Genomic DNA, 533,677 nt, shown 5'->3' on the forward strand with positions numbered 1-533,677 from the left:
AACTAATTCTGAAGCAGGAAGCTGATAATTCCCTGCTTCAGAATTGGCTTTAACTGTATCTGAGAACGCAGATACAGTTGACAGCAGGACATACCGCCGGCCGTCTGGGACAGCGGTACACCGCCCGGACTCCGGGACTGTCCTGCTGAATCCGGGATGGTTGGGAGGTATGTTAAAGGGGTTTTCCCATCTTGGACATTTATGGCATATCCACAAGATATGCCATGAAAGTCTGATAGATGCGGGTCCCACCTCTGGGACGCGCACCTATCTCTAGAACAGGGCCTCCTAAAGCCCGTTGTAGCTTACCTGCCTCCCGGCCACTTCCTGGACAGGTGGTCGGGCGTTACGGAAACAGCCGAATGCTCTCTGAGCTACGCTGTTTCCATAACTCAGAAGTGAATTGGAGTCACTGAAACAGCGAGCTACACTGTTTCCAGAACGCGGTAGCTATGGAAACAGAGTAGCTGTTTCCGGAACTTCCATTCTCTTCTATGGGAGTCACGGAAAAAGCCCAGCTAAGTGAAGTCGGCTGTTTCCATAAATCCTGACCACCTAACCAGGATGTGGCCGGGAGGCAGCGGGAGCCGAGTAAGCTAGAACTGGGTTTAGGGGGCCCCATTCTAGAGATAGGTGCTGGTCCCCGAGGTGCGATCCGCATCTATTGGACTTGCCATAATTGTCCAAGATGGAAAAACCCCTTTAAGGGTATGTCCACACGCAATGAAACAGATTTTATTGCGGGAAATCTGCTCTGTATTACAGTAGCAGCAGAGTGGATGAGATTTGAACAAATCTCATCCACAAAATCCACCATAAAACTTTCATAAATTGACCTGCAGTGCGGTGTTTCAATCCGCAGCATGTCAACTTATGCTTTGGAATCGCTGCCTTTCTGTTTCGGGTTTTCCCCAATTCAATGCGGAGCTAAAACCCGCAACAAATAGCAACTGTTGCGATTTTTGCTGCGAAAAGCTGGGTTTCTGCCGCAAAGATCGCAACCCAAAAAAAAAGCTTATACTTACCCCTTTCTCTATACTTCTCTGTCCAGGTCAGCCTCCTGGGATGATGATTCAACCCATATGACTGCTGCAGTCAATCACAGGCTGCAGCGGGCACAGTGGGAAACGTCATCCCAGGAGGCTGTACTGCAAGGAGGGATGCATCACAATGACTACGTCCCAGGATATGTATAAGATTTTTTTTTTTTAGCGCTGTTTTCCGCAGCAGACATTCCGCCCGAAAAACTGCACCACAATTTGATGCGGTTTTTCAGCCAAAATTCCATGCAGGTTCGAGGACTGATACGCTGCATAAAAGTACACAATGCATCTGCTCTGTGTGACGTTTTTTATTTTCTGTGTGCACATACCCATATACAGCGTGGTAAATATTGCATTAAAAAAAACTATGCAGGAATGGCTTTTTTATTTTATTCACTTTTCCACCCAAAAAATTGAATAAAAAGTAATTTGTGTATGGCATGCGTTTTTCGTGTTCATGCAAGCACTTAAATTAATTTCTCTGTTTTTCTATGTTAGAGTATGTTCACACGCAGTGTTGTCAGACGTAATTCGGGCGTTTTACGCCTCGAATTACGCCTGAAAAAACACCCCTAATACGCCTACAAACATCTGCCCATTGCCTGCAATGGGTTTTACGGTGTTCTGTTCCCACGAGGTGTAATTTTACGCGTCGCTGTCAAAATACGGCGTGTAAACAACGCCCGCGAAAAAGAAGTGCATGTCACTTCTTGGGACGTTTTTGGAGCCGTTTTTTATCGACTTCATTGAAAAACAGCTCGAATAACGGCCGTAAAATACGCTGCGAAAAACGCGAGTTGCTACAAAAACGTCTGAAAATCAGGAACTGTTTTTGGTCACTGCGTGTGAACATACCCTAACTGATGCGTGAAACATGGACAGCACACGGATGTCGTCCGTGTGCTGTCCGTGGTTTTTACGCAACCATAGACTTCAATGGGCGACTAGGTGCGCAAAAACGCACCAATATAGGACATGCAGTGAGTTTCACGCAACAGACAACTGCTGCGTAACAACTCATGCATTATCTGAATAGACCCGTTGTAATGAATGGGTCCGTGTGTTGTGAGTTATTTCAACACACAGCACACAGACCAGTATTACGCTCATCTGAATGAGCCCTTAACAGCCATAAAAGACGGATGACAAACGGCCATTAACCCCTTTTACGACATTTATCCTATGGATACGTCATGGAAAACTAGTGCTTCCCGCATTTTGGCATATCCATACGACAAATGCATGGCACTGGCTCAGAAGCTGAGTCGGTGCCATCATCGCCGGATGTCAGCGGTGTATTACAGCTGACATCCGGCTGTAATGGCGGGAACCGAAATTAGCTTTGATCCACGCCATTAACCCCTTAAATGCAGCGGTCAAAAGCGATCGCTGCATTTAAGGTGTTTGCAGCTCATCAGCACCCCAGCAATAACATTCCGGTGGTAGCAATGGCAACCGGAGGCCTAATACTGGCCTCGTGGTCTGCCTAGCACGGAAGCCGTTTAGGCCCCGCCCGGAGACAGGGCCTGAAAGGCTTCCGTAGCTGACAGCAAGATGGCATCAGCTGAGCTGAGCCGGCGTCATCAGCGGTGGATGTCAGCTGTATGTTACAGCTGGCATCCACCTGTAACGGCAGGAACCGGAGCTAGCTCCGATCCCTACCATTAACCCCTTAGATGCAGCGATCTCTGCATCTTAGAGGTTGCTAGTAGATCGGCAGCCCTGCCATGCAGGGCTGCCGACTGCTGCTATGGCAACAGGAGGCATAACAATGGCCTCCTGCTCTGCCATTACGGAAGCCGATTACGTCCCGCCAGGAGGCGAAGCCTAATATGCTTGCTGTCAGTGAATGACTGACAGATCTAATACATTACACTACATAGGTAGGGCAATGTATTAGAAAAAAATAATCAGATAGTTGGACCTACAAGTCCCCTAGTAGGACTTAAAAAAAGCATAAACAAAAAGTGGAAAAAAAGTTTTAAAACATATAATAAAAGTTTCAAGTAATAAAATAAAATACAAATCACACTTTTTCCCTTATCAAGTCCTTTATTATTGAAAAAAAGAAATAAACCATACATATTTGATATCGCCGCGACCGTAACAGCCTGAACTATAAAAATATGTTAAAAAAAAACTTTGGTCACTTAGCCCTACAAATATTGGAATAAAAAAAGTAATCAAAAAGTCTCATGTATACAAAAATGGTACCTATAAAAACTATAGCTCGTCTCGCAAAAAAACAAGCCCTCATACAGCCCTGTCAACAAAAAAATAAAACTTTTATGGTTCTCACAACTTTGCGACAGAAAAAATAAATTTTTTTTACAAAGTAATTTTATTGTGCAAAAAGTTGTAAAATATAAAAAAAGTGCTATAAATTTGGTACCGCCGGAATCTTACTGACCCGCAGAGTAAGGGGAGATTCACACGAGCGTTGCGTTTTTGCGCGCGCAAACAACGCGGCGTTTTGCGAGCGCAAAAACCATTTGACAGCTGCGTGTGTCATGCGTGTCTGATGCGCGGCTGCGTGATTTTCGCGCAGCCGGCATCATAGAGATGAGGCTTGTCGACGCCCGTCACTGTCCAAGGTGCTGAAAGAGCTAACTCTTTCAGCACCCTCGACAGTGAATGCCGAACACAACAGCGAAAAACCTGTAAAAAAAAAAGATAAAGTTCCTACTTACCGAGAACTTCCCGGCCGTTGCCTTGGTGACGCGTCCTTGGTGACGCGCCTCTCTTGACATCGGGCCCCACCTCCCTGGATGACGCGGCAGTCCAAGTGACCGCTGCAGCCTGTGATTGGCTGCAGCCTGTGCTTGGCCTGTGATTGGCTGGAGCTGTCACTTGAACTGAAGTGTCATCCCGGGAGGTCGGACTGCAGGAAGGAGACAGGAGTAATCGGTGGGTTAGAACTTCGGTTTTTTTTACAGGTTCATGTATTTTGGGATCGCAAGTCACTGTCCATGGTGCTGAAACAGTTTAACTCTTTCAGCACCATGCACAGTGAATCTCTCCCGACGTCGCGTACCGATAATTTTTTTGCCGGGATCGGCCAAAACGAGTTTGGCCGAACCCGGTGAAGTTCGGTACGCTTGTCCGGCTTCGCTCATCGCAAAGACACTCCGTTTGGATGTTCGGAAACAGAAAAGCACGTGGTGCTTTTCGGTTTTCATTCATCCTTTTCACTGCTGTTGCGCGAATCACGCTCGTCCCACGGAAGTGCTTCCGTGTGGTGCGCGTGATTTTCACGCACCCATTGACTTCAATGGGTGCGTGATGCGCGAAATACGCAGAGTTATTGAACCTGTCGCGCTTTTTGCGCAGCAGACAAACGCTGCGCAAAAAGCACGGACTGTCTGTACTGCCCCATAGACTTGTATTGGTCCATGCGTGCCGCGTGAAAACCACGCGGCCCGCACGGACCGAATACACGCTCGTGTGAATCCCCCCTAAAGCTAACATGTAATTTATAACGCATGGTGACCGCTGTATAATAAAAAAAAACTATGCCATAATTGCAGTTTTTTGATCACCTGGCCTCCCAAAAATAGGATAAGAAGTGATCAAAAAGTCCCATGTACCCCAAAATAGTATGAATAAAAACCAACTCTTCCTGCAAAAATACAGCCTTCATACCACTACGCCTATCAAAAAATAAAATTAGTTAAGGCTCCAATAAGCCAGGAAAGAAAAAATATGCAGTTGTGCAGGCCTGAGGGGAACATTTCATCTGTTTCAAGAGGCGAATTATCAAGGCCCTAAAATTAGGGAACCAAGAAGGGGAGGGTCCAAACATATCCGCTGGAAGCGACGGTGCCCGTATTATACCAGGACAACACTTCTCAGCAAAATACCCCAAATTGCAAAGGTGCGGAGTGTGGACCAAAAGGGGGATAAGGAAGGACATTTATCAGTGCGACACCCACCTGTGCAGAAAGGATTGCTTCACAGCGTAACACACATCTATGGATTATTTTATTGTGTTTTTTTTTTACCCCATTATTATACCACCTGACTATGCCTCTGATGTGCTTTGCCCAGCTTACATGTACCTCCATATTATAAATTGAAATACCAGTACTACCAAATTGAATGACATACCAAACTACTACCAAGCAAAATCCACGCTCCAAAAGCCAAATGGCGATCCCTCCCCTCTGAACACTACAGTGTGCCCAAACAGCAGTTTACTTCCACATATATACCATCGCCATACGTGGTAGAACCCTTTTAACAATTTTTGGTGTGTGTGTGTCCAGTGGCATAAGCTGGGCATGACATATTTGCCACTGAAATGGCATATCTAGGGAAACATTTACATTTTTACTTTGCACCATCCGCAGCGCAATCATTTATGGAAAAGACCTGTGGGGTGAAAATGCTCACTACACCCCTTAATAAATGCCATGAGGGTTGTACTTTCCAAAATGGGGTCACTTCTCTGGGATTTCTTTTATTATTTCACATCAGAGGCTCTGGAATTTTGAACCAATACTTTGTAAATCGCCAAATTAGGCCTCAACTTCACATGGTGCTCTTTCACTCCTGAGCCTGGTCGAATGTCCAGGAAAAAGATTAAGGCCACATGTAGGGTGTTTCTAAAACCGGGAAACACAGCATAATAATTAGAGAGCTGTCTTGTTATGGTGGCACAAGCTGGGCACCACATATTGGCATATCTATGGAAAACATACCATTTTCACTCTGCAACATCGAGTGCACACACATTTCTGAAAAACACCTGCGGGGTTAACATGCTCACTACACCCTAGGTGAATACTTTGAGGGGTGTGGTTTCCAAAATGGGGTCACTTCTGGGGGATTTCCACTGTTTTGTTCCCACAGGGGTTTTTCAAATGCGACATAGCGCCCAGAAACCAATCCAGCAAAATCTACACTCCAAATGCCACTCCTTCCCTTCTGATCCTTAGCGTATGTTCACATGGCAGCGTCCAATACGGCTGAAATTACAGCGCTGTTTTCAGGAGAAAACAGCTCCGGAATTTCAGACGTAATGGCATGTGCAGGCGTTTTTCGCAGCGTCCATTACGGACGTAATTGGAGCGGTTTTTCCATGGAGTCAATGGAAAACGGCTCCAATTACGTCTCAAGAAGTGACATGCACTTCTTTGACGCGGGCGTCTATTTTACGCGCCGTCTTTTGACAGCGGCGCGTAGAAAAAAATGACCGTCGGCACAGTACATCGTAAAACCCATTCAAATGAATGGGCAGATGTGTGCCGACGCGTTGGAGCCGTATTTTCGGACGGAATTCGAGGCTAAAACGCCCGAATTACGTCCGTGAATAGGGTGTGTGAACCCAGCCTTACGGTGTGCCCAATCAGCAGTTTATGAGCAAATATGGGGTCTTGCCGTACTCGGGAGAAATAGCTTTACAAATGTTGGGGTTCTTTTTTTCCTTTATTTGTTGAGAAAATGAAAAATATTGAGCTAAAGCTACGTCTTATTGAAGAAAAGGGATTGTTTTCATTTTCACGGCCTACTTTCAATAATTTCTGCAAAAAACCTGTGCAGTCAAAATGCTCACTATACCCCTAAATAATTTCCTTGAGGGGTGTAGTTTCCAAAATGAGGGTCACTTGTTGGGGGTTTCCACTGTTTTGTCCCCTCAAGGGCTTTGCAAATGCGACATGGCCTCCGCAAACCATTCCTGCTAAATTTTGATCACCAAAAGCCAAATGGTGCTCTTTCCCTTCTAAGCCCTGCCGTGTGTCCAAACAGCTGTTTATGACCACATGTGGGGTATTGTTTTAATCGGGAGAAATTGCTTTACAAATGCTACAGTTCTTTTTCCCCTTTAGTCCTCGTGGAAATGAGAAAAAAATTAGCTAAACCAACATTTTCTTTGAAAAAAAAAAATTTCGATTTTAATTTTCACTGCCTAATTTCAATAATTTCTGCAATAAACCTGTGGGGTCGGGGGGGCGTGGCTAGCTTCCGTCACGAGTAGTCGCATGCAGTAGGAGCTCCGTCCCTGTGTCAGCGTCTTCACCTATAATCCTGCGATAATTCTGCCTTAAAGATTTCTTGGACCAGGTATACTAGACGGAGGAACAGAGGAGCCCCCACCATGAGTAAAACCCGCCACTCGACAGCCGCAGATAAGCTCCGGGAGTTTGCTAGGCCGGGAGGCCAACATGGCGCCGACGTCCATGAGCTGCGGCAGGAGCAGAGTGGAGGTGAGGGGGATGGGGAGAAGGAGCCTACTTTGAAAGAGGTCACAGCACAACTCCTGACAGCTATATGGGAGTCGACTACCTCATTGACCACAAAAATTGAGGAAGTAAAGGTTGACATTGGCTTGATGCGCCAGGATATACACAAACTTCGGGACAGAGTGAGAGAAACGGAAACTCGAATCTCACAGATTGAGGATGCTACTGCCCCTGTTGCTAGACAGCTCGGGGCCTTGTAAAGGGTGGCGGAGATGTGGTCCCGAAGATCTGATGATCTAGAAAACCGTCTACGACTAAATAATGTACGTGTGCTGGGGTTGCCGGAGCGAGCTGAAGGAACGGACCCCAGCACATTTATGGAGCAGTGGATTAAGGATACTCTACCCGATGCTAAACTGTCTGTGGCTTATGCTGTCAAGAGAGCTCACCGAGTCCCTTCTCGTCCCCCCCCCCAGCCGGGAGCTGCACCGAGACCCATGCTGGTTAAACTGTTAAGCAGTAAGGATAGAGACGCCATCTTGAGGGCTGCGCGCCAAAAAGGTCACATCACCTACAATACGGCATCCATTATGTTATGCCCGGATTTTTCCGCTGTGCTCCAGAAAGCCCGTGCCACGTTTGTGGGGATTAAAAAGCGCCTGAGAGATCTACAGATTTCATATTCCATGGTTTTCCCTGCAAGACTTCGGGTCGTTTATCAGGACAGGTGTCTCTTCTTTAATACGCCGATGGAGGCCGAAGACTGGCTGAATAGCCGAAATGTAACGGTGCCATGAAGACTACAACAACTATATGCTGCGACACAGTTCATGGACTCTGGCAAGAGGAATACATCCAGACTGCTAGAGCTGAGTATTGTTTTTTTGAGCGGCCTGGTCTATGTCTATACTTAAAGACGCTCTGTCACCAGATTTTGCAAGCCCTATATGCTATTGCAGCAGATAGGCGCTGCAATGTAGATTACAGTAACGTTTTTATTTTTTAAAAATGAACATTTTTGGCCAAGTTATGACCATTTTTGTATTTATGCAAATGAGGCTTGCAAAATCCAAGTGGGCGTGTTTAAAGTACAAGTCCAACTGGGCGTGTATTATGTGCGTACATCGGGGCGTTTTTACTACTTTTACTAGCTGGGCGTTCTGACGAGAAGTATCATCCACTTCTCTTCAGAACGCCCAGCTTCTGGCAGTGCAGACACAGCCGTGTTCTCGAGAGATCACGCTGTGACGTCACTCACTTCCTGCCCCAGGTCCTGCATCGTGTCGGCCACATCGGCACCAGAGGCTACAGTTGATTCTGCAGCAGCATCAGCGTTTGCAGGTAAGTAGCTACATCGACTTACCTGCAAACGCTGATGCTGCTGCAGAATCAACTGTAGCCTCTGGTGCCGATGTGTCCTCGCTTGTCCGACACGATGCAGGACCTGTGAGTGACGTCACAGCGTGATCTCTCGAGAACATGCTGTGTGTCTGCACTGCCAGAAGCTGGGCGTTCTGAAGAGAAGTGGATGATACTTCTCGTCAGAACGCCCAGCTAGTAAAAGTAGTAAAAACGCCCCGATGTACGCACATAATACACGCCCACTTGGACTTTTGCAAGCCTCATTTGCATAAATACAAAAATGGTCATAACTTGGCCAAAAATGCTCGTTTTAAAAAAATAAAAACGTTACTGTAATCTACATTGCAGCGCCTATCTGCTGCAATAGCAGATAGGGCTTGGAAAATCTGGTGACAGAGCCTCTTTAAATATACAAATTGATACCATTGAGTATGATGTTGGAAGTACTTATATATGTTTAAGATAGGTTTATTGCCATCCCCACCACATCTCCTAGACAAATGCGCATTATTACACTGTACTGTACGATGTATAACCTTATAGTAATGATCCTTATAGCAGTCATGTAAAGTCTATTGCTGGTAACTTACGACATAAAAGAGAGGGATGGAGAGGTACTACATATTGTCCAACTGCAATTAAAGGTATATCTCTGTACTGTTGAACACACCTGTTTGGTACAGTCTGGGAGACGCTGATTGGACGGGGCAATAGTCTGTGATCAGTAGATCGTTCATCACAGACTACCCCCGTGACAATTTATATAGTAGGATCTGCTTTAGATTAACATCGAATCAGATTCTGAGGAGTTTCTTTGTGTGTGTTTGTTGGTTTTGATTTCTTTTTTTGTTTTCTCTTTGTCTTATATCTACCAGTGAATGGTAGTCCTGAATGTATTATCATGGAACGTCAGGGGGATGGGTGATTCACATAAACGAACTCAAGTATTTTCCCAAATCCGTGCGAGCGGACCACAGATGATATGTCTACAGGAAACGCATTTACTGCCAGATACGGTGCGTTTTCTCAGAAGGTCATGGATACAATGGGCAGCACATGCCACTTATTCCTCTTATTCCAGAGGAGTTTCCCTTCTTATTCATAGGTCCCTCAGGTGGGAGCCCGGGGTAATTAAGAAAGACCCGGAAGGCCGCTATATCTTTATACACGCGTGGATTGAGTGTCAGCCTTATATAATATTGTGCGTATACATACCACCCACACAGTCCTTAGCAGTTTTATATGAGGCAGCTGGATTTGCATCAGCCTATCCTTCCGCTACAATTGTCTGTATGGGAGATTTTAACTCTTTAGCTGTTCCTGTACTTGATAAATTCCGGTTGGAAACTGTTCCTGATTCTCCGTTAGGGAGTAGGCCTTCTCCCCTAGGGTTATTCTTAGAAGAGGTTGGATGGCATGATCTCTGGAGACATTTATGGCCTGGAATCCGGGAGTATACCTGCTTTACTCCTGGGAGGAATTCATTGTCTCGCATAGATTACATTTGTGGGAATGGGCAGACCTGCTTAGCCCTTCAATCTGCCGAACATTTACCCCGTACGTTCTCAGATCATTCGCCTATATTGAGAAGTCTAAAGGTGGCTCAGGGGGGGAACCACGCACTGCGTAGAAAGATACACTCTTTTTGGTTAACACAGTTCATCCATCAGGATCGTATTCTGGATCAGTTACAGCTTTATGCAGGGGAAAACTCGATAGCGCTTAACCATTCGGCCTATTGGGATGCACAAAAAGCAAACCTCAGGGGTTGTCTTCAATCTTCAATTTCCTACATTAAGCGAGAATCGGTTAAAAAAGAGAACGAATTGGCTGGGTCTTGCAAACTGTTGGAAGCTACCTATATTTCTGACCCATCGGAGGATAATAGACTTGCCTGGTTACAAGCGGGCAGACAGTATTTGCTATACCTTACTGAGAAAAATAAGCGTAGAATGTTTTTTAACAATCAGAAGTATTTTGAACAGGGTAACCAATCTAGTGGCATGCTTGCCCATATTATCCACCAGAATAACGCGTCTCCGGCCATACTGAAAATCAAAACTAGAGAGGGCTCGATTCTGACTTCCACACCTGATATACTATCGGAGTTTTATACCTTTTATAAAGAATAATATGTTTCTAGATTTGACAGATCAAAGGAAGATCTGCTTAGTTATTGTGACCAAGTGTGTTGTCCTAAAATAACGAATGATCAACGCCTTCATCTTGATAGCCCTATTACTGTGGAGGAGATAGTTGAGGCAATGTCGACCATGCCCAAGGGGAAGGCCTCGGGTCCGGATGGCATTCCACTAGAGGTGTATTTGAAATATCAGGAACAGCTAGCCCCTGAATTATTGAAGACGTACCATGCATCTCTCCTTGCAAAGTCCTTACCAGACTCGTTCTCTGAAGCAACTATAGTGGTCATTTTAAAGCCAGATAAAGATCCCTTGGACTGCTCGTCCTACAGGCCAATAGCACTACTTAATGTTGACTATAAAATACTGACGAAGGTGTTGGCCAATAGGTTGAATGCTATTATGCGATCTATCATAGATCCGGACCAGACAGGGTTTATTAAAGGGAGAAGTACATCAGACAATTTACGTAGGACCCAAATTGTGTCTCAGATTGCATCACGGCAGCATGAGGACTGGGCCTTGGCCTCTTTGGATGCGGCGAAGGCCTTTGATTCTATTGAATGGCCATATTTACTGCATACTCTCCATAAATTTGGTTTTGGGCCAGTATTTATACAATGGATAGGCCTTCTATATTTACGCCCCAGAGCGGCCATATCATTGAATGGGCAACTTTCATCATATTTCACTTTGGAGAGGGGTACCAGGCAGGGTTGCCCGATATCGCCATTATTGTTTGCTCTTGCTGTAGAACCCCTTGCTATTCTGATGCGACAGGATGAGATATTCCGGGGCACATGCCTAATCACTGGAGAGGAGAGGATTGCCTTATATGCGGACGATATGCTATTATATATGTCGTATCCGGAGAGGTCGCTGGAGAGAGCAATGTCGATCATTGAGTTATTTGGAGACTATTCTGGTTTACGTATTAACTGGGATAAGTCATGTCTGATGTACTTCTCCCCGCTCCGGAGTTCCATGGTGGGTTCGAAGGTGTGCGGTTTGCAAGTTGTATCTCACTTTAAATATTTGGGTATTCAGGTATCTAGATTAGATATGATGAGGCTGAACATTGACCCCTTGTTTACGATCTTGAAAGACAAATTCAAAGTCTGGTCGGCTCTGCCCCTATCGGTGGCGGGTCGTATAAACCTTATTAAAATGGTGGTTCAACCTAACTGCTTATATGTCCTGCAACATATATTTTGTCCCCATTCCAATGTCATTCTTCAAAGAAATGGACTCTATGATTATTAAATTTATATGGGGGTCCTCCAGATCCAAATTACAACTAGCCAAACTACAAAGGCCTAAAGATCTGGCGGGTATGGCTCTTACGGACCTATATGTATACTAACTGGCTGGTCAACTTAAATATCTGGGAGCCTGGGTGTCTCATGAGGAACCAGTGGGAATGGAGAGATGTCTGGCAAAATTCATGGGATTGACGAAATTGTGGCCTATACTGGAACCTTCGGTGCCAATTGGCAGAAACTCCTTACCGATTCATAAGGTGGCGAGAAAGACCTGGGCAGCTGCGCTGCAGATCTCGTGGCAAGGTCAGATAATGGCGGAGACCCCCCTGTGGCATAATGAAATGATGGGTCAGCTAAGTTCTTCACAGGACGCTGTTTTTTGGTCTCAGCTAGGTATTAATATTATCGGGGATGCTTTTGATAACAATTTGCTACTTTCTTTTACACAGATGGAAGAGGTCTACCAAGTCCCGAGACAGGCTTTTTATAAATTTTTGCAATTACGACACTCGCTACAGGATCAATTTAGTGGCAGAGCTATTGACATCTCCTCATATCCTCTAATAGGCATTGTTCGATCTCAGGGACCAGGGGGGTTGATTTCCTCGATCTACTCCTTCCTTATCCATGCCACTCTGGTCCGGAGTTATCAGTGGCTATTGGAGGGGTCAATACATGAGCAATGTCATACTACCTCGACCCAGGTAGGATACGAGGGAAGGTAGCTGAACATCATCATTGCAGGGGGTATCTATATACTGCAATGTGTCATTGACTGTTTGAGTTGCTGACCCCCCCCACCCCCCGGCTATCCTTTTTTTGGAATGTTCACACTACCATTGATGCACGTATGTCACTGGATGGAGATTTGATGAGATGTATTTTCTTTATTTTTATTTCATATAGTTGTTCTGAATCTTGTTATGTACTCAGTGTAAAAAAGTTTTTTTTATATGCATACATTCTGGACATGTCCGCTGAGCGGGGGTCCAGCAGTTTACAATGCTAATGTGTTTATATGTCTCAGACTCTCCTTCAATAAACTGAGTTTAAAAAAAAAACTAAAAAACCTGTGGGGTCAAAATGCTCACTATACCTCTACATAATTTCCTTGAGGAAAAAATAGTGATTCTAGCATTGTTCACCGTACGGGAAAAATAATATTAGTTTTATAGTTGGGGTCGTTACGAACGCGGTGATACCAAATATGTGTACTTTTTTTTTACGTATTCATTTTTTTCCTATAATAAAAGACTAACTATAGGAAAAAAAAAGCAGTTCTTGTTTATGTCATTTATAACCTTTATTTTGCCACTTTTTTTTTTTTTTAAAACCTTCTTATTCTTTTTTTTTACTTGTCCCACTAGGGGACACTTAGACTTGCAGCTCTGATCGCTGCAGGAATACATTACACTACCTACATAGTGTAATGCATTCCAACTCTCATTGTGACGTAACAGTTACACTGACAGGAAGCCTCCGGCTGGTCCTCATAAGCTTCTGTACATGGCAGCCATTGTCTGGCGTCCGGTTGCCATGGGTACCATCGCCAGCCCCCGTGATTTCACGTGGGGGCTGCCGATCAGCGCTAAACAACTTAATTGTGGCGATCAAAATCGAATGCCGCAATTAAGGGGGTTAACTGCCAAAATCAGTGGCGATGGGCCGCTGATCGGCAACGGGGAATGCAGGGCAGACACCCTGCAGTTAACCGCCGCTGCGGTGTAGCGCCACGCGGCGGTTAACTGTCAAAGCACTGACGTAACTGCACGTCGAGGTGCGCAAACTTACTGCACACATCGACGTGCAGTTACGTCAAGGTATGGGAAGGGGTTAAAGAGGCTCTGTCACCACATTATAAGTGCCCTATCTCCTACATAAGGAGATGGGCGCTATAATGTAGGTGACAGCAGTGTTTTATATTTAGAAAAACTATCTATTTTTACCACGTTATGAGCGATTTTAGCAGTGAATAGACATTCCTTCCAGCCAGGACGGGATGTCTATTCACAATCCCGACACTTCGCTAACGTTTCTGTGGTACTTACAGCAGAGCAAGCATAATCTCGCGAGATCACGCTGTAAATGACCGGTTACAGCGAGATTACGCTTTGATGTACTGTAAATCCCACACAAAAGTTAGCGAAGTGTCGGGATTGTGAATCGACATCCCGTCCTGGCTGGAAGGAATGTCTATTCACGGTCTAAACACTTCAGTAACGTTAATATGTCAGTATAAGACAGCACATAGTGAACAACGCAGTGTCACTATGCGCGGAGTAAATGACTGGAGAGCAGTGTATGACGCGGATTGGTCAGCGTCATACACTTCTCTCCACAACGCCCACTTGGTCTAAAGTAAAAACACGCCCAGTTGGGCATTAAGAAAGTAATTAGCATAAAGCTAAAATCGCTAATAACGTGGTAAAAATAGATAGTTTTTTAAATAAAAAGCACTACTGTCACCTACATTACAGCACCCATCTCCTTATGTAGGAGATAGGGCACTTATAATGTGGTGACAGAGTCTCTTTAAGGCTTAGAACTTTAGCTGCAATTTCACATATTTTTAAGAGCATATCAAAAGGCAATTTTTTCAGGGACCAGTTCAGTTGTGAAGTGGCTTTGAGGGCCTTATATATTAGGAAGTCCCCATAAGTCATCCCATTTCAAAAACTGCACCTCTGAGTATTCAAAACCGCTTTCAGAAAGTTTTTTAACCCCTTAAATGTTTCACAGGAATTAAAACAAAATAGAGGTGAAATTTACAAATTTCATTTTTTTTGCCGAAATTCATTTAGAGAAACGCAACTCAATATGTATTGCCCAGATTCGGCAGTTTTTTTAAATATCCCACATTTGGCCCTGATAGACTGAAACACAGGCCTCAGAATCAAGGGAACACCTAGTAGATTTTGGGGCCTCCTTTTTTTAAGAATATATTTTAGGCACCATGTCACTTTCGAAGAGGTCTTGTGGTGCCAAAACAGTAAGAACCATCCAAAATTGACCCCATTTTGGAAGCGAAACCCCTCAAGGAATTTATCTAGGGGTATAGTGACCACTTTGACAAAATTTATTGGAATTAGTCTGGGGAAAACGAAAATCTACTTTTTTTTCTGGAAAAAAAACATAGAAGTTTTTAATGTTTACAAGGAATAAGAGTGAAAACCACCCCAACATTTGTAAAGCAATTTCTCCCTATTACAGAAATACCCCATATGTGGTAATAAACTGCTGTTTGGACCCACGGCAGGGCTCAGAGTGAAAGGAGCGCCATTTGGATTTTGGAGCGCAGATTTTACAATACCCTGGAAGGACCAAAACCATGGAAACCCCCCCAAAGTGACCCCATTTGGGAAATAACACCCCTTAACCCTTTCAGGTCCAGACTAAAACTAGTATTTAGGCTTTTGTTTTTACCTCTCTGCCTTCAAAAACTCATAACATTTTTATTCATACAAGGGCTTAATTTTTACGGGACAAGTTGTATTTTCTAATGGTACTATTTAATATTATGTGTGATGTACCGTGAAGCTGGGAAAAACTTCAGAATGGGGTGGCATTGGAAAAACAGCAGTTCCATTTTCTTATGGGTTTCGTCTTTACAGTGTTCAATGTACGGTGAAAATGACACTCTTTATTCTGCGGGTCCGTACAATCATGGTGATACCAAATTTATATTGTTTTTGTTATGTTTTAGTACCTTAATTTTTTTTTAAAAGTTTGAAAGAAACCAAATTTTTTTTGCATCGCCATATTATCACCCCCTTAACTTTTTTTTTTTTTTATAGATTTCTGTGTACAGAACTGTGTAAGGTGTATTTTTGTACATGGAAAGATGTTTTTATTAATACGATTTTGGGGAATGGCGGGCATTTAAATCACTCTTTATTCTTTTTTTTTTTTGGAGTGGGTGATTGAAGTGGCAAAAAGAAAAAAAAACATGATTCGGACATTTTTACCCGCTACGACGTTGACGGTTTTGGATAAATATTTTTATAATTCTGCCATTTTCGGATGTGGTGACACCAAATGTCTTTATGTTTATTATTGTTTATTTAATCTAGGGAAGGGGGTGTGATTTAAACTTTATTTTTTTTAAAAACTTTTTTTGCTTTTATTTAGCCCCGCTAGGGGGCTTGAACCTGCGATCATTAGAGCTTTTGCCATAGACTGCAAGATCAGTATTGCTGTCTATGGCAAAATAAGTGCATTGCTATTGAGACCTGCCACAGGCAGGTCTCAATAGCAATCCTATATAAGGAGGATCAGAAGCCTCCCAGCTGCTAGAGGAATACACTGGCTCCAACGATCTTGCCACTCAGGAGCCGGTGACTGGCCCCAAATTGAAAGGGGCAGTAAAAAAAAACTAAAAAAAACTCAGATGTCGGTGGTTACATCTGACAAGTATTCTGATCACAAGCATTGCCGCTGGGTCCCCGCTGTGTAACACAACTGTTCTGCCCAGCATGCAGCAGCATCTCTCCATGCCAGATCAGGCGGAAGAGAGGGTGCTAGACATCCCTCTTAAAAGCAGAATGTTGTCAATGTTTGCTCAAAAAATGTAATTTTCAGTTAGGCCACTTCAAAATTTGTTGCAAAAAAAGTTCAAGTGCAAACAAATGTTTGTTTTTTTATGGACATCATTTTCAAATCTGCACCAAATATCATTCCAGTGAATTTTGGGAGTCGATGTGGCTGCAGTGCTACACCATAGATTGTGTATGAAGCTTCTGCTGGATGCATATAAATATACCACACACACACAGAGATTCCAAAGTTCTGTAATTTTCAAAATAAAGATCACACATTGTTTATAGACATTCTACACAAAGTACAAAAAATAATTGCTAAATCAGAAGCATCCACAGGGCCAATAATGCCCCTTCCCCATTGCCCTCCTCCTGCTCCCCCTGGCAATTGAAAAGGGGATTCTTAATTATACACATACAGTTAAACAAGTGTGCTTGGAAAATTCAATTGTAATATACACAAAAGAAGGGGATTTAATGCCTGTTGTAAATATACACCGTTTAACTATTACATTTGTATATTTAAACAAGAAAGAATTAAGTGGACAATATGTTACAGCAACTTACAAGTGAGACAAAATGCAAAACAAAACAGAGTCTGTACAGTAAAGAATAACTAACAAGTTTTCATTGGGGTCTTCAGTTCAGATTCTACATGCAGTTGGCGGATTTTCAACGAGTTCTGCATTAAATTTAGAGCAAATTTGACATTTATCCAAATTCTTTGTGAAAGTAAAATGTTTTTTTTTTTATCAAACTCCAACTTAAAAAAAAAAAAAAAAGGGGGGAGGAAGATGTGGTTTTGTTTTGCCTGGCTGAAATTACAATTTACAATTTACAACATCACGACCAATATATCTGTAGAAGAATTTCTGAAAATGCACAGTTTGGCCTAATTTTTTTTTTTTTTCATCTTTTCTTTTCTCTTACCAAAAAGGAAGGGGGTTATGTCGATTTTCAAACTCACATTTACATTACTGAGGTTTTACAAATGTACAATTTTACAGTCAAAAGGGTTTGTGTCCACTAACTGCAGGATACATCTGTATTTAAACATCAAAAAAATTAAAAGAAAAATACTACAAAGTTTTATATATATGCAAATATCTATATCAAGTATACACTACATATTTATACAAAGCAAAAAAAAAAAAAAAAGGGGGGGTATAGGGGGTTAGAATCAAGGTGGACATGCTAAAGTCTCTTGAAATCAAAATACAGTCGTAAAAATGGCAGTTCATCTGCCTCAATCCCAATATCTGCACGATAAAACAGAATTTACATGGAAAAAATTATTTATACATGGGTAAAGATGGAAAACTCCAGGTTAACCAAAGCATGGATTTTAAAATAAAGGCAAAGGGGGAAAATGTGTTTTGGCTTAAAAAGTTTCAGTATCCTTTTGGACTTCATAGAGCGCAAATTTATTCACACGGGCTCTGACGCACATAATGGAGGAGCGTGCGTTCAGAAAGGGAGGGGGGACATGTACAAGATATGTACAAGTGATTCTATACAGAAATACAGCAGGGAGGGTTAAGTTGATCTTTAAAATAATAATAATTAATGTGTCAAGTATAATAAAATTAAAGACATTTACAATGGTTTGTTGAAAAGCTAGCGCTACACCCCAAGTCTCCCACGTGGTGGGCAGAAATAGGGAGATACAGTTGCTTCAGGAAGATCTCTAGATGATGCCATTGGAGGGACCACACATCGGGCCCAGATCCATACCATTCTTCATGTAGTACTTCTCCAGCTTAGCAAGAATGTGCTTGCCATATGTATATTTACGAAGGGTGGCAATGTGTGGTCGAATCTAAAAGAAAAAAAATGCGTTAGGCTTTGCTTACATTAGCATGGGTCATGCATCTATACTCTAAATTCCTCCTGAAAGCTCTTAGTCAAGATGTAAGGATGTCAGCAAATATGAATACATCCCAGCCACGGAGAGGCAGTGTTTTGGATTGGCTAACCATTAAAATGCCAAGTGTAAAAACAAGGGCTCTTCGTACACATATTTGAGATCGGTCAAAAGTTACTCGTTTCAGCTGAAAGTATCCCTATAGGATTTCTACTCACCTTGTGCATGACAATTTTACGCTGCGCTGGCTCTGCCACATCAATCATTTTCTGCACCACGTAGTTGGCATACTGATCCTTCATCATTGTGTATAAGGCACTGTGAGGCCCATCATTCATTGAACAAACTTCATCAATAAGCATTGCCCGCTCTGTGCGAGAAGCATGTGTCACACACTTCTCCACCACATTACTGTGACCAAAAGAAAAAAATAAATAAATGATTTAGTGAACCAGTATTTTAGGAACAAAAACAAAACTAAACTGGTGTACCCACGCACGCACGCACGCACAAATTGTTAAAGAACATCTAGCTGTCTGTTATGTACAAACAGTACCTTTGCCCCACCTGGGCCCTGACCCCAGTTTTCTCTACATTAGGAAGAGAATCACTTCCCTTCCCATCCAGCGTACTGGGAATGTTATGTTAAAATGTGTTTTATGTCCTTAAAAGGTTATTCCCATCTAAAACATTGATGGCATAGCCACGGCGTTGCTGTTTCAGTAATTGCCATAGGAATTGATTGAGAGTGTGCAGCCCCCTATCCATTGGATTCTCCGCCTGGATGCGGTGGCCGCCTCACCAGGCGGGACAGGAGTTGGGTGGAACCCCGTGCTGGAGATAGGTGTGGGTCCCAGCCCCCATCCAGCGTATATGCCATAAATGTGGATGGGAATACCCCTTTAACATACTCCGTAATACAACTAAATATGAGCAAGTTTCATACATTTGGCAAGGCTCTTTACCCTAATCCAAGGACCTATAAAAACAGGTGGTACTATTACAAGATGTTCTTTCATACATCTTTTTAGGTAGAAATAAGGATTATTTCAAGGCACAGGGAAGAAAGGTAACCTAACTTAGTTACCCAGTTATTACTCTGTAGTAAGTGGTGTTATTGACTAAATGGGCCACACTAAGGCCTGTGCCAGTAGTGATTAAACAAAGGATGATTCACTTTTAATAGTCTGCTCTTAAAATCAATGCGTGACAAATGGGCTTACTATGAATTACTAGGATCCAAAGAAGTTTAAAGAGGCTCTGTCACCACATTATAAGTGGCCTATATTGTACATGATGTGATCGGCGCTGTAATGTAGATAAGTGTTTTTTATTTAGAAAAACTATCTATTTTCACCAAGTTATGACCTATTTTAGATTTATGCTAATGGCTTTCTTAATGCCCAACTGGACGTGTTTTTACTTTTGACCAAGTGGGCGTTGTGGAGAGAAGTGTATGACGCTGACCTATCAGTGTCATATACTTCTCTCCATTCATGTACTCAGCACATGTGCTGTCACTTACTTACACATTAACGTTACTGAAGTGTCTTGAGAGTAAATAGACATTGCCTCCAGCCAGGACGCGATGTCTATTAAACACTACCGACACTTCGCTAACGTTTGTGTGGGACTTGCTCGAGATCACGCTTGCTGTCATTTACAGCGTGATCTTGCGAGATTACGCTTGCTGTCATTAAGTCCCACACAAACGTTACCGAAGTGTCGGGAGTGTTTAATAGACATCGTGTCCTGGTTGGAGGCAATGTCTATTTACTCTCAAGACACTTCAGTAACGTTAATGTGTAAGTAAGTGACAGCACATGTGCCGAGTACATGAATGGAGAGAAGTGTATGACGCTGATTGGTCACTGATTGGTCAGCGTCATACACTTCTCTCCACAACGCCCACTTGGTCAAAAGTAAAACACGCCCAGTTGGGCTTTAAGAAAGTCATTAGCATAAATCTAAAATGGGTCATAACTTGGTGAAAATAGATTGTTTTTCTAAATAAAAAAACACTGCGCTTACCTACATTACAGCGCCAATCTCATTATGTAGGAGATAGGGCACTTAGAATGTGGTGACAGAGCCTCTTTAAGAAAGACAACAGTTAACTGTGTGAACAAGGACTTAGGCCTCTTTCAGACAAGCGTATTTGTAAACATCCGTAATACGGATCCGTAATGCAGACGTATTTCAGAGGATATTGAAATCAGTATTTCGTCTGTATTTCATCAGTACTACAGATCTGTATTACTGACGGACTGTCTTCTCGGGAGAAAATTAAATTATATAAGACTTCGTTCACATCTGTGTCAGGGCTCCGTTCGAGCTTTCCGACAGGGGAACCCATGAACGGAACCCTGACAAACAGAAACCATCGGTTTCCGTTTGCATCACCATTGATTTTAATGATGACGGATCCGATGCAAATGGTTTCAGTTTGTCTCCGTTGTGCAAGGGTTCCGTCGTTTTGACTGAAGCAATACCATAATAGACTGCGCTATTCATTCCGTCAGAACGACAGAACCCTTGCACAACAGAAACAAACTGAAACCACTTGCACCAGATCAGTCACCACTGAAATCAATGGTGATGCGGTTTCCGTTTGTTTCAGTCAGGGTTCCGTTCATGGGTTCCCATGACGGAAAGCTCAGACTGAACCCCTTAACGGAGCCCTGATGCAGATGTGAACAAAACCTTAAAAAGCCCCTTTGAAAAACGGATGCAATACGGATTACATGCGGACCAAATACAGATGTATCCATATTTTAATCATTCTCCATAGACTTCAATGGGTGTTTTCCATCTTCAATACGGATAAAAGTAGTGCATTCTGCGTTTATAATATGCACATATTTTATACGCCCATGTGAATAGCCTCAATGAAAAACATTAGCTCCGTATTCCAGTCCGCAAAACACAATGAAATACGGATACAAAATACGTTCGTCTGAAAGAGGCCTTAGAGGGGTTTCCGGAGATGTAAATCAAGCATGCAATGCAACAGTAACAAAAACCTCACTCATCTCAAAGTGCCTGAAGTACGCAAGTTTAGCGCTCTTAAATTCCTACTGGGACTCCCTTAACCTTACAACATACCTAGCTGATATTGGCTGGAAGAATGGGGCACAATAAAATTATCGTGAACCGGAATCAAAGGAAATGCCCCTCTTTGTAAACATGAGATAAAAAATGGAAGCAAAGCTGCTTACCGTGGCGGTTACATCCCATGTTTCCTATTAGTGGCTCCTATTGATACTAAGTGCACAGGGGTATTGCCTCCTCCTCTCCACCCACACCTGATGATGCACTATCACATTTCTGGAGATTTATTTGCACCAAGGCACAATCTGCTCTCACTATAGCTTACAGCAGTTGCACTAAAGGTAAAACAGGTACTTTTACAACAGGATGCAGCAGGACGACTCTCCTCTTGCATTCTGCTGCCTTTGACTTGTATTGTACTAGAAACAGGATCAGTCTGGATCCTGATCTTAAAGGGAAGGTGTCACGAAAAAAAAAGTTTATGTTTTTGCTTTTAGTATGTTATTAAAATAAATTTTATTTATGTGTGTTTGTATTTTTCTTTTTTCTGTCTTTTACTTCTCTATTACTTCTCGATTAACGACACATACAGAGATGGAATACGGCACCTACATCCCCATAGTGAATGCGAACGGGAGCCGTTCCATTCACTATAGCGTCCATGCGCCGCTCCCACACAGTCCAAAAGGAAGGTCTTCGGCCAAGCGACATCCGGCGCCATTTTCATGTGGACCGGAAGCCGTGGCCGGACAGTTAGAGGACTACTTCCGGTCGCGGCTTCCGTCCATATGTTCAGAAGCAAGGACTAGGAGCGGAGGGAGCGGTGGCGGCAGGAGCAGGTAAGTTATGTTTGTGTATGTTCGTGTTTTACTGTGTGATTACCACTGTATCTAAGCCTACTACACTGTGCAGTCGCTCAGAAAATGGCGGCACACAGTGTAGGAGGTTTGAACATTCAACCCCCTCCTTTCTCCTGGCACTAGCCAGAATAAGGGAGGGGGGATTGTTTGAGCACACTAGAGCGAGTGTGTCTTCTCCAATTTTGCAGCATAAAGCAATGAGGTTGCTTTACCACATGCCAATGCTGCAATTTTGGCAATTGCTCTCTCTAGTGACCAGCACATGGAAATGTTATAAATTTGAATATAATTTATAATATTTCCTGACTTGTGAAAAAATAAAAAATAAATTATAACAATGTGTAATCATGTATATACTAACAAAAACAAAAAATATTTTCTAGCGACACATTCCCTTGAAAACAGGACAGAAAAAGGAAGCCTGCACTTGTGTCCTGTTTTAACAATAACAAAAAACAAAACCGTACCTTTCAACAGGATGCAAAAATGTGGTTTAAACAGAGCCTAAACAATACACTTGGTACAGGACATAAAATGAAGGCAAAAAAGTTTTGGTTTTTTTTCCATTTGAGATCTTAAAGTGGATTTAAAATTACTTCGAAACATCACATTACTCTGTTCTAAGGGAAGACACACCTAGCAAACTTGTGCTGACTCAGAACCAGGACATTGCCCCGAATCTCTGCAACAATCTTACTCTTGTCTTCAGGTCGGCCATGTTCTAAAACATGCTGAATGACATAGTTCCCATATTGATCCTGTAACCAAAATTAAAAACGGGCAAAATTAGAAACAAAAGAAAAAGAAGCATTCAGTACCTAGATGAAAAGCACTTCTATGAGTTACAAAGAAGTCTACAGATATTAACAAATTCTCTGTTCACATGTGCATTGGAGGTTCCGTTTGGAGCCACCATTACAGATTTTCCATCAAATTTGACAAAACAGCGGTGCATTAAAAGGACACCACCATGAAACCCATTTTAAATCAAGGGGATCCATTGGGCGTCGTTGTGTCCGTTATGCGACGGATCCAGCACTCCGTCAATTTCTTTGTTCTGTTCCTATGATAGAGCAAAACAACGGAATTGACAAATGTAGATGTGAACAGAGCCTAAAAGGACTAACATAAATCGAAGAAATGTATCGTAGCAACTAATCCAAATTCATTTTTAAATTTATTGAATTAGAATTAAAAGATTTTATAAAACAGATAAATGGGCAAAAAGAAAGTTTAATGCACATGTCCAAAGCAACATACAGGTAATCGACCCTATTAAGGTGCAGTCTCAGGAGGGATAGCAGCTGTTAATGTCTATTTTCGGCAGCCATTAAACTTGCCACAATTTTTTAGTCACCCCATGTTTTTTTTATTATATATTTTATTACTCGAAAGTTGTATGTACGCTTGTAAGAGCTTGGAATCATAAAAAATGTATTTATTTTTCCCCACAGAAATGCACTTTATCAAGGTACCAATAAATGTATTTAAAAATAAAAAGTAAAAAGGGATTGTCTCATCAAGAAAACATGTTAGTCTATATGCCCTATTAGAGAATATAGACATCATAAAAGGGGGGTCTGCCCTGTCAGCCAGGGCAGAGAGTACTTGCTGGATGGCCATCCATTTGAATGGCCGGCATGTGACACTACATTTTTCCTGCAGCGGCCACTGCAGGGGAAATGTATGGCTGACGGACCGCCATGGTTTTATGAAGCAGGACCCAGGGTGATCACCTGACTGCTGGGCTGGGTTTAACCCCTTAATGACCAGGCCTGAAAAGGTCTTAATGACCAGCTACATTTTTCAGTTTTTACCTCTGCATTTCAGCAGCCATAACTTTTTTATTTTTTCATTGACGTGGCCGTATGAGGCCTTGTTTTATGCAGGAGAAATTGTATTTTTTTCAGTTTGGAGGTAGAAAAAAAATATCTTTACGGCGTGAATATAGGAAAAAGCGATTCTCTGCATCTTTTTTTTTTATCCCGTTCACGATTCATGCTAAATAACCCGTTATATTAATTCTTCAGGTTAATACGGTTGTTTAGATACCTAATATGTGTAGTTTTTTTGTTTTTATTTAGTGTAGGGGCAATATAATATATTTTATGGAAAATAATGACTTTTTTTCAATTTATTTTTTTATTCCATTAAGGGATAACTTTATTTATAACTTATTTTTTACTTGTAATGTATTAGCATACTCCTGTATCCTAGTACATCATACTGTGTCACTATGACACAGGCTGCTGCAAACTTTGTAGGTCCCCTGGGCTGACTGCAGAGGGCTGACACGATCAAAGTGGGGAGTTCCAATGACGCAATCAAAGAGGGGAGTTCCCTTTGATCTTGCCGCGGTCACGGACCGTGGTGATCAAAGTGTTAAACAGCTGTGGTCCAAATGTTTTCCGACCCCCAGCTGTGTTCAGGAGGCTTCTCTAAGATCAGGAGCGGTTAGTTACAGGAGCGCTCATCAGCCTCTTCTACAGCGCCGCCAAAAGACGTCACTGTAGACTAAGCACATGCACTGCCTGTCAAAAAAAACGGTGTAAGGGGTTAATATAAAAAAGGGGTTGACATAACGAGCCAAACAATGTCTTTAAGACATTCCTGATGTATCAAACATACTATTAAAATTACCAATTTCCCATGACTGCAAGGCCCCCATTTTAAAGAGGCTCTGTCACCACATTATAAGTGCCCTGTCTCCTACATAAGGAGATCGGCGCTGTAATGTAGGTGACAGTAATGCTTTTTATTTAAAAAAAACGATCTTTTTTCACAACGTTAGGAGCGATTTTAGTTTATGCTAATGAGCTTTCTAAATGCCCAAGTGGCCGTATTTTTACTTTCGACCAAGTGGGCGTTGTACAGAGGAGTGCATGACGCTGACCAATCGGCATCATGCACTCCTCTCCATTCATTTACACTGCACTAGCGATATAGATATATCGCTATGTGCAGCCTCATACACAAACCCTAACATTCCTACAGTGTCCTGATAATGAATACACATGAAATCCAGCCTGGACGTCATGTGTACTCAGAATCCTGACACTTCTGACTCTTTTTTTTGTGAGATTCTGGCAAGTGAAACCAAATCTCACGAGATTACGGAGCTAAACGAGATTTGGTTTCACTTGCCGGAATCTCACAGAAAAGATTCAGAAGTGTCAGGATTCTGAGTACACATGACGTCCAGGCTGGATGGTCATGTGTATTCATTATCAGGACACTGTAGTAATGTTAGGGTTTGTGTATGTAGCTGCACATAGTGATATAACTATATCGCTAGTGCAGTGTAAATGAATGGAGAGGAGTGCATGATGCCGATTGGTCAGCGTCATGCACTCCTCTGTACAACGCCCACTTGGTTGAAAGTAAAAATACGCCCACTTGGGCATTAAGAAAGCTCATTAGCATAAACCAAAATCGCTCCTAACTTTGTGAAAATAGATTGTTTTTTTTAAATAAAAAGCATTACTGTCACCTACATTACAGCGCCGATCTCCTTATATAGGAGACAGGGCACTTATAATGTGGTGACAGAGCCTCTTTAAGCTATGAAATTTCGTCATAGTTCAAAAATAGCCAAAATAAAACAGCTTTCTAAAGAAATATCAGTCTATGGTGCTTTCATAAATTAAAGACTAATCCAGAATCAAAATCACTGAATTTTCATAAAAAAGGTGTCCAGGTGGACAAACTGGATCTAAACAGGATACAACGCTTATAGGAAAAGTACATTAGAGTCTGCAGTTTGAAAAACAGATGCCTTACAGGTCCTCAGAAGGTGGCTCCCTAACTAGAACAAGGCAAAATCTGGTGTCATCTTCAAAACTAAAAAGAGAACTTTAGGATGCAACGAAAAAGGCATATTTGAAGTTGGTAAATAAAAAAAATAAAATTAAAATGGGCGAGAGAATATAACAAAACAAACAACCCAACAGCGCCTAGCATTGAAGGATAAAGTTTGGGTGCACGTCTTGATGGACCTTTGACTCCTTCTTGCCACTGATAACCAATAGAAGTTGGGACAGCACTCCAATTTAGAAAAATACAAAAATGGTGGTGTTTATTCACCCATGCAGCGACGTTTCAGCCCTCACACTGGGGCTTTTTGAGCTTTAAAGGCTATGTACACCTAAAGCGATTTTTTTATTTATAAAAATGTGTGTCAGTGTTTGGTGCAACTTTGTAATTACATTTTATTAAAAATGAGATTTACTTTTTAAACTACAGCTGCTTTGTATACTCAGCAGTTGTATCATGCGCTGAATCCTGTATCCATCAGGTCAGCGGGTCTCTGACACACATGATCGAGCGGTTACCGATCACATCTAAGTTCATAACTTAGATGTGATCGATAACAGGTGGATCCTGCATGTCAGCCACATGCAGGACCCGTTGACCCTGAATTAGTCAGTCCCGCTGACCTGACTTATTTAGGTCTTAGCGCACGATACAGCTGCTCTGTATACAAGATACAAAGCAGCTGTATCTCAAAAGTAAAAATTGTTTTTAATAAAAACTAATTAGAAAGTTGCACCAAACACAGGAAAAAAATAAAAATGACAGCTAGAATTCCAAATATTTACAAAGCTGTGCAGAAAATGGGATCTCATTGATGAATGTGAAATTGATAAATAGAACAGTTGTATGAAATAAAAACAATATCGTTGTCAATATAATGACTACAATTTCTGGCCAATATAAGGATTCCTCGATAAAGTATCAGGTGTTTCAAAAACAAAGACATTTCTTATTGATTCCAAACTTTTGCATGTGAACAGTCCATGTGATTGTTGTTCAAGGGACTGCAGCTTTCGTGCTACAGATTGTGTGTGTAGCCTTATTATATATTCTATGGCACCACCTACATTTACTAAACACCACATTATCATAAAACAACCAATATACTTGCTAATATTTATCTCATACCTGTACTAACTGCTCAGTGTGCTGGTGCAACTCCTCCAGAATGGGCAGTGTCTGCTCAGGAAGGCAATGTTCCAAAATCCTCTGAATAACTCTGCAGCCATACGGATGTGTGGAGAGTGCAAACACCTGCAAAATGAATGCTCTATAAGCTAAAAAGTATTCTCTTAATAAAAATAAAACCCAATTCAGATTGATAGAAATGGTGCAACAGATTTGGCAAACGATCCCCGATTAAAAAGAAACCATCCATTATATGTGTGCAACAGTTTGCTGTAGCAATAATCTTTATCGTTTTAACATCTACCTGACTCTTGAAGGCATCAATGATGAACTGCAGAGACTGTGGCTGAACACACTCTATACACTTCTGTACAACATGATTTCCATTTTGGTCCTTAACACACTTCAAAACGTGACCATCCAGCTCCCGAACCATTTCGTTCTAGAGAACCAAAAGTAAAGCGATACAAATTACATAAAAAGCCAAAGCAGGCCACAATAAAAACGGAAGGAAAGGCAAATTCACACAGTCAGCAGATTGTTTTACGACAGCCAACTACTTCGTAGGCACAATACAGGCTGCCATGAGACTCATAGGGATCTACTAGGCATCATTTCCAATATAGTGGCCAAGAACCACCCACATGTTCACCAATTTACTTACAATGACTTGCTGGTCGGGTGGGATAAACTCTAAAGCCTTCTGTATGACCCGACACCCATACATCTGTAAAGCCAGTGATAGTACATGTCCACGGATACGTTCTGCTAGCGCCAACTTCTGTTCTAGGCTCCCAAACTGCAAAGATCATGGTAGTTATTAAAGGTCTACTTCTCTTTGAAAACTGAATTGCATGTACTTAATGAACACCCTTGATCTATTTAGTTAGAAATAGAAATTAAGTACAGCAGTGGAACACGGACTACTTATTTTACACTTCCATTCTATGCAATATTGACTTGTACAGGCCTAAGTAAACAGATACCAAGTACCAACCTCAAAAAACTTCTGTATGACATAGTTCCCAAACACATCCACCATCAATTGATAGGCCGCTTGCAGGATCTCATTGAACACCAACTGCCTCTCTGCTGGAGTTGCACGTTCAAGCTTTAGCTGTATGAACCTGTTCGAAAAAAAAACAAAAGTTTAGCAGGAACTACTTCATATAATTGTTCGAAGCCTTAACTTCTGCAAATAATATTGTTAAAGTCACAAAAGCAAACATTTAATTTACCGCTCGGCATTAGAATACACCAAGTGTCAACAGGTCACTACATCTATAGGTAATATTTATGTATAGTATCATATGAAGTACAGTCTTAATAGACTGTGAAAGTAGGCAACACTATTTCAAGGAACACATTTATCATAAATCAAAGAAAACATTGGATGCCAAACTAAAGACGCAAAAATGCTAAGTTACCTAGATCCATGCTGGTCCTGGGAAAACTCCATAATATGACCAGCTATTTCTCTTAGCTGTAGGTTAGGATAGCGGTTATTCCGGAAGTCCTCTAGCAACCTGCTTCTTCCTGATGGCATTACATCAGACATACCATAGCGGAGTCGCGAAGATGGAAAGAGTGTGCTGCTTGGGCTAAACAAGCTCGATGCACTACTTGCACTGCGGTACTTTGCCTCTGCTCCCGGTGCAGCAGATATGTAACGGCCACTACCATTTGTCAGGCCTCCTATAAAAACAAATATTGCATTGTAAACATCTTCAGGAATACTGTGGAATTATAGTGACCAGTCTTCAGCTAAATGGTTCAAAACAGGTCAAAATTTGCTATGTTGATCAAAAACCAAGACAGAATGGTGGAGTTTGTTAACATGTTCTATCACCAAATAATATAACTACTGTAGAAAATAACTGAAAAATTCCTTAGTAAAAAAGGATGGCAAGTGCCATAAAGCCTGTGGAGCTGAGCAGTAACTTTCATACATCCAGCTACAGAAGGTAATAACTATTTGTTTAAGGTGAACTCCACGCAAATACTGGAACCATTGCCTTTTTGCCTGTCGAACACAGCTATCGAAGAAGAAACAACTAATAGATACTCATAGACAGGACTTCATGGCTATGGTCCAGTACTTTCTATCCATGGCAGCTGCTTCCCTGTGCACTTCTGAGGGGAGAGATGAAGGATATAACCTCAGGGGGAAAAAAATAAGGTCATACCCACTTTGGTGGCAAGGATCACATCCAGTGGAGAAAGGATTTAGTATAGTACCAATATTTTATTCAAAATGTACAGAGAAAGCGTGTGTCCAGGTGTACGTTCAGATCAGGAAGGTATCTGAGCCAATAGAGGTTACTTCTCTGGGACAGAACAGCAGAACATAAGATAAAGCTTTCTCCTGGGAGAAAAGGGTTCTGCAAGAGCAAATGAAACACGGGACCTTCTGACTGGTCACCTTTAATATTTTTTTGTTGTTCAATATTTTCATGGAGAGCATCCCTGATTTTAGATTTAAAAGATAACAGCCCCAACTGATAGAGTCCGAAGAAAAAGAGATGGCCCCCAAAAATGGTATATAAAAAGGAACGGACAGCTTTCAGACAACCCCCTTTAAAAAAGGATGCAACATGTTAAGTACAACATGAATACAATAAAAGTAGTCATGAGGCATTATAGTAGCAGCAGTAGTAGTAGCAGTAATTACAGAAAGTTGAAATAGCTTTTTGCAGAATTACCTGTCCTTAGAAGGCCTTGTTCACATCTGCATTGGAGACTCCGTTAGGGGCCTCTGTCGCTGATCTGGCCGAGATTTACCGGAGAAAATAGCACAGCATGCTGCGCTATTGTCTCCAGTAAAACCACAGACACCCCGACGGAACCTATTCAAATCAATGGGTTCCATCGGCTGCCGGTGGTGTCTGTCGTGCTTTTGTTATTCCCTTGCTCTGCTCTAACGGAGTAGAACAACGGAACACATCAACGCAAGTATGAACATAGCCTTATAGACAAAGAGCATTTATGAAACATTACATTTAACAAGGACCTCTTACCAAGATTGAGGCTGGAAGACGACCCATGGGATGATAAAGATGGTGGCGGTGTCTGGGAATGGCTGGGCCCCTGGCTGGCAAGGGGCATGCCTACAGGACCAGGAGAGGAGGAAAACCCAAGACCATTGTAGAAACTATGGCCAATTGGGTTCAAGCTGCTGGAAGTCCTTTTGTATAGATCCGTGCTGCCAGTAAGAGAATCACGGCGCGATCCACTGCCAGTGTTTGAATTGGGAACTGTTGCAAGGTGAGAAAAGATATTAAAAATCACATGTATTTAAGTTCTTCTGAAGTAATGATGACAGTATTAAGCACAAAACAAGCTACTATCCTTAACCTCTTCCCGACCGCCCATTGTCTTTTGACAGCTGGTTGTACAGCTCCGGAATCTACAGTGATGCCTTTCAGTGTCGCTGTAGAAAAGGATTAGGAGTGCTACAGTGAGTTGTTATTAACCGTTCCAGTACCCTAGCTGTTAAACCCTGATTGCCACGTTCCGTGACCATGGCATGATCAAAGGGGACTCCCCTCTTCGAATGGGTCGCCACCAACTCGGTGACGTGATTAGAGTATGGGGGAACCTTGTGCAGTAAGCCCTGTGGACCTAGAAAGGACCAGGGCTGTCTGTTCTGTAAGCCTGCTGTTAGGGCAACACATAAGGTACCCTACCAGCAGCCTGTGTCAAAATGACACAGTTTAATGTATTAGCATAGTATGCTAATACATTATTATTTTTTTTAGCAAAAAGTAATTATTTAGTATATAATATAGTTTATTGCCCATACATTACATAAAAACAAAGAACATACATATATTAGGTATTTACACAACCGTAATAACCTGAAGAATTAACGTAACAGGTTATTTAGAGTAAAACGTGAACGGTATAAAAACAAACGCAGAATATTGCATTTTCTATATTCACTTTACAAAAATAAATTAAACTTTAATTGGTTTGTACCCCCAAACTGCGCTGGGGGAAAAAAAACATACTATTTCTTCTGCACAAGACAAGGCCTCATAAAGCCACGTTAATGTTAGAAGAAAAAAAGCAAAGGCAAGTAGAAAAAAAATGTAGCTGGTCGTTAAGCCATTTCAGGCCTGTCTAAGGTAAGATGCTCATGTAAGCTTACCTGCTGTTCCAAAACCACCAAGGGCCGAACTAAGCGTTGCACCTAATGATCCACTACTACCAAACCCCAACGAACTGTTTGCAGGTTGACCAGAACTTTGCGAAAACAAGGAGCTGCTTTGGGAGTTACTGGTCAGAGAGTTATTGCCATAAAAAGAGCTTGATGCCAGATTCTGGTTGCCCTGCGGCTGTGGCTGTCCCTGAGGTTGCTGGGAATTTAACTGGCGAAAGGGTCCATTAGTAGTGCCACCTTGTCCATTGGCAGTGGCAGCTGCTGCTGCTGCAACAGCTAGAGAGGCCAAAGAAAAAAAAAAAGACAAACATTAACTGAATATAGTGGTATTCTACATAAAATAAATAAAAGATCACTTCTTTACATGCATTACATCCAAACGGAATTTTTTATCTGAATGCCATGTTCACAGTTTTTGCAATGTCTGACAACATAACTTAATAAAAAAGGACACACATTCTGACCTGTAAAACACTTTAGCTTTGCATACATGCAAGATCTGAGGACGAATTACCTGCTTGAGCTGCTGACGGACTGATGATAACCGGAGCAGGAGCTACCAACCTAACAGGACCCCCAAGCCCATTTCTGGCCCCAGTATTTACAACAAGTGCCCCTGTTTGGTCATAGTATGCAGCAGGAGCCAGTACTGGGTATCCTACAATAAAAAAAACAAAAAAAAAAACTGTTAAATCCATATTAAAATAAAATAATGTATTCTCATATCAAAATAAATAAATAAATAAATACTGACACATTAACCTTCTAGAACCAATACCAAACTGAAGTTTTAATCAGTCACAAGTATGATGTCATTTCATATGGCTATGCACAAATTTTTATCTATATACAAATATATAGCTTCACCACATAGAAAATACAGGCTAACTTTCCTATTTTACTTTAAACTTTCTAAATAATCGTTCTAAAATGTTAACTTCCAACACGTATCGAAGTGTTTTTTTTTCTTATTATGTTTTCCAGGTAAGAGCAGAGAAGTCTGGTATATAAACCAATTTTTAAATAATTTCTAACCCACCTGGCATGCCAGCAGCGAGCCCTTGCCCAAACGCAAGTGCAGAGTTCACTGCAGCTGCTGCCACTAGCTGATCGTTTTGCTGTCCCTGTTGATTCTGATTAGGGGTAAGAGGCCGCTGGTTCCCACCTGCACGAAGAACCTTGAAGTGGGGAGAACATGCAGGTCAATAGACTGTCATTGTTACTAATGGACAGAAAATTGTGGAACAGAAAGTGAGGGCAGCATAAAATAGTGACAGCATTCTGTCACTTACTCCGTAATTCGCTGCAGTTTAGGAGAATTTACATGATATACTTGCGGTGCGCGTCCGGCGCTGCAGGCTTGAGTCCAATGATATGCAAACTGCCCCCGACCTCCAGCCGCTGATTGACACATTTCTCCCTATGTACAGTAATTGGGAGAAACGTGTCAATAAGCGGCTGGAGGGCAGGGGCAATAGGCATATCATGCATATAATTGGACTCAGCGTTAGACGCACACCGCAAGTATATCAAGCAAATTCTCCCAAACTACTTAACATTAATAAGTGACAGCACACTGAAATCAGCATGTCTGTCACTACTTTATGCTGCCCTCACACAGGGCAGCATAAATATCTGACAGAGTCTCTTTAAATAATATTTACAGCTGACAAACTAAGTGAAGGTTAATTTTATATTATAAGAGCCTGACTAATCTCTCAATTGACAGAATACAGGTACTAAAAATGGTAATTGTATTCAGACAATGCAGGGAGAAGTCCACATGGGTCAGTATTGTGCACACTGTACACCCCCCCCCCCCCCCCAAAATCACTAAAACCATGCATCTAGATGGGAATACAATCTGATATAGGTCATCTGACTGAGCATGCATCACATCTGCATTAAATAGGTCCTAAATATGTTCCAAGTGACAGAGTAAATTATATAGATACATTAGGCAATGGGACAAACGCATACAGAATACATACTTGCTGCTGGCCCTGTTGGTTCTGCGGATTGTTTTGTTGGGATGCAGAATTACTTGCTGCTGCAGCAGCTGCCGCCTGCTGCTGGAAGATGTTGGCAGGATATACCCCCCATGGAGTAACACCATAATACTGGTGAGGAACCACAGCAGGACCTGGAGAATAAAAACAAACTATTTTTGCCCAATTTTCAATACAATTTTGAACTCCATATTAAGGAAAAAAAAAAAAAGTATGACATAACTGGACTAATCATGAATTTAAACATTCAATACATGCATTTTAGCCTCTATAAATAATGAATGCACAACAGAGGGCAGTCTTACCAAGTGTTGCAGCTGCTGCCAATCCTGCCGCATAAGGATCAGTTCCAGGCGGAGCAGCACTGATGATGTAAGGATTTGGTACAAATGCAGTGGGAGCTAAACCTGCTGAAAACATACCTGTCAGTGAAAGCAAACTTCAGTACATTAGCAGTACAAAAGCAACGCGACTTGTAACCACGTAGTAGAATAACCAACAAAAACAAAGAAATCCATTCTAGAAGTGAAGGCTACTTTATAAAGACCAACACTCTTCTACAATAACAATTTTTATGAAAGTGGTTGAAAATGGAGTCTCGTCAGTAGTTAACTAAAATGACAGGTTACAGCTTGCTCTGTTGTAAGTACCACAGAAACGTTAACGAAGTGTCGGGATTGTGAATAGACATCCCGTCCTGGCTGGAAGGAACGTCTATTCACTGTCTAAACACTTCAGTAACGTTAATATGTCAGTATAAGACAGGACATACTGATCTAGCAGGATCTCTATGTGCTGACTAAATGAATGGGGAGAAGTGTATGACGCTGATTGGTCACCGATTGGTCAGCGTCATACACTCCTCTGTACAACGCCCACTTGGTCTAAAGTAAAAACACGCCCAGTTGGGCATTAAGAAAGTAATTAGCATAAAGCTAAAATCGCTCCTAACGTGGTAAAAATAGATAGTTTTTCTAAATAAAAAACCACTGCTGTCACCTACATTATAGCGCCCATCTCCTTATGTAGGAGATAGGGCACTTATAATGTGGTGACAGAGTCTCTTTAAATCAATACGTAAGTATATTACAAATTACATAATTTTTATATGCGCAGTGAAATAGAATAAATTAGTTAATTGGTTCCGGAAAACCCCTTTAACACAAAATCTGGAAAGTCGCATTAAAAAAGGAACTAATGAGCACTCCCAATTTTCAGCTTTTCAATCTACTGGCTAAATAGGTACAAAGATTTATTTATTTTAATGAAAGGGGCAGTCTCCTGACGGCTCTTTATTTTATAAGTGGCCAAATCAATATATACAAATTTACAGCACTTGTATATGTATTTATTGACAAATTACTCACGGAGCATTTAGTACCTCCACCCGTCTCGGTTGTGGCTCCTTTATACTTACTGATTATGGAGCGGGCATTAAGCCTGCCCCCACGTGACTGCCAGACAAAGGAGAGAAGTGGGCTGTCTAACCAAGTCTCCCTACACCACAATTCTCTTTCTTGGAGCACAGCACACACTTCTTAAACCATGCACTTTCTATACCTATAATAGAAAGAAGTGCATGCTATAATAAAATATGGGCTGTGCTCCAGTAAGAAAAATGTTCATGCAGCAGATATACACACCCATCAGCCATAACTTTAAAATAACCTGTCCAACATTGTTTAGGCCCCCTTGTGCCGCCAAAACAGCTCTACTATTTTGAGGCATGGATTCCTCAAAATCTCTGAAAGTGTCCTGTGGTTTCTGACACCAAGACATAGAAAATCCTTTAAATTGAATCCCACAGATACTTGATCAAATTGAGAACAGGGAAATTTGAAGGCCAAGTCAACACTGTCACTGCAGTGTGACAGGGCGTATTATCCTGCTGAAAGAGGGCACTGCCATTAGGGAATACTGTTGCCATGGAAGGGTGTACTTTAAAAGTAATCTTCACATGAATGCCAGGACCCAAGGATTCCCAGCAGAACATTGTTCAGAACATCACACTGCCTCAACCGGCTTGCCTTCTTCCCATAGTGCATCCTGGTGCCATCTCTTCCCCAGGTAAGTGAAACACACGCACCTGGCTATTCACATGTAAAATAAAAACGTCATTCATCAGACCAGGCCAACTTCTTCAATTACTCCATGGTCCAGTTTTGATGCCGATATGCCCATTATAGCCGCTGACAGGTCTGCAGCTACACAGCCCCAAATGCAGCAAGCTGTGATGCACTGTGTGTTCCTACACATTTCTACCATAGCCAGCATGAACTTTTTCAGCAATTTGAGCTAGAAGTTCCCTGCTCTACTATGCTCTGTACAACGCTGGCCGCTCACGGCTCAGCGCGAATGTATTCAAAGTCCGCCGCACTTCATCCATATACAGGCATTTCAGGCAGCTGACTGGTCCGTGGAGTCCTCAATGCTGGACCTTTTTATTTCTTGTTTAGCCTCAATGCCCACCCCAATAGTATATACGCGGATGATGGGGACTAAGCACAGGGATGATCGGGGTCCCTGTATAAAACCCCCATCATCCCTGTATAAAATTATATACAGGGATGATGAGTGTAATACACAGGGATGATTAAGGTAATGTACAGGGACCTCCATCATCCCTGTATATACCGGTCCACCATTACCTCTGTATATAACCCCCATCATCCCAGTATATACCAGTAAGCCATCATCCCTGTGTATAACCCCATCATCTGTGTATATACCATTGGCACGGGTACTGTTCGCTCGCCGTGGCACATGGGCATTGAGGCTAAACAAGAAGTAAATAAGGTGGGCATTGAGGACACTGTTGTCCAATAACATGCCTGAAATGCCAGAGGTGCAGCGGAATGTGAAAATATGTGCAGAGCTACAGACCGGAGGAGCAGATGGATCTTCTCCACTCGTCGTTGGAACGGGGTTAGGGGAGTATGTATTTTATTAGGCACTATTGGGGCATTATACTATGTTGAGGGCTTCTATAGGGACTGCGTGAGGGGCAGTGTCAGGGGGTATATTATATACAGTAGGCTCAGGGGATCTAAATAAGAAAAAATTAAAAAAATAAAAATAAAATTAAAAATAAATAAATAAATCGCATGGCATGCAAACAAGGGGGCATGGTATGCAGAAAGGTGTGGCCTAAAATTTATTAATTGTAATCGAGGTTACATGTTCAATTAATCGTTATTTTGATTTAGGTCACAATCGCCCAGCCCTAAGTTAGATCTTGTTAAAGTCGCTCAGATCTATACAATTAAATTGTTTTTTCTGCTTCTAACACGTCAACTTTAAGAACTGACTTTGCTCACTGCTGAATATATCTCACCCCTTGAAAGGCCCTGAAGTGCAGAACCACAGGCTCACATCTTATCATTATATTAGAGAAGACCAGGGCTTGTAAAGGCCATTTTACACACGCCAGTAGTCGGGTGAACGAGCGTTCGTATTAACACTTATTTCCGATCATTGGCCTGTGGAAACGTGGCAGTGATCACCTGATGAATAAACGTTTGTTTTCGGCTGATTGGATCATTTATGAAGCCATAAAAATGGTCGCTAGTCGGCAGCATATCTCACTGTGGGGATGTTCTACTCACAAGATGCTAATGTATGTGGACAAATGATCTTCGTAAAGATCATTTGTCCCCATACTGCCAATCATTGCTCATTTGAAAGGAGCAAACGAGTGCCGATCGTTAAGCTGTATTGTCGATTGCCGTTCCTTAAAGTTGTTTTTACATGGGTAAATATTTGCCTGTGTTTTGACCAACCAGGGAAGGTGTCATGAAATTATTATTTTTTTTATAATATTGCTTTTAGTATGATATTAAAATAAATTTTATTTGTGTTCTACTTATTTTTTTTCTTCTTACTTTTACTTCTCTATGGGGGCTGCCATTTTTTTTTTTCATCTCTGTATGTGTTGATTAACGACACATACAGAGATGGAATACGGCACATAAATCCCCATAGAGAATGCGAACGGGAGCCGTTCCATTCACTATGCTGTACGCCGTCTGTGTGGGAATGGCGCATGCGCCGCTCCCACACAGACCACAACGAGACTCGTTAGCAGAGCGAAATCCGGCACCATTTACATGTTGACCGGAAGCTGCTGCCGGGACAGTCAGATGACGGCTTCCGGCCATATGTTCAAGGAAGCGAAGACGCAAGTTAGAGGAGCGGAGGCGGCAGGAGCAGGTAAGTTATGTTTGTGTATGTGATGTGTGTATTATGTTCGTGTTATACTGTCTGATTAGCACTGTATCTAATCCTCCTACACTGTGCATTCGCTCAGAAAATGGTGACACAGTGTAGGAGGTTTGAAGATTCAACCCCCTCCTTCACCTGGCACTAGCCAGAATAAGGGAGGTGGGATTGTGTGAGGACACTAGAGCGAGTAGGTCTACCCCAAATTTGCAGCATAAAGCAATGAGGTTGCTTTACCACATTGACCATGCTGCAATTTTGGGAACTGCTCCCTCTAGTGACCAGAACATGGAAATGTTATAAATTAGAATCTAATTTATAATATTTCCTGACTAGTGAAACAAATTAAAACAATGTGTAATCCCTTAAATAATAATTGTTTAACTAAAAAAATAAAATAATTTCTAGCGACACATTCCCTTTAAGGAAGTAAAAGGAGTAGTTCTGCTCCTCCTGCTTGCAGCTCCTCCTGTCAGTGTATAATAAGCGGGAAGGAAGGGGGAAGAGCATACGCACTAAGGATGGGGCAGTTCAACAACTACTAACTAGAGTGCCTCACGGACATAATATTGGCAGACAATTTGTCACCCATGTATTTGTTTATGTATGGAGACTAATCTCTGGGGATGTCTGTGGTGAGACAAGACCTTTTAACAGTACATATTATGTTCAATGAAAAAGCCATTTTAGCCAAATATCTTGAATTTCGCCCCAACAAGCATCAGTATGGAACACATAGCATTTATCTTTACTTTATCTCTGCCTACTGAGAAAGAACAATGGTTTCTCACAGGATTAGGCCTCATGCACAGGAACGTATTTTTTCCTTCCCGTAAATACGTGTCCTTGGTCACACGTATTCGACCCGTTTTGCACCAGTATTTACGGACCCGTGCCCGTAAATACGGTTCCGGTGTCACCAGTATTCCACCCGTATTTACGGGCACGTTTTCGATGCAAAATTGCAGTGCACTAATTGGCAGCCCCTTCTCTCTATCAGTGCAGGATAGAGAGAAGGGGCAGCCCTTTCCGAGGTAAAAGTATAAGAAATTCATACTTACCCGGCCGTTGCCTTGGTGACGCGTCCCTCTCTTGACATCCAGCCTGACAATCCTGGATGACGCGGCAGTCCATGTGACCGCTGCAGCATGTAATTGTCCTGTGATTGGCTGCAGCGGTCACATTGGCTGAAACGTCATCCAGGGATGTCGGGCCGGATGTCGAGAGGGACGCGTCACTAAGGCAACGACCGGGAGACCGGACTGGAGGAAGAAGCAGGAAGTTCTCGATAAGTATGAACGTTTTTTTTTTTACAGGTTGCTGTATATTGTGATCGGAATTCACTGTCCAGGGTGCTGAAAGAGTTACTGCCGATCAGTTAACTCTTTCAGCACCCTGGACAGTGACTATTTACTGACGTCGCCTAGCAACGCTGCCGTAATGACGGGTGCACACATGTAGCCATCTGTCATTATGGGAGCTCCATAGACTTCTATGGGCTGCCCGTGCCGTTATTACGGCCTGAAATAGGACATGTTCTATCTTTTTCAACGGCACGGGCACCTTCCCGTAAGAAAACGGGAAGGTACCCGTGGCCAATAGAAGTCTATGAGCCCGTAATTACGACCCGTAATAACGGGAGTTTTTACGGTCGTGTGCATGAGGCCTTAGTTGGGGGAGAAGGGGGTCACAATGGAATACTGCTCAGAGTTAAATTGTGGCTAAGAAAAATTGTGGGATTAAAACATCTGCACCAGATGGTCAAGAGTATAGACCCAAAAAACATAAAGCATCACTACCACATCAGCAAAATTGTGTTAAATACATGTGGTTTAAGCAATATTTGGCTATTTATTTATTTGCATTTTTAAAGGGGTATTCCCCAAACCATAAATGATCACCTAACCTGGTAATTTTATGATTGCAGGGGGTCTGACTGCTGGGACCCCAACGGATTGTGAGAATTGGGCTCTTGAATCCTCAGATCCTCCTCACTGCACTCCCCACAGTGAGGGGGAGCTTGAATGGAGAAGCGGTCGAGGAGGATTTAGGATTTTAGGAATACTCCTTTAAAGACGACCTCTCGCAGAAACACAACTTTCCATCATGACTACCAGTACCTGATGGTCTCACACTCTGGACTTCTTTTATGTATATTGTACTTACATCCCTGCAGTTCAGCCTCTTGTCTGCTTCTGATCAGACTCCATCTTGATTTTTAGATTTCACCCTGTTTTCTCATCCTCTGTGCTATGCTATCAATCCCATGATGCCGCAGTACAGCATCACATGTGCAGCTAGAGCAAGTAGCATCTCTGACTGCTGGGAGGACAATGTGATTATCCTTCTTTCAGTATTTTCCTAAATAAGCTAAGAGACCATAGGTAGAGAGTCAGGGAGGCTAAACTGATTTTCTCCATTATAACTGTATGACAGGAGCTTGTCTAATCATCAGCATTAACAGTCACAGGCGTTTGTGTGTCCCCACCCGTGGAGAACGTGAAGGACAGTCCATGTAATTTTATCATACAGGAAATTCTGGTGACTGTGCAAACGACACATAAGTCCCCATGGGCTCAAGCTTAAAAAAAAACAGAAAAAGAAAAAAAAAAAAAAACAGCCACCGAAGCCCGATCCAGACTACTAAACCCCAGTGTGATATTCAGTGTCAGAAGTAGAAAAAGAAAAAAAATTCTATCACCAGAAATGTACCTATCAAACTAGCAACAGAGTAATATAGTGTAGGCTCACCTGAATCTAACGTTATTTTCCTTTTCAAAGATGTACTGCGCATGTGCCGATTATGAAGCAGAGCTGCGCCACAGGGTCAGGCGTGAACTCTGCTATTACACGGCCTGGCCCGTCAATCAATGAAAGAAAGAAGGGATGGAACGTGGAAAGAAGACAGAGCATTTTGGAGCAGCGGTGGCGCAGTCATTGCTCTAAAATGCTCATTTGCAAATATTGAATAAAGTGATTTTCTCTGCAAAGCGGCCACCCATGTGAAAAAGGAATATAATGTTGCATTCATGTGAGCCTACACTAGATTACTCTTTTGCTAGTTTGATAGGTACATTTCTGGTGACAGACTCCCTTTTAATGTAACAAATGAGAAGCTTTAGTTGGGAGTATTCCTTTAAAAGGATTAAACATTCTACACAGGATTAAACATTCTACGCCGCTCCCACACAGTCCAAAAGGAAGGTCTTCGGCCGAGCGACATCCGGCGTCATTTTCATGTGGACCGGAAGCCGCGGTCGGACAGTAAGATCACTACTTCCGGTCGCGGCTTCCGTCCATATGTTCAGAAGCAAGGACTAGGAGCGGACGGAGCAGGTAAGTTATGTTTGTGTTTGTTCGTGTTATAGTGTGTGATTACCACTGTATGTAAGCCTACTACACTGTGCATTTGCTAAAAAATGGCAGCACACAGTGTAGGAGGTTTGAACATTCAACCCCCTCCTTTCTCCTGGCACTAGCCAGGATAAAGGAGGGGACATTGTTTGAGCACACTAGAGCGTGTGTGTCTACACCAAATTTGCAGCATAAAGCAACGAGGTTGCTTTACCACATTGCAATGCTGCAATTTTGGGAATTGCTCCCTCTAGTGACCAGCACATGGAAATGTTATAAATTAGAATCTAATTTATAATATTTCCTGACTTGTGAAAAAATTTAAAAAATTAGAACAATGTCTAATCATTTATTGACTAACAGTTTAACTAAAAAAAATATATATATTTTTCTAGCAACACATTCCCTTTAATCTACATTAAAGCTATACTTTCCTGACACAAAAACGAAAAGATATAGAATTAAATCTGCTTTCCCAGCCTTACCTATGTGTGATTGATGTGCTGCTGCAAGGGCATACTGCTGCTGCTGAGCCGCTGTCAGTTGCTGGACTGCAAGGGCATTCGGTCTTTGGAACAACTGAAGAAAAATAAAAAGTTACAAAATTTTATTATAAAGGATTATCATAGTTGTGAAATATAATGTGTTTTTTACAGCGGACATTGTAATTACCTGCTGTTGTGAATTGTAGTCAAAAAGGCCTACTGTCGTAGCCCCTGAATCCACAGAAACTTGGTTGCCCTGATAGTCAAATTGAAGTGGTTCCATGCCAACATGCTCCATGGGGTCCAGCTGCACACTCTGGGACTCCATACCTCCAAAATCTTCCACCGGTTTGGCTCCATTGCTGTTGGTCAGTTGGGCAAGTCCTTCAGGACCATTCTGGCTTGATCCAAGGAGGTCCACATCATTTGCAGAATTTTGGCAGTTGCCTGGGGTGCGACTGAAAGATACAAATGTTACTAAATATTACATTCATGACTCATACCAAACTGATTAGGCCAGACTCTGCAGGGTGGGATATAGTGTTGCAGGTAGGCCAAGATAAAGATAGTCACAACCAGACAATGCTCGTTCATATGTTTACAGCATGATGACATAAGGGGGGGGGGGGGGGGGGTGTCCCTCGCCCCCTCTATTCAATTTTGAATGGGTGGCATGTAATACTACATCTCTTCTGCAGGGATAGCTGAAGGGGAAACGTGTGGCCGCAGCTTCCACTCGCCAACAACATCCAATTGCCAGTGGTTTCAGCAGCTGGCTACACAGCGATTGGCTGACCGCTGGGTGTCTTGCTTCACAGCAAAGGATTTCCAGTCATGAAAACCCCTTCAATTTGGTGTCAGCCTTCATGTAACAGTGTCTATAGCCATGGTTTCAATTTCCCTCAAAAAGATAAGTGAGAAGTTCTTATTCCATTTTTTTTTCACTTTGGCGTTTCAAATTCTGACAGATAATACTCTGTAAGGGCCTGTTCACATCAGCATTGGCTTTCCGTTGAGGGGTTCCTTCTGAGGTTTCCATCGTGGAATCTCTCAACAGAAAGTCGTTGCGCTATTGAATCCGTCAAAAGAACGGAAACCTGCTGGAATGGTGACAAAACGGAAACCATTAGCAATGTTTCCGTCACCATTGATATCAATGGTGATGCAAACGGAAGCTAAGGTTTCCGCTTGACTTTCCGTTGAGGGGTTCCACGACGGAAACCTCAGACGGAACCCCTCAACGGAAAGCCAACGCTGATGTGAACCGGCCCTAACTGATATTTTTGTTAGATATTAAAAGAAGTTGTCCCAGAATTAACGAAAAAAAGAGAAAACCAGACAAGGCTAGAACCAGCCTTGTATCTTACATGGATCCAGAGATCTCCACATTCTTTGCTCTGTTAGATTTTCCTCATGTTGGCAGGTGTCCTTTCTGAAACAGCTCCTTCCCCTCCATGTCATAGGTCCTATAGGCAGATCATTCTGTTTCACTGCCTCCTCTCTAGGAGCTCAACACTGTATGTAAGCAGTGATGTTTGCAGGATCTCTTCATATTAGCAAACGGCTGGCTTTCCTGTGTTTCTTATTTTGCGAGTCTCCATTCACTTAACAAGCAAGCGGTGTTACTGAATAAAAGCTTCTTCTCTACTGACAAGCAGAGAAGACATTTTCTATTGGTTGGTGGCAGTTGGAGTGTGGAATGGAGCATGTGCATCCTTCCCTCATTCAGCTCAGTAGCAGGATGTGCACATTACTATACAGAGATTGAACACCAGGGGGCACCGTTATAATGAAGTAAAGGGAATATCTCTCACCTGGAGCATTTTTGTAACAAAGTAAATTACAGAACAATTGCTGAATTATATTGCTATAACATTTAAATACTGGGACAATCATTTTAACTTTTAAGTAGTTAGTAGCCAGGTGTTGAGGAGTAAGTGTTACTATTAGAATTTAAAATAGCAGATCTCAGTAAAGTGTACTTGAACTTTAAAGCACATCTCTCCCCATGATATGCCTCCCTATTTAAAGTTACATCATTAAAACAAACGTCACCAAATTATTTTTTTTGCCCATTTGGTCAATAGCTAAGGCAGAATACAGTGAGTAGACTGATAGAAGTCTGCAATACTCATGAAAAACAGCACTTAAATACCCTCAAATACTGAAGACTCTTATAACGGCATCTGCTGTATTCTGCTTTTAACCAGCGAATACTTTTTTTGTGCCATTCGGTCTAACAGCCCAGCAGACCTGTCACTATACTGTGTTGCCCTTAAAATAGGACAGCATGTTCTCATGACCGTTCTACTTTAATGAGAGGTAAAATAAATTACATGTGTGTCCTTAGGATACCAACATAATTTAAAACAAACACAAGAAAGCAAATGTAAGGTGGATAACAGGATTAAATTGTGGATGGTCGAGGTCTTTATCCCCATACGATAAAGTATAATTCGCTCATCTCCAAGCTTATTTTCAGTAGCAGCTTTTAAATAAGTTCAAGCTGCACAACTAGCGATTATTTTTATCAACTAAAAACGTGTACACCTTGGTTTATATGTCCTTGCACACAGCTACTGCCAGTAAACTGCTTTCCGTTTATTCAGCCTGTGTCTGACCAGTAAGCAAAGCCCAGAATGGCCAAGATCACCTAGTAATTCACCCCATTTAAAAAGAGGCTGTCACCTCATTATAAGAGCCCTATCTTGTACATGATGTGATCGGCGCTGTAATGTAGATTACAGCAGTTTTTTAATTAAGAAAAACGATCTATTTTCACCAAGTTATGACCTATTTTAGCTTTATGCTAATGACTTTCTTAATGCCCAACTGGACGTGTTTTTACTTTTGACCAAGTGGGCGTTGTGGAGAGAAGTGTATGACGCTGACCAATCAGTTACCAATCAGCGTCATACACTTCTCCCCATTCATTTACTCTGCACATAGTGATCCTGCGTTGTTCACTATGTGCAGCCACATACACACACATTAACGTTACTGAAGTGTCTTGACAGTAAATGGATATCGCGTACAACCAGGACGTGATATCTATTCACAATTCCGACACTTCGATAGGGCACTTATAATGTGGTGACAGAGCCTCTTTAAAGAGGACCAGTCAGCTCTCCTGACATGTCTGTTTTAGCAAATACTCCTATTTCCTACGAATTCACAATTCTGAAGCATCCTTTCTTAGTACTCTGTATTGTGTCGTTGCTTCGTTATTCCTACTGAATATGTGGGAATAAATGGATAACTGGGTGTTACACTCCCACTTGTCGATAGGGTGTCAGCACAATCCCAAGAGCATGTAGGGACGTGCCCCATTGACAAAGGAAAATGTAACAGCCAGTTGTCAATTTATTCACACATTTCCAAGAGAAATAACAGAACAGCACAAAGCTATGAAAAGACGCTCCAGAATTGTTATTTTATAGGGAATACAAGTATTTACTAAAACAGACATGTCAAGAGAGGTAACGGGTCCTCTTTAGAGAAAGCTTTGTTACATTTATCTTTTTTTTAGTTTGAATATTGCCACCGCTTTATTCAATTGCTCCCAACCGCAGGCGTCCAGGGGCAGAGGGTCCACCATTCTAGCAACTGGGACAGGTTCCAGCGGTTGGACACGCACCGTCCTAACATTTATCATCTATTTTGTTGATGTGTGATAAATGATAATGCCTGGAATACCCTTTTAAAAAGAATCTGTCAGAGGTGCGTGCAGCAGAAATCCTGACTCAGGAAGCTCCTGCTGTTTAAGAAAACGAGTTCTGGACATTTTCAAACTGTTAATTCAAATTACATCACTAAGGCAACGGAATCATTTTCTTTACCAGGAGCAACTCACATTTTAAACTGTAGTGGTGGCTGCATGTCTTTTAAAATTCTGGCATATAGTCCGCATTCAGATCTATATAAAAAAAAAAGTGATCGTGTGCAGTCTGTTGTCAGGGATTTGATGAGAACAAACTGACAAACCTCAGCAAGTGTGTGTTTGAGATAGAGAAATTATTGTGAGCCCCATTTGTGGACAGGGAACCATGTGAGTGACTACAGCACAAAAAAATATGTTGGCGCTATATAGCAACAGGAAATAAAATACTAAATTAGTCATGGATCATGTAAAAGTGGCAAGTGATAATGCAAGTGTGAACACAGCCTAAACCTAAAGTAGAAGAGAATAACTGCAGCACTCCAATTGTGGAAAAAGTGTACTGGATTATTCACCAAGCATGAATTGCAGTTTTTCAACCCCTCAGCAGGGTCTTTCTCAACCTGCGAATTAAAGTGAAGCTAAACGTTGGACAAACTTCTGACATGTCATAGTGACATGTCAGAAGTTTGGATTGGTGGGGGTCCGAGCACGGAGACCCCCACCAATCTCTAGAACGAAGCAGCTGAAGTGCTCGTGTGAGCGCTCAGCTGCTTCGTGTCTGTTCAGCTGTACCCGGAAATAAATGTATCGGTGTACGGACTCAATACAATGTCTATGAGCCCGTACACCGATACATCGGCTTTCCGGAAAAAGCCGAACAGAAACGAAGCAGCTGAGCGCTAACATGAGCACTTCAGCTGCTTCGTTCTAGCGATTGGTGGGGGTCTCAGTGATTGGACCCCCACCAATCCAAACTTCTGACATGTTTCATTGACAAGTCAGGAGTTTGTCGAACGTTTAACTGCACTTTAAGTCCGTTCACATAAGACAAGAACTTCTACAGTTGTTTGAACAAATAATTAATATTGTTCGCATAAACACGTAAGGGCCCCACCTGAAATCCTTTACATCACTGTCGATCCCATTCTGGACAGGCAGTCCATTAGCCTTATCCATACTATCTGCTTCCTCCTTCAGGTCTCCTAGCTTGTCCCCCTCATAAACACCTTTACCCTTTTTATCACCCTTCTCATGCTCATCTCCTTCTGGATCTCGAGGACCCTAAAAAAAAAAAATGCATTTAATAGGGGACAAGAGAATTTAATAGTATCCATTTTTAGTTTGCAGTGAAACAGATTTCCTTCATGAAAAGAAAATATTTTTGTTTGATAAGTAACTGTACCTTTTAAACCCCTTTAGTGCGCCTATTGTCCAACCATGAAACAAAATCACGCATCTACTTGCAGATGTGTGATATGCTCTTTTTACAGACAAAGGCCAAATTCGGTGCCTGGAACTACTCATACAAAGCTGCAGTCTCAAACTATTCCCAGAGCATTACCATCAAATATGTCAACTCAATGCGATCCACGAACAATGTGCATTTTGTCAGTTAATGATACCTGTAAAAGCCAGCCATATTAAAGAGAACCTTTCACCTGCCCATACATGTGCAGCTTGTAATAGTCAGTGCTGCACAAACCCTGGGACACTTTAAAAAAAAATTTGTACCCTCCTCTGTTATTTAGATATCGGCGCCGTTATATTTGGCGCCCGATATTTAAATAACCCACTGAACGGTCAATGGGGCGTGTAATGGCAAGGGGGCGTGTTACTATGGCTGTGACCCTGTCCAAACCGCTACGGACAGTGTTACAGCAAGAGCTGGAGAGAAATCGTGTGCGCACACACGCTCGCACTCTTCAGCTGACGGCAGACAAGACTGATCTCTTGCGAGAGATCAGTCTTGTACTTATCTGCCGAACTGGCAAGGGGGTGTGTCACTGCTATGGACAGTGTAAGAGCTAGAGAGCGAGCATGCTCTGTACTATCCGGAGCAGACACGCCCCCCTTGCCAGTTCGACAGACAAGTACAAGACTGATCTCTCGCAAGAGATCAGTCTTGTCTGCCGAGAGCGTGCGCGCTCTCCTCTCTCCAGCTCTTGCACTGTCTGCAGCAGTGACACGTCCCCTTGCCAGTTCGGCAGACAAGGACAAGACTGATCTTTCGTGAGAGATCAGTCTTGTCCTTGTCTGCCAACAGCTGGAAAGTGAGAGCGTGTGCGTGCGCACACGCTCTCCTCTCTCCAGCTCTTGCTGTAACACTGTCCGTAGCTGATTGACACATCCATAGTAACATGCCCCCATGCCATTACACACCCCAGTGACAGTTCAGGGGGTTATTTAAATATCGGGCGCCGAATATAACGACATCGATATCTAAATAATGGAGGAGGGTAGAAAAAAAAAAAGTAAAGTGCCCCAGGGTTTGTGCAGCCCTGCGCATTACATGCTGCACATGTATGGGGAGGCAAAAGTTTCTCTTTAAGTTTCAGATACTAACTTAACGAGACTGCAGCCCCCTTTTGTTTTTACCTGCATCTTTCTATATCTTGACAATCGAAGGGCCCCCCTTGTTTGTATTAAGGGAGAGGCACTTACGAATCCTCCTTTCCTCAGGCAGTTCTCTCCAGGAGATGAGCTTAGGACATACTCCACCATGCTGACTCCCAGACCACCACTTTCAGAACGAGGGGAGAGAACGGAGTTCACTTCGCTGCCAACATGAAATCCTTGACCTGGTCGTCTCTGGACCATGATGGGCTGGGAAACCGAGTGATCTAAAAATTGAATAAAACTTATTACAACATTATTTAATATCCAGGCAACTTTCAAATAATCCCCTACCACTTTCAAATCAATTTTATAAATCTCAGACCTTAAAATTTAAGTGCACTCACCTGAAGCCCCCCATGCACTCTCGCGCCACTGATCCCCCAGAAAAATGCCCTTTGGTCCATCCTTGTTGGGGTCATCGGTCTCCCAGAATTTCTTGCCAGGCAACAATTGCTTACGGGACAAATATTTTTATTAGTGTTATCAAACAGGTAGAAACACTTATTAACCCATTAACTGACCCCCCTGCTTTTTTTTTTTTTTTTTAAAACAAAAGTTCAACAATACAGGAATTACTTGTGGACAAAAGTCCTAAATGTAAAGGTTAAGCCATGGCTTATGGATTCCCATACAGAGAATGCATTTTACTGTGTGTTAAAGACTAATATTCTACATTAAAAAAAAAAAAAATCATAACTCACTCCAAAGGGTTATTCTCAAAGCAAAGTTTTTGGCCACACAGAGAATGGGAAAAAAAAATAAAGTAAGACTTCTCCCCTCTTTTGGTGCTATAGAAGCCGCAGTAAATAAAAAAAGGAGGACGAGCGCACATCTCTGAATGTTTTGGAATATTAAGTAACATATTTGAATGCAGATTGTACAGATGACCAAAAAAAAAAAAAATCACACTTCACAAAATAGCTTCAATTCTTACCTCTCCCATTGCTCTTCCTTCAAGTGCAAGGGCCTGAAAATCATGATTTAACTCGTCCATAGAACGAACCTAAAACAGAATGATAAGATGAAGCAATGTGATGAAAGGCTCCATTTGAAAGACTATTACATTTCTGTAGCATGAAAAGCATAACATATAATACACCCGAACTACAATCATGAGTGTATGCATTTCTGAACCAGAAAACACTCGAGGAGAACTGTTAAATCGGTGTGTTGTATCATTTTTTAGCCAAGAAGGCAGACATTTCATAGCTGTCCAAAGGGAACCCCCCTCATGAGCAAGATGCTTTGTAGGAGCAGATCCAGTTCTGGCTGGCTCATCTGAATGGCCACCATTTAATACTACATTTCAACGTCTTTCCCTGGCATGATCAGCAGTTTGCCGGGGTGTCGTGAGCCAAACAAGTTCCTAAAGTGCATGTCTTTAATGAGACAACCCCTTTCAGTGTTCATTTTTAGCATGTTACTAGCAACACTACGGAGCATTATCGAGAACATTTTTCCCAACCAGGGTTCTGTGGATCCCTGATGCTCCCTGGCAGAAATGTAGGAATGTAGACCAAAAAAAAAATCTGATCAATATAAAGGGGTTGTTCAGTTTGGGGCGGTTTTTTATACTGATGACCAATCTACAGGATAGGTCATCACTATATAAAAACGGTGGGGGTCTGACACTCAGACCCCGCACCAATCAGCTGTTCAGGTGCCCGGAAGCATTGCCAATATACAGCGGTCAGAGCCTTCCACCTCCGGCACCAACCCCTGCATAGCGCCCGAAGGCAGCCGAAACAGCTGATCGGTGGGGTCCAACACCCGAGCCCCGCACCGATCTTATACCGATGACATATCCTGTGGTGAGGTCATCAGTATATATATATATATATATATATATATATATATATATATATATATATATATATATATATATATAAAAAGGGTCCGCAAACTGGACAGATCGTTTAAAGCCATTTCTGCCCACACTTTGACTGTTTCTGATCACGCTGCGGTAAGTACAAAGCGAATAGTGGTAAAGGTTGCCAGGTTTTTGTTAGGGGAGGGACTGAAGTATATGCATTTTGCCTGTGTAATGAGGTTGTGTGCATCCCGGTGAGATCGGAGTGGCCAATCCATGATAGTAAAGGTCTCTCAGAATGAGAAAATGTTTTCCAGGGGTTCCTCTATAGTAAAAATGTTACGAACTACTGCAATGGGAACTAATATTTGTAGTTCTTTTTTTCAAACAGAAGGGTGAAATGCAGATATAGAGTTCAGTGCACAGCCCATCCAGAACTGGAGTTTTAATATAGACAGACAAAAAATATCCCATGTTTTCGTAACTGGTGTGTCTTTGTACTAATGAGCATCTATATTAGTATATCAGTTACAGGACACATTAAGACAATGTATACAATTCATATTACTTATATCTCAAAATCCATAACATCACTGTACATTAACAAAGAGCAAAAAGTTTGCTTACTTGATGTTCTGCATGAATATGGTCTCCAGTTGGCCAACGATGCTTGCTATTGTTATAACCGCCTCCACCACTTCCACCACCCCCAAGTTGCTCGCCATGTTGCCTCTGGAAAAAATAATCTACCATAGCATCATCCTGAGAGCGTCCAGCCACACCCATTGAACTGCCAACCGGACTAGCATGGGGGCCAGCAGTCAGTGTAGAATGGGATGGGTGCTGTGGTGGCTGCTGCTGGCCCACCGGTCCAGAAGTCAGGACCACGGGCATGTTGTGGCTAAGGGTGCCTTCTGTGTACTGTTTCAGGTGGGGGCTGAAGGAGTCCTGCCAGAGAACGGTTTTCCTCTTCAAGACACATGCAACGCTCATTCCACCAACACCTACACAGGGAGAGAAATAAAAGGAGTAAAATTATTGATAAGTCAAGTACAATAAACAGACCTCAGAGGCATGTTTAATTGAATTAAAGAAATATAGACATAAACTTGTAGATATGTCATACATAAACGTAGTATGCCACCTGGCTAAAATATAAGCATTAGAATTGCATTGTGGGAAATTAATTGGCTCATTTCCAGCATCTCTTCAACAGTCTATAGATAGTCTGTAACTCGTGGCCCATAGGCTACAGTTTAGCTGCAACCTACTGTATAGATTGCTAATATATGCATGTAGCTGGAGAAATGTGTTTGAAGGTAGAAAAAGTTGAGAGCAGAATTCTTGATTTCACAAAACAAGGGTGATGGAACCATTTTTTATCAAGCCATTGCTTCTTCAACTACAAACCAGTGATAATGTGTCGCTGTCAGAAGACGTCAGGTTAGCACCATTAGCTCGAAGAGCACAAGAACATCGACATTGGAAGCTTCACACTTTGGATTCAGTATTGAGTTCTCAGCTCAATTCACAATCAGAACTTTGGCAGCCCAAATATCCTGCACATCATAACCAACCCACACTAACTGATGCTATAACAGTACACTTTACCAGTGGCAAAATGAAAAGAATAGGAATAGCGATTACTACATTAACAGCCAAATAAGTGTAACTATCGACCGGATACAGAGCAAGAAATGTGACCTTGCGCTGAGTTTTAGATAGCTTTTGCTATATCCCCCTATGTTGGCCACTTGAAGAACAGGCCATCTTGAAGTGGGCAAGGCTAAAGAGGACTTTTATATTTCTTGTAAAATAAACAATAGTAGCAGTTCTATTTCCTATTTTAGTAACTGCTAGCAAGTAGCATCTCCTGACAATTAACTTCACGTAGGGTTAACACCGTTAGAACCAATTCGTGCACGTCGGTTTTCAGTAATCCAAAGCTTCGATAAATCTCCAGCTGACGCACATTGGCTAAAGTGGCTTTGGAAGGGGGAGCAATTTAATAGAGGTCTGTTCACAGGATGTTCGTACTCCACATTATGTTAGCCTTGTTACTTTAGAATACCTCTTCTGTCACCATCACTTTAAAGAGGATCGGTCACTACTTTATTAATGCCATAACTCCTAACTAATCTAATAGGCGCTATGATGCGGATAACTACAGTGTCATTTTCTTTTCTCCAAAAAACGATTATTCGCAGTTATGAGCATTTTCAAAATATGCTAATTTGGCTAGACTTGCCAAATGGGAGGTTACTCTTTCTTGGATACCTATTGAATGCTTACGAATATTGTGACGTATAACTTTATTAGGAATAACTATAAGCATAAAAATGAAGATTAAAAACGCAATGTGAACTGAAAGTCTCCATCTAATGATACTAATAATACTCTGTAGTCAGTACCATCTAAGTGCAGAGTCAAACCACCATCTCTGATGGCCGCACTACCTATATGAAACAACTATGATTCACGGCTGCAGTCCGCTTGAATAGGGACTAAAGATTGTCAGAACACATTGAATTTTAAAAAGGAAAAAGAGCCCCCCTTTCTTCTTTTTTAAAATTCAATGTGTTTTAACAATTCTAAGTCCCTTTTCAAGCGGACTGCAGCCGTGAATCATAGTTGTTTCATATAGATAGTGCGGCCATCAGAGATGGTGGTTTGACTCTGCACTTAGATGGTAGAGACTACAGAGTATTATTAGTATTGTTATATGGAGACTTTCGCCTCATTCACACGACAGGGTGTAAGTGTCGGCCGATAAAATCTGCCGTTTTAGGCCGTTTTTCCCGGCCGGGTTGCATCCGTTTTGGGCCGTGTTGCTGTTTTTAACGGCCGATTTTGACCCGTTTTGCATCCGTTTTTTTCCCCTGTCCGTTTTAAAATCGGATGAATTTCATTTAAATTTGTTGCCACACACAGCCATCTGTAGGTGATGCCACCCGGCCCCCTGCAGGTGATGCCACCCGGCCCCCTGCAGGTGATGCCACCCGGCCCCCTGCAGGTGATGCCACCCGGCCCCCTGCAGGTGATGCCACCCGGCCCCCTGCAGGTGATGCCACCCGGCCCCCTGCAGGTGATGCCACCCGGCCCCCTGCAGGTGATGCCACCCGGCCCCCTGCAGGTGATGCCACCCGGCCCCCTGCAGGTGATGCCACCCGGCCCCCTGCAGGTGATGCCACCCAGCCCCCTGCAGGTGATGCCACCATGTCCCCTGCAGGTGATGCCACACAGCCCCCTGTAGGTTGCACCCATCCCCCCCCCCCACATTCCAGGAGAAGTCACTAACTTCAATGTCCATATATGGACAGTGTAGTTACTCACTTCTCCTGTAGCGGAATCCCCGGCCATAGAGTCGGAGATTCCGCTGCAGAAGTGAGTGACTTTGCGGTGTCCATATATGGACAGTGTAGTCACGCACTTCTCCTGTAGCGGAATCCTCGGCCATAGAGTTGGAGATTCCGCTGCAGAAGTGAGTGACTTCGCTGTGTCCATATATGGATAGTGTAGTCACGCACTTCTCCTGTAGCGGAAACCCCAATCCCCGGCCGGGGATTGGGGATTGCGACTCCTACAGGGAGAAAAAAAAGACCCTCCTCCTCCTCACATGCACTCTGCACTGTGAGGAGGAGGAGGAGAGAGAGCGTGCGAGCGACGGAATACATGGCCGTCACTCGGGACACATTCCGGTGATGGCCGTGTATTACCCGGCCCCATAGACTTCTATGGGAGCCGGGCAAACGGCCTAAAATAGGGCATGTCCCATTTTTCGACGGCCAGGTTTCCCGGGCCGTCAAAAAAATCGGTCGGGTGAATAGCCCCATTAGGGGTCTATTGTTCCTAATGCAGCCGGGTGACGGCCGATTTATGAACGGCCGTCACCCGGCCGGGAAACCCTGTCGTGTGAATAAGGGCTTTCAGTTCACATTGCACTTTTAATCTTGATTAGTATGCTTATAGTTATTCATAATATAGTTATAAGTCACAATACTATTAAGCATTCAATAGGTGTCTGGGAAATAAGGGCTAATTTTTTTGCCTTTGGCGATATTGATGCGTTTTTTGTGTGTACCTCAGCCCACCAGATACCTGGGTACTCTTTTTTTGTTTCTCTTTCATTTCACTCTGGGCGGTGTAATGTTTTTTGTATGACGCTGTCCAATTAGCATACAGCTTCTCCGCATTCCCTGCCCAGCAACACAGCCTGATGATATAGTATACAGCTTCTATTCTCGGCTGTTTTCAACTGGTGATATGTCCAGTTATTTCACAGCTAGAACTGCGATCTATCTTTCATATGCCACCAGAACCACTGTTCTAGGTGGTCCACAGCCCAAGGTATGGCTATTTGAAGTGATCCACCTTCCCTCCAGCCTCAGTCTCTCACACTGTGTGAAGCAGCTTCAGACGCAGTGAGGTAGCTCCACCTCAGGAGAATCGCTTGTGTTGACACCCACTTGTCAAATATAGGCTCATTTGCATATTTAGAAAAAAGCTCAACTTAAAATAATAAACGTTTTGGGACACAATTTTCACTAGCATTATCAGTGTGACCGCGCCTATTACATTAGCTAGGAGATTGGGCATTACTAAACTAGGGAGATCCTTTTTAACCCACTATCGACATGTCACGAACTAGTACGTGACGGCTGTTAAGGGGGAGTTTGGAGTGGGCTCACGGGCTCCATACTCAGTGGGTGATGGCTGTGTTATACAGCCGACACCTCACTGTAACGGGTGGAATCAAAGATCACTTCGATTCAGCCCATTAAACAACTTAAATCGCGACCGCAGCATTTAAATTGTTGCAATCAGTGGGGTGCCCCCCTCCAATGCGCTATCGCTCCCCCCCCCCGACACACACACACACACACGACACGATCGGGGGTGCCGATGGTTGTCATGGCACTATGTGGACTATGATTTTTACTTTGAGGAATTGATGAACACTGAGAATAGAATACAACTGCACAGGACACAAATTAAGCTATTCACAAGCTGCATAAAAGAATTGTGTGTTTTGTTTTGGCATGATAGATGGTCGTGGTTTGATTTTAAGACAGTACTAAGAAATGTTCCTGAAACTGCTACAATGGCAAACTGCCTCATGGTACAGAATGCAGCGCATGGTCAAGGAATTTTTTCTTCTCTATTGACCCCAATGAGCAAAAAATAAATAAATACATTTTTTTTAAAAAGAGCATGCGCAAGAACTATCAGTTTTCTACATTTCTATTCACTCTGATGGTAATCTATGGTAACTTGAGCTAGCTGCAGCATATGGAAGCAAGATTGAAACTCTTCAATTACATGACTCGGAGAAGATGAATTGGCATTCACCGTTATGTTGTTGGAATCTCCCATTGACTGCAGTGGCACTGTGATCCACATAAGCCTTGAATGCATTTTCACGTACATGCACGTCATGGGAAGGGTGCCTTTTGTGAATTGCGATGTGCATGTTTGGGAGCATGATCAAGCAGGCACAGGAGCGGTGTGTGCGCGATTACCACGGGAGCCTGTTACTGACAGGTGGGTTCCTGATGCGAGTCTGATCGGTGAAGCCTCTTAATCCTAATTGACTGTCAGTTTTACACTGACAGGCACTAGATTAGCAATCAGAAGATCGCCTTGTGAATTTCCCTAGGGGTACTAAAAAAATTTAAAAAAACAAATACAGTTAGGCTGGGTCCACACAGAATTTTTTGCAGGAGGAAAATTTGCCCCAAAATTCAGTTTGGAATTTTGAGGCAGATTTTCCTCTGCCTGCATGCCGATTTTCGCTACGGCCATTGAGCGCCGCAGGCATAAAACGCCACGAAATACGCTTTCTCTGCCTCCCATTGATGTCAATGGGAGGTCAGAGGCGTAAGCGCCCGAAGATAGGGCATGTCCCTTTTTTTCGAGCGAGACGGTTTTTCCGCTCGTGGGAAAAAAAAACGCCTCCGCCTCCCATTGAAATCAATAGGAGGCATTATCTGCCGTTTTCTGGCGCGTTTTACTCAGTGTGAACTGGCCCTTAAAGTTCATGTAAAAAACAAAACAAAAAATAAAAACAGTAAAAATAAGATAAAATCTTTTCGATAAGATTAGCGTGGCTGGTTGTTAAGAACGGCTTGAAACAGTCTATTTTAGAAGCATCCGATGCACAGACTGGAGCAGGCAGCATGAAGTGTCACCCATACAGAGCAGCTATATTCAGTGTGTACGGCACGGAATACAGATTTTCTCTAGCAACGGTCAGCAGAGTGGATAGGAGGCTGAATTGGTCAATCAAATATATTGAAATATTTCCAGAAATCGCCTGCCCTATACATTATAAAAAAATATAAATATAGTTACCCCTTAACCCCTTCAGGACTAAGCCATTTTTTGAGGTTTCATTTTTCACTCCCCGCCTTCCAAGAGCCATAACTTTTTTATTTTTTCATCAAGAGTGGTATGAGGGCATATTTTTTGCGGAAGGAGTTGTAGTTTCTATTGGTAGCATTTGAAGAAGCACAATTTTTTTTTTATTGCACCCTCCATTTGTACATTGGTGTTTCAGCGGGGTGCTTCGTGCAGAAATACTTACCGATCCCCGCATCTTGTCGTTTTTCGGGTCCAGTGCCGCTCACGTGATCTTCATTCTCACCTGGTCTAGAATCGCTGCTTTTCAGAAAACCAGAAGTCAGGTTCTCAATGCATTCCTATGGAGCCTCGTTCTGGCCCCCATAGGAATGCATTAAGAGCCTGCGTTCCAGTTTATTCAAAAGCACAGTGACTCCAGTCAAGTCATAATGAAGATCACGTGAGCAGCCAGGACCCAAAAAATACAAGATGCGGGGATTGGTAAGTATTTCTGCACACAGCACCCCACTGAAACACCAATGTACAAATGGAGGGTGTAATAAAAAAAATAAAGTGGGGTGCTTCTTTAAGGCATCATATAATGTACTGGGAAATTTAAAAAAAATATTATTTGCGGGCTGAAGTTGTATTATTGGCTTCATTTTTACGACTTTCACCGCGTCGTAGAAAATACTAAAAAAAGGCTTCACTTTATTCTGTGGCGCAATACGATTATGGTGATACCAAACTTACATAGGATTTTTATATTTTTAAAGTGCAGCTAAACGTGACAAACTTCTGACACGTCATAGTGACATGTCAGAAGTTTGGATTGGTGGGATCCGAGCACTGAGACCCCCACCAATCGCTAGAACGAAGCAGCTGAAGTGCTCGCGTGAGCGCTCATCCGCTTAGTGTCTGTTCAGCTTTTTCTGGAAAGCCGATGTATCGGAGTACGGGCTCATAGACTTTCTACTGAGTCCGTACACCGATACATTTATTTCCAGAAAAAGCCGAACAGACACGAAGCGGATGAGCGCTCACACGAACGCTTCAGCTGCTTCGTTCTAGAGATTGGTGGAGGTCTCAGTGCTCGGACCCACACCAATCTAAACCTCTGACATGTCACTATGACATGTTTTTTTAAAAAAAAAAATATATTGTTTTGTCGCCACATTCGGACAGCCATAACTTTGTTTCCGTGGATTGAGCGGCATGACTGCTTATTTTATGCAGGACGATCTGTCGTTTTTATCGGTACCTTTTTTTGGTACATACAACTTTGTGATCACTTTTTATTTAATTTTTTTAACCCCTTCCCTCTTTGGACACTTTTGACCTTCCTGACAGAGCCTCATTTTTCAAATCTGACATGTTTCACTTTATGTGGTAACTTCGGAATGCTTTCACCTATCCAAGCGATTCTGAGATTGTTTTCTCGTGACACATTGGACTTTGTTACTGGCAAAATTTGCTCAATATGTTCAGTATTTAATTGTGAAAAACACCAAAATTTAGCGAAAAATTTCAAAAATTTGCATTTTTCTCAACTTAAATGTATCTGCTTGTAAGACAGGCAGTTATACCACACAAAATTGTTGCTAATTAACATCCCCCATATGTCTACTTTAGATTGGCATCATTTTTTGAACATCCTTTTATTTTTCTAGGATGTTTAAACTTTTGCAACAATTTCTCACATTTTCAAGAAAATTTGAAAAGGCTATTTTTACAGGGGCCAGTTCAGTTGTGAAGAGGCTTTGAGGGCCTTGTATATTAGAAACCCCCAAAAAGTCACCCCATTTTAAAAACTTCACCCCTCAAGGTATTCAAAACAGCATTTAGAAAATTTCTTAACCCTTTAAACTTTTCACAGGAATTAAAGCAAAGTAGGGGTGAAATGTACAGATTTCATATTTTTTTGCAGAAATTAATTTTTAATACAATTTTCTTTATAACACAGGATGTTTTACCAGAGAAATGCAACTCAATATTTATTGCCCAGATTCTGCAGTTTTAGGAAATATCCCACATGTGGCCCTAGCGTGCTGCTGGAATGAAGCATCGGCCTCAGAAGCAAAGGAGCACCTAGAGGATTTTGGGGCCTTATTTTTATTAGAATATATTTTAGGCACCATGTCAGGTTTGAAGGGCCCTTGCGGTGCCAAAACAGTGGAAACCCCCCAAAAGTGATCCCATTTGGGAAACTACACACCTCAAGGAAATTATCTAGGGGTATAGTGAGCATTTTGACCGCACAGGTTTTTTACAGAAATTATTGGAAGTAGGCCATGAAAATTAAAATCTACATTTTTTTCAATGAAAATGTAGGTTTAGCTAATTTTTTCTCATTTCCACAAGGACTAAAGGAGAAAAAGAACCGGAAAATTTGTAAAGCAATTTCTCCCGAGTAAAACAGTACCCCACATGTAGTAATAAACGGCTGTTTGGACACACGGCAGGGCTTAGAACCCAACATTTGTAAAGCAATTTCTCCCGAGTACAGCAATACCCCATATGTGGTCATAAACTGCTGTTTGGGCACACGGCAGGGCTCAGAAGGGAAGGGGCGCCATTTGGAGTGCAGATTTTGCTGGATTGGTTTCTGGGCGCCTGTGGGACCAAAACAGTGGAAACCCCCTAGAAGTGACCCCATTTTGGAAACTACACCCCTCAATGCATTTACCTAGTGGTGTAGTGAGCATGTTAACCCTGCAGGTGTTTTGTAGAAATTAGTGTGCACTCGATGTTGCAGAGTGAAAATGGGATTTTTCTAGATATGCCAATATGTGGTGCCCAGCTTGTGCCGCCATAACAAGACAGCTCTCTAATTATTATGCGGTGTTTCCCGGTTTTAGAAACACCCTACATGTGGCCCTAATCTGTTGCCAGGACATTCGACCAGGCTCAGGAGTGAAAGCGTACCATGTGAAATTGAGGCCTAATTTGGCCATTTACAAAGTATTGGTTCACAATTGCAGAGGCTCAGATGTGAAATAATAAAAAGAAACCCCTGAGAAGTGACCCCATTTTGGAAACGGCACCCCTCAAGGCATTTATTAAGGGGTGTAGTGAGCATTTTCACCCCACAGGTCTTTTCCATAAATGAATGCGCTGCGGATGGTGCAAATTAAAAATTTATATTAGATAGATATGCCATTTCAGTGGCAACTATGTCATGCCCAGCTTATGCCACTGGAGACACACACCCCAAAAATTGTTAAAAGGCTTCTCCCGGGTATGACGATGCCATATATGTGGAAGGAAACTTCTGTTTGGGCACACTGTAGGGCTCAGATGGGAGAGAGGATTTTGCTTTGTAGTAGATTTGTTTGCGTATTACTGGTGTTTCCATTTATAATGTGGGGGTACATGTAAGCTGGGCAGAGTACATCAGGGGCATAGTCAGGTGGTATAATAAAAAAACAATAAAATGATCCATAGATGTGTGTTACGCTGTGACACAATCCTTTCTGCACAGGCCGGTGTCGCACTGATAATATGGCGTCCTTTCTTATGCCCCTTTTGGTCCACACTCCGCATCTTTGCAGTTTAGGGAATTTTGCTGAGAAGTGTTGTCCTGGTATAATACGGGCGCCCTCGCTTCCACCAGATATGTTTGGGCCCTCCCCTTCCTGGTTCCCTAATTTTAGGTCCTTGATAAATCGCCTCTTGAAACAGAAGAAATGTTCCCCTCGGGCCTGCACAACTGCATATTTTTTATTTCCTGACTTATTGGAGCCTTAACTAATTTTTTTTTTCATAGACGTAGTGGTATGAGGGCTGTTTTTTTGCGGGACGAGCTGTAGCGATTATTGGTACCATTTTGGGGTACATGTGACTTTTTTGATCACCTTTTATCCTATTTTTTGGGTGGCCAGGTAAATTAAAAAAAACGCAATTCTGGCACAGCTTTTTTAGATTTTTTTTATACAGCGTTCACCATGCGTTATAAATTACATGTTAACTTTATTCTGCGATCAGTACGATTCCGGCGATACCTAATTTACAGAACTTTTTTATGTTTTACAACTTTTTGCACAATAAAATTACTTTCGTAAAAAGAATGTATTTTTTCTGTCGCCAAGTTGTGAGAACCATAACTTTTTAATTTTTTTGTCGACGGAGCTGTATGAGGGCTTGTTTTTTGCGAGACGAGCTATAGTTTTTATAGGTACCATTTTTGGATACGTGCGACTTTTTGATCACTTTTTATTCCAATATTTGTGGGGCAAAGTGACCAAAAAACAGAAACTCTGGTATAGTTTTTTATGTTGTTCACCGCGTGCAATAAATAATATTTTGATACCTCAGGTCGTTACAGTCGCGGCGATACCAAATACGTATGGTTTATTATTTTTTTCAATAATAAAGGACTTGATAAGGGGAAAAGGGCGATTGTGTTTTACTTTATTACTTGAAACTTTTATTTTTTTCACTTTTTTTTCAAGTCCCACTAGGGGACTTGAAGTTCCAACTGTCTGATGTTTTTTTTTCTAATACATTGCACTACCGACGTAGTGCAATGTATTAGATCTGTCAGTTATTCACTGACAGCAAGCCGATTCGACTTTGCCTCCCGGCGGGGCCTAATCGGCCTCCATAATGGCAGAGCAGGAGGCCATTGTGTTTCCTGTTGCCATAGCAGCAGTCGCCAGTCCTGATTGCCTGTCAGGGCTGGCGATCTGCTAGTAACCGCTACGATGCAGCAATCGCTTTCGATTGCTGCATCGAAGGGATTAATGGCAGGGATCGGAGCTAGCTCCGGTTCCTGCCGTTACAGGTGGAGGTCAGCTGTAAAATACAGATGACTTCCACCGCTGATGACGTCGGATCAGCTCCTGAGCCGGCGCCATCTTGACGGCGGCTACGGAAGTCGATCAGGCTCCGCCGCCGGGCGGATCTTGACCGGCCTCCGTGCTAGGCAGACCGGGAGGCCAGTATTAGGCCTCCAGTTGCCATTGCAGGCATCGGAACCCCGGCAATTTCATTGCTGGGGTTCCGATGAGCTGCAAACACCTTAAGTGCAGCACTGGCGTTTGAGCGCTGCACTTAAGGGGTTAATGGCAGGGATCGAAGCTAATTTCGGTCCTCGCCGATACAGCGGAGATCCGGCGATGATTGGCGTATGGATACGGCAATTTGCAGGAAGTCATAGCTTTCCATGGCGTACCCATACGGCAAATGGCGGGAATGGGTTAAAGAGCTAAGTTCACAAAAAAAACAGCGATTTTGGCGGTTTCATTTTTTACGGCGTTCACCGCGCGCGTTAAATAACGCTGTATTGTAATAGTTCAGACTTTTATGGATGCAGCGTTACCAATTTTGTTTACTTTTTTTACATCACTTTAGATGAAATGGGAAAAGGTTTTTATTTTCTAACTTTTAATATATACTAGTCCTTCTCAATGAATTAGAATATCATCAAAAAGTTAATTTGTTTCAATAATTCAATTAAAAAAGTGAAACATATATTATATAGACTCATTACACATAGTGATCTATTTCCAGCATTTTTTTCTTTTAATGTTGATGATTATGGCTAACAGTTAATGAAAACCCCAAATTTAGTGTCTCAGAAAATTAGAATATTATACAAGCCCAATTTCAAAAATGATGTTGAATTCCGGAAAGTATGTACAGTATATGCCCTAAGTACAAGGTCGGGGCTCCTTTTGTATGCATTATTGCATCAATGCATCGTGGCATGGAGGCGATCAGCCTGTGGCACTGCTGAGAAGCTTATCAATGCGGCGTGGCATGGAGGCGATCATCCTGGGGCACTGCTGAGGTGTTATGGAAGCCCAGGTTGCTTTGATATCAGCCTTCGGCTCGTCTGCATTTTTGGGTCTGGGGTCTCATCTTCCTCTTGACAATACCCCATAGATTTGTTGAGCTGTCGGAGGGGGGCCGTCCCCCCTCCTTTCATCGCCTCAGATACTGCAGTCGCGATTGACCGCAGAATCTGAGGGGTTAAACAGCCAGGAGCAGCGCGATCGCTGTTCCTGGCTGTTAGTCCCGGTTGTTAGCTTTAAAACACAGCGCGCTCCAAATATCACCCCCGTACCAGGACGTAATGGCACGTCCGGGTGCGCGAAGGGGTGAAAACATGAAATTTGACCTAAAAAAACCTCACATACATGCAGAGTTTTGTACACAAAAACAAGGTACAAATAATAAATCAAGTAGTGCCAAGTCCATATTTACCTCAAAAATCAACATTTACAAGAGCTTGTGCTATCAAAAATGCTGAAACAGAGGCCATGCAACATTTGGGCATCATCCGCAAATGTATTAAAAATATATACTGCAAAGGGGCAAACCGCTATGCTACCAAAGGCTACAGTTTCAGAGTGCATAGCATACAGTCTAAAAAAAAAATACTACTTAATTTATACACACAACCACTTTCACATCAAATAGTGATTATAAACAAAAATTAAGACCAAAACGCGTACTCAAGCAGAGCCCTTATGCAAACAATGTACTAACATTTGTGGGGTTCAAACATACCATAACTGTCTACGCATGCCTGATCTGACAGACAGAAATCATATCCATCCATCAGAAATGTATGACATTCCTCTCTAGTAATAATCATTATTGCTTTGACTGTACCATGTCACAAGAGAAGCGGTCAGAGGATTTTACACTAAAGATCAGGTAGGATAGGGACAGTATAAAACGCATGGACTTTATTGAGGTTAGTGTGTGCTGCAATGCATGCCGGTCTGTGTGATAACATGAACAAGAGTTCAGGATACCCCTCTCCCTGGGGTCATCTACAGTCATACAAGGTTCTCTACCTCTATGAAGCAAGCATGCCCCCCACTGGCTCCCCCAGATTGGCTAAAGCAGCCCCCACATCTGAGAACTAGAGCTTTTAGTAGCAAGGATTTAAGAGATATGTCCTTGGCTACTAAAGTGCCTTCCTTAAAGGATGTATGAGATACGTCTTTGGCAGGGAAATAGTTAAACTGGTTAGAGCATTGCACAGGTTTTACAAAGGGTCATTTACACAAATGAATTAAAAATGTTGGTATTCCCTTGTCTGCCCAAAACAGGATTGGATCTTAGGAGAAAAAAAAAAAAATGGAAAACATTCTTCCTACTGCCATTAACCATTTACATTTTTTTGGTAAAGAAAAAATATTTCAATGGGAATCGGTCACCACGGAAAACTGTCCCTTAACTACTGTAATGAGTGAATAGCTTATTACGAAAGTGTTAGGCCTCATGCACACAACCGCAGCCATGTGCACGGCCGCGATTTTCCGGTCGGCCAGTAGCGGACAGTCAGTCACAAGTTGTCCGCAAATCGCGGGCCGTGCACATTATCTTCAATGAGCCCGGACTGCAGAACACGACCGTAATAAGGCTTGCCTGTTCTTTCTGCGGTGCGGGCTCCTGGGCTATGCACGGATGTTGGAAACCAGGGCCGTGTGCATGGCCACATAGGAATGAATGGCGCTGCAATTCTCCCGTGGATTTTTGGGGGAATTGCGGTCGCAAAAGCACGTTCGTGTGCATGGGGCCTTACTTTTATGTTTGCCGTCACTTGCATTATGCCCAAAAACAGCCCGTGTGCTGTACGCAATGAAGCGCCTAAGAGTCCGCTGTCTTATTTTGCTGAGCTTAGGAGTCCGGGGTATGCATTAGAATACAGAGAATAGACCATTTGGGGGCTTACTGCATGCGAGTACACACACAGAAATGGCATATTTGGAATCTTTTAAGCTATTCGCTCATTACAGTAGCTCAGGGGGGGGGGGTTCATGGTGACAGATTCCTTTTAAAGGGAAGGTGTTATGAAATGATTTTTTGTTATCATATTGCTTTTAATATATTAACATAACATTTATTTGTGTTCTCGTGTTCTACTTTTTACTTTGGTCTTACTTCACTATGGGGGCTGCCATTTTTTTTTCATCTCTGTATGTGTCGATTAACGACACATACAGAGATGGAATACGGCACATACAACCCCATAGAGAATGCGAACGGGAGACGTTCCATTCTCTGAAGCATACTCCGTCTGTGTGGGAACGGCGAAAGCGCCGCTCCCACACAGATCAAAACGAAGCTCGTTCACAGAGTGAAATCCGGCGCCATGTTCATGTGGATGGGAAGCCCCTGCCGGACAGTAAGATGACGACTTCCGGCTGCGGTTTCCAGCCATATGTTAGAGGAAGCGAAGGCGCAAGGAATAGGAGCGGAAGCGGTAGGAGAAGGTAATTTATGTTCGTGTATGTGATGTGTGTATTATGTTCGTGTTATACTGTCTGCTGAGCCCTGTATCTAATCCTCCCACACTGTGCAGTCGCTCAGAAAATGGCAGCACACAGTGTAGGAGGTTTGAAGATTCAAACCCCTCCTTCTCCTGGCACTAGCCAGAATAAGGGAGGGGGGATTGTGTGAGGACACTAGAGAGAATGTGTCTACCCCAAATTTGCAGCATAAAGCAATGAGGTTGCTTTACCACATTGACCATGCTGCAATTTTGGGAACTGCTCCCTCTAGTGGCCTGCACATGGAAATGTTATAAATTAGAATCTAATTTATAATATTTCCTGACTTGTGAAAAAATTAAAATAACGTGTAATCACTTAAATAATAACTAAAATTCTTTTTTAGAATTTTCTAGTGACACATTCCCTTTCAGTCCTCCCCTCCGCATGCTCCCATCTCCTCAGGTGTCAATGGCTTCCTGTATCAGTGAACATCCTGCGCAAACATGTAAGACATGGTAGCTGTGGTCACTGACAGTTCTCCTGTGCTTTAAAACTGACCCAATTATGCTAATAGAAAATGGCAAGAGATGTCCTAGTCATTGCGTAGGCTGGGAAGACATGCACTGTAAAGAAGGAGAAAAGATTAATAATGCAGATATGTGACTTAGGCTTGGGGGTCCTTCTATTAGGTCTCTATGGACATGAGAAATATGCAATAAAAAGTGAATAAAGCATATATTCACTAATAGTACAGAAAAACCCCAAAAACAGACAAAGATCATCACAGGTCTTTTTTCTACTATCCATAGCGTCAAAGGAAAAAACGAATTACATTGTTTTACAATGTATAACAAGAGCCTTAAAAATGTAAACCATATGCTCCTTAGCAACAGACTGACACTATGAATAAATAAGAAGTAGCTTGTTGCTAAGGAGCTTCTGACGGAACTTCACTAAATAAATAGCCATCCTTTGTCGTGGAATGGAGAACAGAATTTTATGAGACCCCTGAACTCTTTTAGAGAAAACCAGGTATTTTGCACAAGGATGAAGTGGCTTAGAAGTAATTCCACGGAAAAAAACAAACAAAAAAAAAAACCTTTTTAAACCTGGTCTAACATTGAATTCAACAGAGAACACAATCTCTAGTCGTTCTGTGCAACATTTTTGGTCATTTCATGTACTTAAGTTATTTTTTTGTGGTTGAGGCTATTTTCTGACGTTAGGAAAAGACATGGTTGGATAGATATGTTAAAAAAAAAAAAAAAAACGCCATTACTTTATACTGAAAGAAATAGGCATATGATCAACAGGAAGAATCTGTGAGCATGGCGCACAGAACAAATTGATGCAAGAACCTTCAGTGTCTAGTATTTCTGTATGGATAGAACATGAAATACAAAAAAAAAATAATAATAATTGTAAAGTCCCCCAGTGCTTATTCCTAGGGGAGACAAGTATGGATGAGAACTATAGCTCATTAAAATGGTGGTCCAGAATTTAAAAAAAAAGGTTTTGTTTTCCAGAAACAGCGTCTGATATTTCCATGGGCTGTCTGGTATTGCAGTTCAGCCCTATTCACTTGAATGGGGAAGAGATGCAATACCAGACACAGCACATTGACAGACAGCGCTCTTTCTGGAAAAAAGAAAACACTTTTTTTGAATCCTGGACATTCTCTTTATGTTCCCATGAAAATCATCTGCTGAACCTTATGTAATGATAATATTGACAATGTAGTATTTCCGTAAAACATTCTGCATTCTTCACAAAAAAAAAACAACACACTTCCAACCTTTCGGCTTCGTTCACATCTGTGTTGTGGCATCCATTTTAGCGGATCCATTGAAATAAAAAACAGACAGACTGATGCCAGACTGAATGCAACGGAAGGTAAAATGTTTGTTTGAAGGATCAGTTTACCGGATCCGTAAAAAAACAAAACTGTCTTTTCTTTCTGTTTGTGTCTATTTGTCATCAGTAAGGGTCTGTTCACATCACCGTTCATTCCCGTTCCGGGGTTCCGTCGGAGGGTTCCATCGGGTGAACCCGGCAACGGAAAGTGAAACTGACAGCAGAGCTTCCGTTTCAGTCACCATTGATCTCAATGGTGACTGAAACGGAAGCTCTGCTGTCAGTTTCACTTTCCGTTGATCTCAATGGTGACGGAAACATCGCTAATGCTTTCCGTTCGTCACCATTCCGTCTGGTTTCCGGTTTTACGACGGAATCAATAACTCAGTCGACTGAGTTATTGATTCCGTCGTAAAACCGGAAACCAGACGGAATGGTGACGAACGGAAAGCATTAGCGATGTTTCCGTCACCATTGAGATCAATGGTGACTGAAACGGAAGCTGTGCTGTCAGTTTCACTTTCCGTTGCGGGGTTCACCCGACGGAACCCTGGAACGGGAATGAACGGTGATGTGAACAGGCCCTAATACTCAATTTTTAACTGACCCGTTTTTATCTTTGCATCTTTCTTGCTTTCATTTTTAGTCTGCGCATGTGCAGAAAGAAAACGGATCCGTTAAACTGATCGCACACGGACCTATTTATTTCTATGGGGCCATGCACACTTCCGGTATTCTCGCTGATCCGTGCGTCTGTTCCGCAAATTATACCCTATTCCTGTCAGTTTTTGCAGATCAGGCTCCAGCATTCTATTCATTGATCCATTAAAATTACAGACCGCACACGGAAGCCACCCGTGTGTGGTCCATGTTTTTCAGATCAGTGCTTTGCGGCCGGATAAAGCGCCCCGGATGTGTGCTTGAGTTCTTCCAAGTCAATGGTATACCCTATGCAAACGCAAAACATACACTTTATCAACGTTGAAGTGGGGTCTCCGGTATAATATACCAGGGATGGACCAAATCATAAATTTAGGAGTAAGAGAACTCCAATAACCAATCTGACATTTTTAGTATCCTGTCAATAAGTATTATAAGAACTGCATAAAAAAACAAAGTTAGAATCTGAAATCTGTACTACACTACATGTAGTAAGTTTGGTGTTCAGGCTTAGTATATATGTGAAAGGCTTAGTATATATGTGAAAATTTCACATCACCAGACCACGAGAGCATGTGAAACCATCTAGAGCGTTCAAAAACACTTCCTTTTCAGAGCGCACCAACATCTTCATGGGTTCCACAGCAATAAACTAAATACATCCAGATCTCAGTCACTGGGTTCACTCTGCACTTTTGTCCACCATTTAAAACATACACCGGGAAAAACTTTGATGTATACATTTAACACAGGCTGTGATGGATGCCCAACAGCGGCATTCGGCACTTATAGACTAATATGGGATACATTGTGAGCTTTTTCATGACGTGTTTGTCACCCATAGTCTATAATGGTATCCGTTGAGAGACGTCATGAAAAGCTATTGAAAAGTCTGTGACGTAACGGAGGTCCGTGATGGATCCCTGTGTTTTTTCTGGTAAAACAGACACCATGAAGAAAACCCAATGCCACCCATTAAAGTCAATGGGTTCCATCGGGGTGCCATTCGTGTCCGTCATGCGCCAGATCCATCATTGCCATTATTTCCGATGTTATGCTCCTTTAAGCAGAACAACGGAGATAGCAACGCAGATGTGAACAAAGAGAGGTTTAGCTGGTACGTCAAAAGCTTTCCTGACGTACACCCTAAACAGGGGAAAAAGTTGTGTAAATCCAGCCTAATTTGCTAGGAATAGTAAAAACCCTTAAAAATCCTTTGTGATCTTAAAAGCTTAGCCGTTATAACATTGTAAAAAAAATAAAACAAAAATCTATAGACCGTGATAAACAAAAACCTAGTTGCCAGTAACATATTTCAAGCCACATTGGCTAGCTGGCTCCTAAAAGTTGTATTCCTTCCTTCATAGAATTCATATAACTCTCTAAGCCAAGCGGTTTTCACTACAACTGTAGGGCCCCAAGTGGCATATCTGGTGCAGATATAAAAAAAACTAAGAAAAAAAAGAGCCTTAAATGAACAGGCTCAATATGAATTTTCCAAAGACGCTAGGATGAGAATGCCAATGAATTGTGTGAAAGAATGAAATATTGCTGTGGAATCATGGCTTTTATGGGCTCAAGCATGTGATGGGGATAAGGTACTCAGCCAATCTATAACTTCAAGCCTGGATGACAGGAAGAACTGAGGAAGAGATGTCCAAAAAAGTAAAACTACATGTGCCAATAAGTACAGGGTGAGACCATGCGCAGAAATAGGTCACATGTTGGAAGGGGGCATGTGATAAACAGGATCTGGATCTCTCCAATTACAATCGATATTAGATCAGGGATGAAAGACCAAAATATTTTAGGGACAACAGCGGCTTGGTAGGGCTTATTCACACTGCTGTATTACTATTAAAACGTGACAGCTGTAGATTTCGCACCCAAAAAAAATAGAACTCATCCGATCAGGAGAAAGTAGAGAGACTTTTTTCCCCTGCTGGGATCCAATTTTTGGCGCCTGGTTGAGAACGAGGCCGCTGTTAGCTGGGCATCAAGACACGGGCAAACAGAGGAACTGAGAGGAAGTGCAAAGACAGCAAGTTCAGGGGTATGAAGAGTTAATGGAGAAGCGGGGCACACAATGTCAGCAGCACAAGAGAGGGTCACAGCAGCAACGCAAGGGACTATTCAGTGTCAATGGAGGCATAGGTGAGTTTTTCATGGGCAGGGTCTTCTGGCCTTTTGCTAGTAGATGTTTTTATTTGTCTGACAGTATTTGTTGTTTTTATTTGTCTGACAGTATTTGATGTTTTTATTTGTCTGACAGTATTTGATGTTTTTATTTGTCCTACAGTATTTGTTGTTTTTGGTATGTTTCTAATTTCCTGTCTTTGTAAAGTGCTACGGAATGTTGGTGCTACATAAAAGTTATTATTCTACACAATTAAACAATTCAGGGTAACAAAGGATTCTACAGATCTTCTCTGCTTTACTCATCTGATTGCAGAGTGAAGGCCACATATAAACAATGTCTGCTCCGCACTAGCTGACACCATTCAGCCTTACATCTGCTTCACCACCTCAATGGACCCCAATATAGATTTATGTTACAGAACAAAACCCCAACGCACACCCAAAGGATCATGGGAAGACCACAGACATGTACAATAGAAGTAGAACACTGCCACACGTATGCAAAGAAGGTTCACACAATATGAGGCACATTCCACATCCTCCTCAGTACGCACCAGGTTAGAGCTGGGGCCTCCTCATCAGATCCCATACTCATAGCCTAGCACCCCAGCAAAGCCTTCCACAGGAAGCCCTGCTTACCGGGAAACCCCCCATTCAGGCTCGTACACTAACATCGATTCACGAAAACATTTACGTCAAATTTTAACAGCTTAGTTCCACGTACTCGCGGTAATTCGCGGCCCCCCCCGGCTGCTCCCGTAACAATAGAGGCCTCAAAACATGGGCAGGGGGTGGAACCACCATCGGAGACCGGCCCCTTTTCTAACACCCGTCTCCCCCTTCCGGAGCTGTAAATACATAAAATATCGTCGTATGGAGAAAGTTTGGCGATTACGGCACCGTACAGTGCGGATGTAGAGACAATACTCACGGGCGGAGCGGGAGGATGGAGTCGGATTAGATCAGTGTCTCTCTCAGCCCCCGCAGCCGTCTCCCTACCGCTGCCTATCACTCCGACAACATGGCGGCGCACTGGGGGGACTTGGAGCCGTCTCGGTGCATCATGGGAGGAGGAGGGAGGACGGAGCTGTGTTACCTTGGTAACCCCGGGGCCTGCTGGGAAACCAGGCCAGGCTAGGAGAAATCTATGTATTCATTGCCTACATGTACGTTGAGTGATACATTCTAACAGACGTACGTCTGGTACCACAAGGTTGATTTTCAGACAGCTTATGTTATCAGACATGATGTAGCCGCCTTAGTATCATTATTACTCATATATTTTTTTATATATATATATATATATATATATATATATATATATATTTGGCGCCATTGTCTGCTGTATCGATATACGTTATCAAAAAAGAAGTTACTGGTGATTTGTAAGATATATATTATAGCGCGGGGTGCACAAACTTTTCTGGCCTGAGGGCCACGTTGTCAGATTATACCTCACCCAGATAAGACTAGGTGACTGCACGAATATTCACTCAGCTGTCTCCATTGTAGTATATAGGCATTACGGTAATAAGCGGCGCATGTCATAACTCACATAAACTACAAAGGAGAGAGCTGCACACCGTCACCTCTCCACCTTGTCTCCTCTGAAGGGCCAAGCTTTTTTTGGTATATCTTGGGAATACACAATAAATGTCTCAGACGGGAGTACCGCTTCCCGACATTTGATTTAACTGTACTTCATAGTCGGGAATAGGGAGTATGGAGCGGGCTGACGGGCTGAGCCCACGCCATACTCAACAGGTGTAGGCAACATTTTACTGCAACTGCCAGAATCAGAGATAACTCCGATCCTGGCCGTTTAACCACTTAGATACTGCGGTCAATAGCGACCGCGGAATCTAAACCGTTAGAAAGAGGGGGTCCCGCAACGCGATCACAGGGTGCCGATGTTTGTCATGGCAGCCTGGGGGTCTAATGGAAGCCCCAAGGCAGTGATATGTGATAATTGTTTGATTGCTGGGGCCCCTACTTATCGCGACAAAAAGGGCTTCGAACCCCTGTTCCTCCTCACATCTCAACCGCAGTAATAAGGAGATTGAATGGAGTGGCAGTTGAGCAAATGCGCTGCCGCTCTATTCAAAGTCTAATGACGTAGACATTCGAGTATAGGCTCAGTTGTTTCCGTCAGTCTCATAGACATTAAAGAGGCTCTGTCACCAGATTTTCAAACCCCTATCTCGTATTGCAGCAGATCGGCGCTGCAATGTAGATAACAGTAACGTGTTTTTTTTTTCAAAAACTAGCATTTTTGGCCAAGTTATGTCCAACTGGGCGTGTATTGTGTGTGTACATCTGGGCGTTTTTACTTCTTTTACTAGCTGGGCGTTGTGAATGGAAGTGTATGATGCTGACGAATCAGCATCATCCACTTCTATTCACAACGCCCAGCTTCTGGCAGTGCACAGACACACAGCGTGTCCTCGCGACGTCACTCACTTCCTCCCACAGGAACTTCATTGCGTCGGATGAGCGAGGACACGCTGTGTGTCTGTGAACTGCCAGAAGCTGGGTGGTAACGAAGCGAAGTGGATGATGCTGATTCGTCAGCATCATACACTTCTATTCACAACGCCCAGCTAGTAAAAGAAGTAAAAACGCCCAGATGTAACGAACACAATACACGCCCACTTGGACATAACTTTAAACACGCCCAGTTGTACTTAAGAAAGGCTCATTTGCATAAATATAAAAATGGTCATAACTTGGCCAAAAATGCTCATTTTTGAAAAAAACAAAACGTTACTGTTATCTCCATTGCAGCGCCGATCTGCTGCAATAGGAGATAGGGGTTGCAAAATCTGGTGACAGAGCCTCTTTAAATATAGCCGCAGGCGCATGCTCGACCGTTTCTCCATTCAAGCTCCTCACTGCGGGGGAATCAGTGAGCAGGACCTGGGGGTTTGAGATCCCTATTCTCACGATCACTGGGGGTCCCATCGGTGCGGCCCCTAGCAATCAGACAATTATCACCTATAAAAGTATAAAAAAAAAACCCTGTGTCTTTTTTTCCCCCTAAAGTAATGTAAAAAACAAACATAATTGGTATTACCGCATCTGTAAAAGTCCATTATCTTGGTGTACGCCATAAAAAAAACAAAAATGTAAGGCTGGGCAAATAATCAAAAAAATACTAAACCGAAATTCAGTAACTGATCTCATTTTTTTTTATCGGTTTTAACTGTATCTTTTTTCCTCACGACGCAGATACAGTTGAATCCAATAGTAGAGCAAGGGAGTCCCTGCTCTACCATTCACTATGTATCGCCGCATGCTCACATCTCAGTGCAGAGGCACAATGCAGGGATGTCACCACGCCTATCTGCGCCGAGCCACACAGACCGGAGAAGCTGCCCCCACTGCGTGGGGGCAGCTTTGAGGGCCATTATACTGTGTGGAGTGCAGTTATAGGGGCATTATACTGTGTAGAAGGCAGTTAGAGGGGCATTATATTGTGTGGAGTGCAGTTATAGGGGCATTATACTGTGTAGAAGGCAGTTAGAGGGGCATTATACTGTGTAGAGGGCAGTTATTGGGACATACTGTGAAGGGCAGTTATAGGGGCTATTATACTGTGTGGAGGGCATTTATTGGGGCATTATACTGTGTGGGGGCAGCTATAGGGGCATTATACTGTGTGGAGGGCAGTTATGGGGACATACTGTGAAGGGGCAGTTATACGGGCATTATGCGGTGTAGAGGCAGCTATGGGGCATTATACTGTGTGGGGGAAGCTATGGGGGCAATGTACTGTGTGAAGGGCAATTATGGTGCATTGTATTGTGTAGAGGCAGATATGGGGGCATTATACTGTGTGGGGCAGCTATAGGGGCGTTATACTGTGTGGAGGGCAGTTATGGGGAAGTACTGTGAAGGGTAGTTATAGGGGCTATTATACTGTGTGGAGGGCATTTATGGGGGCATTATACTGTGTGGGCAGCTATGGGAGCATAATGGGGCAATATACTGTGTGGGGGCAGTGTCAGAGGGTATATTATATACAGTAGTATACATCAGGCTCAGGGGATAATATATAAATTCAATGGCGTTTCATGCAAATAGGGGGCATGCTATTCAAAAAGGGGTGTGACCTTAATAATCGTTCATTAATCATAATTGGGGTTACATGTTCAATTAATCATGATTTTGATTTAGGTCATAAACTCCTAGCCTTACAAAAAGGGAGTCCCTGCTCTACCATTCACTATGTATCGCCGGATGCTCACATCTCAGTGCAGAGAGGCGCAAGGCAGGGAAGTCATCGCGCTTATCTGCGCCGAGCCACACAGACCGGAGAAGCTGCCCCCACTGTATGGGGGCAGCTATGAGGGGCATTATACTGTGTAGAAGGCAGTTAGAGGGGCATTATACTGTGTGGAGGGCAGTTATGGGGGCTATTATACTGTGTGGAGGGCATTTATGGGGGCATTATACTGTGTGGGGGCAGCTATAGGGGCATTATACTGTGTGGGGGGCAATTATGGGGACATACTGTGAAGGGCAGTTATAGTGCATTATACGGTGTAGAGGCAGCTATGTGGGCATTATACTGTGTGAGGGAAAGCTATGGGGGCAATGTACTGTGTGAGAGGAAATAAATGAAAAATGGCTGCAAGTGGTAAAGAAACAATCTGGGTAAAGCTGATAGTCATGGTATGCACCATGCCGTAGAAACCTTCCGTAAATATGACATGTCCTATTTTTTTATTTTAAGGACCGTGTTCCAATACTTTATAATGGGAGCAGAGTCCGCAAATGCAGATGGCTGTTCGCAGGCGACCGTGCCCGTAATCACGGACCATAATTACGTGCACGGTCCTGTGCATAGGGCCTACCAGTTTAACCTGGATTTTTCCTTTATGCTGCTTAACCCTTTCAAGACCGAGCTCATTTTGGCCTTCAGGACCAGCCCCATTTTTTCAAATCTGACATGTGTCACTTTATGTGGTAATAACTCTGGAATGCTTTTGCCTCTCCAAGCGATTCTGAAATTGTTTTCTCGTGACATATTGTACTTTATATTAGTGGAAAAATTTGGTCAATAAATTCATTGCTTATTTGTGAAAAATACCAAAATTTAGAGAAAATTTGCAAAAATTATGATTTTTCTAATTTTAAATGTATCTGCTTGTAAAACAGATAGTAATACCACACAAAATAATTACTATTTCACATATTCCATATGTCTACTTTATATTTGCATCGTTTTTTGAACATTATTTTATTTTTCTAGGACGTTACAAGGCTTAGAACTTTACCAGCAATTTCTCACATTTTCAAGAAAATGTCAAAAGGCTATTTTTCAAGGACCAGTTCAGTTCTGAAGTGGCTTTGAGGGCCTTATGTACTAGATAGACACCATAAATCACCCCATATTAAAAACTGCACCCCTCAAAGTATTCAAAACAGCATTCAGATAGTTTCTTAACCCTTTAGGCGTTTCACAGGAATTAAAGCAATGTAGAGGGGAAATTGACAAATTGTATTTTTTTTGCTGCAATTCATTTGTAATACATTTTTTTCTGTCAGGCTCGGTTCACACAACCTATTTTCAGGCGTAAAGAAGGCGTATTATGCCTCGATTTACGCCTGAAAATACGGCTCCAATACGTCGGCAAACATCTGCCCATTCATTTGAATGGGTTTGCCCACGTACTGTGCCGACGACCTGTAATTTACGCGTCGTCGTTTGACAGCTGTCAAAAGACGACGCGTAAAATTACAGCCTCGTCAAAAGAAGTGCAGGACACTTCTTGGGACGTTTTTGGAGCCGTTTTCTCATAGACTCTATTGAAAACAGCTCCAAAAACGGCCGAAAAAACGGCGCGAAAACGGCCGGAAAAACGCTGCGAAAAACGTGAGTTGGTCAAAAAACGTCTGAAAATCAGGTGCTGTTTTCCCTTGAAAACAGCTCCGTATTTTCAGACGTTTTTGGCTCAGCGTGTGAACATACCCTAACACAGAAGGTTTTACGAGAGAAACGCAACACAATATTTATTGCCCAGATTCTGCAGTTTTTAGAAATATCCGACATGTGGCCCTAGTGTGATAATGGACTGAAATACCGGCTTCAGAAGCAAAGGAGCACCTAGTGGATTTTGTGGCCTCCTTTTTTAGAATATATTTTAGGCACCATGTCAGGTTTGAAGAGGTCTTGTAGTGCCAAAACAGTGGAAATCCCCCAAAAGTGACACGGTTTTGGAAACTGCACCCCTCAAGGAATTTATCTAGGGGTATAGTTAGCATCTTGACCCCACAGGTCTTCTGCTATATTTATTGGAGTTTGCCTGTGAAAGTGAAAATCTACTTTTTTTCTGAAAAAATATAAAAAAAATAATATTTCCAAGGAATAAAGAACAAAAAGCACCCCAAAACTTGTAAAGCTACTTCTCCCGATTACAGCAATACCCCATATGTGGTACTAAACTGCTGTTTGGACCCACGGCAGAGCTCAGAAGGGAAGGAGCGCCATTTGGATTTTAAAGCGCAGATTGTGCTGGTTTGGTTTTCAGTGCCATTTCGCGTTTGCAACGCCCTGGAGGGAGCAAAGTGGTGGAAACCCCCCATAAGTGACCCCATTTTGTAGACTACACCCCTCAAGGAATTTTTCTATAGGTATAGTTAGCATTTTGACCCCACAGTTTTTTGGCTGAATTTAGTGGAATTAGGCCGTGAAATTGAAAATCTACTTTTTTCTGAAAAAAACATAGAAATGTTTAATTTTTACAATGAATAAAGGAGAAAAATCACCCCAAAATTTGTAAAGCAATTTGTCCTGATTACAGCAATTCGCCATATGTGGTAATAAACTGCTGTTTGGACCCACGGCAAGACTCAGAAGGAAGGAACAATATTTGGCTTTTTGAGCTCAAATTTAGCTGGAATGGTTTTCGGGTGTCATGTCGCATTTGCAAAGCCCCTGAGGTACCAAAACAGTGGAAACCTCCCAAAAGTCCCTTTAGGGGACTGGAACGAGCGATCATTAGGTCGCTGGTACAATACACTGCAGTACTAATGTATTGCAGTATAATATCATTTTTACAGGCTCCTGTAACAGCGCGATCGCTGTTCCTGTCCATTAGTCCCGAGTGTCAGCTATAATACACAGCTGACACCTGCAGAATATGGAGCGGGCGCAGCGCATGAGCCCGCTCCATATATAACCCCCCGCACCACGACATGCTATTAAGTCGTGGTGCGCGAAGGCGTTAATGCGCAGCGGATGGTGCAAAGTGAAAATTAACATTTTCCACTGATATGCCATTTTAATGCACAATATGTTGTGCCCAGTGTGTGCCACTGAAGACAAATACCTCATACAATGTTGAGCGGGTTCTCCCGGATATAAAATATCATATATGTGGACGTAAACTGGTGTTTGGGCACGCTGTGGGGCTCAGAAGGGAGGGAGCGCCATTTGGCTTTTGGAGCGCAGATTTTGCTTGGTAACTGTTCTGTTTGGGGTTTTGCTGGTATTTCAGTTTATGATGTGGGGGTATGTGTAAATTGGGCAGAGTACATCAGGAAATAATAACAGGGTATAATAATTCGGTAAATAAATAATAATCCGCAGATATGTGGCCAATGTCGCACTGATAAATGGCGCCCGATCTTATCCGCTTTTGGACACTGCACAATTTCTGTCGCTATATTCTGATTTTTCTTCACCGGAGCCGTGTGTGGGCTTATTTGTTGCGGGACAATCTGTAGTTTTCATTGGTACCATTTTAGGGTACATGTGATTTTTTATAACTTTTTATTAGATTTTTTTTGGCAAGCAAAGTTTTTGTGTTTTTTTTTTACACTTTTCACTGTGCGCTATAAATGACATTTTACTTTATTCTGCGGGTTGATACGATTACGGCGATACCAGATGTATATAGTTTTTTGATGTTTTGTGGCATTTGCGCAATAAAATCACTTTTTGATAAAATTATTTATTCCATATTCTGAGAGCCATAACTTTTTTATTTTTCAGTCAAAAAAGCTGTGTAAGGGCTTGTTTTTTGCGGGACGGGTTGTAGTTTTTATTGGTACTATTTTAGGGTACATGCGACTTTTTGATAATTTTTTATTCTATATTTTTGGAGGGTTGATGACCAAAAAAATAGTGATTCTGACATTGTTTATTAATAATTTTTTTTGCGCTGTTCACCGTGCGGGAAAAATAATATTAGAGTTTTATAGTTTGGGGCGTTGTGAACCCGGTCATACCAAATATGTGTACTTTTTTTTAACATTTTCATTTTTTTCCTATAATAAAAGACTTATTATAGGAAAAAAAGCATTTTTTGTTTTGTAACTTTTATAACTTGTTTTTACACTTTTATAAAACATTTTATTACTTTATTTTTTACTTTTTACTTGTTTTATTTGAAGACCTGCAGCACTGATCGCTGCTATCATACATTACACTACCTAGGTAGTGTAACGTATTATAAACTGTCAGTGTGACGCTGAGAGTCACACTGACAGGACGCTTATGAGGACCAGCCTCCGGCTGGTTCTCATAGGCTGCTGTGCATGGCAGACCCGGGGGCTGTTGTATGGCCCCCGGTTTTGCCTTTTAACCGATTGCAGCACCTGCAATCGGTCCCCGGGAAAGTTTGTTGTAGCAAACTTTCCAGTTCATTGCTACAACAAACTTTCCCTGCGATCACATGACCGGGACCTGAACCAATTAGGTCCCGGTCATGTCTCCGGGACCAGAGGCAGGGGTTAATAGCGCAATCCGGGTGTCAGCGCTACTCTGAGACACCCAGATCATGCTTTTAACAGAGCCCAGCAAGCGCCGACGTGAATATACAGTGGGCGGTCGGGAAGCGGTTAAAATAGAACTCATACAGCCCCACAGATCCCCCATGGCAGTGCTAATAATGGTGACATCAGTAGGATGCAGCTTTTAAAAGACATTTGTATCTTTCTGAGCTAGAAGGACACGGACAAGCATGTCTGTGTTTTGAAGGCTGGGGGCTGCACAAAATGGCATCACGTTCCGCATGTGGCCACAGTTGTGCACCCCTGTTATAGGCTATGCTGCATTCTTTTTGTAGGTTTTTTTAAGCACACCATGCCCTATTTGGAGTATGTTACAGCTGACACTGTAACGGCAGGGACCGGAGCTAGCTACGATCCCCGCCATTAACCCCTTGAATGCCGCCGTCAGAAGCGACTGTAGCATCTAGGTGGTTTGTAGCTGTTCGCTACCTACGTGACATAATAGCAGGGGTGCCGATGGTTGCTATGGCAACTGGAGGCCTAACAATGGCCTCCTGGTATGCTGTGTACGGAAGCCTATTAAGCCCTGCCAGAGAGAGAGCCTAATAGGCTTTCTGTCAGTGTGACACTGACAGCTCTGATACACTGCACTATGTAGGTAGTGCAAAGTATTAGAATAGAGATCAGCGGTGCAGGCCTTCAAGTCCCCTAGTGGGACAAAAATGTTGTACAAATGTATAAACATAAAAGTTTCAAGTTAAAAAAACAGAAATCGCCTTTCAATGTCAATCAACATTTAAAAAAGTATACATATTTGGTATTGCCGCGTTTATAACGTAAACATTTTTTATTAAAAAAACAATAGCAGAATTGCTGTTTTTTTGTCCTCTAAACTCCTATCCTAAAAAGTGATCAAAAAGTCGCTTGCACCCCAAAATGGTTCAAAAGAAAACACAGCTCGTCCCGCAAAAAAAATCACCTTAATCGTATTGACCGGCAGAATAAAGATAATATGTCATTTATAGCGCACGGTGAATGCCGTTAAAAAAAATGGAATAAAAAAGTTGCATGTACCCCAAAATAGTACCAATGAAAACGGCAGATTGTCCCGCAAAAAATAAGTCCTCACACCGCTCAGATGACAATCATTGATCATTGAGCTCATATATTTATTGATCTAGATACATTTTAATTTAGAAAAATGCTAATATTTGAAAATTTTCTCCAAATCTTGGCGTCTTTCACCAATAAACACTGAATGTATCGACCAAATTTTACCACTAACAGAAAGTACAATGTGTCACAAGAAAACAATCTCGGAATTGCTTGCATAAATAAAAGCATTCCAAAATTATTACCACATAAAATAACACGTCGGATTTGAAAAAATCGGATATGTCCACAAGCCGAAAACAGGCTGTGTCCTTAACCCCTTCCTGCAAAATGACAGGTCTGGTACGTCGGCATTGCAAGGTATTTACCGCAATCCGACGTAGCAGACCCATCATGAAGATGAAGTGGGCACAGGAGCTGTGCGCGCTTCATCTTCAGTGGGTCTCAGCTGTAATATACAGCTGACATCCCGCTCCCCCGGCGTCGATGGCAATTACTGCCGATTGCCGCAGCTTAACCCCTTTAATGTGGCACTCAATTACGTCCGCCGCATTGAAGTGGTGTCGCGGCGAGGGGTGTGGACCCACTGGGCTGTACCGCATAGCGGGATAACAGCAGGCCAACTAGGTACAAAACAATGTCTATATTTCAGAAGGGGTACCTGAGGCAATGTAGACAGTGGCGGAGACACAACTTGACTTTCACCATAGATGGCACAGTAGATGCAGCGGAAGACACGACTTGACTTTCACTGTAGGTGGCACAGAGGCACGATAGCATGGGATACAGGGTACAGGCAGCAGGAACGGGTAACACTGGGAACGGGAAAACACTGGGAGACCATTTGCAAGACAAACTTTAGGCATACAACAATGCTCAGGCAAGGAAAAAGTGGGCAGAGCACTTTTTATAGCCCAGCAGCATTCTGGGCTAATTACTTGTTATATACAACTGGACACATACTGGCCCTTTAAGGCTACACACGCGCGGGCGCGCGTGCCCTGCGGGAAACAGTCACAGAACCCGGAAGTGAGTGCCAGCGTCTCCCTGGAGGGAGATGCCGCCAAGAACACAGACGTCCATGGCCGGAGCCGTCAGATGGTAAGTCTGAATGACGGTCCGCAGCCATGGACGTTACAGTATTCCCCCTCTTACGCCCCCTCTTCTTGGGGCCAGAGCGGGAGCAAAGTCTCTTCACGAGGACAGGGGCATCGATGTTCTCCTCTGGCTCCCAAGACCTCTCTTCTGGACCAAATCTCCTCCAATCCACCAAATTAAACATCCTTCCTTCCACTTTCTTGGTGGCCAGGATCTCCCTCACTTCGAAAGTCCCTGACGAGCCGCCAGCAGCCACTGCGGAACTAGGAGTCCTGGAGTAGCGGTTCAGGACCACGGTCTTCAGCAAGGAGACATGATTGATTTGTAGCAGAATCTTGAAGGGTCCAAGGAACCTGGGAGCAAACTTGCAAGATGGCACCCTCAGCTAGATATTCCTGGAAGACAGCCAGACCTTCGTAACTGGAAGAAACTGGGGAGGTTCTCGTCTTCTAGTGTCTGCTTTTCTCTTCATTCGGTCCACCACCAACAGAATAAAAGATCGTGTCTGTTGCCATATCTGCAGAAAGTCCCTGAAGGTAGAGTCAGCTGCAGGCACCTGGGACATAGTAGAGAAAGGAAGAAGTATACGAGGATGTTGGCTGTAGACAATGAAGAACGGACTGGAGGTGGTGGACTCACTAGTATGGTTATTATAGCTGAACTCAGCCCACAGAAACAGCTGCACCCAGTCATCATGCCGTCTGGAGACAAAGTGCCGCAGATAGTTCTCCATAATCTGGTTAACCCTTTTGACTTGTCCATTGGACTGAGGATGATAAGCCGAGGAGAAGGCCAACTTTACACCGAGGAGGCCGCAGAGTTCTCTCCGTAACTTCGAGGTGAACTGGACCTCTTGATCTGAGACAATATGCAGAGGCAAGCCGTGTAGACGGAAGATGTGTTGAACGAAGAGGTCGGCCAATCGAGCAGCAGAAGGCAGGCCAGTCAGAGGAACAAAATGAGCCATTTTAGAAAATCGGTCCACCACCACCCAGATCACACTGCATCCCGCAGAAAGAGGCAGATCTGTGACAGTCCATAGCAACATGCTGCCAGGGGGCATCGGGCACAGGCAGTGGTTGGAGCAGACTGGCTGGTCTGGAGTGGGCAACTTTGCTTGCTGCGCACACCGTACAGGAGGAGACAAAGTCCATGACATCTTTGGGCAGCGTAGGCCAACAGAACTGATGGGCAATTAGGTCTCGGGTCTTACGGGCACCCGCGTGACCTGCCAGCTTGGAACTGTGACCCAAGCGAAGGATTCTTCCTCTGTCTGCCAGACGTACAAAAGTTCTTCCCGGAGGAATGTCTCTAACTTGCAGAGGGTTAAGAGAGAAGATGCAGGAAGGATCAATAATATTCTGTGGGGACTCCACAGTGTCCTCTGTTTCAAATGACCTAGACAAGGCATCGGCCCTCACATTCCTGTCGGTAGTGGAGTTCGAACTGGAACCGAGCAAAGAACAACGACCACCTGGCTTGACGAGGATTCAGCCGTTGAGCCGTCTGTAGATAAGTCAGGTTCTTGTGGTCCATGAAGACGTGGATAGGATGAGCTGCGCCTTCTAGTAGGTGTCTCCACTCCTGCAGGGCCAGCTTGATGGCCAGTAACTCCCGATCCCCAATCGAGTAGTTGTGCTCTGCGGGTGAAAACAGCTTAGAATAGTAGCCACATAACACAGTCTTGCCTTTCGAACCTCTCTGGAACAAAAGTGCACCGGCACCAACAGAGGAAGTGTCCACCTCTAATGACAACTCTAGGGATACATCAGGGTGATGAAGAATACAGGCTGACGTGAAGGCCTTTTTTAAGGTTTTAAATGCGACTTCTGCTTCTGGCGTCCACACCTTGGCATTCATGTCCTTTTTAGTGAGGGTGGAGATGGGAGCTGTCAATGAAGAGAAGTTGGGAATGGACAGCCGGTAGAAGTTGGCGAATCCCAGGAGGCATTATATGGCCCTTAAGCCTTGGGGACGCGGCCATTCCAGGACAGCCTTTACCTTCTCAGGGTCCATTTTGAGACCCTGATCGGAGATGATATAGCCCAGGAAGGGTAGAGACTTCTTTTCAAACATGCACTTCTCCAGCTTGGCATAAAGATGATTCTCCCTTAATCGAAGCAACACCTGTCGGATATGACCCTGATGAGTCACAAGATCTGGGGAAAAAAATTAAAATGTCATCGAGATACACTACAACACAGACATAGAGGAGTTCACGAAAAATGTCATTGATGAATTCTTGAAACAGCGCGGGGGCGTTACACAGGCCGAAGGGCATGACCAGATATTCGTAGTGTCCATCACGTGTATTAAATGCAGTCTTCCACTTGTCACCCCGATGAATCCGGATTAGATTGTAAGCCCCCTGCAGGTCTAGTTTAGAAAAAAAATTTGCCCCCCGTATGCGATCAAACAGTTCTGAAATCAAAGGCAATGGGTACCTGTTCTTCACCGTGATCTGGTTGAGGCCTCGGTAGTCAATGCAGGGTTGGAGGGATCCATCTTTCTTCTTGACAAAGAAAATCCCGGCTCCGGCCGGGGATGAGGATTTACGTATAAAGCCCCTCTCTAGATTCTCCTTAATGTAGGCTGACATAGACTGGGTCTCAGGCAAGGACAGAGGGTATACTCTACCGCGGGTACGAATCAGGAACCAAGTCAAATGGGCAATCATATGCTCGATGTGGAGGCAATCTCTCTGCTTCCTACTTGTTGAAGACATCTGAGAGCAGAGAGTAAGAAGGAGGCAACCCTGCCAGTGACTGATGCGGAGGAGACTGAGGCGGATGGACAATCACCAGACAGTGGTCGAGACACTTGGGACCCCACTGGAGAACCTCTCCAGAGTTCCAATCCAGGACTGGGGCGTGTAGACGGAGCCACGGCAAACCCAGCAGCACGGGGTTGACGGCCTTGGGCAGGACAAATAGGGAGATTATCTCAGAGTGAAGAACTCCCACTTGGAGTCTTTATGGCTTGGTCACAGACAAAAGTGGGTCAGGCAAAGGCAGTTCATCTACCGAGGCAACGATCAATGGCCTTTCCAGCAGAACAGTGGGCAACTGAAGAAAATCCACAGGGTTTGGCAGATGAAATTGGCTGCAGAGCCAGAGTCCAGGTAGTCAGAGACAGGATGGGGTCTCTTGTCGGCGATGATGGTCACAGGAATGAACAGTTTGAAATAGAGTTCTCTATTAAATGCAGTATCGCCCAGGGTTGTCTCTCCAACTAATCCTAGGCGTTGTTTTTTTTTTGGCTTCTGAGGACACAGACGCACGACATGGCCAGCGAGGCCGCAATATAAACAGAGGTGCACCTGCGCTGTTTCTCTTGAACGGACAGTTTAAGCCAATCCACCTGCATCGGAACCTCGGGCAGAGCAGAAGAAGAAGGCAAGAGAGGCTGCTGGAAGTTGGGTGCCAGGCTAGGAAGCTGTGTCTCCTGTCGGATCTCTTGAGATCTCTCTCTGAGCCTTATGTCCACTCGAGTAGCAAGTAGAATCAGGTCTTCCAAGGAAGCTGGTAGATCTCGAGCAGCAAGTTCGTTCTTGATTTCGGGCGATAGGCCATGCCAGAAGGATGCTACCAAGGCCTCATTGTTCCAGTACAATTCTCCTGCCAGGGTCCGGAACTGGATGGTGTATTCGCCCACGGAGGCGTCCTCCTGGCGAAGGTTAAAGATTGCAGTGGCTGCCGACGAGACTCGTCCAGGCTCTTCGAATACGGTACGGAACAACCACATGAACCCCTGGAAGTCTCGGGTCTCGGGTCCCTGTCGTTCCCAGATTGGATTCGCCCATGCCAGGGCCTTGCTGGCAAGTAGAGACATAATGAAGGCGATCCTGGCACCGTCCGAAGGAAATGCTCGGGCGTGCAGAGTGAAGTGAATATGGCATTGGTTCAGAAACCCACTGCACGAACTTGCGTCTCCATGGAACCGAGGTGGCAATGGCAGCGAGAACCGAGGATCCAAACCGGAGCTGCCAGGAGGTGTAGCAGGAGGGTCGATCGGAGGAGCATGAATAGGAGCAGAGAAGGAAGTAACCAGCGCCCTTAGCTGCTGTACCATGGAGTCTACTGCCACAAGAAGTTGATCCTGTCGTGCTCGCAGGTCCTGCAGGTCCGCCTGCATGGCTTGGGAGGGTGACATGCCCTTGAATTGACCAGCGAGGTCCATGGCCTGAGCGTACTGTCACGACGCGCGGTGTGGACCCACTGGGCCGTACCGCGTAGCGGGATAGCAGCTGGCCAACTAGGTACAAAACAATGTCTATAGTCCAGAAAGGGTACCTGAGGCAATGTAGACAGTGGCGGAGACACAACTTGACTTACACCGTAGATAGCACAGTAGATGCAACGGAAGACATGACTTGACTTTCACTGTAGGTGGCACGGAGGCACGATAGCACAGGATACAGGATACAGGCAGCAGGAACGGGTAACACTGGCAACTGGAAAACACTGGGAGACCATTTGCAAGACAAACTTTAGGTATACAACAACGCTCAGGCAAGGAACAAGTGGGCAGAGCCCTTTTTATAGCCCAGCAGAATTCTGGGCTAATTACTGATTATAGACAACTGTACAGGTACAGCCCAAGGCAGGACCTAATAGGCTCAACTGCCAGATTAAAAATGAAAGTTGCAATACACTGCACTATATAAGTAGTGCAATGTATTGTACCGGGGATCAGAAGATCAGGTCTTCAAGTCCCCAGGTAAGTGTAAAAAAAAAAGTGAAAAAAGTAAAAATAAATGTTTAAGAAAAATAAATAAAAGTTTTACGTAATAATAACAATAATTGCCCTGTTTCCCTGATGAAGTCCTTTTATAATTAGAAAAAAAAACAAAAAACTATACATAATAGGTATCGTCGCGTTCGGAACGGCCTGAACTATAAAAATATAATGTTATTCTTACCGCACGTGAACACCGTAAATAAAAACCAATGACAGAATTTATTTTTTTGGTCTCCTCGTCTCAGAATTTTTTTTATAAAAAGTGATCAAAAAGTTGTAAGTACCCCAACATGGTACCCACGAAAACTACAGTTCGTCGCGCAAAAAACAAGTCCTCCCACATCGACATCAACTGAAAAAGAAAAAAGTTATGGCTGTCAAATTATGGCGACACTAAAACATGTTTTTTTTTTAGAAAAGAGTATTTTTATAGTGGGAAAGTAGTAAAACGTAAAAAAACTTAACATGTTGTTTATACTGCATGGTGAACATTGTAAAAAAGAAGAAACAAAAGAGTGTATTGTATGGACCCACAGAATAAAGTTAACATGTTGTTTATACTGCACGGTGAACATTGTAAAAAAGAAGAAACAAAAGAGTGCTAGAACTGCTGTTTTTTCCTCGTCTCCCAAAAAATGAACTAAATAGTGATAAAAAAAAAAATCGCATGTACCCCAAGATGGAACCAATAAAAATTACAGCTCGTTAAACAAAAAACAAGCCCTCACACAGCTCCGTCACCGGAAAAATAACATGTTATGACTCTCAAAACGCAATGATGCAAAATTATTCGAAATGACGGCCAAGACTAATATTTGAGGTCCAGTAGTTTTTCACTAAAAACCCCACATCATCATTTGCTAGACCCCACAGGTGGGGTAGATGCAGCAGGGATGAGGAAACTTTAGGGCCTTATAGGGCTAGTGAAGAAGTCAAAGATTAGGCAATACTGGAGCGCAGATACTTTGTACAGTACCCAAAAAACCCGGCCTGTGCATAAAATATTGGTTCAAAGCGTACCACACCAATCCATGGATTATTAATTGTATTATTCATTCACCCCATTATTACATCATCCTATTATGCCCTGATGCACTCCACCCAGTTTACATATACCCTGATATACTCCGCCCAGTTTACATATACCCTGATGTACCCCGCCCAGCTTAAATATACCCTGATGTACTCCGCCTAGTTTACATATACCCTGATGTACTCCTCACATCTTACATATACCCTGATGTACTCCGCACAGCATACATAAACCCTGAAGTACTCTGCATAGCATAAATATACCCTGATGTACTCCGCACAGCTTACATATACCCAGATGTAGTCTGCACAGTTTACATATACTCTGATGTACTTCGCCCAGCTTACATATACCATGATGTACTCCTCACAGATTACATATACCGTGATGTACTCGGCGCAGTTTACATATACCCTGATGTACTACACACAGCTTACATATACCCTCATGTAATCTGCACAGCTTACATATACCCTCATGTACTCCGCACAGCTTACACATACCCTGATGTACTCCGCCCACAAACATATACCCTGATGTACTCCACCCAGCATACATATACCCTGATGTACTCCGCCCAGCATACATATACCCTGATGTACTCCGCCCACAAACATATAACCTGATGTACTCCGCACAGCATACATATACCCTGATGTACTCCGCACAGCATACATTATACAATTTATGGGGTGTGTATCTCCAGTGGTACAAGCTGGGCACAACATATTGGTCCCTGAAATGACATATCAGTGGAAAAATGGCAATGTTTAATCTGCAACATCCACTGTGCACTAATTTCTGCAAAACACTTGTGGGGTCAAAATGCTCACAATACCTCTAGACTTATTTCTTCAGGGATTGCACCAAAAAGAAGAACTAAGGAGTCTCTAAGTCAAAAAATACATAATCTTTTTATTTAACAATATTACACTGTTTACACAAAACAAGTTTCTAAAAATGAATCACAAATAAAAGCATGGCCGCCACATGGGTCAATATACATCAAATATGGTCATATATGTAAAGACACATTACAGTATACCTCAAAACAACAGTATAGGTAGTGTGATGTAGATAGGGTGAGGTATACAGGCTACAAGTAGTGTGTTAAACTGCTTCAGGAAAACGGTAAGAGGGATGTAACTCCCATGTATAAAAAATACAATAGAGAACAGGACTAAAAAAACAAAGTGTTATAATGTCCAAAGAGGAAAGCTCCGGTATGTGTGAATACCGGGGAGTTGTTCATGCATATATAAGAGAGCCCAAATACCAAGAACCAGCAAACAATGAACCAAGGAGTACTACCAAAGTACTAACCCATGTAGCTGAGACTCCAAGAATGGCGGCCGGCCCCAACGCGTTTCGGCTTCCGCCTTCGTCTGGGGGTGCATATACCCTCATGTACTCCGCACAGCTTACACATACCCTGATGTACTCCGCCCACAAACATATACCCTGATGTACTCCACCCAGCATACATATACCCTGATGTACTCCGCCCAGCATACATATACCCTGATGTACTCCGCCCACAAACATATAACCTGATGTACTCCGCACAGCATACATATACCCTGATGTACTCCGCACAGCATACATTATACAATTTATGGGGTGTGTATCTCCAGTGGTACAAGCTGGGCACAGGGGGTTTCCAATGTACTGGTACCTTAGCTCAAGGCAACATCGGTGTCAGAAAACTAATTATGTAAAATCTCCACTCCAAAAAACCAAATTGCGCTCCTTCCCTTTAGAGCCTTGCTGTGTGTCCAAATAGCAGTTTATGACCACATATGGGGAATTGCCAAACTCGGGAGAAATTGCTTTACAAATGTTGGGCGTCTTTTTCTCCTTTATCCCTTGTGAAAATTTAAAAAGTCAACTTTTTTGTGGAAAAAATGTTGATATTAATTTTTACGCCCTAATTCTAATACATTCTGCAAAAGATCTGTGGGTTCTAAATGCTCACTATACCACTAGATAGATTCCTTAAGGTGTGTAGTTCCCCAAATGGGGTCACTTTTTCGGGGGCTGCTACTGTTTTGGAATGTGACATGACACCCAATGTGACATGGCACCCAAAAACTGATTGGTCAGCGTCATACACTTCTCTTTAGGGTATGTTCACACGTAGTCAACAAAAATGTCTGAAAATCCAGAGCTGTTTTCAAGGGAAAACAGACCCTGCTTTTCAGACGTTTTTTTACCAACTCGCATTTTTCGCTGCGTTTTCGCTGCGTTTTTTACGTCCTTTTTTGGAGCTGTTTTCATTGGAGTCTATGAGAAAACAGCTCCAAAAACGTCCAAAGAAGTGTCCTGCATTTCTTTTGACGAGGCTGTATTTTTACGCGTCGTCGTTTGACAGCTGTCAAACGACGACGCGTAAATAACAGGTCGTCTGCACAGTACGTCGGCAAACCCATTCAAATGAATGGGCAGATGTTAGCCGACGTATTGGAGCCGTATTTTCAGACGTAAAACGAGGCATAATACGCCTCGTATACGTCTGAAATTTGGCCGTGTGAACATACCCTTACAACGCCCAGTTGGTAAAAAGGTAAAAAACGCCCAGTTGTCTATTAAGAAACTAATTAGCATAAATCTAAAATTGCTCATAACTTGCTTAAAAATGATTGTTTTATAAAATAAAAACCACTGTTGTTATCTACATTACAGCGCCGATCACATTGTGTAGGAGGTAGGGCACTTACAATCTGGTGACAGAACCTCTTTAATGCCAAAACAGGCTCAGTCCTGAAGGGGTTAAGAGGTTGAATGACGTGTTATTTATTTAGAAATGTTGAACTTGATGAACCTGTGTCTTTTTTCACCTATGTAACTAAGTAAGCAATGGATTTTAATTTTTTTTCACACCACTTATTATTACATTAGCCCACATATAAATTGAAATACAAGAAAAAAACCAAAATTAATTCTCACTATACCTCTAGATCAGGGGTCTCAAGCAGTCATCTGCGGCCCGCGGGACACAGAGCCGCTAGTACAGGCTCTGCTCTGGGACTCTGTGGAATTCCCTGACATCGCTGTCCACATATGGATAGCGATGTCTGGGGCTTCCCCAGTGCCGGAGTCCCGTGCAGAGCGCTAGTATAGGCTCTGCTCCGGGACTCTGGGGAATCCCCTGACATCGCTGTAGTCATATTGACAGCGATGTCTGGGGCTTCCCCAGAGCTGGAGTCCCATGCAGAGCGCTAGTATCGGCTCTGCGACGGGACTCTGTGGAATTCCCTGACATCGCTGTCCATATATGGACAGTGTTGTCAGGGTCTTCCCAAGAGCAGAGTCCCGACCAGAGCGCTAGTACAGGCTCTGCTCCGAGACTCTGGGGAATCCCCTGACATCGCTGTCCCCATATTGACAGCGATGTCTGGGGCTTCCCCAGAGCCTGAGTCCCGTGCAGAGTGCTAGTACAGGCTCTGCTCCGGGACTGTGGGGAATCCCCTGACATCGCTGTACTCAAATTGACAGCGATGTCTGGGGCTTCCCCAGAGCTGGAGTCCCATGCAAAGCGCTAGTATCGGCTCTGCTCCGGGACTCTGTGGAATTCCCTGACATCGCTGTTCATACATCGACAGTGATGTCAGGGGCTTCCCCAGAGCAGGAGTCCCAGTGATGTCAGGAGCACAGCTGGAGTCCCAGGAAGAGCCTACTAGTGCTCTGCCTGGGACTCCAGCTCTGGGGTTGCCTCTGATATCACATTCCCGTCCACAGTGTATGGACAGTGACGTCAGGGGCTCCAACAGCAGAGGAATCCCCAGCCAAAGCGTCAGCAACGCTCTGGCTGGGGATTCCACTCCTAGAGGGAGCACCAATGGAGCTATCTACTTGGAGTGTGTGTGGCATTATCTGCGGATGGCACTGTGGCAGCATCTGCAGAGGGCACTATGGCAGCATCTGTGGATGGCACTGTGGCAACATCTGCGGAGGACACTGTGGCAGCATCTGCAGAGGGCACTGTGGCAGCATCTGCGGAGGGCACTGTGGCAGCATCTAAAGAGGGCACTGTGGCAGCATTTACAGAGGGCACTGTGGCAGCATCTACAGGGCACTGTGGCAGCATCTACAGAGGGCACTGTGGCAGCATCTACAGAGGGCACTGTGGCAGCATCTACAAGTGGGTGTGTGGCAGTATCTGCAGAGGACACTGTGGCATTATCTAGGGGTGTGTTGCATTATCTACAGAGGGCACTGTGGCATTATCTACAGAGGGCACTGTTTCATTATCTACAGAGGGCAATGTGGCATCATCTACAGAGGGCACTGTGGCAGTATCTACAGAGGGCACTGTGGCATTATCTACAGAGGGCACTGTGGCACTATCTAAAAAGGGTCTGCCCAATCTTGACATATGTGTCTGTCAAACGCTGCCAACTGAGCCGCCGGACTGCATTTAGCGACACTTAAACTTTAAAACTGGATTGTTGAAATAAGCACGTGGAGAAATCTCACACATTTTAAACCTAGCGGTATTATTATAGTAATGTAGTATTAGTATTATAGTAATATAGTGTTATAGTAGTTCAAATAACTAATTGATTAACAATAATTTTGTATTGTATCAAATTTGAAAGTAATGCGGCCCGTCAACTTCCCATTTTTTCTATATGTGGCCCACTTACCCGGTCGAGTTTGAGACCCCTGCTCTAGATGAATACCACGATGGAAAGACCCCCAAAAAGGGAAAAAATTAAATCTCACTACATCCCTAGATGAATACCTAAAATTACGTCAATTGAAAGCACTGAAATAGCATGCATGTAATAAAAAGTATTTTTATTTTTTTTGCATCACTAATTGTAATTTTTTTTTTTATCATTTATATTGACATATGAGATATATATTATTCCCTTGATATACAGTTTTTTATCATTTTTATTTTTTGGCCTATTATTATGACTATGTATGTATCGTCCAAAGCTGCGGACCGTCGTTCTAACTTACCCCCGACAGCCGCGGCCATGGACGAGTGAGTGCTGGGCGGCATTTCCCTCCTGAGAGACGCCGGCACTCACTTCCGCATCACTGTGCTGGCTCCCGTAGGGTGCGCACGCACGCTCGCGCTTGGCCTTAAAGGGACAGTACAAGCACGTATCAGAAATCTGTAATTAACCCATAATTCCCCTGGACAATAAAAAGGGCTCTGCCCTTTCACTCATTGCCTGAGCATTGTTGTGTTTACCGGTGTTAGTCTTGCAAATGGTCCCTTAGTATTTTCCTGTTCCCAGTGTTCCTGTGCCCTGCTACCTGTATCCTGTTTCCCGTGCTATACCTGGTTTCGTGTCCTTGAAGACGACTTGGAGTCGTGTGCTGCTTGCGTCCACGCCTGCTGTGTTATACCGTGCCTGGTGTCTGCTGCCGAGGTCCCATCTGAGCCTAGCCCGTTACTACTGTCTGAACTACCACAGGTACTGTTATGGCAGGAAGGAGGTGAAGGGAACAAGTGAGCCCTAATCTACCCACCGCCCTGTCCCTGCCTACTTGCAACGACCTGCCCTAGGCGACGGGGTACAACTTGGCGGCGGTCCCTACGCTGACTAAGTGCAAGGGGATACAAACAGGGAACAAGCAAGGGAAGGGGCAGCAGCCCACGGAACACCATGAGGAAACGGAGTGGTGAACGAGCCAGTCAGGATCAGGATGTAGTGGAGTATACAAACGCAGAGCACGGAGCAGGAAGCAAGCCAGGGGCAGAGCGAAGCAGGATAAGCGGGAACTGAAGCAAGGCAGAAGCACGGCAGAAGCAGGCTGGAGCAAGGCAGCAGTGGGGCCAGGAATCCAAGAAGAATAACAAGCAATGGGGAAGAGAAAACGGCAGGTATAAATGGACAGGGGGCGGAGCTAACTCCGACTGACCAGGCCGCGATAGGCTCTCCCACTCCTGAGCCTGCCACCCTGATTGGTGGGAGCCGGTGTCAGTCTAAGAGGTCTGGCCTCAGGTGTCGACTGATTAATCCTGGGAGTATCCACAGACGTAGTGCCTGGCAGATCCTTTACAGTACTCCCCCTTTTATGAGGGGCCACCGGACCCTTACTAAGAGGACCCGGTTTAGTGGGGAAGAGAAGGTGGAACCTCCTGACCAATACCCCAGCGTGAACATCTCGAGCAGGTACCCAAGTCCTCTCCTCCGGTCCGTATCCTCTCCAATGGACTAGGTACTGGAGGGAGCCCTGGATCATCCTACTGTCCACAATCTTGGCCACCTCGAATTCCACCCCCTCAGGGGTGAGAACGGGAACAGGAGGTTTCCTCGAGGGGGACCAGGACGGGGAGCAGCGTTTAAGGAGGGAGGCATGAAAGACGTCGTGTATGCGAAAGGATGGGGGCAGCTCCAGACGGAAGGATACAGGGTTGAGGACTTCAACCCTTATATTACCTTATAAGGCCCAATAAATCGGGGAGCAAACTTCCTGGATGGGACCTTAAGGCGCAAGTTCCTAGACGACAACCACACCAGATCCCCGACGACAAACCGGGGGTTAGCAGAACGTCTTCTATCAGCCTGAATCTTTTGTACGCTCTGGGACGCCTCTAGGTTCTTCTGAACCTGGGCCCAGACTGTGCACAGTTCCCGATGAACGTCCTCTACCTCGGGATTATTGGAACAACCAGGAGAAACGGAGGAGAACCTTGGATTAAACCCGAAATTACAGAAAAACGGGGAGACCCCTGACGAGTTACTGACCCGGTTATTCAGGGAAAATTCGGCGAGGGGAAGGAATGAGACCCAATCAAATTGACAGTCAGAGATGAAACACCTTAAATATTGTTCCAGGGATTGATTAGTCCTTTCCGTTTGGCCATTAGTTTCGGGATGGAAGGCGGAGGAGAAGGACAGATCAATCTCCAACTTTTTACAAAAAGCTCTCCAAAATAAGGAAACAAATTGTACCCCTCTGTCAGAAACGATATTGACTGGGGCCCCATGGAGACGCAAAATATGTTTAACAAACAAAGAAGCTAACGTCTTGGCGTTAGGTAGTTTCTTAAGGGGCACAAAGTGGCACATCTTGCTGAAGCGGTCTACTACCACCCACACCACCGACTTGCCCTGAGATGGAGGCAAATCGGTGATAAAATCCATGGAGATATGGGTCCAAGGTCTCTGGGGAATGGGCAAAGAACGTAGTAAGCCCGCAGGTCGGGACCTAGGGGTCTTGGACCTAGCACAAACCTCACAAGCGGCGACGTAAGCCCTAACGTCTTTAGGCAACCCAGGCCACCAATAGTTTCTGGTAATGAGGTGTTTGGTACCCAAGATGCCAGGATGACCAGATAGTGCGGAGTCATGGTTCTCCCTGAGTACCCTTAGCCGGTATTGCAGGGGGACAAACAGCTTGTCCCCAGGGAGGTTCCCGGGAGCTGAACCTTGATCAGCCGCAATGTCAGAGGCTAGATCAGAATCAGTGGCAGAAACGATTATACCAGGGGGTAAAATACAAGCAGGATCCTCCTCAGAAGGAGGATTGGCCATGAAACTACGTGACAGTGCATCAGCCTTAATATTTTTGGACCCAGCCCTATAGGTAACCAAGAAGTTAAATCTGGTAAAGAATAGCGCCCATCGAGCTTGTCTAGGATTAAGCCTCCGGGCAGATTCTAGGAAAACCAGATTCTTGTGGTCAGTAAGGACCGTTACCTGGTGTCTGGCCCCCTCCAGGAAGTGACGCCACTCTTCAAAAGCCCATTTAATGGCTAAAAGTTCGCGGTTGCCAATATCATAGTTACTCTCCGTGGGCGAAAACTTCCTAGAGAAGTAAGCACAGGGGCGGAGATGGGTGAGGGAGCTGGTACCCTGGGACAAGACGGCCCCCACTCCCACCTCGGACGCGTCAACCTCCACAATAAATGGCTCCCTTTGGTTGGGCTGAACCAGCACGGGGGCCGAGATAAAGCACTTCTTGAGGGTCTCAAAAGCCTGGACGGCCTCAGGAGGCCAGTGGAGGACATCAGCACCCTTGCGAGTGAGGTCCGTAAGAGGCTTAGCGACGACCGAGAAGTTGGCAATAAATCTCCTGTAATAGTTAGCGAACCCCAAAAAACACTGTAGCGCCTTCAGGGAGGCAGGTTGGACCCATTCCGCCACAGCCTGAACCTTGGTAGGGTCCATGCGGAATTCATGAGGAGTGAGGATTTGACCCAAAAATGGTATCTCCTGTACCCCAAACACACATTTTTCGGTTTTCGCAAACAGATTATTTTCCCGGAGGACCTGGAGGACCTTCCTGACATGCTCCACGTGGGAGGACCAGTCCTTGGAAAACACCAGTATGTCATCAAGGTACACTACAAGAAAATTTCCCAGGTAATCTCTCAGAATTTCATTAATAAAATTCTGGAAGACGGCAGGGGCATTACACAACCCAAAGGGCATGACCAGGTATTCGAAATGACCTTCGGGCGTGTTGAACGCAGTCTTCCACTCATCCCCCTCTTTGATGCAGATAAGGTTATATGCCCCCCGTAGATCGAACTTAGAGAACCATTGGGCCCCCTGAACCTGATTAAAGAGATCAGGAATCAAAGGAAGGGGATACTGGTTCCTTACTGTGACCTTATTCAAGTTCCGATAGTCAATGCACGGCCTAAGACCACCATCCTTCTTCCCCACGAAGAAGAAGCCAGCACCTACAGGAGAAGTCAAGGGGCGAATTAAACCCTTGGCCAGGCATTCTTGGATATACTCCCTCATAGCTTCACGTTCAGGACATGAAAGATTAAATATCCTACCCTTAGGAAGCTTAGCACCAGGTACCAAATCGATGGCGCAATCGTAATCTCTATGAGGGGGCAACACCTCGGAGGCCTCCTTAGAAAACACATCAGCGAAGTCCTGAACAAACTCAGGTAGCGTGTTTACCTCCTCACGGGGACAAATAGAGTTAACCGAAAGACATGACGTCAGGCATTCACTACCCCATTTGGTGAGATCCCCAGTATTCCAATCAAACGTGGGATTATACAGCTGCAACCAGGGAAGACCTAATACCAGATCGGACGATAATCCCTGCATCACCAGTACAGAGCACTGCTCCAAATGCATGGAGCCAACAAGGAGTTCAAAAACAGGAGTATGCTGTGTAAAATAACCATTAGCAAGAGGAGTGGAGTCGATACCCACTACCGGGACAGGATAAGGCAAATCAATAAAAGGCATTTTTAGAGACATAGCAAATTCCACAGACATGATATTAGCAGATGAGCCAGAATCCACGAAGGCACTGCCAGTGGCAGACCGGCCAGCAAACGAGACCTGAAAGGGAAGCAAAATTTTATTGCGTTTCATATTAACGGGAAATACCTGTGCGCCCAAGTGACCTCCCCGATGATCACTTAGGCGCGGAAGTTTTCCGGCTGCTTATTCTTGCGCCTGGGACAGGTGTTCAGTAGATGCTTGTCACCCCCACAATAGAAGCAGAGACCATTCTTCCTGCGGAACTCTCTACGTTGTCGAGGGGACATGGAGGCCCCGAGTTGCATAGGTACCTCCGAGTCTTCCGTGGAAGAGCGAGGAGACGGGACCTCGGGGGGGATCGCAGGGAAGTCAGAGGGGAAAACATTGAAACGTTCAAGCTGACGTTCTCTGAGACGTCGGTCAAGTCGTACTGCTAGGGCCATAACCTGGTCTAGGGAGTCAGAAGAGGGGTAGCTAACAAGCAGATCCTTCAGGGCGTCAGATAATCCTAACCTAAACTGGCACCTTAGGGCCGGGTCATTCCACCGAGAAGCTACGCACCACTTTCTAAAATCAGAACAGTATTCCTCAACAGGTCTCCTACCCTGACGTAAGGTCACCAGCTGACTCTCGGCTAAGGCAGTCCTGTCAGTCTCGTCGTAAATGAGTCCGAGGGCAGAGAAAAAACGATCGACGGAGGAAAGTTCAGGGGCGTCAGGAGCCAAGGAGAAGGCCCACTCTTGGGGCCCTTCCTGGAGTCGGGATATAATGATACCCACCCGCTGGTTCTCGGAACCGGAGGAGTGAGGTTTAAGACGGAAGTAAAGTCTGCAACTCTCCCGGAAGGAGAGAAAAGTCTTACGGTCCCCTGAGAACCGGTCAGGTAACTTGAGGTCGGGTTCTAGAGGTGAGGTGAGGGGTACTACTATGGCAGCGTCAGACTGGTTGACCCTCTGAGCCAGGGCCTGGACCTGTAGGGAGAGGCCCTGCATCTGCTGGGTCAGGGTCTCAAGGGGGTCCATGATAGCATCAGCGTAGGAGAAATGGTAGACTAGGTATGGCTTGTTATTATGTTATGGCAGGAAGGAGGTGAAGGGAACAAGTGAGCCCTAATCTACCCACCCCCCTGTCCCTGCCTACTTGCAACGACCCGCCCTAGGCGACGGGGTACAACTTGGCGGCGGTCCCTACGCTGACTAAGTGCAAGGGGATACAAACAGGGAACAAGCAAGGGAAGGGGCAGTAGCCCACGGAACACCGTGAGGAAACAGAGTGGTGAACGAGCCAGTCAGGATCAGGATGTAGTGGAGTATACAAACGCAGAGCACGGAGCAGGAAGCAAGCCAGGGGCAGAGCGAAGCAGGATAAGCGGGAACTGAAGCAAGGCAGAAGCACGGCAGAAGCAGGCTGGAGCAAGGCAGCAGTGGGGCCAGGAATCCAAGAAGAATAACAAGCAATGGGGAAGAGAAAACGGCAGGTATAAATGGACAGGGGGCGGAGCTAACTCCGACTGACCAGGCCGCGATAGGCTCTCCCACTCCTGAGCCTGCCACCCTGATTGGTGGGAGCCGGTGTCAGTCTAAGAGGTCTGGCCTCAGGTGTCGACTGATTAATCCTGGGAGTATCCACAGACGTAGTGCCTGGCAGATCCTTTACAGGTACCCTTGTGCTCGGACTATAGACTTTGTCTTGGAACCCTGTTTGGCCAGCTGCTATCCCGCTACGGTGGTATGGCCCAGTGGGTCCACAAACCCACAGATCGTGACAGTACGCTCAGGCTATGGACCCCGCTGGTCAACCCAACACCCTGACGACGTTGCAAGCCATGCAAGCGGATCTGCGAGACCTTCGGTCACGACAGGATCAACTCCTCCTGGCAGTGAACGCCATTGCACATCGGCTAGATGTGCAAGCTGCAGTCTCCATAGCTCCTGTTCCTGTTACCCCGGCTGTTCCTCCTGCTACACCTCCTGCCATTACCAGCGCTGATCCCCGATTCTTGCTGCCACTCCCGCCTCGTTATGACGGAAACGCGAGTACCTGCAGGGGATTTCTGAACCAGTGCCAGATCCACTTCACGCTACATGCCAGAGCGTTCCCGTCTGATGGCACAAGGATCGCTTTCATTATCTGTCTGCTTACTGGCAAGGCCCTAGCATGGGCAAATCCTTTCTGGGAACATCAGGGACCAGAGACCCGTGACTTCCAGTGTTTCCTACGGACATTTCGCTTGGTATTTGAGGAGCCTGGATGAGTCTCGTCAGCAGTTGCCTCCTTGTTGGCCCTTCGCCAGAGAGACACCTCTGTGGGCGAATACGCCATTCAGTTCAGCACACTGGCGGGAGAGCTGTCTTGGAACAACGAGGCCTTGGTGGCTACATTCTGTCAGGGACTGTCTTCCGAGTTCAAAGACGAACTTGCTGCTCGTGATCTGCCATCTACCCTGGACGACCTCATTCTTTTAGCCACCCGGATTGACATGAGGACCTGGGAGCGATCCCAAGAGGTTCGTCTGGAGAGAAGATTCCCTAGACTGGCTCCGACTTTCCATCAATCCCTGTTGCCCTCACCAGTGGTTCCACCAGAGGAGCCTATGCAAGTGGACCGGCTCAAATTGTCAAACCAGGAGAAACAACGCAGACGCACTTCGGGACTTTGAATGTATTGTGGCTTCGGAGGCCATGTTGTGCGTTTGTGCCCTCAAAAGCCCAAAAAACTCCAATGCCTAGGATTGGTTGGGGAGATAACCCTAGGCGATACATCTCTAGGTGATACAGCGCTGGATAAAAAACTCTCCTCAAAACGATCCATCCCCGTGACCATAGTGTCCGGCGAGAAGACACATCGTGTCTCTGCCTATCTGGACTCTGGATTCGCAGCTAATTTTATCCAAAAATACCTAGTGGATCTTTTCCAGTTGCCCACAAAACCCTCTGGAGACATCTTTGGCTGTTGCATCAGTAAATGGACTGCCTCTGCGCGATCCAGTCATGTCGGTGACCAAACCGCTGAATCTCTAGCTTGGAGCCCTTCATTCGGAGCTAATTTCTTTCATCGTCCTGCCCAAAGCCGTCAACGCTGTGCTGCTAGGCCTGCCTTAGCTTTGACTACAAGCCCTAGTTTTGGACTGGAATTCCAGTGAGATTCTCCAGTAGGGCCCCAAGTGTCTCAACCGCTGTCTGGGGCAAATCCAACCTCCTCTACCTCAGTCGTTGGCAGGATTGCCTCTTCACTACTCACAGTTTGCTGATGTCTTCAGCAAGAAGGAGGCTGAGACGCTGCCCCCACACCGGGCGTATGTCTGCCCTATTGTCACGTTGGGTCAATGGACACACTGGGCCATACCGACTTGGCGGTATGGCAGCTGGCCAACAGGGTGCAGGTCACAGTTCACAGTTTGTAAAAGGTACCTGTTGCAGCTCGAACAGTAGCAAGGCAGGCTCGGCTGGGACTAGGCAGCAGATAGACGTCAGACATGGAGCAGCAGGACAGGCGTAGGTACAGCACGGCTACAGCACAACACGGCACTGGAACAGGATAGCACGGGACATTGGAACTGGAAAACGCTAGGAGACCATTTACAAGACAAGCTAGGATACGACAAACAACACTCCGGCATGGGAGTATGGGGCTGGGACCTTCTTATAGCCCAGGGTGCTCTGGGAGCAATGAGCTCAATTTCCTACATGCGTGCGCTTTGGCTTCTCAAGTCTGGACTGAGCTCGCGAGCGCACCCTGTTGGTCACTACGGAAGAGGACGGCCGCGTGTGCAGACATCTCTGGAGAGAAGGGCGTGGACTAGATGGAAAAAGTTCATGGTCAGCGACCACGGACGTTACAGTATCCCCCTCTTACGCCCCTCCTCTTGGGACCAGAACGAGAGAGAAACCTCTTAATGAGGGTAGGAGTGTTGAGATTCTCTTCTTGCTCCCAGGACCTCTCTTCTGGACCAAACCCCTTCCAATCTACTAAATAAAAGGTTCTTCCTCTTAATTTTTTAATGTCCAGGATCTCCTTAACCTCGAAGGTCTCTGAAGGACCGCTGCAGGCAACCGCAGGGCTAGGAGTCTTGGTAACGTGGTTCAGAACCACTGGCTTCAGGAGGGAGACATGGAAGGAGTTGGGGATTCTGAGGGTAGGAGGCAGCCGAAGCTTGTAGGCGACAGGGTTGATCTGCTGCAGGATCTCGAAGGGTCCGAGGAACCTAGGAGCAAATTTGTATGACAGGACCCTCAGTCGAATATTCCTGGAGGACAGCCAGACCTTCGTGCCTGGAAGAAACTGAGGAGGTTCTCTTCTCCTAGTGTCCGCCTTCCGTTTCATGCGGTCGACCGCCAGCAGGATGGAGGATGGAGTCTACTGCCAGATCTGCAGAAAGTCCCTAAAAGCCATGTCAGCAGCTGGTACCTAGGACGTATCAGGCATCGGGAGAGGAATTCGTAGGTAATGGCCGTAGACAATGAAGAACGGTGTCTTCTGTGTGGACTCGCTGGTGTGATTGTTGTATGAGAATTCAGCCCACGGAAGCAACTGCACCCAGTCATCATGCTGCTTGGAGATGAAGTGGCGTAAGTAGTTCTCCAATATCTGATTGATCCTCTCGACCTGACCATTGGACTGAGGATGGTAGGCCGAGGAAAAGTCCAACTTTACACCTAGGAGTCCGCAGAGGTCTCTCCAGAACTTCGAGGTGAACTGAACCCCGCGATCAGACACAATATGCTGCGGTAAGCCGTGCAGGCGGAAGATGTGTTGGATGAACAGCTTGGCCAGTAGAGGGGCAGAAGGAAGGCCGGTCAGAGGAACGAAGTGGGCCATCTTTGAAAACCGGTCCACCACCACCCAGACAGCACTGCATCCAGCAGAGAGAGGCAGGTCAGTAATAAAGTCCATTGCTATATGCTGCCAGGGAGCATCGGGCACAGGCAATGGCTGGAGCAGGCCAGCAGGTCCGGAGTGAGTAACCTTGTTAGCTGCACACACTGAGCAAGACGAAATAAAGTCCAAAATGTCCTTGGGCAGTGTGGGCCACCAGAAATGACGAGCAATCAGATCTTGGGTCTTACGGGTCCCCGCATGGCCTGCCAGTCTAGAGGAGTGTCCCCAGCGGAGGATTCTCCCTCAGTCAGCAAGGCGCACAAAAGTCCTCCCTGGAAGAATGTCCTCTACTTGCAGGGGATTGACAGAGACAATGCAGGACGGATCAATAATGTTCTGTGGCATCTCCCTGGTGTTCTTTGTTTCGAAAGACCTGGACAAGGCATCGGCCCTCAGATTCTTGTCGGCCGAGCGATAATGGAGCTCAAACTGGAACCTGGTAAAGAACAGCGACCACCTGGCCTGACGAGGATTCAGCCATTGGGCCGTCTGGAGATATGTGAGGTTCTTGTGGTCCGTAAAAATTAGGATGGGATGAGCTGCGCCCCCTAGTAGATGTCTCCACTCCTCCAGGGCCAATCTGATGGCCAGTAACTCCCGATCCCCAATCGAGTAGTTGCGTTCTGCGGAAGAGAAGAGCTTAGAGAAATGTCCACATACCATAGACTTGCCCTTGGAACCTCTCTGGAACAGGAGTGCACCAGCACCGACAGAGGATGCGTCCACCTCCAGCGAGAACTGTAGAGAAACATCTGGATGATGGAGGATAGAAGCTGACGTGAAGTCACTCTTTAGGCTATTGAATGCAGACTCTGCCTCAGGAGTCCACACCTTGGCTTTCATGCCCTTCTTAGTGAGGTCAGAGATAGGAGATGTCAGTGAGGAGAAGTTTGGAATAAACTGTCTGTAGAAATTGGTGAATCCCAGAAAGCGCTGTATGGCCCTCAAGCATTGAGGGCGTGGCTATTCCTGAACGGACTTTACCTTTTCAGGATCCATCTTTGAGACCTGTATTCGAGACAATGTAGCTGAGGAAGGGCAGAGCATCCTTTTCAAATACGCACTTCTCCAACTCAGCGTACACACGATTCTCTCTTAACCGCAGCAAAACTTGACGGACATTTCTCTGATGAGTCACAGGATCTGGAGAAAAAATCAAGATGTCATCAAGGTAGACCACAACACAAACATAGAGGAGCTCACAGAAAATGTCATTAACAAACTCCTGGAAGACCACGGGAGCATTACACAGGCAGAAGGGCATTACTAAATATTGTAGCAGAAAAAAGGTTGAGATCCAGCGCAAAAAAATGAAGAGTTGTTCACGAATATGTTAAAATGGAATCTAGTTCCAATTTTATTGAATAAACGACATAAAACAGGGAGTCTTATTCCCCAGTGGGTAAGGTGGATGTAGGTAGAAGAAAAATGAATGCGTAGCCTACGCGTTTCAGACGATAGCCTCGTCCTTAGTCATGGCTGAGAATGGCATTACTAGATACTCATAGTGTCCATCACGGGTGTTAAATGCAGTCTTCCATTTGTCACCCTGGCGAATACGGATTAGGTTGTAAGGCCCACGCAGGTCTAGTTTGGAAAAAATGTTGGCACCACGGATACGATCAAATAATTCAGAGATCACCGGCAACGGATATCTATTCTTCACCGTGATTTGGTTGAGACCCCGGTAGTCAATACAAGGACGCAGGGAGCCATCCTTTTTTTTGACGAAGAAGAACCCGGCTCCAGCCGGGCAGGAAGACTTCCGTATGAAGACCCTCTCCAAGTTCTCCTTAACATAGGAGGACATGGACAGTGTCTCTGGTAAGGAAAGAGGATATATCCTACCACGGGAAAGGGATGCACCAGGGATTAGTTTGATAGGACAGTCATATGCCCGGTGTGGGGGCAGTGTCTCCACCTCCCTTTTGCTGAAGATGTCCGAAAATGCAGCATAATGACCAGGCAATCCTGCCAATGACCAAGGCAGAGGAGGCTGGACCGAACGAATCTGCAGCAGGCATTGGCTGTGACACTCGGGGCCCCACTGGAGAACCTCTCCAGAGTTCCAGTCTAGGACTGAGGCATGTAGTCGGAGCCAAGGCAGGCCCAGCAGCACGGGGTTAACGGCCTTGGATAGGACATAGAACGGTAGAAGTTCGGAGTGGAGAGTCCCTACTTTGAGCCTCAGTGGCTTGGTCACAGCTTTAACTGGTTCTGGCAGAGGTAGTCTATTTACTGATGCAACCATCGACAGTCTCTCCAGAGGAGTAGTGGGCAATTGGAGCAGGTCCATCAGGTCTCTACAAATGAAATTAGCAGGAGATCCAGAGTCCAGATACGCAGAGACCTGATGCGTTTTCTCACCGGACGGACACTATGGTCACGGGTATGGACAATTTAGACGGGAGTCCCTTTTTACCCAAGGTTGTCTCTCCTACCAACCCTAGGTTTGGGGCTTTTGGTGACACAGATGCACAAGATGGCCTCCGAGGCCGCAATAAAGACAGAGTCCCGAAGTGCGTCTGCGTTGTCTCTCCTGGCTAGATAGCTTACATTGGTCCATCCTCAGAGACTCCTGAGGAAGATCGGCATCTGAGGGCGGCAGGGGTTGCTGCAAGGTAGGGGCCAGACTAGGAAGGCCTTACTCCCGACAAACCTCTTGGAGCCGTCCTCGAAGCCTTCTATCAAGCCGGGCAGCCAGGAGGATGAGCTCATCCAGGGTAGACGGCAGGCCCCGAGTGGCAAGTTACTTTAATTTTAGGAGACAGTCCATGCCAGAATGCAGCCACCAGAGTCTCATTGTTCCACTACAGTTCTCCCGCCAGGGTGCGGAAGTGGATGGCGTACTCGGCCAGAGAGATGTCACCTTGGCATAGGTTCAGCAAGGAAGCCGCAGCAGAGGAGACTCGTCCAGGCTCCTCAAACACTGTGCGAAATGTCCGGAGGAACCCCTGGAAGTCACGGGTCTCTGGTCCTTGTCTCTCCCAGATAGAGTTCGCCCATTCAAGGGCCTTGCCAGTAAGAAGGGAGATGATGAAAGCATCCCTTGCGCCATCAGATGAAAATGCCCTAGAATACAGGCTGAAGTGGATCTGGCACTGGTTCAAAAAACCACAACAGGTACTTGCGTCTCCATCATAGCGGTCAGGAAGTGGCAAAGAAAAACGAGGATCAACACTGCCAGGGGGTATGGTCTGAGGAGCAGTACTGCCAGGAGGTGTAGTAGGAGGAATGCCAGCTCGTGCCTCCTGCCGACGTGCGAGAATGTTCAAGGCCTGGAGGAGTTCGTCCTGTCGAGACCAGAGGTCTAGCATATTCGCCCGCATATCTTGAGACGTCGTCATGGTCTTGGATCGACCAGCGGAGTCCATGGCCTGAGCGTACTGTAACATTGGGTTCGTGGATCCACTGGGCGTACCACCTTGGCGGTATGGCAGCTGACCAACAGGGTGCAGGTTACAGTTCACAGTTTGTATAAGGTACCTGTGGCAGCTCGAACAGTAGCAAGGCAGGCTTGGCTGGGACTAGGCAGCAGGTAGACGTCAGGCGTGGAGCAGCAGGACAGGCGTAGGTACAGCATAGCACGGCTACAGCACAATACGGCACTGGAACAGGATAGCACGGGATACGGGATACAGGAACAGGGAACACTGGAACTGGAAAACACTAGGAGACCATTTGCAAGACAAACTAGGAAACAACACTCAGGCATGGGAGTATGCGGCTGGGACCTTCTTATAGCCCAGGCTGCTCTGAGAGCAATCAGCTCAATCTCCCACATGCGTGCGCTTTGGCTTCTCAAGTCTGAATTGAGCTCGCGAGCGCACTCTGGTGGTCACTGCGGAACAGGACGGTCGCATGTGCAGACATCTCTGGAGAGAAGGGCGACGACTTGATGGAAGGAGTTCGTGGTCAGCGACCATGGACGTTACACCTATTGAACTGGTTCCTGATGCGTCCCTCCCTCATGGACGGGTATACCCTTTCTCCTTGCCAGAGACTCAGTCTGTGTCTCCTTACATCAGGGAGAATTTGGAGAGGGGTTTCATACAAAAATTCTCCCCGGCCGGGACCGGGTTTTTCTTTGTCAAAAAGAAAGACGGATCTCTTCGACCTTGCATCGACTACCCGGGTCTCAATCAAATCACGGTCAAGAACAGATATCCGTTTTCGCTAATTTCCGAACTGTTTGACTGCATATGAGGAGCCAAGATTTTTTCCAAGCTAGACCTGCGTCGGGCTTACAACTTAATCTGGATCCGCCGGGGTGACGAATGGAAGACGGCATTTAACACCTGAAACGGGCACTATGTATACCTGGTAATGCTTTTCGGCCTGTGTAATGCTCCCGTGGTCTTCCAAGAGTTCGTCAATGACATCTTCCGACATCTACTTTATAGCTGCGTCGTGGTCTATCTCGATGCCTTCTTGATTTTTTCTCCAGATCCGACAACTCATCAGAGACATGTCCGTCAAGTTCTGCTGCGATCAAGGGAGAATCGCCTGTATGCCAAGCTGAAGAAGTGCATGTTTGAGAAAAATTTTCTACCCTTCCTGGGCTACATCATCTTTTGATCAAGGCCTCAAGATGGATCCTGAGTGTTACGTCCATGGCCGGGGATCACCGTTCTAACTCACCCCCTGAAGATCCCGGCCATGGACACCTCTCTGCTCGGCGTCCTCCTCCCTCTGGCAGGCGCCGGCACTGTCTTCCGGGTCCTCGCGCCGTTCCCCGCAGGGCGCGTGCGCCCGCGCGTGCACGGCCTTAAAGGGCCAGTACGCGTCCAGCTGCCAGTAATCAGTTATTAGCCCAAATAGCTGCTGGACTATAAAAATGAGCTCTGCCCACTGGTTCCTTGCCTGAGCGTTGTTGTATACCCTAGTCTGTCTTGCTAAAGGTCTCCCAGTGTTTTCCAGTTCCCAGTGTTGCCCGTTCCTGCTGCCTGTACCCTGTATCCCGTACTATCGTTACCTGCTGTGAAAGCCAAGTCGTGTCTTCCGCCGCATCCGCGGCGTCACCTGCTGTGAAAGCCAAGTCGTGTCTTCCGCCGCATCCGCGGCGTCACCTGCTGTGAAAGCCAAGTCGTGCCTTCCCGCTGCATCCGCGGCGTCACCTGCTGTGTAAGCCAAGTCGTGATCCTGCCACTGTCTACTATTGCGTCAGGTACCCGTTTCGAACTATAGACATTGTTTTGTACCTAGTTGGCCAGCTGCTACCCCGCTACGCGGTACGGCCCAGTGGGTCCACACCCCGCGCCGTGACAGTACGCTCAGGCCATGGACCCCGCTGGCCAAGTCAAGAGTCTGTCATCCTCCCAAGCCATGCAGGCAGACCTGCAGGATCTGCAAGCGCGACAGGATCAACTCATTGTGGCAGTAGACTCCATGGCGCAGCATCTTGGTGCACTAGTTTCTTCCGTCATCGCTCCTAGTGAAACTCCTCCTATCAACCCTCCAGCTACACCTCCTGGCAGCTCCAGTTCGGACTCTCGGTTCTCGCTGCCATTGCCACCACGGTTTCATGGAGATGCAAGTTCGTGCAGGGGGTTCCTGAACCAATGCCAAATCCATTTCACTCTGCACGCCCAAGCATTTCCTTCGGACGGAGCCAGGATTGCCTTTATTGTATCCCTACTCGCCAGCAAGGCCCTGGCGTGGGCGAACCCAATCTGGGAACGACAGGGACCCGTGACCAGAGACTTCCTGGGGTTTGTGCGGTTGTTCCGTTCCGTATTTGAGGATCCTGGACGAGCCTCATCGGCTGCTACTGCTGTTTTTAACCTGCGTCAGGAGGACGTCTCCGTGGGCGAATACACCATCCAGTTCCGGACTCTGGCAGGAGAATTGTCTTGGAATAATGAGGCCTTGGTAGCATCCTTCTGGCATGGCCTATCGCCTGAGATCAAAGACGAACTGGCTGCTCGAGATCTCCCAGCTGCCCTGGATGATCTGATTCAGCTGGTTAGCCGCGTGGACATAAGGCTCAGAGAGAGATCCCAAGAGATTCTTCAGGAGAGACGGCTTCCTAGACTGGCGCTCAACTTCCAGCAACCCCTCTTGCCCTGTTCTTCTGCTGCGTCCGAGGTCCCGATACAGGTGGATCGGCTTAAACTGTCTGATCAGGAGAAACAGCGCAGGCGCACCTCTGGACTCTGTCTGTATTGCGGCCTCGCTGGCCATGTCATGCGTCTGTGTCCCCAGAGGCCTAAGAAACCCCAATGTCTGGGATTGGTTGGAGAGACAACCCTGGGCGCTACTGCACTTAATAGAGAATTCTCGTCCAAGCTGTTCATTCCTGTAACCATTGTCGCTGGTGGGAGACCTCATCCAGTCTCTGCCTACCTGGACTCTGGCTCCGCAGCCAATTTCATCTGTCAAGACCTTGTGGATCTCCTTCAGTTGCCCACTGTTTTGCTGGAGAGACCATTGATCGTTGCCTCGGTAGATGGACTGCCTTTGCCTGACCCAGTATTGTCTGTGACCAAGCTGTTGAGACTCCAGGTGGGAGCTCTTCATTCCGAGCTGATCTCTCTGTATGTCCTGTCCAAGGCCGTCAACCCCGTGCTGCTGGGCTTGCCTTGGTTCCGTCTTCACGCCCCAGTCCTGAATTGGAACTCTGGAGAGGTTCTTCAGTGGGGTCCCAAGTGTCTAGACCGCTGTCTGGGTCATGTCCTTCCATCCCAGCCTTCTTCGCCTCAGTCATTGTCTGGGCTACCTCCTTGTTCCTCTCAGTTCGCAGATGTCTTCGACAAAAAGGAGGCAGAGATATTGCCACCACATCGAGAATACGACTGTCCTATCGACTTGATTCCTGACTCTTCTCCTCGCGGTAGAGTATACCCTCTTTCCTTGCCAGAGACCCAGTCTATGTCGGCCTATATTAAAGAGAATCTAGAGAGGGGCTTCATACGAAAGTCTTCATCCCCGGCCGGAGCCGGGTTTTTCTTTGTCAAAAAGAAGGATGGATCCCTTCGACCCTGTATTGACTACCGGGGTCTCAATAAGATCACGGTGAAGAACCGGTACCCCTTGCCGTTGATTTCTGAGCTCTTTGATCGTATACGGGGGGCGAAATTTTTTTCCAAGCTTGACCTGCGGGGGGCCTACAATCTAATCCGGATCCGTCAGGGAGACGAGTGGAAGACTGCCTTTAACACACGTGATGGACACTATGAATATTTGGTCATGCCCTTCGGCCTGTGTAACGCTCCCGCAGTATTTCAAGAATTTGTGAATTACATATTTCGTGACCTTCTCTATGTCTGTGTTGTGGTGTACCTCGATGATATCTTGAATTTTTCCCCAGATCTTGTGACTCATCAGGGCCATGTCCGCCAGGTGTTGCTTAGATTAAGAGAGAATCATCTCTACGCCAAGTTGGAGAAGTGTGTGTTCCAAGAAAAGTCTCTTCCCTTCCTGGGCTACATTATCTCTGATCAGGGTCTCAAGATGGATCCTGAGAAGGTCAAGGCTGTCCTGGAGTAGCCACGTCCCCAAGGCTTAAGGGCCATACAACGCTTCCTGGGATTCGCCAACTTCTACAGACTATTCATCCCCAACTTCTCTTCTCTGACAGCTCCCATCTCCACCCTTACTAAAAAGGGTATGAATGCCAAAGTATGGACTCCAGAGGCGGAGATCGCATTTGAAACCTTAAAGAAAGCCTTCACGTCTGCCTCCATTCTGCACCATCCTGATGTGTCTCTGCAGTTTTCGTTAGAGGTGGACGCCTCCTCTATTGGTGCCGGGGCTCTATTTTACCAGAGGGGTTCGAAAGGCAAGACGGTGGTATGTGGTTACTACTCCAAGCTGTTTTCTTCTGCAGAGCGCAACTACTCGATTGGGGACCGGGAGTTACGGCCATCAAGATGGCTCTGCAGGAATGGAGACACCTACTGGAAGGCGCAGCTCATCCTATCCTGGTCTTCACGGACCACAAGAACTTGACCTATCTACAGACGGCTCAACGACTGAATCCTCGTCAAGCCAGATGGTCATTGTTTTTTGCACGGTTCCAGTTCGAACTCCACTACCGACCTGCCGACAAGAATGTGAGGGCTGATGCCTTGTCTAGGTCTTTTGAAACAGAGGACACTGTGGAGTCCCCACAGAATATTATCGATCCCTCCTGCATCTACCCTGTCAACCCTCTGCAGGTTAGAGGCATTCCCCCAGGAAAAACTTTCGTACGGCTGGCAGACAGAGGAAGAATCCTTCGCTGGGGTCACTGTTCCAAGCTGGCAGGACATGCGGGTGCCCGTAAGACCCGAAACCTGATTGCCCATCAGTTCTGGTGGCCCACGCTGCCCAAAGACGTCATAGACTTTGTCTCCTCCTGTACGGTGTGTGCAGCCAACAAGGGTTCCCACTCCAGACCAGCCGGTCTGCTCCAACCACTGCCGGTGCCCGAGGCCCCCTGGCGGCATATTGCTATGGATTTTGTTACGGATCTGCCTCCCTCTGCAGGATGCAGTGTGATCTGGGTGGTGGTGGATCGTTTTTCAAAGATGGCTCATTTTGTTCCCCTGACTGGCCTACCTTCTGCCGCTCGACTGGCTGACCTCTTCATGCAACACATCTTCCGTCTGCATGGATTACCTCTGCATATTGTCTCGGATCGAGGGGTCCAGTTTACCTCTAAGTTCTGGAGAGCACTCTGTGGCCTACTCGGGGTAAAGTTGGACTTCTCCTCAGCTTATCACCCTCAGTCCAATGGGCAAGTTGAGAGGATTAATCAAATTATGGAGAACTACCTACGGCACTTTGTTTCCAGAAGACATGATGACTGGGTGCAGCTGCTTCCGTGGGCGGAGTTCTCTTATAATAACCATACCAGTGAGTCCACCACTTCCAGTCCGTTCTTTATAGTCTATGGCCAACATCCTCGAATACCCCTGCCCGGCTCTACTATGTCTCAGGTGCCTGCAGCCGATTCTACCTTCAGGAACTTTCTGCAAATATGGCAGCAGACACGGTCTTCTATTCTGCTGGCGGTGGACCGCATGAAGAGAAAGGCAGACACTAGAAGACGAGAACCTCCCCAGTTTCTTCCAGGTACAAAGGTCTGGCTGTCTTCCAGGAATATCCAGCTGAGGGTGCCATCTTGCAAGTTTGCCCCCAGGTTCCTTGGACCCTTCGAGATTCTGCTGCAGATCAATCCTGTGTCGTACAAGCTTCGACTGCCTCCTACCCTCAAGATCCCTAATCTGGCTCCTGGCAGTTCATCCGGAACTTTTGAAGTGAGGGAGATCCTGGCCACCAAGAAAGTAGGAGGCAGGACATTTTACTTGGTGGATTGGAGGGGATTTGGTCCAGAGGAGAGGTCTTGGGAGCCAGAGGAGAATATCGATGCCCCGGTCCTCGTGAAGAAATTTATTTCCCGCTCTGGTCCCAAGAGGAGGGGGCGTAAGAGGGGGGATACTGTTACGTCCATGGCCGGGGATCGCCGTTCTAACTCACCCCCTGACGATCCCGGCCATGGACACCTCTCTGCTCGGCGTCCTCCTCCCTCTGGCAGGCGCCGGCACTGTCTTCCGGGTCCTCGCGCCGTTCCCCGCAGGGCGCGCGCGCCCGCGCGTGCACGGCCTTAAAGGGCCAGTACGCGTCCAGCTGCCAGTAATCAGTTATTAGCCCAAATGGCTGCTGGACTATAAAAATGAGCTCTGCCCACTGGTTCCTTGCCTGAGCGTTGTTGTATACCCTAGTCTGTCTTGCTAAAGGTCTCCCAGTGTTTTCCAGTTCCCAGTGTTGCCCGTTCCTGCTGCCTGTACCCTGTATCCCGTACTATCGTTACCTGCTGTGAAAGCCAAGTCGTGTCTTCCGCCGCATCCGCGGCGTCACCTGCTGTGAAAGCCAAGTCGTGTCTTCCGCCGCATCCGCGGCGTCACCTGCTGTGAAAGCCAAGTCGTGCCTTCCCGCTGCATCCGCGGCGTCACCTGCTGTGTAAGCCAAGTCGTGATCCTGCCACTGTCTACTATTGCGTCAGGTACCCGTTTCGAACTATAGACATTGTTTTGTACCTAGTTGGCCAGCTGCTACCCCGCTACGCGGTACGGCCCAGTGGGTCCACACCCCGCGCCGTGACACTGAGCAGGTAAAGTCCATCCTGAAGTGGCCACACCTTCTAGACTTAAGGTCCATACAGGGTTTTTTTTTGATTCGCCAACTTCTACCAGCAGTTCATCCCAAACTTCTCTTCACTGACAACTCCCATCTCTACCCTCACCAAAAAAGGCATGAACGACAAGGTGTGGACTCCAGAGGCAGAATCTGCATTTAATAGCCTTAAAAGTACCTTCCCGTCAGCCTTAACCCTCCACCATCTTGATGTATCTCATCAGTTTTTGTTGGAGGTGGACGCCTCCTCTGTTGGTGCTGATGCACTTCTGTTCCAGAGAGGTCCCAAAGGGAGGGCTGTGGTATGTGGCTGTTATTCGAAACTTTTTTCTTCCGCAGAACGCAATTACTCCATTGGGGATCGAGAGTTACTGGCCATCAAATTGACCCTGGAGGGGTAGAAACATCTACTAGAGGGCGCAGCTCACCCCATCCTGATATTTACTGACCACAAGAACCTCACCTATCTCCAGTCGGCCCAATGACTGAACCCCTGTCAAGCCAGGTGGTCGCTGTTCTTTGCCCGGTTCCAGTTTGAGCTCCACTACCGCCCTGCCGACAAAAATGTGAGTGCCGATGTGATGTCTTGTCCAGGTCGAGACAGAGGACACGATGGAGTCTCCGCAAAATATCATTGATCCATCCTGCATTATTTCTGTCAATCATCTGAAGTTAGAGACATCCCTCCATGGAGGACTTTTGTACGCCTGGCAGACAGAAGGAGAATTCTTCGCAGGGACACAGCTCCAAACAGGCGGGGCCGTAAGACCCGAGATCTGATTGCCCGTCATTTCTGGGGGCCCACGCTGCCCAACGACATTGTGGACTTTGTCTCATCCTGCACGGTGTGCGTGGCTAACAAGCCTGCTCACTCCAAGCCTGCTGGTCTGCTCCAACCGCTGCCTGTGCCCAATGCTCCCTGGCAGCATATAGCAATGGACTTTGTCACGGACCTGCCTCCCTCTGCTGGGTGCAGTACAGTCTGGGTGGTGGTGGACCGATTCTCGAAGATGGCTCATTTTGTTCCGCTGACCAGCCTACCTTCTGCTTCTCAACTGGCCAACCTTTTCATCCAACACATCTTTCGCCTGCATGGCTTACCTCTGCATATTGTGTCTGATCAGGGGGTTCAGTTTACTTCAAAGTTCTGGAGAGCCCTCTGTAAACTCCTTGATGTAAAGTTGGACTTTTCTTAAGCCTACCATCGCCCGTCCAATGGTCAACTCGAGAGTATCAACCAAATCATGGAGAACAATCTACGACACTTCATCTCCAAGCAGCATGATGACTGGGTGCAGCTTCTTCCTTGGGCCGAGTTCTCTTATAACAACCACACAAGTGAGTCCACTGCTGCCACACCGTTCTTCATTGTTTACTGCCACCATCCTTAAATTTTTCTCATTTTGTCAGCTACATCCCAGGTGCCCGCAGCTGACTCTGCATTCAGGGACTTCCTGCAGATCTGGCAGCAAACCCGATCCTCTTCACTTCATGCGGTCGACCGCATGAAGTGAAAGGCAGACACAAGGAGAAGAGAGCCGCCTCAGTTTCTTCCGGGTATCAAGGTCTGGCTGTCCTCTAGGAATATCCGGCTGAAGGTGCTGTCATACAAGTTTTCTCCCAGGTTCCTTGGACCCTTTGAGATCCTACAACAGATCAACCCTGTCTCCTACAAGCTTCGGCTGCCCCCACCCTCAGGCTCCCCAAATCCATTCATGTTTCCCTCCTGAAGCCTGTGGTCCTGAACCACTACACCGAGACTCCTAGTCCTGCAGTTGCCCCCAGCTGTTCATCAGAGGTATTCGAGGTCAAGGAGATCTTGGACTTGAAGAGGATAAGAGGAAAAGTCTTTTATTTGGTGGATTGGAAGGGATTTGGTCCAGAAGAGAGATCCTGGGAACCAGAAGAGAATCGCAATGCTCCTACTCTCATTAAGAAGTTATGGGATACTCTAACGTCCTCAGCTGCGGACCGTCGTTCTAACTTACACCCCGACGGCCACGGCCATGGACGAGTGAGTGCTGGGCGGCATCTCCCTCCGGAGAGACGCCGGCACTCACTTCCGCATCACTGTACTGGCTCCCGTAGGGTGCGCGCGCACGCTCGCGCCCGGCCTTAAAGGGCCAGTACACGCACGTGTCAGAAATCTGTAATTAACCCACAATTCCCCTGGACTATAAAAAGGGCTCTGCCTTTTCACTCAATGCCTGAGCGTTGTTGTGTTTACCCGTATTAGTCTTGCAAATGGTCCCTTAGTGGTTTCCTGTTCCCAGTATTCCTGTGCCCTGACACACAGGATTTGGCTGTTAACGATCTCATCTAAGCTCATGACTTAGATGTGAACGATTACAGGTGGATCCTGCAGAAACACACAGGACCCGCTGTTACCGAACCCATCAGGTCCGCAGGACTGATGGATTCAGGTTAAAACGAAGGATACAGCTGCTGTGTATAGAGAATACTGAGCAGCTGTATCTCAAAAAGTAAAACAAACTTTTAATAAAGACTAATTATAAAGTTACAACAAAACAAACTGACTGAACGGTTTATTAAAAAAAAAAAATGCCCCTCAAAATATTTTTTTTTTTATATCAATGTTTTTTGTGTTTTTATGGACTTTTTTTTATATGACATTAAAAAAAACTTTTTACAATACAGCTTCTATGTATCCGGTATACGTAAAAGATATAACGTTCTCTCCGCCGATTCCTTTAGTTCATCTGAACTGACGGCTCGGCTGAGAGCAGGTACTGTGTGATCGATGTTAGGTGGATCCTGTGTGTGGGATACACAAAGGATCCACTCGCTGTCAGTTCAGCTGAACTGACAGAACCGGCTGAGAAGGAACGATATCGGTGCCGTTATATTTGGCGCCCGATATTTAAATAACACCCTGAACTGTCAACGGGGCGTGTACTGGCAAGGGGGCATGTTACTATGGCTGTGACACTGTCCAATCAGATATGGACAGTGCCACAGCAAGAGCGAGGAGAGAGAGTGTGCGATTGCAGTCTTTTCACCTGACCTGGCAAGGGGGTGTATAACTGCTACGGACAGTGTAAGAGCTGTGGAGAGGAGCTCTCATCTCTTCAGCTCTTGTGAGAGATCAGTCTTGTACTTTGTCTGCCAAACTGGCAAGGGGGCGTGTCTCTGCTACAGACAGTGTAAGAGCTGGGGAGCACTTACACTGTTCATAGCAGAGACACACCCCCTTGCCAGTTCGGCAGACAATACAAGACTGATCTCTCGCAAGAGCTGAAGAGATGAGAGCGAGTTCTCCTCTCCACAGCTCTTAGGCCGAATTCACACGAGCGTGTGCGTTTTGCGCGCACAAGAAACGCGGTGTTTTGCGTGCGCAAAAGGTCTGCAAAAGGTTTGTGTGTGTTATCATCATATGATGCGTTGCTGCGTGATTTTTGTGCAGCCAGCATCATTATGACACTCTGTTTTTATGTTTGTAAACAGAAAATCACGTGGTGCTTTTCTGTTTTCATTCATAGTTTTGACTACTGTAGCACGCATCACGCGCGGCACACGGAAGTGCGTCCGTGTGCCGTGCATGGTTTTCACGCTCCCATTGAATTCAATGGGTGCGTGATGGGCGAAAAAAGGGGAAATATAAGACATGTCGTGAGTTTTATGCAGCGGACATACGCTGCGTGAAAATCACGGACTGTCTGAAGGGCCCCATTGACTAACATAGGTGCGTGCAACGCGCATGAAAATCACGCGCGTAGAACGGACGTATTATACGTTCGTCTGAATAAGCCCTTACACTGTCCGTAGCAGAGACACGCCCCCTTGCCAGTTCGGCAGAAGACGACTAATCTTGAAAGCTGAAGAGTGAGGGTATGTTCACACGGCCTATTTACGGACGTAATTCTGGCGTTTTTGCCCCGAATTATGTCTGAAAATAGCGCCTCAATAGCGCTGACAAACATCTGCCCATTGAAAGCAATGGGCAGACGTTTGTCTGTTCACACGAGGCGTATATTTACGCGCCGCTGTCAAATGACGGCGTGTAAATAGACGCCCGCGTCAAAGAAGTGACCTGTCACTTCTTTGGCCGTAATTGGAGCCGTTATTCATTGACTCCAATGAATAGCAGCGCTAATTACGGCCGTAATGGACGCGGCGTTCAAGCGCCTGCACATGCCGGTACGGCTGAAATTACGGGGATGTTTTCAGGCTGAAACATCCCCGTAATTTCAGCCGTAACGGACGCCCTCGTGTGAACATACCCTGAGAGTGAAATCTCCTCGCTCTTGCTGTAACACTGTCCATATCTGATTGGACAGTGTCACAGCCATAGTAACACGCCCCCTTGCCAGTACACGCCCCGTTGACTGTTCAGGGGGTTATTTAAATATCGGGCGCCAAATATAACGGCACCGATATCTAAATAACGGAGGGAGGTAGAAAAAAATGTAAAGTGCCTCAGGGTTTGTGCAGCCCTTCCCATAACATGCTGCACTCAGCTGCACATGTATGGGGAGGTGAAAGGTTCTCTAAGTTTGCAACACTGTTGTATACTTTTTTCCTCCATTTATTGAAATATATTGAGCTCATGCAGTTGTTTTTTTTTGCTTTAACTTACTATATAGAAGAGCGGGTTGCTGTTAACATCTGTAGAATGACATTTGTTGGTCAGCTGCTTTGTCAGTACGGCATAGTAATAAGTACAGGCAAATGTGATATTAGAGACTTGTTGAGTACAATCCCACAAACCGCACTATTTCATTATATGAAAAGTTTGTAGTCCACATGCCCACTGAACTCCTAAATGAATACCTCATGGGGTATAGATTTCAGAATTGGGTCACTTCTAAGGGTGCGCTATTGTACAGTCAGATCAAATACTCTACAGGTGTGGAATGGGGCCTGGATTTAATTTAATAAAAAATGTATGTCCTGAAAGGCACAGAGCTTTAATTTTTGTCCTCACCGTGTGACCAGGCATCAGATGACGGCCAAAGCAGGGGTATTTCAAAAACACAGGAGAAACAGGACAAAAAAAACTTTAAGGCTTCATGCCCACTTCAGTCTTTTCCTTCAGGGTGCTATACGTTTTTGTCACTGATAGCACCCTGAACCCATTCATTTCAATGGGCCCATGCACACTTCAGTTGTTTAAACGGATCCGTTGTTCCGTTCCGTCTAAAGTAGAGCATGTCCTACTTTGGTCAGTGATTCAGTGACCAAGTGGCCCATAGAAGTCAATGGGTCAGTCAAAAAAACGGATGGCACACGGAAGGCTTCCGTGTGCCGTCCGTTTTTGATGGATCTGTTGCCATAGCAATGGCTGGGTGAGCCAAAGTTCACAGACTCACAGACTACAGTACACATTCATTCCTGAAGATGGATGTGGAGAGACTCATAGCATTGGTGCATGATCACCCAGAACTGTGGGATACGCGGGCAGAATGCTACCACGACTGCTATAAAAAGGACGCCGTGTGGGAGGAACTTCCCATGGAGCTTTTTTTTTTTTTTTTTTTCGACTAACTGCATTGTATGTAATGTAGATGATAAAGCTGACAAATGTGACCTAGGTACCGAGCTTTTACCAGACGAAGAGTCAAGATATCTGTCCAACACTAGGTTAAAATCGCCTCCAATTACCAGCAGCCCTTCTGAGAAATCCTCCAGCCTACGCAACAATGACCTGCACACCCTAGCCTGATCCTGATTAGGCAAATAAAAGTTAGCCAACGTAATCACCTTGCCATGTAGAGAAATTTTGACAAATAAGTAGCGACCCTCCGTGTCTGACGCCGTCGCCAATACCTCGTGCAATAGGGACTTATGAATTGCAATACTAACCCCTTTGCTTTCGGACTCCGTATTCGTGCTATGATACCACTTGGAGTAATATTGAGTGCTAAGACGAGGGATGTGTGCTGTTTTTAAATGGGTCTCCTGTAAAAACAAGAGTTGGACCCTCTCTTTATGCATGTCATAAAGGATCTGTGCGCGTTTTTCAGGAGTATTAAATCCCCTGACATTCAGAGTGCACATCTTTAGGCAGGCCATCCCCTCACACTAAAAAGGCAGGAAGGGGGGAGGAAGGGGGATAAGTTTAGGTATAGGAGAAATTAAAACAAAAATACAAAGAAAACGAACTTTGAAAATGAAGTATAGAATAAGGGTGAAAACCCACTCTCTGATGACTAAATCAGAGAGATATTACAAACCAAGTAACACTGGCGAACCAGTGAATCCCTAATTGGAAGAGTGTCTAGTCAGGAACCTAGCGAACGCTTAGACTATCACCCCAGCAATATTACTGAAAAAATATAGCAGGAAGAACAACATGAAATAATACAATATGAATAAGTATCAAGATAACAGTATAGTATAGCACCAAAAGGAGCTATGGAGAACACCCGTTAAGCGGTATTATCTAAGGCAGTATGGTATGCCCCATGAGATGGTGCGGAACCTTAAATATACATTCAGAGGCAAATATTGGAACAGTGTACCATTAAAGTGACACATTTATGAAAAGTGCTAATGAACCTCGTCTATCTCTAACCGGAGCACAGTTGTATAAAAGCATATCACATCAAGGTATTCGTTCTAGATTCTCTCAAAAAACATCATGAACCCTCGACCTGTGTCCCTGTAGAATGAATAGAATACAAATAGGTAATCATGAGAGTTCCGCATCAAAGCCGGCAAGGGCTTATAATTATGCTACCTGTGGGTGAGTATTTATACTCACGACCACCACTTAATTTTCTGGAACCGGTTCCATCTGTCGTCGCTCCTGACGCCGTCCACGAAGGGCTGGAGATCTGCCGCGCCGACCTTGGTGCGCTCTTTGGGGAAGAAACGGAGTTGAGGGCCAGTCCAATATGGAGACTCTTGGGATGTCTAACGCCTCACAGAACTCTGGAATGTCGGCTAGTTCCCGGACGAAGAAGAGAACGCCATCTTTCCTGACTTGAAGCTGGAACGGATATCCCCAAGAATATGGAATCCCATTCTCACGCAGAACATCCAGTAAAGGGCGCAAGTTCCTACGTTTATCCAAAGTCATTTTGGAGAGATCAGATAAGAGTTGAAGTTTCGTCCCCTCCCATACAATATCGCCTTTATCTCTGGCTTTTCGTAATATTTCTTCCTTCAGCGTGAAGTAGTGAATGCGGCACAGGATATCTCTCGGCCTATCAGGGTCTGCGTTTCTAGGACCCAGAGTGCGGTGTGCTCTATCAATTTCCAGAGCAGATTCAGGCTCACGTCCCAGGAGAGAGTTGAATATGCCCTTCAGGGTAGGTACTATAGAGGCAGTGCTATATGACTCCGGCAGGCCACGGACACGCAAATTATTCCGCCGGTTGCGGTTTTCATGATCTTCAGCGATATTAAACAGCATATGGATTTGCTGAGTATGTTGCTCCAGTGTCGACTGATGTGCTGCTTGTGCCTGAGAAGTCGCTGTAATAATTCCATCCATGCGCTGTACCTGGTCTGTAAGCTGAGAAAGATTGCATGTCAGCGCCTGAATCTCAGATTTGTACGTTGTCTCCAATCTGCTCACATAAGCTTCCATGTCTCCCTTTGTTGGAACTGCAGCAAGTTGTTGTTTTAGCTCCATAAGCATATTCCCTGGAACAGAGATCATATCTGTCGCAACCATTTGCGTGGTTAGGCCTGTGTCATTCTTCTGAGGCGACAAGGATCTAGGAGAGGAGTTTTGGGCTGGAGATGGGGGAGCTATAGGAGAAGCGTCCTGTACTGTGCTTCCATTTCCCCTGGTCCGGCGTTCAGGGCCCGGCGGCGCCATCTTGGATTTCTCTCCCCTCACTGTGTCGCCAAAATACCTGTGAATCCCTCCGGTTAGTGCCCTTGATTGTGGTCTGGACGGTGTGCCTGTATGCCTGGGTGTTCTCCTCATTGGGGTGCCGTTTGCCTCTGCCTTCTCATGCTAAAGAGCTTGCTGGGATGAAGTCTGTAGCGGAGCTCTCAGTCCACACGTCCGCTCGGCGCCATTACCAGGCCACGCCCCCCCATGGAGCTTTTGACGCACAGATGGCAGCAGGGAACTAGTGCCCAGCGTCACAAAATAAGTAAGTAAATGCACACATTTCACTCCAAAAATCCCAAAAAAACTAAGCAAGCCAAGCAGAGTAATCTCAAACTGTTCTCTATGCTCTGAAAGCTACAGAAAACAGCACCAAAAACTTCTTGTAACCTTTCTATGGGTGTTTCGTGGGACATGTGACAAATTCAAATGAAGTTTACCTTCCGTTTTTTAAACGGAAAAACGGAAGCCAAACGGAAGCCAAACGGAAGCACAACGTCCGTGTAAAACGGAAACACAGAACGGAAACGGAGTGCACACGGAAACCACACGGAAACAAAAACGGACACACGGATCCGTCAAAAACGGTCGATAACGGTGATGGAAGTGTGCATGAGGCCTTAGGCGGAATTCACACGACAGGGTTTCTCGGCCAGGTGACGGCCGTTCATAAATCGGCTGTCACCCGGCTGCATTAGGAACAATAGACCCCTAATGGGGCTATTCACACGACCGATTTTTTGACGGGCCGTGAAAATCGGCCGTCAAAAAATGGGACATGCCCTATTTTCGGCCAGGTACCCGGCCGCCCGGCTCCCATAGAAGTCTATGGGGCCGGGTAATACACGGCCATCACTGGAATGTGTCCCGAGTGATGGCCGGGTCTACAGTCGCTCGCTCACTCTCTCTCCTCCTCCTCACAGTGCAGAGTGCAGGTGAGGAGGAGGGTCTTTTTTTGCTCCCTGTAGGAGTCGGAATCCCCAATCCCCGGCCGGGGATTGGGGATTCCGCTACAGGAGAAGTGCGCGACTACACTGTCCATATATGAACACAGCGAAGTCACTCACTTCTGCAGCGGAATCCCCGACTCTATGGCCGGGGATTCCGCTACAGGAGAAGTGAGTGACTACACTGTCCATATATGGACACAGCGAAGTCACTCACTTCTGCAGCGGAATCCCCGACTCTATGGCCGGGGATTCCTCTACAGGAGAAGTGCGTGACTACACTGTCCATATATGGACACAGCGATGTCACTCACTTCAGCAGCGGAATCTACGACTCTATGGCCGGGGATTCCGCTACAGGAGAAGTGAGTGACTACACTGTCCATATATGGACACAGCGAAGTCACTCACTTCTGCGGCGGAATCCCAGACTCTATGGCCGGGGATTCCGCTACAGGAGAAGTGCGTGACTACACTGTCCATATATGGACACAGTGACGTCACTCACTTCTGAAGCGGAATTCCTGACCTGTGGCAGGGAATTCCTCTCCAGGAGAAGTCAGTGACTACACTGTCCATATATGGACATTGAAGTCAGTGACTTCTCCTGGAAGGGAGGGGGGATGGGTGCAACCTACAGGGGGCTGTGTGGCATCACCTAGAGGGGACTTGGTGGCATCACCTACAGGGGGCTGGGTGGCATCACCTACAGGGGGCTGGGTGGCATCACCTACAGGGGGCAGGGTTGCATCACCTACAGGGGGCAGGGTGGCATCACCTACAGGGGACAGGGTGGCATCGCCTGCAGGGGGCTGGGTGGCATCACCTACAGGGGTCTGTGTGGCATCACCTACAGGGGGCTGTGTGGTGTCACCTACAGGGGGCTGGGTGGCATTACCAACAGGGGGCTGGGTGGCATTACCAACAGGGGGTTGGGTGGCATTACCAACAGGGGACTGGGTGGCATTACCTACAGGGGGCTGGGTGGCATCACCTACCAGAGGGGCTGTGGCATTATCTACAAAGGGCTGTGTGTGGCAACAAATTTAAATGAAATTCATCCGATTAAAAAACGGTCAGGGAAAAGAACGGATGCAAATCGGGTCCAAATCGGCCGGTAAAAACGGCAACACGGCCCGGAACGGAATCGGAACGGATGCAAACCGGATGCAAACCGGCCGGGAAAATCGGCCGACACTCGGACCCTGTCGTGTGACTGAGGCCTAAGTGCCTTTCTTTCATTACATGTACAAAGAATGTCTTACTTTTTTTTTTAAATGACCATTTTAACCCCTTAACCCCTTAAGAACGCAGCCTACTTTAGGCCTTAAGGCTCAGAGCCCATTTTTCAAATCTGACATATTTCACTTTATGTGGTAATAACTTCGGAATGCTTAAATCTATCCAAGCAATTCGGAGATTGTTTTCTCATGATACATTGGGTTTTATGTTAGTGGTGACATTTGGTCGATATATTCAGTGTTTATTTGTGAAAAATTTGCAAAATTTAGAAAAAAATTGCATTTGTGCGTCTGCTTGTAAAACAGATGGTTATACGACCCAAAATAGTTACTAGTTCACATTTCACATAAGTCTACTTTAGATTGGCATCGTTTGAACATTCTTTTATTTTTCTTGGACGTTACAAGGCTTAGAACATAAACAACAATTTCTCATATTTTTAAGAAAATTACAAAAGCCTTTTTTTTTAAGGTACTTGTTCAATTCTGAAGTGGCTTTGAGGGGCCTATGTATTAGAAACTCCCATAAACAACCCAATTTTAAAAACTAGACCCCTCAAAATATTCAGAACAGCATTTAGATTTTTTTTAACCCTTTAGGCATTTCACAGGAATTAAAGCAAAGTGGAGGTGAAATTTGCAAATTTCATTTTTCTTGTTGAATTTAAATTTTATTCTATTTTTTTTCTGTTAGGGTATGTTCACACGCAGTGGTTTCAGACGTAATTCGGGCCGTTTACGCCTCGAATTACGCGCCTGAAAAAATGGCACCATTACGCCTCCAAACATCTGCCCATTGCTTGCAATGGGATTTACGGTGTTCTATTCCCACGAGGCTTAATTTTACGCGTCGCTGTCAAAATACGGCACGTAAAAAGACGCCCGTGAAAAAGAAGTGCATGTCACTTCTTGGGATGTTTTTGGAGGCGTTTTTCATTGACTACATTGAAAAACAGCTCCAATACTGGCCGTAAAATACACAGCAAAAAACGCGAATTGTTACAAAAACGTCTGAAAATCAGGAGCTATTTTCGCTTGAAAACAGCTCTGGATTTTCAGACGTATTTTGCTAAGTGTGTGAACATAGCCTAACACAGAAGGTTTTATCAGAGAAACACTACTAAATATGTATTGTCCAGATGCAGTTTTTAAAAGGCTATGTTCACACGGGGTATTTTGCCGAGTTTTTTGACGCGGAAACCGCGTCGCAAAACTCGGCAAAAACGGCCCGAGAACGCCTCCCATTGATTTCAATGGGAGGCGTCGGCGTCTTTTTCCCGCGAGCAGTAAAACTGCCTCGTGGGAAAAAGAAGCGACATGCTCTATCTCCGGGCGCTTCCGCCTCTGACCTCCCATTGACTTCAATGGGAGGCAGGAGAAAGCGTATTTCTCGCTGTTTTATGCCCGCGGCGCTCAATGGCCGCGGGCGAAAAACGGCGCGATAATTGCCGCGAAAATCGGCGTGCAGGGAGAGGAATATCTGCCTCAAAGTTCCAAACGGAATTTTGAGGCAGATATTCCTCCCCCAAAATACTCCGTGTGAACATAGCCTAAATGTCCCACATGTGGCTATAGTGTGCTTGTGGACTAAAACACAAGCCCCAGAAGCAAAGAAGCATCTAGTGCATTTTGGGGCCTCTTTTTTTATTAGAATATATTTTAGGCAGCATGCCAGGTTTGAAGAGGTGTTGAGGTGCCAAAACAGTAGGAATCCCCCAATAGTGACCCCATTTTGGAAACTGCACTCCTCAAGAAATTCATTTATGGTTGTTGTTACCATTTTGACCCCACAGTATTTTCACAGCACGTATTTGAATTGGGCTGTGAAATTAAAAAAGTTATTTTTCCAATAAGATATAATTTTTGATCAAAATTTCTTATTTTCACAGGGATCAAAATGCCCCATTTTGTTGCCCAATTTGTCCTGAGTACGGCAATACCCCATTTGTGGTGATAAACTGCCGTTTGGGCCCATGGGAGGGCTCAGAAGGAAAGGAGCGCTATGTGTTCTTTGGAGTCCAGATTTTGCTAGATTGGTTTTCGGGTGCCATGTCGCATTTGCAGAGCCCCAGAGGTATAAAAGCAATGGAAACCCACCAGAAGTAACCAGGTACTGGCGGAATTGAAGCCTCCTTTTAAAATGTACCAAGGACTCATCAATAGAAATACAATTCTCGGGGGTGTATGCTTGGGAAAACCGGGCACTTAAATGGACCCTAATAGGGTCTACGTTTATAGAAACGGTCAAAACTGGGGTCATCTCGGGGTGGGCACTGCTCAGTATCAGTATAATGTAAGACGCGAAGTATTGCCTCATAACGCATCCTGGACACGGCAATGAGGTACATCGGGGTGTGGTATAAGAAAAAGCCTCTTTTTTTTTTAAAGTTCTGAAGTGGCTTTGAGGGACCTATATATTAGAAACCCCATCAAACACCCCATTTTATAAACTAGGCCCCTCAAAGTACTCAAAACAGCATTTAGAAAGTTTATTAACCCTTTAGGTGTTTCACAGGAATTTAAAGCTAAGTAGAGATGAAATGAATATATTTCATTTTTTTTGTCAAAAATTCCTTTTTATTCCATTTTTCTATATAACAGAAGGTTTTACCCGAGAAACGCAACTCAATACTTATTGCCCAGATTCTCCAGTTTTGAGAAATATCCCACATTTGGCCCTAGTGTGCTAATGGACTGAAGCACCGGCCTCCGAAGCAAAGGACCACCTAGAGGATTATGAGGCCTCCTTTTTATTAGGTACCATTTCCGGTTTGAAGAGGTCTTGTGGTGCCAAAACAGTGGAAAACTCCCCCTCAAAAGTGACCCTATTTTGGAAAGTAGACCTCTTGAGGGATTCATTGTAGTTTTCATGGGGTGCATGCGACTTTTTGATCAGTTTTTGTTCTATTTTTAAGAGGCGTGGTGACTAAAAAACAGCAATTCTACTGTTGTTTTTTATTCTATTTTTTGACAGCCTTCACCGTGTGCTATAAATGACATATTCACTTTATTCTGTGTGGCGATACGATTATGGCAATACCATATGTTTATAGTTTTTTTTATGTGTTATGGCGTTTGCACAATAAAATACTTTTTATTAAAAATCATTTACTTTTTGTGTTGCCTTATTCTAGGAGCCATAAAGTTGTTTTTTCTTCCATCAAGAAAGCCGTATGAGGACTTGTTTTTTGCGTAACGAACTGCAGTTTTGATCAGTACCATTTTTAGGTACATGCGACTTTTTGATCTGTTTTTATTCAATTTTTTGGGAAGTGAAGTGACCAAAAAATTGTGATTCTGGTATGGTTTATTATTAGTTTCTTTTACGGCGTTCACCGTGCGGGATAAATAACAAAATACTTTTGTAGTTCAGGCCGTTACGGACATGGCGATACCAATTATGTATAGTTTATTTATTTATTTTTATTAATAATAAATGGACTGATAAGGGAAAAAGGGGGATTTTACTTTTGTTACTTTTAAAACTTTTATTTTCTTATTTTTACACAACTTTTTTTTAACTTTATTACTTTGTCCCACTAGTGTACTTGAGGGCAGGAGGCCCTGATCGCTATTCTAATACACTTCACTACATGCGTAGTGCGGTGTATTAGAGCTGTCAGCTACTCACTGACAGCAAGCATAGTGGGTCCTGACTTAGTCACGACCCACTAGGCTTCCGTAGATGGCATAGCCAGACGCCATTGTTAGGCGTCCAGTTGCCATAGCCACTATCGCCGGCCACTATTGTGTAGCGTGCTGACGATGGTAGCTTAACCCCCTAAGAAGTCGTGATCGCTATTTAACGCGGCTTCCAAGGGGTTAATCAGCGGGGACACAGGGATCGGTCCCCGCTGAAGGAGCTGCGGCAACTGCTGTACAAGACAGTAGCTGTCATAGCTCCTGTATGTGTCGGGAAGACGACTGAAATAGCCGTTTCTCCCACGACTTACTATTCTGGCGCTAAGCGCGAACGATGCACTTAGCAAGATGGAATAGTACGTCGCTGAGCGCGAAGGGGTTAAGAACCTGTTTTGGCCTAATGGACCAGGAAATTTTTTCAAATCTGACGTGTCAGTTTATGTGGTAATAACTTTTGGAATGCTTTTATATTTTCAAGCGATTCTGACATTGTTTTTTGGTTACACGTTGTGCTTTAAGATAGTAGTAAAATTTGGTCGATACATTCAGTGTTTATTTGTGAAAAACACCAAAGTCTAGAGAAAATGTTTAAAAATTTGTGTTTTTCTAAACTTAAAGAGGCTCTGTCACCACATTATAAGTGCCCTATCTCCTACATAAGGAGATGGACGCTATAATGTAGGTGACAGCAGTGCTTTTTATTTTTTTTAAAACAATCTATTTTCACCACTTTATTAGCGTTTTTAGATTTATGCTAATGAGTTGCTTAATGCCCAAGTGGGCGTATATTTACTTTAGACCAAGTGGGCGTTGTACAGGGGAGTGTATGACGCTGACCAATCAGCATCATGCACTCCTCTCCATTCATTTAGGCAGTGCATAAGGATCATTTTAGATCCTTATGTGCTGTCTTATACTAACACATTAACAATACTGAAGTGTTTAGACAGTGAATAGACATTCCACGGGATGTCTATTCACAATTCCTGCACTTCGTTACTCTGTCTGTGGTAGTTACAGCAGAGGAAGCGTGATCTCGCGAGATCTTGCTGTAAATTACAGGTTACAACGAGATCGCGCTTCCTCTGCTGTAAGCCGAAGAAAAGGGTATGTAAAACAATACTGTCTGCTGGGGCCCTGTATCTAATCCTACCCCATGGTAGGCTTAGGTACAGGGTCCAACAGACCATATTACACATGGGCCCTTTATCTAAGCCCACCACATGTGTTACTAATGTTTTTTTTTTGTGTTTGTGATTTTTTTACAGATTCGGTTGTTGGAATCGAGGACTACTTTGATAATGACATTTTTATTCCAAATAAAATTGCTAACGAGGGTTGTATGTTTTTTTTAATTTCAATAAAATATTTTTTCTATGTCTGTATTTTTAAAAAAACTTTATTTCTACCTCTTTAGTAATGGCTGCTGGCTGATTGACAGCGTTCATTACTAAGGAGGGGCTTAGTGTTAGCCAATGCAGAGTCTAAAACTAATCCCCATTATTATTTCAGCACCCACCGCCACCAGGGGTGCCGGGTTTGATCTACCACCTGACCATCTGTAGTGGTGGTCGGACTCTGGGGCAGCTGCTGGCTGGTATTATTAGGCGGGGGAAGGCCAACAACAGTGGCCCTTCCCACCCTGGTAATGCTAGCCTGCTGCTGCTGTGTTGCATCTGGCTGGATATGAAAAATGGGGGGCCCCACGTCAATTTTTTTTTTAAATGGAAAAAAACCCAATGTGATGTCCCCATTTTTCACCTAGTGGCAGACGGTACCGGGGTAATAATAGGGGTAGTGTTAGCCTCTGCACGGCTAACATTAAGCCCCACCTTAGTAATGGACACTGTCAATCAGCCAGCGGCCATTAGTAAGGTGGTAGTAATAATGTTTAAAAAAATACAAGGACATGGAAAAAATATTTTATTGATATAATAAAAAAAAAAAACACCACACAACCCTTGTTTACCATTTTATTGAGAATAAAAAAAACTCCGTTATTGACGTAGTACTTGAATCCAAAGTAGTCCAACAACCGAACCTGTAAAAAAAAATAAAAAAAAATTTGTAACACATAAAAAAGCAAAGCAATTATTATCTTACATTTCCTGGTCCAGTGCTGGAGAAGTAATGTCAGTGAGCGGAATCCTATATCTAATCTTATCATGTGTGATACTGTCTGCTGAGCCATTGTATCTAATCCTAACCATAGCTCTAGGGCTGTTGCCCCTGACGTTTTAAGACCTTAGTGACACCCCTGGCTAGTGCTGCATCGTTGGGTTACTTAGGAGACTAAGCAACGCAGCTGAAAGCTGCGGGCCGTCGGTCATGAGAGGTTGGGGGGCCCCCAAGAAGGACTTTTGTATCAGAGCCTATGAGCCTTTAGCTACGCCCTTGACAGGGAGGGGGCTGTATGGCGCTATCTACAGGGGGAGCTGTGTGGCGCTATCTACAGGGAGGGGGCTGTATGGTGCTATCTACAGGGAGGGGGCTGTATGGCACTATCTACAGGGGGCGCTGTGTGGCGGAATCTACAAGGGGGCACTTTGTGGCGGAATCTACAGGGGGAGCTGTGTGGCGGAATCTACAGGGGAGCGCTGTGTGGCGGAGTCTACAGGGGGGCGCTGTGTGGCGGAATCTACAGGGGGGTGCGGTGTGGCGGAATCTACAGGGGGGCACGATCTACAAAGGGGGTTTGTGTGGCACTCAGGGGAGCGGGGACCCAGTCCAAAGTTTGCGATGGGGCCCAGTCTTTCCTAGTTACGCCCTGGATGGGATATATTAGGCAGCAAGTGAACAGTCAGTTCTTGAAGCTGATGTGTTTGAGGCAGGAAAAATAGGCAAGTGTAAGGGTATGTTCACACGGCCTATTTACGGACGTAATTCGGGCGTTTTTGCCCCGAATTACGTCCGAAAATAGCGCCTCAATAGCGCTGACAAACATCTGCCCATTGAAAGCAATGGGCAGACGTTTGTCTGTTCACACGTGGCGTAATATACGCGCCACTGTCAAATGACGGCGCGTAAATAGACGCCCGCGTCAAAGAAGTGACCTGTCACTTCTTTGGCCGTAATTGGAGCCGTTATTCATTGACTCCACTGAATAGCAGCGCCAATTACGTCCGTAATTGATGCGGCGTTCAAGCGCCTGCACATGCCGTTACGGCTGAAATTACGGGGATGTTTTCAGGCTGAAACATCCCCGTAATTTCAGCCGTTACGGACGCCCTCGTGTGAACATACCCTAAGAATCTGAGCGACTTTGACAAGGTCCAACTATGTAAAATTTAGTAAACGAACTTCAGTAAAAAGAAAACTGAAAGTCCGTCACTAACTGAAGCTACACCGTGTTCCAAATTATTATGCACATTGGATTTAAGTGTCATAAACATTTAATTATTAGTTTTTCAATTAAACTCATGGATGGTATTGTGTCTAAGGGTATGTGCACACACACTAATTACGTCCGTAAGGGACGGACGTATTTCGGCCGCAAGTACCGGACCGAACACAGTGCAGGGAGCCGGGCTCCTAGTATCATACTTATGTACGATGCTAGGAGTCCCTGCCTCTCCGTGGAACTACTGTCCTGTAATGAAAACATGATTACAGTACGGGACAGTTGTCCTGCAGAGAGGCAGGGACTCCTAGCACCGTATATAAGTATGATGCTAGGAGCCCGGCTCCCTGCACTGTGTTCGGTCCGGGACTTGCGGCCGAAATACGTCCGTCAATTACGGACGTAATTAGTGTGTGTGCACATACCCTAAGGGTATGTTCACACGTAGTCAACAAAAACGTCTGAAAATCCAGAGCTGTTTTCAAGGGAAAACAGACCCTGCTTTTCAGACGTTTTTTTACCAACTCGCATTTTTCGCGCCGTTTTCGCGGCGTTTTTTACGTCCGTTTTTGGAGCTGTTTTCATTGGAGTCTATGAGAAAACAGCTCCAAAATCGTCCAAAGAAGTGTCCTGCACTTCTTTTGACGAGGCTGTATTTTTACGCGTCGTCGTTTGACAGCTGTCAAACGACGACGCGTAAATAACAGGTCGTCTGCACAGTACATCGGCAAACCCATTCAAATGAATGGGCAGATGTTTGCCGACGTATTGGAGCCGTATTTTCAGACGTAAAACGAGGCATAATACGCCTCGTATACGTCTGAAATTTGGCCGTGTGAACATACCCTTAGGGCTCTTTGGATCATTGTAATCAATCTCAGACACCTGTGATAGTTAGTTTGCCAGGTGTGCCCAATCAAAGGAAAACTACTTAAGAAGGACGTTCCACATTATTAAGCAGGCCATAGGTTTCAAGCAATATGGGAAAGAAAAAGGATCTCTCTGCTGCCGAAAAGCGTGAAATAGTGCAATACCTTGGACAAGGTATGAAAACATTGGATATTTCAAGAAAACTTAAGCGTTTTCATCGTACTGTGAAAAGATTTGTGGCTGATTCAGAGCACAGACGGGTTCATTCAGATAAAGGCATAATGAGGAAGGTTTCTGCCAGACAAATTAATAGGATTAGGAGAGCAGCTGCTAAAATACCATTGCAAAGCAGCAAACAGGTATTTGAAGCCGCTGGTGCCTCTGGAGTCCCGTGAACCTCAAGGTGTAGCATCCTACAGAGGTTTGCAAGTGTGCATACAGCTATTATTCGGCCACCCCTAAACAATGCTCACAAACAGAAACGGTTGCAGTGGGCTCAGAAATACATGAAGACTAATTTTCAAACCGTGTTGTTTACTGATGAGTGCCGTGCAACCCTGGATGGGCCAGATGGATGGAGTAGTGGATGGTTGGTGAATGGCCACCATGTCCCAACAAGGCTGCGACCTCAGCAAGGAGGTGGTGTAGTCATGTTTTGGGCTGGAATCATGGGGAGAGAGCTGGTAGGGTCCCTGACGGTGTGAAAATGAGCAAGTGGAATGCCGAAATCACCAGAGACTTGCTGGAGGCTATGCAACATATTAGCGCAAACTGGGGAGCTAGCCGGACCTACACACAGAAAGTCATCCAGATAGTGGATAATCGACTCCATGTCTGACACTTCCCTAACCCCCCATTCAAGGAAGGAACTAAATGGTTCAAAGTAGGCACAGGAGAGAGAGCACCCCATAGGAAGGCAACGATCAACATAAAAACACCCCTCTCAATAACATCCCAACAATCGCTGACTTGGGGGATGACCTGGCAAAAGACGAAAAGCTGCCTTGATATCGGTCTTCGCCATCAAAGCCCCTTTTCGGTAATGCTGAACCCTTTAACCGCCTCATCATGCGAGGTATAAACAACCGAGCACAACTCAGATTAAATCACGTCGTTAACCGATGCCCCTTTTGGAAAGGAGAAGTGATGTATCAAGCGAAACTTATTTATTACCCACTTCGGTACCACCCCCAGCAGCGACACGATCAGACACTCCAAACTGAAAAGGGGTCGGCCAATGTACCCAACAAAACCTCCTTTCTGAGTTTTTCCGAAGCCACGTCCGAATGTTGGTAAGCAGACTTCAAATTGCGCTGCATAAACGAGACCTCATGCGACAGGGAAGGAATAACAAAACCCACTCGAAAACCGTCCAAAATCAAAGTGCCTGTCGCCGTATCAGGATATCTACTTAGAAAGGGGACCATCCTTTCCAGCCTCACCAGTATCATCCCCATGACCAGCTGTACCCGAAGCGCCCACCATTCGCTTTCTCTTTCTATGGCACTTCGAGGCCCCGTGTGATGCGCCATTGGAGTGCGAACAGATAGGTTTAAACTTGCAGGTAGCTCCGAATCTGCACTGCCCTTCATTATACTGCCAGCAGAGGCTGAGATTTGACCCTGAACCATACCCGGACTGGCTAGATAGCCCTGCCGCCACCCCGCTCCCAGGAAAAGACTGACCTACTTTAACAGGAGCCGTAACTTTTAGCCACAGGGCGATATCCTTGTGATCCCATTTGATACCGGGCCTAACTGCCTTCCATTGACAAAACTGTTCATCATAGCGGGGCCACCCTGGCCGCCGTAAGCCCGATGAGCCTGACCGATCACATCCAAATAACAAATGTCCCCTATGACACTAGCCATGATTGCAAACACCTTCAAACAATAAACGAAAGTCCTTGGAATCAATCTATAATGACGCTTCTCCTTCTTAAAGAGGCTCTGTCACCAGATTATCAAATCCCTATCTCCTATTATCAAATCCCTATCTGATGGGCGCTGCAATGTAGATAACAGCAAAGTTTTTTTTTTTTTTAAACGATCATTTTTGCCCAAGTTATGAGCAATTTTATATTTATGCAAATGAGCTTTTCAATGGACAACTGGGCGTGTTTTCTCGTTTTACCAACTGGGCGTGTATTGTGTTTTTACCAACTGGGCGTGTATTGTGTTTTACCAACTGGGCGTTGTGAATAGAGGTGTATGACGCTGACAAATCAGCATCATACACTTTTCATCGTTCCCACCCAGCTTTTTTCACTGCAGACACAGCGTGACGTCACCCACAGGTCCTTCAACCTTGTCGTTGGACAAAGAAGATACATTGGCTCCAGGCGTCCAAAAGGTTTATATGCTCAAAAACACAATACACGCCCAGTTGGTAAAACGAGAAAACACGCCCAGTTGTCCATTGAAAAGCTCATTTGCATAAATATAAAATTGCTCATAACTTGGGCAAAAATTATCGTTTTTAAAAAAAATACAACTTTGCTGTTATCTACATTGCAGCGCCCATCACATTCAATAGGAGATAGGGATTTGATAATCTGGTGACAGAGCCTCTTTAAACTCGTCGCGCTTTGACTTATCAAGATTTAATTTCTCGAGCGGGAGGAGCGAGAAAATCCAAATGCATTCTCTGACCTCCTGCTTAAGGTGAGCCCCTAACGGGCCCTCGAAACACGTACACCTCCCTCTGACACGATCATTCAGTCTCACCGAATCCACTTAATGCGGTGCAACAGTCTGCACCGCTACAGCGACTGCTTCTGTGTGGGCAACTGCCAGGACGCTGAGGGGTACCTGAGTAGATGAGTTCTCTATCTCCCCTGACGGACCCGCCCAGACCGTTAGAGAGGAGGGATCGATAGCCTGCGACGGTGCAGACCAACTTAAACGCCCAACCAGATCCCTCAGACAACCCACTGGTTCCGACAGACTATCCCGACCTGACTCGGCCTGCGTTATGGGCAGACCCCTCCCCCTAGATTAAACCCATGTCGCCAATACACTGTATCTGGCTCCCGACATAAAGACAGCAGGAAAAGATAAAGAAAGGGATAAACACTCACCAGGCTGCACAGGCGCTGTGATCCCGCCAGCCGGAAAATCTTGTCCGCGTTGCGATGCCATTAATTCACCCTCCATAGAGGCACCTGGATCTCCTCGCGAGTGCCCACACTGACAGTGTTTTCACGGCATACTTCTGTCCGGAAACGACGTGGAAGGGAAACTGGCACCAGGACTGCCGACATCAGAACCGGTCCCTTCCGTAACGGAGCCAGCACCTCGCTGCCCGCTATCTAAAACCAATACCACTGACCGCAATCTTCGTCCGCTCACTGCAGGGGGGAATCCTCTGTAGGCTACATCACAGAAAGTCCACCAGCCAGCCCTCCGGACGGAGCCTCGCCAGGAAGGGCCGCCACACACACATCCCGGTCGTCATGAGATCCCCTATGGGGGAGGCGTGGCCGGAAGTGCAGGCCTTGTCAAAGTTGATGCCGCTGGGCACCGTCACGGCCTAGGATTCCTCTCAGGCCCGGGCCTCCGTGAAGAGGCAGTCCCCCCAGACGCCCGACCTAAAGCGTCCCGTGAGGGGCTCCCAATGCAGTGCCGTGCCCACGGGTCGACTTCCAGGCTTAACCGTACAGGAGGGCGCGACCACCGAGCGCGGCTTGAAGCGCCATCCTGCATTGTTTCACTGCGGCCGGGATCAACACGGCCCACTGTCTCGCGTGAACGCTGTGAGTGTCCAGCTGGCACAAGGTGGGCCACAGGCGATACCACCGGAGCGACCATCAAGCCATTCAGTGCCCGGATGTCGCTCCCGGCAGGTGAGAGGGATGGTTCCGTCACCTGGGACCCCAGCCAAGCAGGGTCATGCAGAGCAGCAGCATTAACGCGGATCTGCTTCAATAAAACCTCCACAGATGCCATACCGATCTCCTGCTGTGGGGTTGGTCAGGGCACCCAGAAGGAGAAAACCGCGAGAACGGGTTTTGAACCATAGCCCCCACCCATGCATCCACCCCTTCTACTCCCTCCTCGCTTCCCTATGTCTAACCACTGATAGGCTATAAACCTAGTCCCTCCAACTAACCATCCCTCCTAGCTCCGTCATGTAGGCCTCCCCTTATTTCCTTTCAGGCAGCAGTACGGCCTATTCTTTAAAACCACTGACAGGTGAACAGAATAAAATTGATTATCTCGTCTCGCCTGTCAAGATATGGGATATATTAGGCAGCAAGTGAACAGTCAGTTCTTAAACCTGATGTGTTAAAAGCAGGAAAAATGGGCAGTTGTAAGGTTCTGAGCGACTTTGACAAGGACCAAATTCTGATGGCCAGATGACTGAGAGCAAATCAAAAATGGCAGGTCTTGTGGGGTATTTCCGGTATGCAGTGGTTAATTTGTACCAAAAGTGGTCCAAGGAAGGATAACCGGTGAACCCAGGGATAGGATCATAGACTACCAAGGCTCATTGATTTGTGTGGGGAGTGAAGCCTAGTCCGTCTGGTCCAATTCCACAAAAGATCTACGGTAGTACAAATTTCTGAAAAAGTTGATGCTGGCTATGATAGAAAGGTGTCAGAACACAGTGCATCACAGCTTACAGTGTTTGGTGCTGCTTCGCTGCTGACCCCTGTCCACCACCGAAAGTACCTACAATGGGCACGTGAGCATCAGAACTGGACAATGGAGCAATGGAAGAAGGTTGCCTGGTCTGATTAATCATGACTACTTTTACATCATGTGGAAAGGCTGCTCGCACTAGGGCCACCATCAAGTCAGGAGATACTGGAAAATCAGCTGAGCAGCAGTGAATAAAATAATATTCTGGCTATCATTGTATAACGATTTATATATCACCCATGGAGTTATATACATCAATATAAGCTATGAAACTGCTAGTAGTATCTTCAGACAACAAGAGTTTTATAATTTAAAGAGGTTTTCTCGCTGTACGAAGTGATGGCAAATAGCTATATTATGTCATAACTTCCTTATCTGTGGGGGTCTGTAGCCCCACTGTTCCTTAGAATGAAGGGGTACAGATCTACCTAAGCGCTTTTTTTTATTTCTCCTACACAGCGACCCTTCTACCAATATTCCATACGTTTCTTAGATAGGAGTACTCCTTTAAATATATGGCATGAAAGGAAGCAGGGGATTATTACAAAGCCAAAATATAAAATTAAACAGTACAGAATTTTAGGGGGGTGTTAGAGGAGATGATCCTGAGGGCCCCTCCATCTATACAGAACATCTGCCTGTCTATTTTAAATTGCATTGGAATGTTTGTTCTACTGAGCACTCCAAGATCATATCAAAAAGGTCTAATTTAGGTTATTTATGAATCATCCAATAATAACTAGACCCTAGTGACAAGTGATCGGCTCCAAAGTTGGCTCCAAATGGGGTTGTCTTCTACTGGATCATTGGGAGCCATTATTTTGTCAGAGCCAGGGCCCACCGTGACAGTGGGTACCCAGGTGGGCCTGTCCGACCTTGTGGGGGGATATGACCTTTATGCATCCTTTTAAGCCCTGGAAGTGGGATGAAATAATATGACTACTTTGTAGCAAATTCTCCCCAGTGGACCAGTCTGAAAGAGTGCATTAAAAAGTCACTGGTTTTTCAAACAAGCTCAGACATGTCTTATATTTTTGTTGATGGAGGTTTAAGCACTGAGACTCCCACCGAACACTATAATATAAGTATAGAAGCGATTGACTAAGCAGTGTGTCCCTTCGGTTACTGTCGGAAATGTAATAGGAAATCCACAGAAGATTGCCTGAATGACTGTTGTCTATTTTTCACTAACTCTTTGTCATGGCTGTGGGGTATGTGGACCCACTGGGCTGCTCTGCCATAGCGAAGTAGCAGCTGGTCAAACGAGAATCAATAATAGTCTCTAGGATAAGAGTACCTGGGTAGATGACATGTGCCGGATAATCAGAAGCTGGCTCATGCCAGACTATCGGAAGCTGGCTCGTGTCGGATGTCGCAGACACAGGACTTGGCACAGACACCGAACACGGATACTGAAGTCCTCACGAACACTGGACTTGGCAAGGACACCGGACAATGATACTGAAGTTGTCACAGACACAGGACTTGGCACAGACACTAGACACTGGATACTGGACTTTACACCGAACACGGAAACTGGATATAGGATACAAGATACAGGATACGGGGGAATAGGATATGGGATAAAGCTTGGGAACCTTTGCAGACCATCAAAGGGTTAGATACAACAAGTGTGCAGCACGCTGGTCCTTTAAGACCGGGGACAAGCACGCGCACACACTACAGGCATCGGCCGGAGGAGAGAGCAGTGTGTGCCAGCGTCGGAGGGGAAGGAGACGTCGGCAAGGTTTCAGAGTTCTGCGGTCGCGGCTGCTGGTATCTGGGGAATGCCGGTGGTCAGCGACCGCGGGCCTTACACTCTGCCACTTGGTGGGGAGAAGGAAAAAGCCAACAGCAATTCCCAAGTCTTTGGGTATCGAGGTGGTGGGGAAAGTAACGTGCCATAATATTTGCTTTACTATTGTCCGAGGAAATAACATTTGGGGCAATGCAAAGAAGCAATATTTCCATGGAAAAAATGTAAAATATCTTTTCATCCTCAAGGGTCCAGACAGCAAAAAAGTATTACAACAGTTTTCAGATTGTAGAAGAATTTTTGTCTATGACCAGCTTTGTTATTAACTCTTTCTTTTGTACATCATAAGAGACATTTGTTAGATAGATGTGAGAGAGAACTGGAGAGGGCATCGATCATTTAACTGTATAGGGTCCTGAATTCGGGGTTGTCTCTAGAGATGGGCGGAGGATGCTACCACCTGAGCAGGAGATTTCTATAGTAGGTGGGCAGAGTGCTTGATGAGTGCTCTGCAGAGGCGTAGCTAGCAGATGGGGGTTGGGGGGCAGTGGCCACAGTGGCCCCAGACCCACTGAGATGGTGCTTCTTGGGTCCGTCACCAGCGGTGGCATGTCCCAGCTTCAACTATATCTGCGTCCTCAGGACGCAGATACCGTTGAATCCAATAGTGGAGCAGGGAGCCGTCAGCACCCTACCCCACCAATCACTATGTAACACTGGCCAAGAGCGTCTCGGTTCAGACAGGCGCGATCAAGTGATGTCATCGCACCTGTTTGTGCCGAGCCACACATAGCACAAACCAGAGGAGCATAGGGATATCCTCCACTCATCGTGGGAATGTTGATAGGTATTTCTTCATTTTTTTTTAATTAGGCACTATGGGGGCAATATACTGTGTGGGGGCATTCTACTGTATGGGGGCAGCTATAGGGGCATTATACTGTGTGGGGGAAGCTATAGGGCATTATACCATGTGGGTGCAGCAATAGCATCATTATACTGTGTGGGGGCAGCTATGGGGCATTATTCTATGGGGGGCAGCTATGGGGGCATTATTTTGTGTGGGGGCAGCTATAGGGGCATTATACTGTGTGGGGAAGCACTATAGGGGCATTATTCTGTGTTGGCAACTATAGGGGCATTATACTGTGTAGGGAGGCACTATAGGGACATTACACTAAAGTGCCTCCACAGCAAATTATAATGCCCCTATAGCTGTGGGGGAAGCTATAGGGGCATTATACTGTGTGAGGGCAGCTATGGTGGCATTATTCTATGTGCCGAGGAACTGGGGCCATTATACTGTGAATGGAAGTTACGTAAACAGCATAGCAGTTACGTAAACAGTGTAGCTTGCTTTGCTACGCTGTTTCCGTAACACCTATCCACTTCATTGGAAGTTTACAGAAACAGAGTAGCACAGCAAGCCGTATGCGCTGTATATCATGTGAGAGGTTGTCATAGCCCCACCCCCTGTTACTGACATCACTGATATATGATATAATTACATTGTGGTCAGACATGAGATCCATACACCTTATATACAGTAACAGCTATTCATCTATTACTACTGACAACCAGCCTGTATATCATGTATGAGAGGTTGTCACAGCCGCGCCCCCTGTTACTGACATTACTGACACCCCGCCGAATGCGCCTCTCCAGTTGTAAACATGCGTTGGAGGGCTCACTGCGTTGGGGCCCACTCAGATGTGTTCCGCCCCCTTGTGCTAAACCCCTAGCTACGCCTCTGGTGCTCTGCTTGTACTACAGGAATCTCCTGCTTGGGTGAAGGCATACTTCGGCCACCTCTAGAGATGTTTAATCACAGCAGCACAGTCCTCTGGATAACTGCCTGCACTGATTTATGTGGACAGTGCAGGGATTGAAGGGAAAACTGAATGTGATGGGACAGGACACAGCAGACATTGCTGGAGCCAGGGAAGGTGAGTAAACCGATGCTGGACGCCAGCACAACTCCACTACAATAGACCACTACGAAAACGTGCATTAACCTCTTCACTACCCTAGACCACCAGGGGTGCAGCTATTAACCTCTTAACTACCCTAGACAACCAGGGAAGCAATCATAAACCTTTCCTCTACCCTAGATCACCAGGAATGCAGGCATTAACCCCTCCATTTTCATAGACCACCAGGGGAACAGTCATTAAGCTATTTGCTACCCTAGACCACCAATGAAGCAGACATGAACCCCTCCACTTCCTCAGACCACCAGGGAAGCATGCATTAACCTATACCTCTCAACATTTTAATCCCAAGCTAAGGAATATTTTAAGCCCACCACTATTCTGCCCAGGAATGCTCCCAAATTGCCTGGAATTGTCTCTTATGTTAATTTGAACAAATTCTACCTATTCTGATGTCCAGCAGTATGATTAACCCCATTAACACCCGTTACTACCCTACACTACTATTATCCATTTTCGTCCTTGTTGACACAATTCATGCTTGATGCAGATTTTGCATGTATTTTTTTTTTTTTAACTAAAACCAGGAATGGAACCTAAACAGAAGAAATATATAAAGAAAAACCTTAAAGTTTCTCCTGTTCTGGATCCAATTCTGGTTTTGGCTTAAAAAATGCAAGCAAAATCTGCACCAAATCTGCACCGAGTGAACAAGGCCTAACTGTGTGGCAATTTTTTTTATACAATGTATGGTGATATAAGGCCACACAATGTTTAAGAGTACCGCTCTCCCATTTGTCTTTTTTCAAAGGGAGGAATGGATTCCTGCAAAAGGGAAATGAGAAACATTCCCTAACATTTCTTTAGGATATGTTTCCCTTCGGCCTACTTTACATTTAAAAAAAAAAAAAAAAAAGCTTTTGACACTGTATGGCTGTATAATTTATTGTATTGTTGGCTCAATGAAGTTTAAAATGTAAATTTAAAAAATGGGATGCACGTTTTGGATGTCTGCCCTTTTAACTAAATTCTATAAAATAGTCCAGCTTGAAGTTTCTGATAATGGCTCTGTTGGAAACATGTTGGAAATTTCTGTTCAACAGTTTTCAATGATCAATATAGGATTTTTGAAAGCTGTATTACCGATACTAGCTGTCAGCAAGAAATCTTGCAGAATGACAAAGGTGAGAAATTGTGTTGTTTCACGGTAGTTTTGCATCTTACAATTTGCTCATCAGTGACATCTTGTGTTTGATTTGAAATATACACAAACTCTTTATAGTATATTATTCAACCTATTTCAATCTATTCCATTCTTGGACAAGAACTCCTCCATACATAAGAAACAATGCTCTATCCCAAAAAGCCACTGATTCACTAACCTCCTACTCCAACATGATATCATTGATGTACGGTGAGAACTGTACTTTTGAGTCTAGGGGTAACTAGAGTTGCCACCTTTTTAACCCCAAAATACCAGCCAAAGTAAAAAGAATGTTTGGTTCTGGGGGTGTAGCTTAATGCGGAGTCTGATTTTACGCTTCGATCTGGGAATTATTCATTGTTGCTTAAAGGGAATGTGTCGGCAAATTTTTTTTTCAAGTAAGTTACTTATTTTTATTATATTTTTTAAGTTATTTTTTTGCTGTATTTTTTTTTCTTCCACAAGGTGAAAATTAGGAAATATTAAATAATAATTTGACATGTTTTCCTATGTTTGCCACCAGAGGGAGCACTTCCCAGAATTACATCAAGGTAGAGCAGCCTCACCTACAGCTGCTGTAAATGTGGGAAGGAGAGTCACCCCCCCCCCTCCCTATTTTTGGCTACAAGCCAGAAAAAGGTGTCTTTAAATTGCTAAGTAATGTCCAGTTCCATTGTGGGAGTGTTTTTGGCAGAAGCTACAGGACACACCAAAATGCTAAGAATGGTGAAAGTCAAGAGGGAAGACCCTGTGGTGTATTTGACTGAGTTTTTGATGCATTTTATGTGCCAAAAAACACGTCAAACGCTTGAAGCTTCCCATTTGCATCAATGGTAAAGTGCGCCATTAGTACATACGTACATTAAAAAATGCGTTACGGAAAAAAAGAAGTGTCTTGTCAATTCTTTGGCACGTAAAGCGCGCCAAATGTTCCCATAGAAGATTTTTTTAATTTTTATATTACTAACTTTATTTTTTTATTTTGCAGGTTCTGCTTGACCATTTGGACTATGTCGTAAATACGCTGGACTACTTCGATGATCTAAGTTTTTTAAAACAAAATGAAATGGTTAACGAGAGTTGTGCGGGGGAGTTTTTATTTGAATAAAAAATTTTTCTTAGGGTGTATTCAAACAGTGCGGTTTTGGTGCGTTTTCGCCACGCAGCCGAAAACTACATCGAAAAAATTGTGGTAAAAATGAATGCACTATTCTATGTGGTTTTTGGCCGCATGGGAAAGACGCAGCAAAACTGCACTGTAGGAATACACTTTTAGGCCTTGTTCACACAGAGTTTTTTTGCAGGCAAAAAAAAGAACGTTCCTCAGAATTCCTTCAGGAACTTTGAAGACGATCTTAAACTGCCTGCACGTTTTTTCCGCTGTTTTCGTGGCAGTTTTAATCCGCGGCCATTGAAGCTAATGCAAGAACCATGGGCAAAAACGCCACGAAAAACGCCTTTCAATGGTAGATCAGAGGCGGAAGCCACAAGAAAGGAAACGCGGCTTTTTTTTCCCCCGTGAGCGGTCAAAAGCCACCCAGGAAAAAACGCCACTGCCTCCCATTGAAATCAATGCGGGGAGATTTCGGGGTTTTTATGGCTCTGATTCCGATGTGATTTCCGCATCAAAATCAGTGCCAGCAAGCTCTGTGTGAACAAGGAGTTATATTTCTGTTTTTTAATACTTTATTTTCACTTTAGTAATGGCAGTTGATATTACTAGGGCGGAGCTTAGTGTTAGCCAGTAAAAAGGTTGCAACTAACCCTCCATTATTACCCTGGTACCCACCGCTACCAGGGGTATTGGGAAGAGCCGGGTACGATCCAGTACCTGACCAACTGTACTGTTGTAATGGAAGGGCACCAGAGTGCCCGCAGGCTGGTATTAGGCTGGAAAGGGCCAAAAACAGTGGCCCTTCCCACCCTGGTAATGCTAGGCTGCTGCTGTTTTATTGTATCTGGCTGGTTATGAAAATGGGGGGACCCCAAAAATTTTTTTTTTTATAACCAGCCAGATACAATAAAACAGCTGCAGCCTAGCATTACCAGGGTGGTAAGGGCCACTGTTTTTGGCCCTTCCCAGCCTAATGATACCAGCCTGCGGCCGCCCCAGTACCCGACCATCACTACAAATGGTCAGGTACTGGATCGTACCTGGCTCTTTCTGATACACCTGGTGGCGGTGGGTACCGGAGTAATAATGGGGGCAGTGGCATAACTACCGTGGTAGCAGCCTTAGCGACTACTATGGAGCCCGCGGCTTGAAGGGGCCCGAGCCGCTAGCCGAGGCTGGGGGCTGATGCCAGACAGTGTGGATCGTGACATGGGTAAGGAGTTCTAATGCAGAGCTAATATATGATGTAGAGAGAAAAAATGCAGTGTAATTACGGGTATCGGCACCAGGCTGAAGAGGATCAGGAACGGGATAACTGTATAAACCATGATGTTTTAAACTTTGAAGCCACGAAGGATCTGTTATCCCGTAACGGCTCTTGATAATTTGTATGTAAATTCAAGTGTTGTGCACTGGTGTGTTCCCGGTCTTTTTACTGCATATATATGTGCACACTACACGTGCAACTATTGTATACTGACGAAGGGACCAGTCCAGTCCAGAAATGTGTCGTCTTCTCAATAAAAGATCTCCTAGACCCTATGCACTTGACTCCATTCCTGATCCTCTTCAGCCTGGCGCCGATACCCGTAATTACACAGAATTTTTTCTCTTCACCTTCTGACTCTAACCTTGTCCCAGGTACTAAGGATTTAGCACCAAGGGACTGCAGTGGGGGGCAGTCGGCGATCTACACTTCATCACCTTATAATAGTCTCAGAGGAGCGCCGCCATCCCCTCACCTTTTTGCTGTACTAACTATTATATGATGTAGACATTATCGCATCTACTGTTCAAACCTTACCATGTTCATTTGTTCATCTATTTTTGTATACATCCGGTTACTGTGACTATACTTGTGTCTAGTTTCAAACAATACCTTAGAAGCAGGCTGTTGTTGGTCTTCTGTGATTCTAATCAAACATATGTAGATGCAATGTGTTATTTATCACACTCCTATCCCTCTATTATTCATACAGCACCATCTCTATATATATTTTGTGCATTATATTTGTGCACATCACTGTCTGGTGTTTTTAATGTGTTTTATGTAATTTTTTGTATATTTTATCTAATAAATTTATACCTTTTTAATTGATCTCCGGTGTGTCAGACTCCGATCTTTAGGTTTTTGGTGCTGTATTTATGTACTGAGGTTTGTTCTGGTATTGTATTTATGTACTGAGCTTGGTTGTGGTACTGTATATATGTACTGAGCTCAGTTCTGGTGCTGTATATATGTATTGAGCTTGGTTCTGGAGTCGTATATGTCAGAGCTTGGTTCTGGAGCTATAATTATATAGAATATATTTATAATAACAAAATTGCAGGGCAGATGGAATTGTTCTCAATTCATTGTATATTTCATGGGAACCTGTCTGGTAGTTTTAACCCCTTGAACCGCCACCATAAGGTAATACGTATATTTCCAAATGTATGTTTTTTTCAGATGCAGTTTTAAAATGGTGCACACTATATGCTAATTATTCCATAAAGTGTCATGGGGCGGTGCCGCTATCCTGAGGAGTCACATAGTCCTACCTCCAAACCCAACATTCTATGTTTGATTGACATCCCCCTGACTGATACAACTTTCTCGGATGCGCCATTGCCTTGTGGCACTATACACAATGGGGAGCTGTGTGGCACTATACACAAGGGGGAGCTGTGTGGCACTATACACAAGGCGGAGCTGTGTGGCACTATACACAAGGGGAGCTGTCTGACACTATACACAAGGGGGAGCTGTGTGGCACTATGCATATGGGGGAGCTGTGGGGCATTATATACAAGGGGCTGTGTGGCACTACTAAGGGGGGGGGGCTGTATGGCACTATTTACAAGGGGGAGGGTTGTGGCTCTATCTACAGGGGTCTGTGTGTGACACTATCTACTAAAGGGGGGGCTACGTGGCACTATATACAAGGGAGGAGGGCTGTGTGGCAATATATATACAATGGGAGCTGTATAGCGCTATATACAGGGGGGGGCTTTATGGTGATATCTACAGTGGGGCTGTATGCCCCTATCTACAAGTGGGGTGTGACACTGTCTATAGGCGGAGCTGTATAGCACTGTCTACAGGGGGGCTGTATGGCACATTCTACAGGGGGCACTATCTATAAGGGGGGCTGCTTGTGGCAACTGGGGGAGCCCCAGTCAAGAGTTTGCTATGTGGCCCAGTCTTTCCTAGTTACGCCCCTGAATGGGGGGTTAGTGCTAGCTTTTTTTACTGGCTAACACTAAGCCCCGCCTTAGTAATAGACATCATCAAACATACCACTGCCATTACTAAGGCGCTAATAAAGTGTTAAAAAAAACAGAGACATAAGAAAATGATTTTTTAGGGCTTATTTAGAGGAACGTGATATACGTCCGTGCAACGCGCGTGATTTTCACGCGCCTCGCACGGACCTATGTTAGTCTATGGGGCCGTGCAGACTGTCCGTGAGTTTCACGCAGCGTGTATCTGCTGCGTAAAACTCACGACTTGTCCGTTATTTGTGCGTTGTTCGCGCATCACGCACCCATTGAAGTGAATGGGTGCGTGAAAATCACACGCAGCACACGGAAGCACTTCCATGTGACGCGCGTGATTCGCGCAACAGCAGTAAAAAGTATGACTGAAAACAGAAAAGCACCACGTGCTTTTCTGTTTACAATCATACAAACAGTGTCATAATGATGGCGGCTGCACGAAAATCACGCAGCCGCGCACCATATGCTGCTGACACACGGAACTGTTATGTACCTTTTGCGCGCGCAAAACACCGCGTTTTTTGTGCGCGCAAAACGCACACGCTCATGTGAATCCGGCCTTATTGAAATAAAAACTCCCCCACACAACTCTCTTTCACCATTTTATTTCAAATGAAAAAAAAAAGGTAGATCATGGAAGTAGTCCAACGAATCTTCAACGTATTCCAACCGGTCCAGTGGAACCTGCAAAACATAAAAAATAAAGTTAGTAATATGCCGCTACTTCTTTATTCATTGCTTCTACTGTGAATCGCCATGTAGTTACACGGCAGTTCACAGTAGGAGCAAGGAACGACGGAGCAGAGGTGCTCGCCGCTGATCCTTCAAAACATCCGCCAATCAGCTGTTTCGAAGGAACAACGGTGAGCACCGCTACTCTGTCGAGCACAGAAACCACGCGTGCACACATCTTACCTGCATGTTTTGGGGGGATTGTGTGTGTGTGGGGGAGCACTCGACGGAGCAGTGGTGCTCGCCGCTGAACCTTCAAAACAGCTGATAAGCAGCTATGAAGGATCAGCGGCGCTCGGGTGCTGCTGATCCTTCATAGCCGTCAATTAGCTGTTTTGAAGGAACAGCGGCGAGCACCGCTGCTCCGGCGAGCAGCGCTGCTCCGGCGAGCGCCTCCCCCCCCCACACATGCAACCCCAACTTCCTCGCCCGCATGCGCACACACACACCTTACCTGCAGCCGGTCTTCTCCAAAATGGCGCCGGCTTTCCCCCTACAAACCAGCTTCTATGCTGGGTCGCTCTGAACTGAGTGCGGTCTTGTCTTACCTTACCTCCCGCTACTGTAGCATATCACACCCTGCATCCCTACTTACCATACTGCTAACTAGCCCAATAAGACACAGAGACTTTTGCTTGGAATGAATTTGGCCACAGCAGACATTTTATGAATAAAACAAAACGATTCCACACATCAATACAGAGGAAATAAATAACCACAATTTACATAACATTGGGGAGGGAGGTCCTTGAAGCTCAGGAGGAGGATCTGGCGCCAATCTGCCCATACAATTGTAATTTTACCCCCAGCCATCCAAAACACAGGCTCAGGGGCACAAACCGCAGATGGCTAAAAACGTCACATGTACCTACTCCTCGGGACACCACCCAGCAGGAGCCCAAATCCACCAGATCCCCAGAACATAATTTGGGTCGGGACTATCCATACTATTAGTCCCTCCCCCACCAAATTTGACCAACTCCAAGGACCCCCAACCCCACCACAGCAAGCATACCTTGACCCCATCAAGTATGCGAGTTCCCCCACCAACACCTTCCTGAATCCTCAATGCCCACAGATTTACACCCACTGCATTCAAATGCACACCATCCGCCAACCAAAATTTACCCACACCATCCTCAAAATCAACATGATGCAAAAACACTCCTTTCCATTCCTTGCCACAAATGCAGACACCAGCCGATTCACCTTCACCCATGCCCTATTGTACACCGACACGGATCTGATGTCCCTCCATGATTTTCGCGGTACGATTTCCGACCAAACCACCACCACCCTGGGAAAAATGGCCCATAGTCGCAGGAGATTGAATCGGATGTCCCGAATCATTTCCCTAAAAGGACGGACGTCTAGGTCATTTCCCCCAACATTCAGCACCATGACATCCGATGCCCTGTCCAGCCCTGCCGAGTGATTGTACTCCATCAAAACCCTCGCCCACGACATGCCCCGGTATCCAAGCCACCGCAACGTGGGTACCGATCTATTGAATCCCAGCTGGCGCCCGTCCGGCTGAACGTCCGCCCGAACCGCCCCCCAATGGACATACGAATGCCCAAAGATCCATACCAGGCATGGGGACTGGTCTGAAAGAGAGTGAAGACAACCGTTAGGCATGAGCAACAACAAGAGCCTCAGGCATGACCCCCCCCCCCGGAAACGGCTTCCCCAACTTTCCCCGCCCTCATGCAAGCAAGTGCAGACGCACATATGTTTTTTATCGACGAGATTCCCACCTTCCTATATGATGCACCACTTCCGGTGCCAAACCCAAGCTGGCCGCCTCCGTGGCTACCCCAATCCGAAATGAATGTGGTGCGTAAGATCTATCCTCTAGGCCCATGTAACGCAGACACCTTCGAAAAACCAGCCGTGAACTGGAAACGAGACATAAACCCCTCGCCTGCATGCCGCAGCAAGGGACCCGCCTCCAACTCGTTAGCCCCCATATAAGACACTAAGGTACGCACTGGACACATGATTGCCCCTGACACTGTATCCAACACCACCCGATTTCCCCTTCCTGACTGATCCTTTTTAGACCGGCGAATCCAGAACTCCACCCTCCCATGCAGCTGTGTTACATCCTCCCGTAACTAACCCCCAGTCGCGGTCTACTTGGCGACACCAGCTCCCTCACCCGAAGTGCCCGAAAAATGCCCAGGAGAAAGCCAATCTAAACAAAACCACCTCATACCCGGAGGTGCACACCCCATCCACTGCCGAACTCAGTTGTTCGAGCCACGCAAATGACACTGGGCGCCGCCTAGCAGACACCACCCGTCCCCTTCTAAAGCCCCTCAGGGCCTGGCCGACTACAAAATCCTTTGTGACGTCCCGCTGTCCCCGCCATTTGCATCCAAAAGCCAAGGCCGCCACAAAGCGATTCACTTTCGCGACCGACCAACCCGCAGCTGACAGCCTAAAAATGCAAGCAACGCAACCATCCAGTCATCATCCGTCACCACCCCATCCATTTCAGTCAACCACTCCTCCCAATCTCTCCACGCTGCCTCATATGCTAACCACGTCCCCGGAGCCAACGACGAATGGATCAGCCGACCCGCTCCCTGCAGACCAGATCCCACAAGTGCGCAGGATAGACAAGCCCCTCTACCTCCAACATCGGGCCAACATCCGGAACCGATCCAACTGTAACCGAGAAAGAGAATCCGCAATTGAGTTGTCGACCACTGGTACGTGCACCGCAGTAACCCATGCATTCAAAGACAAACGCAACAAGGGGGCATGGCTTAGCTATGGAGCCGTGAGCATGCATCTCGGGAAGCTCCGTTCTAGCGAGTGCATATTTACACTTATCACCGGATGGAACCGGCGGGAGATGCCTGGAAAACGTAAGTGAGCTTGTGCTACACCTTCCCGTGCCTTACCCAGATCCTCGGCTCGCAGCGTGAGGATGGACAGGTTCCTCTCTTCGTCGCAAGCAGCCTCAGTGGTTTCAGCTGCAATGGCGGACATGCTGCCGACGATCCCGTCTCCTGCTGTGCCTGATGTCTCCCCTCCTCAGCCCTCGATCTCCACTGCAGTGACCAACGACGGAACTTTCGGCTGTGTCTCTCAAAATGAGGTAACTCCTGTGTCTCCCTCCATTATACTCTCCTCCACGGGGCTAGTGCCCGCCATTGTGTCTATATTTTGTGGCTCAGAGGGGCAGACAAAGCAGCCGGGCCTTCACGCTGACCTGCACCTATTAAGGGAACTGATTCAAGCCCTCCCTACCAGACAGGACCTTGATTCTCTGGTTACCAGAATTGAACAATCCCACCAGCGAGATATATCAGACTTACGTCTGGAAGTGGATGGAGTGGATTCTAGGGACCTTGCCACTGAGCAGAATGTCTCTGCTATTGACTCTAGAGTGGCCTCCCTGGAGCGTGCAGCCCTCTTGAATTGGACCCATCTACAGTCCCTGGCACTTCAATTAGATGACCAGGAGAATAGGGGACGCAGGAACAACGTCCGACTGAAAGGTCTCCCTGATCTTGGCTCGCGAGACGATCTTCCTACAAGGGTCTCCATCATTTTCAATAAGCTTACTAACAGACCCCTAGAAGCTACTTTCTTAATAGACCAAATTCACAGGGTCTCACATCCAATCCACGGAACGTTCTATAGCGCCTCCACTACTACTCTGATAAGGACATAATTGTTCAGTAAGCTTGGTCACATGGTCCATTGTCTGTGGAAGGTAGTACGGTTACACTTTATCCTGATGTTTCACCTCGAATATTATATATAAGACGGCTCCTCCATCCTTTATTGGAAAAAATTCAAGCTGCGGGTGCTACCTATAGATGGGGTCACCCATTCCATGTGGTTGTCAAGAAAGACTCAGATTCCTTTCCATTACGTCATTTCTCAGATCTGGAGGGAGTGTTTCGCTTTTTGCAAAATTACCCTTTTCCAGTCCCTGATTGGCTGGCACTGGAAAGGCCTGATCAACCACAGCGACGACGCCCAAGAAGATCCAGTCATCCTTTTATCAGCAGGTCTCTCCATGTGGCGGTACATTTACCCCTCGTGGATCTTTCCCTAAGGATTCCACCTGAGGCATAATCTGGGGACCTCTCGCGAGTTCCTACTTCTGCAAAGTTGGTTTTTAACTTGGTCATCACATTGGATCCTTGTACCATATAATGCCTACATGCAGTGGCGTAGCTATAGGGGTCGCAGCGGTCGCAACTGCGACCGGGCCCCGTAGCTAGGGGGGCCCGCAGGCCCCCCTCACCACACTAGCGCTGCAATGATTGCTCTACATTGCTGGGTCCCTGCTGTGGTACAAAAGAGACCCAGTAATGTAGCTTAAAGCATTGGTGGCAGCTCAGCTGTCAGAGAGTCATTGCGTGGAGGGGGAACAAGAGGGTGGAAAATGAATGATAGATGAATCCACTCATCTTACGAGACCCAGCCCCGCCCACTGTACTGTCCACCCAATCAGCTCACTTCTTGCTGTTTCCCTCTTCCTCGTGACCTGTTCAGAGGGAAAGGAATGGCTACAGCAAGAAGATCGTGTGCGTGTCTGCTGCTCCCCTGCAGTACGAGCTGCTGACCCCACAGCAGATGTAAGTAGCAACTAGTAATCCAGCTTCTTAACCCCTTCACTGTGTGTATGTATGTCTGTCATGCTGAGCAGTCACACCTCAGGGCTGACAGTTTAGCATAACAGACAAAGTATCTATCTATCTATCTATCTATCTATCTATCTATCTATCTATCTATCTATCTATCTATCTATCTATCTATCTATCTATCTATCTATCTATCTATCTATCTATCTATCTATCTATCTATCTCATATCTACACTGGCGTAGCTATAGGGGTCGCAATTGCGACCGGGCCCCGAAGCCAGGGGGGCCCACAGCCCCCCGCACCACATCAATAAAAAGTTACTATAGTAACTCCGGCCGCGGGCCCCTGTTACTATAGTAACAGACTGACCTTACCTTCCTGGTTCCGGATCGCAACGGAGGTCCTGACGTCACAGCGCTATGTACCGCGCACAACATCGAGAGGACAGAACTTCTGCCGCGGCTGAAGAGGAAGGTAAGATTAGTTGCCCTGACTGGCGGGGTCCGACTCCCGGGACCCGCCAATCAGCTGTTTTGAAGGGGCCGTCAGGACCTCCGCTGCGATCCGGAACCAGGAAAGTCCCGGAAGTCGGACCCAGACACATCAGCTATTCATGGCCTATCCTGAGGAAAGGCCATCAATGTTTAGGGACTGGACAACCCCTTTAAGCCTACGATGTAGCAGGCTTAGAGGGCCCATGAGACAGGATCACAGATTGTGTGATCCTGTTTGCTGGGCCCTGTATCTAAGACAATCACATGGTAGGCTTAGATACATGGCCCATGTGTGATCCTGTCTGTGGGACCCTGTATCTAAGCCTACCACATTGTCGGTTTAGATACAGGGCCCCAGCACACAGTAATCTTATACTGTATAAGATTACTGTCTGCTGGACCCTGTATCTAAGCCTACGTTGTGGTAGGCTCAGATACAGGGTCCCACAGACAGTATCACACATGGGCCCTGTATCTAAGCCTAACACACGTGTTACTAATCATTTTTTGTGTGTTTTCTTACAGGTTTGGTCGTTGGACTACGGCAGATTCCAGGACTACTTCGATGACGGCTTTTGTTTTTGTTATCAATAAAATGGTTAATGAGGGCTGTGTGAGTTTTTTTTTTTTATTTCAATAAAATATTTTTTCTATGTCTTTGTGTTTTTTTTTAAACTATATTACTACCGCCTTAGTAATGGCCGCCGGCTGATTGACAGCATCCATTGCTAAGGCGGGGCTTAGTGTTAGCCGGTGCAGAGGCTAACACTAACCCCCTTTATTACCCCGGTACCCACCGCCACCAGGGGTGCTGGGAAGAGCCGGGTACGATCCAGTACTTGACCATCTGTAGTGATGGCCGGCTACTGGGGTGGCCGCAGGCTGGTATTATCAGGAGGGGAAAGGCCAAAAACAGTGGCCCTTCCTACCCTGGTGATGCTAGGCTGCTGCTGCTTTATTGTATCTGGCTGGTTATGAAAAATGGGGGGGACCCCACGTCATTTAAAAAAAAAAAAAATATATAATAATTGGAAAGAACGATGTGGGGTCCCCCCCAATTTTCATAACCAGCCAGATGCAACACAGCAGCAGCAGGTAGCATTACAAGGGTGGGAAGGGCCACTGTTTTTGGCCTTCCCCAGCCTAATACTACCAGCCTGCGGCCACCCCGTTGCCTGCCCGTCACTACAGGTAGTCGGGTACTGGTTCGTACCCGGCTCTTCCCAGTGCTCCTGGTGGCGGTGGGTACCGGGGTAATATTGGGGGTTAGTGTAGCCTCTGCACCGGCTAACATTAAGCCTCGCCTTAGTAATGGAGGTTGTCAATCAGCCAGCGGCCATTACTAAGGCGGTGATAATAAAGTTTAACCCCTACCCGCACCAGGACGTAACTGTACGTCGTTGCGGGAAGTTACTTCCCGCACGAGGACGTACAGTTACTGAGTTAATCCCGGTGCACACTGTCGGCGACAGTGTGCACCGGGAACCAGGAGGTCAGCTGTCGCCGACAGCTGACACTCCCCTCTTGCCGGCCAGCGGTCCTTTGCCGCTGATTTCGGCGCATTAACCCCTTAAATTCGGCGATCGGGTGCAATCGCCGAATTTTAGGGGTTTCTAACATATCGGCAGACCCCCGTCCGAAATCGCGGGGTCTGCCGATAGTTAGTATGGCAAACGGAAGCCAAACAATGGCTTCCGGGTCTGCCATGGACAGAAGCCCATCAGGACCAACCTTCGGCTGGTCCTGATAGGCTTCCTGTCAGAGTGACAGAAAGTCACTGTGCCGTTCCCGATGCACACTGTCGGCGACAGTGTGCATCGGGAACTTGGAGATCAGCTGTCCCCGACAGCTGACACTCTCCAGTGTTGCCGATCAGCGGCTCATCGCCGCTGATTTCGGCAATTAACCCGTTACATGCGGGGCTCGATTGCGATCTCCGCATGTAGCGGGTTTGTAGCGCATCAGCAGCCCCCATGCAATCGTGGGGGCTTCTGATGCTTGTGATGGCACCCGGGGGCCAGACAACGGCCCCCAGGTCTGCCATGTATGTCAGCCTATGAGGATCAGCCTCTGTTGATCCTCGTAGACCAACTGTCAGAGTGACTGTGACGTCACACTGACAGTTGGAATACATTACACTACCTAGGTAGTGTAATGTATTCTAGCAGCGATCAGAGCTGCAGGTCAAAAAAAGAAAGTGTAAAAAGTAAAAGAAAAGTTAATAAACAAAAATATAAAGTGTAAAAAGTAAAAAAAAGTTAATAAATTTTTTTTATAAAAGTGTAAAAATAAAAGGTTTTGTTTTCCTATAATAAGTCATTTATTATAGGGAAAAAATGAAAACGTTAAAAAAAAAGTACACATATTTGGTATCGCCGCGTTCGTAACGACCCAATCTATGAAACTATAATGTTAATTTTTCCGCACGGTGAACGCCGCAAACAAAATAAACGGAAAACTGTCAGCATCGCTATTTTTTAGTCACCACCCCTCCCAAGATATAGAATAAAAAGTGATCAAAAAGTCGCATTTACCCCAAAATGGTACCAATAAAAACTACAACCCGTCCCGCAAAAAACAAGACCTCCCACAGCTTTTTTGACGAAAAAATAAAAACGTTACGGCTCAAAATAGCGTGTCCCAGAAAATAAATTATTTTATAGAAACTTAATTTTATTGTGCAAACGCTGCAAAACGTAAAAAAATCTATACACATATGGTATCGCCATAATCGTACCGACCGGCAGAATAAATTAAAACGTAATTTATTGCGCACGGTGAACGCTGTAATAAATAAAGAATTTAAAGCGCCAAAATCGCTGTTTTTTGGTCACCTTAGCTCTAAAAAAGATCCTGAGGGGCCAAAATCTCACTATACCCCTAGAAAAATTCCTTGAGGGGTGTAGATTCCAAAATGGGGTCACTTTTGGGGGGTTTACACTGTTTTGGTCCCTCCGGGGCGTTGCAAACCCGACATGGCACTGAAAACCAATCCAGCAAAATCTGCGCTCCAAAATCCAAAAGGCGCTCCTTCCCTCCTGAGCCCTGCTGTGGGTCCAAACATCAGTTTACGACCACATATGGGGTATTGCCGTAATCGGGAGAAATTGCTTTACAAATTTTGGGGTGCTTTTTCTCCTTTATTCCTTGTAAAAATGAAAAAATTCTATGTTTCCACAGAAAAATAGGTGATTTTCATCTTCACAGACTAATTCCACTAAATTCTGCAAAAAAACTGTGGGGTCAATATGCTATCTATACCCCTAGAAAAATGCCTTGAGGGGTGTAGTTTCCAAAATGGGGTCACTTTGGAGGGGTTTCGGCTGTTTAGGTACCACAAGACCGCCTCAAACCTGACATGGTGCCTAAAATATATTCCTAAAAAAAGGAGGCCCCGAAATCCACTAGCTGCTCCTTTGCTTCTGAGGCCTGTGTTTCAGTCCATTAGGACACTAGGGCCACATGTTGGATATTTCTAAAATCTGCAGAATCTGGGCAATAAATATTGAGTTGCGTTTCCCTGGTAAAACCTTCTGTGTTACAGATTTTTTTTTATTACAAATGAATTTCGGCAAAAAAAATGAAATTTGTAAATTTCACCTCTACTTTGCCTTAATTCCTGTGAAACGCCTAAAGGGTTAAAATATTTTCTGAATGTGGTTTTGAATACCTTGAGGGGTGCAGTTTTCAAAATGGGGTGATTTATGGGGACTTTCTAATATATAAGGCCCTCAAAGCCACTTCAGAACTGAACTGGTCCCTGAAAAAATAGCCTTTTGAAATTTTATTGAAAATATGAGAAATTGCTGCTAAAGTTCTAAGCCTTGTAACGTCCTAGAAAAATAAAAGTACGTGAAAAAAAATGATGCAAACATAAAGTAGACATATAGGGGATGTTAACTAGTAACTATTTTGTGTGGTATTACTATCTGTTTCACAAGCAAATACATTTAAATTTAGAAAAATGCAAATTTTTGCAAATTTTTGCTAAAATTTGAAGTTTTTCACAAATAAATATTGAATTTATCGACCAAATTTTTTCACTAACATAAAGTACAATATGTCACGAGAAAACAATCTCAGAATCGCTTGGATAGGTAAAAGCATTCCGGAGTTATTACCACATAAAGTGACACATGTCAGATTTTTAAAAAATAGGCTGTGTCCACAAGGCCAAAACAGGCTGTGTCCTAAAGGGGTTAAAAAGATACAAGCACATAGAAAAAATATTTCATTGAAATAAAAAAACACAACCCTCATTAACCATTTTATTGAGAATAAAAAAAACGCCGTCATTGAAGTCCTCGAATCCGAAGTCCAACAACCGAACCTGTAAAAAAACCACAAACACACAAAAATAATCTGTAACACATAAAGAAGCAAAATTATTATTTTTACCTATCCTGGGTCCAGCGCTGGATCCGCAATGACAGCGAGCTGGGCCCTGTATCTAATCCGATCATGTGTGATACTGTCTGCTGGGCCCTATATCTAATCCAATCATGTGTGATACTGTCTGCTGAGCTATGTATCTAATCCAATCATGTGTGATACTGTCTGCTGGACCCTGTATCTAATCCTATCATGTGTGATACTGTCTGCTGGGCCCTATATCTAATCCGATCATGTGTGATACTGTCTGCTGAGCCACTGTATCTAATCCTATCATGTGTGATACTGCCTTCTGAGCCACTGTATCTAATCCTATCATGTGTGGTACTGTCTGCTGAGCCACTGTATCTAATCCTATCATGTGTGATACTGTCTGCTGGGCCACTGTATCTAATCCTATCATGTGTGATACTGTCTGCTCAGCCACTGTATCTAATCCTATCATGTGTGATACTGTCTGCCCAGCCACTGTATCTAATCCTATCATGTGTGATACTGTCTGCTCAGCCACTGTATCTAATCCTATCATGTGTGATACTGTCTGCTGAGCCACTGTATCTAATCCTATCCATAGTTTATAGGGTCGTAGTGCTATAGATATGCTATGCTGTCTCATATACACACTTTTTTTTGGGGCGGACACACATGTATTGGGGCTATTTCCCTGACATTTTAAGCCCTGAGGGTATGTTCACACGGCAGCGTCTGTTACGGCTGAAATTACGGTGCTGTTTTCAGGAGAAAACAGCACCATAATTTCAGCCGTAATGGCATGTGCAGGCGTCTTTCGCTGCGTCCATTGCGGACGTAATTGGAGCTGTTTTTCTATGGAGTCCATGGAAAACGGCTCCATTTACGTCTGAAGAAGTGACAGGCACTTCTTTGACGCGGGCGTCTTTTTTACGCGCCGCCTTTTGACAGCGGCGCGTAAGAAAAAATTACCGTCGGCACAGAACATCGTAAGACCCATTCAAATGAATGGGCAGATGTTTGCCAACGCTTTTGAGCCGCATTTTCGGACGTAATTCAATGCTAAAACGCCCGAATTACGTCCGTAAATAGGGTGTGTGAACCCAGCCTTAGTGACGCCCCCGGCTGCTAGTGCTGCATTGTTGGGTCACTTAGGAGACCCAGCGATGCAGCTGAAAGCTGCGGACCGTCGGCCATGAGAAGTTTGCGGGGGTGGGGGTGGCCCAGTAAGAATTTTTGCATCGGGGCCCATGAGCCTCTAGCTACGCCCCTGCCTACATGTCTTTAAACTCCTACAGGTTCCGGCGTTGAGATATTTCTCAGCGATCTTACATACTGTTGTGTTTTTGCTGTGCAATTTATAAAAGTATTTGTTTACTGTGATTTGCTACACCAAATGTTGCGCTGATTCTGTATTATTCCATTTTTTATAGGGTTACATGTATATCTCTTAGTCTTACATTATCTCGAGGTGGGCTACTGTTATTTCCTTGAAAATTGCCTTAGTTTTCTATGCTGAGCCCTTCCCTTTGATCCCTTATCCCTTAACCATCCCCTCCTTCCCAATTCTTCCTCCTCCCACCCTTTCTCCCTCCTTTCCCTTCCCTTTCACACCCCTTCTTCCCTTCCACCCATCCCCTCCTCTCTCACCCTCCCTTTCATAGTACTCAGTGATCTCTCGTCCTATATTTCAGGATACGATTTTGGACTCCTACAGGTTCATGGGTTGTGATATCCTTCAGCTTTCATACAAAAAGTTGTATTTTAGTGGTGAAACTTTTGCACATATTTGGTTATTGTGAATTGCTGGACCAAATGATGCTCTGATTTTATATTACTTCATTTTTCACAGGTCTGAATGTCTATTTCTTAGTCGTATATTACCTAGAGATTGCCTTAATTTTCGTTGCTAAGTCCTTCCCCTTGGTCCCTATTCCCCTTCTCCTCCAAACCTCTCTACTCCTGCCCCCTACCAATCCTTCTCCCTGCTTTCCCCTCCCTCTACCATTTCTTTTTTCCTCCCATCCCTTCCCCCTTCCCTGACCTTCCATATTGTGACACTGTAGGGCCTCTTATCTTATATTTCAGGAAGCTATGCTTGCTAGGTATTATCCTGTTGAGACGCTTGGGGATTGTTTTTTCTTTTATTCACAGATCCATTCTATTATTACCACTGTGCATATTGCTGTATGCGGTGTTGGTGTTAGCGGGATACAGATATTGTACATTCATTCCCTAGGTTCTAGGTTGCAGAACTATGATCTACAAGTGTTTGTGCCTCCGTCGCTTTCCATGTGGCAAGTGGCGGAAGAATTTGTTTGTTAGTTGTTTGTTGTGCTCGCTGTACGGGGCTCCCCCCCCAATGGTTTTCCTAGTCCCCGTAAATTTAACACCCCTACTCCACAGGTTTCCCACCACTGAGGAGTCAGCCCTTGGGCCTCTTTCCTGTTTGTTTTTCTAACTACTTCATTTCCGTTTCTAGTCCGTTTCCCTTTTTCATCCTTCCCTCCCCCACCCCCACCCACTCTTCCCACTGCAGACATGGCGCAGCACGCTCAGACGGATCTGCAGATAGGTTCGCTGAATGTCAAGGGTTTACATAGCCCTGGGAAACGATAAATTCTTCTAAACATGTTGAAGAATAGACATTTGCATGTCGCGTTTCTTCAGGAAACTCACTTGTGTGAGCAGAAACCTTTTAAGTTGTCCAACTTTTGGTTTCCTCATGCTTACCATAGTTTCTCGCCTGACCCGAAATCTAGGGGGACCCGTATTTTGATCTCACAATCTCTCCCATGGGAATTTCTAGAGTCTCGCAGTGATGATATGGGGCGAATGCTTCTACTCAAGGGCTCTGTTGGCTCTCAGGTATACACCGTTGCCTCTTGGCGTCTTTTACATCCGGCGGATAACGACTTCTCTTTTTATTCCCCTGTACATGATAATTATTCCAGAATTTATCTATTTTTGATCAAACATCATTCAATCCACTCTCTACAGTCTGCCGATATTGACACGATCTCCTTCTCAGACCATGCCCTCATTACACTGACCCTCTCTTTGCATTCTCCTCTCCTCCGTCAATCTCAATGGAAATTCAACCCCTCTCTTCTCACCGGTTCGGTAGTCACCTCTGATATTCAACGTTCGATCGATTATTTTACAAATAATGCCACTACAGATACTAATTCACGCGTCATTTGGGAGGCTCACAAATGTGTTATCAGGGGAACGTTTATCAAACATGGCGCACGGTTGAAGAAGGAACGCTCTACAGCTATTGCCCATCTACTATCGGAGATTAAGATCCTAGAGACCTCACATAAACGTTCCCTTGATCCGGATTGTAGGATAGCTCTCGTCTAGAAACGGGAAGATCTTCGAACCCTTCTGATGTCCAAGGCCAAAGCTACACTTTCCAACTTTCCAAATGTAAACGTCATTTCTATGAGTACAGCAACAAATGTAGTAAATCACTTGCCAGAGCGTTGCGCATTCAACAGGCCCATACTTATATACCCTTTATAACGTCCTCCTCCCGCCCTTGTGCCCACTTACCTCGGGACATAGCTTCGACATTTTGTGACTTTTACGCCTCTTTGTATAACATTGATTCCGCCAACCCGGCCACGTTATCCAGAGGATTCCGGTCAAACATCAAAGCCTAGATTGCAGAATCTGGCCTTCTCTCTTTATCATACGATGATCTCACTGCTTTGGAAGCGCCGATTACCTTACAGGAACTGTCTTATGCTCTTAAGCATTCTCAATCAGGTAAAGCTCCCGGTCCTGATGGATTTACGCTCCTGTATTACAAAAGATTCTTTGAAGCTTTGAGTCCGCATTTTCTATCCTCCTTCAACTCCTTTTACATCTCATCTCCCACCCCAACTGACGCTCTTAGGGCACACAATGCAGTGATTCCCAAGCCTGGGAAGGACCCCTCCCAATGTGCAAGTTATAGGCCAATCTCTCTCCTCAATACAGATGTAAAGCTGTTTGCAAAGATTCTTGCAGTGGGTCTGGCCCCGTTGTTGGGGGATGTCGTTCACGCAGACCAGGCGAGTTTCATGTTGGGCAGAGAGGCACGTTACAACACGACAAAGGCAATTAACCTTATCCATAAGGCTAGGATATCTAATACACCACTCATGCTCTTGTCTACAGATGCTGAGAAAGCATTTGACAGAGTCAATTGGACGTACATGGAAGAAACCCTTCTCCGACTTGGCCTTAGATCCCATATGATGGGCTGGATAATGTCCCTTTATTCCTGCCCTTCTACTAGAGTTCGTGTGAACGGTATCCTTTCAAATGGGTTTTCAATTCATAACGGGACCAGACAGGGTTGACCTCTGTCCCCCTTGATTTTTATTCTAACTTTGGAGCCCTTCCTTTGTCACGTTCAAGCAAATTCTGACATTAAGGGGCTGGAGATGGATGCCACAGTTAATATGTTTGCAGCATATGCAGATGATCTATTATTTTTCTTGACTAACCCGACCGTTTCCCTTCCCAACCTCTTGCAGGAATTCCAATGTTTTTCCAAATTGTCTAATTTCAAAATAAACTTTTCCAAATCGGAAGCAATGAATATCTCCCCCCCCCCCACTCTTACTTACCTTGGAATATTCCTTTAGTTTTAAATGGAACTTGGTAGCCCTAAAATATCTTGGAGTTCGCATCCCAGCTGACCTGAAAGAACTTTTCCACTTGAACTTCCCATCTCTCCTTGCCGACATCAAGTTGGTCTGTGCCAGATTGTCAAAGGGCACTTTTACATGGATGGGGCGATGCACTATATAATGAATGTTCTTCCAAGAATCCTATATCTATTCCAGGCTCTTCCTATAGCCATCCCAATGTCGTTTTTCAAAATGGTCAATTCATTACAAATATCCTTCGTCTGGAATGGCAAGCCTCCTAGACTCTCACGTAATCAGGGGGTCTGGCACTTCCTGATGTTAGATCCTACTACATTGCGTCCCATCTTTCGCATATAGTTGATTGGTGCAGACATGCTGTCTTTAAGCCTTGGGTGGGCTTGGAGCTAAGTTTCTCCACAGTTCCTATTGCGGTCATCCCATGGCTGGACCGTGGACAACTTAAACCTCTTCGTCAACATCCTACTATTGGCCCTACTCTGTTATGCTGCTCCCTTTCCTTAGTGAGGTCATCCTTACTCCCAATGCACTCCTCAATGTATCCCATTCTGGGGAATCCCTCCTTTTCTACAAGTTTAACCCCTTCCCTCTTTAGCCACTTTTGACCTTCCTGACCGAGCCTCATTTTTCAAATCTGACATGTGTCACTTTATGTGGTAATAACTCCGGAATGCTTTTACCTATCCAAGCGATTCTGAGATTGTTTTCTCGTGACACATTGGACTTTAAGTTACTGGCAAAATTTGCTCGATATGTTCAGTATTTAATTGTGAAAAACACCAAAATTTAGCGAACAATTGCAAAAATTAGCATTTTTCTCAATTTAAATGTATCTGCTTGTAAGACAGGCAGTTATACCACACAAAATTGTTGCTAATTAACATCCCCCATATGTCTACTTTAGATTGGCATCGTTTTTTGAACATCCTTTTATTTTTCTATGACGTCACAAGGCTTAGAACTTTAGCAGCAATTTCTCACATTTTCAAGAAAATTTCAAAAGGCCATTTTTACAGGGGCCAGTTCAGTTGTGAAGTGGCTTTGAGGGCCTTATATATTAGAAACCGCCAAAAAGTCACCCCATTTTAAAAACTTCACCCCTCAAAGTATTCAAAACAGCATTTAGAAAATGTCTTAACCCTTTACACATGTCACAGGAATTAAAGCAAAGTAGAGGTGAAATTTACAAATTTCATATTTTTTTGCAGAAATCAATTTTTAGTACAATTTTTTTTATAACACAGAAGGTTTTACCAGAGAAATGCAACTCAATATTTGTTGCCCAGATTCTGCAGTTTTAGGAAATATCCCACATGTGGCCCAAGACTGCTACTGGACTGAAGCACCGGCCTCAGAAGCAAAGGAGCACCTAGTGGATTTTGGGGCCTTATTTTTGTTAGAATAAATTTTAGGCACCATGTCAGGTTTGAAGGGCTCTTGCGGTGCCAAAATAGTCAAAATCCCCCAAAAGTGACCCCATCTGGGAAACTACACACCTCAAGGAAATTATCTAGGGGTACAGTGAGCATTTTGACCGCACAGGTTTTTTACAGAAATTATTGGAAGTAGGCCGTGAAAATTAAAATCAACATTTCTTCAAAGAAAATGTAGGTTTAGCGATTTTTTTTCTCATTTCCACAAGGACTAAAGGAGAAAAAGCACCGTAAAATTTGTAAAGCAATTTCTCCCGAGTAAAACAATACCCCACATGTGGTAATAAATGGTTGTTTGGAGACACGGCAGGGCTGAGAAGGGAAAGAGCGCTATTTGGCTTTTGGAGCTCAAGTTTAGCAGGAATGGTTTGCGGAGGCCATGTCGCATTTACAAAGCCCCTGAGGGGACAAAACAGTGGAAACCCCCCACAAGTGACCCCATTTTGGAAACTACACCCATTGAGGAAATTATCTAGGGGTATAGTGAGCGTTTTGACCCAACAGGTTTTTTGCATAAATTATTGGAAATAGGCCCTGAAAATGACAATCTAAATTTTTTCAAAGAAAATGTAGGTTTAGCTAATTTTTTCTCATTTCCACAAGGACTGAAGGAGAAAAATCACCGTAAAATTTGTAAAGCAATTTCTCCCGAGTAAAACGATACCCCACATGTGGTAATAAACGGCTGTTTGGAGAAACGACAGGGCTTCGAAGGGATGGAGTGCCATTTGGCTTTTGGAGATCACATTTAGCAGGAATGGTTTGCGGAGGCCATGTCACATTTACGAAGTCCCTGAGGAGACAAAACAGTGGAAACCCCCCACAAGTGACCCCATTTTGGAGACTACACCCATTGAGGAAATTATCTAGGGGTATAGTGAGCGATTTGACCCCACAGTTTTTTTGCAGAAATTATTGGAAGTAGGCCCTGAAAATAAAAATCTACATTTTTTCAAAGAAAATGTAGGTTTAGCTTATTTTTTCTCATTTCCACAAGGACTGAAGGAGAAAAAGCACCACAAAATTTGTAAAGCAATTTCTTCCGAGTAAAACAATACCCCACATGTGGTAATAAACGGCTGTTTGGAGACACGGCTTGGCTGAGAAGGGAAAGAGCGCTATTTGGCTTTTGGAAATCACATTGAGCAGGAATGGTTTGCGGCGGCCATGTCACATTTGCAAAGCCCCTGAGGGGAAAAAACAATGAAAACGCCCAAAAAGTGACACCATTTAGGAAACTACACCTCTTGAGGAATTCATCTAGGGGCGTAGTGAGCATTTTGACCCCACAGATGTTTCATAGAATTTATTAGAATTGGGCAGTGAAAATAAAAACAATCCTTTTTCTTCAATAAGATGTAGCTTTAGCGCAAATTTTTTTCATTTTCGCAACAAATAAAGGAAAAAAAAGAACCCAACATTTGTAAAGCAATTTCTACCGAGTACGGCAATACCCCTTATGTGGTCATAAACTGCTGTTTGGGCACACGGCAGGGCTCAGAAGGGAAGGACCGCCATTTGGAGTGCAGATGTTGCTGGATTGGTTTCTGGGCGCCTGTGGGCCCAAAACAGTGGAAACCCCCCAGAAGTGACCCAATTTTGGAAACTACACCCCTCAATGCATTTACCTAGGGGTGTAGTGAGCATGTTAACCCTGCAGGTGTTTTGTAGAAATTAGTGTTCACTCGATGTTGCAGAGTGAAAATGGGATTTTTTCCACAGATATGTGGACAATATGTGGTGCCCGGCTTGTGCCACCATAACAAGACAGCTCTCTAATTATTATGCTGGGTTTCCTGGTTTTAGAAACCCCCTACATATGGCCCTAATCTCTTGCCTGGACAGTCGACCAGGCTCAGGAGTGAAAGCGTACCATGTAAAATTGAGGCCTAATTTGGCGATTTACAAAGTATTAGTTCACAACTGCAGAGGCTCAGATGTGAAATAATAAAAATAAACCCCTGGGAAGTGACCCCATTTGGAAACTGCACCCCTCAAGGCATTTATTAAGGGGTGTAGTGAGCATTTTCACCCCACAGGTCTTTTCCATAAATGAATGCGCTGTGGATGGTGCAAATTAAAAATTTATATTTTTCCCTAGCTATGCCATTCAGGGGCAAATATGTCGTGCCCAGCTTGTTCCACTGGAGACACACCCCCCAAAAATTGCTAAAAGGGTTCTCCCGGGTATGACGGTGCCATATATGTGGAAGGAAACTGCTGTTTGGGGACGCTGTAGGGTTCAGATGGGAGGAAACGCCATTTGGCTTTTGGAGCGTGGATTTTGCTTGGTAGTAGTTTTGTTTGGAGTCTTACTGGTGTTTCCGTTTATAATGTAGGGCATATGTAAGCCGGGCGGAGTATATAAGGGGCATAGTCAGGTGGTATAATAATGGGGTAAAAAAAAACAATAAAATGATCCATAGATGTGTGTTACGCTGTGAAGCAATCCTTTTCGCACAGGCCGGTGTCGCACTGATAAATGGCGTCCTTTATTATCCCCCTTTTGGTCCACACTCCGCGCCTTTGTAGTTTGGGGAATTTTGCTAGGAAGTGTTGTCCTGGTATAATACGGGCACCGTCGCTTCCAGCGGATATGTTTGGGCCCTCCCTTTCCTGGTTCCCTAATTTTAGGTCCTTGATAAATCGCCTCTTCAAACAGAAGAAATGTTCCCCTCGGGCACAACTGCATATTTTTTTATTTCCTGACTTATTGGAGCCATAACTAATTTTATTTTTCATAGACGTAGCGGTATGAGGGCTGGTTTGTTGCGGGACGAGCTGTAGTTATTATTGGTACCATTTTGGGGTACATGCAACTTTTTGATCACCTTTTATCCTATTTTTTGGGATGCCAGGTAAACAAAAAAACGCAATTCTGGCACAGCTTTTTTCGGGTTTTTTTTATACAGCGTTCACCATGCGTTATAAACTACATGTTCACATTATTCTGCGGGTCAGTACGATTCCGGCGATACCTAATTTATAGAACTTTTTCATATTTTACAACTTTTTGCACAATAAAATTACTTTTGTAAAAATAATGTATTTTTTCTGTCGCCAAGTTGTGAGAACCATAACTTTTTAATTTTTTTGTCGACAGAGGTGTATGAGGGCTTGTTTTTTGCGGGACGAGCTATAGTTTTTATAGGTACCATTTTTGGATACGTGCGACTTTTTGATCACTTTTTATTCTAATATTTGTAGGGCAAAGTGACCAAAAAACAGAAACTCTGGTAAAGTTTTTTACGGTTTTTTTTTTACGCTGTTCACCGCGTGCAATAAATAATATAATATTTTGATACCTCCGGTCGTTACGGTCGTGGCGATACCAAATACATATGGTTTATTATTATTTTTCAATAATAAAGGACTTGATAAGAGTAAAAGGGGGATTGTGTTTTATTTGATTACTTGAAACTTTTACTGTTTTCAAACTTTTATTTTTTGCACTTTTTTTTACACTTTTTTATACTTTTTTTACACTTTTTCTCAAGTCCCACTAGGGGACTTGAAGGTCCAACGGTCAGATTTTTTTTTTCTAATACATTGCACTACCTATGTAGTGCAATGTATTAGATCTGTCAGTCATTCACTGACAGCAAGCCAATTAGGCTTCGGCTCCCGGCGGGGCCTAAATCGGCTTCCGTAATGGCAGAGCAGGAGACCATTGTGTCTCCTGTTGCCATAACAGTAGTCGCCAGTCCTGATTGCCTGTCAGGGCTGGCGATCTGCTAGTAACCGCTACGATGCAGCAATCGCTTTCGATTGCTGCATCGAAGGGGTTAATGGCAGGGATCGGAGCTAGCTCCGGTTCCTGCCGTTACAGGTGGATGTCAGCTGTACAGTACAGCTGACTTCCACCGCTGATGACGCCGGATCAGTTCCTGACCCGGCGCCATCTTGCCGGCAGCTACGGAAGCCGATCAGGCTCTGCCGCCGGGCGGATCTTGACCGGCTTCGGTGCTAGGCAGACCGGGAGGCCAGTATTAGGCCTCCGGTTGCCATTGCAGCCACCGGAACCCCGGCAATTTCATTACTGGGGTTCCGATGAGCTGCAAACACCTTAAGTGCAGCGATCGCGTTTGAGCGCTGCACTTAAGGGGTTAATGGCGGGGATCGAAGCTAATTTCGGTCCCCGCCGTTACAGCCGGATGTCAGCTGTAAGATACAGCTGAGATCCGGTGATCATGGCACCGGCTCAGCTTCTGAGCCGGTCCCAAACATTCGGCGTACATGTACGGCAAGATGCGGGAAGTCAATGCTTTCCATGACGTACATGTACGGCAAATGTCGGGAAGGGGTTAACAGACCCAGTCTTTCGTTCCTGGTTTGCTTCAGGAAAGTTCAGAGCAGCTCAGTTCCTGATTGGTACGGAGTGGCTATCTATCTCAGATATGTCTCATCTACCTGACCTTCAGCCTTTGGGTCACTGGAAATCTCTTCAACTTTGCCATTTTTGCTCCTCTATTTGGCCCCCCTCTTCATAACAAAAAGACAGGACCCCTCTGGAGGATTTGTGTGTCGGTACTGACCTAGCTCGACACATTTAGTTCACAATTTACAAACTCCTTATGAACCCTCCTGACCTGCCTCCCCCTGACTACCTTTCTAAATGGGAGTCTGATTTGGGTATTTCCTTTTCTACCACACAGAGTATGAGTATCCTTACTCTGGCTCACAAGACCTCGATCAGTTTGCGTTATCAAGAAGCCAGTTTCAAACTTGTTTCTCGCTGGTATAGGACTCCAGTTCGTTTACACCGCATCTTTCCTACAGTATTATCCCCCTTGTGTTGGAGATGTGGGTTGGAGAATGGTACCCTCCTTCACACCTTTTGGTCATGTTCTCTTCTTGCTTCACTTTGAGACGGCGTTAAACGGGTGATATGTGAAGTCACAGACACCGGCATGGCCATGGATGCGGCTTTCTTCCTTCTCCATCACTGCAACATTCCGGTGAATATCTACAAACGCTCCATGCTTCACTTTTTAGTGATGGCAGCACGTCATTGCATTCTATTAAAAAGGAAGGATTCCTCTCCTCCTGTTTTGTGCCTTTGGATTTCCAGGGTCAATGACCTTATGCACATGGAGGATTTGACCTCCCCATTAATGACTCGCATGCTAAGTTCTGCCAAACATGGACTCCTTTGATTATTTTTCAGAGTTCTGACTCATACAAAGACATTCTTCGGGAGCTTAGTCCTGTTCAGCAGCCTGAGTAGAGCTCTCTCTGGTCGCTGCGGTATGTCACGGTGGGAAGTTCTACACATTCTTTCTCTGGTTCTTACCCTTCCCTGCACCCCCCTTTTTTTTTTTCTCTCTTTCCTCCCTATACTCTTTTGCTGTCTTCTGGATTGTCCGTCTGTGTTGTGGACTTGAAGTCCAGCATCTTACTCACCTTTGTGAGACTACTTGATTACTCAGCTGTATCTCACATGTATTCTGCATTTATATTCTGTGTGCTTCTGTACAATTTGTATCCCAATTGTTTGTAGATGTCGCAACAAACAGACAACAGGGGGAGATGACGCCGAAACATTAATTGCCATCACCACCCCCATATTGTCATAGTGAAAACGCACCTTCCTGTTCCTAAACCGCTCCCCCATATTGTAACCGCTATGACAATGGGAAACAACTCCATGAAAGCCAAATTACAAACCCAGCCCTCCTCCACCCATGTGCCGGGCCACTGCCCCACACACCACTGCCCCCCGCAGTAGGCGCAGAAACCCACCCTATCAGATGCATCGGTGAATAAGTTCCAATCAAAATTATTAACCACCTGTGCCATGATAACTGATCGGCCATTGTACTGGTCCAGAAACTCTGACCACACCTTTAAGTCGTCTCGATGCTCCCTGACTAAGCGAACAAAATGATGAGGTGCCTTTACCCCCGCTATAGCTTGCACCAACCACCTACAAAATATCCTGCCCATAGGCATAATCTGACACGAAAAATTAAGCTACCCCAGGAGAGATTGCAAGTCCCGCAGCGTGATTTTCCGCACGTGCTGCGTTTTTCCCACAAGCAACTTTAAATCCTGCAAATTCTCTGGGGGAAGGAGGCATTCCATAAGTTCAGTGTCAATGGTGATTCCCAGAAACACCATTACTGAACTGGGGCCCTCTGTTTTTTTCTGCCGCAAATTGGACCCCGAACCGTCTACACACCCACTGTACAGTTGATAACAGGTTGCTACACACCAGGGAACCTGCCGGCCCAACACAGAGAAAATCATCCAAGTAATGAATGATTGAGAAGGAACTAAACGCTTTGAAATAGGCGCCGGAAATCGAGCCGTTCATCTGCAAACTTCTGTCCACTAAATAATCCCCCTCCCAATAGCACCCCAGCAACCGAACGCTCTCTGGATGAATTGGAAGTAAACGGAATGCTGATTCTATATCCGTCTTTGCCATAAGTGCCCCCTTCCCATACCGCCTAACCCAATTAACTTCCGCATCAAATGAGGTGTAAACCACTGAGCATATAGACGGGTGGATGCCATCATTCACAGAAGCCCCCTTTGGATGCGACAGGTGATGAATAAGCCTAAACTTGTTGGGTTCCTTCTTGGGGACCACCCCCAGTGGGGAAACCACCAAAGTTTCGAAACAAAAGGCCTCGCCATTCTACCCAGCCCCACCTCCTTGCTCAACTTTTCTGTCACTATCGATGGGAACTCCCGAGCCGACTTTACCTCTTTGCCCTCTCCCTATCCGGATATCTATCTAGATACGACAATATCTCTGCCAGCTTCACCGGTGTCTCCCCCCAAGGGCACCTGCACTGGCTTCCTTTCCTTTTCCTTTCTTAAAGCAGCGGGATGACCCATGGTAGCCCCCCCCGCAAACGGAGCAGGAGTGCTTGAATTTGCATCCCGCTCCGAACTTATATTGGCTGTCATTAAACTGCCAGCACAGACCCGTTTTGCTGTTTGCAATCCCGCCCGACTGAGCCCCCACCCTATTGTCCATACTGGCCGGACCCACCGACCTACCCTGGAAAGGACTCCCTGCCAAACCTCACCGGTGCCATTAACCTCAGCCATAACCCAATGTCCTTCTGATCCCACCGTATACTGAGGCGGACCGCTTTACGCTGTCTGAACTGCTCGTCATATCTGAGCCAGGTCATCTCCCTGTAAACCCTGTACGCCTCACCTATTGCATCTAAATAGCAGAAGAGTCTGGAGCAGTTATCCGGCACCTTCTTCCCTATGACACTTGCTAATTTAGCAAACGCCTGTAACCAGTTGGGGGAAAGTTTGGGGTATTAATCTATACCTACGATTCTCCTCCTTCTCTTTCTTACACTCCACCCGCTTTGGCTTATGCAAATTAATTTTCTCCAGTGGTAGCGGTGAAAAAAATCTCCACATACTCCTTCTTCCATATCTTCTCCTTAACCTCTGGTTTTAAATGCGCTCCCAGAGGTCCCTCAAAGCAAACATAAACCTCCCCCTTTGCCTTATCATCTAACCGCACCCGATCAACCTCTCCATCCTTATGAGTCTGAACCGACACTGCCACGCCCGACTCCCAAACTGTGACCCCCTGCCCCGGTGCCTGTCCCCAGTGACCTCTGAGCCACTTCCGTGGTACCTGCCCATGCATCAACCAGCGACGGACTCCCCCATAAACCGACATTCTGGCACCAAGACAATAATTCCCGTACAACCCCCAACAAATCATGCAAACTATTGTCCTGCCCCTGCCCTACCCCACCCGCACATGATTCCTTTACTAACCCCCCTTGTGACGCCCCGGCCCGCCCTGGGAAGCTAAGGCTAGCATGAGTAAAATACGGACTTGTGTACTCACCGGGCTGCGTAGGAGCTGTGGGCCCACCAGTCGGGGAAACCGGATCATCTCGTCGTCCTCCTTGAAATGCCTCCTGTTCTCCTGCATGGTCCTCCTCGTGGGTCTCGTAACCTGTCTCAGCAGTCCCTGGAGGGCCACTCCTGCCGCCCTCCGCCCACGCTGGCAACAACACCGTCCACGATGTCCGTGCCCTTTGTTCCTGCATCGCTGAGCCCGTGGGGCACTGCCCACCGCCGTTGCCCCGCACGACCACCGACTGTGGTCGTCGAGCGATGTCGTCGTCAGCGATATCATCATGGAGACAAGCAGGCCGCTCCCAATCCTGTGCCAGGCCCTGTGAGTTCCATCTGGGCTCACCCTTGCTGGTGGCCTGGGCCTCCTGGACCGCCGTGGATTTTCCTTCTGGGGATCGCGGTCCTGCGATCCGACGCACCGCCTCCCCCTCTCCTGCCTGTAACACTCCCCCTGCTCCCCCAGGGATTTGAGGGGGTGTCCGTCCGTTTGATTGGCAGTGTGGTTGGAAGAGCTGAGGGACACAACCTGCTTACTGCTACTTCCGGGTTAGACTGGTGCTCAATACGGAGCGCCGTCTAACCCAACCTCGTGTCCCTCGGCTCATCCCCTTCCTCTTCCCCTCATCATGGGGCCTCCCCCTAGCCTGCGGCTTGGTCCGGCCATTCTGTACAGAGCGAGACGGCACAAGCACAGGATGTAACGAACGGCTCCCGTTCATTATGGCCTATGCCCTGCAGCTGCTATATTCCATCTGTGAATGTATCGTTAAGGCTCTGTTTACATCTGCGTTGGGGTCCCGTTCTGACGTTGCGTAGCAATATTCCAGAAAATCGATGGGTCCGGTGCACAACAGAGACAAACGGAAACCATGGGCACTGGATCCGTCACAATTGAAATCAATGATGATGGAAACGGAAACCTCTGGTTTCCGTCTGCGTCAGTTTGTGTCTGTTCAGGGTTCTGTTCTGACGGAAAGCTCTGATGGAACGTCAGGACGGAACCCCAATGCAGATGTGAACGAGGCCTAAGAGACATGTACACTGATGAAATAAAACATGGCAGCCCCCAGTAAATGAAAAAAGTGTCAATAAAAAAAACTATTTGATGTGAAAAAATAAATAAAGTACATATAAAATTGTATTAAATAAAAACACATAAATAATTAAAAAAAAATAATTCATGACACCTTTCCTTTAAGACCGTTTAGGCTGGATTCACACGAGCACATTACGTCCGTAATGGACGGAACGTATTTCGGCCGCAAGTCCCGGACCGAACACAGTGCAGGGAGCCGGGCTCCTAGCATCATAGTTATATAATTATGTGCCTTTAGTGAACACCGCCTTTCTGTGCAAGCGGGTGTAATTCTGGTTACACAGTATGTCTTTGTTCTGCTGGTATGAATAAATTGACAACTGGCTGTTAACATTCCCCTTGTCGAACGGCTGTCATCACTAACAGTATCACACTTTGTAGGGACACATCCTCCTGACAAGGGGTATGTATGGTAAGGGTATGTTCACACGGCCTATTTTCGTTTACGGCCCAAAAAATGGCCGAAAAATGGGAACCAGAACGCCTCCAAACATCTGCACATTGATTTCAATGGGAAAACGGCATTCTGTTCCGACTGAGTGTTTTTCGCTGCGTTTTTTTACGCGTAAAAAAAACGGCCGCGAAAAAGAAGTGCAGGACACTTCTTGGGACGTTTTTGGAGCCGTTTTCCATAGTCTCTAGTGACAAAAGCTCCAAAAACGGCCGTAAAAAAATGCAGCAAAAAACGTAGCGAAAATCGCGAGTGGCACAAAAAACGTCTGAAAATCAGGAGCTGTTTTCTCTCTGCGTGTGAACATACCCTAACACTCAGGTCAATTTGTGAACGATTATTTGGTGGGTTTTTTATGCAGCATGTGGATGAGATTTGTTCAAATTTTATTCACTCTGCTGCTACTGTATTATGCTGCGGATTTTTCGCGATGAAATACGTTGCGTAAAATCAGTGTTTATGCTATGTGTGAACATACCCTAAAATAAATGCTCAGTGCTTCCCCATTAACATTCCCTCCCCTGCCTCCCACATGAACACTGGGGCCCATTTCCCCTATTATTGATAAGGTCACTGTAATGACAAGGTAGGGACAGACAGGTGATCCCTAATCTACCCGCCACTCAGTCCCTGCCTACTTGCAATGACCCGTCCTAAGCGACGGGGTACAACTGGGCGACGGTCCCTACGCTCAGTAAGTGCAAGACAGACAAAACAGACAGGGGTACACAGAAGCTAGGGAAACGGGGCAGCTGCCCACGGAGACACCGTGAGCAACAAGAGTGGTGAACGAGCCGAGTCAAACCAGGAGTGAGCGAGGTACAAAACGCTGAGCAGGAGAGTGGTCAGAAAGCCAAGGTCAATAACAAGCAGAGGATCAGTAGTACAAGCAGCAGCAGCAAGCCAGGAAACAAGCATAGAAGAATCACAGGCAAAGGAGGAACAGGAAAGGCAGGTATAAATAGACAGTGGGCGGGAACTAGCTCCGTCTGGCCAGGTTGTGATAGGCTCTCCCACTCCTAAGCCTGCCATCCTGAGTGGTGGAAGATGGAGTCAGTCTCACAGACATAGGAGCAGGTGCAGACTGATTGCCCACGGGCGTCGACACAGAACCTGTGTCTGGCAAATCCTTTACAGTACCCCCTTTTATGAGGGGCCACCGGACCCTTTCTAGGTGGACCTGGTTTATTGGGGAAACGAAGGTGGAACCTCCTGAGCAATACCCCAGAGTGAACATCCCGGGCGGGTACCCAAGTCCTCTCCTCAGGCCCGTATCCTCTCCAATGGACCAGGTACTGGAGGGAGCCTTGGACCATCCTGCTGTCCACAATCTTGGCCATCTCGAATTCTACCCCCTCAGGGGTGAGAACAGGAACCGGAGGTTTCCTCGAGGGAGCCAAGGACGGGGAGCAGCGTTTAAGGAGGGAAGCATGAAAGACGTCGTGCACTCGAAAAGACAGGGGCAACTCCAGTCGGAAGGAGACAGGGTTAAGGACTTCAATGACCTTGTAGGGCGCTATAAACCGGGGAGCAAATTTCTTAGACAGGACTTTAAGGCGCAAATTTTTAGAAGATAGCCACACCAGATCCCCGACCACAAACAAGGGGTTAGCAGAACGTCTTCTATCTGCCTGAGTCTTTTGTATGCTGTGGGACGCCTCTAGGTTCTTCTGAACCCGGGCCCAGACTGTGCACAGTTCCTGATGAATGACATCTACCTTGGGATTGTTGGAACTACCAGGTGAAACGGAGGAGAACCGTGGATTAAACCCAAAATTACAGAAAAAGGGGGAGACCCCTGACGAGTTACTGACCCGGTTATTAAGGGAAAATTCGGCGAGGGGAATGAATGAGACCCAATCATGTTGACAGTCAGAGATAAAACACCTTAAATATTGTTCTAGAGACTGATTAGTCTTCTCCGTTTGGCCATTAGTTTCAGGATGGAAAGCCGAGGAGAAGGACAGATCAATCTCCAACTTTTTACAGAAGGCTCTCCAAAACAATGAAACAAATTGTACCCCTCTGTCAGAAACAATATTGACAGGAACCCCATGGAGTGAGCAAGGTACAAAACGCTGAGCAGGAGAGTGGTCAGAAAGCCAAGGTCAATAACAAGCAGAGGATCAGTAGTACAAGCAGCAGCAGCAAACCAGGAAACAAGCATAGAAGAATCACAGGCAAAGGAGGAACAGGAAAGGCAGGTATAAATAGACAGTGGGTGGGAACTAGCTCCATCTGGCCAGGCTGTGATAGGCTCTCCCACTCCTAAGCCTGCCATTCTGAGTGGTGGAAGATGGAGTCAGTCTCACAGACATAGGAGCAGGTGCAGGTTGATTGCCCACGGGCGTCGGCACAGAACCTGTGTCTGGCAAATTCTTTACAGTCACAGTTTATTATTTATTAGAAAAAAAAAACACTCCCTTCCCGACTGGAGCAAAAAACGCCCTGACGGTTACCTCAGTACATCGTCCTACTTGTAAAAGTAGGCCAATGAACGGAGGTAACCTGGGACCATGTGATGTAAACTAACCAATGGCTTAGAGCTGTCACTGGTTAGTTTACTGTTACAGACCCAGGAAGGTAAGTATGATAATGGTTTTGCTTTTTTAGTTATTAGTGGTACTAATGTGTTGTTTTTTTTACAGATTCGGTCGTTGGAATACGTCGGATTCGAGGACTACTTAGATGGCAGTATTTTTATTTTCAATAAAATAGTAAATGAGGGTTGTGTGTGGGCTTTTATTTCAATAAAATATTTTTTCTGTGTAGGTGTTTTTTTTTACTTCATTACTACTGCCTTAGTAATGGTCGGCTGTCTGATAGACATCGTCCATTAATAAGGCGGGGCTTAGTATTACCAAGATACCCACCGCCACCTGGGAAGAGCCGGGTACAATCCAGTACCCGGCCACCTGAAGTCATGGTTGGGTACTGAGGGGGCTGCCTAGTAATACTAGCCTGCGGCAGCCCCAGTGCTCGACCATCACTTCAGATGGTCAGGTACTGGATCGTAGTAATAAAGTCAGACAGTAGTAATAAAGTTAAAGAAAAGCCCCACACACAACACTAGTTAGCCAATTCATTGAAAAAATACCCCGCCGTCATCTAAGTAGTGCTCAAATCCGACGTAGTCCAACTACCGAACCTGTAAAAAGAACACGTTAGTAACATTAATAAGTAAAAAAGCAAAACCATTTTCGTACTTGCCTTCCAGGGTCTGTGAAAGTAAACTAAGCAGTGGCAGCTCTAAGCTGTCATTGGTTCACTTACATCACATGGTCCCAGGTTACTTCAGTTCAAAGAACTTAGGTAACCAGCCAGCACATGATGTAAACTAACCAATAACAGCTTAGAGCTGTCACTGCTTAGTTTACTAAGCCTTGCAAGTGGCGCAGGATCACCCGAGATGCGCCAGAATTTTGGCGCATTTCGGATTCGCGTGCCACTATAAACCTAGTGCAAAGGAATCCCCGCACTATGAGTTACTATTGTAGGCGGGGCTCAGCAATAAAGTTTCCCTTGATGCAGGCCAGGTCTTTTCTGATCAGGCCTGCTCCAGCAGAACGACAGCAGGTGGCGCGATGACATAATCGCACCCCCTGCGCCACAAGAAAGCGCTGAATGATAAGGAAGGGAACTAATGGGTCCCTTGCTTCACCTGCGCTTTCAATTGTATCCACTTCTTAAGGACGCAGATACAATTGAAGACAGTACATTACACTAGGGTTGTCACAACAGCAGAATTTGTCCCAGAATTCCGATACTTTGTGTAGTATTGTGATTTTCGATACCAAAACGATACTTTGCTAACAATAATAATAACAAAAAGTTCTTCAATTTTATGGTATGAGGCGCAATATGTGATGTATTTTCAACCTCCATGTGCTTCACATTGATAGTAATTAACCGCATTGTGTTTCTCACAGTCATAATGGACAACATTGGGTTAATGTGCGAGGTACATGATGGGGTTAATTACTATTAATGAGAGGCACATGGAGGTATAAAATTCATAACACCACGTGCCTCACATTAATAAGTGAAAGGAAGCAGATTTTATTTTTTTTACAGTGTACACATCATAAATGACACTATAAATTTGTTGTGCACGTTATTACGGTCGCGACAATACCGAATATGTGTATATTTTATGTATTGAGACCTTTATTTTAGGGTTTATTGTAAAAAATGAGTGTGTATTTTTTAAAAAAAAATGTTTATTTAACTTTACTTTATTTTTACTTTTTTATTTTTTAACTTTTAGGCCTCATGCACACAGCCATGCCCGTAATCACGGCCCCCCTCTGGGACCCGCACCTATCTCTAGAACGGTGCCCCCTAAACCCCGTTCTGCCGCTCTGTGTTGCGGCTGATGCAGCTGAATTCCGACCATGAAAAAGAAAACAGCGTAGCTCGCTGAGCTACGCTGTTTCCGTAAGTCCCATAGAACTGAATGGCAGTTACGGAAACAGCTTTGCTGTTTTCTTCTTGATGGTCGGAAATCAACCAGAACACAGAGAGATAGAACGGGGTTTAGGGGTCCCCATTCTAGAGATCGGTTCGGGTCCCAGAGGTGGGACCCGCATCTATCTGACATTTATGACATATCCAGTGGATATGTCATAAATGTCCCTGATGGGAAAACCACTTTAAGTAAGTAAGTAGGAACAACTTACTGCTGCGAGCAGTTCTTTTCAAAACTTACCATTGTAAAGAGTCGACTGCGCTCCAGACTAACCGACGCAGTAGCAACATCAATACTGGCTAACATCACACGCCTCACCAAAAAAAAGCAGTTCCAGCCATCACATTAGGGGTGTGTTAATTAAATGTTTGACCAAATATAGCAGGCTAATTTTTAAGTTGATAATTTTGTATGACCTGCAAATGATGTTATAAATATCCAAATGGCCCTTGGCAGAAAAAAGGTTCCCCACCCCTGCTCCAAATAAATACAGATACCCCAGAGCCCTTAAAATAGAAACCACAGGTCCCCTAAATAGACCCCCTACAGCCCTTAATGCAGACCCCAGACCAGATCTCCTTAACAGACCCCAGACGAGACTATTCTTTTATATAGAATCCAGACTACCCCTTTAACCCCTTCCCGCTCCTGGACGTACTATTAGGTCATGGTAACCATAGCGTTCGCGCTCCATGACCTTTTAGTACGTCTCGGGAGTAACGCCCATTTCGGCCGTCCTCCCGACACATACAGGAGCTGTGACAGCTGCTGTCTTGTTCAGCAGATGCCGCAGCTCCTACAGCGGGGACCGATCGCGGTGTCCCCGCTGATTAAGCCCTTAAAAGCCGCGTTCTTTTTAGGGGTTAAGCTGCCATCGCCGGCCTGCTACACGATAGCGGCCGGTGATGGTGACTATGGCAACCGGACACCAAACAATGGCGTCCAGCTATGCCATCGACGGAAGCCTAGTGGGTCCTGACAAAGTCAGGACCCACTATGCTTGCTGTCAGTGAGCAGCTGACAGCTCTAATACACTGCACTACGCATGTAGTGCAGTGTATTAGAATAGCGATCAGGGCCTCCTGCCCTAAAGTATCCTAGTGGGACAAAGCAATAAAGTAAAAAAAAATTACAAAAATGATGTGTAAAAATAAGAAAATAAAAGTTTTAAAAGTAATAAAAGTAAAAATCCCCCTTTTTCCCTTATCAGTCCTTTATTATTAATAAAAATAGATAAATACACAAATAAACTATACATAATTGGTATCACCGCGTCCGTAACGGCCTGAACTACAAAATTATTTTATTATTTATCCCGCGCAGTGAACGCCGTAAAAGAAAATAATAATAAACCGTCCCAGAATCACAATTGTTTGGTCACTTCACCTCCCAAAAAATGGAATAAAAAGAGATCAAAAAGTCGCATGTACCTAGAAATGGTAATGATTCAGACTACAGGTCGTTATGCAAAAAATAAGTTCTTGCACGGCTTTATTGATGGAAAAATAAAAAAGTTCTGGCTCTAAGAATAAGGTAACACAAAAAGTGAATGATTTTTTACAAAACTTATTTTATTGTGCAAACGCCATAAGACATAAAAAAAACTATAAACATATGGTATCGCCGTAATCGTATCGCCACGCAGAATAAAGTGAATATGTCATTTATAGCGCACGGTGAACGCTGTAAAAAAAATTGAATAAAGAAACAATAGTAGAATTGCTGTTTTTTAGTCACCACGCCACCTAAAAATAGAATAAAAACTCATCAAAAAGCTGCATGCACCCCAAGAAAACTACAATGAATTCCTCAGAGGGTCTAGTTTCCAAAGTCACTTTTGGGGGGTTTCCACTGTTTTGGCACCACAAGACCTCTTCAAACCGGACATGGTGCCTAATAAAAAGGAGGCCTCAAAATCCACTAGGTGCTCCTTTGCTTCGGAGGCCGGTGCTTCAGTCCATTACCGCACTAGGGCCACATCTGGGATATTTCTCAAAACTGCAGAATCTGGGCAATAAGTTTTAAGTTGCGTTTCTCTGGTAAAACCTTTTGTGTTATAGAAAAAAATGGTATAAAAATGATTTTCTGACAAAAATAAATATGTAAATTTCACCTCTACTTTGCTCTAAATTCCTGGGAAACATCTAAAGGGTTTATAAACTTTCTAAATGCTGTTGTGAATACTTTGAGGGGTCTAGTTTCTAAAATGGGGTGTTTCATAGGGGTGTCTAATATATAGGCCCCTCAACGCAACTACAGAACTGAACTGGAACCTAAAAATAAATAAAAATGAGGCAATACTTCGCTTCTCCTAATGAGCATTGCCTACTCCAAGATGATCCCAGTTCTGACTGTTTGTATAAACGGAGACCCCTATTAGACCGTTCCAGTGCCCTGTTTTCCCAAGCATACACCCCCGAGAAGTGTATTTCTATTGATGAGTCCCTGGTACATTTTAAAGGGAGGCTTCAATTCCCCAGTACCTGCCAAGTAAAAGGGCAAGGTATGGCGTGAAGAGGTATAAGCTGTGTGACAGTGCATCAGGGTATACCTACAAATTTATTATATATGAAGGGAAGGACAGCAGTATTCAGCCCCCAGAATGCGCCCCCACCCCTTACTGGGAGTTAATGCAAAAATTGTGTGGGATTTGGTGCACCCACTGCTGGAACAGGGTTACCAACTCTACCTGGATAATTTTTATACCAGCGTCCCAATCTTCAAGTGCCCCGCTTCCAGAAGTACTGTGGCATGCGGCACCGCTAGAAGAAATCTGAGAGGCCTCCCTAAGACTCTGCTTGGGCAAACACTCAAAAGGGGTAAGAACAGGGCACAATCTAGCAGCAACATATTGTGTGTCAAGTACAAGACAAGAGAGATGCCACACCAGTACCCATGTACCTGTACAAGGTACCAGTACAGAGACCCCCAAACCAGACTGCATCCTGGACTACAATAGGTACATGGGAGGGGTGGACTTGTCAAATCAAGTCCTGAAGCCCTACAGCACCATGCGGTGTAGTATAAGAAGCTGGCCGTGCACATCATACAGATGACATTGTACAAAGCGTACGTGCTACGGCGATGTGCAGGCCAGACGGGAACTTTCCTGGAATTTCAAGAGGTGGTTATCAAGAAACTAATTTTTAGGGACCAAGAAGGGGGGGGCACCCAGTACTTCTGGAAGCGGGGCCACACGCATCGTACCAAGCATCAAACAGTAAAGTTCCAATAGCCTAGGACCTCATCATCCAGGAAACCAGTCAGTCCAGAAGACTTAAAAAAAGTAGTTTCAAATCCCTCGCTATCAGATATCACATACTACTCTGGTACATAGAAGTAGAGACTGGTGACAAGTTTACCAAAACCAAGTCCCTGTGGAGTCACTGGTTTCAAAGACTAAAAAAACACAGTGAACAACATCACTAAAATGAGGTCAGATGACTTCCTAACCAGCAAATGGTGCCATACTACGACACCTACACAGAATTTTAAAAAAAGCAGATATCTTTATTCCCAATACCATTCAAGGTTATTGGTTTCTGGCATTTCTCAAAAACAAACATGATACCATCTCAGACCACACAATTTTACAGAAAGAGAGAGTGGAGCAATAATATAAGCATTACATCTCTCTTTATTGCCCTGACCAAATCCAGCAAAAGGAACCTACCTTAAGTTATTCTACTACACATGAAGAACCAATATCCAAGGAGGGCCCAGCAACTGTACCAAACAAACCGCATCTGACCAGACATCTCCATTGGAAATTAGATGAACGTAATGGAAATGACACAGTGATATGATAGCAATCTCACCATACCACCAATGTAACGATAATGATTTGAGGTACATCTAACTTCAATGTAACAGAATAACATATAAAATATAGTAAAATAATGTAGATAAAATCTCCATGATTATACACAACCAATCAAAACCAAATGAGAGGACAACAATAACATGAAATGTGTGCAAGTATAAAACAAAATTGAAAACTATACCAAAAAATCCAATTTTTTTCACAGAAAACTGGAAAACACAGAATTAATTCACCCAGAAGTGTATACCCCTTTACAATCTAACTTTTTTTTGTAGCTCTACAGATACAAAATGTATTGATTCTATAGTACAACACATGATAGCTACATATTGGAATACATACAAGGTCTGGATATCCTAAATCTACACAATTTATCATCACACAAAAGCTCTCCCAATCTGATTCAGTTCTGGTTCTTTATCTAAACCTATGGCACCACTACAGGCATTGGCTTTAAGCACAATATACATATGAGTCTCCAGCCATTTGTAAAACAGATCTTGGAATATTAGGTGAGTAAATAATGCTACTTCTATTATATTTGTCAGATAGTTGGTACGGGAAGAATTTGGACAAAAGGATAGCGAGCTATGGGAAACTTACTAGATAAGACTTTTGAACATAACAACACAAGAGTTGTTATGTTCAAATAAAGGCCTCCTCCTCCCCTTCAGCCTTGCCTCTCCATCTCCAAAATTGGTGTATTTTCCAATCCTTCGTGTTACTTATTATTAAAAGCAGCAAACAGTAAAGTTCCCATAGCCTAGAACCTCATCATCCAGGAAACCAGTCAGTCCTGAATTCTTTAAAAAATAGTTTCAAATCCCTGCCTATCAGATATCACATACTACTCTGGACAAATTAGTAGAGACTGGTGGCAAATTTACCAAAAACCAAGTCCCTATGGAGTCACTGGTTTCAAAGACTAAAATAACATAGTGAACACCATCATGTAAAATAAACTCATATGACTTCCTAACAAGCAAATGGTGCCATACAACGACACCTACATGGAGTTTTGAAAAAAACACTTCTCTATTCCCAATACCTTCCAAGTTTATTGGTCTCGGGCATTTTTCCAAAACAAACATGATACCATCCCAGACCACACAATTTTACAGAGAGAGAGAGAGAGAGAGAGAGAGAGAGAGAGAGAGAGAGAGAGAGAGAGAGAGAGAGAGAGAGAGAGTAGAGCAATTACATAAGCATTACATCTCTCTTTATTGCACTGACCAAATCAAGCAAAAGGGACCTACCCTAAATTATTCTACTACACATGAAGCACCAATATCCAAGGAGGGCCCAGCAACTGAACCAAACAAACCACTTCTGACCAGACATCTCCATTGGAAATTAGATAAACGTAATGGAAATGACACAGTGATATGATAGCAATCTCACCATACCACCAATGTAATGATAATGATTTGAGGAACATCTAACTTCAACGTAACAGAATAACATATAAAATATAGTAAAATAATCTAGATAAAATCTCCATGATTATACACAACCAATCAAAACCAAATGAGGGGACAACATTAACTTGAAATGTGTGCAAGTATAAAACAAAATTGAAAACTATACCAAAAAATCTCAACTTTTTCACAGAAAACAGGAAAACACAGAATTAATTCACCCAGAAGTGTATACCCCTTTACAATATAACTTTTTTTTGTAGCTCTACAGATACAAAATGTATTGATTCTATAGTACAACACATGATGGCTACATATTGGAATACATACAAGGTTTGGATATCCTAAATCTACACAATTTATAATCACACAAAAGCTCTCCCAATCTGCTTCAGTTTTGGTTCTTTATCTAAACCCATGGCACCACTACAGGCATTGGCTTTAAGCACAATATACATATGAGTCTCCAACCATTTATAAAACAGCTCTTGGAATATTAGGTGAGTAAATAATGCTACTTCTATAATATTTGTCAGATAGTTGGTACGTGAAGAATTTGGACAAAAGGATAGCGAGCTATGGGAAACTTACTAGATAAGACTTTCGAACATAACAACACAAGAGTTGTTATGTTCAAATAAAGGCCTCCTCCTCCCCTTCAGCCTTGCCTCTCCATCTCCAAAATTGGTGTATTTTCCAATCCTTTGCGTTACTTATTATTAAAACCAGCAAACAGTAAAGTTCCCATAGCCTAGGACCTCATCATCCAGGAAACCAGTCAGTCCAGAATTCTTTAAAAAATAGTTTCAAATCCCTGCCTATCAGATATCACATACTACTCTGGACAAATTAGTAGAGACTGGTGGCAAATTTACCAAAAACCCAATCCCTATGGAGTCACTGGTTTCAAAGACTAAAATAACATAGTGAACACCATCATGTAAAATAAACTCATATGACTTCCTAACAAGCAAATGGTGCCATACAATGACACCTACATGGAGTTTTGAAAAAAACACGTCTCTGTTCCCAATACCTTCCAAGTTTATTGGTATCGGGCATTTCTCCAAAACAAACATGATACCATCTCAGACCACACAATTGTACCTTGAGAGAGGAGCAATAACGTAAACATAACAACTCTCTTTATTGCCCTGTCCAAATCCAGCTAAAGGGACCTACCCTAAATTATTCCACTACACATGCAGCACCAATATCCAAGAAGGGCCTAATAACTGAACCAAACAAACCACTTCTGAACAGACACCTCCATTGGAAATTAGGTGAAAAAAATGGAAATAACACAGTGACATGATAGCAATTTCATCATTTTACCAATGTGACCATCATTATTTGAGGTACATCTAACTTCAATGTAACAGAATAACCTATACAAATATAATTAAAAAAAATCTAGATAAAATCTCCTTGATTATACACAACCAATCAAAAGCAAATGAGAGGTCAACATTAACATGATATGTGTGCAAGTTTAAAACAAAATTGAAAACTATATAAAAAATCTCAACTTTTTTACAGTAAACAGGAAAATGCAGATGAATTAATTCAGCCAGAAGAGTACACCCCTTTATAATCTTACTTTTTTATAGCTCGACAGATACAAAATGTATAGAGTCTTTAGTAATACACATGATAGCTACATATTGGAAAACAAACAAGGCCTGGATATCCTAAATCTACACAATTTATCATTACACAAAAGCTCTACTAATCTGCTTCAGACCGGGTTCTTTATCTATAAACCTATGGCACCACTACAGGCATTGGCTTTAAGCACAATTTACATATGTGTCTCTAACCATTTGTAAAACAGCTCATGGAAAATTAGCTGAGAAAATAATGCTACTTCTATTATATTGGTCAGATAGTGGGTACATAAAAAATATGGGCAAAGAGATAGCGAGCTATGGGAAATTTACTAGGTAAGACTTTTGAACATAACAACACAATTATTGTTATGTTCAAATAAAGGCCTCCTCCTCCCCTTCAGCCTTGCCTCTCCATCTCCAAATTGGTGTCTTTACCAATCTTTTGTGTCACTTATTGTAAATAGCAGCAAATATTATAGTTCCTATAGCCTAGGACCCCATCATCCGGAAATCTAGTCAGTACAGAATTCTTAAAAAAATAGCTTCAAACCCCTGGCTATCAGATATCACATACTACTCTGGTACATAGAAGTAGAGACTGGTGACAAATTAACCAAAACCAAGTCCCTGTGGAGTCACTTGTTTCAAAGACTAAAAAAAAACAGTGAACAACATCACTAAAATGAGGTCAGATGACTTCCTAACCAGCAAATGGTGCCATACTACGACACCTAAACAGAATTTTGAAAAAAGCAGATATCTTTATTCCCAATACCTTTCAAGGCTATTGGTCTCTGTAATTTCTCCAAAACAAACATGATACCATCTCAGACCACACAATTTTACAGAGAGAGAGAGAGAGAGAGAGAGAGAGAGAGAGAGAGAGAGAGAGAGAGAGAGAGAGAGTAGAGCAATTACATAAGCATTACATCTCTCTTTATTGCACTGACCAAATCCAGCAAAAGGGACCAACCCTAAATTATTCTACTACACATGAAGCACCAATATCCAAGGAGGGCCCAGCAACTGAACCAAACAAACCACTTCTGACCAGACATCTCCATTGGAAATTAGATAAACGTAATGGAAATGACACAGTGATATGATAGCAATCTCACCATACCACCAATGTAACGATAATGATTTGAGGTACATCTAACTTCAACGTAACAGAATAACATATAAAATATAGTAAAATAATCTAGATAAAATCTCCATGATTATACACAACCAATCAAAACCAAATGAGAGGACAACATTAACTTGAAATGTGTGCAAGTATAAAACAAAATTGAAAACTATACCAAAAAATCCCAACTTTTTCACAGAAAACAGGAAAACACAGAATGAATTCACCCAGAAGTGTATACCCCTTTACAATCTAACTTTTTTTTGTAGCTTTACAGATACAAAATGTATTGATTCTATAGTACAACACATGATAGCTACATATTGGAATACATACAAGATTTGGATATCCTAAATCTACACAATTTATAATCACACAAAAGCTCTCCCAATCTGCTTCAGTTTTGGTTCTTTATCTAAACCTATGGCACCACTACAGGCATTGGCTTTAAGCACAATTTACATATGAGTTTCCAACCATTTGTAAAACAGCTCTTGGAATATTAGGTGAGTAAATAATGCTACTTCTATAATATTTGTCAGATAGTTGGTACGTGAAGAATTTGGACAAAAGGATAGCGAGCTATGGGAAACTTACTAGATAAGACTTTTGAACATAACAACACAAGAGTTGTTATGTTCAAATAAAGGCCTCCTCCTCCCCTTCAGCCTTGCCTCTCCATCTCCAAAATTGGTGTATTTTCCAAACCTTTTTCGTTACTTATTATTAAAACCAGCAAACAGTAAAGTTCCCATAGCCTAGGACCTCATCATCCAGGAAACCAGTCAGTCCAGAATTCTTAAAAAAATAGTTTCAAATCCCTGCCTATCAGATATCACATACTACTCTGGACAAATTAGTAGAGACTGGTGGCAAATTTACCAAAAACCCAGTCCCTATGGAGTCACTGGTTTCAAAGACTAAAATAACATAGTGAACACCATCATGTAAAATAAACTCATATGACTTCCTAACAAGCAAATGGTGCCATACAACGACACCTACATGGAGTTTTGAAAAAAACACGTCTCTATTCCCAATACCTTCCAAGTTTATTGGTCTCGGGCATTTCTCCAAAACAAACATGATACCATCTCAGACCACACAATTGTACCTTGAGAGAGGAGCAATAACGTAAACATAACAACTCTCTTTATTGCCCTGTCCAAATCCAGTTAAAGGGACCTACCCTAAATTATTCCACTACACATGCAGCACCAATATCCAAGAGGGGCCCAATAACTGAACCAAACAAACCACTTCTGAACAGACACCTCCATTGGAAATTAGGTGAAAAAAATGCAAATAACACAGTGACATGATAGCAATTTCATCATTTTATCAATGTGACCATCATTATTTAAGGTACATCTAACTTCAATGTAACAGAATAACCTATACAAATATAATTTAAAAAAATCTAGATAAAATCTCCTTGATTATACACAACCAATCAAAAGCAAATGAGAGGTCAACATTAACATGAAATGTGTGCAAGTTTAAAACAAAATTGAAAACTATATAAAAAATCTCAACTTTTTTACAGTAAACAGGAAAATGCAGATGAATTAATTCAGCCAGAAGAGTACACCCCTTTATAATCTTACTTTTTTATAGCTCGACAGATACAAAATGTATAGAGTCTTTAGTAATACACATGATAGCTACATATTGGAAAACAAACAAGGCCTGGATATCCTAAATCTACACAATTTATCATTACACAAAAGCTCTACTAATCTGCTTCAGACTGGGTCCTTTATCTATAAACCTATGGCACCACTACAGGCATTGGCTTTAAGCACAATTTACATATGTGTCTCTAACCATTTCATAATTTTACCAATGTGACCATCATTATTTGAGGTACATCTGACTTCAATGTAACAGAATAACCTATACAAATATAATTAAAAAAAATCTAGATAAAATCTCCTTGATTATACACAACCAATCAAAAGCAAATGAGAGGTCAACATTAAAATGATATGTGTGCAAGTTTAAAACAAAATTGAAAACTATATAAAAAATTAGAGATGAGCGAACCGGGAAAACCGAACCCGGTTTCGGTCCGAACTTCCGGATTAGTTCGGTTCGCAGCGAATCCGAACTTAACCGGGTTCGGCCGAACCCGTTTTGACGGAACCCGGCTACATTTTGGCGCCTGCCACATGTTACATCTAAAATGGAGGATTTCACAAGATCACCTGACATCAGGCTACCCCATAATGCCTTGCAAACGGCTCTCCCAGCCAATCGGGAGGCAGCATAGGGGCGGGCTCAAGCGTGCAATAAAAGTCTATGCACGGAGCTCAGCGGCCATTTTACAGACAGGAGCTGTAGGGATAGCATCTCTGTGCAGTAAGGGAAAGCTTTTGGAATCTAAAAGGCAGGAATCCAGCAATCGAAGGTGCTCGTCCAATACTCACTACTCAGCCAGTGTGTGAATACGCTTTTATAAAGGGCTCATCCCCATTGCATCCAACTTGCAATACAGGCAGGCTTTGTAGTACTAAAACGCCCAGCATTCCCTGAGTGCACTGCAGCGTGGCTGATAGAAATTCTCATTCATTGCCATTTGCCAAGCCAGTGTCAGTGTGTGAATACGCTTTTAGAAGGGGCTCATCCCCGGCCGTTAACATAACAAACAAATAACAATACAACTTGCAATACAGGCAGCCTTTGTAGTAGTGGTAGTAGTACTACAAGGCCCAGCATTCCCTGAGTGCACTGCGGCGTGGCTGATAGAAATTCTCATTCATTGCCATTTGCCAAGCCAGTGTCAGTGTGTGAATACGCTTTTAAAAGGGGCTCATCCCCGGCCGTTAACATAACAAACAAATAACAATACAACTTGCAATACAGGCAGCCTTTGTAGTAGTGGTAGTGGTACTACAAGGCCCAGCATTCCCTGAGTGCACTGCGGCGTGGCTGATAGAAATTCTCATTCATTGCCATTTGCCAAGCCAGTGTCAGTGTGTGAATACGCTTTTAGAAGGGGCTCATCCCCGGCCGTTAACATAACAAACAAATAACAATACAACTTGCAATTCAGGCAGCCTTTGTAGTAGACGTAGTAGTACTACAAGGCCCAGCATTCCCTGAGTGCACTGCGTCGTGGCTGATAGAAATTCTCATTCATTGCCATTTGCCAAGCCAGTGTCAGTTTGTGAATACGATTTTAGAAGGGGCTCATCCCCGGCCGTTAACATAACAAACAAATAACAATACAACTTGCAATACAGGCAGCCTTTGTAGTAGTGGTAGTAGTACTACAAGGCCCAGCATTCCCTGAGTGCACTGCAGCGTGGCTGATAGAAATTCTCATTCATTGCCATTTGCCAAGCCAGTGTCAGTGTGAATACACTTTTAGAAGGGGCTCATCCCCCAGGTTTTGATTCAACTTCCTGCACTCCAGCAGTGAAGTGTCTGGGAAAAAAAAGGTTGTGAAAGGACGGGGTAGAGGAAAAAACACCCATGCCGTCTCCTCTTCCAGTCCAAATGTTGGATCTGTTGGTGCCAGACCCAGTACCAGCATTTGTGGCACAAGACATGTGCCCAGTTCCACTAGTAGCAGCTGCCATGTGCCTGCTGGTAGTAGTATCAGCAAGCCAGACTTGTCCATCTCCTTCGGTGGGCGGGTTGCTTTAGACAATACGGCCATTGTGGACTGGTTGACTGGCTCGCGGTCATCTCAGCAGGAAGACTCTGACGATCTGGCTTCAAGCCAGGTTTCGTTGGATTCCAGATCCTCTACAGTTCCTTGGCACAGTGACAGTAGTAAATAGGTATTTCTAGCGTTTCCATTCCATCAGCTATGTCTTCGCTCCCCCTTCCTAGCGGGAAGCCATCTTTCCTGAGAGTCCTAAGAGACATCTCCTCGGGTGCGAAGGAAGATACTGAACAACATAGTGATGATGATGATGATGATTTGTTTTCCGCGAGTCAGCCAACGGAGTGTGTTGCGGCGGTGGTGGAGGTGGAAGCGGCGTCCGAGACGCATAGCTGCGGTAGTGGGGGTGTTGGTGGTGGTAGCCATGGTGGCAGATGCAGTAATGAGGGGGGGCATGGAGCCCGCCATGATATCACATCACATTCACAACACAGTGACAGAAGTGGCGGGGATGATGAGGAAGGCTATGATGATGATGTTGTTTTAGACAGGACGTGGGAACCAGGTGACGAGGTGATGACGGCGTCAGAGGAGGAGGGTAGTAGTGGCGGCACTGGCTGTGATAAACAGCCAAGCCGAGGTAGGGGCAGAAGTCAATCTGCAAAACGTTGCAGCGGTAGGGTCAGCTCAGGAGCCGGTGACGGTGACACTGGTGCTGGTGTAGGCTCCCGAAAAAAGCCTGCCAGACAAGGGGCAAGCTCGGGTGGTGGTGGTGGTGGACGTGGTACTACCTCTTTACGGTACTCTGCTGTGTGGCAATTTTTCTGTACCTTCCCGGAGGATGAAAACATGGCACAGTGCCGTATCTGCAAGCAGAAAGTAAGGCGTGGGCAGGGCAGCAATCTAGGAACTACCGCTCTACGTAAACACATGGAGCGGCATCACAAGGCCATGTGGGACAATCGACATGCCCCACCATCATCATGTACATCTAATGAAGACCCCTCTGCAGCTGCTGCTGCTGCTCCGAGTCCCTGTCATCTAAGTAGTAGCCAGGCCTTATCCACCATGTCGTTGTCAACATCATCATCACTGTCATCTAGTGCTCCTCCTACGTCCCGTCAGTTATCCATTATGGAATCGTTGACCAATAAGCAACAATATATACCCAGTCATCCACTTGTCGTGCAGCTTAATTCACACCTGGCTAAGTTGTTGGTGGTGCAGTCGCTGCCGTACCCGCTGGTCGACTCCGCCAGCTTCAAGCAATTGATGGCGTGCGCTCAGCCTAGGTGGTGAATACCTAGCCGACATTACTTCTCCAAAACAGCTGTCCCTGTCTTGCACAAGCATGTGGAGGAAAAGGTGTGCCAGTCCTTGCAATTATCCGTGTGCAGCAGGGTACATGCCACCGTCGACACGTGGAGCAGCAACTATGGGCAGGGACAGTACATGTCTTTCACGGCCCACTGGGTCAATATTTTGCAGTCCGAAGCACCACCGCAGCAATGCCAGGCATTACCACCTCCACGCTTGTATCTTTCTGGTTCAACTCCGGACACCAGGCGCCTACCATCCTCCTCCTCCTCCTTGCCTTCCTCCTTGGAGGTATTCCCGTCCCTGACAGGACACAGTGTATCTTCCTCTCCTCCTCGCTCCTCTTTTCATAGGTGCAAGGTGAAGCACCACAACGCTGTCTTACACCTGCTGAGCCTGGGCGAGAAAAGCCACACAGGGCAGGAGCTGCTGCTGTGCATCAAGGAGGAAATCGCACGCTGGCTGTCTCCTCTGAAACTCACACTGGGCAATGTTGTCTCTGATAACGGCAAGAACGTTGTGGCTGCACTGCGTCTAGGTCACCTGACACACACGCTCCTTGCATGGCACATGTGATCAATCTGGTCATAACACGCTTCTTAAAGTCATATGTTGGTTTGAAGGGTGTGCTGGCCATGTCCAGGAGGGTTTGCGTTCGCTTTAGACGTTCGTATGCATTTAAGAACGCCCTCCTGGACTTGCAGCGTCAAAACTATCTCCCAGAACACAGCCTGATTTGCAACGTTCCAACACGCTGGAATTCCACCCTGCACATGTTGGACCGTCTGTACGAACAGCGGAAAGCCGTGAATGATTTCCTGATGCAGCAGACGGGCAGCGTTTGGAGCCAGTGTAATTTCGAGCTCAGGCACTGGCAGCTGGTTAGAAACGCATGTCGCGTTTTGAGGCCCTTTGAAGAGGCCACACGATTTGTGAGCCGTGACGCTAGCGGAATGAACAATGTTATGCCGCTGATATTCATTATGGAGCAAACGCTCACAGCAATGATTCAGCAAAGGATGGAGGAAGGATCACATCTGGCTATTGTATGTTGAGGAGGAGGATGAGGATGGGGAAACAGGACCTGAAGAGGAGCTGGATTTGGAGATGGAATCACAGGAAGGGATAGGGGACGAGGCAGTCACACAACATGACAGTGATGGTGGTGATGACGAGTCTGACGACGACCTTGATGATGGACAACCATGGCAGTATGGGGCGGAGATGGAACCAACCGGCACTCTGAAACGGTGGCCAGGATGGCGAGCTGTATGCTTCGTTACTTGCGCGCTGACTGTTGTATTGTTAGCATGAAGCAAAGAGATGAGTACTGGATAGACACACTTTTAGACCCTCGGTATAAAGCCAGAATGGGGGAGTTTTTTGCGCCTTCTGAGAGGGAGGCAAAATTGGCTTATTATCGAGAGAAGCTATGCAGCCAGCTTGTCACGGCTTTCAAACGGCAAACACCTGCTGCAAGCATGTCTGACCGGGGGGCCACTCTCCGCTCCCCACTGTCTCATCGTTCCACCGCCTCTGGCAGAGCTACCTCTGCAATAGGCGGCAGCCGCGGCAGTAGCGGCGGCGGCAGCAGCAGCAGCAGCAGCAGCAGCCAATTCAGTTTGGAAAATATGATGACAACATTTTTACATCCAATACCCCGACCTGACACACATCGTAGTCACCAAAGGGATGTTCACCATCACCAGGTGCAGCACCTAAACAACCAGGTTCACTCGTACCTGGACTGTGCCCTTTCTCCGTCAGAAATGCTGATCCCAGACCCCATGGACTTCTGGGTCAGCAGATTGGATCATTGGCAAGAACTGGCCCAGTTTGCCATGGGTGTACTGTCTTGTCCACCCTCCAGTGTAGCGTCAGAGTGGGTATTCAGCGTGGCAGGGGGCTTCGTCACCCCTAAGCGAACAAGATTGTCCGCCAACAGCTTGGAAAATCTCACGTTTCTGAAAATGAATCAAGCGTGGATCGGTGAGGATTTTAAAATCCCTGTGCCTGATGCCACTGATTAGATCTGACATTGCTGCTGCTGCTGCCGCTGCCGCCTATTACTGCCGCCTGCTACTACGGGATTCTGTCCTGTCCACTCTTTTTTTAATGTGCTGCTGCTACTACGACTACCACCCTTGCTGTCTGTGTTGGCTACCTCTACTACCACCAATACACCTCCACTGCCGCCCGTCTGCTACAAGCAGGCCTGAGGCTTGCCCCACCACAGGGCTTTGTCCTGTGATTGTTGTCCAGTCTCTTTTTTTAATGTGCTGCTACTACCAGTCTACCACCCTTGCTGTCTGTGTTGGCTACCTCTACTACCACCAATACACCTCCACTGCCGTCTGATACAAGCAGGCCTACCCTACCACAGGGCTTTGTCCTGTGACTGTTGTCCAGTCTCTTTTTTTAATGTGCTTCTACTACCAGTCTACCACCCTTGCTGTCTGTGTTGGCTACCTCTACTACCACCAATACACCTCCACTGCCGTCTGCTACAAGCAGGCCTGCCCCACCACAGGGCTTTGTCCTGTGACTGTCGTCCAGTCTCTTTTTTTAATGTGCTGCTGCTACTACTACTACCACCCTTGCTGTCTGTGTTGGCTACCTCTACTACCACCAATACACCTCCACTGCCGTCTGCTACAAGCAGGCCTGCACCACCACAGGGCTTTGTCCTGTGACTGTCGTCCAGTCTCTTTTTTTAATGTGCTGCTACTACCAGTCTACCACCCTTGCTATCTGTGTTGGCTACCTCTACTACCACCAATACACCTCCACTGCCGTCTGCTACAAGCAGGCCTGCCCCACCACAGGGCTTTGTCCTGTGACTGTCGTACAGTCTCTTTTTTTAATGTGCTGCTGCTACTACTACAACCCTTGCTGTCTGTGTTGGCTACCTCTACTACCACCAATACTCCTCCACTGCCACCCGTCTGCTACAAGCAGGCCTGCCCCACCACAGGGCTTTGTCCTGTGACTGTCGTCCAGTCTCTTTTTTTAATGTGCTGCTACTACCAGTCTACCACCCTTGCTGTCTGTGTTGGCTACCTCTACTACCACCAATACACCTCCACTGCCGTCTGCTACAAGCAGGCCTGCCCCACCACAGGGCTTTGTCCTGTGACTGTCGTCCAGTCTCTTTTTTCAATGTGCTGCTGCTACTACTACTACTACCACCCTTGCTGTTTGTGTTGGCTACCTCTACTACCACCAATACACCTCCACTGCCGTCTGCTACAAGCAGGCCTGCCCCACCACAGGGCTTTGTCCTGTGACTGTCGTCCAGTCTCTTTTTTTAATGTGCTGCTGCTACTACTACTACCACCCTTGCTGTCTGTGTTGGCTACCTCTACTACTACCAATACACCTCCACTGCCGTCTGCTACAAGCAGGCCTGCACCACCACAGGGCTTTGTCCTGTGACTGTCGTCCAGTCTCTTTTTTTAATGTGCTGCTACTACCAGTCTACCACCCTTGCTATCTGTGTTGGCTACCTCTACTACCACCAATACACCTCCACTGCCGTCTGCTACAAGCAGGCCTGCCCCACCACAGGGCTTTGTCCTGTGACTGTCGTACAGTCTCTTTTTTTAATGTGCTGCTGCTACTACTACAACCCTTGCTGTCTGTGTTGGCTACCTCTACTACCACCAATACTCCTCCACTGCCACCCGTCTGCTACAAGCAGGCCTGCCCCACCACAGGGCTTTGTCCTGTGACTGTCGTCCAGTCTCTTTTTTTAATGTGCTGCTACTACCAGTCTACCACCTTTGCTGTCTGTGTTGGCTACCTCTACTACCACCAATACACCTCCACTGCCGTCTGCTACAAGCAGGCCTGCCCCACCACAGGGCTTTGTCCTGTGACTGTCGTCCAGTCTCTTTTTTCAATGTGCTGCTGCTACTACTACTACTACCACCCTTGCTGTTTGTGTTGGCTACCTCTACTACCACCAATACACCTCCACTGCCGTCTGCTACAAGCAGGCCTGCCCCACCACAGGGCTTTGTCCTGTGACTGTCGTCCAGTCTCTTTTTTTAATGTGCTGCTACTACCAGTCTACCACCCTTGCTGTCTGTGTTGGCTACCTCTACTACCACCAATACACCTCCACTGCCGTCTGCTACAAGCAGGCCTGCCCCACCACAGGGCTTTGTCCTGTGACTGTCGTCCAGTCTCTTTTTTCAATGTGCTGCTGCTACTACTACTACTACCACCCTTGCTGTCTGTGTTGGCTACCTCTACTACCACCAATACACCTCCACTGCCGTCTGCTACAAGCAGGCCTGCACCACCACAGGGCTTTGTCCTGTGACTGTCGTCCAGTCTCTTTTTTTAATGTGCTGCTACTACCAGTCTACCACCCTTGCTATCTGTGTTGGCTACCTCTACTACCACCAATACACCTCCACTGCCGTCTGCTACAAGCAGGCCTGCCCCACCACAGGGCTTTGTCCTGTGACTGTCGTCCAGTCTATATTTTTAATGTGCTGCTGCTACTACTACAACCCTTGCTGTCTCTGTTGGCTACCTCTACTACCACCAATACTCCTCCACTGCCGCCCGTCTGCTACAAGCAGGCCTGCCCCACCACAGGGCTTTGTCCTGTGACTGTCGTCCAGTCTCTTTTTTTAATGTGCTGCTACTACTACTACCACCCTTGCTGTCTGTGTTGGCTACCTCTACTACCACCAATACACCTCCACTGCTGTCTGCTACAAGCAGGCCTGCCCCACCACAGGGCTTTGTCCTGTGACTGTCGTCCAGTCTCTTTTTTTAATGTGCTGCTGCTACTACTACTACTACCACCCTTGCTGTCTGTGTTGGCTACCTCTACTACCACCAATACACCTCCACTGCCGTCTGCTACAAGCAGGCCTGCCCCACCACAGGGCTTTGTCCTGTGACTGTCGTCCAGTCTCTTTTTTTAATGTGCTGCTACTACTACTACCACCCTTGCTGTCTGTGTTGGCTACCTCTACTACCACCAATACACCTCCACTGCTGTCTGCTACAAGCAGGCCTGCCCCACCACAGGGCTTTGTCCTGTGACTGTCGTCCAGTCTCTTTTTTTAATGTGCTGCTGCTACTACTACTACTACCACCCTTGCTGTCTGTGTTGGCTACCTCTACTACCACCAATACACCTCCACTGCCGTCTGCTACAAGCAGGCCTGCCCCACCACAGGGCTTTGTCCTGTGACTGTCGTCCAGTCTCTTTTTTTAATGTGCTGCTACTACTACTACCACCCTTGCTGTCTGTGTTGGCTACCTCTACTACCACCAATACACCTCCACTGCCGTCTGCTACAAGCAGGCCTGCCCCACCACAGGGCTTTGTCCTGTGACTGTCAGTGTCTTTTAATGTGCTGCTACTACTCACCCTTGCCAATAAAAAGGGTCAATTTTTGGAGGGCTTGTCAAAAGCCATTGCTTGTTGCTTTTACATCCATGTATGGAAGAACCCCGGCAGGCATCTGCCAATAAAAAGGGTAAATTTTTGGAGGGCTTCTGAAAAGCCATAGCTTGTTGCTTTTACATCCATGTATGGAAGAACCCCGGCAGGCATCTGCCAAAAAAAAGGGTCAATTTTTGGAGGGCTTGTGAAAAGCCATTGCTTGTTGCTTTTACATCCATGTATGGAAGAACCCCGGCAGGCATCTACTAATAAAAAGGGTCAATTTTTGGAGGGCTTGTCAAAAGCCATTGCATGTTGCTTTTACATCCATGTATGGAAGAACCCCGGCAGGCATCTGCCACCATAAAGGGTACATTTTTGGAGGGCTTGTCAAAAGCCATTGCTCTTCTTTTACCACCTTATATGTATGAACCCTGGCAGGCATCTGCCGCCAAAAATGGTTAATTTTTGTACCTTTTTTAACAATGCATTAAGCATACAACATGCACAAGTGCAGTGGTTTCTGTTAGTTATCACCGTGTCCCATCCGTTTTCCTATAGCCATACATGTTGGCGTAACTTTGACACTAACTTTGCCTTAAAGACAGCTCAAAAGTACTTGGATACACTCATGGGTGACCTAAGAGTGTTATACAGGGCTTCTAGGGCTTTTAAACAGTGTTATACACGATTTTTAGGGGCTTTCTTGTATTAAAGGTTCGGTCAGAACTAGTTAGGTCCGAATCGAACTTTTTCACGAAATTCGGCGATCCTGCCGAACCGAACTTTTCATAAGTTCGCTCATCTCTATAAAAAATCTCAACTTTTTTACAGTAAACAGGAAAAGGCAGATGAATTAATTCAGCCAGAAGAGTACACCCCTTTATAATCTTACTTTTTTATAGCTCGACAGATACTAAATGTATACTTACAACACCCCTTAATAAATACCTTAAGGGGTGTAGTTTGCAAAATGGGGTCACTTGTGGGGGTTTCCACTATTCTGACACCTATGAGCCTCTGAAAACCTGGCTTGGTGCAGGAAAACCAAATGTACTTCAAAATGTATAAAATTATTACTAAACTTGTAAGTCTTCTAAATTGCTCAAAAAAAATAATTTTTTTCCAAAAGTGCAGCCAAAATAGAGTAAAGAGATGGAAATATATATTTAATAAAAAAAATTGTACTGTATGTATGTACATATGTGACATATTGCCGTTAAAAATAGGGAAAAATGATAATTTTTACAAAATTTCTTCATTTTTTCTATTTTTTTATTAATTTCCGTAAATCGTATCAGTCTACTTTTACCACTAAAATAAGGTACAACATGTGACGAAAAAAACAATGTCAGAATTACTTGGATATTCAAAACTTTCGCTGAGTTATTCTCTGATAAAGTCAGACATACCAGATTTAACAAATCTGGCTTAGTCATTAAGGCCCAAACAGGCCCGGTCATTAAGGGGCTAAAACAAAATTGAAAACTATATAAAAAATCTCAACTTTTTTACAGTAAACAGGAAAATGCAGATGAATTAATTCAGCCAGAAGAGTACACCCCTTTATAATCTTATTTTTTTATAGCTCGACAGATACAAAATGTATAGAGTCTTTAGTAATACACATGATAGCTACATATTGGAAAACAAACAAGGCCTGGATATTCTAAATCTACACAATTTATCATTACATAAAAGCTCTACTAATCTGCTTCAGACCGGGTTCTTCATCTATAAACCTATGGCACCACTACAGGCATTGGCTTTAAGCACAATTTACATATGTGTCTCTAACTATTTGCAAAACAGCTCATGGAATATTAGCTGAGAAAATAATGCTACTTCTATTATATTGGTCAGATAGTGGGTACGTAAAAAATTTGGGCAAACAGATAGCGAGCTATGGGAAATTTACTAGGTAAGACTTTTGAACATAACAACACAATTATTATTATGTTCAAATAAAGGCCTCCTCCTCCCCTTCAGCCTTGCCTCTCCATCTCCAAATTGGTGTCTTTACCAATCTTTTTTGTTACTTATTGTAAATAGCAGCAAATATTATAGTTCCTATAGCCTAGGACCCCATCATCCGGAAATCTAGTCACTACAGAATTCTTAAAAAAATAGCTTCAAACCCCTGGCTATCAGATATCACATACTACTCTGGTACATAGAAGTGGAGACTGGTGACAAATTTACCAAAACCAAGTCCCTGTGGAGTCACTGGTTTCAAAGACTAAAAAAAAACAGTGAACCACATCACTAAAATGAGGTCAGATGACTTCCTAACCATCAAATGGTGCCATACTACGACACCTAAACAGAATTTTGAAAAAAGCAGATATCTTTATTCCCAATACCTTTCAAGGCTATTGGTCTCTGTAATTTCTCCAAAACAAACATGATACCATCTCAGACCACACAATTTTAGTGGAGAGAGTGGAGAAATAACATAAGCATTACATCTCTCTTTATTGCACTGACCAAATCCAGCGAAAGGGACCTAACCTAAGTTATTCTACTACACATGAAGCACCAATATCCAAGGAGGGCCCAGCAACTGAACCAAACAAACCACTTCTGACCAGACATCTCCATTGGAAATTAGATAAACGTAATGGAAATGACACAGTGATATGAAAGCAATCTCACCATACCACCAATGTAACGATAATGATTTGAGGTACATCTAACTTCAACGTAACAGAATAACATATAAAATATAGTAAAATAATCTAGATAAAATCTCCATGATTATACACAACCAATCAAAACCAAATGAGAGGACAACATTAACTTGAAATGTGTGCAAGTATAAAACAAAATTGAAAACTATACCAAAAAATCCCAACTTTTTCACAGAAAACAGGAAAACACAGAATTAATTCCCCCAGAAGTGTATACCCCTTTACAATCTAACTTTTTTTTGTAGCTCTACAGATACAAAATGTATTGATTCTATAGTACAACACATGATAGCTACACATTGGAATACATACAAGGTTTGGATATCCTAAATCTACACAATTTATAATCACACAAAAGCTCTCCCAATCTGCTTCAGTTTTGGTTCTTTATCTAAACCTATGGCACCACTACAGGTATTGGCTTTAAGCACAATATACATATGAGTCTCCAACCATTTGTAAAACAGCTCTTGGAATATTAGGTGAGTAAATAATGCTACTTCTATTTTATTTGTCAGATAGTTGGTACGTGAAGAATTTGGACAAAAGGATAGCGAGCTATGGGAAACGTACTAGATAAGACTTTTGAACATAACAACACAAGAGTTGTTATGTTCAAATAAAGGCCTCCTCCTCCCCTTCAGCCTTGCCTCTCCATCTCCAAAATTGGTGTATTTTCCAATCCTTTGCGTTACTTATTATTAAAACCAGCAAACAGTAAAGTTCCCATAGCCTAGGACCTCATCATCCAGGAAACCAGTCAGTCCAGAATTCTTAAAAAAATTGTTTCAAATCCCTGCCTATCAGATAAGACATACTACTCTGGACAAATTAGTAGAGACTGGTGGCAAATTTACCAAAAACCCAGTCCCTATGGAGTCACTGGTTTCAAAGACTAAAATAACATAGTGAACACCATCATGTAAAATAAACTCATATGACTTCCTAACAAGAAAATGGTGCCATACAACGACACCTACATGATGTTTTGAAAAAAATACGTCTCTATTCCCAATACCTTCCAAGTTTATTGGTCTCGGGCATTTCTCCAAAACAAACATGATACCATCTCAGACCACACAATTGTACTTTGAGAGAGGAGCAATAACGTAAACATAACAACTCTCTTTATTGCCCTGTCCAAATCCAGCTAAAGGGACCTACCCTAAATTATTCCACTACACATGCAGCACCAATATCCAAGAAGGGCCTAATAACTGAACCAAACAAACCACTTCTGAACAGACACCTCCATTGGAAATTAGGTGAAAAAAATGGAAATAACACAGTGACATGATAGCAATTTCATCATTTTACCAATGTGACCATCATTATTTGAGGTACATCTAACTTCAATGTAACAGAATAACCTATACAAATATAATTAAAAAAAATCTAGATAAAATCTCCTTGATTATACACAACCAATCAAAAGCAAATGAGAGGTCAATATTAACATGATATGTGTGCAAGTTTAAAACAAAATTGAAAACTATATAAAAAATCTCAACTTTTTTACAGTAAACAGGAAAATGCAGATGAATTAATTCAGCCAGAAGAGTACACCCCTTTATAATCTTACTTTTTTATAGCTCGATAGATACAAAATGTATAGAGTCTTTAGTAATACACATGATAGCTACATATTGGAAAACAAACAAGGCCTGGATATCCTAAATCTACACAATTTATCATTACACAAAAGCTCTACTAATCTGCTTCAGACTGGGTTCTTTATCTATAAACCTATGGCACCACTACAAGCATTGGCTTTAAGCACAATTTACATATGTGTCTCTAACCACTTGTAAAACAGCTCATGGAATATTAGCTGAGAAAATAATGCTACTTCTATTATATTGGTCAGATAGTGGGTATGTAAAAAATATGGGCAAAGAGATAGCGAGCTATGGGAAATTTACTAGGTAAGACTTTTGAACATAACAACACAATTATTGTTATGTTCAAATAAAGGCCTCCTCCTCCCCTTCAGCCTTGCCTCTCCATCTCCAAATTGGTGTCTTTACCAATCTTTTTTGTCACTTATTGTAAATAGCAGCAAATATTATAGTTCCTATAGCCTAGGACCCCATCAGCCGGAAATCTAGTCAGTACAGAATTCTTAAAAAAATAGCTTCAAACCACTGGCTATCAGATATCACATACTACTCTGGTACATAGAAGTAGAGACTGGTGACAAATTTACCAAAACCAAGTCCCTGTGGAGTCACTGGTTTCAAAGACTAAAAAAAAACAGTGAACAACATCACTAAAATGAGGTCAGATGACTTCCTAACCATCAAATGGTGCCATACTACGACACCTAAACAGAATTTTGAAAAAAGCAGATATCTTTATTCCCAATACCTTTCAAGGCTATTGGTCTCTGTAATTTCTCCAAAACAAACATGATACCATCTCAGACCACACAATTTTACCGAGAGAGAGAGAGAGAGAGAGAGAGAGAGTAGAGCAATTACATAAGCATTACATCTCTCTTTATTGCACTGACCAAATCCAGCAAAAGGGACCTACCCTAAATTATTCTACTACACATGAAGCACCAATATCCAAGGAGGGCCCAGCAACTGAACCAAACAAACCACTTCTGACCAGACATCTCCATTGGAAATTAGATAAACGTAATGGAAATGACACAGTGATATGATAGCAATCTCACCATACCACCAATGTAACGATAATGATTTGAGGTACATCTAACTTCAACGTAACAGAATAACATATAAAATATAGTAAAATAATCTAGATAAAATCTCCATGATTATACACAACCAATCAAAACCAATTTGCGAGAACAACATTAACTTGAAATGTGTGCAAGTATAAAACAAAATTGAAAACTATACCAAAAAATCCCAACTTTTTCACAGAAAACAGGAAAACACAGAATTAATTCACCCAGAAGTGTATACCCCTTTACAATCTAACTTTTTTTTGTAGCTCTACAGATACAAAATGTATTAATTCTATAGTACAACATATGATAGCTACACATTGGAATACATACAAGGTTTGGATATCCTAAATCTACACAATTTATAATCACACAAAAGCTCTCCCAATCTGCTTCAGTTTTGGTTCTTTATCTAAACCTATGGCACCACTACAGGTATTGGCTTTAAGCACAATATACATATGAGTCTCCAACCATTTGTAAAACAGCTCTTGGAATATTAGGTGAGTAAATAATGCTACTTCTATTTTATTTGTCAGATAGTTGCTACGTGAAGAATTTGGACTAAAGGATAGCGAGCTATGGGAAACGTACTAGATAAGACTTTTGAACATAACAACACAAGAGTTGTTATGTTCAAATAAAGGCCTCCTCCTCCCCTTCAGCCTTGCCTCTCCATCTCCAAAATTGGTGTATTTTCCAATCCTTTGCGTTACTTATTATTAAAACCAGCAAACAGTAAAGTTCCCATAGCCTAGGACCTCATCATCCAGGAAACCAGTCAGTCCAGGATTCTTAAAAAAATTGTTTCAAATCCCTGCCTATCAGATAAGACATACTACTCTGGACAAATTAGTAGAGACTGGTGGCAAATTTACCAAAAACCCAGTCCCTATGGAGTCACTGGTTTCAAAGACTAAAATAACATAGTGAACACCATCATGTAAAATAAACTCATATGACTTCCTAACAAGAAAATGGTGCCATACAACGACACCTACATGATGTTTTTTAAAAAATACGTCTCTATTCCCAATACCTTCCAAGTTTATTGGTCTCGGGCATTTCTCCAAAACAAACATGATACCATCTCAGACCACACAATTGTACTTTGAGAGAGGAGCAATAACGTAAACATAACAACTCTCTTTATTGCCCTGTCCAAATCCAGCTAAAGGGACCTACCCTAAATTATTCCACTACACATGCAGCACCAATATCCAAGAAGGGCCTAATAACTGAACCAAACAAACCACTTCTGAACAGACTCCTCCATTGGAAATTAGGTGAAAAAAATGGAAATAACACAGTGACATGATAGCAATTTCATCATTTTACCAATGTGACCATCATTATTTTAGGTACATCTAACTTCAATGTAACAGAATAACCTATACAAATATAATTAAAAAAAATCTAGATAAAATCTCCTTGATTATACACAACCAATCAAAAGCAAATGAGAGGTCAACATTAACATGATATGTGTGCAAGTTTAAAACAAAATTGAAAACTATATAAAAAATCTCAACTTTTTTACAGTAAACAGGAAAATGCAGATGAATTAATTCAGCCAGAAGAGTACACCCCTTTATAATCTTACTTTTTTATAGCTCGACAGATACAAAATGTATAGAGTCTTTAGTAATACACATGATAGCTACATATTGGAAAACAAACAAGGCCTGGATATCCTAAATCTACACAATTTATCATTACACAAAAGCTCTACTAATCTGCTTCAGACTGGGTTCTTTATCTATAAACCTATGGCACCACTACAGGCATTGGCTTTAAGCACAATTTACATATGTGTCTCTAACCACTTGTAAAACAGCTCATGGAATATTAGCTGAGAAAATAATGCTACTTCTATTATATTGGTCAGATAGTGGGTATGTAAAAAATATGGGCAAAGAGATAGCGAGCTATGGGAAATTTACTAGGTAAGACTTTTGAACATAACAACACAATTATTGTTATGTTCAAATAAAGGCCTCCTCCTCCCCTTCAGCCTTGCCTCTCCATCTCCAAATTGGTGTCTTTACCAATCTTTTGTGTCACTTATTGTAAATAGCAGCAAATATTATAGTTCCTATAGCCTAGGACCCCATCATCCGGAAATCTAGTCAGTACAGAATTCTTAAAAAAATAGCTTCAAACCACTGGCTATCAGATATCACATACTACTCTGGTACATAGAAGTAGAGACTGGTGACAAATTTACCAAAACAAAGTCCCTGTGGAGTCACTGGTTTCAAAGACTAAAAAAAAACAGTGAACAACATCACTAAAATGAGGTCAGATGACTTCCTAACCATCAAATGGTGCCATACTACGACACCTAAACAGAATTTTGAAAAAAGCAGATATCTTTATTCCCAATACCTTTCAAGGCTTTAGGTCTCTGTAATTTCTCCAAAAATAACATAATACCATCCCAGTCCACACAATTTTACCGAGAGAGAGAGAGAGAGAGAGAGAGATAGAGAGAGAGAGAGAGAGAGAGAGAGAGTAGAGCAATTACATAAGCATTACATCTCTCTTTATTGCACTGACCAAATCCAGCTAAAGGGACCTACCCTAAATTATTCTACTACACATGAAGCATCAATATCCAAGGAGGGCTCAGCAACTGAACCAAACAAACCACTTCTGACCAGACATCTCCATTGGAAATTAGATAAACGTAATGGAAATGACACAGTGATATGAAAGCAATCTCACCATACCACCAATGTAACGATAATGATTTGAGGTACATCTAACTTCAACGTAACAGAATAACATATAAAATATAGTAAAATAATCTAGATAAAATCTCCATGATTATACACAACCAATCAAAACCAAATGAGAGGACAACATTAACTTGAAATGTGTGCAAGTATAAAACAAAATTGAAAACTATACCAAAAAAAAACAACTTTTTCACAGAAAACAGGAAAACACAGAATTAATTCACCCAGAAGTGTATACCCCTTTACAATCTAACTTTTTTTTGTAGCTCTACAGATACAAAATGTATTGATTCTATAGTACAACACATGATAGCTACACATTGGAATACATACAAGGTTTGGATATCCTAAATCTACACAATTTATAATCACACAAAAGCTCTCCCAATCTGCTTCAGTTTTGGTTCTTTATCTAAACCTATGGCACCACTACAGGCATTGGCTTTAAGCACAATATACATATGAGTCTCCAACCATTTGTAAAACAGCTCTTGGAATATTAGGTGAGTAAATAATGCTACTTCTATAATATTTGTCAGATAGTTGGTACGTGAAGAATTTGGACAAAAGGATAGCGAGCTATGGGAAACTTACTAGATAAGACTTTTGAACATAACAACACAAGAGTTGTTATGTTCAAATAAAGGCCTCCTCCTCCCCTTCAGCCTTGCCTCTCCATCTCCAAAATTGGTGTATTTTCCAATACTTTGCGTTACTTATTATTAAAACCAGCAAACAGTAAAGTTCCCATAGCCTAGGACCTCATCATCCAGGAAACCAGTCAGTCCAGAATTCTTAAAAAAATTGTTTAAAATCCCTGCCTATCAGATATCACATACTACTCTGGACAAATTAGGAGAGACTGGTGGCAAATTTACCAAAAACCCAGTCCCTATGGAGTCACTGGTTTCAAAGACTAAAATAACATAGTGAACACCATCATGTAAAATAAACTCATATGACTTCCTAACAAGCAAATGGTGCCATACAACGACACCTACATGGAGTTTTGAAAAAAACACATCTCTATTCCCAATACCTTCCAAGTTTATTGGTCTCGGGCATTTCTCCAAAACAAACATGATACCATCTCAGACCACACAATTGTACCTTGAGAGAGGAGCAATAACGTAAACATAACAACTCTCTTTATTGCCCTGTCCAAATCCAGCTAAAGCGACCTACCCTAAATTATTCCACTACACATGCAGCACCAATATCCAAGAAGGGCCTAATAACTGAACCAAACAAACCACTTCTGAACAGACACCTCCATTGGAAATTAGGTGAAAAAAATGGAAATAACACAGTGACATGATAGCAATTTCATCATTTTACCAATGTGACCATCATTATTTGAGGTACATCTAACTTCAATGTAACAGAATAACCTATACAAATATAATTTAAAAAAATCTAGATAAAATCTCCTTGATTATACACAACCAATCAAAAGCAAATGAGAGGTCAACATTAACATGATATGTGTGCAAGTTTAAAACAAAATTGAAAACTATATAAAAAATCTCAACTTTTTTACAGTAAACAGGAAAATGCAGATGAATTAATTCAGCCAGAAGAGTACATCCCTTTATAATCTTACTTTTTTATAGCTCGACAGATACAAAATGTATAGAGTCTTTAGTAATACACATGATAGCTACATATTGGAAAACAAACAAGGCCTGGATATCCTAAATCTACACAATTTATCATTACACAAAAGCTCTACTAATCTGCTTCAGACTGGGTTCTTTATCTATAAACCTATGGCACCACTACAGGCATTGGCTTTAAGCACAATTTACATATGTGTCTCTAACCACTTGTAAAACAGCTCATGGAATATTAGCTGAGAAAATAATGCTACTTCTATTATATTGGTCAGATAGTGGGTACGTAAAAAATATGGGCAAAGAGATAGCGAGCTATGGGAAATTTACTAGGTAAGACTTTTGAACATAACAACACAATTATTGTTATGTTCAAATAAAGGCCTCCTCCTCCCCTTCAGCCTTGCCTCTCCATCTCCAAATTGGTGTCTTTACCAATCTTTTGTGTCACTTATTGTAAATAGCAGCAAATATTATAGTTCCTATAGCCTAGGACCCCATCATCCGGAAATCTAGTCAGTACAGAATTCTTAAAAAAAATAGCTTCAAACCCCTGGCTATCAGATATCACATACTACTCTGGTACATAGAAGTAGAGACTGGTGACAAATTTACCAAAACCAAGTCCCTGTGGAGTCACTGGTTTCAAAGACTAAAAAAAACCAGTGAACAACATCACTAAAATGGGGTCAGATGACTTCCTAACCATCAAATGGTGCCATACTACGACACCTAAACAGAATTTTGAAAAAAGCAGATATCTTTATTCCCAATACCTTTCAAGGCTATTGGTCTCTGTAATTTCTCCAAAACAAACATGATACCATCTCAGACCACACAATTGTACCGAGAGAGAGAGAGAGAGTAGAGCAATTACATAAGCATTACATCTCTCTTTATTGCACTGACCAAATCCAGCAAAAGGGACCTACCCTAAATTATTCTACTACACATGAAGCACCAATATCCAAGGAGGGCCCAGCAACTGAACCAAACAAACCACTTCTGACCAGACATCTCCATTGGAAATTAGATAAACGTAATGGAAATGACACAGTGATATGAAAGCAATCTCACCATACCACCAATGTAACGATAATGATTTGAGGTACATCTAACTTCAACGTAACAGAATAACATATAAAATATAGTAAAATAATCTAGATAAAATCTCCATGATTATACACAACCAATCAAAACCAAATGAGAGGACAACATTAACTTGAAATGTGTGCAAGTATAAAACAAAATTGAAAACTATACCAAAAAAAAACAACTTTTTCACAGAAAACAGGAAAACACAGAATTAATTCACCCAGAAGTGTATACCCCTTTACAATCTAACTTTTTTTTGTAGCTCTACAGATACAAAATGTATTGATTCTATAGTACAACACATGATAGCTACATATTGGAATACATACAATGCTTGGATATCCTAAATCTACACAATTTATAATCACACAAAAGCTCTCCCAATCTGCTTCAGTTTTGGTTCTTTATCTAAACCTATGGCACCACTACAGGCATTGGCTTTAAGCACAATATACATATGAGTCTCCAACCATTTGTAAAACAGCTCTTGGAATATTAGGTGAGTAAATAATGCTACTTCTATAATATTTGTCAGATAATTGGTATGTGAAGAATTTGGACAAAAGGATAGCGAGCTATGGGAAACTTACTAGATAAGACTTTTGAACATAACAACACAAGAGTTGTTATGTTCAAATAAAGGCCTCCTCCTCCCCTTCAGCCTTGCCTCTCCATCTCCAAAATTGGTGTATTTTCCAATCCTTTGCGTTACTTATTATTAAAACCAGCAAACAGTAAAGTTCCCATAGCCTAGGACCTCATCATCCAGGAAACCAGTCAGTCCAGAATTCTTAAAAAAATTGTTTCAAATCCCTGCCTATCAGATATCACATACTACTCTGGACAAATTAGTAGAGACTGGTGGCAAATTTACCAAAAACCCAGTCCCTATGGAGTCACTGGTTTCAAAGACTAAAATAACATAGTGAACACCATCATGTAAAATAAACTCATATGACTTCCTAACAAGCAAATGGTGCCATACAACGACACCTACATGGAGTTTTGAAAAAAACACGTCTCTATTCCCAATACCTTCCAAGTTTATTGGTCTCGGGCATTTCTCCAAAACAAACATGATACCATCTCAGACCACACAATTGTACCTTGAGAGAGCAATAACGTAAACATAACAACTCTCTTTATTGCCCTGTCCAAATCCAGCTAAAGGGACCTACCCTAAATTATTCCACTACACATGCAGCACCAATATCCAAGAAGGGCCTAATAACTGAACCAAACAAACCACTTCTGAACAGACACCTCCATTAGAAATTAGTTGAAAAAAATGGAAATAACACAGTGACATGATAGCAATTTCATCATTTTACCAATGTGACCATCATTATTTGAGGTACAACTAACTTCAATGTAACAGAATAACCTATACAAATATAATTAAAAAAAATCTAGATAAAATCTCCTTGATTATACACAACCAATCAAAAGCAAATGAGAGGTCAACATTAACATGATATGTGTGCAAGTTTAAAACAAAATTGAAAACTATATAAAAAATCTCAACTTTTTTACAGTAAACAGGAAAATGCAGATGAATTAATTCAGCCAGAAGAGTACACCCCTTTATAATCTTACTTTTTTATAGCTCGACAGATACAAAATGTATAGAGTCTTTAGTAATACACATGATAGCTACATATTGGAAAACAAACAAGGCCTGGATATCCTAAATCTACACAATTTATCATTACACAAAAGCTCTACTAATCTTCTTCAGACCGGGTTCTTTATCTATAAACCTATGGCACCACTACAGGCATTGGCTTTAAGCACAATTTACATATGTGTCTCTAGCCATTTGTAAAACAGCTCATGGAATATTAGCTGAGAAAATAATGCTACTTCTATTATATTGGTCAGATAGTGGGTACGTAAAAAATATGGGCAAAGAGATAACGAGCTATGGGAAATTTACTAGGTAAGACTTTTGAACATAACAACACAATTATTGTTATGTTCAAATAAAGGCCTCCTCCTCCCCTTCAGCCTTGCCTCTCCATCTCTAAATTGGTGTCTTTACCAATCTTTTGTGTCACTTATTGTAAATAGCAGCAAATATTATAGTTCCTATAGCCTAGGACCCCATCATCCGGAAATCTAGTCAGTACAGAATTCTTAAAAAAATAGCTTCAAACCCCTGGCTATCAGATATCACATACTACTCTGGAACATAGAAGTAGAGACTGGTGACAAATTTACCAAAACCAAGTCCCTGTGGAGTCACTGGTTTCAAAGACTAAAAAAAACTGTGAACAACATCACTAAAATGAGGTCAGATGACTTCCTAACCATCAAATGGTGCCATACTACGACACCTAAACAGAATTTTGAAAAAAGCAGATATCTTTATTCCCAATACCTTTCAAGGCTATTGGTCTCTGTAATTTCTCCAAAACAAACATGATACCATCTCAGACCACACAATTTTACCAAGAGAGAGAGAGAGAGAGAGAGAGTAGAGCAATTACATAAGCATTACATCTCTCTTTATTGCACTGACCAAATCCAGCAAAAGGGACCTACCCTAAATTATTCTACTACACATGAAGCACCAATATCCAAGGAGGGCCCAGCAACTGAACCAAACAAACCACTTCTGACCAGACATCTCCATTGGAAATTAGATAAACGTAATGGAAATGACACAGTGATATGAAAGAAATCTCACCATACCACCAATGTAACGATAATGATTTGAGGTACATCTAACTTCAACGTAACAGAATAACATATAAAATATAGTAAAATAATCTAGATAAAATCTCCATGATTATACACAACCAATCAAAACCAAATGAGAGGACAACATTAACTTGAAATGTGTGCAAGTATAAAACAAAATTGAAAACTATACCAAAAAACAACAACTTTTTCACAGAAAACAGGAAAACACAGAATTAATTCACCCAGAAGTGTATACCCCTTTACAATCTAACTTTTTTTTGTAGCTCTACAGATACAAAATGTATTGATTCTATAGTACAACACATGATAGCTACAAATTGGAATACATACAAGGTTTGGATATCCTAAATCTACACAATTTATAATCACACAAAAGCTCTCCCGATCTGCTTCAGTTTTGGTTCTTTATCTAAACCTATGGCACCACTACAGACATTGGCTTTAAGCACAATATACATATGAGTCTCCAACCATTTGTAAAACAGCTCTTGGAATATTAGGTGAGTAAATAATGCTACTTCTATAATATTTGTCAGATAGTTGGTACGTGAAGAATTTGGACAAAAGGATAGCGAGCTATGGGAAACTTACTAGATAAGACTTTTGAACATAACAACACAAGAGTTGTTATGTTCAAATAAAGGCCTCCTCCTCCCCTTCAGCCTTGCCTCTCCATCTCCAAAATTGGTGTATTTTCCAATCCTTTGCGTTACTTATTATTAAAACCAGCAAACAGTAAAGTTCCCATAGCCTAGGACCTCATCATCCAGGAAACCAAACCAGTCCAGAATTCTTAAAAAAATTGTTTCAAATCCCTGCCTATCAGATATCACATACTACTCTGGACAAATTAGTAGAGACTGGTGGCAAATTTACCAAAAACCCAGTCCCTATGGAGTCACTGGTTTCAAAGACTAAAATAACATAGTGAACACCATCATGTAAAATAAACTCATATGACTTCCTAACAAGCAAATGGTGCCATACAACGACACCTACATGGAGTTTTGAAAAAAACACGTCTCTATTCCCAATACCTTCCAAGTTTATTGGTCTCGGGCATTTCTCCAAAACAAACATGATACCATCTCAGACCACACAATTGTACCTTGAGAGAGCAATAACGTAAACATAACAACTCTCTTTATTGCCCTGTCCAAATCCAGCTAAAGGGACCTACCCTAAATTATTCCACTACACATGCAGCACCAATATCCAAGAAGGGCCTAATAACTGAACCAAACAAACCACTTCTGAACAGACACCTCCATTAGAAATTAGTTGAAAAAAATGGAAATAACACAGTGACATGATAGCAATTTCATCATTTTACCAATGTGACCATCATTATTTGAGGTACATCTAACTTCAATGTAACAGAATAACCTATACAAATATAATTAAAAAAAATCTAGATAAAATCTCCTTGATTATACACAACCAATCAAAAGCAAATGAGAGGTCAACATTAACATGATATGTGTGCAAGTTTAAAACAAAATTGAAAACTATATAAAAAATCTCAACTTTTTTACAGTAAACAGGAAAATGCAGATGAATTAATTCAGCCAGAAGAGTACACCCCTTTATAATCTTACTTTTTTATAGCTCGACAGATACAAAATGGATAGAGTCTTTAGTAATACACATGATAGCTACATATTGGAAAACAAACAAGGCCTGGATATCCTAAATCTACACAATTTATCATTACACAAAAGCTCTACTAATCTTCTTCAGACCGGGTTCTTTATCTATAAACCTATGGCACCACTACAGGCATTGGCTTTAAGCACAATTTACATATGTGTCTCTAGCCATTTGTAAAACAGCTCATGGAATATTAGCTGAGAAAATAATGCTACTTCTATTATATTGGTCAGATAGTGGGTACGTAAAAAATATGGGCAAAGAGATAGCGAGCTATGGGAAATTTACTAGGTAAGACTTTTGAACATAACACAATTATTGTTATGTTCAAATAAAGGCCTCCTCCTCCCCTTCAGCCTTGCCTCTCCATCTCTAAATTGGTGTCTTTACCAATCTTTTGTGTCACTTATTGTAAATAGCAGCAAATATTATAGTTCCTATAGCCTAGGACCCCATCATCCGGAAATCTAGTCAGTACAGAATTCTTAAAAAAATAGCTTCAAACCCCTGGCTATCAGATATCACATACTACTCTGGAACATAGAAGTAGAGACTGGTGACAAATTTACCAAAACCAAGTCCCTGTGGAGTCACTGGTTTCAAAGACTAAAAAAAACTGTGAACAACATCACTAAAATGAGGTCAGATGACTTCCTAACCATCAAATGGTGCCATACTACGACACCTAAACAGAATTTTGAAAAAAGCAGATATCTTTATTCCCAATACCTTTCAAGGCTATTGGTCTCTGTAATTTCTCCAAAACAAACATGATACCATCTCAGACTACACAATTTTACCAAGAGAGAGAGAGAGAGAGAGAGTAGAGCAATTACATAAGCATTACATCTCTCTTTATTGCACTGACCAAATCCAGCAAAAGGGACCTACCCTAAATTATTCTACTACACATGAAGCACCAATATCCAAGGAGGGCCCAGCAACTGAACCAAACAAACCACTTCTGACCAGACATCTCCATTGGAAATTAGATAAACGTAATGGAAATGACACAGTGATATGATAGCAATCTCACCATACCACCAATGTAACGATAATGATTTGAGGTACATCTAACTTCAACGTAACAGAATAACATATAAAATATAGTAAAATAATCTAGATAAAATCTCCATGATTATACACAACCAATCAAAACAAAATGAGAGGACAACATTAACTTGAAATGTGTGCAAGTATAAAACAAAATTGAAAACTATACCAAAAAAAAACAACTTTTTCACAGAAAACAGGAAAACACAGAATTAATTCACCCAGAAGTGTATACCCCTTTACAATCTAACTTTTTTTTGTAGCTCTACAGATACAAAATGTATTGATTCTATAGTACAACACATGAAAGCTACATATTGGAATACATACAAGGTTTGGATATCCTAAATCTACACAATTTATAATCACACAAAAGCTCTCCCGATCTGCTTCAGTTTTGGTTCTTTATCTAAACCTATGGCACCACTACAGGCATTGGCTTTAAGCACAATATACATATGAGTCTCCAACCATTTGTAAAACAGCTCTTGGAATATTAGGTGAGTAAATAATGCTACTTCTATAATATTTGTCAGATAGTTGGTACGTGAAGAATTTGGACAAAAGGATAGCGAGCTATGGGAAACTTACTAGATAAGACTTTTGAACATAACAACACAAGAGTTGTTATGTTCAAATAAAGGCCTCCTCCTCCCCTTCAGCCTTGCCTCTCCATCTCCAAAATTGGTGTATTTTCCAATCCTTTGCGTTACTTATTATTAAAACCAGCAAACAGTAAAGTTCCCATAGCCTAGGACCTCATCATCCAGGAAACCAGTCAGTCCAGAATTCTTAAAAAAATTGTTTCAAATCCCTGCCTATCAGATATCACATACTACTCTGGACAAATTAGTAGAGACTGGTGGCAAATTTACCAAAAACCCAGTCCCTATGGAGTCACTGGTTTCAAAGACTAAAATAAAAATAACATAGTGAACACCATCATGTAAAATAAACTCATATGACTTCCTAACAAGCAAATGGTGCCATACAACGACACCTACATGGAGTTTTGAAAAAAACACGTCTCTATTCCCAATACCTTCCAAGTTTATTGGTCTCGGGCATTTCTCCAAAACAAACATGATACCATCTCAGACCACACAATTGTACCTTGAGAGAGGAGATATAACGTAAACATAACAACTCTCTTTATTGCCCTGTCCAAATCCAGCTAAAGGGACCTACCCTAAATTATTCCACTACACATGCAGCACCAATATCCAAGAAGGGCCTAATAACTGAACCAAACAAACCACTTCTGAACAGACACCTCCATTGGAAATTAGGTGAAAAAAATGGAAATAACACAGTGGCATGATAGCAATTTCATCATTTTACCAATGTGACCATCATTATTTGAGGTACATCTAACTTCAATGTAACAGAATAACCTATACAAATATAATTTAAAAAAATCTAGATAAAATCTCCTTGATTATACACAACCAATCAAAAGCAAATGAGAGGTCAACATTAACATGATATGTGTGCAAGTTTAAAACAAAATTGAAAACTATATAAAAAATCTCAACTTTTTTACAGTAAACAGGAAAATGCAGATGAATTAATTCAGCCAGAAGAGTACACCCCTTTATAATCTTACTTTTTTATAGCTCGACAGATACAAAATGTATAGAGTCTTTAGTAATACACATGATAGCTACATATTGGAAAACAAACAAGGCCTGGATATCCTAAATCTACACAATTTATCATTACACAAAAGCTCTACTAATCTGCTTCAGACTGGGTTCTTTATCTATAAACCTATGGCACCACTACAGGCATTGGCTTTAAGCACAATTTACATATGTGTCTCTAACCACTTGTAAAACAGCTCATGGAATATTAGCTGAGAAAATAATGCTACTTCTATTATATTGGTCAGATAGTGGGTACGTAAAAAATATGGGCAAAGAGATAGCGAGCTATGGGAAATTTACTAGGTAAGACTTTTGAACATAACAACACAATTATTGTTATGTTCAAATAAAGGCCTCCTCCTCCCCTTCAGCCTTGCCTCTCCATCTCCAAATTGGTGTCTTTACCAATCTTTTGTGTCACTTATTGTAAATAGCAGCAAATATTATAGTTCCTATAGCCTAGGACCCCATCATCCGGAAATCTAGTCAGTACAGAATTCTTAAAAAAATAGCTTCAAACCCCTGGCTATCAGATATCACATACTACTCTGGAACATAGAAGTAGAGACTGGTGACAAATTTACCAAAACCAAGTCCCTGTGGAGTCACTGGTTTCAAAGACTAAAAAAAACTGTGAACAACATCACTAAAATGAGGTCAGATGACTTCCTAACCATCAAATGGTGCCATACTACGACACCTAAACAGAATTTTGAAAAAAGCAGATATCTTTATTCCCAATACCTTTCAAGGCTATTGGTCTCTGTAATTTCTCCAAAACAAACATGATACCATCTCAGACCACACAATTTTACCAAGAGAGAGAGAGAGAGAGAGAGAGTAGAGCAATTACATAAGCATTACATCTCTCTTTATTGCACTGACCAAATCCAGCAAAAGGGACCTACCCTAAATTATTCTACTACACATGAAGCACCAATATCCAAGGAGGGCCCAGCAACTGAACCAAACAAACCACTTCTGACCAGACATCTCCATTGGAAATTAGATAAACGTAATGGAAATGACACAGTGATATGATAGCAATCTCACCATATCAACAATGTAACGATAATGATTTGAGGTACATCTAACTTCAACGTAACAGAATAACATATAAAATATAGTAAAATAATCTAGATAAAATCTCCATGATTATACACAACCAATCAAAACCAAATGAGAGGACAACATTAACTTGAAATGTGTGCAAGTATAAAACAAAATTGAAAACTATACCAAAAAAAACCAACTTTTTCACAGAAAACAGGAAAACACAGAATTAATTCACCCAGAAGTGTATACCCCTTTAAAATCTAACTTTTTTTTGTAGCTCTACAGATACAAAATGTATTGATTCTATAGTACAACACATGATAGCTACATATTGGAATACATACAAGGTTTGGATATCCTAAATCTACACAATTTATAATCACACAAAAGCTCTCCCGATCTGCTTCAGTTTTGGTTCTTTATCTAAACCTATGGCACCACTACAGGCATTGGCTTTAAGCACAATATACATATGAGTCTCCAACCATTTGTAAAACAGCTCTTGGAATATTAGGTGAGTAAATAATGCTACTTCTATAATATTTGTCAGATAGTTGGTACGTGAAGAATTTGGACAAAAGGATAGCGAGCTATGGGAAACTTACTAGATAAGACTTTTGAACATAACAACACAAGAGTTGTTATGTTCAAATAAAGGCCTCCTCCTCCCCTTCAGCCTTGCCTCTCCATCTCCAAAATTGGTGTATTTTCCAATCCTTTGCGTTACTTATTATTAAAACCAGCAAACAGTAAAGTTCCCATAGCCTAGGACCTCATCATCCAGGAAACCAGTCAGTCCAGAATTCTTAAAAAAATTGTTTCAAATCCCTGCCTATCAGATATCACATACTACTCTGGACAAATTAGTAGAGACTGGTGGCAAATTTACCAAAAACCCAGTCCCTATGGAGTCACTGGTTTCAAAGACTAAAATAACATAGTGAACACCATCATGTAAAATAAACTCCAAAACAAACATGATACCATCTCAGACCACACAATTGTACCTTGAGAGAGCAATAACGTAAACATAACAACTCTCTTTATTGCCCTGTCCAAATCCAGCTAAAGGGACCTACCCTAAATTATTCCACTACACATGCAGCACCAATATCCAAGAAGGGCCTAATAACTGAACCAAACAAACCACTTCTGAACAGACACCTCCATTAGAAATTAGTTGAAAAAAATGGAAATAACACAGTGACATGATAGCAATTTCATCATTTTACCAATGTGACCATCATTATTTGAGGTACATCTAACTTCAATGTAACAGAATAACCTATACAAATATAATTAAAAAAAATGTAGATAAAATCTCCTTGATTATACACAACCAATCAAAAGCAAATGAGAGGTCAACATTAACATGATATGTGTGCAAGTTTAAAACAAAATTGAAAACTATATAAAAAATCTCAACTTTTTTACAGTAAACAGGAAAATGCAGATGAATTAATTCAGCCAGAAGAGTACACCCCTTTATAATCTTACTTTTTTATAGCTCGACAGATACAAAATGTATAGAGTCTTTAGTAATACACATGATAGCTACATATTGGAAAACAAACAAGGCCTGGATATCCTAAATCTACACAATTTATCATTACACAAAAGCTCTACTAATCTTCTTCAGACCGGGTTCTTTATCTATAAACCTATGGCACCACTACAGGCATTGGCTTTAAGCACAATTTACATATGTGTCTCTAGCCATTTGTAAAACAGCTCATGGAATATTAGCTGAGAAAATAATGCTACTTCTATTATATTGGTCAGATAGTGGGTACGTAAAAAATATGGGCAAAGAGATAGCGAGCTATGGGAAATTTACTAGGTAAGACTTTTGAACATAACAACACAATTATTGTTATGTTCAAATAAAGGCCTCCTGCTCCCCTTCAGCCTTGCCTCTCCATCTCTAAATTGGTGTCTTTACCAATCTTTTGTGTCACTTATTGTAAATAGCAGCAAATATTATAGTTCCTATAGCCTAGGACCCCATCATCCGGAAATCTAGTCAGTACAGAATTCTTAAAAAAATAGCTTCAAACCCCTGGCTATCAGATATCACATACTACTCTGGAACATAGAAGTAGAGACTGGTGACAAATTTACCAAAACCAAGTCCCTGTGGAGTCACTGGTTTCAAAGACTAAAAAAAACTGTGAACAACATCACTAAAATGAGGTCAGATGACTTCCTAACCATCAAATGGTGCCATACTACGACACCTAAACAGAATTTTGAAAAAAGCAGATATCTTTATTCCCAATACCTTTCAAGGCTATTGGTCTCTGTAATTTCTCCAAAACAAACATGATACCATCTCAGACCACACAATTTTACCAAGAGAGAGAGAGAGAGAGAGAGAGAGAGAGAGAGAGAGAGAGAGTAGAGCAATTACATAAGCATTACATCTCTCTTTATTGCACTGACCAAATCCAGCAAAAGGGACCTACCCTAAATTATTCTACTACACATGAAGCACCAATATCCAAGGAGGGCCCAGCAACTGAACCAAACAAACCACTTCTGACCAGACATCTCCATTGGAAATTAGATAAACGTAATGGAAATGACACAGTGATATGATAGCAATCTCACCATACCACCAATGTAACGATAATGATTTGAGGTACATCTAACTTCAACGTAACAGAATAACATATAAAATATAGTAAAATAATCTAGATAAAATCTCCATGATTATACACAACCAATCAAAACAAAATGAGAGGACAACATTAACTTGAAATGTGTGCAAGTATAAAACAAAATTGAAAACTATACCAAAAAATCCCAACTTTTTCACAGAAAACAGGAAAACACAGAATTAATTCACCCAGAAGTGTATACCCCTTTACAATCTAACTTTTTTTTGTAGCTCTACAGATACAAAATGTATTGATTCTATAGTACAACACATGATAGCTACATATTGGAATACATACAAGGTTTGGATATCCTAAATCTACACAATTTATAATCACACAAAAGCTCTCCCGATCTGCTTCAGTTTTGGTTCTTTATCTAAACCTATGGCACCACTACAGGCATTGGCTTTAAGCACAATATACATATGAGTCTCCAACCATTTGTAAAACAGCTCTTGGAATATTAGGTGAGTAAATAATGCTACTTCTATAATATTTGTCAGATAGTTGGTACGTGAAGAATTTGGACAAAAGGATAGCGAGCTATGGGAAACTTACTAGATAAGACTTTTGAACATAACAACACAAGAGTTGTTATGTTCAAATAAAGGCCTCCTCCTCCCCTTCAGCCTTGCCTCTCCATCTCCAAAATTGGTGTATTTTCCAATCCTTTGCGTTACTTATTATTAAAACCAGCAAACAGTAAAGTTCCCATAGCCTAGGACCTCATCATCCAGGAAACCAGTCAGTCCAGAATTCTTAAAAAAATTGTTTAAAATCCCTGCCTATCAGATATCACATACTACTCTGGACAAATTAGTAGAGACTGGTGGCAAATTTACCAAAAACCCAGTCCCTATGGAGTCACTGGTTTCAAAGACTAAAATAACATAGTGAACACCATCATGTAAAATAAACTCATATGACTTCCTAACAAGCAAATGGTGCCATACAACGACACCTACATGGAGTTTTGAAAAAAACACGTCTCTATTCCCAATACCTTCCAAGTTTATTGGTCTCGGGCATTTCTCCAAAACAAACATGATACCATCTCAGACCACACAATTGTACCTTGAGAGAGGAGATATAACGTAAACATAACAACTCTCTTTATTGCCCTGTCCAAATCCAGCTAAAGGGACCTACCCTAAATTATTCCACTACACATGCAGCACCAATATCCAAGAAGGGCCTAATAACTGAACCAAACAAACCACTTCTGAACAGACACCTCCATTGGAAATGAGGTGAAAAAAATGGAAATAACACAGTGGCATGATAGCAATTTCATCATTTTACCAATGTGACCATCATTATTTGAGGTACATCTAACTTCAATGTAACAGAATAACCTATACAAATATAATTTAAAAAAATCTAGATAAAATCTCCTTGATTATACACAACCAATCAAAAGCAAATGAGAGGTCAACATTAACATGATATGTGTGCAAGTTTAAAACAAAATTGAAAACTATATAAAAAATCTCAACTTTTTTACAGTAAACAGGAAAATGCAGATGAATTAATTCAGCCAGAAGAGTACACCCCTTTATAATCTTACTTTTTTATAGCTCGACAGATACAAAATGTATAGAGTCTTTAGTAATACACATGATAGCTACATATTGGAAAACAAACAAGGCCTGGATATCCTAAATCTACACAATTTATCATTACACAAAAGCTCTACTAATCTGCTTCAGACTGGGTTCTTTATCTATAAACCTATGGCACCACTACAGGCATTGGCTTTAAGCACAATTTACATATGTGTCTCTAACCACTTGTAAAACAGCTCATGGAATATTAGCTGAGAAAATAATGCTACTTCTATTATATTGGTCAGATAGTGGGTACGTAAAAAATATGGGCAAAGAGATAGCGAGCTATGGGAAATTTACTAGGTAAGACTTTTGAACATAACAACACAATTATTGTTATGTTCAAATAAAGGCCTCCTCCTCCCCTTCAGCCTTGCCTCTCCATCTCCAAATTGGTGTCTTTACCAATCTTTTGTGTCACTTATTGTAAATAGCAGCAAATATTATAGTTCCTATAGCCTAGGACCCCATCATCCGGAAATCTAGTCAGTACAGAATTCTTAAAAAAATAGCTTCAAACCCCTGGCTATCAGATATCACATACTACTCTGGAACATAGAAGTAGAGACTGGTGACAAATTTACCAAAACCAAGTCCCTGTGGAGTCACTGGTTTCAAAGACTAAAAAAAACTGTGAACAACATCACTAAAATGAGGTCAGATGACTTCCTAACCATCAAATGGTGCCATACTACGACACCTAAACAGAATTTTGAAAAAAGCAGATATCTTTATTCCCAATACCTTTCAAGGCTATTGGTCTCTGTAATTTCTCCAAAACAAACATGATACCATCTCAGACCACACAATTTTACCAAGAGAGAGAGAGAGAGAGAGAGAGAGAGAGAGAGAGAGAGTAGAGCAATTACATAAGCATTACATCTCTCTTTATTGCACTGACCAAATCCAGCAAAAGGGACCTACCCTAAATTATTCTACTACACATGAAGCACCAATATCCAGCAACTGAACCAAACAAACCACTTCTGACCAGACATCTCCATTGGAAATTAGATAAACGTAATGGAAATGACACAGTGATATGAAAGCAATCTCACCATACCACCAATGTAACGATAATGATTTGAGGTACATCTAACTTCAACGTAACAGAATAACATATAAAATATAGTAAAATAATCTAGATAAAATCTCCATGATTATACACAACCAATCAAAACCAAATGAGAGGACAACATTAACTTGAAATGTGTGCAAGTATAAAACAAAATTGAAAACTATACCAAAAAAAAACAACTTTTTCACAGAAAACAGGAAAACACAGAATTAATTCACCCAGAAGTGTATACCCCTTTACAATCTAACTTTTTTTTGTAGCTCTACAGATACAAAATGTATTGATTCTATAGTACAACACATGATAGCTACAAATTGGAATACATACAAGGTTTGGATATCCTAAATCTACACAATTTATAATCACACAAAAGCTCTCCCGATCTGCTTCAGTTTTGGTTCTTTATCTAAACCTATGGCACCACTACAGGCATTGGCTTTAAGCACAATATACATATGAGTCTCCAACCATTTGTAAAACAGCTCTTGGAATATTAGGTGAGTAAATAATGCTACTTCTATAATATTTGTCAGATAGTTGGTACGTGAAGAATTTGGACAAAAGGATAGCGAGCTATGGGAAACTTACTAGATAAGACTTTTGAACATAACAACACAAGAGTTGTTATGTTCAAATAAAGGCCTCCTCCTCCCCTTCAGCCTTGCCTCTCCATCTCCAAAATTGGTGTATTTTCCAATCCTTTGCGTTACTTATTATTAAAACCAGCAAACAGTAAAGTTCCCATAGCCTAGGACCTCATCATCCAGGAAACCAGTCAGTCCAGAATTCTTAAAAAAATTGTTTCAAATCCCTGCCTATCAGATATCACATACTACTCTGGACAAATTAGTAGAGACTGGTGGCAAATTTACCAAAAACCCAGTCCCTATGGAGTCACTGGTTTCAAAGACTAAAATAACATAGTGAACACCATCATGTAAAATAAACTCATATGACTTCCTAACAAGCAAATGGTGCCATACAACGACACCTACATGGAGTTTTGAAAAAAACACGTCTCTATTCCCAATACCTTCCAAGTTTATTGGTCTCGGGCATTTCTCCAAAACAAACATGATACCATCTCAGACCACACAATTGTACCTTGAGAGAGGAGATATAACGTAAACATAACAACTCTCTTTATTGCCCTGTCCAAATCCAGCTAAAGGGACCTACCCTAAATTATTCCACTACACATGCAGCACCAATATCCAAGAAGGGCCTAATAACTGAACCAAACAAACCACTTCTGAACAGACACCTCCATTGGAAATTAGGTGAAAAAAATGGAAATAACACAGTGACATGATAGCAATTTCATCATTTTACCAATGTGACCATCATTATTTGAGGTACATCTAACTTCAATGTAACAGAATAACCTATACAAATATAATTTAAAAAAATCTAGATAAAATCTCCTTGATTATACACAACCAATCAAAAGCAAATGAGAGGTCAACATTAACATGATATGTGTGCAAGTTTAAAACAAAATTGAAAACTATATAAAAAATCTCAACTTTTTTACAGTAAACAGGAAAATGCAGATGAATTAATTCAGCCAGAAGAGTACACCCCTTTATAATCTTACTTTTTTATAGCTCGACAGATACAAAATGTATAGAGTCTTTAGTAATACACATGATAGCTACATATTGGAAAACAAACAAGGCCTGGATATCCTAAATCTACACAATTTATCATTACACAAAAGCTCTACTAATCTGCTTCAGACTGGGTTCTTTATCTATAAACCTATGGCACCACTACAGGCATTGGCTTTAAGCACAATTTACATATGTGTCTCTAACCACTTGTAAAACAGCTCATGGAATATTAGCTGAGAAAATAATGCTACTTCTATTATATTGGTCAGATAGTGGGTACGTAAAAAATATGGGCAAAGAGATAGCGAGCTATGGGAAATTTACTAGGTAAGACTTTTGAACATAACAACACAATTATTGTTATGTTCAAATAAAGGCCTCCTCCTCCCCTTCAGCCTTGCCTCTCCATCTCCAAATTGGTGTCTTTACCAATCTTTTGTGTCACTTATTGTAAATAGCAGCAAATATTATAGTTCCTATAGCCTAGGACCCCATCATCCGGAAATCTAGTCAGTACAGAATTCTTAAAAAAATAGCTTCAAACCCCTGGCTATCAGATATCACATACTACTCTGGAACATAGAAGTAGAGACTGGTGACAAATTTACCAAAACCAAGTCCCTGTGGAGTCACTGGTTTCAAAGACTAAAAAAAACTGTGAACAACATCACTAAAATGAGGTCAGATGACTTCCTAACCATCAAATGGTGCCATACTACGACACCTAAACAGAATTTTGAAAAAAGCAGATATCTTTATTCCCAATACCTTTCAAGGCTATTGGTCTCTGTAATTTCTCCAAAACAAACATGATACCATCTCAGACCACACAATTTTACCAAGAGAGAGAGAGAGAGAGAGAGTAGAGCAATTACATAAGCATTACATCTCTCTTTATTGCACTGACCAAATCCAGCAAAAGGGACCTACCCTAAATTATTCTACTACACATGAAGCACCAATATCCAAGGAGGGCCCAGCAACTGAACCAAACAAACCACTTCTGACCAGACATCTCCATTGGAAATTAGATAAACGTAATGGAAATGACACAGTGATATGAAAGCAATCTCACCATACCACCAATGTAACGATAATGATTTGAGGTACATCTAACTTCAACGTAACAGAATAACATATAAAATATAGTAAAATAATCTAGATAAAATCTCCATGATTATACACAACCAATCAAAACCAAATGAGAGGACAACATTAACTTGAAATGTGTGCAAGTATAAAACAAAATTGAAAACTATACCAAAAAAAAACAACTTTTTCACAGAAAACAGGAAAACACAGAATTAATTCACCCAGAAGTGTATACCCCTTTACAATCTAACTTTTTTTTGTAGCTCTACAGATACAAAATGTATTGATTCTATAGTACAACACATGATAGCTACATATTGGAATACATACAAGGTTTGGATATCCTAAATCTACACAATTTATAATCACACAAAAGCTCTCCCGATCTGCTTCAGTTTTGGTTCTTTATCTAAACCTATGGCACCACTACAGGCATTGGCTTTAAGCACAATATACATATGAGTCTCCAACCATTTGTAAAACAGCTCTTGGAATATTAGGTGAGTAAATAATGCTACTTCTATAATATTTGTCAGATAGTTGGTACGTGAAGAATTTGGACAAAAGGATAGCGAGCTATGGGAAACTTACTAGATAAGACTTTTGAACATAACAACACAAGAGTTGTTATGTTCAAATAAAGGCCTCCTCCTCCCCTTCAGCCTTGCCTCTCCATCTCCAAAATTGGTGTATTTTCCAATCCTTTGCGTTACTTATTATTAAAACCAGCAAACAGTAAAGTTCCCATAGCCTAGGACCTCATCATCCAGGAAACCAGTCAGTCCAGAATTCTTAAAAAAATTGTTTCAAATCCCTGCCTATCAGATATCACATACTACTCTGGACAAATTAGTAGAGACTGGTGGCAAATTTACCAAAAACCCAGTCCCTATGGAGTCACTGGTTTCAAAGACTAAAATAACATAGTGAACACCATCATGTAAAATAAACTCCAAAACAAACATGATACCATCTCAGACCACACAATTGTACCTTGAGAGAGCAATAACGTAAACATAACAACTCTCTTTATTGCCCTGTCCAAATCCAGCTAAAGGGACCTACCCTAAATTATTCCACTACACATGCAGCACCAATATCCAAGAAGGGCCTAATAACTGAACCAAACAAACCACTTCTGAACAGACACCTCCATTAGAAATTAGTTGAAAAAAATGGAAATAACACAGTGACATGATAGCAATTTCATCATTTTACCAATGTGACCATCATTATTTGAGGTACATCTAACTTCAATGTAACAGAATAACCTATACAAATATAATTAAAAAAAATCTAGATAAAATCTCCTTGATTATACACAACCAATCAAAAGCAAATGAGAGGTCAACATTAACATGATATGTGTGCAAGTTTAAAACAAAATTGAAAACTATACAAAATTGAAAACTATATAAAAAATCTCAACTTTTTTACAGTAAACAGGAAAATGCAGATGAATTAATTCAGCCAGAAGAGTACACCCCTTTATAATCTTACTTTTTTATAGCTCGACAGATACAAAATGTATAGAGTCTTTAGTAATACACATGATAGCTACATATTGGAAAACAAACAAGGCCTGGATATCCTAAATCTACACAATTTATCATTACACAAAAGCTCTACTAATCTTCTTCAGACCGGGTTCTTTATCTATAAACCTATGGCACCACTACAGGCATTGGCTTTAAGCACAATTTACATATGTGTCTCTAGCCATTTGTAAAACAGCTCATGGAATATTAGCTGAGAAAATAATGCTACTTCTATTATATTGGTCAGATAGTGGGTACGTAAAAAATATGGGCAAAGAGATAGCGAGCTATGGGAAATTTACTAGGTAAGACTTTTGAACATAACAACACAATTATTGTTATGTTCAAATAAAGGCCTCCTCCTCCCCTTCAGCCTTGCCTCTCCATCTCTAAATTGGTGTCTTTACCAATCTTTTGTGTCACTTATTGTAAATAGCAGCAAATATTATAGTTCCTATAGCCTAGGACCCCATCATCCGGAAATCTAGTCAGTACAGAATTCTTAAAAAAATAGCTTCAAACCCCTGGCTATCAGATATCACATACTACTCTGGAACATAGAAGTAGAGACTGGTGACAAATTTACCAAAACCAAGTCCCTGTGGAGTCACTGGTTTCAAAGACTAAAAAAAACTGTGAACAACATCACTAAAATGAGGTCAGATGACTTCCTAACCATCAAATGGTGCCATACTACGACACCTAAACAGAATTTTGAAAAAAGCAGATATCTTTATTCCCAATACCTTTCAAGGCTATTGGTCTCTGTAATTTCTCCAAAACAAACATGATACCATCTCAGACCACACAATTTTACCAAGAGAGAGAGAGAGAGAGAGAGAGAGAGAGAGTAGAGCAATTACATAAGCATTACATCTCTCTTTATTGCACTGACCAAATCCAGCAAAAGGGACCTACCCTAAATTATTCTACTACACATGAAGCACCAATATCCAAGGAGGGCCCAGCAACTGAACCAAACAAACCACTTCTGACCAGACATCTCCATTGGAAATTAGATAAACGTAATGGAAATGACACAGTGATATGATAGCAATCTCACCATACCACCAATGTAACGATAATGATTTGAGGTACATCTAACTTCAACGTAACAGAATAACATATAAAATATAGTAAAATAATCTAGATAAAATCTCCATGATTATACACAACCAATCAAAACAAAATGAGAGGACAACATTAACTTGAAATGTGTGCAAGTATAAAACAAAATTGAAAACTATACCAAAAAATCCCAACTTTTTAACAGAAAACAGGAAAACACAGAATTAATTCACCCAGAAGTGTATACCCCTTTACAATCTAACTTTTTTTTGTAGCTCTACAGATACAAAATGTATTGATTCTATAGTACAACACATGATAGCTACATATTGGAATACATACAAGGTTTGGATATCCTAAATCTACACAATTTATAATCACACAAAAGCTCTCCCGATCTGCTTCAGTTTTGGTTCTTTATCTAAACCTATGGCACCACTACAGGCATTGGCTTTAAGCACAATATACATATGAGTCCCCAACCATTTGTAAAACAGCTCTTGGAATATTAGGTGAGTAAATAATGCTACTTCTATAATATTTGTCAGATAGTTGGTACGTGAAGAATTTGGACAAAAGGATAGCGAGCTATGGGAAACTTACTAGATAAGACTTTTGAACATAACAACACAAGAGTTGTTATGTTCAAATAAAGGCCTCCTCCTCCCCTTCAGCCTTGCCTCTCCATCTCCAAAATTGGTGTATTTTCCAATCCTTTGCGTTACTTATTATTAAAACCAGCAAACAGTAAAGTTCCCATAGCCTAGGACCTCATCATCCAGGAAACCAGTCAGTCCAGAATTCTTAAAAAAATTGTTTCAAATCCCTGCCTATCAGATATCACATACTACTCTGGACAAATTAGTAGAGACTGGTGGCAAATTTACCAAAAACCCAGTCCCTATGGAGTCACTGGTTTCAAAGACTAAAATAACATAGTGAACACCATCATGTAAAATAAACTCATATGACTTCCTAACAAGCAAATGGTGCCATACAACGACACCTACATGGAGTTTTGAAAAAAACACGTCTCTATTCCCAATACCTTCCAAGTTTATTGGTCTCGGGCATTTCTCCAAAACAAACATGATACCATCTCAGACCACACAATTGTACCTTGAGAGAGGAGATATAACGTAAACATAACAACTCTCTTTATTGCCCTGTCCAAATCCAGCTAAAGGGACCTACCCTAAATTATTCCACTACACATGCAGCACCAATATCCAAGAAGGGCCTAATAACTGAACCAAACAAACCACTTCTGAACAGACACCTCCATTGGAAATTAGGTAAAAAAAATGGAAATAACACAGTGGCATGATAGCAATTTCATCATTTTACCAATGTGACCATCATTATTTGAGGTACATCTAACTTCAATGTAACAGAATAACCTATACAAATATAATTTAAAAAAATCTAGATAAAATCTCCTTGATTATACACAACCAATCAAAAGCAAATGAGAGGTCAACATTAACATGATATGTGTGCAAGTTTAAAACAAAATTGAAAACTATATAAAAAATCTCAACTTTTTTACAGTAAACAGGAAAATGCAGATGAATTAATTCAGCCAGAAGAGTACACCCCTTTATAATCTTACTTTTTTATAGCTCGACAGATACAAAATGTATAGAGTCTTTAGTAATACACATGATAGCTACATATTGGAAAACAAACAAGGCCTGGATATCCTAAATCTACACAATTTATCATTACACAAAAGCTCTACTAATCTGCTTCAGACTGGGTTCTTTATCTATAAACCTATGGCACCACTACAGGCATTGGCTTTAAGCACAATTTACATATGTGTCTCTAACCACTTGTAAAACAGCTCATGGAATATTAGCTGAGAAAATAATGCTACTTCTATTATATTGGTCAGATAGTGGGTACGTAAAAAATATGGGCAAAGAGATAGCGAGCTATGGGAAATTTACTAGGTAAGACTTTTGAACATAACAACACAATTATTGTTATGTTCAAATAAAGGCCTCCTCCTCCCCTTCAGCCTTGCCTCTCCATCTCCAAATTGATGTCTTTACCAATCTTTTGTGTCACTTATTGTAAATAGCAGCAAATATTATAGTTCCTATAGCCTAGGACCCCATCATCCGGAAATCTAGTCAGTACAGAATTCTTAAAAAAATAGCTTCAAACCCCTGGCTATCAGATATCACATACTACTCTGGAACATAGAAGTAGAGACTGGTGACAAATTTACCAAAACCAAGTCCCTGTGGAGTCACTGGTTTCAAAGACTAAAAAAAACTGTGAACAACATCACTAAAATGAGGTCAGATGACTTCCTAACCATCAAATGGTGCCATACTACGACACCTAAACAGAATTTTGAAAAAAGCAGATATCTTTATTCCCAATACCTTTCAAGGCTATTGGTCTCTGTAATTTCTCCAAAACAAACATGATACCATCTCAGACCACACAATTTTACCAAGAGAGAGAGAGAGAGAGAGAGAGAGAGTAGAGCAATTACATAAGCATTACATCTCTCTTTATTGCACTGACCAAATCCAGCAAAAGGGACCTACCCTAAATTATTCTACTACACATGAAGCACCAATATCCAAGGAGGGCCCAGCAACTGAACCAAACAAACCACTTCTGACCAGACATCTCCATTGGAAATTAGATAAACGTAATGGAAATTACACAGTGATATGAAAGCAATCTCACCATACCACCAATGTAACGATAATGATTTTAGGGAAAATCTAACTTCAACGTAACAGAATAACATATAAAATATAGTAAAATAATCTAGATAAAATCTCCATGATTATACACAACCAATCAAAAGCAAATGAGAGGTCAACATTAACATGATATGTGTGCAAGTTTAAAACAAAATTGAAAACTATATAAAAAATCTCAACTTTTTTACAGTAAACAGGAAAATGCAGATGAATTAATTCAGCCAGAAGAGTACACCCCTTTATAATCTTACTTTTTTATAGCTCGACAGATACAAAATGTATAGAGTCTTTAGTAATACACATGATAGCTACATATTGGAAAACAAACAAGGCCTGGATATCCTAAATCTACACAATTTATCATTACACAAAAGCTCTACTAATCTGCTTCAGACTGGGTTCTTTATCTATAAACCTATGGCACCACTACAGGCATTGGCTTTAAGCACAATTTACATATGTGTCTCTAACCACTTGTAAAACAGCTCATGGAATATTAGCTGAGAAAATAATGCTACTTCTATTATATTGGTCAGATAGTGGGTACGTAAAAAATATGGGCAAAGAGATAGCGAGCTATGGGAAATTTACTAGGTAAGACTTTTGAACATAACAACACAATTATTGTTATGTTCAAATAAAGGCCTCCTCCTCCCCTTCAGCCTTGCCTCTCCATCTCCAAATTGATGTCTTTACCAATCTTTTGTGTCACTTATTGTAAATAGCAGCAAATATTATAGTTCCTATAGCCTAGGACCCCATCATCCGGAAATCTAGTCAGTACAGAATTCTTAAAAAAATAGCTTCAAACCCCTGGCTATCAGATATCACATACTACTCTGGAACATAGAAGTAGAGACTGGTGACAAATTTACCAAAACCAAGTCCCTGTGGAGTCACTGGTTTCAAAGACTAAAAAAAACTGTGAACAACATCACTAAAATGAGGTCAGATGACTTCCTGACCATCAAATGGTGCCATACTACGACACCTAAACAGAATTTTGAAAAAAGCAGATATCTTTATTCCCAATACCTTTCAAGGCTATTGGTCTCTGTAATTTCTCCAAAACAAACATGATACCATCTCAGACCACACAATTTTACCAAGAGAGAGAGAGAGAGAGAGAGAGTAGAGCAATTACATAAGCATTACATCTCTCTTTATTGCACTGACCAAATCCAGCAAAAGGGACCTACCCTAAATTATTCTACTACACATGAAGCACCAATATCCAAGGAGGGCCCAGCAACTGAACCAAACAAACCACTTCTGACCAGACATCTCCATTGGAAATTAGATAAACGTAATGGAAATGACACAGTGATATGAAAGCAATCTCACCATACCACCAATGTAACGATAATGATTTGAGGTACATCTAACTTCAACGTAACAGAATAACATATAAAATATAGTAAAATAATCTAGATAAAATCTCCATGATTATACACAACCAATCAAAACCAAATGAGAGGACAACATTAACTTGAAATGTGTGCAAGTATAAAACAAAATTGAAAACTATACCAAAAAAAAACAACTTTTTCACAGAAAACAGGAAAACACAGAATTAATTCACCCAGAAGTGTATACCCCTTTACAATCTAACTTTTTTTTGTAGCTCTACAGATACAAAATGTATTGATTCTATAGTACAACACATGATAGCTACATATTGGAATACATACAAGGTTTGGATATCCTAAATCTACACAATTTATAATCACACAAAAGCTCTCCCGATCTGCTTCAGTTTTGGTTCTTTATCTAAACCTATGGCACCACTACAGGCATTGGCTTTAAGCACAATATACATATGAGTCTCCAACCATTTGTAAAACAGCTCTTGGAATATTAGGTGAGTAAATAATGCTACTTCTATAATATTTGTCAGATAGTTGGTACGTGAAGAATTTGGACAAAAGGATAGCGAGCTATGGGAAACTTACTAGATAAGACTTTTGAACATAACAACACAAGAGTTGTTATGTTCAAATAAAGGCCTCCTCCTCCCCTTCAGCCTTGCCTCTCCATCTCCAAAATTGGTGTATTTTCCAATCCTTTGCGTTACTTATTATTAAAACCAGCAAACAGTAAAGTTCCCATAGCCTAGGACCTCATCATCCAGGAAACCAGTCAGTCCAGAATTCTTAAAAAAATTGTTTCAAATCCCTGCCTATCAGATATCACATACTACTCTGGACAAATTAGTAGAGACTGGTGGCAAATTTACCAAAAACCCAGTCCCTATGGAGTCACTGGTTTCAAAGACTAAAATAACATAGTGAACACCATCATGTAAAATAAACTCCAAAACAAACATGATACCATCTCAGACCACACAATTGTACCTTGAGAGAGCAATAACGTAAACATAACAACTCTCTTTATTGCCCTGTCCAAATCCAGCTAAAGGGACCTACCCTAAATTATTCCACTACACATGCAGAACCAATATCCAAGAAGGGCCTAATAACTGAACCAAACAAACCACTTCTGAACAGACACCTCCATTAGAAATTAGTTGAAAAAAATGGAAATAACACAGTGACATGATAGCAATTTCATCATTTTACCAATGTGACCATCATTATTTGAGGTACATCTAACTTCAATGTAACAGAATAACCTATACAAATATAATTAAAAAAAATCTAGATAAAATCTCCTTGATTATACACAACCAATCAAAAGCAAATGAGAGGTCAACATTAACATGATATGTGTGCAAGTTTAAAACAAAATTGAAAACTATACAAAATTGAAAACTATATAAAAAATCTCAACTTTTTTACAGTAAACAGGAAAATGCAGATGAATTAATTCAGCCAGAAGAGTACACCCCTTTATAATCTTACTTTTTTATAGCTCGACAGATACAAAATGTATAGAGTCTTTAGTAATACACATGATAGCTACATATTGGAAAACAAACAAGGCCTGGATATCCTAAATCTACACAATTTATCATTACACAAAAGCTCTACTAATCTTCTTCAGACCGGGTTCTTTATCTATAAACCTATGGCACCACTACAGGCATTGGCTTTAAGCACAATTTACATATGTGTCTCTAGCCATTTGTAAAACAGCTCATGGAATATTAGCTGAGAAAATAATGCTACTTCTATTATATTGGTCAGATAGTGGGTACGTAAAAAATATGGGCAAAGAGATAGCGAGCTATGGGAAATTTACTAGGTAAGACTTTTGAACATAACAACACAATTATTGTTATGTTCAAATAAAGGCCTCCTCCTCCCCTTCAGCCTTGCCTCTCCATCTCTAAATTGGTGTCTTTACCAATCTTTTGTGTCACTTATTGTAAATAGCAGCAAATATTATAGTTCCTATAGCCTAGGACCCCATCATCCGGAAATCTAGTCAGTACAGAATTCTTAAAAAAATAGCTTCAAACCCCTGGCTATCAGATATCACATACTACTCTGGAACATAGAAGTAGAGACTGGTGACAAATTTACCAAAACCAAGTCCCTGTGGAGTCACTGGTTTCAAAGACTAAAAAAAACTGTGAACAACATCACTAAAATGAGGTCAGATGACTTCCTAACCATCAAATGGTGCCATACTACGACACCTAAACAGAATTTTGAAAAAAGCAGATATCTTTATTCCCAATACCTTTCAAGGCTATTGGTCTCTGTAATTTCTCCAAAACAAACATGATACCATCTCAGACCACACAATTTTACCAAGAGAGAGAGAGAGAGAGAGAGAGAGAGAGAGAGAGAGAGAGAGAGAGAGAGAGAGTAGAGCAATTACATAAGCATTACATCTCTCTTTATTGCACTGACCAAATCCAGCAAAAGGGACCTACCCTAAATTATTCTACTACACATGAAGCACCAATATCCAAGGAGGGCCCAGCAACTGAACCAAACAAACCACTTCTGACCAGACATCTCCATTGGAAATTAGATAAACGTAATGGAAATGACACAGTGATATGATAGCAATCTCACCATACCACCAATGTAACGATAATGATTTGAGGTACATCTAACTTCAACGTAACAGAATAACATATAAAATATAGTAAAATAATCTAGATAAAATCTCCATGATTATACACAACCAATCAAAACAAAATGAGAGGACAACATTAACTTGAAATGTGTGCAAGTATAAAACAAAATTGAAAACTATACCAAAAAATCCCAACTTTTTAACAGAAAACAGGAAAACACAGAATTAATTCACCCAGAAGTGTATACCCCTTTACAATCTAACTTTTTTTTGTAGCTCTACAGATACAAAATGTATTGATTCTATAGTACAACACATGATAGCTACATATTGGAATACATACAAGGTTTGGATATCCTAAATCTACACAATTTATAATCACACAAAAGCTCTCCCGATCTGCTTCAGTTTTGGTTCTTTATCTAAACCTATGGCACCACTACAGGCATTGGCTTTAAGCACAATATACATATGAGTCCCCAACCATTTGTAAAACAGCTCTTGGAATATTAGGTGAGTAAATAATGCTACTTCTATAATATTTGTCAGATAGTTGGTACGTGAAGAATTTGGACAAAAGGATAGCGAGCTATGGGAAACTTACTAGATAAGACTTTTGAACATAACAACACAAGAGTTGTTATGTTCAAATAAAGGCCTCCTCCTCCCCTTCAGCCTTGCCTCTCCATCTCCAAAATTGGTGTATTTTCCAATCCTTTGCGTTACTTATTATTAAAACCAGCAAACAGTAAAGTTCCCATAGCCTAGGACCTCATCATCCAGGAAACCAGTCAGTCCAGAATTCTTAAAAAAATTGTTTCAAATCCCTGCCTATCAGATATCACATACTACTCTGGACAAATTAGTAGAGACTGGTGGCAAATTTACCAAAAACCCAGTCCCTATGGAGTCACTGGTTTCAAAGACTAAAATAACATAGTGAACACCATCATGTAAAATAAACTCATATGACTTCCTAACAAGCAAATGGTGCCATACAACGACACCTACATGGAGTTTTGAAAAAAACACGTCTCTATTCCCAATACCTTCCAAGTTTATTGGTCTCGGGCATTTCTCCAAAAGAAACATGATACCATCTCAGACCACACAATTGTACCTTGAGAGAGGAGATATAACGTAAACATAACAACTCTCTTTATTGCCCTGTCCAAATCCAGCTAAAGGGACCTACCCTAAATTATTCCACTACACATGCAGCACCAATATCCAAGAAGGGCCTAATAACTGAACCAAACAAACCACTTCTGAACAGACACCTCCATTGGAAATTAGGTAAAAAAAATGGAAATAACACAGTGGCATGATAGCAATTTCATCATTTTACCAATGTGACCATCATTATTTGAGGTACATCTAACTTCAATGTAACAGAATAACCTATACAAATATAATTTAAAAAAATCTAGATAAAATCTCCTTGATTATACACAACCAATCAAAAGCAAATGAGAGGTCAACATTAACATGATATGTGTGCAAGTTTAAAACAAAATTGAAAACTATATAAAAAATCTCAACTTTTTTACAGTAAACAGGAAAATGCAGATGAATTAATTCAGCCAGAAGAGTACACCCCTTTATAATCTTACTTTTTTATAGCTCGACAGATACAAAATGTATAGAGTCTTTAGTAATACACATGATAGCTACATATTGGAAAACAAACAAGGCCTGGATATCCTAAATCTACACAATTTATCATTACACAAAAGCTCTACTAATCTGCTTCAGACTGGGTTCTTTATCTATAAACCTATGGCACCACTACAGGCATTGGCTTTAAGCACAATTTACATATGTGTCTCTAACCACTTGTAAAACAGCTCATGGAATATTAGCTGAGAAAATAATGCTACTTCTATTATATTGGTCAGATAGTGGGTACGTAAAAAATATGGGCAAAGAGATAGCGAGCTATGGGAAATTTACTAGGTAAGACTTTTGAACATAACAACACAATTATTGTTATGTTCAAATAAAGGCCTCCTCCTCCCCTTCAGCCTTGCCTCTCCATCTCCAAATTGATGTCTTTACCAATCTTTTGTGTCACTTATTGTAAATAGCAGCAAATATTATAGTTCCTATAGCCTAGGACCCCATCATCCGGAAATCTAGTCAGTACAGAATTCTTAAAAAAATAGCTTCAAACCCCTGGCTATCAGATATCACATACTACTCTGGGACATAGAAGTAGAGACTGGTGACAAATTTACCAAAACCAAGTCCCTGTGGAGTCACTGGTTTCAAAGACTAAAAAAAACTGTGAACAACATCACTAAAATGAGGTCAGATGACTTCCTAACCATCAAATGGTGCCATACTACGACACCTAAACAGAATTTTGAAAAAAGCAGATATCTTTATTCCCAATACCTTTCAAGGCTATTGGTCTCTGTAATTTCTCCAAAACAAACATGATACCATCTCAGACCACACAATTTTACCAAGAGAGAGAGAGAGAGAGAGAGAGAGTAGAGCAATTACATAAGCATTACATCTCTCTTTATTGCACTGACCAAATCCAGCAAAAGGGACCTACCCTAAATTATTCTACTACACATGAAGCACCAATATCCAAGGAGGGCCCAGCAACTGAACCAAACAAACCACTTCTGACCAGACATCTCCATTGGAAATTAGATAAACGTAATGGAAATGACACAGTGATATGAAAGCAATCTCACCATACCACCAATGTAACGATAATGATTTGAGGTACATCTAACTTCAACGTAACAGAATAACATATAAAATATAGTAAAATAATCTAGATAAAATCTTCATGATTATACACAACCAATCAAAACCAAATGAGAGGACAACATTAACTTGAAATGTGTGCAAGTATAAAACAAAATTGAAAACTATACCAAAAAAAAACAACTTTTTCACAGAAAACAGGAAAACACAGAATTAATTCACCCAGAAGTGTATACCCCTTTACAATCTAACTTTTTTTTGTAGCTCTACAGATACAAAATGTATTGATTCTATAGTACAACACATGATAGCTACAAATTGGAATACATAAAAGGTTTGGATATCCTAAATCTACACAATTTATAATCACACAAAAGCTCTCCCGATCTGCTTCAGTTTTGGTTCTTTATCTAAACCTATGGCACCACTACAGGCATTGGCTTTAAGCACAATATACATATGAGTCTCCAACCATTTGTAAAACAGCTCTTGGAATATTAGGTGAGTAAATAATGCTACTTCTATAATATTTGTCAGATAGTTGGTACGTGAAGAATTTGGACAAAAGGATAGCGAGCTATGGGAAACTTACTAGATAAGACTTTTGAACATAACAACACAAGAGTTGTTATGTTCAAATAAAGGCCTCCTCCTCCCCTTCAGCCTTGCCTCTCCATCTCCAAAATTGGTGTATTTTTCAATCCTTTGCGTTACTTATTATTAAAACCAGCAAACAGTAAAGTTCCCATAGCCTAGGACCTCATCATCCAGGAAACCAGTCAGTCCAGAATTCTTAAAAAAATTGTTTCAAATCCCTGCCTATCAGATATCACATACTACTCTGGACAAATTAGTAGAGACTGGTGGCAAATTTACCAAAAACCCAGTCCCTATGGAGTCACTGGTTTCAAAGACTAAAATAACATAGTGAACACCATCATGTAAAATAAACTCATATGACTTCCTAACAAGCAAATGGTGCCATACAACGACACCTACATGGAGTTTTGAAAAAAACACGTCTCTATTCCCAATACCTTCCAAGTTTATTGGTCTCGGGCATTTCTCCAAAACAAACATGATACCATCTCAGACCACACAATTGTACCTTGAGAGAGCAATAACGTAAACATAACAACTCTCTTTATTGCCCTGTCCAAATCCAGCTAAAGGGACCTACCCTAAATTATTCCACTACACATGCAGCACCAATATCCAAGAAGGGCCTAATAACTGAACCAAACAAACCACTTCTGAACAGACACCTCCATTAGAAATTAGTTGAAAAAAATGGAAATAACACAGTGACATGATAGCAATTTCATCATTTTACCAATGTGACCATCATTATTTGAGGTACATCTAACTTCAATGTAACAGAATAACCTATACAAATATAATTAAAAAAAATCTAGATAAAATCTCCTTGATTATACACAACCAATCAAAAGCAAATGAGAGGTCAACATTAACATGATATGTGTGCAAGTTTAAAACAAAATTGAAAACTATATAAAAAATCTCAACTTTTTTACAGTAAACAGGAAAATGCAGATGAATTAATTCAGCCAGAAGAGTACACCCCTTTATAATCTTACTTTTTTATAGCTCGACAGATACAAAATGTATAGAGTCTTTAGTAATACACATGATAGCTACATATTGGAAAACAAACAAGGCCTGGATATCCTAAATCTACACAATTTATCATTACACAAAAGCTCTACTAATCTTCTTCAGACCGGGTTCTTTATCTATAAACCTATGGCACCACTACAGGCATTGGCTTTAAGCACAATTTACATATGTGTCTCTAGCCATTTGTAAAACAGCTCATGGAATATTAGCTGAGAAAATAATGCTACTTCTATTATATTGGTCAGATAGTGGGTACGTAAAAAATATGGGCATAGAGTTCGCGAGCTATGGGAAATTTACTAGGTAAGACTTTTGAACATAACAACACAATTATTGTTATGTTCAAATAAAGGCCTCCTCCTCCCCTTCAGCCTTGCCTCTCCATCTCTTAATTGGTGTCTTTACCAATCTTTTGTGTCACTTATTGTAAATAGCAGCAAATATTATAGTTCCTATAGCCTAGGACCCCATCATCCGGAAATCTAGTCAGTACAGAATTCTTAAAAAAATAGCTTCAAACCCCTGGCTATCAGATATCACATACTACTCTGGAACATAGAAGTAGAGACTGGTGACAAATTTACCAAAACCAAGTCCCTGTGGAGTCACTGGTTTCAAAGACTAAAAAAAACTGTGAACAACATCACTAAAATGAGGTCAGATGACTTCCTAACCATCAAATGGTGCCATACTACGACACCTAAACAGAATTTTGAAAAAAGCAGATATCTTTATTCCCAATACCTTTCAAGGCTATTGGTCTCTGTAATTTCTCCAAAACAAACATGATACCATCTCAGACCACACAATTTTACCAAGAGAGAGAGAGAGAGAGAGAGAGAGAGAGTAGAGCAATTACATAAGCATTACATCTCTCTTTATTGCACTGACCAAATCCAGCAAAAGGGACCTACCCTAAATTATTCTACTACACATGAAGCACCAATATCCAAGGAGGGCCCAGCAACTGAACCAAACAAACCGCTTTCTGACCAGACATCTCCATTGGAAATTAGATAAACGTAATGGAAATGACACAGTGATATGAAAGCAATCTCACCATACCACCAATGTAACGATAATGATTTGAGGTACATCTAACTTCAACGTAACAGAATAACATATAAAATATAGTAAAATAATCTAGATAAAATCTCCATGATTATACACAACCAATCAAAACCAAATGAGAGGACAACATTAACTTGAAATGTGTGCAAGTATAAAACAAAATTGAAAACTATACCAAAAAAAACCCAACTTTTTCACAGAAGACAGGAAAACACAGAATTAATTCACTCAGAAGTGTATACCCCTTTACAATCTAACTTTTTTTTGTAACTCTACAGATACAAAATGTATTGATTCTATAGTACAACAGATGATAGCTACATATTGGAATACATACAAGGTTTGGATATCCTAAATCTACACAATTTATAATCACACAAAAGCTCTCCCGATCTGCTTCAGTTTTGGTTCTTTATCTAAACCTATGGCACCACTACAGGCATTGGCTTTAAGCACAATATACATATGAGTCTCCAACCATTTGTAAAACAGCTCTTGGAATATTAGGTGAGTAAATAATGCTACTTCTATAATATTTGTCAGATAGTTGGTACGTGAAGAATTTGGACAAAAGGATAGCGAGCTATGGGAAACTTACTAGATAAGACTTTTGAACATAACAACACAAGAGTTGTTATGTTCAAATAAAGGCCTCCTCCTCCCCTTCAGCCTTGCCTCTCCATCTCCAAAATTGGTGTATTTTCCAATCCTTTGCGTTACTTATTATTAAAACCAGCAAACAGTAAAGTTCCCATAGCCTAGGACCTCATCATCCAGGAAACCAGTCAGTCCAGAATTCTTAAAAAAATTGTTTCAAATCCCTGCCTATCAGATATCACATACTACTCTGGACAAATTAGTAGAGACTGGTGGCAAATTTACCAAAAACCCAGTCCCTATGGAGTCACTGGTTTCAAAGACTAAAATAACATGCGCATCACAGGAAAGACAGCGGGAGCTTAGGGAGTTAAGTTAAATGCATGGCTGAAGTCTTGGTGTAGAGGAGAAGGATTTGGGTTCCTAGAGCACTGGGCTGACTTTTCATTGGGGTACAAACTGTATTCTGCAGATGATTTGCACCTAAATGGAAGGGGGTCCGCTGTGCTGGGGGAGAGAATTCTAGCTGGGGTGGCGGAGTATTTAAACTAGGGCTGAGGAGGGAGGTCAATGTAGAAAAAAAAGGGGTAGCCAGGTTAGAGAGGGGTCAGACTATATTGGTGGGGGGAGAAACAGAATGTGGGGAGAGGAGTAGACAACAAGATAAGGAGATCCTTTCGTTACAAAACATCAGTGTAAATAAAAAGGACCGATTAATGTCAAATCACATTTCTGATAATAAAAGTGAAAAACTGACAGGCAAGTTAAAGTGTATGTTCACAAATGCCAGAAGTCTAGCAAGCAAAATGGGGGAGCTGGAGGCCTTGATACTGGAAGAAAATATAGATATAGTTGGTGTTGCTGAAACATGGCTGGACTCTTCACATGACTGGGCTGTAAATCTACAGGGTTTTACACTTTTTCGTAAAGACAGGACAAATAGGAAAGGTGGTGGTGTATGTCTGTATGTGAGAAGTGATATGAAGGCGAGTGTGAAAGAGACAATAGTGGGTGAAGACTGTGAGGAGGTTGAAACCTTGTGGGTGGAACTAGAAAGGGAGGTAAACACTGAAAAAATTACTTTTGGTGTAATCTATAGACCCCCCAATATAACTGAGGAGATGGAAGGTCAGATATATAAACAGATGGAGGGGGCTGCACAGGCGGGTACTGTAGTGATAATGGGAGATTTTAATTTCCGGGATATTAATTGGTGTCATGGTTCGGCTTCAACTGCAAAGGGGAGACATTTCCTCAACCTGTTGCAGGAAAATTTTATGGGCCAGTTTGTGGAAGACCCGACTAGAGGTGAAGCTCTGTTGGATCTGGTCATTTCTAATAATGCAGATCTTGTTGGGAATGTCAATGTTCGTGAAAACCTCGGTAACAGTGATCATAATATAGTTACATTTTACCTATACTGTAAAAAACAAACGCAGGCTGGGAGGGCAAAAACATTTAATTTTAAGAAAGCCAATTTCCCCAGGATGAGGGCTGCAATTCAGGATATAGACTGGGAAGAACTAATGTCAAATAATGGAACAAATGATAAATGGGAGATTTTCAAATCTACTTTGAGTTATTATAGTGCAAAATTTATTCCTACAGGTAATAAGTATAAACGACTCAAATTAAACCCCACATGGCTTACACCTTCTGTGAAAGGGACAATACATGACAAAAAAAGGGCATTTAAAAAATACAAATCTGAGGGTACAGCTGTAGCCTTTGTAAAATATAAAGAGCTTAATAAAATCTGTAAAATGTAATAAAATTAGCAAAAATACAAAATGAAAGGCAGGTGGCCAAGGATAGTAAAACAAATCCTAAAAAATTCTTCAAGCATATAAATGCAAAAAAGCCAAGGTCTGAACATGTAGGACCCCTAGATAATGGTAATGGGGAGTTGATCACAGGGGATCAAGAGAAGGCAGAGTTACTAAATGGGTTCTTTAGCTCTGTATATACAACAGAAGAAAGAGCAGCTGATGTAGCCGGTGCCAGTGCTGTTAATATATCAGTTGATATACTGAATTGGATGAATGTAGAGATGGTCCAAGCTAAATTAAATAAAATAAATGTGCACAAGGCTCCGGGACCAGATGGGTTACACCCTAGAATTCTTAAAGAGCTTAGTTCAGTTATTTCTGTCCCCCTTTTCATAATATTCAGAGAATCTCTAGTGACTGGTATAGTGCCAAGGGACTGGCGCAGGGCAAATGTGGTGCCTATTTTCAAAAAGGGCTCTAGGTCTTCCCCGGGTAATTATAGACCAGTAAGCTTAACATCCATCGTGGGGAAAATGTTTGAGGGGCTATTGAGGGACTATATACAGGATTATGTGACAATAAATAGCATTATAAGTGACAGCCAGCACGGTTTTACTAAGGACAGAAGTTGTCAAACTAACCTAATCTGTTTTTATGAAGAGGTGAGCAGAAGTCTAGACAGAGGGGCCGCTGTGGATTTAGTGTTTTTAGACTTTGCAAAGGCATTTGACACTGTCCCCCATAGACGCCTAATGGGTAAATTAAGGACTATAGGTTTAGAAAATATAGTTTGTAATTGGATTGAGAATTGGCTCAAGGACCGTATCCAGAGGGTTGTGGTCAATGATTCCTTCTCTGAATGGTCCCCGGTTATAAGTGGTGTACCCCAGGGTTCAGTGCTGGGACCACTATTATTCAACTTATTTATTAATGATATAGAGGAAGGGATTAATAGCACTATTTCTATTTTTGCAGATGACACCAAGCTATGTAATATAGTTCAGACTATGGAAGATGTTCATGAATTACAGGCAGATTTAAACAAACTAAGTGTTTGGGCGTCCACTTGGCAAATGAAGTTTAATGTAGATAAATGTAAAGTTATGCATCTTGGTACCAACAACCTGCATGCATCATATGTCCTAGGGGGCGCTACACTGGCGGATTCACTTGTTGAGAAGGATCTGGGTGTACTTGTAAATCATAAACTCAATAACAGCATGCAGTGTCAATCAGCTGCTTCAAAGGCCAGCAGGATATTGTCGTGTATTAAAAGAGGCATGGACTCGCGGGACAGGGATGTAATAATGCCACTTTACAAAGCATTAGTGAGGCCTCATCTAGAATATGCAGTTCAGTTCTGGGCTCCAGTTCATAGAAAGGATGCCCTGGAGTTGGAAAAAATACAAAGAAGAGCAACGAAGCTAATAAGGGGCATGGAGAATTTAAGTTATGAGGAAAGATTGAAAGAATTAAACCTATTTAGCCTTGAAAAAAGAAGACTAAGGGGGGACATGATTAACTTATATAAATATATTAATGGCACATACAAAAAATATGGTGAAATCCTGTTCCTTGTAAAACCCCCTCAAAAAACAAGGGGGCACTCCCTCCGTCTGGAGAAAAAAAGGTTCAAGCTGCAGAGGCGACAAGGCTTCTTTACAGTGAGAACTGTGAATTTATGGAATAGCCTACCGCAGGAGCTGGTCACAGCAGGGACAGTAGATGGCTTTAAAAAAGGGTTAGATCATTTCCTAGAACAAAAAAATATTAGCTCCTATGTGTAGAAATTTTTCCTTCCCTTTTCCCTTCCCTTGGTTGAACTTGATGGACATGTGTCTTTTTTCAGCCGTACTAACTATGTAACTATGTAACTATGTAACTATGTAACATAGTGAACACCATCATGTAAAATAAACTCATATGACTTCCTAACAAGCAAATGGTGCCATACAACGACACCTACATGGAGTTTTGAAAAAAACACGTCTCTATTCCCAATACCTTCCAAGTTTATTGGTCTCGGGCATTTCTCCAAAACAAACATGATACCATCTCAGACCACACAATTGTACCTTGAGAGAGGAGATATAACGTAAACATAACAACTCTCTTTATTGCCCTGTCCAAATCCAGCTAAAGGGACCTACCCTAAATTATTCCACTACACATGCAGCACCAATATCCAAGAAGGGCCTAATAACTGAACCAAACAAACCACTTCTGAACAGACACCTCCATTGGAAATTAGGTGAAAAAAATGGAAATAACACAGTGGCATGATAGCAATTTCATCATTTTACCAATGTGACCATCATTATTTGAGGTACATCTAACTTCAATGTAACAGAATAACCTATACAAATATAATTAAAAAAAATCTAGATAAAATCTCCTTGATTATACACAACCAATCAAAAGCAAATGAGAGGTCAACATTAACATGATATGTGTGCAAGTTTAAAACAAAATTGAAAACTATATAAAAAATCTCAACTTTTTTACAGTAAACAGGAAAATGCAGATGAATTAATTCAGCCAGAAGAGTACACCCCTTTATAATCTTACTTTTTTATAGCTCGACAGATACAAAATGTATAGAGTCTTTAGTAATACACATGATAGCTACATATTGGAAAACAAACAAGGCCTGGATATCCTAAATCTACACAATTTATCATTACACAAAAGCTCTACTTATCTGCTTCAGACTGGGTTCTTTATCTATAAACCTATGGCACCACTACAGGCATTGGCTTTAAGCACAATTTACATATGTGTCTCTAACCACTTGTAAAACAGCTCATGGAATATTAGCTGAGAAAATAATGCTACTTCTATTATATCGGTCAGATAGTGGGTACGTAAAAAATATGGGCAAAGAGATAGCGAGCTATGGGAAATTTACTAGGTAAGACTTTTGAACATAACAACACAATTATTGTTATGTTCAAATAAAGGCCTCCTCCTCCCCTTCAGCCTTGCCTCTCCATCTCCAAATTGGTGTCTTTACCAATCTTTTGTGTCACTTATTGTAAATAGCAGCAAATATTATAGTTCCTATAGCCTAGGACCCCATCATCCGGAAATCTAGTCAGTACAGAATTCTTAAAAAAATAGCTTCAAACCCCTGGCTATCAGATATCACATACTACTCTGGAACATAGAAGTAGAGACTGGTGACAAATTTACCAAAACCAAGTCCCTGTGGAGTCACTGGTTTCAAAGACTAAAAAAAACTGTGAACAACATCACTAAAATGAGGTCAGATGACTTCCTAACCATCAAATGGTGCCATACTACGACACCTAAACAGAATTTTGAAAAAAGCAGATATCTTTATTCCCAATACCTTTCAAGGCTATTGGTCTCTGTAATTTCTCCAAAACAAACATGATACCATCTCAGACCACACAATTTTACCAAGAGAGAGAGAGAGAGAGAGTAGAGCAATTACATAAGCATTACATCTCTCTTTATTGCACTGACCAAATCCAGCAAAAGGGACCTACCCTAAATGATTCTACTACACATGAAGCACCAATATCCAAGGAGGGCCCAGCAACTGAACCAAACAAACCGCTTTCTGACCAGACATCTCCATTGGAAATTAGATAAACGTAATGGAAATGACACAGTGATATGAAAGCAATCTCACCATACCACCAATGTAACGATAATGATTTGAGGTACATCTAACTTCAACGTAACAGAATAACATATAAAATATAGTAAAATAATCTAGATAAAATCTCCATGATTATACACAACCAATCAAAACCAAATGAGAGGACAACATTAACTTGAAATGTGTGCAAGTATAAAACAAAATTGAAAACTATACCAAAAAAAACCCAACTTTTTCACAGAAAACAGGAAAACACAGAATTAATTCACTCAGAAGTGTATACCCCTTTACAATCTAACTTTTTTTTGTAACTCTACAGATACAAAATGTATTGATTCTATAGTACAACACATGATAGCTACATATTGGAATACATACAAGGTTTGGATATCCTAAATCTACACAATTTATAATCACACAAAAGCTCTCCCGATCTGCTTCAGTTTTGGTTCTTTATCTAAACCTATGGCACCACTACAGGCATTGGCTTTAAGCACAATATACATATGAGTCTCCAACCATTTGTAAAACAGCTCTTGGAATATTAGGTGAGTAAATAATGCTACTTCTATAATATTTGTCAGATAGTTGGTACGTGAAGAATTTGGACAAAAGGATAGCGAGCTATGGGAAACTTACTAGATAAGACTTTTGAACATAACAACACAAGAGTTGTTATGTTCAAATAAAGGCCTCCTCCTCCCCTTCAGCCTTGCCTCTCCATCTCTAAAATTGGTGTATTTTCCAATCCTTTGCGTTACTTATTATTAAAACCAGCAAACAGTAAAGTTCCCATAGCCTAGGACCTCATCATCCAGGAAACCAGTCAGTCCAGAATTCTTAAAAAAATTGTTTCAAATCCCTGCCTATCAGATATCACATACTACTCTGGACAAATTAGTAGAGACTGGTGGCAAATTTACCAAAAACCCAGTCCCTATGGAGTCACTGGTTTCAAAGACTAAAATAACATGCGCATCACAGGAAAGACAGCGGGAGCTTAGGGAGTTAAGTTAAATGCATGGCTGAAGTCTTGGTGTAGAGGAGAAGGATTTGGGTTCCTAGAGCACTGGGCTGACTTTTCATTGGGGTACAAACTGTATTCTGCAGATGATTTGCACCTAAATGGAAGGGGGTCCGCTGTGCTGGGGGAGAGAATTCTAGCTGGGGTGGCGGAGTATTTAAACTAGGGCTGAGGAGGGAGGTCAATGTAGAAAAAAAAGGGGTAGCCAGGTTAGAGAGGGGTCAGACTATATTGGTGGGGGGAGAAACAGAATGTGGGGAGAGGAGTAGACAACAAGATAAGGAGATCCTTTCGTTACAAAACATCAGTGTAAATAAAAAGGACCGATTAATGTCAAATCACATTTCTGATAATAAAAGTGAAAAACTGACAGGCAAGTTAAAGTGTATGTTCACAAATGCCAGAAGTCTAGCAAGCAAAATGGGGGAGCTGGAGGCCTTGATACTGGAAGAAAATATAGATATAGTTGGTGTTGCTGAAACATGGCTGGACTCTTCACATGACTGGGCTGTAAATCTACAGGGTTTTACACTTTTTCGTAAAGACAGGACAAATAGGAAAGGTGGTGGTGTATGTCTGTATGTGAGAAGTGATATGAAGGCGAGTGTGAAAGAGACAATAGTGGGTGAAGACTGTGAGGAGGTTGAAACCTTGTGGGTGGAACTAGAAAGGGAGGTAAACACTGAAAAAATTACTTTTGGTGTAATCTATAGACCCCCCAATATAACTGAGGAGATGGAAGGTCAGATATATAAACAGATGGAGGGGGCTGCACAGGCGGGTACTGTAGTGATAATGGGAGATTTTAATTTCCGGGATATTAATTGGTGTCATGGTTCGGCTTCAACTGCAAAGGGGAGACATTTCCTCAACCTGTTGCAGGAAAATTTTATGGGCCAGTTTGTGGAAGACCCGACTAGAGGTGAAGCTCTGTTGGATCTGGTCATTTCTAATAATGCAGATCTTGTTGGGAATGTCAATGTTCGTGAAAACCTCGGTAACAGTGATCATAATATAGTTACATTTTACCTATACTGTAAAAAACAAACGCAGGCTGGGAGGGCAAAAACATTTAATTTTAAGAAAGCCAATTTCCCCAGGATGAGGGCTGCAATTCAGGATATAGACTGGGAAGAACTAATGTCAAATAATGGAACAAATGATAAATGGGAGATTTTCAAATCTACTTTGAGTTATTATAGTGCAAAATTTATTCCTACAGGTAATAAGTATAAACGACTCAAATTAAACCCCACATGGCTTACACCTTCTGTGAAAGGGACAATACATGACAAAAAAAGGGCATTTAAAAAATACAAATCTGAGGGTACAGCTGTAGCCTTTGTAAAATATAAAGAGCTTAATAAAATCTGTAAAAATGTAATAAAATTAGCAAAAATACAAAATGAAAGGCAGGTGGCCAAGGATAGTAAAACAAATCCTAAAAAATTCTTCAAGCATATAAATGCAAAAAAGCCAAGGTCTGAACATGTAGGACCCCTAGATAATGGTAATGGGGAGTTGATCACAGGGGATCAAGAGAAGGCAGAGTTACTAAATGGGTTCTTTAGCTCTGTATATACAACAGAAGAAAGAGCAGCTGATGTAGCCGGTGCCAGTGCTGTTAATATATCAGTTGATATACTGAATTGGATGAATGTAGAGATGGTCCAAGCTAAATTAAATAAAATAAATGTGCACAAGGCTCCGGGACCAGATGGGTTACACCCTAGAATTCTTAAAGAGCTTAGTTCAGTTATTTCTGTCCCCCTTTTCATAATATTCAGAGAATCTCTAGTGACTGGTATAGTGCCAAGGGACTGGCGCAGGGCAAATGTGGTGCCTATTTTCAAAAAGGGCTCTAGGTCTTCCCCGGGTAATTATAGACCAGTAAGCTTAACATCCATCGTGGGGAAAATGTTTGAGGGGCTATTGAGGGACTATATACAGGATTATGTGACAATAAATAGCATTATAAGTGACAGCCAGCACGGTTTTACTAAGGACAGAAGTTGTCAAACTAACCTAATCTGTTTTTATGAAGAGGTGAGCAGAAGTCTAGACAGAGGGGCCGCTGTGGATTTAGTGTTTTTAGACTTTGCAAAGGCATTTGACACTGTCCCCCATAGACGCCTAATGGGTAAATTAAGGACTATAGGTTTAGAAAATATAGTTTGTAATTGGATTGAGAATTGGCTCAAGGACCGTATCCAGAGGGTTGTGGTCAATGATTCCTTCTCTGAATGGTCCCCGGTAATAAGTGGTGTACCCCAGGGTTCAGTGCTGGGACCACTATTATTCAACTTATTTATTAATGATATAGAGGAAGGGATTAATAGCACTATTTCTATTTTTGCAGATGACACCAAGCTATGTAATATAGTTCAGACTATGGAAGATGTTCATGAATTACAGGCAGATTTAAACAAACTAAGTGTTTGGGCGTCCACTTGGCAAATGAAGTTTAATGTAGATAAATGTAAAGTTATGCATCTTGGTACCAACAACCTGCATGCATCATATGTCCTAGGGGGCGCTACACTGGCGGATTCACTTGTTGAGAAGGATCTGGGTGTACTTGTAAATCATAAACTCAATAACAGCATGCAGTGTCAATCAGCTGCTTCAAAGGCCAGCAGGATATTGTCGTGTATTAAAAGAGGCATGGACTCGCGGGACAGGGATGTAATAATGCCACTTTACAAAGCATTAGTGAGGCCTCATCTAGAATATGCAGTTCAGTTCTGGGCTCCAGTTCATAGAAAGGATGCCCTGGAGTTGGAAAAAATACAAAGAAGAGCAACGAAGCTAATAAGGGGCATGGAGAATTTAAGTTATGAGGAAAGATTGAAAGAATTAAACCTATTTAGCCTTGAAAAAAGAAGACTAAGGGGGGACATGATTAACTTATATAAATATATTAATGGCACATACAAAAAATATGGTGAAATCCTGTTCCTTGTAAAACCCCCTCAAAAAACAAGGGGGCACTCCCTCCGTCTGGAGAAAAAAAGGTTCAAGCTGCAGAGGCGACAAGGCTTCTTTACAGTGAGAACTGTGAATTTATGGAATAGCCTACCGCAGGAGCTGGTCACAGCAGGGACAGTAGATGGCTTTAAAAAAGGGTTAGATAATTTCCTAGAACAAAAAAATATTAGCTCCTATGTGTAGAAATTTTTCCTTCCCTTTTCCCTTCCCTTGGTTGAACTTGATGGACATGTGTCTTTTTTCAGCCGTACTAACTATGTAACTATGTAACTATGTAACTATGTAACATAGTGAACACCATCATGTAAAATAAACTCATATGACTTCCTAACAAGCAAATGGTGCCATACAACGACACCTACATGGAGTTTTGAAAAAAACACGTCTCTATTCCCAATACCTTCCAAGTTTATTGGTCTCGGGCATTTCTCCAAAACAAACATGATACCATCTCAGACCACACAATTGTACCTTGAGAGAGGAGATATAACGTAAACATAACAACTCTCTTTATTGCCCTGTCCAAATCCAGCTAAAGGGACCTACCCTAAATTATTCCACTACACATGCAGCACCAATATCCAAGAAGGGCCTAATAACTGAACCAAACAAACCACTTCTGAACAGACACCTCCATTGGAAATTAGGTGAAAAAAATGGAAATAACACAGTGGCATGATAGCAATTTCATCATTTTACCAATGTGACCATCATTATTTGAGGTACATCTAACTTCAATGTAACAGAATAACCTATACAAATATAATTTAAAAAAATCTAGATAAAATCTCCTTGATTATACACAACCAATCAAAAGCAAATGAGAGGTCAACATTAACATGATATGTGTGCAAGTTTAAAACAAAATTGAAAACTATATAAAAAATCTCAACTTTTTTACAGTAAACAGGAAAATGCAGATGAATTAATTCAGCCAGAAGAGTACACCCCTTTATAATCTTACTTTTTTATAGCTCGACAGATACAAAATGTATAGAGTCTTTAGTAATACACATGATAGCTACATATTGGAAAACAAACAAGGCCTGGATATCCTAAATCTACACAATTTATCATTACACAAAAGCTCTACTTATCTGCTTCAGACTGGGTTCTTTATCTATAAACCTATGGCACCACTACAGGCATTGGCTTTAAAGGAACAGTGTCATCACAAATAATTTTATTATATGTTAAAGATGTTAGTGCCTTAATATAAACGTTTATTTTCATTTGTGTGTTTGTGTTTTACTGTTTCTTATTTTCAGACTTTTTCTTCCCTATGGGGGCTGCCATTTTTTGTTCCATTTCTGTGTGTGTCGATTAACGACACACACAGACATGGAATACGGCAGCCACAGTCCCATAGGGACTGCGAACGGCTCCCGTCCCATTGACTGCCGTGTACGGCGTCTGTGTGGGAACTGCGCATGCGCCGCTCCCACACAGTCCTATTCGAAATTGGCGCCGTCCGGCGCCATTTTCCTGTGGACCGGAAGTCGCGGCTGGACAGTAATATTACTACTTCCGGTCGCGGCTTCCGGACAAGTGCACATGGAACAGCGGCAGCAAAGGGAGCGGACGGGCCGGAGGGAGCCGCGGCGGCAGGAGCAGGTAAGCGATTTCAATGTATGTTAGTGTTTGTGTGTGTTTACTACTGCATGTAAACCTACTACACTGTGGGTTACCTCAAAAAATGGCGACACACAGTGTAGGAGGTTAAACCTTTCAAACCCCTCGTTTACCCCGGCACTAGCCAGGATAAAGGAGGGGGGGATGCTGAGAGCTCACTAGAGCGAGAGCTTTTAACCCAATGTTGCAATGCTGCAATTTTGGGAACTAGCTCCAAACAGCTCCATCTAGTGACCAAAAATGGGTAGTATTATAAATTTGAAAAAATTTATAATATTTCCTGACTCGCGAAAAAAATAAAAAAAATTTGAACAATGTTTAATCACCCACACACTAAATGTTTAAATTTTAAAAAAAAAACATGTTTTTGGGGCGACACCATGCCTTTAAGCACAATTTACATATGTGTCTCTAACCACTTGTAAAACAGCTCATGGAATATTAGCTGAGAAAATAATGCTACTTCTATTATATCGGTCAGATAGTGGGTACGTAAAAAATATGGGCAAAGAGATAGCGAGCTATGGGAAATTTACTAGGTAAGACTTTTGAACATAACAACACAATTATTGTTATGTTCAAATAAAGGCCTCCTCCTCCCCTTCAGCCTTGCCTCTCCATCTCCAAATTGGTGTCTTTACCAATCTTTTGTGTCACTTATTGTAAATAGCAGCAAATATTATAGTTCCTATAGCCTAGGACCCCATCATCCGGAAATCTAGTCAGTACAGAATTCTTAAAAAAATAGCTTCAAACCCCTGGCTATCAGATATCACATACTACTCTGGAACATAGAAGTAGAGACTGGTGACAAATTTACCAAAACCAAGTCCCTGTGGAGTCACTGGTTTCAAAGACTAAAAAAAACTGTGAACAACATCACTAAAATGAGGTCAGATGACTTCCTAACCATCAAATGGTGCCATACTACGACACCTAAACAGAATTTTGAAAAAAGCAGATATCTTTATTCCCAATACCTTTCAAGGCTATTGGTCTCTGTAATTTCTCCAAAACAAACATGATACCATCTCAGACCACACAATTTTACCAAGAGAGAGAGAGAGAGAGTAGAGCAATTACATAAGCATTACATCTCTCTTTATTGCACTGACCAAATCCAGCAAAAGGGACCTACCCTAAATTATTCTACTACACATGAAGCACCAATATCCAAGGAGGGCCCAGCAACTGAACCAAACAAACCACTTCTGACCAGACATCTCCATTGGAAATTAGATAAACGTAATGGAAATGACACAGTGATATGAAAGCAATCTCACCATACCACCAATGTAACGATAATGATTTGAGGTACATCTAACTTCAACGTAACAGAATAACATATAAAATATAGTAAAATAATCTAGATAAAATCTCCATGATTATACACAACCAATCAAAACCAAATGAGAGGACAACATTAACTTGAAATGTGTGCAAGTATAAAACAAAATTGAAAACTATACCAAAAAAAACCAACTTTTTCACAGAAAACAGGAAAACACAGAATTAATTCACCCAGAAGTGTATACCCCTTTACAATCTAACTTTTTTTTGTAGCTCTACAGATACAAAATGTATTGATTCTATAGTACAACACATGATAGCTACAAATTGGAATACATACAAGGTTTGGATATCCTAAATCTACACAATTTATAATCACACAAAAGCTCTCCCGATCTGCTTCAGTTTTGGTTCTTTATCTAAACCTATGGCACCACTACAGGCATTGGCTTTAAGCACAATATACATATGAGTCTCCAACCATTTGTAAAACAGCTCTTGGAATATTAGGTGAGTAAATAATGCTACTTCTATAATATTTGTCAGATAGTTGGTACGTGAAGAATTTGGACAAAAGGATAGCGAGCTATGGGAAACTTACTAGATAAGACTTTTGAACATAACAACACAAGAGTTGTTATGTTCAAATAAAGGCCTCCTCCTCCCCTTCAGCCTTGCCTCTCCATCTCCAAAATTGGTGTATTTTCCAATCCTTTGCGTTACTTATTATTAAAACCAGCAAACAGTAAAGTTCCCATAGCCTAGGACCTCATCATCCAGGAAACCAGTCAGTCCAGAATTCTTAAAAAAATTGTTTCAAATCCCTGCCTATCAGATATCACATACTACTCTGGATAAATTAGTAGAGACTGGTGGCAAATTTACCAAAAACCCAGTCCCTATGGAGTCACTGGTTTCAAAGACTAAAATAACATAGTGAACACCATCATGTAAAATAAACTCATATGACTTCCTAACAAGCAAATGGTGCCATACAACGACACCTACATGGAGTTTTGAAAAAAACACGTCTCTATTCCCAATACCTTCCAAGTTTATTGGTCTCGGGCATTTCTCCAAAACAAACATGATACCATCTCAGACCACACAATTGTACCTTGAGAGAGCAATAACGTAAACATAACAACTCTCTTTATTGCCCTGTCCAAATCCAGCTAAAGGGACCTACCCTAAATTATTCCACTACACATGCAGCACCAATATCCAAGAAGGGCCTAATAACTGAACCAAACAAACCACTTCTGAACAGACACCTCCATTAGAAATTAGTTGAAAAAAATGGAAATAACACAGTGACATGATAGCAATTTCATCATTTTACCAATGTGACCATCATTATTTGAGGTACATCTAACTTCAATGTAACAGAATAACCTATACAAATATAATTAAAAAAAATCTAGATAAAATCTCCTTGATTATACACAACCAATCAAAAGCAAATGAGAGGTCAACATTAACATGATATGTGTGCAAGTTTAAAACAAAATTGAAAACTATATAAAAAATCTCAACTTTTTTACAGTAAACAGGAAAATGCAGATGAATTAATTCAGCCAGAAGAGTACATCGCTTTATAATCTTACTTTTTTATAGCTCGACAGATACAAAATGTATAGAGTCTTTAGTAATACACATGATAGCTACATATTGGAAAACAAACAAGGCCTGGATATCCTAAATCTACACAATTTATCATTACACAAAAGCTCTACTAATCTTCTTCAGACCGGGTTCTTTATCTATAAACCTATGGCACCACTACAAGCATTGGCTTTAAGCACAATTTACATATGTGTCTCTAACCATTTGTAAAACAGCTCATGGAATATTAGCTGAGAAAATAATGCTACTTCTATTATATTGGTCAGATAGTGGGTACGTAAAAAATATGGGCAAAGAGATAGCGAGCTATGGGAAATTTACTAGGTAAGACTTTTGAACATAACAACACAATTATTGTTATGTTCAAATAAAGGCCTCCTCCTCCCCTTCAGCCTTGCCTCTCCATCTCTAAATTGGTGTCTTTACCAATCTTTTGTGTCACTTATTGTAAATAGCAGCAAATATTATAGTTCCTATAGCCTAGGACCCCATCATCCGGAAATCTAGTCAGTACAGAATTCTTAAAAAAATAGCTTCAAACCCCTGGCTATCAGACATCACATACTACTCTGGAACATAGAAGTAGAGACTGGTGACAAATTTACCAAAACCAAGTCCCTGTGGAGTCACTGGTTTCAAAGACTAAAAAAAACTGTGAACAACATCACTAAAATGAGGTCAGATGACTTCCTAACCATCAAATGGTGCCATACTACGACACCTAAACAGAATTTTGAAAAAAGCAGATATCTTTATTCCCAATACCTTTCAAGGCTATTGGTCTCTGTAATTTCTCCAAAACAAACATGATACCATCTCAGACCACACAATTTTACCAAGAGAGAGAGAGAGAGAGAGAGAGTAGAGCAATTACATAAGCATTACATCTCTCTTTATTGCACTGACCAAATCTAGCAAAAGGGACCTACCCTAAATTATTCTACTACACATGAAGCACCAATATCCAAGGAGGGCCCAGCAACTGAACCAAACAAACCACTTCTGACCAGACATCTCCATTGGAAATTAGATAAACGTAATGGAAATGACACAGTGATATGAAAGCAATCTCACCATACCACCAATGTAACGATAATGATTTGAGGTACATCTAACTTCAACGTAACAGAATAACATATAAAATATAGTAAAATAATCTAGATAAAATCTCCATGATTATACACAACCAATCAAAACCAAATGAGAGGACAACATTAACTTGAAATGTGTGCAAGTATAAAACAAAATTGAAAACTATACCAAAAAAAACCAACTTTTTCACAGAAAACAGGAAAACACAGAATTAATTCACCCAGAAGTGTATACCCCTTTACAATCTAACTTTTTTTTGTAGCTCTACAGATACAAAATGTATTGATTCTATAGTACAACACATGATAGCTACACATTGGAATACATACAAGGTTTGGATATCCTAAATCTACACAATTTATAATCACACAAAAGCTCTCCCAATCTGCTTCAGTTTTGGTTCTTTATCTAAACCTATGGCACCACTACAGGCATTGGCTTTAAGCACAATATACATATGAGTCTCCAACCATTTGTAAAACAGCTCTTGGAATATTAGGTGAGTAAATAATGCTACTTCTATAATATTTGTCAGATAGTTGGTACGTGAAGAATTTGGACAAAAGGATAGCGAGCTATGGGAAACTTACTAGATAAGACTTTTGAACATAACAACACAAGAGTTGTTATGTTCAAATAAAGGCCTCCTCCTCCCCTTCAGCCTTGCCTCTCCATCTCCAAAATTGGTGTATTTTCCAATCCTTTGCGTTACTTATTATTAAAACCGGCAAACAGTAAAGTTCCCATAGCCTAGGACCTCATCATCCAGGAAACCAGTCAGTCCAGAATTCTTAAAAAAATTGTTTCAAATCCCTGCCTATCAGATATCACATACTACTCTGGACAAATTAGTAGAGACTGGTGGCAAATTTACCAAAAACCCAGTCCCTATGGAGTCACTGGTTTCAAAGACTAAAATAACATAGTGAACACCATCATGTAAAATAAACTCGTATGACTTCCTAACAAGCAAATGGTGCCATACAACGACACCTACATGGAGTTTTGAAAAAAACACATCTCTATTCCCAATACCTTCCAAGTTTATTGATCTCGGGCATTTCTCCAAAACAAACATGATACCATCTCAGACCACACAATTGTACCTTGAGAGAGGAGCAATAACGTAAACATAACAACTCTCTTTATTGCCCTGTCCAAATCCAGCTAAAGGGACCTACCCTAAATTATTCCACTACACATGCAGCACCAATATCCAAGAAGGGCCTAATAACTGAACCAAACAAACCACTTCTGAACAGACACCTCCATTGGAAATTAGGTGAAAAAAATGGAAATAACACAGTGGCATGATAGCAATTTCATCATTTTACCAATGTGACCATCATTATTTGAGGTACATCTAACTTCAATGTAACAGAATAACCTATACAAATATAATTTAAAAAAATCTAGATAAAATCTACTTGATTATACACAACCAATCAAAATCAAATGAGAGGTCAACATTAACATGATATGTGTGCAAGTTTAAAACAAAATTGAAAACAATATAAAAAATCTCAACTTTTTTACAGTAAACAGGAAAATGCAGATGAATTAATTCAGCCAGAAGAGTACACCCCTTTATAATCTTACTTTTTTATAGCTCGACAGATACAAAATGTATAGAGTCTTTAGTAATACACATGATAGCTACATATTGGAAAACAAACAAGGCCTGGATATCCTAAATCTACACAATTTATCATTACACAAAAGCTCTACTGATCTGCTTCAGACCGGGTTCTTTATCTATAAACCTATGGCACCACTACAGGCATTGGCTTTAAGCACAATTTACATATGTGTCTCTAACCATTTGTAAAACAGCTCATGGAATATTAGATGAGAAAATAAAGCTACTTCTATAATATTGGTCAGATAGTGGGTACGTAAAAAATATGGGCAAAGAGATAGCGAGCTATGGGAAATTTACTAGGTAAGACTTTTGAACATAACAACACAATTATTGTTATGTTCAAATAAAGGCCTCCTCCTCCCCTTCAGCCTTGCCTCTCCATCTCCAAATTGGTGTCTTTACCAATCTTTTGTGTCACTTATTGTACATAGCAGCAAATATTATAGTTCCTATAGCCTAGGACCCCATCATCCGGAAATCTAGTCAGTACAGAATTCTTAAAAAAATAGCTTCAAACCCCTGGCTATCAGATATCACATACTACTCTGGTACATAGAAGTAGAGACTGGTGACAAATTTACCAAAACCAAGTCCCTGTGGAGTCACTGGTTTCAAAGACTAAAAAAACACAGTGAACAACATCACTAAAATGAGGTCAGATGACTTCCTAACCATCAAATGGTGCCATACTACGACACCTAAACAGAATTTAAAAAAAAGCAGATATCTTTATTCCCAATACCTTTCAAGGCTATTGGTCTCTGTAATTTCTCCAAAACAAACATGATACCATCTCAGACCACACAATTGTACCGAGAGAGAGAGAGAGAGAGAGAGAGAGAGAGTAGAGCAATTACATAAGCATTACATCTCTCTTTATTGCACTGACCAAATCCAGCAAAAGGGACCTACCCTAAATTATTCTACTACACATGAAGCACCAATATCCAAGGAGGGCCCAGCAACTGAACCAAACAAACCACTTCTGACGAGACATCTCCATTTGAAATTAGATAAACGTAATGGAAATGACACAGTGATATGTAAGCAATATCACCATACCACCAATGTAACGATAATGATTTGAGGTACATCTAACTTCAACGTAACAGAATAACATATAAAATATAGTAAAATAATCTAGATAAAATCTCCATGATTATACACAACCAATCAAAACCAAATGATAGGACAACATTAACTTGAAATGTGTGCAAGTATAAAACAAAATTGAAAACTATACAAAAAAAAAACAACTTTTTCACAGAAAACAGGAAAACACAGAATTAATTCACCCAGAAGTGTATACCCCTTTACAATCTAACTTTTTTTTGTAGCTCTACAGATACAAAATGTATTGATTCTATAGTACAACACATGATAGCTACACATTGGAATACATACAAGGCTTGGATATCCTAAATCTACACAATTTATAATCACACAAAAGCTCTCCCAATCTGCTTCAGTTTTGGTTCTTTATCTAAACCTATGGCACCACTACAGGCATTGGCTTTAAGCACAATATACATATGAGTCTCCAACCATTTGTAAAACAGCTCTTGGAATATTAGGTGAGTAAATAATGCTACTTCTATAATATTTGTCTGATAGTTGGTACGTGAAGAATTTGGACAAAAGGATAGCGAGCTATGGGAAACTTACTAGATAAGACTTTTGAACATAACAACACAAGAGTTGTTATGTTCAAATAAAGGCCTCCTCCTCCCCTTCAGCCTTGCCTCTCCATCTCCAAAATTGGTGTATTTTCCAATCCTTTGCGTTACTTATTATTAAGACCAGCAAACAGTAAAGTTCCCATAGCCTAGGACCTCATCATCCAGGAAACCAGTCAGTCCAGAATTCTTAAAAAAAATAGTTTCAAATCCCTGCCTATCAGATATCACATACTACTCTGGACAAATTACTAGAGACTGGTGGCAAATTTACCAAAAACCCAGTCCCTATGGAGTCACTGGTTTCAAAGACTAAAATAACATAGTGAACACCATCATGTAAAATAAACTCATATGACTTCCTAACAAGCAAATGGTGCCATACAACGACAACTACATGGAGTTTTGAAAAAAACACGTCTCTATTCCCAATACCTTCCAAGTTTATTGGTCTCGGGCATTTCTCCAAAACAAACATGATACCATCTCAGACCACACAATTGTACCTTGAGAGAGGAGCAATAACGTAAACATAACAACTCTCTTTATTGCCCTGTCCAAATCCAGCTAAAGGGACCTACCCTAAATTATTCCACTACACATGCAGCACCAATATCCAAGAAGGGCCTAATAACTGAACCAAACAAACCACTTCTGAACAGACACCTCCATTGGAAATTAGGTGAAAAAAATGGAAATAACACAGTGACATGATAGCAATTTCATCATTTTACCAATGTGACCATCATTATTTGAGGTACATCTAACTTCAATGTAACAGAATAACCTATACAAATATAATTAAAAAAAATCTAGATAAAATCTCCTTGATTATACACAACCAATCAAAAGCAAATGAGAGGTCAACATTAACATGATATGTGTGCAAGTTTAAAACAAAATTGAAAACTATATAAAAAATCTCAACTTTTTTACAGTAAACAGGAAAATGCAGATGAATTATTTCAGCCAGAAGAGTACACCCCTTTATAATCTTACTTTTTTATAGCTCGACAGATACAAAATGTATAGAGTCTTTAGTAATACACATAATAGCTACATATTGGAAAACAAACAAGGCCTGGATATCCTAAATCTACACAATTTATCATTACACAAAAGCTCTACTGATCTGCTTCAGACCGGGTTCTTTATCTATAAACCTATGGCACCACTACAGGCATTGGCTTTAAGCACAATTTACATATGTGTCTCTAACCATTTGTAAAACAGCTCATGGAATATTAGATGAGAAAATAAAGCTACTTCTATTATATTGGTCAGATAGTGGGTACGTAAAAAATATGGGCAAAGAGATAGCGAGCTATGGGAAATTTACTAGGTAAGACTTTTGAACATAACAACACAATTATTGTTATGTTCAAATAAAGGCCTCCTCCTCCCCTTCAGCCTTGCCTCTCCATCTCCAAATTGGTGTCTTTACCAATCTTTTGTGTCACTTATTGTACATAGCAGCAAATATTATAGTTCCTATAGCCTAGGACCCCATCATCCGGAAATCTAGTCAGTACAGAATTCTTAAAAAAATAGCTTCAAACCCCTGGCTATCAGATATCACATACTACTCTGGTAAATAGAAGTAGAGACTGGTGACAAATTTACCAAAACCAAGTCCCTGTGGAGTCACTGGTTTCAAAGACTAAAAAAACACAGTGAACAACATCACTAAAATGAGGTCAGATGACTTCCTAACCATCAAATGGTGCCATACTACGACACCTAAACAGAATTTTGAAAAAAGCAGATATCTTTATTCCCAATACCTTTCAAGGCTATTGGTCTCTGTAATTTCTCCAAAACAAACATGATACCATCTCAGACCACACAATTGTACCGAGAGAGAGAGAGAGAGTAGAGCAATTACATAAGCATTACATCTCTCTTTATTGCACTGACCAAATCCAGCAAAAGGGACCTACCCTAAATTATTCTACTACACATGAAGCACCAATATCCAAGGAGGGCCCAGCAACTGAACCAAACAAACCACTTCTGACGAGACATCTCCATTGGAAATTAGATAAACGTAATGGAAATGACACAGTGATATGTAAGCAATATCACCATACCACCAATGTAACGATAATGATTTGAGGTACATCTAACTTCAACGTAACAGAATAACATATAAAATATAGTAAAATAATCTAGATAAAATCTCCATGATTATACACAACCAATCAAAACCAAATGAGAGGACAACATTAACTTGAAATGTGTGCAAGTATAAAACAAAATTGAAAACTATACAAAAAAAAAACAACTTTTTCACAGAAAACAGGAAAACACAGAATTAATTCACCCAGAAGTGTATACCCCTTTACAATCTAACTTTTTTTTGTAGCTCTACAGATACAAAATGTATTGATTCTATAGTACAACACATGATAGCTACACATTGGAATACATACAAGGTTTGGATATCCTAAATCTACACAATTTATAATCACACAAAAGCTCTCCCAATCTGCTTCAGTTTTGGTTCTTTATCTAAACCTATGGCACCACTACAGGCATTGGCTTTAAGCACAATATACATATGAGTCTCCAACCATTTGTAAAACAGCTCTTGGAATATTAGGTGAGTAAATAATGCTACTTCTATAATATTTGTCTGATAGTTGCTACGTGAAGAATTTGGACAAAAGGATAGCGAGCTATGGGAAACTTACTAGATAAGACTTTTGAACATAACAACACAAGAGTTGTTATGTTCAAATAAAGGCCTCCTCCTCCCCTTCAGCCTTGCCTCTCCATCTCCAAAATTGGTGTATTTTCCAATCCTTTGCGTTACTTATTATTAAGACCAGCAAACAGTAAAGTTCCCATAGCCTAGGACCTCATCATCCAGGAAACCAGTCAGTCCAGAATTCTTAAAAAAATAGTTTCAAATCCCTGCCTATCAGATATCACATACTACTCTGGACAAATTACTAGAGACTGGTGGCAAATTTACCAAAAACCCAGTCCCTATGGAGTCACTGGTTTCAAAGACTAAAATAACATAGTGAACACCATCATGTAAAATAAACTCATATGACTTCCTAACAAGCAAATGGTGCCATACAACGACAACTACATGGAGTTTTGAAAAAAACACGTCTCTATTCCCAATACCTTCCAAGTTTATTGGTCTCGGGCATTTCTCCAAAACAAACATGATACCATCTCAGACCACACAATTGTACCTTGAGAGAGGAGCAATAACGTAAACATAACAACTCTCTTTATTGCCCTGTCCAAATCCAGCTAAAGGGACCTACCCTAAATTATTCCACTACACATGCAGCACCAATATCCAAGAAGGGCCTAATAACTGAACCAAACAAACCACTTCTGAACAGACACCTCCATTGGAAATTAGGTGAAAAAAATGGAAATAACACAGTGACATGATAGCAATTTCATCATTTTACCAATGTGACCATCATTATTTGAGGTACATCTAACTTCAATGTAACAGAATAACCTATACAAATATAATTAAAAAAAATCTAGATAAAATCTCCTTGATTATACACAACCAATCAAAAGCAAATGAGAGGTCAACATTAACATGATATGTGTGCAAGTTTAAAACAAAATTGAAAACTATATAAAAAATCTCAACTTTTTTACAGTAAACAGGAAAATGCAGATGAATTAATTCAGCCAGAAGAGTACACCCCTTTATAATCTTACTTTTTTATAGCTTGACAGATACAAAATGTATAGAGTCTTTAGTAATACACATGATAGCTACATATTGGAAAACAAACAAGGCCTGGATATCCTAAATCTTCACAACTTATCATCACACAAAAGCTCTACTAATCTGCTTCAGACCGGGTTCTTTATCTATAAACCTATGGCACCACTACAGGCATTGGCTTTAAGCACAATTTACATATGTGTCTCTAACCATTTGTAAAACAGCTCATGGAATATTAGCTGAGAAAATAATGCTACTTCTATTATATTGGTCAGATAGTGGGTACGTAAAAAATATGGGCAAAGAGATAGCGAGCTATGGGAAATTTACTAGGTAAGACTTTTGAACATAACAACACAATTATTGTTATGTTCAAATAAAGGCCTCCTCCTCCCCTTCAGCCTTGCCTCTCCATCTCCAAATTGGTGTCTTTACCAATCTATTGTGTCACTTATTGTAAATAGCAGCAAATATTATAGTTCCTATAGGACCCCATCAGCCGGAAATCTAGTCAGTACAGAATTCTTAAAAAAATAGCTTCAAACCCCTGGCTATCAGATATCACATACTACTCTGATACATAGAAGAAGAGACTGGTGACAAATTTACCAAAACCAAGTCCCTGTGGAGTCACTGGTTTCAAAGACTAAAAAAAAAACAGTGAACAACATCACTAAAATGAGGTCAGATGACTTCCTAACCATCAAATGGTGCCATACTACGACACCTAAACAGAATTTTGAAAAAAGCAGATATCTTTATTCCCAATACCTTTCAAGGCTATTGGTCTCTGTAATTTCTCCAAAACAAACATGATACCATCTCAGACCACACAATTGTACCGAGAGAGAGAGAGAGAGAGAGAGAGAGAGAGTAGAGCAATTACATAAGCATTATATCTCTCTTTATTGCACTGACTAAATCCAGCAAAAGGGACCTACCCTAAATTATTCTACTACACATGAAGCACCAATATCCAAGGAGGGCCCAGCAACTGAACCAAACAAACCACTTCTGACCAGACATCTCCATTGGAAATTAGATAAACGTAATGGAAATGACACAGTGATATGATAGCAATCTCACCATACCACCAATGTAACGATAATGATTTGAGGTACATCTAACTTCAACGTAACAGAATAACATATAAAATATAGTAAAATAATCTAGAAAAAATCTCCATGATTATACACAACCAGTCAAAACCAAATGAGAGGACAACATTAACTTGAAATGTGTGCAAGTATAAAACAAAATTGAAAACTATACCAAAAAATCCCAACTTTTTCACAGAAAACAGAAAAACACAGAATTAATTCACCCAGAAGTGTATACCCCTTTACAATCTAACTTTTTTTAGTAGCTCTACAGATACAAAATGTATTGATTCTATAGTACAACACATGATAGCTACACATTGGAATACATACAAGGTTTGGATATCCAAAATCTACACAATTTATAATCACACAAAAGCTCTCCCAATCTGCTTCAGTTTTGGTTCTTTATCTAAACCAGGGGCGGACATACCGCATGTGCAGCCGGTGCAGCTGCACAAGGGCCCCGCGTGGGAAGGGGGCCCGTTCAGTGGCGTAACTACCACAGTAGCAGCCGTAGCAGCTGCTACGGGGCCCGCGGCATGGGGGGGCCCGTGTCGCCCTGACAGGCACATTACATTTTATGTACCAGGCCTGGCGGCACGGGCCCCCTCATGCCTAGTAGCATCACAACACTAGGCATGAGGGGAGGGAGGGGGCGGGGGCCCGGTGATAGCCGCCACACTGCACTACCAATCGGGAGGGAGGGGGCGGGTGCCCGGGCCCGGTGATAGCCGCTACACTGCACTGCCAATCTGGCACAGATGAATAGGACAGGACGGCGATGCTGGTGGTAGGAGGAGCGCTCAGGCAGGGGAGAGGACAGGGGGCGGTGCGACGTAAGACTTCGGGCGGCTGGACAGTACAGTCAGGACTGCCGGAGAACTCATAGGATGAGCGGAGGACAGACACAGGACGAGTGGAGGACGTGCAGACTGCAGAGGACAGGTAGATGAAGTTAAAAAGTTCATGTCAGAAGGGAGAAGTTTTTATGTAGAAAAATCTGCCTCATAATTCCTTCCGGAATTTTGAGGCATATTTTGACCTGCCGGTAGAACACTTCCCGCGTTTTTCATTGCGTTTTTTTGTGGCGTTTTTCGGCCATCGGGCCGTGGGCAGGGAAACGCAGCAAAAAACGCATTTTCTGCCTGCCATTGTTGTCAATGGGAAGTCAGAGACAGAAACGCCCGAAGAAAGGGCATTGCGCTTCTTTTTCCCGCATGCGGTTTTTACTGCTCGCAGGAAAAATTTCATGGATTTCAATGGGAGGCACTTTCTGACGTTTTTCGCGAAAAAAACCGCAGTGTGAACTCCCCCTAACACAGGGGCGTAACTACTGCTATAGCAGCCGTAGCGGCTGCTACGGGGCCGCGGCATGAGGGGGCCCGCGTCACCTGCCGGCACGGGCCCCCACCTTGGCCGGAATCTCCGCTAGCTGCCGCTATGGCTGCTACAGCGCGATGCCACGGAACACTACGGCAGAGCAGGGAGTATCTCCCCGCTCTGCCATTAAACATAAGACATGTATCCCCTATCCACAGGATAGGGGATACGTGTGTGATCGCTGGCATTGATAGGGAGAACGGGGGACCGAAAGTCCCCTGAAGTTCTCCATCACAAACCTCGGACTTCCGGGGTCTGTGTCGGCAGCTCCGTAGAAATGAATGGAGCGCCGGTCACACTTGAGCTGCGCAGACACCGGAAGTCAGAGGTGAGTGATGGAGAACTTCGGGGGACTTTCGGTCCCCCGCTCTCCCTATCAATGCCAGCGATCACACATGTATCCCCTATCCTGTGGATAGGGGATACATGTCTTTTGTCTTTTCACACTGTAGGTCGCATTTTTTTGAGTGATTGGGGGTGTATGGCGTTCCCTACAGGGGGGGGGCTGTATAGCGTTCCCTACAGGGGGGGGCTGTAAGGCGTTCCCTACAGGGGGGGCTGTATAGCGTTCCCTACAGGGGGGGCTGTATAGCGTTCCCTACAGGGGGGTCTGTATGGCGTTCCCTAAAGGGGGGTCTGTATGGCGTTCCCTACAGGGGGGGGCTGTATGACTTTCCCTACAGACCCCCCCTGTAGGGAACGCCATACAGAACCCCTGTAGATAACGCCATACAGACCCCACTGTAGATAACGCCATAAAGTCCCCCCTGTAGATAACACCATACAGCCCCCTGTAGATAACGCCATACAGCCCCCCTGTAGATAACGCCATACAGCCCCCTCTGTAGATAGCGCCATACAGTCCCCCCTGTAGATAGCGCCATACAGTCCCCCCTGTAGATAGCGCCATACAGTCCCCCCTGTAGATAGCGCCATACAGTCCCCCCTGTAGATAGCGCCATACAGTCCCCCCTGTAGATAGCGCCATACAGTCCCCCCTGTAGATAGCGCCATACAGACCCCCCTGTAGATAGCGCCATACAGACCCCTCTGTAGATAGCGCCATACAGTCCCCCCTGTAGATAACGCCATACAGCCCCCTCTGTTGATAGCGCCATACAGTCCCCCCTGTAGATAACGCCATACAGCCCCCTCTGTAGATATCTTGAGATTCAGTCCTGCTTGATAGGTAACAGTGCAGTAAGCTAAGCATGATAAGATCATCTAAATTATTGCATCTCAGTTGCATGAGTGCTTTGTGTTATATTCAATGATTCAATTTAACCTAAGTCTCTAAATGTGGGCAAAGAAAATAAAAAAACTATACTCACCTCCTCCCTCGCCTCCGTTCACCCGCCGCAGCCCCCATCCTCCTGTCTCGGTCTGTGTTACAAGTGTACAAGGCTGCACTGGTGACGCGCTGCCGATGGCACGTGACCGCTGCTGCCAATAACTCCTCATTGGTGTGCTGCTGAGGACAGTAGTTCCACAGCAAATCGCTGTTGAGGGCATTGATTGGCTGCAGCGGTCATGTGCCATCGACCGCGCGTCACCACAGCAGCTTTGTAAACACAGAAAGGGATAGGGGCTGCGGAGGGGGAACGGAGGCGCCGGAGGAGGTGAGTATAGGTTTTTCATTTTCTTTGCCCACATTTAGGGACTTAGTTTAGATAAGAATTTAACCCGGAAAAAAATGTGTTACTTGTGTTCTAAACTGGTAATAAAATGTACAATATAAATCTTCCTTCATAATTTTTATTAGTAAGGTTTATTTTTATATGCATATATATGTTTAGGTAACTTTGTCGGTATTGGGGGGGGGGGGGGGCGGGGGGGCCCTGGCACATTATCTGCACAGGGGCCTTTTGCAGTCTGTGTCCGCCACTGATCTAAACCTATGGCACCACTACAGGCATTGGCTTTAAGCACAATTTACATATGTGTCTCTAACCATTTGTAAAACAGCTCTTGGAATATTAGCTGAGAAAATAATGCTACTTCTATTATATTGGTCAGATAGTGGGTACGTAAAAAATATTGGCAAAGAGATAGCGAGCTATGGGAAATTTACTAGGTAAGACTTTTGAACATAACAACACAATTATTGTTATGTTCAAATAAAGGCCTCCTCCTCCCCTTCAGCCTTGCCTCTCCATCTCCAAATTGGTGTCTTTACCAATCTTTTGTGTCACTTATTGTAAATTGCAGCAAATATTATAATTCCTATTGCCTAGGACCCCATCATCCGGAAATCTAGTCAGTACAGAATTCTTAAAAAAATAGCTTCAAACCCCTGGCTATCAGATATCACATATTACTCTGGTACATAGAAGTAGAGACTGGTGACAAATTTACCAAAACCAAGTCCCTGTGGAGTCACTGGTTTCAAAGACTAAAAAAAACAGTGAACAACATCACTAAAATGAGGTCTGATGACTTCCTAACCATCAAATGGTGCCATACTACGACACCTAAACAGAATTTTGAAAAAAGCAGATATCTTTATTCCCAATACCTTTCAAGGCTATTGGTCTCTGTAATTTCTCCAAAACAAACATGATACCATCTCAGACCACACAATTTTACCTAGAGAGAGAGAGAGTAGAGCAATTACATAAGCATTACATCTCTCTTTATTGCACTGACCAAATCCAGCAAAAGGGACCTACCCTAAATTATTCTACTACACATGAAGCACCAATATCCAAGGAGGGCCCAGCAACTGAACCAAACAAACCACTTCTGACCAGACATCTCCATTGGAAATTAGATAAACGTAATGGAAATGACACAGTGATATGATAGAAATCTCACCATACCACCAATGTAACGATAATGATTTGAGGTACATCTAACTTCAACGTAACAGAATAACATATAAAATATAGTAAAATAATCTAGATAAAATCTCCATGATTATACACAACCAATCAAAACCAAATGAGAGGACAACATTAACTTGAAATGTGTGCAAGTATAAAACAAAATTGAAAACTATACCAAAAAATCCCAACTTTTTCACAGAAAACAGGAAAACACAGAATTAATTCACCCAGAAGTGTATACCCCTTTACAATCTAACTTTTTTTTAGTAGCTCTACAGATACAAAATGTATTGATTCTATAGTACAACACATGATAGCTACACATTGGAATACATACAAGGTTTGGATATCCTAAATCTACACAATTTATAATCACACAAAAGCTCTCCCAATCTGCTTCAGTTTTGGTTCTTTATCTAAACCTATGGCACCACTACAGGCATTGGCTTTAAGCACAATATACATATGAGTCTCCAACCATTTGTAAAACACCTCTTGGAATATTAGGTGAGTAAATAATGCTACTTCTATAATATTTGTCAGATAGTTGGCACGTGAAGAATTTGGACAAAAGGATAGCGAGCTATGGGAAACTTACTAGATAAGACTTTTGAACATAACAACACAAGAGTTGTTATGTTCAAATAAAGGCCTCCTCCTCCCCTTCAGCCTTGCCTCTCCATCTCCAAAATTGGTGTATTTTCCAATCCTTTGCGTTACTTATTATTAAGACCAGCAAACAGTAAAGTTCCCATAGCCTAGGACCTCATCATCCAGGAAACCAGTCAGTCCAGAATTCTTAAAAAAATAGTTTCAAATCCCTGCCTATCAGATATGACATACTACTCTGGACAAATTACTAGAGACTGGTGGCAAATTTACCAAAAACCCAGTCCCTATGGAGTCACTGGTTTCAAAGACTAAAATAACATAGTGAACACCATCATGTAAAATAAACTCATATGACTTCCTAACAAGCAAATGGTGCCATACAACGACAACTACATGGAGTTTTGAAAAAAACACGTCTCTATTCCCAATACCTTCCAAGTTTATTGGTCTCGGGCATTTCTCCAAAACAAACATGATACCATCTCAGACCACACAATTGTACCTTGAGAGAGGAGCAATAACGTAAACATAACAACTCTCTTTATTGCCCTGTCCAAATCCAGCTAAAGGGACCTACCCAAAATTATTCCACTACACATGCAGCACCAATATTCAAGAAGGGCCTAATAACTGAACCAAACAAACCACTTCTGAACAGACACCTCCATTGGAAATTAGGTGAAAAAAATCGAAATAACACAGTGACATGATAGCAATTTCATCATTTTACCAATGTGACCATCATTATTTGAGGTACATCTAACTTCAATGTAACAGAATAACCTATACAAATATAATTAAAAAAAATCTAGATAAAATCTCCTTGATTATACACAACCAATCAAAAGCAAATGAGAGGTCAACATTAACATGATATGTGTGCAAGTTTAAAACAAAATTGAAAACTATATAAAAAATCTCAACTTTTTTACAGTAAACAGGAAAATGCAGATGAATTAATTCAGCCAGAAGAGTACACCCCTTTATAATCTTACTTTTTTATAGCTTGACAGATACAAAATGTATAGAGTCTTTAGTAATACACATGATAGCTACATATTGGAAAACAAACAAGGCCTGGATATCCTAAATCTTCACAACTTATCATCACACAAAAGCTCTACTAATCTGCTTCAGACCGGGTTCTTTATCTATAAACCTATGGCACCACTACAGGCATTGGCTTTAAGCACAATTTACATATGTGTCTCTAACCATTTGTAAAACAGCTCATGGAATATTAGCTGAGAAAATAATGCTACTTCTATTATATTGGTCAGATAGTGGGTACGTAAAAAATATGGGCAAAGAGATAGCGAGCTATGGGAAATTTACTAGGTAAGACTTTTGAACATAACAACACAATTATTGTTATGTTCAAATAAAGGCCTCCTCCTCCCCTTCAGCCTTGCCTCTCCATCTCCAAATTGGTGTCTTTACCAATCTATTGTGTCACTTATTGTAAATAGCAGCAAATATTATAGTTCCTATAACCTAGGACCCCATCAGCCGGAAATCTAGTCAGTACAGAATTCTTAAAAAAATAGCTTCAAACCCCTGGCTATCAGATATCACATACTACTCTGATACATAGAAGTAGAGACTGGTGACAAATTTACCAAAACCAAGTCCCTGTGGAGTCACTGGTTTCAAAGACTAAAAAAAAAACAGTGAACAACATCACTAAAATGAGGTCAGATGACTTCCTAACCATCAAATGGTGCCATACTACGACACCTAAACAGAATTTTGAAAAAAGCAGATATCTTTATTCCCAATACCTTTCAAGGCTATTGGTCTCTGTAATTTCTCCAAAACAAACATGATACCATCTCAGACCACACAATTGTACCGAGAGAGAGAGAGAGAGAGAGAGAGAGAGAGTAGAGCAATTACATAAGCATTACATCTCTCTTTATTGCACTGACTAAATCCAGCAAAAGGGACCTACCCTAAATTATTCTACTACACATGAAGCACCAATATCCAAGGAGGGCCCAGCAACTGAACCAAACAAACCACTTCTGACCAGACATCTCCATTGGAAATTAGATAAACGTAATGGAAATGACACAGTGATATGATAGCAATCTCACCATACCACCAATGTAACGATAATGATTTGAGGTACATCTAACTTCAACGTAACAGAATAACATATAAAATATAGTAAAATAATCTAGAAAAAATCTCCATGATTATACACAACCAATCAAAACCAAATGAGAGGACAAAATTAACTTGAAATGTGTGCAAGTATAAAACAAAATTGAAAACTATACCAAAAAATCCCAACTTTTTCACAGAAAACAGAAAAACACAGAATTAATTCACCCAGAAGTGTATACCCCTTTACAATCTAACTTTTTTTAGTAGCTCTACAGATACAAAATGTATTGATTCTATAGTACAACACATGATAGCTACACATTGGAATACATACAAGGTTTGGATATCCAAAATCTACACAATTTATAATCACACAAAAGCTCTCCCAATCTGCTTCAGTTTTGGTTCTTTATCTAAACCTATGGCACCACTACAGGCATTGGCTTTAAGCACAATTTACATATGTGTCTATAACCATTTGTAAAACAGCTCTTGGAATATTAGCTGAGAAAATAATGCTACTTCTATTATATTGGTCAGATAGTGGGTACGTAAAAAATATTGGCAAAGAGATAGCGAGCTATGGGAAATTTACTAGGTAAGACTTTTGAACATAACAACACAATTATTGTTATGTTCAAATAAAGGCCTCCTCCTCCCCTTCAGCCTTGCCTCTCCATCTCCAAATTGGTGTCTTTACCAATCTTTTGTGTCACTTATTGTAAATTGCAGCAAATATTATAATTCCTATAGCCTAGGACCCCATCATCCGGAAATCTAGTCAGTACAGAATTCTTAAAAAAATAGCTTCAAACCCCTGGCTATCAGATATCACATACTACTCTGGTACATAGAATTAGAGACTGGTGACAAATTTACCAAAACCAAGTCCCTGTGGAGTCACTGGTTTCAAAGACTAAAAAAAACAGTGAACAACATCACTAAAATGAGTTCAGATGACTTCCTAACCATCAAATGGTGCCATACTACGACACCTAAACAGAATTTTGAAAAAAGCAGATATCTTTATTCCCAATACCTTTCAAGGCTATTGGTCTCTGTAATTTCTCCAAAACAAACATGATACCATCTCAGACCACACAATTTTACCTAGAGAGAGAGAGAGAGTAGAGCAATTACATAAGCATTACATCTCTCTTTATTGCACTGACCAAATCCAGCAAAAGGGACCTACCCTAAATTATTCTACTACACATGAAGCACCAATATCCAAGGAGGGCCCAGCAACTGAACCAAACAAACCACTTCTGACCAGACATCTCCATTGGAAATTAGATAAACGTAATGGAAATGACACAGTGATATGATAGAAATCTCACCATACCACCAATGTAACGATAATGATTTGAGGTACATCTAACTTCAACGTAACAGAATAACATATAAAATATAGTAAAATAATCTAGATAAAATCTCCATGATTATACACAACCAATCAAAACCAAATGAGAGGACAACATTAACTTGAAATGTGTGCAAGTATAAAACAAAATTGAAAACTATACCAAAAAATCCCTACTTTTTCACAGAAAACAGGAAAACACAGAATTAATTCACCCAGAAGTGTATACCCCTTTACAATCTAACTTTTTTTTGTAGCTCTACAGATACAAAATGTATTGATTCTATAGTACAACACATGATAGCTACACATTGGAATACATACAAGGTTTGGATATCCTAAATCTACACAATTTATAATCACACAAAAGCTCTCCCAATCTGCTTCAGTTTTGGTTCTTTATCTAAACCTATGGCACCACTACAGGCATTGGCTTTAAGCACAATATACATATGAGTCTCCAACCATTTGTAAAACAGCTCTTGGAATATTAGGTGAGTAAATAATGCTACTTCTATAATATTTGTCAGATAGTTGGTACGTGAAGAATTTGGACAAAAGGATAGCGAGCTATGGGAAACTTACTAGATAAGACTTTTGAACATAACAACACAAGAGTTGTTATGTTCAAATAAAGGCCTCCTCCTCCCCTTCAGCCTTGCCTCTCCATCTCCAAAATTGGTGTATTTTCCAATCCTTTGCGTTACTTATTATTAAAACCAGCAAACAGTAAAGTTCCCATAGCCTAGGACCTCATCATCCAGGAAACCAGTCAGTCCAGAATTCTTAAAAAAATTGTTTCAAATCCCTGCCTATCAGATATCACATACTACTCTGGACAAATTAGGAGAGACTGGTGGCAAATTTACCAAAAACCCAGTCCCTATGGAGTCACTGGTTTCAAAGACTAAAATAACATAGTGAACACCATCATGTAAAATAAACTCATATGACTTCCTAACAAGCAAATGGTGCCATACAACGACACCTACATGGAGTTTTGAAAAAAACACATCTCTATTCCCAATACCTTCCAAGTTTATTGGTCTCGGGCATTTCTCCAAAACAAACATGATACCATCTCAGACCACACAATTGTACCTTGAGAAAGGAGCAATAACGTAAACATAACAACTCTCTTTATTGCCCTGTCCAAATCCAGCTAAAGGGACCTACCCTAAATTATTCCACTACACATGCAGCACCAATATCCAAGAAGGGCCTAATAACTGAACCAAACAAACCACTTCTGAACAGACACCTCCATTGGAAATTAGGTGAAAAAAATGGAAATAACACAGTGACATGATAGCAATTTCATCATTTTACCAATGTGACCATCATTATTTGAGGTACATCTAACTTCAATGTAACAGAATAACCTATACAAATATAATTTAAAAAAATCTAGATAAAATCTCCTTGATTATACACAACCAATCAAAAGCAAATGAGAGGTCAACATTAACATGATATGTGTGCAAGTTTAAAACAAAATTGAAAACTATATAAAAAATCTCAACTTTTTTACAGTAAACAGGAAAATGCAGATGAATTAATTCAGCCAGAAGAGTACACCCCTTTATAATCTTACTTTTTTATAGCTCGACAGATACAAAATGTATAGAGTCTTTAGTAATACACATGATAGCTACATATTGGAAAACAAACAAGGCCTGGATATCCTAAATCTACACAATTTATCATTACACAAAAGCTCTACTAATCTGCTTCAGACTGGGTTCTTTATCTATAAACCTATGGCACCACTACAGGCATTGGCTTTAAGCACAATTTACATATGTGTCTCTAACCACTTGTAAAACAGCTCATGGAATATTAGCTGAGAAAATAATACTACTTCTATTATATTGGTCAGATAGTGGGTACGTAAAAAATATGGGCAAAGAGATAGCGAGCTATGGGAAATTTACTAGGTAAGACTTTTGAACATAACAACACAATTATTGTTATGTTCAAATAAAGGCCTCCTCCTCCCCTTCAGCCTTGCCTCTCCATCTCCAAATTGGTGTCTTTACCAATCTTTTGTGTCACTTATTGTAAATAGCAGCAAATATTATAGTTCCTATAGCCTAGGACCCCATCATCCGGAAATCTAGTCAGTACAGAATTCTTAAAAAAATAGCTTCAAACCCCTGGCTATCAGATATCACATACTACTCTGGTACATAGAAGTAGAGACTGGTGACAAATTTACCAAAACCAAGTCCCTGTGGAGTCACTGGTTTCAAAGACTAAAAAAAACCAGTGAACAACATCACTAAAATGGGGTCAGATGACTTCCTAACCATCCAATGGTGCCATACTACGACACCTAAACAGAATTTTGAAAAAAGCAGATATCTTTATTCCCAATACCTTTCAAGGCTATTGGTCTCTGTAATTTCTCCAAAACAAACATGATACCATCTCAGACCACACAATTGTACCGAGAGAGAGAGAGAGAGAGAGTAGAGCAATTACATAAGCATTACATCTCTCTTTATTGCACTGACCAAATCCAGCAAAAGGGACCTACCCTAAATTATTCTACTACACATGAAGCACCAATATCCAAGGAGGGCCCAGCAACTGAACCAAACAAACCACTTCTGACCAGACATCTCCATTGGAAATTAGATAAACGTAATGGAAATGACACAGTGATATGAAAGCAATCTCACCATACCACCAATGTAACGATAATGATTTGAGGTACATCTAACTTCAACGTAACAGAATAACATATAAAATATAGTAAAATAATCTAGATAAAATCTCCATGATTATACACAACCAATCAAAACCAAATGAGAGGACAACATTAACTTGAAATGTGTGCAAGTATAAAACAAAATTGAAAACTATACCAAAAAAAAACAACTTTTTCACAGAAAACAGGAAAACACAGAATTAATTCACCCAGAAGTGTATACCCCTTTACAATCTAACTTTTTTTTGTAGCTCTACAGATACAAAATGTATTGATTCTATAGTACAACACATGATAGCTACATATTGGAATACATACAAGGCTTGGATATCCTAAATCTACACAATTTATAATCACACAAAAGCTCTCCCAATCTGCTTCAGTTTTGGTTCTTTATCTAAACCTATGGCACCACTACAGGCATTGGCTTTAAGCACAATATACATATGAGTCTCCAACCATTTGTAAAACAGCTCTTGGAATATTAGGTGAGTAAATAATGCTACTTCTATAATATTTGTCAGATAGTTGGTACGTGAAGAATTTGGACAAAAGGATAGCGAGCTATGGGAAACTTACTAGATAAGACTTTTGAACATAACAACACAAGAGTTGTTATGTTCAAATAAAGGCCTCCTCCTCCCCTTCAGCCTTGCCTCTCCATCTCCAAAATTGGTGTATTTTCCAATCCTTTGCGTTACTTATTATTAAAACCAGCAAACAGTAAAGTTCCAATAGCCTAGGACCTCATCATCCAGGAAACCAGTCAGTCCAGAATTCTTAAAAAAATTGTTTCAAATCCCTGCCTATCAGATATCACATACTACTCTGGACAAATTAGTAGAGACTGGTGGCAAATTTACCAAAAACCCAGTCCCTATGGAGTCACTGGTTTCAAAGACTAAAATAACATAGTGAACACCATCATGTAAAATAAACTCATATGACTTCCTAACAAGCAAATGGTGCCATACAACGACACCTACACGGAGTTTTGAAAAAAACACGTCTCTATTCCCAATACCTTCCAAGTTTATTGGTCTCGGGCATTTCTCCAAAACAAACATGATACCATCTCAGACCACACAATTGTACCTTGAGAGAGCAATAACGTAAACATAACAACTCTCTTTATTGCCCTGTCCAAATCCAGCTAAAGGGACCTACCCTAAATTATTCCACTACACATGCAGCACCAATATCCAAGAAGGGCCTAATAACTGAACCAAACAAACCACTTCTGAACAGACACCTCCATTAGAAATTAGTTGAAAAAAATGGAAATAACACAGTGACATGATAGCAATTTCATCATTTTACCAATGTGACCATCATTATTTGAGGTACATCTAACTTCAATGTAACAGAATAACCTATACAAATATAATTTAAAAAAATCTAGATAAAATCTCCTTGATTATACACAACCAATCAAAAGCAAATGAGAGGTCAACATTAACATGATATGTGTGCAAGTTTAAAACAAAATTGAAAACTATATAAAAAATCTCAACTTTTTTACAGTAAACAGGAAAATGCAGATTAATTAATTCAGCCAGAAGAGTACACCCCTTTATAATCTTACTTTTTTATAGCTCGACAGATACAAAATGTATAGAGTCTTTAGTAATACACATGATAGCTACATATTGGAAAACAAACAAGGCCTGGATATCCTAAATCTACACAATTTATCATTACACAAAAGCTCTACTAATCTTCTTCAGACCGGGTTCTTTATCTATAAACCTATGGCACCACTACAGGCATTGGCTTTAAGCACAATTTACATATGTGTCTCTAGCCATTTGTAAAACAGCTCATGGAATATTAGCTGAGAAAATAATGCTACTTCTATTATATTGGTCAGATAGTGGGTACGTAAAAAATATGGGCAAAGAGATAGCGAGCTATGGGAAATTTACTAGGTAAGACTTTTGAACATAACAACACAATTATTGTTATGTTCAAATAAAGGCCTCCTCCTCCCCTTCAGCCTTGCCTCTCCATCTCTAAATTGGTGTCTTTACCAATCTTTTGTGTCACTTATTGTAAATAGCAGCAAATATTATAGTTCCTATAGCCTAGGACCCCATCATCCGGAAATCTAGTCAGTACAGAATTCTTAAAAAAATAGCTTCAAACCCCTGGCTATCAGATATCACATACTACTCTGGAACATAGAAGTAGAGACTGGTGACAAATTTACCAAAACCAAGTCCCTGTGGAGTCACTGGTTTCAAAGACTAAAAAAAACTGTGAACAACATCACTAAAATGAGGTCAGATGACTTCCTAACCATCAAATGGTGCCATACTACGACACCTAAACAGAATTTTGAAAAAAGCAGATATCTTTATTCCCAATACCTTTCAAGGCTATTGGTCTCTGTAATTTCTCCAAAACAAACATGATACCATCTCAGACCACACAATTTTACCAAGAGAGAGAGAGAGAGAGAGAGAGAGAGAGTAGAGCAATTACATAAGCATTACATCTCTCTTTATTGCACTGACCAAATCCAGCAAAAGGGACCTACCCTAAATTATTCTACTACACATGAAGCACCAATATCCAAGGAGGGCCCAGCAACTGAACCAAACAAACCACTTCTGACCAGACATCTCCATTGGAAATTAGATAAACGTAATGGAAATGACACAGTGATATGAAAGCAATCTCACCATACCACCAATGTAACGATAATGATTTGAGGTACATCTAACTTCAACGTAACAGAATAACATATAAAATATAGTAAAATAATCTAGATAAAATCTCCATGATTATACACAACCAATCAAAACCAAATGAGAGGACAACATTAACTTGAAATGTGTGCAAGTATAAAACAAAATTGAAAACTATACCAAAAAATCCCAACTTTTTCACAGAAAACAGGAAAACACAGAATTAATTCACCCAGAAGTGTATACCCCTTTACAATCTAACTTTTTTTTGTAGCTCTACAGATACAAAATGTATTGATTCTATAGTACAACACATGATAGCTACAAATTGGAATACATACAAGGTTTGGATATCCTAAATCTACACAATTTATAATCACACAAAAGCTCTCCCGATCTGCTTCAGTTTTGGTTCTTTATCTAAACCTATGGCACCACTACAGGCATTGGCTTTAAGCACAATATACATATGAGTCTCCAACCATTTGTAAAACAGCTCTTGGAATATTAGGTGAGTAAATAATGCTACTTCTATAATATTTGTCAGATAGTTGGTACGTGAAGAATTTGGACAAAAGGATAGCGAGCTATGGGAAACTTACTAGATAAGACTTTTGAACATAACAACACAAGAGTTGTTATGTTCAAATAAAGGCCTCCTCCTCCCCTTCAGCCTTGCCTCTCCATCTCCAAAATTGGTGTATTTTCCAATCCTTTGCGTTACTTATTATTAAAACCAGCAAACAGTAAAGTTCCAATAGCCTAGGACCTCATCATCCAGGAAACCAGTCAGTCCAGAATTCTTAAAAAAATTGTTTCAAATCCCTGCCTATCAGATATCACATACTACTCTGGACAAATTAGTAGAGACTGGTGGCAAATTTACCAAAAACCCAGTCCCTATGGAGTCACTGGTTTCAAAGACTAAAATAACATAGTGAACACCATCATGTAAAATAAACTCATATGACTTCCTAACAAGCAAATGGTGCCATACAACGACACCTACATGGAGTTTTGAAAAAAACACGTCTCTATTCCCAATACCTTCCAAGTTTATTGGTCTCGGGCATTTCTCCAAAACAAACATGATACCATCTCAGACCACACAATTGTACCTTGAGAGAGCAATAACGTAAACATAACAACTCTCTTTATTGCCCTGTCCAAATCCAGCTAAAGGGACCTACCCTAAATTATTCCACTACACATGCAGCACCAATATCCAAGAAGGGCCTAATAACTGAACCAAACAAACCACTTCTGAACAGACACCTCCATTAGAAATTAGTTGAAAAAAATGGAAATAACACAGTGACATGATAGCAATTTCATCATTTTACCAATGTGACCATCATTATTTGAGGTACATCTAACTTCAATGTAACAGAATAACCTATACAAATATAATTTAAAAAAATCTAGATAAAATCTCCTTGATTATACACAACCAATCAAAAGCAAATGTGAGGTCAACATTAACATGATATGTGTGCAAGTTTAAAACAAAATTGAAAACTATATAAAAAATCTCAACTTTTTTACAGTAAACAGGAAAATGCAGATGAATTAATTTAGCCAGAAGAGTACACCCCTTTATAATCTTACTTTTTTATAGCTCGACAGATACAAAATGTATAGAGTCTTTAGTAATACACATGATAGCTACATATTGGAAAACAAACAAGGCCTGGATATCCTAAATCTACACAATTTATCATTACACAAAAGCTCTACTAATCTTCTTCAGACCGGGTTCTTTATCTATAAACCTATGGCACCACTACAGGCATTGGCTTTAAGCACAATTTACATATGTGTCTCTAGCCATTTGTAAAACAGCTCATGGAATATTAGCTGAGAAAATAATGCTACTTCTATTATATTGGTCAGATAGTGGGTACGTAAAAAATATGGGCAAAGAGATAGCGAGCTATGGGAAATTTACTAGGTAAGACTTTTGAACATAACAACACAATTATTGTTATGTTCAAATAAAGGCCTCCTCCTCCCCTTCAGCCTTGCCTTTCCATCTCTAAATTGGTGTCTTTACCAATCTTTTGTGTCACTTATTGTAAATAGCAGCAAATATTATAGTTCCTATAGCCTAGGACCCCATCATCCGGAAATCTAGTCAGTACAGAATTCTTAAAAAAATAGCTTCAAACCCCTGGCTATCAGATATCACATACTACTCTGGAACATAGAAGTAGAGACTGGTGACAAATTTACCAAAACCAAGTCCCTGTGGAGTCACTGGTTTCAAAGACTAAAAAAAACTGTGAACAACATCACTAAAATGAGGTCAGATGACTTCCTAACCATCAAATGGTGCCATACTACGACACCTAAACAGAATTTTGAAAAAAGCAGATATCTTTATTCCCAATACCTTTCAAGGCTATTGGTCTCTGTAATTTCTCCAAAACAAACATGATACCATCTCAGACCAAACAATTTTACCAAGAGAGAGAGAGAGAGAGTAGAGCAATTACATAAGCATTACATCTCTCTTTATTGCACTGACCAAATCCAGCAAAAGGGACCTACCCTAAATTATTCTACTACACATGAAGCACCAATATCCAAGGAGGGCCCAGCAACTGAACCAAACAAACCACTTCTGACCAGACATCTCCATTGGAAATTAGATAAACGTAATGGAAATGACACAGTGATATGAAAGCAATCTCACCATACCACCAATGTAACGATAATGATTTGAGGTACATCTAACTTCAACGTAACAGAATAACATATAAAATATAGTAAAATAATCTAGATAAAATCTCCATGATTATACACAACCAATCAAAACCAAATGAGAGGACAACATTAACTTGAAATGTGTGCAAGTATAAAACAAAATTGAAAACTATACCAAAAAAAAACAACTTTTTCACAGAAAACAGGAAAACACAGAATTAATTCACCCAGAAGTGTATACCCCTTTACAATCTAACTTTTTTTTGTAGCTCTACAGATACAAAATGTATTGATTCTATAGTACAACACATGATAGCTACATATTGGAATACATACAAGGCTTGGATATCCTAAATCTACACAATTTATAATCACACAAAAGCTCTCCCGATCTGCTTCAGTTTTGGTTCTTTATCTAAACCTATGGCACCACTACAGGCATTGGCTTTAAGCACAATATACATATGAGTCTCCAACCATTTGTAAAACAGCTCTTGGAATATTAGGTGAGTAAATAATGCTACTTCTATAATATTTGTCAGATAGTTGGTACGTGAAGAATTTGGACAAAAGGATAGCGAGCTATGGGAAACTTACTAGATAAGACTTTTGAACATAACAACACAAGAGTTGTTATGTTCAAATAAAGGCCTCCTCCTCCCCTTCAGCCTTGCCTCTCCATCTCCAAAATTGGTGTATTTTCCAATCCTTTGCGTTACTTATTATTAAAACCAGCAAACAGTAAAGTTCCCATAGCCTAGGACCTCATCATCCAGGAAACCAGTCAGTCCAGAATTCTTAAAAAAATTGTTTCAAATCCCTGCCTATCAGATATCACATACTACTCTGGACAAATTAGTAGAGACTGGTGGCAAATTTACCAAAAACCCAGTCCCTATGGAGTCACTGGTTTCAAAGACTAAAATAACATAGTGAACACCATCATGTAAAATAAACTCATATGACTTCCTAACAAGAAAATGGTGCCATACAACGACACCTACATGGAGTTTTGAAAAAAACACGTCTCTATTCCCAATACCTTCCAAGTTTATTGGTCTCGGGCATTTCTCCAAAACAAACATGATACCATCTCAGACCACACAATTGTACCTTGAGAGAGCAATAACGTAAACATAACAACTCTCTTTATTGCCCTGTCCAAATCCAGCTAAAGGGACCTACCCTAAATTATTCCACTACACATGCAGCACCAATATCCAAGAAGGGCCTAATAACTGAACCAAACAAACCACTTCTGAACAGACACCTCCATTAGAAATTAGTTGAAAAAAATGGAAATAACACAGTGACATGATAGCAATTTCATCCTTTTACCAATGTGACCATCATTATTTGAGGTACATCTAACTTCAATGTAACAGAATAACCTATACAAATATAATTAAAAAAAATCTAGATAAAATCTCCTTGATTATACACAACCAATCAAAAGCAAATGAGAGGTCAACATTAACATGATATGTGTGCAAGTTTAAAACAAAATTGAAAACTATATAAAAAATCTCAACTTTTTTACAGTAAACAGGAAAATGCAGATGAATTAATTCAGCCAGAAGAGTACACCCCTTTATAATCTTACTTTTTTATAGCTCGACAGATACAAAATGTATAGAGTCTTTAGTAATACACATGATAGCTACATATTGGAAAACAAACAAGGCCTGGATATCCTAAATCTACACAATTTATCATTACACAAAAGCTCTACTAATCTTCTTCAGACCGGGTTCTTTATCTATAAACCTATGGCACCACTACAGGCATTGGCTTTAAGCACAATTTACATATGTGTCTCTAGCCATTTGTAAAACAGCTCATGGAATATTAGCTGAGAAAATAATGCTACTTCTATTATATTGGTCAGATAGTGGGTACGTAAAAAATATGGGCAAAGAGATAGCGAGCTATGGGAAATTTACTAGGTAAGACTTTTGAACATAACAACACAATTATTGTTATGTTCAAATAAAGGCCTCCTCCTCCCCTTCAGCCTTGCCTCTCCATCTCTAAATTGGTATCTTTACCAATCTTTTGTGTCACTTATTGTAAATAGCAGCAAATATTATAGTTCCTATAGCCTAGGACCCCATCATCCGGAAATCTAGTCAGTACAGAATTCTTAAAAAAATAGCTTCAAACCACTGGCTATCAGATATCACATACTACTCTGGTACATAGAAGTAGAGACTGGTGACAAATTTACCAAAACCAAGTCCCTGTGGAGTCACTGGTTTCAAAGACTAAAAAAAACCAGTGAACAACATCACTAAAATGAGGTCAGATGACTTCCTAACCATCAAATGGTGCCATACTACGACACCTAAACAGAATTTTGAAAAAAGCAGATATCTTTATTCCCAATACCTTTCAAGGCTTTTGGTCTCTGTAATTTCTCCAAAAATAACATGATACCATCTCAGACCACACAATTTTACCGAGAGAGAGAGAGAGAGAGTAGAGCAATTACATAAGCATTACATCTCTCTTTATTGCACTGACCAAATCCAGCAAAAGGGACCTACCCTAAATTATTCTACTACACATGAAGCATCAATATCCAAGGAGGGCCCAGCAACTGAACCAAACAAACCACTTCTGACCAGACATCTCCATTGGAAATTAGATAAACGTAATGGAAATGACACAGTGATATGAAAGCAATCTCACCATACCACCAATGTAACGATAATGATTTGAGGTACATCTAACTTCAACGTAACAGAATAACATATAAAATATAGTAAAATAATCTAGATAAAATCTCCATGATTATACACAACCAATCAAAACCAAATGAGAGGACAACATTAACTTGAAATGTGTGCAAGTATAAAACAAAATTGAAAACTATACCAAAAAAAACCAACTTTTTCACAGAAAACAGGAAAACAGAATTAATTCACCCAGAAGTGTATACCCCTTTACAATCTAACTTTTATTTGTAGCTCTACAGATACAAAATGTATTGATTCTATAGTACAACACATGATAGCTACACATTGGAATACATACAAGGTTTGGATATCCTAAATCTACACAATTTATAATCACACAAAAGCTCTCCCAATCTGCTTCAGTTTTGGTTCTTTATCTAAACCTATGGCACCACTACAGGCATTGGCTTTAAGCACAATATACATATGAGTCTCCAAACATTTGTAAAACAGCTCTTGGAATATTAGGTGAGTAAATAATGCTACTTCTATAATATTTGTCAGATAGTTGGTACGTGAAAAATTTGGACAAAAGGATAGCGAGCTATGGGAAACTTACTAGATAAGACTTTTGAACATAACAACACAAGAGTTGTTATGTTCAAATAAAGGCCTCCTCCTCCCCTTCAGCCTTGCCTCTCCATCTCCAAAATTGGTGTATTTTCCAATCCTTTGCGTTACTTATTATTAAAACCAGCAAACAGTAAAGTTCCCATAGCCTAGGACCTCATCATCCAGGAAACCAGTCAGTCCAGAATTCTTAAAAAAATTGTTTCAAATCCCTGCCTATCAGATATCACATACTACTCTGGACAAATTAGTAGAGACTGGTGGCAAATTTACCAAAAACCCAGTCCCTATGGAGTCACTGGTTTCAAAGACTAAAATAACATAGTGAACACCATCATGTAAAATAAACTCATATGACTTCCTAACAAGCAAATGGTGCCATACAACGACACCTACATGGAGTTTTGAAAAAAACACGTCTCTATTCCCAATACCTTCCAAGTTTATTGGTCTCGGGCATTTCTCCAAAACAAACATGATACCATCTCAGACCACACAATTGTACCTTGAGAGAGCAATAACGTAAACATAACAACTCTCTTTATTGCCCTGTCCAAATCCAGCTAAAGGGACCTACCCTAAATTATTCCACTACACATGCAGCACCAATATCCAAGAAGGGCCTAATAACTGAACCAAACAAACCACTTCTGAACAGACACCTCCATTAGAAATTAGTTGAAAAAAATGGAAATAACACAGTGACATGATAGCAATTTCATCATTTTACCAATGTGACCATCATTATTTGAGGTACATCTAACTTCAATGTAACAGAATAACCTATACAAATATAATTTAAAAAAATCTAGATAAAATCTCCTTGATTATACACAACCAATCAAAAGCAAATGTGAGGTCAACATTAACATGATATGTGTGCAAGTTTAAAACAAAATTGAAAACTATATAAAAAATCTCAACTTTTTTACAGTAAACAGGAAAATGCAGATGAATTAATTTAGCCAGAAGAGTACACCCCTTTATAGTCTTACTTTTTTATAGCTCGACAGATACAAAATGTATAGAGTCTTTAGTAATACACATGATAGCTACATATTGGAAAACAAACAAGGCCTGGATATCCTAAATCTACACAATTTATCATTACACAAAAGCTCTACTAATCTTCTTCAGACCGGGTTCTTTATCTATAAACCTATGGCACCACTACAGGCATTGGCTTTAAGCACAATTTACATATGTGTCTCTAGCCATTTGTAAAACAGCTCATGGAATATTAGCTGAGAAAATAATGCTACTTCTATTATATTGGTCAGATAGTGGGTACGTAAAAAATATGGGCAAAGAGATAGCGAGCTATGGGAAATTTACTAGGTAAGACTTTTGAACATAACAACACAATTATTGTTATGTTCAAATAAAGGCCTCCTCCTCCCCTTCAGCCTTGCCTCTCCATCTCTAAATTGGTATCTTTACCAATCTTTTGTGTCACTTATTGTAAATAGCAGCAAATATTATAGTTCCTATAGCCTAGGACCCCATCATCCGGAAATCTAGTCAGTACAGAATTCTTAAAAAAATAGCTTCAAACCACTGGCTATCAGATATCACATACTACTCTGGTACATAGAAGTAGAGACTGGTGACAAATTTACCAAAACCAAGTCCCTGTGGAGTCACTGGTTTCAAAGACTAAAAAAAACCAGTGAACAACATCACTAAAATGAGGTCAGATGACTTCCTAACCATCAAATGGTGCCATACTACGACACCTAAACAGAATTTTGAAAAAAGCAGATATCTTTATTCCCAATACCTTTCAAGGCTTTTGGTCTCTGTAATTTCTCCAAAAATAACATGATACCATCTCAGACCACACAATTTTACCGAGAGAGAGAGAGAGAGTAGAGCAATTACATAAGCATTACATCTCTCTTTATTGCACTGACCAAATCCAGCAAAAGGGACCTACCCTAAATTATTCTACTACACATGAAGCATCAATATCCAAGGAGGGCCCAGCAACTGAACCAAACAAACCACTTCTGACCAGACATCTCCATTGGAAATTAGATAAACGTAATGGAAATGACACAGTGATATGAAAGCAATCTCACCATACCACCAATGTAACGATAATGATTTGAGGTACATCTAACTTCAACGTAACAGAATAACATATAAAATATAGTAAAATAATCTAGATAAAATCTCCATGATTATACACAACCAATCAAAACCAAATGAGAGGACAACATTAACTTGAAATGTGTGCAAGTATAAAACAAAATTGAAAACTATACCAAAAAAAACCAACTTTTTCACAGAAAACAGGAAAACAGAATTAATTCACCCAGAAGTGTATACCCCTTTACAATCTAACTTTTATTTGTAGCTCTACAGATACAAAATGTATTGATTCTATAGTACAACACATGATAGCTACACATTGGAATACATACAAGGTTTGGATATCCTAAATCTACACAATTTATAATCACACAAAAGCTCTCCCAATCTGCTTCAGTTTTGGTTCTTTATCTAAACCTATGGCACCACTACAGGCATTGGCTTTAAGCACAATATACATATGAGTCTCCAAACATTTGTAAAACAGCTCTTGGAATATTAGGTGAGTAAATAATGCTACTTCTATAATATTTGTCAGATAGTTGGTACGTGAAAAATTTGGACAAAAGGATAGCGAGCTATGGGAAACTTACTAGATAAGACTTTTGAACATAACAACACAAGAGTTGTTATGTTCAAATAAAGGCCTCCTCCTCCCCTTCAGCCTTGCCTCTCCATCTCCAAAATTGGTGTATTTTCCAATCCTTTGCGTTACTTATTATTAAAACCAGCAAACAGTAAAGTTCCCATAGCCTAGGACCTCATCATCCAGGAAACCAGTCAGTCCAGAATTCTTAAAAAAATTGTTTCAAATCCCTGCCTATCAGATATCACATACTACTCTGGACAAATTAGTAGAGACTGGTGGCAAATTTACCAAAAACCCAGTCCCTATGGAGTCACTGGTTTCAAAGACTAAAATAACATAGTGAACACCATCATGTAAAATAAACTCATATGACTTCCTAACAAGCAAATGGTGCCATACAACGACACCTACATGGAGTTTTGAAAAAAACACGTCTCTATTCCCAATACCTTCCAAGTTTATTGGTCTCGGGCATTTCTCCAAAACAAACATGATACCATCTCAGACCACACAATTGTACCTTGAGAGAGCAATAACGTAAACATAACAACTCTCTTTATTGCCCTGTCCAAATCCAGCTAAAGGGACCTACCCTAAATTATTCCACTACACATGCAGCACCAATATCCAAGAAGGGCCTAATAACTGAACCAAACAAACCACTTCTGAACAGACACCTCCATTAGAAATTAGTTGAAAAAAATGGAAATAACACAGTGACATGATAGCAATTTCATCATTTTACCAATGTGACCATCATTATTTGAGGTACATCTAACTTCAATGTAACAGAATAACCTATACAAATATAATTTAAAAAAATCTAGATAAAATCTCCTTGATTATACACAACCAATCAAAAGCAAATGTGAGGTCAACATTAACATGATATGTGTGCAAATTTAAAACAAAATTGAAAACTATATAAAAAATCTCAACTTTTTTACAGTAAACAGGAAAATGCAGATGAATTAATTTAGCCAGAAGAGTACACCCCTTTATAGTCTTACTTTTTTATAGCTCGACAGATACAAAATGTATAGAGTCTTTAGTAATACACATGATAGCTACATATTGGAAAACAAACAAGGCCTGGATATCCTAAATCTACACAATTTATCATTACACAAAAGCTCTACTAATCTTCTTCAGACCGGGTTCTTTATCTATAAACCTATGGCACCACTACAGGCATTGGCTTTAAGCACAATTTACATATGTGTCTCTAGCCATTTGTAAAACAGCTCATGGAATATTAGCTGAGAAAATAATGCTACTTCTATTATATTGGTCAGATAGTGGGTACGTAAAAAATATGGGCAAAGAGATAGCGAGCTATGGGAAATTTACTAGGTAAGACTTTTGAACATAACAACACAATTATTGTTATGTTCAAATAAAGGCCTCCTCCTCCCCTTCAGCCTTGCCTTTCCATCTCTAAATTGGTGTCTTTACCAATCTTTTGTGTCACTTATTGTAAATAGCAGCAAATATTATAGTTCCTATAGCCTAGGACCCCATCATCCGGAAATCTAGTCAGTACAGAATTCTTAAAAAAATAGCTTCAAACCCCTGGCTATCAGATATCACATACTACTCTGGAACATAGAAGTAGAGACTGGTGACAAATTTACCAAAACCAAGTCCCTGTGGAGTCACTGGTTTCAAAGACTAAAAAAAACTGTGAACAACATCACTAAAATGAGGTCAGATGACTTCCTAACCATCAAATGGTGCCATACTACGACACCTAAACAGAATTTTGAAAAAAGCAGATATCTTTATTCCCAATACCTTTCAAGGCTATTGGTCTCTGTAATTTCTCCAAAACAAACATGATACCATCTCAGACCACACAATTTTACCAAGAGAGAGAGAGAGAGAGTAGAGCAATTACATAAGCATTACATCTCTCTTTATTGCACTGACCAAATCCAGCAAAAGGGACCTACCCTAAATTATTCTACTACACATGAAGCACCAATATCCAAGGAGGGCCCAGCAACTGAACCAAACAAACCACTTCTGACCAGACATCTCCATTGGAAATTAGATAAACGTAATGGAAATGACACAGTGATATGAAAGCAATCTCACCATACCACCAATGTAACGATAATGATTTGAGGTACATCTAACTTCAACGTAACAGAATAACATATAAAATATAGTAAAATAATCTAGATAAAATCTCCATGATTATACACAACCAATCAAAACCAAATGAGAGGACAACATTAACTTGAAATGTGTGCAAGTATAAAACAAAATTGAAAACTATACCAAAAAAAAACAACTTTTTCACAGAAAACAGGAAAACACAGAATTAATTCACCCAGAAGTGTATACCCCTTTACAATCTAACTTTTTTTTGTAGCTCTACAGATACAAAATGTATTGATTCTATAGTACAACACATGATAGCTACATATTGGAATACATACAAGGCTTGGATATCCTAAATCTACACAATTTATAATCACACAAAAGCTCTCCCGATCTGCTTCAGTTTTGGTTCTTTATCTAAACCTATGGCACCACTACAGGCATTGGCTTTAAGCACAATATACATATGAGTCTCCAACCATTTGTAAAACAGCTCTTGGAATATTAGGTGAGTAAATAATGCTACTTCTATAATATTTGTCAGATAGTTGGTACGTGAAGAATTTGGACAAAAGGATAGCGAGCTATGGGAAACTTACTAGATAAGACTTTTGAACATAACAACACAAGAGTTGTTATGTTCAAATAAAGGCCTCCTCCTCCCCTTCAGCCTTGCCTCTCCATCTCCAAAATTGGTGTATTTTCCAATCCTTTGCGTTACTTATTATTAAAACCAGCAAACAGTAAAGTTCCCATAGCCTAGGACCTCATCATCCAGGAAACCAGTCAGTCCAGAATTCTTAAAAAAATTGTTTCAAATCCCTGCCTATCAGATATCACATACTACTCTGGACAAATTAGTAGAGACTGGTGGCAAATTTACCAAAAACCCAGTCCCTATGGAGTCACTGGTTTCAAAGACTAAAATAACATAGTGAACACCATCATGTAAAATAAACTCATATGACTTCCTAACAAGAAAATGGTGCCATACAACGACACCTACATGGAGTTTTGAAAAAAACACGTCTCTATTCCCAATACCTTCCAAGTTTATTGGTCTCGGGCATTTCTCCAAAACAAACATGATACCATCTCAGACCACACAATTGTACCTTGAGAGAGCAATAACGTAAACATAACAACTCTCTTTATTGCCCTGTCCAAATCCAGCTAAAGGGACCTACCCTAAATTATTCCACTACACATGCAGCACCAATATCCAAGAAGGGCCTAATAACTGAACCAAACAAACCACTTCTGAACAGACACCTCCATTAGAAATTAGTTGAAAAAAATGGAAATAACACAGTGACATGATAGCAATTTCATCATTTTACCAATGTGACCATCATTATTTGAGGTACATCTAACTTCAATGTAACAGAATAACCTATACAAATATAATTTAAAAAAATCTAGATAAAATCTCCTTGATTATACACAACCAATCAAAAGCAAATGTGAGGTCAACATTAACATGATATGTGTGCAAGTTTAAAACAAAATTGAAAACTATATAAAAAATCTCAACTTTTTTACAGTAAACAGGAAAATGCAGATGAATTAATTTAGCCAGAAGAGTACACCCCTTTATAATCTTACTTTTTTATAGCTCGACAGATACAAAATGTATAGAGTCTTTAGTAATACACATGATAGCTACATATTGGAAAACAAACAAGGCCTGGATATCCTAAATCTACACAATTTATCATTACACAAAAGCTCTACTAATCTTCTTCAGACCGGGTTCTTTATCTATAAACCTATGGCACCACTACAGGCATTGGCTTTAAGCACAATTTACATATGTGTCTCTAGCCATTTGTAAAACAGCTCATGGAATATTAGCTGAGAAAATAATGCTACTTCTATTATATTGGTCAGATAGTGGGTACGTAAAAAATATGGGCAAAGAGATAGCGAGCTATGGGAAATTTACTAGGTAAGACTTTTGAACATAACAACACAATTATTGTTATGTTCAAATAAAGGCCTCCTCCTCCCCTTCAGCCTTGCCTTTCCATCTCTAAATTGGTGTCTTTACCAATCTTTTGTGTCACTTATTGTAAATAGCAGCAAATATTATAGTTCCTATAGCCTAGGACCCCATCATCCGGAAATCTAGTCAGTACAGAATTCTTAAAAAAATAGCTTCAAACCCCTGGCTATCAGATATCACATACTACTCTGGAACATAGAAGTAGAGACTGGTGACAAATTTACCAAAACCAAGTCCCTGTGGAGTCACTGGTTTCAAAGACTAAAAAAAACTGTGAACAACATCACTAAAATGAGGTCAGATGACTTCCTAACCATCAAATGGTGCCATACTACGACACCTAAACAGAATTTTGAAAAAAGCAGATATCTTTATTCCCAATACCTTTCAAGGCTATTGGTCTCTGTAATTTCTCCAAAACAAACATGATACCATCTCAGACCACACAATTTTACCAAGAGAGAGAGAGAGAGAGTAGAGCAATTACATAAGCATTACATCTCTCTTTATTGCACTGACCAAATCCAGCAAAAGGGACCTACCCTAAATTATTCTACTACACATGAAGCACCAATATCCAAGGAGGGCCCAGCAACTGAACCAAACAAACCACTTCTGACCAGACATCTCCATTGGAAATTAGATAAACGTAATGGAAATGACACAGTGATATGAAAGCAATCTCACCATACCACCAATGTAACGATAATGATTTGAGGTACATCTAACTTCAACGTAACAGAATAACATATAAAATATAGTAAAATAATCTAGATAAAATCTCCATGATTATACACAACCAATCAAAACCAAATGAGAGGACAACATTAACTTGAAATGTGTGCAAGTATAAAACAAAATTGAAAACTATACCAAAAAAAAACAACTTTTTCACAGAAAACAGGAAAACACAGAATTAATTCACCCAGAAGTGTATACCCCTTTACAATCTAACTTTTTTTTGTAGCTCTACAGATACAAAATGTATTGATTCTATAGTACAACACATGAAAGCTACATATTGGAATACATACAAGGCTTGGATATCCTAAATCTACACAATTTATAATCACACAAAAGCTCTCCCGATCTGCTTCAGTTTTGGTTCTTTATCTAAACCTATGGCACCACTACAGGCATTGGCTTTAAGCACAATATACATATGAGTCTCCAACCATTTGTAAAACAGCTCTTGGAATATTAGGTGAGTAAATAATGCTACTTCTATAATATTTGTCAGATAGTTGGTACGTGAAGAATTTGGACAAAAGGATAGCGAGCTATGGGAAACTTACTAGATAAGACTTTTGAACATAACAACACAAGAGTTGTTATGTTCAAATAAAGGCCTCCTCCTCCCCTTCAGCCTTGCCTCTCCATCTCCAAAATTGGTGTATTTTCCAATCCTTTGCGTTACTTATTATTAAAACCAGCAAACAGTAAAGTTCCCATAGCCTAGGACCTCATCATCCAGGAAACCAGTCAGTCCAGAATTCTTAAAAAAATTGTTTCAAATCCCTGCCTATCAGATATCACATACTACTCTGGACAAATTAGTAGAGACTGGTGGCAAATTTACCAAAAACCCAGTCCCTATGGAGTCACTGGTTTCAAAGACTAAAATAACATAGTGAACACCATCATGTAAAATAAACTCATATGACTTCCTAACAAGAAAATGGTGCCATACAACGACACCTACATGGAGTTTTGAAAAAAACACGTCTCTATTCCCAATACCTTCCAAGTTTATTGGTCTCGGGCATTTCTCCAAAACAAACATGATACCATCTCAGACCACACAATTGTACCTTGAGAGAGCAATAACGTAAACATAACAACTCTCTTTATTGCCCTGTCCAAATCCAGCTAAAGGGACCTACCCTAAATTATTCCACTACACATGCAGCACCAATATCCAAGAAGGGCCTAATAACTGAACCAAACAAACCACTTCTGAACAGACACCTCCATTAGAAATTAGTTGAAAAAAATGGAAATAACACAGTGACATGATAGCAATTTCATCATTTTACCAATGTGACCATCATTATTTGAGGTACATCTAACTTCAATGTAACAGAATAACCTATACAAATATAATTAAAAAAAATCTAGATAAAATCTCCTTGATTATACACAACCAATCAAAAGCAAATGAGAGGTCAACATTAACATGATATGTGTGCAAGTTTAAAACAAAATTGAAAACTATATAAAAAATCTCAACTTTTTTACAGTAAACAGGAAAATGCAGATGAATTAATTTAGCCAGAAGAGTACACCCCTTTATAATCTTACTTTTTTATAGCTCGACAGATACAAAATGTATAGAGTCTTTAGTAATACACATGATAGCTACATATTGGAAAACAAACAAGGCCTGGATATCCTAAATCTACACAATTTATCATTACACAAAAGCTCTACTAATCTTCTTCAGACCGGGTTCTTTATCTATAAACCTATGGCACCACTACAGGCATTGGCTTTAAGCACAATTTACATATGTGTCTCTAGCCATTTGTAAAACAGCTCATGGAATATTAGCTGAGAAAATAATGCTACTTCTATTATATTGGTCAGATAGTGGGTACGTAAAAAATATGGGCAAAGAGATAGCGAGCTATGGGAAATTTACTAGGTAAGACTTTTGAACATAACAACACAATTATTGTTATGTTCAAATAAAGGCCTCCTCCTCCCCTTCAGCCTTGCCTCTCCATCTCTAAATTGGTGTCTTTACCAATCTTTTGTGTCACTTATTGTAAATAGCAGCAAATATTATAGTTCCTATAGCCTAGGACCCCATCATCCGGAAATCTAGTCAGTACAGAATTCTTAAAAAAATAGCTTCAAACCCCTGGCTATCAGATATCACATACTACTTTGGAACATAGAAGTAGAGACTGGTGACAAATTTACCAAAACCAAGTCCCTGTGGAGTCACTGGTTTCAAAGACTAAAAAAAACTGTGAACAACATCACTAAAATGAGGTCAGATGACTTCCTAACCATCAAATGGTGCCATACTACGACACCTAAACAGAATTTTGAAAAAAGCAGATATCTTTATTCCCAATACCTTTCAAGGCTATTGGTCTCTGTAATTTCTCCAAAACAAACATGATACCATCTCAGACCACACAATTTTACCGAGAGAGAGAGAGAGAGAGAGAGAGAGAGAGAGAGAGAGTAGAGCAATTACATAAGCATTACATCTCTCTTTATTGCACTGACCAAATCCAGCAAAAGGGACCTACCCTAAATTATTCTACTACACATGAAGCACCAATATCCAAGGAGGGCCCAGCAACTGAACCAAACAAACCACTTCTGACCAGACATCTCCATTGGAAATTAGATAAACGTAATGGAAATGACACAGTGATATGATAGCAATCTCACCATACCACCAATGTAACGATAATGATTTGAGGTACATCTAACTTCAACGTAACAGAATAACATATAAAATATAGTAAAATAATCTAGATAAAATCTCCATGATTATACACAACCAATCAAAACCAATTGCGAGAACAACATTAACTTGAAATGTGTGCAAGTATAAAACAAAATTGAAAACTATACCAAAAAATCCCAACTTTTTCACAGAAAACAGGAAAACACAGAATTAATTCACCCAGAAGTGTATACCCATTTACAATCTAACTTTTTTTTGTAGCTCTACAGATACAAAATGTATTGATTCTATAGTACAACATATGATAGCTACACATTGGAATACATACAAGGTTTGGATATCCTAAATCTACACAATTTATAATCACACAAAAGCTCTCCCAATCTGCTTCAGTTTTGGTTCTTTATCTAAACCTATGGCACCACTACAGGTATTGGCTTTAAGCACAATATACATATGAGTCTCCAACCATTTGTAAAACAGCTCTTGGAATATTAGGTGAGTAAATAATGCTACTTCTATTTTATTTGTCAGATAGTTGCTACGTGAAGAATTTGGACTAAAGGATAGCGAGCTATGGGAAACGTACTAGATAAGACTTTTGAACATAACAACACAAGAGTTGTTATGTTCAAATAAAGGCCTCCTCCTCCCCTTCAGCCTTGCCTCTCCATCTCCAAAATTGGTGTATTTTCCAATCCTTTGCGTTACTTATTATTAAAACCAGCAAACAGTAAAGTTCCCATAGCCTAGGACCTCATCATCCAGGAAACCAGTCAGTCCAGGATTCTTAAAAAAATTGTTTCAAATCCCTGCCTATCAGATAAGACATACTACTCTGGACAAATTAGTAGAGACTGGTGGCAAATTTACCAAAAACCCAGTCCCTATGGAGTCACTGGTTTCAAAGACTAAAATAACATAGTGAACACCATCATGTAAAATAAACTCATATGACTTCCTAACAAGCAAATGGTGCCATACAACGACACCTACATGGAGTTTTGAAAAAAACACATCTCTATTCCCAATACCTTCCAAGTTTATTGGTCTCGGGCATTTCTCCAAAACAAACATGATACCATCTCAGACCACACAATTGTACCTTGAGAGAGGAGCAATAACGTAAACATAACAACTCTCTTTATTGCCCTGTCCAAATCCAGCTAAAGGGACCTACCCTAAATTATTCCACTACACATGCAGCACCAATATCCAAGAAGGGCCTAATAACTGAACCAAACAAACCACTTCTGAACAGACACCTCCATTGGAAATTAGGTGAAAAAAATGGAAATAACACAGTGACATGATAGCAATTTCATCATTTTACCAATGTGACCATCATTATTTGAGGTACATCTAACTTCAATGTAACAGAATAACCTATACAAATATAATTTAAAAAAATCTAGATAAAATCTCCTTGATTATACACAACCAATCAAAAGCAAATGAGAGGTCAACATTAACATGATATGTGTGCAAGTTTAAAACAAAATTGAAAACTATATAAAAAATCTCAACTTTTTTACAGTAAACAGGAAAATGCAGATGAATTAATTCAGCCAGAAGAGTACACCCCTTTATAATCTTACTTTTTTATAGCTCGACAGATACAAAATGTATAGAGTCTTTAGTAATACACATGATAGCTACATATTGGAAAACAAACAAGGCCTGGATATCCTAAATCTACACAATTTATCATTACACAAAAGCTCTACTAATCTGCTTCAGACTGGGTTCTTTATCTATAAACCTATGGCACCACTACAGGCATTGGCTTTAAGCACAATTTACATATGTGTCTCTAACCACTTGTAAAACAGCTCATGGAATATTAGCTGAGAAAATAATGCTACTTCTATTATATTGGTCAGATAGTGGGTACGTAAAAAATATGGGCAAAGAGATAGCGAGCTATGGGAAATTTACTAGGTAAGACTTTTGAACATAACAACACAATTATTGTTATGTTCAAATAAAGGCCTCCTCCTCCCCTTCAGCCTTGCCTCTCCATCTCCAAATTGGTGTCTTTACCAATCTTTTGTGTCACTTATTGTAAATAGCAGCAAATATTATAGTTCCTATAGCCTAGGACCCCATCATCCGGAAATCTAGTCAGTACAGAATTCTTAAAAAAATAGCTTCAAACCCCTGACTATCAGATATCACATACTACTCTGGTACATAGAAGTAGAGACTGGTGACAAATTTACCAAAACCAAGTCCCTGTGGAGTCACTGGTTTCAAAGACTAAAAAAAACCAGTGAACAACATCACTAAAATGGGGTCAGATGACTTCCTAACCATCCAATGGTGCCATACTACGACACCTAAACAGAATTTTGAAAAAAGCAGATATCTTTATTCCCAATACCTTTCAAGGCTATTGGTCTCTGTAATTTCTCCAAAACAAACATGATACCATCTCAGACCACACAATTTTACCAAGAGAGAGAGAGAGAGAGTAGAGCAATTACATAAGCATTACATCTCTCTTTGTTGCACTGACCAAATCCAGCAAAAGGGACCTACCCTAAATTATTCTACTACACATGAAGCACCAATATCCAAGGAGGGCCCAGCAACTGAACCAAACAAACCACTTCTGACCAGACATCTCCATTGGAAATTAGATAAACGTAATGGAAATGACACAGTGATATGATAGCAATCTCACCATACCACCAATGTAACGATAATGATTTGAGGTACATCTAACTTCAACGTAACAGAATAACATATAAAATATAGTAAAATAATCTAGATAAAATCTCCATGATTATACACAACCAATCAAAACCAAATGAGAGGACAACATTAACTTGAAATGTGTGCAAGTATAAAACAAAATTGAAAACTATACCAAAAAAAAAACAACTTTTTCACAGAAAACAGGAAAACACAGAATTAATTCACCCAGAAGTGTATACCCCTTTACAATCTAACTTTTTTTTGTAGCTCTACAGATACAAAATGTATTGATTCTATAGTACAACACATGATAGCTACATATTGGAATACATACAAGGTTTGGATATCCTAAATCTACACAATTTATAATCACACAAAAGCTCTCCCGATCTGCTTCAGTTTTGGTTCTTTATCTAAACCTATGGCACCACTACAGGCATTGGCTTTAAGCACAATATACATATGAGTCTCCAACCATTTGTAAAACCGCTCTTGGAATATTAGGTGAGTAAATAATGCTACTTCTATAATATTTGTCAGATAGTTGGTACGTGAAGAATTTGGACAAAAGGATAGCGAGCTATGGGAAACTTACTAGATAAGACTTTTGAACATAACAACACAAGAGTTGTTATGTTCAAATAAAGGCCTCCTCCTCCCCTTCAGCCTTGCCTCTCCATCTCCAAAATTGGTGTATTTTCCAATCCTTTGCGTTACTTATTATTAAAACCAGCAAACAGTAAAGTTCCCATAGCCTAGGACCTCATCATCCAGGAAACCAGTCAGTCCAGAATTCTTAAAAAAATTGTTTCAAATCCCTGCCTATCAGATATCACATACTACTCTGGACAAATTAGTAGAGACTGGTGGCAAATTTACCAAAAACCCAGTCCCTATGGAGTCACTGGTTTCAAAGACTAAAATAACATAGTGAACACCATCATGTAAAATAAACTCATATGACTTCCTAACAAGCAAATGGTGCCATACAACGACACCTACATGGAGTTTTGAAAAAAAACACGTCTCTATTCCCAATACCTTCCAAGTTTATTGGTCTCGGGCATTTCTCCAAAACAAACATGATACCATCTCAGACCACACAATTGTACCTTGAGAGAGCAATAACATAAACATAACAACTCTCTTTATTGCCCTGTCCAAATCCAGCTAAAGGGACCTACCCTAAATTATTCCACTACACATGCAGCACCAATATCCAAGAAGGGCCTAATAACTGAACCAAACAAACCACTTCTGAACAGACACCTCCATTAGAAATTAGTTGAAAAAAATGGAAATAACACAGTGACATGATAGCAATTTCATCATTTTACCAATGTGACCATCATTATTTGAGGTACATCTAACTTCAATGTAACAGAATAACCTATACAAATATAATTAAAAAAAAATCTAGATAAAATCTCCTTGATTATACACAACCAATCAAAAGCAAATGAGAGGTCAACATTAACATGATATGTGTGCAAGTTTAAAACAAAATTGAAAACTATATAAAAAATCTCAACTTTTTTACAGTAAACAGGAAAATGCAGATGAATTAATTCAGCCAGAAGAGTTACACCCCTTTATAATCTTACTTTTTTATAGCTCGACAGATACAAAATGTATAGAGTCTTTAGTAATACACATGATAGCTACATATTGGAAAACAAACAAGGCCTGGATATCCTAAATCTACACAATTTATCATTACACAAAAGCTCTACTAATCTTCTTCAGACCGGGTTCTTTATCTATAAACCTATGGCACCACTACAGGCATTGGCTTTAAGCACAATTTACATATGTGTCTCTAGCCATTTGTAAAACAGCTCATGGAATATTAGCTGAGAAAATAATGCTACTTCTATTATATTGGTCAGATAGTGGGTACGTAAAAAATATGGGCAAAGAGATAGCGAGCTATGGGAAATTTACTAGGTAAGACTTTTGAACATAACAACACAATTATTGTTATGTTCAAATAAAGGCCTCCTCCTCCCCTTCAGCCTTGCCTCTCCATCTCCAAATTGGTGTCTTTACCAATCTTTTGTGTCACTTATTGTAAATAGCAGCAAATATTATAGTTCCTATAGCCTAGGACCCCATCATCCGGAAATCTAGTCAGTACAGAATTCTTAAAAAAATAGCTTCAAACCCCTGGCTATCAGATATCACATACTACTCTGGAACATAGAAGTAGAGACTGGTGACAAATTTACCAAAACCAAGTCCCTGTGGAGTCACTGGTTTCAAAGACTAAAAAAAACTGTGAACAACATCACTAAAATGAGGTCAGATGACTTCCTAACCATCAAATGGTGCCATACTACGACACCTAAACAGAATTTTGAAAAAAGCAGATATCTTTATTCCCAATACCTTTCAAGGCTATTGGTCTCTGTAATTTCTCCAAAACAAACATGATACCATCTCAGACCACACAATTTTACCAAGAGAGAGAGAGAGAGAGAGTAGAGCAATTACATAAGCATTACATCTCTCTTTATTGCACTGACCAAATCCAGCAAAAGGGACCTACCCTAAATTATTCTACTACACATGAAGCACCAATATCCAAGGAGGGCCCAGCAACTGAACCAAACAAACCACTTCTGACCAGACATCTCCATTGGAAATTAGATAAACGTAATGGAAATGACACAGTGATATGATAGCAATCTCACCATACCACCAATGTAACGATAATGATTTGAGGTACATCTAACTTCAACGTAACAGAATAACATATAAAATATAGTAAAATAATCTAGATAAAATCTCCATGATTATACACAACCAATCAAAACAAAATGAGAGGACAACATTAACTTGAAATGTGTGCAAGTATAAAACAAAATTGAAAACTATACCAAAAAATCCCAACTTTTTCACAGAAAACAGGAAAACACAGAATTAATTCACCCAGAAGTGTATACCCCTTTACAATCTAACTTTTTTTTGTAGCTCTACAGATACAAAATGTATTGATTCTATAGTACAACACATGATAGCTACATATTGGAATACATACAAGGTTTGGATATCCTAAATCTACACAATTTATAATCACACAAAAGCTCTCCCGATCTGCTTCAGTTTTGGTTCTTTATCTAAACCTATGGCACCACTACAGGCATTGGCTTTAAGCACAATATACATATGAGTCTCCAACCATTTGTAAAACAGCTCTTGGAATATTAGGTGAGTAAATAATGCTACTTCTATAATATTTGTCAGATAGTTGGTACGTGAAGAATTTGGACAAAAGGATAGCGAGCTATGGGAAACTTACTAGATAAGACTTTTGAACATAACAACACAAGAGTTGTTATGTTCAAATAAAGGCCTCCTCCTCCCCTTCAGCCTTGCCTCTCCATCTCCAAAATTGGTGTATTTTCCAATCCTTTGCGTTACTTATTATTAAAACCAGCAAACAGTAAAGTTCCCATAGCCTAGGACCTCATCATCCAGGAAACCAGTCAGTCCAGAATTCTTAAAAAAATTGTTTCAAATCCCTGCCTATCAGATATCACATACTACTCTGGACAAATTAGTAGAGACTGGTGGCAAATTTACCAAAAACCCAGTCCCTATGGAGTCACTGGTTTCAAAGACTAAAATAACATAGTGAACACCATCATGTAAAATAAACTCATATGACTTCCTAACAAGCAAATGGTGCCATACAACGACACCTACATGGAGTTTTGAAAAAAACACGTCTCTATTCCCAATACCTTCCAAGTTTATTGGTCTCGGGCATTTCTCCAAAACAAACATGATACCATCTCAGACCACACAATTGTACCTTGAGAGAGCAATAACATAAACATAACAACTCTCTTTATTGCCCTGTCCAAATCCAGCTAAAGGGACCTACCCTAAATTATTCCACTACACATGCAGCACCAATATCCAAGAAGGGCCTAATAACTGAACCAAACAAACCACTTCTGAACAGACACCTCCATTAGAAATTAGTTGAAAAAAATGGAAATAACACAGTGACATGATAGCAATTTCATCATTTTACCAATGTGACCATCATTATTTGAGGTACATCTAACTTCAATGTAACAGAATAACCTATACAAATATAATTAAAAAAAATCTAGATAAAATCTCCTTGATTATACACAACCAATCAAAAGCAAATGAGAGGTCAACATTAACATGATATGTGTGCAAGTTTAAAACAAAATTGAAAACTATATAAAAAATCTCAACTTTTTTACAGTAAACAGGAAAATGCAGATGAATTAATTCAGCCAGAAGAGTTACACCCCTTTATAATCTTACTTTTTTATAGCTCGACAGATACAAAATGTATAGAGTCTTTAGTAATACACATGATAGCTACATATTGGAAAACAAACAAGGCCTGGATATCCTAAATCTACACAATTTATCATTACACAAAAGCTCTACTAATCTTCTTCAGACCGGGTTCTTTATCTATAAACCTATGGCACCACTACAGGCATTGGCTTTAAGCACAATTTACATATGTGTCTCTAGCCATTTGTAAAACAGCTCATGGAATATTAGCTGAGAAAATAATGCTACTTCTATTATATTGGTCAGATAGTGGGTACGTAAAAAATATGGGCAAAGAGATAGCGAGCTATGGGAAATTTACTAGGTAAGACTTTTGAACATAACAACACAATTATTGTTATGTTCAAATAAAGGCCTCCTCCTCCCCTTCAGCCTTGCCTCTCCATCTCTAAATTGGTGTCTTTACCAATCTTTTGTGTCACTTATTGTAAATAGCAGCAAATATTATAGTTCCTATAGCCTAGGACCCCATCATCCGGAAATCTAGTCAGTACAGAATTCTTAAAAAAATAGCTTCAAACCCCTGGCTATCAGATATCACATACTACTCTGGAACATAGAAGTAGAGACTGGTGACAAATTTACCAAAACCAAGTCCCTGTGGAGTCACTGGTTTCAAAGACTAAAAAAAACTGTGAACAACATCACTAAAATGAAGTCAGATGACTTCCTAACCATCAAATGGTGCCATACTACGACACCTAAACAGAATTTTGAAAAAAGCAGATATCTTTATTCCCAATACCTTTCAAGGCTATTGGTCTCTGTAATTTCTCCAAAACAAACATGATACCATCTCAGACCACACAATTTTACCAAGAGAGAGAGAGAGAGAGAGAGAGAGTAGAGCAATTACATAAGCATTACATCTCTCTTTATTGCACTGACCAAATCCAGCAAAAGGGACCTACCCTAAATTATTCTACTACACATGAAGCACCAATATCCAAGGAGGGCCCAGCAACTGAACCAAACAAACCACTTCTGACCAGACATCTCCATTGGAAATTAGATAAACGTAATGGAAATGACACAGTGATATGATAGCAATCTCACCATACCACCAATGTAACGATAATGATTTGAGGTACATCTAACTTCAACGTAACAGAATAACATATAAAATATAGTAAAATAATCTAGATAAAATCTCCATGATTATACACAACCAATCAAAACAAAATGAGAGGACAACATTAACTTGAAATGTGTGCAAGTATAAAACAAAATTGAAAACTATACCAAAAAATCCCAACTTTTTCACAGAAAACAGGAAAACACAGAATTAATTCACCCAGAAGTGTATACCCCTTTACAATCTAACTTTTTTTTGTAGCTCTACAGATACAAAATGTATTGATTCTATAGTACAACACATGATAGCTACATATTGGAATACATACAAGGTTTGGATATCCTAAATCTACACAATTTATAATCACACAAAAGCTCTCCCGATCTGCTTCAGTTTTGGTTCTTTATCTAAACCTATGGCACCACTACAGGCATTGGCTTTAAGCACAATATACATATGAGTCTCCAACCATTTGTAAAACAGCTCTTGGAATATTAGGTGAGTAAATAATGCTACTTCTATAATATTTGTCAGATAGTTGGTACGTGAAGAATTTGGACAAAAGGATAGCGAGCTATGGGAAACTTACTAGATAAGACTTTTGAACATAACAACACAAGAGTTGTTATGTTCAAATAAAGGCCTCCTCCTCCCCTTCAGCCTTGCCTCTCCATCTCCAAAATTGGTGTATTTTCAAATCCTTTGCGTTACTTATTATTAAAACCAGCAAACAGTAAAGTTCCCATAGCCTAGGACCTCATCATCCAGGAAACCAGTCAGTCCAGAATTCTTAAAAAAATAGTTTCAAATCCCTGCCTATCAGATATCACATACTACTCTGGACAAATTAGTAGAGACTGGTGTCAAATTTACCAAAAACCCAGTCCCTATGGAGTCACTGGTTTCAAAGACTAAAATAACATAGTGAACACCATCATGTAAAATAAACTCATATGACTTCCTAACAAGCAAATGGTGCCATACAACGACACCTACATGGAGTTTTGAAAAAAACACGTCTCTATTCCCAATACCTTCCAAGTTTATTGGTCTCGGGCATTTCTCCAAAACAAACATGATACCATCTCAGACCACACAATTGTACCTTGAGAGAGGAGATATAACGTAAACATAACAACTCTCTTTATTGCCCTGTCCAAATCCAGCTAAAGGGACCTACCCTAAATTATTCCACTACACATGCAGCACCAATATCCAAGAAGGGCCTAATAACTGAACCAAACAAACCACTTCTGAACAGACACCTCCATTAGAAATTAGTTGAAAAAAAATGGAAATAACACAGTGACATGATAGCAATTTCATCATTTTACCAATGTGACCATCATTATTTGAGGTACATCTAACTTCAATGTAACAGAATAACCTATACAAATATAATTTAAAAAAATCTAGATAAAATCTCCTTGATTATACACAACCAATCAAAAGCAAATGAGAGGTCAACATTAACATGATATGTGTGCAAGTTTAAAACAAAATTGAAAACTATATAAAAAATCTCAACTTTTTTACAGTAAACAGGAAAATGCAGATGAATTAATTCAGCCAGAAGAGTTACACCCCTTTATAATCTTACTTTTTTATAGCTCGACAGATACAAAATGTATAGAGTCTTTAGTAATACACATGATAGCTACATATTGGAAAACAAACAAGGCCTGGATATCCTAAATCTACACAATTTATCATTACACAAAAGCTCTACTAATCTTCTTCAGACTGGGTTCTTTATCTATAAACCTATGGCACCACTACAGGCATTGGCTTTAAGCACAATTTACATATGTGTCTCTAGCCATTTGTAAAACAGCTCATGGAATATTAGCTGAGAAAATAATGCTACTTCTATTATATTGGTCAGATAGTGGGTACGTAAAAAATATGGGCAAAGAGATAGCGAGCTATGGGAAATTTACTAGGTAAGACTTTTTAACATAACAACACAATTATTGTTATGTTCAAATAAAGGCCTCCTCCTCCCCTTCAGCCTTGCCTCTCCATCTCTAAATTGGTGTCTTTACCAATCTTTTGTGTCACTTATTGTAAATAGCAGCAAATATTATAGTTCCTATAGCCTAGGACCCCATCATCCGGAAATCTAGTCAGTACAGAATTCTTAAAAAAATAGCTTCAAACCCCTGGCTATCAGATATCACATACTACTCTGGAACATAGAAGTAGAGACTGGTGACAAATTTACCAAAACCAAGTCCCTGTGGAGTCACTGGTTTTTAAAGACTAAAAAAAACCAGTGAACAACATCACTAAAATGGGGTCAGATGACTTCCTAACCATCCAATGGTGCCATACTACGACACCTAAACAGAATTTTGAAAAAAGCAGATATCTTTATTCCCAATACCTTTCAAGGCTATTGGTCTCTGTAATTTCTCCAAAACAAACATGATACCATCTCAGACCACACAATTTTACCAAGAGAGAGAGAGAGAGAGAGAGAGAGAGAGAGAGTAGAGCAATTACATAAGCATTACATCTCTCTTTATTGCACTTACCAAATCCAGCAAAAGGGACCTACCCTAAATTATTCTACTACACATGAAGCACCAATATCCAAGGAGGGCCCAGCAACTGAACCAAACAAACCACTTCTGACCAGACATCTCCATTGGAAATTAGATAAACGTAATGGAAATGACACAGTGATATGAAAGCAATCTCACCATACCACCAATGTAACGATAATGATTTGAGGTACATCTAACTTCAACGTAACAGAATAACATATAAAATATAGTAAAATAATCTAGATAAAATCTCCATGATTATACACAACCAATCAAAACCAAATGAGAGGACAACATTAACTTGAAATGTGTGCAAGTATAAAACAAAATTGAAAACTATACCAAAAAAAAACAACTTTTTCACAGAAAACAGGAAAACACAGAATTAATTCACCCAGAAGTGTATACCCCTTTACAATCTAACTTTTTTTTGTAGCTCTACAGATACAAAATGTATTGATTCTATAGTACAACACATGATAGCTACAAATTGGAATACATACAAGGTTTGGATATCCTAAATCTACACAATTTATAATCACACAAAAGCTCTCCCGATCTGCTTCAGTTTTGGTTCTTTATCTAAACCTATGGCACCACTACAGGCATTGGCTTTAAGCACAATATACATATGAGTCTCCAACCATTTGTAAAACAGCTCTTGGAATATTAGGTGAGTAAATAATGCTACTTCTATAATATTTGTCAGATAGTTGGTACGTGAAGAATTTGGACAAAAGGATAGCGAGCTATGGGAAACTTACTAGATAAGACTTTTGAACATAACAACACAAGAGTTGTTATGTTCAAATAAAGGCCTCCTCCTCCCCTTCAGCCTTGCCTCTCCATCTCCAAAATTGGTGTATTTTCCAATCCTTTGCGTTACTTATTATTAAAACCAGCAAACAGTAAAGTTCCCATAGCCTAGGACCTCATCATCCAGGAAACCAGTCAGTCCAGAATTCTTAAAAAAATTGTTTCAAATCCCTGCCTATCAGATATCACATACTACTCTGGACAAATTAGTAGAGACTGGTGGCAAATTTACCAAAAACCCAGTCCCTATGGAGTCACTGGTTTCAAAGACTAAAATAACATAGTGAACACCATCATGTAAAATAAACTCATATGACTTCCTAACAAGCAAATGGTGCCATACAACGACACCTACATGGAGTTTTGAAAAAAACACGTCTCTATTCCCAATACCTTCCAAGTTTATTGGTCTCGGGCATTTCTCCAAAACAAACATGATACCATCTCAGACCACACAATTGTACCTTGAGAGAGGAGATATAACGTAAACATAACAACTCTCTTTATTGCCCTGTCCAAATCCAGCTAAAGGGACCTACCCTAAATTATTCCACTACACATGCAGCACCAATATCCAAGAAGGGCCTAATAACTGAACCAAACAAACCACTTCTGAACAGACACCTCCATTGGAAATTAGGTGAAAAAAATGGAAATAACACAGTGGCATGATAGCAATTTCATCATTTTACCAATGTGACCATCATTATTTGAGGTACATCTAACTTCAATGTAACAGAATAACCTATACAAATATAATTTAAAAAAATCTAGATAAAATCTCCTTGATTATACACAACCAATCAAAAGCAAATGAGAGGTCAACATTAACATGATATGTGTGCAAGTTTAAAACAAAATTGAAAACTATATAAAAAATCTCAACTTTTTTACAGTAAACAGGAAAATGCAGATGAATTAATTCAGGCAGAAGAGTACACCCCTTTATAATCTTACTTTTTTATAGCTCGACAGATACAAAATGTATAGAGTCTTTAGTAATACACATGATAGCTACATATTGGAAAACAAACAAGGCCTGGATATCCTAAATCTACACAATTTATCATTACACAAAAGCTCTACTAATCTGCTTCAGACTGGGTTCTTTATCTATAAACCTATGGCACCACTACAGGCATTGGCTTTAAGCACAATTTACATATGTGTCTCTAACCACTTGTAAAACAGCTCATGGAATATTAGCTGAGAAAATAATGCTACTTCTATTATATTGGTCAGATAGTGGGTACGTAAAAAATATGGGCAAAGAGATAGCGAGCTATGGGAAATTTACTAGGTAAGACTTTTGAACATAACAACACAATTATTGTTATGTTCAAATAAAGGCCTCCTCCTCCCCTTCAGCCTTGCCTCTCCATCTCCAAATTGGTGTCTTTACCAATCTTTTGTGTCACTTATTGTAAATAGCAGCAAATATTATAGTTCCTATAGCCTAGGACCCCATCATCCGGAAATCTAGTCAGTACAGAATTCTTAAAAAAATAGCTTCAAACCCCTGGCTATCAGATATCACATACTACTCTGGAACATAGAAGTAGAGACTGGTGACAAATTTACCAAAACCAAGTCCCTGTGGAGTCACTGGTTTCAAAGACTAAAAAAAACTGTGAACAACATCACTAAAATGAGGTCAGATGACTTCCTAACCATCAAATGGTGCCATACTACGACACCTAAACAGAATTTTGAAAAAAGCAGATATCTTTATTCCCAATACCTTTCAAGGCTATTGGTCTCTGTAATTTCTCCAAAACAAACATGATACCATCTCAGACCACACAATTTTACCAAGAGAGAGAGAGAGAGAGAGAGAGAGAGAGAGAGAGAGAGAGAGAGAGAGAGAGTAGAGCAATTACATAAGCATTACATCTCTCTTTATTGCACTTACCAAATCCAGCAAAAGGGACCTACCCTAAATTATTCTACTACACATGAAGCACCAATATCCAAGGAGGGCCCAGCAACTGAACCAAACAAACCACTTCTGACCAGACATCTCCATTGGAAATTAGATAAACGTAATGGAAATGACACAGTGATATGAAAGCAATCTCACCATACCACCAATGTAACGATAATGATTTGAGGTACATCTAACTTCAACGTAACAGAATAACATATAAAATATAGTAAAATAATCTAGATAAAATGTCCATGATTATACACAACCAATCAAAACCAAATGAGAGGACAACATTAACTTGAAATGTGTGCAAGTATAAAACAAAATTGAAAACTATACCAAAAAAAAACAACTTTTTCACAGAAAACAGGAAAACACTGAATTAATTCACCCAGAAGTGTATACCCCTTTACAATGTAACTTTTTTTTGTAGCTCTACAGATACAAAATGTATTGATTCTATAGTACAACACATGATAGCTACAAATTGGAATACATACAAGGTTTGGATATCCTAAATCTACACAATTTATAATCACACAAAAGCTCTCCCGATCTGCTTCAGTTTTGGATCTTTATCTAAACCTATGGCACCACTACAGGCATTGGCTTTAAGCACAATATACATATGAGTCTCCAACCATTTGTAAAACAGCTCTTGGAATATTAGGTGAGTAAATAATGCTACTTCTATAATATTTGTCAGATAGTTGGTACGTGAAGAATTTGGACAAAAGGATAGCGAGCTATGGGAAACTTACTAGATAAGACTTTTGAACATAACAACACAAGAGTTGTTATGTTCAAATAAAGGCCTCCTCCTCCCCTTCAGCCTTGCCTCTCCATCTCCAAAATTGGTGTATTTTCCAATCCTTTGCGTTACTTATTATTAAAACCAGCAAACAGTAAAGTTCCCATAGCCTAGGACCTCATCATCCAGGAAACCAGTCAGTCCAGAATTCTTAAAAAAATTGTTTCAAATCCCTGCCTATCAGATATCACATACTACTCTGGACAAATTAGTAGAGACTGGTGGCAAATTTACCAAAAACCCAGTCCCTATGGAGTCACTGGTTTCAAAGACTAAAATAACATAGTGAACACCATCATGTAAAATAAACTCATATGACTTCCTAACAAGCAAATGGTGCCATACAACGACACCTACATGGAGTTTTGAAAAAAACACGTCTCTATTCCCAATACCTTCCAAGTTTATTGGTCTCGGGCATTTCTCCAAAACAAACATGATACCATCTCAGACCACACAATTGTACCTTGAGAGAGGAGATATAACGTAAACATAACAACTCTCTTTATTGCCCTGTCCAAATCCAGCTAAAGGGACCTACCCTAAATTATTCCACTACACATGCAGCACCAATATCCAAGAAGGGCCTAATAACTGAACCAAACAAACCACTTCTGAACAGACACCTCCATTGGAAATTAGGTGAAAAAAATGGAAATAACACAGTGGCATGATAGCAATTTCATCATTTTACCAATGTGACCATCATTATTTGAGGTACATCTAACTTCAATGTAACAGAATAACCTATACAAATATAATTTAAAAAAATCTAGATAAAATCTCCTTGATTATACACAACCAATCAAAAGCAAATGAGAGGTCAACATTAACATGATATGTGTGCAAGTTTAAAACAAAATTGAAAACTATATAAAAAATCTCAACTTTTTTACAGTAAACAGGAAAATGCAGATGAATTAGTTCAGCCAGAAGAGTACACCCCTTTATAATCTTACTTTTTTTATAGCTCGACAGATACAAAATGTATAGAGTCTTTAGTAATACACATGATAGCTACATATTGGAAAACAAACAAGGCCTGGATATCCTAAATCTACACAATTTATCATTACACAAAAGCTCTACTAATCTGCTTCAGACCGGGTTCTTTATCTATAAACCTAAGGCACCACTACAGGCATTGGCTTTAAGCACAATTTACATATGTGTCTCTAGCCATTTGTAAAACAGCTCATGGAATATTAGCTGAGAAAATAATGCTACTTCTATTATATTGGTCAGATAGTGGGTACGTAAAAAATATGGGCAAAGAGATAGCGAGCTATGGGAAATTTACTAGGTAAGACTTTTGAACATAACAACACAATTATTGTTATGTTCAAATAAAGGCCTCCTCCTCCCCTTCAGCCTTGCCTCTCCATCTCTAAATTGGTGTCTTTACCTATCTTTTGTGTTACTTATTGTAAATAGCAGCAAATATTATAGTTCCTATAGCCTAGGACCCCATCATCCGGAAATCTAGTCAGTACAGAATTCTTAAAAAAATAGCTTCAAACCCCTGGCTATCAGATATCACATACTACTCTGGAACATAGAAGTAGAGACTGGTGACAAATTTACCAAAACCAAGTCCCTGTGGAGTCACTGGTTTCAAAGACTAAAAAAAACTGTGAACAACATCACTAAAATGAGGTCAGATGACTTCCTAACCATCAAATGGTGCCATACTACGACACCTAAACAGAATTTTGAAAAAAGCAGATATCTTTATTCCCAATACCTTTCAAGGCTATTGGTCTCTGTAATTTCTCCAAAACAAACATGATACCATCTCAGACCACACAATTTTACCAAGAGAGAGAGAGAGAGAGAGAGAGAGTAGAGCAATTACATAAGCATTACATCTCTCTTTATTGCACTGACCAAATCCAGCAAAAGGGACCTAATCTAAATTATTCTACTACACATGAAGCACCAATATCCAAGGAGGGCCCAGCAACTGAACCAAACAAACCGCTTCTGACCAGACATCTCCATTGGAAATTAGATAAACGTAATGGAAATGACACAGTGATATGAAAGCAATCTCACCATACCACCAATGTAACGATAATGATTTGAGGTACATCTAACTTCAACGTAACAGAATAACATATAAAATATAGTAAAATAATCTAGATAAAATCTCCATGATTATACACAACCAATCAAAACCAAATGAGAGGACAACATTAACTTGAAATGTGTGCAAGTATAAAACAAAATTGAAAACTATACCAAAAAAAACCCAACTTTTTCACAGAAAACAGGAAAACACAGAATTAATTCACTCAGAAGTGTATACCCCTTTACAATCTAACTTTTTTTTGTAACTCTACAGATACAAAATGTATTGATTCTATAGTACAACACATGATAGCTACATATTGGAATACATACAAGGTTTGGATATCCTAAATCTACACAATTTATAATCACACAAAAGCTCTCCCGATCTGCTTCAGTTTTGGTTCTTTATCTAAACCTATGGCACCACTACAGGCATTGGCTTTAAGCACAATATACATATGAGTCTCCAACCATTTGTAAAACAGCTCTTGGAATATTAGGTGAGTAAATAATGCTACTTCTATAATATTTGTCAGATAGTTGGTACGTGAAGAATTTGGACAAAAGGATAGCGAGCTATGGGAAACTTACTAGATAAGACTTTTGAACATAACAACACAAGAGTTGTTATGTTCAAATAAAGGCCTCCTCCTCCCCTTCAGCCTTGCCTCTCCATCTCCAAAATTGGTGTATTTTCCAATCCTTTGCGTTACTTATTATTAAAACCAGCAAACAGTAAAGTTCCCATAGCCTAGGACCTCATCATCCAGGAAACCAGTCAGTCCAGAATTCTTAAAAAAATTGTTTCAAATCCCTGCCTATCAGATATCACATACTACTCTGGACAAATTAGTAGAGACTGGTGGCAAATTTACCAAAAACCCAGTCCCTATGGAGTCACTGGTTTCAAAGACTAAAATAACATAGTGAACACCATCATGTAAAATAAACTCATATGACTTCCTAACAAGCAAATGGTGCCATACAACGACACCTACATGGAGTTTTGAAAAAAACACGTCTCTATTCCCAATACCTTCCAAGTTTATTGGTCTCGGGCATTTCTCCAAAACAAACATGATACCATCTCAGACCACACAATTGTACCTTGAGAGAGCAATAACGTAAACATAACAACTCTCTTTATTGCCCTGTCCAAATCCAGCTAAAGGGACCTACCCTAAATTATTCCACTACACATGCAGCACCAATATCCAAGAAGGGCCTAATAACTGAACCAAACAAACCACTTCTGAACAGACACCTCCATTAGAAATTAGTTGAAAAAAATGGAAATAACACAGTGACATGATAGCAATTTCATCATTTTACCAATGTGACCATCATTATTTGAGGTACATCTAACTTCAATGTAACAGAATAACCTATACAAATATAATTAAAAAAAATCTAGATAAAATCTCCTTGATTATACACAACCAATCAAAAGCAAATGAGAGGTCAACATTAACATGATATGTGTGCAAGTTTAAAACAAAATTGAAAACTATATAAAAAATCTCAACTTTTTTACAGTAAACAGGAAAATGCAGATGAATTAATTCAGCCAGAAGAGTACACCCCTTTATAATCTTACTTTTTTATAGCTCGACAGATACAAAATGTATAGAGTCTTTAGTAATACACATGATAGCTACATATTGGAAAACAAACAAGGCCTGGATATCCTAAATCTACACAATTTATCATTACACAAAAGCTCTACTAATCTTCTTCAGACCGGGTTCTTTATCTATAAACCTATGGCACCACTACAGGCATTGGCTTTAAGCACAATTTACATATGTGTCTCTAGCCATTTGTAAAACAGCTCATGGAATATTAGCTGAGAAAATAATGCTACTTCTATTATATTGGTCAGATAGTGGGTACGTAAAAAATATGGGCAAAGAGATAGCGAGCTATGGGAAATTTACTAGGTAAGACTTTTGAACATAACAACACAATTATTGTTATGTTCAAATAAAGGCCTCCTCCTCCCCTTCAGCCTTGCCTCTCCATCTCCAAATTGGTGTCTTTACCAATCTTTTGTGTCACTTATTGTAAATAGCAGCAAATATTATAGTTCCTATAGCCTAGGACCCCATCATCCGGAAATCTAGTCAGTACAGAATTCTTAAAAAAATAGCTTCAAACCCCTGGCTATCAGATATCACATACTACTCTGGAACATAGAAGTAGAGACTGGTGACAAATTTACCAAAACCAAGTCCCTGTGGAGTCACTGGTTTCAAAGACTAAAAAAAACTGTGAACAACATCACTAAAATGAGGTCAGATGACTTCCTAACCATCAAATGGTGCCATACTACGACACCTAAACAGAATTTTGAAAAAAGCAGATATCTTTATTCCCAATACCTTTCAAGGCTATTGGTCTCTGTAATTTCTCCAAAACAAACATGATACCATCTCAGACCACACAATTTTACCAAGAGAGAGAGAGAGAGAGAGAGAGAGAGTAGAGCAATTACATAAGCATTACATCTCTCTTTATTGCACTGACCAAATCCAGCAAAAGGGACCTACCCTAAATTATTCTACTACACATGAAGCACCAATATCCAAGGAGGGCCCAGCAACTGAACCAAACAAACCACTTCTGACCAGACATCTCCATTGGAAATTAGATAAACGTAATGGAAATGACACAGTGATATGAAAGCAATCTCACCATACCACCAATGTAACGATAATGATTTGAGGTACATCTAACTTCAACGTAACAGAATAACATATAAAATATAGTAAAATAATCTAGATAACATCTCCATGATTATACACAACCAATCAAAACCAAATGAGAGGACAACATTAACTTGAAATGTGTGCAAGTATAAAACAAAATTGAAAACTATACCAAAAAAAACCCAACTTTTTCACAGAAAACAGGAAAACACAGAATTAATTCACCCAGAAGTGTATACCCCTTTACAATCTAACTTTTTTTTGTAGCTCTACAGATACAAAATGTATTGATTCTATAGTACAACTCATGATAGCTACATATTGGAATACATACAAGGTTTGGATATCCTAAATCTACACAATTTATAATCACACAAAAGCTCTCCCGATCTGCTTCAGTTTTGGTTCTTTATCTAAACCTATGGCACCACTACAGGCATTGGCTTTAAGCACAATATACATATGAGTCTCCAACCATTTGTAAAACAGCTCTTGGAATATTAAGTGAGTAAATAATGCTACTTCTATAATATTTGTCAGATAGTTGGTACGTGAAGAATTTGGACAAAAGGATAGCGAGCTATGGGAAACTTACTAGATAAGACTTTTGAACATAACAACACAAGAGTTGTTATGTTCAAATAAAGGCCTCCTCCTCCCCTTCAGCCTTGCCTCTCCATCTCCAAAATTGGTGTATTTTCCAATCCTTTGCGTTACTTATTATTAAAACCAGCAAACAGTAAAGTTCCCATAGCCTAGGACCTCATCATCCAGGAAACCAGTCAGTCCAGAATTCTTAAAAAAATTGTTTCAAATCCCTGCCTATCAGATATCACATACTACTCTGGACAAATTAGTAGAGACTGGTGGCAAATTTACCAAAAACCCAGTCCCTATGGAGTCACTGGTTTCAAAGACTAAAATAACATAGTGAACACCATCATGTAAAATAAACTCATATGACTTCCTAACAAGCAAATGGTGCCATACAACGACACCTACATGGAGTTTTGAAAAAAACACGTCTCTATTCCCAATACCTTCCAAGTTTATTGGTCTCGGGCATTTCTCCAAAACAAACATGATACCATCTCAGACCACACAATTGTACCTTGAGAGAGCAATAACGTAAACATAACAACTCTCTTTATTGCCCTGTCCAAATCCAGCTAAAGGGACCTACCCTAAATTATTCCACTACACATGCAGCACCAATATCCAAGAAGGGCCTAATAACTGAACCAAACAAACCACTTCTGAACAGACACCTCCATTAGAAATTAGTTGAAAAAAATGGAAATAACACAGTGACATGATAGCAATTTCATCATTTTACCAATGTGACCATCATTATTTGAGGTACATCTAACTTCAATGTAACAGAATAACCTATACAAATATAATTAAAAAAAATCTAGATAAAATCTCCTTGATTATACACAACCAATCAAAACCAAATGAGAGGACAACATTAACTTGAAATGTGTGCAAGTATAAAACAAAATTGAAAACTATACCAAAAAAAAACAACTTTTTCACAGAAAACAGGAAAACACAGAATTAATTCACCCAGAAGTGTATACCCCTTTACAATCTAACTTTTTTTTGTAGCTCTACAGATACAAAATGTATTGATTCTATAGTACAACACATGATAGCTACACATTGGAATACATACAAGGTTTGGATATCCTAAATCTACACAATTTATAATCACACAAAAGCTCTCCCAATCTGCTTCAGTTTTGGTTCTTTATCTAAACCTATGGCACCACTACAGGCATTGGCTTTAAGCACAATATACATATGAGTCTCCAACCATTTGTAAAACAGCTCTTGGAATATTAGGTGAGTAAATAATGCTACTTCTATAATATTTGTCAGATAGTTGGTACGTGAAGAATTTGGACAAAAGGATAGCGAGCTATGGGAAACTTACTAGATAAGACTTTTGAACATAACAACACAAGAGTTGTTATGTTCAAATAAAGGCCTCCTCCTCCCCTTCAGCCTTGCCTCTCCATTTCCAAAATTGGTGTATTTTCCAATCCTTTGCGTTACTTATTATTAAAACCGGCAAACAGTAAAGTTCCCATAGCCTAGGACCTCATCATCCAGGAAACCAGTCAGTCCAGAATTCTTAAAAAAATTGTTTCAAATCCCTGCCTATCAGATATCACATACTACTCTGGACAAATTAGTAGAGACTGGTGGCAAATTTACCAAAAACCCAGTCCCTATGGAGTCACTGGTTTCAAAGACTAAAATAACATAGTGAACACCATCATGTAAAATAAACTCGTATGACTTCCTAACAAGCAAATGGTGCCATACAATGACACCTACATGGAGTTTTGAAAAAAACACGTTTCTATTCCCAATACCTTCCAAGTTTATTGATCTCGGGCATTTCTCCAAAACAAACATGATACCATCTCAGACCACACAATTGTACCTTGAGAGAGGAGCAATAACGTAAACATAACAACTCTCTTTATTGCCCTGTCCAAATCCAGCTAACGGGACCTACCCTAAATTATTCCACTACACATGCAGCACCAATATCCAAGAAGGGCCTAATAACTGAACTAAACAAACCACTTCTGAACAGACACCTCCATTGGAAATTAGGTGAAAAAAATGGAAATAACACAGTGGCATGATAGCAATTTCATCATTTTACCAATGTGACCATCATTATTTGAGGTACATCTAACTTCAATGTAACAGAATAACCTATACAAATATAATTTTAAAAAATCTAGATAAAATCTCCTTGATTATACACAACCAATCAAAATCAAATGAGAGGTCAACATTAACATGATATGTGTGCAAGTTTAAAACAAAATTGAAAACTATATAAAAAATCTCAACTTTTTTACAGTAAACAGGAAAATGCAGATGAATTAATTCAGCCAGAAGAGTACACCCCTTTATAATCTTACTTTTTTATAGCTCGACAGATACAAAATGTATAGAGTCTTTAGTAATACACATGATAGCTACATATTGGAAAACAAACAAGGCCTGGATATCCTAAATCTACACAATTTATCATTACACAAAAGCTCTACTGATCTGCTTCAGACTGGGTTCTTTATCTATAAACCTATGGCACCACTACAGGCATTGGCTTTAAGCACAATTTACATATGTGTCTCTAACCATTTGTAAAAAAGCTCATGGAATATTAGATGAGAAAATAAAGCTACTTCTATTATATTGGTCAGATAGTGGGTACGTAAAAAATATGGGCAAAGAGATAGCGAGCTATGGGAAATTTACTAGGTAAGACTTTTGAACATAACAACACAATTATTGTTATGTTCAAATAAAGGCCTCCTCCTCCCCTTCAACCTTGCCTCTCCATCTCCAAATTGGTGTCTTTACCAATCTTTTGTGTCACTTATTGTAAATAGCAGCAAATATTATAGTTCCTATAGCCTAGGACCCCATCATCCGGAAATCTAGTCAGTACAGAATTCTTAAAAAAATAGCTTCAAACCCCTGGCTATCAGATATCACATACTACTCTGGAACATAGAAGTAGAGACTGGTGACAAATTTACCAAAACCAAGTCCCTGTGGAGTCACTGGTTTCAAAGACTAAAAAAACACAGTGAACAACATCACTAAAATGAGGTCAGATGACTTCCTAACCATCAAATGGTGCCATACTACGACACCTAAACAGAATTTAAAAAAAAGCAGATATCTTTATTCCCAATACCTTTCAAGGCTATTGGTCTCTGTAATTTCTCCAAAACAAACATGATACCATCTCAGACCACACAATTGTACCGAGAGAGAGAGAGAGAGAGAGAGAGTAGAGCAATTACATAAGCATTACATCTCTCTTTATTGCACTGACCAAATCCAGCAAAAGTGACCTACCCTAAATTATTCTACTACACATGAAGCACCAATATCCAAGGAGGGCCCAGCAACTGAACCAAACAAACCACTTCTGACCAGACATCTCCATTGGAAATTAGATAAACGTAATGGAAATGACACAGTGATATGAAAGCAATATCACCATACCACCAATGTAACGATAATGATTTGAGGTACATCTAACTTCAACGTAACAGAATAACATATAAAATATAGTAAAATAATCTAGATAAAATCTCCATGATTATACACAACCAATCAAAACCAAATGAGAGGACAACATTAACTTGAAATGTGTGCAAGTATAAAACAAAATTGAAAACTATACCAAAAAAAACCAACTTTTCCACAGAAAACAGGAAAACACAGAATTAATTCACCCAGAAGTGTATACCCCTTTACAATCTAACTTTTTTTTGTAGCTCTACAGATACAAAATGTATTGATTCTATAGTACAACACATGATAGCTACACATTGGAATACATACAAGGTTTGGATATCCTAAATCTACACAATTTATAATCACACAAAAGCTCTCCCAATCTGCTTCAGTTTTGGTTCTTTATCTAAACCTATGGCACCACTACAGGCATTGGCTTTAAGCACAATATACATATGAGTCTCCAACCATTTGTAAAACAGCTCTTGGAATATTAGGTGAGTAAATAATGCTACTTCTATAATATTTGTCAGATAGTTGGTACGTGAAGAATTTGGACAAAAGGATAGCGAGCTATGGGAAACTTACTAGATAAGACTTTTGAACATAACAACACAAGAGTTGTTATGTTCAAATAAAGGCCTCCTCCTCCCCTTCAGCCTTGCCTCTCCATTTCCAAAATTGGTGTATTTTCCAATCCTTTGCGTTACTTATTATTAAAACCGGCAAACAGTAAAGTTCCCATAGCCTAGGACCTCATCATCCAGGAAACCAGTCAGTCCAGAATTCTTAAAAAAATTGTTTCAAATCCCTGCCTATCAGATATCACATACTACTCTGGACAAATTAGTAGAGACTGGTGGCAAATTTACCAAAAACCCAGTCCCTATGGAGTCACTGGTTTCAAAGACTAAAATAACATAGTGAACACCATCATGTAAAATAAACTCGTATGACTTCCTAACAAGCAAATGGTGCCATACTATGACACCTACATGGAGTTTTGAAAAAAACACGTTTCTATTCCCAATACCTTCCAAGTTTATTGATCTCGGGCATTTCTCCAAAACAAACATGATACCATCTCAGACCACACAATTGTACCTTGAGAGAGGAGCAATAACGTAAACATAACAACTCTCTTTATTGCCCTGTCCAAATCCAGCTAACGGGACCTACCCTAAATTATTCCACTACACATGCAGCACCAATATCCAAGAAGGGCCTAATAACTGAACTAAACAAACCACTTCTGAACAGACACCTCCATTGGAAATTAGGTGAAAAAAATGGAAATAACACAGTGGCATGATAGCAATTTCATCATTTTACCAATGTGACCATCATTATTTGAGGTACATCTAACTTCAATGTAACAGAATAACCTATACAAATATAATTTTAAAAAATCTAGATAAAATCTCCTTGATTATACACAACCAATCAAAATCAAATGAGAGGTCAACATTAACATGATATGTGTGCAAGTTTAAAACAAAATTGAAAACTATATAAAAAATCTCAACTTTTTTACAGTAAACAGGAAAATGCAGATGAATTAATTCAGCCAGAAGAGTACACCCCTTTATAATCTTACTTTTTTATAGCTCGACAGATACAAAATGTATAGAGTCTTTAGTAATACACATGATAGCTACATATTGGAAAACAAACAAGGCCTGGATATCCTAAATCTACACAATTTATCATTACACAAAAGCTCTACTGATCTGCTTCAGACTGGGTTCTTTATCTATAAACCTATGGCACCACTACAGGCATTGGCTTTAAGCACAATTTACATATGTGTCTCTAACCATTTGTAAAAAAGCTCATGGAATATTAGATGAGAAAATAAAGCTACTTCTATTATATTGGTCAGATAGTGGGTACGTAAAAAATATGGGCAAAGAGATAGCGAGCTATGGGAAATTTACTAGGTAAGACTTTTGAACATAACAACACAATTATTGTTATGTTCAAATAAAGGCCTCCTCCTCCCCTTCAGCCTTGCCTCTCCATCTCCAAATTGGTGTCTTTACCAATCTTTTGTGTCACTTATTGTAAATAGCAGCAAATATTATAGTTCCTATAGCCTAGGACCCCATCATCCGGAAATCTAGTCAGTACAGAATTCTTAAAAAAATAGCTTCAAACCCCTGGCTATCAGATATCACATACTACTCTGGAACATAGAAGTAGAGACTGGTGACAAATTTACCAAAACCAAGTCCCTGTGGAGTCACTGGTTTCAAAGACTAAAAAAACACAGTGAACAACATCACTAAAATGAGGTCAGATGACTTCCTAACCATCAAATGGTGCCATACTACGACACCTAAACAGAATTTAAAAAAAAGCAGATATCTTTATTCCCAATACCTTTCAAGGCTATTGGTCTCTGTAATTTCTCCAAAACAAACATGATACCATCTCAGACCACACAATTGTACCGAGAGAGAGAGAGAGAGAGAGAGAGTAGAGCAATTACATAAGCATTACATCTCTCTTTATTGCACTGACCAAATCCAGCAAAAGTGACCTACCCTAAATTATTCTACTACACATGAAGCACCAATATCCAAGGAGGGCCCAGCAACTGAACCAAACAAACCACTTCTGACCAGACATCTCCATTGGAAATTAGATAAACGTAATGGAAATGACACAGTGATATGAAAGCAATATCACCATACCACCAATGTAACGATAATGATTTGAGGTACATCTAACTTCAACGTAACAGAATAACATATAAAATATAGTAAAATAATCTAGATAAAATCTCCATGATTATACACAACCAATCAAAACAAAATGAGAGGACAACATTAACTTGAAATGTGTGCAAGTATAAAACAAAATTGAAAACTATACCAAAAAAAACCAACTTTTTCACAGAAAACAGGAAAACACAGAATTAATTCACCCAGAAGTGTATACCCCTTTACAATCTAACTTTTTTTTGTAGCTCTACAGATACAAAATGTATTGATTCTATAGTACAACACATGATAGCTACACATTGGAATACATACAAGGTTTGGATATCCTAAATCTACACAATTTATAATCACACAAAAGCTCTCCCAATCTGCTTCAGTTTTGGTTCTTTATCTAAACCTATGGCACCACTACAGGCATTGGCTTTAAGCACAATATACATATGAGTCTCCAACCATTTGTAAAACAGCTCTTGGAATATTAGGTGAGTAAATAATGCTACTTCTATAATATTTGTCAGATAGTTGGTACGTGAAGAATTTGGACAAAAGGATAGCGAGCTATGGGAAACTTACTAGATAAGACTTTTGAACATAACAACACAAGAGTTGTTATGTTCAAATAAAGGCCTCCTCCTCCCCTTCAGCCTTGCCTCTCCATTTCCAAAATTGGTGTATTTTCCAATCCTTTGCGTTACTTATTATTAAAACCGGCAAACAGTAAAGTTCCCATAGCCTAGGACCTCATCATCCAGGAAACCAGTCAGTCCAGAATTCTTAAAAAAATTGTTTCAAATCCCTGCCTATCAGATATCACATACTACTCTGGACAAATTAGTAGAGACTGGTGGCAAATTTACCAAAAACCCAGTCCCTATGGAGTCACTGGTTTCAAAGACTAAAATAACATAGTGAACACCATCATGTAAAATAAACTCGTATGACTTCCTAACAAGCAAATGGTGCCATACAATGACACCTACATGGAGTTTTGAAAAAAACACGTTTCTATTCCCAATACCTTCCAAGTTTATTGATCTCGGGCATTTCTCCAAAACAAACATGATACCATCTCAGACCACACAATTGTACCTTGAGAGAGGAGCAATAACGTAAACATAACAACTCTCTTTATTGCCCTGTCCAAATCCAGCTAAAGGGACCTACCCTAAATTATTCCACTACACATGCAGCACCAATATCCAAGAAGGGCCTAATAACTGAACCAAACAAACCACTTCTGAACAGACACCTCCATTGGAAATTAGGTGAAAAAAATGGAAATAACACAGTGGCATGATAGCAATTTCATCATTTTACCAATGTGACCATCATTATTTGAGGTACATCTAACTTCAATGTAACAGAATAACCTATACAAATATAATTTTAAAAAATCTAGATAAAATCTCCTTGATTATACACAACCAATCAAAATCAAATGAGAGGTCAACATTAACATGATATGTGTGCAAGTTTAAAACAAAATTGAAAACTATATAAAAAATCTCAACTTTTTTACAGTAAACAGGAAAATGCAGATGAATTAATTCAGCCAGAAGAGTACACCCCTTTATAATCTTACTTTTTTATAGCTCGACAGATACAAAATGTATAGAGTCTTTAGTAATACACATGATAGCTACATATTGGAAAACAAACAAGGCCTGGATATCCTAAATCTACACAATTTATCATTACACAAAAGCTCTACTGATCTGCTTCAGACCGGGTTCTTTATCTATAAACCTATGGCACCACTACAGGCATTGGCTTTAAGCACAATTTACATATGTGTCTCTAACCATTTGTAAAAAAGCTCATGGAATATTAGATGAGAAAATAAAGCTACTTCTATTATATTGGTCAGATAGTGGGTACGTAAAAAATATGGGCAAAGAGATAGCGAGCTATGGGAAATTTACTAGGTAAGACTTTTGAACATAACAACACAATTATTGTTATGTTCAAATAAAGGCCTCCTCCTCCCCTTCAGCCTTGCCTCTCCATCTCCAAATTGGTGTCTTTACCAATCTTTTGTGTCACTTATTGTAAATAGCAGCAAATATTATAGTTCCTATAGCCTAGGACCCCATCATCCGGAAATCTAGTCAGTACAGAATTCTTAAAAAAATAGCTTCAAACCCCTGGCTATCAGATATCACATACTACTCTGGAACATAGAAGTAGAGACTGGTGACAAATTTACCAAAACCAAGTCCCTGTGGAGTCACTGGTTTCAAAGACTAAAAAAACACAGTGAACAACATCACTAAAATGAGGTCAGATGACTTCCTAACCATCAAATGGTGCCATACTACGACACCTAAACAGAATTTAAAAAAAAGCAGATATCTTTATTCCCAATACCTTTCAAGGCTATTGGTCTCTGTAATTTCTCCAAAACAAACATGATACCATCTCAGACCACACAATTGTACCGAGAGAGAGAGAGAGAGAGAGAGAGAGAGAGAGAGAGAGTAGAGCAATTACATAAGCATTACATCTCTCTTTATTGCACTGACCAAATCCAGCAAAAGGGACCTACCCTAAATTATTCTACTACACATGAAGCACCAATATCCAAGGAGGGCCCAGCAACTGAACCAAACAAACCACTTCTGACGAGACATCTCCATTTGAAATTAGATAAACGTAATGGAAATGACACAGTGATATGTAAGCAATATCACCATACCACCAATGTAACGATAATGATTTGAGGTACATCTAACTTCAACGTAACAGAATAACATATAAAATATAGTAAAATAATCTAGATAAAATCTCCATGATTATACACAACCAATCAAAACCAAATGAGAGGACAACATTAACTTGAAATGTGTGCAAGTATAAAACAAAATTGAAAACTATACAAAAAAAAAACAACTTTTTCACAGAAAACAGGAAAACACAGAATTAATTCACCCAGAAGTGTATACCCCTTTACAATCTAACTTTTTTTTGTAGCTCTACAGATACAAAATGTATTGATTCTATAGTACAACACATGATAGCTACACATTGGAATACATACAAGGTTTGGATATCCTAAATCTACACAATTTATAATCACACAAAAGCTCTCCCAATCTGCTTCAGTTTTGGTTCTTTATCTAAACCTATGGCACCACTACAGGCATTGGCTTTAAGCACAATATACATATGAGTCTCCAACCATTTGTAAAACAGCTCTTGGAATATTAGGTGAGTAAATAATGCTACTTCTATAATATTTGTCAGATAGTTGGTACGTGAAGAATTTGGACAAAAGGATAGCGAGCTATGGGAAACTTACTAGATAAGACTTTTGAACATAACAACACAAGAGTTGTTATGTTCAAATAAAGGCCTCCTCCTCCCCTTCAGCCTTGCCTCTCCATCTCCAAAATTGGTGTATTTTCCAATCCTTTGCGTTACTTATTATTAAGACCAGCAAACAGTAAAGTTCCCATAGCCTAGGACCTCATCATCCAGGAAACCAGTCAGTCCAGAATTCTTAAAAAAATAGTTTCAAATCCCTGCCTATCAGATATCACATACTACTCTGGACAAATTACTAGAGACTGGTGGCAAATTTACCAAAAACCCAGTCCCTATGGAGTCACTGGTTTCAAAGACTAAAATAACATAGTGAACACCATCATGTAAAATAAACTCATATGACTTCCTAACAAGCAAATGGTGCCATACAACGACAACTACATGGAGTTTTGAAAAAAACACGTCTCTATTCCCAATACCTTCCAAGTTTATTGGTCTCGGGCATTTCTCCAAAACAAACATGATACCATCTCAGACCACACAATTGTACCTTGAGAGAGGAGCAATAACGTAAACATAACAACTCTCTTTATTGCCCTGTCCAAATCCAGCTAAAGGGACCTACCCTAAATTATTCCACTACACATGCAGCACCAATATCCAAGAAGGGCCTAATAACTGAACCAAACAAACCACTTCTGAACAGACACCTCCATTGGAAATTAGGTGAAAAAAATGGAAATAACACAGTGACATGATAGCAATTTCATCATTTTACCAATGTGACCATCATTATTTGAGGTACATCTAACTTCAATGTAACAGAATAACCTATACAAATATAATTAAAAAAAATCTAGATAAAATCTCCTTGATTATACACAACCAATCAAAAGCAAATGAGAGGTCAAAATTAACATGATATGTGTGCAAGTTTAAAACAAAATTGAAAACGATATAAAAAATCTCAACTTTTTTACAGTAAACAGGAAAATGCAGATGAATTAATTCAGCCAGAGAGTACATCGCTTTATAATCTTACTTTTTTATAGCTCGTCAGATACAAAATGTATAGAGTCTTTAGTAATACACATGATAGCTACATATTGGAAAACAAACAAGGCCTGGATATCCTAAATCGACACAATTTATCATTACACAAAAGCTCTACTAATCTGCTTCAGACCGGGTTCTTTATCTATAAACCTATGGCACCACTACAGGCATTGGCTTTAAGCACAATTTACATATGTTTCTCTAACCATTTGTAAAACAGCTCATGGAATATTAGCTGAGAAAATAATGCTACTTCTATTATATTGGTCAGATAGTGGGTACGTAAAAAATATGGGCAAAGAGATAGCGAGCTATGGGAAATTTACTAGGTAAGACTTTTGAACATAACAACACAATTATTGTTATGTTCAAATAAAGACCTCCTCCTCCCCTTCTCCTCCTCCTCCTTCTCCTCCTACTCACCTCCTCCCCTCCCTCTCCATCTCCAAAATTGGTGTCTTTACCAATCTTTGCCGTCACTTATTGTAAATAGCAGCAAACAGTCAAGTTCTCATAGCCTAAGGGGACCTCATCATCTAGCAAACCAGTTAGTTTAAAATCCCTGTCTATCAGATATCACATACTACTCTGGTAAAAAATCTAGATAAAATCTCCATGATTATACACAACCAATCAAAAATAAATGAGAGGACAACATTTACATGACAAGATTGCAACTATAAAACATTTTTGAAAACTATACAAAGAATAACCATTTTTTTGTTATAGTAAACGGGAAAACACAGAAAAATTAATTCAGTCAGGAGTGTACACCTCTTGCACAATCTAACTTTTTTTTTTATAGCTCAACAGAAACAAAATGTATAGATTTTTTAGTAACACACATGATAGCTACACATTGGAAAACAAGGCCATCACGTACAAGGTCTGGATATCCTAAATCGACAGAATTCATCTTCCCACGTAAACTCTCCCAATCTGCTTCAGTCCGGGTTTTTTTATCTCTAAAGTTTTGGCACCGCTTCAGATTTCGCCCTTAAAAGGATATTCTCATCTTAGATATTTATGGCATATCCAGAGTATAAATGTCTGATGGATGCGGGTAATAGCTGTAGGACCCGCACTAATTTTGAGGACAGGAGATCCCTGATAGCATACCCGCTTGGTAAGGCTGTCGCTTAATATATGTCATAAATATTTAAGATGGTGAATATTCCTGTAAGCACAATATACAAATAAACATTCATCCATTTCTCAAACAAAATTGTCATTATTATTAATTCTTTGCCTTACTCGTAAAGCAGCAAACAGTAAATTTGCAATAGCCTAGAATCAAAACTCAGTAATTCTGTTAATCCATAATTTTAAAACAAACAGGCTAAAATCAAAACAATTTCAAACAACTTACATAGGTATAACAAAAAAAATGGAGCAACACTCACCTTACCAATAAAATTGAAAAAATAGAATAATACTCACCTTGCCAATAATTAAAAAAACTAGTAATACTAATTTTTATAATCCCCTTTGCTCCCATGCTGGCGTGTCCCTGGTTGCCTGCTACTCCCTGTTCTTCCGACTTCAGCAATGATGTGTCGACATGACATGTGACCGCTGTAGTCAATCACTGGCTGTAGTGGTGATATGTTGACACCTCTGGGTTTACCTTTGTGGTCAGTGAATGTCTGCAGCAGTCACATGTCTTGTCGACACATTATAGCTGAACAGATATTGGCGAGGGACAATGAAAGCGTAGCGTCGGAACAGGAGTGGCAGGGTATTGGTATGGTGAGTATTACTTCTTTTGTTATTGTAAACACATGTAAGCTATTTGTAAAAATTGTCATGGGGTTGGACGACCACATTATTATTATAGTGTAACCTCTATATTATTACATGTAAGGGTTGTTTACCTATCATAATTACTGGCATATCTCTAGGACATGCCAACAAATATAATGTCTGACCGCCTTAAGTAACACTGGTCAAGAGATGCCAGACATAGCGGAAGGAGCAGTGTCAATCCAACCAGTGCAGATTCAGCATTATTCTCTTCACAGGCGGCAGTCCTAGCAGTCACACCGGCACCTACTACATCTTCATGACATATTGTAGCAATATCAATCAGTCCTGATACGTTGTTGTTGTTTTTCTACTTTTCGTCGAACACAGAATAATTGAGGGAACAAGGATTTGTTGACTTAAAACTCAAAGGAAGTAGATTAAGCTTATTCTGTTCTTTTTGTAACTGCTATATGGAACAAAATTTCAATACGATGTATATTACAAAGTAACTTTAATTTATATTATTACAAAATTCATGTAGCTGGGCGGTATTACAGCACTTCCTTGTGGCTTTAGTCAGGCATTTTCAGTTGGTTTTACTCTAGAAATGTAAGGCCTTACTATAAAGTGCCCATTTTTGGCACTCTAAAGCAGTATCGTTTTGGCATGGGATGGTGATATTATTTGAACTCTGAGTTGAGGTGCTACAAAATTCAGTTCCTAGTAAGTGACTAGGACACTGCTGCTTGGTTACTGAATGGCAGTATTAGTTGAAGTAATTCTGTACTAATGTAAATAAATGTTAAAAAGTGTCAGCACCTAAAGTGATAAGTAATATATAATGTATTCAAATTCTGCCTCTGTAAATAGATACAATATGTAAAGGGGAGCATGGAGCTGTCAGAGCGGCTGCAGACTTGTCCTTGTTGCTGTACAGACAAACCTATTTCCACTGAGTTCTAGAGAAGCCAGCTCATCCGTGCATCAGTTCACAAAGTAAGGGTTGCCCTCAGTTTTCTCATTGTGGTATTATTCTGGGCAGTAGTGGCCTTGAATATTAAATAACTCAGGGTAGTATTGATCTGTATAGGGGAAATATAACGGGACATTGGACCTCCATAAATGACAATATTTAACTCCCCAAAGGAGCCTCTGCGCTTTCTTATCATTGCAGCTCTTTCGTTGCAGGTATCAGTAGGGTCCCAGGAAGCTTCAGCTATCAGTAAATTATGGCATATCCTAGCAATAATTTACCATTTGAAAAAACAAAACCTTTAAAAAGTACCTTCCGTTATATAATACTTCTGATATGTCACAGAGACATATGAAAAGCTTTCATCATCCTGACAACTTTTTATGGATTTACTTGGGTGAGCTAAAAACAATGGATAGACTATGATGCAAGTCTACAGGCTTCAACTCTCCTGAGACACCAATGAGCTACAAGCATCTTCTTTCTAGGGAATGGTGGGAGGTATCAGAGACTCCACCCCAGTGATGAAAACCTCTGATATGTCTACATATAGGTTTTCTATACTGGACGTGTGGTTTACAGGGGTTGTCTCATGAAGACATGTATATGAAGAAGATTTAGAAGGTGATTAGACGCTCAGGAACCCCCAGTCTATGAGCCAAAATGGAGACACAATATGTTAAAACGGTTCCTGTTCTGGAGGACTGGAGTCGTCTATATATAACATAAATAGCCATTCATTTGACTTGTCACTATGTAATATTACATTTCCCTTCCTCCTTTCTCGTCTCTGATGGGACAATCCTTTAACCAGTTCAGGACCGGGCTATTTTGCGCCTTTTGGACCAGACACCGTTTAGCCATTTTTAGCACGTGTTAGTTAAATGGCTATAACTTTTTTATTTGTTGGGCTAACGACGTGATTTTTGCGACGTTTTTTTCCGTAGACAATGCAGGTTTCTTTTTGCATCATTTTTATACACACCGTTTTTGCTATTTTAGAATTTTTATTCCTAAAGTTTGAAAATAATAGTAAAAAAATAAACTTTTTTACGTTTCAGCTATTGTTTTTTGGTAATAACATAGTTTTACCCTAAAATAGTCCTTTTATTTGTAATCGTCATTGTCCGCCGTAAATTTTAATATATTACATGTCTATATTAGGGTAATTGGGTCAGCGCTAGCGTTACAACAATGATTGGCGGGAGGGGAAAGTTTTTTTTGGGATGGGTATTTTATGTGTATTTATTATTGATTTTTTTGCACTTTACTTTACTTTATTATTTTTTTATTACTATGGTCTGTCCCTCAAAGGTCAAAAAAGACCTTTGGGGAACTTTATATATATTTTTTATTTCTTTTACACCATGCTTTTCTACTGTAACTGGAGCTGCACAGCAGCCCCAGTTACAGGGGAAATCAGCCCTCTCATAGTGACGATTGTCACTAATAGGGCTGTGCTGGGTCTAGTAAGACCCAGCAGCAGTCTGTCACTAACGGCACCCGGCGATCATGTGACCAGTCACATGATCACTGGGAGGAATAGAGACAGCACCGCTGCTGTCTCTATTCCTATACACAGCGTTCATTGAGCGCTGTGTAAAAAGACATTGGAGAAGACAGAAGCAGCGAAAGCTGCTTCTATCTTCTCCTCAGGGTCCCCGGCAGTCACTGACAGCCGGAGACCCGACATTCAGCTGCCCGATCGCGCGGGCAACAAGTTAAAACCCGAGCCAGAAAAAGTCTATGGCTCGGGTTTTAAGGACCCTGACCGCTGGCCGTAAAAATACAGCCAGCGGTCGGGAACCAGTTAATGAACTTGTGTTGACTGATGTTCTTCTCTCTTACATGCAGTTGAGGATCGCAGTTATAAATGATTTCTACTTTTCAGTTTTACGGTACAGTACATTTACATAAAAAGGTTATTACTTGCGGTAAATGTGTCATTGTTGTGAATAGGGTTTTGCAAAATTCTATTCACACAATGCAGCCATAAACTGTATGGTTTATCCATTGGAGTGTTGTGCATTTTTTACCATGGTATTTTCCCATCAACTTCAAGTAAAAGCCCTGTTTTCCCTTGTATTACTATGCAACACATGCACGTTATACTATTCCACATACCTATTATTTGAGAAACTATGGCGTTTTTCCATTGATGTTTTACTAAATTACATTTTTAGATTATATACAAATGCACTGGCCATTTCCAATGTTACCATAGACTGGCCAAATAAAGAGACATAAAGGGCATCATCACAATGCAGACTAGGCATATTATAATAATTATAATATTGATCATGTGCAGGGAAATGCATAGTAAAAAAAATGTAACAAAAAAACATTAAAGGGGCTGTCTGGGCATGGGACAGTTTTCCATACTAATGACCTATCCATAAGATAGGTTATCGGTATATTATCGGTGGGGGTCCGACACCCAGACCCCGAACCAAACAGCTGTTCCGGCTTCCTCCGGGCACCGGATGTTATGCAGTGCCCGGTGTCGGAAGCAGATGACTCGTACACTGTATAGCAGCCATGCTGCAGTACTGCAGCTCTGCTCCTAGTCACTTGAATAGGAGCAAAGCTGCAGTTCTGCAGCATGGCTGTTATCCTGTGAATGAAGCCATCTACTTCCGGCACTGACCACTGCATAACTTCCAGAGGCAGCCGAAACAGCGATCGGTGCGGAGTCCGGGTGTCGGGCCCCCTCCGATCATATACTGATGACCTGTCTTGTGGATATGTCGCTAGTATAAAAAAAAAACGCGTGCGGACAACTCCTTCAAATCCAGTGACTTACGGTTGAGGTGATTCGCTTTACTTTTCATTTTTGTCACGGCTAGACCATTGTGAAGTGTTCTTACAGCTACGACTTTACTCTTCGGCAAATCAAAGTCTCGACACTAGCAGGGCACAAAAAATAAATGTTTTAGATGCCATAGTAATAACCCAGTTGCATTACCATGGTATACTTTGTCTACCACATTGCCTACCAGCTGCCACATAAAAAGTGCCTGCTAACCCCTTAAACAGTGTCAGCCATGCTGCCACTTTAAACAAAAAATGGGCAGCTGGGCCGATGCATAGTGCCAGCCATGGTGCTCAAATGCTATGAAACAAAAAGATCATGACATTTCCTAACAGCATTGTCTGGCCTAATTCTACCTTCATTTCATGATTCGCCAACAGATTGGTTACATTGGTGTAACTATAGCTGTAACAGCCATAGCAGCTGCATGAGGGCCCAGAGGTCTAGAGGGCTCAATCAGGTGCAAGAACATTGTTCCTTTTTGTGGAGATTACAAAGTTGGTGGCTTTCTGCTATCTAGCACCACTATATGGGTTCTCTGATATATGGGACTATTATCCATTTCTTCAAGTCTTGCTACTTATGCTGCTTTGTTTGCTATTAGCCATATCCATCACTCAGCTAAACTGACGGTTTGGCTGAGAGTGGGTCCTGTGTGTCTCTAACACACAGGATCCCGATAATATTGATCACATCTAAGCTGAACAACTTAGATGTGATCAACACCTGCTCTTAGCTGAGCCATCATTTCAGCTGAGTGACAGATTTGGGTGTTAGTGAACGATGCAGCTTCTAAGTATAGAGGATATATGAAGGCCGCATCTGAAAAATTATAGAAAATGTTTAATAAAAGTCAACATAAAAAATATTTCAAAACAGCTAAAACATACATTTAATAAAAAAAATAAAGTTGCAGCACAAGGATGCCACAAGAGGGAGCAAACTGAATACAAATGTATACAAGCTCACTGGGCAAGGTAAAGTGGAGCAGTTGTCCATAGTAACCAATCAGGTCATTGCTTTCATTTTCCAAAGGGCCACTGAGATATGGCAGCTGGAATTTGATTGGTTGCCATGGGCAACTGCTTCACTTTTCCCTTGCACTAGTTTTAATAAATCTCGCCCAGTGATCCTGTATAAATCATTACTCACTTTCATCCCACTAATTATAAATGATCCCCGAATTTGATCTCTGGCGGTTCTGCGGTGGTCTTTCCCTATTGAAAATGAGCAGTCAGTGACCAGCATTATAACCATAAAATTTCAGAATCTGTTTTTATATGAAAAGTCATTTAGAAAATGAAAGAAGAGCAATGAGGGTAATAAAAAACATGTTCTTTTTTTAAAAAAAAGAGGTGATTTCATGTTTTATTTTTTCTGAAAAAAGGCATACAAAATATGAGCTATAGGGAATCACATGAGACCTTATAAAGGTTTTTTTCCCTGTGAAGGACATTTAAGGGAGATTAATTTGATATGTGTTTGATTGGTGGGAGTCTGACCAATGGGACCCCACTGGTCCCTAGGATGGAGCATGCTCAGCTGTTACCGTTTCTCCCATAGACATTAATGGAGGGTGACTTCCCATGCTTGGCCACTTTTACACTGGATGATGGGGTCTGGAATATTTAGTAGTGAAATGAGGGCATTTACCTCTGTACCAACACTTTTAGTAGACATGCTGGTGTCTGGGTGGCATCTGTATTCACCAGCGCTGGTCTTGTAATGGTCTTCAAGCGGTCTGTAGGGTGGCAGTTGAACTGACCAGTGCTGCAGCATCATAGTTGTCATAGCAACTGAGCCCAACTCTGCCAACAAACAGTGGAATGTACCACTACAAAAACAGGTAAGTCACCAAAATAAAAAATATGATATAGAAAGGCAGCCATACAATTAAAAACATGAAAAAGTAAAAGTTCTGCGTCTCACTGCTCTCTTCTCCTTTTTTTCAAGCATTTTGCTGCAGTTTACCTGCTCTTTTATTTTATCCACCCATCTATGGTTCAGTCCGTTGTTTGATTACTGATTGGTTGATTTAAAATTCTAAATTTTACCTATAAAAGTATAATTAAAGGGCAAGTTACTAAGTATTTTTCCAGACAGTTTTTAAAACTTAGGGCACGTTCAGACGTGGCAGAATTTTTCCGCTGCAAATGTTGGTGCAGATTTGGGGCAATTACGCAACGAATCTGCACCAACATTTGCATACTTGACAGGTAATTCAGACGTTGCAGATATCACAGCGGACTTGCCACAGATTTCAGTTTTTGCATTGCAAAGGCTGAAATACACAGTGAAATTCCACTTCTTCTCAGCAACGTCATGAGCATGTTGTGGAGGGAAAATTCTGCACCGCAGCCTGATTTCTGCACAGTTATTTTCTGCAACGTCTGAACTAAGTTTCCTAAAAGTGTATAAAAAGGCTGCTGCAGAATTCCACTGCGGACTGTCCGCAGCGGAATTCAATAGCAATTCCGCCACCTGTGAATGTGCCCTTAATGGTTACTTAGGCTGTTTACACGTAATGAAATTGCTGCAGAAATTGTGCGGTTCAGAATTTTTAATCTGCAACATGTCAATTTATGCTGCAAAATGGTTGCGCATTTGTTTCAGATTTGCCCATTGAGTTAAATGAGAAAGGAAAAATCTGCAGCAAATGATCAGTGTCGGGAGTTACCCTGCAGAAAAGCTGAGACGCCACAGGAAAAATAACAAGCAAGAAAAAGGATTTTTTTTTACTTTAAAATAAAAACAAAACATACTTCTCCCTCTGGTGATCCAGTAGCAATGCCTCACTGCTCTCCTGGGTTGTTCTCTGTACAGCCAGCCTCCTGGGATGACATTTCATCCCATGTGACCACTGCAGCCAATCACAGGATGCAGCAGGTCACATGGAAAGCAACGTCATCCCAGGAGGGGGTGCAGTGATTGGTCGCTGCAGGAACGCCTGAGTAGGTGAGTATGGTCTTTTTTTTAATCCCCTATTCCCCCCTGATCTCCTCTGCAGCGGCAAATCTGGTCAAAAATCTGCACCAAATCAAACACGATTTGGAGAGGACTTTTGTCCGGAGTTCCCTAGAGTATCTAAGGCCTCATGCACACGAACGTGCTTTTGCGGCCGCAATTCCCCCGAAAATCCACGGAAGTATTGCGGCCCCATTTATTTCTATGTGGCCATGCACACGACCGTAGTTTTTACGGTCCGTGCATGGCCAGGGAGACCGCACTGCAGAAAGAGCGGACATGTCTTATTACGGCCGTGTTCTGCGGTCCGGGCTCATTGAAAATAATGGCTGTGGCCATGTGCATGGCCCGCGATTTGCGGGCGGCTCGCGGCTGACAGTCCGCTGCCGGCCGACCCGAAAATCACGGCCGTGCACATGGCTACGGTCGTGTGCATGAGGCCTAAGTCGGATTTACTGCATCTTTTTCCGCAGCAAATCCAACCTGTGTAAACTTACTATAAAAATGGACAATATAAAATCAACTGTCTGATGATGAGAGTAATCATTAAAGGGGTTTTCCGGAAGCAAATAATCACATTTAGTTAAACTAAACAAAGCAAAACAAGTAACTTTGTAATATACTTACGTTGGATCTGATGAATGTAGCGTCGTATCCGATCTTCAGTCACGTGACCACTTGCGAATCCAAAATTGGCACTTCCTCTGCAGACCCGTCCATTAGCTCCGATAGCTAAGTTCCTGTTTCCGGTTAGCAGAGTGTACGGTTACGTCACAAATGACGTAACTGTACCACGTGTTTCCTCATCTGTTTAGCCACGTCCGGGCGGTCCGCAATTTACTCTGCAGGGCCGTTCCAGAACGTCCTGCAGAGTTAGCATGTTTGCCGCTCCCCGGCGGCATTTAACTCCGTGATACAGCTGTCTCTAGACAGCTGTATCATGCAACTTTAACCAGAGACCACTCAGCATGGTCTCCGGTCATGTGATTGTTGTGACAACCTATCACAACGATCACATTGCTCCTAACAGCAGCGCTTACGCGCCGACTGTGAGGAGCTCTGTGATATAATTGTCTAGAGACAGCTGATATCACGGAGCTTTCACCCGGAGACCACTCAGTGTGGTCTCCGGTCATGTGATCGCTGTGACAGCATGTCACAGAGATTACATTGCTCCTCCCAGCAGCGCTTGTGCGCCGCCGGTAAGGCGCTCAGCTATGTGAACGCTGTGACAGCTTGTCACAGCGATCACATCCATGCAGACGGTAAGGCGCTCAGCTAAGTGAACGCTGTGACAGCCTTTCACAGCGATCACATGGGTGCCGACGGTAAGGAGCTCCATGATGCAGCTGTCTAGAGACATCTGTATCACCGGGCTTCAGAGTGGTCTCTGGCCAGATGATCGCTGTCACAGCGATCACCAGTTGCATCTTCTCCCTCTCTAGCATTCTCCCAGAGAGGGAGAAGAATAATGTAATGTAAAAAAAACCATAACACACTATTTTTTCAATAAAAATGTCCTCTATAAATAAATATGTCTATCTGCTACATGGCGACTTTGGCCACGTACGACACAGGTCGACCAGCCAAAGATTACTATGTCCCGTAGCCTACATTGCATGTAATAAAAGTCAATGTGGTTGTGTCGCAACGCGAAAGTTGCCACAACATGACAGTTGCAAGAAATCCAAACTGTCGTGTCGCAGTTACTTGCAGGTCGCAACGCGACCACATTAACTTTCATTACTTGCGGTGTAGACTATGGGACATAGCGATCTTTGGTCGGACAACCTGTGTCGTGGCCAAAGTCACCATGTAACACACGGAGTACGAGGCAAGTAGATGAGATTTTACAAAACTCATCTGCATGCTGCAGACATTTTACACGGAAGATTTTCAAATCTTTGATATGTCGTTAAATTAATACCTTGGGGTCTACTTTCCATAAAGTAATCATATTTGGGGTGTCAAAGGGGTTTTCCAGTCCACAAAAATTGATGGCCTATCCTCAGTATAAGCCATCAATATCTGATGGGTCGTGGCCCGTCTCCCTGCAGATCGGCTGTTTTGAAGGGGCCGCGATGTTCGTACGAGCACTGCTTCCCCTCCATTTCCTTTACTGCTCACACTGTGAATTGCGGACACACTTGTAGCGGCGGTTCACAGTATTACAGTATACACTTGAATGGGAGAAAGCTGTAATTCTGTGAACCGCCGCTACAAGTGTGTCCGTAATTCACAGTGTGAGCAGTAAAGGAAATGGAGGGGAAGCAGCGCTCGTACGAGCACTGTGGCCCCTTCAAAACAGCCGATCGACGGGGTTTCCGGGTGTCGGACCCTGACAGATCAGATATTGATGGCCTATACTGAGGAAACCGTGTCGGAAAATGCGCCAAAAACGGCCAAAAATGCCTCCTATTGGTTTCAATGGAAAGCGGAGGCGTTTTTACCAGTTTTACCGCTCGCGGGAAAAAGAAGTGGCATGCGCTATTTTCGGGAGTTTACGTCTCTGACCCCCCCATTGACATCAATGGGAGGCAGAGAAAGAGTTTTTGCTGCGTGTTTGCCCGCGGCGCTCAATGGCCGCGGGCAAAAATGTTGCGAAAAACGCAGCAAACGGCGTGCAGGAAGATTAAAATCTGCCTCGGAATTCCAGACAGAATTTTGAGGCAGAATTTTCTGCCTGCAAAAAAACTCAGTGTGAACAGAGCCTAATACAGGATCTCTTGGAACAGATCCAGCAGCAGGTGAGTATGCGGACATGGGAGGACATGGGGCGGGGGGCTGAGCTGGGGTGTTGGGTGTTGTAGTAGGGGCCAGCATCTGGACTACGCGGACATGAGAGGACATGATGTGAGATGCCGGCTTGGGGTGGTGAAGGTTAGGATATGTAAGGATAGGGAAAGATAGGATATGTGTGTGGGTGACATTTATTATGGTGAAGGGAAAAAAAAATAAAAAATAAAAAATTGGAAAAAAAAAGGGTGTTTTGTTGTTTGGGGTGTTAGTTATTTATTTGTTTTATTGTTATTGTTTCTGTGCACTTTGGTTGGCATGGGTGGGAGTAGGTTCCTTTTTGCTATTGTTTTGTTCTGTAGTTTTTTGGTTTTGTCTTTTTTGAGAATCTAGTTGTTGTTGTTTTGGATAAGGTGTGAATGTGGCTGTATGAGTGGAGTATATCGGGCCAGGTCAGGTGTTATATATACAGCAATGCATTTTTTGTTAAGATTTTGTTTTTAGTTATGAATTTTGTAGATATGTTTTGTATTTTTCTATAAAATAAAAAAGAGTTCCAGCAGCAGGTGAGGAAAATGTGCTGACTGGATTGTGTGTACCAAGATGTCTGACATAGGTGGAGTGGGAAGATTTGCATTTATTAGGCTGTGAAAGCGGCGGGGGAGGGAGATGGGTGCCTGTACTTAGATCAGGGATAGATGGAGGCATAAAGGATAATGATGATTATTAGTGTGTAAGACAGTGTGCAGGGAGGGAGCTGCCTGGAATTAGATCAGGGAAGGACCTGTGAACATAGAGGGGTGTGGCAGTATGCAAATAGCTGAGATGCTTTGGAGGAAGCGGGGGATGCAAGCTGTCGCCTCAGATGCAGCAGGGGATCATGGGTATGGTGGGTTACAATACAGGAAACAGCCAGGACCAAAAGCAAGGGATGTAAACAAACAGAAAGAGCAACAGTGACGATTGAGATCAAACAAACTGGTTAGATGGTTCATATGGGGTATTAGGGAAGGCAAACCAAGGCTGGGGGATACTTTTTAGAAAAAAATAAATTCCTGGACAACCCCTTTAATAATTTTATCATACTTTGTCAACTACACCCAAAGTTATGTTAAATATTTTAGTAGAAATTGTCCTAAAAACAATTTGTAAATGTAAAACACTAAATAAAGAATGTATTCACTTGTGGACTCACAAGATTGTCAAAATAAAAGATATACAATGCATATGGTTGTATGGTTTATACAACATTTATCTGCAAATAACAGCTCAGGTGTGACTTGTGTGTTCAGTGAGGATATGGAAACAATAATCTCAAGAATATTTTCTCTTAGACTATCACCATAAATACTTCCAAACATGGACATGGATTGTGATGGGGCCATATTACAAATTCTGCTACTCCTAGCTGGTCGTTCTGTAATGCAGGGCTTACTCGAGTAGCGCCCCATCAATACAAATACAATCGCAGACCAAATGACCGTTGGACAATTATCTTTACGGAACACACAACTATTATTACAATGGCCCATCAACTTATTTGGTTACAACACTTAAGACTTCATAGTGTCATGAATGTGTGTTTTAAATGTTATTTTGTTTTATACAGTTCTCTTAGAGTACTTTTTTACAGTAGTTCAGTGGCTCAAACAATACTATACTGTTCATATATATATATATATATATATATATATATATATATATATATATATATATCTACGGCGCAGGCTTTAGCTGGCTGTCTGAGCGATCGGGAAGCTAAATGTCGGGTGCCCGGCAGGGAGAGACTGCTGGGAATCCTGGAGAGCAGATAGAAGCTGCTGCTTTTTTTGCGGCGGAAGTAATTTAAAAAAAAATTACCTAGAATTATGTGTGTCTTTGTCCAGGCCGGCCTCCTGTGATGACGTTTCAATCACAGGCTATAGCGGTCACATTGGATGTAACGTCATCCGAGGAGGCCGGGATGCAGGACGGTGGAGGGATGCATCACCATGGCTACGTAAGTATACATTTTTTTTTTAATTTTATTTTAGGTGGCAGTTTTTCCTAGCAGACACTCCAGTTGAAGAACTGCACCACAATTTGGTGCGGCTTTTGGGCCGGAATTCCCTGCGGCACACAGGGCGGATACGCTTTGGGCTTTTACGCAGCATATCCACCCTGTGTAGACATGCGCTTACATTGGAAAAACATGGGGAAATAGAAAAAAAATAAAGTCCCCCAAAGCTCTTTTTTGACCATTGAGGAACAGACTATAATAATAAAAAAAGTAAAGAAAAAACAAAACTTAATGAAATAATAAATACACATAAAATACCCACCCAATAAAAGCGAGAGAGTAAAAAAAGCTTATTATTTTACTATTATATTCAAATTATAGGTCTAAAAATGTTAAAAAAGCAAAAAGGATGTGCCTAAAAATTAGAAACCAACAAACCTACATTATTTATGAAAAAAAATTCACAACAACAACAACACGTCCTTAGCGTAACAAATAAAAACGTTATAGGCATTTAACCCCTTCCCGCCCAATCACGTACAATAACGTGATGAAAACTGGTGTCTTAACGCCTCTTCACGTTACTGTATGTGGTGGAGATGAAGCTAGCTCAGGAGCTGAGCCCGCACCATCACCGCCAGATGACAGCTGTATGTTACAGCTGGCACCCTGAGGTATCGGCCAGGACCGGAGCTAGCATCCAATCTGGCCGATTAACCGCTCAGATGCTGCGTTCAATAGAGATCGCAGCATGTGAGGAGTTTTTAGCCACCGGCACCCCAGCAACGTGATCGCTGGGTTGCCGGTGGCTGCAAAGGCGATCGGAGGCCTAATACTTACCTCCCAGTCTGCCAGCAACGGAAGCCTTCTATGCCCCGTTCGGCGGCAGGGCCTAAAAGGCTCCCGGTACAATGGCGGATTATAATATGGGCGGTTCGGGCAGCCGCCCGGGGCCCGAGGCTGCCAGGGGGCCCATCGCGGCCCGAACCTCACACAATCTTAAAAGACTATGCAGCGCTACCGCGCTGCCGCTTTGCCGTGCTGCCCGCTTCCAACTGAATCTGTGTCCGCAGAACGCAGATTCAGTTGGGTTGAATGCTGGAGCCTCGCTCCAGCATTCACTCTGCCGTGAGCGGCTCGGTGCAGGCAGGCGCGATGTAGTGACGTCATCGCGCCTGTCTGCACGGAGTCACTCACAGGACAGTGCAGAGGAGGAGAAGCATCCCCCACCGTCGTGGGAACTGGGATTGGTAAGTAATTATGTTTTTTTTATTTATTAGGTACGCACATATGAAGGCATTATACTGTGTCACATCTATGGGGCATTATACTGTGTCACAGCTATGGGGGCATTATACTGTGTCACATCTATGGGGGCATTATACTGTGTTGCGGTTATGGAGGCATTATACTGTGTTGCGGCTATGGAGGCATTATACTGTGTCACAGCTATGGGGGCATTATACTGTGTCACAGCTATGGGGGCATTATAATGTATCACAGCTATGGGGGCATTATACTGTGTTGCGGCTATGGAGGCATTATACTGTGTTGCGGCTATGGAGGCATTATACTGTGTCACATCTATGGGGGCATTATACTGTGTTGCAGCTATGGGGGCATTATACTGTGTCATAGCTATGGGGCATTATACTGTGTCGCAGCTATGGAGGCATTATACTGTGTCGCAGCTATGGAGGCATTATACTGTGTAGAGGCAGCTATGAAGGGCATTATACTGTGGGGGCAGCTATGGGTGGCAATATACTGTGGGGGCAGCTACGGGGGACATTATACTGAGCAATTACAAGAGCTGCAGGTCCAAGGGGGTAGACGCTGTGTAGCACAATATACAAGGAGGGATTGTTGTATAGCACTATATAGAAGGGAGCGCTGTGTATCACTATATCTAAGGGGGATTGCTGAGTAGCACTATATACAAGAGGGGGAGGGCTATGTGACGCTATTTACAGAGGGGGAGGACTGTGTAGCGCTATTTACAGGGGGCTGTGTGTGGTGCTATCTACTGTGTTTGACACAATTATATTCAGGGGCGCAGTCTATGGTGCTATAATATTTAGGGGCACAGTGTTTGTACTATTTTATTCAGGGGCGCAGTGTTTGGTGCTATTATATGTAGGGGCACAGTGTGTGGCACCATGATAATATTATCTTTGTTTATAGGTGTGGAAATGTTGGAAAAGTGAGGAGCCAAAGACATCTGAGTGGCAAATTCTGCAGAAATGGGTCATGGCCGGGAAAAGTCGTCATGAAGTCTGGAATGGATGGAGAAGAGGAAAAAAACTACGTCGTCACCTGTGAGTCACTAGATTTATAGACAATATGTCATCTCTACTGACATGTTTATTATAGGAAATCCTTGTATTTCACAAAGTCTTTGTGCAGTCCAGGACTGATAGACAAATAAGTGTTACTATTCCCCTTGTCAGGAGAATGTGTCCTTACACGGTGCGATAATGTCAGCGATGGTTGGAGACTGTCAGTATGTGGGGACACAGCCTTTTGACAAGGGGAGTAGTAACAGCCATTTGTTAATGTCTGGACAAAAAGGAAGTGTTAACAATAGTTACAGGGCGGCGGTGGAGAAGGGGGGCCCAACTATGGGTAACAGCCCAGGGCCTATGGTCTACTTAATCCGCCACTGTTCCGGTACCATCGGCAAGATGGTGCCGGCTCAGCTTCCGGCTCAGAAGCTGAGCCGGCGTCATCAGCAGGGTGTGTCAGCTGTATGTTACAGCGGATACCCCGATCTATCGGCAGGAACCGGAGCTAGCTCCGATTCCTGGCATTAACCCCTTCGATGCAGCAATCCATTGCGATTGCTGCATCCTAGAGGTTAGTAGCAAATCGGCAGCCTGCCATGCGATGGCAGGGCTGGCGACTTCTACTATGGCAACAGGAGCCCTAACAATGGCCTCCTGTCTGCCATCACGGAAGCTGATTTGACCCCGCCCAGAGGCGGAGCCTGATCGGCTTGCTGTCAATGAACAACTGACAGTTCCAATACATTGCACTACATAGGTAGTGTAATGTATTAGAACATCAAACAAACAGTTGGAACTTCAAGTCCCCTAGTGGGACTAAAGAAAAGTGTAAAAAAAAGTGTAAAAAAAAGTAAAAATAAAAGTTGTAAAACATACAATAAAAGTTTCAAGTAATAAAATAAAACAGAATCTCCCCCTTTTTCCCTTATCAAGTCATTTATTATTGAAAAAAATAAATAAACCATACATATTTGGTATCGCTCCGACCATAACAACCTAAACTATAAAAATATTATATTATTTATCCAGCACAGTGAATGCCGTAAAAAAAAACCTAAAAGGCACTGCCATAATTGCTGTTTTTTTGGTCACTTTGTCTTCCAAAAATTGAAATAAAAAGTAATCAAAAAGTCGCATGTATCTAAAAATGGTGCCTATAAAATCTATAACTCGTCTCGCAAAAAACAAACCCTCATACAGCTCCATCGACGAAAAAAATTAAAAAATTATGGCTCTCACAACATGGTGACAGAAAAAATACATTCTCTTTCCAAAAGTAATTTTATTGTGAAAAAAGTTATAAAAAAGTTCTATAAATTAGGTATTGCCAGAATCGTACTGGCCCGCAGAATAAAGGTTACATGTTGTTTATAATGCATGGTGAACGCTGTATAAAAAAAACCCTAAAAAACTATGCCAGGTTTGCTGTTTTTTTTGTCACCTTGCCTCCCAAAAAAAGGATAACAAGTGATCAAAAAGTCGCATGTACCCCAATATGGTACTAATAAAAACTACAGCTCGTTCCACAAAAAAACAGCCCTCATACCACTATGTCGATGAAAAAATAAAATAAGTTAAGTCTCCAATAAGTCAGGAAAGAAAAATATCCAGTTTTGCAGCCCGAGGGGAACAATTCTTCTGTTTCAAAAGGCGATATATCAAGGTACTAAAATTAGGGAACCAGGAAGGGGAGGGCCCAAACATATCTGCTGGAAGCGAGGTCGCCCGTATTATACCAGAACAACACATTCCCGGCAAAATTCCCCAAACTGCAAAGGTGCGGAGTGTGGACCAAAAGTGGGATAAGGAAGGACATTTATCAGTGCGACACCGGCCTGTGGAGAAAGGATCGATCACAGCGTAACAAACATCTATGGATTATTTTATTATTTTTTTTTACCTTATTATTATTGGTCCTCAAGGGGGTTAATTAATGCATGCTAACGATGGCTAACCAATGTATTTTCCAGGCTCAAAATAGCCTGTTCCTGAATCGGTTAATCCAGAATGTCTGGGATTAGAAACATTATCTTGTTATGTTCAAATAAAGGCCTCCTCCTCCCCTTCAGCCTTGCCTCTCCATCTCCAAAATTGGTGTATTTTCCAATCCTTTGCGTTACTTATTATTAAAAGCAGCAAACAATAAAGTTCCCATAGCCTAGGACCTCATCATCCAGGAAACCAGTCAGTCCAGAATTCTTAAAAAAATAGTTTCAAATCCCTGCCTATCAGATATCACATACTACTCTGGACAAATTAGTAGAGACTGGTGGCAAATTTACCAAAAACCCAGTCCCTATGGAGTCACTGGTTGCAAAGACTAAAATAACATAGTGAACATCATCATGTAAAATAAACTCATATGACTTCCTAACAAGCAAATGGTGCCATACAACGACACCTACATGGAATAAAAAAAAAAACACGTCTATATTCCCAATACCTTCCAAGTTTATTGGTCTCGGGCATTTCTCTAAAACAAACATGATACCATCTCAGACCAAACAATTGTACCTTGAGAGAGGAGCAATAACGTAAGCATTACAACTCTCTTTATAGCCCTGATGAAATCCAGCTAAAGGGACCTACCCTAAATTATTCCACGACACATGCAGCACCAATATCCAAGAAGGGCCCAATAACTGAACCAAACAAACCACTTCTGACCAGACACCTCCATTGGAAATTAGGTGAAAAAAATGGAAATTACACAGTGACATGATAGCAATTTCATCATTTTACCAATGTGACCATCATTATTTGAGGTACATCTAACTTCAATGTAACAGAATAACATATACAAATATAATTTAAAAAATCTAGATAAAATCTCCTTGATTATACAAAACCAATCAAAAGCAAATGAGAGGTCAACATTAACATGATATGTGTGCAAGTTTAAAACAAAATTGAAAACTTTACCAAAAATCTCAACTTTTTTACAGTTAACAGGAAAATGCAGATGAATTAATTCAGCCAGAAGAGTACACCCCTTTATAATCTTACTTTTTTATGGCTCTACAGATACAAAATGTATTGATTCTTTAGTAATACACATGGTAGCTACATATTGGAAAACAAACAAGGCCTGGATATCCTAAATCGACACAATTTATCATTACACAAAAGCTCTACTAATCTGCTTCAGACCGGGTTCTTTATCTATAAACCTATGGCACCACTACAGGCATTGGCTTTAAGCACAATTTACATATGTGTCTCTAACCATTTGTAAAACAGCTCATGGAATATTAGCTGAGAAAATAATGCTACTTCTATTATATTGGTCAGATAGTGGGTACGTAAAAAATATGGGCAAAGAGATAGCGAGCTATGGGAAATTTACTAGGTAAGACTTTTGAACATAACAACACAATTATTGTTATGTTCAAATAAAGGCCTCCTCCTCCCCTTCAGCCTTGCCTCTCCATCTCCAAATTGGTGTCTTTACAAATCTTTTGTGTCACTTATTATAAATAGCAGCAAATATTACAGTTCCTATAGCCTAGGACCCCATCATCCGGAAATCCAGTCAGTAGAGAATTCTTAAAAAATTTGTTTCAAACCCCTGACTATTAGACATCACATACTACTCTGGTACATAGAAGTAGAGACTGGTGACAAATTTACCAAAACAAAGTCCCTGTGGAGGTACTGGTTTCAAAGACTAAAAAAAACACAGTGAACAACATCACTAAAATAAGGTCAGATGACTTCCTAAACAGCAAATGGTGCCATACTACGACACCTAAACAGAATTTTGGAAAAAGCAGATATCTTTATTCCCAAAACCTTTCAAGGTTATTGGTCTCTGTAATTTCTCCAAAACAAACATGATACCATCTCAGACCACACAATTTTACCCAGAGAGAGCGCGAGAGAGTGGAGCAATAACATAAGCATTACATCTCTCTTTATTGCCCTGACCAAATCCAGCAAAAGGGACCTACCCTAAATTATTCTACTACACATGAAGCACCAATATCCAAGGAGGGCCCAGCAACTGAACCAAACAAACCACTTCTGACCAGACATCTCCATTGGAAATTAGATAAACGTAATGGAAATGACACAGTGATATGATAGCAATCTCACCATACCACCAATGTAACGATATTGATTTGAGGTACATCTAACTTCAACGTAACAGAATAACATATAAAATATAGTAAAATAATCTAGATAAAATCTCCATGATTATACACAACCAATCAAAACCAAATGAGAGGACAACATTAACATGAAATGTGTGCAAGTATAAAACAAAATTGAAAACTATACCAAAAAATCCCAACTTTTTCACAGAAAACAGGAAAACACAGAATTAATTCACCCAGAAGTGTATACCCCTTTACAATCTAACTTTTTTTTTGTAGCTCTACAGATACAAAATGTATTGATTCTATAGTACAACACATGACAGCTACAAATTGGAATACATACAAGGTCTGGATATCCTAAATCTACACAATTTATCATCACACAAAAACTCTCCCAATCTGCTTCAGTTCTGGTTCTTTATCTAAACCTATGGCACCACTACAGGCATTGGCTTTAAGCACAATATACATATGAGTCTCCAACCATTTGTAAAACAGCTCTTGGAATATTAGGTGAGTAAATAATGCTACTTCTATAATATTTGTCAAATAGTGGGTACGTGAAGAATTTGGACAAAAGGATAGCGAGCTATGGGAAACTTACTAGATAAGACTTTTGAACATAACAACACAAGAGTTGTTATGTTCAAATAAAGGCCTCCTCCTCCCCTTCAGCCTTGCCTCTCCATCTCCAAAATTGGTGTCTTTACCAATCCTTCGTGTAACTTATTATTAAAAGCAGCAAACAGTAAAGTTTCCATAGCCTAGTACCTCGTCATCCAGGAAACCAGTCAGTCCAGAATTCTTAAAAAAATAGTTTCAAATCCCTGCCTATCAGATATCACATACTACTCTGGACAAATTACTAGAGACTGGTGGCAAATTTACCAATACCAAGTCCCTATGGAGTCACTGGTTTCAAAGGCTAAAATAACATAGGGAAAACCATCATGTAAAATAAACTCATATGACTTCCTAACAAGCAAATGGTGCCATACCACGACACCTACATGGAATTTTGAAAAAAACACGTCTATATTCCCAATACCTTCCAAGTTTATTGGTCTCGGGCATTTCTCCAAAACAAACATGAGACCATCTCAGACCACACATTTGTACCTTGAGAGAGGAGCAATAACGTAAACATAACAACTCTCTTTATTGCCCTGTCCAAATCCAGCTAAAGGGACCTACCCTAAATTATTCCACTACACATGCAGCACCAATATCCAAGAAGTGCCCAATAACTGAACCAAACAAACCACTTCTGAACAGACACCTCCATTGGAAATTAGGTGAAAAAAATGGAAATAACACAGTGACATGATAGCAATTTCATCATTTTACCAATGTGACCATCATTATTTGAGGTACATCTAACTTCAATGTAACAGAATAACATATACAAATATAATTTTAAAAAATCTAGATAAAATCTCCTTGATTATACACAACCAATCAAAAGCAAATGAGAGGTCAACATTAACATGATATGTGTGCAAGTTTAACCCGTTAGTGACCGCCAATACGCCTTTTCACGGCGGCCACTAACGGGCTTTATTCTGATGCATAGGCCTTTTCACGGCACTACATCAGAATAAAATTGCGGCTCCGTGAAAAGAGATAGCTCCCTGCTCTCAGCTACCGGAGGTAGCTGAGGGCTTGGAGCACACTCTGGGGACCGTTGTTTGCGGTCCCCAAACCGGCGATCGCCGGTATTCAACGAATACCGGCGACCGCCGTTACAATTAACGCAGCGGTGGAAAATCGACATTTTTATCTCCTCTCACCATGAATGTTTGGTGAGAGGAGATAAAAAAACTAACCTGAAGGGCCTCCGATGCCCGCGATCGTGCCCCCCTTCTCTTCTCCTCCCACAGCTGCCGGGAAGAGAAAAAAAATGGCGCCCGCGCATGCGCACACAATCTAATTAAGATTGCGTCGCCGTGCAGAGTGATAGCTCCCTGCCCTCAGCTACCAGAGGTAGCTGAGGGCTTGGAGTACAGTCTGGGGACCGTTGTTTGCGGTCCCCAAACCGGCGATCGCCGGTATTCAACGAATACCGGCGATCGCCGTTACAATTAATGCAGCATTGAAATCTAACTTTTTATCTCCTCTCACCATGAATGTTTGGTGAGAGGAGATAAAAAACTACTTGTTAGGCCTCCGATCGTGCCCCCCCCTTCCCCCAATCGCCGGGAAAAAAATAAATAAATGGCGCACGCATGCGCTGTCAGTTGAAAGGCAGCTATTCTGTTATAATTGGTCCCTGATCAGATGGTCACTGTGATATACCTATCACAGTGACCATAGTCCCATATTTTCAAAATACAGCACAAGATTTGTGCTCTTTCCCTCCCTCCTCTCACTGTAGTTGATCTGTGAGAGGAGAGAGAGAGATACTATACAAATCTTGTGCTGTATTATACTGTAAAATACACCACATACTTACTCGCCAGTGTTCCGATATTATCCGAATATTGTCCGTAATTTACCCCAGATTACCCGTAATCACCCCAGATTACCGTAATCACCCCAGATTACCCGTAATGACCCCAGATTACCCGTAATTACCCCAGATTACCCGTAATTACCCCAGATTACCCGTAATTAACCCAGATTACCCGTAATTACCCCAGATTACCAGTAATCACACCAGATTACACGTAATCACCCCCGTTTTTTTGTTTGTATTCTAAAAAAAATAAAAAAATAAAAATTATTAGTGTGGTGAACATGAACCACAGAAGCCGCAGAATGTTCTCTGCAGAGCAGGCATACGCCATGCTATGCTCTAGCGGTTCCAGCAGTGATACGGACACTGCGTCAGAAGCAGAACTTGGCTCAGAAAGCGACACAAGTTCTGCTTCTGCCACTGGACCCCCCAGCCCTATGGTGGTGGACGCAGCGGTCAGCGGTGAAGCGTCAGGAGACGGGCCTAGTACTGCAGTCCCTTCCGCAATTTGGGATCCTGCAATTGCTTTCTCCCCCCAAGTTTTGCCATTTACAGCGACTCCAGGCATCAACGCAGATGTCTCAAATTTTAGTCCCTATAATTTTTTTCATTTGTTTATAGGCGATCAGGTCCTGGAACTAATCGTCCAGCAGACGAATTTATACGCCAGGCAATTTGGCACCCAAAATCCCAGGTCTTGCTATGCCAGAGGATGGATCCCCACAACAGTTTCTGAAATAAAAATTTTTGGGGGAATTACCCTAAACATGGGGATAGTAAAAAAAACCTCTATCCGCTCCTATTGGGCTACCAGCGCTATCCATAGCACGCCTGTATTTGCAGCCGTTATGGCCCGAACGCGCTATGAGACTCTAATGCGTTTCATGAGTTTTTCTGACAATACACAAATCCCCCCAAGAAGTGATCCAGCCTATGATCGCCTCAACAAACTTAGACCCCTAATCTCTCTCCTAAGTGACTCATTTTTCAATTTATACACCCCAGGCCAAAAACTAGCGGTAGATGAGTCCCTTATGTCCTTCAAGGGCCGTCTATCGTTTCGACAATACATCCCCTCCAAAAGAGCCCGATACGGAGTGAAACTCTATAAGGTGTGCGAGAGCACAACGGGCTACACCTGTGGCTTTTTCATTTATGAGGGCAGGGACCGCCACCTTAATCCCCCAGGATGCCCAGAGGATATTGGCATTAGTGGGAAAATTGTCTGGGAACTCATGGTGCCATTCCTACAAAAAGGGTACCATGTGTACACTGACAATTACTACACCAGTGTCCCCCTGTATAAGTCCCTCCATGCTGCGAATACAGGGGCCTGTGGGACGGTACGAAAAAATAGAGTCGGCTTCCCTCAACGACTGGTGTCCAGGCGACTAGTAAGGGGTGCGTCACTCTCATTTGCAAGTGACCAGTTGCTCGCTGTCAAATGGAGTGACAAAAAGGACGTGTACATGCTCTCCACCATGCACGAGGACACCACAGTGGCAGTAAGAGAGAGGGGCGCTACCTCTGATAAGAGGAAACCGGTCTGCGTGGTGGACTATAACAAGTTCATGGGGGGAGTCGATCTATCTGACCAGGTCCTACAACCGTACCTGGTCAAGCGCAAAACTAGGGCCTGGTATAAAAAGGTAGCGATCTACCTTATCCAAATGGCCACTTACAACAGCTATGTGCTCTACAAGACCCAGGGAACGCTCAGTTTCCTCCAGTATCAGGAGAAAATTATAGAGCACCTCCTGTTTGACTCCCCCGCACCTAGAGACTCCTTCGAGTCAGAGGATGTCAAAAGGCTCACTGAGCACCACTTCCTTCACCCCGTCCCTGCCTCTGTGAACCAAAGATACCCCCAAAAGAGATGCCGGGTGTGCAGTAAACACGGAAGGAGGAGCGATTCCCGGTTTTACTGCCCCATGTGCCCTTCAAATCCAGGCCTGTGCAACTACCCCTGTTTTGAGACCTACCACACCGTTTCTAATTATTAATTTTATCTATAATTTAGGGAAAACCAAAAAGGGTGGGGTGGGGGGGGGATTCTTTTTAGGGAGTCAATTTCATTTATGCATATTTTTTTGTTTAGTTTCTGGGCTTTCCAAGGGAGGGATGGATTCTCATGGGGAGGTTTATTTATTTCAGACTGTAAAACTAAATTTCCCCTTTATGATTTTTTTTATACAATTCTTGGACAATTAAATCCAGGACTTGATCACTCACAAATGAATACAGTTTATTGTGCAGGAGCCCACATCTGTCTATTCAGAACATGGACCCCACAAGTGTTCTTGAAATAAAAAATAAATTTGGGCATTGCATTTATTAGTAGATAAATCCAACACCTGCGGCCCGTGCCGCCCCTGAATTAGTGGAAGTCGTGCATTTTAGCAATGGTTACAAGAATAAATTGGGGATGTATTTCCTTTTTCTTATGACTATGTCCTGCCACATACAGCTGTTACATTCCTAATTCTGTACCGTGATACGGGCATGATATTTTTTTTTTGGAGGATCTCTAATAATCGAGCTGTTCCTTATCAATACACCATGGGCTTTGTTACGGTTCTTCTGGAAATACTGACATCATTTTGGGGATTAGTGATCCTTTACTGTTCCTATAGATGGTTTTGGACACTGTCCCTTTTTATATTCTGTAGGTGATTGGTTGTTTTGTGCACATAGCGGTTCCTACCTTGCCGGGCAGGGGCCTGTTATGGTGTACCGCGTCACTTGGCACATTCGTCCCTCATAAGGATTGATGGAGCTAAAGAGACGTTGTACAACCAGTCACTGAAAAAAAAAAACCTTGTCTTGACAGCCCTGCAGGTGTTCTTCTATCTAGTGAACAGACTCGAGTTTGCAACATAGTTGGATACATTTTCCTCCATTTGTTTGAAGATATTGCCCGTCACTCCAGTACAGTTTATTTTTTCCTCTCTGACTGATTTTATATTAGGACAGAATTCTGTCCACAATGACATCATAATGGCACCAACTGCTTCTTCAGCAAGACATAGTCATAAGTACAGGCAAATACGTCTATAGCAACATGTATCCATTATGAATGCACGGCTTCACTTCTATTCTGTGCCGCACAAATGTATTAATGTGGCATATTTCTAACAAAATAACCTTCTACCATGTCTCCTCTATTTCATGTGGAAACGTAATAAGAGTTTGAAGAAAACATTATATACCCATAGTGTCTGAAATGATACCCATTATTTCCTCCTTTAAAAAATTTTTGGTCCGCATGCCCACTACACCACTAGATGAATACCTTTAGGGGTTTTGTTTTTAAAATGGGGTCATTTCTGCGTGTTTTTTTTTTTTGTTCAGGCAGCTCAATGCCTCTAAATGCATGATGTGGGGCCTAGAATTTATTCAATTGTGCCCTGAAAGCCAAAGGGTGCTCCCTCTCTTTTTGGCCCAGCCACACGTCTAATAAGCAGATTGGGGCAACAATGAGAGTATTTTTGAAAACAGGAGAAACGGGGTGATATATTTTGGGGTGTGTTTCTTCATTTTCATGTTCGCTTTACAAAGAAATCGGTCTTCAAAGTGATACTTTTATGAAAAAAGTGAAGTTTAATTTTTTTTCACCTGCTATGTATTAAATTTAGCAAAAAACTGTGGGGTCAAAATACTCACTACACCCCCAGATAAATACCTTAAGGGGTCAAGTTTTCTAAATGGGGTCGTTTATGGGGAGTTTCTATCGTTCTGGCAGCTCAAAACCTCTCCAAATGCACATTGGGGCCTAAAACATTTTCAAGCAAAATAGGAGTCCTGAAAGCCTCCGGGTGTTCCCTTCCTTTGGGGCCCTGCTGTGTGTCCAGGCAATGCATTAGGGTCACAATGGGGGCATTTTTGAAAACAGGAGAAACAGGGTGATAGATGTTGGGGGGTGTTTCTTCATTCTTATGGTCGATTTACACAGAAATCTGTCTTCAAAGTGATACTTTTATGAAAAAAGTGATTTTTTATTTTTTTTCACCTGCTATGCATTAAATTTAGCAAAAAACTGTGGGGTCAAAATACTCACTACACCCCTAGATAAATACCTTAAGGGGTCTAGTTTTCTAAATGGGGTCGTTTATGGGGAGTTTCTATCGTTCTGGTAGTTCAAAACCTCTCCAAATATACAGTGGGGCCTAAAACATTTTCAAGCAAAATATGAGTCCTGAAAGCCTCCGGGTGCTCCCTTCCTTTCAAGCCCTGCTGTGTGTCCAGGCAATGCATTAGAGTCACAATGGGGACATTTTTGAAAACAGGAGAAACAGCGTGATAGATTTTGGGGTGTGTTTCTTCATTCTCATGGTCGCTTTACAAAGAAATCGGTCTTCAAAGTTATACTTTTATGAAAAAAGTGAGATTATATTTTTTTACGCCTGCTTTGCATGAATTCTTACAAAAAAACTGTGGGGTTAAAATACTTACAACACCCCTTAATAAATACCTTAAGGGGTGTAGTTTGCAAAATGGGGTCACTTGTGGGGGTTTCCACCATTCTGACACCTATGAGCCTCTGAAAACCTGGCTTGGTGCAGGAAAACCAAATGTACTTCAAAATGTATAAAATTATTACTAAACTTGTAAGTCTTCTAAATTGCTCAAAAAAAATAATTTTTTTTCAAAAGTGCTGCCAAAATAGAGTAAAGAGATGGAAATATATATTTAATAAAAAAAATTGTACTGTATGTATGTACATATGTGACATATTGCCATTAAAAATAGGGAAAAATGATAATTTTTACAAAATTTCTTCATTTTTTCTATTTTTTTATTAATTTACGTAAATCGTATCAGTCTACTTTTACTACTAAAATAAAGTACAACATGTGACGAAAAAAACAATGTCAGAATTACTTGGATATTCAAAACTTTCGCTGAGTTATTCTCTGATAAAGTCAGACATACCAGATTTAACAAATCTGGCTTGATCATTAAGGCCCAAACAGGCCCGGTCATTAAGGGGCTAAAACAAAATTGAAAACTATATAAAAAATCTCAACTTTTTTACAGTAAACAGGAAAATGCAGATGAATTAATTCAGCCAGAAGAGTACACCCCTTTATAATCTTACTTTTTTATAGCTCGACAGTTACAAAATGTATAGAGTCTTTAGTAATACACATGATAGCTACATATTGGAAAACAAACAAGGCCTGGATATCCTAAATCTACACAATTTATCATTACACAAAAGCTCTACTAATCTGCTTCAGACCGGGTTCTTTATCTATAAACCTATGGCACCACTACAGGCATTGGCTTTAAGCACAATTTACATATGTGTCTCTAACCATTTGTAAAACAGCTCATGGAATATTAGCTGAGAAAATAATGCTACTTCTATTATATTGGTCAGATAGTGGGTACGTAAAAAATATGGGCAAAGAGATAGCGAGCTATGGGAAATTTACTAGGTAAGACTTTTGAACATAACAACACAATTATTGTTATGTTCAAATAAAGGCCTCCTCCTCCCCTTCAGCCTTGCCTCTCCATCTCCAAATTGGTGTCTTTACCAATCTTTTGTGTCACTTATTGTAAATAGCAGCAAATATTATAGTTCCTATAGCCTAGGACCCCATCATCCGGAAATCTAGTCAGTACAGAATTCTTAAAAAAATAGCTTCAAAGCCCTGGCTATCAGATATCACATACTACTCTGGTACATAGAAGTAGAGACTGGTGACAAATTTACCAAAACCAAGTCCCTGTGGAGTCACTGGTTTCAAAGACTAAAAAAAACAGTGAACAACATCACTAAAATGAGGTCAGATGACTTCCTAACCATCAAATGGTGCCATACTACGACACCTAAACAGAATTTTGAAAAAAGCAGATATCTTTATTCCCAATACCTTTCAAGGCTATTGGTCTCTGTAATTTCTCCAAAACAAACATGATACCATCTCAGACCACACAATTTTACCTAGAGAGAGAGAGAGAGAGAGAGAAGAGCAATTACATAAGCATTACATCTCTCTTTATTGCACTGACCAAATCCAGCAAAAGGGACCTACCCTAAATTATTCTACTACACATGAAGCACCAATATCCAAGGAGGGCCCAGCAACTGAACCAAACAAACCACTTCTGACCAGACATCTCCATTGGAAATTAGATAAACGTAATGGAAATGACACAGTGATATGATAGCAATCTCACCATACCACCAATGTAACGATAATGATTTGAGGTACATCTAACTTCAACGTAACAGAATAACATATAAAATATAGTAAAATAATCTAGATAAAATCTCCATGATTATACACAACCAATCAAAACCAAATGAGAGGACAACATTAACTTGAAATGTGTGCAAGTATAAAACAAAATTGAAAACTATACCAAAAAATCCCAACTTTTTCACTGAAAACAGGAAGACACAGAATTAATTCACCCAGAAGTGTATACCCCTTTACAATCTAACTTTTTTTAGTAGCTCTACAGATACAAAATGTATTGATTCTATAGTACAACACATGATAGCTACAGATTGGAATACATACAAGGTCTGGATATCTTATATCTACACAATTTATAATCACACAAAAGCTCTCCCAATCTGCTTCAGTTTTGGTTCTTTATCTAAACCTATGGCACCACTACAGGCATTGGCTTTAAGCACAATATACATATGAGTCTCCAACCATTTGTAAAACAGCTCTTGGAATATTAGGTGAGTAAATAATGCTACTTCTATAATATTTGTCAGATAGTTGGTACGTGAAGAATTTGGACAAAAGGATAGCGAGCTATGGGAAACTTACTAGATAAGACTTTTGAACATAACAACACAAGAGTTGTTATGTTCAAATAAAGGCCTCCTCCTCCCCTTCAGCCTTGCCTCTCCATTTCCAAAATTGGTGTATTTTCCAATCCTTTGCGTTACTTATTATTAAAACCAGCAAACAGTAAAGTTCCCATAGCCTAGGACCTCATCATCCAGGAAACCAGTCAGTCCAGAATTCTTAAAAAAATAGTTTCAAATCCCTGCCTATCAGATATCACATACTACTCTGGACAAATTAGTAGAGACTGGTGGCAAATTTACCAAAAACCTAGTCCCTATGGAGTCACTGGTTTCAAAGACTAAAATAACATAGTGAACACCATCATGTAAAATAAACTCATATGACTTCCTAACAAGCAAATGGTGCCATACAACGGCACCTACATGGAGTTTTGAAAAAAACACTTCTCTATTTCCAATACCTTCCAAGTTTATTGGTCTCGGGCATTTCTCCAAAACAAACATGATACCATCTCAGACCACACAATTGTACCTTGAGAGAGGAGCAATAACGTAAACATAACAACTCTCTTTATTGCCCTGTCCAAATCCAGCTAAAGGGACCTACCCTAAATTATTCCACTACACATGCAGCACCAATATCCAAGAAGGGCCTAATAACTGAACCAAACAAACCACTTTTGAACAGACACCTCCATTGGAAATTAGGTGAAAAAAATGGAAATAACACAGTGACATGATAGCAATTTCATCATTTTACCAATGTGACCATCATTATTTGAGGTACATCTAACTTCAATGTAACAGAATAACCTATACAAATATAATTTAAAAAAATCTAGATAAAATCTCCTTGATTATACACAACCAATCAAAAGCAAATGAGAGGTCAACATTAACATGATATGTGTGCACGTTTAAAACAAAATTGAAAACTATATAAAAAATCTCAACTTTTTTACAGTAAACAGGAAAATGCAGATGAATTAATTCAGCCAGAAGACTACACCCCTTTATAATCTTACTTTTTTATAGCTCGACAGATACAAAATGTATAGAGTCTTTAGTAATACACATGACAGCTACATATTGGAAAACAAACAAGGCCTGGATATCCTAAATTTACACAATTTATCATTACACAAAAGCTCTACTAACCTGCTTCAGACCGGGTTCTTTATCTATAAACCTATGGCACCACTACAAGCATTGGCTTTAAGCACAATTTACATATGTGTCTCTAACCATTTGTAAAACAGCTCATGGAATATTAGCTGAGAAAATAATGCTACTTCTATTATATTGGTCAGATAGTGGGTACGTAAAAAATATGGGCAAAGAGATAGCGAGCTATGGGAAATTTACTAGGTAAGACTTTTGAACATAACAACACAATTATTGTTATGTTCAAATAAAGGCCTCCTCCTCCCCTTCAGCCTTGCCTCTCCATCTCCAAATTGGTGTCTTTACCAATCTTTTGTGTCACTTATTGTAAATAGCAGCAAATATTATAGTTCCTATAGCCTAGGACCCCATCATCCGGAAATCTAGTCAGTACAGAATTCTTAAAAAAATAGCTTCAAACCCCTGGCTATCAGATATCACATACTACTCTGGTACATAGAAGTAGAGACTGGTGACAAATTTACCAAAACCAAGTCCCTGTGGAGTCACTGGTTTCAAAGACTAAAAAAAACAGTGAAGAACATCACTAAAATGAGGTCAGATGACTTCCTAACCATCAAATGGTGCCATACTACGACACCTAAACAGAATTTTGAAAAAAGCAGATATCTTTATTCCCAATACCTTTCAAGGCTATTGGTCTCTGTAATTTCTCCAAAACAAACATGATACCATCTCAGACCACACAATTTTACCTAGAGAGAGAGAGCGAGAGAGAGAGTAGAGCAATTACATAAGCATTACATCTCTCTTTATTGCACTGACCAAATCCAGCAAAAGGGACCTACCCTAAATTATTCTACTACACATGAAGCACCAATATCCAAGGAGGGCCCAGCAACTGAACCAAACAAACCACTTCTGACCAGACATCTCCATTGGAAATTAGATAAACGTAATGGAAATGACACAGTGATATGATAGCAATCTCACCATACCACCAATGTAACGATAATGATTTGAGGTACATCTAACTTCAACGTAACAGAATAACATATAAAATATAGTAAAATAATCTAGATAAAATCTCCATGATTATACACAACCAATCAAAACCAAATGAGAGGACAACATTAACTTGAAATGTGTGCAAGTATAAAACAAAATTGAAAACTATACCAAAAAATCCCAACTTTTTCACAGAAAACAGGAAAACACAGAATTAATTCACCCAAAAGTGTATACCCCTTTACAATCTAACTTTTTTTTGTAGCTCTACAGATACAAAATGTATTGATTCTATAGTACAACACATGATAGCTACATATTGGAATACATACAAGGTTTGGATATCCTAAATCTACACAATTTATAATCACACAAAAGCTCTCCCAATCTGCTTCAGTTTTGGTTCTTTATCTAAACCTATGGCACCTCTACAGGCATTGGCTTTAAGCACAATATACATATGAGTCTCCAACCATTTGTAAAACAGCTCTTGGAATATTAGGTGAGTAAATAATGCTACTTCTATAATATTTGTCAGATAGTTGGTACGTGAAGAATTTGGACAAAAGGATAGCGAGCTATGGGAAACTTACTAGATAAGACTTTTGAACATAACAACACAAGAGTTGTTATGTTCAAATAAAGGCCTCCTCCTCCCCTTCAGCCTTGCCTCTCCATCTCCAAAATTGATGTATTTTCCAATCCTTTGCGTTACTTATTATTAAAACCAGCAAACAGTAAAGTTCCCATAGCCTAGGACCTCATCATCCAGGAAACCAGTCAGTCCAGAATTCTTAAAAAAATAGTTTCAAATCCCTGCCTATCAGATATCACATACTACTCTGGACAAATTAGTAGAGACTGGTGGCAAATTTACCAAAAACCCAGTCCCTATGGAGTCACTGGTTTCAAAGACTAAAATAACATAGTGAACACCATCATGTAAAATAAACTCATATGACTTCCTAACAAGCAAATGGTGCCATACAACGACACCTACATGGAGTTTTGAAAAAAACACGTCTCTATTCCCAATATCTTCCAAGTTTATTGGTCTCGGGCATTTCTCCAAAACAAACATGATACCATCTCAGACCACACAATTGTACCTTGAGAGAGGAGCAATAACGTAAACATAACAACTCTCTTTATTGCCCTGTCCAAATCCAGCTAAAGGGATCTACCCTAAATTATTCCACTACACATGCAGCACCAACATCCAAGAAGGGCCTAATAACTGAACCAAACAAACCACTTCTGAACAGACATCTCCATTGGAAATTAGGTGAAAAAAATGGAAATAACACAGTGACATGATAGCAATTTCATCATTTTACCAATGTGACCATCATTATTTGAGGTACATCTAACTTCAATGTAACAGAATAACCTATACAAATATAATTTAAAAAAATCTAGATAAAATCTCCTTGATTATACACAACCAATCAAAAGCAAATGAGAGGTCAACATTAACATGATATGTGTGCACGTTTAAAACAAAATTGAAAACTATATAAAAAATCTCAACTTTTTTACAGTAAACAGGAAAATGCAGATGAATTAATTCAGCCAGAAGACTACACCTCTTTATAATCTTACTTTTTTATAGCTCGACAGATACAAAATGTATAGAGTCTTTAGTAATACACATGACAGCTACATATTGGAAAACAAACAAGGCCTGGATATCCTAAATTTACACAATTTATCATTACACAAAAGCTCTACTAACCTGCTTCAGACCGGGTTCTTTATCTATAAACCTATGGCACCACTACAAGCATTGGCTTTAAGCACAATTTACATATGTGTCTCTAACCATTTGTAAAACAGCTCATGGAATATTAGCTGAGAAAATAATGCTACTTCTATTATATTGGTCAGATAGTGGGTACGTAAAAAATATGGGCAAAGAGATAGCGAGCTATGGGAAATTTACTAGGTAAGACTTTTGAACATAACAACACAATTATTGTTATGTTCAAATAAAGGCCTCCTCCTCCCCTTCAGCCTTGCCTCTCCATCTCCAAATTGGTGTCTTTACCAATCTTTTGTGTCACTTATTGTAAATAGCAGCAAATATTATAGTTCCTATAGCCTAGGACCCCATCATCCGGAAATCTAGTCAGTACAGAATTCTTAAAAAAATAGCTTCAAACCCCTGGCTATCAGATATCACATACTACTCTGGTACATAGAAGTAGAGACTGGTGACAAATTTACCAAAACCAAGTCCCTGTGGAGTCACTGGTTTCAAAGACTAAAAAAAAACAGTGAACAACATCACTAAAATGAGGTCAGATGACTTCCTAACCATCAAATGGTGCCATACTACGACACATAAACAGAATTTTGAAAAAAGCAGATATCTTTATTCCCAATACCTTTCAAGGCTATTGGTCTCTGTAATTTCTCCAAAACAAACATGATACCATCTCAGACCACACAATTTTACCTAGAGAGAGAGAGAGAGAGAGAGAGAGTAGAGCAATTACATAAGCATTACATCTCTCTTTATTGCACTGACCAAATCCAGCAAAAGGGACCTACCCTAAATTATTCTACTACACATGAAGCACCAATATCCAAGGAGGGCCCAGCAACTGAACCAAACAAACCACTTCTGACCAGACATCTCCATTGGAAATTAGATAAACGTAATGGAAATGACACAGTGATATGATAGCAATCTCACCATACCACCAATGTAACGATAATGATTTGAGGTACATCTAACTTCAACGTAACAGAATAACATATAAAATATAGTAAAATAATCTAGATAAAATCTCCATGATTATACACAACCAATCAAAACCAAATGAGAGGACAACATTAACTTGAAATGTGTGCAAGTATAAAACAAAATTGAAAACTATACCAAAAAATCCCAACTTTTTCACAGAAAACAGGAAAACACAGAATTAATTCACCCAGAAGTGTATACCCCTTTACAATCTAACTTTTTTTTGTAGCTCTACAGATACAAAATGTATTGATTCTATAGTACAACACATGATAGCTACATATTGGAATACATACAAGGTTTGGATATCCTAAATCTACACAATTTATAATCACACAAAAGCTCTCCCAATCTGCTTCAGTTTTGGTTCTTTATCTAAACCTATGGCACCTCTACAGGCATTGGCTTTAAGCACAATATACATATGAGTCTCCAACCATTTGTAAAACAGCTCTTGGAATATTAGGTGAGTAAATAATGCTACTTCTATAATATTTGTCAGATAGTTGGTACGTGAAGAATTTGGACAAAAGGATAGCGAGCTATGGGAAACTTACTAGATAAGACTTTTGAACATAACAACACAAGAGTTGTTATGTTCAAATAAAGGCCTCCTCCTCCCCTTCAGCCTTGCCTCTCCATCTCCAAAATTGATGTATTTTCCAATCCTTTGCGTTACTTATTATTAAAACCAGCAAACAGTAAAGTTCCCAGAGCCTAGGACCTCATCATCCAGGAAACCAGTCAGTCCAGAATTCTTAAAAAAATAGTTTCAAATCCCTGCCTATCAGATATCACATACTACTCTGGACAAATTAGTAGAGACTGGTGGCAAATTTACCAAAAACCCAGTCCCTATGGAGTCACTGGTTTCAAAGACTAAAATAACATAGTGAACACCATCATGTAAAATAAACTCATATGACTTCCTAACAAGCAAATGGTGCCATACAACGACACCTACATGGAGTTTTGAAAAAAACACGTCTCTATTCCCAATATCTTCCAAGTTTATTGGTCTCGGGCATTTCTCCAAAACAAACATGATACCATCTCAGACCACACAATTGTACCTTGAGAGAGGAGCAATAACGTAAACATAACAACTCTCTTTATTGCCCTGTCCAAATCCAGCTAAAGGGACCTACCCTAAATTATTCCACTACACATGCAGCACCAACATCCAAGAAGGGCCTAATAACTGAACCAAACAAACCACTTCTGAACAGACACCTCCATTGGAAATTAGGTGAAAAAAATGGAAAAAACACAGTGACATGATAGCAATTTCATCATTTTACCAATGTGACCATCATTATTTGAGGTACATCTAACTTCAATGTAACAGAATAACCTATACAAATATAATTAAAAAAAATCTAGATAAAATCGCCTTGATTATACACAACCAATCAAAAGCAAATGAGAGGTCAACATTAACATGATATGTGTGCACGTTTAAAACAAAATTGAAAACTATATAAAAAATCTCAACTTTTTTACAGTAAACAGGAAAATGCAGATGAATTAATTCAGCCAGAAGAGTACACCCCTTTATAATCTTACTTTTTTATAGCTCGACAGATACAAAATGTATAGAGTCTTTAGTAATACACATGACAGCTACATATTGGAAAACAAACAAGGCCTGGATATCCTAAATTTACACAATTTATCATTACACAAAAGCTCTACTAATCTGCTTCAGACCGGGTTCTTTATCTATAAACCTATGGCACCACTACAGGCATTGGCTTTAAGCACAATTTACATATGTGTCTCTAACCATTTGTAAAACAGCTCATGGAATATTAGCTGAGAAAATAATGCTACTTCTATTATATTGGTCAGATAGTGGGTACGTAAAAAATATGGGCAAAGAGATAGCAAGCTATGGGAAATTTATAAGGTAAGACTTTTGAACATAACAACACAATTATTGTTATGTTCAAATAAAGGCCTCCTCCTCCCCTTCAGCCTTGCCTCTCCATCTCCAAATTGGTGTCTTTACCAATCTTTTGTGTCACTTATTGTAAATAGCAGCAAATATTATAGTTCCTATAGCCTAGGACCCCATCATCCGGAAATCTAGTCAGTACAGAATTCTTAAAAAAATAGCTTCAAACCCCTGGCTATCAGATATCACATACTACTCTGGTACATAGAAGTAGAGACTGGTGACAAATTTGCCAAAACCAAGTCCCTGTGGAGTCACTGGTTTCAAAGACTAAAAAAAACAGTGAACAACATCACTAAAATGAGGTCAGATGACTTCCTAACCATCAAATGGTGCCATACTACGACACTTAAACAGAATTTTGAAAAAAGCAGATATCTTTATTCCCAATACCTTTCAAGGCTATTGGTCTCTGTAATTTCTCCAAAACAAACATGATACCATCTCAGACCACACAATTTTACCTAGAGAGAGAGAGAGAGAGAGAGAGTAGAGCAATTACATAAGCATTACATCTCTCTTTATTGCACTGACCAAATCCAGCAAAAGGGACCTACCCTAAATTATTCTACTACACATGAAGCACCAATATCCAAGGAGGGCCCAGCAACTGAACCAAACAAACCACTTCTGACCAGACATCTCCATTGGAAATTAGATAAAGGTAATGGAAATGACACAGTGATATGATAGCAATCTCACCATACCACCAATGTAACGATAATGATTTGAGGTACATCTAACTACAACGTAACAGAATAACATATAAAATATAGTAAAATAATCTAGATAAAATCTCCATGATTATACACAACCAATCAAAACCAAATGAGAGGACAACATTAACTTGAAATGTGTGCAAGTAAAAAACAAAATTGAAAACTATACCAAAACATCCCAACTTTTTCACAGAAAACAGGAAAACACAGAATTAATTCACCCAGAAGTGTATACCCCTTTACAATCTAACTTTTTTTTGTAGCTCTACAGATACAAAATGTATTGATTCTATAGTACAACACATGATAGCTACATATTGGAATACATACAAGGTTTGGATATCCTAAATCTACACAATTTATAATCACACAAAAGCTCTCCCAATCTGCTTCAGTTTTGGTTCTTTATCTAAACCTATGGCACCACTACAGGCATTGGCTTTAAGCACAATATACATATGAGTCTCCAACCATTTGTAAAACAGCTCTTGGAATATTAGGTGAGTAAATAATGCTACTTCTATAATATTTGTCAGATAGTTGGTACGTGAAGAATTTGGACAAAAGGATAGCGAGCTATGGGAAACTTACTAGATAAGACTTTTGAACATAACAACACAAGAGTTGTTATGTTCAAATAAAGGCCTCCTCCTCCCCTTCAGCCTTGCCTCTCCATCTCCAAAATTGGTGTATTTTCCAATCCTTTGCGTTACTTATTATTAAAACCAACAAACAGTAAAGTTCCCATAGCCTAGGACCTCATCATCCAGGAAACAAGTCAGTCCAGAATTCTTAAAAAATTTCTTTCAAATCCCTGCCTATCAGATATCACATACTACTCTGGACAAATTAGTAGAGACTGGTGGCAAATTTACCAAAAACCCAGTCCCTATGGAGTCACTGGTATCAAAGACTAAAATAACATAGTGAACACCATCATGTAAAATAACTCATATGACTTCCTAACAAGCAAATGGTGCCATACAACGACACCTACATGGAGTTTTGAAAAAAACACGTCTCTATTCCCAATACCTTCCAAGTTTATTGGTCTCGGGCATTTCTCCAAAACAAACATGATACCATCTCAGACCACACAATTGTACCTTGAGAGAGGAGCAATAACGTAAACATAACAACTCTCTTTATTGCCCTGTCCAAATCCAGCTAAAGGGACCTACCCTAAATTATTCCACTACACATGCAGCACCAATATCCAAGAAGGGCCTAATAACTGAACCAAACAAACCACTTCTGAACAGACACCTCCATTGGAAATTAGGTGAAACAAATGGAAATAACACAGTGAGATGATAGCAATTTCATCATTTTACCAATGTGACCATCATTATTTGAGATACATCTAACTTCAATGTAACAGAATAACCTATACAAATATAATTAAAATAAATCTAGATAAAATCTCCTTGATTATACACAACCAAACAAAAGCAAATGAGAGGTCAACATTAACATGATTTGTGTGCACGTTTAAAACAAAATTGAAAACGATACAAAAAATCTCAACTTTTTTACAGTAAACAGGAAAATGCAGATGAATTAATTCAGCCAGAAGAGTACACCCCTTTATAATCTTACTTTTTTATAGCTCGACAGATACAAAATGTATAGAGTCTTTAGTAATACACATGATAGCTACATATTGGAAAACAAACAAGGCCTGGATATCCTAAATCTACACAATTTATCATTACACAAAAGCTCTACTAATCTGCTTCAGACCGGGTTCTTTATCTATAAACCTATGGCACCACTACAGGCATTGGCTTTAAGCACAATTTACATATGTGTCTCTAACCATTTGTAAAACAGCTCATGGAATATTAGCTGAGAAAATAATGCTACTTCTGTTATATTCGTCAGATAGTGGGTACGTAAAAAATATGGGCAAAGAGATAGCGAGCTATGGGAAATTTACTAGGTAAGACTTTTGAACATAACAACACAATTATTGTTATGTTCAAATAAAGGCCTCCTCCTCCCCTTCAGCCTTGCCTCTCCATCTCCAAATTGGTGACTTTACCAATCTTTTGTGTCACTTATTGTAAATAGCAGCAAATATTATAGTTCCTATAGCCAAGGACCCCATCATCCGGAAATCTAGTCAGTACAGAATTCTTAAAAAAATAGCTTCAAACCCCTGGCTATCAGATATCACATACTACTCTGGTACATAGAAGTAGAGACTGGTGACAAATTTACCAAAACCAAGTCCCTGTGGAGTCACTGGTTTCAAAGACTAAAAAAAACCAGTGAACAACATCACTAAAATGAGGTCAATCTTTTGTGTCACTTATTGTAAATAGCAGCAAATATTATAGTTCCTATAGCCTAGGACCCCATCATCCGGAAATCTAGTCAGTACAGAATTCTTAAAAAAATAGCTTCAAACCCCTGGCTATCAGATATCACATACTACTCTGGTACATAGAAGTAGAGACTGGTGACAAATTTACCAAAACCAAGTCCCTGTGGAGTCACTGGTTTCAAAGACTAAAAAAAACAGTGAACAACATCACTAAAATGAGGTCAGATAACTTCCTAACCATCAAATGGTGCCATACTACGACACCTAAACAGAATTTTGAAAAAAGCAGATATCTTTATTCCCAATACCTTTCAAGGCTATTGGTCTCTGTAATTTCTCCAAAACAAACATGATACCATCTCAGACCACACAATTTTACAGAGAGAGAGAGAGAGAGAGAGAAAGAGAGAGAGAGAGAGAAAGAGTAGAGCAATTACATAAGAATTACATCTCTCTTTATTGCACTGACCAAATCCAGCAAAAGGGACCTACCCTAAATTATTCTACTACAAATGAAGCACCAATATCCAAGGAGGGCCCAGCAACTGAACCAAACAAACCACTTCTGACCAGACATCTCCATTGCAAATTAGATAAACGTAATGGAAATGACACAGTGATATGATAGCAATCTCACCATACCACCAATGTAACGATAATGATTTGAGGTACATCTAACTTCAACGTAACAGAATAACATATAAAATATAGTAAAATAATCTAGATAAAATCTCCATGATTATACACAACCAATCAAAACCAAATGAGAGGAGAACATTAACTTGAAATGTGTGCAAGTATAAAACAAAATTGAAAACTATACCAAAAAATCCCAACTTTTTCACAGAAAACAGGAAAACACAGAATTAATTCACCCAGAAGTGTATACCCCTTTACAATCTAACTTTTTTTTGTAGCTCTACAGATACAAAATGTATTGATTCTATAGTACAACACATGATAGCTACATATTGGAATACATACAAGGTCTGGATATCCTAAATCTACACAATTTATAATCACACAAAAGCTCTCCCAATCTGCTTCAGTTTTGGTTCTTTATCTAAACCTATGGCACCACTACAGGCATTGGCTTTAAGCACAATATACATATGAGTCTCCAACCATTTGTAAAACAGCTCTTGGAATATTAGGTGAGTAAATAATGCTACTTCTATAATATTTGTCAGATAGTTGGTACGTGAAGAATTTGGACAAAAGGATAGCGAGCTATGGGAAACTTAATAGATAAGACTTTTGAACATAACAACACAAGAGTTGTTATGTTCAAATAAAGGCCTCCTCCTCCCCTCCAGCCTTGCCTCTCCATCTCCAAAATTGGTGTATTTTCCAATCCTTTGCGTTACTTATTATTAAAACCAGCAAACAGTAAAGTTCCCATAGCCTAGGACCTCATCATCCAGGAAACCAGTCAGTCCAGAATTCTTTAAAAAATAGTTTCAAATCCCTGCCTATCAGATATCACATACTACTCTTGGCAAATTAGTAGAGACTGGTGGCAAATTTACCAAAAACCCAGTCCCTATGGAGTCACTGGTTTCAAAGACTAAAATAACATAGTGAACACCATCATGTAAAATAAACTCATATGACTTCCTAACAAGCAAATGGTGCCATACAACGACACCTACATGGAGTTTTGAAAAAAACACGTCTCTATTCCCAATACCTTCCAAGTTTATTGGTCTCGGGCATTTCTCCAAAACAAACATGATACCATCTCAGACCACACAATTGTACCTTGAGAGAGGAGCAATAACGTAAACATAACAACTCTCTTTATTGCCCTGTCCAAATCCAGCTAAAGGGACCTACCCTAAATTATTCCACTACACATGCAGCACCAATATCCAAGAAGGGCCTAATAACTGAACCAAACAAACCACTTCTGAACAGACACCTCCATTGGAAATTAGGTGAAAAAAATGGAAATAACACAGTGACATGATAGCAATTTCATCATTTTACCAATGTGACCATCATTATTTGAGGTACATCTAACTTCAATGTAACAGAATAACCTATACAAATATAATTAAAAAAATCTAGATAAAATCTCCTTGATTATACACAACCAATCAAAAGCAAATGAGAGGTCAACATTAACATGATATGTGTGCAAGTTTAAAACAAAATTGAAAACTATATAAAAAATCTCAACTTTTTTACAGTAAACAGGAAAATGCAGATGAATTAATTCAGCCAGAAGAGTACACCCCTTGATAATCTTACTTTTTTATAGCTCGACAGATACAAAATGTATAGAGTCTTTAGTAATACACATGATAGCTACATATTGGAAAACAAACAAGGCCTGGATATCCTAAATCTACACAATTTATCATTACACAAAAGCTCTACTAATCTGCTTCAGACCGGGTTCTTTATCTATAAACCTATGGCACCACTACAGGCATTGGCTTTAAGCACATTTTACATATGTGTCTCTAACCACTTGTAAAACAGCTCTTGGAATATTAGCTGAGAAAATAATGCTACTTCTATTATATTGGTCAGATAGTGGGTACGTAAAAAATATGGGCAAAGAGATAGCGAGCTATGGGAAATTTACTAGGTAAGACTTTTGAACATAACAACACAATTATTGTTATGTTCAAATAAAGGCCTCCTCCTCCCCTTCAGCCTTGCCTCTCCATCTCCAAATTGGTGTCTTTACCAATCTTTTGTGTCACTTATTGTAAATAGCAGCAAATATTATAGTTCCTATAGCCTAGGACCCCATCATCCGGAAATCTAGTCAGTACAGAATTCTTAAAAAAAATAGCTTCAAACCCCTGGCTATCAGATATCACATATTACTCTGGTACATAGAAGTAGAGACTGGTGACAAATTTACCAAAACCAAGTCCCTGTGGAGTCACTGGTTTCAAAGACTAAAAAAACACAGTGAACAACATCACTAAAATGAGGTCAGATGACTTCCTAACCATCAAATGGTGCCATACTACGACACCTAAACAGAATTTTGAAAAAAGCAGATATCTTTAATCCCAATACCTTTCAAGGCTATTGGTCTCTGTAATTTCTCCAAAACAAACATGATACCATCTCAGACCACAGAATTTTACCGAGAGAGAGAGAGAGTAGAGCAATTACATAAGCATTACATCTCTCTTTATTGCACTGACCAAATCTAGCAAAAGGGACCTACCCTAAATTATTCTACTACACATGAAGCACCAATATCCAAGGAGGGCCCAGCAACTGAACCAAACAAACCACTTCTGACCAGACATCTCCATTGGAAATTAGATAAATGTAATGGAAATGACACAGTGATATGATAGCAATCTCACCATACCACCAATGTAACGATAATGATTTGAGGTACATCTAACTTCAACGTAACAGAATAACATATAAAATATAGTAAAATAATCTAGATAAAATCTCCATGATTATACACAACCAATCAAAACAAAATGAGAGGACAACATTAACTTGAAATGTGTGCAAGTATAAAACAAAATTGAAAACTATACCAAAAAATCCCAACTTTTTCACAGAAAACAGGAAAACACAGAATTAATTCACCCAGAAGTGTATACCCCTTTACAATCTAACTTTTTTTTGTAGCTCTACAGATACAAAATGTATTGATTCTATAGTACAACACATGATAGCTACATATTGGAATACATACAAGGTCTGGATATCCTAAATCTACACAATTTATAATCACACAAAAGCTCTCCCAATCTGCTTCAGTTTTGGTTCTTTATCTAAACCTATGGCACCACTACAGGCATTGGCTTTAAGCACAATATACATATGAGTCTCCAACCATTTGTAAAACAGCTCTTGGAATATTAGGTGAGTAAATAATGCTACTTCTATAATATTTGTCAGATAGTTGGTACGTGAAGAATTTGGACAAAAGCATAGCGAGCTATGGGAAACTTAATAGATAAGACTTTTGAACATAACAACACAAGAGTTGTTATGTTCAAATAAAGGCCTCCTCCTCCCCTCCAGCCTTGCCTCTCCATCTCCAAAATTGGTGTATTTTCCAATCCTTTGCGTTACTTATTATTAAAACCAGCAAACAGTAAAGTTCCCATAGCCTAGGACCTCATCATCCAGGAAACCAGTCAGTCCAGAATTCTTTAAAAAATAGTTTCAAATCCCTGCCTATCAGATATCACATACTACTCTTGGCAAATTAGTAGAGACTGGTGGCAAATTTACCAAAAACCCAGTCCCTATGGAGTCACTGGTTTCAAAGACTAAAATAACATAGTGAACACCATCATGTAAAATAAACTCATATGACTTCCTAACAAGCAAATGGTGCCATACAACGACACCTACATGGAGTTTTGAAAAAAACACGTCTCTATTCCCAATACCTTCCAAGTTTATTGGTCTCGGGCATTTCTCCAAAACAAACATGATACCATCTCAGACCACACAATTGTACCTTGAGAGAGGAGCAATAACGTAAACATAACAACTCTCTTTATTGCCCTGTCCAAATCCAGCTAAAGGGACCTACCCTAAATTATTCCACTACACATGCAGCACCAATATCCAAGAAGGGCCTAATAACTGAACCAAACAAACCACTTCTGAACAGACACCTCCATTGGAAATTAGGTGAAAAAAATGGAAATAACACAGTGACATGATAGCAATTTCATCATTTTACCAATGTGACCATCATTATTTGAGGTACATCTAACTTCAATGTAACAGAATAACCTATACAAATATAATTAAAAAAATCTAGATAAAATCTCCTTGATTATACACAACCAATCAAAAGCAAATGAGAGGTCAACATTAACATGATATGTGTGCAAGTTTAAAACAAAATTGAAAACTATATAAAAAATCTCAACTTTTTTACAGTAAACAGGAAAATGCAGATGAATTAATTCAGCCAGAAGAGTACACCCCTTGATAATCTTACTTTTTTATAGCTCGACAGATACAAAATGTATAGAGTCTTTAGTAATACACATGATAGCTACATATTGGAAAACAAACAAGGCCTGGATATCCTAAATCTACACAATTTATCATTACACAAAAGCTCTACTAATCTGCTTCAGACCGGGTTCTTTATCTATAAACCTATGGCACCACTACAGGCATTGGCTTTAAGCACATTTTACATATGTGTCTCTAACCACTTGTAAAACAGCTCTTGGAATATTAGCTGAGAAAATAATGCTACTTCTATTATATTGGTCAGATAGTGGGTACGTAAAAAATATGGGCAAAGAGATAGCGAGCTATGGGAAATTTACTAGGTAAGACTTTTGAACATAACAACACAATTATTGTTATGTTCAAATAAAGGCCTCCTCCTCCCCTTCAGCCTTGCCTCTCCATCTCCAAATTGGTGTCTTTACCAATCTTTTGTGTCACTTATTGTAAATAGCAGCAAATATTATAGTTCCTATAGCCTAGGACCCCATCATCCGGAAATCTAGTCAGTACAGAATTCTTAAAAAAAATAGCTTCAAACCCCTGGCTATCAGATATCACATATTACTCTGGTACATAGAAGTAGAGACTGGTGACAAATTTACCAAAACCAAGTCCCTGTGGAGTCACTGGTTTCAAAGACTAAAAAAACACAGTGAACAACATCACTAAAATGAGGTCAGATGACTTCCTAACCATCAAATGGTGCCATACTACGACACCTAAACAGAATTTTGAAAAAAGCAGATATCTTTAATCCCAATACCTTTCAAGGCTATTGGTCTCTGTAATTTCTCCAAAACAAACATGATACCATCTCAGACCACAGAATTTTACCGAGAGAGAGAGAGAGTAGAGCAATTACATAAGCATTACATCTCTCTTTATTGCACTGACCAAATCTAGCAAAAGGGACCTACCCTAAATTATTCTACTACACATGAAGCACCAATATCCAAGGAGGGCCCAGCAACTGAACCAAACAAACCACTTCTGACCAGACATCTCCATTGGAAATTAGATAAATGTAATGGAAATGACACAGTGATATGATAGCAATCTCACCATACCACCAATGTAACGATAATGATTTGAGGTACATCTAACTTCAACGTAACAGAATAACATATAAAATATAGTAAAATAATCTAGATAAAATCTCCATGATTATACACAACCAATCAAAACAAAATGAGAGGACAACATTAACTTGAAATGTGTGCAAGTATAAAACAAAATTGAAAACTATACCAAAAAATCCCAACTTTTTCACAGAAAACAGGAAAACACAGAATTAATTCACCCAGAAGTGTATACCCCTTTACAATCTAACTTTTTTTTGTAGCTCTACAGATACAAAATGTATTGATTCTATAGTACAACACATGATAGCTACATATTGGAATACATACAAGGTCTGGATATCCTAAATCTACACAATTTATAATCACACAAAAGCTCTCCCAATCTGCTTCAGTTTTGGTTCTTTATCTAAACCTATGGCACCACTACAGGCATTGGCTTTAAGCACAATATACATATGAGTCTCCAACCATTTGTAAAACAGCTCTTGGAATATTAGGTGAGTAAATAATGCTACTTCTATAATATTTGTCAGATAGTTGGTACGTGAAGAATTTGGACAAAAGCATAGCGAGCTATGGGAAACTTAATAGATAAGACTTTTGAACATAACAACACAAGAGTTGTTATGTTCAAATAAAGGCCTCCTCCTCCCCTCCAGCCTTGCCTCTCCATCTCCAAAATTGGTGTATTTTCCAATCCTTTGCGTTACTTATTATTAAAACCAGCAAACAGTAAAGTTCCCATAGCCTAGGACCTCATCATCCAGGAAACCAGTCAGTCCAGAATTCTTTAAAAAATAGTTTCAAATCCCTGCCTATCAGATATCACATACTACTCTTGGCAAATTAGTAGAGACTGGTGGCAAATTTACCAAAAACCCAGTCCCTATGGAGTCACTGGTTTCAAAGACTAAAATAACATAGTGAACACCATCATGTAAAATAAACTCATATGACTTCCTAACAAGCAAGTGGTGCCATACAACGACACCTACATGGAGTTTTGAAAAAAACACGTCTCTATTCCCAATACCTTCCAAGTTTATTGGTCTCGGGCATTTCTCCAAAACAAACATGATACCATCTCAGACCACACAATTGTACCTTGAGAGAGGAGCAATAACGTAAACATAACAACTCTCTTTATTGCCCTGTCCAAATCCAGCTAAAGGGACCTACCCTAAATTATTCCACTACACATGCAGCACCAATATCCAAGAAGGGCCTAATAACTGAACCAAACAAACCACTTCTGAACAGACACCTCCATTGGAAATTAGGTGAAAAAAATGGAAATAACACAGTGACATGATAGCAATTTCATCATTTTACCAATGTGACCATCATTATTTGAGGTACATCTAACTTCAATGTAACAGAATAACCTATACAAATATAATTAAAAAAATCTAGATAAAATCTCCTTGATTATACACAACCAATCAAAAGCAAATGAGAGGTCAACATTAACATGATATGTGTGCAAGTTTAAAACAAAATTGAAAACTATATAAAAAATCTCAACTTTTTTACAGTAAACAGGAAAATGCAGATGAATTAATTCAGCCAGAAGAGTACACCCCTTTATAATCTTACTTTTTTATAGCTCGACAGATACAAAATGTATAGAGTCTTTAGTAATACACATGATAGCTACATGTTGGAAAACAAACAAGGCCTGGATATCCTAAATCTACACAATTTATCATCACACAAAAGCTCTACTAATCTGCTTCAGACCGGGTTCTTTATCTATAAACCTATGGCACCACTACAGGCATTGGCTTTAAGCACAATTTACATATGTGTCTCTAACCATTTGTAAAACAGCTCATGGAATATTAGCTGAGAAAATAATGCTACTTCTATTATATTGGTCAGATAGTGGGTACGTAAAAAATATGGGCAAAGAGATAGCGAGCTATGGGAAATTTACTAGGTAAGACTTTTGAACATAACAACACAATTATTGTTATGTTCAAATAAAGGCCTCCTCCTCCCCTTCAGCCTTGCCTCTCCATCTCCAAATTGGTGTCTTTACCAATCTTTTGTGTCACTTATTGTAAATAGCAGCAAATATTATAGTTCCTATAGCCTAGGACCCCATCATCCGGAAATCTAGTCAGTACAGAATTCTTAAAAAAAATAGCTTCAAACCCCTGGCTATCAGATATCACATATTACTCTGGTACATAGAAGTAGAGACTGGTGACAAATTTACCAAAACCAAGTCCCTGTGGAGTCACTGGTTTCAAAGACTAAAAAAACACAGTGAACAACATCACTAAAATGAGGTCAGATGACTTCCTAACCATCAAATGGTGCCATACTACGACACCTAAACAGAATTTTGAAAAAGCAGATATCTTTATTCCCAATACCTTTCAAGGCTATTGGTCTCTGTAATTTCTCCAAAACAAACATGATACCATCTCAGACCACAGAATTTTACCGAGAGAGAGAGAGTAGAGCAATTACATAAGCATTACATCTCTCTTTATTGCACTGACCAAATCTAGCAAAAGGGACCTACCCTAAATTATTCTACTACACATGAAGCACCAATATCCAAGGAGGGCCCAGCAACTGAACCAAACAAACCACTTCTGACCAGACATCTCCATTGGAAATTAGATAAACGTAATGGAAATGACACAGTGATATGATAGCAATCTCACCATACCACCAATGTAACGATAATGATTTGAGGTACATCTAACTTCAACGTAACAGAATAACATATAAAATATAGTAAAATAATCTAGATAAAATCTCCATGATTATACACAACCAATCAAAACAAAATGAGAGGACAACATTAACTTGAAATGTGTGCAAGTATAAAACAAAATTGAAAACTATACCAAAAAATCCCAACTTTTTCACAGAAAACAGGAAAACACAGAATTAATTCACCCAGAAGTGTATACCCCTTTACAATCTAACTTTTTTTTGTAGCTCTACAGATACAAAATGTATTGATTCTATAGTACAACACATGATAGCTACATATTGGAATACATACAAGGTCTGGATATCCTAAATCTACACAATTTATAATCACACAAAAGCTCTCCCAATCTGCTTCAGTTTTGGTTCTTTATCTAAACCTATGGCACCACTACAGGCATTGGCTTTAAGCACAATATACATATGAGTCTCCAACCATTTGTAAAACAGCTCTTGGAATATTAGGTGAGTAAATAATGCTACTTCTATAATATTTGTCAGATAGTTGGTACGTGAAGAATTTGGACAAAAGGATAGCGAGCTATGGGAAACTTAATAGATAAGACTTTTGAACATAACAACACAAGAGTTGTTATGTTCAAATAAAGGCCTCCTCCTCCCCTCCAGCCTTGCCTCTCCATCTCCAAAATTGGTGTATTTTCCAATCCTTTGCGTTACTTATTATTAAAACCAGCAAACAGTAAAGTTCCCATAGCCTAGGACCTCATCATCCAGGAAACCAGTCAGTCCAGAATTCTTTAAAAAATAGTTTCAAATCCCTGCCTATCAGATATCACATACTACTCTTGGCAAATTAGTAGAGACTGGTGGCAAATTTACCAAAAACCCAGTCCCTATGGAGTCACTGGTTTCAAAGACTAAAATAACATAGTGAACACCATCATGTAAAATAAACTCATATGACTTCCTAACAAGCAAATGGTGCCATACAACGACACCTACATGGAGTTTTGAAAAAAACACGTCTCTATTCCCAATACCTTCCAAGTTTATTGGTCTCGGGCATTTCTCCAAAACAAACATGATACCATCTCAGACCACACAATTGTACCTTGAGAGAGGAGCAATAACGTAAACATAACAACTCTCTTTATTGCCCTGTCCAAATCCAGCTAAAGGGACCTACCCTAAATTATTCCACTACACATGCAGCACCAATATCCAAGAAGGGCCTAATAACTGAACCAAACAAACCACTTCTGAACAGACACCTCCATTGGAAATTAGGTGAAAAAAATGGAAATAACACAGTGACATGATAGCAATTTCATCATTTTACCAATGTGACCATCATTATTTGAGGTACATCTAACTTCAATGTAACAGAATAACCTATACAAATATAACTAAAAAAATCTAGATAAAATCTCCTTGATTATACACAACCAATCAAAAGCAAATGAGAGGTCAACATTAACATGATATGTGTGCAAGTTTAAAACAAAATTGAAAACTATATAAAAAATCTCAACTTTTTTACAGTAAACAGGAAAATGCAGATGAATTAATTCAGCCAGAAGAGTACACCCCTTGATAATCTTACTTTTTTATAGCTCGACAGATACAAAATGTATAGAGTCTTTAGTAATACACATGATAGCTACATATTGGAAAACAAACAAGGCCTGGATATCCTAAATCTACACAATTTATCATTACACAAAAGCTCTACTAATCTGCTTCAGACCGGGTTCTTTATCTATAAACCTATGGCACCACTACAGGCATTGGCTTTAAGCACATTTTACATATGTGTCTCTAACCACTTGTAAAACAGCTCTTGGAATATTAGCTGAGAAAATAATGCTACTTCTATTATATTGGTCAGATAGTGGGTACGTAAAAAATATGGGCAAAGAGATAGCGAGCTATGGGAAATTTACTAGGTAAGACTTTTGAACATAACAACACAATTATTGTTATGTTCAAATAAAGGCCTCCTCCTCCCCTTCAGCCTTGCCTCTCCATCTCCAAATTGGTGTCTTTACCAATCTTTTGTGTCACTTATTGTAAATAGCAGCAAATATTATAGTTCCTATAGCCTAGGACCCCATCATCCGGAAATCTAGTCAGTACAGAATTCTTAAAAAAAATAGCTTCAAACCCCTGGCTATCAGATATCACATATTACTCTGGTACATAGAAGTAGAGACTGGTGACAAATTTACCAAAACCAAGTCCCTGTGGAGTCACTGGTTTCAAAGACTAAAAAAACACAGTGAACAACATCACTAAAATGAGGTCAGATGACTTCCTAACCATCAAATGGTGCCATACTACGACACCTAAACAGAATTTTGAAAAAAGCAGATATCTTTAATCCCAATACCTTTCAAGGCTATTGGTCTCTGTAATTTCTCCAAAACAAACATGATACCATCTCAGACCACAGAATTTTACCGAGAGAGAGAGAGAGTAGAGCAATTACATAAGCATTACATCTCTCTTTATTGCACTGACCAAATCTAGCAAAAGGGACCTACCCTAAATTATTCTACTACACATGAAGCACCAATATCCAAGGAGGGCCCAGCAACTGAACCAAACAAACCACTTCTGACCAGACATCTCCATTGGAAATTAGATAAACGTAATGGAAATGACACAGTGATATGATAGCAATCTCACCATACCACCAATGTAACGATAATGATTTGAGGTACATCTAACTTCAACGTAACAGAATAACATATAAAATATAGTAAAATAATCTAGATAAAATCTCCATGATTATACACAACCAATCAAAACAAAATGAGAGGACAACATTAACTTGAAATGTGTGCAAGTATAAAACAAAATTGAAAACTATACCAAAAAATCCCAACTTTTTCACAGAAAACAGGAAAACACAGAATTAATTCACCCAGAAGGGTATACCCCTTTACAATCTAACTTTTTTTTGTAGCTCTACAGATACAAAATGTATTGATTCTATAGTACAACACATGATAGCTACATATTGGAATACATACAAGGTCTGGATATCCTAAATCTACACAATTTATAATCACACAAAAGCTCTCCCAATCTGCTTCAGTTTTGGTTCTTTATCTAAACCTATGGCACCACTACAGGCATTGGCTTTAAGCACAATATACATATGAGTCTCCAACCATTTGTAAAACAGCTCTTGGAATATTAGGTGAGTAAATAATGCTACTTCTATAATATTTGTCAGATAGTTGGTACGTGAAGAATTTGGACAAAAGGATAGCGAGCTATGGGAAACTTAATAGATAAGACTTTTGAACATAACAACACAAGAGTTGTTATGTTCAAATAAAGGCCTCCTCCTCCCCTCCAGCCTTGCCTCTCCATCTCCAAAATTGGTGTATTTTCCAATCCTTTGCGTTACTTATTATTAAAACCAGCAAACAGTAAAGTTCCCATAGCCTAGGACCTCATCATCCAGGAAACCAGTCAGTCCAGAATTCTTTAAAAAATAGTTTCAAATCCCTGCCTATCAGATATCACATACTACTCTTGGCAAATTAGTAGAGACTGGTGGCAAATTTACCAAAAACCCAGTCCCTATGGAGTCACTGGTTTCAAAGACTAAAATAACATAGTGAACACCATCATGTAAAATAAACTCATATGACTTCCTAACAAGCAAATGGTGCCATACAACGACACCTACATGGAGTTTTGAAAAAAACACGTCTCTATTCCCAATACCTTCCAAGTTTATTGGTCTCGGGCATTTCTCCAAAACAAACATGATACCATCTCAGACCACACAATTGTACCTTGAGAGAGGAGCAATAACGTAAACATAACAACTCTCTTTATTGCCCTGTCCAAATCCAGCTAAAGGGACCTACCCTAAATTATTCCACTACACATGCAGCACCAATATCCAAGAAGGGCCTAATAACTGAACCAAACAAACCACTTCTGAACAGACACCTCCATTGGAAATTAGGTGAAAAAAATGGAAATAACACAGTGACATGATAGCAATTTCATCATTTTACCAATGTGACCATCATTATTTGAGGTACATCTAACTTCAATGTAACAGAATAACCTATACAAATATAATTAAAAAAATCTAGATAAAATCTCCTTGATTATACACAACCAATCAAAAGCAAATGAGAGGTCAACATTAACATGATATGTGTGCAAGTTTAAAACAAAATTGAAAACTATATAAAAAATCTCAACTTTTTTACAGTAAACAGGAAAATGCAGATGAATTAATTCAGCCAGAAGAGTACACCCCTTGATAATCTTACTTTTTTATAGCTCGACAGATACAAAATGTATAGAGTCTTTAGTAATACACATGATAGCTACATATTGGAAAACAAACAAGGCCTGGATATCCTAAATCTACACAATTTATCATTACACAAAAGCTCTACTAATCTGCTTCAGACCGGGTTCTTTATCTATAAACCTATGGCACCACTACAGGCATTGGCTTTAAGCACATTTTACATATGTGTCTCTAACCACTTGTAAAACAGCTCTTGGAATATTAGCTGAGAAAATAATGCTACTTCTATTATATTGGTCAGATAGTGGGTACGTAAAAAATATGGGCAAAGAGATAGCGAGCTATGGGAAATTTACTAGGTAAGACTTTTGAACATAACAACACAATTATTGTTATGTTCAAATAAAGGCCTCCTCCTCCCCTTCAGCCTTGCCTCTCCATCTCCAAATTGGTGTCTTTACCAATCTTTTGTGTCACTTATTGTAAATAGCAGCAAATATTATAGTTCCTATAGCCTAGGACCCCATCATCCGGAAATCTAGTCAGTACAGAATTCTTAAAAAAAATAGCTTCAAACCCCTGGCTATCAGATATCACATATTACTCTGGTACATAGAAGTAGAGACTGGTGACAAATTTACCAAAACCAAGTCCCTGTGGAGTCACTGGTTTCAAAGACTAAAAAAACACAGTGAACAACATCACTAAAATGAGGTCAGATGACTTCCTAACCATCAAATGGTGCCATACTACGACACCTAAACAGAATTTTGAAAAAAGCAGATATCTTTAATCCCAATACCTTTCAAGGCTATTGGTCTCTGTAATTTCTCCAAAACAAACATGATACCATCTCAGACCACAGAATTTTACCGAGAGAGAGAGAGAGTAGAGCAATTACATAAGCATTACATCTCTCTTTATTGCACTGACCAAATCTAGCAAAAGGGACCTACCCTAAATTATTCTACTACACATGAAGCACCAATATCCAAGGAGGGCCCAGCAACTGAACCAAACAAACCACTTCTGACCAGACATCTCCATTGGAAATTAGATAAATGTAATGGAAATGACACAGTGATATGATAGCAATCTCACCATACCACCAATGTAACGATAATGATTTGAGGTACATCTAACTTCAACGTAACAGAATAACATATAAAATATAGTAAAATAATCTAGATAAAATCTCCATGATTATACACAACCAATCAAAACAAAATGAGAGGACAACATTAACTTGAAATGTGTGCAAGTATAAAACAAAATTGAAAACTATACCAAAAAATCCCAACTTTTTCACAGAAAACAGGAAAACACAGAATTAATTCACCCAGAAGTGTATACCCCTTTACAATCTAACTTTTTTTTGTAGCTCTACAGATACAAAATGTATTGATTCTATAGTACAACACATGATAGCTACATATTGGAATACATACAAGGTCTGGATATCCTAAATCTACACAATTTATAATCACACAAAAGCTCTCCCAATCTGCTTCAGTTTTGGTTCTTTATCTAAACCTATGGCACCACTACAGGCATTGGCTTTAAGCACAATATACATATGAGTCTCCAACCATTTGTAAAACAGCTCTTGGAATATTAGGTGAGTAAATAATGCTACTTCTATAATATTTGTCAGATAGTTGGTACGTGAAGAATTTGGACAAAAGCATAGCGAGCTATGGGAAACTTAATAGATAAGACTTTTGAACATAACAACACAAGAGTTGTTATGTTCAAATAAAGGCCTCCTCCTCCCCTCCAGCCTTGCCTCTCCATCTCCAAAATTGGTGTATTTTCCAATCCTTTGCGTTACTTATTATTAAAACCAGCAAACAGTAAAGTTCCCATAGCCTAGGACCTCATCATCCAGGAAACCAGTCAGTCCAGAATTCTTTAAAAAATAGTTTCAAATCCCTGCCTATCAGATATCACATACTACTCTTGGCAAATTAGTAGAGACTGGTGGCAAATTTACCAAAAACCCAGTCCCTATGGAGTCACTGGTTTCAAAGACTAAAATAACATAGTGAACACCATCATGTAAAATAAACTCATATGACTTCCTAACAAGCAAGTGGTGCCATACAACGACACCTACATGGAGTTTTGAAAAAAACACGTCTCTATTCCCAATACCTTCCAAGTTTATTGGTCTCGGGCATTTCTCCAAAACAAACATGATACCATCTCAGACCACACAATTGTACCTTGAGAGAGGAGCAATAACGTAAACATAACAACTCTCTTTATTGCCCTGTCCAAATCCAGCTAAAGGGACCTACCCTAAATTATTCCACTACACATGCAGCACCAATATCCAAGAAGGGCCTAATAACTGAACCAAACAAACCACTTCTGAACAGACACCTCCATTGGAAATTAGGTGAAAAAAATGGAAATAACACAGTGACATGATAGCAATTTCATCATTTTACCAATGTGACCATCATTATTTGAGGTACATCTAACTTCAATGTAACAGAATAACCTATACAAATATAATTAAAAAAATCTAGATAACATCTCCTTGATTATACACAACCAATCAAAAGCAAATGAGAGGTCAACATTAACATGATATGTGTGCAAGTTTAAAACAAAATTGAAAACTATATAAAAAATCTCAACTTTTTTACAGTAAACAGGAAAATGCAGATGAATTAATTCAGCCAGAAGAGTACACCCCTTTATAATCTTACTTTTTTATAGCTCGACAGATACAAAATGTATAGAGTCTTTAGTAATACACATGATAGCTACATGTTGGAAAACAAACAAGGCCTGGATATCCTAAATCTACACAATTTATCATCACACAAAAGCTCTACTAATCTGCTTCAGACCGGGTTCTTTATCTATAAACCTATGGCACCACTACAGGCATTGGCTTTAAGCACAATTTACATATGTGTCTCTAACCATTTGTAAAACAGCTCATGGAATATTAGCTGAGAAAATAATGCTACTTCTATTATATTGGTCAGATAGTGGGTACGTAAAAAATATGGGCAAAGAGATAGCGAGCTATGGGAAATTTACTAGGTAAGACTTTTGAACATAACAACACAATTATTGTTATGTTCAAATAAAGGCCTCCTCCTCCCCTTCAGCCTTGCCTCTCCATCTCCAAATTGGTGTCTTTACCAATCTTTTGTGTCACTTATTGTAAATAGCAGCAAATATTATAGTTCCTATAGCCTAGGACCCCATCATCCGGAAATCTAGTCAGTACAGAATTCTTAAAAAAAATAGCTTCAAACCCCTGGCTATCAGATATCACATATTACTCTGGTACATAGAAGTAGAGACTGGTGACAAATTTACCAAAACCAAGTCCCTGTGGAGTCACTGGTTTCAAAGACTAAAAAAACACAGTGAACAACATCACTAAAATGAGGTCAGATGACTTCCTAACCATCAAATGGTGCCATACTACGACACCTAAACAGAATTTTGAAAAAGCAGATATCTTTATTCCCAATACCTTTCAAGGCTATTGGTCTCTGTAATTTCTCCAAAACAAACATGATACCATCTCAGACCACAGAATTTTACCGAGAGAGAGAGAGTAGAGCAATTACATAAGCATTACATCTCTCTTTATTGCACTGACCAAATCTAGCAAAAGGGACCTACCCTAAATTATTCTACTACACATGAAGCACCAATATCCAAGGAGGGCCCAGCAACTGAACCAAACAAACCACTTCTGACCAGACATCTCCATTGGAAATTAGATAAACGTAATGGAAATGACACAGTGATATGATAGCAATCTCACCATACCACCAATGTAACGATAATGATTTGAGGTACATCTAACTTCAACGTAACAGAATAACATATAAAATATAGTAAAATAATCTAGATAAAATCTCCATGATTATACACAACCAATCAAAACAAAATGAGAGGACAACATTAACTTGAAATGTGTGCAAGTATAAAACAAAATTGAAAACTATACCAAAAAATCCCAACTTTTTCACAGAAAACAGGAAAACACAGAATTAATTCACCCAGAAGTGTATACCCCTTTACAATCTAACTTTTTTTTGTAGCTCTACAGATACAAAATGTATTGATTCTATAGTACAACACATGATAGCTACATATTGGAATACATACAAGGTCTGGATATCCTAAATCTACACAATTTATAATCACACAAAAGCTCTCCCAATCTGCTTCAGTTTTGGTTCTTTATCTAAACCTATGGCACCACTACAGGCATTGGCTTTAAGCACAATATACATATGAGTCTCCAACCATTTGTAAAACAGCTCTTGGAATATTAGGTGAGTAAATAATGCTACTTCTATAATATTTGTCAGATAGTTGGTACGTGAAGAATTTGGACAAAAGGATAGCGAGCTATGGGAAACTTAATAGATAAGACTTTTGAACATAACAACACAAGAGTTGTTATGTTCAAATAAAGGCCTCCTCCTCCCCTCCAGCCTTGCCTCTCCATCTCCAAAATTGGTGTATTTTCCAATCCTTTGCGTTACTTATTATTAAAACCAGCAAACAGTAAAGTTCCCATAGCCTAGGACCTCATCATCCAGGAAACCAGTCAGTCCAGAATTCTTTAAAAAATAGTTTCAAATCCCTGCCTATCAGATATCACATACTACTCTTGGCAAATTAGTAGAGACTGGTGGCAAATTTACAAAAAACACAGTCCCTATGGAGTCACTGGTTTCAAAGACTAAAATAACATAGTGAACACCATCATGTAAAATAAACTCATATGACTTCCTAACAAGCAAATGGTGCCATACAACGACACCTACATGGAGTTTTGAAAAAAACACGTCTCTATTCCCAATACCTTCCAAGTTTATTGGTCTCGGGCATTTCTCCAAAACAAACATGATACCATCTCAGACCACACAATTGTACCTTGAGAGAGGAGCAATAACGTAAACATAACAACTCTCTTTATTGCCCTGTCCAAATCCAGCTAAAGGGACCTACCCTAAATTATTCCACTACACATGCAGCACCAATATCCAAGAAGGGCCTAATAACTGAACCAAACAAACCACTTCTGAACAGACACCTCCATTGGAAATTAGGTGAAAAAAATGGAAATAACACAGTGACATGATAGCAATTTCATCATTTTACCAATGTGACCATCATTATTTGAGGTACATCTAACTTCAATGTAACAGAATAACCTATACAAATATAATTAAAAAAATCTAGATAAAATCTCCTTGATTATACACAACCAATCAAAAGCAAATGAGAGGTCAACATTAACATGATATGTGTGCAAGTTTAAAACAAAATTGAAAACTATATAAAAAATCTCAACTTTTTTACAGTAAACAGGAAAATGCAGATGAATTAATTCAGCCAGAAGAGTACACCCCTTGATAATCTTACTTTTTTATAGCTCGACAGATACAAAATGTATAGAGTCTTTAGTAATACACATGATAGCTACATATTGGAAAACAAACAAGGCCTGGATATCCTAAATATTCACAATTTATCATTACACAAAAGCTCTACTAATCTGCTTCAGACCGGGTTCTTTATCTATAAACCTATGGCACCACTACAGGCATTGGCTTTAAGCACATTTTACATATGTGTCTCTAATCACTTGTAAAACAGCTCTTGGAATATTAGCTGAGAAAATAATGCTACTTCTATTATATTGGTCAGATAGTGGGTACGTAAAAAATATGGGCAAAGAGATAGCGAGCTATGGGAAATTTACTAGGTAAGACTTTTGAACATAACAACACAATTATTGTTATGTTCAAATAAAGGCCTCCTCCTCCCCTTCAGCCTTGCCTCTCCATCTCCAAATTGGTGTCTTTACCAATCTTTTGTGTCACTTATTGTAAATAGCAGCAAATATTATAGTTCCTATAGCCTAGGACCCCATCATCCGGAAATCTAGTCAGTACAGAATTCTTAAAAAAAATAGCTTCAAACCCCTGGCTATCAGATATCACATATTACTCTGGTACATAGAAGTAGAGACTGGTGACAAATTTACCAAAACCAAGTCCCTGTGGAGTCACTGGTTTCAAAGACTAAAAAAACACAGTGAACAACATCACTAAAATGAGGTCAGATGACTTCCTAACCATCAAATGGTGCCATACTACGACACCTAAACAGAATTTTGAAAAAAGCAGATATCTTTAATCCCAATACCTTTCAAGGCTATTGGTCTCTGTAATTTCTCCAAAACAAACATGATACCATCTCAGACCACAGAATTTTACCGAGAGAGAGAGAGAGTAGAGCAATTACATAAGCATTACATCTCTCTTTATTGCACTGACCAAATCTAGCAAAAGGGACCTACCCTAAATTATTCTACTACACATGAAGCACCAATATCCAAGGAGGGCCCAGCAACTGAACCAAACAAACCACTTCTGACCAGACATCTCCATTGGAAATTAGATAAACGTAATGGAAATGACACAGTGATATGATAGCAATCTCACCATACCACCAATGTAACGATAATGATTTGAGGTACATCTAACTTCAACGTAACAGAATAACATATAAAATATAGTAAAATAATCTAGATAAAATCTCCATGATTATACACAACCAATCAAAACAAAATGAGAGGACAACATTAACTTGAAATGTATGCAAGTATAAAACAAAATTGAAAACTATACCAAAAAATCCCAACTTTTTCACAGAAAACAGGAAAACACAGAATTAATTCACCCAGAAGTGTATACCCCTTTACAATCTAACTTTTTTTTGTAGCTCTACAGATACAAAATGTATTGATTCTATAGTACAACACATGATAGCTACATATTGGAATACATACAAGGTCTGGATATCCTAAATCTACACAATTTATAATCACACAAAAGCTCTCCCAATCTGCTTCAGTTTTGGTTCTTTATCTAAACCTATGGCACCACTACAGGCATTGGCTTTAAGCACAATATACATATGAGTCTCCAACCATTTGTAAAACAGCTCTTGGAATATTAGGTGAGTAAATAATGCTACTTCTATAATATTTGTCAGATAGTTGGTACGTGAAGAATTTGGACAAAAGGATAGCGAGCTATGGGAAACTTAATAGATAAGACTTTTGAACATAACAACACAAGAGTTGTTATGTTCAAATAAAGGCCTCCTCCTCCCCTCCAGCCTTGCCTCTCCATCTCCAAAATTGGTGTATTTTCCAATCCTTTGCGTTACTTATTATTAAAACCAGCAAACAGTAAAGTTCCCATAGCCTAGGACCTCATCATCCAGGAAACCAGTCAGTCCAGAATTCTTTAAAAAATAGTTTCAAATCCCTGCCTATCAGATATCACATACTACTCTTGGCAAATTAGTAGAGACTGGTGGCAAATTTACCAAAAACCCAGTCCCTATGGAGTCACTGGTTTCAAAGACTAAAATAACATAGTGAACACCATCATGTAAAATAAACTCATATGACTTCCTAACAAGCAAATGGTGCCATACAACGACACCTACATGGAGTTTTGAAAAAAACACGTCTCTATTCCCAATACCTTCCAAGTTTATTGGTCTCGGGCATTTCTCCAAAACAAACATGATACCATCTCAGACCACACAATTGTACCTTGAGAGAGGAGCAATAACGTAAACATAACAACTCTCTTTATTGCCCTGTCCAAATCCAGCTAAAGGGACCTACCCTAAATTATTCCACTACACATGCAGCACCTGTAATGGTGGGGGGGGGTAGGGAAACGGACAAGTGAGCCCTAATCTACCCGCCACTCTGTCCCTGCCTACTTGCAACGACCCGCCCTAGACGACGGGGTACAACTGGGCGGCGGTCCCTGCGCTCAGTAAGTGCATGACAAACACGACAAACAAACAAGGGAACACAAGCAAGGGAAATGGGCAGTTGCTCGCGGAAACACCGTGAGCAACAGAGTAGTGAACGAGCCGAGTCAAGCCAGGAGAGTGCGAGGTACAAAGCGAAAAGCAGAAGAGTAGTCGGTAAGCCGGGGTCTGTATGGAGCAGGATCAAAAAGTAGCAGGAGCTGTAGCTGGGCCAGGAAACCTCAAGGAAAGAAATTCACAAGCACAGATGGACAGGAAGAGCAGGCTTAAATAGACCGAGGGCGGGAGCTAGCTGAGTCTGGCCAGGTTGCGATAGGCTCTCCCACTCCTAAGCCTGCCAGCCTGAGTGGAGGAAGCTGGTGTCTGTCTCAGGGATGTACACTCAGGTGTTGACTGATTAATTCTGGGAGTTAACCCTGAAGCAGTGCCTGGCAGATCCTTTACAGTACCCCCCCTTTTATGAGGGGCCACCGGACCCTTTCTAAGTGGACCTGGCTTACTGGGGAAACGCAGGTGGAACCTCCTGACCAATACCCCAGCGTGAACATCCCGGGCGGGTACCCAAGTCCTCTCCTCGGGCCCGTATCCTCTCCAATGGACCAGGTACTGGAGGGAGCCTTGGACCATCTTGCTGTCCACGATCCTGGCCACCTCAAATTCCACCCCCTCAGGGGTGAGGACGGGAACAGGAGGTTTCCTCGAGGGGGCCAAGGACGGGGAGCAGCGTTTCAGGAGGGAGGCATGAAACACGTTGTGTATACGAAAAGACGGGGGTAACTCCAGCCGGAAAGAGACAGGACTGAGGACCTCAATGACCTTATACGGCCCAATAAACCGGGGAGCAAACTTTTTGGACGGAACCTTGAGACGCAAGTTCCTGGATGACAACCACACCAGATCCCCGACCACAAACAGGGGGTTAGCAGAACGTCTTCTATCGGCCTGAGCCTTCTGTATGCTCTGGGACGCCTCTAGGTTCTTCTGAACCTGGGCCCAGACTGTGCACAGATCCCGATGAACGACCTCCACCTCGGGATTGTTGGAACAACCAGGTGAAACGGAGGAGAACCGTGGATTAAACCCAAAATTACAGAAAAAGGGAGAGACCCCTGACGAGTTACTGACCCGGTTATTAAGGGAAAATTCGGCGAGGGGAATGAAAGAAACCCAATCAAATTGACAGTCAGAGACAAAACATCTTAAGTATTGTTCTAGAGACTGATTAGTCCTCTCCGTTTGGCCATTGGTTTCAGGATGGAAGGCAGAGGAGAAGGACAGATCAATCCCCAACTTATTACAGAAGGCTCTCCAAAACAATGAAACAAATTGTACCCCTCTGTCAGAAACAATATTGACGGGGACCCCATGGAGACGCAGGATGTGTTTGATAAACAAGGTAGCCAACGTCTTGGCGTTGGGTAGTTTCTTGAGGGGCACAAAGTGGCACATTTTACTGAAGCGGTCTACCACCACCCACACCACCGACTTGCCTTGGGATGGAGGCAAATCGGTGATAAAATCCATGGAGATATGTGTCCACGGTCTCTGGGGAATGGGCAACGAACGCAGTAAGCCCGCTGGTCGGGACCTGGGAGTCTTGGACCTGGCACAAACCTCACAGGCGGCAACGTAGGCCTTAACGTCTTTAGGCAAACCAGGCCACCAATAATTTCTGGTAATGAGGTGTTTGGTACCCAGGATGCCTGGATGGCCAGATAGTGCGGAGTCGTGATTTTCCCTAAGTACCCTTAGCCGGAATTGCAGGGGAACAAACAGCTTGTTCTCAGGAAGGTTCCCAGGAGCTGAACCTTGATCAGCAGCAATTTCAGAGACTAAATCGGACTCGATAGAGGAAATGACTATACCTGGAGGCAAAATACAAACAGGATCTTCCTCCGAAGGAGGGCTGGCCATGAAGCTACGCGACAGTGCATCCGCCTTAATATTTTTAGACCCGGCCCTATAGGTAACCAAAAAATTGAATCTGGTAAAAAACAACGCCCATCGAGCTTGTCTCGGGTTTAGCCTCCGGGCAGATTCTAGGAAAACCAGATTCTTGTGGTCGGTAAGGACCGTTACCTGGTGCCTAGCCCCCTCCAGGAAGTGGCGCCACTCTTCAAATGCCCATTTAATGGCTAAAAGTTCGCGGTTGCCAATATCATAGTTACACTCCGTGGGCGAAAACTTCCTAGAAAAGTAAGCACAGGGGCGGAGATGGGTGAGGGAGCTGGTACCCTGGGACAAGACGGCCCCCACTCCCACCTCGGACGAGTCAACCTCCACAATAAATGGCTCCCTTTGGTTGGGCTGAACCAGCACGGGGGCCGAGATAAAGCACTTCTTGAGGGTCTCAAAAGCCTGGACGGCCTCAGGGGGCCAATGGAGGACATCAGCACCCTTGCGAGTGAGGTCCGTAAGAGGCTTAGCGACGACCGAGAAGTTAGCAATAAATCTCCTGTAATAGTTAGCGAACCCCAAAAAACACTGTAGCGCTTTCAGGGAGGCAGGTTGGACCCATTCAGCCACAGCCTGAACCTTGGCAGGGTCCATGCGGAATTCATGAGGAGTGAGGATTTGACCTAAAAATGGTATCTCCTGTACCCCAAATACACATTTTTCGATTTTGGCAAACAGTTTGTTTTCTCGAAGGACCTGGAGCACTTTCCTGACATGCTCTATGTGGGAGGACCAGTCCCTGGAAAACACCAATATGTCATCAAGGTACACTACAAGAAATATCCCCAGGTAATTTCTCAAAATCTCATTTATGAAGTTCTGGAAGACCGCAGGGGCATTGCACAACCCAAAGGGCATGACGAGGTATTCGAAATGGCCTTCGGGCGTGTTAAACGCAGTCTTCCACTCATCCCCCTCTTTGATGCGAATAAGGTTATACGCCCCCCGTAGATCCAATTTAGAGAACCATTGGGCCCCCTGAACCTGATTAAAGAGATCAGGAATCAAAGGAAGGGGATACTGGTTCCTTACCGTGACCTTATTCAGGCCACGGTAGTCAATGCATGGCCTAAGACCCCCATCCTTCTTCCCTACGAAGAAGAAGCCAGCACCTACCGGAGAAGAAGAGGGACGAATGTAACCCTTGGCCAGGGATTCCTGGATATACTCCCTCATGGCTTCACGTTCGGGACAAGAAAGGTTAAATATCCTACCCTTAGGAAGCTTAGCTCCTGGTACCAATTCGATAGCGCAATCGTATTCTCTATGAGGCGGTAATACTTCGGAGGCCTCTTTAGAGAAAACATCAGCGAAGTCCTGAACAAACTCGGGTAGCGTATTCACCTCCTTAGGGGGAGAAATAGAATTAACAGAAAAACATGACGTACAACATTCATTACCCCATTTGGTTAGCTCCCCAGTATTCCAGTCAAACGTAGGATTATGCAACTGCAACCAGGGAAGACCTAGAACCAAATCGTACGATAATCCCTGCATCAATAGTACAGAGCATTGCTCCAAATGCATGGAGCCAACAAGGAGTTCAAAAACAGGGGTATGCTGTGTAAAATAACCATTAGCAAGAGGAGTGGAGTCGATACCCACTACCGGAACAGGTTTAGGCAAATCAATCAGAGGCATAGCGAGAGACATAGCAAATTCCACAGACATGATATTAGTAGAGGACCCTGAATCCACGAAGGCACTGCCGGTAGCAGACCTACCACCAAACGAGACCTGAAAGGGAAGCAATATCTTAGTACGTTTCATATTTACGGGAAATACCTGTGCGCCCAAGTGACCTCCCCGATGATCACTTAGACGCGGGAGCTCTCTGGCAGCATTCTTACGCTTGGGACAGTTGTTTACTTGATGCTTGACATCCCCACAGTAGAAGCAGAGACCATTCTTCCTGCGGAATTCTCTACGTTGTTGAGGGGACACGGAGGCCCCGAGTTGCATAGGTATTTCTGAGTCTTTAGGGGAGAAACGAAGCAACGGGACTTCGGGAGGCATCATGGGGGAGTCGGAGGAAAAAACACATAAACGTTCACGTTGTCGTTCCCTGAGACGTCGGTCAAGTCGTACCACTAAAGCCATAACCTGGTCTAAGGAGTCAGAAGAGGGATAACTAACTAGCAGGTCTTTCAGGGCGTTCGACAGACCCAACCTAAACTGGCACCTTAAGGCAGGGTCATTCCACCGAGAAGCTACGCACCACTTCCGAAAGTCAGAGCAATACTCCTCAACAGGTCTCTTACCCTGACGTAAGGTCACCAGCTGACTCTCGGCAAAGGCAGTTCTGTCAGTCTCGTCATAAATAAGTCCGAGAGCAGAAAAGAAACAATCAACGGAGGAAAGTTCAGGGGCGCCAGGAACCAAGGAGAAGGCCCACTCTTGGGGCCCTTCCTGGAGCCGGGACATAATTATACCCACCCGCTGGCTCTCAGAACCTGAGGAGTGAGGTTTTAAGCGAAAATAAAGCTTACAACTCTCCCGAAAGGAGAGAAAAGCCCTCCGGTCACCTGAGAACCGGTCGGGCAACTTGAGGTGGGGTTCAAGGGGTGCGGTGAGGGGAACTACCAAGGTAGCATCAGGCTGGTTGACCCTCTGAGCCAGGGCCTGGACCTGTAGGGAGAGACCCTGCATTTGCTGAGCCAGGGTTTCACGGGGTTCCATAATGGTGTCAGGGACCAGGGTAGACTAGGTATAGGGCTTGTGAATTTGTAATGGTGGGGGGGGGTAGGGAAACGGACAAGTGAGCCCTAATCTACCCGCCACTCTGTCCCTGCCTACTTGCAACGACCCGCCCTAGACGACGGGGTACAACTGGGCGGCGGTCCCTGCGCTCAGTAAGTGCATGACAAACACGACAAACAAACAAGGGAACACAAGCAAGGGAAATGGGCAGTTGCTCGCGGAAACACCGTGAGCAACAGAGTAGTGAACGAGCCGAGTCAAGCCAGGAGAGTGCGAGGTACAAAGCGAAAAGCAGAAGAGTAGTCGGTAAGCCGGGGTCTGTATGGAGCAGGATCAAAAAGTAGCAGGAGCTGTAGCTGGGCCAGGAAACCTCAAGGAAAGAAATTCACAAGCACAGATGGACAGGAAGAGCAGGCTTAAATAGACCGAGGGCGGGAGCTAGCTGAGTCTGGCCAGGTTGCGATAGGCTCTCCCACTCCTAAGCCTGCCAGCCTGAGTGGAGGAAGCTGGTGTCTGTCTCAGGGATGTACACTCAGGTGTTGACTGATTAATTCTGGGAGTTAACCCTGAAGCAGTGCCTGGCAGATCCTTTACAGCACCAATATCCAAGAAGGGCCTAATAACTGAACCAAACAAACCACTTCTGAACAGACACCTCCATTGGAAATTAGGTGAAAAAAATGGAAATAACACAGTGACATGATAGCAATTTCATCATTTTACCAATGTGACCATCATTATTTGAGGTACATCTAACTTCAATGTAACAGAATAACCTATACAAATATAATTAAAAAAATCTAGATAAAATCTCCTTGATTATACACAACCAATCAAAAGCAAATGAGAGGTCAACATTAACATGATATGTGTGCAAGTTTAAAACAAAATTGAAAACTATATAAAAAATCTCAACTTTTTTACAGTAAACAGGAAAATGCAGATGAATTAATTCAGCCAGAAGAGTACACCCCTTGATAATCTTACTTTTTTATAGCTCGACAGATACAAAATGTATAGAGTCTTTAGTAATACACATGATAGCTACATATTGGAAAACAAACAAGGCCTGGATATCCTAAATCTACACAATTTATCATTACACAAAAGCTCTACTAATCTGCTTCAGACCGGGTTCTTTATCTATAAACCTATGGCACCACTACAGGCATTGGCTTTAAGCACATTTTACATATGTGTCTCTAACCACTTGTAAAACAGCTCTTGGAATATTAGCTGAGAAAATAATGCTACTTCTATTATATTGGTCAGATAGTGGGTACGTAAAAAATATGGGCAAAGAGATAGCGAGCTATGGGAAATTTACTAGGTAAGACTTTTGAACATAACAACACAATTATTGTTATGTTCAAATAAAGGCCTCCTCCTCCCCTTCAGCCTTGCCTCTCCATCTCCAAATTGGTGTCTTTACCAATCTTTTGTGTCACTTATTGTAAATAGCAGCAAATATTATAGTTCCTATAGCCTAGGACCCCATCATCCGGAAATCTAGTCAGTACAGAATTCTTAAAAAAAATAGCTTCAAACCCCTGGCTATCAGATATCACATATTACTCTGGTACATAGAAGTAGAGACTGGTGACAAATTTACCAAAACCAAGTCCCTGTGGAGTCACTGGTTTCAAAGACTAAAAAAACACAGTGAACAACATCACTAAAATGAGGTCAGATGACTTCCTAACCATCAAATGGTGCCATACTACGACACCTAAACAGAATTTTGAAAAAAGCAGATATCTTTAATCCCAATACCTTTCAAGGCTATTGGTCTCTGTAATTTCTCCAAAACAAACATGATACCATCTCAGACCACAGAATTTTACCGAGAGAGAGAGAGAGTAGAGCAATTACATAAGCATTACATCTCTCTTTATTGCACTGACCAAATCTAGCAAAAGGGACCTACCCTAAATTATTCTACTACACATGAAGCACCAATATCCAAGGAGGGCCCAGCAACTGAACCAAACAAACCACTTCTGACCAGACATCTCCATTGGAAATTAGATAAATGTAATGGAAATGACACAGTGATATGATAGCAATCTCACCATACCACCAATGTAACGATAATGATTTGAGGTACATCTAACTTCAACGTAACAGAATAACATATAAAATATAGTAAAATAATCTAGATAAAATCTCCATGATTATACACAACCAATCAAAACAAAATGAGAGGACAACATTAACTTGAAATGTGTGCAAGTATAAAACAAAATTGAAAACTATACCAAAAAATCCCAACTTTTTCACAGAAAACAGGAAAACACAGAATTAATTCACCCAGAAGTGTATACCCCTTTACAATCTAACTTTTTTTTGTAGCTCTACAGATACAAAATGTATTGATTCTATAGTACAACACATGATAGCTACATATTGGAATACATACAAGGTCTGGATATCCTAAATCTACACAATTTATAATCACACAAAAGCTCTCCCAATCTGCTTCAGTTTTGGTTCTTTATCTAAACCTATGGCACCACTACAGGCATTGGCTTTAAGCACAATATACATATGAGTCTCCAACCATTTGTAAAACAGCTCTTGGAATATTAGGTGAGTAAATAATGCTACTTCTATAATATTTGTCAGATAGTTGGTACGTGAAGAATTTGGACAAAAGCATAGCGAGCTATGGGAAACTTAATAGATAAGACTTTTGAACATAACAACACAAGAGTTGTTATGTTCAAATAAAGGCCTCCTCCTCCCCTCCAGCCTTGCCTCTCCATCTCCAAAATTGGTGTATTTTCCAATCCTTTGCGTTACTTATTATTAAAACCAGCAAACAGTAAAGTTCCCATAGCCTAGGACCTCATCATCCAGGAAACCAGTCAGTCCAGAATTCTTTAAAAAATAGTTTCAAATCCCTGCCTATCAGATATCACATACTACTCTTGGCAAATTAGTAGAGACTGGTGGCAAATTTACCAAAAACCCAGTCCCTATGGAGTCACTGGTTTCAAAGACTAAAATAACATAGTGAACACCATCATGTAAAATAAACTCATATGACTTCCTAACAAGCAAGTGGTGCCATACAACGACACCTACATGGAGTTTTGAAAAAAACACGTCTCTATTCCCAATACCTTCCAAGTTTATTGGTCTCGGGCATTTCTCCAAAACAAACATGATACCATCTCAGACCACACAATTGTACCTTGAGAGAGGAGCAATAACGTAAACATAACAACTCTCTTTATTGCCCTGTCCAAATCCAGCTAAAGGGACCTACCCTAAATTATTCCACTACACATGCAGCACCAATATCCAAGAAGGGCCTAATAACTGAACCAAACAAACCACTTCTGAACAGACACCTCCATTGGAAATTAGGTGAAAAAAATGGAAATAACACAGTGACATGATAGCAATTTCATCATTTTACCAATGTGACCATCATTATTTGAGGTACATCTAACTTCAATGTAACAGAATAACCTATACAAATATAATTAAAAAAATCTAGATAAAATCTCCTTGATTATACACAACCAATCAAAAGCAAATGAGAGGTCAACATTAACATGATATGTGTGCAAGTTTAAAACAAAATTGAAAACTATATAAAAAATCTCAACTTTTTTACAGTAAACAGGAAAATGCAGATGAATTAATTCAGCCAGAAGAGTACACCCCTTTATAATCTTACTTTTTTATAGCTCGACAGATACAAAATGTATAGAGTCTTTAGTAATACACATGATAGCTACATGTTGGAAAACAAACAAGGCCTGGATATCCTAAATCTACACAATTTATCATCACACAAAAGCTCTACTAATCTGCTTCAGACCGGGTTCTTTATCTATAAACCTATGGCACCACTACAGGCATTGGCTTTAAGCACAATTTACATATGTGTCTCTAACCATTTGTAAAACAGCTCATGGAATATTAGCTGAGAAAATAATGCTACTTCTATTATATTGGTCAGATAGTGGGTACGTAAAAAATATGGGCAAAGAGATAGCGAGCTATGGGAAATTTACTAGGTAAGACTTTTGAACATAACAACACAATTATTGTTATGTTCAAATAAAGGCCTCCTCCTCCCCTTCAGCCTTGCCTCTCCATCTCCAAATTGGTGTCTTTACCAATCTTTTGTGTCACTTATTGTAAATAGCAGCAAATATTATAGTTCCTATAGCCTAGGACCCCATCATCCGGAAATCTAGTCAGTACAGAATTCTTAAAAAAAATAGCTTCAAACCCCTGGCTATCAGATATCACATATTACTCTGGTACATAGAAGTAGAGACTGGTGACAAATTTACCAAAACCAAGTCCCTGTGGAGTCACTGGTTTCAAAGACTAAAAAAACACAGTGAACAACATCACTAAAATGAGGTCAGATGACTTCCTAACCATCAAATGGTGCCATACTACGACACCTAAACAGAATTTTGAAAAAGCAGATATCTTTATTCCCAATACCTTTCAAGGCTATTGGTCTCTGTAATTTCTCCAAAACAAACATGATACCATCTCAGACCACAGAATTTTACCGAGAGAGAGAGAGAGTAGAGCAATTACATAAGCATTACATCTCTCTTTATTGCACTGACCAAATCTAGCAAAAGGGACCTACCCTAAATTATTCTACTACACATGAAGCACCAATATCCAAGGAGGGCCCAGCAACTGAACCAAACAAACCACTTCTGACCAGACATCTCCATTGGAAATTAGATAAATGTAATGGAAATGACACAGTGATATGATAGCAATCTCACCATACCACCAATGTAACGATAATGATTTGAGGTACATCTAACTTCAACGTAACAGAATAACATATAAAATATAGTAAAATAATCTAGATAAAATCTCCATGATTATACACAACCAATCAAAACAAAATGAGAGGACAACATTAACTTGAAATGTGTGCAAGTATAAAACAAAATTGAAAACTATACCAAAAAATCCCAACTTTTTCACAGAAAACAGGAAAACACAGAATTAATTCACCCAGAAGTGTATACCCCTTTACAATCTAACTTTTTTTTGTAGCTCTACAGATACAAAATGTATTGATTCTATAGTACAACACATGATAGCTACATATTGGAATACATACAAGGTCTGGATATCCTAAATCTACACAATTTATAATCACACAAAAGCTCTCCCAATCTGCTTCAGTTTTGGTTCTTTATCTAAACCTATGGCACCACTACAGGCATTGGCTTTAAGCACAATATACATATGAGTCTCCAACCATTTGTAAAACAGCTCTTGGAATATTAGGTGAGTAAATAATGCTACTTCTATAATATTTGTCAGATAGTTGGTACGTGAAGAATTTGGACAAAAGCATAGCGAGCTATGGGAAACTTAATAGATAAGACTTTTGAACATAACAACACAAGAGTTGTTATGTTCAAATAAAGGCCTCCTCCTCCCCTCCAGCCTTGCCTCTCCATCTCCAAAATTGGTGTATTTTCCAATCCTTTGCGTTACTTATTATTAAAACCAGCAAACAGTAAAGTTCCCATAGCCTAGGACCTCATCATCCAGGAAACCAGTCAGTCCAGAATTCTTTAAAAAATAGTTTCAAATCCCTGCCTATCAGATATCACATACTACTCTTGGCAAATTAGTAGAGACTGGTGGCAAATTTACCAAAAACCCAGTCCCTATGGAGTCACTGGTTTCAAAGACTAAAATAACATAGTGAACACCATCATGTAAAATAAACTCATATGACTTCCTAACAAGCAAGTGGTGCCATACAACGACACCTACATGGAGTTTTGAAAAAAACACGTCTCTATTCCCAATACCTTCCAAGTTTATTGGTCTCGGGCATTTCTCCAAAACAAACATGATACCATCTCAGACCACACAATTGTACCTTGAGAGAGGAGCAATAACGTAAACATAACAACTCTCTTTATTGCCCTGTCCAAATCCAGCTAAAGGGACCTACCCTAAATTATTCCACTACACATGCAGCACCAATATCCAAGAAGGGCCTAATAACTGAACCAAACAAACCACTTCTGAACAGACACCTCCATTGGAAATTAGGTGAAAAAAATGGAAATAACACAGTGACATGATAGCAATTTCATCATTTTACCAATGTGACCATCATTATTTGAGGTACATCTAACTTCAATGTAACAGAATAACCTATACAAATATAATTAAAAAAATCTAGATAAAATCTCCTTGATTATACACAACCAATCAAAAGCAAATGAGAGGTCAACATTAACATGATATGTGTGCAAGTTTAAAACAAAATTGAAAACTATATAAAAAATCTCAACTTTTTTACAGTAAACAGGAAAATGCAGATGAATTAATTCAGCCAGAAGAGTACACCCCTTTATAATCTTACTTTTTTATAGCTCGACAGATACAAAATGTATAGAGTCTTTAGTAATACACATGATAGCTACATGTTGGAAAACAAACAAGGCCTGGATATCCTAAATCTACACAATTTATCATCACACAAAAGCTCTACTAATCTGCTTCAGACCGGGTTCTTTATCTATAAACCTATGGCACCACTACAGGCATTGGCTTTAAGCACAATTTACATATGTGTCTCTAACCATTTGTAAAACAGCTCATGGAATATTAGCTGAGAAAATAATGCTACTTCTATTATATTGGTCAGATAGTGGGTACGTAAAAAATATGGGCAAAGAGATAGCGAGCTATGGGAAATTTACTAGGTAAGACTTTTGAACATAACAACACAATTATTGTTATGTTCAAATAAAGGCCTCCTCCTCCCCTTCAGCCTTGCCTCTCCATCTCCAAATTGGTGTCTTTACCAATCTTTTGTGTCACTTATTGTAAATAGCAGCAAATATTATAGTTCCTATAGCCTAGGACCCCATCATCCGGAAATCTAGTCAGTACAGAATTCTTAAAAAAAATAGCTTCAAACCCCTGGCTATCAGATATCACATATTACTCTGGTACATAGAAGTAGAGACTGGTGACAAATTTACCAAAACCAAGTCCCTGTGGAGTCACTGGTTTCAAAGACTAAAAAAACACAGTGAACAACATCACTAAAATGAGGTCAGATGACTTCCTAACCATCAAATGGTGCCATACTACGACACCTAAACAGAATTTTGAAAAAGCAGATATCTTTATTCCCAATACCTTTCAAGGCTATTGGTCTCTGTAATTTCTCCAAAACAAACATGATACCATCTCAGACCACAGAATTTTACCGAGAGAGAGAGAGTAGAGCAATTACATAAGCATTACATCTCTCTTTATTGCACTGACCAAATCTAGCAAAAGGGACCTACCCTAAATTATTCTACTACACATGAAGCACCAATATCCAAGGAGGGCCCAGCAACTGAACCAAACAAACCACTTCTGACCAGACATCTCCATTGGAAATTAGATAAACGTAATGGAAATGACACAGTGATATGATAGCAATCTCACCATACCACCAATGTAACGATAATGATTTGAGGTACATCTAACTTCAACGTAACAGAATAACATATAAAATATAGTAAAATAATCTAGATAAAATCTCCATGATTATACACAACCAATCAAAACAAAATGAGAGGACAACATTAACTTGAAATGTGTGCAAGTATAAAACAAAATTGAAAACTATACCAAAAAATCCCAACTTTTTCACAGAAAACAGGAAAACACAGAATTAATTCACCCAGAAGTGTATACCCCTTTACAATCTAACTTTTTTTTGTAGCTCTACAGATACAAAATGTATTGATTCTATAGTACAACACATGATAGCTACATATTGGAATACATACAAGGTCTGGATATCCTAAATCTACACAATTTATCATCACACAAAAGCTCTCCCAATCTGCTTCAGTTTTGGTTCTTTATCTAAACCTATGGCACCACTACAGGCATTGGCTTTAAGCACAATATACATATGAGTCTCCAACCATTTGTAAAACAGCTCTTGGAATATTAGGTGAGTAAATAATGCTACTTCTATAATATTTGTCAGATAGTTGGTACGTGAAGAATTTGGACAAAAGCATAGCGAGCTATGGGAAACTTAATAGATAAGACTTTTGAACATAACAACACAAGAGTTGTTATGTTCAAATAAAGGCCTCCTCCTCCCCTCCAGCCTTGCCTCTCCATCTCCAAAATTGGTGTATTTTCCAATCCTTTGCGTTACTTATTATTAAAACCAGCAAACAGTAAAGTTCCCATAGCCTAGGACCTCATCATCCAGGAAACCAGTCAGTCCAGAATTCTTTAAAAAATAGTTTCAAATCCCTGCCTATCAGATATCACATACTACTCTTGGCAAATTAGTAGAGACTGGTGGCAAATTTACCAAAAACCCAGTCCCTATGGAGTCACTGGTTTCAAAGACTAAAATAACATAGTGAACACCATCATGTAAAATAAACTCATATGACTTCCTAACAAGCAAGTGGTGCCATACAACGACACCTACATGGAGTTTTGAAAAAAACACGTCTCTATTCCCAATACCTTCCAAGTTTATTGGTCTCGGGCATTTCTCCAAAACAAACATGATACCATCTGAGACCACACAATTGTACCTTGAGAGAGGAGCAATAACGTAAACATAACAACTCTCTTTATTGCCCTGTCCAAATCCAGCTAAAGGGACCTACCCTAAATTATTCCACTACACATGCAGCACCAATATCCAAGAAGGGCCTAATAACTGAACCAAACAAACCACTTCTGAACAGACACCTCCATTGGAAATTAGGTGAAAAAAATGGAAATAACACAGTGACATGATAGCAATTTCATCATTTTACCAATGTGACCATCATTATTTGAGGTACATCTAACTTCAATGTAACAGAATAACCTATACAAATATAATTAAAAAAATCTAGATAAAATCTCCTTGATTATACACAACCAATCAAAAGCAAATGAGAGGTCAACATTAACATGATATGTGTGCAAGTTTAAAACAAAATTGAAAACTATATAAAAAATCTCAACTTTTTTACAGTAAACAGGAAAATGCAGATGAATTAATTCAGCCAGAAGAGTACACCCCTTTATAATCTTACTTTTTTTATAGCTCGACAGATACAAAATGTATAGAGTCTTTAGTAATACACATGATAGCTACATGTTGGAAAACAAACAAGGCCTGGATATCCTAAATCTACACAATTTATCATCACACAAAAGCTCTACTAATCTGCTTCAGACCGGGTTCTTTATCTATAAACCTATGGCACCACTACAGGCATTGGCTTTAAGCACAATTTACATATGTGTCTCTAACCATTTGTAAAACAGCTCATGGAATATTAGCTGAGAAAATAATGCTACTTCTATTATATTGGTCAGATAGTGGGTACGTAAAAAATATGGGCAAAGAGATAGCGAGCTATGGGAAATTTACTAGGTAAGACTTTTGAACATAACAACACAATTATTGTTATGTTCAAATAAAGGCCTCCTCCTCCCCTTCAGCCTTGCCTCTCCATCTCCAAATTGGTGTCTTTACCAATCTTTTGTGTCACTTATTGTAAATAGCAGCAAATATTATAGTTCCTATAGCCTAGGACCCCATCATCCGGAAATCTAGTCAGTACAGAATTCTTAAAAAAAATAGCTTCAAACCCCTGGCTATCAGATATCACATATTACTCTGGTACATAGAAGTAGAGACTGGTGACAAATTTACCAAAACCAAGTCCCTGTGGAGTCACTGGTTTCAAAGACTAAAAAAACACAGTGAACAACATCACTAAAATGAGGTCAGATGACTTCCTAACCATCAAATGGTGCCATACTACGACACCTAAACAGAATTTTGAAAAAGCAGATATCTTTATTCCCAATACCTTTCAAGGCTATTGGTCTCTGTAATTTCTCCAAAACAAACATGATACCATCTCAGACCACAGAATTTTACCGAGAGAGAGAGAGTAGAGCAATTACATAAGCATTACATCTCTCTTTATTGCACTGACCAAATCCAGCAAAAGGGACCAACCCTAAAATATTCTACTACACATGAAACACCAATATCCAAGGAGGGCCCAGCAACTGAACCAAACAAACCACTTCTGACCAGACATCTCCATTGGAAATTAGATAAAGGTAATGGAAATGACACAGTGATAAGATAGCAATCTCACCATACCACCAATGTAACGATAATGATTTGAGGTACATCTAACTTCAACGTAACAGAATAACATATAAAATATAGTAAAATATTCTAGATAAAATCTCCATGATTATACACAACCAATCAAAACCAAATGAGAGGACAACATTAACTTGAAAAGTGTGCAAGTATAAAACAAAATTGAAAACTATACCAAAAAATCCCAACTTTTTCACAGAAAACAGGAAAACACAGAATTAATTCACCCAGAAGTGTATACCCCTTTACAATCTAACTTTTTTTTGTAGCTCTACAGATACAAAATGTATTGATTCTATAGTACAACACATGATAGCTACATATTGGAATACATACAAGGTTTGGATATCCTAAATATACACCATTTATAGTCACACAAAAGCTCTCCCAATCTGCTTCAGTTTTGGTTCTTTATCTAAACCTATGGCACCACTACAGGCATTGGCTTTAAGCACAATTTACATATGTGTCTCTAACCATTTGTAAAACAGCTCTTGGAATATTAGCTGAGAAAATAATGCTACTTCTATTATATTGGTCAGATAGTGGGTACGTAAAAAATATGGGCAAAGAGATAGCGAGCTATGGGAAATTTACTAGGTAAGACTTTTGAACATAACAACACAATTATTGTTATGTTCAAATAAAGACCTCCTCCTCCCCTTCTCCTCCTCCTCACCTCCTCCCCTCCCTCTCCATCTCCAAAATTGGTGTCTTTACCAATCTTTGCTGTCACTTATTGTAAATAGCAGCACACAGTCAAGTTCTCATATCCTAAGGGGACCTCATCATCCAGCAAACCAGTTAGTTTCAAATCCCTGTCTATCAGATATCACATACTACTCTGGTAAAAAATCTGGATAAAATCTCCATGATTATACACAACCAATCAAAAATAAATGAGAGGACAACATTTACATGACAAGATTGCAACTATAAAACATTTTTGAAAACTATACAAAGAATAACCATTTTTTTGTTATAGTAAATGGGAAAACGCAGAAAAATTAATTCAGTCAGGAGTGTACACCCCTGTACAATCTAACTTTTTTTTTTATAGCTCAACAGAAACAAAATGTATAGATTTTTTAGTAACACACATGATAGCTACACTTTGGAAAACAAGGCCATCACGTACAATATCACGTGGATATCCTAAGACGACAGAATTCATCTTCCCACGTAAACTCTCCCAATCTGCTTCAGTCCGGGTTTTTTATCTCTAAAGTTTTGGCACCGCTTCAGACTTCGCCCTTAAAAGGATATTCTCATCTTAGATATTTATGGCATATCCAGAGTATAAATGTCTGATGGATGCGGGTAATAGCTGTAGGACCCGCACTAATTTTGAGGACAGGAGATCCCTGATAGCATACCCGCTTGGTAAGGCTGTCGCTTAATATATGTCATAAATATTTAAGATGGTGAATATTCCTGTAAGCACAATATACAAATAAACATTCATCCATTTCTCAAACAAAATTGTCATTATTATTAATTCTTTGCCTTACTCGTAAAGCAGCAAACAGTAAATTTGCAATAGCCTAGAATCAAAACTCAGTAATTCTGTTAATCCATAATTTTAAAACAAACAGGCTAAAATAAAAACAATTTCAAACAACTTACATAGGTATAACAAAATAAATTGAGCAACACTCACCTTACCAATAAAATTGAAATAATAGAATAATACTCACCTTACCAATAATAAAAAAAACTAGTAATACTAATTTTTTTAATCCCCTTTGCTCCCATGCTGGCGTGTCCCTGGTTGCCTGCTACTCCCTGTTCTTCCGACCTCAGCAATGATGTGTCGACATGACATGTGACCACTGTAGTCAATCACTGGCTGTAGTGGTGATATGTCGACACCTCTGGGTTTACCTTTGTAGTCAGTGAATGTCTGCAGCAGTCACATGTCTTGTCGACACATTATAGCTGAACAGATATTGGCGAGGGACAATGAAAGCGTAGTGTCGGAACAGGAGTGGCAGGGTATTGGTATGGTGAGTATTACTTCTTTTGTTATTGTAAACACATGTAAGCTATTTGTAAAAATTGTCATGGGGTTGGACGACCACATTATTATTATAGTGTAACCTCTATATTATTACATGTAAGGGTTGTTTACCTATCATAATTACTGGCATATCTCTAGGACATGCCAACAAATATAATGTCTGACCGCCTTAAGTAACACTGGTCAAGAGATGCCAGACATAGCGGAAGGAGCAGTGTCAATCCAACCAGTGCAGATGCAGCATTATTCTCTTCACAGGCGGCAGTCCTAGCAGTCACACCGGCACCTACTACATCTTCATGACATATTGTACCAATATCAATCAATCCTGATACGTTGTTGTTTTTTTACTTTTCGTCGAACACAGAATAATTGAGGGAACAAGGATTTGTTGACTTAAAACTCAAAGGAAGTAGATTAAGCTTATTCTGTTCTTTTTGTAGCTGCTATATGGAACAAAATTTCAATACGATGTATATTACAAAGTAACTTTAATTTATATTATTACAAAATTCATGTAGCTGGGCGGTATTACAGCACTTCCTTGTGGCTTTAGTCAGGCATTTTCAGTTGGTTTTACTCTAGAAATGTAAGGCCTTACTATAAAGTGCCCATTTTTGGCACTCTAAAGCAGTATCGTTTTGGCATGGGATGGTGATATTATTTGAACTCTGAGTTGAGGTGCTACAAAATTCAGTTCCTAGTAAGTGACTAGGACACTGCTGCTTGGTTACTGAATGGCAGTATTAGTTGAAGTAATTCTGTACTAATGTAAATAAATGTTAAAAAGTGTCAGCACCTAAAGTGATAAGTAATATATAATGTATTCCAATTCTGCCTCTGTAAATAGATGCAATATGTAAAGGGGAGCAAGGAGCTGTCAGAGCGGCTGCAGACTTGTCCTTGTTGCTGTACAGACAAACCTATTTCCACTGAGTTCTAGAGAAGCCAGCTCATCCGTGCATCAGTGCACAAAGTAAGGGTTGCCCTCAGTGTTCTCATTGTGGTATTATTCTGGGCAGTAGTGGCCTTGAATATTACATAACTCAGGGTAGTATTGATCTGTATAAGGGAAATATAACGGGACATTGAACCTCCATGAATGACAATATTTAATTCCCCAAAGGAGCCTCTGCGCTTTCTTATCATTGCAGCTCTTTCGTTGCAGAGATCAGTAGGGTCCCAGGAAGCTTCAGCTATCAGTAAATGATGGCATTTCCCAGCAATAATTTACCATTTGAAAAAAACAAAACCTTTAAGTACCTTCCGTTATATAATACTTCTGATATGTCACAGAGACATATCAAAAGCTTTCATCATCCTGACAACTTTTTATGGATTTACTTGGGTGAGCTAAAAACAATGGATAGACTATGATGCAAGTCTACAGGCTTCAACTCTCCTGAGACACCAATGAGCTACAAGCATCTTCTTTCTAGGGAATGGTGGGAGGTATCAGAGACTCCACCCCAGTGATGAAAACCGCTGATATGTCTACATATAGGTTTTCTATACTGGACGTGCGGTTTACAGGGGTTGTCTCATGAAGACATGTATATGAAGAAGATTTAGAAGGTGATTAGACGCTCAGGAACCCCCAGTCTATGAGCCAAAATGGAGACACAATATGTTAAAGCGGTTCCTGTTCTGGAGGACTGGAGTCGTCTATATATAACATAAATAGCCATTCATTTGACTTGTCACTATGCAATATTACATTTCCCTTCCTCCTTTCTCGTCTCTGATGGGACAATCCTTTAATGAACTTGTGTTGGCTGATGTTCTTCTCTCTTACATGCAGTTGAGGATCGCAGTTATAAATGATTTCTACTTTTACGTTTTACGGTACAGAACATTTACATAACAAGGTTATTACTTGCGGTAAATGTGTCATTGTTGTGAATAGGGTTTTGCAAAATTCTATTCACACAATGCAGCCATAAACTGTATGGTTTATCCATTGGAGTGTTGTTGCATTTTTTACCATGGTATTTTCCCATCAACTTGAAGTAAAAGCCCTGTTTTCCCTTGTATTACTATGCAACACATGCACATTATACTATTCCTCATACACTACCGTTCAAAAGTTTGGGGTCACTCAGACAATTTTGTGTTTTCCATGAAAACTCACACTTATATTTATCAAATGAGTTGCAAAATGACTAGAAAATATAGTCAAGACATTGACAAGGTTATAAATAATTATTTTTATTTGAAATAATAATTTTCTCCTTCAAACTTTGCTTTCGTCAAAGAATGCTCCATTTGCAGCAATTACAGCATTGCAGACCTTTGGCATTCTAGCTGTTAATTTGCTGAGGTAATCGGGAGAAATTTCACCCCATGCTTCCAGAAGGCCCTCCCACAAGTTGGATTGGCTTGATGGGCATTTCTTGCGTACCATACGGTCAAGCTGCTCCCACAACAGCTCTATGGGGTTGAGATCTGGTGACTGCGCTGGCCACTCCATTACAGCTAGAATACCAGCTGCCTGCTTCTTCCCTAAATAGTTCTTGCATAATTTGTAGGTGTGCTTTGGGTCATTGTCCTGTTGTAGGATGAAATTGGCTCCAATCAAGCACTGTCCACAGGGTATGGCATGGCATTGCAAAATGGAGTGATAGCCTTCCTTATTCTAAATCCCTTTTACCTTGTACAAATCTCCCACTTTACCAGCACCAAAGCAACCCAAGTCCATCACATTACCTCCACCATGCTTGACAGATGGCGTCATGCACTCTTCCAGCACTTTTTCAGTTGTTCTGCGTCTCACAAATGTTCTTCTGTGTGATCCAAACACCTCAAACTTCGATTCGTCTGTCCATAACACTTTTTTCCAATCTTCCTCTGTCCAATGTCTGTGTGATTTTTACCCATATTAATCTTTTCCTTTTATTAGGCAGTCTCAGATATGGCTTTTTCTTTGCCACTCTACCCTGAAGGCCAGCATCCCGGAGTCGCTTCTTCACTGTAGACGTTGACACTGGCGTTTTGCGGGTACTATTTAATGAAGCTGCCAGTTGAGGACCTGTGAGGCGTCTATTTCTCAAACTAGAGACTCTAATGCACTTGTCTTGTTGCTCAGTTGTGCAGCGGGGCCTCCCACTTCTCTTACTACTCTGGTTAGAGCCTGTGTGTGCTGTCCTCTAAAGGGAGTAGTACGCACCGTTGTAGGAAATCTTCAGTTTCTTGGCAATTTCTCGCATGGAATAGCCTTCATTTCTAAGAACAAGAATAGACTGTCGAGTTTCACATGAAAGCTCTCTTTTTCTAGCCATTTTGAGAGTTTAATCGAACCCACAAATGTAATGCTCCAGATTCTCAACTAGCTCAAAGGAAGGTCAATTTTATAACTCCTCTAAACAGCAAAACTGTTTACAGCGGTGCTAACATAATTGCACAAGGATTTTCAAGTGTTTTCTAATCATCCATTAGCCTTCTAACACAGTTAGCAAACACAATGTACCATTAGAACACTGGAGTGATGGTTGCTGGAAATGGGCCTGTATACACCTATGTAGATATTGCATTAAAAACTAGACGTTTGCAGCTAGAATAGTCATTTAGCACATTAACAATGTATAGAGTGTATTTCTGATTAATTTAATGTTATCTTCATTGAAAAAAACTGTGCTTTTCTTTCAAAAATAAGGAAAGTTCTAAGTGACCCTAAACTTTTGAACGGTAGTGTACCTATTATTATAGAAACTATGGCTTTTTCCATTGATGTTTTACTAAATTACATTTTTAGATTATATACAAATGCACTGGCCATTTCCAATGTTACCATAGACTGGCCAAATAAAGAGATATAAAGGGCATCATCACAATTCAGACTAGGCATATCATAATAATTATAATATTGATCATGTGCAGGGAAATGCATAGTAAAAAATGGAACAAAAAAACATTAACCCCTTAATGACAAGCCTATTTTAGACCTTAATGACCAAGCCATTTTTTACGTTTTTCCATCATCTCATTAAAAGAGCTATAACTTTTTTATTTTTGCGTTAACATACCTGTATAAGGTCTTGTTTTTTGGAGGACAAGTTGTGTTTTTTAATAGCATCATTTTGGCGTATATTTTATTCATCAATTTTATTAACTTTTTTGTGGGAAAATCGGGAAAAAAACTCAAATTTCGCACCTCTTTTTTACGTCCTAAATCTACGTCGTTTACCGTGTGGTATAAATGACACAACATCGTTATTCAGCGGGTTGTTACGATTGCAACAATATCAAATATGCATACGCAGTAAAAACCCTTTTTTCAAAATTATTTGTTTTCGTGTCTCCATATTTGAAGAGCAATAACTTTTTATTTTTCCGACGATGCAGTTGTATGAGGGCTTTTTTTTTGCAGGACGCCTTAAAGTTTTTATTCGTACCATTTTGGAGCAGATGCGACTTTTTTATCACTTTTTATCACATTTTTTTTAAGGCAGGATTCACAGAAAACAGCAATTTTACCATTGTTTTTTATATTAGTTTTTACGGCGTTCACCATGTGGGTTAAATTATGTAAGAGCTTTATAGTTGAGATCGTTACATACGCAGCAATACCAAATATGTGTAACTTTTTTACTTTATTTTGTTTTTTTTAATAGTAAAGCATTTTGTAAGGGGAAAAAGTGGTTTTTAATTTTTTTTCACTTTTATTTTTAATTAACTTTATTAAACTTTTTTGTACTTTTTTACTAGTCCTACTAGGCGACTTTAATATGCGATCCTCCGATCACTTTTATAATACACTGCAATACTTTTGTATTGCAGTGTTCTACTGCCTGTTCGTTTAAAACGGACAGGCATCTGCTAGGCCATGCCTCTGGCATGACCTAGCAGGCATTCACTACAAGCAGACCTGGGGGCTTTTATTAGGCCCCCGGCTGCCATCGGAGACACAGACACTCAGCGATCTTATCGCCAGGTGTCGGTAGGAGAGAGAGGGAGCTCCCTCCCTCTCTCCATAACTCAGATGCGGCGCTCGCTATTGAGCGCCGCATCTGAGGAGTTAAACAGGTGAGATTGATACTGATATCAATCACACCCGTTGGAGCAGGGACGCCCCCAGCCTTCAGCTACCATAGGTAGCTGAGAGCAGGGAGATTTAACGGCTCCATGCTCTGTTTATTTATTCTGATGCAGCACTGTGAAAAGGCATATGCATCAGAATAAAGCCCATTAGTGGCCGCCGTGAAAAGGCGTATTGGCGGTCACTAATGGGCTAAAGGGGCTGTCTGACCATGGGACAGTTTTCCATACTGATGACCTATCCATAAGATAGGTTATCGGTATATGATAGGTGGGGGTCCGACACCAAGACCTAGGGATGCACGGTGCATCGAAACTTCGATACAGTTTCGATACTCTGCATCCCTAAACGGTTCGATACCGCTATTTCCTGTATTGCGATACTGAGCTGCGCAGCCACACAGCTCAGTATAGTAATACATGAATGTATGGGAGCGCGGCTGCGGCTGTGTAATTCAGCCACAGCCCCGCTCCAGAGTCATGATAAGTGCGCGGGGTCAGGGTGATGCGATGCGGCCGGCGCTGCACTAATGAGCGGCGGCACTGAAGACAGAACATGGCGGGCGCTCTACAAAACACCCCCATGTTCTGTCTCCAGTGCCTGAACTGCCGCTCATTAGTGCAGTGCCGGCCGCACCTCCTCATGCTGACCGCGCACGCACTTCCTGTCAGGAGCGGGACAATGGTTGTATTACACAGCCGCAGCCCCGCTCTATAACGGCGGAGATCAGAGAAACCTCTCATCTCCGCCGTTATTCCCCTGAATGCTGCGATCACAGCTGACTGCAGCATTCAGTAGAAAATGAGAAGGGGGGATGCCCCTGGATCGCGTCACAGGAAATTCCTGTGACGCGATCGAGGGCCATACCATATATGGGCAGACAGCCCAGGGTCTATTGACGGACCCCAGGGCTGTCTTACCATATCTCTTGTTGTTAGGGCATACTGAGGTAAGTCCTAACAACTGCCTGTGTGCCATCTGTCCACAGGCTAATGTACTGGCACATATCTGATATATGTCAGTACATTAAAGTTTAAAAATAAAGTAAAAACAAAGTATTGTTAAATGTAAAAAAAAATACACATTCACCTTTTTTACAATAAACATTAAAATAAGTCTCAATACATAAAATATTCACACATTCAGTAATGGCGCGCACAACAATTTTTTTGCATCATTTATAATGTGTACGCTGTAAAAAAATGAAATAAACACTGCTTTCATTCACTTATTAATGTGAGGCGCTAGGTGCGATGAATTTAACCTCTATGTTCCTCACATTAATAGTAATTAACCCCATCATGTACCTCGCACATTAACCCATTATGACTGAGAAACATGATGGAATTAATTACTATTAATATGAGGCGCATTCAAAATTCATCACACGTCGCGCCTCACATCAGAAAACAGAAGAATTATTATTTTTTTATTACTGTTGGCAAAGTATCGAAATTGGTATCGAAATCGCAATACTAAACGAAGTATCGGTATCGAAGTCAAAATTCTGGTATCGTGACATCCCTACCCAGACCTCGAACCAAACAGCTGTTCCGGCTTCCTCCAGGCACCGGATGTTAAGCAGTGCCCGGTGCCGAAAGCAGATGACTCGTACACTGTATAGCAGCCATGCTGCAGTACTGCAACTCTGCTCCTATTCACTTGAATAGGAGCAAAGCTGCAGTCCTGCAGCATGGCCGTTATCCTGTGAATGAAACCATCTGCTTCCGGCACTGACCACTGCATAACTTCCAGAGGCAGCCGAAACAGCGGATCGGTTCGGAGTCCGGGTGTCGGGCCCCCTCCGAACATATGTATAAAAAAACCGCGTACGGACAACTCCTTTAAATCCAGTGACTTACGGTTGAGGTGGTTCGCTTTACTTTTCATTTTTGTCAGGGCTAGACCATTGTGAAGTGTTCTTACAGCTACGACTTTACTCTTCGGCAAATTAAAGTCTCGACACTAGCAGGGCACAAAAAATAAATGTTTTAGATGACATAGTAACCCAGTTGCATTACCATGGTATACATTGTCTACCACATTGCCTACCAGCTGCCACATAAAAAGTGCCTGCTAACCCCATAAACAGTGTCAGCCATGCTGCCACTTTAAACAAAAAGAGGCCAGCTGGGCCGATGCATAGTGCCAGCCATGGTGCTCAAATGCTGTGAAACAAAAAGATCATGACATTTCCTAACAGCATTGTCTGGCCTAATTCTACCTTAACTTCATGATTTGCAAACAGATTCATGGCGCTGAGGTTCATACATTGGTGTAACTATAGCCGTAACAGCCATAGCAGCTGCATGAGGGCCCAGAGGTCTAGAGGGCTCAATCAGGTGCAAGAACATTGTTCCTTTTTGTGGAGATTACAAAGTTGGTGGCTTTCTGCTATCTAGCACCACTATATGGGTTCTCTGATATATGGGACTATTATCCATTTCTTCAAGTCTTGCTACTTAAGCTGCTTTGTTCGCTATCAGCCGTATCCATCGCTCAGCTGAACTGACGGTTTGGCTGAGAGTGGGTCCTGTGTGTCTCTAACACACAGGATCCCGATAATATTGATCACATCTAAGCTGAACAACTTAGATGTGATCAACACCCGCTCTTAGCTGAGCCATCATTTCAGCTGAGTGACAGATTTGGGTGTTAGTGAATGATGCAGCTTCTAAGTATAGAGGATATATGAAGGCCGCATCTGAAAAATTATAGAAAATGTTTAATAAAAGTCAACATAAAAAATATTTCAAAACAGCTAAAATATACATTTAATAAAAAAAATAAAGTTGCAGCACAAGGATGCCACAAGAGGGAGCAAACTGAAAACAAATTTATACAAGCTCACTGGGCAAGGTAAAGTGGAGCAGTTGTCCATAGTAACCAATCAGGTCATTGCTTTCATTTTCCAAAGGGCCACTGAGATATGGCAGCTGGAATTTGATTGGTTGCCATGGGCAACTGCTTCACTTTTCCCTTGCACTAGTTTTAATAAATCTCGCCCAGTGATCCTGTATAAATCATTATTCACTTTGATCACACTAATTATAAATGATCCCCGAATTTTATCTCTGGCGGTTCTGCAGTGGTTTTTCCCTATTGAAAATGAGCAGTCAGTGACCAGCATTATAACCATAAAATTTCAGAATCTTCTTTTATATGAAAAGTCACTTAGAAAATGAAAGAAGAGCAATGAGGGTAATAAAAAACATGTTTGTTTTTTAAAAAAAAAAAAGGTGATTTCATGTTTTCTTTTTTTTTCTGAAAAAAGGCATACAAAATATGAGCTATAGGGAAAAACATGAGACATTATAAAGGTTTTTTTTTTTTTTCCTGTGAAGGACATTTAAGGGAGATTAATTTGATATGTGTTTGATTGGTGGGAGTCTGACCAATAGGACCCCACTGGTCCCTAGGATGGAGCATGCTCAGCTGTTACCGTTTCTCCCATAGACATTAATGGAGGGTGACTTCCCATGCTTGGCCACTTTTACACTGGATGACGGGGTCTGGAATATTTAGTAGTGAAATGAGGGCATTTACCTCTGTACCAACACTTTTAGTAGACATGCTGGTGTCTGGGTGGCATCTGTATTCACCAGCGCTGGTCTTGTAATGGTCTTCAAGCGGTCTGTAGGGTGGCAGTTGAACTGACCAGTGCTGCAGCATCACAGCTGTCATAGCAACTGAGCCCAACTCTGCCAACAAACAATGGAATGTACCACTACAAAAACAGGTAAGTCACCAAAATAAAAAATATGATATAGAAAGGCAGCCATACAATTAAAAACATGAAAAAGTGAAAGTTCTGCGTCTCGCTGCTCTTTTTTTTAAGCATTTTGCTGCAGTTTACCTGCTCTTTTATTTTATCCACCCATCTATGGTTCAGTCCTTGTTTGATTACTGATTGGTTGATTTAAAATTCAAAATTTTACATATAAAAGTATAATTAAAGGGCAAGTTACTATTTTTCCAGACAGTTTTTAAAACTTAGGGCATGTTCAGACGTAACAGAATTTTTCCGCTGCAAATGTTGGTGCAGATTTGGGGCAATTACACAACGAATCTGCACCAACATTTGCATACTTGACAGGTAATTCAGACGTTGCAGATATCACAGCGGACTTGCCACAGATTTATGTTTTTGCATTGCAAAGGCTGAAATACGCAGTGAAATTCCGCTTCTTCTCCGCAACGTCATGAGCATGCTGAGGGGAAATTCTGCACCGCAGCCTGATTTCTGCAGTTATTTTCTGCAACGTCTGAACTGTTTCCTAAAAATGTATAGAAACAAATGTAAAAAAACGGCTGCTGCAGAATTCCACTGCGGACTGTCCGCAGCGGAATTCAACAGCAATTCCGTCACGTGTGAATGTGCCCTTAATGGTTACTTAGGCTGTTTACACGTAATGAAATTGCTGCAGAAATTGAGCTGCGGTTAAGAATTTTTAATCTGCAACATGTCAATTAATGCTGCAAAATGGTTGCGCATTTGTTTCAGATTTCCCCATTGAGTTCAATGAGAAAGGAAAAATCTGCAGCAAATGATCAGTGTCGGGAGTTACCCTGCAGAAAAGCTGAGACGCCACAGGAAAAATAACAAGCAAGAAAAAGGATTTTTTTTTAACTTTAAAATAAAAACAAAACATACTTCTCCCTCTGGCGATCCAGTAGCAATGCCTCACTGCTCTCCTGGGTTTTTCTCTGTACAGCCAGCCTCCTGGGATGACATTTCATCCCATGTGACCACTGCAGCCAATCACAGGATGCAGCAGGTCACATGGAAAGCAACGTCATCCCAGGAGGGGGTGCAGTGATTGATCGCTGCAGGAATGCCTGAGTAGGTGAGTATGGTCTTTTTTTAAATCCCCTATTCCCCCCTGATCTCCTCTGCAGCGGCAAATCTGGTCAAAAATCTGCACCAAATCAAACACGATTTGGAGTAAACTTTTGTCCGGAGTTCCCTAGAGTATCTAAGGCCTCATGCACACGAACGTGCTTTTGCGGCCGCAATTCCCCCAAAAAATCCACGGGAGAATTGCGGCCCCATTCATTTCTATGTGGCCATGCACACGACCATAGTTTTTACGGTCCAAGCATGGCCCGAGAGCCCGCACCGCAGAAAGAACGGACATGTCTTATTACGGCCGTATTCATTGAAAATAATGGCCGCAGCCATGTGCATGGCCCGCGATTTGCAGGCGGCTCGCGGCTGACAGTCCGCTGCTGGCCGACCCGAAAATCACAGCCGTGCACATGGCTACTGTCGTGTGCATGAGGCCTAAGTCGGATTTACTGCATCGTTTTCCGCAGCAAATCCAACCTGTGTAAACTTACAATAAAAATGGACAATATAAAATCAACTGTCTGATGATGAGAGTAATCATTAATAATTTTATCATACTTTGTCAACTTCACCCAAAGTTATGTTAAATATTTTAGTAGAGATTGTCCTAAATACAACTTGTAAATGTAAAACACTAAATAAAGAATGTATTCACTTGTGGACTCACAAGATTGTCAAAATAAAAGATATACAATGCATATGGTTGTATGGTTTATACAACATTTATCTGCAAATAACAGCTCAGGTGTGACTTGTGTGTTCAGTGCGGATATGGAAACAATAATCTCAAGAATATTTTCTCTTAGGCCTCATGGACACGACCGTAGCTGTGTGCACGGCCGTGATTTTCGCGTCGGCCGGCTGCGGACTGTCAGCCGCAGGCCGCCCGCAAATCGCGGGACATGCACATGGCCGCCGCCATTGTTTTCAATGAGCCCGGACCGCAGAACACGGCCGTAATAAGACATGCCCGTTCTTTCTGCGGTCCGGGCTCCCGGGCCATGCAAAGACCGCAAAAACTACGGTCGTGTGCATGGACCCATAGAAAAGAATGGGGCCTCAATTCTCCCGTGGATTTTCGGGGGAATTGCGGCCGCAAAAATACGTTCGTGTGCATGGGGCCTTAGACTATCACCATAAATACTTCCAATCATGGACATGGATTGTGATGGGGCCATATAAAAAATTCTTCTACTCCTAGCTGGTCGTTCTGTAACGCAGGGCTTACTCAAGTAGTGCCGCATCAAAACAAATACAATCGCAGACCAAATGAACGTTGGATAATTATCTTTACGGAACACGCAACTATTATTGGACCAAATGGCCCATCAACTTATTTGGTTACAACACTTAACCCCTTAATGACCAGCCTATTTCAAACCTTAACCCCCCCAACTGGGCGTGTATTGTGTTTTTACCAACTGGGCGTTGTGAATAGAAGTGTATGACGCTGACAAATCAGCATCATACACTTCTCATCGTTCCCACACAGCTTCTTTCACAGCAGACATAGCGTGACGTCACCCACAGGTCCTTCAACCTCGTCGTCGGACAAAGAAGATACATCGGCTCCAGGCATCCAAAAGGTTAATATGCTCGTCTCTAGGGAGTTTGCTATGCTTACCTGCACATACCCTGCACTGTACTCTCTGATGCCTGGTGCTGATGTGTCTTCTCTCTTCCGACGCCAAGGTTGAAGGACCTGTGGGTGACGTCATCATTCCCAGCCAGTTTCTTTCACTGCAGACACAGCGTCGGAAGAGAGAAGACACATCCGCTCCAGGTGTCAGAGCACAGTTGAATTTGCAGCAGCAAAACCATGTGCAAGTAAGCATAGCAAACTCCCTAGAGACGAGCATATTAACCTGGAGCCGATATATCTTCTTTGTCCGACGACAAGGTTGAAGGACCTGTGGGTGACGTCACGCTGTGTCTGCTGTTATCTACATTGTAGCGCTCATCACATTCAATAGGAGATAGCGATTTGATAATCTGGTGACTGAGCCTATTAAGGCTCAGAGCCCATTTTTGAAATCTGACATATTTCACATTATGTGGTAATAACTGCGGAATGCTTAACTTATCCAAGCGATTCTGATATTGTTTTCTCGTGACACATTGGGCTTTATGTTAGTGGTAAAATTTGTTCGATATATTCAGTGTTTATTTGTGGAAAACTGCAAAATTTAGAGAAAATGTTGAAAAAATAGCATTTTTCTGAATTTAAATGCATCTGCTTGTAAAACAGATGGTTATACCACCCAAAATAGTTACTAGTTCACATTTCCCATATGTCTACTTTAGATTGGCATCATTTTTTGAACATTCTTTTATTTTTCTTGGACGTTAAACGGCTTAGAACATAAACAGCAATTTCTCATATTTTTAAGAAAATTTTCAAAAGCCTTTTTTTTAAGGTACCTGTTCAGTTCTGAAGTGGCTTTGAGGGGCCTATGTAATAGAAACCCCCATAAAACACCCCATTTTAAAAACTAGACCCCTAAAAGTATTCAAAACAGCATTTAGAAAGTTTTTCTTAACCCTTTAGGCATTTCACAGGAATTAAAGCAAAGTGGAGGTGAAATTTGCAAATTTCCTTTTTCTTGCTGAATTTCAATTTTATTCCATTTTTTTTGTAACACAGAAGGTTTTACCAGAGAAACACTACTAAATATGTATTGTCCAGATTCTGCCGTTTTTAGAAATGTCCCACATGTGGCATGGACTGAAACACAAGCCCCAGAAGCAAAGAAGCACCTAGTGCATTTTGAGACCTCTTTTTTATTAGAATATATTTTAGGCAGCATGTCAGGTTTGAAGAGGTGTTGAGGTGCCAAAACAGTAGGAATCCCCCAAAAGTGACCCCATTTTGGAAACTAGATAGAAAAGGTTTGGACCCTTGGTAGTTGGCAGGTCTAATATAACAATTGGAAAACAAATGCCAGAGGCAGAGAGAACCCTATTTCCCAACTACCATTAAATTATGTTTATAATCTTTATTATGCTATTGCAGCAAACAGACATACAGACAAAACCAACATACGGGTTAAAATTTTCAATGCATGGATAGGGACAATAGCCGTGCGTGGCTATGCTAGTGTGCACATGTGCCTGCCGTCTGTATCGTCCGTGGTGGCAGCAGTGTACCGTCTGTATAAACAGTAGCTATACCAGTGAGCACGTGTGTCTGTCGTCTGTATCTGCAGACAGGCAAGTTCAGCGGTCACCGATACCAGCAACGGATTTCTAGGCAGTTAAATTGTTAGATTATTAGATAGTATTGCCCTAAACTCCAGCATGTATTAAAATAGAACAGAGAGCCCCCCCCCCCCGACATGTTTCGCTACGTATGTAGCGTCCTCAGGGGTAAATGGGGCTACTGGCGGCGCGCCGAGAAACTCTCAGTATTATGGGAATCCTCAGTGACGTCTTAGGGGGGTGTGTATGTAGGTTGGACCAATGGCTGTGAAGGTGGGTGGGAACCATCAGCCCACCACTTGAGTGGCAGCTACAAATGCCAATGAAGTAGTCAATAGCCCGAACGTCCAAATAGGAACGCCCACGCATGCGTACTAGGGCCATAGTGACTCTTGTATTAATAGACCACTCTCAGGAGTCGAGATGTGTGAATTATGGTTTCTGTTCACATCCATTATGGGTGCGAATTAGCTGATGTTAGAAATGCTTATATTATTGTGCTAGAAAATAATAGATAGATAAAAAAATATATACAAATGAGCCGATCTTTGTGCCGATCTATGCTAATGCCGGTATATAGCAATAGACTGCTAAGGAACAGATGGAAACCGCTGATGTATCTCCATATCACTGCAGGATATTTAGGGTGATGAGGCACAAAGCTATAAAAAATGTAGTAAGGTAGTGATGCCATTATAATAAAGATACTACAGATACAGATGTTGTATTCACATGTACATTAATTTTAAGCAAGCACACATAATAAACCTCTACCAGGGAGAGGGATCCATATAGAGTATACTGAAATGATACACACGAGCACAAATAAATGCTTCTCAAAACTCATGTAGATGGTTCTTTAATCATTGAATTCATCCCAAATTTTTTTTTCGAGGATACCCCAAATGAAACGGGGAGAGTCAGAGTCCGCCAGAACTCAATAGTTGGACAGTGTCTGCAATTCTGTACAGTGTCCAATATATAAAGTGGAAAGTGTAAGGGTATGTTCACACGAGGGCGTCCGTTACGGCTGAAATTACGGGGATGTTTCAGCCTGAAAACATCCCCGTAATTTCAGCCGTACCGGCATGTGCAGGCGCTTGAACGCCGCGTCAATTACGGGCGTAATTAGCGCTGCTATTTATTGGAGTCAATGAATAACGTCTCTAATTACGGCCAAAGAAGTGACAGGTCACTTCTTTGACGCGGGCGTCTATTTACGCGCCGTCTTTTGACAGCGGCGCGTAAATATACGCCTCGTGTGAACAGACAAACGTCTGCCCATTGCTTTCAATGGGCAGATGTTTGTCAGCGCTATTGAGGCGCTATTTTTGGGCGTAATTCGGGGCAAAAACGCCCGATTTACGTCCGTAAATAGGCCGTGTGAACATACCCTTAGGATAAAAATCGGATTATGGACAAGTACCACTGTAATAGTGGCACTAAACTACATATATTGATATAACAATCTCAGAGAAAAGCCGTAAATGTAAAACCTTCGTTAAGACCCGAGGGGCTAAGAGAATGCAAACGATGAATCCATCGTGCCTCCTCTTGCAATAGCATGCGGTCTAGATTCCCAGCTCTTGGTCCTAATTTAATCTGGGTGACACCCCAGAACTGAAGTAGCTTAGTATCGCCACCATGTAGCTGGTGCATGTGTCTGGATAGCGTAGTATCTTCTTTATGATTGATAGTGCTCAGATGTCTCGAGATTCTCCTTCTCAGTTCCTGTACGGTTTTGCCTACGTATAGCTTGGGACAGGGGCATTTCACTATATATATTACCCCGTTGCTCTGGCAGTTGATAAACTGCTTAATCATATAAACTTTCCCGTCAGATGGATTTGTAAAGGTTTTTGTCATAGGCATGAGAGGACAGAAGTAGCAACGACCACATGGATGGGAGCCCCTAACTGGGGATTTTAACCAGGTTTGTTGAGACTTGCGTTTGGTAGAGTAATGACTATGTACCAAAAGTTCTCGTAGGTTTTTACCCCTACGATACGTAATGCTTGGAGTTGCAGAAATGACTTTTTTAAGGTCTGGGTCAATAGTGAGTATTGGCCAATGTTTTTTAAGGATGTCCACAACTTGAGAGGAGCAAACATCATATGTACCAATGCAGCGTATGGCACTGGATGACTCGGTTTTAACAGGGTTGGTCCCGTTATTCTGGATCAGATTCTGTCTATTAGTTGCCCTAGCCCTAGCATAGGCCCTGTGTAGCCACTTTTTTGGATAACCACGAGCCACAAATTTATTGTATAGTACATCACATTCGATCTGGAAAGATTGTTCGTCAGAACAGTTTCTCTTAGCTCTCAAGTATTGACCTATCGGTATACCTCTTTTAAGGGGCAGTGGATGATGGCTCTGCCAATGTAAAAGGCTGTTTGTGAAGTGGCTTTACGAAATATGTCGGTATGGACACTACCGCCAGGGTCCAAGGAGATCGTAAGGTCAAGAAAGTTGATCTCGCTCTTATGTGTTTCATGAGTGAATCTCATGCCAATATCATTGTTGTTAAGTGTCAGAACGAAATCATTAAATAAGTCAGTGTCACCGTCCCAGAAGATGAGAATGTCGTCGATAAATCTCCCCCAGAACAGAATATGTGATGTGAAATTTAGTAAATTATCTGTGAAAATAATAGTGTCTTCCCACCACCCTAGAAATAAATTTGCATAAGTGGGTGCACATACAGTCCCCATAGCCGTGCGTTTAATTTGTTTATAATACTTCCTATCAAAAGTAAAAAAATTGTGTGTGAGAAGGAATTGTAGCAGTGATAGAACAAAATCATTGTGTAAATGAAATTGAGTGCCTTTAGTGCTTAAGAAGTGTTTAACTGCATCTAAACCTAATTGGTGCTGAATGTTAGTGTATAGTGATTCGACGTCGATGGTAGCAAGCATAGTGGTTTGAGTGACATGGATCTCCTGGATCCTGGCGACAGTGTCCTTGGTGTCCCTTAAAAAGGAGGGCAGGGAAGAGACAAACGGTGACAAGATTTCGTCCACATAGAGGCTTATCCCCTGTGTGAGATTATCATTTCCTGACACAATTGGTCTCCCGGGAGGTGGACGTACAGCCTTGTGGATTTTCGGCAGGGCATAAAAGGTTGCTATAGTAGGGCTAGGGTTATACAGTCGTTTGAATTCATCCGTGGTTAGTAAATTCTTATCTTTCGCCTCCGAAAGGAGGAGATGTAGTTCGGCCAAAAAACGGTCAGTGGGATTACCTGTCATTATGACATAGGTGGTGGTGTCATCTAATAATTTATGCACCATTTGCGCGTAATCTAGTCGGTTCATCACAACCACAATTCCTCCCTTGTCAGAGGGTTTTAAAACTATCTCATCATTATTACATAAGTCATCCAGTGCCAATTTCTCGCTAGCACTTAGGTTCCCAAAGACCCTAGATCTCTCATTTTTCAGTTTCCCTAGGTCAGTACACACTATCTTGACAAAAATGTCGATGTGACTATACTGGGAAAATGGCGGAGTAAGTTTGGATTTTGGTCGTAAGGAGGAGAAGGGGCCGGTGGCGGTCACAGCTCCAAATTTATTTTCCTCCAGTAGAGTTTCAAGATCTCTCAGGGTTTTGAGTTCCTCATGGCTATATGATGTGCCATCTCGGGTAAGGTTTTTGAAGTATTTGTGTAGTGCTAGTTTCCTAGCAAAAAGATTAATATCTTTTGACCAGACGAAGTCATCAAAAGCAGGTGCAGGTGTATATGACAGTCCCCTACATAATAAAGTTTCTTGGTGGGGATTTAAGTGTAGGGAGGATAGATTGAAGATCTGCATATTGTCACTCCTAGAGTCATATGAGCCAACTGGTGTTGTTATTTCGGACCCCACCGTGGGTTGGGTGGTCCTAAAAAAAGGAAAAGTGGCAATGGGAGTCATAGGTGTAATTGTACTGCTTAGTAACCTGGGGTTGTTTCCACTGACTGCTTGTTCCACATCCAGAGTATGAGGTATCTGAAGCGTATTTTGAAAGCCTAATAAACGGCAGGCACAAGAGGTAGAGGACGTAGCTTTGAAGCTGGTAGATGGACATCCCCCGTTTTGATTAAGATAGGGGTCTCTTGTGGGGGACCTAGATACAGAAGAGGTCCTTTTAGATGAATTGTATTTATTGTTTTCATTGTTAACCTTGATTTTACGTTTAGTACCCAGTCTCAAGTTCTCCCTGGGTAGTCTGGAGTCATCAGTACCAGATGTATCAGATTCTGAAAAGTCTGTATAGACTGCAGTTTGTTTAAATATGGGCTTTGAGCGTGTTTTGTATGTGTATGCTTGTCCTGTATCGAAGTCCCTGCAGTCACGGATGTATTTGCGATGCTTACGTTCTTTTATTTCCCCTTGCACTTTCTCAATATTTTTTTGTAGCTTAATTTCAGATATACTGAACTCTGGGGAGGATTTAAATATCTGTATATCCTCAAATTCTTTTTCAAGTTGAACGGCAGTGGTGTTATGGTCGCGTTTCTCAAACTCTAAGAGGTAACTAAGCATGCGAAGCGAGCTATCCGTTAGCAACTCTTCCCAACCTTTGATGAAGGTACTATCATTCCGATATAAACTTGGTGTAATATTAATTCGTAATCCTCTATACACTATTTTCTGCTGTATATAGGTTTCCAGACTTGCTATCTCCCAACTGGATCAAATAAATTTTTGATACGTTTTTTGTAAATCTTTGAACGCTGTGTTCATATCAAATTGGTGTAAAGGAATCTTTTCTTTGGTAAATACATATGCAGCCTCAGCAATGAAGCTCTCTGGATTGGGCTTTTTGGATAAGAAGCCAGCCATAACCTGAGTGTGTCAATAGGTAATCAAATGTACAGCAGTGTGAACAGGGCCCAGAAAGGAAGGGGTAATTAACCCTATAAATTGCAAGATAGAAAAGGTTTGGACCCTTAGTAGTTGGCAGGTCTAATATAACAATTGGAAAACGAATGCCAGAGGCAGAGAGAACCCTATTTCCCAACTACCATTAAATTATGTTTATAATCTTTATTATGCTATTGCAGCAAACAGACATACAGACAAAACCAACATACAGGGTTAAAATTTTCAATGCATGGATAGGGACAATAGCCGTGCGTGGCTATGCTAGTGTGCACATGTGCCTGCCGTCTGTATCGTCCGTAGTGGCAGCAGTGTACCGTCTGTATAAACAGTAGCTATACCAGTGAGCACGTGTGTCTGTCGTCTGTATCTGCAGACAGGCAAGTTCAGCGGTCACCGATACCAGCAACGGATTTCTAGGCAGTTAAATTGTTAGATTATTAGATAGTATTGCCCTAAACTCCAGCATGTATTAAAATAGAACAGAGAGCCCCCCCGACATGTTTCGCTACGTATGTAGCGTCCTCAGGGGTTCATGGGGCTACTGGCGGCGCGCCGAGAAACTCTCAGTATTATGGGAATCCTCAGTGACGTCTTAGGGGGGTGTGTATGTAGGTTGGACCAATGACTGTGAAGGTGGGTGGGAACCATCAGCCCACCACTTGAGTGGCAGCTACAAATGCCAATGAAGTAGTCAATAGCCCGAACGTCCAAGTAGGAACGCCCACGGATGCGTACTAGGGCCATAGTGACTCTTGTATTAATAGACCACTCTCAGGAGTTGAGATGTGTGAATTATGGTTTGTGTTCACATCCATTATGGGTGCGAATTAGCTGATGTTAGAAATGCTTATATTATTGTGCTAGAAAATAATAGATAGATAAAAAAATATATACAAATGAGCCGATCTTTGTGCCGATCTATGCTAATGCCGGTATATAGCAATAGACTGCTAAGGAACAGATGGAAACCGCTGATGTATCTCCATATCACTGCAGGATATTTAGGGTGATGAGGCACAAAGCTATAAAAAATGTAGTAAGGTAGTGATGCCATTATAATAAAGATACTACAGATACAGATGTTGTATTCACATGTACATTAATTTTAAGCAAGCACACATAATAAACCTCTAACAGGGAGAGGGATCCATATATAGTATACTGAAATGATACACATGAGCACAAATAAATGCTTCTCAAAACTCATGTAGATGGTTCTTTAATCATTGAATTCATCCCAAAAATTTTTTTCGAGGATACCCCAAATGAAACGGGGAGAGTCAGAGTCCGCCAGAACTCAATAGTTGGACAGTGTCTGTAATTCTGTACAGTGTCCAATATATAAAGTGGAAAGTGTAAGGATAAAAATCGGATTATGGACAAGTACCACTGTAATAGTGGCACTAAACTACATATATTGATATAAGAATCTCAGAGAAATGCCGTAAATGTAAAACCTTCGTTAAGACCCGAGGGGCTAAGAGAATGCAAACGATGAATCCATCGTGCCTCCTCTTGCAATAGCATGCGGTCTAGATTCCCAGCTCTTGGTCCTAATTTAATCTGGGTGACACCCCAGAACTGAAGTAGCTTAGTATCGCCACCATGTAGCTGGTGCATGTGTCTGGATAGCGTAGTATCTTCTTTATGATTGATAGTGCTCAGATGTCTCGAGATTCTCCTTCTCAGTTCCTGTACGGTTTTGCCTACGTATAGCTTGGGACAGGGGCATTTCACTATATATATTACCCCGCTGCTCTGGCAGTTGATAAACTGCTTAATCGTATAAACTTTCCCGTCAGATGGATTTGTAAAGGTTTTTGTCATAGGCATGAGAGGACAGAAGGAGCAACGACCACATGGGTGGGAGCCCCTAACTGGGGATTTTAACCAGGTTTGTTGAGACTTGCGTTTGGTAGAGTAATGACTATGTACCAAAAGTTCTCGTAGGTTTTTACCCCTACGATACGTAATGCTTGGAGTTGCAGAAATGACTTTTTTATGGTCTGGGTCAATAGTGAGTATTGGCCAATGTTTTTTAAGGATGTTCACAACTTGAGAGGAGCAAACATCATATGTACCAATGCAGCGTATGGCACTGGATGACTCGGTTTTAACAGGGTTGGTCCCGTTATTCTGGATCAGATTCTGTCTATTAGTTGCCCTAGCCCTAGCATAGGCCCTGTGTAGCCACTTTTTTGGATAACCACGAGCCACAAATTTATTGTATAGTACATCACATTCGATCTGGAAAGATTGTTCGTCAGAACAGTTTCTCTTAGCTCTCAAGTATTGCCCTATCGGTATACCTCTTTTAAGGGGCAGTGGATGATGGCTCTGCCAATGTAAAAGGCTGTTTGTGGCAGTGGCTTTACGAAATATGTCGGTATGGACACTACCGCCAGGGTCCAAGGAGATCGTAAGGTCAAGAAAGTTGATCTCGCTCTTATGTGTTTCATGAGTGAATCTCATGCCAATATTATTGTTGTTAAGTGTCAGAACGAAATCATTAAATAAGTCAGTGTCACCGTCCCAGAAGATGAGAATGTCGTCGATAAATCTCCCCCAGAACAGAATATGTGATGTGAAATTGAGTAAATTATCTGTGAAAATAATAGTGTCTTCCCACCACCCTAGAAATAAATTTGCATAAGTGGGTGCACAGACAGTCCCCATAGCCGTGCCTTTAATTTGTTTATAATACTTCCTATCAAAAGTAAAAAAATTGTGTGTGAGAAGGAATTGTAGCAGTGATAGAACAAAATCATTGTGTAAATGAAATTCCGGGGGCTGAATACTGGTGTCCTTCCCTTCATATATCCTACATTTGTAGGTATACCGTGATGCACTCTCGCACAGCTTATACATATTCACGCCATACCTTGCCCTCTTACTCGACAGGTACTGGCGGAATTGAAGCCTCCCTTTAAAATGTACCAAGGAGAAATACACTTCTTGGGGTGTATGCTTGGGCAAACCGGGCACTGAAATGGCCTAATAGGGGTCTCCGTTTATACAAACGGTCAAAACTGGGGTCATCTCGGGATGTGCACGGCTCATTATCAGTTTTAATGTAAGAAGCAAAGTATTGCCTAATTTTTTTTTTTTTAGGTTCCAGTTCAGTTCTGAAGTTGCTTTGAGGGCCTATATATTAGACAACCCCATCAAACACCCCATTTTAGAAACTAGACCCCTCAAAGTATTCACAACAGCATTTAGAAAGTTTATTAACCCTTTAGGTGTTTAACAGTAATTTAGAACAAAGTAGAGGTGAAATTTAAATATTTTTTTTTGTCAGAAAATCCTTTTTATTCCATTTTTTTTCTGTAAAACAGAAGGTTTTACCAGAGAAACACAACTCAATACTTATTGCCCAGATTCTGCAGTTTTGAGAAATATCCCACATGTGGCTCTAGTGCGGTAATGGACTGAAGCACCGGCCTCCGAAGCAAAGGAGCACCTAGTGGATTTTGAGGCCTCTTTTTCATTAGGCACCATGTCCGGTTTGAAGAGGTCTTGTGGTGCCAAAACAGTGGAAAAACCCCAAAAGTGACCCCATTTTGGAAACTAGACCCCTTGAGGAATCCATTGTAGTTTTCTTGGGGTGCATGCGACTTTTTGATGAGTTTTTATTCTATTTTTAGGTGGCGTGGTGACAAAAAAATAGCAATTTTTTTTATTCTATTTTTTTTACAGCGTTCACCGTGCGCTATAAATGACATATTCACTTTATTCTGCGGAGCGATACAATTATGGCGATACCAGATGTTTATAGTTTTTTTTATGTATTATGGCGTTTGCACAATAAAGTACTTTTTGTAAAAAATCATTTACTTTTTGTGTTACCTTATTCTAACAGCCATAACTTTTTTATTTTTGCATCAAGGAAGCTGTGCGAGGACTTGTTTTTTGCGTAACTAACTGTAGTTTCAATCAGTACCATTTTTATGTACATGCGACTTTTTGATCTCTTTTTATTCCATTTTTTGGGAGGTGAAGTGACAAAACAATTGTGATTCTGGTATGGTTTATTGTTATTTTCTTTTATAGCGTTCACCGCGCGGGATAAATAATGAAATAATTTTGTAGTTCAGGCAGTTACGGACGCGGCGATACCAATTATGTATAGTTTAGTTGTATTTTTATCTATTTTTATTAATAATAATGGACTGATAAGGGAAAAAGGGTGATTTTACTTTTATTACTTTTAAAACTTTTATTTTCTTATTTTTACACAACTTTTTTTTTTTGCTTTTTTACTTTGTCCCACTAGGGAACTTGAGGGCAGGAGGCCCTGATCGCTATTCTAATACACTGCACTACATGCGTAGTGCAGTGTATTAGAGCTGTCAGCTACTCACTGACAGCAAGCATAGTGGGTCCTGACGAAATAGCTGGATGCCATTGTTAGGCGTCCGGTTGCCATAGCCACCATCGCCGGCCGCTATCGGGTAGCAGGCCGGCGATGGTAGCTTAACCCCTAAAAAGCCGCGATAGCTATTGAACGCGGCTTCTAAGGGGTTAATCAGCGGGGACACAGCGATCGGTGCCCGCTGTAGGAGCTGCGGCAACTGCTGTACGAGACAGCAGCTGTCACAGCTCCTGCATGTGTCGGGAAGACGGCCGAAATGGCCGTTACTCCCTTGACATACTATTAGGTCATGGAGCGCGAACGATACAGCTACCATGACCTAATAGTATGTCCAGGAGCGTGAAGGGGTTAAGGACCAAGAAGGTTTGGCACTCAGTACTTATGGAAGCGAGGCCACACGCATCGTACCAGGGAAACACTTTCCAGGAGAAGTTCCCCAAACTGGCAAGAAGGGAAAAAGTCAAAAGAGGTGCAAAGTCTGCTATAAGAGGGGGATAAGGAAGGACACAATATATCAATGTGACGAAAAACCAGGGCTCTGTATGAAAGTGTTTTAAAATTTATCATACATCCCTTCATTTTTAATCTACCCCAGTTTTACTTACCCTGATGCACTCCGCACAGATTATCCCCCCTCATCTTTCCCTTCTGAGCCCTGTTGTGTGCCCAGGCAGCTGTTAACAGCCACATTGAGGGTATTGCCATACCCGGGAGAACCCACAATACAGTTTATGGGGTGTATGTCTCCGGTTAAAATGCTCAGTACACGTCTAGATGAATGCCTTAAAGGGTGTAGTTTTTAAAACAGGGTCACTTCTCGGGGGTTTCAACTGTACTGGTACCTCAGGGGCTTCTGAATACATGACTTCGAACCGGAAAATTGCCAGTAGGCCAAATGGTGGTCCTTTCCTTCTGAACCCTCCCATGAGCCCAAATGGCAGTTTATCACCACAAATGGGGTATTGCCACACTCAGGACAAATTGGGCAACAAAATGGGGTATTTTATTTCTTGTGAAAATAAGAAATTTTAAGCCACAACTACATCTTATTGGAAAAAAATACAAATTGTTTAATTCACAGCCCAATTCAAATACGTTCTGTGAAAAAAACTATGGGGTCTAAATGGTCACAACACCCATAAATGAATTCCTTCAGGGGTGTAGTTTTCAAAATGGGGTCACTTCTGGTGGGTTTCCATTGCTTTGATACCTCTGGGGCCCTGCATATGCGACATGGCACCCGAAAACCAATCCAGCAAAATCTGGACTCCAAAGAACACATAGCGCTCCTTTCCTTCTGATCCCTCCCATGGGCCCAAATGGCAGTTTATCACCACAAATGTGATATTGCTGCACTCAGAAGAATTTGGGCAATAAAATGGGGTATTTTGTTCTCTGTGAAAATAAGAAATTTTGATAAAAAAATGACATCTTATTGGAAACAATTTAATATTTTTTATTTCACAGCCCATTTCAAATATGCGCTGTGAAAAAACTGTGAGGTCACAATGGTAACAACAACCATAAATAAAATCCTTGAGGGGTGTAGTTTCCAAAATGGGTCACTTTTGGGGGATTCCTACTGATTTGGTACCTCAACACCTCTTCAAACCTGGCATGCTGCCTAAAATATATTCTAATAAAAAGAGGCCTCAAAATGCACTAGGTGCTTCTTTGCTTCTGGGGCTTGTGTTTTAGTCCATGAGCACACTAGAGCCACATGTGGGACATTTCTAAAAACTGCAGAATCTGGACAATACATATTTAGTAGTGTTTCTCTGGTAAAACCTTCTGTGTTACAGGAAATTTTTTTTTATCAAATTGAAATTCAGCAAGAAAAATGAAATTTGCAAATTTCACCTCCACATTGCTTTAATTCCTGTGAAATGGCTAAAGGGTTAAATAAACTTTCTAAATGTGGTTTTGAATACTTTGAGGGGTCTAGTTTTTAAAATGGGGTGTTTTATGGGGGTTTCTAATACATAGGCCCCTCAAAGCCACTGCGGAACTGAACAGGTACCTTAAAAAAAAGGCTTTTGAAATTTTCTAAAAAATATGAGAAATTGCTGTTTATGTTCTAAGCCTTGTAACGTCCAAGAAAAATAAAAGAATGTTCAAAAAATGATGCCAATCTAAAGTAGACATATGGGAAATGTGAACTAGTAACTATTTTGGGTGGTATAACCATCTGTTTTACAAGCAGATGCATTTAAATTCAGAAAAATGCTATTTTTTCTACATTTTCTCTAAGTGTTGCAATTTTTCACAAATAAACACTGAATATATTGACCAAATTTTACCACTAACATAAAGCCCAATGTCTCACGAGAAAACAATCTCAGAATCGCTTGGATAGGTTTAAGCATTCCGAAGTTATTACCACATAATGTGAAATATGTCAGATTTCAAAAATGGGCTCTGAGCCTTAACCCCTTAGGCTGGGTTCACACGACCTATTTTCAGACGTAAACGAGGCGTATTATGCCTCGTTTTACGTCTGAAAATACGGCTTCAATACGTCGGCAAACAACTGCCCATTCATTTGAATGGGTTTGCCGACGTACTGTGCCGACGACCTGTCATTTACGCGTCGTCGTTTGACAGCTGTCAAACGACGACACGTAAAATGACTGCCTCGGCAAAGAAGTGCAGGACACTTCTTTGCAACGTAATTGTAGCCGTTCTTCATTGAAGTCAATGAAGAGCAGCTCAAGATTACGGGCGTCAAAGACGCCTCGCAAAATGCGAGGAGGAGCTTTTATGTCTGAAACGACGCAGCTGTTTTCTCCTGAAAACAGTCTGTCTTTTCAGACGTAAAAGACAGTTCTCGTGTGCACATACCCTTAAAGAGGCTCTGTCACCAGATTATAAGTGCCCTATCTCCTACATAATCTGATTGGCGCTGTAATGTAGATAACAGCAGTGGTTTTTATTTTGAAAAACGATCATTTTTGAGCAAGTTATGAGCTAGTTTAGATTTATGCTAATGAGTTTCTCAATGGACAACTGGGCATGTTTTTACTTTTTACCAACTGGGTGTTATACAGAGGAGTGTATGACCCTGACCAATCAGTGACTAATCAGTGTCCTGCACTTCTCATTGTTCCAGCCCAGCATGATCCACAGCACAGTGTGATTGTGCAGTGAAAGAAGTAAACACGCCCAGTTGCTAAAAACACAATACACGCCCAGTTGGAAATAAGAGAAAACAGGCCCAGTTGTCCATTAGAAAGGCTCATTTGCATAAATATAAAATTGCTCATAACTTAGCCAAAAATGATCGTTTTAAAAAAAACAAAACGTTACTGTTATCTACATTGCAGCGCCGATCACATGCAATAGGAGATAGGGATTTGATAATCTGGTGACTGCTTAGAACTTTAGCAGCAATTTCTCACATTTTCAAGAAAATTTCAAAAGGCTATTTTTACAGGGGCCAGTTCAGTTGTGAAGCGGATTTTAGGGCCTTATATATTACGATGGATATTCATGGTATTATTTATGGTCCACCACATAGACAATAATTATTTTAAATGCGTTCTCCGTAATATTATGACAAAAAATGAGGATAGATCCGGAGTGTATATAAAATTTAACTTTTACAGTTTTTTTGTTAAAACATTTGTAATTTGCGACATATGCACATAAAAGCTTTTCCTATGCCAAAGTTGCATGCGATTTTTCATGTGTTATTCATAATCCGCATTTTCAAGATGATTTTTAAGACAGCAAATAAGTCCACATAAATAAGGTTTCTAAATCTGTGTTGTTTAATTATTGCTCACTTCAGAGGGTTCTCCCACAGATATTTGTTTTCTTTGTTTTGCAAACCACGTCGCATTTGCAAAGCCCCTAAGGCAGAGGCGTAGCTAGGTTCTCCAGCACCCGGGGCAAAGATTCAGTTTGGCGCCCCCCCCCCAACCTCTTTCCCGACATCTCCTTCCCCCTCGCCGTGTTTGTTTTCTCTAGCAATCGACGTGTCATTTCTTTTTATGTAACGCGAGCATAAAATTATTTGTACATTTCACAAGCAATATGGTTCTATACACAACACCAGAACCAAGCTCGGTACATATATACAGCCCCAGAACAAATACAGCTCAATTTAGTGCAACCCCTGCCATATAGGTGTGTACGGCGTAAAACGACAGCTCCCAGCATGGCCCGAACAATGGTAAGGATATGCTGGGAGATGCCGTTTCACAAAAAATAAATCCTATCATAATCACACCACCCATCATCTCGCTGCAGATCATACAGTGACTACAGTGCTGATTAGAGGCAGAATAAACATTTACATTAAGTGACTCACCGGTGACGTCTCAGATTCTAGTTCTTTTTCTCCATTTGGTCCAGACCTCTATGATGACTTCTCCCAGTCACAGCCCATTTCTGCAGTTTGCCGCTCACATGTCTTCAGCTTCTCACTTTTCCAACATTTCTGCACCTATAAATAAATATAAAGTTATCATTATACCACACACTACGCCCCTAAATATAATAGTGACATACACTGCACCTCTAATTATAATAGCACCATACACCGTGTCCCACACACACACTGTGCCCCCTGTAGATAGTGCCTGCCATAGAGCCCCTGTAGATAGTGCCCCCATATAGACCACCCCTGTATATAGTGTCCCACAAATAGCTCCCCCTATAGTGCTCTACAGATAGCCCACCCCTGTATATAGCCCCCTGTAGATATAGCCCACCCCTGTATATAGAGCTCTACAGATAGCCCAACCATGTATGTAGCCCCCCTGTAGATATAGCCCACCCCTGTATATAGTGCTCCACATATAGTCAACCCCTGTATATAGTGTTTCACAGATAGCCCACCCCTGTATATAGCCCCCCCTTGTACATATAGTCCACCCCTGTATATAGTGCTCCACTAGATAGTCCACCCCTGTATATAGTGCTCCACAGATAGCCCACCCTTGTATATAGTATATACAGGGGTGGGCTATCTGTGGAGCACTATATACAGGGGTGGACTATATGTACAAGGGGGCTATATACAGGGCTGGGCTTTCTGTGGAGCACTATAGGGGGGAGCTATTTGTGGGATACTATATACAGGGGTGGGCTATATCTACAGGGGGACTATATACAGGGGTGGGCTATATCTACAGGGGGACTATATCTAATGGGGGGCCATATCTACAGGGGGACCATATCTACAGGGGGACCATATCTACAGGGGGACCATATCTACGGGCTGGGCTATACACAGGGCTGGGATATACACAGGGGGGCTATATCTACAGGGGTGGGCTATACACAGGGGGGCTATATACAGGGGTGGGCTATATACAGGGGGAATATATCTACAGGGGGCTATATCTACAGGGCTGGGCTATATACAGGGTGACTATATCTACAGGGGGGCTATATACTGGGGTGGGCTATCTATGGGGCACCATATACAGGGGTGGGCTATATCTACAGGGGGCTATATACTATATAGCCCACCCCTGTATATGGTGCTCTATAGACAGCCCACTCCAGTATATAGCCCCCCTGTAGATATAGTCCCCCTGTATATAGCCCCCCTGTAGATATAGTCCCCCTGTATATAGCCCAGCAGATATAGTCCCCCTGTATATAGCCCAGCCCTGTAGCTATAGTCCCCCTGTATATAGCCCCCCTGTAGATATAGTCCCCCTGTAGATATAGTCCCCCTGTATATAGCCCAGCAGATATAGTCCCCTTGTATATAGCCCACCCCTGTAGATATAGTCCCCCTGTATATAGTCCCCCTGTAGATATAGTCCCCCTGTATATAGCCTAGCCCTGTAGATATAGTCCCCCTGTATATAGCCCAGCCCTGTAGCTATAGTCCCCTTGTATATAGCCCCCCTGTAGATATAGTCCCCCTGTAGATATAGTCCCCCTGTATATAGCCCAGCAGATATAGTCCCCCTGTATATAGCCCACCCCTGTAGATATAGTCCCCCTGTATATAGCCCCCCTGTAGATATAGTCCCCCTGTATATAGCCCCCCTGTAGATATAGTCCCCCTGTATATAGCCCAGCAGATATAGTCCCCCTGTATATAGCCCAGCAGATATAGTCCCCCTGTATATAGCCCAGCAGATATAGTCCCCCTGTATATAGCCCAGCCCTGTAGATATAGTCCCCCTGTATATAGCCCAGCAGATATAGTCCCCCTGTATATAGCCCAGCCCTGTAGATATAGTCCCCCTGTAGATAAACACCCCCCGTAGATAAAGTCCCCCGTGTAGACAAAGTCCTGTCCCCCCGCAGATACAGCCACGCACTTCTATTACAATTTAAAAAAAATAAAACATTTCAAACTCACCTTATTCCCGGTCCCACGCCGTCCGGCAGCCATGGAGACCTGCTCTCTTCTGCGCAGGTCTCCTGGGGGTTGAACGCGGCGTCTATGAAAGGCGCTGATTGGCTGGGCAGGATGACTTTCCCTGCCAGTCAGTCAGCGCCTTTCATCGATGGAAGCGTCACTGGTACAAAAGGTACCAGTCGCTTCATTCGTGGAGAGGCGCTGAATGGCCGGGCACGGAACGTGCCCGGTCATTCATTGCTTCTAATTGTACCTGTGTCCTTGCGACACAGGTACAATTATAGTGCAGGAGGAGGGGGCTCTGGCGCCCCCCTCTGAACTGCGCCCGGTGCACGTGCCCCGCTTGCCCCCCCCCCCTATCTACGCCCCTGCCTAAGGCACCAAAACAGTGAAAACGCCAAAAAAGTGACTCCATTTAGGAAACTACACCCCTTGAAGAATCCATCTAGGGGTGTAGTGAGAATTTTGACCCCACAGGGGTTTCATAGCTTTTATTAGAATTGGGCAGCAAAGATAAAAAAAATCCTTTATTTCCAATAAGACGTAGCTTTAGCTCAAAATTTTTCATTTTTTAAACAAATAAAGGAATAAAACAACCCCAATATTTGTAAAGCAACTTCTCTGGAGTACGGCAATACCCCATTTGTGGTCATAAACTGCTGTTTGGGCACAAGGATGGATCAGAAGAGAAGGAGCGCCATTTGGCTTTTGGAGCACAGATTTTGCTGGATTGGTTTCTTGACACCATGTGACTTTTGCAAAGCTCCTAAGGTACCAGTACAGTGGAAACTCCCCAAAAGTGACTCGATTCACGAAACTACACCCCTTGAGGAATTCATCTAGGGGTGTAGTGAGCATTTTGATCCCACAGGTGTTTCATAGATTTTATTTGACTTAGCAAGTGAAAATAAAAATAAAAAATTTTTCTTCAATAAGACGTCGTTTTAGCTGATCATTTTTCATTTTCTCAACAAATAAAGGAAAAAAAGCATTCCAACACTTGTAAAGCAAGTTCTGCTGTGTACGGCAATACCACATATGTGGTCATAAACTGCTGTTTGGGCACAGAGTAGGGCTCAGAAGGGAAGGAGCGCCATTTGGCTTTTGGAGTACAGATTTTGCTGGATTGGTTTCTGGGCACTATGTCGTATTTGCAAAGTCCCTGTGGGACCAAAACAGTGGATCCCCCAGAAGTGACCCCATTTTGGAAACTACACCCCTCAAGGTATTCACCTAGGGGTGTAGTGAGCATATTAACCCCACAGGTGATTGGCAGAAATTGGTGTGCACTCGATGTTGCAGAGTGAAAAGGGGATTTTTTTTCCATAGATATGCCAATATCTGGTGCACAGCTTGTGCCACCATAACAAGACAGCACTCTAATTATTATGCTGTGTTTCCCGGTTTTAGAAACACCCTACATGTGGCCCTAATCTGTTGCCTGGACATTCGACCAGGCTCAGGATTAAAAGGGTACCATGTAAAATTTGGCAATTTACAAAGTATTGGATCACAATTGCAGAGGCTCTGATGTGAAATAATAAAAGAAACTCCTGAGAAGTGACCCGATTTTGGAAACTGCACCCCTCAAGGCATTTATTAAGGCGTGTAGTGAGCATTTCTCCCCACAGGTCTTTTCCATAAATGACTATGCAGCGGATGGTGCAAAGTAAAAATTGCAGTTTTTCCCCAGATATGATATTTCAGTGGCAAATATGTCGTGCCCAGCTTGTGCCACTGAAGACACACCCCAAAAATTGTTAAAAGGGTTCTCCCTGGTTTGGCAATGCCATATATGTGGAAGTAAGCTGCTGTTTGGGCACGCTGTAGGGTTCATAAGGGAGGGAGCGCCATTTGGCTTTTGGACCGTGGATTTTGCTTGGTAGTAGTTTTGTTTGGAGTTTTACTGGTATTTTAGTTTACAATGTGGAGGCATATGTAAGCTTGGCAGAGTACATCAGGGGCATAGTCAGGTGGTATAATAATGGGGTGAAAAAAACAATAACATAATCCATAGATATTTGATATACGCCGTGAAGCAATCCTTTATGCACAGGCCAGTGTCCCACTGATAATTGTTGTCCTTTCTTATAACCCCCCCCCCCCTTTGACACACACTCTGCACCTTTGCAGTTTGGCTGATTTTGCTAGAAAGTGTTGTCCTGGTATAATACGGGCACCCTCGTTTCTAGCAGATATGCTCTTCCTGGTTCGCTCATTTTAGGGCCTTGATAAATCGCCGCTTGAAACAGAAAAAAATTTCCCCTCGGGCCTGCACAACTGCATATTTTTTATTTCCTGACTTATTGGAGCCTTAACTTACTTTATTTTTCATAGACGTAGTGGTATGAGGGCTGTTTTTTTGCAGGACAAGCTGTAGTTTTTATTGGTACCATTTTGGGGTACATGTGACTTTTTGATCAGTTTTTATCCTTTTTTTTTGGGAGTCAAGGTGACCAAAAAACAGCAATTCTGGCATAGTTTTTTTTTTTTATATATATAGCGTTCACCACGCTTTATAAATTACATGTTAACTTTATTCTGCGGGTCAGTACGATTCCGGAGATACTAAATTTATAGCACTTTTTTACGTTTTACAACTTTTTGCACAATAAAATTATGTAGAATGTATTTTTTCTGCCGCCATGTTGTAAGAGCCATAATTTTTTAATTTTTTTAGTCGATGGAACTATATGAGGGCTTGTTGTTTTGCGAGACGAGCTATAGTTTATATAAGTACCATTTTTGAATACATGCGACTTTTTGATCACTTTTTATTTCAATTTTTGGAAAAAACAGTTATTCTGGCAATGTTTTTTAGTTCTTTTTAGGGCGTTGACTGCGCGGGATAAAAAATGTTTATTTTTATAGTTGAGGCCGTTATAGACGCGGCGATACCAAATATGTATGGTTTATTTATTTTTTTCAATAATAAATGGCTTGATAAGGGAAAAAGTGCGATTATGTTTTATTTATATTACTTGAAACTTGTATTTTTTAAAATTTTTATTAGGGACATGGCAGGGCTGCCGATTTGCTACAAACCACTAAGATGCAGCGATCGCTTTCGTTTACTGCATAAAGGGGTTAATGGCAGAAATCATAGCTAGCACCAGTTCCGGCCGTTACAGCAGGGTGTCCGCTGTAACGTACAGTGGACACCACTGTACAGCCAGCGCCATCTTGCCGACCAAACCGGAAACCTTTTAGGCCCCGTCTCCGAGCGGGGTATAGAAGGCTTCCGCAGCTGGCAGACTGAGAGGCCAGAATTAGCCTCCGGTTGCTATTGCAGCCACCGGCAACCCATTGATCAGGTTGCTGGGGTGCCGGTGGCTAATAACCCTTCAGATAATCGGACGGATCGGAGGCTAGATCCGGTCTTAGCCGTTACATCATGGTGTCAGCTGTAACATACAGATGCCACTCGGCGGTGATAGAGCGGTTTTAGCTCCTGTGCGTTCACGATCACCGCGACACAACTGTACTGCCGTTTGCGGGAACTGCTGCCCGATAGCGCCGTATATATATTTTATTGAGACTTCTTATGAGTGGGGTCTGAATGGTGACAAGTGCATTATAACAGTCTCTGTAGTAAGGCACATAGGCATTCATTAAAGGGTTAATACTTCAGAATTCTGTGCGTGACTTCATAATGAATGAGACATGTATCAGCATTAAACACCTGTAGGAACCATGAAAACTGTGCTGATGTCATAATACATATGTTTATATAATAAAAAACCCATGAATGAAGATTCTATAAAAGACCATACCACCACGTGCAGCGCCATATTTAATGCGCTTGAGGACCTTGAGTTTGACGACCCCACAAGACACGGACCCGGATGTGAAGCCAATTCACCCAAGATTACAGTGCTACCAATGTTTATGATAAATTATTAGTTGGCGTTAACCTCCTAAGTCCAGAGGAAGGGCAATCCTCCAGCCATGGTTTCCCTAGAGGTTTCCTCCACAGGGGGTTTTTCCTCTCCTGAGTGCTGGAGGGTGACTTTTCGTGAGTCAGGGGTTACCCATATATTGCCAAAATACAATTTTGGCTATTTAACAACAAATTAAATTGTTCTGTGTATTTATTGTACAGTTTTTGGTTTGATTTATTTTGTTTGGGTTCCATCACATATTACAAATAGACAGATATCTCCTTTCCACATGAGCCAATAACCTCCCTGTGTTTGCCCCAATGGTTGCCCCCCATGTATGTAAGTACACAATTACAATAGGTGGGTACACATCCTCAGGTTAAGTTATTGACCCACAGGTATACAAAGTGGTGTAATTTTAGTCAAGATCTAAGTGAACGCTCGGCTAATTTATTGATATATGTTGTAACAAATTTTTGATCACACGTGTACATGGAAAATCTGTCACAACATACATCACATGGTAAATCTGTCACAACATTCATCATCACTGCCATTAATTTCCCACTAGATAAAATGATGGCAATTTTTCTACAACAGGGTCTGTGTGTATGATGCGACATATAATAATTCTTGTAATGACTAATTCCTTGATTTGTCCTCTCCTGTCAGGTTGTTAAAAATTCAATTCAGATATTACTTAGGCTAAGGCCTAATTCACAGGAGCGTGTTCAGTCCGTGATATACGGTCCGTGTGTCGGCTGCATTTCCCGGACCGAATACACTGCAGGGAGCCGGGCTCCTATCATCCTAGTTCTCTATGGCGCTAGGTGTCACTACCTCTCGTTGGCACTACTGTCCCGTACTGAAAACATGATTACAGTGCGGGGCAGTTGTCCCACAGCGAGGCAGTGACACCTAGCGTCATAGATAACTTTGATGCTAGGAGCCATGCTCCCTGCAGTGTGTTCGGTCCGGGAAATGTGGCCGACACACGGACCGTATATCACGGACCGAACACGCTCGTGTGAATTAGGCCTTTGTTCACATCTCGTTTTGTGCGCACGTTTGTGGTAATCGACGACGCATACGTTTTTAAAGTTACAAAATTGTATACATTTGTAACATACGCTTACGTTTTTTGTAGTATGCGTCGTATACGCTTTTATATGTTTGTGTCCGTTCTTTTTTCTAAAAACTTATACTTTCTTTGTTCTTGAGCTAAATCAAACTTTGTAAAGTCAAGATTTTCCATATATGGTGACAAAAACGTATACGCTTTACTTATGCAAACGTAGGGTTTAATATTGCAAACGTCATCCATATGTCGCCATTGACTTTAATACAAATAGAAACGTATACGTGTGGTATAAGTATTGGAAAAGTACTGAAAAGCGTAGAAGACTACGCTTCTCAGGACATGGAAAAAAAAAAAAGGATAGAACGTAGGCACACAAAATGTATGCACAACTACACCATTACGCCTCATGCACACGACCGTGTGTGCCATCCGAAAACCGTCAGTGATCCGAGGAAAGATAGGACATGTTTTATCTTTCCTCGGATCGGAGACTCGGACTATTTTTCACTGACCCAATTAACCCGCTAAAGTGAATGGGTCCGTGAAGACTATCGGGTGCCACTCGGATGCCGTAAAAAACGGCCTGAGTGGCACAACGGTCGTGGGCATGAGGCTTTAGAGCATCCGTCCTGACAATAGAAATCAATGTGCATGCTGTGGTACACGTTTTGACACTGCTTTTTCACGTCAAAACGTGCACGTCAGATGTAAAGTAAAAACGAGATGTGAACTTAGCCTAAGTCATGTGTTTGTGGAAAAGCTAGATGATAACAAATATGTTCAACATTACAACTGTCGCAGGTATTGTCATCCATCTTTCCCAGAAACCTGAATGGCAAAAGTGCCATGTTACACAATATCCCACATCTTACTGTATAACTCGGCAGACTTGCTGTTCAGAATAAGAAGACTGCTGGGGGGAATGGCTGTAGGAGCTGTTAGGGTATGTTCACACAGCAACGCAAAATACGTCTGAAATTACGGAGCTGTTTTCAGGCGAAAACAGCCCCTGAATTTCAGACGTTTTTAGAAGTGCAAGCGTTTTTTGCGGCGTCCATTATGGACGTAATTGGAGCTGTTTTTCAATGGAGTCAATGAAAAACGGCTCCAATTACGTCCCAAGAAGTGTCCTGCACTTCTTTGACGCGGGCATAATTTTACGCGCTGTCTTTTGACAGCGACGCGTAAAATTACAGCTCGTCTGCACAGAACATCGTAAGACCCATTGCAAGCAATGGGCAGATGTTTGCCGACGTATTGGAGCCGTCTTTTCAGGTGTAATTCGAGGCGTAAAACGCCTCCATTATGTCTGAAAATAGGTCGTGTGCACATACCCTTATGGTGGACATGTCACCCAGCTTTCCCATAAGCAGATGTGGCTAACAACTTGATACCAGAGAGCTCAGAGTGCACTGCCGCCAGACACGTGGCGCTTATGTGCAGGAGAGCTGTGTACCTCAGCGGCTGGATGATAGTACTTACCCATACCCTGGAGTCCTCTGCATCGTCAGGAAGAGCTGGTGTCCTGGGAAAAGGAAAGTGACTGATGGGTATGTACTGCAACACAGTTCAGTTCTGAAGTGGCATTTTAGGGCCTTATTATGTCGATCTGTGTTTTCCTATGTGTTTCTCAATGTCTTGTCGTTACTTCGAGATGTATAGCACCTTTCTCGAATGGGTGGTGAGATCTGAGTCGGGAAATACGGCAATCTTACATTACCTCGACGATTATTTGTTCGTCGGTCCCTGTAACTCCTCGTTGTGTCAGCATACGTTGAATTCTTTTAGTTATTTTATTTTTCTCTTTGGCGTTCCTTTAGCTGAAGGTAAAACGGAGGGCCCCCCACTTGTTTGTCTTTCCTCTGTATCATGATTGATACGGAGAGAATGATCCTTAGCTTACCGGAGGATAAATTAGCCCGTCTCCGGGATTGCATAGGCCTATGCCTCAGGGTTAAAAAAGTTATGTTCAACTGGCATTTGCGTGTCGCATATTCCCAATGGGCAGAGTTTTTCGCATCGCCTATCCCTAGCGACGGCAGGGATTAAACAACCTCACCATTTTATACGACTATCAGTTGCCTCAAAGGATGATTTGAGTATGTGGAAGCTTTTCTGTCGGCATACGAGGGCCTCTCATGTTTCTCGGAACGGGAGAGGTGCAACTCTGATTTTGAATTGTACACGGATGCTGCTGGGTCATTGGGTTACAGGGCTATTTTTGGTTCAAAATGGTCTGCGCACAATTGGCCCCAGGATTGGGTGACGAATGGTTTTACTAAGAATCTGACTTTGCTCGAGCTATTCCTGATTGTTGTTTCCTTGGATATATGGGGGATATGCGTAATAAAAGGATATTGTTTTGGTCAGACAATGAGAGTACCGTTATAGTGATAAATAAGCTTACATCAAGTTCTCCTCCGGTACACCTTGTATTCATATGTTTATCCATTAATTTGGTTGTCAAGGCGCGTCACGTGCCTGGTGTATGTAACGATGTTGCCAGTGGCGTAACTACCGCCATAGCAGCCGTAGCGGCTGCTACGGGGCCCGCGGCATGAGGGTGTCCGTGTCGCCCGCCGGCACGGGCCCCCACCATGGCCGGAGGCTCCACTAGCAGCCGCTATGGCTGCTACAGCGCGACGCCACTGAACACTACGGCAGAGCAGCGAGGTATCTCCCCGCTCTGCCATTAAACAAAAGACATATAGCCCCCTCTGTAGATAACGCCATACAGCCCCCACTGTAGATAACGCCATACAGCCCCCACTGTAGATAACGCCATACAGCCCCCCTTGTAGATAACGCCATACAGCCCCCACCATAGAGAACGCCATACAGCCCCCCTGTAGATAACGCCATACAGCCCCCCTGTAGATAACGCCATACAGCCCCCCCTGTAGATAACGCCATACAGAGTCCCCCTGTAGATAACGCCATACAGCCCCCACTGTAGAGAACGCCATACTGCCCCCCTGTAGATAACGCCATACAGACCCCCCTGTAGGTAATGCCATACAGCCCCCCCCTGTAGGTAACGGCATACAGCCCCCCTGTAGATAACGCCATACAGCCCCCTCTGTAGATAACGCCATACAGCCCCCCTGTAGATAACGCCATACAGACCCCCTGTAGATAACGCCATACAGCCCCCCTGTAGATAACGCTATACAGCCCCCACTGTAGATAACGCCATAATGCCCCCACTGTAGATAACGCCATACAGCCCCCCCTGTAGAGAACGCCATACAGCCCCCCTGTAGATAACGCCATACAGACCCCCTGTAGATAACGCCATACAGCCCCCCTGTAGATAACGCTATACAGCCCCCACTGTAGATAACGCCATACAGCCCCCCCTGTAGATAACGCCATACAGCCCCCCTGTAGATAACGCCATACAGAGTCCCCCTGTAGAGAACGCCATACAGCCACCACTGTAGAGAACGCCATACAGCCCCCCCCTGTAGATAACGCCATACAGACCGCACTGTAGAGAACGCCATACAGACCCCACTGTAGAGAATGCCATACAGCCCCCCCCTGTAGATAACGCCATACAGCCCCCTTTGTAGATAACGCCATACAGCCCCCTTTGTAGATAGCGCCATACAGCCCCCTCTGTAGATATCTACAAAGGGGGCTGTATGGCGTTATCTACAGTGGGGGCTGTATGGCGTTCTCTACAGTGGGGGCTGTATGGCGTTCTCTACAGTGGGGACTGTATGGCGTTATCTACAGAGGGGGCTGTATGACGCTATCTACAGAGGGGGCTGTATGGATTTATCTACAGAGGGGGCTGTATGGCGTTATCTACAGGGGGGCTGTATGGCGTTATCTACAGAGGGGGCTGTATGGCGTTATCTACAGAGGGGGCTGTATGGCGTTATCTACACGGGGGCTGTATGGCGTTATCTACAGGGGGCTGTATGGCGTTATCTACAGGGGGGCTGTATGGCGTTATCTACAGGGGGGCTGTATGGCGTTATCTACAGGGGGGCTGTATGGCGTTATCTACAGAGGGGGCTGTATGGCGTTATCTACAGAGGGGGCTGTATGGCGTTATCTACAGAGGGGGCTGTATGGCGTTATCTACAGGGGGGGCTGTAAAAAAGGCACTATCTACAAGGGGGAATTGTGTGACACCCAGGGGAGGGGGGCCCCAGTCAAAAGTTTGCTATGGGGCCCAGTCTCTCCTAGTTACGCCCCTGGATGTTGCTGATGCTTTGTCTCATTTTAAGTGGCATCGTTTCAGGGACCTGCACCCTATGGTGGTCATGAAGGGTTACCTATGCCCCTCTTTTCTTTGGGATCTCTCGGTGAACATCTGATTCCGTTAGTACAGTCCTCGGCTGCTCCTGCTACATGGAGCGGTCACGGTAAGGCATGGTGCGAATGGCTGTCTTGTGCGGATGGAGATTTACCTCTTTCCCCTCAAAATTGCCATGGCATTACGGTTGCTTATCTATCTTGGCTGCGCTTTTTTTTTTTTTTATAATTATATATTTTTATTTTTTCCATATGAACAAGAACATACATGGTATCAATTCAATATAATATAGAGTATAAGTCATGACAGGGGTAGTGTGAAGTTACAACATGTTGCACATCAGGAATGACAGGAATATCATACATTTCACAGTGATCTTAAGAACAATCAGTCCTGTTAATAACTAATACTTTGGTATGGTGAAATCCCCTTTTTTTTTTTTTTCTATCCGTCATCTTAACTCTGCTTTCGTAGGAATGACACGAAAAATTAACCAACATCTACAATACACATGACAAGACAATGGAGGGGGGGGGGGGGGGAAGGAAGGGAAAGAAAGAAAAAAAAAAAAACAGAACAGTATCCTGGTTTGATCTGGGTGCACTAGCGCAGTTATGAACTAGTGTTATGCGTTCAGGGTGGTCTAGATGAATCAAATGTATCCCATGGTGACCAGACTTCTTTGAATCGTGTTAAGCTATTATTCATAGAGGCTGTCAAAGACTCCATTCTTCTGACCTCCCTTATTCTTAAATATAAGTCAGCAACTACAGGGGGATCAGTTCTCTTCCATCGCGCCGAAATGAGACACTTAGCTGCTGTGAGCACATGTAATAATAATCTAGAGGAGACCTTACTGAGCCCTTTCGGCGGTACATTAAGCAGGAAAGTTAGCACAGACAATGGAACCCTGACCCCCAGCAGTGTCTGGAGTAAACCCGCAACCTCTCTCCAGAAGGGGCGAATTAACCGACAGTCCCAAAAAATGTGAGGAAGTGTCCCCCTCTCGCTGCAGCACCTCCAACATCTATCCGAAACAAGGGGATATATATGATGGAGAAAGTCTGGGGTATGATACCAATACATCAAAATTTTATATTGGTTCTCTCTATATGCAGCGCAAAGAGAAGATTTCGCGGCTTGCGACCATATAATTTGCCACAGCGATAGGGGTATCTCCCTCTCCATGTACGTCTCCCATTTGGTCATATAGTTATGTTTTGGGATCTCATTTCCCCCTGGAGATGAGAGGACACTGTATATATCCGAAATTAATCCCCTAGTGGAGGCAGTATTCCTGCAGAGAACTTCAAAGTGCGTAGGTTTAGTAAAGCTGCCATCTCCAGGGAGAGAATTGGCAAAGTGGGTGATCTGTAGGTAACTAAAATGTGCATTGGGCGGTAACTTATATTTAGACTGCAGCGTCGAGAATGGCAAAACCGTTCTCAAACAGGGGTCTATTATGTCTGCAAAGTAGAACAATCCAGCTTCTGCCCACGGTCTAGTCATCCTCGCAGTGAGCCCATCCGGTAGAGCCGGGTTAAATAGAAAAGAAGTCATGGGAGATTTGGGAGAAGACAGGGGGTATAAGGTGTTAGCTAGCTTCCATATGTTTTTGGTGAACAACATGGGACCTAATAGGGATTTTGGGCAAGTCTCCACCTTTCCAGACCACAGTAGCGAATTCGGGTGAATAGGAGCTACCCACAGCTTCTCAATCTCTGCCCATTTAGTATATGCCCACCTTGAAGTCCAGCCAGGAATTCTACGAAGATGTACTGCTAAATAGTACCGATACACATCAGGGACAGCCAGGCCTCCTACTGTCATAGTAGAAAGTAGGACTGCTTTTGGTATTCTATGACGCTTCCCTGCCCAGATGTATTTCAATAAGGCTGTTTGGAACCTACGAATTTCGCTACGTGGTATAGGCACCGGGAGAGTTTCCAAAAGGTATAAATACTTTGGTAGAATAGTCATTTTCACTGCAGATATTCTACCAAAGAAGGACAGCGGGAGGGAAGACCATTTAGACAGTAGCGTATTTATTTCTTGAAAAAATGGGGAGAAGTTATTTTTATAGAGGGAGGCATATGTGCGGGTGATCTGGACACCTAGATATTTGATCCCTTCCTCTTTCCATGTATATTTAAATGTTGTTTGTAGTGTCGAAATGAGCTGCGGGGAAATATTAAGTGGCAGAGCTTCCGTCTTAGAGTTATTAAGCTTATATCCCGAGTACAGACTATATTCTTTCAATACTGTATGTAAGTTTGGTAGGGTAACTTGCGGGTTGCGTAAAGTCAAAAGAACATCATCTGCAAATAGAGAGATCTTAAATTCCCTATCTCGCACTAAAAAACCTTGGATATCTGGATTACTCCTGATACGGGCCGCTAGAGGTTCTATGCATAGGACGTAAAGCAGGGGGGAGAGGGGGCAGCCCTGACGAGTCCCATTAAAAATATCAAATCGTTTAGAAATCGCATGTGGTAATTTAACTACAGCATTTGGTAAGGTATACAATGAATGTAAAGCGGTGAGGAAGGGCCCTGAAATACCTATTGTTTTTAGTGTGGCAAAGAGGAAGGACCAGTCCAATCGGTCAAAGGCTTTTTCAGCGTCTAAACTGAGGAGCAGGCCAGGAGACTCTGTTTTGTTAAGAACTTCGATCAGATCAATAGTCCGTCTAGTATTGTCTCCTGCCTGCCTATGCATGACAAAGCCCACCTGATCTTTGTGAATCAGGCCCGGGAGCAATGAGCCAAGTCTATCGGCCAGTATTTTAGTGAATATTTTGAGATCTGCATTCAACAGAGAAATTGGCCGATAATTAGAACAATCAGACTGGTCCTTCCCTGGTTTGGGAATAACCGTGATGAAAGAATGAAGCATGGAAGGGGGGATGCCCGCTCCCGATAGAAAGGAATTAAAAAGGGTTACTAAATGTGGTGTTAATACATCTTTAAAGACCTTATAATATAAATATGGAAATCCATCGGGCCCTGGAGATTTTCCATTAGGCAAGTCTTGTATGGTGTTCTGTAATTCCTCTTCCGTGATGGGGGCATTGAGCATAAGGCCATCATCCGGCATGATAGTGGGAAGTGGGCAGGACTTTAAGTATTCCAATATTTGTTGTTCCCGAATGGAAGGATCTGTAGAAAGTTGGGATGTGAGAGAGTATAATTTTGAGTAATATTGGTAAAACATGTCCGCCTGCAAATTGGGATCATAGATCAATTGACCTCCTGTATCACGGAGAGCAGATGGGGTCGACTGAGCCTTTTTATCTCTTAGCTGAGCAGCAAGTAAAGAATGCGCTTTATTCCCTCTCTCATAATATCTTTGTTTGGTATATAGAAGCATCTTCTCTACATTAGCAATAGAAAGATCCTTTAATTTTCCCCGCGTGGCAATGATTTGTCGAAGAGTAGACGTCGAGGGGTATAGATTCATTTTACGTTCTAATTTAGTAAGGGCCGCCGACAGCTCTAATCTCTGCTGAGCTTTATCCCTCTTAATATGTGAGGCGAGAGAGATACATTGCCCTCTAATTACCGCTTTGTGCGCCTCCCAAATTGTGGCCAACGAAGGAACTGAGTCTTTATTAAGGGCAAAGTAGGATTCAATGTGTGTTTTAAGTGTGTCCCTATGCTCCGGAGATTTAATCAGTCGTTCATTCAACCTCCAGTGACATATCCGGGTCGTTCGTAAGTCAGAAAGCAGGTCCAACATAATTGGAGCATGGTCTGACCATGTAATAGCCCCTATTTCAGCCGATGAGGTTGAACGAAGTCCTGGTACGTTGCCAAGGAATAGATCTATCCGAGTATGTGTTTTATGTGGGTGTGAGTAAAAGGTATATTGTTTAGCCGACGGATTTGAGATACGCCATAGGTCATAAAGATTGTGCTTGCGAATCAAGCGTCGAAATGCCGAAGCGCGTTGTCGCAATTCCGTGGGCGGAGAGGGAGCACTAAGCGAGTGTCTGTCCATGCTTTCTGAAAAAGGGAGGTTAAAATCCCCCCCTATGAACAAAGTAGTTGGCGGCAGGCGGGAAATTTTGGAGAAGACTTTTTCCAAAAAAGCAATTTGTAATGTATTTGGTGCATATAGGTTGCATAAAGTAATCGGGACACCTTTCAGGGTCCCTGCGAGGATGACATATCTCCCCTGTGGGTCTACTATTGATCTTGTTATTTGTAGTGGACAATCCCTTGAAATTAGAATAGCCACCCCTGCGCTTTTCTTAGAGTGTATAGCTGCATATGCTTTAGGAAAATGGGGTAGTGCAAATTTGAAAGACCCCGAACTGTCATGGTGCGTTTCTTGTAGAAAGGCGATATCTGCTCTCAGGTGTCTCAACTCTCTAAGTGCTAGCCGCCTCTTAACATTGGAATTTAATCCCTTAACATTCAAAGATACTATGCGCGCCATGACAATTCTTTAGGCCTGAAAGCAAGTATGTACAACGTACCCAGATGATCTATCAAGTTGGGCATAGCTCGTGTTGTCCAGGAAGGACGTCGCCATTTCGGTGATATGTTCTCAGTCCACACACCTGGTTTCCTATTCACGGAAGTAAGGGGAGGGAAAGAGGGGGAGGGAGGGGGAAGACATAAACAGACAACTACAGACAGAAAATAAATCAAAAAACATACTTGAAGCATAAAGTCGGTCGAACGACAATGAATGGAATCTAGATTCCATGTGGAGACTAGTATATTAGAACAATTTACACATTTAGATATCGCGTCAACCCCTAGATGCCTCGACTGCACTAGGAGGGTATACTGTCTCCATAAGGGAGAAGAATCACCGAGAGCCAATTCCGTCAGGAACATAGCCAACAGACCCAATAACTGAGACAGGCCAATTCTGTACATTCCGTACAAACAAAACTCCTCTGCAGCCTATAAAAAATAATCCAGGGCATAAAAATCCCCCTTTTTTTTTTTTTTCTTTTTTCCATACAATGAACTATTAATGCGATCTAAGCATATAAACATGTAAGAAAGATTATGAGCCTCCCTTATTCAATACATTAACGCTGAAATGTTGGCTTAGGTCCATGTTCAGACATGGACCCTCGCTGATTCCCGGTCTTCCTTTGTGAAGGGACCTTTTGCCAGACAGGTGACGGAGGGGGTGGAGGCGGGGTGAGTTCCCACTCAGGCAGTTTCGGGACTGGAATGTCCATAGTGTCACAAAAAGCTCGAATATCCGACGATGTTCTCAGAACCGCCGAGCGACCATCTCGTCTGGCTGTAAGGCTAAACGGGAATCCCCATCTGTAGAGGATATTATTTTCTCTCAGAGAAGCAAGTAAAGGGCGCAATTGTCTGCGCCTATGAAGTGTGATCCAGGATAAGTCCGGTAGCAGTTGGACAGTGGTTCCTTTGTGTTGAATGACTCTATGAGCTCTGGCTTTATTCATAATGGCTTCTTTCAGCTCGTAATCCGTCACACAGCAAATAATATCACGAGGTAACGGCGAAGCTCCTTTAGGTCTGAGAGCTCTATGGGCTCTATCTAACTTGATAGGATGATCAGGTGGAGCATCTAGGATTTCATTAAAAATGGTCGCCAATAGCTCCTTTAAGTTTTCGTCCTGGGTAGCTTCAGGGACACCCCGAACTCTGATATTATGTCTTCTGCCTCTATTATCTAGGTCCTCCAAATGCTTTTGATAATCAGAAAGAGCAGCATGCTGTGCCACTACTGTGGTTTGTAGTCGTGATACATATTGGCGAGTGCAATCATGGTCATCTTCCAGTGACTCTATTCTGTGGGACATTTTTTGTATGTCTTGCCTGACTGTTGCAATAGCCGTGTTGCAGGTATCTTTCACCTCCGCTATAAGCGACTTAAAGTCCTCTCGGGTGGGGAGCTGCTGCAAAAAAGACTTCCATTCCTGACGTTTAGGAGCGGGGCTCTCAGAGTCAGAGGAAGAAAGCCACGGCTGTGCATCCTCTCCTTGAGCATATGGCTGTATATGGCCTGCTATAGGGAGCGTTTCCATCTCAGAATTTTTCCCTGCTGTTATTATGTCCCTAGGTCGTTTTGACATAGCAGTGTCCAGTCTGCAGGGTAAGGGTGGCTGAGGGGGTAATAGGTGTTTCCCAACCCTTAATGTTGAGCCACTAACCTGCATGTTCCTTCTTGTGGGGGAGGGTGACTCCGCAGTGTATGGCGTCTCCAACTCCTCACCAGCCACGTGTGAGGCTGGCTCCGAAGATGGCGGCCATCCCTCTCTTTGCTCCTCCTGCAGATCCTCCTCCGGCTGTAGTGTCTCTCCGTCGGTCAGCGGCTGTGATCTGACCACATCTTGATCCTCTATGACCGATGGGGATCTGGAGGACTGCGACGCCTCCTCGTGTGAGGCCGGCAGTAATGGCGCCTGTCCTGTCGGCGCATCAGAGAAGAAGGCATCCAAAGTGCCGCTCCTCGGGGCTCCGGGGAGTACCTGCTTGGACTCCATCCTCTTGGCTGACCGTCTCACCATCATCGGTAAGTCTTTATTAGATTCTCGGGAGGCTACACCGAGTAAAAAACGCTGTGTTACGGCTGATGATCAGAGGAGCTCCGGACCATGCGACTCACTCCATCGGCTCCCAGGACACGCCCCTTGGCTGCGCTTTTAAGCTATTGAGTTTGCCAGACGCCACTGATAGCCCGGTTTTCTCATTGATCCTATGGGGTTGGAAAATGGAAAATACATCTTTAGATATGCGTAGGCCAGTTTCCTTTTTGCTATTGCAGCGTCTGGTTGTTAGCACAGCGGAGGTTTGCCAGTCACCATACAAGAGTTTATTGTTTCAATGTGCGTTCACATTGGCATTCTTTTTTTTTTGAGCTTTGCGTGTTAGTGAGTTGGTTTCCCCATCGTGGCTGCGGGTATCGGGCCTTCTTAATCAGGATGTAGTCATCCTGCAAGACTCTGTCAGGGTTCGCGTCAGTCATTCCCAGACTGATATATATGGCAGGGGTACTTGGTTATCTATATTTAGGCTCACTGCAGCCTTATGCCCGGTAGCTGTTATTTCTAGTTATGCCTCAGCTCGCTCCCAGGGTCCTAGTTTCCTGTTTCACCATGACGGTTCTCCCCTGACAAAGTTACAATTTTCTAATGTGTTCAAGAAGTGTTTGGGTATATTGGGCATTAACCCTTTGGACTTTGGTACTCATTCATTTCGCATTGGGGCAGCGACGATAGCGGAAGCAGCAGGGATGTCAGACTCTGAGGTTAAAAGGATTGGTCATTGGAAGTTGGACGCATTCCGGCGCTATGTTCGTCCTCATTTGTTGGCATAATAATGGTTTTATTTTTCTATTATTTTCCAGGTTTCAGGAGGCCGTTGGTGTGGCTACTGGGGCACTCGTATACATGACGCGCTTCGAATCGGCCTGGGGGCACCAATCTCGGTTTTCCTCAAGCTGAGGTTTCCTGGAAAGGTTTCCGGGGTCTCCAATGGCTCCAGGTTCTCCACGAAATTTTTACCCTGCGCAAAGTGACGCATGGGCCTGCGGTTTTGGTCGTGCATGCTGGGGGAAATGGTCTTTGTTCTGTCAGAGTGGCGGAACTTATATCGGTCATAAGGGCCGATTTTGACCGTTTTGCTACGTTTTTTCCCGATTTAATGTTAATTTGGTCAGAGATAGTCCTCAGAGTCCTGTGAAATGGCGCTCGCAATCACTCAGCCATTGAGAGAGCGAGACACATGGTCAACATGCGGCTGTGCAGACATGTCAGATCAAAACGGGGTGTGGTCATTCATCATCGCCAACTAGAAGGGGACAACAAAGGTTTGATGTTGCGAGATGGGGTTCATTTGAATGATATAGGTCTGGACATTTTCTTGTCCGGTCTTCAGGATGCTATTGAGAGGGCCCTTTTTCTTTTGGCCGGTGGGTACAGGAGCTTGGTGTAGGGGTACACCTCACCCCTATGGCGGTGTGGAAGGACCTTGTCCATTCAAGTAAGGGATTATGAAGGAACAGTCACCTGCCGTATCAAGAAAGACGTGCCCACCACAGCAGAGGTGGCGGGGCACGCGAGGTGACGTTATTTCAAAGAAGAACAATCTCATCCAGAGATAGCTACGGACAAGGTTTTCCTCCATGCTTGAGAGAGCGAAACGCATGGTCAACATGCAGGTGTGCAGACATGTCAGATCGAAAGGGGGTGTAGTCATTCGTCATCGCCAACTAGAAGGGGACAACAAAGGTTTGATGTTGCCAGATGGGTGTAACGTCCGTGGTCGCTGACCACGAACTCCTTCCATTCAGTCGACGCCCTTCTCTCCAGAGATTTCTGCACATACGGCCGTCCTGTTCCACAGTGACCACCAGGATGCGCATGCTCAGTCCAGACATAAGGAGCCAAAACGCTCACAGGTGGGAGATTGAGCTGATTGCTCCCAGAGCACCCTGGGCTATAAGAAGGGCTGTGATCCTCCCTGCAATGCCTGAGCGTTGTCGTTATCCTATTATCCCTAAGCAAATGGTCTCCTAGTGTTTCCCAGTTCCCAGTGTTTCTCGCTCCTGCTACCTGTAACCTGTATCCCGTGCTATCCTGGTCAAGTACCGTGTTGAACTGAAGTTGTGCCGTGCCGTATACCACGCCTGTTTTGCTACACCACGCCTGGAGCCTGCCTGCTGCCTGCTGCCTAGTCCCAGCCGAGCCTGTCTTGCTACTGTCTGAGCTTCCACAGGTACACTATAAGAACTATAGACTGTGACCTGTGTCCTGTTGGCCAGCTGCCATACCGTAAAAGCGGTACAGCCCAGTGGGTCCAGGTACCCAATGTGAAAGTACGATCAGACCATGGACCCCGCTGGTCAATCCAAGACCATGGTGACATCATAAGAGATGCGGGCGGATATGCTAGCCCTCCGGTCTCAACAGGACCAACTCTTCCAGACCTTGAAAATTTTTGCACGTCAGCTGGAGGTGCAAGCTTCCGTTCCTCCTACTACACCTCCTTGCAATACTGATCCTCCAACTACACCACCTGGCAGTGCTGATCGTCTGATGGCACAAGGGTCGCTTTTATCATCTCTCTCCTCACTGGCAGGGCCCTTGCATGGGCGAATCCTATCTGGGAGAGGCAAGGACCAGAGACCCGTGACTTCCAGGGGTTCCTCCTGACATTTCGTACAGTGTTTGAGGAGCCTGGACGAGTCTCGTCTGCAGCCGCCTCCTTGCTGAACCTATGCTAGGGAGAAACCTCTGTGGACGAGTACACCATCCACTTCTGCACCCTGGCGGGAGAACTGTTGTGGAACAATGAGGCCTTGGCGGCTACATTCTGGCAGGGACTGTCTCCTAAGATTAAGGACGAGCTTGCCTCTTGAGATCTACCGTCTACCCTGGATGACCTCATCCTTCTGTCCGCCCGGATTGATATAAGGATCCGAGAACGGCTCCAAGAAGCTCGTTGGGAGAAAGGACTCCCTAGTCCGGTCCCTACTTTGCAGCAACCCCTGCTGTCCTCAGATGCCGATCCCCCTAAGGATTCTGTGAGGACGGACCAGTTTAAGCTATTTACCCAGGACAGAAAACGCAGACGCATCTCGGGACTCTGTCTATATTGCGACTTCAGGGGCAATCTTGTGTGTCTGTATCCTCAAAAGCCCTAGAGTCTACCTTGGGTAAAGAACTACTTTCGTCGAAATTGTCCATCCCCGTGACCATAGTGTCCGGCGAGTCAACGCATCAGGTCTCTGCATATCTGGACTCTGGATCCACTGCTAATTTCATTCGTAGAGACCCGGTGGTTCTTCTCCAATTGCCCACTACCCCTCCCCTCTGCAGAGGCTGTTGATGGTTGCATCTGTAAATGGATTACCTCTGCCAGACCCAATTATAGCTGTGACCAAGCCGCTGAGGCTCCAAGTGGGAGCCCTACACTCTGAGCTCCTCTAGTTCTTTGTCCTGCCCAAGGCCGTCAACCCGGTGCTGCTAGGTCTGCCTTGTCTCTGACTACATGCCCCAGTCCTGGACTGGAATTCTGGAGAGGTTCTCCAGTGGGGCTCCAAGTGTCTCAACCGTTGCCTGGTACAGATTAGTTCGGCTCAGCTCCATCTGCCTCGGTCCTTGGCAGGATTGCCTGGTCATTATTCTGCATTTCAGACGTCTTCAGCAAGAAAGAGGAGGAGACGCTGCCCCCACACCGGGTGTATGACTGTCCTATCGACCTAGTTCCTGGTGCTTCCCTTCCCCGTGGTAGGGTATATCCTCTCTCCTTGCCGGAGACTCTGTCCATGTCTGCCTATGTTAAAGAGAACTTGGAAAGGGGCTTCATACGGAAGTCTTCCTCCCCGGCAGGAGCCGGGTTCTTCTTCGTAAAAAAAAAGGATGGTTCTCTGCGTCCTAGCATTGACTACCGGGGTCTCAACCAGATCATGGTGAAATATAGGTATCCGTTGCCATTGATTTCTGAACTGTTTGATCGTATACGTGGTGCCAAGAGTTTTTTTCTAAACTAGACCTGCGTGGGGCTTACACCCTAATCTGGATTTGCTGGGGTGACGAATGGAAGACGGCATTTAACACCCGTGAAGGACACTATGAATATCTGGTAATGCCCTTTGGCCTGTGTAATGCTCCCGTTGTCTTCCACGAGTTCGTTAATGACATCTTCCATGACCTCCTCTATGTTTGTGTTGTGGTCTATCTTGATGAAATCTTGATTTTTTTTCTCCAGATCCAATGATTCATCGGAGACATGTCTGTCAAGTTATGCTGCGGTTAAGGGAGAATCGTCTGTACGCTAAGTTGGAGAAGTGCGTTTTTGAGAAAGATGCCCTACCCTTCCTGGGCTACATCATCTCGAATCAAGGCCTCAAGATGGATCCTGAAAAGGTAAAGTCTGGAATGGCCACGCCCTCAAGGCTTGAGGGCCATACAGCACTTCCTGGGATTCGCCAATTTCTACAGACAGTTCATTCCAAACTTCTCCTCACTGACATCTCCTATCTCTAACCTCACCAAGAAAGGCATGAACGCCAAGGTGTGGATTCCAGAAGCAGAGTCCGTATTTAATAGCCTGAAGCTTGCCTTCATGTCAGCCTCTATCCTCCATCATCCAGATGTTTTGCGACAGTACTCGTTGGAGGTGGATGCCTCATCTGTCTGTGCTGGTGCACTCCTGTTCCAGAGAGTTCCAAGGGCAAGTCAATGGTATGTGGCTGTAACGTCTATGGCCGGGGGCCGTTGTTCAGACTTACCCTCTGACGGCCCCGGCCATAGATGTCTGTCTTCTCTGCGTCAGCTCCCTCCAGGGAGATGCCGGCACTCACTTCCAGGTCATCGGACTGTTTCCCGCAGGGCGCGCCCCCTCAGTAATCCTGTGAGATCCCTGATACTATTATTACCTGACGTGCTTTACCTTTTGGTTCAATTGTACTGTATTGACCCTATTATTCTAAACCTGGTGCCAAGTGCAAGTGACATTGTGCAATTCAAGGTGGTAGTGATTTGATTATCTCCAAGAAATTACAGAAAGAATGTGAAGTTCTAGTTTTAGATTCTGGTCATCTTCCATTGCAGCTGAGAAATGTTTTATTTTTCGGAGTATGATGCCATGTCCAGGTTTTTAGGAACTCTGCATTCCTTGAGCTTGGTAAATGTCTTCTCACATGTCATTTGCCATTGTAATTGACAAGCAGCATCATTGGAGACTTAAAGTGATCCTCCAGTCTTAAGACAAAATTATAAATGTGATGGGGTATATGGAGTAACATTAACTGGTGCCCTCCAGTTGTGCCCCTCTACTGTGGATCTACCGTTTTAGGGCCCCCTCTTTATTGGCTCAAAATGGTCACAGCACTTCTCAAACTGAGTCTAAGACACTCCCTCTGTTCATGGATTGGACAGAATTGCTCAAGTAAGCAGCTCTGGCCAATCCGAGAACAGTGGGAGTGACTCAGACTCATAGTTTAAGGAGTGCTCTAGCCATTTTTGGACAGAAAAGAGGAGACCATAAAATGGCGGATCCATGGCAGGTGGGCCCAACTGGAGGGAACCAGCTAATTTTACTCCATATACCCCCTATTCAAAATGTTGTCCTGGCACCGGAGGGTCACTTTAAGCTTGTGTAGTCTCACAACAGTCCACATATATAAGTCTCCACAGCCAGCGGTTTTTATTTATGCACAATAAGGCTCTGTTCACACCACATGTTTGCATCCTGTTGAAGGGTACTGTTTTTTCCATGATTAGAAAAAAAGGTACCTTTAAAATAGGATGCAACAGGACGCCTATCCAATTGTCAATGGCAAACAGATCTAAATGTATCCATATAGAGAGGTCCCTCAGGTTAGCATATTTTGAAATTACAATGGCCTTTCTTGGGTCATTGTAAAGTAATTTAAATTAAGAAAGGGGGAGGTCCCCCGAAACATCGCACCTGGCGTAGTCAAACGCCGACTTATCCTCCACATAGGTCTCTGTTGAAGTCCTCCAGATCTCAAGTCCGGAATACCCGACATCTCACCGGCTTATCTGATTGAAAGGACTTCTCCATATGGAGTGATTACTTTTTTACACTTTCGCACTATTATTATAGTGATTTTGTACACCATCATATTTATACAAAGACTATATATTTTTTCAACTTTAACAGGTTGTTGTCTTTTCATTTTTTGATGTGCCTATCTCTACATTTTGACTATATCTGAGATTACATGAAGCATCCCAGTGGCACATAACACCTCTATGTATCATAAGGTCTATTTACTAATTTGTATACAAATTAATTTAAATGATAATGCCACAGACAGTGCAGATTTGCAGCGCATGCAATTGGCTGAAAGATCCAACCAATGAGCATAGGCATTACATTGAAAAAAAATGCCTGTGATTGGACACAGTGAACTGCCACTCAGCTAATCACAATGGGGGCAAGTAGAGACAAACTTGGGGGCAATATTGCTGAAAAGCATCCTGCGATTGATGGTCTAGTGCAAAATATACTGTATTACTAGCTACCTGTGCCAGGATGCTCCTTTGGACACCAGCTGAGGATGGCTCCATTTTATTTATAGTATTCGTTGTATGCATACCTCCCAACTTTTGAATTTGGAAAAGAGGAACATTTTAAGCCACGCCCCCTAACCACGCCCAATAAGCACATCAAATCACGGCCAGATCCTTCTTCAAATAACAAGCGCATATTCTCACTGCGGATCTCCGGACTGTCTGGATATAACAGATATTATGGATCAGGTTGAAAAAGGCTGCATGGAGCAGCTGAAACGTTGCAATCTTCTTTTCACTGATGTGTGAATAAACTATTTCATTTTTTATACGAACTTTGGAGTGCTGCCTCTTCTTCCTATTCTGTCTACATTTGGGGATTTACAAGTCGGATCCCTAGGGGCCTGCACCCTGATACCCTAGAGGTTTGTGTTCTGCTGTGCTGCCCATACTTGACTGGCCTAAGTAGAGTCATGTGTTATTTAAACCATTTAACTTTTATTCACCCTTTCTTGCCCACCACCAAATAACAACACGTGACAACCGAGGTTGGATGTGAAATGGCCACAGCAGCCGTTTATTTATTTACATTATTTTAAATGCAATTTAATCCGAAACATTCGGATAACTCCCTTAGGAATTCGACCAGAGAATTCCTCCTATAATTCACCTGACCCAACATGGGTCAGAATCAGAAATAACAATCAACATTATTAACACTTAACAGAGCAGGGGAAATCCTTGAAGCCATTTAAACCGGATTTCCTTTAAGTTAGCCATCTGCAAACCACCACCAACTCTTTACCTCCAGCCGTAAACCAGCTCGGAGGCCCCGCTCACCTCTGCAGATGGCTCCAACCACCAGAAGACCACTTCAAAGGGATAACACCCTATGAAGTCTTCAAATGATATACCTTTTTGGGGGACGCATACCCCCGATGCGACCCCCCCCACCATTTTGTACTGACCAACCTCAAGGACTCCCCCTGCCACAGCGAAACAGGCTTTGACTACCTTAAGCCTGTGAGTCCCTCCATACCACCACCGCCCTCTCAATTCCTTCTGCTAAGGCCAGGCTCCACAGATCAATTCCAACCTCGGTCAAATGTACCCCATCACTCCGCCAATAATTTCCGACTACAGACTCCAAATCCCTGTGTCGAACACAAATGCCCCCTTTCTTGGCAACAAAACGTGACACTGCCCGGTTCACCTTGATGCAGGCTTTATTAACCCTCTCCACTGATCTTGCCAAGCGCCAAAACTTCCTTGGAACTATGTCCGACCAAACAATCACTAAGGATGGATAAGACGCCCACAGACACAACAAATTGTGCTTTATATCCCGCACTAGCTCGCGAAAAGGGCGTACTCCCAGATCGTTCCCCCCAACATGTAACACCAAAACCTCCGGGACTCTAGCTGAGAGTATGTTTGAAACTCGGTCAATACCCGGCTCCATAACATACCTCGAAATCCCAGCCAATGTAAAACCGCATCTTGCCGCAGAATGCGAAGCTGGCGGCCATCCGGGCGAACGTCCGCCCGCAGTGCCCCCCAGTGCACATAAGAATGTCCTAACAGCCAAACTAAACAGGGGCGATGATCTGAAATGAAAGGACAAGCAAACGCAAATAAAGGCCATCAGAAACAATTTACAAACTCACAACAAATGAGGGCGCACATAAGTCCTAAACCTATTAGACTCCCAGCGGGCAATGCGACGCACACCCTCGTCACCCAACCCCCAACGCCCAGCTTCTATAGCCGCACCGATCCTGAACGAGTGAGATGAGTAATACCCGTACCCAACTCCAACCTCAGCCAAGCATTTTTTGAATACAGCATCAAATTGATACCTGGACAAAAACGAGCCATTCTCATGGCGGAGCAATGGCGACTCAGGCACCTCGCCCCGTGGCTTGAACGCAACCATACAAGCAACCGGACACATCGCCGACCCGGGGAGGGAAAACAACACTATCCGCTTACCCCGTCCCAATTGATCAGTCTTGGAACGCCGCAAAAACAACTCGAGTCTATCCCCGTATAGACCCACATCCGCCTGTCACAATCCCCCAGCCCTCGCCGTACTAGGAGAAACAAACTCCCTAATTCTGAGTGTTCCAAAAAACGCGAGGGAAAAAGCCAACCGAAACAACTCTACCTCATAAGGCGAATTAAAAACAGCCCCCAGTGATGCGCCCAGCGAACCAAGGAGGGTAAATGACACGGGTCGCCTCTGATCTGTTTCAGCCCTGCCGCGCCGCAAACCTTTTAAAGCTTGCCTTACTAGAAAATGCTTGGACACATCCTGAAAACCCCGTAATTTAAATCCAAACGCCAAACCAGCAACAAAACGATTCACCTTAGCCAGAGAAAACCCCGCCTTCTAAGCATCCCCCAACCAGTACAACAATGCCACCAACCTGTCTTGCTCTGTGCTGACGTTATCCAACACTCTTATCCACTCCTCCCACTGCTGCCAACAAGCCGAATAAGCGCTCCAAGTTGCACTAGCCAACGACCGTTCAATCAACCGTTCCACGGGACCGAAACGAGATCCCAGACATGCTCCGGGCAAGCCAAGCTGAACAGCTCCGCTCCTGGTGCCAATTGACGAAAGCGATCCCACTGCGAGCGAGAAAGAGCATCAGCAATACAATTGGAAACCCCTGATACATGCACCGCAACTACCCACGTGTTTAAAGACAAGCTCACCAAAACTGGGTGACGCAACAACTGAACCACAGGCAGAGAAGATGCTGACAAGTTGTTAATTGCTAACACCACCCCCATGTTATCGCAGTGGAAACGAACCTTTTTATCCCTGAGCCTGTCCCCCCAAATGGTCACCGCAACCACGATGGGGAACAGCTCGAGCAGGGCCAGATTCCGCGTAAGGCCACTGATCACCCAGCTGTCCGGCCAGATCCCCACACACCATTGACCTCCTGCATACGCACCAAAACCACCGGACCCCGCCTCGTCAGTAAACAACTCCAACTCGCTCATATCCTGCACCGGTGACATCCACAACGATCTACCATTATATTGCCCAAGGAATGCATCCCAGACGTGCAGATCTGCCATGTGTTCCAACCCAATCCTCACAAAATGATGGGATACCCGGATACCCGCCGTCGCTGCCGCCAATCGCCTACTAAAAATTCTACCCATTGGCATAATCCGACAGGCAAAGTTCAACTTCCCCAGCAGCGACTGGAGATCGCGCAAAGTGATCTTCTTCAATCGGCAGGCCCGCCTCACCTCATGCCGCAATGGCAGTAATTTATCCTCAGGCAGCCTGCACTCCATAGCAACCGAATCAATTGCGATCCCTAAAAAACAGATGGTAGAGACCGGGCCCTCAGTTTTACCAGGTGCCAAAGGAATTCCAAAATCCGTCGCAACCTTCTGCAAGGAATACAATAAGTTACCGCAAACAGGGGAACCGCTAGGGCCGAGACACAAAAAATCATCAAGATAATGTATCAATGAGTCCACCCCTGCTACGCCCTTCGTCACCCATTCCACGAAGCTACTAAAATCCTCAAAATATGCGCAAGAAAGAGAACACCCCATTGGAAGACACCTATCGACATAAAACCCCCCATTCCAGAAGCAACTCAACAGCCGTTGGCTCTCCGGATGTACCGGCAGCAAGCGAAAAGCCGCCTCAATGTCCGTCTTCGCCAACAACGCCCCAGGTCCCGCCTCACGCACTAACGCCACCGCTTTATCAAATGACGTGTAAACAACCCAGCATAAATCGTGATCTATCCCATCATTTACCGACGATCCCCTGGGAAAAGACAAATGCTGAATCAAACGGAATTTATGGGGCTTCCGCTTCGGCACAATTCACAAGGGGGATACCACTAGATTCTCAATCGGCGGCTCGACAAAAGGCCCGGCCATGCGACCCAACAAAACTTCTTTCAAAAGTTTTTCCGAAACAACCGCCGAGTGCAAATAAGCCGACTTAAGGTTGCGCCGTGTAACCGGAACCTCATACGGAGGAGGGGGAATACCAAAACCAAACAAAAACCCCTCATAAATTAACCTGGCTGCAACCCTATTCGGATATTCATTTAGATACGGGGCCATCCTTTCCACCCTCACCGGCGACCGCCCCTTGACCAACGGAGGAGGACTGAGGGCCTGACCGCTTCCCTTTTCGAAAAAAAATTTGCGGCCGTTGCACTCCGAACAGACATGTTTAAATTTACATGTGGCCCCGAACTTACACTGGCCATCATTGAATTGCCAGCAGAACCCAAGTTTTGACCCGGAACCCTGTCCGAACTGACTAGACTGACCTCCTTGGCCAACGCTCCCGGGAAAGGACTGCTTAACCGGGGCCGTAACCCGCAACCATAGCGCAATATCTTTTTGATCCAACCGAATCGCCGGCCGGACCGCCTTCCGCTGGCAAAATTGCTCATCATACCGCAACCACGCTTGACCCCCGTACGCCCGATAGGCCTCCCTGATGGCATCGAAATAAAAGACAACGCCGAGCAATTTTCCGGCGCCTTTTCCCTGATCACACTTGCCAAAATAGCAAAAGCTTGCGACCAATTAACGAACGTCTGCGGGATAAGCCTATCCCGCCGGCGTTCCTCTTCCTCCTTCTTAATCTTATCCCGCTTGCCCTTATCCAAGTTGAACTTCGCAAGCGGCATAAGAGAAAACATTTCCACGTACTCATCCTTCCAAATCCGTTACCTAACCTCCCGTTTAAGGTGAGCCCCTAAAGGACCCTCAAAACAGACGTAAAACTCGCCCCGAGCACGATCATCAAGCCGAATTCTATCCCCATCCTTCTGCGCCTCAGTTTGGGCAGACACTGCTACTGCTTCCTTGAACACCCCCGGAACATCACCAACCATGGACCGCGGCTGTACATCACGAGGACCTTCCCATACCACCACCGGGGACGCCGCCGGAACTACAGGCGCCGCTGCCCTATCTAAGCGCCCGACTAACTCACGCAAACAACCCACCAAATCCGATAAGCCATCGTGCCCGACAACGCCGCTATCGACAGCCGATACCTCCACGCTCGCTGCCCCACCCCCAACACCCAACATGAAAATTGCTGGATACGGTAAAGTAGGAGTTACACACTCACCAGGCTGCCCAGGCGCTGTGTTCCCGCCAGCCGGAAAATTCTGACCGCACTGCGACTCATCCAGCTCTCCATCTTCCAGATCCTCTCTCGCTACCGACTGGTACTCGCACCGACATCTCCGACACGGGGACCCCGACACGCTGGCAGAGGGGCCGACAACCTGCCGCCCGACCGTAGGGACCCAGACCTCTGACCGGACCTGTTGCCTCGTCGTCGTCGCTGATCTTGGCGTCCTCACCGATGATCTCGAGGAAGCCTGCCCCCTGGCCGGCACATCACCATGCGGGGCGGCCGTGGACTGCACCCGGAACACTGTGTCTGAAGGCGGGGGCGTGACAGGGAGCCCAGCCTGCGACTCCCTATTAACCGCCGAGCCCCGTCGCGGCTGGGGATTCCTGCCAGGACGCAGGCCCTGGGAGGAGGCGCCCGTCCCAGCAACCTGGCCTGCAGCGTCCTTAGAAGGGCTCCCTCTGAGACGCCGGGCCCGCGGGGCCACATCTGGACTCAGACGCTCTGGTGGACGGGACCACCGGGAGCGGCGGGGTGACTGAGCCTGAGCAACCGCCGCTCCCGATGACGCCCTCTGCTTTATCGGAGCAGGGGCAGCAAGAATCAACTCTCCCCCCGCTGCCATATCACCAGCGCCTGCGAAGGGGGCGGGGGAGGGGAGCGCATCTGTGCTAACTGCCGACACAGAGCGCCGGGCTCGGCGCGAAGACGGGCCCGCCTGAGGGATCCGGGCCAGCGCCGCTACTGTCTCTTCCTGCCAGCCCGGATCATGGTACGCAGCTGCTGCCCGCAGCTGCTCGAGCAATGTGACCGGAGACGACATCATAAGTAGGAGCAGTGGGAGCTAATTTTCTACCTGTTGTTCCTCCCGCTGCTTCCGGCTCAATGCCAAAAACAGCGGGAGGAACAGATACCTCATCCCCGCCTCCTCCCTCTCCATCTCCTCCCTTTTCCCTGCCTCCACTAACCCTTTCCCTTCCTATTGGCTAACCTTTCCCTCCTATGGCAGTCATGGAGGCTTTCCCTTAAGCCCTCCGTGCTGCCATCCAGCCTCGTCTTTCTTTGGATATGGATCAGGTTATGTTGTCTTTGTGTTACTTTTCCTAACTTGGGTATAACATTTGCTCATCATAGCAGCAGCAGCTGCAGCTGCAGGACAAACCAAAAGGCTGAGAACAATGAAAGTCAAGAGGGAGAACCTGTGGTGGATAACTTTTCAGTTGACAGTTAGCAGTGTCACATGATGGGGATTTTTTTTCCTGTTGTGTAAGGGTATGTGCACACACACTAATTACGTCCGTAATTGACGGACGTATTTCGGCCGCAAGTACCGGACCGAACTCAGTGCAGGGAGCCGGGCTCCTAGCATCATAGTTATATACGGTGCTAGGAGTCCCTGCCTCTCTGCAGGACAACTGTCCCGTACTGTAAACATGATTACACTACGGGACAGTTGTCCTGCAGCGAGGCAGGGACTCCTAGCATCGTACATAAGTATGATGCTAGGAGCCCGGCTCCTTGCACTGTGTTCGGTCCGGGACTTGCGGCCGAAATACGTCCGTCAATTACGGACGTAATTAGTGTGTGTGCACATACCCTAACTCTGCTAAATGTTTCCCCATGATGGAGTACCACAAATAAACACCTGGGAATCAGACATGATGGGGAAACATTTTCCCCTGTGGTGGATGACTTTTCAGCTGACAGGTAGCAGAGTTACATGAAGGGGAATTATTTTTCATTGACGTCTAGTTTCTATTACAGCGCAGGGAAGAAGACAGAAGTCGATGGGGGTGAGGAGAAGTTTTTTTTATTTTTCACATTACAAACCTCATTTTTTTTTTTGTTTTGCAGGCTCCGCTGGATTGTTTGGACTACGCCGTAGATCCGTTGGACTAATGTGATGATCTACGTTTTGTTTTTTTTAATAAAATGATCAAAGAGGGTCGTGTGGGGGAGTTCTTATCTCAATAAAAAATATTTTCTTATGTGTCTGTGTTTTTAATACTTTATTAGCGCCTTGGTAATGGCAGATGTCTGATTGCTTCCCCCCCCCCCCCCCCCCTGGTAATGCTGCCTGCTGCTATGTTGTATCTGGCTGGTTATGAAAATGGGGTGGACCCAATATCATTTTCTTAATTTTTTTTAATTTTTTTTTAAAACGATGTGGGGTCCCCCCTATTTTTCATAACCAGCCAGACACAACACAGCAGCAGTAGGCTAGCATTACCAGGGTGAGAAGGGCCACGGTTTTTGGCCATTTCCAGCCTCATAATACTAGCCTGTTGCCGCGCAGTGTCCGCCCATCACTACAGATGGTCGGGTACTGGATCGTACCTGGCTCTTCCCAGCTCCCCTGGTGGCAGTGGGTACCAGGGTAATAATGGGGGGTTAGTTGCAGCCTTTTTACTGGCAAACACTAAATCCCACCTTAGTTATGGACCCTGTCAATCAGACTACTGCCATTACTAAGGCGCTATTAAAGTATTAAAGAAAACACAGACGCATAAGAAAATATTTTTTTTATTGAAAAATAAGAACTTACCCACACAATCCTCTTTCACCATTTTATTAAAAAACAAAGAAATGTAGATCATCGAAGTAGTCCAACGAATCTACAACGTAGTCAAAACAGTCAAGCGGAACCTGCAAAACAAAAAAATAAAGTTAGCAATATGAAAAATAAAAAATCTTATAGTCACCTTCAGTGACTTCTGTCTTCTCCCTTGTGAAGCAATAGAAACTAGACATCAATGAACTTCTGAAACGTCATATATTACAAATTAAAAGGGTTTTCCCCACAAACACAGGTATCCCCTACCCACAGGATAGGGGATACAGGTGTGATTGCTGGGAGTCCGACCACTGGGGCCCCCAGCGATGAGACCTGGGGACCGAAAGTCCCCCGAAGTGGCCAGCGCTCCATTAATTTCTAGGGACTTAGGGGACCATAAAAATGAATGAAGCAATGGTCAAGCAAGTGCACTCTGGGGGAATTTCAGTCCCCCGATCTCATCACTGGGGGTCCCAGTGTCAGGGTTCCTTTCCCTGTGATTTCACACCAAATAACCACCTCTGTAAATTTTAAACTGAGTGCATGCGTAGAAGAAATACACCAGCCAGAGAAGTGTTGGTACGGTTCCTCTCTCAGTGAAGCAGGAAATGCAACTGCACTTTATTACCCAAGAGTTACAAGTTTTCTCAGTAAAAATGTGGGACGTGCTTAAGCCCCATTGTTTCTATTCAGTTGTGACGTTCATTTGCACATTCCTCTTGCATTCCAGGGCGGTGTCTCTATGGGCGTTGTCCTGAATGCAGGCACCATCTTGTTGCATAGATTCTTTGTGAAATATACTGATATGTAGCTTATGTAAGGGTAATAATGTTTTTGCAAGCAATATACATACTAATGATCCCTCACACCAGTGGTCAGACCCCCAGCAATCACACATTTATCCCCTATTCTGTGGATAGGGGATACATGTGTTTGTGGGAAAACCCCTTTAAAGGGGTTTTGCAATCCCTAAAAATGTATGGCCTATTCTCAGGATAGGCCATCAATAGCTGATGGGTCGGGGTCCGACTCCCGGGACCCCCGCCAATCAGCTGTTTTGAAGGGGGTGCAGCGCTTGTACGTGCGCTGCTTCCCGTTAGTTTTTTCTTGCTCACTGGGAATCTCCGACACAGATGTAGCCGCGATTCACAGGTATTTCAGCCTGTTCTCCCAATTCACTTCAATGTTAGAAGGCTGCAATACTGTGAATCGCCACTGCATCTGTGTCGGAGATTCACAGTGAGCAAGAAAAAATGAAGGGGAAGCAGCGCTCGTACGATCACTGCACACCCTTCGAAAATGCTGATCAGTGGCGGTCCTGGGAGTCGGACCCCGACCCATAATCTTTTGATGGCCTATCTTGAGGATAGGTCATGAATTTTTAGGGACTGAATAACCCCTACTCCATACAAAGCATCAATTCAGGCATTTTTATATTTATAGTGTAGCTAAACATTTAACAAACTTCTGATATGTCATAGTGACATGTCAGAAGTTTGGATTGGTGGGGGTCTGAGCACGGAGACCCCCACCAATCGTTAGAATGAAGCAGCTGAAGCGCTCGTGTGAGCGCTCAGCCGCTTCGTGTCTGTTCGGCTTCCGGAAAGCCAATGTTTCAGAGTACGGGCTCATAGACTTTCTATTGTGCCCGTCCTCCAATACATTGACTTCCGGAAAAAGCTGAACAGACACGAAGCAGCTGAGCACTACGACATGTCAGAAGTTTGTTAAACGTTTAGCTACACTATAAGGCCAGATTCACACGAACGTTGCGTTTTTGCGCGCGCAAACAACGCAGCGTTTTGCGAGCGCAAAAAACATTTGACAGCTGCGTGTGTCATGCGTGTCTGATGCGCGGCTGCGTGATTTTCGCGCAGCCGGCATCATAGAGATGAGGCTTGTCAACGCCCGTCACTGTCCAAGGTGCTGAAAGAGCTAAATCTTTCAGCACCCTCGACAGTGAATGCCGAACACAACAGCGAAAAACCTGTAAAAAAAAAAGATAAAGTTCCTACTTACCGAGAACTTCCCGGCCGTTGCCTTGGTGACGCGTCCTTGGTGACGCGTCCTTGGTGACGCGCCTCTCTTGACATCGGGCCCCACCTCCCTGGATGACGCAGCAGTCCAAGTGACCGCTGCAGCCTGTGATTGGCTGCAGCCTGTGCTTGGCCTGTGATTGGCTGGAGCTGTCACTTGAACTGAAGTGTCATCCCGGGAGGTCGGACTGCAGGAAGGAGACAGGAGTAATCGGTAAGTTAGAACTTCGTTTTTTTTTTACAGGTTAATGTATTTTGGGATCGCAAGTCACTGTCCATGGTGCTGAAACAGTTTAACTCTTTCAGCACCATGGACAGTGACTATCTCCTGACGTCGCGTACCGATAATTTTTTTGCCGGGATCGGCCAAAACGAGTTTGGCCGAACCCGGTGAAGTTCGGTACGCTTGTCCGGCTTCGCTCATCGCAAAGACACTCCGTTTGGATGTTCGGAAACAGAAAAGCACGTGGTGCTTTTCGGTTTTCATTCATCCTTTTCACTGCTGTTGCGCGAATCACGCTCGTCCCACGGAAGTGCTTCCGTGTGGTGCGCGTGATTTTCACGCACCCATTGACTTCAATGGGTGCGTGATGCGCGAAATACGCAGAGTTATTGAACCTGTCGCGCTTTTTGCGCAGCAGACAAACGCTGCGCAAAAAGCACGGACTGTCTGTACTGCCCCATAGACTTGTATTGGTCCATGCGTGCCGCGTGAAAACCACGCGGCCCGCACGGACCGAATACACGCTCGTGTGAATCCCCCCTAAAAAGAATGTTCCTGGAGAAACTAATGTTTCTAAATCATAAAATAATGTCATACCTGGGTGCAGTTATTACGTCGTTGGGGGGGGTGAGGCTGGCAACAGGGAGTCTGGGGCGCCGCAGAACACAGCGGAATATTTTTCAGACCGCCAGGGACGGCGGAACAGCGGTGAGAAACAGGTACTGTCCCGCCGGATCCAGGACGGTTGGGAGCTATGAGATAGATGGAAATGAGATAGATAGATATGCGATGATAGATAGATAGATAGATAGATAGATAGATAGATAGATAGATAGATAGATAGATAGATAGATAGATAGATAGATAGATAGATAGATAGATGTATTGTAGATAGATAGATAGATAGATAGATAGATAGATAGATAGATAGATAGATAGATAGATAGATAGATAGATAATAGATAGATAGATAGATAGATAGATAGATAGATAGATAGATAGATAGATAGATAGATAGATAGATAGATAGATAGATAGATAGATAGATGTTTAATGGAGAAATGTTTTTTGTTTTTTTATTACCACTAATACTATTCTCCCTCTCCTGCAAGGAGAGGGAGAAGTTACAGCAGTCCCACGAGGGGGGGCATGAGGGGGGGCCGCGAGGTGACAGGGGGGGCACAAAAAGAATGTGCCTGGAGACACAAGAGTTTCTGAAATCATAAAATAATGTCATTTATTTTATGATTTTAGAAACGCTAGTGTTTCCAGGCGCTATATATAAACTGTGTACTCGCTGTCCTGTGGCTTCTTTTCTCTGCAGTGCTCCACTCCGGTGTGTCTGCTATGCTCTGCTCCCCCGCTCCAGGCAGACTGCTGCTGTGTTGCGCTAAGCGTCACAATGATGTGGTCAAGTGGAGGACAGCAGCATCGTTGCGGGGGGGGGGGGCAGGGTGTGGCTTGCAACAGGGAGGGTCCGGGCCAGGGCGGGACATTGTTCAGACCACCTGGGACGGCAGGACAGTGGTGAAAAAGCGGGACTATCCCGCCGGATCCGGGATGGTTGGGAGCTATGGCTGTATGTACTGTACAGGACCATCAAGAAGCTGCTGTCTTCTACATGGAACGTGATTCACCAGCTTCCAACAGCTCTTCCTGATGTTTATATGTGAGGACTTGCTTTATCTGCAGTGGCGTATTTACCGCGGTAACAGCCGTAGCGGCTGCTATGGAGCCCGCGGCTTGAGGGGGCCCGGGCCGCCAGCCAACACGCCCCCCCATATGCTCGGTGGCGCCGCTAGCAGCCGTTATGACTGCTACAGCGGTAGCGCCGCTGCTATGGGGCCTTCGACGCCGAGCCTCCAACAAGTATGTGCCGGGTGACACAGGCCTTCTCATGCCTGTAGGCCAAATACATGCATTAGCGCTGAATGGCCGGGCATGTTCCGTGCCCGACCATTCAGCGCATTAAAATGATGCTGATTGGCTAGCGGCGCGATGACGTCATCGCAACGCTTCCATGCTTGAAAGGCGCTGATTGACGGGGCAAGTCATTCTGCCCTGCCAATTAGCGTCATTGGACGACGCTCGTTCAGCTCCTACAGACCCGCTCAGAAGAGAGCAGATCTGCATCGCCAGTGAATAGCGTGGGAACAGGATCATGTGAGTATGTCAAGTTTTTGGGCTTTTTTCCCTGATAAAACTGTTAATGGCATTATCTATAGTGGGGGCACTATCTACAGGGTGGTCGTCTATATGTGGGACACTATATACAGGGGGGGTCTGTATGTGGGGATGTGGGGCACAATCTACAGGGGGTGTCTATATGTGGGCCACTATATACAGGGGGGTCTATATGTGGGCCACTATCTACAGGGGGTTCTATACGTGGGGATGTGGGGCACTATCTACAGGGTGGTCTATATGTGGGGCACTATATACAGGGGGAGCTATATGTGAGACACTATACAGGGGTGGGTTATATGTAGAGCACTATCTATAGGGGAGCTATTTTTTTTAGGCCACTTTCTATAGGGGAGGGCTATATGTGGGGCACTCTATACAGGGGTGGGTTACCTGTGGGGCACTAGCAACAGGGTGGCTATATGTAGGACACTGTCTACAGAGGTGGGCTATACATAGAGCACTATCTATAGGGGAAGCTATATGTAGGGCAGCATGGTGGCTCAGTGGTTAGCACTATTGCCTTGCAGCTCTGGAGTGCATATGTGGGCACTATCTACAGGGACTTCTATGTAGGTCACTATCTACAGAGGCTCTATGGGGGTCACTATCTACAGGGGGCTATGGGGGCACTATCTACAGGGGGCACGGTGTGTGTGACAGTGTATGGTACTATTATAATCAGGGACACAGTGTATGGAGCTATTATAATTAGACGTGCAGTGTATGCTGCTTTATTATATTTAGAGGTGTTGAGAATTTTAACTTTGTTCATAGGTGCAGAAATGTTTTAAAAGTGAGAAGCTAAAGACATCTGAGCGGAAAACTGCAGAAATGGGTTATGGCCGGCAGAAATGGGTTATTGCCGGTAGAAATCCATCATAGATGTCTGGACCGGAGGGAGAAGAAAAGAACTAGAATCTGAGACGTCACCGGTGAGTCAGTTAATGTAAATGTTTATTCTGCCTCTAATCAGCACTGTAGTCATTGTATGATCTGCTGCGAGATGATTATGATATGATTTTTTTTTTGTGAAACAGCATCTCCCAGCATATCCTTGCCATTGTTCGGGCCATGCTGGGAGCTGTAATTTTACGCCGTACAAACCTCTACGGCAGGGGTTGCACTAAATTGAGCTGTATTTGTTCTGGTGTTGTATATATGTACTGATCTTGGTTCTGATGCTGTATGTAAGTACTGAGCTTGGTTCTGGTGCTGTATATACGTATGAGATTGGTTTTGATGCTGTGTATATATGTACTGAGGTTGGTTCTGGTGCTGTATATATGTACTGAGCTTGGTTCAGGTGCTGTCTATATGTACTTAGCTTGGTTCAGGTGCTGTCTATATGTACTTAGCTTGGTTCTAGTTCTGTATTTATGTACTGAGGTTGGTTCTGGTGCGGTATATATGAGATTGGCTCTCGTGCCGTATATATGTATGAGCTTTGTTCTAGTACTGTATTTATGTACTGAGGTTGGTTCTGGTGCTTTATATATGTATGAGCTTGGCTCTCGTGCCGTATACATGTATGAGCTTGGTTCTAGTGCTGTATATATGTCAGAGCTTTGTTCTAGTGCTGTATTTATGTACTGAGCTCGGTTCCGGTGCTCTATATATGTATTGAGCTTGGTTCTGGAGCAGTATATGTCAGAGCTTGGTTCTGGAGCTGTAATTATATAGGATATATTTCTAATAACAAAATTGCAGGTCAGATGAAATTGTTCTCAATTCATTGTATATTTAATGGGAAATCTAGTTTTAACCCCTTGAACCGCCACCATGCGGTAATACATGACCTGACAATATTTCCAAACATTCCCTTGTATGTTTTTTTCAGATGCAGCAGAATTCTTAAAATCCACTTTTAAAACCTCACACACTATATGCTAATTACTCATTAGAGGGTCATGGGGCGGTGCCTCTATCCTGATGAGTCACATAGTCCTGCCTCCACACCCACCTTTCCATGTTTGAGTGACATCTCCCTGGCTGATACAACTTTCTCGGATGCGCCATTGCCTTGTGGCACTATACATAATGGGGGGGGGGCTGTGTGGCACTATACACAAGGGGGGCTATGTGGCACTATACACAAGGGGGCTGTGTGGCATTATACACAAGGGGGGGCTTTGTGGCACTATACACAAGGGGGAGCTGTGTGGCACTATACACAAGGGGGAGCTGTGTGGCACTATACACAAGGGGGAACTGTATGGCACTATTTACAAGGGGGAGGGCTGTGGCTCTATCTACAGGGGGCTGAGTGTGGCGCAATCTACAGGGGTCTGTGTGTGGCACTTTCTACTAAGGGGGGCTGTGCTGCACTTTCTACTAAGGGGGGGCTGTGTGGCACTATATACCATGGAGGGGGGCTGTGTGCCACTATATACAGTGGGAGCTGTATAGCGCTGTATACAGTGGGGGCTTTATGGCGATATCTACAGGGGGGCTGTATGGCACTATCTACAAGGGGGAAGTGGGGGCGCTAACTACAAATGGGGTGTGACACTGTCTATAGGTGGGGCTAAATAGCACTGTCTACAGGGGGGCTGTATGGCACATTCTACAGGGGGCACTATTTATAAGGGGGGCTGCTTGTGGCACCCAGGGGGGCCCCGGTCAAGAGTTTGCTATGGGGCCCAGTCTTTCCTAGTTACGCCCCTGTATATCTGCATTACTTTTGTTCTTATTTTCTTAAAGGGAACCTGTCACCTCCGTTATGCTGTCCTCATTAAGTAGCGAATGACACGCTGATTTCAGTGGTCTTTCACTTATATGTTAATCTGAAACCATTTTGGGGAACTTACATTTTAATCTTTACAGTGCCCTGCTAGAGATGTGCCCAGTGTATCCATGAACTGCTGGTCCCTCTACCCTGCCGCTGCTTACGGATTTCTAGCTTTGCACGGTAATAGGGGAAAATCTGTGAATCAGAGACGGCTTGGTGGGAGGGAGAGGCAGCTCATAAATACACTGTCACTACTTTATGCTGACTTCTTATTTTGAGTTAACACTTTGGAGGCTTCGGAACTAATTACTAGTTTTCCATAGAGTTATAGTCTCAAGTTACAATATTTCCAAATTACAATGGTCGTTTTGGAGAAAATCAATCATGACTTGAGGAAGAACTGTATTTGTGCAGTATACATATGGATCCATGCAAAGAAGAAAAAAGGCAAAACATTACATTAAACGGTTGTTAACTGTATTCCAGCTGTATACTTTTCTGACGGATCTGTTTTTCTTCAGTATACATCTGATATCGGGGAAAACGTGACGTGAACCTAGCCTAACACCACATATTTGGCATATATGCAAAAATCCATGAAATAATACAGACAGGGAAAGAATCAAAACACTGTTTAATTCAAATATACAAAAATGGACATAATCTGAGGTACATTATAAAAGAAATCCCATACATACATTAAATTAGACCAGGGTGCATTTTCTTTCATTCCTGGGAATCAGAAGGACCTGTAAGTGTTTTATAAGTTAACTTTGCTGTAATCTCTTCCAGATGGTAAACTCTATGTTCCTACATACCAACGCCTACGGTAATGTAGCACACCATCAAACTCTAAACTCATCATTTATATGGTGTTTGAGAGTGTTTAAACTTCACATATACTAAAATTAATACAAACATCTCTCTCATATTTGTACACATAACACGCATACAGGAGCACTGTACTGACATTGGTACCACTTGATGTCCATATTGTGCTTATGCATGTACGTTATGGTGTTCCTACAATGGCACGGCCATTCTGGCCATTATATACTATTGCATTCACAGTGCAGGTGCAACACCAGTGCCAATATTCCCCATCATATATGTTAAGGAAGCTCAACCATTGTGCTCTGCTATTTGCCCATTTTATCATTACTTTACCGACCAGCATATTTGATTATTGTTGCCTTCTTGCGATCCCTCATTTGTACCCCTGTTTCATCGACAGTGCACACACTATTACATTAGGACTTCATGGCTACAGTGCGTGCCATGCTAAATTTCTCTTCATACAATGGTAGAAAATTCATGTCTAACAAAATAGCAATACATGGGTAGAAATGAACACAATGAATTTGTAAACTGAATATGTGCTATTGCTTTCTTGAAGATATTTATACAAACTGCTCGAAGGTAACATTAAAATTGTTACTTTCCTGAAATGTTCCAGCTGTGACGATGGAGTCACGTACAGACCATTAAGTACCATTAAGGCTAAAACTGACATTTTTGATGTAATCTGTACAGTAGTAGGTTTGCACATTATATATCAAACAACTAAAAAGACAGGAAGTACATAGAATATTCCCACTAATTTCCTCCCAGTAACGGACAAAGTGCCCTCCAAGGATATTGCCACGTTTAGTTTCGTTGTCTGTGTTGCCTCGCTTTCACCTGAGTTTGCAGAATTTAACCATTTACATCCCCATGTAAAATAAGGGATCATTGATTTTATTTTTTACCCCCTTTAACAGATTTTTTATTTCCCTGTAAGAATGACCTGTTAAAATGCTTTTTGACTTTATCCTGGTCAAGTTAAGAGCATCCTCATATTCATTTTCCATTCAGAGTCGTAGATCTTCATCGGAGCTGGCCAAGACATTTCCTTGCCAATGTTAGTAACGTCTTAAAAGGATGCTATTTCTTTGACCAAGGATTATTTGTTCCTTTTAGATATATATAAATAAATGTATAGTAAAGAAATGAGTCAGCACAGAGTACCTATTGAATATAACCTTGTAGAAGCTGTCTCAGTGTTGTGTTCTACCTCTTCAAATCCCTAATGCAAATCCAATTCCACTTTTTACAAACTGCCAATACCGCAGATATTCGGAATATCCCTATCTGAATACCGTGGTCAGTATATGTCAGCCACCTCGTGAATATACAACCTCCAAGACATATATACAATTTTCTTATCTGACTTCTTTTCCAACTATGTCTTTGCTTATTACGGCTATTTTTTGATGTTTTTACAGATATTGCAATCTGAAATAACCATTTACAACCATATCTTTGTGATAGTCTGCACATTTTTGTAAAGTTCAAAAGCTATGTGCCCTTTTGTAACCAATTGTATTGCTCCATTGCATCTAAAACAAAAAGTGAAGCAAATAGTATTTTTCCAAAGTATCCCACCGTTTAGTGTATACAGCCCCTATGCAAACGTAAGTCTTTCACAGTTGCAGATTACAAATAAATCTTGTGTAGTCTGCTCCTGCAGTCATATATGCTTCTCTCCTTCATCTGCTCCCTCTTCTTGCTCACCTACAGTAACTATATGAGGAGATACTGTACTGTACATAGGTCTGAATCGCAGCTGAAAACACAAAGGTGAAGGATTGTTGCATCATATTTTTTATTTTAGATGCATTGGTGCAATAACAAAAAAGAATTGCAAAAGTGTAAATATCCTTTCAATGTCCCCTGCAGTTCTAGAACAGAACTTTGGACATATACAATAAATAACAATAGGTTCTAAGTCAGTTTTTGAAGGAACACAGCCAAGTAGTCAGAATTTTTTTTTTGATCCATTATTGGTGCTTTAGCTAAATTTCCATTGTCATTTTCACAGGTGAGGCTTCTTATTTGCTTCTCACATGACTACAAATAGTCTGACTTTTGTGTTTCCATCTATAGTTCTGTTCTAGACAATACTACTTGTTATGTGACGCTTGGTATCTTAAGATGGCTTCAATATACTATTGGGTGACAGCTGGATACTTAAAGTATGACAATCCCTTAATGTTGTCATATTTGGCAAGGTCTATTGTTCCTCCTGAATAAGAAAAAAATTCCAAAAGCTCAAACAAAAAATGTAAATCTCCTTCCTACTATTCTAAGAGTGGTCTATTTGACGTGGATTTTACTTACAAATAATCTTGTATTACCTACCTAACCTCTGGGGAAGCCATAGCTACCTTATTCCCGGCTGCTCAGTGTTTCACACATAGCCAGTTATGATGGAACCAGCCAAGGCATACAAATGTAATGGAGGTTTATGCCATCCCAAATTAGAAACATAGTTGCAATGCTAAATGAGTGCAACCAGTCCAGATACATCTGAACATTACTACTGCTGTGTTATGGTGTTTTAAGGCATTTCGACCACTGATCAGGAATATAAGTGGGGAACTTAAATGAGATGTGTAGAGTTACGGGAAGGGCTTCGACTGGGTAAGAAGTGCAGTGAATGAAGAATTGTGGAGTAAGTCTAGCCGGGCCTGCAGAAGAAAACACATAAACACGTTTGGTTAGTGAAAAATATAATGGTTACCACATCTACAATACATAAGAATATTATTGTGTACAAGAATGATATGAAACAAAGTAAAAGATAGTAGGCAGGTAAAGGGGGCTAGTGGGCCAGAAATATTGTCTTCTCCCCATTAAATGTGTTGTACTAGGGAAGCATTTCCCATAAGTAATTTTTGTCCTATGGAAGGGCAGCAAGGGTTCGGAGAAAAATACATGAACTGGGGAACTGCTACATGATATGATAAATTATTTGGCCCCTTCCAGATAACCTCTACTATTACATATTTATTGCACTGAATTTGTTTGACCGTCAAAAAAAAATGTCAACAGAGTAAACCTGAGAAAACACATTTTTAGAATTACTACTGTAATTGCATTGTATTTACATACAGAATCTTATTTGTGTGTAGTTTATATTTGTACTATGCTTAACCCCTTCAGGACCAAGCTCATTTTTGCATTCAGGACCAGACCCGTTTTTTCAAATCTGACATGTGTCAACTTATGTGGTAATAACTTTGGAATGCTTTTACCTATCCAAGCGATTATGAGATTGTTTTCTCGTGACATATTGTACTTTATGTTAGTGAAAAAATTTGGTTGATAAATTCATTGCTTATTTGTGAAAAACACCAAAATTTCAAAAAATTATGATTTTCAAATTTTTTATGTATCTGCTTGTAAAGCAGATAGTAATACCACACAAAATAGTTACTAATTAACATTTCTACTTTAGATTGGCATCGTTTTTTGAACATCCTTTTATTTTTCTAGGATGTTACAGGGCTTAGAACTTTAGCAGCAATTTCTCATATTTTTAAGAAAATTTTAAAAGGCTATAGTTTCAGGGGCGAGTTTAGTTCTGAAGTGGTTTTGAGGGCACTATATATTAGAAACCCCCATAAACACCCCATTTTGAAAACTGCACCCCTCAAAGTATTCAAAACAGCATTCAGAAAGTGTTTCAACCCTTTAGTCATTTTACTGGAATTGAAGGAAAGTAGAGGTGAAATTTTCAAATTTTTTTTTTTTTTTGCCAAAACTCATGTGTAATAAAAAAAATTCTGTAACATAGAAGTTTTTACCCGAGAAATGCATCTCAATATTTATTGCCCAGATTCTAACGTTTTTAGAAATATCCCACATGTGGCCCTAGTGTGCTAATGGACTGAAACACCGGCCTCTGAAGCAAAGGAGCACCTAGTGGATTTTGGGGCCTCCTTTTTATTAGAATATATTTTAGGCACCATGTCAGGTTTGAAGCGGTCTTGTAGTGCCAAAACAGTGGAAACCCCCAAAAGTGACCCCATTTTTTAAACTACACCCCTCAGGGAATTTATCTACGAGTATAGTTAGCATTAAAACGTAGAATTTTTACAATTTTTCAAGGAATAAAGGAGAAAAAGCAACCCAACATTTGTAAAACAATTTCTCCCGATTAAGGAAATACCCCATAAGTAGTAATAAACTGCTGTTTGAACCCATGGCAGTGCTCAGAAGGGAAGGAGCGCCATATGGATTTTGGAGCACTGATTTTAGTGGAATGGTTTTCAGTGCCGTGTCGCGTTTGCAACACACTGGAGGGACCTAAACAGTGGAAACTCCCCAAAAGTGACCCCATTTTGGAAACTATACCCCTAAAGGAATTTTTTTAGTGGTATAGTTAGCATTTTGAACCCACAGTTTTTTTGATGAATTTATTGGAATTAGTCTGTGAAGATGAAAATCTACTTTTTTTCTGAAAAAACATAGAATTTTCTAATTTTTATAAGGAATAAAGGAGAAAAAGCAATCCAACATTTGTAAAGCAATTTCTCCTGATTACGGCAATACCCCATATGTGGTAATAAACTGCTGTTTGGACCCACTACTGGGCTCAGAAGGGACGGAGCACCATTCGGATTTTGCAGCTCAGATTTTGCTGAATTGGTTTCTGGGGACCATGTGGCATTTGCAGAGACCCTGTAGTACCAGTATAGTAGAAATTAGCAAGGGTCTAAAGCGAAAAAGCGCAATTTCGTTTTTGGAATGGAGATTTTACTAAATTGGTTTTTGGCACCATTTTGCATTGCGCTGAGGTACCAGTATAGTGAAAACCCCCGAGAAGTGACACCACTTACGAAACTGCACCCCTCAAGGAATTCATCTAGAAGTGTAGTGAGCGTTTTGACCCCAAAGGTTTTACAGAAATTAGTGCACAGTAGATGGAAGATTGAAAATTGCCATTTTCCACAGATATGCTATTTCAGTGCCCAATGAGTTGTATCCATCTTGTACCACTGGAGACACACACTCCATAAATAGTTAACTCCTTCGGGACGAAGCCATTTTTTATTTTCGTTTTTTATTTTTCCATCAATAGAGTGGTGTGAGGGCTTATTTTTTGCGGGAGGAGTTGTAGTTTCTTTTAGTACCATTTATAGTTCCATATAATGTACTGGGAAACGGAAAAAAATTATTTGCGGGCTGAAAATGGATAAAACTGCGATTCCTCAATTCTTTTTTGGGTTTTGTTTTTACGGCTTTCAGCGTGCGGTAAAAATGACAACTTATCTTTATTCTGTGGCTCAATAAGATTACGGTGATACCAAATTTATATAGGTTTTTATATATTTTACTACTTTTATTGATAATAAACTTTTTGTTTAAAAAAAAAATGTTTTGTGCCCCCACATTCTGAGAGCCGTAACTTTTCTATTTTTTCACTGATTGAGCAGTGTGAGGGCTTATTTATTTATCGGGATTTTTTGATCGCTTTTTATCAACAAAAAAAAATGTAAATCTAAGTTGACAAAAAAAACAGCGATTTTGGCGGTTTTATTTTTTTTATTTTTTACGGCGTTCACCGTGCACATTAAATAACAATATATTGTAATAGTTCAGACTTTTACGGATGCAGCGATACCAATTTTGTTTCCTTTTTTTATTTTTGACATTACTTTAGGGGGAAAATGGGAAAAGGGGGGGTTTTTTAACTTTTAATATTTAAATAAAAAAATCACTAGTTTTTCACTTTTTTTCACACACTTTATTAGCGCCCCTATGGGACTTGAACCAGCGATTGTTAGATCACTGGTACAATATACTGCAATACTAACGTATTGCAGTATATCGTCATTTTTACAGACATCTCTTAAGCCCTGCCACAGGGTATGTTCACACGCAAACGCAAAATACGTCTGAAATTACGGACAGTTTCTGTGCCCGCTTCATCCTCAGGGCGTTACTGTACGCCCATTTGTGGGAACGCACCGCTAAAAATGACGTACAGTATCGCTGATATGCGGGAAGGGGTTAAAGAGGCTGTGTCACTAGTTTAGTAATGCCCTATCTCCTAGCTAATCTAATATCCGCTATCACGCTAATAATGCTAGTGAAAATTGTGTCCCAAAAAGTTTATTATTTCAAAAGTTATAAGCTTTCTTCTAAATATGTAAATTAGCCTTTATTAGAAAAGTGGGTTCCTGAGACAAGCGATTCCCCTGAGGTGGAGCTACGTCACAGCATAGAGCCAGCTGGAGGTTATGTCTGGTCATTGTCCCGTCGATCCGTTGAAGGAACTGTGGGAGTAAGTGACGGCACAGCGTGATCTCATGAGATCACGCTGTGCTGTGACCTCACGAGATGATGCTGTGCTGTGACTAAAGCTTTTGCATGAATGAAGAGAAGTGTATGATTCTGATTGGTCAGCGTCATACACTTTTCTTTACAACGCCCACTTCGTTAAAGTTAAAAAAAAAACGCTTAGTTGGGCTTTTACCAAAAATTTGCTAAATGTTAAGATGCTCATAACTTTGTCACTAATAAACTTTTTTTTTATTTTTAAAAAACACAGTTATCTACAACACAGCACCTATTAGATCAGGTAGGTGTCAGGGAAGTATGAAACTGGTGACAGTGCCTCATTAAGTCCCTTTCACATAGGCTGATGATCAGACGAACGAGTGCACTTTCGATCAACGAGCAAACGCTCATTCGTCGGCTGTTCACAATTCGTTTGCAGCACATCTTCCAATGTAAAAAGGGATGTGCTGCCAACAATAATAAAACGTTTGCACTAACAATCATTCGGTCGCAAAGTACCGATGACTACTCCATCTAAATGGAGCTAAATGAGCACCAATTGACTTGCTATATCGTTGTATGTGTAAAAGGACCCTTATCTAGGCTTCCATTAATACAGTAAAGCTGTCATTAACTTGCCCACCCTCTAATGATAATGAGATGATTCCCCTAATCCTGTGCAGCAAATCAGACAAGTAAGCTACAGAGAACAGGAAATATAAGTTTAATGTAACTGCTCTAATAGTCAGTGTGAAAACGGTAATATTTAAATATTTTTTATTTATTTAAATGTTTACATTTCTGAAGATACATTCCCTTTAAGAAACAGCACAATGAGAAGTAGTCACTCAATCACAAAATTGAGCAAATGTGTTTTAGGATTAAATTCAGCTGATTCAACACAGCCAGGCTTAATTGTAGCCAGCCATGTTCAGTACATATTGAACCTTATTATGGAAGTGAAGTAATCATTCTCTTGTGGAGTCAAACATGGTCATAAGAAGTGCTCATGGTGTAAATTGGTGATGTGTCGCCATAATTTTGCCTGTGGTGTTGCTGGAGAATATGAGTACTGGTCCTTAGCGCTGGGGCAGGACTTATTACATAGTATTCTAACATTCTCCGACCAATTGGCCAGAAAATATTTATCTTCAAATGCTTAACAATGGTGATAAGTATACAAAGGCATCACAAGTGGCATATGTAACAGACGTACTTGTACAGTGGCTGCAATTGGAGGTGTGATGTCTTCATGGGAGCCTGATATCCGTAGGAATCATAGGAGCCAATGAAATCAACTGCAAAAAAAAAAGAGAATAAGTGTAGTCAATGATCAGAAGGTCAATTATGTTTTAATATTTTCCCTTGATGTAATCCTTATTTAACTAACGTAAAATGCATTTGGAATCTCTAATATTCTCACATTTTTGTGATCGTGTTCTACATTGTAATTATCCGTCTGTTTTGTTTGGAGTGTTTCATCTTTGTGCGTTATTAAGCATTAAAGGCTATATAAACTTTTGAAGACTTTGTTTTTCAGTGTTTAGTGCAACTTTGTAATTTATTTTTATTTAAAAAAAAACATTTTTTTTAGTTTTCCAGATGCAGCTTCTATGTATCCCCGTTAGGTCAGCGGGATTGAAGGCTTTGGTGACAGCAGGCAGGGTCGGCGTCAGCACGCGGCGAACCAGGGCAAATGCCATGGCCCACTACACTTGGGGGGGCCCACTCGGCCACCGGGTTCTGATGTCGTCACAGCATCGCTGTCCATATATGACAAAATTTGCTCATTACATTCAGTATTTAATTGTCAAAAACACCAAAATTTCGTGAAAAATGGCAAAAATTAGCATTTTTATAAATTTAAATATATCTGCTTGTAAGACAGGCAGTTATACCACACAAAATTGTTGCTAATTAACATCCCCCATATGTCTACTTTAGACATCTATTTTTGAACATCCTTTTATTTGGAGGTTATAAGGCTTAGAACTTTAGCAGCAATTTCTCACATTTTCAAGAAAATTACAAAAGGCTATTTTTACAGGGGCCAGTTCAGTTGTTAAAGTTGTTAAAGGGAATGTGTTGCCAGAAAAACATGTTTTTGTTTTTTTAATTAAACATTTAGTGTGTAGGTGTGTAGGTGATTAAACATTGTTCAAATTTTTTTTATTTTTTTCAGGAGTCAGGAAATATTATAAATTAGATTCTAATTTATAATATTTCCCATTGCTGGTCACTAGATGGAGCTATTCCCAAAATTGCAGCATTGCAAAATTGGGTAAAAAGCCCTCGCTCTAGTGAGCTCTCAGCATCCCCCCCTCCTTTATCCTGGCTAGTGCCGGGATAAACGAGGGGTTTGAACGGTGTATCCTCCTACACTGTGTGTCGCCATTTTTTGAGCTAACACACAGTGTAGTAGGTTTACATACAGTAGTAAACGTACACAAACACGAACATACATTGAAATCTCTTACCTGCTCCTGCCGCCGCGGCTCCCTCCGGCCCGTCCGCTCCGTCTGCTGCCGCTGGTCCAAGTGCACAAGTCCGGAAGCCGCGACCGGAAGTAGTAATCTTACTGTCCGGCCGCGACTTCCGGTCCACAGGAAAATGGCGCCGACGGCGCCAATTTCAAATTGGACTGTGTGGGAGCGGCGCATGCGCAGTTCCCACACAGACGGCGTACACAGAAGTGGATGGGACGGGAGCCGTTCGCAGTCCCTATGGGACTGTGGCTGCCGTATTCCATGTCTGTATGTGTCGTTAATCGACACATACAGAAATGGAACAAAAAATGGCAGCCCCCATAGGGAAGAAAAAGTGTAAAAATAAGAAAAAGTAAAACACAAACACACAAATAAATATAAACGTTTTTAATAAAGCACTAACATCTTTAACATATAAAAAAAAAAATTGTGATGACACTGTTCCTTTAATTGGCTTTGAGGGCCTTATATATTAGAAACTTCCAATAAGTCACCCATTTAAAAAAACTTCTCCCCTCAAAGTATTCAAAACAGCATTTAGAAAGTTTCTTAACCCTTTAGACGTTTCACAGGAATTAAAGCAAAGTAGAGGTGAAACTTACAAACTTCTTTTTTTTTTGCAGCAATTCATTGTTAATAATTTTTTTTTGTCACACACAAAGTTTTACCAGAGAAACACAACTCAATATTTATTGCCCAGATTCTGCAGTTTTAGGAAATATCCCACATGTGGCCCTAGTGTGCTTATGGACTGAAGCACAGGCCTCAGAATCAAAGGAGCACCTAGTGGATTTTGGGCCTCCTTCTTATTAGAATATATTTTAGGCACCGTGTCAGGTTTGAAGGGCTCAAATTTAGCAGGAATGGTTTGCGGAGGCCATGTCGCAATTGCAAAGCCCCCGAAGGGACAAAACCGTAGAAACTCCCCACATTTTGGAAACTACACCCCTTGAGGAAATTATATAGGAGTATAGTGAGCATTTTGAACCCACAGGTTTTTTGTAGAAATTATTGGAAGTAGGCAATTCAAATTTCAAAGATTTAGCTAACTTTTTCTCCTTTCCACAAGGACTAAAGGAGAAAAAGCAAGGCCATGTCGTATCTGCAAAGCCCCTGAGGAACCATAACAGTGAAAACACCCAAAAAGCCACTTCATTTAGGAAACTACACACCTTGTGGAATTAATCTAGGGGTGTAATCAGCATTTTGACCCAGCAGGTGTTTTGTAGATTTTATGAGAATTGGGCAGTAAAAATAAAAACAATCCTTTTTCTTCAATACGACGTAGTTTTAGCTCAAAACTTTCCTTTTTTCAACAAATAAAGGAAAAAAAGAACCCCAACATTAGTAAAGCAATTTCTCCCGAGTACGGCAATACCCCATTTATGGTAATAAACTGCTGTTTGGGCACACATTAGGGCTCAGAGGGGAAGGAGCGCCATTTGGCTTTTGGAGTACAGACTTTGCTGGATTGGTTTCTGGGTGCCATGTTGCATTTGCAAATTCCCTGTAGGACCAAAACAGTGGAAACCCCCCAGGAGTGACCCCATTTTGGAAACTAAACCCCTCAAGGTATTCACCTAGGGGTGTAGTGAGCATGTTAACCCCGCAGGTGTTTTGCAGAAATAAGTGTGTGCGCTCGATGTTGCAGAGTGAAAATGTGATTTTTTCCATAGATATGCCAATATGTGGTGCCCAGCTTGTGCCACCATAACAAGACAGCTCACTAATTATTATGCTATGTTTCCCGGTTTTAGAATCACCCTACATGTGGCCCTAATCTTTTTCCTGGACATTCCACTAGGCTGAGAAGTGAAAGAGTACCATTCGAAGTTAAGGCCTAATTATCGATTTACAAAGTATTGGTTCAAAATTGTAGGGCTCTGATGTGAAATAATAAAAGAAATCCCTGAGAAGTGACCCCATTTTGGAAACTACACCCCACAAGGCATTTATTAAGGGGTTTAATGAGAATTTTCACCCCACAGGTCTTTTCCATAAACGATTGCGCTGCAGATGGTCCAAAGTAAACATTTACATTTTTCCCTAGATATGCCATTTCAGAGGCAAATATGTCCCGCCCAGCTGGAGACACACACCCCAAAAATTGTTAAAAGGGTTCTCCCGGGTATGGTGATGCTATATATGTGGAAGTGTTTGGGCACACTGTAGGGTTCAGAAAAGAGGAAGCGCCTTTTGGCTTTTGGAGCGTGGATTTTTCTTGGTAGTAGTTTTGTTTGGAATTTTACTCGTATTTCCGTTTACAATGTGGGGGTATATGTAAGCTTGGAAGAGTACATCAGGGGCATAGTCAGGTGGTATAATAATGGGGTAAAAAAACCACAATAAAACAATCCATAGATATTTGTTACACTGTCACACAATCCTTTATGTACAGGCCAGTGTCGCACTGATGAACGGTGTCCTTTCTTATCCCCCTTTTACACGCTCTGCACCTTTGCAGTTTGGGGAATTTTGATGGAAAAGTGTTGTCCTGGTATAATACGGGCACCCTAGCTTCCAGCAGATATGTTTGGGCCCTACCCTTCCTGGTTCCCTAATTTTAGGGCCTTGATAAATCGCCTCTTGAAACAGAAGAAATGTTCCCCTCAGGCCTGCACAACTTCATATTTTTTATTTCCTGGCTTATTGGAGCCTTAACTAATTTCATTTTTCATAGACGTAGTGTCATGGGGGCTGCTTTTTTGCGGGATAAGCTGTAGTTATTATTGGTACCATTTCGGGGGAAAATGCGAATCTTTGTTCTTTTTTTATCCTATTCTATGGGAGGCAAGGTGACCAAAAAACAGCAATTCTGGCATAGTTTTTTAGGGTTTTTTCATACAGCGTTCATCATGCTGTATAAGTTCCAGTACGATTCCGGCGATACCTAATTTATAGCACTTTTTTATGTTTTACAACTTTTTGCACAATAAAATTACTTTTGTAAAAAGAATGTCTTTTTTTCTGTCTCCATGTTGTGAGAACCATCAGTTTTAAAACTAATTGTCGAGGGAGCGGAATGAGGGCTTGCTTTTTTGCGAGATGAGCTATAGTTTTTAAAGGATACCATTGTTGGATACATGAGACTTTTTGATCACTTTTTATTCCATTTTTTTGTAGGGCAAAGTGACCAAAAAAACAAATTTTGGCATTATTTTTTAAGGTTTTTTTTACGTCGTTTACGTAATAAGACTTCCCCGTTCTATCTGCGGGCTCCTGGGCCATGCACGGACCGTGGAAACCACGGTCGTGTGCATGGCCCCATGGGAATGAATGGGGCCGCAATTCTCCCGTGGATTTTCGGGGGATTGCGGCCGCAAAAGCAAGTTCGTGTGCATGGGGCCTAAGTCTAACGCCTTTCCGGTGTGTCAGTTAAAAAAAATCACATTTCTAATTATATATTATGAAGGCACCTTATAAATAATACTCACAGCTGTCTTCTTCATCCATAAAAACTTTGCTGACATAACAGGCATACACAAAGCCAAAGAGCTGTGAGTAGGCGGAAAAAAGAAAGAAAAATTATAGAATATAAATAAAGGGAACACATTTTCAAATGCGAATTTTAAACATTTTAAATTGGGTTTTGTTTATAGGTTAAGTAAGGCCTGTATAGAACCTTAACTTCTTGTGACCTACAAGTACAGTAACAAATGAATATTATTTTGTGTGGGAGGGTGACTCACATCCTTGAGCACTGACTCGGGAACTATACCATACTTGGCAGACTTGCTTAGAAACAACAAGGTAATTGGAAATTGGAGATTGGGTGAGCCATTAAGTGGGTGCATAATCTCCAACTAGATCTGTTAATAAGGCCATGTACCAGATGCCCCATGTTTATAGTCAGACCTGTCAGTGACAGATTCACTTTAACAAGAAACAATAGGCCCATTTATAGAATTACAGATTCTAAATATTGGATATCAATATAACCATACACAGGCAATTGATTCATTGACACTAACAACTATTGACACATTTGCCAATGCTCAAATCCCCTGTGTGCAAATATTGACATTAATAGATTTTGGGACACTCATGAGCGGTGAATACAATTTCTATAGGGGTAGAATTGAGTTTATTGCACCAAGGTTTTCCAAATAAAGTGTATTAGATCTCTCGCGCACATGAGTTATTCCCATCCAATCATTGACTCAGGCTTTAGAATTAGGTTCTATATCACCAATCTAAAGCACAGTTTCGGAGCAATGCTCAGACTGACCTCATACATATTTGACACATACTCTGAAATTAGTACTCAGAAGAACATGCAGCCAGGCATCAGTAGGTCACAGACTTTTCACTCAATAGTCATGTATATTGATTATAGATACGTTATAGCTATCTACTATGTGTTCTCAGTTATACTAATATTTGTGTACGTGTAGTTATTTTATTTGGTACTTGCATTTGATATATTGATTACGACGTGCATAGTCAGCTGTTCTCTTCAACACACATAATAACTATTTTATGGCTTTAATCAAATGAATTGAATTCTTAATTAGCTTTACAGGCTTTAGTTAGATATACAATTATGACCTTCAGTCTCCGCAAAACTTTAATTTTATACAAAAGCAATGAGAGGGTTCATGCCGACACTCTTTGTCTTTGCCGCTGTTGGTTGAAGAGGTATATGAAGTGAAAAATAGATAGGCAGGTAATAATTTTCTCTCATTTACATCCCTCTTGGACACTGCAGACACCCCATAGGTATAATTATGGGGGTTTGGGAAATCAACAGCATTTCTAGTCGAGTCTGTAATTATTAATGGACCCTCAAAGCAAGAACTCTCATGTTTTCATTCATGCTCACCGCCAAAAAAATCTGTAGTGCACTGCTCAGAGCTTCAATGTAGGGGTAATCGAGCAGACAGCCAGTCACTGTGACCATGTGATGATCAGCCAGTGATAGGGGTGGTGTACGAACAGGTGTCACAAGGCAGCCTGGCCCATTCTCCATCCACCATGACCGATGCAAGGAGGTGTTAAAATTCATTATCAGGTCCCTGTGCTGGAAACATCAATGACAGGAATGACTCAAAAACAGTATATTTAGTCAAAGACACGATCAGATTCCATCCTTTTTAAAGGTTTGGAAACTTTTTTGTGATCCCACAGGATGGAATCTTAGAAGTAATAGTCATAAAAGTGATATCAAATATAGTAATACATGTACGAGGATAAAAGAATTCAGTGTCCTGAAGATAGTAGATAATGTCTTACCTGTGATAAATGCCCTACTTCCAGGTAAAAACAGATTATAAAGGCATTCCATGCCACCCATATTGCCAGCCACACAGAATACTGCATAAAAACAAAATAGAATATAAATATAAAAGTTGTAATAGAATTCAATGTAAAGCTTGCCAACAGTTAAGATTCCCCTATGAACATGTAAGTTTGGTTCGGATGGAGATAAGCAGTTATGAGACACTTCTGGCGCTGTCATGTCTCAGATGGAATGGTAGAATTTCCCTTGACATCAGATAGTCTCACATAGACATTAAACTGTTGGCTGATACCTCCAAAATTATTAGAATCGCCAACAAATATTTAACGTCTGCGGCCTCCTAAAGACAGAAAATAATGTGGGGATAATTTAACCGCTTGCCGCAAGTGTACGTCATTGTCAGTAAGGGGGGGGGCAGTATGGAGCGGGTTCACGGGCTCCATAAATAGTTTTATAATTAATTTCCAAAAAGAGAACATCGAAATGGAGTTAAGTAAGATAGCAAACGCTGATTTCCATTCACTGTCTGTTGTCACGGACCCCAGTTCTGATTTGAAAGAAAAGTTTGTATGCATATCCATCTAAATCGGTTGCCGTAGTGTATAATATTTATATATCAGGTGAAGCGCTGTTTGTGGAATAATCAGAGCTCATTCTAGCGGTGTTAGAGCCTGCCAGATGTTTGCCTGCTCTTTTGTTTTTACAAAAAAGCTTTTTAGCTGGTTAGATTGAAAATGTAAGGCCGGATTCCCATGTAGTATAAACGCTGGGGAATTTCCGCAACGGAATTCTGTGCGCAAATTCCACAGCATTTACAGTAGTAAATTGTATGAGATTTAGAAAATCTCATGCCCATGCTGCGGAAAAAAATCGCAGAGTAAACGTTCAGAAATTGGCCTGTGATTTTAAATCTGCAGCATGTCAATTTATGCTGCATTTTCGTTGCTTTTCAGTTGCGAGTTTTCCCCATTGAATTCAATGGGGATGTAAAACCTGCAACAAATAGCCAAGTGTTGTGACTTTTCAGTCGCAAAAAAAGCAACTCAGAAAAAAAAAACACGTTTATACTTACAACCCAGGCGTTGTCATAGCGACGCTATCTTCTGTTCTTCTTCCAGGCCAGCCTCCTGGGATGACGTTTCATTCCATGTGACTGCTGCAGCCATTCACAGGCTGCAGCCGTCACATGGGCTACAGGGTCATCTCAGGAGGCCGGACTACTTGTCAACAGACGGACGCGTCGCCATAACTACGGCCGGGGTAAGTATAAACTTTTTTTCTAGCACTGCTTTTTGCATTGGAAATTCCGCTCGAAAAACTGCACCATAATGTGGTTCAGTTTTTCGGATGGAATGTGCTGCGGGTTCTAGGTCGGATATGATGTGTAGTCTTTACGGCTTTAGAATGGACTACTCTCCCTATTTCCACCTATTAAAGCTGATAAGGGTTTAACAGCATTCCCTTCTCAGAGATAGTGTTAGACTTGATCACGTGATCGTTGGATCACTTGCACAATATACTGCAATACATATGCTTAATAGGAGCAAGAAGATGGCAGACCTGGGGGCCTTAGGGGGGTAGCAGTAGGCCCCCAGTCTGCTATGATAACTATTGGCACCACGTTACCGCATCTCAGGGGGGCGATGGGATGACAGAGGGGGCTGACCCCCCCTTTCTAACAGCGTAGATGCCGCGGTTGCTGTTGACTCCTGGGATCAGAGTTATTTGCGATCCTTGTCGTTGCAGTGAGGTGTCAGCTGTAACATACTCACTCTTCCCGGCTAAGACATAACTGTACGTCAAATTTCGGGAAGGAGATAATTGTCCTATATAATATTGAGGATGAAGATTCCTCCATTAACTTCCCCTGGATTATTCGGTTATCTTAAAATAGATCGGACAATCTTCCTAATATCACCGCCCTGTTACTTTAACATAAAACATACATGCAGTATTGCTGCACTTTTCACTTTGCAATGGTAATGCACATTTTAGCTGCATCACAACATAAAGTCTGAACTTTGCCTAACATCTTCCCTTAAGTAGTTTTACACGGACAGATATTCGTCCGTGTTTACCACCTTTACGAGTGCTGATCGACAATACAGATTGTCAAACGGTGCTCGTTGGCTCCATTTAAACAGAGCAATGACAGTTAAGTATGGAGATGAAACAATGCATTTGCATCATGTAGGAAGCACATCTTCCTGTTTACACAGAGGGATGTGCCAACTAGTAACCTCTTTTTGCCTGTTTAAAAGATCAGCAGATGAATGATTGGGAACAAACGTTTCTGTGGAATCCTGTGTTTGGCCGCCTCGCTCTTGGGATGTGTTGTCCATACATTTGTCGTCCAACAAGTCATTATTTCAGCAAAGTAAACAGAAGTGGTGTAGGTCTGGACAGCGGCAGCGGGGATAAGGAGAATCTTTAAGAAGGTGAGTAAGTATATGGCTATGTTTATTATTTTTCTGCTTTAGGCAGTTATGCAAACGTTTTGGTAATCCCAGAAAACACCTTTAAATGAAACAACTCCTGCAACAATAGCTGGTCAATAATCACAATCTTTGGGACCAAAAAGTATTAGGCCCCCTTCATTAGTTAGACATTTGCGTATACAATAATTATACAGTATGTAATCTCAGTAATCTAGTCCTTTTTGCCCAAACACCAAACCACAGATTTTTAACCTACTGATTTATATCACTCTGTTATCCAATACTATACCAATTTAAGACCGGATAAAACTAGACCAGACAGGCAGAAACTGCGCCAAACTTATCACAGTGGTGCACTTTTTTGCCATTTTTTTTGCATTTTTTGCTTAGTAAATCTCCCACTCTGTCTGGGTGGTCAAATCCCATTTATGGGTTGTTTAGAAGGTACTGAATGAATTTATGATTAATATACCTATGTGTATTTTATCTACATCATCCTCTACAATTGTAGTAGCTGTTTAGCTGAAATGTTATTACTTACCAAGATCAGGTATCTAGATCTGTAATGTAAAGTGCCGAATATCCCCAGGATGACAGCCATAATGTGCAGGAAATTGGCTAATATTGGAGCCCACTGGTAGCCGAGGAAGTCGAATATTTGCCTTTGTAGTGCAGCTGCCTATCATAATTTAATACAAAAATCCATGAGGTAAATGGTCAGTCTCTCAAGGTAGTAAAGTGGTCAAGCATTATGATTTGTTGGACCAAAGGGAACAAAGTGACCTAATGATAATTCACAACTTCCATTCAATATTTATAGGGCCTTTCCACGGGCTTTAAAAATGCTATTGAATCAGGCAAACACATGCACAAACTAAATAGTGTGTGTATATTATACTGCAAAGGTGCAGGGAACAAGAGGGTTAAAACAATACTATCAATAATATTGAAGAAGCATTTATTGATTAAAAACCTTAACTGGATTATTGAAAAGAAAGTATTTAAAGCACCACAATGCACTCAAATATATTTGCACACAGAAATATACGGTGCATTTTTTAGAAGTATTCAGACCCTTATAATTCTCTCCTTTTACTCATTAATCATATACTGAAAAATTGTAACCGGTGATATTTAAAAACATTTTTTTATGTCAAAAACTGTACATATATCATCAGATTGTAATTTGGCATATTGGAAAAAAACATAGGTGGGTTTTGTCAGCACTGTCATCGCTATGTCAGAGATTCACAGTTTCAGAGAGTGACGGAAAACTTTGATACCCCAACAATGTTATTTTCTGAATTCCCCTTTAAATATTACCAAGGTAAATGAACTTTGAAAATTGGTCGGCTATTGGAGAAATGTTTTTAGTGGAGTCATATTTATAGGAGTATTTCAACCAAAGATATTGATGGCATAGCCACAGGATACACCATAACTGTCCGGTAGGCGGGAGTCCCTTATTTTTTAATCCACGGCTTTCGGTGGTGGCCTCAAATAGGAGAAGACGAGGAGCGCCTGCTATGAGGCTCTTTCTATTGACGTCTATAGGAGCCAAGTGCGCGTCTATATGATACCTGGAGGACTCAGCTTAGCCATACATGGTATTACATAGTTGCTTGCAGTATTTCCCAGAAACACCAGCTGATTGCCAGCATTTTCTCATTTAGGCCTCTTTCAGCCTAGCGTAATTTGTAAACATACTTAATACGGACCCGCGATACGGACGTATTACGAATGATATTGCATCAGTATGCCATCAGTATTGCATCAATATTACATATCCGTATTACTGATGGGCTGTCTTCTAGGGAGATAATTAAATGACATAAGACAGCTCCTTTGAAAAAATGGATGAGATACGGACCAAATACAGGTGCATCCATATTTTAATCACTCTCCATAGACTTGAATGGGTGTTTTCCATCCGCAATATGCATCAAAGTAGTGCATGCTGCATTTTTAAAAGAAAATTTTATACACCTATGTGAATACCGTCATTGAATGACATTAGCTCTGTATTACGGTCTGTAAAAAAAAATGGTTGGAATACGGATGCAACATACGCTCGTCTGAAAGAGGCTTCAGAAAGCAGTTGTCCAGATGGGTCAATCCATTTAAAACAAAGGAGGAAATACCAAATTCTGAAATTCATATTCAATATTTCAAAGATTATACTTTTTAGAGTATGTCCACATGCAGAAGTTTGTTACAAACAATTCTAAATGGGATTTGCAGAAATGTGGCACATGTTGCATAAATAACCCAATTTAGATATGGAATACCCAGTTCAGTATGGGACGTAATTTCTACAACAAATCTACCACGTGGAACATACCCTATCTCAAATTATTATGCTGATAAAATAATTTGTAATGAGAAATTTTGGATTAAATTAGAAAACAAAACATTATTACTAGTGCTTTCCGATTTATGGATCCCAATGTGTATATATAATACATATCTAGTTACATATTGCACATGTATTATCCGACCATAGATGCAGAACCTGGTAGTGCAGAGCACTGAATTTAAATATCTCCTAGTCTTGACGGGTAGTCTTCCCATTTCTGTGTGTACGTATATAAAGGCTGGTTGGGCACAGAGAACAGAGAGAACAAATAGGCGCTACATAGGGTGAGTAAACGGAGGCTCACCTTCAGGTGTTGTGCATGGATAGGCACAAGACTATTGCGGAGCCAGTTGGTTAGGAAGGATGCTGCCGCTGCTGTAATCCCTAGAGCGTCAGGCGCCAACCTCGCCGGGGAGTAAATGCAGGTAGACAAAAACAATGGGAACTAGGTGGGATCCACTGTGAAAAAGAGACACCATCCAGGCGCAATACTTGCACGAGTCCAACACGTTTTTAGGAAAAAATATAATTTATTGTCTAAAACAATAGATAATCATAAAATGTACATAAAAAAGAGAGTGTCTCTTGAGGTACAACGCGTTTTCGGGGAAACAGAACCCCTTTATCAAGTAAACATGACTACATTGTCTCATATTTACTTGATAAAGGGTTTCTGTTTCCCCGAAACGCGTTGTACCTCAAGAGACTCTCTCACTTTTTTATGTACATTTTATCATGATCTATTGTTTTACACAATAAATTATATTTTTTCCTAAAAACGTGTTGGACGTGTTGGAAGTATTGCGCCTGGATGGTGCCTCTTTTTCACAGTGGATTCCATCTGGTTCCCATTGTTTTTATCTACCTGCATTTCTGTGTGTAGTATAAGTAGTGTGAGAGTCCTAAAGTGGGGACAGGGTCACCCATGTTTTAGTTAACAGAAGTGCATCAGCGTGGATAACTTTCACAATGCTCAATCCGCACTGACTCAGTTGAGAAGCATATGTAATTTATTCATGAGGGTTTTACAGTCTTAGTACCGTCCCTTTCTGCACCCTCTAAGCTCCTTGCTCTTCTGCTTGCTGTAAATTGGAGACAAGTAGTATTTGGGATTGAAAAGAGTGTATATGAACAAACTCACTGGACTGAAAAATGGAAGACGCTGAAAAATCAGACACATGGAATTGTGAGACAGCACAAAATAAGGAAAGAAAATCCAGATGGTGTGGGCAGTGATAATTCCAGAATGTCATTAAAGAGGAATATATATTTCTGTATTTGAGAATAATATAAAATAATAAATTCATTGCCGTAGAGCCCTCTCCATGTCACTGAGGTTTATTTGGCTTAGTATATGTGTAGCAGTGAGTAATTTGTCATTTGTAGTTTATAATTATTCTAAAATCTGAAGGAAATCATTTGCACTGACCTCATTTTTTGCATGTGCTTTTCCACATCAGCCAATCTCAGCACACAGAGCCACAGTGTATAGCATGGGGCAGGGATAAAGCAGCGGCCTGAACTACTGAGACAGGAGATATATTTTCAGGCAACCAAAGACTTCAACAGACATTGCAGCTAAGATGGAGTCACTGACCATAGCCGAGGCCTAAGGGTATGTTCACACAGGGCGGATATGCTATGTAAAAATACATAGCCCTTCTGTCCTAAGTCCAGCAGGAAATTCGAGCTGAAAAACCGCACCAAATTGTGCTGCAGTTTTTCTGGCAGAATCTCTACTGCGGAAAACAGTGCTTGAAAAAAGATGTGATTGGCTGCAACAGTCACATGGGATGAAACAAATAGCTGTACAATAAAGGAATGTTGGCCATGATTGGTTAGTAAGTATTAACCTTTTTATTAATTTTACATTTAAAAAAAGTTGCTGCAGAATTGCAACTTTTGCACTACAAGATTTGCTACTTGGGTGTTATTACCTCCCCATTAAAGGAAAACCTGCAACAAAAGGGCAGTGATTTCCCAGCAGAAATTGACACGCAGTCGATTAAAAATTACGCACCGCAGGTTAATTAATGAACGGTTTCTCAGCGTATTTTTTCTTGCAGCGTGTGCATGAGATTCGTTCACATCTCATCCACTCTGCTGCTACTGTATTATGTTGGGCAATATCTGCAGTGTTTACGGTGGGTGAACATACCCTAAAAGACCAGAGTTTTAAAAGAAGCCAACACTAAAGAAAATAAATAGCCACCAGTAATGGGGTACGTAGTTGCTTAAATATAATTGTTTTAGACCTTAAAATGGATTTCGTTCTAACTTTGAAACAGGCGGTTAGGTAAACCTAATTTGTAGAAAATCTACTTTGGTAAAAATGGAAACGTGAAAAGATCATGTTGGGTGTGTAAAACGTATGGTGTACACATCAATAGTAATACATATTATTAAAGGGATATTCTTATCTTAGAATGTTATGATATATCGCTAGGATTCTGGTTGGTGGGTGTCTGACCACCAGGACTCCCAACTATCCCGAAAACCAAGGAACCAAGGTCCCTCCAACAGTTCTCCAGCACAGCGGCACTGCCAGCCACCCACTGTGAAGGGAACTGCAACACAGCTCCATTCACATGAATAGCACTGTGTTGTAGCTCCCTGCACAGCAGGTGCCTCAGAACGTTTCAGTAGCCACAGAGCTCAACTTGTGCTATGGCTCTCACATTCTGAGAATTGTGGGGTCCTGTTAGTTGGACCCTGCCGATTTTAGGGATATGCTATCAATTCCTATAGTTGGAAAACCCCTTTAATGTTGGGCTGTCATCTACAGCTAATAAAAATCAGATAATTGATAAAGTGATTATGGAGGGAACATTAGGTCGATTTTAAGATTATCAGAATCGAATATTCGTTGATTCTAATCAATCACACTATGAAAACGTATGGAAGACAGTGTAGAGTGAGACATAAAATGCCACCATACTTGAAAATAAATTATATCAGTTGAGCTGTTTGTCAGCGTGTTACCCTGTACAGAAAAAAATTTAGATATCAAATGCCAGGAGAGGTAAAGTGGTCATAGACGTTGGATATTTTGTCTCGATCAGTCCTGCCCTAGTCTCTTATTTACCCCAAACTTAATGGTACCAGAGGCGACTGGCAACCTCTCATCCCCTCATGCTTTCATAGAATTAACATGCACATTAGACGGAGGTGACCCTGCCTGTTGATGGTGAAATTGGTTACTTTAAAAGAACACTCAAGGCAAAACAGATACACTGTGTCATGCATAGTACAATCCCTATTTCATTGGTGTCCTTTAAATTTCTGTGTCATGCTCCTCCCCCTTAGGCTCTGCTTTGTTTTGCACAATGTTCCTCTAATTGTTGCCCAAAAGTAATTTCAGTTGGCAATTTTTGACCACGTATGGCAGGCATTACAATGTAATAACCTATATTTTAGGCTGCCTATCATTTTGCTAAAAAGGTTTAGATAATAAATGCAAGCGGATGTCAGTAATGTCACTTATTTCTCAACACTTATTTCCTCCAAATAAATTGTTATTCTTATACTCTGCGCACAAGCATCTTACAGACTATATTTTATATGCCGTCTAGCCCAGAGTAGGGTTCTAGTCTACATCCTCTAGCCATATTAACACTACAGAATAAAAATCAAAATTGGCCTATTTGTTCCTATCGCAGAAGCCGTCTGGATACAGTGTCTATGTCTGCAACTAACAAAGAGCTGTGTGCACCTCCCATGTCAGCAGGGGACAAGTAGCAGTTAAAATGCTGATATCAGTGAGTGGGTGCTCCCCGACTGGGGTGGACTCCACTAGAAGAATATCACTGTCCAAGCTGGAGTCATGTGGATGGTAGATAAATATTTTACTGCCGTTACACATGATATAGCAGTGAAATAAGACCAAAAAGATTACAATCTGTGTATATCCGCTATACAATAAAGACGGTTTACATATTGTGCAAATCATTTACTCGGAAATTAAATCCCCATTCATGACATAGACCTTTCCGTCAATTAATATGTGGAGTTTATCCAGCAGTACATACACCCATGTGTTAAAAGCCAGATGCTCCTCCATGCAGGAGTTGGGAATTCCCTGCAAAGCCTGAGCTTTATGGTGAGGATCTAATTACGCATATGTGGCTCCATATTACATGAAAGTAAATGTTTGCATAGGAATAATGTTTTTTTTTTTAAATAGCATCTACAAGATATCTCAAAAGAGTAAGGCTTCACGACCATAAGAAAGGAATTAACATATATAGAGGACCACTGCTTGTTTCCAGAGTCAGACATGAAAAGGACAAGGAATAAGAAAGTGCAAAGGCTAAAGGTCAGAGACAGACTGGGGATGTTTGTACTGCATAGGATGAGAATTCCCACAGCAACTCAGTCAACCAACCCTGCAAAATGAATATTTCATACCTCTTTTGAATTAAAGGACGAGTCAACTAAAAGGCTTGAAATACATGTAAGATACTCATTATCAGATTTCAGTGAAGCGTAAACATTATCATGGTGAGGATATGGCTATTCGAGCCGAATCTACGTATATAGGTATTTATCATTATTATAATATATTGCGTAATTATCTGGATAGTCTCGTCATTCATCATGGTCAATGTTAAGATGTACAAGTAAAAGTTACTGTATACCTTTAATTCCTTAACTAGCGCAACCTTTGTTTTATCTGGTTTCTGCTGTTGGTCGCATCGGTTCAGATGACTATATACAAAAGGTTTCTGCCTTCTTTCCCTCTGATGAGTGGCAAGGTTACAAATGGTTACAGACTTTAATAGGTGTCATTTCTACTGCTGTATTACTGGACAAACATTAGTTCTAGACTCAGCATCTGATCAAATAAAGACCATAAATATACCGTAATAAGGTCAAGAAAATAAATTTCCAGTGCAGTAACCACAAAGGTTAAAACCACAGTGTTACCAAGCCAGAAAATAGTGATTGCTTTAGCTGACTGCTTAGAATAGAGAAATAAACCTTGTCATTCAAGGCACACCCGAGTATTACTGGGTCAGGGGGCACATTTTTATATTATTATATGATAAATACCAAACGTCATTCCTCTTATATGCCTCTAAAGCTGGCCTAATGCTGAACATACACATGAAATTGCTGTTATCAAACATCTATCTTCTGACTCCCCCATAAACATGCACGTTTAGATTGGCCGAGATTGAAATCCAACATGCCAGATCCCTTTTTTCCCCCGATGACAGATATCAAGGATCTGTCCCATACACATCAGCTTATCAGACAATCTCGCTGAAATCAGCGGGGTTGGCTGACATTTATCTCATGTGTATGGCGGGCAATACAAAGGTCAAGCTGGAGCCAATCTGATAAGCTTTCCAATATTTGTCACTATAGGGATGTTGCTTGTTCTAGGATCATACATTGCTAGATAGCTAGAAATATCAGGATGACTTTGCCTGTGAAAAATTATTCTGATTTTACAAATATTGTTAATGCATATTTTCTCACATGACAACCGATTAAATGTCACATTGTAGTATTTAATGAGTAATGACAGGGAAAACTTTGAAGCAAATCCCAAATTTGCCATGATCGATAGAACAAACATAGTAGTAATCATTATTGATTGTTGTTTCTAGTAATATCATTAAGAATTATCGTTACCTATCATACATGGACTGCTCAAGTCCATCAGAGTGGGGGACCCCTCCGCAAGAAGTTTATATGCCCTAATAGCACATGTGGACAGGGGTTTCTTTTACCAAACAGTCACTTTAAGGCACAGCTGACACTACAGTTCTAGGGACCTGAGGTCCTTTCCTGCCCTAAAATGGGAACTGACTTTAATAGATAAAACTTCCTGTTCTGGAATCTATCTGCCAAAAAATCTGTGTTAGTTTAGAAAATGAGAGGCATAATCCCTGTATTAAAAACACCATATCATAGAAAATCCCAGCTGTTTAAAGGGGAACTGTTAGCTCTCCTGGCATGTCTAATTTAGTAATATAGTTTTGAAAAATCTATTCTGGAGAATATAACTGGAGAATCTTTTCTTAAAAAACATAATGCAATGTCTTTTTGTACATGTGGCCCCACAGGCCCAATTACTGTTACTTTATTTTTATTTTTTTAAAAACTGTTCAGCAAAAATCTATACAAAACTAAAAAACATAATGCATTCATACATTTCAGGAGGAATCACAGAGGAATGGCATAGACATGTCAGGAGGGATGTGAGATTCTTTTTAAGATAAAATGAAACTTTCGATTTGACCATTCGGACAGTTGTTTGTGATTAATGCGATCTTCAAAGATTGGAGCTAATGTTTACCCAATAAGGATATAAATATTGCAACTTATTCCAAATGCCGAAAGTTTTACACAATCATTTGCAAAAAAAAAAATACAAAGAATACAAAATAATAATGTAAAATAAATTATATTTAATTCTGTTCATCAAAAGGTCACATTTCTTTACGTGTTTTGTGCTAATTTTGAGTTGAATCCTGCATTATATCTTGTGAATATTCAATGATGCATTCAGAAAACTGATGGAAGCAACTGAAATCAGTCAGCACTGTGCTGACAGACACACCCTAACAGCTCAGCTGGGATCTTACAGCTCTATGCACAAATACCTCAACCACAGATGACACTATTTTCTAAGAAATTTCTCTTGTCGTCTGAAAAATACTTCAAAGTCTTCTGATGAAAATTATAGATTTTTCAGGATTTATACACAGTGATTCTAGTAGACACCATCGGACATAATCAGTTTATGTTCAAAATAATAGTATGCAAGCAACACAAGGCTGATTGACCTAATAGTATGTTTTTGGAATAAAACCAACCATGAACATTTTTTTAATGTAGGTGGGTTCTGATATTTTCAGGAAGCTTAGAGATGTCTTAGGGTGTCACTGTCAACCAATCCAACTGTTCCTACCTTCCCTTGTATTACGTGGCACTAGAGGTCGCTTTTCCTTAGTAAATATTACGCACGTAACTTGGGGAGAACAAATGACAAATGCTGATGCTGCTCTTTTCTGACTAGAATACATGGACCCAGCACTGTGAAGCAACTATTTTAAGTAAAGCTTCATTTAGGCCTGCACTACATCACGACTCCTAATGCATGTTTGTGCTCCCCTGAATCTATGATCCAATGTTGGGGCTCATTCATTTTACACGTATAGAGCAATGAGGCTGAATCTACCTGAACCAACCAACACGTCCCATACATGTTGGTATCTCTAGGCTACTCCACCATGGCACCTAATGCATGTCTGTGTTCCCCTGAATCTATGATCCAATGTTGGGGCTCATTCATTTTACACATATTGTATGGATCAATGAGGCTGAATCTGCCTGAACCAACCGACACGTTGTCCCATACATGGTGGCATCTCTAGGCCACTGATGTGTTTGCTTAGCTATTCCTTTAAATTCCAGCTGAAACCCTATAAAATATCTTTATTTACCTGGTTGAGAAGTATAGTATTGGTTTACTAACTGCCATTTTTGCCACAATCGTATACAAAAGGGCAAATGGTAACAATAATCTGCAAACCCATCTGAAAAAGAGATCTCATCTGTTAAAACTAATAATCACCATATTCACTGTGATTGAGGAAATAACAGGGTTTTATCTTGCAACGTGGGGAATACCTTTTTGTAATATTGCTCCCATCAGAACAAAATATCTATGAGTAAATAGGTGACAAAGACAATTATTTATGTATTCCATCTGACCGGGGCAAGGGGTGTAGATAATAGCGGGCTTGCATAGCATGTGCCCTGAGAGTCAGAAGGAGCGCCAATAAGCCATTATTGAGTAGGGTGAAGGAAAGCTGGGGACAAACTCTTAGGTTCTGTTCATTTCATTTTTGTATACATCGGAAGTATACATTTGGCGTATTCCCTTACCTATACCTCCAACATATGCCACTGTATAAATTGGCCACACTGGCAAATTGGCCACAATTGAAAAAAAAAAAATGGATACAGCCCGGTATACATTTTTGGGGAGGTAAAATTTTTCAGAATGCTGTGCTTTTCTATACACTAAAAAAAAAAGTATGTCGATGCATACCACTCCGATGGAGGCCAGCTGGACACTCTTTTGGCCTCTGTAGGGTGAATGGGGGTCTATGGCTATGTTCGGTACATACACAAGGAGATTTCCCAGCGCATACGCCAACATTTTATTTAAACAACGAGATGTGTACGGTCTAAATTTGTAAACCCAGATACTAGAAAATAGAACAAGGCAGGTTGCCTGTCATAGATAATAAAGCTCGAAATGCTATGACAGCCATTAAAGCTGAACTCTAGAAACAAACTATGTGTCCTTATTTGTCAATTCAGAAAACTGGGAATCACTCATGATTCATATTTGTAACTAGAAGCACAAAATCTGAACATGTGTCCTTATGAATGAATGAAACTAGTTGTAATAGCTTCAATAATCCACTTCACATGAAAAATCATTTAAAATCTATAAAGAGAAGTTAGTAAATACAGTAAGTACAGTGAGCAATCTGAAAGTGTGTGGGGGGGGGGGTTCTACTTTCTGTCAAATGTCACAGCATAAAACTCTGTCCAAAAAAACATCCATACTTAGAATATTGGAGGATATTAGATGGTGCCATTAGTGTGGTCGCATGTAAAATAATTGGAAAGATATACACAGATTAAATTATTTTTAATGGCGCAATATGCTAATTTCATTGGGTAAAACAACTAAAATTCAAATACTGAACCTTTTCAATAAGTGTTGAAAAAAACCATGATTGCATTTTCAGAGGACGCATTATAGCACACAGAGTAATATGAATAGCATACATGTAAATGCTATATGTTCTAAGAAAGACAGACTTACTTTTGTATTTACAGATGCATCGTGTCACACATGACAATGGTATTCATGAGCATTCAGGACGTAAGTATTTTTTAATGTGTCTAAAATCATCTTAATAGTAATAAATGACTATCTATAATGCAAATGGGAATGATGGTTTACAAGGAGACTTTGCCTGTACAGGATGAATTAGAAGTGTTTGGAATCTTACAATGGGAATATTGATATAATAGGATGCTGTAAAGTCATTTGGATAGCATAATTATTGTAAATGCAGGAATGATGTGTTAATCTTGTTAATGTTTCCCAGAATCCCATCAAACCGGTTATTGTTTTAACTCACCAGCTGCAGGCAGCAGATCCCAACCAAGGTACATCTCCCAGTGCATTTGCCCATAGCGGACAGCTTGAGATCCTACAAACAGCAGGCTTTGGTGTAGACAATCCTGATCAGATAAGGTAATCCTACAAATGTCAGCTCCTCAGCCAAGGATATTCTGCATTTTCCCCTGTAAAGAAAAGGCCTGATGGCTTACAGGACCATGTTTAGCAATGCCACCCTACAAATCTACATGCTATATAGGAGAGGAGGAGCAATCAACCTTATGTCCTCTTTGTGTTGGTCTATTGTGTGTTTTGTGTATAAGAGGGGGGAGGATAGGAGTGGCAGGCAGAGAGGACAAGCCACACACCCACCCACCCTATAAGGATTCACCCTCCCCTCCTCTTGGATAGTAGGGAGCATGCTATTCACTCCTTCCTGGCCAGTCCTTGGGTGTGGAGAGAGGAGGAGGAGGAGGTGAACGACAGCTAGAGAGGGGGGTGCAGACCAGAAAACACCATTTGCCACCCCCTTCCTTTTTAATACCCACCAGAGAACGAGTGCCAGCTGCAAAAGCTCTTTTGTTACATTGCAGAAGAAAAGCAGATCCATTCAGTGTATATAGTGCAGCATTATATAGAACATGAATATTGGTCCTTCACCTCTATGCTCTATCCAAAATTCACATGAGCATCATATTTGATGAGCAGATCTCTAAGCCTCTGAGGTGTCTATGAATTGCTTTGTTCGGTACAATGGAAGTGGCTTGGTAACCTCTGACCTTTTTTTCACAAGGCTTTTCTGTAATCTATTAAGGTCAGATTAGTTTATTATTCTCCCTTCCTATGTTTATATCAGAAAGAAGGAGCAGTTATTTTCAGATAACCGAATGAGACCTTTTTCCTGCCCATTTTCATCTTTTACCAGTTCTGTGTCTGCTACAGATCTAAACAACTTTTTTTTCACATTTGTTTTTATTGTGATTTTTTTAAACTAACTACAATAAATACAGGAGTTACGTTATATATTTTGTGCACAAGAGGAAAAATATAAAGTACAAACAAGTCTGTCTATAGTAGAGGCAGAGCAATGAGAACATAACAATCAAAACAAATACATTCCTTGCACTACTTTGAAATATTAGTAAATACCTTTAAATGTGATGTACACAGGTAAGAGTGGGTTGAGATCAGGAGAGAGACAAATAACCGTAGACCATGTTACAAAGAAACTGTGTTGTATTTGCACGAGACCCAAATATCCCATCTATTGCGAAATGCATGACCCTTGTTTAAAGAGGAAGCAATTATGGATTTATACCAGCAGTTACTATTAATACCTGTGATAAATTCTGAGATTGTTGGTATTTTATTGGTCTTCTAGTGTTTTCCAATTTTGGTACTTACTGCTATTAAAGTATGTAGAATTAATGTTTGGTGCGTTTACAAAAATTTATTGGAATTTAGGCAAGCGTACATATCTTGACATGATGGAAAAACTTAAGAAGACTATTACCCTATATATTATTATTATGTTTTATTTTTTCAAACACTTGCCGCTGCAGCCAGTTTTGACCTTCCTGACAGAGCCTGATTTTTAAATCTGACATGTCTCACTTTATGTGGTAATAACTTTGGAATGCTTTCACTAATCCAAGCAATTTTGAGATGGTTTTCTCGTGAAATGTTGTACTTTATGTTAGTGGTAAAATTTGGTTGATACGTTCAATGTTTATTTGTGAAAAGCAAAAAAAATTGGAGACAATTTGGGAAAATTCAATGTATCTACTTCTAAGACAGACAGTAATACAACATAAAATAGTTACTAATTAACATTTCCCATATGTCTACTTTAGATTGGCATCATTTATTGAACATTCTTTTATTTTTCTAGGATGTTACAAGGCTTAGAACATAAGCAGCAATTTCTCACATTTTCAAGAACATTCCCAAAACCAATTTTTTTGGGGACCAATTCAGTTCCAAAGTGGCTTTTAAAGGGGGCTATATGTTAGAAACCCCCTTTAAGTCACCCCATTTAAAAAATGCACCCCACAAAGTATTCAACAGCATTTTGCGAGTTTATTAACCCTTTAGGCGTTTCAAAAGAATGAAAGCAAAGTAAGGGTATGTTCACACGCGTTTTACACCTCGAATTACGCCTGAAAAAATGGCTCCATTACGCCTACAAACACCTGGCCATTGCTTTCAATGGGTTTTACGATGTTTTGCAGATATTCAATTTTAATCATTTTTTTTCCTGTATACAGCAAGTGTTAACAGAGAAACGCATATTTACTATCTAGATTCTGCAGTTTTTAAAACTGCTAAAAAAAAAATTGCTACTAGACCCAAACACAGGCCTCACAATTGAATGAGCACCTTGTGTATTTTGGGGCCTCCTGTTTATTAGGATGTTTTCTAGGCACCACTAAAGGTTTGTAGAGGCCTTGAGGCGCCAAAAAAAACCAAAACAACAACCCTCAAATGACTCCATTTTGAGGTTTTAGCTTAACCTTTAGCACCCCAACATTTGTAAAGCAACTTCTCACGAGTACGGTAATAGCCCATATGTGGAGAGGCACACGGCAGGGCTCAGAAGGGAAGGAGCGCCATTTAGCTTTTGGAGCGCAGACTCTGCTGGATTGGTTTCTTGGCACTATGTCGCATTTCCAGAGCCCCTGAGGTACCAAAACAATAGAGACCTCCAAATGTGACCCCAGTTAGGAAACTATGCCGCTCAAAGAAAATTTGCAGTGTTGCCTGGTATAATATGGGCACCCTCACTTTCAGCCGATATGCTTGGGCGCGCCTCTTCCTGGTTCCCAAATATTAGGCCATGCAAACCACTTCTTGAAACAAAAGGAAAGTTCACCTTTGGCCTGCACATCAGGATGTTTTTTGATCCCTGCCTTACTAAAGCCATAATATTTTTATTTTTCTGTTGATGGAGCGGTGTAAGGACTTGTTTTTTGCAAGACAAGCTGTAGTTTCTATTTGTACAATTTTGGGACACATACATTTCTTTTATCATTTTTTGCTTCCTTTTCTGGAAGGGGAGATGACCAACAGCAATTCTGGAATTGTTTTTTAATCTTTTTTTTTCCGTGTACACCAGGCACAATGAATGCCATGTCAACTTCATTCTGCGGGTCGATATAATTACGGCGATACCAAAGTTATATAGTTTTATTTTATGTTTTACAGCTTTTGTACACTAAAATTACCTTTAAAAAAAAACAACACATTTGTTTCCTGTGTTGCCATATTCTAAGAGCCATAACTTTTTTATTTTTGCATTGATAAAGCTGTGTGATGGCTTGTATTTTGCGGGATGGGCTGTAGTTTTTATTTGCACCATTTTGGGGTAAATGTGACTTTTTGATCACTTTTTATTAAATTTTTTGGGAGGAGGGGTGACCAAAAAATAGCAATTCTGGCATTGTTTTTCATATTATTTTTTTCTTCCATGTTCACCGTGTGGGATAAATAACATAATAGTTTTATATGGATGCAGAAATTACAAATGATTTATAGTTTGTTTTTTTGTTCTTTCCAATAATAAAAGACTCATTATGGGAATAAAGGGAGATTTTTGGTCTTTGAACTTGGTTTTTGCAGCAAAGTTCAGCTGTAATATACAGGTGAAGGTGCTGCTCAGCCCTCACCATGTCATAACTGTGACACGGTTTGTGGGAACTCCTTCCTAATTGCACCGTATATATACGGTGAATGTCAGGAAGGGTGAAAGTGACATTAATTTCAGGGCACTTTACATAATAAAATGGGTTTAAGTACGTAACATTAGATAATAAGAAACAAGTACCAAGTACAAGTACAGACTGGTACAGAAGGAGACAGGACCCTGCCCGTTAGGGCTTACAATCTTCAGGGCAAAGGGGAAGGAGATAGAAGGTGAGGGTAGAAGCTGTTTATCTGGAAGTGTAGTGGTAGCAAGGTTACTGTAGGCTGTAAGCTTTTCTGAAGGGGTAGGTTTTCAGGTTGCTTTTAAAGTTTTGGATGGTGGCAGAAATCTTAGAGATGATAATGTGAGGAACAGGCAAGGGGAGAGCAAATGAACAAAGTTTTGTGAGGACCAGAGATGACGTGTTGGGAAATATCAGGAGCTTAGGGCAAAGATATTTGGAGGGTACAGGTTGTGGACTGCCTTGTATATTAGGGTTATTATTTTGAACTGAATTCCTGGGCAATGGGTAGCCAGTGAAGTGATTAGTAAGGGGGAGAGGCAGAGATGGAATGAGGGGATAGGTTGATTAACCGGGTTAGCAGCATTAAAAGTGGATTTGAAGGGTTCCAGAGTGTTTAATGGGAGGCCAAAAACAATGTTGTAGTAGTTTAGGCGAGAGATGATGAGGGCGTGTACAAGCATTTTTATTTACTCAAAGGGAATGTGTCACTAGAAATTTTTTTTATTTTTTTTTTTAGTTAAACAGTTAGGCCTCATGCACACAACCGTATTTTTTCCCACCCGTAAATACTGGCGTAAATACGGGTCCGGTGTCACACGTATTCGACCCGTTTTGCACCAGTATTTACAGACCCGTGCCCATAAATATGGGTCCGGTGTCACCCGTATTTACGGGCACGTTTTTGGCACTGCACTAATCGGCAGCCCCTTCTCTCTATCAGTGCAGGATAGAGAGAAGGGACAGCCCTTTCTGTAATAAAAGTTAAAGAAATTCATACTTACCCGGCCGTTGTCTTGGTGACGCGTCCCTCTCTTCACATCCAGCCCGACATCCCTGGATGACGCGGCAGTCCATGTGACCGCTGCAGCCTGTGATTGACCTGTGATTGGCTGCAGCGGTCACATGGGCTGAAACGTCATCCAGGGACGGCCAGGACGTCGGGCCGGATGTCGAGAGGGATGCGTCACTAAGGCAATGGCCGGGAGACCGGACTGGAGGAAGCAGGAAGTTCTCGGTAAGTATGAACGTCTTTTATTTTTATTTTTTACAGGTTGCTCTTTATTCTGATCGGTAGTCACTGTCCAGGGTGCTGAAAGAGTTACTGCCGATCAGTTAACTCTTTCAGCTCCCTGGAAAGTGACTATTTACTGACGTCGCTTAGCAACACTGCCGTAATGACGGGTGCACACATGTAGCCACCCGTCATTACGGGAGCTCCATAGACTTCTATGGACTGTCCGTGCTGTTATTACGGCCTGAAATAGGACATGTTCTATCTTTTTTAACGGCACGGGCACCTTCCCGTAAGAAAACGGGAAGGTACCCGTGGCCAATAGAAGTCTATGAGCCCGTTATTACGGGTCGTAATTACGACCCGTAATAACGGGAGTTTTTACGGTCGTGTGCATGAGGCCTTAGTGTATACATGATTAGACATTGTTAGAATTTTTTTACATTTTTTCACAAGTCAGGAAATATTATAAATTAGATTCTAATTTATAACATTTCCCTGTGCTGGTCACTAGAGGGAGCAATTCCCAAAATTGCAGCATTGGCATGTGGTAAAGCAACCACATTGCTTTATGCTGAAAATTTGGTGTAAACACACACGCTCTAGTGAGCTCACAGAATCCCTCCTCCCTTATCCTGGCTAGTGCCAGGAAAAAGGAGGGGATTGAATGTTCAAGCCTCCTACACTGTGTGCCGCCATTTTTTGAGCGAATACACAGTGTAGTAGGCTTACATACAGTGGTAATCACACACTAAAACACGAACATACACAGACATAACTTACCTGCTCCTGCCGCCGCCGCTCCTTCCGGTCCGTCTGCTCCCTCCACTCTTAGTGCTTGCTTCAGAACACATGTCCGGAAGCCGCGACCGGAAGTAGTCATCTTACTGTCCGGCCGCGGCTTCCGGTCCACAAGAAAATGGCGCCGGATGTCGCTTGGCCAAAGACCTTCCATTTGGCCTGTGTGGGAGCGGCGCATGCGCCATTCCCACACAGACGGCGTACAACATAGTGAATGCGAACGGCTCCCGTTCGCATTCTCTATGGGGATGTATGTGCCATATTCCATCTCTGTATGTGTCGTTAATCGATACAAAAATGGCAGCCCCCATAGTGAAGAAAAAGTTTGAAAAAAAAAAAGTAAAACACAAACTCACAAATAAATCCAAATTTTTTTCATAAAACACTAAAAGCAAATTGATCGCAAAAAAATTTTTTTTGCAACACCCTTCCTTCAAGGTTGAGGGAAAATTAAGTCATGTTTTTGAAAATGCAGAAAAAAAGTGCTTGCAGAGGAAAAACACAGACAAGAAAAACGTATGACACACGAAAACCACACTGACCAACTCAGTCATATGCATTAAAAATGGCTAGTTTTTTGCAGACTCAAATTGGACGCATTCGTGTGAATAAGGCCTTAGGCCAATAGAGTGGAGCATATTGAGTAGGAGTTGGTGGTCTAAAGTGTCAAATGCTGCAGAGAGATCCAGAAGAATCAGTAGAGAATAGTAGCCATTAGATTTAACCATCAGATCACTTGAGACTTTAATAAGGGCAGTTTCTGTAGAGTGCGGAAACCAGAGTGTATGGAGTCAAGAAGAGAGCAAAAAGATGGATGATTAGGCGAGAGTACACCAAACGTTCCAGGAGTTTAGAGATTAAAGGGAGATTAAAGACAGGTCGGTAGTTAGCAGCGCTAGACAGGTCAAGAGATAGTTTTCTCAGTAATGGGGTTATAACACCATGCTTAAAGAGGCTCTGTCACCAGATTTTGCAGCCCCTATCTGCTATTGCAGCAGATAGGCGCTGCAATGTAGATTACAGTAACGTTTTTATTTTTAAAAAACGAGCATTTTTGGCCAAGTTATGACCATTTTTGTAGTTATGCAAATGAGGCTTGCAAAAGTCCAAGTGGGTGTGTTTAAAAGTGAAAGTCCAAGTGGGCGTGTATTATGTGTGTACATCTGGGCGTTTTTAATACTTTTACTAGCTGGCCGTTCTGATGAGAAGCATCATCCACTTCTCTTCAGAACGCCCAGCTTCTGGCAGTGCAGACACAGCCGTGTTCTCGAGAGATCACGCTGTGTCGTCACTCACAGGTCCTGCATCGTGTCAGACGAGCGGGGACACATTGGCACCAGAGGCTACAGATGATTCTGCAGCAGCATCGGCGTTTGCAGGTAAGTAGCTACATCGACTTACCTGCTAACGCCGATGCTGCTGCAGAATCAACTGAAGCCTCTGGTGCCGATGTGTCTGACACGATGCAGGACCTGTGAGTGACGTCACAGATCTGCACTGCCAGAAGCTGGGCGTTCTGAAGAGAAGTGGATGATACTTCTCGTCAGAGCGCCCAGCTAGTAAAAGTATTAAAAACGCCCCGATGTACGCACATAATACACGCCCACTTGGACTTTTACTTTTAAACACACCCACTTGGACTTTTGCAAGCCTCATTTGCATAACTACAAAAATGGTCATAACTTGGCCAAAAATGCTCGTTTTTTAAAAATAAAAACGTTACTGTAATCTACATTGCAGCGCCTATCTGCTGCAATAGCAGATAGGGGCTGCAAAATCTGGTGACAGAGCCTCTTTAACCCCTTCCCTCGTCAGACATTGTTCAATTTTTCATTTTTGCTTTTTCCTCCCCACCTTCCAAAAGCCATAACTTTTATTTTTCCGTCGATATAACCGTATGAGAGCTTGTTTTTTGCAGGACGAGTTGTAGTTTTCCATGGACCATTCATTGTACCATATAATGTACTATGAAACTGGGAAAAAAATTTTGCGAGGTGGATTGGGGAAAAAAAACAGTGAATCCTCTTATGGGTTTCATTTTTATGGCATTCATCGTGCAGTAAAAACAACATGTTAACTTCATCCTGCGGGTCAATATGATTACAGCCATACCAAATATATATTGTTTTTTTGTGTTTTACTTTTACAAGGAAAAAGTGGGAAAAAGCGATTGTTAAAAATAAAATTTGTTTTGTGTCGCCATATTTTGAGAGCCATACTTATTGTTTTGTCAATTCAGTTATGTGAGGGTTTCTTTATTTGCTGGGTGAAAAATGCTGCAAATAAAAAAAGGAAAATTAAGCGCAGGCAGTTTAAAATCTGCTCAAAATTCCCGAAGGAATTCTGAGGCAGATTTTTTCTGCCTGCAAAGAACTCTGTGTGAACAGTGCCTAAGACATACTTCTCACATACACTATATGAACAAAAGTATTTGGACACATGTTTTAATCATTAAATGCAGGTGTTTCGTTTAGTCCCATTGCCACAGGTGTATAGAATCCAGCACCTAGCCCTGCAGTCGCCTTTACAAACATTTGTGAAAGAATGGGTCGTTCTAAAGAGATCACTGAATTCAATTGTCGTACTGTAATAGGGCACCACCCTTGTAACAAGTCAGTTTGTGGAACTTCTTCCCTCCTAGATATTCCAAGATCAACTATAAATGATATTCTACAGGGAGCTGTGTGTGACACTATTACTGTGTGGGGCCTAAAGCATAGCTCCCAACCGTCCCGGATCCAGCGGAACAATGTCCCGCCCAGCCCCAGACCCTCCCTGTTGCCAGCCATGCCCCCCAACAATCACGCTGCCTGCGCTCAGCGTGACCACGTCACTGTGACGCTCAGTGCAACACAGCAATAGCAATTCGCCTGGAGCGAAGGAGCAGAGCATAGCATACACACCGGAGCAGAGCACTGCAGAGAAAAAGAAGCCACAGGACAGTGAGTACACAGTTTAAATGTAGTGCCTGGGAACACTAGCGTTTCTAAAATGATAAAATAAATGACATTATTTTATGATTTCAGAAACTCGTGTCTCCAGGCACATTCTTTTTGCGGCCCACCTCGTGGGACTGCTGTAACTTCTCCCTCTCCTGGCAGGAGAGAGAGAATAGTATTAGTGGTAAAAGAGCGGGAAGGCCCACTGTTTCTGGCCTTTCCCAGCCTGATACTACCAGCCTGCGGCCGTCACTACAGATGGTCGGGTACTGGATCGTACCCGGTTCTCCCCGACACCCCTGGTGGCGGTGGCGGTGGGTACCGGGATAATAATGGGGGATTAGTTGCAGCCTTTTAACTGGCTCACACTAAGCCCCACCTTAGTAATGGACGGTGTCAATCAGACTACTGCCATTACTAAGGCGCTAATAAAGGATTAAAAAAAAACACACATAAGAAAATATTTTTTATTGAAATAAGAACTCCCCCACACAACCCTCTTTGACCATTTTATTTTAAAAAAAACCTGTAGCTCATCGAAGTAGTCCAACGAATCTACGACGTAGTACAAATGGTCCAGCGGAACCTGCAAAACAAAAAAAAGAAAGTTAGTAATATGAAGAATAAAACAACTTCACCTCCAGCGTCTTCTGTCTTCCCAGCGCTGCGATAGAAACTAGACGTCAATGAAAGATAATTCCCCTTCATGTAACTCTGCTACCTGTTAACTGAAAAGTCATCCACCACAGGGAAAAAGGTTTACCCCATCATGTCTGATTCCCAGGTGTTTATTTGTGGTACACCGCCATGGGGAAACATTTTTCCCTCTGGCAGATGATTTTTCCATTGACAGGTAGCAGAGTTACAGAACAGGAAAAAAAAAATGCCCCATCATGTAACTCTGCTGTCAACTGAAAAGTCATCCACCACAGGGTCTCCCTCTGGACTTTCATTGTTCTCAGCCTTTTGGTTTGTCCTGCAGCTGCTGCTGCCGTGATGAGCAAATGTTATACCCAAGTTAACACAAAGACGATATTACCTGATCCATAATATCTGTGATATCCATACAGTCTAGAGATCTGCAGTGAGAATATGCGCTTGTTATTTGAAGAAGGATCTGGCCGTGATTTAATGTGCTTATGCAGGATATTGGGCGTGGTTAGGGGCGTGGCTTAAAATATCCCTCTTTTCCGAATTCAAAAGTTGGGAGGTATGCTTAAAGAGGGGTACTATTATAGTGTGTGGCACTGAGGGGGCATTACTTACATCTGGGGCACTATAAATGGTGAGGTTTTTGTAGAGGGTGGGGAGGTGCTAGAAAAGCGAGAAGGCAAAGATGTTTGTGTTGCAAATTCTGCAGAGGTGATTAGTAGTCGGGAGAAGGCGTCAGGGCAATGTGGGCCGGATGAAAAAAAAAAAGGAAAAGTGAGCGACCCCAATCTGAGAAGACGTCATCGGTGAGTCACTCGATTTCACTCTATTGTATTAAAGGATTTATCCCATCTTAGGCATTTATGGCATATCCACAGGACTCGCACCTATATCTAGAACTGACAGCAGAATCCAGTTGGAGACTAGTGGAGAGAAGGTAGCACTCATTTCTGTTGTATGGTTGTTATGGAAAAAGCCGAGCAGCTTGTAGGGGGGTGGCCGTTGTAGTGGACAATAGATTCTACACCGCTGCTGGTTTAGCTTTTTACTGAAGACAATCAGACCAGGATATCTTTTTAGTTATGACATATACTTCCGGTAACAAATGTCTTAATAGATGGCGCAGGAACACGGGCATGTGGTAACCGCTAATGGCAGGTTGGGACGTTGCGGTGCGCGGCTCAACTTCTATTTAGTCTCCCCCGAATCGCGAAGGCCCTGGTGTACTGGCCTACAGTACAGGATCTATGGTTCCTTGTCCTTGATCAAGGGGAAACAAGCTCAGTACCTGTGCTCCTCAGCTTCGTCTGTCTCATTCCTAGGACCGCATCCAGGGTCTGACTGGACTGCTGGGCTGCTGCACGGCTGGACTACTACACCGCTGGACAGCTGGGTTACTGCACGGCTGGACTGCTACACTGCTGGACTGCTGGGCTACTGCACGGCTGGACTGCTACACTGCTAGGCTACTGCTTGGCTGGACTGCTACACCACTGGACTGTTACACTGCTGGGCTATTGCACGGCTGGACTGCTACACCACTGGACTGCTGGGCTACTGCATGACTGGACTGCTACACGGCTGGACTGCTGGGCTACTGCACGGCTGGACTGCTACACCGCTGGACTGCTGGGCTACTGATGCTGGTGGCTGATGGGCGGCTCGTGTTGGTGGAGGCTGGGTTGAGGGGGCTGGGTGCTCACTGCGGCCTCTGATATGGACAACCTTGTCCTGCATGGGTCTTCTCTTCCCGCTCTGTCTCTCTTTCCCCCTCTCCTCTTTTCTCCTATGCTGCCTCTTACTTTCTCCTCACCTCACACACACTGATCTCCGCTCCTTCGGAAGCTCCCGCTCCTTATCCCGCTCCTCTCTTCTCGTCGTGCCCCTTTCCTCTCCTCCTCCAGCCCTGCGTCCTCCCGACCTCTTCCTTCTGGTCTCTAACGTGGCTTACTTCTTCCTGCGCATGCCCGAGCACGTCCTGGCTCCCGGCAGTGAACTACCATTGTCATGACGACAACAACGCGCATATGCTCGGGCCGACTTTCGGTGAGTCTGCCAGGGTCCTCGCGCTGTCTTCACAGCGTTCCAGGGCTGGAGCCGCACAGCTGTATTAAAGGATTTATCCCATCTTAGACATTTATGGCATATCCACAGGACCCGCACCTATATCTAGAATTGACAGCAGAAACCAGGTGGAGACTAGTGGAGAGAAGGTAGCACTCTTTCTTGTTGTATGGTTGTTATGGAAACAGCCGAGTAGCTCTAGCTCGGCTGTTTCCGTAACTACCATTGAACAGAATGGAAAGAGCTGCACGAATGTACATTTTTACAGGTTCTGTACCTTTAATCATTGATGGTCTATCTTTAAGATACGCCATTAATGTGTGATCATGTGGATCTGACAGATGGGACCCCAACCTATCACTGACCATCATAGTTTCACTGAGCACATTGAAGTTTTACCAGACACAGGACCACTCTAATCTGTCTACTGTCTCTATTTCTGCAAATCAGCCCCATTTTCTTGAAGCAACCATCCAATCTTCGAGTTAAATGAGAAATTATTTCTGCCTGCAGCCGCCACTATGGATAGCACTTACATATATTTTCATACAGTATTGAGTTCATAGGAAGCTGTAAAAATGCGTATGCAGTGAGCTTTTATGGTGTTAAAAGAAGCAGGGGATTTGGTGCTCTGTAACTGAAAAACTGAAAATGAAAATATAGTTTTATATGAAAAAGCACAGAATTTTTGACCTATTTATATAAATAAAATGAAATTATATATACACTTTTAACCTGTAATGCACTACACCAGCCTAAATAACTAGGGATATTAGGTATTAATCCATAACCACCCTAAACCACCAAAAGCTTGGCAAAGTGACTATATTAGAATACATTTTGCCATCTCCACTCTGCACACCAATTAATTTGGAGATATTCCTTTAAAAATCCTTTGTGATATGCCACCAATGCTTAAAATGACAGAACTATATTTCTCCCTGAAATTTTCCTAAATTACAAACTTTTATAAGTCGATAAAGAAATAATTATGTAACAGTTTAAAGAGGCTCTGTCACCAGATTTTGCAGCCCCTATCTGCTATTGCAGCAGATCGGCGCTGCAATGTAGATTACAGTAACGTTTTTATTTTTAAAAAACGAGCATTTTTGGCCAAGTTATGACCATTTTTGTAATTATGCAAATGAGGCTTGCAAAAGTCCAAGTGGGTGTGTTTAAAAGTAAAAGTCCAAGTGGGTGTGTATTATGTGCGTACATCGGGGCGTTTTTAATACTTTTACTAGCTGGGCGCTGTGAAGAGAAGTAACATCCTCTTCTCTTCAGAACGCCCAGCTTCTGACAGTGCAGATCTGTGACGTCACTCACAGGTCCTGCATCGTGACGGCCACATCGGCAGCAGAGGCTACAGTTGATTCTGCAGCAGCATCAGCGTTTGCAGGTAAGATCGACTTACCTGCAAAAACGCTGTTGCTGCTGCAGAATCAACTGTAGCCTCTGCTGCCGATGTGGCCGTCACGATGCAGGACCTGTGAGTGACGTCACAGATCTGCACTGTCACAAGCTGGGCGTTCTGAAGAGAAGAGGATGTTACTTCTCATCAGAGCGCCCAGCTAGTGAAAGTATTAAAAACGCCCCGATGTACGCACATAATACACACCCACTTGGACTTTTACTTTTTAACACACCCACTTGGACTTTTGCAAGCCTCATTTGCATAACTACAAAAATGGTCATAACTTGGCCAAAAATGCTCGTTTTTTTAAAATAAAAACGTTACTGTAATCTACATTGCAGCGCCTATCTGCTGCAATAGCAGATAGGGGCTGCAAAATCTGGTGACAGAGCCTCTTTAAATAATTCTATTGGAAAATCCACATTAACCTGGAAAAAATGGCTACCGTTGCATATTACAAGGTTGTTCACACAAAAATTTAACCCTGAAAATGTGAGCATGGCAAATTGAAAGTGTACTTGTGTACATTTCCTTCTTACCTGGCAGGTAAATAATTGATGGGCAGATAAGACTTGATTTACATCATATTCTCCCATCTCTGTGCCAGGCAAGCTAAATATTATATAAACAGTGCGAGCTAAGCTCACGTTTTAACACTTACTGACCCAAACTATAGTTAAATTCTGCATACTAAGCTGTAAGAAGTGCAGTAATGTTGTTTTTTTCACAAGAGAATTTCGTATGAAGTATAGTTTATGAGACAGTGGAATGAGCTACTTCCATAAATGTATGGTGGGATGGAAGCAATTTTATCCTACAAAAATAAAATAAAACTCAAAAGAATCTTAGACCACGGCAGAACTAGGCTCTGCCAAAAATATCTTGATGGCAATGCAGCAACTTCTCAAAACGGCCATCTCCTGGTCTGTCCTTCAAAAATTAAGCCCAGTATAAAGTAACTATACCTGCATTCTGATACCACACACCCAAGGTTTCAATAAACATCAATACTACCATGAGGAGCGGTCGTATGTAGTAAAAATATAGATAAACATTAGAGATGAGCGAACCGGGACAACCGAACCCGGTTTCGGTCCGAACTTCCGGAAAAGTTCGGTTCGCAGCGAATCCGAACTTCACCGGGTTCGGCCGAACCCGTTTTGACCGAACCCGGCTACATTTTGGCGCCTGCCACATGTTACATCTAAAATGGAGGATTTCACAAGATCACCTGACATCAGGCTACCCCATAATGCCTTGCAAACGGCATAACAAACAAATAACAATACAACTTGCAATGCAGGCAGCCTTTGTAGTAGAGGTAGTAGTAGTACTACAAGGCCCAGCATTCCCTGAGTGCACTGCAGCGAGGCTAATAGAAATTCTCATTCATTGCCATTTGCCAAGCCAGTGTCAGTGTGTGAATACGCTTTTAGAAGGGGCTCATCCCCGTCCCGTTAACATAACAAACAAATAACAATACAACTTGCAATACAGGCAGCCTTTGTAGTAGTGGTAGTAGTAGTACTACAAAGCCCAGCATTCCCTGAGTGCACTGCGGCGTGGCTGATAGAAATTCTCATTCATTGCCATTTGGCAAGCCAGTGTCAGTGTGTGAATACGCTTTTAGAAGGGGCTCTGAAATGTCTGGGAAAAAAAAGGCTGTGAAAGGACGGGGTAGAGGAAAAAACACCCATGCCGTCTCCTCTTCCAGTCCAAATGTTGGATCTGTTTGTGCCAGACCCAGTACCAGCATTTGTGGCACAAGACATGTGCCCAGTTCCACTAGTAGCAGCTGCCATGTGCCTGCTGGTAGTAGTATCAGCAAGCCAGACTTGTCCATCTCCTCCGGTGGGCGGGTTACTTTAGACAATACGGCCATTGTGGACTGGTTGGCTGGCTCGCGGTCATCTCAGCAGGAAGACTCTGACGATCTGGCTTCAAGCCAGGTTTCGTTGGATTCCAGATCCTCTACAGTTCCTTGGCACAGTGACAGTAGTAATATAGGTATTTCTAGCGTTTCCATTCCATCATCTATGTCTTCGCTCCCCCTTCCTAGCGGGAAGCCATCTTTCCTGAGAGTCCTAAGAGACATCTCCTCGGGTTCGAAGGAAGATACTGAACAACATAGTGATGATGATGATGATTTGTTTTCCGCGAGTCAGCCAACGGAGTGTGTTGCGGCGGTGGTGGAAGTGGAAGCGGTGTCCGAGACGCATAGCTGCGGCAGTGGGGGTGTTGGTGGTGGTAGCCGTGGTGGCAGACGCAGTAATGAGGGGGGGCATGGAGCCCGCCATGATGTCACATCACATTCACAACACAGTGACAGAAGTGGCGGGGATGATGAGGAAGGCTATGATGATGATGTTGTTTTAGACAGGACGTGGGAACCAGGTGACGAGGTGATGACGGCGTCAGAGGAGGAGGGTAGTAGTGGCGGCACTGGACGTGATAAACAGCCGAAGCCGAGGTAGGGGCAGAAGTCAATCTGTAAAACGTTGCAGCGGTAGGGTCAGCTCAGGAGCCGGTGACGGCGACACAGATGCTGGTGTAGGCTCCCGAAAAAAGCCTGCCAGACAAGGGGCAAGCTCGGGTGGTTGTGGTGGTGGTGGTGGTGGTGGACGTGGTACTACCTCTTTACGGTACTCTGCCGTGTGGCAATTTTTCTGTACCTTCCCGGAGGACGAAAACATGGCACAGTGCCGTATCTGCAAGCAGAAACTAAGGCGTGGGCAGGGCAGCAATGTAGGAACTACCGCTCTACGTAAACACATGGAGCGGCATCACAAGGCCATGTGGGACAATCGACATGCCCCACCATCATCATGTACATCTAATGAAGACCCCTCTTCCGCTGCTGCTGCTGCTCCGAGTCCCTGTCATCTAAGTAGTAGCCAGGCCTTATCCACCATGTCGTTGTCATCATCATCATCACTGTCATCTAGTGCTCCTCCTACGTCCCTTCAGTTATCCATTACGGAATCGTTGTCCAATAAGCAACAATATATACCCAGTCATCCACTTGTCGTGCGGCTTAATTCACACCTGGCTAAGTTGTTGGTGGTGCAGTCGCTGCCGTTCCACCTGGTCGACTCCGCCCGGCTTCAAGGAATTGATGGCGTGCGCTCAGCGTAGGTGGCGAATACCTAGCCGACATTACTTCTCCAAAACAGCTGTCCCTGCCTTGCACAAGCATGTGGAGGAAAAGGTGTGCCAGTCCTTGCAATTATCCGTGTGCAGCAGGGTACATGCCACCGTCGACACGTGGAGCAGCAACTATGGGCAGGGACAGTACATGTCTTTCACGGCCCACTAGGTCAATATTTTGCAGTCCGATGCACCACCGCAGCAATGCCAGGCATTACCACCTCCACGCTTGTATCTTTCTGGTTCAACTCCGGACACCAGGCGCCTACCATCCTCCTCCTCCTACTCCTCCTCCTTGCCTTCCTCCTTGGAGGTCTTCCCGTCCCCGACAGGACACAGCGTATCTTCCACTCCTCCTCCCTCCTCTTTTCATAGGTGCAAGGTGAAGCGCCACAACGCTGTCTTACACCTGCTGAGCCTGGGCGAGAAAAGCCACACAGGGCAGGAGCTGCTGCTGTGCATCAAGGAGGAAATCGCACGCTGGCTGTCTCCTCTGAAACTCACACTGGGCAATGTTGTCTCTGATAACGGCAAGAACGTTGTAGCTGCACTGCGTCTAGGTCACCTGACACACGCTCCTTGCATGGCACATGTGATCAATCTGGTCATAACACGCTTCTTAAAGTCATATGTTGGTTTGAAGGGTGTGCTGGCCATGTCCAGGAGGGTTTGCGTTCGCTTTAGACGTTCGTATGCATTTAAGCACGCCCTCCTGGACTTGCAGCGTCAAAACAATCTCCCAGAACACAGCCTGATTTGCGACGTTCCAACACGCTGGAATTCCACCCTGCACATGTTGGACCGTCTGTACGAACAGCGGAAAGCCGTGAATGATTTCCTGATGCAGCAGACTGGCAGCGTTTGGAGCCAGTGTAATTTCGAGCTCAGGCACTGGCAGCTGGTTAGAGACGCATGTCGCGTTTTGAGGCCCTTTGAAGAGGCCACACGATTTGTGAGCCGTGACGCTAGCGGAATGAACGATGTTATGCCGCTGATATTCATTATGGAGCAAACGCTCACAGCGATGATTCAGCAAAAGATGGAGGAAGGATCACATCTGGCTATGGATGTTGAGGAGGAGGAGGAGGAGGAGGATGAGGAAACAGGACCTGAAGAGGAGCTGGATTTGGAGATGGATTCACAGGAAGGGATAGGGGATGAGGCAGCCGCACAACATGACAGTGATGGTGGTGATGACGAGTCTGACGACGACCTTGATGATGGACAACCATGGCAGTATGGGGCGGAGATGGAACCAACCGGGCCCTCTGAAACGCTGGCCAGGATGGCGAGCTGTATGCTTCGTTACTTGCGCGCTGACTGTCGTATTGTTAGCATGAAGCAAAGAGATGTGTACTGGATAGCCACACTTTTAGACCCTCGGTATAAAGCCAGAATGGGGGAGTTTTTTGCGCCTTCCGAGAGGGAGGCAAAATTGGCTTATTATCGAGAGAAGCTATGCAGCCAGCTTGTCACGGCTTTCAAACGGCAAACACCTGCTGCAAGCATGTCTGACCGGGGGGCCACTCTCCGCTCCCCACTGTCTCATCGTTCCACCGCCTCTGGCAGAGCTACCTCTGCAACAGGCGGCAGCCGCGGCAGCAGCAGCAGCAGCAGCAGTAGCAGCAGCCAATTCAGTTTGGAAAATATGATAACATTTTTACATCCAATACCCCGACCTGACACACATCGTAGTCACCAAAGGGATGTTCACCATCACCAGGTGCAGCACCTAAACAACCAGGTTCACTCGTACCTGGACTGTGCCCTTTCTCCGTCAGAAATGCTGATCCCAGACCCCATGGACTTCTGGGTCAGCAGATTGGATCATTGGCAAGAACTGGCCCAGTTTGCCATGGGTGTACTGTCTTGTCCACCCTCCAGTGTAGCGTCAGAGAGGGTATTCAGCACGGCAGGGGGCTTCGTCACCCCTAAGCGAACAAGATTGTCCGCCAACAGCTTGGAAAATCTCACGTTTCTGAAAATGAATCAAGCGTGGATCGGTGAGGATTTTAAAACCCCTGTGCCTGATGCCACTGATTAGATCTGACATTGCTGCTGCTGCTGCCGCTGCCGCCTGCTGCTGCCGCCTGCTACTACGGGATTCTGTCCTGTCCACTCTTTTTTTAATGTGCCGCTGTTGGTGCTGCTACTACTTCTACCACCAATCCACCCCAGTGCCGTCTGCTACAAGCAGGCCTGCCCCACCACAGGGCTTTGTCCTGTGATTGTCCAGTCTCTTTTTTTAATGTGCTGCTACTACTACTACCACCCTTGCTGTCCGTTGGCTACCTCTACTACCACCAATACACCTCCATTGCCGTCTGCCACAAGCAGGCCTGAGGCCTGCCCCACCAGAGGGCTTTGTCCTGTGACTGTCCAGTCTCTTTTTTTAATGTGCTGCTACTGCTACTACTACTACCACCCTTGCTATCCGTTGGCTACCTCTACTACCACCAATACACCTCCACTGCCATCTGCTACAAGCAGGCCTGAGGCCTGCCCCACCACAGTCAATTTTTGGAGGGCTTGTCAAAAGCCATTGCTTGTTGCTTTTACATCCATGTATGGAAGAACCCCGGCAGGCATCTGCCCAAAAAAAAGGTCAATTTTTGGAGGGCTTGTGAAAAGCCATTGCTTGTTGCTTTTACATCCATGTATGGAAGAGCCCCGGCAGGCATCTGCCAATAAAAAGGGTCAATTTTTGGAGGGCTTGTGAGAAGCCATTGCTTGTTGCTTTTACATCCATGTATGGAAGAACCCCGGCAGGCATCTGCCAAAAAAAAGGGTCAATTTTTGGAGGGCTTGTGAAAAGCCATTGCTTGTTGCTTTTACATCCATGTATGGTAGAACCCCGGCAGGCATCTGCCAATAAAAAGGGTCAATTTTTGTAGGGCTTGTGAAAAGCCATTGCTTGTTGCTTTTACATCCATGTATGGAAGAACCCCGGCAGGCATCTGCCAATAAAAAGGGTCAATTTTTGGAGGGCTTGTGAAAAGCCATTGCTTGTTGCTTTTACATCCATGTATGGAAGAACCCCGGCAGGCATCTGCCAATAAAAAGGGTCAATTTTTGGAGGGCTTGTCAAAAGCCATTGCTTGTTGCTTTTAAAAAGGGTCAATTTTTGGAGGGCTTGTCAAAAGCCATTGCTTGTTGCTTTTACATCCATGTATGGAAGAACCCCGGCAGGCATCTGCCAATAAAAAGGGTAAATTTTTGGAGGGCTTGTCAAAAGCCATTGCTTGTTGCTTTTACATCCATGTATGGAAGAACCCCGGCAGGCATCTGCCAAAAAAAAAGGTCAATTTTTGGAGGGCTTGTGAAAAGCCATTGCTTGTTGCTTTTACATCCATGTATGGAAGAACCCCGGCAGGCATCTGCCAATAAAAAGGGTACATTTTTGGAGGGCTTGTGAAAAGCCATTGCTTGTTGCTTTTACATCCATGTATGGAAGAACCCCGGCAGGCATCTGCCAATAAAAAGGGTCCATTTTTGGAGGGCTTGTCAAAAGCCATTGCTTGTTGCTTTTAAAAAGGGTCCATTTTTGGAGGGCTTGTCAAAAGCCATTGCTTGTTGCTTTTACATCCATGTATGGAAGAACCCCGGCAGGCATCTGCCAAAAAAAAGGGTCAATTTTTGGAGGGATTGTGAAAAGCCATTGCTTGTTGCTTTTACATCCATGTATGGAAGAACCCCGGCAGGCATCTGCCAAAAAAAAGGGTCAATTTTTGGAGGGCTTGTGAAAAGCCATTGCTTGTTGCTTTTACATCCATGTATGGAAGAACCCCGGCAGGCATCTGCCACCATAAAGGGTACATTTTTTGAGGGCTTGTCAAAATCCATTGCTTCTTCTTTTACCACCTTATATGTATGAACCCTGGCAGGCATCTGCCGCCAAAAATGGTTAATTTTTGTACCTTTTTTAACAATGCATTAAGCATACAACATGCACAAGTGCAGTGGTTTCTGTTAGTTATCACCGTGTCCCATCCGTTTTCCTATAGCCATACATGTTGGCGTAACTTTGACACTAACTTTGCCTTAAAGACAGCTCAAAAGTACTTGGATACACTCATGGGTGACCTAAGAGTGTTATACAGGGCTTCTAGGGCTTTTAAACAGTGTTATACACGATTTTTAGGGGCTTTCTTGTATTACAGGTTCGGTCAGAACTAGTTCGGTCCGAATCGAACTTTTTCATGAAATTCGGCGAACCTGCCGAACCGAACTTTTCATAAGTTCGCTCATCTCTAGTAAACATTAAACCCTTTCAAAGAAAAGTAATGTATGTGTTGAACTTGGGCAGAGATGAGCATTCATATTTTGAGGGGATTACACACTCTGGGAGACATGTTGTACAATAGTAATGAGGATCTACTGTAGATTTAATTTTAGTGTTGGTAAAGCTGAACTATCAGAAGACAGTGGTGACATTTCGGGAGTAGGTAGTTTACCGAAACTAAAGGCAAACACAGATTTTTTCCGATTTTGCCTGGAGTTTCCTTTAAATATGAAAGTGAAGCTATATTTATATTTTTCAGGTACACTTAAAGGGAAACTAAACATTCAACAAACTTCTGACATGTCATAGTGACACATTAGAAGTTTTGATTGGTGGGGATTCGAGCACTGAGACCCCCACCAATCGCTAAAACGAAGTGGCAGAAGCGCTCATGTGAGTCGCTTTAGTTTCTGTTCGGCTCCTTTTAGAGAAAGTCTATGAGCCCGTACACTGCTACATCGGCTTTCCGGAAAAAGCTGAACAGAAACGAAGCAGCTCAGCGCTCACACGAGAGCTTCTGCCGCTTCATTTTAGCGTTTGGTGGGGATCTCAGTGCTCGAACCCCCACTAATCAAAACTTCTGACATGTCAGAAGTTTGTTGAACATTTAGTTACCGTTTAATAATGAAGCTAAAGTAGTTGTTTTTTTTTGCATTGCTGTTTGACTGAGAGGACTTTTTTTATACAATTAAAAAATAAACCACAACATTAGGCTTATTACACATGAAAATTTGTAATAAATATAATACACATAATAGACAAAGTTTCTATAAAGTTTTCATCATCTAAAGTCACCACAAAAAAATTATTTTAATATGTAATTTCCCCCATATAGGGTGATTCTTTTGGCATGAGTATTATGGACACATTTAGCAGGGTGAAGGGGGTGGGGAGAGGGTTGGAGTTATGATTTTTATTTATATCCCTATTTTGGGGGGTCCCCCCCTCCCCCCAAGGTCTGGAAAGACCTTTGGATAGTATGATTTTATTAGATTTTTTTTTTGCTTTACTGTACATTTTTCATCTGCAACAAGCTGCCGGTACTTCTACTTCTACGGTCACAATCAGAGCTGGGTCTACTTAAACATCAGCAGGGTCACTTGACTACTCTTTCAGCGATCATGTGATTACTAAGACCAATAGAGAAAACAGCACGGAGGCACACTGACACCGTGTGTCGGCCGCGTTTCCTGGCGTAACCGTGGTACCATTTTGTTCCATACTGAACAAAATGATACAGTACGGAACAACAGTTCTGCGGGGAGGCAGGGTCTCCTAGCATCATAAAACGTCTATGATGCCAGGAGTCCCGTTCACCTGTACACATGGACCGTTTTTCACGTCCCGAACACGGTCGTGTGCAAGAGGTGTAAGCGCTCATTGAACACTGTGGGGCAGATTTTCTAATGCTGTCCAAGATTTAAACAGCGTAAACTTAGACCAAGCAGTTAGAAAATGTGTCAAATGTATTACAGTGGCGCATGCTTGATAAATTTGGCGCAACTTGCTAGACATGTTATACACTTTCCTTATTACCCCCACTTGGTATGATTAGTTTATGACTGCTTTTTTGTGCCAATTCCCGGTGCACTTTGGCGCATTTTAAACCACGCCACCTTTTTGCTAAGCCACACGTTCTTTACTAAACACTTTTTTAACCGTTTGCGGACCACCCACTGTATGTATGTAAATATATATATATATATATATATATATATATATGGCCTGTGCTTACTTTTGCTGCCTAAGCAGCTGAATATTGGGTGACAGGGACACTGAAGAGGAGACATAAGAGGTTCTCACCGCCTTTGTCTTCTCTGTACTCACGTACACAGCGTTCAATGAGCGCTGTGTATATAATACAGGCAGAGCAGCTGCCTTTACTGTTCACGGTAGTCATGTTACTGGTCACACGATCACCGGGTTGCCAGTAGTAGGAGGCAGTGGCGGATTAAGTAGATCATGGACCCTGGCTGTTACCCAAACTTGGGCCCATAACTATTGGACCGTAACTATTGTTAACACTACCTTTTTGTGCAAGCATTAACAATTGGGTGTTATGATTCCCCTTGTCAAAGGGCTGTGTCCCTATATACTGACAGTTTCACCCTGTGCAGGGACACATCCTCCTGACAAGGGGAATGGTAACACCCATTTGTCTGTCAGTCCTGGACTGCACAAAGACTTTTTGTGAAGTACAAGGATTTCTTATAATAAACATGTCAGGAGAGGTGAGTCTCTATAAATCTAGTGACTCACAGGTGACAACTTCTCAGATTCTAGTAGCTTTTTTTACTCTTCTCCATCCGGTCCAGACTTTATGACGACTTCTCCCGGCAATGACCCATTTCTGCAGAATTTGACATTCAGATGTCTTCGGCTCCTCACTTTTCCAACATTTCCACACCTATAAACGAAGATAAAATTATCATGGTGCCAAACACTGTGCCCCTGAATATAATTGTGTCAAATTGTGTACATAGTGCTACACACAGATCCTGTAGATAGCACCTCACACCCCCTGTAGATAGCACCACACACAGCCCTTGTAGGTAGCGTCACACACAGTCCCTGTAGATAGCGCCACACACCGCCCCCTGTAGACAGCATCACACACAGACCTCCCCGTAGAGAGCGGTACACACACCTCCCCATGTAGACAGCATCCCACCCCCCCTGTAGAGAGCGCCACACAACCCACTGCCGTAGAGAGAACCACACAACCCACCCCCGTAGAGAGCACCACACAACCCACCCCATAGAGAGCACCACACAGACCCCCTATAGGTAGTGCCCCACACATCCCCCTGTAGATAGTGCCAGACACACCCACACCCCTTGTATATAGGGCCACACAGCTCCCCTCCCCTTGTATATAGTGCCACACAGCTCCCCGCTTGCATATAGTGCAATAGAGCCCCCTCCCTTTTATATAGTGTCACAGCTCCCCCCTTGTTTATAGTGCCACACAGCAATCGCCCTCCTTGTATATTGTCACATAGCCCCCCCCCCCTAAAAAATATATTGTACTTACCTTGCCCCATTCCCGCGACGGACGGGGCGCTGCACAATCCTCTGGGCGGGGCGCTTGCGCAGACCAGCGTGATGCAGTGACGTCATCACACCAGCCCGCGCAGGAATTCTTCCCAGCGCCTTATAGGCTTCGGCCCTGGAAGAGAGAGAAAGAGAGAGAGAAATAGAGAGAAAGAGAGAGAGAGAGATCGAGAGAGAAAGAGAGAGAAAGAGAAAGAAAGAGAGAGAGAGAGATCATTATGTGCTTGGAGACGCTGATCACCATGCTTCATTGACTTTCTCGCTGCTGAAAAGAAATGTAAAATTATTTTTTATTAAAAATTATTTTTACTTTGAGATACTGCTGCTCTGTATTCTGCATACAGAGCAGCTGTAAGACCTGAATCCATCAGTCCCGCGAACCTGTTGGGTTCCGTGTGAGCGTGTCGGATCCATCTGTAAACTATCACATGTAAATTCCGAACTTAAATGTGAAAGATTACAGGTGGATCCTGCGTGACCTGTTTTCCCTGAACCCGTCAGTACCGCAGACCTGACGGGAACAGGATTTAGCGCACGATACAGCTGCTCTGCATAGAGAGCAGCTGTATTTCAAAAACGAAAAATAATTTTTAATAAAAACTAATTTTAAAGCTGCACCAATCACATTGATTGACCTTTTTATAAAAATAAAAAAAAGGAATACCTTTCAAATGTTTACATAGCCTTTAAAAATTGTCTAATTACATAGTTACATAGTTGATAAGGTTAAAAAAAGACACAGGTCCATCAAGTCCAACCTATAATCCTACTGTGTTAATCGAAGTTAAAACCTCCATGACGTTGATGCAAATTGCCTGATTAGGGCAAAAATTTCTCTCGGACTCCAAATTTGGCAATCGGAATAAATCCCTGGATCAACATCCCATTTCCAGTATCTAGTACTCATAACGTGGAATATATTTTTCAAGGAAGGCATCAAGGCCCTTCTTCAACTTGTTCAAAGAACCAACCATCTCAACATCCTGTGGCAGAGTTCCATAGGCTCTCTCACAGTAAAGAATACCCATCTTTTTTCCTCTAGATGTAGAAGATGCCCCCTTGTCCTTGTTACAGACCTAGGTGTAAAAAGATCATTAGAAAAATCTCTGTACAGTCAAATTATATATTTGTAAATTGTAATTAAATCGCCTCTAAGCCGTCTTTTTTCTAAACTGAATAGCCCCAAGTTTGATAACCTTTCTTGGTATGCAATCTGCCCATTCCCTTAATTACCTTAGTCGCCCTTCTTTGTACCCGTTCTAGTTCAGCCATGTCCTTAATATACACAAGTGCCCAAAATTGTACATAATATTCCATGTGTGGTCTGACTAGTAATTTGTATAGAGGCAAAACTATGTTCTTGTCATGAGCATCTACGTGGTACTACCTCTTTACGGTACTCTGCCGTGTGGCAATTTTTCTGTACCTTCCCGGAGGACGAAAACATGGCACAGTGCCGTATCTGCAAGCAGAAACTAAGGCGTGGGCAGGGCAGCAATGTAGGAACTACCGCTCTACGTAAACACATGGAGCGGCATCACAAGGCCATGTGGGACAATCGACATGCCCCACCATCATCATGTACATCTAATGAAGACCCCTCTTCCGCTGCTGCTGCTGCTCCGAGTCCCTGTCATCTAAGTAGTAGCCAGGCCTTATCCACCATGTCGTTGTCATCATCATCATCACTGTCATCTAGTGCTCCTCCTACGTCCCTTCAGTTATCCATTACGGAATCGTTGTCCAATAAGCAACAATATATACCCAGTCATCCACTTGTCGTGCGGCTTAATTCACACCTGGCTAAGTTGTTGGTGGTGCAGTCGCTGCCGTTCCACCTGGTCGACTCCGCCCGGCTTCAAGGAATTGATGGCGTGCGCTCAGCGTAGGTGGCGAATACCTAGCCGACATTACTTCTCCAAAACAGCTGTCCCTGCCTTGCACAAGCATGTGGAGGAAAAGGTGTGCCAGTCCTTGCAATTATCCGTGTGCAGCAGGGTACATGCCACCGTCGACACGTGGAGCAGCAACTATGGGCAGGGACAGTACATGTCTTTCACGGCCCACTAGGTCAATATTTTGCAGTCCGATGCACCACCGCAGCAATGCCAGGCATTACCACCTCCACGCTTGTATCTTTCTGGTTCAACTCCGGACACCAGGCGCCTACCATCCTCCTCCTCCTACTCCTCCTCCTTGCCTTCCTCCTTGGAGGTCTTCCCGTCCCCGACAGGACACAGCGTATCTTCCACTCCTCCTCCCTCCTCTTTTCATAGGTGCAAGGTGAAGCGCCACAACGCTGTCTTACACCTGCTGAGCCTGGGCGAGAAAAGCCACACAGGGCAGGAGCTGCTGCTGTGCATCAAGGAGGAAATCGCACGCTGGCTGTCTCCTCTGAAACTCACACTGGGCAATGTTGTCTCTGATAACGGCAAGAACGTTGTAGCTGCACTGCGTCTAGGTCACCTGACACACGCTCCTTGCATGGCACATGTGATCAATCTGGTCATAACACGCTTCTTAAAGTCATATGTTGGTTTGAAGGGTGTGCTGGCCATGTCCAGGAGGGTTTGCGTTCGCTTTAGACGTTCGTATGCATTTAAGCACGCCCTCCTGGACTTGCAGCGTCAAAACAATCTCCCAGAACACAGCCTGATTTGCGACGTTCCAACACGCTGGAATTCCACCCTGCACATGTTGGACCGTCTGTACGAACAGCGGAAAGCCGTGAATGATTTCCTGATGCAGCAGACTGGCAGCGTTTGGAGCCAGTGTAATTTCGAGCTCAGGCACTGGCAGCTGGTTAGAGACGCATGTCGCGTTTTGAGGCCCTTTGAAGAGGCCACACGATTTGTGAGCCGTGACGCTAGCGGAATGAACGATGTTATGCCGCTGATATTCATTATGGAGCAAACGCTCACAGCGATGATTCAGCAAAAGATGGAGGAAGGATCACATCTGGCTATGGATGTTGAGGAGGAGGAGGAGGAGGAGGATGAGGAAACAGGACCTGAAGAGGAGCTGGATTTGGAGATGGATTCACAGGAAGGGATAGGGGATGAGGCAGCCGCACAACATGACAGTGATGGTGGTGATGACGAGTCTGACGACGACCTTGATGATGGACAACCATGGCAGTATGGGGCGGAGATGGAACCAACCGGGCCCTCTGAAACGCTGGCCAGGATGGCGAGCTGTATGCTTCGTTACTTGCGCGCTGACTGTCGTATTGTTAGCATGAAGCAAAGAGATGTGTACTGGATAGCCACACTTTTAGACCCTCGGTATAAAGCCAGAATGGGGGAGTTTTTTGCGCCTTCCGAGAGGGAGGCAAAATTGGCTTATTATCGAGAGAAGCTATGCAGCCAGCTTGTCACGGCTTTCAAACGGCAAACACCTGCTGCAAGCATGTCTGACCGGGGGGCCACTCTCCGCTCCCCACTGTCTCATCGTTCCACCGCCTCTGGCAGAGCTACCTCTGCAACAGGCGGCAGCCGCGGCAGCAGCAGCAGCAGCAGCAGTAGCAGCAGCCAATTCAGTTTGGAAAATATGATAACATTTTTACATCCAATACCCCGACCTGACACACATCGTAGTCACCAAAGGGATGTTCACCATCACCAGGTGCAGCACCTAAACAACCAGGTTCACTCGTACCTGGACTGTGCCCTTTCTCCGTCAGAAATGCTGATCCCAGACCCCATGGACTTCTGGGTCAGCAGATTGGATCATTGGCAAGAACTGGCCCAGTTTGCCATGGGTGTACTGTCTTGTCCACCCTCCAGTGTAGCGTCAGAGAGGGTATTCAGCACGGCAGGGGGCTTCGTCACCCCTAAGCGAACAAGATTGTCCGCCAACAGCTTGGAAAATCTCACGTTTCTGAAAATGAATCAAGCGTGGATCGGTGAGGATTTTAAAACCCCTGTGCCTGATGCCACTGATTAGATCTGACATTGCTGCTGCTGCTGCCGCTGCCGCCTGCTACTGCCGCCTGCTACTACGGGATTCTGTCCTGTCCACTCTTTTTTTAATGTGCCGCTGTTGGTGCTGCTACTACTTCTACCACCAATCCACCCCAGTGCCGTCTGCTACAAGCAGGCCTGCCCCACCACAGGGCTTTGTCCTGTGATTGTCCAGTCTCTTTTTTTAATGTGCTGCTACTACTACTACCACCCTTGCTGTCCGTTGGCTACCTCTACTACCACCAATACACCTCCATTGCCGTCTGCCACAAGCAGGCCTGAGGCCTGCCCCACCAGAGGGCTTTGTCCTGTGACTGTCCAGTCTCTTTTTTTAATGTGCTGCTACTGCTACTACTACTACCACCCTTGCTATCCGTTGGCTACCTCTACTACCACCAATACACCTCCACTGCCATCTGCTACAAGCAGGCCTGAGGCCTGCCCCACCACAGTCAATTTTTGGAGGGCTTGTCAAAAGCCATTGCTTGTTGCTTTTACATCCATGTATGGAAGAACCCCGGCAGGCATCTGCCCAAAAAAACGGTCAATTTTTGGAGGGCTTGTGAAAAGCCATTGCTTGTTGCTTTTACATCCATGTATGGAAGAGCCCCGGCAGGCATCTGCCAATAAAAAGGGTCAATTTTTGGAGGGCTTGTGAGAAGCCATTGCTTGTTGCTTTTACATCCATGTATGGAAGAACCCCGGCAGGCATCTGCCAAAAAAAAGGGTCAATTTTTGGAGGGCTTGTGAAAAGCCATTGCTTGTTGCTTTTACATCCATGTATGGTAGAACCCCGGCAGGCATCTGCCAATAAAAAGGGTCAATTTTTGTAGGGCTTGTGAAAAGCCATTGCTTGTTGCTTTTACATCCATGTATGGAAGAACCCCGGCAGGCATCTGCCAATAAAAAGGGTCAATTTTTGGAGGGCTTGTGAAAAGCCATTGCTTGTTGCTTTTACATCCATGTATGGAAGAACCCCGGCAGGCATCTGCCAATAAAAAGGGTCAATTTTTGGAGGGCTTGTCAAAAGCCATTGCTTGTTGCTTTTAAAAAGGGTCAATTTTTGGAGGGCTTGTCAAAAGCCATTGCTTGTTGCTTTTACATCCATGTATGGAAGAACCCCGGCAGGCATCTGCCAATAAAAAGGGTAAATTTTTGGAGGGCTTGTCAAAAGCCATTGCTTGTTGCTTTTACATCCATGTATGGAAGAACCCCGGCAGGCATCTGCCAAAAAAAAAGGTCAATTTTTGGAGGGCTTGTGAAAAGCCATTGCTTGTTGCTTTTACATCCATGTATGGAAGAACCCCGGCAGGCATCTGCCAATAAAAAGGGTACATTTTTGGAGGGCTTGTGAAAAGCCATTGCTTGTTGCTTTTACATCCATGTATGGAAGAACCCCGGCAGGCATCTGCCAATAAAAAGGGTCCATTTTTGGAGGGCTTGTCAAAAGCCATTGCTTGTTGCTTTTAAAAAGGGTCCATTTTTGGAGGGCTTGTCAAAAGCCATTGCTTGTTGCTTTTACATCCATGTATGGAAGAACCCCGGCAGGCATCTGCCAAAAAAAAGGGTCAATTTTTGGAGGGATTGTGAAAAGCCATTGCTTGTTGCTTTTACATCCATGTATGGAAGAACCCCGGCAGGCATCTGCCAAAAAAAAGGGTCAATTTTTGGAGGGCTTGTGAAAAGCCATTGCTTGTTGCTTTTACATCCATGTATGGAAGAACCCCGGCAGGCATCTGCCACCATAAAGGGTACATTTTTTGAGGGCTTGTCAAAATCCATTGCTTCTTCTTTTACCACCTTATATGTATGAACCCTGGCAGGCATCTGCCGCCAAAAATGGTTAATTTTTGTACCTTTTTTAACAATGCATTAAGCATACAACATGCACAAGTGCAGTGGTTTCTGTTAGTTATCACCGTGTCCCATCCGTTTTCCTATAGCCATACATGTTGGCGTAACTTTGACACTAACTTTGCCTTAAAGACAGCTCAAAAGTACTTGGATACACTCATGGGTGACCTAAGAGTGTTATACAGGGCTTCTAGGGCTTTTAAACAGTGTTATACACGATTTTTAGGGGCTTTCTTGTATTACAGGTTCGGTCAGAACTAGTTCGGTCCGAATCGAACTTTTTCATGAAATTCGGCGAACCTGCCGAACCGAACTTTTCATAAGTTCGCTCATCTCTAGTAAACATTAAACCCTTTCAAAGAAAAGTAATGTATGTGTTGAACTTGGGCAGAGATGAGCATTCATATTTTGAGGGGATTACACACTCTGGGAGACATGTTGTACAATAGTAATGAGGATCTACTGTAGATTTAATTTTAGTGTTGGTAAAGCTGAACTATCAGAAGACAGTGGTGACATTTCGGGAGTAGGTAGTTTACCGAAACTAAAGGCAAACACAGATTTTTTCCGATTTTGCCTGGAGTTTCCTTTAAATATGAAAGTGAAGCTATATTTATATTTTTCAGGTACACTTAAAGGGAAACTAAACATTCAACAAACTTCTGACATGTCATAGTGACACATTAGAAGTTTTGATTGGTGGGGATTCGAGCACTGAGACCCCCACCAATCGCTAAAACGAAGTGGCAGAAGCGCTCATGTGAGTCGCTTTAGTTTCTGTTCGGCTCCTTTTAGAGAAAGTCTATGAGCCCGTACACTGCTACATCGGCTTTCCGGAAAAAGCTGAACAGAAACGAAGCAGCTCAGCGCTCACACGAGAGCTTCTGCCGCTTCATTTTAGCGTTTGGTGGGGATCTCAGTGCTCGAACCCCCACTAATCAAAACTTCTGACATGTCAGAAGTTTGTTGAACATTTAGTTACCGTTTAATAATGAAGCTAAAGTAGTTGTTTTTTTTTGCATTGCTGTTTGACTGAGAGGACTTTTTTTATACAATTAAAAAATAAACCACAACATTAGGCTTATTACACATGAAAATTTGTAATAAATATAATACACATAATAGACAAAGTTTCTATAAAGTTTTCATCATCTAAAGTCACCACAAAAAAATTATTTTAATATGTAATTTCCCCCATATAGGGTGATTCTTTTGGCATGAGTATTATGGACACATTTAGCAGGGTGAAGGGGGTGGGGAGAGGGTTGGAGTTATGATTTTTATTTATATCCCTATTTTGGGGGGTCCCCCCCTCCCCCCAAGGTCTGGAAAGACCTTTGGATAGTATGATTTTATTAGATTTTTTTTTTGCTTTACTGTACATTTTTCATCTGCAACAAGCTGCCGGTACTTCTACTTCTACGGTCACAATCAGAGCTGGGTCTACTTAAACATCAGCAGGGTCACTTGACTACTCTTTCAGCGATCATGTGATTACTAAGACCAATAGAGAAAACAGCACGGAGGCACACTGACACCGTGTGTCGGCCGCGTTTCCTGGCGTAACCGTGGTACCATTTTGTTCCATACTGAACAAAATGATACAGTACGGAACAACAGTTCTGCGGGGAGGCAGGGTCTCCTAGCATCATAAAACGTCTATGATGCCAGGAGTCCCGTTCACCTGTACACATGGACCGTTTTTCACGTCCCGAACACGGTCGTGTGCAAGAGGTGTAAGCGCTCATTGAACACTGTGGGGCAGATTTTCTAATGCTGTCCAAGATTTAAACAGCGTAAACTTAGACCAAGCAGTTAGAAAATGTGTCAAATGTATTACAGTGGCGCATGCTTGATAAATTTGGCGCAACTTGCTAGACATGTTATACACTTTCCTTATTACCCCCACTTGGTATGATTAGTTTATGACTGCTTTTTTGTGCCAATTCCCGGTGCACTTTGGCGCATTTTAAACCACGCCACCTTTTTGCTAAGCCACACGTTCTTTACTAAACACTTTTTTAACCGTTTGCGGACCACCCACTGTATGTATGTAAATATATATATATATATATATATATATATATATATATATATATGGCCTGTGCTTACTTTTGCTGCCTAAGCAGCTGAATATTGGGTGACAGGGACACTGAAGAGGAGACATAAGAGGTTCTCACCGCCTTTGTCTTCTCTGTACTCACGTACACAGCGTTCAATGAGCGCTGTGTATATAATACAGGCAGAGCAGCTGCCTTTACTGTTCACGGTAGTCATGTTACTGGTCACACGATCACCGGGTTGCCAGTAGTAGGAGGCAGTGGCGGATTAAGTAGATCATGGACCCTGGCTGTTACCCAAACTTGGGCCCATAACTATTGGACCGTAACTATTGTTAACACTACCTTTTTGTGCAAGCATTAACAATTGGGTGTTATGATTCCCCTTGTCAAAGGGCTGTGTCCCTATATACTGACAGTTTCACCCTGTGCAGGGACACATCCTCCTGACAAGGGGAATGGTAACACCCATTTGTCTGTCAGTCCTGGACTGCACAAAGACTTTTTGTGAAGTACAAGGATTTCTTATAATAAACATGTCAGGAGAGGTGAGTCTCTATAAATCTAGTGACTCACAGGTGACAACTTCTCAGATTCTAGTAGCTTTTTTTACTCTTCTCCATCCGGTCCAGACTTTATGACGACTTCTCCCGGCAATGACCCATTTCTGCAGAATTTGACATTCAGATGTCTTCGGCTCCTCACTTTTCCAACATTTCCACACCTATAAACGAAGATAAAATTATCATGGTGCCAAACACTGTGCCCCTGAATATAATTGTGTCAAATTGTGTACATAGTGCTACACACAGATCCTGTAGATAGCACCTCACACCCCCTGTAGATAGCACCACACACAGCCCTTGTAGGTAGCGTCACACACAGTCCCTGTAGATAGCGCCACACACCGCCCCCTGTAGACAGCATCACACACAGACCTCCCCGTAGAGAGCGGTACACACACCTCCCCATGTAGACAGCATCCCACCCCCCCTGTAGAGAGCGCCACACAACCCACTGCCGTAGAGAGAACCACACAACCCACCCCCGTAGAGAGCACCACACAACCCACCCCATAGAGAGCACCACACAGACCCCCTATAGGTAGTGCCCCACACATCCCCCTGTAGATAGTGCCAGACACACCCACACCCCTTGTATATAGGGCCACACAGCTCCCCTCCCCTTGTATATAGTGCCACACAGCTCCCCGCTTGCATATAGTGCAATAGAGCCCCCTCCCTTTTATATAGTGTCACAGCTCCCCCCTTGTTTATAGTGCCACACAGCAATCGCCCTCCTTGTATATTGTCACATAGCCCCCCCCCCCTAAAAAATATATTGTACTTACCTTGCCCCATTCCCGCGACGGACGGGGCGCTGCACAATCCTCTGGGCGGGGCGCTTGCGCAGACCAGCGTGATGCAGTGACGTCATCACACCAGCCCGCGCAGGAATTCTTCCCAGCGCCTTATAGGCTTCGGCCCTGGAAGAGAGAGAAAGAGAGAGAGAAATAGAGAGAAAGAGAGAGAGAGAGATCGAGAGAGAAAGAGAGAGAAAGAGAAAGAAAGAGAGAGAGAGAGATCATTATGTGCTTGGAGACGCTGATCACCATGCTTCATTGACTTTCTCGCTGCTGAAAAGAAATGTAAAATTATTTTTTATTAAAAATTATTTTTACTTTGAGATACTGCTGCTCTGTATTCTGCATACAGAGCAGCTGTAAGACCTGAATCCGTCAGTCCCGCGAACCTGTTGGGTTCCGTGTGAGCGTGTCGGATCCATCTGTAAACTATCACATGTAAATTCCGAACTTAAATGTGAAAGATTACAGGTGGATCCTGCGTGACCTGTTTTCCCTGAACCCGTCAGTACCGCAGACCTGACGGGAACAGGATTTAGCGCACGATACAGCTGCTCTGCATAGAGAGCAGCTGTATTTCAAAAACGAAAAATAATTTTTAATAAAAACTAATTTTAAAGCTGCACCAATCACATTGATTGACCTTTTTATAAAAATAAAAAAAAGGAATACCTTTCAAATGTTTACATAGCCTTTAAAAATTGTCTAATTACATAGTTACATAGTTGATAAGGTTAAAAAAAGACACAGGTCCATCAAGTCCAACCTATAATCCTACTGTGTTAATCGAAGTTAAAACCTCCATGACGTTGATGCAAATTGCCTGATTAGGGCAAAAATTTCTCTCGGACTCCAAATTTGGCAATCGGAATAAATCCCTGGATCAACATCCCATTTCCAGTATCTAGTACTCATAACGTGGAATATATTTTTCAAGGAAGGCATCAAGGCCCTTCTTCAACTTGTTCAAAGAACCAACCATCTCAACATCCTGTGGCAGAGTTCCATAGGCTCTCTCACAGTAAAGAATACCCATCTTTTTTCCTCTAGATGTAGAAGATGCCCCCTTGTCCTTGTTACAGACCTAGGTGTAAAAAGATCATTAGAAAAATCTCTGTACAGTCAAATTATATATTTGTAAATTGTAATTAAATCGCCTCTAAGCCGTCTTTTTTCTAAACTGAATAGCCCCAAGTTTGATAACCTTTCTTGGTATGCAATCTGCCCATTCCCTTAATTACCTTAGTCGCCCTTCTTTGTACCCGTTCTAGTTCAGCCATGTCCTTAATATACACAAGTGCCCAAAATTGTACATAATATTCCATGTGTGGTCTGACTAGTAATTTGTATAGAGGCAAAACTATGTTCTTGTCATGAGCATCTATGTCTCTTTTGATGCATCCCATGATTTTGTTTGCCTTGGCAACAGCTTCCTGGCACTGGTTGCTAAAGGTAAATGTACTGTCAACCAATATCCCCAAATCTTTTTCAGTAACAGTTTTACCCAGTGTTTTACCAGTGAATGCATAATTGTGAAATTTGTCTCCTCGGCCCAAGTGCATAACCTTACATTCATCGACATTAAACTTAATATGCCATTTCTCTGCCCAAACTTCCAGCTTTCCCAGATCCCTCCGTTGTATTACTTTATCCTCCTCTGTGTTGATTACTTTACAGAGCTTAGTATCTTTTGAAAATACTGAAATTATACTCTGTAAACCCTCTACAACAGAGGAGGAGAACGTCCGTCTCACAGGCCGTATAAGGCCCGCAAGATCATTTTGTCTGTCCCGACCTCACTCAGACCACGCTGCCGCCGCGTCTTGCGCTACTTGGCTTCGTCCTCCCTACTCACTCACATTTAGGAGGAGGACTGAGCCAAGTATGGCGCTGGAGGTCTGAGTGAAGTCGGTGCGTGCGGCCCGAGAGCGGACCAGTCCGGTCACCTGACCTCACTCTGACCGCCGTGTCATTCCCTGCTTTGCTCTGTCCGCCCTACTCACTCACATTTAGGAGCAAGAGGAGGGCGGCTGTCTGAGTGAGGCCGGTGCGTGCCGGCCCGGGTGTGGACCAGTTCAATCACCTGACCTGAGTCACCTGACGTGAGGTCAGGTGACTTGACTGGTCCACTCCCGGGCCGGCACGCACTGACCTCCTCACTCAGACGGCCGCATCCTCATTCACTAGCAGTTAATGACAGTACTTGGCACCATCTGCCCGTCTCCTGCTCCTGACCTAAAATGTAGAAACTTAGCGGAGGCCTAAATGTAGACACAGGACGTGACCTAAACGCATGAAGTGAGGTCGGGTGACTTAAAGGGGTTTTCCCATCAAGGACATTTATGATATATCCACAGGATATGTCATAAATGTCAGATAGGTGCGGGTGCAAGATCTATCTCTAGAACGGGGCCCCCTAAACCCCGTTCTACCTCTTTGTGTTGTGGCTGAAGCTTGTGATTTCCGACCATGAATAAGAAAACAGCCCATAGAACTGAATGGTAGTTACGGAAACAGTGTAACTCGCATGCTACGCTGCTTCCATAACTGCCATTCACTACTATGGGAGTTAAGGAAACAGCGTAGCTCAGAAAGATATGCTGTTTTCTTCTTCATGGTCGGAAATCAGCCGGAACACAGAGAGATAGAAAGAGGTTTAGGGGGCCCCGTTCTAGAGATAGGTGCAGGACCAGCATCTATCTGACATTTATGACATATCCAGTGGATATGTCATAAATGTCCCTCATGGGAAAACCCCTTTAAGTAAGTAAGTCGGAAAAACGTATTGCTGCAAGCAGTTCTTTTCAAAACTTACCATTGCAAAGAGTCGACTGCGCTCCAGACTGACCGACGCAGTAGCGACATCATCAATACCGGCTAACATCACATGCCTCACCAAAGAGAAGCAGTTCTGCAATCACATTTGGAATGAGTTAATAAAATGTTTCACCAAATATAGCAGGGTAATTTTTAAGTTGATAATTTTGTATGGCCAGCGAATGATGTTATAAATATCCAAATGGCCCTGGGCGGAGAAAAGGTTCCCCACCCCTGCTCTACAAGGTCATTAATAAACATATTAAAAAGAAGAGGGCCCAATACTGACACCTGTGGAACCCCACTGGTAACTGTGACCCACTCTGAGGATGTACCATTAATAAAAATCCTCTGTTTTCTATAACTGAGCCAGTTGTTAACCCAATTACACATATTTTCCCCCAGTCCCAGCATTTTCATTTTATATACCAACCTTTTATGCAGCACATTATCAAACGCATTTGAAAAGTCTAGATACACCACATCCACAGGCTTACCCAGATCCAGTCTGTAACTTACCTCCTCATAGAAGCTATTAAGATTACTTTGACAGGACTCCCTCATTAACCCATGCTAAAGCTGCGTTAACAGTTTATTTTCATTGAACTACTCCAAGATAGCATCTCTTAGAAAACCCTCAAATATTTTACCCACAATGGAGGTTAAACTTACAGGCCCATACCTCCCAACTGCCCTGGATTCAGAGTGATAGTCCCAGATTCCAGGCGGTGTCCCGCTGTCCTGGGTAGCTGGTGGTATGTCCCGTGTCAACAGTATCTGCGTCCTCTGGACGCAGATACAGTTGAATCCAATGCTGAAGCAAGGGACCGTCAGCTCCCTGCTTCAGCAATAGTACAGAGTGGAGGAGCAGCAGGAGCTCCTCCACTCGTCGAGGACTCCCTGGGCACAGCACTACTTTAAGCGCTGATCCCGGGGAAGCCCTTGACGTCACTGTCAATATATGGACAGTGCTGTTGGGCTTTCAACTATGGAGTCCCCGGCCAGAGCAATGCATGCTCTCTGGCCGGGGACTCCTGTCTTGAGCCCTTGACGTTACTGTCCATATATGGAAAGTGGCATCAGTGGATCCTCCAGGAGCAGAATCCCCGGCAAGAGCATGGCCGACGCTCTGGCTGGGGATTTAGGTGCTGCACATCCCTACCTTAGAATCTGTAGCCAACAGAGAAGTCGGCGCAGTTCTCTAAGAACCCAAATCCATCCTTCCTACACCAATTCTTTAGCCATTTGTTCATCCCCCTAATCTCCCGCTGTCTCTCTGGTGTGGCATGTGGTACAGGTAGTATTTCTGAATATACTACATTTGAGGTCCTTGCCATGAGCTTGTTACCCAAGTCCCTGAAATCATGTTTTAGTACCTCCCACCTAACTTTGTCATTTCTGCCAATGTGCACCATGACCGCTGGGTCTTCCCCAGCCCCTCCCAATAATCTGTCACACGATCTGCCACATGCCGAACCTGAGCACCTGGAAGACAGCAAACTGTTCAGTACTCCCGGTCTTTGTGACGGATTGCCCTATCTGTTCCCCTAATAATAGAGTCTACCACTACCAGGACCTGCTTACTGGAGCACATTCCCCTGGTTCCTAGAGGAGGTGTCTAGCTGCAGCAGTTACCCCTTAACTGAGGTCCCCCTCTTTTGCCAACTTGGCAAACTTATTGGGGTATTCCAGATCAGGACTAGTCCTCCTGACACTCTACCCTCTCTTCTAACTGTTATCCAGGTAGCTGCTTAAACAGTCTGAACCTCCTTGCTACCATCCTCCTCTGCATCTGCCCCACGGAGTGCTTGCTCAGTGAGCAGCAAACACCTCTCCATGTTGTCAATTGCCTGCAGTGTTGAAAGTTGCTCACTTCGATCCAGAATCTGGGCTTCCAAATTGTCAATTCTCATACACCCTGCACTGCAATATGGTCCCTCACACAGCTGTTCAAGGAGAGCATACATGGCACAGGATTTATACTAGGAAGCATTGGCAAAAATGCTGCTTGTTTTAAATCTTTTTTTGTCATTTAGCTGCTCCTTCCAGTAAGGTCTCTGGCTGCGTACAAAACCCAAAGTTTTGTGAGGCAGAAACACCTGTTCCTGTGGCACATTTCTTTCATAAATAGGTCTAAAACGTGAGGTCACATTATGCACCAGATTTTAGTGCATTTTACGACAAGGGCTAGGCGCAATCACATTAGTAAATCTACCCCTATCTGGAGACATTGGAGGCTCTCTCTACTAGTTGTCTAGCTAGTAACATGTTTTTTTGAAGTCGGATTACCATCCGGGAGGCTTCAAAAGATGGTGCACTGTCAGCAGGGGCGTAGCTAAAGGCTCATGGGCCCGGGTGCAAGAATTCAGCTTGGGCCCTCCTACCCCTCCCAGCACCACCATCATCATCAGACCCCTGCGTGCTCCTATGCCCAGAGGCCTTGCCCAACAGCCCCTATAGTATAATGCCCCCACACAGTTAATGCTCCCATAGCTGCCCCCACACAGTATAATGCCCCATAACGTATAATGCCCCCCCATAACAGCCCCATACCGTATAATGCTCCCCATATCAGCCCCCCATACAGTATAATGCCCCCCCCCACAATATCAGCCCCCCCCATACAGTATAATGCCCCCATATGTGCATAATTACTTACCTATCCCCGTTCCCACGTAGAGTGGAGGATCCTTCGCCTCCTCCGGTGTGTGCTATGAGTGACTCGATGATGTCGCTACATCCCGCCTGCCTGCGTCGAGCCGCTCAGGGCACAGGGAATGCTAGATCAAGGAGATGTCAGCTCCTTGCTCCAGCATTGATTGGAACCGGGACCTCGGTGAGTGACTGACGAACCCCCAGGGGGACGCGACCCACAGTGTAGGGATGTCCCTATACCAAAATTTGGACTTCGATACCGATACTTCGTTTACTTTGCCAACAGTAATAAAAAAAAAAAGTTATTTTGTTTTCTAATGTGAGGCGCGAGGTGCGATGATGAATTTTGAATGTGCCCCACATTAATAGTAATTAACCCCATCATGTTTCTCAGTCATAATGGGTTAATATGTAAGGTACATGATGGGGTTAATTACTATTAATGTGAGGCACATGGAGGTTAAATTCATCATCGCACCTTGTGCCTCACAATTAGGCCCCATGCACACGACCGTAAATAACCTCAGTTTTTGCGGACCGCAATTGCGGTCTGCAAAAATGGACCCATTCACTTTCATTGAGCGCGGACACATTTCCGTAGCGCTACGGATGGGTGACCGTGCCGTAGAAATGTTCCGAAAATTATGGAACATGTCCGTCCATTTGCATTTTGCGGGCCGTGCTCCCATACTTTGTATGGGAGCACGGCCCGAAAATGCGGGTGGCAGTCGGCGGCCGGCCGTGCCTGCAACCGCGGGCCGTGATTGCGGGCACGGTCGTGTGAATGGGGCCTAAGTGATAGAAAGCAATTTTTATTTTATTTTTTTACAGAGTACACATCATAAATGATGCAAAAAAATAGTTGTGCAGGTTATTACGGCCGCGCCAATACCGATTATGTGTATGTTTTATGTATTGAGACTTATTTTAATGTTTATTGTAAAAAAGGTGTATGTGTATTTTTTTTATTTAACATTACTTTGTTTTTACTTTATTTTTAAACTTCAATGCACTGGCATATAGCTATATGCCAGTACATTAGCCTGTGTACTGATAGTACACAGGCAGTTGTTATGACATACCTCAGTATGCCCTAACAACAGGAAATATGGTAGGACAGCCCTGGGGTCCTTCAATAGACCCTGGGCTGTCTGCCCATATATGGTATGTCCCTTAATCGCGTCACAGGAATTCCCTGTGAAGCGATCCAGGGGCATTCCCCCTTCTCATTTTCTGACTCCTTTCCATGCCCCCCCCCTTTTAGATTAGTCATCAGAATAAGATTCCCTCACACTCCCTCTCTTCATGTCCGTCATACAGGGATACTGGCTGGTGACTGGCTCATGCAGCTTTATGTACCACCCCATGTGTATAAAAGATGGCTGGACCATTGTACTGACCAAACACTTTTACACTTTGTGTCTCCCTTATTTCCTCATAGATTTTAAGCTCTTGCGAGCAGGGTCCTCACTCCTCCTGTCTGAATTGTAAATTAACTTTGTCACTATGTAATGTCTGATATTGTGTGTTTGCGTTCCCTCTAAATTGTAAAGTGCTGCGTAATATGTTGGCGCTGTATAAATAAAGATTTATTATTATTATATTATTTCAAGGATTTTGGTCACCACGCAGGTTACACTGCCAAAGACTGCTGTGGAATTCAATGTCATGCTAGCTGCATTGCAGTAATAAAAGTGAATGTGGTTGTGTTGCGACCACAGTTTGCCACGACCGCGACCTGACAGCCAGAAGAAATCCTACAAGTATGGAGTTCTTGTAACGGTTATGTCGCAGTAACCTGTTGGTTGCAGCGTGGCAAAATTTACTTTCATTACTGTGATGCAGCCAGTGTGATCTCACAGTGATCATTGGCCGTGCGATCAGTGTCGCGGCCAAAGTCGCAATGTAGCATTATCCTTAAAGGGACATTTAAATGGGCACTGGCATTTCAACAAACTTTGCATAAATTAATAGTACAGGCGATTATAAGAATCATTGTAATATGTCTTTTTTTTTTTTTATTACATTTTTTTTATTTTCTTCAAGTTATACAAAACCATACAACAAATAAGAGCACGCAGGCTCAAACATATGAAACAGTATTACCACAAAGTGTAATATAACAAATAAAGAAATTGCACATTAGTTTGTATCCCAAAAAAAAAATACATGAAGCAGTAGTAAGGAAAAGGGGGGCATAAACCCCTCCCTCCTTCTCGGGAAGAGAAAATCCTAGTTTAGTTTGGTAAGAAATTCAGCTGTCCCGCAAATGCAGACGACCTAGCGTACCCTTTAAGACTTCCAACAAGTACCATTTGGTGAGCGTGAAGGGAGACACCGCCTGTTTGAGTTCCGATTCAGATAAATGCCGTATCATAAATGCCTTCCATTTTATGAAAAATCTTATAGTGCGTTTGGTTTTCATACGTTCCGCGTTTAGTCGTTCTATGTGTAAACATTGCTTTAGTTGGTTCATTACATTTTGCATAGTTGGTATTGTCGATACCAACCATTGTTGTAGCAGTAGTCGCTTAACTACCAAACAGATCAGGTGAAACAGTTGAGGCAGGTGTCTCCCTTCCGCTCTGCCACCATCCGTCTCCTCCTCCCAATAGTGGAAAAGGAAAAGGACATGTGACATTGGCAAAGTCAATCCCCACAATGTATCCATAATGTCACGGACCTGAGACCACAAGGGCTGAATTGCCGAGCACTGCCATAAACCGTGGAACAGATCTGTTTTTTTAATATGACATTTAGGACAGGCCACAATGCGGTCAGGCATAGCAGTGCTCGGCGGTATAGTAACTGGTTCCCGACCGCTGGCTGTATATTTACGGCCTGCGGTCAGGGTCCTTAAAACCCGAGCCATAGACTTTTTACGGCTCGGGTTTTAACTTGCTGCCCGCGCGATCGGGCAGCTGAATGTCGGGTCTCCGGCTGTCAGTGACTGCCGGGGACCCTGAGGAGAGGATAGAAGCAGCTTTCACTGCTTCTGTCTTCTCCGATGTGTTTTTACACAGCGTTCAATGAACGCTGTGTATAGGAATAGAGACAGCAGCAGCGGCGCTGTCTCTATTCCTCCCGGTGATCATGTGACAGGTCACATGATCGCCGGGTGCCGTTAGTGACAGACTGCTGCTGGGTCTTACAAGACCCAGCACAGCCCTATTAGTGACAATCGTCACTATGAGAGGGCTGATTTCCCCTGTAACTGGGGCTGCTGTGCAGCTCCAGTTACAGTGGAAAAGATGGTGTAAAAGAAAGAAAAAAAATATATAAAGTTCCCCAAAGGTCTTTTTTGACCTTTGGGGGACAGACCATAGTAATAAAAAAATAATAAAGTAAAGTGCAAAAAAAATGTAATAATAAATACACATAAAATACCCACCCCCAAAAAAAAACCGTTCCCCCGCCAATCATTGTTGTAACGCTAGTGCTGACCCAATTACCCTAATATAGACATGTAATATATAAAAATTTACGGTAGACAATGACGATCACAAATAAAAGGTCTATTTTAGGTTAAAACTATGTTATTACCCAAAAAAAATAGCTGAAACGTAAAAAAGCTTATTTTTTTACTATTATTTTCAAACTTTATGAATAAAAATTCTAAAATAGCAAAAAAGGTGTGTATAAAAACGATAAAAAATGAAACCTGCATTGTCTATGGAAAAAACATCGCAAAAATCACGTCGTTAGCCCAACAAATAAAAACGTTATAGCCATTTAACTAACACGTGCTAAAAATGGCTAAACGGTGTCTGGTCCTGAAGGCGCAAAATAGCCCGGTCCTGAACTGGTTAAAACCGAAGATTGCCCTGTGCATTATGCGAAACTGAGTATCCCTCCACACCTCCCTCATCACATGTTTCCGAACTGAACCCCATCCTATCAAAATTTTGTACCTGAGGTCCCCGTCTCCTAATTGTTCTTCCCATTTTGTAAAAAATTATTCCGGCGGAGTAACAATCAAGCTATCCCTAATTTTGCAGTAGATATGTGATACAGACAGCATTCCAGTATGTTGAAGAATTGCTTTATCCATTTCGTTTGCGATCACCTCTCGACCCACCTCCCTTTAGCGCATTCCCAAAGAAATGTTGGACCTGAGCATATTTGATACTTTGGAAAGGTCTCAACCCAAATTTGTCTATCAATTCTTGACCCGTAAGCCATCTCGGATCCGTGTCATGGATTAGATGTTCCACCCTAAGAATGCCCCTCGCCCTCCATTCTGCAAAAAGCTTACTATGTATTCCTTGAGCGAATTCCGGATGATTCCATCTGGGAAGATATTTTGAAATTCGAAAAGATAAACCATAACTCCGTCTCATCGCCCTCCAAGTCATGAAAGTATCTCTACAGATCACCGATTGCTTTATGTACCCAGGCATGGCTTATAGGGACGACTGTAGGAGCGTGCAGAGGTCCCATGGGGCACAAAAATGTGATTCAAGCGTGTGATCTGAATGATAACTAGTAGACGCCACCCAGTCTATGAGATGTCTTGCTAAACAGGCCAAATTGTACCCTCGTATATTAGGTAAGTTAATACCACCCCTCTCCTTAGTGGCCATGAGCTTGTCTATGCGGATTCGAGGCCTCCTCCCTTTCCATAAGAAGTGACCAAAAGCCGACTGTAGCCTTGAGACATCCGTACGCTTCAAAAGAAGTGACAGGGTTTGTAAAGGGTATAATAGCTTCGAGGAGCTCATTTTAGGATCATTTTAGGATCTGGACAAAAGAAAGGTAGAATTATTAATGGTTCCCTATGGAAGGCAGTAGATACTTTTGGAATAAAGGAAGGATCCAGCTTTAGAATGATCCTGTTTTCTTGTACTTTTAGGTAGGGTTCTATGACCGACAGAGATTGGTTTTCTCCAATCCTTCTTGCTGATGTAATAGAGACTAGAAATGCAGCTTTTAGAGTTAAAAAATGCATATTAATCGTGTCGAGCGGCTCAAAGGGGGATCCCAAAGAGCCGTTAACACTATATTTAAATTCCAGGTAGGTACTGATTTTTTTAGGGAAGGTTTCAATTTTGAAACTGCTGGAGTGAATCTTCTGATCCACCGATGCTCCGCTAAAGGAGTATTGAAAAAATTACTTAAGGCTGAGATCTGCACTTTTAAGGTACTAGGGCTAAGCCTTTTTTGAATCTGGATTGCAGGAAATCTAGGATTTTCGCGATGTTGGGAAGAAAGAGGTCTGGTCCCGGATCTCCATACCAGGAACAGAATTACTTCCAAATTTTTTGACTTAATAAGATAGCTGAAATTACCACGTCTGACAGATCATGGTTTCTCAAGATCTGCCTTTCATGATCCAGTCGGACAACTTCAGAGTTTCTATTCCCTGAAAGAATAAGGGACCCTGGGAGAGAAGATTCTTCTTGACTTGGAGCATGATAGGGTCTTCCAATGCTAGGTACTTTAGGATTGGAAACCAGCTTCTTTTTGGCCAATAGGGAAGAATGATGATAAGCTTGGTCATATCTTCCTGGATTTTTCTTAATACCACTGGTATTAGAGGAAACGGAGGAAAGGCATAGGCCAGAGCCATATCCCAGGGATGGGATAATGTATCTACCCCCAATGGGTTGTCTTTGAGATTTAGGGAGAAGAATGTTTCTACCTGGGAGTTTTTTCCTTGTGGAAAATAGGTCTATTTGTGGATAGCCCCACCTTCGGGTTAAGGACAGAAAAATGTCCCTGTTCAGGGACCATTCTCCTGGGACCCCCTTGCTTATGTTGTTTGGGCAGAGCCACCAGTGGATAGATGACTTCACTGTTTCGGAAATCTGAATCCTTGAATTTAAGGAGTCCTGTTTTCGATCCCACTGGGACAGGATCAGATTCTGTAAGAGTCTGGAGTGAAATTGACTCCATGGAATGGATTGGATGCAAGACATCATCATTCCCAACATCCGCATTCCTTCTCTTATGGAACAGGGGCTCCTTCCCCAAAATGTCCTCACTTCTGTCACTAGAAGTAGTTATTTCTCCCTTGGGAGAAAGGAATGTTGAAGGGAGGAGTCTAGCAGCACTCCTAAGAAGATCTTCTGTTTTTGGGGAGGAAGACTTGACTTCTCGAAGTTGATTATCCATCCCCATTCCAGTAGAAGGGAAAGAACCTGTAACCGATAGCTGTTTAAGATAGACGGAGTATCTGCTGTCAACAGGAAGTCGTCTAAATATGGGATAATGACTATGCCCTGACTTCTTAAGAATGCCATAATCTCTGCCATAATTTTTTTTTACATTTTCGTGGGGGAGGAAATGCCGAAGGGGAGACAGAGAAATTGGAAGTGGAGAACGGAAGGACCGTTCTGAGTCGCAAATCTGAGGAATCCCTGGTAAGCGGGGTGGATAGGGATGTGGTAGTACGCATCCTTTAAATCGATCGTACACATTGACGCTTCTTCCCTTATTAGAGGAATAGTCGATCTGATAGACTCCATTTTCAACTTGCGATATTTCATCCATTTGTTTAGTAACTTCAGGTTGATTATCGTCCTGTAAGAACCGTTTGGTTTCTTGACTAAGAATATTTTTGAATAGTGGCCTTTGAACCTTTCGTTGTGGGGAACTGGAGTAATTGCTTTTATTCGAGCAGTTTCTGGATGTCCAGGATAAGGATTTGATTAAGATCTTTTGCTTGGTACCTGGTTATTAGAAATTTTTCTGGAGGAATGGAGAATTCTATTTTGTTCCCTTCTTCTATAATTTGTAGAACCCAAGGGTTCTGGGTTATTCTGGTCCAGTTGGAATAAAAATGTAGGAGTCTTCCCCCCACACTCTTGGCATCATTGCTTTGAGGGCTTAAATGAGTTATTGGGGTTGAGGAGATATCCTCGACCCCTTCCACCTTGGGGTAACTCCAGAGACCAGACTTCCCTTTCCTCCTGTAGTTCTGTAGGGTTACTTCCCTCTGTTGCCGAAACCTCCGAAACTGAGGGGGCTTTTTAGGTTTCTCTTCTGGAAACCCCTTTTTTCTATCCGTTGCGCTCTCCAGCATGTTATCCAGGCAAGGACCAAACATCAGAGATCCTGTAAATGGGATAGAACATAGCTTGTTTTTGGATTTCGTGTCTCCTGACCACATTTTGAGCCATAATGCTCTTCTAGCAGCATTTGAGAGAGCCCCATTCCTGGCAGCAAATCTAATAGATTCAGCTGATGCATCAACCAAGAAACCGGTTGCCATTTTTAGCAAGGGTAGAGATTCTAATAGATCTTCTCTTGATGTTTTCATCATTAAATGGGTCTCCAGTTGGTTTAACCATATAAACATCGACCTTGCTACAGATGTGTTCACGATATTTGTCGAGATTAAAGCGGATGACGATTTCCAAGTGCTTTTCAGCAGCCCGCCTGCCTTCTGGTCCATGGGGTCATTCAACTGAGAGGAATCTTCTAAGGGGATTGCATTTTTTTTTTTTTAGCAACCCTAGCTACTGGAATATCTACTTTTGGGATCTCATCCCAAGGTTTAGTGTCTTCTGGATCAAAGAGAAGTCTGTTTTTAAATTCTCTTGAGATGAAGAGAATCCTCCCATTCCATCGTTACCATTTTTTTTTTAGATTCTCATTTACCGGAAAAATCTTTGTTTTCTTCTCCGTCAGGCCCCCAAACATCTCATCCTGGATGGTATGGGGTTGGTCTTCTTCGGGAATATCCATGGTTTCCCGTATTGCCTGTATTAAGGTGTCAGATATTTCAGAAGAGAAGAATTTTTTTTTCTCCTGAGTAGATGAGGCTGAAGGCAAGAGTTCCTCTCCTTCTTCTAACTCTCCCTCTGAAAAGTAATAACACTCCTGCTCAGAGTCCGACCCCTGAGATGGCGGGCACCATTTTTGTTCCACTTCAGTCCATGGCCTTTTTGCCGGGGAGTGTGATGGAATTTCCTGAGTAGGGGCGAGGGAGGCTATTGACTGACTCACCTCCTCGCGAATCATAGCCCTAAGTTCAGACATAAACGTCGGTTGTTCCTCTTTAAGTAGTTTTGCAATACAGTCTTGACACAATTTTTTTCTTATGCGACTCTGGCAGTTTTTTCGCACAAGTCACACATTTTTTTAACCTTCTTTTTATCAGTTTGTCTCTGAGAGGAATCTTCATCCTAGGGAAAACAGAAGGCATGTAAAGTATGGTGTACTTACATACGGAGTCGTAACCCTTACCCCAAGGGTGAAACTCACGTACCCTGGGACATGTCTGGAATTCCGTCAGAATGAGGTAGTTCCATCACCGCAACAAGCAATAGTCAAATGCAATATCCCCACAAGATATATGCTTAAGGCTGTATATATAATTCCACGTTAGAGGTATTAGCTCTAACTACATACCTCTGCGGGTCCTTTTAAATTTGGGTGTTTTGAATTTCCCGCCTTCCAAGATGGCCACGGACCGGAAGTAGCCCGACGTCATTTCCGGTCGCAGCTATTCCATTGAGATGCGGCCGTGTCATAGACGGCGCTGAGAACTTCCGGCTATGCGGCCGCTTACGAGGATGTTGCCGCATGGTCACGCAGCCCCAGCCGGAGCCTGCTTAGGAAACCCGAACCCCACACACTACCGGACCCTGCCTAGGATCCGTAAGGTAGGTGTTTCAGTTGGGAGCTAAGGGACCTCTCGTTTGAGAGGTAGTTAGCCTAGGCACATAGGAGGAATAGAAGGGAGAGTGCACGGACTCTCCGATCTCGCCCCGTGCCCGAGTTTTATCCAGGAGTGACGTCTCTCTGCTCCTGACCCTGTAGGGACAGGGAGAACACTGGCAAGTGGGTGGTGGGAGGGGCCTTTTAACCTCTCTGTCTTCCTGTCCCTATAGAGGTCAATAGGGCAAACTCCTGTGGTGCTGTCATGAGGGATGTACTGGAAAGTCGAATATCAGGGGTATATGCGGATCAGTTAATTTATCTATATCAATTCCTGTAAAGGTAAGAAAGGCTTTCCAGACCCTTAAATATATTTTAGAGGTAACCTGTTTATGTTGCCAATAAAGTAGAGATGACAGATTCTGAAACACCTCTTTTTCTGAGGACCATCCTCTGTCTCCATGCTGTGGGATGCAGTCTGGTGATGTCGGGATGAACTACTGGGCCCTGGGACAGGAGATCTGGTCTGTCTGGAAAAATCCATGGTTGGG

At 41.7% G+C, this 533,677-nt stretch overlaps 2 protein-coding genes, 1 long non-coding RNA gene and 1 other non-coding gene across 14 annotated transcripts; all 4 read right to left on the reverse strand.

Annotated features, from left to right (window-relative positions):
• Nucleotides 1-16,761: 16,761 nt before the first annotated feature.
• Nucleotides 16,762-69,825, reverse strand: PUM1 (pumilio RNA binding family member 1). Of its 10 annotated transcripts, XM_075853368.1 has the most exons (24): nt 69,711-69,825; nt 69,504-69,627; nt 50,184-50,560; nt 48,681-48,749; nt 48,091-48,199; nt 47,726-47,970; nt 46,245-46,411; nt 41,657-41,927; nt 41,470-41,563; nt 33,718-33,834; nt 33,395-33,546; nt 32,728-32,823; nt 32,443-32,581; nt 31,918-32,061; nt 31,392-31,679; nt 30,259-30,495; nt 28,669-28,936; nt 28,239-28,368; nt 27,906-28,040; nt 27,546-27,683; nt 27,242-27,367; nt 22,937-23,058; nt 18,608-18,800; nt 16,762-18,344 (listed from the first exon to the last, which is right to left on the reverse strand). In XM_075853368.1, exons 3-24 carry the CDS (start codon nt 50,547-50,549, stop codon nt 18,213-18,215), a joined length of 3,738 nt encoding a protein of 1,245 aa, XP_075709483.1. In that variant the 5' UTR covers nt 50,550-50,560; nt 69,504-69,627; nt 69,711-69,825; the 3' UTR covers nt 16,762-18,212. The 10 variants fall into 10 exon arrangements, with proteins under 10 accessions (XP_075709483.1, XP_075709486.1, XP_075709485.1 ...); XM_075853371.1 differs by lacking the exon at nt 69,504-69,627 and having other exon boundaries at nt 47,792-47,970; XM_075853370.1 differs by lacking the exon at nt 69,504-69,627 and having other exon boundaries at nt 33,718-33,819.
• LOC142747840 (small nucleolar RNA SNORA26) lies at nt 51,221-51,340 on the reverse strand. The gene has a single exon (XR_012882073.1). It is a non-coding gene; the product is annotated as a small nucleolar RNA SNORA26 (small nucleolar RNA).
• Nucleotides 69,826-142,041: 72,216 nt separating the features above from the next.
• On the reverse strand, nt 142,042-400,666 carry LOC142741174 (uncharacterized). The gene is made up of 4 exons (XR_012881022.1): nt 400,573-400,666; nt 398,889-398,991; nt 321,028-321,130; nt 142,042-142,136 (listed from the first exon to the last, which is right to left on the reverse strand). It is a non-coding gene; the product is annotated as an uncharacterized LOC142741174 (long non-coding RNA).
• Nucleotides 400,667-458,352: 57,686 nt separating this feature from the next.
• NKAIN1 (sodium/potassium transporting ATPase interacting 1) lies at nt 458,353-486,962 on the reverse strand. Of its 2 annotated transcripts, XM_075853377.1 has the most exons (7): nt 486,541-486,962; nt 475,547-475,684; nt 472,561-472,641; nt 472,151-472,348; nt 470,763-470,823; nt 466,059-466,140; nt 458,353-461,244 (listed from the first exon to the last, which is right to left on the reverse strand). In XM_075853377.1, the coding sequence occupies exons 1-7, from the start codon at nt 486,592-486,594 to the stop codon at nt 461,235-461,237; spliced, it is 624 nt and encodes a 207-aa protein (XP_075709492.1). In that variant the 5' UTR covers nt 486,595-486,962; the 3' UTR covers nt 458,353-461,234. The 2 variants fall into 2 exon arrangements, with proteins under 2 accessions (XP_075709492.1, XP_075709493.1); XM_075853378.1 differs by lacking the exons at nt 475,547-475,684; nt 486,541-486,962 and adding an exon at nt 473,640-473,715.
• Nucleotides 486,963-533,677: the final 46,715 nt, after the last annotated feature.

This window comes from Rhinoderma darwinii, chromosome 2 (genome assembly GCF_050947455.1).
Source record: "Rhinoderma darwinii isolate aRhiDar2 chromosome 2, aRhiDar2.hap1, whole genome shotgun sequence".
NCBI classification, from domain to species: domain Eukaryota; kingdom Metazoa; phylum Chordata; class Amphibia; order Anura; family Rhinodermatidae; genus Rhinoderma; species Rhinoderma darwinii.

What these genes read in the sequence shown, in the direction of transcription:
- PUM1 (XM_075853367.1), bottom strand. Translation starts at nt 50,549, where the DNA reads ATGAGCGTTGCATGTGTCTTGAAGAGGAAAACCGTTCTCTGGCAGGAC. An exon ending in GGCAGCAGCTGCAACACTTG is followed by an intron (nt 33,547 to 33,717) that starts GTAAGACTGCCC and finishes TTTATTCTCCAG; the next exon opens with GTCCTGCTGTGGTTCCTCAC. An exon ending in GCTCGCTGCTGGCATGCCAG is followed by an intron (nt 32,062 to 32,442) that starts GTGGGTTAGAAA and finishes TTTTTATTGTAG; the next exon opens with GATACCCAGTACTGGCTCCT.
- NKAIN1 (XM_075853377.1), bottom strand. Translation starts at nt 486,594, where the DNA reads ATGGGCAAATGCACTGGGAGATGTACCTTGGTTGGGATCTGCTGCCTG. An exon ending in GGATCTGCTGCCTGCAGCTG is followed by an intron (nt 475,685 to 486,540) that starts GTGAGTTAAAAC and finishes AAATTATGATAG; the next exon opens with GCAGCTGCACTACAAAGGCA. An exon ending in TATGGATGAAGAAGACAGCT is followed by an intron (nt 466,141 to 470,762) that starts GTGAGTATTATT and finishes TTTTTTTTGCAG; the next exon opens with TTGATTTCATTGGCTCCTAT.